The following is a 576,716-nucleotide window of genomic DNA, read 5'->3' on the forward strand; positions in this document are numbered from 1 at the left end:
AAGCATATAAAAAAAATTGACATGCCGCATTATCTTGTTTTTATCCTGTAAGTTATAAATTGTATAATTAGTAAATTTTAATTTTTTATGTTAAAGTGAATAACATGAAGAGAATTTCTCATGTGTTAAAGGTGAGTGGTAAAAATTTTATTCCATCTCATTCTGATTTCATTCAAATTTAGAGAATAAGATGTCCCGAGGCACTAAACTTTTAAATTTTTTATAAATAAAATAATTTTCTTCTATACCATTTGTTTCCATTTGTATACCATTTGTCATTAATAAGTTTTGTTTATTATTTATAAACGCAGAGTTCATTAAAATACGATTAAAATGTGAATTTTACTATTTTTTTTATTGACTTCTTTATTTATCACTTTTTGAAATTTTATGACCATAAAATATCGTCACGATAAGAATTCAAAATGACTCCTTACCATCGAGCCTTTGCATACGCCCACGCAATCTCAGCGACTCATTGTCAGTGACCGTTCCCACCTGTACAGGTACGTAGAGTAACCCACACGATATACACATAAGTCGGTCATTGACCGGAGCCGGCATCCAGTCCTGTCCTCCGGTCTCGATACTCCGGCTCCTTTCCTGCTATCGAGAAAGAGCGTACTCTTCCTTTGCCGATGTATTCAACAACCTCGTCTCGGAATAGGTGTACTCTCTTTCCGCCGGGAATTCTCGACATCCTATCCTCTCGGAGAAAAGAGTGTTTTTTCTCTCCGTCGAGTATTTTCGACTTCCTGTCCTCTCGAAAGAGAGGGTGTGCTCTTCCTTCGTCGAGTGTACTCAACATCTTACGTCAACGAGGTGTTCCCCTGTAACGTGAAGGCACTCTCTCGTGTCGCCAGCTGTCCTCAGCAGAAACTTTGGCCGCTGATGAACGAGAACATGCCTCATCTTTGTCGGATCCTCGACTCAGGTCTGCTAACACGGACAGTCAGCAGAATGTGTATTCCTCTCCTTACAACTGTACTTAGTCGATCGCGTATTTTCCTCTTTCTTTTCTTTATAATATTTAATTCGAGATTCTTAATCTCATTTATTTTGTCTGTTACAGTATTTAAATTAATCACCCAGGAATTAATGCTCTCTTGTCCCATACCTATTCGAATTTTTGTTTGTTTGCCCAAATACTCCGCTTTTATTCAACTCTGGTCCGCATTTCTTTACCGCGAAGGGAATCACTAGATTAATCCTAGAATGGCTTACCGGGGTAATTTTGTAGCCCAAAACGAATTTGATTTCATCTTCTAATTTCGCAGATAAAGGGATTTGACTCAGGACACCGACCATAATTCAATTAAAAATCTTAAGAATCGAGAAAGATACTAGTGGCGTCGAAACATTATTAACTTCCGAACAATATGAATATAAATTAAAAATGGGGTACGCATATACCCCAACCTAACGTTTGTGTATATATTCGTTTGGATACCGGACAAAATTTTAGAGTGAAAATTACTCTGTATGATAGTAGCCATGGACCATAAGAAGAAATTTCATAGAATTGTACCATAAATAGTGTAAATACTATGGTAATTTAATAAAAACATAAAATTTTGCATAATTATTTATTTGATCCGCGCTTACTATTTATTATAATCATTTTTACAATAAAATTTTCTTCGTGTACGAATTAATGTTTTTTTCGTGTTTGTATTTTTTCAAATGGGAAAGTGCGATTATTTTCGGCTTTGCGTCTTTGTTGCCCGGTCAAAAATAGCGCAAGATCTGTGGCCGATGCCGACGACGCGAAATCTGTAGCCGATGCTGACGTCGCGAGATCCGTGAGTCGATGCCGCAATTACAATTACTTTTACAAAAAATCGCCGCTTAGACCGTACATGTTTACATTTAGTTCGGACAGACACTCACTGTAGAAAGATTGGTACAACATTCTTGTGTGTGAAACTACAGGACAATACAAGTGTGGCGAGTGTCGCTTGCAGTCATGAAAATATTTTGATAATTTTTTAATTTAATAATATATTTATATTAAAAAAAAACATTTTTTATCATTTTAGAGCAAAATGAAAAAGATTGATCGTGTCTTTATTCATTTTTTTCATGTTTTTCAACTATCGGTTTTTCCAACTTTTATTTGTCAAAATAATTATACTTTTTAAATGATATCTAAATTCCATTTTATCCCGGTTTTAGATCTTTTATCTTTCCAAAACTGTTTGGTTTTAAAAAATGTTAAAAATTAATAAAAACACGATAGATTTTCAAAAAGAAATCATTTTTGCGATTTTTTCAAACCTTATTTTGTTTAAGTTAATGTTTCACGATAATTGTTTAATGGTGTTTAATGATAATTAATATTATTGCGGATTACACCATCGTCTTCGTTATGAAAAGACGAAGAAATTTATGTAGCACAATATTGATTTTAGTTCATCTGTTCAGTGCAGCACGTTTGGGAATGAACGGGGTACATTTTTCGGGGTACCCGAACATTTGAGGTCGAAAAATATAAGTATACCGTTCTAAGATTAAGTAAGCATTCTTTTTCAAGTAAGCATTCGTGCGAGTAATATTTAGTTGACAGTTAATTAATTCAAATATACACGTTCTTACGAGCGATTCAGTCTAGATTGAAGTTCATGCGTTCCAGAATTTCCGACAAGCGAATTTTCGTAAGTAATAAACATTATCGAGGACGCCCAGTCCGAAGGTGTAGAATAATTTGTCAACGCCAAACTTTGTATTAACTAAAATAAATTTCATCTTTCATTAAATTAGTGTTTCATCTATTCTCGAACCTTGACACCGGCGAGCCAATCCAAATGATCAAGAAATTGGGACAGAATAAATCAAATAAGTATACTTTTTTAAAAGAACGTTGAACCGCCTACGCGGTTAAAGTGCACTCTTAAAGTGCAAACTCCTTCAAAATAGTTAAAAATTTTCACTTATTTAAAAAAAGCAATTTTTGCACATTTTTTTTTTTTACTTTAAGTGGATTTTTCAATACTTTTCTGACAAAAAATAACATGTTTATATCATCGTTTTCCTCATTAAAAACACTACTTAATTATTAATTCACTGCTAATAAAATTCCACACAGCACACTTTTTCAGAAAACTTTTTGAAAGGTATCTTCTGTCAGATATTTTTCAGAAAGTTTTTTGAAAGATATTGTGCTGTATGGGGAGGGTTAAGACATGCGAGAAGTTCAGAATATCACCTCGCTTCAACTGAAATTTGTTGTATGGTTATTGCTCAAAGTGAAATAGAAAAGAGCAATCACGAAACAGCCAAAATAATGGTAAAAATATTTTTAAGATGTTAAAGAAATCTGTGGAATTATAATTTTTTTCAATTTTTAAAGGATGGGGGAATACTTATGCAGGGACACATACAGAATACTTATGCATACACTGAGAGAAAAAATGCTGGTTTCAAATAAATATTTCTTTGAACAGTACTAATAGCATATTTTATAGAAAATTAATGATATTTATTTAAAACAAGTAATTTCTATAATTTAGAAAATGTTACTTGTTTGAAATAAATATTATTTTCTTGTAAAATATGTTATTAGTACTATTCAAAGAAATATTTCTTTAAATCCAGCCATCCATTTAAGTCCATTTTTCTCTCAATGTAGTGTATATACAGTGATTCCTTATTATGATCAGTTATTTTTAGATTCAGCAAAGAATTAAAGGTAAGAATCAATTATATTAAAGAATTACTGAACGCTCACTAATCTATTTTGTTTATTCAATATGTCAATTTTGGATGAACATTTAAAAAACCAAATTATAGATATTTTTTTTAGATGTCATTTATATTGTCTTTTTTCCTTTAAAATCGACGCATTAGAGGACTTATTATTGTCTTAAGATAATGTTGGATGTCCAACTCTCAAATCTGTGAGTACTTAAAGAACTTTTTTTGATAACATTTTGCTCACTGGATATTTATTTTGTATTTGAGGGTTTTGAAAATCGCAAAATACAAAATAAAAATAGAAAATATCCAAATTCAACATGGCGGACCCAATATGGATGCAGAAAAAATTCAAATCTGACTGATGAAATCTAGTGCTTGAGAACGTGGGTCATTGAATATAAAATAAAATAGATCTTACTCAACGCAGTACAGACGTAACTCGATATAACAATATTGGATTGTATTTGAATTTTGAAATATTGACCTCAAATTCGAATTTAGCGACCAAAAAACTTTTCAGATATCGGATAAAAGTCCAATCACTTTTGTTCTTTCTTGCCCGCAGAAGCACAAAAATGGAAAATTCTATGCGCCAATGGAAAAGTTAATGGAACTACCACAGACGATCGTTTGTATTACCACTTTTTTCAAATGAAACTATTTTAACGATACTATATTTTATAAAGCTTCTCAAATAGCACAAAAATTCAAAAAGAATTCAATCCCAGCAAACACAAAGTTACATGTAACGTGCTTGTTAGTTGTAATTTCCCACTCAATAATATAATTGTAATATAACACACGTGTTATATTACAATTACATTGTTGAGTAGGAAATTATAACTAACAGGCACGTTACATGTAACTTGGTGTTTGGTGGGATTTCATGTCACCAATTATGAATTCTTTTTGAGATGTAAAAAGAATTATTTTTATAAAAAAATATTCAAAAAGAATTCATAATTGGTAACATACAATTGAGTTCTTTTTGAACTCTCTGTGCTATCTGGGTTCACAAAGTTAGAAAACCATAGTTTTAATAGTAACACTGTCCGACATTATTTTTGTAACACAAATGTGAATAGTCATTTTCGACGTATTTTTGCCTGCTGAACACGAATTTGTTGTCAAAAGTTGTTTATCACGTCACAATTTTGAGAAAAACGACGTCAAAGGAACTAAAAGTGACGATTTCAAGGCGTTATAATACCAGCACTAAATTCTTTTGTTATTTAAATTTTGTTAATATCCTTCGAAAATATCAACTTTTAGCTTTATCAACTTTAGAATGCACTTTGGTTCGTTTCAATATGATTTTTCAATGCCAAAATATCTGAACTTTTGTGCACTAAGATTACAGACGGATCACTGTCCGACAAAATTTGACTTTTTTTTGTAACACAAATGCGAATAATCATTTCCGACGTATTTTGAAACGAAATAAAGTGCATTCTAAAGTTAAAAGTTGATATTTTCGAAGGATATTAACAAAATTTGTTAAAAGAATTTAGTGCCTGTATTATAACGTTTAAAAAAGCCTCAAAATCGTAATTTTTAGCTCCTTTGACGTCGTTTTTCTCAAAATTGTGACGTAATAGCCAACGGATTCGTGTTTAGCAAACAAAAATACGTCGGAAATGACTATTCGCATTCGTTTTACAAAAAAAAGTCAAATTTTGTCGGACAGTCTAATTAAACTTCTATAATATATTGTATATAATAGAAATTTAGTATCTTATAGATTGCCCAATGTGTAACATAAGGCAATTTTTATTAATTAGAGAGAATTTCTATGTGATAATGTAATAAAACGCTATTAAGTTCCACTTAAAATTTGCCGAGACACACTTGCCTTTCAGTGTTTTAATGATCAATATCATAATTGATCTTTTAAACAAAATTTCGCAAAGAAAATATGATTTGAAAAAATATTAAATTGAGATACTTTTTAAAGCTTGCAGTTTCATTGGGAATAACTATAATAAAGGTATCTAATATCTCGCTGTATTCTATTTCTACTGCGCAGTAACGATTAATCGCTAATAAATGAAATTTTTCTTTCTTTGCATAGAAATGTACATTAAGAAAAAATATTAAATTTTTTAATTTGATTAAATTTCTTCAAATATTTTTTTTAAGTTAAATGCATAAAAATATTTGAACTTTTTCATCTTTAATAACTCGGATATAAAATTACAGTCGGAAAAATAAAGCGTAGCAGAACCAATTCAGATAGCACAGTTTTTTTTTAAAGATTTCATAAAGTATTCTTCCTTTCTGAACAGTAATTCCTTAGGAATTCATAGAAGAATGCTTTAAAAATAACGTAGAAAGTTACATGCACCATGTTTCGAATTCCTCACAACTTCTCAAAATATTCATTAGAACTTCTCCAAATAGATATCTCAAACAAAATTAAAAAAAAATTTTTTTAGGATGTCTGATAAATGTTCTAATTTTTTATAAGAATTGAAACGTTTCTCAAAAAAATTTTTTAAATAAAAAATTCTGATTAATTTAGAAAATTTTTAAATATTTCTACTATGTATTTTTAAGAGTTTCTGAATATTGAAAAAAACTTGAATAAAAAATAAAAAAATTTTAATTATTTCTACAGTAATTTTGTAAGAGGAAGAAGACTACACATGTTTCAGCCGAGCCACAGTCGTACCTGTTAAGGGGATGCTGGACTGCCTCTCAAACTTGATCGAGGTCGATTATGTAGAGTCATTCGTGCACATCATTAATGAGATTTCGTATATATTTCTTTTATAGATTTGGAAATTCTTTTCTAGAATTAAAGTACACATATTAATATCAATCTGTGAATTAGATTTTATATCGAGAACAAAAAAAATTTTTTTTATATTACTCTACTTATCGACTTCTTCCGAATCCGCACTCACACATACATGACATTTTCATAGATATTTTTCTCTTATACCAAAAGCTTCTTAGCTGTTCTGAAAGCACATTATTATTCTTTCCTATAGTGATAACCCTGCATAACAGTTATTTTGTACGTAAAGAGTCTTTAAAACTTAGTGTTGTAGATGAAAGTTACGAGACGACTGCACAAAAGTATAATTTTTTAATTTTTTCTTGTTTTTTAAAGAAAATTGTATCTAGCAGGGTTGTTATTGTCTATACTTTAATTCTGGAAAAGGATTTACAATTCTATGAAATCATTTAAGAGCTAAGTGAAAAAGAAAATAATTAGTGTTCAATCGGTAAAACAGACGACTCCAGCATCCCCTTAAGGGGGTCGTCTGTTTTACCGATTGAACGTTATTATTTTTAATAAAGCCTATTTTTTTACTGATTTCATAGAATTAAAAATCCTCCAGAATTAAAGTATAGACAATAACAAATAGTGCCTACCTATAATATTATGTAAAAAACAAAAAAAGTTAGAAAATTATATTTTTGTGCAGTCGCCCCCAGTGAACACATTTTATAGCGGCAATATAACATGGAAGTTACATGTAATTTAACATTGTTATTCTTGTGATATGTAGGTGCTATATGACATGGAAATAACCTGTTACGTAATATTTGTTATACGCAAGTGATCTAGCTGTTATACATCGTTTTGGCGTTACAGTTATTCAACAAAAATTGTATAATCGTAACATAACACGTTCGTATCAATGTTATTACGGAACGATGCGTCGTAGTTGACTCAGAAATCAGACATTCTAACACCCTGAATGACAGATCTATTTAATAATAAAAAAAATTATTATAAAGATAATGTTTTCAAAAATAACGGTTTGTCTACAATTACTGCGCACAAAAAATGCACAAAATCTAAATTCATCATGTGCTGAACAAAAACAGAATAATAAATGTATACTATTCAATTTTTCTTAGAATTATGATCTATATAGTTAACCATCTAATTAATCATTTGAACGCTTCAAAGATTAGTGCTAAATAGATCGCAATTTCCATCAAATTATTAAGGTTATGGAAAAAGATAAATTTAACAATGAAATTAATAAGTAAATAAATTAATGCTATTTATTTTTAATATGTTTTGCAAAATTTAATTGCTTTTATAAAAAATAATATAGTCGCGTCAGTTTACATATAGATATATGTAGACAATAACAAATACCCATATCGATGAGTCAAATTGGCGTAGCAGATAGAGTACAAGGTTCGTAATCCTAAGGTCCCGGGTTCAAACCTAGCAGCGGCAAGTAAGAATAAAATAAAAAATATCATAATTTAAATTTAATTAATTAATAAAAATTTATTCTAAATGTAGTATGTGCTGTTCATAAAAATAATTAAAAAAAATGAAATTTTTATTTTATTTTATTTTTCTTTGTAACTGTTGTGTAACGGTTAGATAACATGTAATTATAACATGTTATATTGCTGAGTCGGAAATTGTAACTTACATGTAAGTTACGTGTAATTTCAGAGTAACGTAACCTGTTATATTCGGTTACATTGCTGTTACACTGCTGCTATATTACTGTGTTCACTGGGGCCTCGTATCTTTCATCTGTAACACATAAGTTTTAAAGACTCTGTACGTACAAATAACTAGTACGCACTAATCTTATTACATGAAAGAATAATAAAATGCTTGCAGAAATGAGCTAGAAGCTTTGGTGTAAGAAAAAAGCCTCAGAGAAAATTTCGTATATATGTGTGAGTGAGAAATCGGTCCGAGGCGGTCCGAGGATAGAAACAGAGCACTAGTTTAATTCACAGATTAATATTAATATATGTATTTTAATTCTGGAAAAGAATTTCTAAATCTATAAAAGAAATATATATGAAATTTTATTAATGATGTACACGAATGACTCTACATTATCGACCTCGATCAAGTTTGAGAGGCAGTCCAGCATCCCCTTAAAGCATGTTTAATCTCTGTACTTGAAAAATCGGTCATCCATCCAAATGTCACCCATCGCCGACGTTGCTTGACTTCAAAGATCGTACGCATCCTAACGCTTCGTGATGATTCATGAACACTTCTTGTTTATGCGTACATATTTGTTATAGATCATTACAATAGATGTTGTCAGAAGGATGAAACATATGTAGTTAACACAAACGAGGATGAATATTGCATTATGTACATCATGCGTGAAACGGAACGAGACACTCTGTCGTTGCAGATCGACACGCTCTTAATTTCTATATTAATTGGTTTGCTAATTATATATAGCGTATTTCGTGTATAAAAGTGTAAATTAGCATTTATTAAGCGAAATTGTAAAAATGTAATTGAAATTATCCAAACACTCGAGTAATTCCTGACGAATACTCAAAGTATTCCAAATAATAAATCGCGAGGTATTCATTGTAATAAACTCTTAAAGAATACTTCAATGTAAACTAATTGTGGCTAATTCTTTAAGAATTCTTCATGTATTCATTTTTCTACTTCTGCAAGTATTCTTTAAAATGACTTCTTTATGAATTTCTGTTCATCTCTGTGCTATCTGGGAAAAAAATTTCATGTATACGATACACAACTCACGAGTCGAGAACATACTTTTTTCTCGATCCGTAACAAATTAGATCATTTTTCTCGTGTTATAGGTGGCGAATTAAAACGGTTCTCACGGCACATCACGTTTCATTAAAAAATGATCGGCAAAACGGCCATTCTTTTGGAAGGTCCAGTTAGGCCTTAATAAGTTTGACATGGTTTTAAAGTTTATTAAACGCTAATTTTAAATATTAACTTTTCTGTCAAGAAAGTTGTTGATGTATCTGAAATAAATAACAATTTTCGAATATCTTTTGACAATATTACATTTCGATCTATGACTTATTGGTTGGTACTTTTAGACACAACCCAGATAGCACAGGAGGTCCTCAGGATCATCCTGAATATGTCCCGGGATGTCCTAGGATCTTGTCAGGATATAATAGTTGTATTATTGTAAATATTTTATATAAATATTTTATGTATAAATTTGACTTCTAAAGTAAGTTTAGTATGTTAGATTCTGTAATAGTATTAATATAAATTAAAATTTTACTCATGTCTTGAGGACATCTTTGGGATGTCCTGAGGATATATTCTAGCTGAAAACGTTATTCTTAAAATATTGTATAAAAAGTTTCATTAGCTACAAAATGTCTGAAGATAAACTTAAATATGATGACTGTATAAATACCAGACATTTTAGAGTCCGCTTGGTACAATCTGCTCCCTGAATAATGCCGGCGATGGAACTGTAGAGGAATAATTTTCCTGGAACTCGAGTATCCCCATCACTAGAGAGTGTACGTTCCCACTGTGAAAATTCGCGCTTTCTAAATAATGTTGCGTGTGTTTACAATGATTCTGCGATTAAGTTTTTATGCTTCAAAAATGCTACGCCGAAGACGGCAGCGCTATAGTGGGCATAGCGTTCGAACGAGAATAAGGGGAAGCGGCACTATTCAGAGTGGCACTATTCGGGGACTGTAATATATAGTCATCAGCAGATTAGCTTGCAGGAGCTGTGTGTACATGTGCACAGTGTAAGTTCTAGCGGCCGCTGACAGGGTAAACAGGGACAGCTGTAGACATTCTTCAAGTGTTGTTGATTCTTATTAACAATAATGTTTTCTTCAACGTATAACGTAACATGTTCTTATGTTCCGGCCCTTACACTTTAATATTGCTAGTTGCAACAAAAAAAAGATAAAAATAAAGGCAAGATATTTAGAAGAGAGGAAATATTGTTTAAAAAATTACATCTATTATAGTAGATAATTTTGGGACTTATTGTTAAATGTATATGCACATATAAAAGGGGAATTACAACTTATAGATAAAAATTTTCTTTTTTAGTAACTAAACAATTTGCTAAAATGAAGGGCCACTGCAAAAATAGCTCTTGAATTTAGACTTTTGGTACTAAATGATTGTTTACGATAAGGCATTTATCCTCAGAAAGTTTCAAATGGAACCGGCTTTTTATTTTCGAGATATGGAGGATTAAAATTGTTAATTTTATCAATTTGTATATTACATTGTAAGACATTGGAGTGAAAAATTACATAATAATAGGTTTAATAAACGTATTCGTTCGTTGATATATATTTCTATACACGATTATATGTATACATAAACAGGGATGGGAAAGTTACTTTTTAAAAGTAACTCGTTACCGTTACTCCGTTACCAAGTCAAAAAAGTAACTCGTTACTGTTATTCGTTACTGATTCTCGAAAGTAACTCGTTACCGTTACCGCTACTAAAGAAGTAACGATTCATTCTTTTTCCATTACTTTTTCAATGCTAAAACGAGATTAAATAAAAAATTTGTAAAATATTTTTTTATTTAAAATATTAACGTAAGCAATATATTTTTTAAATATGCAAAATAAAAATTTTCAATTTACACAAAGTTTCAAAATGTTTAAAATGTAAATAAAAGTTTTAATTAATTAAATTTATAAATATAGCTAAATTTATATTTTTACTCTTGATATAATTTTATTAAACTTACAATTGTTTTCTTAAAATGTATAAAATTACAAGAATTATTCGGATTAGGATATATACAAAGTTGACCTGGAAAAAGAAAAAAGTAATAGTTATATTGTAGCCCTAAGAGGAGTGGTTGGAAAAAATGTCCTGGAAAAGATAATAAAAAATCTCCTAAAAATAAAATCTTATAACTATATTTACCTGGAAAGATTCACATAAGCGAACGAATACGTTTATTTAACCTATTATGTAATTTTCATTCCAGTGTCTTAAAACAGCGAATACGTAAGTTGGTAAAATTAGCAACTTTTACTCTCCATATCTGGGGAACAAAAAGCTGGCTTTATTTGAAGCTTTCTGAGGATTAATGCTTCATCATAAATCATTTAGTACCAGGTAGAAGTCATAAGTTCAAGAGTGAAAAAATGGGCTATTTTTGGGCTATTTTTGCAATCGCTCTTTACAGTTAAAGTTAAATTTTCAGAAATGTTTACATAGTCATTCACCAACAAATATTTAGTTTTTGTGTAATGTAAAAATGTAATATCTGACATTATTATTATATTATATATATTACAAAAATGTGTACATTTAGTGTAAAAATGATAAAATTATTGTTTATTATTAATTGTTATTATGTAATTATAATTTACATCTAATATAAAAATATATTTACACAATTAAAGATAAAAGTAATTTTATTTAATTTTTGTAAAAATGCATTTTACATATTCCCACTATAAATTGTGTATTTTTTATACATATTACTTACTTAATTTACATACTTTTTTTACAGGGTAGTAGATGATAAAAAATTGAAGATAGAAAGTAAGAAAAGATCGAATAAAGACTATTAAAGTCTGCTTTAAAAGGATATCTCCACCAAGCAACTATTACACTTTTTTGTACAACTCGCCGTGGATGAACGGCGCGTATTTTAACTATGAAATTTACGCGTACGTACAACAGGAATAATACTACAAAAGTTATGTACGCGCTATGCACTAGTTGATCTACTAGCTATCTTCCGGTTTACCGAGTCCCGATGGCACTGATTGCGCACGCTATTCGCTAATTATTATTCTAGGTGATTATTTAAAAAAAGGAAGAGTCGCTAGGCATCCCACGAAAATCTGGGCAAAAGATCTAGAAGGTCGCAGAAAAATTTGGCTCTATTACGTGCGGGACTTGAGATTCTACCCTGTTTTACGTCTGTACACCTGCGTGCGTATTAATTCGTTATCAAATTATGCATTAAAGATTGAGGATTGCAAAGTGAAGATTATAATTCATCTATTCAGAACGAATTAAGATTATCCGTTATTGATAGAATTCTAATCTCCAATTCGTAATCTTCAATCTTTAAAACATAGCGGGTATTAGAGTTTTCCTTGCGTTGATTGCCCATCCGCAATCTCTAATTTTGCAGTTTTCGATAGACTTGAATGAAACTCCGTCGTTACGTACGTGGAATCAATAAACGTTGCAAAGTAACGAATTATATTTGCAAATATATATCAATATTAAATCGAGTTGTAAAATTTAGATCGATGCTTTTCTCTACGTGTTGCTCCCTAAAGAGATAAAATTGCATATAAAAGAAAATATTCTTCCAAAAATATCAAGACTATTAAATTTCTATGATCTATAACGAATTTAAAGATATGGTAACTGTAAAACGACATAAACTTCGAAGAATTTTATTACGAGTATAATTTTAGTATCAAATTTAGTGTCAAATTAAACAAAATTCTTGCTATAATTTGATAAAATTTTTATTATACTTATTACATATAGTATATTTACTTTATTTTTATTTATATAATTTTTATATACACTGGCGCAAAAAAACGGGAAAAAAATTTTGACCAAATTTTTAGGCAATCTTCAAAGTGACCTAACTTTGTGGAAAATTACATGAACTTTTTTTAAATTAAAGGGCAAAGACTCTACTTTAAAAATCCCTAGACGAAATTTTGATTTGTTAAGTGTAACCTTTTTATATCGCATGAAAAGCAAACATGTTTTTTTTTATTGAAAGAAGTAAAAGTTTGTTATTATTTTTCACAAGTTTCTCGTTAAAATTTTGCTAATATTAATCCAGATTCTTAAAGCTCATACTTTTCTAAGCAATAAAAAAAAATACATGCCGATACGATGTTTTTTGTTAATTATACACGAGTTTGAAATTTACACTGCATTTTATGGTATTTTAGCGATTAAATACAGTATTCTTGGGATACCATGCAACGGTATCAATATGATATTGCACATTAATTGTATTCGTGTTTAACTCAATCATATCTCTGTCATCAGAGTGACCCAATGTGCACTACGTAGATGTTGACAGTCGGATTTTGCTCTTCATGTGGCTCTGAAATTCATCGGTGGAAATTTGCACAAATAAAATCAATGTGCAATATCATATTGATACCGTTTCATGGTATCCAAAAAACTGTATTTATTCTGTATTTATTCGCTAAAATACTCTAAAATGCAGTGTAAATTTTCAACTCGTGTATAATCAACAAAAAACATCATATCAAATGTATTTTTTTTTAAATTGCTTAGAAAAGAGTAAGCTTTAAGGATCTGGATTAATATTAGCAAAATTTCAACAAAAACCGTGTGAAAAATGATAACAAACTTTTACTTTTTTTAATGAAAAAAAAAGTTTAGTTTTTATGTAATATAAAAGGGTCACACTCAGCAAATCAAATTTTCGCCTAGGGATTTTTAAAGTAGAGTCTTTGCCCTTTAATTTAAAAAAAGTTTATGTAATATTGATGATTTTCCGTAAAGTTACGTCACTTTGAAAATTGCCTAAAAATTCGGTCAAAATTTTTGTCCCAGTTTTTTTTGCGCCAGTGTATTTATATAATTTTATATATTTATATAATATTTATATAATTATAATTACATACATATAGTAAATTTTTTAATTAAATGTTATTAAAATTAAAAATAAAAATCTTCAAACTTTATGTTATTTTCTGATTGCCATGGTTTTAAAAGGGTTAAGTTCTAAGAGATAATTTCTTTCCATGTGATGACGGATTATCTAACAAGACACCAGGTTATGATAATAATCGATTTGGATGAAACTTATTCTATCGATATATTATCACGTCAAGTATTATTTGGTAAACGGATAATCGGCAATACTCAATACCATTCGCGAGAAAATCGCGAGTAAAAATTATTGTAAAAATTATGGTAAAAATAAATTTGAAACGTTTTATTTATGTAGAAGTAGACGGAAGAGTACAAGTTGTAGGATATTTATCATAAAAACAAACGAAACAGTAATTCGCACGACATCTTGAGCATCGTATAAAAACCGCCTTTTTGCAGTTACATGGTTACAGTTTTAAAATATCTACCAGAAAACATACTTCGTTTACAATGTTTACATTCATAAACTCTTCTCTTTCATTTGTTAGTTTTGACGCAAACCATGCATACCGTAACATTTATTTGCGTTGTGTATATTTTATTGCTGTCATTACTGTTTAAAAATAAAATTACATCTATTAATTTCCGGTCATTCTACAGAATATATAACAAATTTAGGCAAAGAAAAAAAATGCACTTTTATGAAATAAATAATTAAAACGTATTATATTAAGGGGTTATATCACTGTAAATTTGAAAAAAATTTTTTTGCTTAAATGCCTTAAAAATAAGGTCTAATTGGTTTTATAGCTTAAAACATTTTTATGATGTTTTTATGAACGTACAGTCGCAGCGCCGTTCTGAGCGTATCTCAACACGGCCGCCGCGCACACTTAGATCTTTGAATTTTTTTTCATAGGTAACAAGTAACTTACTTTCGAATAATGAGCTTCCCCAAGTAATTGTAAATGACATTAATAATTGTTTAAAAAAGGAATGAGAGCTTCAATGCTACAGTTTGGAATATAGCACCGAAGAGTTTTTCAAGCGGCAAGACAATATTTGACATAGCTACTGATATTGCAGTGTGTGTTTAATGAGGTTTATGTAGCATTATGAAAATCATGGAGCTACTAGGTATCGTCATTGGACCAAATTACTACAATTATTGTGTAGAAGTTAACGAGATGCGCGTACAACAGGCTGAACGCTCGCTCATGAATGTCGCAAAAAAGCGCTTATCTTCTACATCGTCTCGTAAATAGAAAGAGGAGGAAGATATCGCCATAGAAGGGCAATTATATGGTCCTGGCATCGCAGACTAAGGCCAGTATTCATAATCAAATCTTATATTTAAAATCATCTTAAGTACCGTTTTAAGATGTTGTCAACCAATCACAGAGCCGTATTAGCATCTTAAGACATTACTTGAGACGATCTTAAAATAAGATTCGACTATGAATATTGATCTAAAAGTAAAAAAATTAGGACCTAAAAATTTTTACGTGTAAAAGGTAAAAAATCGTTTTTGAAACTTTAAACGCGTTTTTCCCGAAACTGTATTTTTTAAATTGGCTTGCAATATAACTGTAACAATTTTGGTTCGATTTACTTGAAATTTTAACAGTAGTTTTAAAACAACATTCTGCGAGGTATCCGTACCATGTACGGATTTTTCGATTAGTTGAACTTTTTATGTTATGAACCGTTTTTTGCGTCAATTTTTACCTAAAAACACTATTTTGACTTTAAATGTTTGCCTTTTTTAAAAAAATATTTTTTCAATTCTCCACGTGGTCCACTAGGTAATTTAATGTAGATTAAAAAAAAAATTTTTTTTGTTTATAAGTCAACAATTAAAGTCGCTAGCCTGCAAGTTCCGAAGCCCCTTAAAAAAAGTTTTCTTATGATAATTCTTGCGCCGCCATTTTTAAATAAAATATTACAAAAAAATTTTTTTTAAGTTTAATATGTATATTAAAAAGTATATTCATTTTAATATAAAAAATTTTTTTGACATAAAAAAAATTGAATATGTACGTCATTTTCGTGTTGCTGGTATAACCTCTTAATTTTATGTTAAAAAATTGTATGTCATTAAAAAATTTTTTTACTCAAGAAAAAAAAATTGCTCATCAAGACTTGAACTCGCAATGTCAAAATTATAAGTCTAGCACGCTGCCGCTGTGTTACGCACTTCTTACTGAAAAGGTCTTTGGGCATTCGTTGATATGGCGCTCGTAATTTTTACTCACGATTTTCTCGTGAAAGGTTGAGTATTGCCGATTATCCTTTCACCCAGTAATACTTGATATAATAATATATCGATAGAATAAGTTTCATTCAAATCGATTATTATCACACTCTCGTGTATTCTTGTAAATTTCTTTTGTTCCATAGAACAAGACAATAATAGAGATTGAAGAATTAGAAAGATGAATAAATATCAGTCCACAAAGACCGATGTAGACTTGGCGAAGAAAAATAGAAAGAAGAAACTTGGCGAAATTTTACTAATATCCAATGGAGTACAATGTTCTTGTACTCGTGAATACTCGCTGAGAGAGAGAGAGTGTGAGAGAGAGAGAGAGAGAGAGAGAGAGAGAGAGAGAGAGCGAGCAACACCTATTTACATGTATATACATATGAATTGCCAAGTTTTCGTGGTATACTCTGGCGCGCTATGTTGCATACATTTCTCGCAAAATCTTATCTCAGGATCTATACTTAGCGTACTAATTAAACCGGCCTTGTTCACATTTTCTCACTGCTGATATCTCAACGTCAAGAACTCTCCATTTGATCTGAAATACAATAAGACAGATAGACTGATCGGTTGTGAAGGGATGAAACGCGAATTTCAAGGAACTTAGCGCAACATTTTCTTCTTTGCATTGCGCTAACAATGAATCAATCAGATACGTTTTCATATGAAAAAGATATAAATATACATAAAAATATGTTTCATTTACATATTTGCTTTTATATAAGAAATATATATTTAATGTAGAAGCAACGATTATTGCTCGTTTTTCTTCTTCTATTTCTTTTGAAAAATTTTGAATTTTTTATCAATCCGATAAAGTATCAATTATTACACGCAGTTACATATCTGTATATTTTGAGTCAAGTAAATGAATTATTTGTATATGAAAATAATAGTTTTGCTGAAGTATATATAAAAATTAGGCTAGATATAAATGTGAAATAATTATGTTGGATTATCTCAATAATATTATATATATTTAGATAATTATAAGGATTGAACGTTTAATATTTAACGCACAAAATATAAATAATCTGTATTAACTATATTTCACGTGTCAGATAAGTAAACAATAATCTCTCAATCATAGAAGATTCAGATTTCACTATAAGATTATAAAAATTGCATTCTTTCATTTTTAATATTATACATTTATTTTACCAATGTTATTTTTGCTATAGTCAAGAATATTAACAATCTTATAATTTAATTACTATTGTGTTATCTAATTTGTAACAATTTGCATTGCTTTTGAAAACTAATAAAAAATAAAAAGTTAAACCGAGATCAAAATAAATCAAAATTGATTGAAATAAGTTATTTTATGTTCAGATTAAGAAATGTTTGAATAATTTTTAGGATTATATAAGATATATGTCTTCCTTCCTCCGACCAATTATATACAGAATTAAATTATATACAGATATTTTTATCGTAAAATATTTCCAGACTTTTTAATCTCTATTAAGATTAACAATTATAATATTTATTACTTTAAATTGTTATTTAAAAAATAACATCATCTAAAAATCACGAAAAATTATTAATATGTTTATCTAACATTCATCCTAAGAATGGCAAAATCTCCATTTTTAAATCACACTTAATAAAATTCGATTTAATTTTTAATATGATAGATAAATGCAATGGATTTAAAGTTCTTTTGATGGATTAAAAGAATTATTCTAATGTAATTATTTGTAATTATTCTCTAAATCTGGCCTAACTTTTATATAAATATTTTAATCAAACCGTTTGCTGAATTTGAATCACCTAAAGTCGACATGCTATTGAAAGAACGCGAGTGGAACGGAATATTCACATAAAAATCATGGAAATATTCGTGTAAGTTCGAATAATAGATCGCGAAGATTACATACCAACAAATTACACGAGGGAGGGATGTACAAATGTAATTATCACAAATGCAGACTGCAGACTCGTCGAAAACGTACGTCGTGAGTGCGTGCATATATGTCCCCACAGAGACAGATAAAAATATGAAAAAGTACAAAAATATAGGGACTGATAACCAGCGTAAAGTAGTCTCTTAGATATCAATACACCGATCTCAAGAAAAATCGGAAAACGAAATTTTTTCGTAACTCTCATGCAGCACGGATTTTTTTCTTCTTTCTGCAGAATATGCGAGATGTACGCACGAGAACGCAACAAAAGTCACTTTCATTTTTACGACAATAGCTTCGAGGCTTCTCTATTTAGAGAATTGTACCAGAGAAAAGCCCATTACATTTATGGAGCAAACGAATCACTATGGAATTACCATAGAACAATAGACCAAGCGGCAACAAGAAAAAAACAAGACAATGGCAAATTACGCTTGACTCTGATAGAAAGAAGAAAAACACATTTATCTGTGCGTTTACTGCACGCGTTTCGTATTAAAGTTGCGGCCAGCTTAAATGGCTCCTAGACGATCAATAATATTGTGCAATGTTCTAATGTTATGCAATAATATTGTGCATCTAAGAACCGCTTTACACACGTGGCTAGGAGACCTTATCACCCTTCTTCGATGCCACATTTCTCTCTCATCCTTTTTACTCATATTATTAACAATTCTTCAATTTGTTCTCATACACACGTACACATACATATGCATTGTCTTCATTTTATTTTACCGTTCTATTTGATGCATTTTATGCCTTTCTCGTCTGTTCCACTGTGTGATGTATTCCGTATATATCAACAAAACGTACAAAAACAGAGTTTTGCGTAGTCGATGCGATTTAGAAAGATAAAGTTAAATGCGGTTGCACGTCACAATAAAGTAGCCCTACTCTTTCGAACAAGAATTTATCTTCCAAGAAGAATATCTTCTTTTATTCTTCTTCTTCTCTTTATCTTGCTCTTTCTTTATCTGAGACAGCGCAGCCACTTGGGCAGCATGGCCGCGCATCTCAAATAATCTCAAATGGAGCCGCTACTATCACCAGGAAACACCATCATATTCTCGGCTCCGTACGACGGTGTCGGCGAGCTTCTCGCGTCCAGAGACGCTCTGCTAGCGGAGCTGAAGCTGCTGGAGCTCAGATCCTCATAACTGGCCACCGACTGGCTGCCACCTGGAATAAATAACGGAAAGGTTTACTAACAAATTAGTGACGAGAAGCAGATTTCTCGTGCATAAAACTCGTCGCGCATCTTTGAAATGAATCCTAGATGAACAATAATATTTGTTCGTCTAGAGTTTGTTTTGAACTGTCTAGAGAAATATTATACAATAGTATTGTACAAGATTATACAATATTATACAATAGTATTGTACAAGAAATAGCATACAATAGTACTATACAATATTTCTCTAGGTACTTAATTCAAAACAAACTCAATATAGCCTCAAGAAAATTAATAATATTATGCAATATTCAAATATTGTGCACTAATATTGAGCATCTAGAGACCGCTTAAAGGAGAATCATGTTGCGTATATAAAAAAGGTTTTGTTAAAGTGTCTGAAGATTTAGCTAAATACAGTTATAAAATATATTATGTTGGACCATCAAAATAATATTATTAGATGCTCAAGATAATTATTAGAACATCAAAACTGTTCAGCAACATTATTATCGTACTCGAGCGTTCTGCATAATTATTTTCATAGCTTAACATAATTATTTTTAGATTTGTATCTGAAACTAAATTTTTAGATACTTCAGCAAACTGATCTTTTCGTATAATAAAGATGCTTATAGTTTATTGGCTGGTTAGTCTACGTCATTGGTCTTAAGGAATTAAGGAAAAAATATTTTTTTTAATAATGAAAACTTGACAGTTTGCAAACCGATTTTAGAAGGTGCACATTAAAAGTTCTCTCGTTGAGTTAATAAAAATAAAACACAATTGAGATTAAAATTGCACTTAGAAGGAAAAAGAAGAAATTAAATCAAGATTCAAAGACAAAATATTTATTTATAATCAAGTTCTCAAGTCACTTCATCTCATTGCATTAGTAAAATTTATTAGTAAATTTATAAATTATAATTAGAATCTATTAGTAAATTTTTCCTTGAGACCGATGATACATGTGCCAATAAATCCTTTACTAGAGCCAAACAAGATATCTTGATCTGTATTCACATGTTTATTCAGCGCCGCACATGACTACAATTTAAAATATATCATTAACTCATAAAAAATAAAAAGCAAAAATGTCTCAACATAGAGACGAGTATAATTTTAACAATTTAAAGCTCCCCAATTGCATGATGTAACATTATACAATAGTATACTTTATTAGGAAGTATACTTATGTAACAGAGTAATTAGTTGTAAAAGTTAATAAAAATTTTAAATAAGACATTAATAGAAGATTAATAGAAGACATTAACAGAAATTAATAGAACTTTGAATAAAATATAATGAAATTGTACTAAAATTATAGTAAACAATTTTTCGAAATTTATTTTGTCCTACTATAATTTTTGAGGGTGAATTCTAGGAAAAATTTCTTTCTGTGTATACATAAATGCCATACGTAATACATGAGCGCACGTACGCACATACACACATACACACAAAGTTATTAAATTTAATTATATCTATACAGAAAAAGTTGAAGTTGTATTGATGATATTGGCTAATGGTAATTTAATTAAATAATAACAGATTTAAATTGTTTAACACATTTTGACACATATATACACAATTATATATGTCAAATGCGCAAAGTGTAATATTGTATTGCACGACTCAATTGCAACAAAGTATAAATGTGTACACTGTGTACACAGTTTGGATAATTAGAATTATTTTTCAATACTTACCCTGGTGAAAATGTAAAATCGGAGCGTAAGTCGAATGTAAAGGGAGAGTAATAGAAGCGTTAACAAACGTTCTACGAAACGTAAATTGAAACAATGAAATGTAAAAGAAGTGTTAACGCTTCTTTTACATTTCATTGTTTCAATTTACGCTTCGTAGAACGTTTGTTAACGCTTTTATTATTTTCCCTTTACATTCGACTTACGTCCCGATTTTACATTTTCAGCAGGGTATGTCTATACCCTTTTGCATTTAATTTCTAATAGTGATAGAAAGTGCATTTTCAACATCATTTATAGCCGCCACATGATTAGTAACTATTTAATTATCATTAGAAAACAAATACTCTACCAGTAGTCCTCGAGCTAAGTACAAATGTGTAGTATTCAACGATTACGACAATTGGAACGCAACTTGTGTCTAAGAATATTGCAATTGGAAAGCATTTAATATTAATAAAAAATAAAATTTTATTAAAACAAAATTATAACGTGTCTCATATACATATTCAAATGCGCTGTGACATCTTGCTTGCATCAGAATGCTCCACGAACATCCAAGAACTCTTGTGTTTTTAAAAAGTCAAACTCGCAATCAGCGCTAAATATGCGATGCAAATACAAATCTACAAATATATACATCGTAAGTCGTAATTAAGAGGACGAGAAACTTTTCAAGAAAAATAGCATGCGTATGCGTTATGACTATATACTTTTATTTTCATTTTATATTGTTTTGTCTTTTTTTCTCCTTTATGCATTAGCAACCATTCCATGGTAAAGCGTCTCTCTTCCACGAGCTGACATCTCTCGCACGATGTCTCTCTCGAGCGAGTCGGACATTTCGTTTTGTTATTTTGTCTGATTTTTTTTGTACATTTGTCATTACAATTATTAATGTCAGTTTGTGTATTTTACATTACATCTCGGCGTACTTCCGCTACAATCGATTGTACGCCGTGGAAGAAAAGCGTCGCGTACTTCGCTCGCTTCCTTTCTACTCGTTCTCGTGAACGATTCCCCCGATCGGTTAATTTAATTAAATGAGATCATGTCAAGCGACACACGCAGCTCGATCCCGTTTAATATAAAAAACGGGAGAAGATAACGTCGCCGATTCTTTAATTCGTTTTAGCTATTAACTGTTTTAGATCTCTGCGCACTGAAAAAAGAAATTGTTAGCTTGATTAAATTTATAAATTTGTTTGTGACCTGATAAAAATATAAATATAAATATTTCACGCAGAAAAGAATTAGCCAGTTGTCGTGGCGTGGGATAAAAAAAGTTATGTGAATTAACGCGGGAATTAATGCGCAATCTATTTATATAAATCGGTATCTTGCATAGTCAATTAATTTCGTATAACTATCATATTGATATATAAATTAAAATTTCTTGCGATTCGATACTTAATTTTTCAACGGCAAATGTGTAACTTTAAAAATTGAGTCATGAAGAAATTTAATCAAGTTGAAAAACTCAAATCAAATTAACAACTTTTTTCTTCAATGCGGGAACTCTTGAATAAATTGGATATTCTTAAATTTTGGAATTAACATCAAAAGTGCATTCCTGAGAGTGTTCCCTACAAGTTACGTCATGAAAATTTTAAGAACTATTCACGCGTGGAGTCCGATTTTATCTTTTAAGAAAAAGAGTATCGCAATTTAAGAGGAGGAAACAAGAAGACCCTTAGATCTGTTTAGCTCGTGGTTCATCGATGATTGAAACCGGAACATTCGTAAGATAAGATTCTCAAAAATAATTCGGTCAGTTAAACAAAAAAAAACTGCTCTGATCTGCGACACTCTTTCTCACGCGATATGTATTACACATGCAATAACGAGTACATTTAAATTGCTTTTGCAATTCGCACAAGAGTCAGTCATTCATTGGTAGCAAAATAAATAGAGCATAAAGTTAAAATTGTACAGCGATTCATAAAAAAAAAATAATACTGAGCACCGTTCCTGTGCATTGAGAAAATACTACTCAGATTCACCGAACAAGCTAATACAAATAATATTTTCTTATTCCCTTTTCCTTTTTGCGTTAATTATTATTTATCTCTCTCTACTTTGGCTCATCCGAGCTCATTTTTCCTCATTGCACATCCGAGGAAATAACACAAATCGACTGACCATAGACTTACATCAAATTTAATTAAAGCATGTGACAGGTCTTGTTCGGACTTTGGCATTGCAAACATCACACAAGCGTCGTATACATTCTTACATATCCGCATGGCCGTTTCCCATCATCATGAATCATTTACGAGAATGAGATAAAGGACTCACGAACGAGACTGACAAAAGTTCTTCACAACAAGCACACTAAACGAACTTACAAGTTAAAGCTTATCAAAGAGAAATAGGGCTTCCGCTTTTGTCTTAAGTCGGACAAATAAATACACTGGAATTTCATAATCAGTGCCAAGTTGCCAACTCTGACTCACAAGCAACCCAACTCCATCCCCAACACAGTAATAACCGCCTCCATCAGAGGCTATAGCCTTAAAAATGGCGCTTGTCTATCAATACTAATTTAAAATTGTCGACTTGAACTCGTAAGCAATCATCCTTACAACAATATTCGTTGCTTACGAGTTAGAGTGACAACTTTGAATTAATAAAGATAGGCGGGCCGATTTTTTCGCACCATACCTGTGCATTGAGAAAATATGCGTGACTGAAGCAGCAAATACAGTAGTGTGAGAAAATAAGTGCGAGTATTGATTTTCTTGGCGATACATAAAACTAAGTTAAGATCAGTCGTTACATTATTTACTTTAATAGTAAATTAATAATAAATCTAAAGAAAAGAAGAGATAAAATATACAAAATATATAAAAATATATATATTTTTCAAAATTTAATCGTGATTAATGGACGATTAATAAAACCCGTTTTACTAACAAACATTTTAATGAAGCCGTATTTAATGTAAAAAAACTGCTCATCAATACTGTTCAATAAAACATCTCTCTCTTGATATAGCGCACAAAATTCTTTCCATATCCGTTCAACGCACATAAGTAGTATAAGTGAGGATAATCATACAATCATGATTAACATGTTCACGATTTTTACTGTTGAGAGTAAAAACTGTATTTGAATCATTATTTAAAGTGAATGTTACCTTATTATAAAATACAGAGCCCCGAACCATGCTCTATTACAATATTCCAGTGTATGCGAAAGTAAAATCAATGACATATAATCTATCGGCCGCGTTGACAATTTACGTTACAATATATTCGAACTTTCCACAATTATTCCCTTCTTGCAATGATATGTACAGTGGCGAAAAGTTCATATTATTGATCAAGCAAAGATTTATTTAACAAAAAGTGTATTCGACATTTGATAGAAAACAATTATTATATTTAACAATTATTAAGTCCTTCATTCGAAAAGTATAAATTTTTAGTTTGCAAATGTTTATTTTATAACTGATATCGTACTAATTCAACTTACACTATATGGAGAAAACTTTATTGTAAAAATTACTGTGGTAAATAATAAGCGCAAACCAATGAAGGCATTATGAAAATTTTTATTATGTTTTTCATCACATTACCATACACTTATACTTATGGTATAATTCTCTAAAATTTTTTCTTATGGTCCACGTGTACTATCGTACATAGTAATTTTTATTACAAAATTTTCTCCGTGTAAGGAAAAATGTTATTAACTCAACTAACTTTTCGATTTGATTAAACTTTTTTAATTCAAGCATTTAAATATTTAAGTTATATATGTATTCAAACTAAAATTCAAATATTTCACGTGGTTAAACTTGATCAAATTTTTTTAGTTCAAATATTCAAGTATTTTATGTATTTTATGTATTTAAACATGTAAGTACTTAGACTGAAGAAATTTAATTAAGTTAATAACTTTTTTGTAAGTGTAGAAAAGCTTACAGTTTTTTTGTCTCAAATGTAAAGAAGTGTAGTTTGAAGTATGCTTAAATAATCAAAGAGATTCCCAGGATATAATTAAAGAAATATAATTATTCGTTTTATAATATAGTCACTTCAAATGTTTAATAAGAAAGAATTAAAAAGATAAAAAATTCAATCATTTTATGCTAAGCAAAAATAATATGATAAACAGGTCAATGTATTGAACCAAGACAAATTTTCTTAATACATTATAATTAATTAGATAAACATTATATAATTATAAACGCGACTAATAACACTGTGTTAAAGAAACGTTTCAACTATACTTAGTCCTCTTCAGTCATAATACATTATCAATATGTATGAACTTAAAACACGAATGAAATGACGGACACGAAAATATAATTAAACAGTTAAACAAGATGACCATTGAACAACCATAAAACAGCTCATTGCGTATCAAATTATGTCATAATAAATAAAAACATAAACCAATCAATAATATAATTAAATGAATAATAAAATGAAAAATAATGAAATTTTTTCGTAAGTCGGTTTTCATATTAAAATAAATTTATAAGATTAAAAACAATGGTCAATCATTTTAATTTGACTTTTTGCACGAGATTCCAAATAACAAGTAGAAATAATTTAATTCATTAATTTCAATAAGTACATTTTCTTTTATAATTGATTTTTTTAAGATAGACGATTAATTTATACCTTTAATTGTAATTCTCATTTGTAATTTGTAGCTTACTAGTTTGTTTTATGATAAATCTATAGAAGAATATCATACCATTTTAATCGCCACTGTACATACAAATCAAAACTAACGTTATCCAAAGAGTTTATTGCAAAATTTGATGTATCTTGATAGATGATGTATCGGCCATTTTGTTTGTTTCTTTTTCTTTTTTTTTAGAAGAATACTTCTGCGTGAAGAAATATCGATTAATTCATCTTAACTCTATTCAGGTAAATACACAGATAAACTGTAACTCACTATACGCAGAAAAAAAGAAAGTAGAATCGCTTAAAGTTACAAATAAATTCGACGCCCAAAAAATATTTCTATTCCGTTAATAATTAATCTTCCACATTTAAGTCCGGTTGCACCAATGTTGCATATTCGGCATTAATTTCTCGTCTACAAGTAAGATTAATAATTTAGGAAAAGACAACTTCACAAATTGTTGATCCAGCTCGTTCAATAACTTTTGGTGCAACGTGGCCTAAATATTTTTTTAGTACAATTTCTATAAATTAGTACATCATACACATATCTACGATTTTACAATAAGTAATATCTACACGAAGCTTTATACTGCAAAAAAACGAAATAATACTCTGTTTCGAAAGAGGAGTCAAAATACTATCAAGAATTCGAGAATAATTATATACAAAATGCGCGCTATGCGAATTTGGACGTTATCAATGATTATTATTTCAATTATTATTTTTTCTCCTGCCGTGTATGAACGGCTGAAGAGTAAAACGAAAAACAGACACGCAATATGCTCGAATTACTATAGCAACGGAGTATATTACCTTCGTTCTTTCGCCGAGTATCGCAATTTCCCGACTAACGGGAATGAGAAGAAATTGAAATATCCTTCAATAATACAATGTGCATTTTTGCTTGTAATATATACCACACATACCTATACGCATCACACGCATTCCGTTTATTAACACGCATTCCACACACCAATTATTTATTTAAAATATTTAAATCATAAAAACTGCGCGTAAATCTTTTATTATCTTTTTCTTTTTCCATTTCGCGTATTACATGCCTGCATGTAGCGATATATGTAAAATAATGATCGCGACAAGAATTAAATGAGGAACAAATTTTGATCGATGTGTTATGTATCAAATTATATGCATATATCTAATGCCGCTTGGATCTAGATCAGTATCAACAAAAACATCACAGACTAATAAAAATTTTCCTAATAAAACAATGTGGAGAATGTATGGGGTGAATTACATCAACATTTTCTACTTGTCAAATAAACTAAATGACATCTTTGGACAAAATTGAACAATGATATTTAGGTCAGCACGTGACGTAACGCGCGAGTATTAATTATCAATAAATAAATAATGTTGTTTATTCTAATTTAGAAAAATTGTTACCATTTTCAAATAGAATTTTCAAATAGAAGAACAGTCTTCGATGATAATATATGTGACAGAAGGTATCAGTATTCTTACAACATTCATGAAATCCAAAAAAGGAGATTATCAGTCAGAAAAGTTTTTATCAGATATCGAAGCATAAGTAGCAGTGACTCAAATAAATAAATAAATAAATAAAAAAACAGAAAATTAGACATAATTAGATTCATTTTTAACTTTGTACAATTTTTATTCTTAATTCGTATAAAAAAATAAGTAATAGTTGCACGCACGCACGCAGCCATGTACGCACACACTAGTGTATAATATATTTCAAAAAATGCTATAATAATTAATTAAAAATAATGATTAATTTTTTAATTGTAGATATTAGTAAATGACGTTAGTTATTTCCATTCAGAAAATACTGTTAATTTAAATACATCTATAAAATAATAATACTATAAGGAAAAAATGTATCAATAGTATTTAATTTAATTTAATTAATTAATTAAAAATATTATAATTTTTTAATTCAATAACAGTATTAATATATCATGCTTTTGTTTCAATACAATAGTATTTGCTTTAATATTGTTATAAGACTATTTTTATTTACACTATTATTAGGTAATATTCTTAAGCATAACATTGTTCGTCTTCATGTATGCATTATCGTTCAGAAATATTCTCCGTACATTCACACACTGAGAAAAATATTTTTTGAAGAACAAAAATGTATTTCTTTAAATGTGTTTATCTTAAAATATTTATTTAAAAAATATTTGTTAAATTAAAGTTTTTTATATAATTTTTTATTTAAATTTTTTATTTTAAAAGATTTTTTATTTAAAATGTTGGATAAAAAATTACTTATTTCATAATTATTTATAAGGAAGCCACCTCTAATAAACTTGATGATACATGTCATTGTCAAAGTCACTCTAATGATCTCCAAGAGATATTAATCATCGCATTATTTGTTATAATTATTAACGAAAACTTTCATAAATAAAACAAAATTTTTCTCATTTGGAAATTAGATCATGTAGTATGTAGATAATAATATTATAAAAGAAATTTAATTATTATTGTATAATTATATTACTTAAATTTCTTTTGTCAAATACTTTTTATAATTTAAAAAATTACTTCTTTTAATCAACAAAATTATGTATTAATTTGTTTTAAATAAATATTTAGTTAAAAGTATACAATAAACATTTCCTATAATTCAAGAAAAAATCTTTTAATTTTAATAAATAATTTTCTCAGTGCATGATTATTCACAAGTATTGCATTACGCAGATATTTACTAACACTGACCCAATTATCCCTGCTCATATGTTCTTTTCTCTTTTTTCATAATTTAATTTGCAATTATATAAATTAAGAAAAAATGATTAACTTGATTAAATTTTTCAGTTCAAGTACTTATATATTTAGCTTAAATACATAAAATACTTGAATTTTAGTCCGAGTATTTATATATTTAAGTTCTTAGAAATTATATATAGATTAATTAAACTTAAAACTAAAATTCAAGTATTTTATATATTCAAATTAATATAAGTACTTGAACTGAATAAATTTAATCAAGTTAAAAAATTTATTTAAGTTAACAACTTTTTTCAATTCAAATATTTATATGTTTAACTCATTACCGTCTAATCAACTGTCTATTAATCGTAGATATCGACATTTTCTGCTTGTACAAATGGATAATTTGCTTTCACAAAAAGTGCTATTCAAGGATATTTGTGATTGTTCTTTCGATTCCCGAGGTTAATGTTCATGCTCAAGGAAATTAAATATAGTCTCTAAAAGAGGAATGCTTTAGATTATATTACAAGGTTATATTTTTCGAGTATTCTTATGTATTATTTTTTAAAATCCTTATTTATTTTTTGCCAATAGTCTTCAAATGTTGTTTGGAACTACCTTCATACATATGATAAATATGTTTTTTTCATATATTCTATAAAGATTGAAAATAAAAGTTAAAGATTAATTTACACTTCCGCATTTCGGATATAAATAGAATTCTAAAAAGTTTTTGAGATTATTTTCTTCATAAGAAAGATTATTTTTAAAGCTCACTCTCGCCTAAGGGTCAACCCTTTGTTTTCAAAAACAAAAGGTAATGGTAGTGAATTTCTTACATTCAACGAGTTTTTTCTCGTTTGTTTCGAATCTAAAAAATTTACCTTTACCATTGTGTTTCCTTTACATGGTATCCTATAAGGATTGAAAATAAGAATTAAGAATAAATTTTTTATACTTCTGTATTTCAGATTGAAATAGAATTCCGAGAGGTTTTTGAGATCGTTTTCTTCACATTTGAGATTATTTTTGAAGGCTTCTTCTAAAAGGTTGAAAATAAAGAATAGGAATAAATTTCTTAGCAACAAATATAATTCTTATTGTCGCCAGTAAGAAACAAGAAAATATTAAATTTGAAGATTGATTGAACTAGCAATCCTTTTATTGATAAAAATTTACACAATGTTTTAATCAAAATCCTTTTCGAGCGTAACGTATAAAATACTAAATCACGAAATGACATGACAACAAAACCCACATAGCACACATTTTTCAGAAAGCTTTCTGAAAGATACCTTCTGCCAGATATCTTTCAGAAAGCTTTTTGAAAAATAGTGGTGTGTATGAGCAAGTTAGCAGTTCTTTTTTATTAGTAGTGTTATTTTTATAAAAATCAAGAATAAAGAAGTAAGTAGGAGTGGCTTCGTTGTATAAATTGCATTTATCTCATTAAATTTGACGTGCGTTGTGCATTCTCTACACAGCTAAAAAATAAGTGTATAAAAAATAACACTACTAATAAAAAAGAAATAATTTGTTGCTGTTGTCACGTCACTCCATGTTTAGCATTTAATACCATACGTTTGAAAAAGACCAGAATTTTGGTAAAAACGTTGTGTAAATACAATTTTTATTAATAAAAGGATTGCTAATTCAACCTTCATAAATTTCTCAGATTAATGAAAATTGACCATTTTTTTCTCCTTTTGAAAACAGAAGAAAACTCGTCGATTTTCGCGAATCTGAGAAATTCACCTCTTATAGATTATTACATGAAGGAAACACATTTAGCTATATCTAAAGGTAGTTCCAAAGAATATTTAAAGACTGTTGGCGAAGAATAAATAAGGATTTAAGAAAAATAATATGCAAGAAAATTTTCAAAAAATCTTATCTTCAAAACATTTTTTAACGGCCATATTTAATTGTCTGAGGGTTACACATGAAAACTGACCCTGAGAATTGGAATAGCAATTAAAAATATTCCTATAATAGCATTTTTAAAGCAAATTATTAATTCGTAGCAAGAGACGTGGGATACGGATAGTCGATTTAATGGAAACGAATTAAGTTATATTATATAAATAAAAACGTGAATTGCAGTTTAAATATTTTATGTATTTGAATTAAACATATAAATACTTAGCCAAAAGAAATTTAATCAATATTTAAAAAATTTAGTCAAACTGACTTTTTTCTCAGTAAAGCCCCTAATAAACTATTTTTTGTATTTAAATTATATATTTATAACAGCAGTTGACTTTTTTATCACCACTCATTATTTCTCCTAAAAAAAATTTACTTAATTCCAATGCGGATAATTAGTCCGACGTTAATTGGATTTGCAAACATTTTACATGTTTTATTTTTTTACAATTCGTATTCTCACTCAAAATAGATTTTATAAATGATCTTCGAATCAATAATAAAATTCGCTTCTCAACATACGTTTTCTGCGTGAGTTTTTATATAACTATACAACAGCAGTAGCAACGACAGTAGATCGCTGCCATGAAACTACCAAGTTTACTGAAATGAGTATTTAACTTCATTTTTCTTTGTTACATTCTCACATACAATATCCGTTTCTTTTTTCTCTTTTACTACTAATATTAAAGTATACAAGAAATGTAATTTTATATCTACACACATGTGTGCGCGCGCACATGCACACTTTTTATCACCATTGAACAACATTCGGCAACATTGAACACGTTTTTTACATTCTTTTTCTTATTTTTTATTTTCTTCATCGTCTTTTAATCCGCGTGTAACATTCAAAAAGACTTTGAAATTTTTACATATAAAGTACATGCCTTCGTAGGCCATTTTAAAAATGTGAATGAATTGGGAGAGATACAAAGAGAAGATTTAAAAAAAAAATATATATATAATAATTACCACGCAAACGAAATATAAAAGATGAAATTAAGGGAACATTTTTCTTCAGCTTAAATATCTTTAAAAGTGTAAATTTTGTATAAATATATACACAGTTCTACTTGTATTCAAAAATATAAAAATATATAATTTCTTAAACGAGAAAATCTCTATACACACAAAACTTTTTATTGATAATGTAATTATATACGTAATTACACACGCACACACGCACGCGCACGCATGCACGCACGCACGCGCGCTAAAGTAGGCTGAGTTCAGCTGGACCCCATGATGTGTGTGTGTGTGTGTGTGTGTGTGTGTGTGTGTATACACTTGATTAATTACGTATATAACTACAATAAAATTAAAAATAATAATACGAGATAATAATGAAATCAATCCTTAGCTGGCATCATGAGGTTCAGCTGAATCTAGCCTACTTTAGCTTCAATTTACTCTCCGTTATCGTTCAAGAATTACATACTGTGGTGCTATTTATTATTACTTTGAAGAACCCTCAACCCCCTCGAGCACAGAGAGTAATCTCAATAGCCGTGGCAGCCGAAGTAAACAGAGACCTCAGTGTACCAACAACGACCACCAATAAACTATTTTTTTCAAAGTAAAGTATCTCGAGAGGCTTTAGGTAAATTTGTAGCTCTTAATATGAAACAATGAAATATGAATTTTATAATTAAAGTCATTTTCGTTTTTCTGCATTCTTACATTTTTTTCAAGTGATAAAAATCAATAGCTATTTTACAGTACACATTTTAGTGCTTGGGATCTGAAAGACCGTAGGATGCCAGCTATGTAATTCTGGTGAAGTGTGCCAGCTAAGGGTTAAAAGATAATACTCAATATATTAAGTGTATAACTTAAATCGGCTTTAAAAGATATATATTGTTTATTTACAAAAAATATATTTTCAATTTTTGAAATAGTTTCCATTACTTTTTATACACTTTTGCCAATTTACGGGCAAAATCTATTTTGGAAAAAAGATGGTAGTTTTGAATTGATAAAGTCGTCAATTTTGACATTCTCCTCTGAAGACTTGAAGTGGAATCAATCAGATAATAATAATAATTTCAAGAAATGAAATCTAGTGGATATGCCGCGTAAGTGAGAATTTTAAGTTGATTAAATATAAGGGCCGAGAATTAAATTGACATCTAATAAAAATTATAGATTATAAATAATAATAAATAGTAATAAATGCCTTGAAAATCAATATCAATAAGTAAATCTTTAAGATTTTATGCGCGCGGATGTGTGCGTGTGTGTGTAAGTTTAATCTTCTTCATAAAATCTCAAATTTTTTAACTTTAAATGTCTTTGATGCTTTCGAGTTAAAAACGTTCCCTTAATTTTCGAATAATTCGTCTTTTGAGCATATTAGATTGAATTTATATCTTTATTATAAATTAAGTATGTCATATTTAACTTTAAAATTGTTGCAACTTGTAATTTACAAAACTTAAAATATTTCAATTTTCTTTAATTTAAAATTTTAATAATTATAAACAATTAATTCAAGAAGAAGGATGCATTGTAAAATTATAGGATAAACGATCTATTTTTATGTTTCTTTTCTTATCGATTAATACATGAATTATTAGTGTTTTTATTCCCTTTTATATAATTGACTACATCTTGTGATCACGCTTTTATTCTAAATGAACTCTTTCAACTTTTAATTATAATTACAAAAAAATCTTTTGGCAACTTTGATTGCTATTGTAACTTTTGATTGCTATTGTAAATTTATAATAGTTTAAATAATAGTTTCTCATTTTTAACACAAATTTTTGTATAAGGTCAAAAATATAATTTAATAATTTTATATATATGTGTATACATATATATTATATATAATGTGTGTGTGTGTGTATGTGTATATATACATACATGCAAATATATACCTATACATATATGTACATATACGTATATTATATATAAGAAATTTTTTCATTTGAAAATGTGGTCACAAACGCAACTTGCCTACTCTTAATCCGTGCAAGAATTATATCAAATAGTTTTTTACAGTTACTTAAAAATATCCCAAATTTCTTTTACGTTTATAAAGCAGGAGACAAACAAATTGTTTTTAAATTAAAAAATTTAATATTTTACCTTTTTGAAATGTACTTTTTTAATTATTCTAAAAATTCGTAATTTATTTCGCACATCTATATATATATATATATATATATATATATATATACACAATCACATATAATAATAAATAATACAATAATAATAAAATATAATTGTAGAAAAGTTAAGACTAAAAAAATGTTAAAATAATTGAAAATTAATATAACCCAATTTCCAATTAAGATTTACAAAAAATCTAAGTTTAAAATAAATACAGACAATATTTCAATAAAAAAATAAGAAAATAAAACGTTAAACAATAACAAAATATAATTTCTGTAAATTGTTTATAATGAATTCTGTTGCAAGATTTTAATATTTTTAACACTACAAATTACATTGAATATGCGAACGTCAGTATACTAAAAATTGCACTAACGTTACTTTTTAACCCTTTCGTACATGACTTTTTTTAGGCATAATTTTTTTCTATAATAATTCACGTTTTAATAAGGATTTTTGGGGTCACTGATGATGAGATCAAAATTGCAAAATTTAAAAGACGTATCCAATATGACAGATTAAAATATAACACTTTCTTAAATTTTTACTTTTTTATATACATTTTTTTTTGTATTCGTATATTTTGTCAAATTATATATTAGATCTGAATTAAAAAATTTAACTTTAATTTATAATCACCGACTCAAAAAACTTCCGGAAAATAAATTGTATTCGAATCTGACAAAATTTAGCATTGTAGTCCGTCATATTAAATCCGCAATTTTTTAATTAAGGAATTTTTTTCATGTAGCTTTTACATTGACTTTTAAAAGTTCAGAAGAAACGTGCTATCTTAATTTTTGTGAGATATATGTATTCATTATTTTTAAAAGTATTTGAAAAATATTTTTAAAAGTATTCAAAAGTATAACAAAGTATGTATTTTGTACGTATTTTGTATGTAATATGTATGTAGTATCTATGTATATAATTCAAGAAATGAAACTCACAAGTATTTATTTTTTATCTAAAGATACTTTATCTTTAAAACAAGTCCAGAAAAAAGTCGCTATCTTTATTTTCATAAGAGATATAAATTTTTAAAGAAATGAGACGTATATGTCTCACCATGCACAAGAGGGTTAATAGTGTATAGTGTGTATAGTTCATATCAAACTATATGCAGATTTGAGTTGTTGAGTTTCAATAATAAATTCAAGCGATGTTAACAATAAGAGTGTTTCAAATCATTTTACACGACTTGCTACATTTTCAATTATTATTAGAACCAGTGTTTACCATTATTTAGATAAAACTGTCATTCTAAATAATCATTTAGGTAAAGAAATAGTTTTATCTTTATCTAGATTCTTAAAATGTATATTATCTACATATTTATCTTAGATACAAAAAGTATATTATATTTTTCAAATTATCTAAAATAACATTATTTAGATAAATTAAAAAGATAACACTTCTTTTATCTAAAATAAACAAAGATAACATACATTTTGATAATCTAGATAAATACAACAAAGCTTCTTTATCTAGATGACAGATAACGACAAACACTGATTACAACATATATAAATTATATAAATTGATAATAACTAAAAAAGTGTATATAAATCAATACAAAAATTAATAAGAGAACATAATAATCTAATCCAATTAATAAATTCGTTAAGTTTTTCTTGTAGACAATATGTAGTTTGTTTGAGAAGAGAAAGAGAGAAAAAATTAGAGAAAAATTTCAAGAAAATAAAATTTAGAAGTAAACTTCGACGAAAGAGAACAAAATTTAATTGGACTGATGTTTCAGAACCGTCTGAAATGTCTGAAATCATGCGTTAAAAAAGGATATTGATACGTTTTATCCTTCACATCATCGTCATTATTCTTGTGATACTCGTCATACGGTTAGCCAATTCTGGATTCATTTATGGTCAATCACAGTGCTTTGTCCAATGTTCAATATTGTATCTAAATTTGTGTAGTGATACGTGTAAGCGTAAATGTTCGAACAGCATGGTTTATGCAAAGATGAATGCGTTCGAGGAATCATGTAGAACACATCGTCTTAAGATTCATAACGAATTTTTTGCCGTCCTCTTATTATTACTATTATGTATTATTATTATTATTATTAGTATTTCGTCAACAATTTATCAGGAAATACTCGTCATATAAATAATTGATGACATAGAGTCCTTTAAAATCTTGAAAACAAATAGGTGTTATACAAAAGTGCACAAAGACAATATGTACAGTTAAATAAGCAATCAAAGAGTTCCTTATTATAGTCATTCCAAACTGTACAAAGTATTATAATTTGAAAAATCTTTTCAAAGTTTCAACAATTTCTCTTTGTTTTCTTTACATTCAGAAAAATGTTGTTAATTTAACTAAATTTTCCAATTTAATTAAATGTCTTCAGTTCAAGTATTTATATATTTAAATACATAAAATATTTAAACTCCAGTTTAAATATTTCTCAGTACTCAACTATAGTATACTCAACGAAAATTCTTAATTAAAATTTTCTACTCAATTAAATTTCTTCTATTAAATTTATTTATATATTAAACTTGAATACATTAATATTTAAACTAAAGAAATTTAATCAAATATATGTAAATGTACCAAGTATATACAAATACATACCAAGTATATACAAGTATATACAAATATTTCTGTATTCAACTATAGTATACTCGACGAAAATCCTTATTAAAATTTTCTACTCAATTAAATTTTTTCTATTAAATTTATTTATATACTAAATTTGAATAAGTTAATATTTAAACTAAAAAGATTTAATCAAATGTATGTAAATGTACCAAGTACATACAAATACACGAAGTCAAATAATTTCATCAAATTGAAAAATTTAGTCAATTAGTAACTTTTTTTCTTAATATATACTGTCGTCACTTGATGAAATTCATAATTCATAGGCAGTAAATAAAAACTAGATGAATTTGATAGATATTTTGTACTACAACGAAGTATGGCCTATTACACATCGATCGCTCAAGAATAGGCTGGCTAAAAAGAATCGATCCCGTAAATGAACACCTGATGGCCAAGAACATCGTTAATTGTACCAAACAATTACGTTACCGATAATGGGCAAACGATATCTAGATACATGATTTGTTTGCACCACATAGAATCCATTATTTTTTCTAAGGCAGTCGAATTAAAATTGCTACATACGTGTTTCTCGGATAACGAGACGCGATCCCGTCCCAGGAACGCCTTCGTTAGCTTTACACTTCATTAAAACTAGTGCCGAAGCGTCTAATAGTATCCTAATATTTGCTAGAACGCAACCTTGCCCGCTATATCACGCCCGTACACTCATGCGTATATCTTTGTGATTGATGTATTAATTACTAATTAATAAGACTCAAAATGAAGATAGAACCACACAAAGCGCGAGTTTTAAACAGACAATAACTTTGTACATATATGATGACATATTTTTTTCTCGATTTCTCTTACAAGTTTACTCCGCTCGCAATCGTCTCAAATATTAAATTTTCATGCCAGAAATAAATTCCTAGAAATATCAATAGCGAATTAATCACGAAGGAAAAATGAGCTTATCGTCATTGTAGTGAGACGCAATACGCCGATCGACGCTACCCGACGCGGGATAGCTCTTCGAGGTTGCGCAGTTTTGGGGCGCGAGCAACGGGAATTCATCGTGATCTCGTTCCCTTATGTATGAACGCTAATCTACTCCCGTCACTTGCATCAGGAGTATGTAGAGGGCAAGGCTGGCCCTAGGCACGTCCATGCAGCAATCCTCTACTCATCTGCGCTTTTTCCTTTTAGATCTGGTGCTTGCTTTCTTGACGGCGATGCTCGAGTGCTCGGTGCTAGGTGCCTTGTGCTCCATCTCACTCCGTTTTTCGACGGGTCCATTGGAGGATTCCGAGGATACTTTCAAAAAGGTTGAATTGTAACGCTCGGTTGATGTTCCGTCGGCCGTGCTGTCGTTGCTGTTCTCTTGCGCTTGTGGTCGCGACATTGGCTGAAGCTGCAAAGAAGATTCTCTTTGCGATTCTCTCCTCTCAGCTGCCACGTTACCTCGACGTGTTTCGTCGACGGTGGATCGTACTTCCGATGCGAGGAGAGGATTGTCCCTCGTCGTTTTGCTATCCCCCTTGTTGCCTCGAGAGATTTTAGCCCGCACCGTAGTGGTCGTGACGCACGTGATATCCTTGTCCGCGTGAGGCTCTTCGTCTACTATCGGTGCTTGAAGGTCTACAAGAATATTCTCCTCCACCGTTGTCGTCGCCGTCTTCGTTACGACGTTATTCTTCTCACCGAGGAGAAGCTGCTTCTCCTCCTCCTCCTCCTCTTCCTCCTCTTCCTCCTCCTCTCTTTTTTCCCTGGTTCTGCAAACTTGTCGTCGCGCTGCGCGTCTTGCAGATTCAAGGAACGTCATAGAATTATCCTTGTCACGGTATTTCGTTTCTTCCAGCTTTCTCGCATGTTCGCCGATCTCCGATCTTTCTTCCACTTCTATCAACGGTTCAAGATCAGTTTCTTTGCGAACGTCCTGCGAATCAGAGGAAGGAGAGATACTCTTCTTGACAACCGAACTCCAGGATATCTCCACCAAGGACAAGGCTTTTTGTTCTTCCTGATCCTTAGAACAAAAGTCCACGATCGACTCTTCTTCCCGCACGGCCTCCTGCAATTCTGCTATTTTCACCTTGGAAGAGCGAAATAAAGGCAAAGAGACGGGAAGAGGAAGAGGCTCTGTCAAGCTGATCTCCTGCGACTGGCCGTCCGACTGCGATCGCTTGCTCTTGCGAGACTTCCGAGCACGTGTCCCAGTTGCAACGACAGGCAGAATCTTGCATTCCGGCGTCGCATTGACGTTCATATCAGCCTTCTGCATTGCGTCGAGATCGATAATTTCAACAATATCACTATCAGTTGTCTGAGAGATCCGTTTAGCAACAGGTAGCAGCGAAAACGACGAGAAACTCGTCTTCTGGCCACGATTTTTGGACCTTTTCATGGGGCTTGGATGCGCTTCTTCCGTCGCCTTGTCTCTGAAACAATCGATGGAACTGTTGGATCTGTCGGACTCCTTCGACTTTGGCTGGATCTTCTCTGGGTTGTATATTACGGTGACCTCCGCGGTCTCCGCCTCACGTTTTTCGATCATCATGATATCTGTCCATTTTCTGTTGGATCTAATCTTTGTTCCCTGCTGCTCCGCCAACGTCGTTTCCTGCAGAGTTGTCTGCAGCAGAGATTCTCCCTGCGACAGTCTCGTCATCGCATCGAGCTCTAACTCGCGGACTTCCGATAACTGAATATGTTCTAGATCATCGTCAGAAGATAAAGCATGTTTGCTATGCCTTCTACGCGAGCAACTGTCACCGCTGTTCACCTTCGTCAACAATTTAATCGCGCCAGCGTCGCCTTGTTCCGAGGACTCGAAACCGAGTTCGACACTGTGTATGTACTCGAGATCGTCATCCGAAATCGTGCTCTTGCTGCTCTTCCGTCGCACTATGGGAGAGGAGAATTGCGCGACACCCGTAGTCGCACCTGTGTCGCCGCCGACGTCAATCTTCATCCGCATCTGCATCACTTCAGACGCATGAATGTGCTCAATGTCGTCATCGGACTGAGTGGATATGGAAGCGGTTTCTCTACCAAGATTACACGTCTCTACCATGTGATACTCAATGGAGCTGAAATCGTCCAGAGGTGGAGGATCCAGCGGCGGCAATTCATTGTCGTCTTCATTCTTATCATCACGGTCAGTCGGAAGTAATTTCGCTTTCTCCACATCTGACAAGAATTCAATCGGATCTTTTTTCATCGCGATAATAACGTCGGCGATCGATTTCGCTGTAATCTCTTTGTTTTCGAGAGTAACCCGATTTTTGTCAGTAGGTTCCCGCGGAGAGACAAGAGTTCTCCATTCGTTGTTCTTACGTGTCACCTCGCATTTATCTCTCACATTTTCAAATCTCTTGGTATCAATGTCATTGTCCTCTTTTCTAGCGTTCGCTATATCTACACACCGCACATCTTCGATGACGATGTTGTCCTCGTCCTCCTTGACGACATAATTCTCCGAGGTCCATGTCACTCGCTGTTCAATCGAATGCGATCTCTGCGCGCAATTCGACATTTTCTCGGTATCGATGGCTTTTCTCGCTATAAGTTTTTTTATTTTCTCGTCTTTGCTTGATTGTGGCATCTCGATAATACTCCTGTCATCTCGCATCGTTTTGTTCTCCATTAACGTGACGCTGTTATCGTCATAGCTGACAACATACTTGGCCCTGGCAAGGTGCCTTTCATGAGCCTCGCTGCGATAATCCTCGACAGATCGTCTGTCGACGGCGGATCTTCCTTTGCTGCACCACAACGCTTCCTTCGCTTGCGTCATTGGGCTGCTCGGGATCTCGCCTGGCTCAGCGCACAGACTGAGACTTGTTGGTACGTCGTGGAACGCCTCCTCCTTTTCATAGTCAATTGATGTGATCGCCGTTGCCATGGTCGTGGCCGCCATCTCCGCGCACAAGGCGCGACGCTCCTGTAGCTCGCGTATGTTTTCATCGGGCACGCTGTCAATTGCAGGCTCGCTCGCTGCGCGCATCTCCGCGCAGATCTCGGTGAGCTCGCGACTCAACGCCTGGCTCTCCGGTTCGTCCGGAAAGTCGACGGCCGCGCCAAGTGAAGCCGGGCCCTCTTCCGCGCACACACTTCTAGGCGCGTGGACTTCTTCCGCGACGGAGTCGTACTCCAATACGGAGCTAAAAGCCCCGTCTTCATCCTCGTCGGCCGACACGGTAATCACGGTGCCGGTGTGAGGGTTGACGACTTTAGTTACCGGTTGACCCACCCTCTCAAATACCGTACGCCTCCCTAGTAACAGAAAAAGCCATTGGCAGGTATCAATATCACGAGTCGCTGCTGATCACGAGTCGCGTGTTCCTCTTTCTCTTTCTCTCTCTCTCTCTCTCTCTCTCTCTCTCTCTCTCTCTCTCTCTCTCACTCTCACTCTTTCTCTCTTAAGTTTTTCTTTTTTCTATCTTTTTTTTTATCGCTCGCATGCTCGCTCAGGATTGTATTTTAATATGAATACGATCTCGCGGCGTTGAAGTCACAATAGAATCGTTAAGAGAAAAAAAGATTATTAATTTAATTATATTTGTCAACACTATTAAATTTTTATTATTCAAGTATTTATGGTATTTAAATTTAATATATAAATATTTGAAATAAAATAATAACGTTTTTCTTTTCAACTAAACTTGATCGAATTTTTTTCAGTTTAAGTATTTATATATTTAAGTTAAACATATCAAATCAATATATTAAAAATTAATCAAGTTAAGTACTTTTTTCTTCAGTGCATTTATATATTTAAGGGGATCCTAAAGTCGCCTGTTTTACCGACATTTTGTTCAACCATTTAGTTTCAAATTAAATTTATAGAATTAAAAATCCTTTTACATGTTTAAAGTACGTACACAAATAAACCCGAGATCAAGACAAAAAATGCAAAAAAAATTTTAAAGTTTATTTGTTCATAAAAATATTAGCTTTAAAATACAAGTTATATAGCTTATACGTACAAATGAATGGTATCCCGCAGTTCGGAATAAATTGAGGAATAAGAGTATATTCGTCAAATTACGATTACAACCGTAAAAAAAGTTATTTGTATGATCAAATTTTATTCATTTAAATGCTTTTACTGAGAAATCTGTAGTGAAAGCGCTTAATGAATAAAATTTGATCATACAAAGATCTTTTTTTTTACGGCTTTAATTGTAATTTGATAAATATAGTCCTATTCCTTAATCTATTCCGAACTGCGGGATACCATTCATGTGTACAAATAAGCTACATAACTTGTATTTTAAAGCGAATATTTTTATAAACAAACTTTAACAATTTTTTTGGAGTTTTGGTCTTGATCTAATCGTCTTCGGGTTTATTTGTATACATACTTTGACCGTGTAAAAAGAATTTTTAATTCTGTAAACTCAATTCGAAACTAAATGGTTGAACAAAATGTTAGTAAAACAGACAACTTTAGGATCCTCTTTAAGAGAAAATCCATTAAATATTTAATAAATAAAATAAAATAAATATTTTAACTAAAAAGTTAATCAAGTTAACAACTTTTTTTCTTAGCACAGGTCCGTGCTTGACAAACAAAAAATCTTGAGCGTCTCGCAAATGAAAAAATAGGATTGTCTAATTCTTTTGCCCCTCATTATTTTTCGCATGGTGTACTCCACGCGCGTGTCAATTACGCAGAAATCAATCAAATCAATCAAGACAAACTTAAGAGAAACACACTTTGTTTGCGTTGTATCGTAATCGCAAAACAATCTCATTCTAAGATAATATACACAAAGCTAGAAAGCTCGAGCAAAAATGCGATGAATCTACATAGTTAGTACAAAGACGATAATACCGTTTATCGGACGTTTTTCCTTCCCGCCAAAAAATAAACATCAAAAATATCTTGCTGTTAGTGCACAGATATAGTACAGAGTTACGGGGATTACAAAATGGAGATACCTGCCTCTGGCCAGTTCTGTGTCCGCGCAAACTTATGTTATTGCAATCTTACAACACTAATGACTTCATCCTTCGTTATGTTCAAAAAACATCACAGAAAAAAAAAATTTATTTAACTTGAGTATGTTTTTCTTCCATTTAGAATACAACCTCAAGTTCCACAATATACCATGGCATCGACGTAAAATGCTGACAAGTAATAATTACTTTTCTTTCTTTTTCTTACAAAAATTTTTATTTTATTTAATTCTCGATATTAATAAAAAGTGACAAAGTCAAAATACGCGTCAAATATCATGCCAAATTTCACCCGAATTTTACATCCTGCAAGCTTTGCGAGCTTAAATCCATATTGAAGAATATGTACAGATATAAATTTGTGTACAGAATATAATATAAATATAAATATGTATATGTGTACACACACACACACACACACACTCACATATATATAGTTAAAAATAAAGCCAACGGCAAACGATGCTTATTTTCATACAAGATTGCTTGCTGAATGGAAATACTCTGTTCTGGTGCATTTTCATCCATTTTCAGAAATGACTCAATCAGAACAGAATATTTCTATCCCAGCAAGCAATTCAGCACAAAAACAAGTATCTTGTGCCGCTGGGTTTATACCCCCAAAGAAGAAAAGTACAATTTTTTGTCGATTGGAAGAAACTTTGAGATTACGTTTTTTTTTTACAGTTTTGAGGGTGCTGAATTTAAATATCATCTAAAGATCTAAATTATTAAAAACTTGGGGAAATATATCGTACTTGAGATAGTGCCAGCGATCTGAATTAACTATAGCCAAATTCAAGTAAGAAATAACACGTATTATACATATATTAAATGAATATGCAGATATCAATATACAGGGTGTCCTGCATAAGGTATGAAAGGCTTCATAAAAAGATAGACTGGATCAAGGTAAACATAAAAGTCTACCATAGTTTTTGGATATCTCCAATGATAGCCGAGATATTAATTTTTCAAATTGTACGAATGAAAGCGCGCCGAGGAAAGTGCCAAGCCACTCGAGCAATAACATGGCGCATTGTGTCAAGCATTGGCTGCCGGCGGCGGGGAAAGGAGGAGAAGCGTACCGTTGCTCGTGCTTCGCCGCGCTTCTCCCCCCCCCCCCCCAGTACTACAGCCAATGCTTGACACAGTGGACTGTCTTATAGCTCGAGCGGCTCGGCGCTTCCCTCAACGCGCTCTCATTCGTATAATTAAAAAAATTAATATCTCAACTATCATTGGAGATATCCAAAAACTATGATAGACTTTTATGTTCACCTCGATCTCTTTATCTTTTCATGAAGACTTTCATACCTTATGCAAGATACCCTGTATAAGTAAATCTATTCATATACGTATACATAAATCTGCCCAATTACCTGTTCAACTAAATATCGTAAACTCCGCGAGTGATCGAGAAAAGATTATGAACATGTATGTACAAGAGTATTCAAATTACCTATATCCTTTTGCAATAAAAACATAAGTATAAAAAAATAATCGTTGTGCTTATGTTACACGTCATTTTTGAGGGTTCGATTATATGAAAAAGGAAGGAGGAATGCAAATTGTAAACCAAGACGATAGATTCCCAAACATTGTACGCTATTACAAAAAATATTGTAAATCTGTTTTTTAAATCTTTTTATGCTGTCTTATATAGATCTCCCACTCCCTTTCCTTCATTCTCTGAGTTATATGGGTTTTGGAGTCTGCTGTCTTGATTTACATTTTGTAAACATAATAGTTGATTTCTGTTGAATGTCGAACCTCATGGAATAAATCTAGTGTAAGAATCAAATTCAGCAACTCCAAAAAAATAAGAATACTCTTTCTCCCTAATAGTTTCTACTTTGTTTTAATAAAGAGTATTTTTATTTTTTGGGCAATTCTAAAGATTATAGTTTAGTACGAAAGTCTCACTTTAGCGGTTATTTTTTGAGGTTAGTAAAGAACTCTGACCTGATGGGCCAAAACGGACTTTAGATTCGGATTCAGCGAACCCAAAAATATAAGAATATCATGGTCTAGTCCGCCGGACACATTTTTTTTGTGTGCCTGTGTGCCTTTTCTAGGTCTATTCGCGGAGCTTGCGATATTAAGTTGAACAGGTAATTGGACATACTCATGTAAATAAAATCACCTATATATTAATATCTGCATATTCACTTAATGTATAATATGCGCTATTTCGTATTTGTATTTTGCTATAGTTAATTATACAGGGGTTCGATTCTTGAATTCATTTGCAAGAGAAACGTATTCGCAAATTTTGTTCTTACAGAAAAGTTGAAAATTTATTGGCTATCGTATAGCTTTTAACCAATAAACCTGCAACTTTTCTGTTAGAGCGGATATTTGCGCATACGTTTTCTTGCGAATGAATTCAAGAATCGAGCCCCAGATCGCTAACATTATCTCAAGTACAATGTATTTCCCCCAGTTTTTAATAGCTTAGATGTCTTAGATTACATATTTAAACTCGGTACCCTCAAAACTGTAAAAAAAACGAAATCCCAAGGTTTTCTCCGGTCGGCAAAAAAATTCACTTTTTCGACACCCTTCTTTAGATGTCAAAATTTCAAGAAAAAATCAATAAATTAAAAAATCATTTAGTAATTTGCTCATTTTTAATTCGTTAAGAAAATAGCAAAATTTTATTTTTTGACTGTAATTTATTGTAAACATTATGTGCAAAGAGAGAATAATAAACTACGTTATAATTAAAGTGTTGGTCTGACCGCCCGTTTATTAGTCCATCTGCAAGGTTTTTTAAAACTTTATTTTCGCCAATAGATATCTAAAAACCTTAATTTCACTTGTAAGACTAAAATATAAGTGAAATTGGTTGATTGAATAAAAGTTAAGGTCAAAATCAATGGAAATTTTTAACAAAATTTTTTGTAATTATAAATATTTTTTACTTATACATACTTGGACTTATTTATTTATTACTTATTTATTTACTAATCTCATATATAAGTTTTTTTATTAACAATTTTTCTTCTCATAAATGTAGCTTTATTCACACACATTATTTTTAGTGGAAATAAATGTGTAAACTAAAAAAATCAATTTCTAAAGAACAAGGTAAAAACACCGTCAATTTTAGCCCAAGCAGAAAACTTGAATTTCCAGTTTTTTACAGGTTTTGAACTGCTTAATATTCTGCTATTCATTTTTGGCTAAAGTGAAGAGAACGTTATGTCATTTCAGACAAATGGATATTTTTTTGTCATAAGAACAATTACCACAGGACTTCTTATAAAAACAATAATTTATTGAGGGGAGGTGAATAGTAGAGAAAGAAATAGTAGAAAAAGAAAAGTGAAATTTGCAAAAGAAATTCGTAGAGCGCAAGAATATATACAATGTGAATATATAATGTGGATCGTATACATCGTGTGTTGGATGAGCGAGTGTGAAGCTCGCGTCTAGGACATTTTAATGACAGTTATTTGACAACCTAATGACAGTTCGTTTAAGGATGTTATGCCTAGATCTATTTCGCTAGGTCATAATGATTCTGCAAGTAACACATTTCCCGATAATTTTCGTGCAAAAAAAAATAACCCATCCCCAACCGCAGCTTCCTTCCAAGTAAAAAAAAAAAAAGGTTTTTTGCCGGTTACTGTTTTCTTAGCAAAAGCTTAACAAAACATCACACTGGCGAAACATCCGTCTGGCGAAAGTTTGACGATGAAGTATAGAAGAAGGGTGATATTCATTGTGTCTATCCGCGCGCATGGTTGTGTATTATAAAATAGTACCCTTAGAAGGTTATTTGCGGCGTACAGTTATCGCCGACCGGCCGACGTCGCATCGTGACGTGCAGGGTTAGTGCACGCGTGCGTGAGAGAGAGAGAGAGAGAGAGAGAGAGAGAGAGAGAGAGAGAGAGGGGGGGGGGAGAGGAAGAAAGAATTTAGAAAGTAAAACAGCGACTTTTGTAAAAAGAACAAAAAGAGAGTTTAAAAAAGAGAAAGGGAAAGAGTGTAAAAAGAAAACATAAAGAGAAACATCAGATAATAATAAAATAGAAAATAACATTAAAATATAATATAATTAATAATTTAGATAAAAGTTTAATTAAAAATAATATATTTTAACCATTCGCATATTTTATGTATCTGACAGAGCATGAACTTTTTTAGAAAGAGAGAAGAAAAGAAAAGAGATTAGTGAAAGGGAAAGAAAGAGAGGAAAGAAAGGGAAGAAATAACAAGGTAAAATTGTTAATTGTTTGTTATAGAAGAAAAGAAAGTGAAATAAGGAACAAAATTAATTTGACATTTCGCGTACTTTTCGTATTTGACAGAGTTTATAAAAAGGAAGCAGGAAAAGAAAAGGGAAAAGAAAAAGAAAAAGATAAATAGATAGAGAGAAGTATGGAACAACATTAAAATATAATATAATTTATAATTTAATTAAAAATTTTACTTGAAATAATACACAAAAAAAAGATCAAATAATATCTTTAAAATTTTTTAATTTTTTAGAAAGAAAGAAAACAGAAAGGTTCTCTCGCTTGACTCACTTGTATTAAAGGATATATGTCATTTCTTAATTTTAGAGTACTGTTTATATGCCATATTGTTTCGATAAGTGCAATATATATTGTTTTAGTCTCCACTTTCTTTATGTTTCAATGTTTCAATCTTTATCTCTCTTAAAGGCATTCATTTATAACCTTTTAACACTCTCATTATATAAATTTACTTTCCCTTTACTCTTGATTTACGCTCCATAATTAGTAAAACTTCCCAACCAAAAGTCAAATATTTTTTAAAATTATATTTTAAACTTTTTAAATGTGAAATAATGATTACATAAACATAAAATGTTACGTAAATATTATATAAATAATATTTGTCTTAAATCATTATTTTAAATGATTAATTATTGTAACATAAATATTAATCAATATTAAATAAATATTTTTTAAATATTTTTTAAATATCGTTTTAAACCAATTTTTACATATAAAATATTGCATAAATATTAAATAAATATTACGTAAATAATTTTCTTAAATCACTATTTTTAATAAAAAAATAAAATTAATATTTTATAAATATTAAATAAACCTTAAATAAATGTTTTTTAAGTATCTTTTCTAATCCATTATTTGAAATAAATAGTTAATATAAAACAAATGGATGATTTTTAATAAATATTAAATAAATACTATTTGTACAATAAACACTAATAATGTAAAAATAATTAAAAATATTTAAAAACCGTTTAAAAAATATTGCGTGCTTATTGGGATTCCTAAAAGAAGCAACATGGGCAGCTCTTAAATATTTTAGGTTTGCTTATTTCCACTAAAAATTAATGTGTAATTGATTTCGTTTTTTTTTTTAAATCCACTAAACAGCTTATTTTTTCCTTGTAATATATGGCCCCTTACCTATAAAATCTTTAAAAAATTTCCTAAAACCTAAAAATAAAAGTTTTGTTTTTGTAAAATTGTGCATTTTTTCGCGTACCTTTAATGAAACCTATTTTTCGTTAACAAATTAAATATTTGTATTACAAGTGCAGAAATAACTATCATTTTTCATGAGCGCGGAGAGTGGACGCACGAGCCAAAGGCAAGTGCGTTCACCTACATGAGTGGAAATAGATGATCCACACAAGTTACACATTCTATTTTTTGTTATGAGTGCATAGAAAATGGTGTAAGCGAAAAGGGGTTCAGAGCAGAAGGCAGAGAGTTTAAAACGGACAGTCTGCGGGGAACAGAATCCCACGCAAATGAAAAAGAAACTTTATTTCTGTATAATTTTAAATAAATTGTTTTAGTAATAAATACAAATTTTATTTATGAATTCTACACACGCCAGAAATTTAAAAAATTATAGTTACCTGTAATGGAGCATGTAAATGTGTAAATATTTATTTCTATATTTGATAATATTTACCTTTGTAGCTAAATATGTATGATCAAGAGTTTCGTTAAGAAATTTTTTAATTTCTTCTATCGTCAAAACGTTCAACTTTTTGTTTTAAAATCCTTGTACTTGTTTTTTTTTAAATGTAATAAGTTTGCTATATTCATTAATGTTAATGTTACCCAGATAATTTGTCATCAAATTGTCACCAAATTGGCAACAAATTTGATCAAAATTTGATGCCAAATATTATAACATCTGTGTCCGCATTAAGCTTGTATCTTGGCGACAAAATTTGCAGACATAATGTGACAACAAATTGTCGGCAAAAACCGAGCAAAGCTTGTTGATATAATTGACGACAAATTGACAGCAAATCAAGCAAATCTTGCAGACATAATGTAACAACAAATTGTCAGCAAAAACCGAGCAAACCTTGTTGAAAATACGGCCACTCGAATTGGAGTGACATCTTACTTCTTATAAGAGTGAATTTTTAAAAAGTAAACTATTTATTCGATTGGAGTGAACGTTTCACTTCTCTTGTAGTGAATCGTTCACTCAATTAAAATGAATAAATCATAAAAGTGTTATGTGGAAATCCTCTTCCACATCGGGCTAATTATTGCTTGTCTTAATGGTGCTGCGGGCTTTATGTAGCGCGTCGGCTGAACCTTACTTCCGAGAGAATTAGCCGCTTGTCGACGGCGCCGTGCACTAATTGGCGGACGAGCGTGCGGCGTTCCTCGAAATATCCATGTAAATTCCCTATAAATATTTCTTAACAGATATATCCACAGAAAATCCAATAAATATTTCGAAAATAAAAGAATTCAATGCGGTGATGAAAAAAGAACATTGCATCCACGTAATCCATGTAAATTACGTGGATTCTACGTGATATCACGTAACTGTTTTATTGGGGTAGTTCTTTTAATTTAATTTAAAAAAAGAAAGTGCAGTACATTTTATTATACTTTATGGCAGAGCGGGATGCAATTTTGTAACATGATATTATCAGTCAATGATCGTTTAAATTATCAATTTAAATAAAGTAGCACACTTAAATTCAGTTTTTGCCATCAATTTACCGCTAGAATATATTGCAAATTTTAATCAGTTTTTGTCATCAATTTGTTATCAGATTATGTCAGCAAGGTTTGTTCGGGTTTGCAGACAATTTGCTGTCACATTATATCTGCAAGATTTGTTCAGTTTTTGCTGTCAATTTGTCGTCAAATATATCAACAAGCTTTGCTCGGTTTTTGTCGACAATTTGCCGTCGGGTGATGTCAACAAACTTTGCTCAGTTTCTGTCGACAATTTGTTGTTGAATTTTATCAACAAGATTTGCAGACAATTTGTTGCCAAGTTTTCTACAAATTTTGCATGGTCTTTGCTATCAATTTGTCGTCGGTTTATATCAGCAAATTTTGCTGTATATTTGTTATCAAATTGTTGACATTATTGAATATATGAAAATTTGCATCAAGTTTGGTGCTTTCTTGTCAACAAGATTTGTAGCAAGATTTTACAAGGTCTGTTTTCGACAAACTTGGCTATCTGGGTTAGTGTTAAGACTCAGAGTTTCTTAACATTTTAACACATAAATTGACCAAAATCGATGATACATGATTTTGTGATCATTTCGTAAAATATGTCAGTAGTACATTTTCAGAATAATTTAATTTGGCTTTTAACTTTCCAGTTCATGAATGTATGCATTTAAATATTTATTTTTTTTATATCTGTGGCAAAAGATTCTCTGTAGTTTCTTTTGTTGTTTGGACAATGTCTGGAAGTGAAAGTTTGCTATCATTTTCAGAAGTTTCGGGTATTGACTCTTTTAGTATTCATTTTTGCACTCACTACTTTGCACTGCTCGACTTTAACACGCCCTTGATATGATGACGATGTCTGTGCGATACGTATTAACAGGTTATTTATCTAGCGATAGGTCTCGCGATAAAGCCTCAAAAATTACTGTATGCGTTATAAGATGACGATGAAATGTCAGTAACGTTTGCAAGAGTTACCATATATCTGTCGCGAGATGACGTGCCTATGGTACAACACAAGTGTCAGAATAAAGAAAAAAGTGTGAAAAAATGATCAAGTATGCAGGATTTGGGGAAATAGTCATGCGGAAATAATTACAGTATGACTTTCTGCACGCTTGATCGGTAGATCAGTGATAAAGAATAAGTTATTTGTGCGAGAATAAATATTGCGTTACAAGTGCGAAAAATTGACTATTTCCCACAATTGCGAGGAATTCACCCGCACAAGTGGAAATAGCCGAGCCGCACGAGTAACACATTTTATTTTTTGTTATAAGTATAAGAAATGGTAACAATTTAGTATACAATCGGCGACTTGTTGCCAATCGAGGGCCACAAAAAGAATTACTTTCCACGCACATGTAACAATAGTACATTATGTAATAAGGATGTAAAATCGGCCTTTCGTACACGAGCGCCGTTAAGTCTGTGTTGTATATCGTATTTTTTGTTATTCATGCGTATATAATGTGTAGTCTCATGAGTGTCTTCGGTTCTCGCAAATTGATAGATTAGAGATTCGCGAAAGCGACAAAGCGTCAGTAAGACGCTGGCATTCATAGTCGAATGTATTATATTGACTGTATATTGAATGTATTATAAAACTATCTTAAATATTATCTTAACCCTTTGCAGCACACATTTTTCTATTAATTGAATTCTTATGGAAATTGGTATGCAAAGGTTTTTTGGATCGCTAATTACGAATCCGCCATTAGATTTCAACGATTCTTTTTCAAAATGGTGGTTCACAATTAAGAGTAATTGGTATACAGAGATTTTTTAAAACGCTGATTATGAATTTATCAGATTTCGATGATTCTTTTTTAAAATGGCGGATTTAATATGGCGGCTCACAATTTTGACATTTTTATCGATTTTTCATGGAAATTGATGTACAAAATTTTGTTGCTGACGTTTTTTCGAGTAAAAAACCATCAATTTTGCTATTTTAGATATTTATTTATTTTTTATAAAAGTTAATAAAAATATATGCTTCTGAATAATAAACTGGAAATTGAATTTTACGAAATTTGAATATGCAATGTTAGTTTAGAGCTCGGAGTTAATTGTCCTTTTCAGCCAGATTTCTGAGGCGACGCCTACTGTTTCCTTACTACTACTCGAGATACAAAAACCGATAAAAAATACTTAAAATCGTAAGCCGCCATATTGGATCCGCAATTTTAAAAAAATCGTCGAAATCTGATGGTGGATTCGTAATCAGCGATCCAAAAAACCCTTGTATACCAATTTCCATAAAAAATCAATAAGAAATACTCAAAATCGTGAACCGCCATATTGAATTCGTCATTTTGAAAAAGAATCATCGAAATCTGATGGCGGATTCGTAATCGGCGACCCAAAAACCATTGTGTACTGATTTTCGGTTAATTCTTTTATTCTACCATAAATTTTTTGTAAAAAGAGCACTCTTTTTACACATTATTTATTTATGTAACAAAATTAATTAATAATAAAAAAAAATTACACCTTACCAAATATTACCAAGACTCTTACTTAAGTAAAAGTAACGTGAGAAAAGAATCATTTTCGGTGCACTGGCAGCAAAAATATATTTTTTTATTGTGCAGCTTTAAAGTTTAAATATATTTACTACAAAAAACATCTTAACATTTTTCCTCAAAAAGCCCATAATTTTTAAAATATTACAAATTAAAAATTGTCTTGGATCAATTTGACATCATGTGCACTTTAAGGATGTATCGGACTAAAGTTCAAAATGGTACAAAGTTGCTAAAAATTTATGAAATTGTTCTTTTAGTTTTCCTAACGTACTGCAAAAAATTGAAAACGCATCCACTAAATGGTTGCTGAGTTATAACTATTTTAATTTTCACTGATTTTACATGGTATCCTTTTCTATCTTATGGAAAAAGACGATCTTGACGGATGAAACAGCTAAAAAAATATAGAAGAAATAGTACCAGTGTTTTAAATTTTTTTGTATCTAGTATATGAATAGATAAAAATATCTGCCAAGTTTCAATTGTCTTCACTACACCGTTTTAAAGAAATAAAATATAACTTGAGATAATTGTGCATTTTCACTGTCAAAAGTTTAAACTCATAAGTGAAAAAAATCGCAAATGCGTTAAAAATACCTTTGTAAGAGTAAAAATAAGACTCAACTATCATTCAAGTTTCTTACATCTAGATTTACTATGCGTTAGGCGTAAATATTTAAGTATTTCAAATTTCACGCACTTTTGTCTAAGATCGTATGTCCGATACACCCTTAAGATTTATTATAGGGGATGTGCACTCGAATAATAAAAAATGGTACAGTCAGCATTAGATTGTAATACAATAAATGCTATATGCAATGCTTGCGCTGCTGCAAGAAAACAACATATTTTCATAAGGAAATGACAACGTAAATAAATGTAAGTAAATAAGAAAAAATAATATTTTTATTATGTTCTGCGATTTTCTCTCAAAGCAAAAACAAATAAATCTTTAAAGGATTTTTATTCTTTAGTTTATCGATCTTTCACTTGCTTTCAAAAATCTAATATTTCTAATAATTCGGAACATATATAACTTTAATAATTATATAAGTATAGAATTGTAGAATATAATAAATAAGATTCAAGAAATCGTACATATGTATAATGTTAAGGGGATGCTGAACTGCCTCTCAAACTTGATCGGGGTCGATAATGTAGAATCGTTCGTGCACATTATTAATGAGATTTCGTATACATTTCTTTTATAGATTTGAAAATTATCTTCCAGAATTAAAGAATACACATATTAATATCAATCTGTAAATTGGATTTTAAATCGAGAACGAAAAATAATTTTTTCATATTACTCTACTTATCGACTTCTTCCTAATCCGCACTCACACATACATAAAATTTTCAGATACATTATTCTCTTATACCAAAGCTTCTAGCTCATTTTTGACAGCACATTATTATTCTTTCCTGTAATGACAAAGGTGCATAACAGTTATTTTATACGTATAGAGTCTTTAAAACTTAGTGTTGTAGATTAAAGTCACGAGATGATTGCACAAAAGCATAATTTTTTAATTTTTTTCCTTTTTCATATAAAATTGTAATTACCCACCCTTTGTTATTGTCTATACTTTAATTCTGGAAAATTTACAATTCTATGAAATCAATTAAGAGCAAAGCGTATCCGAAAATAATTAGCGTTCAATCGGTAAAACAGACGACTCCAGCATCCCCTTAAAACTTATGACAGTATGATAATATGGAATGCAGGCAAAACAAGTAACAATAAAAATAAAAAATACCTCGCCGAGTACGCTTCCTCCCAATTATTCTTCTACATTTACAAAAAAAAAATATTTATTACCAGGAAATAAAAATTGTAGTACAAATCACAATAAGTAAATATACAAAATAAATACAAAAGACCCCGCACTTTTTGTAAGAAAAAATAGGTTTTATACGAATTGGCTCAAACTTTAGCAAAAGATAGCTAAACGCATGCCGATTGAAAATTATAATTGCCAAGTCAATCCTATGGCTGGTATTCATAATCAAGTCTTATATTTAAGATCGTCTTAAGTACGGTCTTAAGATGCTATCAACCAATCACAGAGCCGTATTAGCAGCCTTAAGATATTACTTGAGACGATCTTAAAATAAGATTCGACTGTGAATACCAGTCTATGAACCATTTTCGACGCATCGGCGCTTGAAAATAAAAATAAACGTGTATGTATTTTGCATAATACATACGTGTGTGTGTGTGTGTGTGTGTGTGTGTGTGTGTGTGTGTGTGTGTGTGTGTGTGTGTGTGTGTGTGTAACGGCAAAAACAATTGCTTCTTTTGGTTGCTTGGTTGAAAAATCAGTCTTGCTATCATAATTTATTTTTTTAAACATATTGCGTTTGTGTATCATTAGAAACAAGCCTCATGTACTCTTCGAAGTTCTTCGTTACACCTGAGGTCTCGGACTTGGCGCGTTAGGATTTTTATAGCGGTCCTTCACCAGTAGTCCCATGCAGCACTTTCCCTTTTATCTCCCAACCAATCACTCTTACTAATAACTGAATTTATTTGATTCCTCTCTTATAAAACAATCACCTCTGTGATGGTGGGGAACTACAAAGAGTACACGATAGGTCTCGTTTCTAACGATACACATATGCAATATGCTTGAAAAGAGAGATAGCAAGACTGGTTTTTCAACCAAGCAACCAAAAGATGTAATTCTTTCTGCAGTTACACACACCATGCACACGCGCGCACGCACACACATACATACACACGCGCGCGCGTGCGCGTGCACACGCATGTATGTATTATGCGAAATACATGACATGTTTATTTTTATTTTCAAGCGCCGGTGCGTCAAAAATGACTCAAAGAATTGACTTGGTAATTAACTTTTAATGCTTTTCATTGCATAATTTAGCATGCTTTCAGCTATCTTTTGCCAGAGTTTGAAATTCGTATAAAAATCATTTTTCCCTACGAAAAGTGCGGGGTCCTTTGTACAAATTATACTGAACATGCCGATGGTCACTTTAATGATACTATGATTAAGTTGACCTGCATTTATAGATTTGTAGTCTTTAACTAAAATGTAAAACTTTGTTATGTAATTGCACATTTACCTGGAGCACGATGTGACGCGATTGATATCTCGAGCATAGCTTCCGCGAGATCTTCTCTCAACTGACTCTCGCAGCTACCAACGGCCACATTCTCACTTTCCAAAGAATCACCGTAAGCCTCCATAAATCTCGGCGATTGTTCATAACTACCTGCAAAGTACAATAGGTATTACATTTTCAGGATATACAATTAATTTATTTTAATAATTTTTATTATTAATTTTATTTTATTGTATTTTTATTAACATTATTTTATTTATTTTATTTATTTTATTTATTTTTATATAATAAACTTGACTTTTTTTAAGACTAAACATGCAATGTAACTTGCAGCTCATCGACAATTATAACATACTTCCTGATCCGTCGATAACAACTGGCATTAATGGCCTAGATGCTGCATGAGGCATATTAACCGGCTTTGATCGCGCTGGACGCGATCCGGTAATTCCAATTTCGACTGCTTCTGCTTCAGCCAAGTTGACAGCAACACTAATAACGATCAAATCTCGTTAAATCTCGTTTTTGATCGAGAAAATCATATAATAATTAAAAAAAATCTTTAATCTTTTCACATGATATGATCTTGATCAAATTTTTAAAATAAATTTAATTAGTATATAGGCATTCCTAAATTTTTTTCAAATTTTTCAATTTAATAGTTTCTTTAAATAGCTTTCTAAAATATCATTGACCAAGTCTAATAGGAAAGAGAGTTTCAGTAATTTAATTACAAAATACACTGAATGTGAGCAACAAAATTTTATATCAAAAAATCACTCAACTTCAAATAATAATTGTAACTTTGCGAAAACTTATCGTATTTAAGTTTTTTTTTCAAGCTAAAAGTCTTTACTTTAAAGGAAAATTATCAGATTTTGATCCCTTCATTTGCCCTTTTTTGCATCTTTTCAAAAATAAGAACGTATTTTGTCTTCAAATATTTTTATACTTTAACGCGCTCCACGAGGTACAATGAATTTTTTTCGTAAACTTTATAAGAATTATCGTAAAATATAAACTTCTCCCTGCAAATTAAAAAAAATTGAGGTTTGTACGGTGTTTTGGCGGAGTTATGACATATCAAAGTTACCTATCCATTTGAGTCCGTTTATGCCTGTTATTGCCAGCATTAACATTATGCGATGCGCATCACGAGAAGATTGTTGGTCAGATTTTGCGCATCGTGTGTGTGTGTGTGTGTGTGTGTGTGTGTGTGTGTGTGTGTGTGTGTGTGTGTGTGTGTGTGTGTGTGTGTGTGTGTGTGTGTGTGTGTGTGTGTGTGTGTGTGCGTGCGTGCGTGTGCGTGTGCGTGTGCGCGACCTCATCGTAGTGCGCATTAAGAAATGCTAATGCTGGCGGTAACAGGCGGTAACAAATAAACAGACTAAAATGCATAAGTAACTTTGATATGTCATAACGCCAAATCGCCAAAAAAATCGTACAAACTTCTATTTCTTTTAATATATAAAGAAAAGGTCATATATTACTTTAAGTAAAGTTTACGAAAAAAATTTTTTCCCACCCCGTAAAGCACCCCGTCAAAGTATTAAAATTTTTGAAGATAAAACATGATCTTACTTTTGAAGAGATGCCGAAAAGGAAAAAAGAGAAGATTAAAATCTGACAAATGCTCTTTAAAGTAGAAACTTCAAGCTTTAAAATAAAAAAAAAACTTTTAAATATGATAAGTTTTCGCGAAGTTACGATTATTTAAAGTAAAATTTTGGTATAAATTTTTGTTGCGCTAATTTTATTGCTCAGTGTATAAAAATTAAAAAACAATGTATACAAAAAAAGAATGTAAAAAAACATTTTCGAATTGAAAAAATAAAGTTTTACAATATTATTTTCATGTAGAAACATGTTCATGAATTATACAATTTTCTTTAAATTACATCACATTAGTGAAAATAGTAACATCGCTTTTACTGCTCGTAAATAATTATGAAAATTCTTTTTTAATGTTTTTCCACACTATTTATCAATATTTTAAATAAAATATTGGTAAGTGATAAATTATATTTTATTGCCTAAATGCTTTAATGAAATTATTTATTATTTTGAAAATGACAATGCCATAAGCTTTATTCTAAAAAATAAAACAAAAGAAAAAACGAGCCGTGAGGAGTCAGCGCTGTTATTTGTGAGCAAAATAAATTTCAAGGCAAGTAACTTAATTAAGTAATCGCAGCAAGTCATATTAACCCATTACTTCCCAAGCGGACATTTTATAGTCGATTGGTTTTCGACTTAGAAAAGTGATGAGATTACATGAAATTTAAAACAAAATATACTCTTTTACGTAAAAAAGAGTTGCTCTTTCAAATTCCGGGGTCAAAATTTCAAAATTTTCTATTGGAAATTAAATATGGCGGCTCAAAGTTGATATAAATTTTTTCATCGACTATTAACTTTTTATAGTAAAAAACTTTGAAAAATTTTGTCCACGACTGTTGTAAACGATTAAAGTGACGGAGTTTGCCTTTTTAAAGTATAAACTATGATTATTAATTGATTTTTTTAAGTAGTTCAAGTAGTTCAAAATGGTGGATGCAGTATGGCGTCCAAATACATGGAAATCATATTTTATTGCGATATATGTGTGTGAATAGTCATTTCTCACATTTTCGAGGTCGCTGAGTACAAATCTTTGGTCAATTATTCATTTTTCAAAATGGCGGATACAATATGCCATAAAAATCATACTTTATTAAAAACTATGCCTCCAAGTACTTATTTTATGTATTGGTGAGACCGATGAGAACAAATTTTGGGTGGTTTTTATTTTTTTAAATAACGGATACAATATGGCATCAGAATACACGAAAATTATGTTTTCCTGTGAACTATGTGCGTGGGTACTGATTGTATATGTTTTTGAGGTCGCTGAATACGAATCTTGAGTTTGATTTATATCTTTCGAAAGGCGGATGTAATATGATACACATAGTTCGCAACAAAATCTAATTTTCGTGTATTCTGACGCCATATTGTATCCGCCATTTTGAAAAATGAATAATTGACCAAAGATTTGTACTCAGCAACCTCGAAAATGTGAGAAATGACTATTCACACGCATATATCGCAATAAAATATGATTTCCATGTATTTGGGCGCCATACTGCATCCACCATCTTGAACTACTTGAACTACTTAAAAAATCAATTAATAATCATAGTTTATTACTTTAAAGAGGCAAACTCCGTCACTTCAATCGTTTACAACAGTCATGGACAAAATTTTTCAAAGTTTTCTACTATAAAAAGTCAATAGTCGATGAAAAAATTTATATCAACTTTCAGCCGCTATATTAAATTTCCAATAGAAAATTTTGAAATTTTGACCCCGGAATCTGAAAGAGCAACTCTTTTTACGTAGAAAAGCATATTTTGTTTTAAGTTTTCATGTGATCTCATCACTTTTCTGAGCCGAAAACCAATCGACTATAAAATGTCCGCTTGGGAAGTAATGGGTTAAGCAAACGTTTCAGCTATACTTTGAGTTATCTTCAGTGCAAAGAATCGACACTGTAGTAATTTGTATTTATGACGATCCAGAGCTAAATTTAACCAGAGACAAACAAGAGAAAAACGGGTTGTAAGAAGTCGCATTTTAGACTGTTCATACTGCTTGAATCTGTCTTATACGAAAGCGTTTAGTCCCTCAATATTGTGACAGACGTTAACATTTATAATAAATAACATTTTAAATTTAATTTTTTTTTAATTAATTGACTACTTTATTATACGCGACTTATTTTTCTATTGTGTACTGAATTTGCGCTAAAGATTGTCTAAGATTCTGAGGTGAGTTTTATTGATATAGTTAGTGGTTTTTAGATAGCTAATTTACTATTATTTTTATATAATTAGTCCCTTTATCCGGTTATAAAACCGGCTAAGTTTACCCGGTTTTATAACCGGATTATATAAAAATTATATAAAAATAATAGTAAATTAGCTATCTAAAAACCACTAACTATATCAATAAAACTCACCTCAGAATCTTAGACCATCTTTAGCGCAAATTCAGTACACAATAGAAAAATAAGTCGCGTATAATAAAGTAGTCAATTAATTAAAAAAAAATTAAATTTAAAATGTTATTTATTATAAATGTTAACGTCTATCACAATATTGAGGGACTAAACGCTTTCGTATAAGACAGATTCAAGCAGTATGAACAGTCTAAAATGCGACTCCTTACAACCCGTTTTTCTCTTGTTTTTATTATTAGAAATTATTGAAGTCCTTAATCAATTACTATTTTTTATATAAAAAAATATACATATATAGATAAAAAATTATGTTACTCTCGTCTTTTTTGAGCTAGAGAATCTCCTTAAGATCAAGAACTCCACATTAATAGTGGCAACACAATCATAATTGGGGGAGGAAAGGAATTATAAGGGTACTGTCCCATGGCAGCCGAAATCCGGAAAACGGAATCTCGGAAAAGTAATAGAGAAGGGATCAGCCAATCAGAAATTTTGCGCGTTTCTTCTAGTAGACAGTTAGGCACGTTCAAAAAATACAACAAAGATTGATTTACGAGGTTAACTTTTCATTTCATTTGACAATATTTTCGGAAATCTTTTTCACCATGAGTAAAAACACATTAGTGGTAAATTAATTTGATTATTTTATTTACTGTAATTATAATTTTTTCTAAGATACGTATTTTATTAAAAGAAATTATAATAAAATATTTTTGTAAATATACCTCCATAACCATTTCTGCTGTGACAATGTTGGCAACAAATTCTGTTGCCAAAAAGGCGACAAGTGAGAAACATATCTTGTCATTGCAAACACTGTTAGCAGAGATTCAGCAAATATTTAGCAACATTATTCTGTCATCAGAATACATGACAAAATAATAATAAACTGCGAGCAGATTTATTAAAAGTATTGATGACAGATTGACGACAAACACCAAAGTGCAAACAATGTCAGCAAATTGCCTGTAGAAATGCAACAACATTTGTGTGTCAAAGTACGCGACAGATTGATACCAGAAACGCAGATCTCTCGAAATGTCAAATTGGCAATAAAAAGTGCGGCATCGTCGATAGAAAGACCACTCGCAGTACGACTAAGGTAAGCAAAAATTATCTTCCTTCGGTGCGCCTGCGGAGGAGTCCGATGTGGCGAAGTACTGCCACATTATACTTTTATGATACAGAACTGGTAGTATTTTCATTTTTTTTGAGTGACATTTAACTACAAGAAATTTAATGAAATTATTTGCACCTAGAATAGATGATATACCTGCGATATAAAGAGAGAAAATAGATAGGTCAATTGAGCCCTCTTATAGAAAATATAGATGCTAAGGAGAGGGTGGGGTAAATTATTCAATCTGTTCCTACTCCTGAATTAATAAATCTTCCCAAGAGACTGCTTACATCGATTCTCAAATAAAATTATAACTGTAAAAATGAAAAGATTCGACAAATCTGTCGCCAATCTGTCGTCATTTATGAATACAGATCTGCTGCATATTTGGCGCAAATCTGCTGTAAGTTTACGTTGCAACATCTGTTCTCAATTTGCTGCGTGAATTTGTCATTGTATTGCTAGTGACAGATCTGCTCTGGTGTTGCAATTTGATATCAGGATTTGACAATAATTTTTGCTTGCAATTGGGGCACACTCGAGGACACAGTAGGCCATGATTTTGGCAGCCTGATTCCGCAAGAAATTTTTAACAGTCTGCTGACAATTTGGCAATAAATGGTTAGCTGGGTATAAAATAGGTTATTAAATAACTAATATATTAATAATAATAAAAATGTTAACTTTTTAATTTTTAGAAGCAATTCATATGCAGCTACTGTAATTATTGATGATTGTGGAATTTGTTTCTATTTAATAATTTATTCAGTTAAAATTATCCTTATTTTTTTCCATTTCATAATGTAGCTAGAAAATAAAATATAAATATATAATTTTTTATATAAATAATTTTATGTAGTTATCAATAATATATCATATTTTCACAGGTTCAAAAATTGCAGACTTGTTAGTCCGGAATTTTTATGACTGGATTCTCCATGTACTAATATTTTCGACATTTTTAAAAGTCAGAGAATTTATTTTTATTGTTTTAGAGCAAAAAAATTTTCACCGTAGCAAAAGAATGAGTAAAAAAGTGGAATTTATATATATTATATTATATTATAAGATAATAAAGAATTTTTTTAATTAAAAGCAATTTTGAGGTTATAGAATTTCCGATTTCCGTAAAAGATACTCCATGGGGAACGAGGGCATCAAAAACTCGAAATAATAAACTGATTCTGATTGGCTAATCCACTCTCCATTACTTTTCCGAGATTCCGTTTTCCGGATTGTGACAGCAACAGCACTCTAAGGCGAGAAAGTGACGTGTTCATAATTAAATTTTTTCTTGCGTGCCATTTCGTTATTAATCGCTTTGTGCTAGTGCTTTGTGTTGAGACATGTGACGTAATAATTATAAGACTCCGAAAAACTATTAAAAATTAAGATTAAACTAAGTGAACAAAACAGTACGCGGAGGGTACATTTTCCACTCCTTTCAACGGGTGTCAAATTGCGTATTTTGTCACATAACTAGGCTTCGTATGATACGGTTATTTATTAACTATCAAAAGAAAAATATAGTTTTTGTTATGTCTTACAAATATACTATAGTGATTTTCACTAGTATTATTTCACTAAAATATCTTTTTATTTAGAAATGGCACACAAAAATTCTCATTATAACATTTCTCGCCTTTCCACGAATTTAATATGGCTGCGGCGAGTATCCAGAAGTCTTAATTAGCGGAAACTTAAAAAAAAAAAAACTAACCCACTGGGTGCATTGTAGGTCTTAAAAACAAATTGCGGTCCCATCCATAATCGTCTGTGTGGTCCAGCGTGAGTTACAATTTCAACTTGACTTAACCAACGATCTTCGACTGTATCAAATTCCTGATTGTTCTTTGGTGTGAACGAAACACCGAGTAACGGGTTCGACAAAGACAATGGTGGGATGAGATCCGACGAATTAGGAGACCTGCAAAGTGGCCACTGACCCTTTGCTTCAACATCCAATTCAATTGTGGTATCGTCACAAACTTTTTCCTTTGGCACTCCTAAAACAAGTGAAAGCGTTTAGGATAGAAAACTTCAAGAAAATAAGAAAAAGAATCGTGAATAATATAAATTAAGATAATACCGTAATATGGTAAATTTCATATGTAACTTTACATGGCTTATTTATGTTTACATAGATTTTTCTCGTGTAGACAATATAAGTAATGTGAATTATTATAATTTAAATAACATAATATTAAAAAAGTAAATGAATTATAAGCGAGTTAATATTGTTAATATTTTAATATTAATAAAATAAAAATATAACATTAAGTATTAAAAAAGAATAATTTCTGCCATTTCTAATAAAATCCAAATCTTCAACGATTTATAAATTATTATTTGTACAGATGACATGTTAATCATGATTTCACATTGCATACAGATAATATAATTTATATTTTACGCCTAAGCCTGATATATAAAATGTATTTTTTCTACAATATACCAGCAGCGGGTTTGGGGTCCAAGTCATATTGTATCATGTTTCCATGACACGCCATGATGAATAAAGAATCGACCGCCCTTTTGACCATTTTGTTGCTGGACTCCCTCTGCGCGTACATCCAAGCTCTAGGCGGAGCAAAACATGCACAGATCTTCAACGGTAAGGTTCCACTATCGTCAGAATGTAACCGTTGCCTCTGCTGCGGTCTGCTATAATAGATACAATATCTTTTAGTTAACCCTTTACAGTTTGTTGCTCGCCGTAAAACTAATTTTGTACAAAATCAATCATTACCTCGGCTGCGCGGAATTGTTGACCTGATTCAGAGATGATGGTTGCCGAATTTGCGAGAGAGGATGCAATATCGTAGGATGAGGATACGGAGGAAGTCGAGGATTGGAGTACGGATATACAGACAAAGGTAGTTCTGTATGAGATACGGGAGAGTGAGATCGGGTACCGTCGTCCGTCAGGCCCGCGCTTTTGTGGAATCTCGATAGTCTATTGACGACATTGGGCGTGGAATGGGTCCTAACACCAACAGGACCTCCATAAGGTGCGACTGGAAAAACATGTGTTGTACCTCTCACGGTTGAAATTGCGGCCCAGCGTGTGTCGCTCGAAAATACCATATCCTAATGCAGTAAATATAAATGTTTTTATATAAGTTCAAAGAAACTTTCTCCTACTCACTTACTACTCATAAATTTGCAAGTACTTAATATTTTTTCGCATTTCACAAAAAATTAAGTATCATATTAATAGTAAAAAAATCATAGAAAAATTTTTTAAAATTCATTTTAAAAAATAAAGAGAACTTTTAACACTAAAACCACACCCGTCAAAATATGAGTTTCAGTTTTTTAGATTAAATTATAAAAAATTCAACAAAATTACAAGGTAATTTTGTTGAATTTTTTATTTTTTGATTGATTATTTAATGTTTAACCCATTGTGGGCATTGGGGGTCCAGTGGACCCCACGCTAAGTTTATAACGTATCTCTAAACATTAAAAAAACAAATTTATCCCTATTTTGCTTCATGTAAATCAACTCTTTGAGTTTACATTTTTTGTCATAGTTTATCATTTCAAATTTCAAAATAAATACATTTTTTCGAAACCCTATTTAACTAATTTTTATTTGAAGGTATATTGTCTTGAAAATACAACGTTGAAATTTTTGTGTAAAATAAAAAAATGGCGACTGATTTTCTACGTAGGAGTTCAATGAACTTCGTGTGACTATTATAAAATTATTAGTTACTAGTTAGTCTGTTATGTTTTTTTATTTCGGCTCTAACAATAAGATATTTTGTTTTTAAATTACGTAAAAAGTTAAAAACAAGTTCTTTTTTCAATTTTTAGTTTGGAACGTTTAGCTTGATAAAACATTAAAAAATGAACAAATATTATTTTAAAGTGAGTTTTCTTTAAAAACTTTAAAATGTTTTTTTTTTGGTGCAATAATTTTTTACAATAATATCAAACTTTTTGTGCAAAAACTCATTTGACATAAAATGTATTATTTTTAAAACAAAAAATTTACGAAAAAAGAAAAGAGTTTGTTACAGTGTGCTTAATTCGCAAAATTAAAAAGAAATTTTAAGATACTTTTTATACTTAACTTTTTATGAGATAACAAAAAATCGCAAGCGCTTCTAAATTGGTCGACTATATATGAGCTGTTACTTTATAATAGTACTTTATAATAATTGTTTATAATCTTAAAGATTTTAATGCAGGATAATCATTGAGATTGTATTGAAAGTAAAACAGTCTTTCTACTTTTCAATGATTGTTTTTTTTCATTAAAGTGTCTAATTGTCAATTATTTAAATCATTGTACAAACCAGTTTATAAGTTTTCAGCTCAAAATGCATTAACATCAAAAAAAAGTTTTTTGTTAAATATTTTTATAATAGATGCAAAAACTACAAAAACATCGTAGTAAGTATGAATTATTCCATAGTAAATATGAATTTAAAAGTGTTTTAAGCAAAGTTACACTTAGAAGATACGTTTTGATTACGTTGATAATAAATAAAATTGATAGTTCTGCCTGTACAAATGTTTTATTTATTTCGTTTATTTGTTGCAAAATAATCATTTATTTTTAATCTCAATGATTATCCTATATAATTTCATTATATAATTTCATATATGATTACTTATGCTAATACACAAAATGCATAATATATCACAAGTGTAACATCTCTGTACTGGAATTCTATATAATTCGATAAGCAGTGTCAATACTGTCGTTGCGCAGATTTTAGATGCTCCGCAACAACACTTCTTCGATCAAATCGCACTACTTGATCAATTAGCACCTAGCATGAAATCATCATATTGATTTAAATATATAAAATGCTCACTGATCTCTTATGCTTATACTATGCTATATGTTTTCTGTGTTTGAGCCTTTGACCGGTTTATTATTATTTATTTTTTCTAAAATTGTATAGACAGTGTTGCGCTTAGATAACATAAAATTATCTAAAAAAAAATAAATTATATGTAAAAGCCGATTACGTTTTTCTAATTATTCAGAATTCTAATATTATTAATAATTTGATATATTTGACTATTTCTATTTGGATCAGGCCTATCCAAAACTTTGCTTGCGAACCAAAATTAAAAGGTAATATCACCTTGTAAATGTTTTTTGGACAAATTTTTGAGGGGTTTTAAATTATCTCTTGACTGTTCAAAAAATGTAAATAGATATTTGTTAAGTTGCCAGCAATCAAAGAAATGATATTAAAACTCTTCAGTAATGATAAATCTGGCAATTGTTTATTAATGAATTAACAAATAACACAACGTTTCGGCCAGTCGATTTCTGGCCCTTATCAAGTGCATCTAAAATTTGTTACAAACTGTGTAAGTACCAGACAATTTCCTCACATTTTCAATCACACAATAAAATCATTGAGATAAATAAGAATAAAATAAGGGAATACATACTTGTTTAAATTACGTCAACTAAATTAGTGTCTGTCCATTATTGATTCGCGCTAAAGAAATTTTAAGTATTGTTTCGGGAGATGTGTTAGAAATCCAAGAATGATATCCAATTGATCATATGTGGAGAAAACATTTTTATATCATATGTAAAATTACATTTCAATATATTTATTCATTTCGGAAAAAAAATTCCAGAAATTGACCCTTCATTTCAAGCTCATAAGATATTACCCCTTAAGTACTAGTAATATTGTTTCTTAGACTTGCTGAATAGTTCTGATATTCAGAGATTGGAAAATACAAAGCATTCGAAAAATAATTCAGTATAAACGAGTTAATTATATGGCGAGCAATCAAACATAAGAAATTCAAATCGAACATAGAATATTTCAAGGAAAATATTGAAAAAACATCGAGCAGATAATGTTTATAAGTTGGCTGCCATTACGATAAAAGCTTTCGAACGCATTGATGTCCACATGTCGTTAAAAATTTATATATTACATCATTAGTTTGAATATTTTCTGCCAACCAAATTGGACAAACAAGGTGAACGCTTTCAAGTAACGTTGCTTTAAAAAAACGCCTAAAAACGATATAAGAGCAAAATTTAACGTCATTATGTCTGACTTGTGCTGGCTTTTAGATGAATGACAGCAACTCGTATAAGTAAAAAATTTTTTCTATATATTTCCTTTTCAACTTGTTTTGAAATAAAATATATTCATTGTCGCAAAATCGGCTTTTGTAAGTATTATTAAATCACAAAACTTACATCATATTCATTACTTTTTTTGATTGTATATCTTAGTAAAATTTTCCAAGGAACACGATAGAATTACTTCTGAGTCGCTCTGAGCCCTTCTTCCCCTTTATTATTATAATTAAAAAAAATTTTTCGTAATTTCTCACTAAAAGAGGCTATAGCGAAGTCAGAAAGGATCGGAAGTGATTCCATCATGTTCCTCGGAAAATTTTACTAGAAATTTTCTTTCATTTCAACTTTTTATATCATACTTCTGTAGCGCAATATTTTTCGCTAAAGAATCAAAAATAGCCAAACATTAACTAAGTTCAAATTATGATTAAATGAGACTCAGACCCAGTAGAGTTGAGTAGAGCAAAACTGAGTATAGGCTGGGTTCCTTCCTCTATCACTCAACCTTCAGAATGAAAATCGCGTTCTAACAACTTTTTTGTGGCACAGTATTATTAACCCCTTGAGGTCACACGGATACAATTGGGATAAGCGAAAATTTCATACCATCTTTTTCTAGCTACGTTCTGCAGCGGCATCAAACTAATATGACAAAATGTATACCCATAACAGTAATCGACGCCATGTTGTTTGACCTCAGTTGCCTTATGACTATTAAGCTAAAAGCATCAAAAATTTGCCGAAATCCCAATTCGCACCCGTGTGATATTAAAAGTTGATGATGTACCGCTAAATAATTTCAGTATTATAAGAGAAGAAACTCGAGCAAGATGTACGCTTTGCAAAGATGAAAATGCGGTCAAAACTCGACTCAAGTGTTGTAGTTGTCAGCGGTGTATTTGCGATGATCACAAGGGTGGTTTATGTATAGAATGTATGAATGATCAAGATTAAACCGAATGAAATGAGCTTAAATCGAATAAAATTTTTCTATCTATCCGAACATGCGTCTTTTTTATATTTTTTTATATTTTTTACCTACTCAAAAGGTATCATATTTTCGATGCATTGTAAAAAATAGTTAAATTTCATATAGCCCTACGAATTTTTTTCTTTAAAATATAACTATTCAACTTTAATTTCCCAAAGTTTCATTCAAATATCTTATTTATAAAAAAAATAACACTCTACGAAAGAAAAAACAAGAAATAATACACCTATAAAGTTTACATTTGAATTTGATTTACACATGAAGTTATTAAAACTTAAAAATACAAAATCCCAAATCGCACTCGTGTGGCTACCGTGACTGAATAGAGGTATGGGGTTAATGCGGGGTCCCTGCACCCCGCTCGTGTTCTTTGCACCACATAGGTTTGCGACTTTGTATGCAAAACGAGATTCTCATAAAAATACGTACACGTTTGACATTCGGGTATTTTTGCATAGCTTGGACCTACAGAGGCTGTGTTCCGATATTATTGCCAATACTGAAAATCTATAGTATACGTAACGGAAAATATAGATTTTCAATACTGGCAGTAATATCGGAACATATCCAGAGCATGCACTTGTAGTCAAGGAGCCTGCAGATGCGTATGCTCATGCCACCACATTTCGTCGGTGATATCCGATTAGGAGTGAAATTTAATAATTAATATCTTGCTTTACAAGACAGAGCGATGTTTTTTTGTCAGATTCTTTCATTTCGTATAAAAACGTATCGAATAAGCATAATTTCATTGATATTTGAGATAAGACCCTTGAACTGAACAATTACCTTTAAAACCATTTAAAAACAAATAAAATTAAACGATTCATGATATTGAAATAAACAATAAGAACATAACAAAAAAGGATTATGTAAGTCAAGCGCGGATCTTAATGTTTGAAATAATATAATTATCAAGTCATTATCAACAGGTTAAAATAATTGACAATACAGTAAATCAAATAGAAATGGAAAAAACAATGATACATGACTATTAATCGAATACGCTATATTCCACATTATCCATACTAGTTGGAGAAAACTATTTGAAGTTTTTTTTCATCCCCTCTCCTCCGCCTATCTCTCTGAATCCACTTCCGCTACTTTCTACACACTTATAATAAAAAATAGTATGTGCAACTCATGAGATTCAGCTATTGTTTACTAGTGCAGATAAACACACGAGCCGAAGACGAGTGCGTTTATTCTTTGCAAATTGTGTAATGATTCTATGTATAAATCTTATAATTATATATTTTATATAAATAATAATTTAACTAAAGTATGTAACAAAGTGTAAAATGTATTAACCTGTACTTTCGCAGTGGTGTCGCCACGATGTAAAATATACAAATGATGTACTGCCGCTAACGTCGGTCCACCAGGATGCGGCTGAATTTTGAATATGTGAAAATCATGTCCTCTCTTGTCTGCTGTCATCAATAATGCGCCGGTTAAATCGAAAGTCATAGCGACAATCGCATCGCTGTGGGCGGTAAAATGAGCGATCACAGCATCCGCATTTGCGTCATCCAACTCTTTCTCGTCCCTTGCGATTTGAAGATCCAATATCGTGACAACGCCTGGCTGCGTTACATCATTGCCTGCATTATTAACGGCCATTGGCGATACCGAATTTCCGGTAAGACTCGACGCCACGGTTTCCCCTAGGCCGCGCAGACCTTTTCCTAACGATTTTGCCGCATATAAAACTGTCGCTGTGTAACTCTGAACACCTTCCCCTTCGCAACCACCACTGCTTCTTCTCACAGGTATCAATTTCTTCTCGCTGTAAATATTATAAAGAGTAAATATTATAAAATTTATTCCGGATCTAATAAAACAAATATACATAATCTGACTATGAAGTAGACATTAAAGAGGTTCTTCAGTCTGTTCACATAAAACTTGATTAAATTTTAAGAATAAATTTATAACTTTATGATAGAAATACTGTATTAATGAACAAATAAGAATTTGATCAGTCAATAAACAAATAAAAAAATAATAAATAAATTTTCAAGTAAAAAATATTTTAATCAAATTTGTATGAAAATTAAATCTAAAAAATATTAATTTGCAATTTACTATATGGAAGTTTATTATTTTAATGTTTTTCTTCAACAATTATTTATTGTTGATTGTTTAACGATTGATGCAATAGTCCTATATAAGCAATCCTAATTTTCTTCACATTTTTTGACCATATAAATTATTTAACAATTTTCTAAAACATCGAGAGACTAACTGGAAGGAGAGTTTTAAATAATATTTAATCGCAAACAAAAAATAATAAAAATTTTAAAAATATAAAAATCTTGTAAAATTATATATAAAAATAAGAATTTAAAGAACATTTTAAAATAAAATAAAAATTTTATCGTACCATTTTTGTGTAAAAATATGAAATGTTCGTAAATTATACGATTCTCTTTATTAAATGTAACAACGCCGCCTGTCATTATATTTAAATCATTATTATAAAGTTTGTAATAATGATTATAATATACATAGACAATAAATAATTCTTTTTCAAAATTTTTTCCACATTAATATATCAATGTTATAAAGACATTTTTAAAGAAATTATTGTTTTTATTTGCTTAAATTTTAACAATAATAAATGACACAAGGACCAATAAAAAGTATCAAACAAAAATAAAAATCGCCTATATATCGATTAGTATCGAGTGTTGGTACCTAATAATTTTTCAAGAAAGTATTTATAATAGATATTATTAAATTACTAGTAGCAATTTAATTTATGATGATTCTCGCCTTCACATGTTTCAAAACCGACAAAATTACGGCGAACAGTTTGTGTTCGCTAATAGCGTCTTCCCGAACGCACCCTGTATAAATTAAAGATAGTAAATATTTACATAAATTAGGCACCAAAACCGCTACTATAATATAATATATACTTTGGAAAAAAAAGTACGGTTATAACCCACTTTAGGGCCTACGATTAAGTAATTATATTATTTGGATTGCTCGAAATCATAATTTTACGTATATTTTTTTCAAATTCACTCTGTGTAACTAAACATTGCAATTAGCTATTTCAATTTTTTCAAAGATTTTTAGGTTAGCTATTTCTATTTCAAAGATTTTTAAGTTATACACTAGTTAAATCTTTCAATTAGTTCCGTCCAGTTACACAAAAATAATTTTTACTTAAGTGGCATTAACAAAAATATTAAATTGTTTAACTACCAAAAAACGGTCAAAATTTTTCCACAATAACAGGGTTACGAGCAATCTAAATAATTTGATTAGTTAAGCCTTCGGCACACGATACGATTTTTCATGCTAGATCGCATACGAGGCGTCTTACTACGTATCTTCATTGGCTTACGATTGGTGACATAATCATCCGAGCCAATCAGGACACGTATTAAGATGCCTCATACGCGATCTAGTATGAAAAATTGTATCGTGTGTCGAAGGCTTTAATCATAAGCTTAAAAGTAAATTATAACTGTACGTTTTTTTCCAAAGTAGGCAATTTGATGTTTACTTACACTTTTTGCTCATTATTTATTATTTTAAAGATAACAATGACTAAAACTCATTATATTAAAAAATATATACAAATACAAAATCGTATAATTTCTTTACACTTTTAAACTAGAGAACCTTAAATCTAGTTAAAAAACGCAAACAATCTGTGTAAAATTTTATACCTGTAAGCGAGCCATCGTGTTCCTAAAGCGACAGGATTTGGGTTTGGGCCAGGACTGGCATAGCACGTTGTGATTGTTATATTATTTTGCAATGTTCTGGCATCAAAGACCGCAATTTTTTCTAATAACGTTATAACCACGGATCGCCTGTTGGCCAGCACATCGCAGACGGGATGCTTGAAACCTACGCTGTGCACCGGCTCGCCGGTCTTCAGGGAAATGAAGTTAATGTCACAAAATTTTGGTCCCGGTAGAGTCGAATCCGGCTCGGAACAGACCGCTACCATCGGCCGTTTTGCTTCAAAATCGTCAACATGATCGTCATCAGTCTTTGGATTTGGTAGAATTCGAAGGGTACGAACCACGCCTTGTCGCCATGAGAGGACTTCTGTTGCCTCTCCCGTCGCCGGTATTAGCCATACCTACGTTTATAAAAAAAAAACTAATAACTACCATGGCTAAAAGAACTCAAATCTTTTTTTTTTAAATGATCAATTGGACATAAGAATGTTCTCTATAGCATTGTACAATAACAAAAATCTATAATTTACGTTACATGTATTTTACACTTTTAAAATAGTCTAAATACAGATGATTAAAAAAAAATTAATACAAAAAATATTAATATCAAATTAGTATAAAATTAAAATTTCTTCAATAAAACTATTAAAAAATCATTGTTTCGTACAAAAGAAATTATATCTTTGTTTATACATTATATAAAACAATGCGATAATCTGACTACATATAATTTAATCTTCAATGTAAACAAGTTAATGTATCTGCTTATATATATATATATATATAATATTTACATAATCTTATTTTAATATTTAACATTTCGAAAATGAAGATTCTCAAAGCAAGAATGTTCTTTTTTCTAAAAAACTATTAATATTTAATATAATACCTGAACGCCAACCGCGTATCCTAATACAAGTAACAACGGAGGTGTACTGGAACCTTCATTATAATCGGGATACAAAGCGGGGTCATTTATGTCTGCATACTCGAACCGCGCCCATGATATGGTTTCCTTATTATCGGAGTTAGACACTCCGGCGTATCCCTGCAAGCAATTACAAAGATAGTACACTTGTGTGAACACAAATTGGATCTTACCACTAAGTAAAAGTGAAAAGTCTTACGACTAAGACTTTTAACTTTTACGTTTATTTTATTAATGTAAATTAACTTTGATCTTAGTTTAACTTATTTTTTATCTTTTTCTATATCGCTAAGAATTAGATATTCAACTTGTATACCTGTGGTACTATGTCATTAATAATTCCGGCAACGCTGTCAATAATCGATCGATCTACTATGGGCTGAGGTGAAACAACTTGAGCTCCTTTATGCACACCCCGCCTCGGTGATTCCGCAGACATTTTTTATTCTTGAATTGGTTTTATTTACCTACAAAGCGGCAAGATCTCTTTAGATTCTATTTATTATATATTTATGCTATTTTAGATTCTATATTTTAAATTCTATAGTAAAGAGAGAAACTAAGTCTAAAATATAAAAAATCTCTATCTCTTTAATTTAACCATTAAGAACTCTTATGAAATATACAAACGTAACTTATAACATATAAATTAAAAAAAATTTTTAGAGATGGTAAATCTAAAATTAAAAATCTTTTCAAGTCTTATTTAATATTTTTATAAAATATTTATCTCTTTTGCATCTGATAATTATTTAAGGCACAACATATTTTAAATATCGCAGATCGGAATTTAAGGAGATGCTGGAGTGCCCCACAAAGGAGAATGTTAAAAAAGTCGATTTTTTTACTAAAAATGGAACCTAAAATACAAGTTTCATGGGTATCTATAAACCATAATAAGATGTGGAAATGACGGTCATTTTTCCTTGAGACTTGAGAAAAGTGCCGAAAGTTTGTCATTTATCTATTGAGAATTGCATCGATCCAGAGACAATTAGAGTTAATGGCATAAAAAATTGTCAGTTAAACCAGCTTCTGATTAACTTATAATCGTTTTTGAGATCTCTAATTATAATGTTTTAATATCGAGATCTCAGAGATAGCAGACCAAAATATGAAAAAGTGTGATTTTTGCATGTGTTGTATTACATGTAAAAAATATCATTATAAGTGTGAATGGTCAAGTAACAATTTTTTTTTATCATTGGTGCAATTTCTAGTGTTAGGAAATACAAATGTGGTTGATTTGATACAAGTCAGATGCCAAAACGTAGTTTAGATTAAGAGATCTGATTCAAAATTCGAATATATTAAATACATAAAAATATTGTAAAAATAATAGACAATTATGTCGTCATTAGAAACACTCGTAACATGTAGATACCTCCGATAATTATTTCTGCTGATAAATGTTGACAACAGATTCTGTTGCCAAAAGGCAGCAAATAAAAAACATCCTATCATTGCAAACACTGTTAGCCGATATTCTGCAAATATTTAGCAACATCTGTCATCAGAATACATGACAAAATAATAGTGAACTACAAACAGATTTGTTGAAAGTATTGATGACAAATTGACGACAAAAATCAAAATGCAAACAATGTCAGCAAATTGCCTGTAGAAATGCAACAGCATCTGTGCGTCAAAGTACGCGACAAATTGATATCAGAAACGCAGCAGATCTGTCGAAATGTCAAATTGGCAATAAAAAGCGCAGCACTGTCGATAGGCGGCCTACTCTCTCGGGAGTAGGACGCGCTACATAAAGACCACCCGCAGCGCGACAAAGGTAAGCAAAAATTACCTTCCTTCGCAGCGCGTGCAAAAGTGCCCGATGTAAAGGGAGGACCGCCACATAATATTTTTATAGGACTAGTAGTATTTTTATTTTTTTAGAGTGACATTTCACTTTAAGAAATTTAGAAAGATAGCTTACATCGATTCTCAAATAAAATCATGACTGTGAAAACGATAAGATTTGACAAATCTGTCACTAATCTGTCGTCATTTATGAATACAAATATGCTGCATATTTGTATTCATTGCATGGTGCAATTCTGCTGTGAGTTGCAATATCTATTCTCAATTTACTGCGTTAATTTGTCATTGTACTGTTAGTGACAGACCTGCTTTGATGTTGCACCAAATTTGAAATCAGAATTTGATGACAATTTTTACTTGCAATTTGGGCGCATTCGAAGACACAGTAGGCCATAGTTTTGGCAGCCTGATTTCGCAAAAAATTGTTAGCAGTTTGCTATTATATAACAATTTGGCAACAAATGATTAGCTACATTTTCCTTAATTTTGGTCCGCCATATTAGATCCGCCATCTTGAAATACGGGATTTCGGTATTAAAACATTAGAGATTTAAAAAACTGGATAAGTTAGCTAAAGACTGATTTAACTGACAATTCTTTCACATCGTCGACTCTAATTGTTTCTAAATCAACGCAATTTTCAATAAACGAATGACAAATTTTCGACACTTTTCTCAAGTCTTAAGGAAAAACGACCACCCATAATTACATATCTTATATGATTTATGAATACCTATAAAACTCGTATTTTAGGTTCCATTTTCAGTCGGAAAATCGACTTTTTCATCCTCCTTTAATCGGAATCGATAATGTAGAGTCAATCGTGCACATCATTAACAATATTCCGTACATATTTCTTTTATAAATTTAAAAATTTTTTTCAGAATTAAAGTACACATATTAATATTAGTCTGTAAATTAGTTTTATCCCAAGAACAAAACACTTTATTCTGCTCTACTCATTTCGATTAGTCAATTATATATTGCTCATATATTGCTCTATTTATCAACTTTTCACTTTCGTATGTAATCTAAATTTTCATAGTTCAATTTCATCTCAATTAGACATCAAAATCTAATTTTTGAAACTCGACATGTTGTTTCTGTCGTCTACCAGTCTATAAATTCGAATTTCATAAGTACAAATTGTAATTTTTTATATTAAGCAAATATTGTTACGATGTGACAGTTCCAGACATCACACTCAACTAAAAATACTGCAAATTAACATTTTTTTTTGTTTTTAATATAAACTCCATAACGCAGATTACTAATGCGTTTACTCTCATTCTGGAGAAGAATTTCCAAATCTATAAAAAAAAAATAAAGATTTTGCGATACAAAAATTAGTATCTTTTTGTCAGTAAAACAGACGTCTTTCATTAATTTCCACGACAAATTTCTTATTATATTTCGATGCACTTTGACAAGTCCGCTTGTAAAGAATCACGTTAGAAGATAATGTTTGAAGTCGAACAATTAAATTGATTAAGCTGACACGTAACGATAGAGATCCAATTGTTAAACTTTTGCAACAATTCGTGATATAAATCCAATTATATATAATCGAATTATATATAATTATATATAAATCGAATTATATATAATTAATATATATTTAACTAATTAAATTTTTTAAATTTCTTTATCATTATATATATATATATATAATGATAAAGAAATTTAAAAAATTTAATATTATAGAAGCACTATTTTTAATTATATATAAATGCATAAAAATAATTTTTTTATTACAAAAAGTTTTATTATAAATTTGAAGAATTAATTTAAAAAAATATCTGCAATGGTTCTTGAAAAAAAAAATTCCTAAAAATTGCCTTTTTTTAAGCTGCCAAAGTAGAGGGGCCCCTTAAACTGCAGCTTATCGAATATTGCGTTGGGTCACGGTGACCCATTGTGACAGTCTCTTTCGAAAAAGATGTGTGACAATCTAGAGTTAATAATGTTATAAGTATATATATATATATATACTTATAACATTATTAACTCTAGATTGTCACACACATATATATATATATATATATATATATATATATATATACTTATAACATTATTAACTCTAGATTGTCACATATCTTTTTCGAAAGAGACTGTCACAATGGATCACCGTGACCAACGCAATATTCGATAAGCTGCAGTTTAAGGGGCCCCTCTACTTTAGCAGCTTAAAAAAAGGCAATTTTTAGGAATTTTTTTTTTCAAGAACCATTGCAGATATTTTTTTAAATTAATTCTTCAAATTTATAATAAAACTTTTTGTAATAAAAAAATTATTTTTATGCATTTATATATAATTAAAAATAGTGCTTCAAAATTCATGGACAAATATTTTCACTTCGGATAGTCAGAAACAAAAAATCAAAAAAATACTCAATTTGTGTGACAATGGTTATCACTCCTACCTCAATCAATTAATATCATATACAATTAGCAAAATGACCGACGTCCTTCGAGGAACAAACAAAAAATCGCTTCTTTACATTTTTTCTACGTTTTTCTATGTTTATAGTAGATATGATAAAATTAGTATTCTTACTTAATACTGGTATGGGCGATAACTACAGATGTGTAGAATAAGCTGTTAAAATTTCAGAATGATTAATAGTTTTTGAGATTTTTATCCTGCCACATTAAAAAATGTGGTTAAAAAAAAAACGCGTTTAAAATTTTCGGTAATAAAAAATTGTGCAAAAAAAACTATTGAAAGTTTTTTATAAAACTTTGAGAATGTATTCTCAAATACATATATTTTCGAAAAATGTAATAAAAATATAATCAATTGTTTGAAGTTGTCAAAGTAGACTGAGCCCTTAAACCCTAAGTATCCAAAATTTTTGGAAAAAATTTTAAAATAAAGTTCAACATATAAAAATATATACTAATTATAAAAAATATTTTAATTTTTTTTTAATTTTTTTTTTAGACTAGAAATTTAGGATTACACTCGAGACATGTTACTTTAATAAAAAAAAATGTATCCATAAATAAACTTTTCAAAAAAGGTATTTATTTTACGGGAGCGTCTTATTTAACCACGTTGCAAGTGATCACAGCCATTCACAAATAATTGCTGCTAGAGTTTTTCTCTTGGATAGCACCAGGCCATCCACATCCATCGATTGGATAATTTAAAATACAATATTCTATTTGGTGGATACAAGAAAAAGGCTACCCAGTAAACACAGAATATTGCAGCTACAATGTTACAACATTGCCGCAATGTTGCTGCTATGTTCTGTGTTTGTTGGGTATCTATCATCTGTGAATGCCTGTGGTCAATGCGAACGTAACGCTTCCTTTTCTCTTGTACCCACCAATTAGAACATTGTATTTTAAATTATCCAATTGATGGACGTGGTCATTTATGTGCCACTCTATTTTACATATTAGGCGATTTTTGGCGATCGTTTGGTACATGTACCAAAATGTACCAATATGTACCAGAGCGTTTTCGCGTGTTTGGTACTTTTTGATTAAGGCGTGGCTAACCATTTTGGTACATTTCTGGTTGATACCAGCTATACCTTGCAACGAAGTAGGGTAGTTTTTTCCAAATCTGCGGTATGAGAAAAGAGAAAAGAACCAGTCCGTTTTAGCGTTCATAATGGTACATGGTAGTGGTACCAGGATAAGCTCCACCCCTACCAATATCAACCTTGATACATGTACCAAACGATCGCCAAAAATCGCCTATTAAGAGGATAAGCCGTCTGTTTTATCGACATTCTATTTAACCTTTTAACCTCAAATTGAATTTACAGAATTAAAAATCCTTTTACACGTTTAAAGTACGTAAACAAATAAACCCAGGGACGATTAGACCAAAACCAAAAATGCACAAAAAATTTTGAAGTTTATTTGTTTATTAAAATATTTGTTTCAAAATACAAGTCATGTAGCTTATACGTACAAATGAATGGTACCCCCGAGTTCGAAATAGATTGAGAAATAAGACTATATTCATCAAATTATGATTAAAAGCCGTACAAAAAGTTTTTTGATTAATCAAATTTTATTTGATGAAAGCGCTTAGATCAATAAAATTTAATCGATCAAATAACTTTTTTTACGGCATTTAATCATAATTTGACAAATAAGTATAGTTTTATTCCTCAATCTATTCCGAACCCGGGGATACCATTCATTTGTACATATAAGCTATCCCAGTGAACACATTTTATAGCGGCAATATAACATGGAAGTTACATGTAATTTAACATTGTTATTCTTGTGATATGTAGGTGCTATATGATATGGAAATAACCTGTTACGTAATATTTGTTATACGCAAGTGATCTAGCTGTTATACATCGTTTTGGCGTTACAGTTATTCAACAAAAATTGTATAATCGTAACATAACACGTTCGTATCAATGTTATTACGGAACGATGCGTCGTAGTTGACTCAGAAATCAGACATTATAACATCCTGAATGACAGATCTATTTAATAATAAAAAAAATTATAAAGATGTTTTCAAAAATAACGGTTTGTCTACAATTACTGCGCACAAAAAATGCACAAAATCTAAATTCATCATGTGCTGAACAAAAACAGAATAATAAATGTATACTATTCAATTTTTCTTAGAATTATGATCTATATAGTTAACCATCTAATTAATCATTTGAACGCTTCAAAGATTAGTGCTAAATAGATCGCAATTTCCATCAAATTATTAAGGTTATGGAAAAAGATAAATTTAACAATGAAATTAATAAGTAAATAAATTAATGCTATTTATTTTTAATATGTTTTGCAAAATTTAATTGCTTTTATACAAAATAATATAGTCGCGTCAGTTTACATATAGGTACATGTAGACAATAACAAGTACCCATATCGATGAGTCAAATTGGCGTAGCAGGTAGAGTACAAGGTTCGTAATCCTAAGGTCTCGGGTTCAAACCTAGCAGCGGCAAGTAAGAATAAAATAAAAAATAACATAATTTAAATTTAATTAATTAATAAAAATTTATCCTAAATGTAGTATGTGCTGTTGATAAAAATAATTTCAAAAAAATAAAATTTTTATTTTATTTTATTTTTCTTTGTAACTGTTGTGTAACGGTTAGATAACATGTAATTATAACATGTTATATTGCTGAGTCGGAAATTCTAACTTACAGTAAGTTACGTGTAATTTCAGAGTAACGTAACCTGTTATATTCGGTTACATTGCTGTTACACTGCTGCTATATTACTGTGTTCACTGGATATATAACTTGTATTTTAAAACGAATATTTTTATGAACAAGAATGAACGAATAACTCTATATTATCTATATCGATCAAGTTTGGCAACCAGTTTAGAATCCCCTTAAAAGAGAGCATTTTTTACTCAAAAAGATAAATGGATTTTCATTAAAAAAATCAATTTTTTATTAAATATCGGTCGAAACCCTTGTCACACTTAAGGGTACTATTCCGTACCGATGGTTGTAATTGGTTTGATAAGTATCATTGCGCACGTATTTTGATATAAAAAATATGCGCAACGACTATTATCGAACCAATAACTATCGGTAGCCTCGTATAAAATAGTACTTCTGGGTTACATTAACGTATTTTTTCAACGGTTATCGAACAGACATTGACGCTTCCCTCCTTTGGGCAAGCGTCTCTATCTGTAGATACCTGAAATTGATTTTAGATGGCACAAGTTTACATTTCTAAGCACGCCGAAAGATATCTTACTAATAAGTCATCAGTCTGGGTCATGGTGACTCAATGTGACAGGGTAGGGTTAACAACAAAATAAACGAATTTTAAATTGCTCGAAAGGAAGTTGTAAAGCACCTTGAAACATACTATTCCGGACGATTTAAATACTTGTTAATGTATTGTTTATAAAATAAATACAAAATATTATCTTGACAAATACATATTTCTTTTTTAACGTTAATTTTTTAATATGTAATATTTAAAATCAATAATCCTCTAATAAAAATACTTAGTATTTAAAGATTACAATTATAATATAAGAAAACATTTATATGAGATAAATAATGAGTTTCTGTAAGTGTCCAGGTATAAGAACACGTTCGGTCACTAGGATCACATATAAATTAATTTAAAATAAAATTAAAGTAAAAAAGGTATTAAAATTAGGGTATTAGAGTATTATTTTAGGTATTAAAATTAAAGTATTAAGGAATTCAGACTAGAGGAGAAACAGATCATTTCTTTTAAATATCTCAATTTCGACAAAAATTTATGTTGTTTTTCATGCTGATCGTATCTAATATACAAAGAATTTCTAATTAAAAGTCATAATTTACTAACTACTCTTTTTAATATACGAACAATCTCTGGAATTTTATACTATGTTAACCCTTTCATACCTCCGGAACATATGTATCCCACTTTTAAAAAATCATAACTTTTTCAAATATTAATATTTTGACATATTCTTTGGCTCAAGTTTTTCAAGAGAGTCTCGACTACACTAACAGAAAAGGATGTTTGATTCAAATTAGTGATGTAACGAATATTCGCATTCGCATTCGCATTCGCGAATATTTGCTGATTTCAAAGTATTCGCATTCGCATTCGCATTTGCAGAAAATATGCGAATGTTTGACGAATATTACTTTAGTAAAAGTTGATCTCTTTAGAGGAAAAAAAAATAAAATAATGTAAAAAACTAGACAATTCAACAATTTTCTTTTATTACAGTTGGCCAGTCTTAAGGATTTACATTGTAAACGACGTAAACAATGACTGCGTTTCGGCAAACACTGCTACTATAGCGCTACAGTCTTAGAACCATCACACACGAAATGACATAAGCTGCATAAGCATAGCATAAGACCGTTGAACCAATCAGTTTCCAGCATAAAGTCGCCATATTGATATACATAAGATGCTTATTTGCCTAGGGTGCGTTCGAAGAGACGCTATTAACGCTACCAACATCAGTCCATCTTCATTACTCATTAAAAGTAGAACAAGGATAAACTGATGCTGATAGCGCTATTAGCGTCTCCTCGAACACACCCCTAGAGCTCTTATGCTATGCTTATGCAGCTTATGTCATTTCGTGTGTGATGGCCCTCACGCGCGGGCCAACTGGCTGCACCAAACCGACAGGTTCGTGCAAGTCAATATTCGCATTTACATTCGCATTCGCGAATATCTAAAATCGCATATTCGTTACATCACTAAATACATATTTACTTGAATAGTACCAATAACATGCTTTGTAAAAAATTAATAATATTTATTTTAAACAAATACTATTTTCTAAATTATAGAAAGCATTACTTGTTTTAAATAAATATTAATTTTCTTATTAGTACTATTCAAATAAATATTTATTTGAATCAAGCACCCTTTTCTGTCAGTATCAATAAAAAATTAAAAATTATGTTAATTATAATATTTATAAAATAAATATTTACTTTTAAAAATAAAAGATAAAATTTTTAAAGAAATTAAGATTTTCAGAAAAAAGTTGAATTAGTTGAATCAACAAGTTCCAATATGAAAAAAGTTTAGGCAAGTTTCTAGAGTTTTGGAGTAGCTGATTACAAACTGGCATCAAATTTGTGAAATGTAAAATGGCGGATTCAATATAACCGACTGTAAAAGGTAAAATTAAAAAAACTTGATTTTTCAAAGTTTTTAGGTGGAAGTATATGCAATTATATGTTTTTAAGGTCGCTTATTACGAATCTAGTATCAGATTTGTAAAATTCAAAATAAGGGAGTCAAATATGGCTGTCAGCAAAAGAAAAAAAGGCCAAAATATATATTTATATAATTTTACAGTCTATCAGATATTAGTGTATCAATATCTTTGTCAAATCTTCAATTTGATCTTATATTCATAATAAGGGACTCGAAAAACCTGTACAGTCATGCTTATCTCATTTGTACTAGTTCCTCATTTCCCAGGGACATGAAAGGGTTAAGAACATCGCATTGAAGAAACAAAGAGGCTCGGTATATTGTGAGCCATTCACGACATCAATGACCGACGAACAGAAAAATATAGGAGGATAGCACACTTGTGTTGACTAGCGTGCTCCTGCTTGAGATAGACGCGTCTGTTGTTTCTGTCGTAAACGGAAGACCAGAACCGAACGGCGCTGCAGACACGACGAATACAAATTTAGCCCGCTCTACGCGCGCGTTCGCTCGTTTATTCGTCAGGTGAGGGAGATGAGAGAAGAAATTATTCACACAGGGATGAGATGGGTGTCGGTCGTGCCGTTTCTCGCAAATAATCATCGCGCGCGCGGAGGACAAAGAACTCGCGCGTAGTCCAAAGTGCACCACCCGTTTGCAGTGACCGCTCAATGATTTTACGCGCTCAATCATGGACATCGCCGCATATCGTCGTCGCCGTTGTTATTCAACGCGCATGAAAAGTGGGAAAGCGTAGTGTATTAGCCCAACGTTGCCGGATTATAAATACTTAGAGCCGATGGTTTATTGGTAAACTTACCTGTCAGTAAGTTTAAACATGTGTCCATCTTCATCTTTCTTTCGAAATAAATAAAGACAGACGATAGATTCCTATCGGATAAAGCTTCCCAATAAATTGTACGTTGAATAATCGTTCTATAATAAAGAGAATCCGAAGGAGCAACTCAGTGTCAATTCAGGCCTTGATAAAGTGAACGTTCGCGAAACATTAAGTTTGTTTTTTATTCCTGCACTGCTGCACTAGTGGAACAAGTTAGAATGAGAAAAAATATATTTGCCTTGTTCTAACTTATTGCACCAGTGCAGCAGTGCAGGAATAAAAAACAAACCTATTAGCATTAACGAGTAGCTTTCAATACTTTTAAGGAAAATACTCGAACAGATTTATAATAAATGCAATAACAAAGGCAGGCTAATGTGAGTATAGCACCTTACAAAGGTGCAAACTAAAATGTAGAAACTTTCATATTTAATTAAACAAAGAAATCAAATCATTCTTTTTGAAATCATTGAGCAAATTCATATTACAAAAGTCCATAAAATATATCTTTAGTCCGACAAGATTGAGTTTCATGAAGTTGCCGAATCCAGAGTGACATCCTTCAATTCAAATTCAATGACCTGATTCAGTAACTGAACCTTATCACACTGAGGATAAATTTTATAAATTTCTGTACATCATAATACGATTCGTGAAAGATGACTCCAAAGAGAGTCGAAACGTTCAATTTTGTCGATTTCTTTGTTTAACAAGATACAAAAGTTTTTACATTGTTTGCGTCTTTATAATCGCACCGTACTTTTTTAGCCTTCCTCTCTCTACCTTTTAATTATCCCATTGTTTAATTTCTATTTAATTTCTTTTAATTTCTATTTAATTATCCTATTATTAAATTTTTAGAATTTATTGTAATATTATTAGTAACATTTTCTCGAATTTATAATAATAAAAAATTAATACATTATAAATCGATACATTCTTAAAAAATTCCTCTGCACTTTTCGCTACAAAATTTTTTATTTATTTTTCTCCCAAGTCTTCCGTGACAATAGATTTGTTCTTTTTCACACTTCAGACTCGAGTTTAAACAGTTTATCTCTTTCTTTTTCCTCTCAACGCGCGAAAATAAAAAGATGAACAATGCAAGTAGTTCAATTCTGAAATGTGGAGAAAGAACAAGTCTAATAATAAAAACCTAAAAATTTTGCAAAATTATAAGAGAAAATCCCTCGACCTGGCAGTTCCACTAATCAACCTATTTCGCAGTAGGTAGTAATAGTGCAGTATGTTGACAACTGGTAGTAGAAACGAAACAAGACGAAACGAGAAGGGGGGGGAATCTATTTTGCCAGCCGTCACAGAGAGCGAATAATAACGGAGCGAGAGGGGAGGAGAGAAAGAGAGAGAGAGAGAGAGAGAGAGAGAACTTGTGTTGCACAACGCAGCGCACAGCTGTGCGCGGATCGTGCGCTCAGGGACGATCGACGGGAAAGTCACAAAACGAGGGAAGGTTGGAAGGAGGGAGAAAGGGCGGTTGCGTCGTATCATCGCGGTGTAAACAAGACCATTTTTCAACTAAATTGAAAAACGAATGAACGAACGAACGAACAAACGAACGAACGAACGAACGGACGAACGGACGGACGGACGGACGGACGGACCGATTTGGACGAGCGCATGAGCATTTATGCAAGCACGTTAAAAAAAGCGATGCGTAAAAGAACGCACGAAATCGTCGTTCGACGAGCGGAATTGAAGAAAGAGGCGAGAGAGGGAAAGAAACGATAGAGAAGTCGTAGGGAGGAACAAAGGAATGCCTCGCTTATTGCCGTCGAGGGAGCAACGAGTTGATCGATATCGGGGAAATGAAGGGAACAAAGAGGAGAGCTTTTTAAATATTTCATTAGTGCGAACACACAACAACACTTACTTCACCGCGAAACTTCACTGTGTTTTTTCATCGTGCGAGGGGAAGGTGAAAACGAAGGAGAGAAAAGACGTCGAGAGAAAGAAAGAGAAGAGCCCGCCACTGCACTCCGCGCGCGCATCACCGCCTCTATGTTGTTGCTGCTGTCTCCTCCGTTTACTGCGTCATTCCACAAGTCCTGGCAAGTCTCGCGAACGAGCGGGCGAACGAGCGAGCGAGCGAGCGACTGACAGGCTGACGAGCGCCAAGCGGACGACACTGACGATACAGTGGTAGCTTATGACGATGATGACGATGATGTCACAGCGCGCGATCGCGCGCGCGGAACACACGCGAACGGGTCCTCCTCCTCCTCCTCCTCCTCGCGAGTCTGTCTGTCGCGGTTTCTCCCAGAGCGGGAGCGACCAACTGATCGACCACGGACCGACGGACAACGAAATGGAGAACGGCCGCGCCTCCGCACATACACTTCGGACTGTATACACGAACGGCTTCACTACGCTTCCTCCCTCGCGTCCTTCCCTCCGCGCGTCCGTTTCCCCTTCGGGGCCCTCGCTTCTGCTGTTGGCACGACGGGACGAAGCGCGACTGTAATGTACGTGTACGCACTCGCACGCGCATAAACGCTCGCGCGCGCGCGTGTACGCGCGCATACACACATACACACACACACACACACACACACACACATATACGCACAGACGCGCTCGCGCACTTAGAAGTTGAGGAAGTGAAGCAGAAAGAGGGAAAGAAGGAAGGAGACAATGCTTGGCTGTTTAGAAAACGAAGAAACTGGTGAGAAAAATGAATACGGATATGTTACCATTGCATTACAGGTCGGGTAAACGCTGTATGCTACGCACATACACTGCTAGCGTCGCGCCACCATGATCCGCACCATTCCATGTCAGAGGAACGAAAACAATAATCAGCTGATTTGGCGGCTGGGTCTCTCTACTCTCCGCGGGACGCGCGGAGCGGCAAGAGACAGACGGAACTGACCGACCATCGGCGATCTCGGGAACGGTTCGGGAACACGAGCGCCGCACTCACTGCCATTTGCACGATCGTTTCAAATACGATTGTATGACCTCCACCATCATATGCGCGTATAATGAAGAAATTCATTAGGGAATTACATCTCATACAATACCGAATTTTTTTCAGAAATATCACAGATATATTTCAATTAGAAAATGAAATATTTCACAAAAGTTACGAAATACGTTTGCAACAATGTTAAAAGAGCTTTAAAATGACAAAATATTCTCGAAACCTAGGAAAGTTGTTAAAAGTATTTTCAAAATATCTACAAAATTTCTGAGGTATTATCAAAATGTTATTGAAATAGCTAAAATCTTGGAATATATTGCTTTGATTGTAATTCTTTAAATATAAAAATATTATTTTTGAAACACTTATTACTTTTATTTCTTAATTTTGAGGTATTTCAGAAACTATATTTAAATTTATATTTAAAGGACATTACAAATAGTGAAAAGTTACAATGTAAAAAAAAATACAAGAAATTTGTAAAATATAATTAATATTTTTATTGTACTTATTTTTATTTACAGCGTTTGTATATAATTGATTAATGTGTGCATCTGATTAATATAATAATAAATGTAACAAAATTTTATAGTTTAAGAATAGGAAAAATGTGTAATACTTTCCAGGGGCTCAATTCTTGAATTTATTCGCAAGAGAAACGTATGCGCAAATACCCACTCTAACAGAAAAATTGCAAGTTTATTAGTTAAAAGCCATACGATAGCCAATAAGGTTCCAACTTTTCTGCAAGAACAGAATTTGCGAATACGTTTCTCTTGCGAATTCAAAAATCGAGCCCCAGATAACTAAGCGCATTTAGAGCAGCATTTATGGTATATCCACACAAACTTGTGTAAACGCATAAGCATATGCATATAAGGAATTCGATTGGTCTATTTTCTTATGTAAGTGCTTGTAGACCAATCAATTTTCTTATGTACACTGGCGCAAAAAAAAAACGAAACAAAATTTTTGACCGATTTTTAGGCAATCTTCAAAGTGATGCAACTTTGCGAAAAATTATCCAAATTACATGTACTTTTTTTTTAATTAAAGGGCAAAGACTCTACTTTGAGAATCCCTACGCGAAAGTTTGATTTGTTAAGTGTAAACCTTTTGTATCGCATGACCAAACATGTGTTTTTTAATTGAAAAAAGTAAAAGTTTGTTATCATTTTGCACAAGTTTCTCGTTAAAATCTTGCTAATATTAAATATAATTCTTAAAGTTCATTCTTTTCTAAGCAATTTAAAAAAAAAATACATGTCGATACGATGTTTTTTGTTGATTGCACGCGAGTTTGAAATTTGCACTGCATTTTAAGGTATTTTAGCGAATAAATACGATATTTTTTGAATATCATGAATTTTGAGTATCAATATGATATTGCACATTAATTTTATTCGTGTTGAACTCAATCATACCGCTCCCAGCAAACACAAAGTTACATGTAACGTGCTTGTTAGTTGTAATTTCCCACTCAATAATATAATTGCAATATAACACACATGTTATATTACAATTACATTGTTGAGTGGGAAATTACAACTAACAGGTACGTTACATGTAACTTGGTGTTTGGTGGCCTGTCATCAAAGTGACCCGATCTACACTACGTGGAGAATGACGATCGGATTTTATACATCATGTTGCTCTGAAATTCATCGGTGGAAATTTGTACTTACTGATTTGAATATAACGGAGCTAACGCACCAATTTTACTGAAGTCAACAGAAGATCACATTCATCTATACTTATAAACCCACACATACACGTAAACATACATATACACATACTCATACATAAAAAATAAAAGTTTAAATTTTATTTTAAAAAATCAGCCTTTTGGGGCCACATGATGTACAAAATCCGATCGTCATTCTCCACGTAGTGTAGATCGGGTCACTTTGATGACAGCAGTATGATTGAGTTCAACACGAATAAAATCAATGTGCAATATCATATTGATACTCAAAATTCATGATATTCAAAAAATACCGTATTTATTTGCTAAAATACCTTAAAATGCAGTGCAAATTTCAAACTCGCGTGCAATCAACAAAAAACATCGTATCAACATGTATTTTTTTTTAAATTGCTTAGAAAGGAATGAACTTTAAGAATCTGAATTAATATTAGCAAGATTTTAACGAGAAACTTGTGCAAAATGATAACAAACTTTTACTTTTTTCAATTAAAAAATACATGTTTGGTTTTCATGCGATACAAAAGGTTCGCACTCAACAAATCAAACTTTTGCGTAGGGATTCTCAAAGTAGAATTTTTGCCCTTTAATTTAAAAAAAAGTACATGTAATTTGGATGATTTTTCGCAAAGTTGCATCACTTTGAAAATTGCCTAAAAATCGGTCAAAAATTTTGTTTTGTTTTTTTTTTTGCACCAGTGTATATGCTTATGCGCTTACGCAAGTTTGTGTGGATATACCATTAGAGCAAACTAAAATGCATTGCATATATGTGTTGTTATAGATATTTGGTATGTACATTTGTAAACATCAAAATAAAACACATTACAATTTAGCAACATGATTACTTATACATGTAATTAATTGAGGACATTTAAAAAAGAAATCTGTCAGCAATAATGATACATTACATTGTTTACGATATAACAGCAATATGGCAACAACGATTGATAACAAATTGAACCTGACATGTTGCTATTAACTTGCCATTGTTAAAAATAGAATTCATATGAGTTCAACCTAACAAACATAATTCTGTCTCACCTTATTCCGAGTTTGTCTAAATTAGTTACTGCACGATTGTTAGCAACATAACTGCAACATCAAGACATTTGGCTATCTGGATTATAATAAATTTATAAGTTTGTAATTAATTACAATTGGCCTGTGATACACACATTTTAGTAAGACGTAACACCCAGATAGAAAAGCATGCAGAAAAATTTTAGCAACATTTTAAGTTTCTAATAGCGAATTCGGTTGCTTGCACTAGTGCGCATTGAGTGTATATTAAGGCTTGTTTATAGTCAATTTTTATATTTAAGAATCATCTTAAATTCTTCTTAAAATACTTCTTAACTAGTAAAATGATCTGTACAACATCCATAGAATTATTTTTTTGGTTAAATAGTTTTTGAACATGTATTCTTATAAATATAAGAATACTGATGTAAAGTATGTAAACAAGCCTTAGTGCGCACTCAGTGCGTACTAGTGCAAGCAACCGAATTCGCTATAAATGTAATGTAGGATATATTGTGTCATAATTGTAAATCTACTTTTTAAAATCATTAATTCTAAATTTAATTTATGTAACATGTAGCAATTTTTAAAAAATCAATGCCTAAAATACATCTTTGCATAATTGTGATATTAGTGAGTCTCATCTCTGCATAATTATTGCTGAATATATTTCAAAAATTAATTTTGTAATTATTGTAGAAATTATTACAATATCAAATTGTACAATTGTTACTTAAATATTCTTAAATGAAAATTTTACAAAGAAACATGCATACTATTTTAGTATTATTTGTAAATAAATTGACAAAATGTGAAGTTTACAATTATTGCGATATAATCTGCAGAAATCTAGTGTTTGATTATTTCTCGAACCCGCCCGAATTCGCCCGATACTCAGCACTCTCAAGTCTCAACAGATCGAAGAGTGAGGCTCTCCTTTACGAACTCTGTGTGCATTCGACGTTCAGCATACAGCCACTATTTTTAGCTTATTGTTAGTATTTTCTTTGATTTTCAATTCGTTCTCTTTGGTAAATCTCTTAAACAAGCATAAACGAGTGACATTGTAAATTTAGCTGCGATTATTTACTTGTGCACACGCGGACCAATTTTGGGTGCTTTTATTATTCAGCAGGTAAATTATGTACATTTTATAACCGTTATTAAAATTATGTTTCATTTGATAACTGTTGTGCAAACATTATTCGGTGCTGTTATAAAAATAAATATTAATATAATATAATAGATATTAATAATAAATATAATATTTAAAATTTATTTCTTAATACAATATTACACGGAGAGAATTTTTTTATAAAATTTATCTTTAAACTCAAATAATTATGAGATAATGTGTGACCTCGAGGAATTTTACTATACTTTTTAGTAAAATTGACTAAAAGTATAGTAAAATTTACATTATCCCACAATTACCAGATTTTGAAGGTAAATTTTAAAAGAAAATTCTCTCTGCGTATAGTAATTACGCAAATAAATTGAAAATGTATTTCTCAATACAATGTCATAATAATTACGTCAGTAAATTGAAAATTTATTTTTTAATATAATGTCGCAATACTTATATAGACAATAAAATTCAAAATTTATTTCCTAATACAATGTCGTGATAATTACGCAATAAGATTCGAAAATCATTTCTCAATATAATGTAATAATTACGTAAATAAATTCAAAATTTATTTTTTAATTCAATGTCGTAATATTTACGCAAAGTAATTTTCAAATTTGTTTTCATCAAAACATATATGCGTTTTGTAGTCTCACTTGCAACAATTATTGCAAAATTGAGGTAAATAAAAGATGCAATAATTAATTGTGCATTTATTTTGCAATTTTCCTATCTGGGCAGTAAGATTTTGTTGAATTGGACGACCGTAACCGGCTGAATCGAGTACGTAATTAGTCAAAACTAGGAGAGCCACACACGTGTTATATTACAATTACATTGTTGAGTGGGAAATTACAACTAACAAGCACGTTACATGTAACTTTGTGTTTGCTGGGTAATAATTACTAATTTCACATGCATGTGTGCGTGTGTGTGTTAAAACCTTTACAAAAATATGTATTGTGTCCAAAAGCAACTGTGCGCAAATGCAACGTGTCTAATCGAACGATGTGCAACTTTATGTGTCCAATAGCATAGTATGCAATTACAACGTGTCCAATTGTAATGTGTGTCATTGAACCACTCCTATGTTTTTGTGCTTATTAGGTATAATGGCTGCTGGGTTAACCCGTCTCAGATTCTTTTCCCCTAGAACTGACCAATCACAGTTATTCCCTTCTTCAAAAGAATGGCAGTGATTGGTCTTATAACGTCATTAATCGCTCCCAGAGCGATTAACCCAGGCCGGTCAAAAACGCTATAAGTTTTCCTGCACTAAAATAACGAATGATATAGGCCGCCGCAAAGACTTCTGCATAATACAAAATACATAATGCATAAGAGAATTAACCAATCAGAGGTCTTTATTTCTATCCTGGGGAGGGAAATAGACGACTCTGATTGATTAATTCTCTTATGCGTCATGCACTATGCGCTATGCAGAAGTCTGTGTAGCGGCCCTATTGGTTGCACTAGTTCTGGAATAAGGGCCGAAATACAATACCAGGCAACAAGAATAGAAATAATGAAAGAGAGAAAGAAAGAAAGAATCTTCTTCTCTCTTTCTCTATTTCCTGTTCCTATTGCCTGTTGCCTGGCATTGTGTGATGGCTTTAACGAATGCTTTAATGTACACTTTTTGAACTAGTGCAGTCAGTGCAGGAATAAAAAACAAACCTTAACTTATTGCAACAGTGCAGCGAAAAAGAACAGACGTCATATATTTCAGTAGTGTGAAGGGTATGTACTCAAATGTTTCCGAAATTGAGTTTCGCGGTTAGTTTGACAATTTGTTTTACAATAATGGCATTAGTTCGTTTCGTTTTATAGTAACATATATGTACAAGCGTCTTATAAAAGAAATTTGTAACTATTTTGTATATTTTATTTTGTTTGAGTGTACATGTTGTGACAGGAAATGTAAAGGTTAGTAAGACACCCTGGTGAAAATGTAAAATCGGAGCGTAAGTCGGAGGTAAAGGGAGAGTAAGGGCGTAAGTTGAATGTAAAGGGAGAGTATAATAGAAGCGTTAACAAACCTTCTACGAAGCGTAATTGAATATAAAAGGAAGCGTTAACACTTCTTTTACATTTCATTGTTTCAATTCACGCTTCGTAGAAGGTTTGTTAACGCTTCTATTTCTTTCTTTACATCCGACTTACGCTCCGATTTTACATTTTCATCGGGGCAATGTTAATATAGAGATATTAATGACAATCTAGTAAGCAAAAAATCATTGCTGCCCAACGTTATTATAACGTTTTTCATTAACATGTAGTAAGTTTCCAAAACGTTGTATACATCATGAATAAACTTTGGCTTTAATTTGGATGTTGAACTATTAATTTTGGTAATGTTGAAATAACATTTGTAATGTTGTTATGCAATGTTATAAATAATATTGCATTTATATTTTTTTAACTTTGCGAAAATGTTACGCAATATTCGCAATAATTACAATAACATTGTGAAAATGTTGAAATAACATAATTATAATGTAAGAAAAAAATTAAATTTATGTTGTTTCTCAACAAGCATCGTTATCCCCACCACACCATAGTCGCATCTGGCATTGCTTAACTTCTACAATCAGAAAAACGGTCACTTTTCCAATTGTGAACCACCGTCGATGTTGCTTGACTTCGAAGATCGTACGCAATCCTTAGACCATATACTATTGGACCGCGCATGATTCTTGTACAGACTGTTGCCGAGTAACGGGAAAGAGACAGATAGTGCCTTCTTACGCGCATGACAAAGAAACAATGCTCCACTGGTGGAGTAAACATTGCCAAGTGCTGCGTTGCCACATTTTGACATATTCTCTTGCTAATAACTGTGGACATTTAAATGCAGTCAATGCAATAGAAATAACCTCGATATCGATAGATATCTATCAGATAAAGTGTCATATATTTCATTTCAGTCTAATACGTTTTTCGAAGCTTTATCGATAATTTACATAAAATGTTACAGTTTATCTGTTGGGACAGGAGTTAGCACGAACGCCCGCTGCTTCAATGTATATATTATAGGTCTGTTCTTTGTGTCTGTACTACTGAACTAGTGCAACAAGTTAGAATAAGACAAATATATTTTTTCTCATTCTAACTTATTGCACCAGTACAGCAGTGCAGCTACCAAGAACAAACCTTCCTTATGTCACTATAGCGCTGTTTCTTTCTCTTTACACGGCAACAGTTTTCCTAGGCAATGCGCGATCCAGTAGTATATAGTCTAAGACGCAACCTCCCAGTAAATGCTAGATATAGGTGGAATATTCATAAAATATTCCTAAAATCCAAAATTAACATTTTAAGAATATTCCAGAACATCCCGGAATATATACAGAATATATAGTGAATGTTCAAATAAGCGCAAAATATTCTATCTGTTTTGAATGTTTTAGGAATATTTTTAGGATGTACATAAAAACATTTAGAAAATATTCCACGTATATTCCACTACTTATTTTGAATAATACAGTATTTATGTATATAGATTTATACAGTATAATTATTTCTTAAAAAATGTTGGGTTTTAAAAATAATTTTAGAAATTACTTAAATATTTATTTTTCTACAGATATATTATATAATATAGCTATTAAATGAAAACCGCGTAACATATGAAAGGAAAACATTATTACTTAAAATAAAAGCAAATTCAATTATATTACCTTCGTAATAATTTGAAATATTTTTAAAACAACTCTATGTAAAGAAATAGGTAGCCAATCCACTTGTAGTTTTTCGATATGACAAGCGGTCGCGCGACTGTATAACAACTAATAGCTCATTGTAGAACTGACTTCAGATTGATCTAAAAACGTTCCATTAATATTTTATGGAATAGTTTATGAATATTCTATACATATACCAAAATGTACACAGAATATTTCTTATTGCACATACAAGTAGTGTTTATAGAATATTCTGAATATTTCACGATTATTGAAGATTCTATAAACATTTTTTTATTATTCCGAGATATACGGAACTTTTGGAATACAAAGGGAATAATTCAGAAATATTTAGTGTTTACTGAGCTATAACCAGTGATAAGATGCGGACCGGGTTTTTCGCTCATGCGCATCGAGAACAGCAATAAAGCAGTGATGTATAATGTGACTAGATTATCGAGCAAAAATCTTGGTGCAAAAGTTTTAGCGGGATTGTAGCAGGAGGAAATTAGAAATGTACAGATATATTTATTTAGATATATATAGATATATAAATATATCTGTGTTACTTTTTTGTTTACATTTAAAAAAAATTACGCGATTGTATACAGGCAATCAACGGTACATCTTTTTTCTTTTATAAGATTACTGTTACTGTGCTACATTACCTGATACATTAACAACGTATGACATTAAATAACACAAATTTGTTAGCTTATTGAATAGTGTTTATTATTCTTAATATTTAAATAGTAGATTGAATAGTATTTAGGAAATATATACATACCCAAACGATTGTCCTACGATACCGGTCATATTTTCACAACACTTATTTCATTTAAAACAAATGCACATGAATTCAGTTACGTTCACAAAACACGGTGTGTGTTCTTTATAAAATTTTAAAATTGCGCGCAAAGCAGACTTTCTCGTGGACTTGTCACGCGATTGGTAAAATTTCCGTATTCCTTAACTTTTGTTCGTGAGTGTCCCTCAACCATTTGTGATGTCAACTGACGATCCATCGGTTGCACCGACGATTGTCGATAGTGCCCGTGTGGAGAATAGATCAGTCACATCGTTCCTGTCGGTCGTGTAACCGATAATCATCGTTAACGACCGATACCGACAGTCGTCAGTAGGCAAATAAAGAATTGCGTTCCAGAATTGAAAGCGTTGAATTGTATTGCAAGCAAGAATATTGAAGCCCGGTCTACAATAAATCGTTGGTCGTTGGTGGTAAGAAATTTAACCAATTATGTTCGGTTATTCTTCTCTAAGATCAACTGTGATTGATTAAATTTCTTACGACCAACGACTAACGACTTATCCCAGTGAACACATTTTATAGCGGCAATATAACATGGAAGTTACATGTAATTTAACATTGTTATTCTTGTGATATGTAAGTGCTATATGACATGGAAATAACCTGTTACATAATATTTGTTATACGCAAGTAATCTAGCTGTTATACATCGTTTTGGCGTTACAGTTATTCAACAAAAATTGTATAATCGTAACATAACACGTTCGTATCAATGTTATTACGGAACGATGCGTCGTAGTTGACTTAGAAATCAGACACCATTGTAACATCCTGAATGACAGATCTATTTCATAATAAAAAAAATTATTATAAAGATGTTTTCAAAAATAACGGTTTGTCTACAATTATTGCGCACAAAAAATGCACAAAATCTAAATTCATCATGTGCTGAACAAAAACAGAATAATAAATGTATACTATTCAATTTTTTTTAGAATTATGATCTATATAGTTAACCATCTAATTAATCATTTAAACGCTTCAAAGATTAATGCTAAATGGATCGCAATTTCCATCAAATTATTAAGGTTATGGAAAAAGATGAATTTAACAATAAAATTAATAAGTAAATAAATTAATACTATTTATTTTTAATATGTTTTGCAAAATTTAATTGCTTTTATAAAAAATAATATAGTCGCGTCAGAGTACATATAGGTATATGTAGACAATAACAAGTACCCATATCGATGAGTCAAATTGGCGTAGCAGGTAGAGTACAAGGTTCGTAATCCTAAGGTCCCGGGTTCAAACCTAGCAGCGGCAAGTAAGAATAAAATAAAAAATAACATAATTTAAATTTAATTAATTAATAAAAATTTATTCTAAATGTAGTATGTGCTGTTGATAAAAATAATTTCAAAAAAATGAAATTTTTATTTTATTTTTCTTTGTAACTGTTGTGTAACGGTTAGATAACATGTAATTATAACATGTTATATTGCTGAGTCGGAAATTGTAACTTACATGTAAGTTACGTGTAATTTCAGAGTAACGTAACCTGTTATATTCGGTTACATTGCTGTTACACTGCTGCTATATTACTGTGTTCACTGGGATTGTAGACCGGGCCTGAGTCTTTTAGGGAAGAACGTTATTGTTACTAAAATATTTAAAAACGATTATTTTTTAAATATTATTTAATTATTTCTATTTGCTTGTTATTAAAAATTACTTATTTTTATTTGCTATTATAATTACATTTTTTAAAGAAATTTGAGTTCTTGTATTTTTTTTAAACTTCCGTATCTAATCTTAATTATTTTGTATACGTATTTAATTATAGTAATTTATTATGAAAAGTTACAATTTTTTTAAATTAAACAATCTCTTTTACCAATTTATAATTAATCTTTACTATAATTCAATTATATATTAATTACGTAATAAGTAATTACATTTTCTTCTAAAATTAAGTACAGATATTTGTTTTAGAAACTAGAATGTGTGTTCATATTTATGTGTGTATACATAAAGTGTGTGAATATTTATGGATTTTTTAACTATTTTAAGTAGATAAAAAAGTTGAACTCGACAGTTCGAGTACCCAAATTTGTAACACTAAAGTACCATTTTTTATATTATGTACTTTATAAGAATTAATTATTGATTTTTAAAGTTACCGAGTACATATACACACTTTTAATTTAATCAAATCCATAATTCGTTTAAAATTTGTCGCTATTTTTCGGAATCACTCTCCATACGATAAATTATGATATTAATTTACAATAAATTATTATTTATTTAATATATTATATTCAATATTATCATTAAATAAAATTACTCTAATTTAATTACTAAACCTAATCTAATTAATTAATTAAATTAATTAAATTAAATTAAATGTCGCGATGAAGACAATAACACGATGAAGAAGTTTTTGATTTTTACAGGAATGATGCCGAGTTCCGAATAAACAGCGCATACGAGGAGAACGAAAATAGCTTTTCTAATACTCGACACTGCATTTTTTTAAGTGCATTTTTTTCCTACAAGCTATAACCGGCAGTCTCAAAATGTTTTTTTTTATTCGTTTTAATTTTATTGCGATTATGCTGATATGTGTAAATGTCATTGTCGCCGCGCGTCCGAACATTCTGTTAATTATCGTAGACGATCTGAGGACCACTTTAGGATGCTACGGCGACGCCAACGCATATACTCCAAATATAGACGCCCTGGCGGAGGACGGCATTGTTTTCACCGAAGCATTTGCACAGGTTTTTGTTCCTCGCGGAATAATCTTAAATTGCGACTTTTGAGCGTTTTATTCTTTTTCGTTCAGATTTATTTTACTTATAAATTATGTCATTATAATTTCAAAATCCTGGTAGAAAAATTTGAATAAATGAACTTGACGTTTTATTAAATTTAATGAAATTTTAATGAATGTGCAACGAAATTATATTTCGCTGGAAAGATTATAATTATTATTTATTGTTCATCCACTTCTGGAAAAGAAAGGAATCAAATTTATCGAAATGTTGTTACCGCTTTTCCGCGACATTAATTGGTTCTCTTGTAGTGCTAACTTTGTAAACAGCTGTTATCGCGGAGTTAGCGAATTGTAATTTGTATAGATGATTATTATTGCAATTTATTTTTATAAAGTAAAAAGTAAAACTAAATAGCGCGCGCGAAGTACGCATCTAGTTTACTAAAAACGGATGACATTTTAATGAGAATTTAATGAAAATATGACGTTTTAACGCTATTACATAGGCATACCAAAAAAAAGTTGCTTGTTCGCTAGACTACACCATCATATATGTAATATAACACGTGTGTTATATTACAATTATATTATTGCCCAGGTAGCAAGCCCACGTTATTTTGACGTCCCAAAATGGTCATATCTGGTAATATGTCGTCAAAATGACCATTTTTTTACATGACCTAAAATTGACGTCATGATGACGTCATTTCGAAGTTATATTTCAGTCATGATCTGACGATTATTTTCCCAGACAACACGCATCCAAAATCGGGACATAAAGACGTCATTAAGACGTATTTTAGACACGGTCTAAAGCGGTGTCTATATAATGAGATTTAACCCATACAGCACAGAAAGATTGCAGCAACATTGTGGCAACATTTCAACGCAAGATTACAATATTGCATAAACGTTGTGAAATGTTGCTGCAAGGTTGCTGCAAGATTGCAGCAATGGTAAAATGTCCACTTTTAGAAATATTGTTACGTAATATTGTAGCAATATTGCAGTAAAATATGTATGCAATATTATTCAGAAAAAGATTATTCAAAATAATTCATTTGATTTTAAATAACTATTTTGAATTTAACAAATACAGAGTGATTAGTGAAACTTCGACCAAAAGATAAACTTTGCAAGTTTTGTTTTTTATCTTATATAAGTACATTATAAGATGAGAGAGACAAAACTTACAAAATTTATCTTTTGGTTGACGTAATCACTCTGTTGTTAAATTTAAAATAGTTATTTAAAACTGAATGAATTGATCGGATGATCGTTTGGTTGATGTCACTATAATCACTCTGTATTTGTTAAATTAAAAAATACAGTTATTTAAAATAATTTTGAATAACCTTGTACTCTGTTATACACAAATCTACATAATAATAGTTTTACACACAAATTAAAACTACTCTAGAATGCATGTATCTCTATAGATGAAAAATTTTAAATAATATAGAACGATCACTTTTATATTATTTTTGAAAAGTTACTGTAATATATTTATTCAATATTATGTATTGAATATTAATTTTATCTATTTTCACTATTTTAATAATATTTTAAAATGTTGCTGCATCATTGCTGAAGTAATATTGTAAAATAATGTCTTTGCAATATCTCTGAAACATTACATCGCAATATGCAATGTTGCAACGTTGCAGCAATGTTGCTGCAAGCTTTTGTGCTGTATGGGAAGGCGTAAGGCATAAGCATATTATATAAGCATATTATATTCAACTTTAAGAGAACTTTTTTAAGAAAACATTTAGATATCTTGGAAATGATGTCAAAATGGCCAAATTAACCATTTGAACGCTTCAAAGTATTAGTGCTAAATAGATCGCAATTTCCATCAAATTATTAAGGTTATGGAAAAAGTTAAATTTAACAATGAAATTAATAAGTAAATAAGTTAATGCTATTTATTTTTAATATGTTTTGCAAAATTTAATTGCTTTTATAAAAAATAATATAATTGCGACAGTTTATAACATATAGGTATATGTAGACAATAACAAGTACCCATATCGATGATTCAAACTGGCGTAGCAGATAGAGTACAAGGTTTGTAATCCTAAGGTCCCGGGTTCAAAACCTACCAGCGGCAAGTAAGAATAAAATAAAATAATATAATTTAAATTTAATTAATTAATAAAAATTTGCCCCAAATTTAGTACGTACTGTTGATAAGAATAATAAAAAAAAATTTTTTTTTTTAATTTTATTTTGTTATCTCTAGTTCCATTTTAAAGATATCCAATTTAAGAAATCTTTTAGATATTAGTTTCATGATATCTTTCTGTTCTCAAAAAACGACGCATTGGTTAACATTCTGACATTATATGTTATCTTTTAGAAGTCTCTTTATGTTATCATTTTCAAAAACAGGATATCTTTTAGAGATCTTTTTGACAACATATTGTTCACGTCAAAATACGGTACATTTCATGACGTCAGGAATTTGTGACATTCGACCGTCATTTTAACGTCATAAGGGCGTCATTTCGTGACGTCAAGAATAGTCAGTAAATGACCATTTTGGGACGTCAAAATGACGTGAGCTTGCTACCTGGGTGAGTGAGAAATTACAACTAACAAGCACGTTATATGTAACTTTGTGTTTGTTGGGAACTAATTTAGACAAACTCGGAATAAGGTGAAACAAAACATTATGTCTGTTAGGTTGAACTCATATGATTTCTATTTTCAGCATCAATTTGTTATCAATCATTTGTTGTTGTCATGTTGCTCATCTTATATCGCAAACAATATAATGTATCATTATTGCTGATCGTTTCCTTTTTTAAATGTCGTCAACCGATTGCATGAATAAGTAATCATATTGCTGAATTCGTTATGTGTTTTATTTTGATGTTAACAAATGTATAGCAAATCTATAACAACACATGCAATGCAGTTTTGCTCCAAATATTACATCACGCTTGGTTATCTGGGTATCCTGATGGAAATATTTTACTGAAAATATACCCATCAAACACGAAGTTACATGTAACGTACCTGTTAGTTGTAATTTCCCACTCAACAATGTAATTGTAATATAACACGTGTTATATTGCAATTATATTATTGAGTGGGAAATTACAACTAACAAGCACGTTATACGTAACTTTGTGTTTGCTGGGTAATGAAATGTAATGAAATGTAATAAAATTTTTGATGAAATGTATTTGAAAATCTTTCTCAACTTACCCATTTTATTATTATTTCATTAATATTTCAGTAAATATTAATTTTAAATCTGAATATATTAAAGTATTTTTGATGAAATTTAATTATGTATTCAGTTTCGGAAAAAATAATTCAGCACGATTCATTGTAGCTCATTAAAATAAATGCAATTTTCATTGTAAATTACATGTGTTGGATACAATGAGAAAGAAAGAAAGAGAGAGAAAGAGAGAGAGAGAGAGAGAGAGAGAGAGAGAGAGAGAGAGAGAGAGAGAGAGAGAATAAAAATACTGCCAATCGAAATGGATAGGCAGTTTAACTCTCGCAATGAAGGAAGCTAATTTTTGCTTGCCTTAATGACGCTGCGGGTGGTCTTTATGTAGCGCGTTGGCTGCATTTTGCCCCCGAGAAAGTTAAGCTGCTTATCAGCGGCGCCGCGCACTAACTGATGAGCAAGTACGCACGTAGCGTGTTGCTTTCGACTGGACGAAAAGATAAGTTTTAGTACACTTTTTACTTTGCCGACAACTATAAAAAGTCGACGAAAAAATGTCTCTTTTAAATTGTCTTTTCGACAGTACTATAAAAGATGTCTTATAGTCATCATCTTTTAGTCTTACCGAAAAGACAACTTAAAAAAGATGTCTTCTCATTGTCTTTTAGTATTTTGTGCTGTTTGGGAAAGAAATGGTAATTATGTACAATAAGGCCGATTTCAATAATCTTGGTATATGTTGTCAGGGTCATTATTCTGAACAACTTTTCCCTATACATGTTACCGCCACTCGGCCTTAGTTTCCGAGTTATACATAAAAGTTTTTTTTAATTTCTTGCTTTAATTTTATTAGTTTTGAAACAGAGAGGAGAATAGGGTGCAAAAAACGCGTTGGCGGGGTGCAGGTGGAGAGGTTTTGCCCCTCTGCTTTGCTCTGTGAGCAGGGGGGAAGTATAAAAAAGGGTAAAAAACCCGTAAGAAAAAGTTATGCAAAAATTACTACACAAAAAATTGCATATTTTTGTGCATGAATTTCTGCAGCTTTTACAGATTTTTATACAAAATTTTCTAATTTTTTCTAAAGGCAAAAAACATTACATAAAATTCTGCAAAATACTTTGCAGAAAAATTCTGAAAGCGAAAACTTTGTACAAAAATCTGTAAAAACTGTAGAAATTCATGCACAAAAATATGCAATTTTTTGTGCATTAATTTTTGTATAATTTTTTCCCACGGGAAAATTTAAAAATGTACCATTGTTTTTTGATTAATATAGAATGAAATTTGTAAAAAGTCGTGAAGTTATATGGTATAGAGAACGCGTGGGCGTGAGAGGGACTCCCTCCCTGTAATTTTTCGTAACTCTAACCCAACCAATTTTACGTCACTATATTTGGTTAATGCAAAAATATTGGACACGAACAGCGTGGATCTTGTTTGGCATGGAAAGTCGCAAACCTATGTGGTCATACACTACTTTTATGATTTAATTATTTTAATTGAGTGAACGATTTGCTACAAGAAAAATGAATCGTTCACTTCACTCCAGTCGAATGAAGAGTTCACTTATCGAGCGAAAAATCCATTCTTATAAGAAGGTAGATGTCACGCCACTTCGAATGGCCGTATTTTCACTATCGCTAAGACGACTAAGAATTCCGGTAGACCAGCGCGATTTTGCGATGCACGATATCCAATGAGAGCTCTGCTTTTTCAAAAAAAAACAGCTCTCATTGGATATCGCGCGTCACAAAATCGCAGTAATCTGTCGAAGCCCTAAAAAATATCTAATATCAGACGTCTTTTAGTCATCCACTATAAGATGATTTTTCGTGAGACATAAGTGATCTTTTAGTTATCTTTTTGTCGACTATAAGCTCTACCTGGTAGAGTCTACCTAAAAAATGTCCATGACAAAAATTTGTCATCTTTTAATCGTCTTTTAGACGTCTTTGTGCTGTCTAAGAGGTTTTATAGTATAGTACGCTTGTACAGTACCGCACGGGTTTGCGACTTTCCACGCCAAACAAGATCCACGCTGTTCGTTTCTAATGTTTTCGCGGAGCCTCTCCCCCCGTGTTCTCTATAGAGAAGCTTTCATTTGCGCACAGTACAATTGGACACGTTGCAATTACACACCGTACTATTGGACACATAAAGTTGCACACCGTTTGATTGCAGATGTTGCATTTGCGCACAGTTCTTTTGCGCACAGTCAAGCGGAATCGGGAGTTGTTCAATGACACACAGTACAATTGGACACTTTGCATTCGCGCACAGTTGCTTTTGGACACAATACATATTTTTGTTAACTAAACATTTGTTACATTAAATACAGTGCATTTGCGCGCAGATCTTTTGCACAAAGTTTGTTTGCACACAGTTCTTTTGCGCATAGTTCATTTGCACACAGTTCTTGTCTAATTGTACTATGTGTCATTGAACAACTCCTGATCCCGCTTAACTGTGCGCAAAAGAACTGTGCGAAAAGAACTGCGCGCAAATGCAACGTGTGCAATCAAACGGCGTGCAACTTTACGTGTCTAATAGTACGGTGTGTAATTGCAACGTATCCAATTGTACTGTGTGTCGTTGAACCATTCCCTTCTCTATACCATATAATTGGATTGTTTATATATATGCACCGTACTTTTTAGCGTACTTCTACCCAGGGCACTTCTACCGACGGGATGGGTGCATGAAGGGAACCTTTCGCCTTGCCCCCCCTCCTTGTGTGTGTGTGTGTGTGTGTGTGTGTGTGTGTGTGTGTGTGTGTGTGTGTGTGTGTGTGGCCACAGCGTTTATCATATTGTATTTATTAAACTTTTTTGTTAATAAGTTTTTGTTAATAAGTGTTATAACTCGAAAACTAAGGCCGAGCGGCAGTAAGATGTATAGGAGAAAGTTGTTCAGAGTAATGACTCTAACAACATATATCAAGGTCATTGAAATCGGTAAGGTCATCCTTATTGTGCATAACTACCGGAAATACTGTACTGTTAAATACGCCCTTGCTAAGACGGTGTAGGCGGACCATTCTCTCCTCCCATTACTACACTACTGAATACTCTGCATTGAACTTTGACCAACATTTTATTGAAACTGATAAATTTTTGAGGAAATTTTGATCACTAGTTAAAATATTCTAAATAAACTTATAATTTAACGAAATTGTATCTAAGGGACGAACTTTGTATCAATTAAAATTTTTCCACCAGGAAAAAGCGTCAAAGTGACTCTAAAATTATAAAAATTTACGTTTTAAGTTATAATTTTTTAGTTATTTTAATGCTACTTTAACCATGATCTGTGTTGTTTTATCTGAGTATTGTAAAATGAATGATTTACAGCAAGCGTTATGCGCACCCAGCAGGAATTCCTTTTTAACGGGCCGAAGACCAGACACACTTCGGCTTTACGATTTTTATAGCTATTGGCGCGACACAGTAGGCAATTACACCACGTTGCCAGAACACTTAAAGAATAATGGATATACGACGATGTCCATAGGAAAGGTATTCCATCCAGGTAAGAATTATGTATTACAGATCTGGCCTTCTCTACCAAATTTGTAAGAAGCAAAACAAATACACTATGTATTCGATGCTGAACATATTGATTCCACTTTATGTTTGATATTTGTCTTCTTGTTGAAAAATGCTGAAAAATGTAAATACATTATATATTATTTTTATTTAACATTACTTAGTTTAATATAATTAAATATAATACTTGTCTATATTATATATACCCACATAGCACGAATATTACAGTAATATCACAGAAATATTGTTCTCCTATTACAATATTACAGTGAAATATCGTATAAATATTGCAGAAATATTACCGAAATTTTACTACAATATTAAAATGTCTACCGAAATAAATCACAGTAATATAATGGTGATATATCACGAATGTATTACTGTAATATTTACGTAGTATTTTTGTAATATTGCGAAATTTAAGGTTCTGGATATTCATTTGACATTTATAAAAAATATGATCTCAAAGACGAGAAATTTACACTAAAAATTCTACACCATTTTCAAATAAAAATATCTAAATAAAGAAATATTTTTACTAGATAGTTTTAACACACCCAGTGAATACAGTAATATAGTAGCAATGTAACAGCAATGTAACCGAATATAACAGGTTACGTTACTCTGAAATTACACGTAACTTACATGTAAGTTACAATTTCCGACTCAGCAATATAACATGTTATATAACATGTTATCTAACCGCCACACAACAGTTACAAAGAAAAATAAAATAAAATAAAAATTTCATTTTTTTTAATTATTTTTATCCACAGCACATACTAAATTTAGGATACATTTTTATTAATTAAATAAATTTAAATTATGTTATTTTATTTTATTCTTACTTGCCGCTGGTAGGTTTGAACCCGGGACCTTAGGATGACGAACCTTGTACTCTATTTGCTACGCCAATTTGATTCATCAATATGGGTATTTGTTATTGTCTACATATACCTATATGTTATAAACTGACGCAATTATATTATTTTTTATAAAAGCAATTAAATTTTGCAAAATATTAAAAATAAATAGCATTAATTTATTTACTTATTAATTTCATTTTTAAATATCTTTTTCCATAACCTTAATAATTTGATGGAAATTGCGATCTATTTAGCACTAATACTTTAAAGCGTTTAAATGATTAATTAAATGGTTAACTAATATATAGATCAAAATTCTAAGAAAAATTGAATAATACATTTATTATCCTGTTTTTGTTCAGTACATGATGAATTTAGATTTTGTGCATTTTTTGTGCGCAATAATTGTAGACAAACCGTTATTTTTAAAAACATTATCTTTATGATAATTTTTTTAAATATCAAATAGATCTCTCATTCAGGATGTTATAGTGATGTCTGATTTGTGAGTCAACTACGACGCATCGTTCCGTAATAACATTGATAAGGGGCGTGTTATGTTACGATTATACAATTTTTGTTACATGACTGTAACGCTAAAACGATGTATAACAGTTTTATTACTTGCGTATAACAAATGTTACAGAACAGGTTATTTACATGTTATATAGCATCTACTTATCACAAGAATAACAACGTTACATTACATGTAACTTCCATGTTATATTGCCGTTATAAAACGTGTTCACTGGGACACTTATAAAATATTTCGACTGTTTCATTGAGTAAATAAACTGCAAAAAAATGAATGTTTAGTATTAGAATCTAGACATTTTCGTTTACGGCTATTAATTCTTTAATTGTCTAGGAAAAAATTTAGTTTTTACAGTATTTTACAAGTGTTGAAACTGTCAAAGTGTTTTTTCATCCAAATATCTTTTATTTAAAAATAGCATCGATAAACTTATAGTGTAATTTTTTCGCTTCTGAAGTCACATTTTCAAACTAACAATTATCATAAACCCTCACTTAATTTAGTGAGTGATATCAATTCTAGCGTATTACTATTTAAAATGTAATATCGCTACAATATAACTTAATATTTTAATGTTAATTATAAACGTGTAATATGTCAGTAATATTTCTGTAATATTTTACTGTAATATGTAATATTGTTGATATATTGCAATTTTGCTGCGATATTACTGTAATATTCCGTGCTATGTGGGTAATAACACCCATGATATATTTTTTTAAGTTCTCAATAAAATTGCCAGTTAGGTCGATTATTAAGAGTTCTGATTATTGCTATTTATTACTAGCGACAAGAATCTGAATAAGATATGCTCTCGAGTCAATAAAATTTTTCTTTTAAGATGGATTAACATTCCAACTGTAATTATAGGTTTAACATCCAAGCTAAAATAATAATTATTCTTAATTTTAAAATCAAGCTTACATAAAAAAAGACGATGAAAAGAATTTGTTGTCGCAAAGTCGTTGTTAAATATCGGACTATCACTGAATGCCGAACAAACAAAATCTTACAGAGTGAGACCTATACTTACAGAAGACATAAGTTTTTTTTCTACAAGCGACACCCGTAAGGTGCCGCAATTATGCACAAAAAATTGTATATTTTTGTGCATGAATTTCTGTAGTTTTTACATATTTTTGTACAAAGTTTTCGCCTTCAGAATTTTTCTGCAGAATATTTTGCAGAAATTTGTGTAATGTTTTCTGAAGGCGAAAACTTTGTACAAAAATCTGTAAAAACTGCAGAAATTGATGCACAAAAATATGCAATTTTTTGTACAGTAATTTTTGCATAATTTTTTCCTACGGGCAATGTTACTAATTATTTATGAAACACGTTATTTGGGCTCAACAATGTCCCTTTAAAAAATTTTGACAAATCGCTTTTTTTAGCCAAAAATGGAATTTTGTACAGCAAAGAGAGTTAAAATATAAACAAATTAATAATTTTTTAAAACTATTTTGTATATATCTAAAATCAAATTTTATTAAATATTAAATATATTCACATGTTCATTTATCATTTTTTATATTTTAAATTATTTATATTTTATTTCTTATTTATCAACTTTTTCTCACTTAAAATTACCCATTTTAATCCTTCTGAATAATTCAACATTTTTACTGATATTGATTAACACTATTTCTCTGTAAATATTGAATCTTCAGATAATAACCTTAATAGTACATGGTATAACAAGTGCATAAAGTTGGCTTTTCCCACGAATACGGGAAATAGACACATGAGTGGGCAATACATGATCCGCACGAGTTGCGTACTATTTTTTTTATAAATGTGTAGAGAAAAGATGCAGATGAGAAAGATTTTAGAGGGGAAGAGACGGCAGGGATTTGCGAGGGAGGGGGAGGGATAGAGCCCTGCAAATGAGAAAAAAATTTATTTCTGTATAATTTTAAGTAAATTAATTTTTCTTTAAGTAAAGTAATTTAGTTTTTCTTTCGCAAGTTGGTTGATCTGGAGGGGAGCGTCCCAAATGCGCAGTAATAAACAGACACAGCAGGCTGAGTGGAACGGATACAGTAACAAACGGACACAGTACGAAACGGATACAGACCAAATGCACACAGACTAAACAGACACAGTAACAAACGGACTTACCATATGGGTTGCGACTTTTCACGGCACCTCCACCTACCAATGGGGTGGATGCGGGAGGCGGCAAAGCCCCCCCTCTGTACCCCCTCGCGTGTGTGTGTGTGTGTGTGTGTGTGCGTGCGTGCGTGCGTGCGTGCGTGCGTGCGTGCGCGCGCGCGCGCGCACAAAACATTCGTTGCACCACATGGGGTTGCGACTATGCCCGTTTCGCACCGTGTCCGTTTGGTCTGTGTCCGTTTCGCACTGTGTCCGTTTGTTACTGTGTCCATTTTACTCAGCCTGCTGTGTCCATTTATTACTGTGCGCATCTGGGACTCTCATCTGAAGTAAGTTTCTTATTACTTTCGAGTAATGTTTTTCTATGTTCTGGGCTTTAATATTAATTTTTACCGACACTCACCATATTTGACTTCTTTAACGGGGCCTTAATATGACATGATAATCTAATGTCTTTAAGTGACACGAATCGGCAGGTTAGCTAAAGTTAAGGCGGTTTTTGTAGTCACAACGGCAACTATTGTGATTATTAAAAAATATGAATGATTTAATATGTAAAAATCAGCATGCATTTAAATTAATTACCCGTAAGGCTTTTCCTCATTGAACCGTTGTTATAAACCGCTGAAAATATCAGAGCGATATCACAAATTTGACTAGAGTTGAAACCATATATTTGGCAACGTCGCCTTTTGGCCTGCGTCTGGTGATCGTCATAACCAAACTGTTAGTGCGTGTAAACATGAGCGAACAGCCTCGATGCAAAGGTCATTACGACGAAACGAAGAATGGTAGGACACGAAAATGGTAGGACATGCGCCTTGTGCGTCAGTTGACGTTGCCAAGCAGCCATTCAAAACTTCGCCATGACTCTCGTGACGTGTCAAAAGTTGTCGAAAGTTTGTCAAAAATTTTGCTTTATTTATATACAGTACGGTTGGGACTTGGTTAGGAGGAGTGTCTGTGCGTGGACGTGTGGTATATAAGTGCGATTAAAATATTGTATTTAGAGCGGAATTAGGTAAGATAGAGGTAATACGTATTGATAGGGTGATAGCGAGGAGTGCAGGTGAATAGGATAATTGGAGGGAACTACGGGAGGTAAGGCGTTAAGATTTAGGAAGCGGAAATCAGGCGGAGAGGTTAAGAGGTTAGGTAATAGCGTGTAGGAGAGCGCGGGAAAATGTCCCGGGAGACGAGAGAGAGAGAGAGAGGAATTAAAGGCAAAGGTATGAAAGAAGGGCAGAGGAAGTTGTTAATGGAAGATAATAAACAAGGTAAGAAGGTGAGTTTCAAGGATCAAGAGGAAGTTGGTAAAGAGAATATGGATAGGGAGTGCACAGCTAAGATGAAGAAGGAGGTTAAAGCGATAGCGATAGAATTAAAGGAATTCAAAGAGGAAATAAGACAGGAAATGACAATTTTAAAGTTAGAACAGGAAATATGGGAGAAAAGAGTAAAAGAGTTAGAGGTTAAATGTGTAGGGGTAGAGAAGGACATTATAGAATTAGGAGAGGTAGTAAAGAGAGGGGAAATAGATGGGGGGAGGTTTAGGACAGAGGATAGTTTTAGCATGGATAGTGTAGCAGTTGGAAGAAAGAGAAGTGAGAGTAGAGAGAGTAGATTAAGTAGAGTGAACTCAGGAGTCAGTTTTGAGAGTGGTAGCGGAGGATTAAGTGACAGAGAGGTAGGTAAGATAAAGAAATGGGTTGAGGATAGAGAAAAAGAAGAAATGAGAAATAACATAGTAATTAGAGGTTTAAAAAAGGAGGATCTAGATAGTATACAGGAGGGTAAGATAGTATACAGGAGGGATGAATAGAGGATATGATCAGGGAAAAGTTAGATTTGGAGATTAAGGTGACGAAGTGGTGGATAAGCGGGTCAGTGATAATAGGACTAGAAACCGAGAAAATGAAAAAGGATATCATGTGCAACAAAAATAAGCTTAGAGGGGAACGTATATTTATAGAACAGGACTTGACATGGGAGGAGAAAGGTACACAGAGAAACATTGCTAAGTGGGCTAAAGAAGAGAAGGATAGAGATAGGATAATAAAGATGGTGTAGGCAGGGTGAAAGTAAATAGAATATGGATAAAGTGGGAGAATGTGGTGTCTGAACGGGGTAAAGATTTGTTAAAGGGGAAGTTAGGAGATGGGGAAAATATAGAAGAGGTAGTGATGGACAGAGAAGGAACTAGCGTTAATGCTAATAGGCGTAAGGGGGAGGTGAGAACGAGAAAAGGTGTTAACTTAGGAGAAAAGGAAAACTAAAAGCTTGCCAAGAAGGGAAGAAAAAACTATGTTGGAAGAAAAAAGAAAAAGAGGGATGGAAAGATCAGTACGGAAAAGAGAGGGAAAATTATTATTAGAGAAACGGTTGGAGTACCCGGGGATTAGAGATGTTAGAAGAGGAGGTAGCTAGGAATGTCATTAAAGAATTGGAGTTTAGGGATAAGGATGTATAGAAGCAGGAAATGAAGAGTTAAGATTAGCAAACGCTAGATATAATACGAGGTATAAGTTATACATGGATAGGTTAGAAGGAAAATCAAGATATTTAAGTAGGAAAAGCTTATCAAGTAGAAGAGACAATTTAGGTATAAGAGCGTTAGTTAGACTAAGATGTGGTAACATGGAAGAGAATAATAAATATTGGCTGAAGGAAGAAGAAAAGGTATGTGTACTTTGTAGAAAAGGAAAAGACAGTTTAGACCACTTCATAGAAGATTGTGAGATATCGAAGGCATGGTTTGTAGGTTTAGGTAAGAACAAGAAGGAAATAATAGAAAGATTAGAAAATGACGAACTAGATGTGAAAAAAGAGAAGGTATTGAAAAAGTTTTGGAAGGAGAAAGAAAAAGCGCTTAAGGAAAAGGATAAGAATAAGGAGGTAGGGATAAGATTATAAATGCTAGAACTGTAGAGGATATAGAATTTAGGACTTAAAAATTGCGAAAGGCTAAGTAAGGATTATTTTAATGGGTAACTAGGACTTATGAGTTTCATACGAAATGTTAAAAGTAAACCGTCTAATGTGAAGATAAATTAATTTTGACTGATATAGGAAATAATGCAGTAACATGTAGAATGTTGTTGCGATTGTATATAACTGTATATAATTGTATAAATGTATAAAGGTATAGTTATATTGTTTTATAGTTTTATAGTTTTATAGCTTTACAGTTTTCATAGTTTTTATAATTTTTATATGTTATATTGTAAAGATATATAGATGTAGTTTGTATCATATATTTTGTATTTTGTATTTATAGTCAATACTAGGCATAGTTATTATATCAGCGTAGACTCCTAGAGTTAACACAAACAGTATTAAAGATTAACTGTAAAATTAACTAATGATAAAGTATAGTATAGTTAAATAAAATAAGATAAATAAATAAGGTAAATAAGGTAAAGTAAAGAGAATAAAAGTAAACGGAAAAGTAATGGTAAAAGACAGTGTACAGTTTTGTCGGACATAGTCATAAAAGACGAATAAGAATAAGAATAAGAATACATAGGTGATATGAGATAGGATAGTTTTAGGATATTTAGTATTACGGATGGATGGAGGGATGAATGTTTAGAAATCTGTAAACCAAGTCCCCTTCTTGGCAATTATACTGCTGAAGTGAATAAATATTATATACAGTACGGTTAATCAGTTTAGTGTTGTGTCAGTAGAAATTTTTATTGCATTGATTAAACAGTTTTTTATTCGTTCATCTAGTCGAGAAGTATGAACATATTCCATGAATGTACAATCTGATTTACCTTTCCCTATTATCACCATGTAAAATTGGCAAAGTTTTCGTACATATATCTCCGGAACCAAACGGTAAACAAGTCTGAAATTTTGCAGACATATTCCAGAATCGTTAACTTTTTCATTTAATGTCTTTGTTTCTGGGGTAATTATATTTGACCTAAATGCAAAAACCACCTTAAGGTCATAAAAGCGACGAAGCATTGATAATTCTGTGAGAGTTACCCTATCCATGTTGTGAGATAGCATGTATGGGAATACAACGACGTGTAATGACGAAGGCAAATGTGCGGAAAACGAGGTAACATTACAGAGTTGCCAATCATATGCGGATGATATGGTGTTGATAGCGGAGACGGAGGACGAGATGAGAAGTATGATAGAAAGGCTGGAGGGATATTTGGATAAGAAGGGTCTGGAGAAACGTAGAGAAGACGAAGATTATGAGGTTTAGAAGAGGAAGAGGCAGAAGAAGGAAGATGAATTGGAGATGGAAAGGAAAATGAATTGAGGAGGTAAGAGAATATAAATACCTAAGGTATATACTGCAATCAAATAGAGGACAGGAATCACATATTAAGGATAGAGTGAGAAAAGCAGCGGCGATGATGGGTCAAGTCTGGGGGAAATTTGAAGAGAAGATATGAGAAGGATTGGGACAGGAGAATTTGGATCTTCGATAGATTAGTATGGACAGTATTGGAGTATGGAGTGGAGGTTTAGGAATGGAGAGAAAGGGAGAGTGTGGAAAGAATACAAGAGAGGTTCCTAAGATGGATACTGGGAGTAGAGAGTAGAACCCCGGGATATTTGGTGAGGGAAGAGTGGAAGAGAGAGAAATTGAGACTAAGAGCTGGGAGAAGGGCTTGGAGTTTTGAGAGGAGGGAAACGGAGGGAGGAGGAGGAGTATGGGTGAGAGAATGCATGGAGGAGATAAGAGGGAGAGTAGAGAGGAGAAGGGAACTCTCAAAATGGGAGATGGAAAGGAGAGAATTCTTCGAAATGAGAGGAAAGGATGTCGGGGAGATGGAGGGAGAGGGAGGAGAGGTATGGGAAGAAGTTGAGGAGACGGAGAGAAGACTACAAAGGGAAGAGAGAAGGGAGAGAATAAGAGTTACTAGATATAATGTATGATACAAGTGGATTAGAGAGGAGGACATACCGGAATACTTAAGGAGGGGGTGGGGAGAGAGTAGATGGAGGAAGGTGGCAAGGTTTAGACTGGGAAATGAAATACTGGAGAGTAGATATTGGGAGGATGAGGAGAAAAGAGCTTGCAGGTTGTGCGGAGGGGAAAGAGAATCATGGGAGCATGTATGGGAAAGATGTAGACGGTGGGAGAAGGGGGGAGATGGAAGCTGGCAGGAGGCGTGTAGGATTTTGGGGGGTCGGGAGAGGGGGAGGGTTGGATGAGGGAGGTGGAGGAGGAGAGGGAAAAATTTGGAAGGAAGGAGGAATGAGGGGTTGATAGAGGGTGAGAGAGGAGTGAATGTAAGGAACAAAAGTGAAGAATTGTAAACGGAAACGGAAGTCCATAGGCGTAAGGTTAGGTAGGATGCGGCGCGAGAGAGAGGGCACGTTAGGTAGAGTTAAGTAGAATAAGTAGGTCAAAAGAGCGAGCGGAAAACGAAGAGTGAGTCGAAGTAGAGCGTATAGGGAGGCGAGCGAGATGAGGTGGCACGGTGGCAAGCGGCGTACTGTAAGAGGGAGCGTCCCATTTGGCCACGTCAATATTGGCCACGGTCCCGATTGGCCACGTCAATATTGACCACGTCAATATTGGCCACGTCATTATTGACCACGATCCCGATTGACCACGGGGTGGATTGGCCACGTCATTATTGGCCACGCGCCATTATTGACCACATCAATATTGGCCACATCAATATTGACCACGCGTGATATTGCCCACGTCAATAATGGCCACGTCAATATTAGCCACGCGTCATTATTGCCCACGCGTCATTATTGCCCACGTCATTATTGCCCACGCGTCATTATTGGCCACGTCATTATTGGCCACGCGTTATTATTGGCCACGTCATTATTGGCCACGCGTGATATTGCCCACATCAATAATGGCCACGTCAATATTGGCCACGCATCAATATTGACCACGTCATTATTTCCCACGCGTCATTATTGCTTATGTCACTATTGCCCACGCGTCACTATTGCCTACGTCATTACTGTATATGGGTTTGCGACTTGGACGGGGTGGGTGCGGGAGGGGGGGCCGAAGGCCCTCCTTGCATCCCCCCCCGTGTGTGTGTGTGTGTGTGTGTGTGTGTGTGTGTGTGTGTGTGTGCGTGCGTGCAAAGCATTCACTGCATCACATGGGTTTGCGACTTTCCGTGTATGCATTTGGTCCGTGCGCATGTGCAGTGTGCGCATTTGGTCTGTGTCCGTTTCGCACTGTGTCCGTTTCGCTCTGTGCGCATTTGGTCTGTGTCCGTTTGTTACTGTGTCCGTTTCGCACTGTGTCCGTTTGGTCTGTGTCCGTTTGTTACTGTGTCCGTTTCACTCAGGTTGCTGTGTCCGTTTATTACTGTGCGCATCTGGAACTCACTCAAAAAATCATTTTTGTTTAAATTTAAAATAAGTCACTAGAGTCACTTTTTCTAAGATAATACAAGATTTGTAAAATACACTACTCAACAAAAAATAAAGAACACTTTTCAAACGTTCAAAATTGCACTATGTATTTTTAAATTGTCGAAACTTGGCAAAAAATTATTGCAGACAAAACATTTAAGAATCATTTTACAACTTACAATTAGATATAAGATTTAAACTATAAAGTGATTTTTATTTTTTGTCTGCCATAATTTTTTGCTGAGTTCTGACAATAGTGCAATTTTGAGTGTTTTAAAAGTACTTTGTACATTCAGATAACATGTTTCATTTATGTTGCGTTTAAAAACTTAAATTTTTTTTTAATAACTTAATTTACATTTAATAAAATGTATTCCTTTTTTTAATTATAAAACTGCTAAAAATGAATTTGTAATTGTTTAAATTCTTGTTCTTTTTTAATAAAACTTTTATTTTAACCCATGCTATGAAAAATATTTGCTACTTGTTAAACTATCAAAAAATATAATAATAAAAGTAAATGCTGTTTTTACTTAAATGATTTAAATTACTTTAAAAATTAATTTAAAATATTACTTTAGTTACTATTTTTTTATATCTAAAAAGTTGTTCTTCATCATTTTTTTTCAGAATCCAGTAAACATACAAAAAATCGTGCACAAAAGTATTCTGCATGGCTTATTACACCATCTACCTAGGAGAACAAAACGGTAAAATGATTTACTTATGAGAGAAAATTATTCCGTGGGAAATCTATAACTTTCCAAACAAAGTACGTTTTGTGTGTATGTACAATAGAATAGTATGCGTGGAAAGTCAACCTTTTCGTATGTTTTTTTTGTTCGGAAAATCGTCGATTTTCCATTTTTAACAATTTTCTCGTGTAAGTAAATCATTATTTCATTGTTTTTGTCCTCCCAATGGCGTGAGCCACACAGAAAGATATTTATTCACCATTTTTCGGCATTTTTATTTTATTTTTCACACGTTTGCCTTTGACACGCAAACAATAATACGTATATGGTATACGAACTCTCGCAGAATTACTAACGCTTTGTCCTTTACGAAAAAATACTATTGAAAGATAGTTCTCTCTGTTCGGATATTATTATTCTTTTCCTCGATATTAGGTAATCAGAAATGGCCGTTTATTCGAATTCGTAACGATCGACTGATAACACTTTCGACAATAGGATGGTCGTCAAGGAAAGTCTCAAACACTCAAATTCAGTTTTGTAGCTTAACAGCAAATGCAATATATTTAATATCACAGTCAAGTTACATTTCTACAGATCGACAAGTTCGACACGGCTAAACACGATAACGACAAAAGCGACTTATACGACAGAAATAATTCACGACAAAAGGGCTAATTGACGACAAAAGCGACGATTCACACGTACATGACGTGTAGTTAGGTACCCGGCTCGACAGAGAGAGTCAATGGTCGGAACACGCAGGATAAGAGCGTCCACTCCGTTATTCTAGAGCTGTCGATAATACGTCATCTCCGGCGAGACCAACGCCACGGAATCGCCTCACAGCGCCGCTCACTAACCTAGATGTCGCGTCTCACGCCAGCACGATAAGTTAGACCTCTTACACCATTGGGGCTCAATACTAAGTATTGAGTTTCTACTTAGTATTTAGATTATAATACTGAGTATTGAGATTAAGTATTAGTCAATACTTAAGCATTAAGGAGGTTAAGTATCGACGAATACTGAGTATTAAGAGTCACTATTGGTCAATACTACAGTATTGAGGGAGTTAAGTATTGATGAATACTGAGTATTTAGTGTCACTATTGGTCAATACTACAGTATTGAGGAAGTTAAGTAATGATTAATACTGACGGACTTGGTTAGGAGGAGCAAGTGTGTGCGGACGCGTGGCGTATAAGTGCGACTGTAAGATTGTAATTAAAATGGAATTAGGTAAGATAGAATAAGTGCCCAGCTAGCCAGGCCTGTTAAAATCACATATCGTGAAAGCTTTACAGCAAGGATTGTTTCAATTTTGACAACAATTTTATGACAAGTAATTGTCTGTTGCTTTGTTTTCTAAAAGTTTTGAGCAAATTTACGGCAAAAGTTTTCATTACACGATGCTGCAAATAACAGAGAAAGACTTGTACATAAATATTACGTATAGAAATTACAAGATTTGTTCCGACACGATAAAATGCAAAATTTAAGCAAATAACAGAGCAAACCTTGCTACACGACATGACAATAAATTTATGGCAGAAACAGGAAATCTTGTTAAGCACAGAATAACGGCAAATTAGTAGCAAGAACAAAATAAAACTTGCCGAGCATACTTTCGCAACAAAATTGCGACAAGGTGTGTCCGTAAACAGCTTAGTTTTTGTTGGCAAGGCTTGTCGCAAATAGTATGACGCACATTTTATGTAAATAACAGGGTTGCATTACCGGGTTTTAAATTTTATTTCTGACTTTACTATCTATCTCGAGATGGCGCATTTCTCGTGAAAAAGATTTATCTACTGGATTAATAAAAGGGGCTCGTCGAGAACAGAGAACCAAGTACGATTGCACCATTCACATTTGATATTGGACTAATCAGTCCAATATTTTATTTTTGTTGATCTAAATTTCGACAATATTTGTTCTGTTCTTGCCACAAATTTGCTATCATATTGTGCATAGCAAGGTTTGCCTTGTTTTTGCCACAAATTTACTATCATGCTATGTACAGAAAGGTTTGCTCTATTCTTGCCACAAATTTGTTATCATATTGTGTACAGCAAGGTTTGCCTTGTTCTTGCTGCAAATTTGTTGTTATGCTTTACTAGCAAATTTTACCCTATTATTTGCATAAAATATGCGTCATACTATTTACAACAAGCCTTCCCAGCAAAAGCTAAGCTTAATGCGGACACACCTTATCGTAATTTTGTTGCAAAGGTTTGCTCGAGTTTGCGGCAAGCTTCGCGCAAAGTTTGCGTCATTTTGCTAGCTGGGTGTTTATAGATAGGTGATTACAAAGGCGTTTAAGAGCGTAGGACAACTGGAGGGAATTGCAAAAGGTAAAGCGAAAAGATCTAGGAAGCAGAAAACAAACGAAAAGGTTAAGAGGTTAGGTTAAATTGTGTAGGAGATCTCGAGAAAATGTACAGGGAGACGAGGGAGAGAGGAATAAAAGGTAAAGGAACAGAAGGGCAAAGGAAATTAATAATGAAAAAATCGAGATAAGCAGGGGAAGAAGGTGATCAAGTTTCAAGGCTCAAGAAGAGGTTAGTAATGATAATATAGATAGGGAGTGTTCAGCAAAGATAAAAAAAAGAAGTTAAATCAATAGCAGCGGAATTTAAAAAATTCAAAGACAATTAATACTGATTATTAAAAGTCACTATTGGTCAATACTACAGTATTGAAGGAGTTAAGTATTGATAAATATTGATTATTGAAAGTCATTATTTGTCAATACTACAGTATTGAAAAAGTTAAGTATTAATGTATACTGAGTATTGAAAGTCAGTATTGGTAAATATCTAAGTATTACCTACTTGTATTCGTCAATGCTAAAGTATTGTGAAATAATATGAGTTAAAAATGTTTATATATATATATGTATATTATAACAAAGATTTATTATTGTTACAAAGTTATATATTTTTTACAACTTAGTACTAAGATATTGACGAATACTTACTATTGCAGTTTATACTATATGTATACATATATATATATATATATATGTACTATATATGGGCTGCATCCCGATATTATACTTTTCCGTACCCGAAATTTATAGTTCACGTTACGTATACTATAGATATTCAGTACTGGCAGTGAATTTCGGAACATAACGGAGCATAACACAGTAGACTGCAATAGTAAGTATTCGTCAATACTAAGTATTCTATAAAAAAATTTCGACCAATCTAGTATTGACCAATACTAAGTATTGAGCGCTCAATACTTACTACTCGTCAATACTAAGTATTCATAAATACTAAGTATTAGCCAAAACAGTATTGGCCAATTTAGTATTGCCTTATACTAAGTATTGAGCGCTCAATAGTATTTTTCCGTGAGGGGTCACTTTCACAAATTTAATATTTAAGTAACTTGTCAATTTATGCCACTCAAAGATATCAGATCAAACATCGTCATATCAAAATTGTGTAAAAGAAGTCAAATGTAGTAATAACCCAGATAGCAAATCGTGAAGAAACGGCAATTCCACGTTCACTCCATGACGAAGAGAACAACTCCACATAGAAATAAAACCTCCAATAGACGTCCATTAGACGTCTGCCGTGGAAGTTTGAACTTCCAGTGAACATCCATTAGACGTCTAATATAGAGCCATTAAAAATCCACAGTTCCGCATTGCGTACGTCTATTAGACCTCCATTAGACGTCATCAAAGAGGTTTATTAGACATGTGGAGTATTAATAGGAGTGAGGTCCGATTGTGCACATAAGCGATTGGACACAGTAGTATTTCCACATTGGACACAGACCCGATTGGACACGGACCCGATTGAACACGGATCCGATTGGACACGGACTCGATTGAACACAGACCCGATTGGACACGGATCTGATTGGACACAGACCCGATTGCACACGGACCCGATTACACACCGACCCGATTGCACACGGACCCGATTGCGCACCGATCCGTTTGCACACGGACCCGATTGCGCACCGACCCGTTTGCACACGGACCCGATTGCGCACCGACCCGATTGCACACGGATCCGATTGGACACGGACTCGATTGGACACAGACCCGATTGAATACAGTCTCGATTGCACACCATCCCGATCGGACACAGTCCCGATTGCACACGGACCCGATTACACACCGACCCGATTGCACACGGACCCAATTGCGCACCGACCCATTTGCACACGGGTCGGTGTGCAATCGGGTCCGTGTGCAATCGGGTCCGTGTCCAATCAGATCCGTGTCCAATCGGGTCTGTGTTCAATCGAGTCCGTGTCCAATCGAGTCTGTGTCCAATCGGGAAATACTACCGTGTCCAATCGCTTATGTGCGCAACCGGGACAGTCCCATTAATAGAGGCTTCACGGAACCTTGATAGATGACTGACGGATGTTTTGTGGATCATTAGTAAAGGCTTTATGGAGTCTCGATAGATGATTGACAAAATAAAAATTTAAAATAAAAATTCATTTTTTAAAAATTATTTTTATCAACAGTACATACTAAATTTAGGACAATTTTTTATTAATTAATTAAATTTAAATTAATTTTTTTATTTTATTCTTGCTTGCCGCTGGTAGGTTTTGAATCCGGGACCTTAGAATGACGAATCTCTATCTGCTACGCCAATTTGACTCATCGATATGGGTACTTATTATTGTCTACATATACCTATATGTTTTAAACTGACGCAATTATATTATTTTTTATAAAAGCAATTAAATTTTGCAAAACATTAAAAATAAATAGCATTAATTTATTTACTTATTAATTTTATTGTTAAATTTATCTTTTTCCATAACCTTAATAATTTGGTGGAAATTGCCATCTATTTAGCATTAATACTTTGAAGCGTTCAAATGGTTAATTAGATGGTTAACTATATAGATCATATATTCTAAGAAAAATTGAATAGTACATTTATTATATTTTTTTTTGTGCGCAGTAATTGTAGGCAAACCGTTATTTTTGAAAACATTATCTTTATGATAATTTTTTTTTAATATTAATCATGGATCTCTCATTCAGGATGGTATAGTGTTGTCTGATTTCTGAGTCAACTACGACGCGCATGGACGGCTCAAAAATCAGACAGCATTGTAATATCTTTTATGAAACATTAAGCTGATATTATTTAGCTGATGTCATAAGGATAACATTTTTAAGAAACTTAAATAAAACTTTTCAATGAGATATCGCAAAGACCTCTCTTAGTAGACGTCTCTGATAAATGTTACCATTTTGACATCATTTTCAAGATATCTAAATGTTTAAAAAAGTTCTCTTAAAGTTTTCATTCTGACAACCGTGTTGTTTGGGTAACTTCCACCATGGAAGTAAATGTTCCATAGAGCTATGGAAGTTTAGTGAATCCCTAATGGACGTCTATTTGACTTCTACCATGGAAGTAAATTCCATACAGCTATGGAAGTTTAATGGATCCTTAATGGACGTCTGTCTAACTTCCACCATGGAAAAAAACATTCAATGGAGCTATAGATGTTTAATAAATCCCTAATGGGTGTCTATCTAATTTCCACCATAGAGGTAAACCTCCAATGGAGCCATGGAAGTTTACTGGATCCCTAATGGATGTCTATCTAACTTCCGCCATGGAGGTGAACCTCTAATATGGAGCTAAGGAAGTTTACTAGACCTCTAATAGACGTCCATCTGACTTCCATCATGGACATAGACGTCCCATGGATCTATGGAGGTTTAATGGACGTCCATTGGACATCCACTAGATGCCAATTTCTATGTGGGACATAATTGATCAATTTTTTATCAAATATTACCTTAAAAAAAGTAAAACACCATACTAATTCTTAGTTATTGATCAATAAATAGGATCTAAAATCTGAATTATTAATGATGAATTATTGACTCTATAAACAGACATATCTCGAACAATTATTGCTTTAAAACATAAAGTCACTTTTTTCTCAAATATACACCAATTGTTGTACTCATTAAATGGTCATTTCTAGATTATTTCTAAATCAATTATAAACCTTTTTATTTAAAAGCTGTTTCTCTACACAAGTCACGTAAATGCGAAAGCATTCTTTGAAACGCATTTAATTCAAGTATTTCCACGTGACAAGAAATAACAGCATAAAAAAGTGTACGTTTGTGTAAAGAGAATAGTACACATAAAATCACATTATTATTTGTAGTGTGAAAAAATTCAAATAAACGTCTTATTAATAAATTTTATAAAAAGAGTATAATTATTTTTTGCAAAGCACTTTAAAAATTTAATTAAATTATAGAAACATATATATTATATTATGTTTCTCCATTTAAATATCCGGTAATTAATACAGAATTAACATTTTAATATATTGGATTACATTAAGCCATTATGGAGTTACAATTGATTTTAAGATTTCAAGTTAAAAATATTCAATTTGATTGGTGTGGAATTGGGCAATAATTGACAATTTTACATTCAGCTTGTGATTGATCTAAAATTGCTTCATTTTGTGGATATACTTAGACCAATAATTTACCAATATTCTCAATAGCATTTATCAGTTCTGTAGGAATTTTGGAGATATTTTACTACCTGGGAATGTTAGTAATAACATGATGAGAAATCAATACGTAATGGTTAGTATCAGTAAAAATGAATATAAAAATACCAAATACCGAAACACTATCAGAAAGTGACTGCAAATTCACCAGAGATCGTTCAACTGTGGAAAAGATTACGGAAAAATTAAATTATTTAGAACTATATAGAAACATTTTTTCTGGGAGGCTCTGCCCTCTTTTCCCCTAAATCCTTTTTTGTAGCCGTCATTTTCGTGTAGATAAACGCACACGCCTTCTGCTCGTGCGTCCACTCCTGGGCATTCGTGGAAAATAGATCAATTTTCTGTACTTATTACACAATGTACTATTTTTAAATGCCTATTTTTTATTTCCTATTTTAAATGGATGTTTAAAAACTATTTCGCATTTGTATTTTCAAATAAAATGGTTTCAACTATTTTGTATTTTCTATTTTAAATGAATTTAGACATCTATTTTGCACATCTCTGCATATATTTGTTCGGATTGCGAATCAAATACCAAACAATTATGATATGACCGGCAGACTAGTGACATTTAAAAAGCGAATATTTTATATACAGGCATAAGTTCTAACGGATCGGACGACAGTCCCTATTCATGGACCGACAAGCCTTTTCATCCGTATACAGATCAGTACAAAAATGCTCCTGTCTGTAGAACGACTCCTCAATCCGAAACGGCAACAAATCTCGTAAAGTATAACATAATATAAAATAATATTTAATACTTGCACATGTCTCTGCCAAGACAACAAACATCCATATAAATTTACGTCTTTTAGACATCATACTATAGTTATCCCTCGATTGTAACGAGATCGTCTTATTGGATGCCTGTAAGATCGTAAATGTCCGCTTTAGCGCAGTAGGTCGATTTTGCTGACGTCCTAAAGACATCTCTACGTTAGCCCAAGATCTCCATGAGACATCGAGAAAACATTAAAATTTTCGTCCATAATACGTCCATAGTACGTCCTTGGGACATCATGCAGTTATCCCGCGATTGTAACGAAATCGTCTTATGGGATGCCCATAGGACCGTTTAGCAATAGGCGGGCATCATGGATCTCAATCACCCTGTGTATACATTATCCAAACAAAAATACCTTTTTTAAAAAGGTAAAAAAGGCGCCAAGTATATACTCTTTATTATATGTATATTTATTATATATATATTTATTATTTATGGGAACTTATCGGTCTCAGAAAGACAAATAAAAAAATTTTTAATAATTTTTTTTTTAAAGAAGACAAAGAGGAATCTTTTTGAAACTTTTTAACTATATTGTTATATTATTTAATTACAAGAAAAAGTGTTTTTAAAATTGATTTATGCAATTTATCATATAAATATGTTTTATCAAAAAAGTGCTGAAAATCACGGTGGAAAGAATTCCGATCAAATGAATCATCTGAAAAAAAAGATTATTAATCTGTGGGGAAAATTACTGAATATAATATTAAAAAGTAATAATTTTAACATTAAAAAGTAATAATTAATAATTTTTAAATAAATATGCGTTCTTATAGCTGACGCATTTATTTCATGTCATTATTTTTATTAGAGAAGACAAAATTGTTGTCCTTTGATTTTAAAAGGTAATTTTTTGTAATTTAAATTTATTTTATATTATGTGAAAAATAAGAGCAGTGTAAAATAAAAAATATTACTTGGATTTATGTAACATAATAGCACTTTCTTTAAAAGCGCACGCGCACGCATGCACGCACGCGCGCGCACACACACACACACTTTTGGCATCCTTTTTTTATCTTTTTTTTTGTAAAATGGTAATTCTGTTCGGATATCACATATTGTGTAGTGTTAGGGATCTTATTTAATCCACGAAACTATGATTAACTTACTACAACATGTATAAAGAATGCAGTATTCGATATACATTTTTCTTTGCATATTTCTAATGTCAAATTAAGTTATTAATTTTACTTAAAATTATATGTAATGTTATTCAATTTAATCAAACACTTAATAAATAAATTTAATAATATAACTGCTTAAAATATACGTAATTAGCAAAAATAAGTATTTTTTTAAATAATATGATCATAATCACAGCATTTCTAATACATATAACATTTCATCCATTTGTTTCATCATCAATACCAATGCACATTCTAATAAAAATCTGTACAGACAATATTCAAAATTTAATTAATTTTTATTCAAAGATTATTCTCACTTTAAGTTATTTAAAGTGTCAACAAACATCAGTATCTTTAATTTGAATACATTTTTAACTAAATTAATAACAATGTACATTGTTATTAATTTAGTTATTAATGTTAAAAACTTGTACAAACAATATAATATTTCGAATTAAAAATATAAATTTTTATGTGTGTATTTTTAAAACGTTAAATTAATTTTTATTTAAAATTATTTTTAATTTAAGTTATTTAAAATACAGCAAAATTACTAAAATATTAAGTAAATATTCAATATAATAATTATATAAAGTATATATAATTATCAATAATTATACTATTCAACAATAAATAAACACTAATGAATATTTTCCAAAATAATGTGATTGTAAAAGAATACTTTATTTTGCACTATATTGATGGCATGTAAACAGTAGTCAGCATCATAGATATTTAAATACAGGATAAAGTCCTTTTACAACATCAATTATAAAAAAAATATGTACAGGCAATTCAGATTCAAATTAATTTTTATTTAAAGTTTATATTTAATGTGAGTTATTTAGATTCAGAGTCATCACAACATTTTTGCAAGTAAATGTAATAAATATTAATCTATATCTAGCGAGAAATAATGATTAAAGACATAATAATAAAAAATGATAAAAATACATGAAATCAATGTTAAATCAATGGTTTTCCGATTTGTACTTTTAAAACATTTTAAATTTAATTAAATATTTAAATAAATATTTTTGAAAATAATACGATTATAAGGATATTTTATTTTTTGTCATACTGACGGTATGTAAATAATGGCTGATACACAAGGCAAAATACACAAGATAGTCTTTTCACAATATCACTGTCACATCTACGTATCTCCCCTACTGAAAAAAAATTACGTCACGAAATTACATAACGAAATTACGTAACAAATCACGTAATTAATGACAACCAAACACGTAACAAAATGTTTCAAATTGTTACCTGATTTTTAAAAATCATGTGATTTGAAAAATTACATAATTTTAAAGAAAATTATTTGGTAAATGTTTACAATAGGTACCGGTGCGAAAAATCCATTTTTTTTAAATACTCATCAACAAAACTACTATAGAAATGGAATATAGAAATGTTTTTAGGGAGAGACAATTTGATTTTCATGGCGAAAACCGAAGAACGTTCGGCTATTGTATTTACTACTATAGTAAAGCAATTAAAGTATTGGGATCTCGTTCACCAGTACTGGAATCTTACAAAACTGTTCCGCATTACTGCAATTTATCAGAGATTTGTTGCTCGATTGCGGAATACTTTACACTCATTACTTACAAACCCAGCCCACACAGCACAGGATATCGTAATATCCACCAGATATCCGAGAGATATCGCAATAATCGTAGGACATCCATGGGATTGCAATATGTCCAATTGGATATCTCGATAACCTGGGGATATCCTCAGGATAAAGTGTGCTGTGTGGGAGTAACCACAGTAGAAATAGAAAATGCAAAACTGTTCTGGGTAAAACACATTCAGCAGATAGCGTTCAATCGAGAAATTAATCTCATTTCCTCCACGAAGTCACTGTCTAAATCTCATTCGCTTGTAAGACTCACCCCTTTTCTAGACTCTACAGGGCTTTTACGAATAGTAGGGCGTCTTCAAACCTCATTACTGCCTCCGAATGCTAAGCATCCTCTAATTCTTCTCAAGGATCACGCTAGTCATTTCAGATGCTCATTTACGAACTATGCATGGAGAAACGCAACTAACACTAAATTACATCAGACATGATTACTAGATTATCGGAGGGCGAGCTTCAATACGGTCATTTATTCTTAAATGTACTCGATTTAAACAGCAACGAGCTCAATAGTTAATGGGACAACTTCCATCAGAATGAATCCGACCATCTCGGCTTTTCTTAAACTCAGGAGTTGACTATGCTGGTCCTTTCACTGTCAAAACCTAAAAAGGCAAGAACACCAAAACATATAAGGCATACATAGTTTTATTCGTTTGTTTTTCCACGTCAGCAGTGCATTTAGAGTTGGTTATCGATTATAACACTGAAGCTTTCATTGCGGCATCCAAACGTTTCATTTTTAGGCATGAAATATGTGCCACCTTGATGAGCGACTGTGGAACAAATTTCAAAGGAGCAAATTGTGAGTTACAAAACCTATTCTTTTCTTCATTAAACGAACTAGGAGAGTTGGCATCCTACCTAATGACGGAACACAGTGATAGTTTCACCTTCCGGCTACGCCCTATTTCGGAGGAAAGTGGAAAGCTGAATCCATCAAGTATCATCTAAGACAAGTAGTAGGAGATACTCTATTAACATTTGAAGAGATGTTAAATCAGATTGAGGCAGTATCCCACACAGCATACTTTATCCTAGAGATGTCCCTGGGATGTCATTTTGGGATATCGCAATATCGTTGGATATCCGTGGACCGTCTGAGATATCCAAGGGATATCCAAGAGATGCACAAATGTTCACCGATTTGACATCTTGTAGATATCTCAAACGATATCCAGAGGATGTCCAAGAGATTTCCTGAGATATCGTAATATACCCTAGAAAAAATTTGTAAGAATTTTTTAATTTTTTTCAGGATTTCTGATAAATGTTCTGATTTTTTATAAGAATTGAAACGTTTCTCGGAAAAATTTTCGGAAAAAAATAAAAAATTCTGATTCATTTAGAAAATTTTTGAATATTTCTAAGTATTTTTAAGAGTTTCTAAGAATTGAAAAAAACTTGAACAAAAAATAAAAAATTCTAATTATTTCTACGGTAATTTTGTAAAAGGAAGAAGACTATACAACATGTTTCAGCCAAGCCACAGTTGTATCGGTTAAAGCATGTTTAACCTCTATGTCTGAAAAAACGGTCACCCATCCAAGTGTCATCGCCGACGTTGCTTGACTTGGAAGACCGTACGCATCATATCCTAATGCCTTGTGATGATCCATGAACACTTCTTGTTTATACATACATACTTGTTATAGATCATTACAATAGATGTTGTCAGAAGGATGAAACATGTATAGTTAACTTATATTTTTATAAATAAATATAAAGTTTTACAGTTTTTTTATTCATTTTTACATGTGCACGCAAAGTAACATGTGGAATAACGTATTAAAAAGTCTGTTTTTGCTTTGTTCGTATAAAATAAAAAAAAATTTTTAATGTCATTTTTTAATAATTTTTTAGTATTATTAATATATGTCACATTGTTTTGATAAGTGTACTTTCTTTATGTTGTTTATATTATGTTTTAATCTACGTTTCTTAGAGATTTAATTTACGCTTTTGTCACTCTTTTATTACATTATAATTCACTTTCCCTTTACACTTGTTACGCTCCATTAATTGTAGAGATAAAAGATATGATGGAATATTATTTGGATGTAATAGGATATCGTAAGATATTAATAGAATATCTTATGATATTTTATATTTTAAGATATTTTTGTAGGATATCCCGGGTGCTATTCATTGGGATATCCGTGCGATCGCCTTCGTCTGTCTGGGATAATTTGGGATATCCTCAGGATAAAGTATGCTGTGTGGGATCAATTCTAGGCCTTTGAGCCCGTTTATGGATGACCCTGATGATCTCCAAGTTTTAACTCCGGGGCACTTTCTTATAGGATGTACATCCACCATCATTCCCGAACCATCGTAAGAAACAGTTAAATCGTCATGACTTTCTCGATAGCAACTGACCAGACAAATGTTAGACCGCTTCTGGTCACGATGGTCCAGGGAATGTTTACAGCGCTTTATAAGTGGAACCGACTTTCTCTTTCAGAAGATTCTCGGGTCTTAGTTATTGACGAGCGTTACGCCCCCCCCCCCCGTCGAAATGCCCCTTAGAGCGAGCAATTCAGATTCATCCAAGGCAGCAATCATGTAACTTTTTCCTTAGGACGGAAACGTGGAAAGTGAAAAGTTTCAAGTAACTATCTCTTTTTATTAGTGTTAAATAGAAAGAGATAGTAACTTGAAACTTTTCACTTTTCACGTTTCCGCCCTAGGGGAAAAATTACATGATCGATACCCAGGTTTAAATGGCAATGTACGAGTCGCGTCTATTTAGATACAAAATTCTATTCTAAAACGTCCGATTGTAAAGTTTTGTCCTCTTCCTATTACTAATGAGACATTGTAGTTGATTCATTCATTAACTGCAGTTAATAAAGGCGGGCGGAAATGTTTAAAAAACGTAGAGACGTACATGCGACGCATCTATGCTTAAATAAAAAAACTATTCTGAGATATTGTTCATTTGGCATTTTTATTGTAAGATACCACCCAATAGATTGAGCGTTTCTTGTCGCGATGTGTAAGCTCCCAGCCTCCTTCGTACCTCGATTGCATTTTAAAAAACAAAAAATAATTCGTGGTTGCTAAAGGGGATGCGGGTGTCGGTTTTGGATGAGCGCCATTGCGTCTACAGAGTTCATAGCGTAAAAAATGATTCTTAATTTCTCTCAGAGACTGACGAGACACGGGTGGCTGATTACGAATTTGGTGTCAAAAATTCAAAATGGCGGATCCAAAATGGCGGACCCAAAGTATTAGGAGCACCCCAATTGACCACATTGTAATTAACCACAACCATTTGCAGCGAGTGAGTCCCAGATGCGCACAGTAATAAACGGACACAGCAGGCTGAGTGAAACGGACACAATGCGAAATGGACACAGACCAAATGCGCACTGTGTCCGTTTCACACTGTGTCCGTTTGTTACTGTGTACCTTCGGCACTGTGTCCATTTCGCATTGTGTCCGTTTCACTCAGTCTGCTGTGTCCGTTTATTACTGTGCGCATCTGGGACTCACTCGGCGATCTTTGTATGCAAATTTTAATGTTAATTGCATAAAAACTGTCCAATTTATAAACGTTTATCATTGGGGTCTTAAAGACCCACTCCGTCAACCGAAGGTTAAAAATAAATATGAGATATTATGGGAATTTTTTTCACCAGAATTTGCAGTAAACATGATTTTGCATGGAACATATTTTTGATATATCACATTTACAGGTTTGTCCGGTACGCCTCTCGGTTATGCCGAACAAAACGCTACCCGATTTAGAGACGTTACGGGAGGCAAGAAGATTTATACATGAACACAGGGAAAATTTTAATCCGTTTTTTTTGGCCGTTGGTTTCCAAAAACCTCACATACCATTGAAGTATCCTGAACGCTATCTAAGTAAATTTTTGCTTTTATTGATATAAAACGCATTTATTTCAAATATTTACATTTATTAAGCATTATATTATTAAACAACTTGTATGAAATCAAATATTATTTAGGTTAATAAACGAGTGAATAGTTAGATGTTAATTATAAGAATCTTTAATATCTGTTGACTTAAACAACGGATGATGTTTCAACTTTACAGAGTTTACCCCTTTAGGATAAATATTAATTTAATTTACAGTAATAATATTCTACAAATATATTTTGGAAAAACACTCGTATAACATTTTCATGGGTATATTAATATGGAAAAAATATTGCAACGCAGTAATATAAAGTAAATCGCAGTAAAATAAGATAAAATAATCGTAATATTAAAAAATCGTGATTTATTTGTCATTTTCATCTAAGGAAACAATGGCATATATTCTGTTGCCATCAAAAACAAACTAAATCGCCTGATCAAGGACCTTAGAAGAAGTTTAGAAAACAAGAAATATCGGTATCCAAAACTACCTACAGAAACTTGATGCTACGAAAACCATTACTCCTTATGGAAAGCCACGAAAAAGCTAAAACAGCGAAAAATAGTTTCTTTCCCTTTGCATTGTAAGGGAGTCCGAAATGGCCACGTTCGAAATGGCCACGCGTAAATTTGACCACGTTCGAAACGGCCACGTTCTAAATGGCCACATTCGGAATGACCACGAGAAATATTGCACAGAGTTCAATTTGCCCACGTTCGGAATGGTCACATTCGAAACGGCCACGTTCGGAATGGCCACAAGAAATATTGCACGGAGTTCAATTTGCCCACGTTCGAAACGACCATGTGTGAAACGGTCACGTCCGAAATGGTCACATTCAAAACGAGTGAGTCCCAGGTGCGCATAGTAATAAACGGACACAGCAGGCTGAGTGAAACGGACACAGTAACAAACGGACACAGACCAAACGGACACAGTAATAAACAGACATAGTAACAAACGGACACAGTAACAAACGGACACAGTAATAAACATACACAGACCAAATGCGCACACTGCACATGTGCACGGGCCAAATGCACATGGAAAGTCGCAAACCCATTTGATGCAGTGAATGCTTTGCACGCGCGCACGCACGCACACACACACACACACACACACACACACACACACACACGAGGGGGTGCAAGGGGGGCCTTTGGCCCTCCTCCCGCACCCACCCCGTCCAAGTCGCTAACCTATGTGGACTTTACTCTGCTTGCAATGTACATGGATGGCATTTGGTCCGTGCGCATATGCAGTGTGCGCATTTGGTCTGTGTCCGTTTGTTACTGTGTCCGTTTATTACTGTGTCCGTTTATTACTGTGTTCGTTTGTTACTGTGTCCGTTTATTACTGTGTCCGTTTGTTACTGTGTCCGTTTCGCACTGTGTCCGTTTGTTACTGTGTCCGTTTAGTACTGTGGCCGTTTGGTCTGTGTCTGTTTTACTCAGCCTGCTGTGTCCGTTTATTACTGTGCGCATCTGGGATGCTCCCTTCGAAAAGGCCACGTTCGGAATGGCCACAAGAAATATTGCACAAAGTTCAATTTACCCACGTTCGAAACGACCACGTCCGAAACGGCCACGTTCGAAACGGCCACGTTCGGAACGGCCACGTTCGGAACAGCCGCGTTCGGAACGGCCACGTTCCCAGACAGCACCGGATATCTTGCGAATATTTTACTCTCATACGGAATGTACTGTGATCGTACCGAATATACGTAAAACATTCATATAACATTTTAGTAGAATGTCATTTTGGTATATCCTCAAAATAGACTTAGAACATAGCAACTAAACTTCGCAACTCCTATTGAATGTACTAAGATTATATCTAATATACTCAAAAGGTCCGTAGAATATCCTATGATGTATCTCATGTATATCTATCACATATTTCCAAAATATCCGTCTAATATCGAAAATGAATCATGTCAACGCTATCTGTGATCTGTAACGTTACGCATTTTCGTGTGCCATGTGACGCAGACACGTGGTAAAGTGTAGGGTGTGAACGTGCGGACACAAACTTACGGACAACGTGGTTTTCTCAGGAATTACGCCCAGATAACTCTGGTATGCACATAAGATATAATATAGTAACGTAAACTATAATATATATATATATATATATATATATATATATATATATATAATATTATTTAGGCTATAACCTACAATTATCTGAGCATAATTTTCCAACGCATCCCAGCGTATTCAACAGATATTACACTTCATTTCTCGCGATAGCTTCCTAATGTGCGAAATGATTAATTCCTCTTCTTCTTTCTTCTTGCTAATTCCGTATGTTTAATTCCTTGTTCCTTATTCCTCTCATTATGCATGAACCCATATAATGCGAACATACTGACATATTGTGAATATACTGAAGATATACTTTAGACATACGTATAGCATTCTTGAGATATATTCGGTATATTTTCACAAACTGCCAGCGAAATTCTATGGGATAAAGCAACGCGGACATAGTGCATTATGAGTATATACTCGGCATCACAGACGTATCTCCAATATTATACGAATATTGCAATATATTTTCGCAATATCTTACTATCGTTCTCATAATCTACATGTGCTGTTTGGGTTCGGAACGGTAATGTTTTCTGAAGTTTTTTGCCTTCAGAAAAAATTACATAAAATTCTGTAAAATATTCTGCAAAAAAATTCTGAAGGCAAAAACTTTGTACAAAAATCTGTAAAAACTGCAGAAATCATGCACAAAAATATGCAATTTTTTGTGCAGTAATTTTTGTATATTTTTTTCCTACGGGTAACGCCATTATTATTTTTGATGTTTTATAGATAAAAACTTCTTGCTAGCTGTAAAAAGTTGTTATTTAATTTTGTGAAAAATTTGTCCTGCTATCTGGATGATTAATGACAATATATGAATCACGTGTTTTTCTGATATATTATTTGTATAACACAAATTAAATTAACTTTAATATTCACGCTAAAGAAGACTCCATAGTCAAATCCGTTGTTTGTTAAATATTATGAGATATTAAGGACATATTTTTATCACCTAACTGTTCACAGTTGTTGATGTAAATAACACTTGATTTATTTACTTATTATTGATTATTTTTTAAAATAATAAAATAATGAAAACTTTCAAATAAAAGTTATTTTTAAAAAGTTTGTATAACGACTTAAAGGGATACTTTGTAAAATGTTATTTTTTTAAACGTTTTTAATAGTTTTATTTTTTTAATGTTTTATCTCTTATCTTGTAATGTATTTATTTTATTACATTTTTTAAATATTTCATTAAAAATTTAATAATATTCAATAAAGTTAGATTTGATAAACGTTCATAATATTATTTTATCATTTTATAAGGCTTTTAGAAGTAACGAGAAATATTTCTAAAAAAGTATTTACAAATTAAACTTAGAAAGTCCAAACTTGAGTTATTATCTAAATAAATATTAGAAAAAAAAGAAAAAGAAAAACAAGAAGCGTTTTAAAACAAGATTATTGAACTCTTTTTTTATTGAAAATAGTATTGTAATAATTGTAATAAACTGTAATAAACTGTAATGAAATATTATTATAAAAAAAAATAAAATTATTAATAAAATTAAAAAAAAAATAATTTTAAACCTTTACCCAATGAGCACAATAATGTTTGAAAAATATTTTTTTTAATGTTTGAGAAACATTTTTAAAAACATTTAAAAAAACATTTAAATAATGGGATAAGTCCTCTTTTTCTCATGAAAAAAATGTTTATTTTACATTAAAAAGAATATTTTGTTATTATTTAATAAACATTTATTTAACGTTTAAACAATTTTTTTTAAATATTTACTGAACATTTGCTTAATGTTTTAAGAGCAAAAAATTGTTTGCATTATTCAATCATTTTGATAAATTCAACGTAACCTTACCAGTCCAGCATCGCTTAATGGGTGTGTTCGAGGAGACGCTATTAACGCTATCAGCATCAGTTTATCCTTGTTCTATTTTTAATGAGTAATGAAGATGGACTGATGCTGATAGCGCTAATAGCGTCTCCCCGAACGCACCCAATTTCTACGATAACTTAGGGGAGAAGACTACATGTTTCAGCCAATCCACAGTTGTACCTGTTAGAATATGTTTAATTTATACGCCCGAAAAAACGGTCACCCATCTAATAGCGTTTTCTACTGGGAAAACTGGTGCAGCACCAACGCTGCGGTAGATTTCGATGAAAACTCCACTAGCGCAATAATAGTGCAGGTTTAGTGTGGTTCAGTGGAACACGTCATTAGATAGGTTTAAAAATTAAACAATTTCATTGTTATAAAGTTTACTAAAATAATGTGATAACATATACTTTAATGTAATACCTTAAAGCACGAACATAACATCTATTTAATTTGCACTGGCATCTTCCACCGTCTCGAAAGACAGTGGAGCAAAAGTTGCCCTTGGTGCAATTTTTTTGCATCAATTTTGTCAGTAGAACATTAAACACTGAAAATATGTGAACTGATTTTTACAGTGGAACAATAAAATTGCACTCCGTGCGCACCAGTGTTGCACTAGTTTTCCCAGTAGAAAACGCTATAGCAGTTAGCCACCGTCGACGTCGCTTGATTTCGGAGGATCGTACGCAACCTAACACTTTGTGCGCAACGCAACACTTTGTGATGATCCATGAGTACTTCATGTTTATTCATACATATTTGTTATAGATCATTTCAATAGCTGTTGTCAAAAGGATGAAACATGTATAGTTAAAACTCATGTTTTTATGATTAAACATAAAATTTTAGTTTTTTTTACTAATTTTACATATGCGAAATAACTACATGTAGAATTACTTATGAAAAGATCTCTTTTTGCTGTGTTCGTTAAAAAAATTAAGGATAGATGTCATTTTTTATAATTTTTGAGTATTGTTAATATGCCATATTGTTTCGATAATATATATTGTCTTAATCTTCACTTTCTTTATGTTCCGATGTTTCAATTTGTGTCTCTTAGAGGTTTCATTTATACGCTTTTAACACTCTCATTATATAGATTTACTGTTCCTTTACACTTGATTTATGCTCCATAATTAGTAACACTTCCTAATCAGGAGTTATTTAAAAAATTTTTAATATTTAATAAAAAATATTTAAAAAATAATATTTTAAACTTTTTAAATGTGAAATAATTACTACATAAACATTAAATAAATGTTATGTAAATATTATTTTAAACAATTTATTAAAATGTTGAGTTAATATTATAAAAACATCAATTAAATATTATATAAATATTTCTTCTAAATCATTATTTTAAATAATTAATTATTGTAACATAAATATTAAATCACTATTATTAAATCAATACTTCTAAAAATATTATTTTAAACGATTTTTTGAATGTAAAATAAAAATTGCATAAATATTAAATAAATATTACTTAAATAATTTTCTTAAATGATTATTTTTAATAAAAAATTAATAATTTATAAATATTAAATAAACGTCAAATAAACATTTTATAAATATTTTTTCTAATTCATTATTTGAAATAAATAATTAATGTAAAATAAATGTTTAATAAATATTAAATAAATATTATTTATACAATAAACGCTAATAATGTAAAAATAATAAAAAATAAATATTTAAAAAACGTTAAAAAAATATTGTATGCTCCTTGGGTATTCACAAATCATTATATGGATCTTCTTAAACAAGTAACTTTTAATTGAAAAATGTTTTTATAACTGTATTATTTAAAAATAATTAAGTGTTATACGTACATTAAAAATTTTTAAGTAAACTTGCTTTATCAAAATCAAAAGATTAAAAATATTTAAAAAGTCAAATTTTTTGTTGCAAGTTCTCAATAAATACTTAAATTCTTAATAAATACGTTAAATTCTCAATAAATATTAATTCAATAATTGTTATGAATATTTTCTGTAAAAAGAGAGCGTTAATAAATAATGTAAAATTAATGTTACAAACTATTAAAATTAATGCAGAATATCATCCTATACGAAAATTTAAACTGCCTGAATCGTACCTATGGCCAGACAACGTAAATGATGTTGCCTATAATCCCTGGACCGATCTCCGATGGAGACAGGACGTAGCAAAATTAAAATTAAAATTTCCATGGGAAAAAATACCAGGTATGTACTGTACGAATGAAATATTCATTTTATATTTAAAATATACATTTAAAAATACTTAATATTTAAATTACATTTCGGATTTGGTTAGTTGGGGTGGAAGGATCATTTGTAAGATATAATTAAGATATTATTTAGAAAATTAGAGTAAGTGAATAAAGGTAAAAATGAAGAAAGATAACAAGGAAACTATAGAATTGAAAAGAATGCATTAAAAGTAAGCAGTAAGCTGAGGTTGAGAGTGAGAAAAGAAGGGAGGGAGCGCAGGAAAGAAGGGTAGTATGAAGAAGGGAGAGAAAGAGGGACAAGAAGAAATAAAAGAGTGTTAAACTATCAATCTGTACACTGAAAAAAAAGTAATATATCCAATAAGATATGTAGTTGCGGGTTGCCAATTACAGATATACTCAATACCATGATGTAATAAGAAAGGTGAACCAACATCACGTATGCGCAGTAATCAATGTTTCGACCAATAAGAATTGGGTCCAAATGTTCGAAAGAAGAAGATTATATTATTTACTAATTTAGTATAGGTTATTATTTTTCTTATTACCAAGGCATTTTTGTACTGTGCTTGTACTATTCTAAATATTTTTACAATTCTTCCAAATATTTGCATTTTAAGTACATGCGATTAATATTCTAAATATATATGATTGTGTCGTGTTCGAATTGCGCGGTAAATTTGAACCCAAATTTCATTGGCTACGTTCAGCAGAAAAAGCAGCTTTGCAACTGTTGTAAAATTCTTTAACACGATTGGTTCTTGCTCTTATTTTCTGTTAGATCTAAATGTATAAACCAGTCGTGTTGAAGAATTTTAAAACAGTTGCAAAACTGCTTTTTCTGCTGAACGCAGCCAGTGATGATTCCGCCATCGCTATATGCGCAATGGTACACCTTTCTTATGGGAACGTCCCAGATGCGCACAGTAATAAACGGACACAGCAGACTGAGTGAAACGGACACAAACCAAATCTGCACAGACCAAATGCACACGGACCAAATGCGCACACACCAAACGGACACAGTAACCAACAGACTTACCACATGGGTTGCGACTTTTCGGGCACCTCTACCGACGGGGTGGGTGCGGGAGGGGGGGGAGCCCCCCTTACCCCCCCCGTGTGTGTGTGTGTGCGCGCGCGCGCGCGCGCGCGCGCAAAGCATTCTCTGCACCACATGGGTTTGCGACTGTGCGCATTTGGTCCGTGCGCATTTAGTCTGCGCATTTGGTCTGTGTCCGTTTCACTCAGCCTGCTGTGTTCGTTTATTACTGTATGCATCTGGGACTCACTCTTTCTTATTACATCATGCTCAATACATAATATATGGCTATTGCAGTATTAACATTGTATTTGTATTAATAATAAATATTATTGTTTGAATATTTTACGTAGTTGGCAGTCTGTAATTACATATGTTATTGGTTATATTTTTTTTCTGTGTACTATAGAACACAGTCTTAGAAGAAAAACAGATAAATTGTATCTTGGCCTTCTAATACGGTCTGCAATTAATTTATTTTTTGACATCAATAATACTGTTTCAGCCATGAAATCACTGGCACGAACTCATGGATATACGCGCGATGTTTCTTGTAAGATTTTTTATTTATTCCATGTTATTGACACATTTGAAAACTTAAATCGAAGGTCGAAACGTAATGCTGATATAAATAAATTTAATTAATAAATGAATACTTACCAAAATAGTTTACTAGAAAAATTAATTAATATATTTTCCGAGAATTATCACTGGTGAAAATAAAACTCTCATTATTTGGTAGAATAACAGAGGAAGTTGACGATAGAAAGAGGGAAACAGGGCAAGATAGCTTCAGAAAATGGAAGAAAAAGAGGAAAGACAGGCTATAAAGAGATTATAGAGGCGGTTAAGAATGGATTAAGATGATAATTGAATTTAGAAAATAATTAGAAAGAATTAAGAAATGAAAAGAAGAGTAGGATAAAAGAGTAAAGGATTTAGAAAAAAAATTGACAGAGCTAGAAAAGATAGTTATTAAATTAGAAAAAGTGATCGGCTTAGTTCAGTATCTGTTCAATGACATTGTATTCATCGTCAATGATATTTTTACTTTTTCACGGATGGATTACGACGGTCAGTACTTGTGTAGTTCAGAGAGCGTCCCAGATGCGCACAGTAATAAACGGACACAGCAGGCTGAGTGAAACGGACACAGTAACAAACGGACACAGTAATAAACGGACACAGTGCGAAACGGACACAGATCAAATGCGCACAAACCATATGCGCACGAAACAGATGCACACGGACCAAATGCACACGGACCAAACGGACACAGTAACCAACAAACTTACCACATGGGTTGCGACTTTTCGGGCACCTCTACCGACGGGGTGGGTGCGGAAGGGGGGACGAAGCTCTCTCTTGTACCCCCCCCCTCGTGTGTGTGTGCGTGCGTGCGTGTGTGTGTGTGTGTGTGTGTGTGTGTGTGTGTGTGTGTGTGTGTGTGTGTGTGTGTGTGTGTGTGTGTGTGTGTGTGTGTGTGTGTGCGCAAAGCATTCTCAGCACCACATGGGTTTGCGACTGTGTCCGTTTCGCACTGTGCACATTTGGTCTGTGCGCATTTGGTCCGTGCGTATTTGTTACTGTGTCCATTTCGCACTCCGTTTCACACTCCCAGATAGCCAAATAAAGGCAACGTGTTGTTATTTTGCTATCACTTATTCCCTATTAATTTTATTAAACTAAAACCAAGGTGTTTCCTCAAACTGTTTGTTGTTCTGACATCATATAAAATTCTACATTAGAATTCAACAAACTGACGGCAAGTTGTCAACATGCATGCACAATTGCTGTCAATGTAACAAGTTTATTATTCCTCAATGCATGCACTTATAATTTTATAAACTCATGAAGGTTATTTGCTCTCCTGATGTTAACTTCGTTCCACGTTAAATTACAATGACAGTACATTGTGGGCAAGTTCACAACATACACGCAGTGCATTAATTTGCCCGATATGCTTAATCTCGCTTGGTTATCTGGGCTGTGTCCGTTTGTTACTGTGTGCGTTTATTACTATGCACATGTCATGTACTCACTCGTAATTCATCCAGTATCAAACAAGTCACTTTTTTAGGATTAAGTCTCGGATTTGGATGCAAACTACACGGATACGTGGAAACGGTCATTCAGTGACAAAAATGTCACAGATGTTACTGACACGAAAGAAAAAAGAAAGGAGAAATATTAAGTAATAATATTGTGTATGTTTCCTCTTTCTTTCTCTCTTTTTCTTTTTGTCTCTCTCTTCTAATATTTGATTTTTTTTAAGTACACAGATACACAAAAAAGTTGTCTGCACAGAATATAAATAACTACCCAGCTAGCCAGGCCTGTTAAAATCACATATCGTGAAAGCTTTACAGCAAGGATTGTTTCAATTTTGACAACAATTTTATGACAAGTAATTGTCTGTTGCTTTGTTTTCTAAAAGTTTTGAGCAAATTTACGGCAAAAGTTTTCATCACACGATGCTGCAAATAACAGAGAAAGACTTGTACATAAATATTACGTATAGAAATTACAAGATTTGTTCCGACACAATAAAATGCAAAATTTAAGCAAATAACAGAGCAAACCTTGCTACACGACATGACAATAAATTTATGGCAGAAACAGGAAATCTTGTTAAGCACAGAATAACGGCAAATTACTAGCAAGAACAAAATAAAACTTGCCGAGCATACTTTCGCAACAAAATTGCGACAAGGTGTGTCCGTAAACAGCTTAGTTTTTGTTGGCAAGGCTTGTCGCAAATAGTATGACGCACATTTTATGTAAATAATAGGGTTGCATTATCGGGTTTTAAACTTTATTTTTGACTTTACTATCTATCTCGAGATGGCGCATTTCTCGTGAAAAAGATTTACCTACTGGATTAATAAAAGGGGCTCGTCGAGAACAGATAACCAAGTACGATTGCACCATTCACATTTAATATTGGACTAATCAGTCTAATATTTCAGTCTAATAATCATTTTTGTTGATCTAAATTTCGAAAATATAATTTGTCCTGTTCTTGCCACAAATTTGCTATCATATTGTGCATAACAAGGTTTGCCTTGTTTTTGCCACAAATTTGCTATCATGCTATGTTCAGCAAGGTTTGCTCTATTCTTGCCACAAATTTGCTATCATATTGTGTACAGCAAGGTTTGCCTTGTTCTTGCTGCAAATTTGTTGTTATGCTTTACTAGTAAATTTTACCCTGTTATTTGCATAAAATATGCGTCATACTATTTACAACAAGCCTTGCCAGCAAAAGCTAAGCTTAATGCGGACACACCTTGTCGTAATTTTGTTGCAAAGGTTTGCTCGAGTTTGCGGCAAACTTCGCGCAAAGTTTGCGTCATTTTGCTAGCTGGGTATATAGGTTATCTTTATGTATTTTAGTGTGCTGAACATGAATCTAATGTCAGAATTGCTCCATCATCCATCATTTTCCGCATGCAGAAAAATTATTACAATTTTTAACATTTTTTAGCCGATTCTAACGGTCCAATACTTAAATTGCAATGTCTGGTTCTGGAGTAAATAGGTTCCAAAGGTATCAATTGATATGCCATTGCATGTACTACACAGAGTACTTAGCTGAATGATGGAAAGTTTTAAATGATGTAATATGATTCGCGTCCATCGCGCAGAGAAATGGCTGACTTGAATTATAAAGAGGAAGATTTTGAAGTTGTGGAATCCATTCTTATGAAAATGGATCTATCTTGTTGTGGACTTTGTTATATATTACGATGGGTAGCATCATTATCAATTTATTCTTGTTGACAACCCTTATGAAAAAAAAAACTATTGAGATCCAGATAGTAACTGTTCAGAAAAACTATTGGCAAATTTCCAGTAGTTCTTTGGCGGACTACTGAGGAAACTATTTGGGACTAAATAGTATTTTTTAATAGTAACTATTCACAAAACTATTAACAAATAGTTTCCTATAAAAAAATACTATTGAGATTCAATAGTAACAATAATATTCATGAAACTACCCAGATAGCACAGGACGTCCTCAGGATCATCCTGAATATGTCCCGGGATGTCCTGGGATCTTGTCAGGATATAATAGTTGTATTATTGTAAATATTTTATGTATAAATTTGACTTCTAAAGTAAATTTAGAATGTTAAATTCTGTAATAATATTAATATAAATTGAAATTTTACTCATGTCTTGAGGACATCCTTGGGATGTCCTGAGGATATATATATTCTAGCTGAAAACGTTATTCTTAAAATATTGTATAAAGAGTTTCATTAGCTACAAAATGTCTGAAGATAAACTTAAATATAATGACTGTATAAATACCAGACATTTTAGATAGCACAAAATGTTCTAAGAATGATATCCTGAAAGTCCTCAGGACATCCTAAGACAGTCCTCAGGACATTCTAAAACAATCCTCAGGACATCCCAAGACAGTCCTTAGGACGTCTTAAGAGAGTCCTCAGGACATCCTACGAAAGTCCTCAGGACATCCTAAAATAGTATTCAGGACATCCTGGACGTATAGTAATTTTTGAAAAAAACGTAAATTAATATAGCAAGTGAGAAATCTTTGAATATCGTACGTATTTCTAGAATGTATTGCAAAATCAAATGTGTAAAAATGTTGACTTTAAAGTCAGATTGAATGTCTACACTTATTGAAACAATATGGCATATTAACAATACTAAAAAATTATAAAAGATGACATTAAATAATTTTTTAATTTTATTTTATACAAACGGCGCAAAAACAGTTTTTTAATAAGTTATTCCACATGCTATTTCGCGCGCATATGTAAAAATGACTTTAAAAAACTGTAAAACTTTATATTTATTTATAAAAATATAAGTTAACTATATATGTTTCATCCTTCTGACAACATCTATTGTAATGATCTATAACAAATATGTATGCATAAACAAGAAGTACTCATGGATCATCACGAAGCGTTAGGATGCGTATGGTCTTCGAAGTCAAGCATCGTCAGCGATGGTTGATACTTGGATGGGTGACCGTTTTCTCGGGTACAGAGATTAAACATGTTTTAACAGGTACAACTGTCGCTAAAACATGTATAGTCTTCTTCCTCTTACAAAATTATCGTAGAAATAATTAGAACTTTTAATTTTTTGTTAAAGTTTTCTTTCAATTCTCAAAAACTGTTAAAAATACTGAGAAATATTTAAAAAATTTTCTAAATTAATCGGAATTTTTTATTTTTTAAATTTTTCTGAGAAACGTTTCAAAAAATTTCTTATAAGTTTCTTATAAAAAATCGAAACATTTATCAAAAATCCTAAAAAAAAAAATCTAAAAAATCTGATAAAAAGTGGTCATTGTTTGCTATTCCTGAGGATGTCCTGAGGAAATCCTATGGTATCCTCAGGACGTCCGATGGACTGTCCTCAGGATGTCCGATAGACTGTCCTCAGGATGTCCTGAGGACTAAAAAGTGGCGCTCGTTTGCTATTCCTCAGGATGTCCTGAGGACGTCCCGGGATAAAATCAGGACGTCCTCAGGATATCCACGAAGTCCGTCCTGGACGTCCGTGTGCTATCTGGGTATTGACAATTACAATATAAATAGTTACTACTAGAGAATTAGTGGCTTAAATAAAACTCTCCAATAATAACTATTCGCAAGGTTATTGACGAATAGTTACTATTCAGATGTGAATAGTTACTATTGAAAGATTATTGACTTGAAGAGTAATAGCCCTAATCATAACTTTTGCCAGACTGTAGATGTCGAAGAATGATTTTGCCATTTAGTTCAAAATTAATTATTTAGCAATTATACATTTTTACATCAATGTTTTTCACAAATGAATAATTATAAATAATTTAAGTACAGTAAACGTACGCATTTGTAAAAATAAATAATTACTGAATAATTTTAAACTAAATAACCATTTGTCAACAATCTGGCAAATAAAGTTATTTTATCAAATAAATTTCATCAATATATTAATACATCTTTTCTAATTAATGCTAATCACCAATCGTGTGAATAATCAAAAATCGAATATATGATATATTATCTTACAAAGTGGACATTATAAGAAATGTAAGAAATAGAATAATTTATTATAGAATATTGTTTTTTATAGTTTTGTAGAAAATTTTTCCGCCAGGGAACTGTGTAATATTCTTTTTGATAATATCATGTTTAATACTGTATTAGTACTTTTTCTGAATTAGATTAATTACTCAGTATTAATAAAATAATATAATAACTATCGTCGTATATTATATAATATATACAATATATAATTTGTCGTTTTCTAATAATTATATTATCGAATCTCTATTGTTCAATAGTTCTATTGAAATTAATACTTCATTAGTATTCTAATTAGTAACATCACCAATAGTATGCTGCATAGTTTGTACAGCATACTATTCCTCAATAGTAACATCACCCATACAGCACAAAGCTCCGATTAAGCTCCCAGGGAGTTCATTTTGCTGAGCTCCCGAGGAGCTTACAAAATTCGACAAAACAAGCTCCCAGGGAGTTTGTTTTGCTGAATTTCCGAGAACCTTACAAAATTCGACAAAACAAGCTCTCAGGGAGTTCATTTTGCTGAGCTCCCGGGAGCTTACAAAATTCGACAAAACAAGCTCCCAGAGAGTTTATTTTACTGAGCTCCCAAGAAGTTTACAAAACAAGCTCCCAGGGAATTCGTTTTGCTGAGTTTTCAAGAAGTTTACAAAATTCGACAAAACAAACTCCCAGAGATTGAACATATCGGGTAAATTAATGTAATGTATGTATAGTCATATAGCCGCGAATAGTTCGCAAGATCGCCACTAGGCGAAGGCACGGCGCTCCTTTTCGTGAGAAAATTTACTCCAAAAGGCTTATAAAAAAAACCATCACTCACGACTTACCTAGCAGTTAGTACTTCACTAGCAGCAAAGTGTAGTATATATTGTTTTTGTTACACGAAGAGAGTTCGTGGGCCTTCGCAACTCAGAGAGAGCTTCCAAAAATTGAGAAAATATAAAAATAAAATTTTTTCCGGCAGCTCCTATGTCCGCTTTTGAGAGCTCCTTGAGAGCTTTATTTAAGCTCGCAGGGAGTTCAGAAATAATGTTTTAAGAACTCCCTGCAAGCTTCAAAATAATTCCCGTGAAGCTTCTATATAAGCTTCCTGATAGCTTTATCTAAGCTCTCAGGGAGCTCCCAAAAGCGGACATAAGAGCTCCCGGGAAGCTTATATAGAAATTTCCCGAGAATTATTTTGAAGCTCGCAGGGAGCTCTTAAAACATAATTTCTGAACTCCTTGCGAGCTTAGATGAAGCTCTCAGGAAGCTTGTATAAAAGCTTCCCAGGAATTATTTTGAAGCTCGCAGGAAGCTCTTAAAACATGATTTATAAACTCCCTGCGAGCTCAAATGAAGTTCTCAAAGAGCTCTCAGAAGCGGACATAGCAGCTCCTGGGAGCTCCGTGCGAATTTTTTGGAAGCTTAAATGAAGCTTATGAAAAATTTTGTGAGCTCCTCGGGAGCTCCCCGTGTGTGGGCAGTAGTAGTCACAGTTGTATGAAACTGATGGTCCAATAATGTACCATTCGTCAATAATAACACTCACCAGTAGTCAGAATTTTTGAAACTATTGGACCAACAGTATATTATTATTTGTCAATATATATATGTAACACTACCAGTAGTCATATTTTATAAAACTAATGGATCAATAGTATACTATTTGTCAATGGTAACTCGCCTCAATAGTTACAGTTTATGAAACTCTTGGATTAATAGTATATACTATTCGTCGTATATAGCAACACCGCTAAAAGTGTACTCTTCGTCAGTAGTAAACTGTCAAAAGTTACTATTAACATACTATTCAAATCTAATAATTACTATTAAAAACCCAATAGTTACTATTGGATCTCAATAGTTTTTTTTCATAAGGGAAGATTAAATCTGGAAGAGTTGCTATTGTCGTTTACTTTTGCACCTATGAGACTGACAATGAGACACGCACTATTGATTGCTACTCTCACATTATGATCATATCATCTGGTATACGAGCTACAGACATTGCCAGCTATTCTAAATTCTGAATTATTTGTTAGGTATTACATTGCTTTCCGACTCAAAATGAATAAATTCTTATGTTCTGATTTGCATAATGTTTTCTTGACTAAGGGTCGGTTGTTCCAACTTCTTGGTAAACTTACCTATCAGATAAATATACGTTTGTCTTTATTTATTTAAGAAAAGAAATGAAGATAGACACATGCTTACCTGGTAGGTAAATTATCAAGAAGTTGGAACAACCGACCCTTAAATGGTTAAATTTCGGTTTCATATAGGCTTTCCTTGCATATAGTTTTTCGGTTTGATTTTGATACCTTTGGAGCTCATTTGCTCTAGAACTGAACGTTTCACCGATCTCAATGTTGCACTGTTGAAATTTGACATAAGTTTTCATGTGACGCAAGAAATTAGCTACAAAATCGAGGGACATAAAATCAGACTAAGGCCGGTATTCATAGTCGAATCCTATTCAAGACCCATCTTAAGTACAATCTTGAGACGTCAATGCTGTTATTTCATTGATTAAGTAAGTCTCAAGTCGGCTCGAAGCTAGACTTGAGACAATTCTTGAACTTAAGATCGGTCTATGAATTCCGTCCTAAATGTCTATAAGTATTAGATCATTTTAATGTTCTGTTAAATTCTGTTTCTTTTAACAGATTTTTGTCAATAATTTTATTTAAGTCATCAAAACTTTATTTTTTTTCATTATTATAGTTTCAATAAAATGCCATTTAAATTGTACCTACAATCCAGGTATCTACAATTTTTGATAAATATAATAGAAAATTTATTACAATTTCAATAAAATTTCTTTTTTAAATTGATATTTATAATTGTGTTAAAATTTTATTATGTTTTTATTGAATTATGATTAACATATTATCTAATTGTTTATTAAATACAGAAAATATAATTTCCTTTGTAATATGATAAAAATTTTCTTGCATATTTATTAAAATTTCATCAAATTTAATAAAACATTAAGTCAAAATTTCAAAAAAAAGTTTTTTACCAACGATATATATCGATTACACTTTTTGTCCCTCATTGTTCATTACTATTTTCAGAGAAGTTTGCCAAGCGGATTATCCAATCATACTATGCAGCCGTATCTTACATTGATAGTTTGATCGGCAAACTTATGCATCAGCTACACGTCTCGAGGATTAGAGAAAATACTGTGGTAATATTAACATCTGATCATGGTATGTTTAATCAATGAAATACATGGAAAGAATAATTTACACTAAAATGAACAAGTAAACGACGTAATACAGTTACATTTTTCAGTGAAAAAATGATATTTTAACAAGCTATATAAAAATCGAATCTAAAAAATATCTACTAATTTACAGTTTATTTTTTTGAAGTCTTATTATTTTAATATTTTTCTTAACAATTATTTTTGTATTAATTATTAAGTGACTATATTTTTACATTGAAAATCTATTTTGTACTAATTACCTCATAAAAAATAACTTGTAACTCATAAAAAATAACTCTTTTTAATTATTTTAATTGTTTTAAAAAACAAAATTTGTCTGTGATGAAAATCGGCCTATCTTTATATCGTGGGGTTTACTGAACTCGAAAATAAAGCTTAAAATTATTCAAAATCCGGGGAATTTGTGAAAATGCAATTTTTTCACGAAAACCTTATTTTATAATAAATATTTTTTAACTAATAGAATGTAAATAAAATAAACGTTTATTAATATTTTATTAATATTTTTAAGAAAATGAGAGAGAAACAGCTAAAGAGAGAGAGAGAGAGAGAGAGAGAGAGAGAGAGAAAGACAAATAAAAGGATGTTGCAACCGTTCTTTTTTTTCAAAATTCCACATTTTTATATTTCCATGTTGTAGATTTACATATGCATTTCCTATTTTGCTTGCATTATTATGCAATTATGCATTATTATATTGCTTATATAATAGAGATATGATTTTCTATTCGCAAAGTCACAGGATATGATATCTCTGTTGCTGATATAACTTAAAATTTATCTGTGAGTAGTCTATACCACCGATAGATGGGCACGACAGAGTTATACTTTGTAAATAAAAATAGAAATGAAAGAGATCGATGGTGTAGAATTATGGTTTTTTCATTATTCTTAACTAGGTCGGATTAATCAATTTCGTCATTATGGTTAAAAAGTGTGTCAACAAAAAAAATTAAACATTATAATTAAGAAATATTTACAAAACAAGATTTTTGTGTAAAAAATTGTGTTTTCATAAAATTTCCCCAGATTTGAACAATTTTAAACTTTATATTTGAGTTCAACAGACCTAACAATATAAAAGAATCGATTTTAATTGTTTGTCTCACAAACAAATTTTAATCTTAAATTGTCACCATTTTTTTCAAAAATCTTTATTAATATTTATTATTTAAATTTTTAGATACTTCAGTAAGTCCTTTTTTCCATATAAAATATATATGTAATCACATCACAACTGTGAACTTAAGTTACATAGTTCGATATTAAATATACAGGTTGGGCACTTGGAGAACACGTTGTCTGGTCTAAATACAGCAACTTCGATGTTGCTGTGCATGTACCTTTGATAATGTCAATTCCAATGATCACATTTGATAATTACCATGATAATTACAGCGCTATATCTACAGATTACATGAGATACGCACCGATTACAAACAATAATAAAATGGAAAATAAAATCAACTCGAAATATGTATTAAACGTTGGAAAAATTGACGTTTCGAATACAAGTACGGAATACATAAAGAGCACATTTGGGTAGGTCATTTTTTTTAAATTAAATTAAATTAATGATTTATTAACGTTAATTTTAATTATGGTAAAAATTATACGAATAAAACATTCTATCAAAAGTTATATGTTAGTAGTCCTGGCCCCTCACCGCAATCATACTGAATTTGTGACGTCATCATAAGTAAGAAATGATACTTTGACAATTCAATTTTTGTGTCCGCGTTATTCCGTAATTATTCATTGTATTTTGGTAATACAACTTCTGCTTGTGAATGCTAATTATAATAATAACTATAATTATAACTATACGCATAAAAAGATTTTCTTCTCTTTACGATAAACAAAAATCGACCTCTATTAAAGTATAAATCTTATGCCATTTTATTAAAATTTATTTTTATTGGCAAGTGGCACGAGCATAAAAATTGGGCTATCAACGTGTCATTTCTCGCCTTTGATGACTGCTTTGAGAAGTCAGAAGCCTTAATCCATTAAGTCCCAGGCGGACAGTTTTCTGTGACTTTCTTCAGCGGTATTTTAAACGGGAACAATCCCAAAAGTAAGGTCTCCTATATTTTTAGATTTGTCTCCTATATTTATACAAACAACCATTTATTTTCTATAATAGTTACATTATTTTAAAGGTTGAAGAATGTTTTATTTTTCTACATAATCGCCATTTCGGTCGATGCATTTTTGTAGACGCTGTGGCAGTTTTACAATGCCCATGTCATACTAGCTCGACGCCATGTTCTTCAGGAAGAGTAAGTCCCAGATGCGCACAGTAACAAACGGACACCTCTCAAGATAGCCAAACGTGATTAAACATTTTGAAGAAACTAATGCACAAAACGTGTTGCTAGATATTTGCTGTATATTTGCTGACATTGAAGTAGAACACATTACGAATACAGCAATATGTCTGCTTATACATGCAAACAGTTGATGAAATTTACCGAGCAAACGGTTCGCAATACTCGTACGTTATGTTGTATACAACATGACAGCAACATAACGACAATGAATGATTCAATCGAATGAATGATTATATCTTGACCATCATGATGCAAACATGACAGCAACAACACATATATAATAATTTTCATTTGTTATTGCATATATGCCTTCAAACTATGAAGTTTTTTAATTGTAGCTTATTGTTTACAAATTGTTGACAATATGATCTTGTCACACGTTTACAACAACTTTTCAATAAAAAGACGTCTATATTTTCGAAATTTAAATATAATTAATATATAGATATTAACTTTTATAATTATATGCTTGCAAATATATATTGTCCCAGGTAGACTATATATATATATATATATATATATATATATAAAGGCCGTAGCCGGATAAGAAGGGGGCAATCTGCCCCCGCACGGATCGTGCTCATTTTTTTTGCTTTGATTGCTATCAGTGTTACTTACAATTTAGCCAAATATTAGTCCTTTTTATTGAACCGTTTTTGTGTAAATAACAAAAATAAAACTTCCAAAAATAATTCGTATCTTTTGATCGACTTAACCGATTTTGATGAAATTTTAATATGTTACAGATATCATTGAAATACATTTATAAAAAATTCGGGAAGGGTTTCTGATGACAAAAACATTGATAAAAAAAATAAATAAATATTCCTGATTTTTTTTAGTCCCGATAACCTTCTGGTACAATTACGAATTTTTTTTTGTAGAATCTTGGAACAGTTTCCTACAACACATATTTTTTTCAAAGCAATATAGTGGGTAGCAGATACCCATAAAAAATAAAGTATTCTTCTTAAGTTTTTAAAAATATGATATGCTTTTGGTACAATCGTCATATTTTTTTTGTAGAATGTTGGGATAGTATTCTACAACACCAATTTTTTTTTAATCAATAAAATCAGTGGAAGGTGCTTAAAAAAACAAAATATTTTTTTTTATTTTTAAAAAATATGATATGCTTTTGGTACAATCGTCATATTTTTTAAGTAGAATGTTGGAATAGTATTCTACAACACCAATTTTTTTTTAATCAATAAAATCAGTGGAAGGTACTTAAAAAAACAAAAAAATTTTTTTTTTAATATGATATGCTTTTGGTACAATCGTCATATTTTTTTTGTAGAATGTTGGGATAATATTCTACAACACCAATTTTTTTTTAATCAATAAAATCAGTGGAAGGTACTTAAAAAAACAAAATTTTTTTTTAAAATATATTTTTTAAATATGATATGCTTTTAGTACAATCGTCATATTTTTTTGTAGAATGTTGGGATAGTATTCTACAACAACTAATTTTTAACAACAACTGGTATTTAAAATAGTTTGTGAGTTTTGGCCGGTTTTTTTCATTTTAACGAGCTAGTTACAAGTTGTATTTTATCGAATAATATTATATTTCAATGCATACTGTTGAAGATCTTGACTTCAACTGTTTACAATTCCTCTGTCCGTGCCGTTTCCGCAAAGCTCTTTCTATGGTGTTTCCATCTGTCCTCATCTGTCCCATCCGATCTACATTGTCTTATTGCGCCCTCTGTTTGTCCATATTTCCCTTTAGCACGCTCTTTATATCTGTATTCTACTATACCTCTATCCATATCTGTTGTTCGCTATACCTACATTTATTGCCAGACTCGCTTTGTATACATATAGCGGTTATCGCGCTTTCCGCTTTGTGCGGATCTTCGTAGCCGCGCTTACCTTTTCTCCCCGTGCGTACCTATCCCCACCTGAGCCGCATATCCAATAGGTCAGTCGAGCGTTCCCACCTCTATCCACATGCGCGTGGGAGGGGGTTGCACGAGCTTTCGAGTTTCGGAGTCCGAGTTAGCTAATCGTGGCTTTTTGAATTTGGTAGTCGACTAGGTCGGTCGCATCATGGGACGCATCATAGCTGTCTTCAAGGTCTAGCTTTCTCTCTAGCTTTCTCGAGCGTTCTCTTTTCTCGGCTCACCTGAACATTTTTCTTACCTTTCTGCTCACCTGACCTCCCTACCCGGGTCGCTGGCCAGCTTGTTCCTTTTCAACATATTATACTTATTAATACACTTCTTTATCTGTATATTAATATTTTTCTAGAATTACTTATATATACAATATGTCACATGTCGAAAGATGCTATCCGAAGTGCGCGATATGTGGTCGATTTGTGCATAAAATACTAGGGACTAGGAAAATAATAGCATCATTAGATGATGCAGCTTTCTATTCAAGAGGTTCATCGCGATCTCTTAGTATTAACAATATTATTTGTGGCAATTGTCGAGTGGTTGCATATAAACGACGCAGAACAGATGATTTCAATAATCGAGATGAGCTAAAAGAATTATCTCATACCTTACCGCAGAGTTCTGTCACTATTGCATCTGCATTTCAGTCTAGTCAGATGGACCCAACATTTTATTTTAAATTGCCAACTGATTCTGAGCAATGTACAATTGAATACATAGAGGTTGCAATTCCTAGAACAGTATCTACTCATAAATATTGCTGTTTATGTACTGAAAAAAATAAATTGAAAACAGTCCCAAAAGAAGCTCGAATGCAATCATATATCAAACGAAAAGTTTATATTCCGGAAGGAAATCGATGCTGTGAACATCACTTGATTAAAAATCGTTTATATGATGATGATCTGAATCTCTTAAAAGTCTTTTCTAATTCATCTTTAATGAAAGCAGAAGAGGTAAAAAAAATCTTTGATTGTTTGTCAAATGAATGTAATTTAACATTATTTGACAAAATTGGTAATTATAATTTATCTGAAGAGCAGATTCGTATATTCACAGGTCTAACTTGGAATAATATTCTCGAATTGAGTAGAATGATGACATCAATGCGAGATACTGCAGGTCGTACTGTAACTCAAGCAGTAATTGTATTTTTATTAAAACTTCGATCCGGAAATTCGAATAAAATGATTGCTTCTATATTACAACTTGAAAAAGAGCAGCTAGTTTCCGAGTATTCATCCTCCGTTATTAATGCTTTTGAAACAAATATTTTACCATCTAAGTTTGGATTAATGGCAGCGTCTCGAAATAATCTAATTGAAAATAATACCACTAAAATTGTAAAAAAACTCTATGGTATTTGTGATAAGTTGATACTTATCTGCGATGGAACATATGCTTATCATCAGAAGAGTTCCAACAATGAATATCAAAGAAAATCTTATTCAGGTCAGAAAAAGATGCCATTGTGCAAACCGTTTACAATCTGCACAACTAATGGATTCGTAGTTGATATATTGGGGCCGTATCTTGCTAATGTCAATGATGCTGAAATTATGCGACGTGTAATAGAAGACCCAAACGGTTTGTGCAATTTAATGCTTCCAGGTGATATTTTCGTTGTAGATCGGGGTTTTCGCGATGTAAAGTGCCATTTAGAATCCAAAGGATTTCGTGTATTAATGCCAGCATTAAAAGGTGCACGCCATCAATTGACTACATGCGAATCCAATAACTCGCGTTTTGTAACGAAAATTCGTTGGGCAGTAGAAGCAGTTCACGGAATGATTAAACAGAAAAATCGCCTTCTTGATCAGAAGTTCGATAATAAAATGCTTCATAAGGTAGGTGTACTTTATCGAATAGCATCGTTTCTTTTGAATCAATTTGGAAAGCGATTAAATTCTGATGACCAAATATCATCCGAGGTTGTTGAACGTATGATTGCACAAAAAAACTTCGAGAACACTTTGGCAATTGTGGTTGAAGAGAATGGTTGGTTTCGGAAACAATTGCCTTTCCAAAATATTTCCTCCAGTGACTTGCTTAACTTCCCGGAACTAACAGAAACTGATTTGAAAATATTATTTACCGGAACTTATCAGTATTCGCAGGCGATTTCCTACTTGGGAGAAATTCTAAATGAAGATGGTAGTTTAAATTTGCAGTTCCTCAAAGACCAGTCCAATATACTGAAGCTTCAAGTACAGTCTCGTCACATATCTAAGAAAGTGTATCGATGCTTTATTGAATACACTCCTGATAGTATTGGTCATTCAGGGATAAAAAGATACTTTTGTGAATGCGTCAATGGACGAAGAACAGTTGCCTGCTGTTCGCACATTGCTGCCATTATTTATTATTTATCATACGGACGATATTTATCAAAAATTCCGAGACCAGGCCAGCACTTGTGTGAACTATTTAAAACAAACGGCATCACGCCTATTATCAATGAAGATAGTGATGAAGATTAGTTCATATAAATATTGTAAATAATAGTATGAGAGTGATTATGTGAACGTATGTGTAATTCATTATTTTGAGATTCATTATTAAACATTTTATTTAATACAATTATGGTTTATTTTTTTATAATTATTTTATTTTATAATTTTTTTAGTAAAAATTTTTTGTTGTAGAATACTGTCTAAAAATTCTACAAAAAAATGTTCTTTTTTTTACGAAAAAATGGTACAAAAAGCATATCATAATTTAAAAAAAAATTTTGTTTTTTTAAGTACCTTCCACTGATTTTATTGATTAAAAAAAAATTGGTGTTGTAGAATATTATCCCAACATTCTACAAAAAAAATATGACGATTGTACCAAAAGCATATCATATTAAAAAAAAAATTTTTTGTTTTTTAAGTACCTTCCACTGATTTTATTGATTAAAAAAAAATTGGTGTTGTAGAATACTATTCCAACATTCTACTTAAAAAATATGACGATTGTACCAAAAGCATATCATATTTTTTAAAAATAAAAAAAAATATTTTGTTTTTTTAAGCACCTTCCACTGATTTTATTGATTAAAAAAAAATTGGTGTTGTAGAATACTATCCCAACATTCTACAAAAAAAATATGACGATTGTACCAAAAGCATATCATATTTTTAAAAACTTAAGAAGAATACTTTATTTTTTATGGGTATCTGCTACCCACTATATTGCTTTGAAAAAAATATGTGTTGTAGGAAACTGTTCCAAGATTCTACAAAAAAAAATTCGTAATTGTACCAGAAGGTTATCGGGACTAAAAAAAATCAGGAATATTTATTTATTTTTTTTATCAATGTTTTTGTCATCAGAAACCCTTCCCGAATTTTTTATAAATGTATTTCAATGATATCTGTAACATATTAAAATTTCATCAAAATCGGTTAAGTCGATCAAAAGATACGAATTATTTTTGGAAGTTTTATTTTTGTTATTTACACAAAAACGGTTCAATAAAAAGGACTAATATTTGGCTAAATTGTAAGTGACACTGATAGCAATCAAAGCAAAAAAAATGAGCACGATCCGTGCGGGGGCAGATTGCCCCCTTCTTATCCGGCTACGGCCTTTAATTATATTACTTTAACTAATATATAGTTACAAAATAAAAGATAATCATGAATAAAATTAGCAACATTTAAATGTGAATAAATTTATTCATTATTATATAAAAGAAAATACTTTACCGATGATTTAATGAATATTTATATTTATAAAATATTTGAATAAATATTTATAAAATATTCAAATAAATATTATAAATATTTTGTAAATATTTTATAAATATTGTATGCTGTCTGGGATATAATTTAGCTTTATCAAAAGAACAGAACAAAAACATTTTTATAAGTTATTCTACATGTTATTTTGCATACGTAAAAAGCAGTAAAAAAACTGTAAATTTATATTTATTCATAAATATTATTTAACTATACTTCATGTTTCTGACATCTATGATTGAACTGATCTATAACAAATATGTATTCATGAGCATTAAGTGTTCATGGATCATCGCGAAGTGCTAGGTTGCGTACGATCTTCGAAGTCAAGCAGTGTCGACGGCGGTTCAGAGTTGAATGGGTGACCGCAGAAGTTTTATTAGGCAATGCCAGATGTGAGTATATTGTCAGCGTATGAGCATTCAATATTTAACATATGTTGCCGTCAATGTTGGATAGTATCTCTATACATGTATCTAGATACATGTATAGAGATACATTTTGTGTATCTGAACCTGTATCTGAGATACATTTGAATTAGAGTATTTGTATCTGTATCTAGATACAAAACACAGTATCTGAACTGCTTTTTAGATACATTTTCAGATACATTTTCAAATACATTTTTACGTACTTTTTGTCTTTATTGGGAAAAAATGTTTTTTAAGGTCATTTTTGATTTGCTATTACTGTCGATAGCGTCATTTAGATTTGCGCAAATAGTACTTATGTATGAAATAACTTTACTAATCTAGTCTATAGAATCATTAGATTTTGTGCATATTACATACATTATTAATATTATTATTATTATTACAATAAAATATAATTTTAAAAAAAGACGAGAAACGCAAGTTTACTCAACAACTCAACAAACAAATAAAAAATTCGGAAAAGACAGTAAGAGTTCAGCGACAGGTATTTATGCGCAACACAAAAATGTAATTATTTATTTTATAATGCGCTTTTCGTGTTGCGCACAAACATTTAAATTTTTCAGATTTTTTTATTTGAATAATTTAAGAGTATCTGATACGTATCTGAGATACTTTTAAAGTATCTGAGTATCTGTATCTATATACATTTTGATTTGTGTATCTGTATCTGTATCTAGATACATTTTTTTATAAGTATCTGTATCTGTATCGAGATACATTTTAAAAGTATCTTACCCAACACTGGTTGCCATCATGTTGCCATTAACATGCTGTTGGTTGCGGATGGCATACCGATGATAACAAGTTGCCGTCAATTTGCTGTCAATACGCTGTTAATCACGGATGACAAATTGACAACACAAGTTGTTAAGTTGCTGTCACAAATCACTTTTTTGCGAATAGCAAATTAATGCTGACATGTTGCAATCAATTCGCCGTTGTTAGAATTAGAATTCACGTGAGTTCAGTTCGACAGACATAATGCTGACGCACCTTGTTCTAAATTTGTCAAAATTAGTTGCTTCAATGATTGTTGGCGATTTGATAGCAAACTGCATTTGGCTATCTGGGACCAATCAAATTCTATAAATTCATCCTAACCCTAACCAACCCAGTAACCCATCTGATTGGTGGTGTCCGTTTGTTTGTGCGCATCTGCGACGCTCCCTTTTATATACATGAAAAAAAATCTTTATTCAACATATATTAAAATATGGACTAAATATTTTATATAATATTTATGGTAAATAAACAATAAAGATTTGTAGTAATATTTTGTCAAATAAAAATATTTATAAAATATTTATAAATATTTTATAAATATTTTTATAATATTTATGATAAATCTTACGATCTGTCAAATCTAAGACCATAAAAATGTTGATAAAATATTTACATAAATATTTATAAAACATTTAAATAAATATTATAAATATTTTGTAAATATTTTATAAATATTGTGTGCTGTCTAGAAATGAAAAATTGCATTAATTATTTAAAAAGTAATGCGACGTTTTTTCAAAATTATTTTCATTTATTTAGACGTCTATAGATGTCTATTAGACGTCGAGGAATGACTTGCAGCTTAAAATAATTTTTTATTAATAATTTATTGTTATTGTATAAAGACTGCTATTGTAAGGTTTTAAACAAACACAATAACACAAAATCACATCCAAATCAGATATTTCTAGACGTTATTTTAGACGTAAATAGCTCCGATGTCTAGACATTTATCCGATCTTTTATTTCTCCCTAGGGAATACCGGCAAACGCGTGGCAGCGTGAGACAAGATAAGACCGCCCAATAAGACGTCCGCGATCGTTAGAAAGCTAGTAAACAACTTCCTATATGGCGCCCGAAATTGTCAAACATTTAGACGAATTTTCCTTCAATCCTTTGATATGAACTTTATTATATTAAAATCAGCTTGAAAATAACTTTATTGAGACTTTTGGGTCAAAGATGATGAATCTGAAGTTAGATTATTGAAATTGACAATAGCGGATTCAATATGACATCTGAAACAGTCAAAAATTGCATGAGTTTCTTGATAATCTCTTGTAATTAACTTTCCAATAATCGAATCGATTTCAAAGTATCCTTGCTAGGATTTTTAACCCTCCGTCTCTGTACACTTATTTTTAATAACACGGTCTATACACTGATCCTTTTTTGTCCTGTCCCTTTTTTTTAAATGTTAAATATATGCAAATAATCTGAAAGCTTTTAAGTGACTACATTTTAAATTTTGATAAATATTTTTATCATTTATTAAAAATTTTTTTACAATAACAATTTAAATTCCTCGAGATTGACAAGAAATGGAATTTCGTACAAAAATTCATAACTTAATAACAATTATTATTTAAAAAAATTCTTTGAGGTTTCTTAGATTAAGGTATGACTTCAGAAAAAATTGTTCTATATGTGTCAGTTGCAAAAAATATAATTATTTGCATGATTGAAAATAAGCTATTTTTCGGGTAATAAAAATATAATACAATGATAATTTTTCACATACATCTTTTTTTATTATAAAAAATTATAGTATATTATCATAAAAAACTTAGGTATATACAATGTAGAATGATCAAAATTGAAGAAATAATAATATTAACTATGTTTTTGTACGCAATCTAAACAGAAAATCGTGCGATGATCGTCGCAAATTGTGCTCTTTCGTGCACGTCGGGGTCCATCCTCCGTTAAGGTCCTTTGCACCGCTGGTCTTTTAAATGTCGATGGATTATTGTAGATAACGTCGCGGTTGTTCTCTCTCACCGTCACTCTGTTTTAAGTACTAGGCGATGCGCTCCCAGAGGCTGGGGCGTTAATGAGGCACTCACGATGTTCGTATATCAAACACTTTTATTTTACAGAGTAACAAAGTCCACGCGATAGATTACAGTAGTACGAGACCGAATTATGACTGTCTGAATTGACTGAGCCCGACTTGGTGTTGGGCTTTCCCTTTTTATTCCAGTTTTCAGGGTTACGATGCGTCCTTGCCGATCAGCGTTCCTGCTACTCGGCAAGGCTGCTGCGTCTCAATTCCGATTATCCGGCTCTAATTGGGTCGTTACGTTCTTTTCCTCATATTGTCGTGCCTGGCGTTGCGCGATCTTTTCTTTGCTACATTTTAAATTTTGCCAAATCGCGGTCTACATATATCGGTTACGAGGTCAGATGGAGGAATCCGGCCCGTAATAACGTTTTTTTATTATCTGCAGACAGACATGCAGAACATCTTTTTTGTTTGATTAATTATTTAATTATTCAGTTTAGGGGAGACAGTTCCGATGATCTTGACATATATGTTATCAAGGTCACCCTCCTGAGTCACCTTCAAAAGATTTTAGCCGTCGCTCGTGATTTGTTAAAAAGTTATTACCAAAAAAGATCTATAAATGCGACACATAATTATTCAGTATAGGAGTACATCACATAGATTTGCGACTTTCCACGCGTAGCGAAATTTACCCACCCCTCCCCCCCCCCCGCTTACACAGCGAAACGATGTCCACGCTTGTACTTTACCGCAAGGGTTTGCGACTTTAGATTTGAAATTGTAGGCAAATAACGATTTTAAAATGTTTGGGTTAGGTTAGGTTAGGTTAGGAAAAAATAGGAGTGAGGACCGATTGCGAACATAAACGATCGGACACAGTCCCGATTGGACACGGACTCGATTGCACACAAACCCGATTGCACACGGACCCGATTGCACACGATACAATTCTGCATTGCAGATAGTACATGGGTTAGCAACTAAGACGGGGTGAGGGGGGCGAAGCCCCCTTTGCACTCCTCTCTCTGTGTGTGTGCGTGCGTGCGTGTGTGTGCGTGCGTGTATGTGTGTGTGTGTGTGTGTGTGTGTGTGTGTGTACAAAGCGTTCTCTGCACCACATGGGTTTGCGACTATAAAATATTTATAAAAAGGAAAATATTTATGATAAATATCCCACATAGCACGGAATATTACGGTTATATCACAGAAATATTGTTCTCCCATTACAATGTTACAGTGAAATATAGTATCAATATTGCAAAAATATTACTATAATGTTAAAATGTCCGCCAAAATGGATCACAGTAATATAATGGTGATATATCACGAATGTATTACTGTAATATTTACGCAGTATTTTTGTAATATTGCGAAATTTAGATCCGCATTCTGAGCTCACATTTATCGCTAAATTTAAATCAGCCTAATTTAAGATGACATCTTATTAGCTGATTGGCACATTTAGACGTGTATTTAGCAATAAATGTGAGTTAAAAATACGGACCTTAGTGTTCTGGATACTCATTCAACATTTATAAAAATATGACCTCAAAGACGAGAAATTTACACTAAAAATTCTACACCATTTTCAAATAAAAACATCTAAATAAAAAAAATTTTTACTCGATAGTTTTAACACATTTATAAAATATTTTGACAATTGTTTCATTGAGTAAATAAACAACCAAAAAATGAATGTATAGTATTAGAATCTAGTCATATTCGTTTACAACTATTAATTCATTAATTGTCAAGAAAAAAATTTAGTTTTTACAGTATTTTACAAGTGTTGAAACTTTCAAAGTGTTTTTTCATCCAGATATCATCCTATATTAAAAAGGAGATGTTAAATCGAATCGAATTTATTGTTGCCTCTTTTCCGCGATGCGGATTGGTTCTTTCGCTTGGCTTACTTCGTGATAGTTTTTAGTTTTGACAGCTGTCAAATTTATGATAAATAAATAGCTACGCAAAATGACTTAATAAAAGTGTTTTTTTGTAAATTGTAGTGTGTCTGTTTCTTAAGTGTTTCTATTAAAATACAATTATGACTTAATTTTTATGATTATGATGAATAAATAGCTACGCAAAATGACTTAATTTTTATGATTAAAAGTGTCTTTTTGTAAAGTGTCTTATTTAGTCTCTTAAGTGTCTCTATTTAGTCTTAATAAGTGTCTTTTTGTTACATACTTATGACTTAATTTTTATGATTAAAAGTGTCTTTTGTAAAGACACAAAAAATCAATTCTCATTTTTCAATTCTCTTATCCTTTTAAATGTAACCTATATTAATTAAAATATAATTATATTAAAATATAATTATACTTATCTTTTATTTTCTTTCTCTTTCTCTCTCTCTTTCTCTTTTTCTTCCCTTTTTCTGTACTTCCTTTTTCTATCTATCAATTCTCTTATTTTTTCTAATTAAAAAATCGAATTAAATACTCTCTCTTTCTTCCCTTTTTCTGTACTTCCTTTTTCTATCTATCAATTCTCTTATTTTTTCTAATTAAAAAATCGAATTAAATACATCTTTTTACAACAACATTACATTAAACATGTAACTTATGTATGTATATTAATTTTTTTATTTATAACATGTAATATATGTTGTGGAACAGAAAAACATAAAAAGTTAATTATTCTTTTAAACTAAATAAAATTAAAAACTAAATTGAATTAAAGTTAATAACTTATAAAATTGATTTAGTTACATTAAAAATTGCATTAAAATTTTAAATTAATTATACATACTTATTTTTTATTTTCTGTCTTTTTAAATTTTTTATTTTCTGTTTGTCTCTCTCTCTCTCTCTTTTAATATATTAATTAAAATTTAAATCAAATACATGTTTTTTCAATCAGTATAAAAAGTTTAGATATACTTTTATTTACTTTTTTACTTTTATTGCTTACTTATTTTTATTACTTTGTTACTTTTTCTATTTAGTTTATCAAATCATACATACTTATCTTTTATCTTATCTCTTTCTCTCTCTCTCTTTCTCTTTTTCTCTTTCCTTCCCTTTTTCTGTTCTTCTTCTTTCTATTTAGTCTATCAATTCTCTTATTTTTTCTAATTAAAAAATCGAATTAAATACAACTTTTTACAACAACATTACATTAAACATGTAATTTATATATGTATATTAATTTTTTTATTTATAAATTATATAACATGTAATATATGTTGTGGAACAGAAAAACATAAAAAGTTAATTATTTTTTTAAACTAAATAAAATTAAAAACTAAATTGAATTAAAGTTAATAACTTATAAAATTAATTTAGTTACATTAAAATTTACATTAAAATTTTAAATTAATTATACATACTTATTTTTTATTTTCTGTCTCTCTTTTTTTAATTTTTTATTTTCTGTTTGTCTCTCTCTCTCTCTCTTTTAATATATTAATTAAAATCTAAATCAAATACATGTTTTATCAATCGGTATAAAAAGTTTAGATATACTTTTATTTACTTTTTTACTTTTATTGCTTACTTATTTTTATTACTTTTTTACTTTTTCTATTTAGTTTATCAAATCATACATACTTATCTTTTATCTTCTCTCTTTCTCTCTCTCTCTCTTTCTCTTTTTCTCTTTCCTTCCCTTTTTCTGTTCTTCCTCTTTCTATTTATAGTCTATCAATTCTCTTATTCTTTCTAATTTAAAAATCTAATTAAATACATCTTTTTTTAGATATACTTTTATTACATTTAATTTTACATTAAACATGTAACTTATATATATATATTTGTTTATTTAATTTACATGTTGCAATTTTACGATAGAGAAGAGTTATAATGCATGAATGATGTCTACAATAGTCTACAATATCATTTAAAAGATACAGAACCAATCTAATAAAAATGAAGAAAAGTCCAAAAAATTTTAAACAATTAATATAATAAGAAAAAAGGATTAATTATTGATACAATTAAACGTTAATTAAACATTAAAACATAAACATAAACATAAACAATTTACAAAACAGTTTTGTTTATAAACATAAACAATTAACATAAACAGTAGCAATTCTTGGATTTCTGAATTATTTTACGTTTTATTTCGGTTCTTCATGACCGAAGATCGTTGTTTTCATCGTAGTTTTTCATAGTTTTCACGCTTGTGTTGTTATTATATAGAATGTCTCTTCTTTTCTGTCTATAATAATAAATTTAAATTTAATTGCTACACAGTAAAAGACATTTTGTATTTATGTTAAATTTGGTCCTTTCTCGCCATGATCTCGTAACATATATCACACTAATATTTTAATAGTTATTAAAGTAACATATTACATATGTTAAAATAATTTAATTACTTCGCGTGAATTTTCTTCTAATTTTCTTTTTTTTAAATTTATTACTCCTTTTAACAATGAAGATAATTCCATTCGACCATTTAGTCTACGTATATCTTTTAAATTATTTACTATTAAATATATAGAATCATCTGCAAAAATATAAGATAATAATAAAATGATTATTTCACTTAATTAATTAATTTTATTTACTATTTAATCCAATTGTTAAATTTTATTTAATATTATCAAATATTAAATACTTTGTGTTTGTGCAAGTCCAATTATTTGAACTTTATCTCCTTTACGTATTCCAAGTTTAAAGTACTCTTCATTTGTAAAACTTAAAATATGTACTTCCACTTTATATATGCCATCCGTGATTGAACCGTATCCAATCGTTTGATCTTTTTTAATATTATGTGCCTCAGCAAAATTTGTTTTTACATAAGCTTCTAAAACTAAAGTAATATATTTATTTAAAAGTGGAATATATAATATGAATTATATAATATGTAAAAATTAATTTCTAAGATTTTAAAATATTAGAAAAATTTTTATATCATGTAAATGTATTTAAATTATATAATTAATTTAAATTTTTTATAGTTTTAATATTTTATATATTGTGTGTGTGTGTGTGTGTGTGTGTGTGTGTGTGTGTGTGTGTGTGTGTGTGTGTGTGTGTGTGTGTGTGTGTGTGTGTGTAATTAATAGAACTTACTGATTCGTTGCGTTGCATTTATTATTTCGTTTAGTTTAATAGCCATTGGTTCTATTTCTAAATTTGAAGTTGGTTCGTATTTTCCTAAATTTGATACAATAGTGTTTTTACGAATTAATAGTTCGAATGGTGTGTTTCCATTATTAAAAGAAGCTACTTTGGGGCTTCGAGCTTGTACACCATCCAAATGAATAATCTTAAATTAAAATTATTTTTAGTAAAATATATATTTTTTTAATATTACCATAAAATATTATTACATACATATTATATTATATTTTAAATATTGTTATTATTATAATATATCCAGTTTCATTTATAATATCATAATCTTTATGTTATTTATATATTTAATTACATTTATATATACATATATTTATATTATTTATGTCATTTTTATACATTATTTTTATATTTAAATAAAAAATATTTACATTATTTAAATTGATGTGATGTATAATTTTATCTATATCATCATTCCAGACTACGATTTGAATCCTTCTACCGCTGCCATTATTTAAAAAAAATTTGAATATTTTGTATTGTTGGTTATTTCCAACAATGCGCGGTGACTCCATTCCGTCAACATAACCTATTATTTCACTATAATAACATACAATTATATTTTAATAAATATAATTTTATATTATAATACTAAGATTTGCGTTAAATATTTTGTTTAAATATTTTTTTTAATATTTGTTTCAAATTATATATACATTACATTACATTTAAATTACATATATATAGAATTATATACAATTACGTGTGTGTGTATATGTGTGTGTAAGTAAAATAATATTATTGTTGAAAAAAGAAAGCGGTTATGAATTAAATGTGGAATAATGGATTTCGCGATATCTCACATACTTTGTGTTTAATTTTGAAGATAACTGTCCAAATTCCTACGACGACGTCCAGTGGAAGTCCAGTGGACGTACGTAATGTGGAACTATAGATTTTCAATGGCTCTGTTTTGGATGTCCAATGGACGTCCACTGGAAGTTTCAAACTTCCATGACAAACGTCCAATGGACGTCAATTGGAGGTTTTATTTTTGTGTATCGGCAATCGGGAATTTTTGCAAAATTTTTTTGCAAATGAAGCAAATGTAGGCAATTGAGAACGTAGACAAACGGAACCTCCCTTCCCCCTCTAATGCATAATGAGTTGAAGAAAAACGGGGGTAATATGGCTACCACAATAATATGTATATAATATAATATGAATATAAAATAATATGGAGATTTCGAAAATGACCATGTTATCAACACGCTTAGATGATTATATATTAGTAAAATTTTATATCATTGTTTAATTTTGTATAACATAAAATATGTACAAATATGAATAATATATGAATAAAGAGTTAAATAGTAAGAAAATATTCAAGTATGCATACATTTGGGTGATAATGCATTTAAGCTTAAAAAGAATATGTAATTAAATGTTAAAATGTAATATTCGCCAAAAAGCATTAGTTTTAAAAAGATTCTTTGGTAATGTTCCATATGTCTTTTAGGTTGCATAACCGCAATCTTTTTTTCCAATTAAAAAAAAACGTTAGTTTTAAATTAACAATATTATTCTTATGTATAAGCAAGAATATTTTAAAGAATTTGATATTCTTCTAAACATTCAGAAACATTAATTTTTTATGTAGATGTTTTAAGCAGTTATCCGTTTAAGATTATCAAATTCTATAAATAATACTTTACATTCTTGTCTATATATAAGAATAACATTGTTGATTTGAAAATAATGTTTTTTTCGTGTATATTCAAAGAACCAAAGAGAGAGATCATGTCAAGAAATAATAGTCACTCTTATATTATAGTACAAACTCAATATTCTTTTTTTATCAAATTTAACAGATAAATTTTCATTTGAATTAACACAACGCAGTAATATATTAAAATAACAAGTAAACATATTGAATTTTAATTAAAAAATTTTAAGGACCAATTTTAACATAAATATAAAATAAGAGAATATATTTTGAATATATGAAAACACAATTCATGTAGAATATGTCTATTTGATTAAATCTAAATCTTCATGCTAATATTTACTTGTGTGATACTAACTAGCATCTGTTCCCTTGTTTTCCCTAACTGTAAATAAATTTGTTACGAGAAAAAGACATTTCAGCCAGAATTCAAATAGGGTAAACTTGGGTAAGATGACCATAGTTACAATTAACATATTTTTGTTACGAGGGTAACGTTTTTCGCGACAGCATAACTGTAATTATGCCTCGTCCGGATGGATATTTAACTATGTACCTTATTCGATATTTATTCGACAATAATTCTTTGCTTTATTGGAAAATTATAGTACATGTGATATGAATATATAAGTTATAACTAACAGTAAATAATAAAATGCAGTCATAAAATATTAATAATTATTAAGTACCTCATAATTTTTAGAATGTTAGAATGTTTAATACTTTTATTAATAGCTTTATGTAAAATACATTTTTATAAGGATTGAAATGTATAACTTTTTCCTAAATATCTATTTTATATAATTTTCTTATATTAAAACATAAGGATTATATATTCATTAAAAAATAAGTTTTTATATTAATTTTTTATATTTCAATGTTTTAAATTTCTTTTTATTTATTTTTATTTTCTTGAAAAAAATAACAACATTTATTATACTTTAATGTACATGTTTTTATAGATCTTTTATTTACATTATCCTTTTTATATAACAACAAATTTTTAAATAATTAAATTCTTTTATTGCTGCATTTTGTTACTCACTGTTAATAAATCTATATACACTCAGCAGCAAAAAAAACGGTACACTTAAAATTTCGGAAAATTTTAAATGATTATAACTTGGTAAATAATAAAGATAAAATTTTTTCTCAAAAAGGAAAATAAAGCTTAAAGTGTCCATTTTAAGAATATTTTAATAGCAATTATGCGTATTTTTTTAAAAATGGCGAATGACAAAGTTAGAAGATGTAAAATTGATAAATAAAGATCTGAGTTTGCGGCGATGCATGGCGTGAATCAGGTGTCACAGCCTAATGGAATAAAATGCAAATAAAAATATAAAGTATAAGCTTTAAAATGCTTTTTTACAGAGTTCAAAGCAATAATTTTTCACTGAGTCATTAAAATTTGAATTAAAAAACAGCTTTTCTCTGAAAACTTGCATAATTCAGCGAAAAATTATTGTATCAGTAAAAAAGCATTTTAGACAATACTTTATACTTTTAAATGTTTTTCGTCCCATTGGGCTGTGACACCTACTTTACGCCACGCGTTGTCGCAAGCTCGAATACTTATTTATCAACTTTGCATGCTCTTTCCTTGTCATCCACCATTGTGAAAAATGTTTGCCTATAATTTCGATACAAATTTCATTGAAACATTGAAAGTATGGTTTCAAAAGTATGGTTAGGGCAATTAACTTTTGAACTTCAACAGCCAAATTTATTGTTCTCATGTCAAATGTATCAATTTAAAGACCTGGAAAGTATAAAGACAAAATTTGATTCAAGATTTTCATTCTTCGCAATCATTACACGAAATAAAGATACGATTTGTGGAACGCACACACACACACACACACACGCGCGCGCGCGCAGAGAGAGAGCGGAGGGGGGGGAGAGAGAGAGAGAGAGAGAGAGAGAGAGAGAGAGAGAGAGAGAGAGAGAGAGAGAGAGAGAGGGGGGGGGGGAATGCAATTCTGACCAGTCAAAATGTATGCGGATCATATTGAAAAAAATTGCAACAATAATTTGAGCTAACGATTTTGGTATCTTAAAACGTAAATAGTTTCTTTATTTCGTAATATTGATTGCAAAAATTTACGATCTTGAATCGAATTTTGTTGCAAACATTTTTCAAAATGGTGAATGACAAGGAAAGAGCATGCAAAGTTGATAAATAAGTATTCAAACATGCGACAACGCGTGGGGTAAAGTAGGTGTCACAGCCCAATAAGATGAAAAACATCTAAAAGTATAGAGTATTGTCTTTAAAATACTTTTTTACGGAGCTTGATACGATAATTTTTCGCTAATTTATGCAAGTTTAAAGAGAAAAGCTGTTTTTTAATTCAAATTTTAATTATTCATCGAAAAATGATCGCACCAAATTCTGTAAAAAAGCATTTTAAAGCTAATACTCTATATTTTCATTTGCATTTTATTCCATTAGGCTGTGACACCTGATTCACGCCATGCATCGCCGCAAACTCAGATCTTTATTTATCAATTTTGCATCTTCTAACTTTGTCATCCACCATTTTAAAAAAAAATAGCCACGCATAATTGCTATTAAAATATTCTTAAAGTGGACACTTTAAACTTTATTTTCCTTTTTGAGAAGAATTTTTATCTTTATAATTTACCAAGTTATCATTTGAAATTTCGTAAAATTTTCCGAAATTTTAAGTGTACCGCTTTTTTTACTACTGAGTGTATTTATAGTATGTGTACTATAATTTTTTATTTTAAAGTAAATTGAAATTTTGTAAAAAAACATTTTTTGCGTGTGCATTACAGTTTATAAGAATATTTTGTAATTTAAGAGAAAAATAAATATAAATTTAAAAAACTTATATAAATTAGAATATATAATAATTATATCATTATTTGTTATTATTATTATTTATCATTATTTACTATTTATTATTATTATTTATCATTATTTATTATTTATTTATTTTTTTTATTTATCATTATTTATTATTTACTATTTTTTATTTAATATTTGTTTTCCATTAGTATATATTTATATTGTATAAATTTTTTATATTATAACAAAGATTATTTATTTAATATTTTTTAAATAATTTTTAATATTCAAGTTTGTTTACTTTATTTTCTTTATTCATTTATTTATTATTTTTTGGAAGTAATTACGAAACATTTTTTATATACTTTAATGTAATAAAAAGAATTACAAAACATTTTTTATATTTTTTAATATATGTATATGTAATAAATGTTTTTTTATAGATTTTGAATTTACTTAATTCTTTTTATATAAACACAACATATTCTCAAAAATAATTTTTTGAGAGATTTAAAGTGAATTAAATTTAAAGAAACTATGCATAAAATTAAGTACTTACACAGTTGAGTCGTAAATTTGTATAGAATCTATAATTTCATTAGATGATAATAGATCCTCTGGATCAACTCTTTCCAATTCTTTCTGTAAGAGATCCACCTCTGTGTCCAAATCTGTCATTTTTTTCTAATTCTATATTAATAAAATATAAAAGGAAACATTAAAATCATATAAACATTTTTAATTATTAAAGCAAAATAAAAAAAGTGAAAAGAAAATGGAAAAAACAATACAAAAAAACCAAAAAATATAAATTATAAAAAAGGAAATGGGACTAGAAAAAAAGGAAAAAAGAGGGAAAGAAAAAGAAGAAGTGAAAAATTGAGAAAAGAGAAAGGAAGAGGGTAGAAACGAGCGCAAGGATATAAGAACAAATAAATTTGAAAATAAGAGCAAGAGAACGAAAAATCGAAAGCAAAAGAATGAAAACGTAAGTGTTAGAAAAAAGCAAGAAGATTCGAAAATGAAACAACAAAAAAGTACATAATAAAAAAATGAGATTGTACAAACATTAAAATAAGAGAGTATAAAAATGCAAGAATATGAAAGCATCAGCGTGATAATACAAAAAACGAGAGAGCATGAATGTGTGAGGAAACGAAATCGCGAGAATGCGTAAATGCTAACATAAGTAAGAGATAGAAAACATAACAAATTTTAAAATATAATACTCACATTTCTTTTATTAAAATAATATTTTTAATATATTTCCTTTCCTTCTTTTCTTCCTCTTTTTTGCAATTAAATTAAAATCTTTAAAATATATTTTAAATTAATTGAACTTTTTATTATTTCACGTCCTTTTGCGTTAATATGTAATGACTAAATCATTTGTTATAAATATTTAGAACAAACAAAATACAATTTTTCCATCGATACTCTTACGGTGTCGACTTCATAGTAAATACTGACTTCACAGCAAATAGTGACGGATGTCATTTATGGTTATTGTGACTAAAAGAAAAAAGAAATTTTATTTTATTAAAACAAAAATTGTAAATGTGAGTAATTACAGTGACATTTTAAATTTTGTTATGTATTATGTATTCTGTTTTTCTTTCATTCTCGTGATTTCGTTCTTTCACATTTTTATGCTCTCACTTTTTTGTATTCTCGCGCTGATATTTTCGCATTCTTGAATTCTTATACTGTCTTATTCTTATATTCCCACGATTTTAATTTCTTATTACGTACTTTACTATTTTTTCATTTTCACTTCTTCATGCTTTTTTATACTAATACAATTACATTTTTGTTCTTACGTTTATACTCTTTTCATATTTCTTGGTTTTTTATTCTGTTTTTTTTCTTTTTTAGTTTTTCTTCTTTGCTTTTATTCTTTTTCACTTTTGTTCTTACGTTTTTACTCTTTTCATATTTCTTGGTTCTTTATTCTGTTTTTGTTCCTTTTCAGTTTTCTTCTTTGCTTTTATTCTTAAAATTGTTTACATATTTTTAATGGTTTATTTTATATTTTAATATAGGATTTAAAAAATATCAAATGTAGACACAATAGGTACAACTCTAAAATAAGAATTGAAAAAACTTGATCCAATTAAATTATTATCTGAAGAAATTATAAATCCATATAAATTCACGATTCAATTATGTAAGTATATAAATTTATGCATAGCTTTTTAAAACTAATTTATTTTAAATTCTAAAAAAATCATTTTTTAGAATTTGTCATTATATAAAAAAGATAAAATAAATAATCTATAAAACAATATTTATTACATGTATATTAAGGTATATATAAAATGTTTTACTTTCTTCAAAAAAAAAGATAAACAAATTAAAAATAAATTTTAAAATGTATTTTATATTTTATTTTTTTTAAAACTTATTTTATATTAAAAAATTAAATAAAATTAATGTATATTGCCAATTATTTATGTTTTTAAATTTATTTCAATTAATTTATTAAAGTTTTTTTTAATTACAAAACATTTTTCATATACCTTAATGTACATATAATTGGTTTTTCACAATTTTTTAGTGTACTTTATTCTATTATATAACAACAAATTAAAAAAAAATTTTTTTTAATTTAAAGTGATTTATTATCGTATTGGAAATCTATAGTATAGCTATAAAAATTTATTTCTTAGAATTTATTGTTATTATATAAAAAAAGGTAAATTAAATTTAAAATCTATTAAGAAAACGACAATGTAGCAGAAAATAATTTTGATTACTGCCTTAATAATTAACAAACAAGTTGATGGTTTAAGGTTGACTCAACTGGCATTTATTTATTTGATTAATAGTTACATGACATTTCGACCCTAGCTTTGAACCCTTATCAAGTGATATAACAGAAAGTCAAAAACGCATGTTTAAAACCGTTTTAAAGTTTTATTATTTTATTTTATTAAAACGAAAATTGTAAATGTGAGTGATTACAGTGACATTTTAAATTTTGTTATGTATTCTGTTTTTCTTTCATTCTCGTGATTTCGTTCTTTCACATTTTTATGCTCTCTTACTTTTTTGTATTCTTGCGTTGATATTTTTGCATTCTTGCATTCTTATACTGTCTTATTCTTATATTCCCACGATTTTAATTTCTTATTACGTACTTTACTATTTTTTCATTTTTACTTCTTCATGCTTTTTTATACTAATACAATTACATTTTTGTTCTTACGTTTATACTCTTTTCTATTTCTTGGTTTTTTATTCTGTTTTTTTTTCTTTTTTGGTTTCTCTTCTTTGCTTTTATTCTTTCACACTTTTGTTCTTACGTTTTTACTCTTTTCATATTTCTTGGTTCTTTATTCTGTTTTTGTTCCTTTGCGGTTTTCTTCTTTGCTTTTATTCTTAAAATTGTTTACATATTTTTAATGGTTTATTTTATATTTTAATATAGGATTTAAAAAATGTCAAATATAGACACAATAGGTACACAACTCTAAAATGAGAATTGAAAAAACTTGATCTAATTAAATTATTATCTGAAGAAATTATAAATCCATATAAATTTACGATTCAATTATGTAAGTATATAAATTTATGCATAGCTTTTTAAAACTAATTTATTTTAAATTCTAAAAAAATTATTTTTTAGAATTTGTCATTATATAAAAAAGATAAAGTAAATAATCTATAAAACAATATTTATTACATGTATATTAAGGTATATATAAAATGTTTTTACTTTCTTCAAAAAATAAACAAGTAAACAAATTAAAAATAAATTTTAAAATGTATTTTATATTTTAATTTTTTTAAAAACTTATTTTATATTAAAAGATTAAATAAAATTAATGTATATTGGCAATTATTTATGTTTTAAATTTATTTCAATTTATTTATTAAAGTTTTTTTTAATTACAAAACATTTTTCATATATTTTAATGTATATATAATAAATGGTTTTTTACAATTTTTTAGTGTACTTTATTCTATTATATAACCACAAATTAAAAAAAAAATTTTTTTTAATTCAAAGTGATTTATTATCGTATTGGAAATTTATAGTATAGCTATAAAAATTTATTTCTTAGAATTTATTGTTGTTATATAAAAAAAAGTAAATTAAATTTAAAATCTATTAAGAAAACGACAATGTAGCAGAAAATAATTTTGATTACTGCCAGTAATAATTAACAAACAAGTTGATGGTTTAAGGTTGACTCAACTGGCATTTATTTATTTGATTAATAGTTACACGACATTTCAACCCTAGCTTTGGACCCTTATCAAGTGATATAACAGAAAGTCAGAAACGCATGTTTAAAACCGTTTTAAAGTTTTATTATTTTATTTTATTAAAACGAAAATTGTAAATGTGAGTCATTACAGTGACATTTTAAATTTTGTTATGTATTCTGTTTTTCTTTCATTCTCGTGATTTCGTTCTTTCACATTTTCATGCTCTCTCATTTTTTTGTATTCTCGCGTTGATATTTTCGCATTCTTGCATTCTTATACCGTCTTATTCTTATATTCCCACGATTTTATTTTATTATTACGTACTTTACTATTTTTTCATTTTCACTTCTTCATGTTTTTTGAGAAACGCATGCTTAAAACTTTTAAAGTTTTAAACATGCGTTTCTGACTTTTTGGTATAACACTTTTGATAAAGATCCAAAGCTAGGGCTGAAATGTCGTGTAACTATTAATGATATAAATAATGATATAAATAAATGCCAGTTGAATCTATTAAAAAAACATATAATACATGTACATTAATGTATATAAAAAATATTTCGTAATTTCTTCCAAAAAATAATAAATAAAGGAATAAATAAAATAAAGTTAACAAACTTGAATATTAAAAATTATTTTAAAAATATATTATTAAATAAATAATTTCTATGTTTCAATAAAAAAATTTATACAATATAAATATATACTTTTAAAAAACAAGTATTGTACATGTTAAGTTTTAGAAAAATTTATTTTATATAAAAGAATTAATAAAATAATTGAAACATATATTCTAACTTTATAAAGTATAAAATAATAATTAATATTTTATAATTATGTTATTTTATAATTACTATAGATTTCCTAAACATTTTTATAAACTATAATGTACACGTAAAAAATGTTTTTTTTACAAACTTTTAATTAACTTAAATGAAAATCTATAGTACATGTAAATGTATAAATATTTATTAACAGTGAATAATGCAGCAATAAAAAAATTTAAATAGTTTAAAATTTGTTGTTATATAAAAAGGATAATGTAAATATCTATAAAAACGTTTTTTTAATGTATAAAAAATGTGTTATTTATTAAAATAAATAAATAAATTTTAAAACATTGAAATATAAGATTATTATAAAAATTTATTGTTAAATAAATAAATAATTTTTATATTTTAATATAAAAAAATTATATAAAATATATGTTTGAAAAAATGTTATTACATATTTCAATCTTTATAAAAAATTATTTTACATAAAACTATTAATAAAAATATTGTATATTCTAACTCTATAAGGTACATAATAATTATTAATATTTTATGGTTACATTGCATTTTATTATTTACTGTTAGTTATAATCTATATATTTATATCATGTGTACTATAAATTTTTATTATGGCTTAGAATTACTTTAAATTCTAAAAATTATTTTGGAGAATTTGTTGTTATATAAAAAAGATAAAGTAAATTAAAAATTTATAAAAAACATTTATTACATATACATTAAAATACATGTATATTACATATACATAAAAAAATGTTTTGTAATTTTTTCAAAAAATAAGAAATAAATTAATAAATAGAAATAAATATAAATAACTTGAATATAAAAATTATCAAAGTATATTAAAGTATATTAAATAAATAAAAATAATCCTTATATGGCTCCATCTTATGTCTTCCTTCAAACACAACTTTTGTGTGAAACATTTTCCTCTAAAATGCTTTATTTCTGAGATATAAGTCTGTAGCACTTTAAGCGACTCACTCTGTATAATAATAAAATTTCAAAAATAATTTTTCTTTATCTAAAATAATAATGTATTATTATATTAGAAATTTATAATACATGTACTGTAAATATACAAACTTTTACTAATTGCAAATAACAAAACGCAGCCATAAAAAATTATGTTTAAGAATTTACTGTTATATAAAAAACGAATAAATTAAAAATCTATAAAAGAATTTATCTAAAGCATCTAAATCTTTTTAATTTTTAATTTACTTTATTGAAAATACATAGAACACGTACTATATACTATATCAGAGTTACTTATCCATTTTAGTCAATTTATTTATGACTATAACTAGCCTTAGTATGTCTCGATGCGCATTATGAAGAGGTTACTTATTATACGCATCGTGCGCTCGCACGCACGCACGCCCACACACACACACACACACACACACACAATGCGTAAAATTTGGCCGGCAACTTCTCATGGTGCGCCTCGGGTAATGCTAATGCTGATGAAAACAAACATAAACAGCCTAAATTGCATAGGTAACTTTGATATGTTATAACTCCGTCAAAAACATCGTATAGATTTCTTTTTTTTTTAATTTGTAGGAAAAAGTTTATATCACTGAAAAAAAAAGTAATATATTCAATAAGATATGTTATTGCGGGCTGCCAATTACAGATATACTCAATACAATAATATATGCTATCGCAGTATCAACATATTGTACTTGCATTAATAGCAAATATTATTGTATTGAGTATTTTATGTAGTTGGCAACCCGCAATCACATATGTTATTGGCTATGTTACACTTTTTTTTTATGTATAAAAGGAGAAAATTAAAATCTGATAAATGTTCTTTAAAATAAAGATTTCGGGGTGGTCTTGTTTGTCTACGTTCCCGATTGCCTACTGTTTCCTTTGCACACAAATTTTACAGAAATTCCCGATTGCCCACATTCCCGATTGCCCATATCCCGATTGCCTACTGCTACATTTGCAAACACGCAAAAAAATCAAGATGCAAAAGTACGATTGCACACGTTATATTATTACGCTCATACACATTGCACACGTGACAATTACCACATGGGTTTGCGACTTTCCAGGCACCCCTACCGACGGGATGCGGGAGGGAGGGCGAAGCCCCCTCTTGCACCCTCGCACGCGCGCGCGCGCGTGTGTGTGTGTGTGTGTCTACGCTTCGTGCTGTTCCACATGGGTTTGCTACTTTCCATGCAAAACGAGGTCTACTTACTTTTTTCTTATTTTTAATCTTTTATTTTTATTTTTAATATGGAATATCTCGAAAATTAAAGTAGTTAACACTTTGGAATAAGATTTATACAAATTTGTCGAGCATAAAAACCATTATTAAATCAAAGCGCCCAAGTTATTGGAATCGTGCCTTCAGAGTGTATGAGCGCAATGATATCACATGTGCAATGTGTATGAGTGTAATAATATAATGTGTACAATATGCACGTGTATAATAGCGTTACGTGTGCAATGTGTTTGCGCGTAATTATATAACGTGTGCAATGTGTACGTATGCAATAGCGTCACGTGTACATTGTTTATAAACGTAATATAATGTGTGCAATATTCACGTGTGCAATGTGTATGAGCGTAATAATATAACGTGTACAATGTATACGTGTGCAATAGCATCACGTGTGCAATCTGTATGCGCGTAATTATATCACGTATGCAATGTGCACGTGTGCAATAGCGTCACGTGTGCAATGTGTATTTTACACCTTGATTATTTTTGTGTGTGCAAATGAAGCAGTAAGTAATTGGGTCGTGGGCAATCGAGAATGTTGGTAATCGGAAATTTCTGCAAAATTTGTGCGCAAACGAAGCAGTAGGCAATCGGGAACGTAGGCAAACGAAATCCACTCAAGATTTCAAGCTTTAAAATAAAAAAAAAAAACTTTCCAATGCAATAAATTTTTGTAAAGTTGATTATAGGAAGTTGAGTGAAATTTTGGTATAAATTTTTATTGCGCTAATTTTGTTGCTCAATATATATTCTAACTCTAGAAGGTACATAATAATTAATAATATTTTATGCCTGCGTTATTAAATATAGGGAAATAGATATATATTACTTCTTAATATATTGATGTTTATTAATTTAAATTTTAATTATTTTAAAAAAGTGAGTCATCTTCAAGTATAATATATTCTCATCCTTCAACATTTCCCTTGTTGGAATTATTTGGATTTATTATTAATAAACATATATTGCTATAACAGAACAGTAAGTAAAATATGATTAAATAAACATTAATACTCTAATATTACGTGATATAATAAATTTTATAATTTTGATCAATTTATTCATAATTTTTGAAAATTACTTCATAAAAAATTAATGAATGAATGTATATGGGCATATATAGTATATACTTTTGATATAATTTGAGAAAATTTTTTTAGATCTATGGTATATTTTGAGGACATTTTGCACTTTGAGGACCATCTTCAATATTTTTCTCGTTTGATATATTTTGAGGACTGTCCTTAAAATTTCTAAATTTTATAGTTTGTAACAATTAAGGACATAAAATAAATATCTTCAAAATAAACCAAATATATATGGATATCTTTTGGTATCTGGTACATTTTAAGAGATGGTCCCATTTGTCTACGTTCCCGATTGCCTACTGTTTTGTTTGCATACAAATTTTGCAGAAATTCACAATTGCCGATATTCCCGATTGTCCACGTTCCGATTGTCTACTGCTTCATTTGCACACATAAAAATAATCAAAGTACAAAATACACATTGCACACGTAACGCTATTGCACACGTGCACATTGCACACTTTATATTATTACGCTCATACACATTGCACACGTGACGCTATTACACACGTGCACATTGCACACGTTATATTATTAAGCTCATATAAATTGCACACGTGACGCTATTGCACACGTGCACATTGCACACGTGATATTATTACGCTTATACACATTGCTTACGTGATATAATTACGCGCATACACATTGCACACGTGATAATTACCACATGAGTTTACGACTTTCCATGCACCTTTACCGACAGGGTGGGTGCGGAAGGGGGAGCGAAGCCCCCCCCCCTTTGCACCCGCCTCTGTGTGTGTGTGTGTGTGTGTGTGTGTGTGTGTGTGTGTGTGTGTGTGTGTGTGTGTGTGTGTGTGTGTGTGTGTGTGTGTGTGTGTGTGTGTGTGTGTGTGTGTGTGTGTGTGTGTGTGTGTGTGGTGTATGTGTGTGTCCACGTTTCGTACTGTTCCACATGGGTTATGCAATAGCGTCACGTGTACAATGTGTTTGCGCGTAATTATATCACGTGTGCAATAACGTCACATGTGCAAGGTGTATAAGCGTAATTATATCACGTATTCAATGTAAACGTGTGCAATAGCATCACGTGTACAATGTACATTTTGCACCTTGATTATTTTTGTGTGTGCAAATGAAGCAGTAAGCAATCGGGTCGTAGGCAATCGGGAATGTTGGTAATCGGAAATTTCTGCAAAATTTGTGTGCAAACAAAGCAGTAGGTAATCGGGAACGTAGGCAAACGGAACCCACTTCATTATAAGAACACAAGAAACAATTGAAATTTATTTCATGTACTCACAAAATATCTCTATGAATCATGTTTTCTAATCAATTTTCCGACCAATGTTTAAAAATATCGATAAAGTTAAGAAAGCCTGAACAGTCTGCAGCTAAATTTTGGTGCTAATTATAATTTTATTAATTTAATATTTTTAGCTCATATAAACTGCGCACAATTTCGTCAGTCTTGAAAACACAGTTACAGGCTAAATACCGATTCCAACAGACGTTTACAGATATTTTGCATAAATACACGAGAATAGATTAAATTACGTTCTGCGTCTTTAAAATGTACCAATTATTTAAAAATCAAATAATTGATACAAATTCCTTAAAATTATATGTTTTAATTATCATGACTATAAAGTAACAAAAAGTTTCAATAAAAACAATTAATAAAAGTACATAAATTGCAGAAGAATTAAGCGATGTACAAATGTCCTCATATTAACCAATTAGTATATTACTGCATATGTATATGTCATTGTGTATTGAAATAGACTATATATAAGAAATTATGGAATTTTCAGAAAAACGAGTAGATAATTAAGAAAAACATCTGCATTGAACAAATATTATTGACCGTCTCTAATTAAATATATGTATGTAGATATATATGTCGTAAATGTCTCGAAATCATACGTACAATTATAATTACAGGTTATTGGTATAACAATGTTGTGTATGTAAACATGTATGCCTTAAACGTCTTCAAATTATACATATAACTGTACTTACATGCAGGGTTTATATACGGCCGGTACATAAACGTGGAAATACTTGCGTTTGTTTGTAAGCAAGAAGACTAGAGAACAGGAGAGAAAAAAAAATTTTGCGTCTAAAAAAAGATTTCATCTTAGAAAAAGCTTTCTTTTTGCATCTAAAAAAAAATTCATAATTCGTGACATAAAAAAAATTACTAAAAGAATTATTTTGGATTCTTTGTGATATCTGGATAATAGGTATATGAAATAAAAGTATAAAAAAAGTGTACAAAGTATATAAAAAATGTAATATGTAATATAGATATGTATTGAAAATATAAAAAAGTATTTAAAGATAAATATCTTTCAATTTTATATTCTATATGTCTTAGTATCCTGTTTTATAAATCTGTATTATTATTTTAAAAAAAGTAACGAAAAGTAACGATTTTTTGTTATTTTTAAAGTAACGGTAACGCGTTATTTTTTACGACCGGTAACGAGTAACGGTAACGAGTTACTTTTTATCAAGAGTAACGGTAACGGAGTTACTTTTAAAAAGTAACTTTCCCAGCCCTACTTATATGTTATTGGTATAACATGTAACATTATTATATGTAAGTAATTATATGTATAATTTCAAAACATTTAAGACAGTTGTCATAATATGTCATACATATGTCATAATAATATATAAGTAATTATATGTATAATTTCAAAACATTTAAGCATACATATCAACATACATACATATAATTAAAGACAATCAATAGTATATGCTCAATATAGTTGTCTCTAATAATTATCTAATCGTTTTTCTGAAAACTATTCAAAATTTCACATATATGGTTTATTTCAAAGACTTATAATAAATTGATGGTTTAATATGAGGACATTTGTACATTTTATGGATTATTATAAGAACATATTAAAAATATATAATTTAATACAGTTACGTTTTCAGAATAACGTTACAATCTGCGTATTACACAGAAATTGAAAATGTTGACATTAAAATTCGTAGTCTTGTAAATGCAAAGCGTGTCGGAAAGAATAAAAAAAGGTTTCCCAGACCACAAACTTAGTGTCAAAAATTCTCAATTTTTCAGCAGTTTAGACCATGTCGGAAAAGACAAAAATCTTTGACACTGGCAGTTAAGAGATTAAAGAACCGTGTAATACGCAGTTCTGAAAAGTAACTGTAAATCATATAATATTATATGTCTTTAATATGTCCTTATAATAATCCATACATAACATGTACAAATATCCTAATACTAACCCATCAGTCTATTATTGTATATGTATATGTCCTTGAAATAGACCATATATGTAAAATTATGAATAGTTTTCAGAAAAACAATTAGATAATTATTAAAAACATCTACATTGAGCAAATAGTATTGATTGTCTTTAATTATACAATATGTATGTATGTAGATATATATGTCTTAAATGTTATGAAATTATACGTATAATTACTCCTAAATTTTTTGGAGTAAAATGTCATTCCAAAAGAGTGAATTTTCGACGCGTCGAAACCTTATGTTATGGTTATGTCAACTCGTGTGTGAAGGCTCTGGCCTGTGGCACACGCTTTCCGAAAGACGTAACAATAAGGTTTCGACACATTCGATAGGACGACCGTAATCGTAACCGGCGAAATCAAGTATGTGATTGGTCAAAACCTTACTGTTACATCTTACAGAAAGCATGTACTACAGGCCTAATTCTCTCGCGGCGAAGAAAATTAATTTTTGTATGCGTTAATCGCACTGCAGATGGTCTTTATATAGCGCATCGGCTGCACTTTACTTCGCAGAGAGTATATAAGCCGCTTGCCCGTCTATCAGCGGTACCTCGCACTAACTGGCAGGTTGACTCTTCAATTACGAGTGAAATAAATTCACTCAAATAAAACATTCATTCCAATAGAAAGAGTGAAAATGTGCACTTCTTGATGAAAAGTGAAAGAATTCACTTTATATGAGTGAGAAATAACTCCAATCGAGTGAGTTGGTGTGTCACCCCATACTTCAAGTGAGATTTTTACTCTAAAAAATTTAGAGAGTATAATTACATTTTATTAATATTACAATGTTATGTATGCATACAGACATGTATATCTTACATGATTTGAAGTTATACATACAATTATACCCATAACATGTAAGTATAATTATAAATATAATTTTAAAACATTTAAAACGTACATATCAACATATATATAATTAAAAACAATCAATAGTATATGCTCAATATAACTATCTTTAATAATTATCTAATCGTTTTTCTGAAAACTATTCATAATTTCACATATATGGTCTATTTCAAGGACATATACATAAACAATAATAGATTGCTGGGTTAATATGAAGACATTTGTATACTTTATATAAGTAAATAAAATATCGAAAATATTACAAATCTTTGCATGTTTTACTCTAACTGTATCTCAATAGAACATAAAGTCATAATTTTAAACATTAATTTATCTTAATATCTTGCGTCTTCAAAATGGACCATATATATAAATTATAAAATATTTTGAGAAAATTGACATAGATATTTATTATAGGAAGCTATATCGATTAAACAATATTAATTGCTTCTAAATATATGCATGTATATGGGTCTTCTTAAAATGTCACCAAAATATATCAAAAGCATATATATATATATATATATACATATACATACATATATATATATATATATGTAATTATATACATATATTTTATATATGTTTCAAAAAATTAAAAAGCATTAAAAGCCAAAATTACTTATATATAATTAAATATAGGTTCCACCATTCAATTTTGGGGAAAACAAAATAATAATTTCTGCTGTAAGAGCTGCGCTGAAAGTAATGTTATTTCTTTAGTCACTTTCAATGATTCTCTTTTTCATATGTTCTTATATTAAAACATAAAAACGGATTAATCTTAATAATATATTACACAATATATTACATAATATAGAGCATAAATACATATATTCTTTTTTTTTTTTTTATTATATTTTATTTATCTCTAAACTTAACAATAAACTATTACTTTTATTACCAATAATAATAATAATGATGATGATGATGATAATGATAATGATAATGATAATGATAATGATAATGATAGTGATGATGATGATGATGATGATGATGATGATGATGATGATGATGATGATGATGATGATGATGATGATGATGATGATAATAATGATGATGATAACAATCATTTTTAATTAAAAAAATTAGTTTAAAAGATTGATTAAAAGAAACAATTTTTAATATTTATTTAATAATTATTTACTATATATTCTTACACATTTGTTAATATTTTAATAAAATGCCTAGACGAACAATAAAATATAGTATAGAAGAACAAAAGAAATTGCAACAACAACGTCGTGAAAATAAAGCACAAGCTCAATATAAACGGCGACAAATTATAAAAACAGCAGTTAATAAAAATAATGTAATAATAAATGAAATGTCTGATACTATTTGTATTGCCAGTACATCGTCTACTAATTATGTAACACAACGTACTACATGTGCGGAATATCAATCTCGTTATCGGTTACGTAAAAAAACATACCCTTTAATTATTAATAATATGGTATTAAACAATGATTTAGTTGAACATTATATTGGTCCTATGAATGTATTATGTGTTCATTGCAATGCTAAACATTTTGCTGTTGAAAAAGTTTCTAATAAAGGTAATTCGTTTCATGATTGTTGCAATCATGGAGCAGTAGATCTTGAACCTTTACCTACATTCCCTCATTTTTTACGTGCTTTATTCGATGGACATCACGCAAAATCTAATAACTTCTTTCAACATATTCGTAGTTATAATTCTTCATTTTCATTTGCGTCATTTAATGCTAATTTGATTAATTTTCAAAATAACCGACCTGGTCCATATTGTTTTAAAATACAGGGGCAAATATATTATCAAATTAATACAGCATTATACGCTGCACAAAATGAAAGTCCAACTTATGGGCAACTTTTTATTGTCGATCCAAATGAAGCTATAAATCACCGTTTTAATGAAAATTCAAATTTAGATTTCGAAATCTTACAAAATCTTGAGCATGTAATGAGAGAATGTAACATTTTTGCTAAATCATATCAAATGATGAGTGAAGAATTAGAAAATCAACAACAATTACTATCTAATGAGTCGATACCAGAATTACAATTAATATTTACTTTAAAACCTGAAATGGATCGACGTCGATATAATATCCAAAGAATAAATGAAGTTGCTGCCGTTTTTTCTACAACTGCAGATGGAGAAATCCCAGAATCATATGTTACAATACGCAATAAAAATACTAAAACTTTACAAAGCGTTAGTACTATGGATCCAAATGTTGAACCATGGATATATCCATTGTTTTATCCATATGGTACTCAAGGATGGCATTGTTATTTAAAAAAATTAAACAGTAATAGACGAATAACTAGAGGACAATATATTAAGCATCGCATGGCTATTCGTGATGACTTTAATGTTTTCTTATTAGGACGACGTTTATTCCAACAATGGCTTGTAGATAATTATGTAAAAATTGAAAAAGATAGAATGAATTTTTGTAGAGCTCATCAAAAAGAATTACGCTCTGAAACATATCAGGGTTTAATTGATTATATGCAAAATATGGCAAATAATTTAAATGGACATATTGGGAAAATGGTTATACTTCCTTCTACATTTATCGGTTCACCACGTAATATGTTACAAAATTATCAAGATGCAATGGCAATTGTTGCTAAATTTGGTAAACCAGATCTTTTTATCACAATGACTTGTAATCCAAAATGGCGTGAAATTGAAGAAAATCTCTTGTATGATCAACAAGCTTCTGATAGACCTGATATTTGTACACGTGTTTTTAATATTAAAAAAGATTATTTAATAAACTTGATTACTAAACAAAATTTTTTTGGTGAAGTAGCAGCATATGTATATGTCATTGAATTCCAGAAACGAGGTTTGCCTCATATGCATATGTTAATAACTTTAAAACATAATTTTAAAATAACAACTCCACAAATTGTCGATAAATATATATCTGCAGAAATTCCTGATCCAACAGAAAATTGTAATTTACATAATATAGTTATGAAACATATGATACACGGACCTTGTGCCAATTGGTGTTTAGTAAATGGACAATGCTCAAAGCGTTATCCGAGAAATTTTCTGGAGGAAACCAAGATGGATGAAGATGGTTATCCTTACTATCGTCGACGAAATACTGGTACAACTTTTGAACGTCCCGGCGGATATACAGTTGATAATCGTAACGTTGTTCCATATTGTCCTATTTTGTCGATTATATTCAATTGCCATATTAATGTTGAAATAGTTTCCAGCATTAAGTCGGTTAAATATTTATATAAGTATATATATAAAGGTCATGATGCTGCTGCTATAACAATTGAACCAATAACAAATAATACAGTTATTAATCATGATGAAATACATGATTACATCGAAGCTCGTTACGTAGGACCTGTAGAAGCTAGCTGGCGTATACTCGGTAAAAAGTTACAAGATAAAAGTCATTCTATAATTCGTTTACCAGTTCATTTGCCAAATGAACAAAATGTAATTATTGAAAATGATTCCATTGAAGAAGCAATGACTACTGCTGTAAATCAAGTCACTATGTTAATTGATTATTTCGCACTAAATTTACGTGACACAGAAGCAAGAAAATATTTATATACAGAAATTCCACACTATTATACTTTCAAAAAAGAAAAAATTAACGGCAAAAATGTATCACACTGGGTAAAACGGCATAATTATTTTAATTGCATAGGTCGTATGTATTCTGTGAGTCCAACACAAATAGAATTATTTCATTTACGATTATTATTACTAACTATTAAAGGAGCTACAAGTTTTAATAATTTAAGAACTGTAAATGGAGAAACTTATCAAACATTTTCAGAGACATGTTTAGCTTTAGGTTTAATTGAAGATGATGATGAATGGATACGAGCTATGAATGAAGCTGTTGAGTGGATGATGCCACGACAATTACGTAAATTATTTGTACGCATTTTATTACATTGTCAACCATTACATCCTGAACAACTTTGGAAAAGTTTTAAGGTAGCAATATCGGAAGATTATATAAGACATCTCGGTACACTACAAGGACAAAGAAAAGCTTACGAACAAATTAATGCTATGCTTTTAGCTGAAGGAAAAAGCTTTGCTGATTTTCCACAAATGGAACAATTAGCAGAAAATAACGAAGAGGAGGATTACGTGACATTAGAACAAGCTATGGAAATTGGTACTAGACAATATAATCAATTAAATGAAAAGCAAAAAGATATAGTTGACTTAATTTTAAACAAATTAGATAATTATAGTTATAATAATGATAATTGTTATTATATTGATGGTCCAGGAGGAACTGGTAAAACATTTATATATACAACCATTTATTATTTAGCTCAAATTAAAAATAAACGTGTATGTACAATGGCTTTCACAGGCATTGCAGCAACGTTACTTCCTGCTGGAAAAACCATTCATAAAACTTTTGGATTACCAGTTCCATTATTTGCCGATTCATCATCTGCCATTAAAATTCAATCTAAAGAAGCTCAGTATTTAAAAAAAATAGATGTCTTTATTTGGGATGAAGCTCCCATGGCATCACGATATGCTCTAGATATTATGGATCGAACACTCCGTGATATTATGAATAATGATTTACCATTTGGTGGAAAAATTGTTATATTGGGTGGTGATTTTAGACAACTTCTTCCAATTAAAGTACGAGGTACTCGAAGTGAAATTATAAATCTTTCTATTAAATTTAGTAATATATGGAAATATTTTAAAAAGTTTTCTTTAATACAAAACATGCGAGTTTCTCTAAATGAAATTGAATTTGCAAAATTTTTAATAGAAATGGGTGATGGGAAATTGAATGATTCTAATGACAATATTCAAATTCCTGAATGTTGCATAGCTCCATCTGATGCAGATATTGTTACAGATATATATGGTGATTTAATACAAAAAAGAGATTTTAATAAGATAGCTAAATGTGCGATACTTTCAGCGAGAAATATTGATGTAGACGAAATTAATAAACGAGTTGTTGAATTACTAAATGTAACAGAAGAACGAATTTATACAAGTGTAGATAGTGCTGTAAACTGCGGTGATAATGGTGATATTGGTGAATCTTTATTACCAGAATATTTAAATAGTTTGTCTCCATCATGTCTTCCTCCTCATGAATTACGTTTAAGATTAAATTGTATTATTATGTTAATAAGAAACCTTAACATCAATGAAGGACTTTGTAATGGAACTAGATTAATGATCATAGAACTTGGCGATCATTTATTGAAATGCAAGATTTTAACTGGTGATAAAACAGGAGATATTGTTTTTTTAAATCGTATAACATTATACTGTGAAAATGTATATCCTTTTACATTTAAAAGAAGACAATTTCCGATAAAAATAGCCTTTGCTATGACAATTAATAAATCTCAAGGACAAACATTTGATAGAGTAGGAATAGATCTTCGCAAAGATGTTTTTAATCATGGACAACTTTATGTTGCTTTTTCGCGAGTTCGTTCTTGGCAAGCATTAAAAATTTATCTAGGTAAACAACGAGATAATAATAATGTTAAAAATTATGTATATAAAGAAATATATTTATAACATTTATTATTTTTTCGTTTTTAACTATTTGTATTATTAAGAACGTAGATAAAAACTATAGATACATAAGAAATAAACTGATTAATAAAGATAGATACATGGGAAATAAGAAAAATAAATAGATTAAAAATAAATCAATAAAATAGATTAAGTAGATAGACGATAATTGAATAGATATTTATAACGCGAAGTACTTAACGGGGATAAAAATTGACATCATTGTCGACTTCGTTTCTCTTGAGATGTATACAACGATAATGAACGGGAAAGTGATTCACTGGTTCCTTTTCTTCAACCAGGTTTTTTTCCACATTCCTGGTGACGGAACTATCAATAGAATAGTTCTGTGCAACTTAAAAGTTTAGTAGGATGGTGTCCCTACTTTACTACATATAAGAATTTCCTTTTTCTTGAAAATCATTCAAGAAAAAACCAGATTTTCTTCCACATACTTGGTGACAGAACTTCTAACAGAATAGTTCTATACAAAAAGATACCCTGGAAATAACCCATTATGATTTCCAAGGTATTCCCAAGCGTTAAAACAAAGACACCCGAGGGGGTTTTAGTCGGTAAGAGTCCGGCATAACCTTCACTGAAAGTCGTAGGTTATCCATGAGGATTTCCCCCCCGATATCAAAAAAAAAAAACCTAGATGGCTGGAAAACTGATAAACAAATAATAAACAGATGGGTAGTTAGAAAATTAATAAATAAATAAAAATAAATAAAAAAATAAAATAAATAAATAGAAATAGAAATAGAAATATATATTTATTTATATATCTCGTATACATATAAATATATATGCATACTTATATACATATAATGTATATAAGCATATATGTATACACACAGAAAAAAATGTAATATAGCCAATAACATAAGTGATTGCGAGCTACGAACTACATAAAATACTCAATACAATAATATTTACTATTAATGCAAGTACAATGTTGATACTGCAATAGCATATATTATTGTATAAAGTATATCTGTAGTTGGCAGCCCGCAATAACATATCTTATTGAATATGTTATTTTTCTTTCAGTGTACGTATACATATAAATTGAACAAATGGCGCGCGCGTAGCGCGCGCCTGTTTTGTTCTAGTTTATTTAAAAATAGCATGGATAAATTTACAATGTAATTTTTTCGCTTCTAAAGTTACATTTCCAAATTATGTTTAATTTTGTATTTATGATTAATTTATAATATAACGTGTAAACGTACTGCTTAATAACATTTTAACATTAGGTTGAGTTTAAAAATAGCTAGAGTAAGCTTTAAACTAAGCCGTAAGAAATTAATCAATCACAATCAATTATTTTTCTCATTTTTGTCTGTGATTTATCAATTTCTTACGGTTTAAAGCATACTAACACTTATTATAAATCCTCACTTAATTTAATGTGAGTGATATCAATTCTGACGTATTGCTACTTAAAATGTAATATCGCTACAATATAACCTAATATTTTAATGTTATTTATAAATGTATAATATGTCAATAATATTTCTGTAATATTTTACTGTAGTATGTAATATTGTTGATATATTGCAATTTTGCTGCGATATTACTGTAATATGCTATGTGGGATTTTATACATATTTTTATGTCTAAGTTTGCCAGATATAAAAAAATTATGATAAATATTTATGAAAATATTTGAAATAAATGTTTATGCTATTATAATCCAAAAATATGAAAAATATTTCGAGTTTATATACCATAAATATTTTTCAGTACATTTTAAAATATATTTTATATATTGTTAATAATAATTTTTGTATCATTTCTAAATGGTTTATGAAAAATGATTATATAACCTTCAACAAATATTTTTTAAAAATAAATTTGTAAAATATTTATGAAAATTTATGCAAAATTTTCTGTACTATCTAGGTTGTTTTTGCATTATTCTGCGATGTGCAATCGTATCATGTGCAATCGGGTCCGTGTGCAATTGAGTCCGTGTGCAAACGGTTCATGTGCAATCGGGTCGGTGCGGAATCAGGTCCGTGTGCAAACGGGTCGTGCGCAATCAGGTCCGTGTGCAAACGGGTCGGTGTGCAATCGGGTCCATATACAATCGGGTTCGTGCTGTGCAATTGGGTGCGTGTACAATTGATTCGGTGGTCAATTCAAACGTGCCCGATCGCTGTTATGTCCAATAGGGTATGTGTCGGATCGGGACGGTGTGCAATCGGGACCGTGTCCAATCGAGTCCGTGTCCAATGTGGACTGTATCCGATCAGGAAATACTACTATGTCCGATCGTTTATGTGCGCAATCGGGCCTCACTCTATTTTTCTTTTCCGTTTTTTTTAACTCATCTTTCTACCTTATTTAATTCTCTATTATCCGCATTCTCTGACTCTTTTATCCCCCTTTATTGCTTTTTTTTCTCTCCCTTCTCTATACATTTTCCCGCGCTCGTCTATGCCCAGATAGCCACAAATGTATGTATGAGCACAAATTGTTCTTATATTGCTAATAAAGATGTTAGCATCTTGCTACGCATTTACGTCGTCCCTTGTGCTGTTATTTGCTAGCATTCGACACTGATCTTAAGTAATGCTAGCATAATGTTCAAAACGTGCAAAGAATTTTATTTCCGACATCGAATGCTAGCAAACAACAGCACAAGAGACGACATAAATGCGTAGCAAGATGCTAATATCTTTATTATATCATACTGGCTATCTGGGATGCATCCCAACCTCCCTAGCCGCGATCTTTCTGCCCGTCTTCTATCCTTTCTTCTTACTTCTATCGCGTTTCTTTTAATTCCCCAGCAACTTTACTCTCTTCCCATTCACTTCTAATATTTTTCCATCCTAAACCTATAAATACCTACTTAATGCTATCCTATCCACGTACTATCATGGCCATGGCCATTCGCTCTCACGCCTCCTAACCAAATTCTGTTCTTTATGTTTTAAATTTAATAAGTTTTAAGCATAATTAGATAAAATTAAAAATTAATTTGAGATTTAAAGTGATTAATTAATTATTACTTAATCTTAATTAGGAAATATATTCAACGAGACCATGATATATCTATGGACATTAATACGTTACATTCTAAAAAGTATTGTCGAACTACGAACGCTATCGTAGAACTTGTCGATATATTTCCGACGATCGCGGATCTGGCAGGTGTTCCCATATTGATATGTCAAATTAATAATACGGATAATCGGTCACATCCGACAGGTATTCTCTTTAATGGACAAATTTTAATAAAATTTTAGTAGAATTTTGATATTTTATGTTTATTTTGGAACATCTTGACTAATAATCAAATTTTTATAAAAAATTTATTAGACACTTTGTAACAAAATTAAGGGATCATCATTTAAAAAATTAAATTTAAATTCACGTATATCTTGGCGAAAAATGATCATAGAGCAATGTTTAAAAAAAAGTATTTTAAGACTCCTGGTCTCTCTGCCATACTAAATTTGTGACATCACAAGCAAAAAATGATACGTTGACCATTTAATTTTTACGCTCGTGTCTTTCAGTAATTACTTTATTATAATTTGCTTTGTTATGATTAATTATATATAATTTCTTACCCAACAATATAAGTGTCACAAGTTATATAACAGTTATGTTGAGTAGAAAATTATAACTAAAATTATAACAATTATAACAGTTACAATTTTTAGTTGGTGTTTGCAGAGTATTTATTGTATCTTTGTGCTATAACTTGTCACGTGCTTGTGAAACCCACAAAATATGGCGAATCCTAACTATATTATATTAGATAATTATACACATAAAAGGATGATTTTTCTTTGTTTACAAAATCGACAAAAATCGGTCTTGTATCACATTTACCTTTTTACCTTTCCAACCACAATACGCATCACTCTTGTTTTTGACTCCACGGACCACGTTTGTTTCGTTTCATTTAAATCTTTCGCACGCGTCGTGTTGTGACGTGCTGCCACAAATATCATCTAGTACTGGCTCATTTGCCGTTTTTTAATTTAATTTGATTTTATCATTATGGCTTCATACAATATATTTAATTTTTTAAATAAAAATGTATAATTTTTTGTTATATTTAACATTATAGATATTTAAAAAAATTGTTATTTTAAAGAATAAAGAAAATAAATGTAATTGGGATACAAATTGAAAAAAAGTCATAATTGGTTTCGAACCCAGCTTACGGATAGCAAAACAGTAGGCGTGCACTTAGCACTCGCGCTTCATGCCGAGAAGTAGCTTTCCATTGTACTTACCTTACCGGTTAATTTTAAAAAATTTGAACAAAAAAAAAACACTTTCTTTAATGACGTCAAGGTCATACGAAGTCCGTTAGACTCCATGAAAAAACATGTCTGAACAAATCGATGGCTACATGTGGCTAACTGACGCTCTCCCGAGCCTTGTGACCATTGTAAACGTATAGTACCTTCGAGTAACTACAGAGGGCATCACAAATTCGATTTTGTATTTTAGAGGTACATAATTGTATATAAACTTAACGTGGGGTCCTTTGGTGATCCAGTGATCACAACGGGTTAAAAAGAAAATGTCAAATTCTAAGATGCAACAATTAAAATCAATGGAAAAATTTGTTCTTCCTGTACACGCCATCAGTTTTTCTATAATTTTGCAAGGTTTATTTTAAAATAGCGCGATCTGTAAAAAAGCATTGTAGAAAAATCTACGTTAAAAATTTGGAAGTTAAGGTTTTAAGTACAAAGTTAAAATACTTCCTTGTTACATGTGCTCCAAAAGTGGTCCCTTTCGTGTTACTTTTTGTGCATAAAGCCGATTTCAGCACTTTAACACTATTGCACAGTACATTCTTATATATGCTCTAATAAATAGCGTAAATCGTGGCAAAAAACATTCCAGCATAGACGTAGTATATGTAAACTGAGCATTGTGGGAGTAGGAATAAAGTTTTAAGCCCGGTTCCACAACTTACGGTTAAGTTAACTGGCTGATTATTCCATTGGAATTGACCAATCGTATTTGTTAATTTTGCTTAACGACAAATACGATTGGTCAATTCCAATGGAATAATCAGCCAGTTAATTTAACCGTGAGTTGTGGAACCGGGCCTTAGAGGGAAAAGGCTAACATGTTTTGGGTCATATCTTTCTCTCTCGTTCGCGCATGTGTAAAAGTGCAAAGTCCACCTTTTGTACTTGTGCGAAACCACCTTTGCACTTGTACGCATGCGCGAACGAGAAAGAAAGGTATGACCTAAAGCATGCTAACTTATTCCCTCTAAACATTACCTCTACTCCTACAATGCTTAGTCTAGATACATTTATGTCTATGTATTCCAGTACTTTTTCAACACGTTTGAACATTTTCACACTCGCATGCATGCCATCCCGCGACGTATATGATAATTCTTGCAGAATTATCGACACGTCATCGCTTTTGCGAACTTAACCTTGGCTATCAATTTGTGAGGACCCAAGGCCTTCAAGAGACCATCTATGTACAGGTAACAAAAAATATGGTGTACAACACAGCCAAGTTGGCCTTTTGCCTTCAAATCGTGCGTCCACTCTCCGCACTCATGCTAAAAAAACTTACTTCTCATCCTTGTTATACAATATACTATTTCAAATACCTTCTACAGCCATTTCTTGCAAAGATAATACGTGAATTTTAATTTTACTTTTTCTACATTGATTTTAAATATTAATTTTGTTGCGAAATGCAATTTCAATACGAATTTATTACATTTTTATCGAATTTTCATTAAAATGTTATCCGTTAATCCTAATCCTACACCTGAGGTAGAATAAATCCCACTGGTTTTGGTTTTAATTTTAGACTTAGTTTTTTGCTTAGCTTCATGAATTTTTTTCATTTTTATTCTAAATTGCTCCAAAATAACTTTTGGACATTATTTTTGGAAGTTTGAAGAATGTTAAAAATTTTTTTGAGCCAAAATGTTTGATAATATACGAATAAAAACTATTTAAAAAGGCTGGGGTGTATTACATCCCTTGTGTAAAATACCAAATTATTTGATAGTGTGTAGAATTAGGGTTAAACCCAGAAAATTTTAGTAAAATATAATTAAAACTTTTTTTACAATTTTTGTTGCATTTATTACAACTTTATCAAGTTTAACAAAATATTAAGTTCTTTGATATTTTATTAAAATTTATTTACTAGGGCTTCTTCGAGAGAAAACGCTCAATCTTTGCGGCGAAGGTATCACACTGTTGCCGCTCATAAAAAGCATTCTAAAATGTCAGGTAAGGCATATGTTTTATTGCATTTTTAATTGTATAAATGTTTTGTACAAAACAAAATTATATAACATTTTCCAAAATATTTTACAAATTTTCAGAGTGTATCTTGGAAAAAGGCAGCATTTAGTCAATATCCAAGACCGGGAATTCAACCTACACTCCATCCAAACAGCGATAAGCCTCGTTTGAAAGAAATAAATGTAATGGGTTACACTTTGAAGACCAGCAACTATCGCTATACTGCGTGGTTACCGTTTGCGCACACAACATGCAAACCAGATTGGGATGTTATCATCGCGGAGGAATTGTACGACCATAGAATCGACAGAGCGGAAAACTTTAATGTAGCAGCCTCACCGAGAATGTTAAAAATTAAAAAATATCTCAGAGCGTTGTTAAGAGATGGATGGAGACATGCCCTTCCAAGATATAAATCATAATCATAAAAATTAAAATCACAATACAACAATTTGATATTACATACATTGACTAATATCCTAGCATTACATTTCTATTTTAAGTATTTAAGATATTTATCTGTCTGCGTATAGTGCAATTAATAAATTACACGATTATATATTCATATTGAAAAAATCAACTCTAATAATAATAATAATAATAATAATCAATCATAAATTATTTTTTACAATTGAAAAAATATAAATGAACTTATTATGTATGCTATTGAAGATGCCATATCAAAATAATAGAAAACAGGTACTATATGTAATTAATAACTAACGATTAAAAATCAATAAACTCCAATAATAAATTAAAGATTTTTAGACTAACTTTATATAAAATCAAGCCTCATAAAATAAATCTGCCGAAATTTAATATTGGCGGTATTAAATTAATCACTAATTATTTTGAATATTAGAAGCACTTTTTAATATTCTACTCCAGTGCTCGGAATTAGTTGCATATTTCGAGCCGATTACCGAGGCACCGCCTGCTATACCGCCACTACCATTTTAGGCTCGACGACCGAGCCGCCGATCGCGCGCCTGACGCTGTGTCTCAGGAGCGCCCTTCGATAGATATATCTGAATCCATCCGCGTGATTAAAAATTTCTTTGCGCTGTGAATAATTTTTATTTTTACTATAATTAAAGTTATTGATATTATGTTTACATTTATAAATACTTTGTATGTATACATGTATATATTGTATTTAGCACTAATATATGTAAAACTTGTAATTTTGTCAATAGTTCTCCACATTACTTAGAAAGTACTATCGAGGACGCAGTTTTTTTATATTAATAACTTTAATTATCTGTAAAAATAAAAATTATTCACAGCGCAAGAAAATTTTTAATCACGCGGATGGATCCAGACATATTTGTCATAGGACAAATATGTCTGGATATGTCGAGCCTAGAACGGTAGTGGGGATATAACAGGTGGTGCCTCAAGAATCGGCTCGAAATGTGCAACTAATTCCGAGCACTGTTCTACTCTACTCGAAATAAATAATTATTCTTTAATGCGATATTGAATTTTTGTAAGGAAACATGCAAATTGCATTTTTTTTACATTTGTTTTGTTTCTTATAAAATAAAAATTATTATGTAAACAATACATGCATTTTTATAAACACTTGGATCTCTTTTACTTTATTCCGCATTGTATGTACTATTGTATAGTAAATTTTGAACATGTAACTACGCAACTTTGTTTACGTGCACGTCGATTCTCTGTTTAGTATTAATCTTAACACAAAATATTAGTACATTTTCTATTACATAGGAAATAAACATAACGTATATTTTCGTATACAGCTCGTATTTTTTTCTTAGTTATGTTTTTGTGTGTAATTCGAGATTTATATCAACCTACTACCGTGAAAAATAATTCGTATAAAATATTATGTACGAAGTTTACTCTTCTTGGATTTTAGTGTTATCAATTGGTAGGGCAGCTACTGGTGTGCTACTCATTCCGCTCTGGCGCGCTACACCCACGTTACTTGTAGTAGGGATCACCTGTAAATTTAAATAGTATAATAACATTTACATATTCTAGTTTATTAGTCACATTGTAGAAAAATAAAATTGAAGGAAGTTATTTTTTCAAAGAAAATGCAAAGAAAACAATGTCAAACAACTGCGATAAAGTAATGTTCTTAAGTTTTCAGAAAAATTAAATTGTGTAGAAAAAAATCGAGTTTTTTTCGAAATATAGTAAAATGATAATGATACCAAACTTTATGTATTATTTACTTATTCGAGCTCTTTAATATAAAAGAAAACCATCGAAATAGGGGATAATAAAAGTGACATTAAAAAAAATAAAATTGAAAAAATATAGTAAAAAATAAAACTGTTTCTTTTCTCCAAATAAAATGTTTACTCAAATTTTAAAAAATTAAAAATATCCAGAAACTTTATTCAAAATTCTACGTAAGATAAAAAAATTTTTAATGCAGTTCTGACAAATAAATTATACGTTTTAATACTCTTTAATCAAAAAAATACTTCAAAAATTATTTTAATCCGTTTTGGCCCAGAACAACTAAAAATTTGTTTTCTTTTCATCTCAAAAGTTCTTCAAAAAAATGAATCTTAGTGAAACTTTATACCCTATAGTTTTTAAGTATGCTTTTTTCGAATCCAGCTTTAGTTTATCTCTCACTATTTTTCCAATGATGGAAAAAATTTTCAAAAATTGAGAAACAATCAAAGAACAATTGCAAAAACAGTCCATTTTTTCACCCTTGAATTTAGACTTCTACTTGGTTCTAAATGATTGTTTATGATGATGCATCTATCCTCAGAAAGTTTCAAATAGACCCAGCTTTTTATCTTTGAGATATGGAGGATCAAAGTTGCTAATTTTTAGTGATGGGCAGTATTTTCGTACCTAGTATTTTGTAACTGTTATTGAAAGAGAACCATTATAACATAATTATTAATTTATCCAATAGGAGTTATCTTATAACTGTTTATGGCTACGGCCGGAATCAGAGCGACATGTCGACCGCAACCCATTTATTTCGCCATTTGCCACTAGACTATAGCCAATCACAGCTATTTCTTAGAAGAATGAAATGACTGTAATTGGCTATAATCGAGTCGATTATAACCCAATCGTGTTAATCCGTGTGGCTCAAAAATCTACAAGTCATTTCAAGTCTATGGTTTGGGATCAGGCGCTCTACTCTGTCTTTTAAAATTTTTTTAATATCAAATTTTAATTTAAAATTTATAGTAGTTGTACATGTTGAAATTTTATTTGTTTTTTATTTCTTTTATTAATCTTATAAATTTTATAAACTGTTATCAAATAACTGTTTAAATTAACTTATTTGTGAGTAACGATAACTGTAGAAACCTCGCGTTACGAAAAAATAACTATTTAGCTCAACACTACTGATTTTACCAACTCGCATATTACACATTTTAAGACATTGGAATAAAAAATGACATAATAATAGATTTAATAAACGTATTCATTTGTTGATATATATTTCTATACACGATTATATGTACACATAAATATAAAAAAGATATATGGTATGTAGTATATATATATACAATTGTATATATTAGGTCATTCAAATAAAACCAAGACTTTTGAGTTTACAAAATAAAAGAACAAATATCAAGGAGCGGAAACTGCGTTTATCTTTCGACACACTCCCCTGTTATACCCACACATCCATCCCAGCACCCAACCAATGTCTGGAAAGCCCCGGCATAGAAAGATTTGCCATCACGTCTAAACCATTTTAGGAGAACTCGCTTTACTTCGTCATCAGGAATTCGTTTAGGAATCCAAACAGATAGAAACAAAGTGGAAGCTGCATTTGTTTTTTGAAATACTCCTATGCTGCATTTGTACATGTATCCCAGCGTTTAGCTGATACCTGGAAAGCCTTCCAGGCATGAAAGGGTTTGTTATTGCTGAGCTGTTCTAAGACAGCCTGCTTCATTTCGTCATCGGTGCTAAAATGGTAACCTCTGAGGGGCTCCTTTCCGAGTGATTTCTACCAGTTTGGATCCCTAAAGGAGTTCCTCAGAAGTCCCTATTTGAGCACAAAATGAAGCGGGCTGTCCTAAAATGGTGCAGACGTGATAACTGATCTTTCTATACCAGGCATTGTTAGGCGCTGGGATAGATGTGTCAGTGTAGCAGGAGAGTATGTCAAAGAGTAAATGCAAGTTTTCTTAATATTGGTTTTTTTATTTTATAAACTCAAAAGTTCTGGTGTGACTTGAACAACCCATGCATGTACATTTGTAATAAAATTGTCAGTTGGGTCGAATCCACCAAATTGGAGTTACTACTAGTTTCTCAATTACAATGGTCTACCTATGTGCGCGCGCGCGCGCGCGCGCGCGTGTGTGTGTGTGTGTGTGTGTGTGTGTGTGTTAATATATAGTATATAAGGTGTCCTGCATAAAGTATGAAAGTCTTCATGGAAAGATAGACGGAATCAAGGTAAACATAAAAGTCTACCCATAGTTTTTGGATATCTCTAATGATAGCCGAGATATTAATTTTTCAAATTGTACGAATGAGAGCGCACCGAGGGAAGTGCCGAGCCGCTCGAGCGATAGCATGGCCCACTGTGTCAAGCATTAGCTGCCGGCGGCGGGGGAAGGAAAACCGCGTCGCTACTCGTGTTTCGCCGCGCTTCTCCTTCTCCCCCCCCCTCCTCCCAGCGTCGACAGCCAATGCTTGACATAGTTGGCTGTGCTATAGCTCGAGCGGTTCAACGCTTCTCTCGGCGCGCTCTTATTCATGCAATTTAAAAAATTAATATTTCGGCTATCATTGGAAATATCCAAAAACTATGATAGACTTTTATGTCCACCTTGATCTGGTCTATCTTTCTATGAAGACTTTCATACCTTATACAGGACACCCTGTATACTATATATCAATACGCACGCACGCACACATATAGATAGACCATTGTAATCGAAAGACTAGTAGCAATTCTGATTTGGTGGATTCGACCCAACTGGCAATTTTATTACGAATTAAATTGTTAAGTACAATTTAATTCATAATATCTAGGTTGAATCCGCCAAATCGGAGTTAATTTTTTTATTATTTATCACTAGCGACGACAAGTTTTAACTCTATTTTATTAAATAGTTAATTCAAAAATGATCTGGAAAAATTGCAATAAGTTTTTCAAGAAAATGCTTGCAAAGTTGACCTGAATAAAAAAGAAAATAACTTATATTGTAGCCCTAAGAAGGACTGCATGGTTGAAAAAATGTTCTGGAAAAGATAAAAAAAAAAACATCTTAAAAAATAAAATCCTATACCTATATATTTGAAAAAAAAATTACATAACAATGAACAAACACATTTATTAAACTTATTATTACGTAACTTTGCATTCCAATGTCTTAAAACAACAAATACGCAAGTTAGTAAAATTAGCAACTTTGACTCTTCATATCTCGGGAATAAAAAGCCGGCTCCATTAAAAACTTTCTGAGGATTAATGCCTCATAAACAATCATTTCGTTTAGTCATTTGTAGGTAGAAGTCTAAATTCAAGGGTTAAAAATGGGCTATTTTGGGCTATTTTTGCAGTCGCTCTTTTTCTTCGTTCCATATTACTTTTTTAATATAAATATACCACCTTTTCAACCATCTAGATCTGGTGGCATAATGTAGTGAATAATAATTCTATTAAATTCAATATGGTGCAAATCCAAGATGGCGTCTTTATGGCGCCGTAATTCTTATTTTTTTACGTTTTTGGTATTATCTGTGTTTGGTATTATCATATCTACATATTTTATAGATTTACACGTGTATGTAGATGCTATTTCGGCAAATGTAGTGAGAAAAATTAGTTTAGTACAAAAAATAAAAAATGGCGGCATTTGCCATGTTTTCTTTTGGAAATTTTGGTGTTTTTTTCCTATTTTTTACATCTTCCAGCGTCATAAAGTAATGCATTCAAAGTTTTCTTTAATTGAGACACCAATATTAATATCAGACAATATCTAAGATGAAATATTATAATTTCCATGTTTAACATTACTTATAAATGGTATAATCGTTTGTTATAACTATGATAACGGTACTAGCAGTCTCTCGGCTTATCTTTTTATTATTAAAAAACTGTTTGAATCTTAATCCTCCGTCTGTACACTGACCCCAAAAGGGAACAAGCGAAATTTTTCACTTGTGTAGCCACAAGATTGTTAATAAGCGAAGCTTGAGCTCCTCTCCCTAAAAAAACTTACAAGAAAACCTCGCGAACCCGAAAATTCTGATTTTAATGAAACTTGGCATAAATGTAGAAGAAGTAAATACATGAATTTAGAAATTAAAAGTTGGTGCTTATAAACGGTTTAAAGGGTTGAAACCACCCTTCAAAAATGTTGAGTTTTTGTCTTTTCTTGATATATCTCGTAAACTAAACAAAGTATTAAAAAATGTTTCATACAAAAGTTTTACAGTATAAATACCTCTATTTAACTATGCTATTTATTTTTTCAAAAAAATTTTTTTTCAAAAACATTTTTTTCTTTAAAAAAAAAATTTTTTTTTTTAAATAAATAGCATAGTTAAATAGAGGTATTCATGCCGTAAAACTTTTGTATGAAACATTTTTTAATATTTTGTTTAGTTTACGAGATATATCGAGGAAATGCAAAAATGTCTCAACTTTGAAGTGTGGTTTCACCCCTTTAAACCGTTTTTGAAACAAAATAAAACATTTCTAAATTAATATATCTACTCCCTCTACATTTATGGCAAGTTTCATTAAAATTAGAAAATTTTTCGATTGGGCTTATAAACGGTTTGAAGGAGTGAAATTACCCTTTAAAGATTGAGATATTTTTACCTTTTCTCGCTATATCTCATAAACTAAACAAAATATAAAAAAATGTTTTATACAAAAGTTTTACAGCCTAAATACCTTTATTTAACTACGCTGTTCATTTAAAAAAAAAAAAAAAAAAAAAAAAAATTAAATTAAAATAAATTTTTAACAAAATTGACTTTTATGTATATAGCATTTATAAAATAATTATACTATCTTATACTACGTTCTATTTATATCATTTATGTGTATATTATGTATGTTATAATTTATCTATGTTATAATAATACTATACATTTATATTATCTGCATCCCTATATGTATTAGTTTTCATCTAACAGTTGCGCAATATTAGAGTAGTCACGTTGCTTTCACACAGTTCATTCTGTCTACGTCACATATTTCACATTCAAGTTTTATATTTGTCATATCACGGTATATATCATATATAAAATGGAAATCACGTATTAAAGTTTGATATCTTTATTAATGATGTTACGCGTCATTTTCACATCTGTATCAAGTCTAACGTGTGCTTGATCAGTACATCAGTATCACATCTAATGTGTGCTTGATTTTTCTGTTAGATTATTTAATTAAGCGAAGCATAATGTTACACGTAAATGTTGCAAATGTTCTTAATATGTTAATTATTTTATTTCAAATTATACATATTCCACCTATAAATGAAAAAGAAATACAATTACGTGATGTAATAGAGGATATTATAACAAATGATATTATAACAATGAATGTGACTTATCATTTGATGTACACACTGATACTGCTTTAGAATTTTAAAATTATTGGGAAGTGGATTTACCTGACACAGAATATGTAACAAATGGTGAGGAAGAATTTTTTAAAAATGATAATTGTGGTAGGAACTTCACCTTTCTGAAGCGACGTTGCAGTCCTAAAAGAGAGTGTCGGCCTTTTATTACTTCTCCAATATTCGACGGCTTTCCTTTTATAGCTACTATTTAAAATTTCGTCTTCTGATTCACAATTATATTCATTATCAGGTTCATAATCAACATTATCATTTTCTAAAAATTCTTCCACTTTATCTGTTACATATTCTATGTCAGGTAAATCCACTTCCAAATAATTTTGAAATTTTAAAGCAAAATGAGTGTGTACATCAAATGATAAGTCATTCACTGCATTTGTTATAATATCCTTTATCACATCACGTAATTGTATTTCTCTTTCATTTATAGGCGTTGGTGGAATATGTGTAATTTGAAATTAAATAATTAACATATTAAGAACATTCGCAACATTTATGTGTAACATTATGCTTCGCTTAATTAAAAACAATCTAACAAGAAAAATCAAGCACATGTTAGATGTGATACTGATGTACTGATCAAACACACGTTAGACTTGACACTAATGTGAAAATAACGCGTAACACCATTAATAAAGATACCAAACTTTTATTAATACGTGATTTCATATATGATACATACCGTGACATGGCGAATATAAAACTTGAATGTAAAATATGTGACGTAGAGAGAATGAACACTGTGTGAAAGCAACGTGACTACTAATATTGCGCAACTGTTAGATAAAAACTAATACATACAAGGATGCAGATAATATAAATGTATAGTATTATAACGTAGGTAATATATAACATATATAATATACACGTAGATGATATAAATAGAACGTAGTATAAGATAGTATAATTACTTTATAAATGCTATATACATAAAAGTCAATTTTATTGAAAATTTATCTTAATTTAAAAAAAAATTTTTTTTTCGAAAAATAAACAGCGTAGTTAAATGGAGGTATTTATGTTGTAAAACTTTTGTATAAAACATTTTTTTATATTTTGTTTAGTTTACGAGATATATCGAGAAAAGGTAAAAATATCTCAACCTTTGAAGGGTAGTTTCACTCCTTCAAACAGTTTATAAGACCAAACAAAAAATTTTCTGATTTTAATGAAACTTGGCATAAATGTAGAGGGGGTAAATACATTAATTTAGAAATGTTTTATTTTGGTTCAAAAGCGGCTTGAAGGGGTGAAAGCACGCTTCAAAGTTGAGACATTTTTGCATTTTCTCGATATATCTCGTAAACTAAACAAAATATTAAAAAATGTTTCATACAAAAGTTTTACGGCATGAATACCTCTATTCAACTATATTTATTTTTTCCAAAAATTTGTTTTTGAAAAAAAATTTGTTTTTAAAAATAAATAACATAGTTAAATAGAGGTATTTATACTGTAAAACTTTTGTATGAATCATTTTTTAATATTTTGTTTAGTTTACAAGATATATCGAGAAAAGGCAAAAACTCAAAATTTTTGAAAGGTGGTTTCAACCCTTTAAACCGTTTATAAGCACCAACTTTTAATTTCTAAATTCATGTATTCACCCCTTCTACATTTATGCCAAGTTTCATTAAAATCAGAATTTTCGGGTTCGCGAGGTTCCCTTGTTAGTAACAGTAGATACTCATACCCGGAAGGACGCTTCGACCCAGTGCTTGTTGTTGACACAGCAGCGTGTAAAGTTTACAAGTGTTTCCAAAAAGACCCAGTGTACAGACCGTGTATGTATTTCGTGACGGTAAGAAATATTTGATTTTTGTGTTTTTCTTAATTATTTTGTTATTTTTATGATGTCTTTACTTGAGTTACAAGCATAATTTGCTTTTTTAAGTTTATAAAGGCCAATCACAATGGCTTCACTAGGACTTTAGAGCAGATTCGTTATTTTCTTCGAGAGCGGCAGACTCAGATATACGATATTATAATTTCTTCAATTTTGATTATTTTTCATTATATCTGAATTTTTTAATAATATGTACTATAATTTATTATAATAAAAAAAGATTTGTGTGAAAAATTGTTATTTTATTATATTCCCATTACCCGAAAAATATCTTATTTTCAGTCATGCAAATAATTATACTTTTTGCAACCGACACATATAAAACAAATTTTTTCTGAAAGGTCATACCTTAATCTAAAAAACCTCAAAATATTTTTTCTTAATAATAATTTGTTATTAAGATATGAATTTTTTCACAAAATTCCAACTTTTATCAATCTCAAGACATTTAAAATGTTATTGTAAGAAAACTTTTTAATAAATGACCAAAATAACTATTGAAATTTAAAATGTAGTTACTCAAAAGTAATTAAAAATGTTTTTAAATTTTTTGCATGTTTTTAACATTAAAAAAAAGAGGACAGGACAAAAAGAGGTCAGTGTACAGACCATGTTAGTAATAATAAGTGTACAGACGGAGGGTTAGAAACGAGAAGTTCAAAAAACAAAAAAAGTAAAACAAAAAATAAAAAACAAAATTAAACTCTGATATTATCGATCTTCACATTGGTAAAAGTCAAGCAACGTAAAATTATATTTACGGCTGACAGATGGTAATTCGGCATCAATTATATTTGAGAAAGAAGTTTTCAATCAATTTCTATTTGTCGTTTCGTGTTTTTATATTTCTCGTTTTTAAAATTTCAACAGTTTAAAAAAAGAAATAAGCCAAGAAATGTTATTAGCGTTATCATATAGTTATAACAAACGATTAAATCATTTATAGACTATGTTAAATATAAAAATTATAATATTCTATCTTAGATATTGTCTGATAATAGTATTAGTATCAATTAAAAAAAACTTTAAATGCACTAAGAAAACTTTAAGGGTACGACGCTGAATGGTGTAAAAAAATAGGAAAAAAAACACGAAAATTTCTAAAGAAAACATAACAAATACCGCCATTTTTTATTTTTTGTACTGAGCTAATTTTTTTCGCTACATTTGTTGAAATGATATCTATGTACACGTATAAAACTATAAAATATGCAAATACGTACAGAAAATAGAAAAAATTCAAAAAATAGAAATTATCGAGATAGGACACCGTTTTAGATCCATCATATTGAGTTTCATAAAGTCATTGTTTATAACAACTTATTATGCCAGGTGGCTGAGATGATCTGACGGTAAATTTATATTAAAAAATAATATTTAAAAAAAATTTGTTTTTCCATTTTTTTAAAGTTTTTTCCGTCATATTAAAAAAATAGTAAAAAATAGCAATAAACTGAGGCTGGATTCGAAAAAAGCATACCTGAAAATTATAGTATAAAGTATAAAGTTTCATTGAAATCCATTGATTTTTTCTCGAAAAACTTGTAAGATAAAAAAAAGAAAAATTTTTGGTCGTTCAGGCCGAAACGGGTTAAACTGTATTAAAGGTTAAACTGTAGATTAAACTGTACTAAATGTAATATAGGATCATTATCCTAGACAGTTATTAGTAACTATTTAACCTTTGCATCATGGTGGGTTAATGAGTGACCCACCAAGTCTCTCTAATTTTTAACTATTTTAACGCTTTTTTAACTTGTTAAAGTTGGTTTTTTGCTTTCTGATAGTTCGGAATATCTTAAGGTATGTTTTAAAATATATATGACAAATTTAAATTTACTTACTATAAATAAATAAATATAAAAAATTTGTTGTTTTTTGAATGAAATTCATTTCCTCTCAAAAAAGAAAGCCAATTTCTACAAAACTCTACATCTGAAAGTTTTTAAGGTCGCTAGTTACGAATCTGTTGTCAGATTTTCGAAAATGGCGAATCCAATATAGCGAACACAATGTTAAAAATTCAATTAGTTTCCATAAAATTTAGTATCTAGATGTTTTTGGGATGCTGATTAAAAATCCGTTATCAAAATTTCAAAATTTAAAATGATGGATCCAATATGGTGGGCATAAAATTACAAAATTCAACTAATTTCCGTGAAACTTAGTATTTAGAAGTTTCGTCATATTGAATCCGCCGTTTTGAATTTTAAAAATTTGACAACAAATTTATAATTAGCACCCAAAAAAACCTCCTACATACCAAGTTTCACAAAATTTCATATAATTTTTAATTTTCTTTATTAATTAACATCTGCCATATTGTATCCGCCATTTTAAATTAAAAAATCTGACATTAGATTAGTAACCAGTGATCCAAAAACTCAAACCCAAAATCCAAAAACCAAATTTTACACAATAAAACTTCAAAATAATAAGTTACAAATTAAGTTTGTAGATATTTTAGATCTAATTTTTAAACAAAGGAGGGAGGCCCAAAATAGCCTTTTTTGGCCCCGAACGGATACCTATAAAACTTTTTATTATTTTGGAAGTCCATACATTCATGAAAAAATTATTATTTATCCAGCAAAGTTCGAAAGTTTCCAAAAATAATAAAATAGATCGTTTGAACGATTTACAAAAAAAAAACTTATGTTTTTCTAATAAACAATATTAGATCTCATAACTAATAATGATTTGTTTATCTTTCGCATATGTTCGACATTAAATATTGTATTGAATATTATCTCCGCCCTTCCCTCTCAGAAGTTCTACTAAATGTACAGGGTATAACAAAAAGGTGGAAACATCGGAATATCTCGGAAAATATAAATTTTATCAAAAAATGTTTCAGACAAAAGTTGCCTAATTTCGAAAGAGCCATATCACACAATGGTTTCATTAGTTTGACCCTGAAAGGTTGTTTGAAGATTACGTAAAGGTCATGTTCAATTTCTTTAATAAAATTATTTTTCATTACATATTCTTGTAGCTTACCTCGAGAACTTTTCAAAACATTAAAAAAATGTTTGTTTTACACTAATTGACTCGTCCCATTATTCTACGCATAAAAATATTACGGTAAGATAACAGAAAATAATTTTTTTTCAAGATATTTTGCATTTTCTGTCAAATGTGCTTGAAATTTCAAGCCTTATAACTCAAAAAATTCTTAATAAAATATTTTTTATTATAGTGTTTTGGAAAGCTCTCGAGGTAAACTATAAGAATATGTAATAAAATCTAACATTCTTTATTAAAATGTAATTTTGTAAATCGTTCAAACGACCTATTTTATTATTTTTGGAAACTTCTCTGTGCTTTGCTGGGTAAATAATCATAAATATATAGACTTCCAAAATGATAAAAAAGTTTTAAAGTGTGTCCGTTCGGGGCCAAAAATAGCCATTTTTGAATTCCCCCCTTTGATTAAAATATAATTTTTATTTAAAACAAAGTTATATTTAAAAAAAAAAAATATGCCTTATCACATATCACACAGGCACACAAAAAAAAGTGATTGGTCCGGAGGACTAGACTAGTCAATCTTTATGTATTTCGACCCGCTGAATCCAAATCCAAGGTCAGAATTGCAAAGTTAGCTCGCATTTCCTAATCTCAAAAAAAAATTTTTTTCTTATACTGTTGGTCCGGCGGACCAGAATAGTCTACCTTTATGTATTTTGACCCGCTGAATCCAAATTTAATGTCAGAATTGCTGAATTGGCTTATTTTTTTCTAATCTCAAAAAATACCTTGTAAAAGCAGTTTGGATCACAAATGTATAATCCGGAACGTGCAGGCTTGCGTAACCACATTACCCGGGGAAAATTCAATACGTATGACAAGTTTAAGCTTCTATGAATAGCGTAGAAAATTCACTCCTTTTTTCTATTATATCTCTTTTATTCTCAAAGATTCTGTGTAATGGCTTTCTCTTACGTTTCTTTCCTTTCACAGAGACATCACGTTTGAGCGTCCAGCAGAAATCAGCCATCATATTCACATCCCACTTGCCTTGATATCGATACTACATCTCCTTGATATCCTGATGAAATCTTTCTCCATGTTCTTCACTATAATCACTTAGATTTTCTGGAAAGTAATCGATATGAGAATCTAAGAAATGCAACTTAAGATTCATTAGGCAACCTAGTTTTCTATAGTTTTCCATCATTTCCGCTATCCTTTCGCTGTAATCTTCACTTTTGTGGTTTCCTGGAAAATTTTCCCCGAGTAATGTGGTTACGCAAGCCTGCAGGTTCCGGATTATACATTTGTGATCCAAACTGCTTTTACAAGGTGTTTTTTGAGGTTAGGAAAAAATGTGCCAATTCAGCAATTCTGACATTGAATTTGGATTCAGCGGGTTAAAATACATAAAGATAGATTATTCTGTTCCGCCGGACCAACATTATAAAAAAAAATTTTTTTTGAGGTTAGAAAAAATTGAGCCAATTCAGCAATTCTGACCTTTGATTTGGATTCAGCGGGTCAAAATACATAAGAATAGACTAGTCTGGTTCACTGGACCAACATTAAAAAAAAAATTTTTTTAAGGTTAAAAAATGCAAGCTAACTTTGCAATTCTGACCTTGAATTCGGATTCAGCGGGTTGAAATACATAAGGATTGACTAGTCTAGTGCGCCGGACCAACCACTTTTTTTTGTGTGCCTGTGTCATTAACGAATAAAACAATTCACTAATGAAATCATTCATGTTCAAGTGTTAATAAGGAGAATATCTTGATATTCACGTTTAGTTAAATACTAATCTTTTTAATTATTGATTTTTAAAACATTATTATTACAAAGTTACTTTTAAATTATTTTTTCGTATATATATTCTTTTTCTTTTAAAATAAATGTAAGAGAGAGTTGAAGAATTCTTTTATACTTGTAAACATAATAAAAATTAATTAAATGCGATTATATATGCAGAAGCTGCCTAGAAATGTGTAGACAAAGGATACAATTTAAGAGTAAAATTTGAAAAATTTCCTTATAAATACCTAATAATAAGTACCTAATAAAATCCCATTACATATCAAATATTCTAAGAATAAGAAATTAATTTCCTGAAAATTTCAGATATCACTTGAATAAAATAATCTAGTGTACCTCTATTACATCTTGGTCCGTCTGTCCGCCTTTGTTGTTGGAAGATGGAGTATTTCGATATGTAAATATATTTGGAAGTAAATCTCCTCCCATCTGTGCATTCGATTGCGCAGGCTTATTCACGTTTACATAATTCATCGATTGCCCTCCCGAAAGCAGTGTGTTTAACTGCGAGACTGGTTGCTAAAAAATTGTGCAAATAATAAGTAAATATATTTAAAAAATGTACAATTCTCGATTTTAAAATTACACTTACATTTATGTGTACGTTGCTGTTATTTGATACTGATGACATCTGTTGAAAAGTCGTGGCTTGCGGTCTTTGCTGATAATTCTGTAAAATATTATGTGTTATGAAAATTATGTACGATACATACGCATATACGTACATACGTAACATACACACACGCGCGCACGCGCGTGTGTGCGTGTGTATGTACAGGGAATTTATTCTAATTTTTAAGAGAATTCCCTGAGAATTCAGAAATAAGAAATAAGAAATTTTTATATCAATAAAGGTTTTTGTAATGGCATAAGATTAATGATAATAAAACTTGCAGATCATTCATTAAATTACATAATTTTAAAAGGGGGATTCTAAAGTATTTTACCAACATTCCCTGTTTTAATAAGCTTTTTTTAGAATTAACCCTCGCTCGACAGAGCAGGATCTTTAGAAAACCCCGACAATAAACGTCTATAAATTAGACAGTTTTTATGCAATTAACATCAACATTTGCATATAAAGATTTAAAAAATCGCTGATTTTAAATCTAATGTCAAAAATGCAAAATAACGGTTTCAAAATGGCGGACCTAAAATTACCCATACATAAACGTAGAATCAAAATGTACCAATTTTACACATAAACATTCTTCTAAGGATTTCTTAAATTGCTAATTACGAATTTGATGTCAAAAATGCAAAATTTAAAATGGCGGACTTAAAATATCCATATATAAACATAGAATCCAAATGTACAAATTTTACACAAAAACATTTTTCTAAGGGTTTTTGAGGGTGCTGATTTACGAATTTGATGTCAAAAATGCAAAATTTTTAAATGGCGGATCAAAAAATGGCGGATTTAAAATATCCATATATAAACGTAGAAATATCCATATATAAAACTGTACCAATTTTACAAACAAACATTCTTTTAGGAGGTTTTGAGGCTGCTGATTACGAATTTGATGTCAAAAATGCAAAATTCAAAATGACGAACTTAAAGTATTCATATAAACGTAGAATCACAAAATGTAAAAATTGTATACAAAAACATTTTTCTAAAGATTTCTACGTTTATATATGGACATTTTAGATCCATTTTGAATTTTGCATTTTTGACATCAAATTCGTAATCAACAACCCCAAAAATCTTTGAAAGAATGTTTTTGTGTAAAATTTGTCCATTTTAATTCTACACTTATATATGGATATTTCATGACCGTCATTTTGAATTTTGCATTTTCGACACGAGATTTTGAAATCAGCGATTCTTAAAACCTTTGTGTGCAAATTTTGACGTTAATTGTCAAATTTATAGGCGTTTATCGTTAGATCCCTCTAAGGACGCCACTTTGTCAAGCAAGGGTTAAAGTGTAAAAGCCTCACAAAATGTAAAGGAGAATAATCGAGTTCATATAAAAAAACAAAAAAAATTATTTTTATGTGTTCAGAATAGAACAATTGCAATACTCATTATTACTCGGGCCAATCGTGGCATGGAATTTACGGATGAGCAGGAGATTAGCTTTGTCTCTGCGACAATGCCAATAGTTGGCTCTAGCGTCCCCATGACTCGTGCGTGATCATTCCGTGGATGCGAGATGTAGTTAAACCGCCTCTCTTTGCGAATCGCCCGAATTCACAATCTTGCTTTATAAGGCAATATTGAAAACAAATTGCCTTCCCCTCAAAAGAGTAGGAGTTAGATTCGGAAAATGCGAGAATCTTCCGCTCCGATACCTTCCTTCGGAAGACAGAACGCATTTGTATTTAAAACAAGAATCATCGCTTGTGATACTTCGAGGCGATCCTACTACTGCAGTCAAATAAAACTGTAATTTGTTCGTTACATTTTCCTGTCGTGTGTTGCGTAAATATACTTGAATTAAATTGCAAGTGTAAAATTATTGAAACATAACAGATGAACATACTAACACCGCTCCTCAGCCGCGAAACATTATGTGTGCTTGATTTAAAGTTATAGTTTTGTTTTGCTTTAGTAAGATAAAAAGTATTATTATATACAGGTGTTTGGTAATTACTAATATAACGATCATGATAAAACAGACGAAACTGTGTCAAAAAGTTTTATATTATTTTGCAATTTTCTCTATACTTAACAAGTAATTAATTACCAAAAACCGTCGAATTTGCCCAATGTATATACAATCTTTAAACAGCAAACAGTACAATAAAGCAAAATAGGCATACAGAAATTTATCAACTTCAAAAATTTAATTTTCTTATAAATGTTTGTTAATTTTTTTAAGTTCGTTAATTATTAGATAAAATTCGATATAATTTTAATTTTATTATATTTAAACATGTCATATATATATATATATATATATATATATATATATATATATACGTGATATTAATTTTTAAACTGAAACGCTTGAGCCACTTGAGCTATAGTCGTTGTTCGTGCTTCGCTTACTCCCCTGCTGACGGACCGCCGGCAGTAAATGCTTGATATAATGGACCATATCGTAGCTCAAATGGTTCGAATATCTTTTTCACCGCATTCATAATAATTTAAAAAATTAATATTTTGGTTATTATTGTGCTGATATCACAGAACAGTATGGAATTTTTGTGCTCATCTTAATCTCTTCTCATGAGCAATAGTACTTATTACGTTCCCCCTCCCCACTATAACAATTTACTTTGGTGATCTCAATAATCTAGCTTGGTGAAAGTACAGAATTCAAAATACAATTAAACACACGCCACTTTAGAATGATATACTATCTCCTATTGTCATCAGTTTTTTTTCAATAAAAACGCAAGCTTCGCAAAAAACGTGTTTGCCAATTAATTGTGAACATTTTGTATTATAAAAAAAAAATCAAAGAAAACATTTTTGTTAAAAACAGAGACAGACAGACACACAAACACACACACGCGCGCGCGCGCACACACACGTCTTAAATTAATCTATATGTTTAAAACATTTATCGGCCAAAAAATTTATATATTATTATTGTATTAGCTAACCTGTTAATTCGTGTCACTCAGCAAAATCATATCAAGATTACATAAAAACAGTTCATATGATAATACAATCAGTGATTAATAAAAAACTAAAGCTGAATACCAAAAACGTCATAAAGCCAAAAGTGATAAACTCACACCTCTAGAGATCGTTCAAATTGCGAAAGAAACTATAGAAAATCTTTTACACAAAACCCAAAAGAAAAATACATATTTAAATGTACACAACAAAGATAAATATTATGAAACATAAAAAAAATTTTGTTTATTACAAAACTATTTAAAAATAATCTTTTTTTATTTGCGCGAAGCCCCACTCTCCACAAACCCTCCGCCTTGATTCCGCTCTCGCCTCCACCACTTTCTACGTACTTGTAACATAAAATAATATATGCAACTCATGCAGTTCGAATATTGTCCATTCATGTGGATGAACAAATTCGTCTTCCACTCCTCGTATTCGTGGCCAACTTCCCGTACTTGTTACATAATGTACTATTTTGTATAATGTACTATTTTAATATAATATTGTGTAAAGTAGTATTTATTTATTTTTTAATCGAAAGTCGATACCCAACAATTTTTGTGAAAATTAAAATTTAATTTTTTAATTAATTACTATTAATCTTGTTAAATATATCATGCTAATAGATAAAATACACAAAATAGAAAATTACCGGCAAAATTTGATTGGCTCGCATTGGTTGTTGCTTATTGTATAATGTGGCTTGCTTCTCCCAATAATTATACATTTCCATTAAGGCTCGATTCGTTATCAGTTTCTGCTGCTCCGGTGTCGCATTGGGATACTGAAAATTATTCCAAATTATACATAATTTGTTTATTTGACAATTGTTCAACAAATATATACACAGATCACGCGTACCATTCTTTTTTCATCAAAATCGGATAGTAAAAGTTGGAAAAATTTTCACTGCCACAGCCTATCTAACATAGTAGCATTTTCAATTTTTCAAAACCTACCAAAATTTTGAAAAATCAGAAATGTCATATATTAGACAGTTTTGATAGATTCTGGTAGTAAATTTTTTCGTATAGTATACTGTACAAAAAAAAATAAAGAAATACAAATTAAAAATTATTTAAAAAAGTTATCAGAAGTTTCAATTAAATTTTTTAAAACCAAATCCTGCGTAATTAAGATAGTTCGATCTAATTCTAAATAAAACACGAGAGACTGCAATAAGACTTGGATAGGTTGTTATTTAATATAAAATATATCTTTTGCTGAAATTTCAGTTCATGTTGTCGACAAAATTTTGGCTAACAAGCTTTGAACATTTTTTTAGCATTGCTCCTATGGGAGTCTCTCAATATTATAACAGAAATCATATGATAACTTTTGGAAAAAACTGGTCAAGCAAATTCAAAAACTAGCCACTAAACTTAAAATCACAAACTGTACAATAATATAAGTTACGTAGAAGTTTGCCGACAAAACATCAAAAATATTGAATCGTATAAATGAAATATTGAAAATGTAGTGTATATCATTTCCAAAAGTAATTTCTTCATGGCATGGACGAAAGAATATATGGACACAGTATAAGATACTCCAATGGGCGAGAGGGCTGTTGAACGTACGGTAAGGGAAGCGAGAATGCTCTCCTTTTTTATTCGTTCATCGTCTCTTTCTACCGTCGGCATCAACGAACGTAACCGAAGATATCAGAGTTGCGTTATAGCTTATGCATAATAATTTTTCAAAGATTGCATTTCATTTTTATTTGAGACTTAGCGGATATAAAGTATATCTAGTTTCGGGAATTATCGAGTATATGGCGGAAATAGCCGACGTCAACTGGTAGAAAGAGATAGCGCTACACTCCCCTTACTGCAAATTTCACATCCCCTCTGCATTGTGCTATGTTCATATATTGGCTGCGTTCAGCAGAAAAAGCAGCTTTGCAACTGTTGTAAAATTCTTCAACACGATTGGTTCTTGTTCTTAGTTCCTGTTAAATCTAAACGTATAAACCAGTCGTGTTAAAAAATTTTACAACAGTTGCAAAGCTGCTTTTTATGCTGAACGCAGCCATTCTTTCCATGCTTCATGGTAATCTCTTTATAAACGCGCGCAATTCAAATAAGTCAAAACATCACATCGCATACTAAGCTATCAGTGAGTTTTTATGTTGAAGAATAAAGTAATGTACAACAATGTGTTGAAATTCTTCAAATTTAGTCTTATTATAACTATAAAGTAATAATAGTGATGTAACAATATGATAATACTAGCAAGTCCTGTCGTTCAGAAGCGGCATGATCTTAGAACATATAGACATAAAAGAGGAACAGGAGGCCAGAGAAATGTGTCCGGAGAAAGTGAGAAAAAAGATCTAGTTGCCTCTCTTTTAGATGGTTCATAACGCACATGCGCACTGTCGAGCAAAAACTCACAAGAGAAAAGTAACTATAGTTGCTCGAAAGTACGTATGCGGGTTATAAAACATCCAAAAGAGAGACAACTAGATCTTCTCTCTCACTTCCTCCGGACATGTTTTTTCTGTCAAAAATAACAAGTATTCCCTTTCCATGTCTATATGTTCTAAAGGTACGATGCTGTTTATGCGATTATACATGCCTTTCTGCTAGCAGAAGGCCGATGCGACGCTAACGCGTACGCAAAGATCTGATGCAATGCTCATCAACCAAGTAATAAATTAAATTCCCAATATTACAAAATAAATAATAAAAATCAACTAAAACATCGGGTAAATTATCAACTTAAAATATTAAATAAATTTAGTGATTATTTCTATAAATTTGAAAAAATTTTGTGTTGGTTGTGCTATTGACTAAAGAGTCAGTATCGAACCATTTTAATCAAACAGTAATATTCCATTTTTTAAACTAAAAGAGCAAGTAAGAGAATCTGTAGCAAAACCTTAAATTTTTAATTAAAAGCAAATATTATTAAAAAAGATTTTAAAAATATTGAAAGAAACATTTTCATATTATAAAGTTTTTAAGTTCCTATTCTAACAAAAAAATATTATTTCTTGTTAATGCGTTTTTTCAATAAAAATAAAAATGGAAAAAACTTCTAAAGTTTTTTTACAATACCACAATACAAACAATTATAAAGGGCTCGTTAATGCTAAGCAAAAATAATACAATAAACAGGTCAATATATCGAGCCAAGACAATTTGTCTTGGCTCGATATATTGACCTGTTTATTGTATTTTTTTTTACAATATATTCAAAATGATCACTTTAATTCAGAAATACTTTTAAATTGCTCTAAGAACTTTGTTTCTATTAAAAAATTTGCAAACTTGCTGAATTCTTTTTTCACATTGTCTTTTGTCAGACGATCTTGATAAACAAGTTTAGTAATAAAATATGAACTTGACAAAATATAAAATATATTTTAAATAACAACATTAATATCACCGTAGACAACTTTTAATCGCTATTTTACTTCTCACAAGATCACTTTTATATTAAAATATAAAAAATACTTTTCAAGTTTATTTTTCTAGTTATTTAAAATATTCGCGTTACAGAAAATAAAATATTCAAGTGCTTTAGGCACTTTTGACGTGAATATTGTTACGTCCGGCCGAGATTTTCGAACCGGCCGTCACGATCCAGGGAAGGATCGCGGCCTGCAATGACGCGTTGCCAACACAACGCGCACACCGCCAGATTCACGCACTTACTGTGCCGGGCCCGAGCGATCACGCGCTGCGAGCGTGCGGGCCACTCGATCGGCACGTACACTCTAATTAAAAGCAGTAATTTTTGATGAACCGCGCTAGAGATCGTTAAGACACGAAAAGGAGAGTAATCCTCCCCCTAGCCAGTTTCCCCCTGAGGCGCCTCAAACCTGTGCATTTAGTAGAAATCGCGTAAATCAATCAATTAACGGGACGAAGTAATTAGCCTTCTAAAAAGAAACTGGCGAACGCTCCCGCTGGCGGCGATGTAGCCATGCCTGCGCGGGACCGTTCGAAGTTGGATATTGGGGGCCCAACGCCCTTAATTGATTGATAAGCGAATTAAAAGAGATCGAACACGCGGAGGAGCACGCTGTCCCTCCGTGATCCAGAATCTCGCCATCCATTCTCCACTCATAAAAACTCGAGTAAAGAATGCAGGCGATTGCAGGGAACGTGGGACGGTCACACACCCCGCGACCAAAAATTGTGAACGGGGAAGCGGAATTTCATCTGGTGACCATAGTGCCGTATACGGTAATTCGTTAATTGCCAAATTACGTGACGGGCACTAGATGATTTGCTCCCCTTTCCACGCTCTTCACCCCCAAACTCCCTCGGTTGGGAGTATAAAAGGCGCGGATTTCGTGCAGATTCAGAGATTTTGCCTCCTCGTCTCGCGCTGAAAAGTCGTTGGACATAGAATATTTTCGATTTAAAGACTTAGAATATTTTCGATTTAAAGACTTAGAATATTTTCACATAAAAGACTTAATATTTTCTTGTGTCAAGCAAAAGGACTTGGCATACATTCAATTCTCGAATAAATTGTAACACCAGAGAAGGCAATTTCTCCCTCATCCGATTAACAGTTCCGTTATATTACAGATAACGATTTCCGATCGCCGTGATCGTGCGTGCGTGCGAGTGCGACCAACGTGTGAAACCGACAAGTGTAAAGGTGCTAATTCTCTCTTTTCTTATTCTAATTATTAAAGCGATTATATTTGTGACAAGCGAGTTCCTTTCTTTTCTCTTTTTTTGTGTGTGCGTTCCGTTCTCCAAGCGTGGAGTGTCGTGCGACAGTGGTGCTTCGGTCTTTCGTGAAATTTTACTTCCTCTCACAGACAGTGAGAGTTGCGAATTTGGCGCTGAACTGTAGTTCCGCAAGGAACTCAGTGGCCCCCGTCACACGCAGAGTGAGCGCGTTCGCGTTCTCTCGCGGCAATCGGGAGGATCGCCTGCCACTTTCGCTTATCTCTCTCTGTCGCCCTCCTATCTCTTCGAGGACAGCCAGCCAACGGTGCGGGAAGGTGCGCGCTGAAAAGTGTACACCCTTCCCCGTCAACCGGCCCTGCGAAAGTCGAAAGACTTTAGCGTGGGCGCGGGATAGTCGACGCGCGTTCGCGTTCCGACAAACTGACAGCACCGGAGCGGACGCCGAACACGGCGCCGCTACTTTACTAGGCGCCTCCACCCAAATTCATGGTGCGAGGTATATGTCCTTCGATCCTCACTCTATCCACGCCTCCTAGTGATCCAGCGCTAGAATTCGTCGTGCGAAGCACCTATCGGTCGTGCCACCCGCTAGCGTACTCGCGGAATTAAATTCTTATTAACAAGTTAAGATTCGCAAAACTTATTTTCGATATAAAATAAACTGAGAGAATCAAAGAAATGGCATTCTTCCCTGCAGATGGGAAGATCTAGGCGCGGCGGTAGAAAAGTCCAGCTGAGGCGGCTGTACGCCGAGTTGGTGGAACATGGGGAGTTTGACTCCCGTGTTTTCGACCGACCACTGCCAGTAGCCCTGACAGCACCCTCGCCTCAACCCTTGCCTTTGCCGCGTGATCTTTTTCGCCCAACAACTGTTCCGGGCCCTGCCTATGCCCAAGGGAGTACCACTCTCAGACTCTCACCGCGCGGCTACAAAAAGCCCACCATTATCGATGACAAGATGGTCGCCGCCGATACAGTCATCAAGGCCACCATCTCTATAGTGGAATTCGAATAAATTAGTCAAATAAAAGAATCCGCCGGGAATTATTATTTTCCTTACCCGCTGTTCCTCGCGATCTCTCTCCGTTTCCACTCGGCGGAGTAGAGAATAGGAAATCATAATAGTAAATTAAATAGAAAATACAAACAATTCGATCCTTGGCCTCGCCGGACGTAACAATATGCAGAAATATTCAAAATTACGAAATCAAGAATAATAAAAAAGAGTGTAGCCAGTGGCGATATTTATTCAGGTACAACCATTCTCAAAAACTTCCCAAAAACATAATTTAAATATAAGAGTCAATATTGAGTTTAAATATAAGAAAATGTAATAAAAAAACTTTGATTTTTAAGTGTATTCTCGTCAAAATCAGAAAAAGTACCTGGGGAACAGTAACATTCAAATTCAATAGTTATACTGTTATTAAGAATAACGGTGTTTGTGAATAACTCTTCACATAGCTTTTTCAACTTGCAACTTATTAGTTACGTGTACCTCTATTCTTCTTCTATTTCAATAACCAAACAAACAAATTCAATTAATTTCTGTAGTAATTCAAAAATCAAATAAACACGAAAAACCATCCTTCAAGTTACTCATTTAGTTATAAATCAAAGTTTTATTATAATTAAAATAAAATAAATGTTAAGACATTATCAACATTAATCAAGTTTAAAGTTTAATACTATATTCTGTTCAGAGAGAGATACTTCTCAGAGTAGATAAATTTTCGTTCGTGCTACTTGCCAGCAATAAATAACGTGGAGCCAGAATATCAATAAATATTAAAATACTTATCGAACGGATCGATTTCATATTATGAGTGCATTTTTCTGCTAATATTCAAAATTTTATATGTCTTCGTTCAACCACAGCGTAATAAACTTATTGTAAGAAATAAGTATAGATGTTGCAAAATAAAAGTAAGATCTATATTACTTTTCTGAATTCATACATATAACAGATGTTAAATAAAGACCAAAGTAAGGAAGTTGAAACGATTAGACCCTGACGTGCGTCGCCATCAGTTTAAAAAGTTACTTCCGTATATAATGGATCGTAAACCTCCTCTATAAGTTTTTTTCAAAATAAGGAGACAACAACAATTATTGTAACAACAAGATTGAAAAGGTTGTCTGCGTCAATATGTAAATGAAATAATTATATGCTTAGGATTAATCACAAGTTGGCCAAAACCAATGGCCGAAACGTTTGTGTACGTAAAATATTCTTGTAATAATAAATTGTACAATTAACAAATAACACTCTGCGTTAGCATTATAAGCATTTCTCTCAATAATTATCAAAACTTTATAGTTTTACAATAACAAAAGCCTAGAATATTGCTAGATTTTTGGTAACACCATTATCTTCTTTGGGAAAAAAAAAAAAAAAAAAAAAAAAAAAAAAAAAAAACGAAACCAGATAGGTAACAATAAATATTAGCCAAAAATGAGTAAATTAATAGTCGACAAACTGGTAATATTTTATTGTAAATCATAGTCTCACGTTTCTACCACAGAATTTGATCCTTTTCAAGTGAATTAATCGATTACAAAAATAAATTATTCGCAGAACAACATGTCCATAAGCTTATTGTCCTGCAAATAATTTATGTTTGTAATCGATTAATTCCCCGTAAGTTGAGTACCTATCAAGCGCGTCTCCAGGTGGCGGATCGGAGGACGCCTGGATGGAAGACCCTGGCCCGAGCGTAAACCCCCATGTGTCAAGGTGGACCGTCCGAGTAGTAACGGCTGTAACCGACCTCGGCGGGCGTAAAATCTGCCTAAGGGCGGGAAAACCGGTACCGCAGATCAATTCCCCAAGCCAAGCTAGAAGCCATCGTGGCGAGAGCTGCGTGGCACTGGAAGAGCAGTGTCTCGAACGATGCCTCTGAGAAACCGGACAAAACCCCAGAGTATTTAGCTTACCCACACATGCGGGGCTCTGCGTGGGTGGACCGTATATTTCCTTAGCTGCTCGTGGGAACTTTATGAAAAATCTAAAATTAAACTTTTTAAAACTCAGAAAAGACACCCCGATGAAGGCTTCGCCTGAGGATTCCGGAAGAATGGCAATAGCAGGATTGGGAGCTAAATGGGCCTCGGGGAGAACGGGAAGCACCAAGACTGCGGAAAACAAAGAAGAATCGGCGCTGAACGGACCTCTGGGAGCACGGGCAGCACTGAAACTGCAGAGAGCGTCGCAGCAAAGAAAGCGGAACTTTGTAAAAAGAAACGGTCCGGAGCCGCAAGAAGGAAGAGAGCTCGGGAGCGGAGAAAGGAGGCTCAGGCCCAGGCTCGAGTTCAGGCCCGGTCTAAGACTCCCCCCAGCCGTGTCGGATGTCGAGAGGAAGAAGGCATAGGAGCAAAAGGGAGGGAGGGCTCAGATTCGGGCCGAGCCTCCGCCATTCCGGGAACCTCGACCTTATTATCCCCCGTACACCGGTTGGGGGAACTCGGGGAACTCCGGCAACAAGCGCCGGAAGGGCCTCAACGAGACCCCACAATCAACGGAAGAGAGGCAAAAAAGAAGCACAGGATCCATGTTTACGCGGACGCCACGGACCCCTGACGAGAATGATCGTCGCGAAGAGATACGCTGATACAGCGATAACTGTTGAGCAATTGGCGCAGCTGAAGGGTGCGGTTTCTAAGGAAATCCAGAGGATCCGATTTCTAAGACCTGACTCCTCTTCTTATTCTAGGGTAAACCGATCACCTTAAAGGTAATCTCAAGATGAGGTCTGTAGTCTAACACCTTAAACGTAAGTACGCTGAACTCAGGGATGCTGAGAAAGAGGTTCCTACCCTCGTAGGTCTCTACACTCTCAGCACAAACGCGCCCGTTTGAGGTGCTGATACCCGGATTCTCCAGCAGCTTCAGAACCGCGGCCGCGCCCACGGGAAGATTCGAAACCCATATCGCAGTCTTGTACTGCTTTTGCAGCGCCTCTAGTCCCATCACCCTGTCCAGATTCGACGACCCTCTCTGAGGGCGGGAGCCATGGTGATAAGGTGCGCGGATACGGAGTCACTGAGATGGCTGGAAAGCCGGATCAGTGATATCGTGCCATAAGAGGGCACCAGGCTCAGGGTGATGGGACTAGAGGCGCTGCAAAAGCAGTACAAGACTGCGATGTGGATTCTGGATCCTCCCGTAGACGCGGTCGCGGTTCTGAAGCTGCTGGAGAATCCGCGTATCAGCACATCGGGCTGGCGCGTTCGTGCTGAGAATGTAGGGGCTACCTACGAGGGTAGGAACCTCTTTCTCAGCAGATCTTTTATAGAATATGGTACATGCACTATAGAAATCCTAAAACGCAGTTAACTTTATATGGCCAGGTATTCCTATCCGCATGTGTACAGTAAATTAACCTTACAATTTTCAATAAGCTGACAGTGACATAATAGCCGAGAGCCCAAGCGCATCATATACATGACATCAAGACTGCGTTTAAAAACATCACTCAAGTGCCCCTACGTGTCATTTTATTCTTGTTATTCGTCAAATGTGAAACAAGGATAAAATTATATTTTAGTACTCAGGTGACGTTTCCGAATACAGCTCATGTAAAGCGTTACGTTTTATTTGCCCTAATTCACCACTCCGCTCCATTTATGCGCGCTTCGAGTTCTTTCGTTGGACAAAGTATAGTTCCAAAAAAATGTAAGTTACATGCATAAATAAAAAAAAAGAATAAAATCAAATCATGGAAAAAAACCTTGACTGTAATTTTTCATACACCATATATAAAAGAAACAAAAATAGAGAATATTAAAATTAAAGTTAAATATGAATGTTTAATATTCATACAAAACGTGCTTAAAGCATATGTAAATATTTAAATATAATTAAAATCAAAAAATTATTTAAAAAATTTCGTTACTCTTGATTTTATATACGCGCGCGTACGTATGCATGCATACACAGAATATTATTATATAATAACATTAAGTACTTACATCCTTACGAATAAGCTGTTGGAGATTGTCATACTCTGCCATATTCTGTATAGGCATATTTTGAGACATAATGTTAGACTGCATGGAGTTGATCATCATGTTATATTGTTGCAAAAGCATATTATTTTGATAAGCCATATTCATTGGATTTATTAGCGGTTTTCCTTTCTTCTCCTCTTCATATTCCAACCAGGCCTGTTTACGTTCTTCTTCGTTTAATTCTTCTTCAGCCTATTAAAATATAAATATAATTTGTCACATCATGGAATATAATCATTTCTCTTATTCATTTTTCACAGAAAAATTTCAGTTTTTCACATTTTATATAAAATTCCAAAAGAATTATTTAAAATGTCATGTAAAATATTGCAACAGAAATGTTTTATAATTTCTAACGTGTAGTAAATTTGAAAATACATACTTATGTAGAAGCAAAACAAACAGTTTATTATGACACCAAAATATAACGCCAAAATGATTCCAAAATAATTATTAAAAGTAACTTTTCAATCAATCATGATTTATTTTTGTCATTTTGATATTATTGTGATTTGTTGTTTTACTTGGATATAGATTATGATAATACTAGAACAAATTGATGTAATTATACGTGTTTTGCATAATTAAACATTGAACAAAATTCAAATATTACATCAGATGGGTTCTGAAAACTGTTCTCTATAGTTATATTTATATCATCGACTGCTATTAACATGAAAAACAAGTACGATGTTAAGACTTGCTCGTGCTATTTTCTTAACCCTCAGAGTACTATCTGGATTAGCGTAACCTGAGCAAATTTAAAAATGCGCGCTGTTTTTAAACGGAGAAAGGTGGAAAGCCAGATATAAAGAAGAAAACTTTAGAATTCCAACCATTAATCCACCGCTTGGCAGAGACATTGTGTCCTTAGGAGCTGAAGGGCAAGCATCAAAATTCAGCGCTTGAGTATTTTTCACTCAGTGTGTACGGAACGTCACAAAACTGCTAAATTAAGTAAAATTAAATTTGACATAAAAATGATTTTAATTGTTTTTGCGTAAAGTTTACATAAAGTTATTTGTTACTTTAACTCATTAAGTCCCATAGCAAAACAAGTAAAAAAAGTGTTAACGCAGTTCTTGGCAGCGTTCCTAGCAATAATTTTTGCAATAAAAAGTTAATTGCAAAAATTTTTTTAACAATTTGTTATTAACAAATTACCAAATTATCCTAGACTAAAATAAATCATGCCAATTAATTCAACGCAAAAAACCGATAAAAACATGTATAAAATGTCCATGTAAATATCCCCATTTATTACAAAAAATTTATAAACAAATTCTATGTGCATGTACGGCGGATTCTAGGGGGAGGGGTACCTCCCCTTTCAAAAATAAAAAATTAGTCTTACTGGATCCGTTAAAAAAATTAAATAAAATGATGCAGACCGATTAACGCGGGCGTTATGCATAGGATTTACTGTGTTTAAACTGTCCGATATCCAATATATGATGTTCAGCAAAAAATTTTATTATCCTCTTCCTCTCATTATTAACGTCAGAATCCGCTAATGCGTGCATGTAACTGTTTTATCCCACAGCAAAACAAATCGCGATATCAAAAAAGTTAACGCAGTTAATTGGACAGCGCAAAAATGTATACATATAGAAATCGTTTATAAATTTTTTATAATAAATGAGGGTATTGACATGGACATATTATACATGTTTTTGTCGTGGTTCTACGCGTAGAATTGATTAGTGCGGTTTATTTTAGTCTAGGATGATTATTTATTAATGTGTTTATAACCAAATTGTTAAAAAATTTTTTTGCAATTTTTTGTTGCAAAAATCATTGCTAAGAACGCTGCCAGGAACCGCGTTAATATTTTATCGATATCGTGATTTGTTTGGCCATGGGATTTAATGAGTTAATGGTGAAAATTTGAAAGTTAAAAAAAATTAATAATACTAAATTATTAAAATACACTCAGTCGAAAAAAAAGCGGTACACCTAAAATTTGTCAAAAAATCACTAAACTTCCAATGACGATAACTACACGAGTAATAAAGATAAAAAGATTTCTAAAAAAAGAAATTAAAACTTCAAATGTCTACTTTAAGAATTGATTTAGTAAAATTTTGCATAATAATTTTTTTCAAAATGGCGTATGACAAAGCGAGAGCATGCGAAATTGAAAAATATTGGTCCGAGTTTGCGACAATCCATGGCGTGAGGCAAGTATCGCAACTTAATGGGATAAAAAGCATGCGATAGTACAGAGTTTTCCCTTCAAAATGCTTTTTTACTCGTCTCGATACGATGATTTTTCGCTGAGATATGCGCATTTAAAGTAAAAAACTGCCTTTTTATTCAATACTTGCCTCACGCCATGGATTGTCGCGAACTCGGACCAATATTTCTCAATTTCGCATGCTCTCGCTTTGTCATACGCCATTTTGAAAAAAATTATTATGCAAAATTTTACTAAATCAATTCTTAAAGTAAACATTTCAAGCTTTAAATTCTTTTTTTAGAAACCTTTCTATCTTTATTACTCGCGTAGTTATCGTCATTGGAAGTTTAGTGATTTTTTGACAATTTTTAGGTGTACCGCTTTTTTTTCGAGTGAGTGTATTTACAAATATTTTTTTATATCAAAAATGTATTTCACGTTTTTTTATATTAAAAAATTGCAAATATATTAATAATTTATTATAAATTTTTTTCCAACTTTAAATTTTTCGCGAAAACGCTACTATTAACCGATTAAATCCTATGGCAAAACAAATTGTAATATTGATGCCTAGCGATTACGCATTATTTCGGTAACATCAAAAAATATCACAATATCGCCAAATAAATATAGTTTTAGAACAGAATAAAAAATCTGTTCAGATTCTTAAAATTTACTTTTTCATCTTTCCATTGATTACCCCTTTTTTATTTTATTTTTTTTCTAATAAATACAGGCGTTTAAAAGTAATTTTTACAAAAATTTTTTCTTCTCATTCTTTTTAAAATTTTCTTTTATATAATATCTTCAACTTTTTAACTAAAACCATCATAATTCTGGATTTTTTCCTTTTGATAAAAAAAAACGTTAAAATTGATTAAATTTACTCAAAAATATAAGCTAACAAAGTTTATGAGTTACACTAACCCAAATGTATACTAATCATAACTTTTTTATAGTATGTACCCTGAAGCCTTGTTTACAATGAGTCGTTAATCGCTAATCGTAAGAAATTTAATCAATCATGTTCGCTTATTCTTCTCTAAAATCAACTATAATTGGCTAAGATAACTAGATTTCTTACAACCAACAACTAACGTAGTATTGCAGACAAAGCTTGAGGGTTAATAATTGAATTATTAATAATTAAAATTTCAAATATATACATATCTATGTCTTAGGAAATCACATAACTATATTTTAGGAAAATAATTCATAATTATATTCTATGTGATGTATGATATATAAGGGGATGTATGATATATATTCAATTCCTTGACACAGATTTTTCATGTAATCAATAAGAAACATTACAAGTTGTTTTGTCTTACGCAAAATTAATTTCCATATATCTCACAAAAATTTTACGACATACACAATAAACAATCATATCTTTATATCATTTTAAATTATTTTAACAGAAATAACAAAAGTCGCGATTAGCTATGCAAATTTGTAATACATTTAAGATATATTATAAAAACAATTTTTGCATAAAAAAACACATAACGCCTCTTAATAATTACGCGATTATGCATTACACAAAAAATGTACCGTGGGACGACACATACCCTAAGAATTGTCAAATAAGATAAGAATGTCTATTATAAGGCACCTAATCATTTTACAAATGTGACCAGATTTTTTCATGTCACTGTCTTATATTAGTAACTGATAATCATACAATCATACGTAAGTGGCAATCGCATAGTGCACGTGTATGACAATGTGTATAACGATTTTGTTTATATCAGCAAAAATTTTTAATGTGCTATTTAACGTTGTAAATAACACAATTTAATAGTACAATTGTATAATATAATAGCTTAATATTCATTTTTAATATGATTTTAACCTCAAGTATAATCATTGCATTTTAATCGTTACCTTAGATATTTTAAACACATAATTTTAGCATTTGTATAGTTTGTGTAGTTCCTAATATAAGGTATTAAAAAGTTTCTAATATAAAGTACAATATAAGATCAGAGACAGATAATCTGGACAAGTTCTTGCGCGTCCTTTAAAAAAGATAATTTTTAGTTTTAAATAAATAAGTTTGTCTTTTTTAATCTACAAGATTAATTTAAAGTCTTTATTTTTTATTATTTATTTTCCACTTTTTATATTAATACAACTGCTTGTGATGTTACATTTACGTAATTATAATAAATAAAAAGATGTTTAATTAAAAATGTTTTTTTCACATTTAATTTTCTAATATAAGACTATTTTATATCAAAAGAATCCATTGTCTCATATTAAGATATTTTTTTCAAAACGCACAAATATTTTAAATCTGAGAAAAAATATTGTAGTAAATAAAATACACATTTAAACCGTTAATACATTTTAGTAATAAAACTTGTACTAATTGTAAAACTAATTGTAATTGAATGTACTAATTATAAAACTAAAAATTTTAAGTTAACAATTACTATTTAAGAAATTATAAGCTTTTAAAAAATGTCTCATAATAAATATCTTTAGGTTATATTTTTAGGTTTTATTTGTATTTCCGTATTCATATTTATATATTTCTCTATGTATATTCTTAAAAAATGTATCAAAATTAGATTAAATATTTCTAAAAAAATATTTAATCTAATTTTGATACATTGCAAATCGGCGTTTTTCAAGTTCTACTATCATTTTATTCTGATATATTCCATAATGTTTTATAATATTTATAACGTAACTGCTACATAAATATAAACATACATATAGAGAAATTAATTTCAAAAGTACCTATACAAGTTTATTCCTTAGCTATGCATTCATTATTATGTTGTAAACCAAATTACAACCGATACATTAATATGCAAAACGCATCATCTTTCGAAAAGAAGTTACGAGAAACACCTCTTTCGAAAGACACACAGGAATTCGCCGCGTTCACGGAAGTCCCAAGCAATTTCCGTGAGCTTATAACATCGCGATACGGAACCGCTCGGAAGCAATTCCGTATCGTCTTAGAAATAAGGCCGTACGCTGCACAATTAAACTGCAAGACTACTGACAAGGGAACCTCGCGAACTCGAAAATTCAGATTTTAATGAAACTTGGCATAAATGTAAAGGGGGTAAATACATGAATTTAGAAATTTTTAGTTGGTGCCCAAAAACGGTTTGAAGGGGTAAAACCACCCTTCAAAGTTGAGACGATTTTTGCGGTTTTTCGATATATCTCGTAAATTAAACAAAATATAAAAAAATGTTTCATACGAAAGTTTTACAGTATAAATACCTTTATTTAACTATGCTGTTTATTTAAAAAAAAAATTTTTTTACAAAAAAATTTTCTTTTTAAAAAAATGAATAGCGTAGTTAAATGGAGTATTTATGCTGTAAAACTTTTGTATGAAACATTTTTTAATATTTTATTTAGTTTACAAGATATATCGAAAAACCGCAAAAATGTCTCAACTTTGAAGGATGGTTTTACCCCTTCAAACCGTTTTTGGGCACCAACTAAAAATTTCTAAATTCATGTATTCACATTTATGCCAAGTTTCATTAAAATCAGAATTTACGGGTTCGCGAGGTTCCCTTGTGAGTTCCAGTGTCGAAACGCTTTGCCTCGTGGAAGCCACCGACGCCCGGTCACTGGCCACCTGAAATTGCGCCACAACGGCGAATATAAGCGCGACCACACCATGACCAAGCGGAGAGTAATAACAACACACGCACGACGTAAGCACGTTGATTTATGCTTATCGCGAGTGTCACCTAACACCGTACGCGCAGCACAGTTAATTGTAAACCAGAGACAAGAAGAAAGACCGAAAGCAGAACAAGCAAGAAGCCATCTTTTCAATCAACCTACGAGCCGAATCCTCTCCCCTTCGGATCCTAACCCCTAAGGCAGGCGAACTCCAGATCTATTTCGGGAAGAACTCCCGTTCAGAGCAAAAACGCTCACAACAATTAAATTATAATATTTGTATATATTATGGATAAAAATTTCATGTAAAGGTTGCTTAAAAAATTTTTTTTGTTACATGTGCGTCGTACAAAGTGGTCTTTTTCGTGGCCTTCTCCCGTTCGCAAAGTCACCATTAACACAACCCAGTTATCCTATGCAAGTAAACCATTACTTCATTGTTTTTGTGCCCCCAATAGATGGTGTAAGATAAGTATTCCCTTAGATCATATACTACTGGACTGTGTATCGCCTCTTATGCAGACTTGGCACCGTTTATTCCCTCGAAGAAGCTTTGTTTCTTTGTCACACGCGTGAGAAGGCACTAGCTCTTTTCCTTACTCGGTAACAGTTTTCATAGGCAATGCGTAGTCCAGAAGTATATGGTCTAAGAGTATTCCTTCCAACTTTACAGCACTATCACCTAATTTAACCCACGACTAGCTAACTTTAAATATGTCTAACTTCATTATTTCACTCGCACACACATGTTATCCCTCGACACGCATAAAGGCCATCACACAATGCCAGGCAACAGACAATAAGAACAGGAAATAAAGAAAAAGAAAAAGAGAGAGATTCTTTCTCTCTTTCATTATTTCTGTTCCTATTGCCTGTTGCCTGGCATTGTGTTTAGGCCCTAACTCTCGTAGAATTATCGACGCTTCGTCGCTTTTGTGAATCTAATCATTTGTCAATTCGTAAGGACCTAAGAGTATTCAAGGACTACACTTCGACGCACAGATGACAAAAGATATCATGTGTAACATGTGCGTATCGGCTATTCCCACTCGTGCGAGTGTGTCTCTCTTCGCACTCACAGGAAATAGCCGATCCACCGCATTTGTAACATAATATGTTATTAAAGTTAACGGACAAAATTTTGGATTGTCCTGAGAATTGCAACTGTTTTTCAAGCAATGGTATGTATTCTCTTATACACAAATACAAAAATTTTAATTTCAAAAATGAGTTTTAATGAATTCTAACATTGGCTTAAAAAGGGATTTTACAATTTAATTCATTAATTTTGTAAAAGAAAGTCTTACCTTGTTTTCCAATAAAGAATCATGTTCATGATAATTTTCTACGATATCCTTGAATTTCAAGAATATCTCTGCTAGCAACCTATCTTTCGGCAAATTCAACGTAGGTTTCTCCTTGTCATTATATCCCTCCCACATGTACAACTCGTTTAGATTATGATTACTGTAGTGCCGTTCAATCTGTTGTTCGTCCACAACGCGACACGAGAGTGAAAGCTTTGTAACTTGGCGATTGTAGATTTTTTCTTCCATTGTTCCCGCCGCGAGAAATCGATATACGTAACACGGCTTCTTCTGCCCAAACCTAATAATCAATTATATTGGAAATAAAAAATGATCAGAATTAGATAAATTTATATATTTTTTAGCTAAATTAATAATATATTATAAAACTTATGTATAATTTAGTTACGTTTAAAAAAAATTCATAAACAAAGAACTAAGTCAGTTAAAAGTTGATTAAAATTAAATTAACTAAACAAAATTAAGATTATTTTTTAAAAAAGCATTATTTATATTAAATTATATTAGAAAACTTCCATTTCTGGTGACTGAATAAATGACAGGTGTAAGAGAATTGTGCTGGTGTGTGAGAGGAATAAAGAAGTTGAGTTACGAGAAAGAAGTGGCTAAAGGACAGGGGAGAGCTAGGGTGAAGGTGAATGTAGGTAAGAAAAGGTTTTTTTCGGAAAAAAGTTGAGATAGGGTAAAATTAAAAAACAACAGAAATTGCTTAGAAAGTTAGAGTTAGCGCGGGATATAGAGAAGGCATAGAGACGAGAGCGTACGAGCAAAGTGAATAGATGAGCCGATGGCAGCACCGTAAGTGGATGGTCGGGTAAGCGTGAGGAAGCAAGCGAATGTGTTAGGATAGAAGCGTGTCCGTTAGTAGAAATAGGGATAAAGAAATACGGAGGAAGTGAAGGACAGAGGAGTGGAGAGAAATAGAGAGGAGATTAAGAAAAAAGGGAGGCCGTCAAATTTGGAAAGATTAGTAAAGGAGAGGACGAATAGTATGGGGAGTATAGAGAAGTTGTTAGGCAAAGGAAAGAGGAAGGAAAAGGAGCATGAGCAGAGGACAAAAGAAAGTGAGCAAAGAGGGATAAAGGAGTTATTTAAGAGAAGTAGATTGACGGAGAGTTTACCAAAAAAAGGGCAGATTATTAAAGAAGAGTTGAAGAGATTGCTGAAGAGTGTAAGGAAGGAGAAGCCTTCATTTACGCACAATACACACCATGCTATTGGACACATAAAGTTGCACACCGTTCGATTGGACAAGTTGCATTTGCATACAGTTGCTTTTGGACACAACATATTTTTGTAAAATTTTTAACACATACACACATGCATGTGAAATTTGTTATTAACTTTGTTAATTAAACATTTGTTACAATGAACACAGTGCATTTGCACACAGTTCCTTTGTCCACAGTTCTTTTGCGCACAGTCAAGCGGATCGTATCTAAATATTCATAAATTATGACTGTTGATACATCTAAAAGCCAATATTCATAGTCGAATCTTATTTCAAGATCGTCTCAAGTAATGTTTTAAGATGCTAAAACGGCTCTGTTTGGCTGATGCCACCTTAAGACAGTCCTTAAGATAATCTTAAATATAAGATCAGATTATGAATACCAGCCTAAGAAGCGGCAACTCGTTTTGCATAAAAAATCGCAAACCCATGTGGTGCAAAGAATGCTTTGCGCGCGGGCACGCACACACACACGCGCGCGCACACAAATTTCATATGCATGTGTGCGTGTTAAAAATTTTACAAAAATGTGTTGTCCAAAAGCAACTGTGTGCAATTGCAACGTGTCCAATTGTACTGTGTGTCATTGAACCACTCCCGTAAGGAAGAATCTGAGAGTGGACATAAAAATGAAAGAGAGGAAGTATAGGAAAGATGAGGTTGAGAAGAGTTGTAGACTGTGTGGATGGAATAATGAGACATGGAAATATATATGGAAAAAATGTATATTGGAAGGTGGAAAAAGGTTGGCATAAGATAATAGAGAAAATCTTAGGAAAATAGGAAAAAGGGGAGTTATGGATGGAAAGATAAGATAGCTTAAGGAAAAAAAGAAAGAGACAAAAAGTAGAAATATTGAGGGGGTGGAGTACGCAGAGTGAATATAAATGAATGACTGTGCAGAAGTAAAAAAAAAGTGCGACAGAAACAGATGTGTAAATGTAAGAATAAATGGAATAAATGTTCTCTTTCTATCAAGATATAATTTTTGTATAGCTTGCGTTGTTGTAAATCTTTAGTTAATAAGTGTAATGAACATTGTAAGCGGAGCAGGAGTCTGCTTGTATCTTGCAAGGAATCTAAATGGATAAATAAAATATATTATACTAGAATGTCATAATTTTTAAACATTAGGTTATTCTACAATGAATTATTAAATAAATTTAATAATTTATTTGTAAATTAAGTTAATATGAAATAACCAAAACATTGTTTTTTATATAAAAATGTATTTTCTTTCATTTTTTCTTTTACGCATAAAATTTAACTTTGAAAAAGTTAATAAGTTAAAATTTGTTTTAAAAATAATTAATAAAATTAAAACTGCTATTCAAAATTAATTAAATTAAAAGTTATTAACTTTTTAACTTTACTATTTAATTTTAATTTTTCAGCTCATAACTAACCCTGGAAACAATTCAAAATAAATGATAAAAAAATTAAGATATCTTAAAAAGAAAAAAAAAATACCTGTATATTCGAAATATACTTTGCACATCATGAGAAGGATTCCAACTGGCATCAAATATGATCACTCTATTCGCCGCAGTTAAGTTTATTCCAAGTCCACCGGCACGCGTGGATATGAGGAATAGTCTGGCTCTTGTGTTGGTAGGTTTGTTAAATAAATTACACCATATATTCCGGTTCTCGGGCGAGGTCGAGCCATCTAGGCGGAAATAATCGAGTCCTAGGGACCAACTTCCTGTATGATTTTCCAGATTCTCACAGGATTCGCCGTTCTGAGTCTGGTCATCTATTCTTCTTAGAAATTCTTCGATTAAAGTAAGAGAATACAAAGATTGCGAAAACACGAGGCTGTAAGAGAACACAAGCGACATGACAATAAATAATAGCTATAGGTTAGAACTATTTATTAAAAAATTAGATATATACACTTTATCACCGATCTGTTCAGACTCCTTTAGGATTCCGAAGAGGAGTAATAGTTTAGCGGATACTCGCATATCTTCAAAATGCTCGGGCTGCACAAACTGTGACCACCATTCTATTTCCGTAGAAGGCTCTACTTTTATCTCTTCCTCTAGTTCCTCCTCTAAAAAATTAATTTAATTAAATACATTATTTATTTATTTATTTATTTATTATCGATGCTGAAAAAGACTCTATAAGTCAAAACTATTCGGTTTCTAATGTTTTAGTAATAAGTTTTAGTAATAAGTAAAGTCTACAAGTCTATGGTAATACTTTAATTGTTTGTTATTATTTTATTATACTAGATACTACAAACGCGCCCTTCGTGTGCGCTACTTAACTTTTTATTTTGTACTTTTTAACAATAAATTACAATGATAATGTATATGACCATCTATACAAATTTGACAGCTGTCAAAATTCAATCACAATAACAGTTACTTTCGCAACTTTTGGATTTTTAAATATAGTGTGCCAAGTTCATGGGAGTCCAAAGTAGATCACTATGACGCAGTCACCAGAGTAATTTTTATTTTTTTCACTATGTTGAAAAAATTGAGCAAAAATATATATTATAGAGGATATTCTAAGGAATATTTATGTTAAATATAGTTGGTGTAATATCAAAAACATAAACTTCAAAAAAATTTTTTAATAAAAAAATGTTTAATCCCTATTCTTTGTCAAACATTTTTTTAATTTTTTGAAAAATTGTCTAATATTCATAACATCTTTTTTTCATCAAACCATATTTGAGAAAATTGACTTTTTTCTCCCTCCATATCTCCTAAAACAATGCAGATATCAAGTTAATATTAAGAAAATTTTATATCACATTGATGTAAACTTATGGCATAAATTTGAACCTGATATCTGCGGAGGCAGATTTTACATGGTTAATTCCGATGGGTCCTTTTTTTCAATTTCCGCTATTTAAAAAAGTTACATTAGGGTTAAACAAAATTTCTCGTTAAACTTCACCTATCCACCTTTAGACGCGAAATGGATCCTAATTTTTCTACTTCAAAAAAATATATTAAAAAATCCAATTTTTCAATACATTTCCACTTAAAATTCGCCATATTGGTTTTTTGAAGCATAAAAATGCAATTTTGACCGCGGAAATCAAAAGAACACTCCCAAAAATAATAAAATACATGATTATAATCAAAACATTTCCCATTTTTCCTATTGAGAATAAAGCTCGAAAATAAACAAAAAATTGCGTGTCTTTAGGCGTTAATGGGTTGAAGTACTTGTTAACATAATTTAATCATGCCTACACACTGGTTACAGTAACCCAGTCCGATTTTGAAATGCCCGCTACTTAAAAGTATTTAGCAAGAGGGCCCTGGGACTAAAAGAAAAAAAAAGTTAAAATTGTGCTCTACTTACTCCTCTTTAGGTATTGTTAGTGTTCTGAAAACATCAGAAGTAGAACATCAAAAGTGTATGTGTGGGTTAAAATTACTCAGTGTGTAGGGAACGTAACAAAAAGTGGAAAAGTTCCAAATTTGAAGTAAAAGTAAAAATTTTTTTTTGTTCATTAAGTATCATTTACGCATACAGTATTCATATATATTACAATTTATATATAAAAATATAAACTATACAGGAGAGCACATAAAAATATAAACTATACAGGAGGCGACGTGACGCTTTAACCGACGCTTCATCGCAGCATTACAAATTAACCATTAAGCATTAAGAGGATGCTAAACGGCTCGTCAAACTTGATCGAAGTCGATAATGTAGACATTTTTACACATTATTGACAAAATTTTGTACGTACTTTTTTATATATATTTGGAAATCCTTTTTCACAATTGGAGTTTATGTATTAATATCAATTTATAAATTAAATTTCATACCAAAAATTAAAAAAAATTTTTTAGATTGCTCTTTTTAGACACGAAATTTTCTGGCTAGACAATCTTTTTTATTAGAATGCCTACGCTCAATCTGAAAGCGTAGCATTGTTTCTAAATATTCACTCGTATTGAGCCCAAGCTTGATTTAGGGCCACCGCACAAACTCTTCCATAAGAGCCACCGCACAAACTCTTCCATAACGCGTTACGTTACGTTAAGTACTCCATACGAACTTAAGTTGTACTTAAAATTTAACTTAAATCAACGCACAAAGAAATCCTTAACGTAAGAACTTAAGAACTTACGTTAAAAGTTTCTTTGTGCGTTGATGTAAGTTTAATTTTAAGTACGAACTTAGATTTATGGAGCACTTAACGTAACGTAACGTGTTACGAAAAAGCTTGTGCGGTGGCCCTAACGCGTTACGTTACGTTAAGTACTCCATACGAATCTAAGTTGTACTTAAAATTTAACTTAAATCAACGCACAAAGAAATTCTTAACGTAAGAACTTAAGAACTTACGTTAAAAGTTTCTTTGTGCGTTGATGTAAGTTTAATTTTAAGTACAAACTTAGGTTTATGGAGCGTAACGTAACGTGTTACGAAAAAGCTTGTGCGGTGGCTCTTATGCGTACAAGGTCTAAAATTTTGACATCAGGCACATTTTATTACAAGTCGACGCTAGAAGCAGACAATTTTAAAATTTTTTGTTTTTCCTACAAAATTGTTACGACCCGTCTTTGTTATTGTCTATACTTTAATCCTAGAGAAGAATTTTTAATTCTGTAAATGCCATTAAAAGATTAATGAGCCAGAAAATTATCGGTAAAACAGGACAACTTTAGCATCCTCTTAAGGGGATGCTGGAGTCGTCTGTTTTACCGATTGAACGTTATTATTTTTAATTAGGACTATTTTTTTACTGATTTCATAGAATTAAAAATCCTTCTCTAGAATTAAAGTATAGACAATAACAAATAGTGCCTCCCTATAATTTCATGTAAAAAACAAAAAAAGTTAGTAAATTATACTTTTGTGCAGTCGTCTCGTATCTTTCATTTGCAACACATAAGTTTTAAAAACTTTGTAAGTACAAATAACTAGTACGCACTAATCTTATTATATGAAAGAATAATAAAATGCTTGCAGAAATGAGCTAGAAGCTTTGGTATAAGAAAAAAGCCTCAGAGAAAATTTCGTATATATGTGTGAGTGAGGAATCGGTACGAGGCGGTCCGAGGATAGAAACAGAGCACTAGTTTAATTCACAGATTAATATTAATACGTGTATTTTAATTCTGGAAAAGAATTTTTAAATCTATAAAAGAAATATATACGAAATCTCATTAATAATGTGCACGAATGACTCTACATTATCGACCTCGATCAAGTTTGAGAGGCAGTCCAGCATCCCCTTAAGGGGATCCGGGAGTGACAGAGTTACCGACATTTTTTTGGGAACTTGGATTTTCGAATTGGAGTAACAGAATGCAAAATCCTTTTACAGGATTAAAGTACGCACAAAAATGAAGGGGGCGACATACGATTTGTTCTGATAAATAAAAAAAAATTGTTATTTATTAGTCACCTAACGACAATATTTGCTTCATACAAAAAATCTATAGTTTATATGTATAAAATAATCACGTCGCCCCCTAGAAAAAACTCTTAGGAATAATATCGTGCAATTAGAAATAAAATTAGAATCCTAGAAAAAGATTCGCATTCCGCAAATTGGAAAATGAAAAAACGAAAATTTGGGTTATGTACACGTAAAAAGTCGATAAGTAGAGCAATATGAGAAAAAATTTTTTTGTTTTCAATATAAAATCCAATTTATAGATTAATATTAATATGTGTACTTTAATTCTGGAAAAGGATTTCTAAATCTATACAAGAAATACATATAAAATCTCATTAATGATGTGCACGAATGACTCTACCTTATCGACCTCGATCAAATTTCAAAGGCACTCCTGAATCCCCTTAAGGGGATACTAAACTGCTCTGTTTTATCATTAATTTTCGGACACCGAAATCTTTTTATGCATGATTGCATGGAATTGAAAATCCTTCTCCAAAATTAAAATACAGATAATAACGCGGTGCGCTGCGATCAATTTCATACGAAAAACGAAAGAAAGTTAGAAAATTATAGTTTTGTTATCGACTTCTGTAGTCGACTCGTGAAAACATTGGCTGCGTATAAAAGTTTTAGACTTTGTACGTATAAAATAAGCCTGGAGCGCACTTGGCATTTCAGCAAAGAACAATACTGTGCTTTTAGAATGAGCCTAGGAACCTTAGAAAAAGTTTTCGGTGTTTAAGAGGATCCTATCTGTTTTATTGTCAGAATTGTACAATTTGTTCCAATGTACAACTTTTTATTGCATTTACAGAATTAAAAATTCTCCACAATTAATTCTGGAAAAGGATTTCAAAATCTATAAAAGAAATACATACAAAATTTTGTTAATAACGTGCCCAAATGACTCTACATTATTGACCTCGATCAAGTTTGACGAGCAGTTTAGCATCCTCTTAAGGCCCATGCCTAACACAGTCGTGATAACACTAAACTAACTACAAGATTCAAAACATAAAAAAGTTATCCGTGTTTTTCCTTTTTAAAAAATTTAATTGTTTAAACAAATTGTTAAAAAAATGTCATTTTAAAAAATTGAAAGTGCTATTCTATTCCACGTCGAAAAATAAGAAACTTTTGTATTAGTAATTTTTTTTATCTAAAGCTTTTATGCGTAAAATTGTTATAAACAATTAGTATATGCAAAGTCGGCTTCTGCCCCATGCTTTTAATAATGTTAAAATATAAAAAAAACTAACTACAGGATTCATAGAATAAGTGAAAAAAAGGTTATCCGTGTTTTTTCTTTTTGTAAAATTGAAGTGTTTAAACAATATTGTTTAAACAAATTGTTAAAAAATGTTATATTTAAAAAATTGAAAGTGCTATTCTATTCTACGTTAAAAAATAAGAAACTTTTGCATTTGTAATTTTTTGATTCGATGCTATGTTTACGCGTAAAATTGTTATAAACAAATTGTTAAAATTTCCATATTTCAATTTTTCAAATATAACATTTTTTAATAATTTGTTTGAACAATTATTGTTTAAACAATTAAATTTTGCAATAAGAAAAAACACGGGTAACTTTTTATCCATGCTATAAATAGTTTTGTGTTATCACGATTGTTAGGCATGGGCTTTAATGGATTATAAAATTATTTTCTAATAAATTTTTTTGGTGATAAATATTTTTTGTATTAAACAATTTCATAATAATTATATTTTTCTAATAAATATTACTATCTTCCTTTACTATTACATGTGTTTGGACTACATTCATTTTTTACCAAATTCACATCACAAAATAAATATATTTTTTTAACAAAATCGAAAAACTGACAATAGATTCTTGAAGTACAACTCTTCATCTTTTCATTGACTACCATTTTAATTATTTAAGCCTTAGATTTTAAAGAAATAATCAAATGTGTATACTTAAACCAGACACTGTTATATTTATCTTTTTATTAATTTAAGTAATGAGAATAAGTTTTATGCAGTCATAATTTAATTTTTTATATCAATTAAAATACGACGAAAAAACGATGAAACACGTATGTGACATCATTATATCTTCAAATCTTTACATATTGTTTATGTACTAATTACCGCGAAGGCTTATATCAGCAACTTTATTTATATGTCAAAGAAACATTGTTTATATATTAGGGAAACTTACCACCAGGATTATTTCTCGTTCTTCGTTTCGGGACATCTTTTTCATCGATCGCCTGAACGTCACTGTCGCTATTCGAATTGCTACTGTTGCTGGTGCTATCTACATCGGTAGTGTCATCGTTAATAAAATCTTTTAATGAACCCTCCGAATCGCTAAGATCCTTTTTCTCATTAGCCTTTTCTATTTTCTCCGCGTTCAAACGTAGGACCACAGGATGTGTCCAAATCCTCTGCAATGCTTGAAAATCCGCGAAAAGAGTTCCCCCTTGACCTCCTTGACCTCCTCGTCTGTAACAGAAAAGTATAAAGCAATACATTAAACATAATTTAAAAATTAGCTTAAATAAATTTTTATTACAATTAAATTTATAATAAAATATCTTACAAAATAAAAAATAGATATTGTTTTATTTAAGAAAATAAAACTCATTAGTCATTAGGGATTCTTTATAAAAATTTAGCTTTAATTTACTCTAATTTGCAACATCCAAATTAAACTTGTGTTGTTAGTTTTAAGTACCCTCTTTATGACCTGATACCAAATGTTGTTCGCAACGCATCAATTTACGTTTACCAAAATTTATATATAATGCCATATATATTATATATAAAATGGCAGAAAAATCTCAAAACACCATTTAAAGCATGCTGCTTTAAAACTATGATGTTTGAAGATTTTTCTGGCACAATTCTTCATTATAACACAACTAAAGAACACATAGATTGTTTCAACCAGTTCACATGTATATGCCAAGAGGATAAACAGGTGGCCTATGAAAATTTTTTTGGCATGCTCGATCAAGCTGCTTTCATTGCGAGAATATTATTAAAATGCAAATACTGATAACAATATAAAAGTGACAGCAAACTTTTGTCTAACAATAATATATCTCTTCTTAGTAACACCGTACTTGCGTGAACAATACGCCGCGTAAACAATATGTTAGAACATTAAATTAGCTACTGTAGAAATTCTTGGAATTAATGTTGGATATAAAGTCAACAATTACAAACGTGTGTAGCTCAAAATAAAAGAGATGCATGTTTTGTGATAGACAAAAGAATTAAAAAACGAGAGCTATGTGTCCGTCTTACGATGTGTCTCGATCATCGCATTTACCTCTGTAGTGATTGCGAAGACACAAAAAAACATTCAAATATATTGACCTTTATAAATTCGATTATAGTTATCTTACTATTACTATTTCTAATCACACGCACGCACGCACGCACACACACACCATTAATGATCTATATATATATTGTATATATAGATTCTTTTCAAATATAATTATTTTAAAATAGTTAATTTATTTAAACAAATAATTGAATCATTTAAACCAAACATAGTATAAAATAAAATAAAAATAAAGGTATTAAATATAAATTTTAAATCATTTAACCAAAAAGAAAGAGTATGATAAAAATGTATGATTATTGAGAAACTCTCACCTGGCAAGATTCTCCAAATAATATTGATACATTTTAATTTGCGTATCAGTTAATCTGACAAAAATAACGTATTCTTGTTTGGGAGGTAGGAACGGCGTGAGCACGGAATAATCAAACCTTTGTACGCTACCCTCCAACATTTTATGCAACACATGTGCACGTTTCTTCATTAATTTGACATCATAAGCAGTGGAATCATCAAACTGGCCGTTTGTTATTGGATTTACAAATCTGTTTAAAAATTCTTTTTTTGTTCCCAACAGATTCGGCTTTACAAATTGCACCATGCAATGATCTGCAAAATATAGTGTTAAATAAATACAAAAATATTTTAGATATCCCTATTTATAATAGCGGTTGCAAGTAAAAGTTTGGTCGTAAATCAAATTGATCAAAGTCGAGTAGTATTTATATTTCATAAATAAAATGTTATGCAAAATAATTATTTTATTACTAAAAGCAATTATAAACCACTGTTTAAAAAATAACAAAATTTCTTTTAAAAATCACAATTCTTAATATAATATATGCTATTACAAAGTAAATATTTAGTTCAAATAATAAATAAATTGCTCAAACAGTAAATATTTATCTAAAATACAAATTAACTTTATTAAGTCATTTAAAAAACTATGTTCTTAAAAGTATAACTCTTAATAATATATTTAGTATTATAAAATAAATATTTAATTTAGAATCTAAATTAATTATTAGATCAATATTAGATCTAAATTTTATATCAATGAATGCTTAATCAGCTTTGTTATAATCTATTAATTTTTAGTCAGCATATAGTCATAAATTCAAAAATTCATAAATCGAGATTGTAACTAAAAAAATACCTGTGTGAGAAATATAGTGTATAAGCTACTTATTTATTTATCATATTTCTATTAAAGATATTTACATTCTATTAAATTGTTTTGCAACGGCGTCCCAGTAAGTACTATACGTCTCAGAGTTTTCACATTTCTCATGCATTTACTTAACGCGGTATCCTCATTCTTCAATAAATGGCCCTCGTCACAGACAATAAGATCGGCACCCGGATCAACCAGACACTCCAATATTACTTCCTTCATACCCTTCCGAATATTTCTATTTGGACCCGTAAGATTACGAAACATTTCATAACCGATGATCATCACACCACCTGTCTTTTGCCATCTCTGCAGTTGAAATTTTCTCTCAAAATTTTTTTTAAACCTGGAAGTTTTTTTTATTTAAATATTTGCCATCGCGTGAAACAAAGATTGAGAATTGTATTATATTCTTTGAATAAGTTATTAATATTAATATTAATATCTTAGACTCAAAGCTTTCACGGTCATTGACGTTGCTTCCAATAGAAAGGGCTTCCGGATACATGCCGCGTTGCGCCGACGTTTCGCAAACGTTACAGTTTGCATCATCAGGGCTAGGAGTTCCAATACTCAGCTCTCTTGGATTGTAACCAAGTACCCCTTGTCCTGGTAGTAGGGATAGAGATGAGGGGACGGAACAGAGTTATTCCTCCAATAGTAGCACAGTTCATTGACCTACCATTGGTCAACTGTTGGCCAATCTTAATACAATATTAGCTTACTATTTGCCAATTAATATGCTGTTCGGAAATATTTTTAATTAAGCAATAAAAAACCAGGAGGACAGTGTCCCAAATCGAGCTTATCTGATAACCTTTATCACGGTTAAGATTGTCGGAATGTTTCAAAATTTCTAGACTTTCACGATGTTTCCTGACAAAGTAACCTTGAGAAGAAGCTAGCATTGTAGCTTTTACGTATTGCATGGAGTGTCCAATCTCCATCCAGTGTTCAGCTAAGGCTGATTGAGAAAAATGGCCGCATTTAGTAAATGTTCTTTGATTGTGTAGTAATCTTCCTCCCAGTTTCTCCTATGTATATTTTTCCGCAAGAGCAAGGGATTTTGTATACACCTGACGATTCTAAGCGTGATCTTTGATCCTTCGGATTAGGAAATAACTGGAAAATCTTCCTTTATGGTTTGAAGATTACTTTATATTGTATCTACACAAAATTTTGCTAATGCATTCTAACGTACCTTAAAGATACGGAAGAAAAGTCATCTTGTTCTCTTCTCTTTCTTTTTCTTCCTCTTCATTCGGAGTCCTAATGTTGTTAAGAGTGGAAATTCTGTTCTTCAATCTTTGGACTGTTTGACTGATGTTTCTACTACTATATCCATTTTTTGTTAGAAATTGATTGAGATGTTCTAATTTTCCATTCAAAGAGGTTGGTTGAAAAATTTGAGGGCTCTGGGTGCTGTCCCGTGGGCTTCGGAAAACGGAATCGGAAAGGCGGAATGGAGGGGATCAACCAATTGCAAGTTTTCCGTTCCGATTTTCAACAGTGATTTTTGACGGAAGCGGAAGGCTATGGAAAATCAGAACACGGAACTTAAACCTGAACTTACATAATTTTGCGTAACACAATTGATAAGGTGAGTGTTATAATATTACAACGTACTGTAATAAATATTGTTGTCGCATTATAATTTATAATTACAGACGATTACTATTCCCTTCTTTTGGTCAAAGTATAAATATGTATGTTAGATTAGGTTTTAAAGTTTATATAATTATATAGCATACATTTTTAACTTAATATTAAATTATATACATGGTATACATGCTTATAATAATTTAAATTTGCATAAAATTAAGTTATTAAAATATAACATGTCCGATAAGTAAGTAATAAATGAATAAATATCCTCTATTATATAAGATTATACTTAGTCCACACGATAAGTATAATTTTTGTACACTAATAAAAATCTTTCACATTTGTTTTAAAGTGGTGGCGAAATGTTTAATTTCTAAAAAACAATTGAACTTCTCAACAGTCGGTTGCTCTCTTTGCGCAAATATTGCAAATATGTCGTTTGTAGTGCCAAGTATAATATGAAATTCTAACACGTATATTAAGTTATGTTTTTTATAAAGATTTTTATAAATATCTAGTATATACATCAGGGTATATACTGCTGAGAAAACCATGGAAATCTAGAAATTTTAGGGATATTTTTTTGTTCTTAAAAAATATGGATTTTTATAAAATTTTATTGGAACTCAAGAAAATTTTTTAAATGTTGAATTTAAGTTTTATTTCTTCCTTTATAACCAAATTCTTTTATTATTTTTTCTAATTTTTATTATATTAAATGTCAATCAACAATCAATTAACAATAAATATGGGATGCCATATTTACATAATATGCAATGTATATACCTTTTTGTGTAACTCGTAAATTTTTATTTAAAAAATTTGTGACCATAAAAAATTGTTCTACATTGATGTATTATTACGTTTCATGTTCTAAATTTTTAGTGAGTTACATTGTTGCGGACAATTAATTGTTACAATTCGCTATTTATATAGTTAATATTTTTTTTCAGTACTGTTTTGAAATTTAATTTAAAACTTGAGTAATTTTTTGTCTGATGAAGAAACTTTGAAAGATAATAAAATAAAATTTAAAAGAATTACAATTATTGCTCAGTTATGCTAAACAATAAAATATTAAATTTAGGTCAAAAAACGAGCAAACAATTATAATTCGTTTGCTTGTATTTCGACTTAAATTTAATATTGCTTATATAATAATAAAATAAATTTATTTCAAAATTGCATTAAAAAATTCTTTATGTTATATACTACTTTTATGCTATGTAAGTAATACAAAATTTTGGTTGCAGTAATGAGTTTTTACTCTTATTTTTTAGATAAAAGTTCAAAAAATTTGAACACAGTGAAACGGCTTTGTTAGATCCTTCAAATTTAACAAAAGATCTAACTGTAGTACAACTAAATGAGGAACTTATAAGTTTGGTGCAACAACGTCCGGCCTTACATGATTATCGCACACCATGTTCTGAAAAAACAAAATTAAAAAGAAAAAATCTTTGGCAAGAAATCAGTAATTGTTTAGAAGGTAAATTTGTAATTTTACGTTACTACTATTTTATATTTGCAAGCATGTTTCTTTAAAAAAGTATTTATTTTAGGAGTATATTAACCTCTTGAAGCTGAAAAAAGATGGCAATACTTGAGAAATTGCTATTTAAAAGCCAGAAAAAATTTTAAGAAACTATTAAACACAGAAAAAAGAAAAAATAATACGATAAATAGGTCAATATATCAAACCAAGACAAATTTTCCTAATACATTATAATTTATTAAATAAACATCATATAATTATAAACGCGACTAATAACACTATGTTGAAAAATGTTCAATTTCGAAACGTTTCGACTATACTTAGTCTTCTTCAGTCATAATAAATTACCAATATGTGTGAACTTAAACATAAATAAAATAATGGACACAAAAATATAATTAAACAATTAAAAAAGATGACCATAAAACAGTGCATTTCGTATTAAATGTGTCATAATAAGTAAAAACGTGAACCAATAAATAATACAATTAAATGAATAAAATAAAAAATAATGAAATTTTTTCGTAAGTCGGTTTTCATCTTAAAATAAATCTATAAGATCAAAAGCGATGGAAAATGTGTTATGAATAACATAAACTGATATGCGTATTGTAGAAAACTGTAAACTTATATATGTTGATCACAGATTTTAAAAACACAATATTAAAAGGAGCAACAACACACTATTTGACAAAGTGCTAAAGACTAGTGTAACGTTTGGTAGTCAGAGGCAGAATCCTCAGAAAAAAGAAGTGGTGCTGCCGGAACTCCCATAAGCAAACCATCTTTTCGTTATTATGACACGATGACATTCCTTAATAACACATTAAAATGTATAGAGTAAGTCACATTGTGTTAAATTTTATTTCAAAATAATAATAATTTATTTATTTTCTTGTTTCAGAACATTCACATTTATAAAGTTATCAAATCGAAAAGAAACAGCTGGTGTAACATACAATAACCCTGTTCTTTCTACTTCTAGTTCAAATGTTTTCTTTAATGACAACGACGCTGATTTAGAAAACATAACAAAATACATATTTATACTTTGACCAAAAGAAGGGAATAGTAATCATCTGTAATTATAAATTATAATGCGACAACAATATTTAATACAGAACGTTGTAATATTGTAACACTCACCTTATCAATTGTTACGCAAAATTATGTAAGCTCAGGTTCAAGTTCCGTGTTCCAATTTTTCATAGCCTTCCGTCAAAAATCACTCCACACTGTTAAAAATCAGAACAGAAAACTTACAATTGGTTAATCACTCCATTCCGCCTTTCCGATTCCGTTTTCCGAGGCTCATGGGACAGCACCCAGAGCCCTTAAAATTTCTGAACCAACCTCTTTGAATGGGAAATTAGAACATCTCAATCAATTTCTAACAAAAAATGGATATAGTAGTAGAAACATCAGTCAAACAGTTCAAAGATTGAAGAACAAAATTTCCAGTATTAACAACATCGGGACGCCGAATGAAGAGGAAGAAAAAGAAAGAGAAGAGAACAAGATGACTTTCCTTCCGTATCTTCAAGGTACGACAGAACGCATTAGCAAAATTTTGTGTAGACACAACATAAAAGTGATCTTCAAACCACAAAAGAATATTTTCCTTAATCGTGATAAAGGTTATCAAATAAGCCCGATTTAGTACACTATCTTCCCAGTTTTTTAATTAATCAATTAAAAACATTTCCAAACATATTAATTGGCAAATAGTAAGCCAATATTGTATTAAAATTGGCCAACAGTTGACCAATGGTAGGCTAATGAACTGTGCTACTATTGAACGAATAAATCCGTCCCCTCCCCTCACTTCTATCGCTATTACCAGGACAAAGGGTATATAAGGACGGTTACGATTCAAGAGAACTCGGTATCGGAGCAAATCGAAGCATATCGGAGCTCCTAGCTCTGATGATGCAAACTGTAACGTTTGCGAAACGTCGGCGCAACGCTGTAGCAGAATGCGGCATGTATCCGAAAGCCCTTTCTATTGGAAGCAAGTTATTAATATAACAAAATAACTTTTATTGACTTTTAGTATTAAATATTTTATATTTTATTATATTCGTTTAATAATTAAATTTTATTATTTACTTAATAGTTATATTTATATATTTAAATTTATTATATTCTATTATATTTTAAAATTCAAATTTTATATATACATATGTAACAAATTTAAATGTCGTGTATCAAATACTCACTTTGTTAGTTCATATACCTCGATATCATCCAAATCTCTCAACCACGTTTTGTATTCATTTAGCCAATTTAGCACCGTGCTCAGTGGGCAAACTATTAGTACTGTCTTAACATTTGTCGCCTCATGAGTAAGAAGAGTGTGCGTCAGAGCAATCACCTGTAACGTCTTGCCGAGACCCATGCAGTGCGCGATTATACATCCAGATCCGGATGTATTCTTCAATCTTTCTAGAGATTCGAAACAAGCATCCCACATAAATTTGATGCCTTGCGCTTGATGTGGCTTTAGACGCTTCACCAATTCCTCATGTACGGTAACGAGTTCCTCTTTTGTTTCTGTGTCGAAATCCAATACAAGCTTGTCTACTTTCTCTTCGCCAGCAAGCCTTATCTCATACATTTCATTATACTATAATAAAAAGTATCCATATATAGTAAGCATCTTAATATATAAATGCAAGAAATACATATTCTCTATAAATTTATTTAAATTAAGTAAATATTACTTGTTTCAAATATAAGTTCATATATATCTGCAAATCTATCATAATTCTTCAATTAAGCGTCAATTTTATTCAAAATATTTTAAATTTTATAGAAATTTAATATTTCAAAAATATTGAGTTAAAAACAATTTTTAGTACGTGTTAAATTTTTGTAATATTTAAGATGTAAGTATATTATATTTTATAAATGTTATCAAAAAAATATTTATTCAAAAGCGGTTAATTAAAAGAAGAAAAATAATTAATCGATCTTCTCAGTGGTAGCATTAATATTTTTCTATGTAATAACAGGATTGTGATATATACAAGAGCTTGACGTTCAGCAATACGTTTCAGTCTCTCCTCTTCTTCCTTGGCAGCTAGTTTTGTATCTTCTGCCACTTGCTTGTCCTTCAAAACTTTCCGTATGTTTTTTCGACCACTTTTACCGGGCGTAGATCCCTGTGAATTTTTCATTTCCACGCTACTACTATCACTATCAGATGCCATCTTCTTTATTCGCTTTCGTCTTGGTTTTGGTCTGAAAAGTAACGTAAGTTCTCAAGTGTGTATAGAATTAAAATAAATAAAAATGAACAAAAATAAAATAGACAAATACAATACACACATATCAACTTACTTCTTCTCAGTAAGCGAGGAATCCGTGTCTGATGAATTGCTGTCGTGTTTGCGTCTCCTACGTCTCAACTTTTCCTTTTCCTTCTTCGCGACGTCTGAATCGCTTAAATTTGCTTTAAATTCGTCTGAAGCTTTAGAGGAATCATCGGAAGTACAATCCATTATTTTCACATCCGAATCTGAATCTAAAATTCTTCGCCAAGCCGCCTTCTTCTTCTTCTTGGATTTGAACGCTTTTTCCTCGTCATCGGAATTGCTACTACAAAGAACAAGAATAGACAAAAACAAGAATAAACAGTTTATAACATACAAGTTTTCAGGGTAAAATGAAAAAAGTTAACCCTTTGCTGCCCAATGAGACTCTAGAGTCCCACCTTTTTAAAATTACTTTTTTAATTATTTTAAGCACAAAAACGCGAATTTTTGTTTTGTTTTTGGGAATTTTATCTCATCAATATCTTTATTAACACTAAGGTATCTGTTATTTTCATGAATTATTTATAAAGTTGTTTATATTATTAATTAACAAAAAATATCTTTTACAGGAAAAATTCATGTTAGAACAAATATTAAGTAATATTGATGTGACAATTGCAATCTAGGGGTTTTGGGAGTCGTTAATTACAAATCTGATACATAGACTTCTTTATAGACTGCTAGGCTAAAATAGTACACACTAGATCTAAATCTAGTGTGCGCTGAAAGCATAATTCTTTTTTTGCTATTACAATATATCAAAGAAGATAAAATGATAATAAGGTGCGTGAAAAAAAAGGCCAAATATATATAAGAAATAATGTGGCATACATTTCTTTTTGTAAGTATTACTTTGATATAACCTTATTTCAAGTGCCTTATATTTATTTTACTCTAACTTGTTGCACAGTGCATCAAAAAAAAAACAAGCCAATGGTACAAGATGTACATTGTGTACTGGTACGCCTATCAAGCGGTACGGAATCAAGATTAGCAGTCTAGTATATCATAGAAGTCTATGATCTGAAGTCTATGACATCAGAATTTTAAAATTCAAAATAGTGGATCCAATAAGGCAGACCAAAAATATTTTAATTTAGTTTATTTAGATAAAATTAATAATACATCTTTGTTCATTTGGATAAAATTTTTAATTCAGGTGTGTTTGAGACGATAACAAATCTTACATCAGTTTTTAATTTATTAATCTATATTATAAAAAGGGGTATTTAAAAAAAGTCGATTTCTACCCATCACATATAACCTAAACAAACATTATTTTTCTATTTTCTGGGTCACATGTGTTGTAAAAACAATGGTTATGAATGTTTATTATAATAGAAATATTTTAGAATCCACTCAAATTTAAAGCAAAGTGGCTCGTGTCGAAATAGACATCATAATGTGTTGCGTGCGATGACACCGCGGTCACATCTGCATTACTTTACAACTCCAAACTGCTTCTTTACGTATATACAAGTGTCTAGATGTTAGCTAAATTGTATCTCAAAAACTCCTGTACTAATATTTATATTAACCTTAAAAAATTTTAAAAACATTTATCGTGCTTTATTAGATCTGCTATTTGGAATTTTAAAATTTTTTTATAAAATTCGTAATCAGAAATTCTGAAAACCTCTAAATTAAAAATTTTATTTAAATAAATAAAATTTAAAAATTTTTGATCCATTATATTAGATCCATTTTTAATTTTAAAATTCTGATCTCAAATGCGTAACCACAAAAATTTATATCTATGGTATTTGTATCTATGGTATTTCATGAATGTGTCTGTAAAAACTGAGGCCTCAAAGGGTTAAATAACTTACTTATTTTCCTTCAATTTGTTTACAATTTTTTCCTGCTTTTTTCCCCATTTTTTCCTCTCAGTATCAGAATCAGTATCGGAAAATTTATCTGTCAATAACTTGTCTCGCCTCCAATCGCTTTTGTTTTTCTTGTTCTAAAACATTTTGACAAAAAAAATTACACTTCTCATAACGCTTATCTAATAAGATTGACAGATTGTAATTATAATAATCAATAACTATGAAATATTTTCTATTATAACTAATAATTTTGATTCTGATTAGTAATCTTCTTATATTCTCTCTGTTAATAATTTATCAATTAATCTTATATTTTATTTTCATTAAATAAGAAAAAAATGATGTCTTACGTCATCTTGTTTTGAAATTTTCTCCTCGGGCTTTTTCTGATATTTCTTCTTTTTGTTCTCTGTTTTATCTTCATTTTTATCGTCATTTATGTTATCATCGCTATCTATTATCACTCCATTTTCTAAATAATGTAAATAATATAACATATTTTTAAATAAAATAAAATATTATGTTCATAATAACTATATGTAAACACAAATAATATAATACTAACAAGGGAACCTCGCAAACACGATAATTCTGATTTTAATAAAACTTGGCATAAATGTAGAAGGGGTAAATACATGAATTTAGAAATTTTTAGTTGATGTTTATAAACGATTTAAAGAGTTGAAACCACCCTTCAAAAATTGAGTCTTTACCTTTTCTCGATATATGTCGTGAACTTAACGGAACATCAAAAAATGTTTTATATAAAAGTTGTACAGTATAAATATCTCTATTTAATTATGCTGTTCATTAAAAAAAAATTTTTTTAATACAAAAATTTTCTAATAAATTTATTAAAAAATTTTATTTAAGTTTTTCTAATAAAAAAATTTTTCAATAAAATTAACTTTTATGTATCTGGCATTTATAAAGTAATTATATTATTTTATACTACGTATCGGCCTTTTTTCCACTTTTCCAATATTCCATGATTTTTCTTTTCTTATAGTTACTATTTAAAATTTGGTTTTCTGGTTCACAATTATTCTCATTATCAGGTTCATAATTATTACTATCATTTTCTATAAATTCTATAAATAATTAACAACTAAAAATAAAAAATAATAAATTATTGAAACAATTTCTAATTTTATTTATTTTTATCTATTTACTTATTAGTTTACTTAGTTATTTATTTCTCTATTTATTTATTAATTTAAATTTATTTATTTATTCATTAATATAAAAAATAAAAATAAAGTTTTAAGTAAGAGAATGTGTAATAAGCGCGTGGAGAGCCCGTGGAGCCACATGGCACGCTACGCTGCTGCGTATGCCGGCCGCGCGCCGTTTGATTGATCAACTTTATTTATTAATAATTTAGTAAATAATAGTCTAAGCCAAAATTTTTAAAGGAACATTTAGTTTAAAATTTTATTCTCTTTCATTCTATAAAATAAAAATTATTCATTCTGGGACACCCTGTATATATATATATATATATATATATATATATATATATATATATGTATATATATATATATATATATATATATATATACTCAGTCCCCCCAAAAACGATACACTCAAAATGTGAGAAAAATTTAGGTCATATTCAAATCTTTGTATCTTCGCAAAAAAATGGCCGTAAAAATACAAACTCAAAAGCATTTAAAAGCTTAAACTCTCTAGTTTTTTAATCTTTTGATTAAAAACTCGGAGTGTTGCAACATAATCACTTTTTCTTAAGACACAAAAGGAAAACTATAGTTGCCTCTCTCTTGGGAGTTACTGCTTGAAAATGCGCATGCACATTATGCATCCAAGAGAGAGGCAACTACATCTTCTTTCTCACTCATTCGCGACTACGCTTAAAAGTGGCATGGATATCTACTCTAATAAACCGCATTGGAGTTTTTTAAATTCAATATGGCGGCTTCAAAATAGCACTTTATTTGACATCTTTAAATAACTTCTTTTGATGACATTTTTTAAGAAAATCTCAAATGTTGTAGAAAATAAAAAAAAGTTTAAGGGTTTAATGGTGGCCTTGAGTTTGACCTTAAACTTGCCTTCTAAGGTCATTTTAAGGTCAAGTTAATTTTTTAGAATAAAAATCTATAATTTTTACTGCAGAAATAAAAACTGCTAAAAATTCTATATTTAACCATGTAAATGACTTATGAATTTCAATGACTCCTAAAAAGTGTCATTTAAAAACAATAGTATTTTTTCACATACATATTCTCTTATACGTTCTTCTAACCGTCAAGGTTTTAATTACTTTGCCATTGTCCAACTCTTACCACAAAGAGGTAAACATAAAACTTTTGTTTTTAATTTTTTTGTATTTTTTTATAATTTAACCTTTTTTATTTATTTTTTATTTGTATTACTTATATTTGAAATTTTTTCTTTTATTTCTTATTTCAAGTTAGAATTATGGATCCCTAAACCAAAATACATTGACAGTATATTGGCTGATATTGGCTAAATATTGGTTATATTGGGAATTCATTGACCAATGTTTTCCCAATGTTTCCCAATGTAATGCCAATATTGGTCATAAAATATTGGCTCCAAATTAAAATGCAATTAACGCCCAATAAAAAAAAATCCATTGCTTCAATATTGGCCCAATGCTGACCCAATATTACACCAATATTGCTGCTTAGACAAATTGGCTAAATAAAATAAAGTGTCCACTTTATTAGACCAATATTGGAAATATTATCTTTACATTATTTTTCATTATTGCGTCAACGTTTTTTGCTACTAAAAATTCTGTAAAACATTTTTTACAATAATGAAAGAACAGACTTCTTTTTTTTTCGGAAATGGTATTAGAATTTTTTTAATAAGCCGAATAGATTGAAAATTATTGTGTTGAAAGTGAAGTACAAAAATTGGCTTTCCCGTCCTTAAAGAGTTAATCACTCACACCTCGGTCGACTATCGCCGCACAAAAAAGGTATATTTTTTAATCCCAAGACATTAAAAAAAAATTCTAAGCCCTGGATTACTTTTGATTTAAAAAAAAAACGTGGACACTTTTAAAGTCCTACGATTATTTTAAAAGTAACGTCAAATCTTCAAAATAAAGAAAGATATCCAATTTTTACAGTTAGTTTTAAGGTAGTTTTCAAACAATAGAACATTTTTTTATAGCAAATAAGCAAATAAAGGATCTCAAAGTAGAGGTTTTTTTTAGTTTTTCGAATCTGTCATCGTAATTTCTATGCGATCATTTTTTACCAAATTATAAGCGTTTAAATTTAAAACGCCATTTTTTCTTTGATCGTTCATAACTGATTGTCAGTCAAAAATGGTCGTAAAAAAATTAAAAAAAAAAAATTAAAGAGAAGAGTTTAATTTATAAAAATCTTTTACCAGATTAAGTAAAAAAAAATTATTTCAGCCCGTGGACATTTGTAACATTTTTCTTTTGTACTTTGTCTTAAAAAAAAGTGGTCATGTTGCAAAACACAAAGTTTTTAAACAAAAGATTAAAAAACTCGAGAATTTAAGCTTTCAAATGCTTTTTGGTTTGCATTTCCATGACCATTTTTTTGCAAAGATGCAAAGATTTGAATAGGATCTAAATTTTTCTCACATTTTAAGTGTACCGCTTGTTTTGAAGCCAAGTGTGTGTGTGTGTGTGTGTGTGTGTGTGTGTGTGTGTGTGTGTGTGTGTGTGTGTGTGTGTGTGTGTGTGTGTGTGTGTGTAACAGCAAAAATTTTAAATTAAAATATTAACGAATTAAACATTGAGTGCAAATGACAAAAACTTGTTTCTCATTTACTCGTTGGAACTTTATTTGTAATCCAATTTTATATAAATTTAACTTATAAAAATAAAGAAATTGTATTAAAACAATTCTTTTTCAAAAGTCAATGTAAAAAAAACTAAAAATCAAAAAGACGTATCACATACTTTCAATGTTTTATGTTTAAAGAATGTCTCGTGCATAATAATTTTAGCTTTATTAATATCTTACATTACTTACCATTTGAATCAGAGGAATTTAAAAGATTCTCTTTTGCGATTCTATCTGCTTCTGATATTAAAGCCTCATTAGACACAGGTACATCATCTACAGTATTTATTCGACAAATCGGTTCTTCGGTATCAGAATCCGTTTCTATCGTTGCAACATCGCCGTTTTCTATACTTTTCAAATGATCCATCAAAGACTCCTCTCTAATTTTCGCCTTTTCTTTACGAGGTTTATTTGAATTTCTCGAAACTTTCGACGACGAATTGTCAGAATCCGTCAACGAATCAAAATCTTTCATTGCATTGTTTGTACGTCTTTTTTCAAGTTTATCCAGATTAACGAGACTGTAAAGGAAATAAGGTATCTTGGATAGTATCTAATAAAATAAATTACATTTGTCACATGAAAAATTTATTATATAATTAACTGCAAATGTTTCACTTAAGCAAGGTTTTAGAGAAATTTATATTAAATATTAAATTTTTAATATACAAAAATTCATTTTAATCCGCAGAAATTATAGACAATATTCGTATAAAAGTATGTAAACATATAAATACGTTAAAGAATTACTAAAATTATTATTTGAATTAATTAGTAAAATTGAGAACATTTTTCAATATTATTTTCAATATCTGGATTCGAAGAATTGTCGATTTGAGGAAAAGTGTATTATGCAGTGAGAAATATATAAAACTTATATTATTATACTTTACAATCATATTGAATTAAATAATAAATGACATATTTGCTTTAAAAGTTTAGATAGATTTTTATAAATGTTGATAAATTCTACTCGGTAAAAAAATTATATATATATATATATATATATATATATAATTATATACTTATATTTAATTTTTACATAAACTTCTTTTACTAGACGTTCAAATATTAAAGTATCTTGAATAAGATCTATTTTATCTTACCTTTTAAAAAAATATATATTAAAAAGTTTTGCAAAAGTGAAATATATAAAGTTTTATTCAGCCCAAATACATTATTACAATTAAAATTAAAACAATTTATGAAATATGAGTTAATACAAAATCTTTATTTAAAAAATTACTTCTTTTACCTTATTGAAATAACAGAAAAAACATTGAAAAAAAAATTTTCTCAAAAATTATAATAAGATAATTAACAAGATTATAAATCTCTTTATATTCACTGTTTGACCAAGTTTAATTATTTTAATCTGCAAAATAAAGTTTCAAAATTTTTTCTCGTTAATATAATTAGAAATTGTATTTCTATATGCATTTGCTTACAAATTTTGCGAAAAACTCCTTCAATTAAAGTAAATTGAAGTAAAAAATATCTAATTTAACTGCATATTTGACATATAATAAAAACATCACGTTTAAATATTTGTAATTGTCCTGCAGTAAAACAAAATAACATTAATAACGTAGTATATTTGTTTCATTGTATTATCATATTTTCAAATTTTCATATATTAGACTTAATGAGATATATAATCTCATGCAAAATTATACATAAACTTTACTATTTTATAACCCTCCATTGCTCTCGTTCGACAAACAAATTTTAGTGTCTCGTGAACGCTGTGCCGCGCCTATATGTGTGTCACTGTATTAGTTCTCGACGTCGTTGCTACATAGTTTTCTGAAAATTGCATGAAGATAATTGTTGAGAAAAAAACTAATAAAACATTTAAAAGTAGTAAACATAATCTATGTTATGTAAACACAGTTTATAAAAGCAAACGAAGACCGGTTCGTTGACTTATCGCAGTAAATTATGCAATAGTACGAATCACATCGACTGTACGCATTTGCTCTCTTAACACTTTCAAAATTTTTGTTAAAAATTATACGAAACAAAATCAAAATTAAGAAAACAATCATTCAAATATACTCTAAAAAATTGTAAATAAAAAATCAAAAAGTTTTAAAGTCAACTTTTATGTCATGTCTATGCAATAAAAAAAATTAAATGTAGACAGTACGTTTATCTCATTACAAGAGCGATAAAAGGTTAATATAATTATATACTATAGCAATAAGTAACAATTCTATTATATACTTGAGATTTTAATATTAACAACAATTCAATTATCTCAAACGATGCAAGACAACAGATATAGATTTTAGGAAAAATTCTCGATACCTTTTGAATTCCTTATGTTCCAGATACTCTCTTGACTTTTTTAATGCGCGCGAATAGCATTTAAGAACTTCCGTGCTCAATCGCGTTAAATGAACTCTGCAAGACATCCTCAATTTTTTATCGTTTCTGTAGTAAGAATTTTTATTCAGTTTAAGCTTTCTTCTCTTCCTGGAGACCATAGACTCCTCGTCGTTCTCAGGCTCGCGATTACGTTTAGTGTTTTTCAGAGCGCTTATTGTACTTTCTGGCAAAATTTGTTCGGAATTGGAATCTTCATCGGAAGATGCTAAGAGTTTTATCTTCGCAAAGTAATTTTTTTCAGAAGAATCCAATTCGGATTTCTTGTCAGTGGATTTCTCCGACTTCGACGATACGAGCGCGGAATCATCTGAATTCGACTCCAATAAAGTCGTTTTGGCGGCTTGTTCTCTCTTAGAACTCTCATCTGAAGAAGTTGCTTCTCGACGAGATCTTTTATCTAATTGACCATCACTATATTTTTCCGATGACGATAACGACGATAAAAATATAGAATCCTCCGAATTCGATTCCAAAAGAGCTTTCTTGGCGGCCTGTTCCTTCTTGGCGTTCTCATCAGAGGAGTTTATCTCTTGGTCTAATTTGTCCAATTGATCGTCACAAAGTTTTTCCGATGACAAATGTATAGAATCGTCTGAAGTCGATGCTAAGAGAGCACTCTTGGCAACTTCTTCTCTCTTAGCGTCCTCATCCGAAGAATTAATTTCTTTGCAAGATATCTTATTTTCTGCAACATTCCCTTCAGCATTAGTATCTGTTTTTTTTATAAAAGTCGAAAATTTTACCGTACTGACGCTATTGACATCGGAATCATTGTCTTCCGTTCCGTTTTTCTTTTCAGTTCGATTAGTATCATTTACGAATAAATCTTTAGCTGGGTTGAGTACTTTTTTATCGGCAAGAACGTCCATCGTGTCGGAATCTGTCGCCAATAAAGCCTTTTTCGCCAATGCTTCAGCCTCGTCAGATGTTTCCGATGTATCGGAATCCGTCGTTGTCGCCAGTAAATTCTGTTTCGCTAATGTTTCGGCGTCATCGAGAGACTCGTTGTCATCGGTATTCGTTTTCTTTGAACAATCGTAAACTTTCTCATTGGTGACGGGTGTCATCTTCCTCTGATTATTTTGATTCGATGAATTTTTCTCTCCTTTATTATCATCAGATAAAAGAGGCATCTTCTCTTTTTCGCTTGAGACTTTTGCTTTATCTTGCATAGAGCCATCGCGAGAATCTAAAGATTTATATGTATGCGAAAATTCTCCTTTTTCAGTGCTCTTTTTCATATCAATATCAACTTTTGATTTACTCTTTTCTGTATCCTCGAAAGATGTATCAAACATGTCCATTGATTCGTTGATAACTCTATTGTTTGATCGATCCGTTTCATTATTTTTCAATGTCACACTCTTACAATCATTTCTTAAAGAACTTTCTATCTCAATTTCCTCATTACAACTTTTAATATTTGCTTGCTTGCTATTGGCATTAGAATTTTCATCCATCTCGTTGTTACTCTTATCGCATTGTGAGAACGATTGTTTTATACTCGACCGTTCCGTGTTATTTTTCCTCTCCTTTAAACCTAATACGGGGGAAGCTGTCACATCGTCTCGCCCATCTCTATCATTTCTATCATCACTCCTCGATGCATTTGACATTTCATCTTGAGTGTCAGTGTTAATTTCATTATTGTTTATATAATTTTCTGTTCTCGATGCATCTGTTGCGTTTTTGCGTGAAGTTGTTGGTATCTTCCGTGATGATTCCGTTTCGTTCGCCGAAAATATTTCCTCGCTGTCGCATTCAGACACGGCCGTTCGGTCTCCGTCCTTCATATCGCTGGAGACATATTTATTCTTGTTCATCATGCGCTCTTCACCTTTTTCCGAGAGTTGTTCGTTATCACTGTCTACTTTGCTCGAATGACCAGATTCTCTTCTTTTACTCTTAATCCACAATTGATAAGAATCGGTCAAATCCTTCTGCTTCTTTTCCAACATCGTCTTTAACTTGTCAACTTTTTCTATAGACTTCAGTACGTATTGTTCTACGTCCTTCTTGCCATACATTTGCTTCAAAGCTTCCATATGCGTCTGAAAGTTAGAACAAATTTCCTTGAAGGCTTCTAAAATCTTTGTTATATTATCAAGATTCCGATCCGATTGTTCGTTTAAACTGTCGTTTAAACTCCTATTATCCGTGAAATTCTTCCCACGAGGTGATTTGGTATAATCTCTCTCCAAATCTACCAATTGCTTTTTAGAATATTTGTTGCGATTCACTTTCTGAAGTTTTACCTTCTGGAATTCCTTGCTAGAACTATTATCCGAATCATCTTCTTGAATCTTAGAGAACTGCCGCTGCATTGATAACTTGCCGCATTTTCCTTCGTCTTCCTGAGTTTTCCTTTTATTTTGCTTTTTAAACTCCTCGTCCTCAGATTTGCTGTCGGTTGAGTCGTATCTCTTCGTCTTGTCATTCGATCTTGCGTTGTGAAAATTATCCATTTTCCTATGCTGTTGTTTATTATCCTTTGAAGTTCTCCTTAATACACTTGACGTTTTATTCGTTGTCGTATCATCCTCATTGCTTTCGCTGTCGAAGGAACATGCACGACTGTTCGTTTTTCGTCTCACTATTTTTTCAGATTTAGCATTACGTTTCTCTGCAATTGGTTTAATCGACGACATATTGGTGGAATCATTATCCGAGTCACTAGGTACATATCTCTTCAATGTGTTCTTTCCTTTTACCAATTTTGAACTTTTCGATACGGAATTGCTAAATTTCATCGTTCGATCTCTCTCTTTTCGATTATTTTTTTTATGTGAGACAGACGAATCTTCGCTGGACGAATCTTCGCTAGATGAATCTTCGCTGGACGAATCTGTCAGTTCAACTTCCAATACTTTTTGGTGAATCACGGAGTTCGCAACATGATTCATGCGACGATTTGTTTGCGCAGTTCTCGCAGTGATAAATGACTTTTCAGAAGAATCATCATCCTCTTTGTCACATAGTGTCGAGAGATTTCTTTGTACCTCTTTAGTTCTTTTTATTCGTTGCACCTGAGATGGTAAAACACGTTTTTCAAGCTTGTTGGTACTTCTCTTGCTATCCTTTCTGAAACAGAAGACCCATTCCACATGTATATATCTTCTCTCTTTCCGGATTCGAAGTGTTTGTGTATACATGCATATGCTCCAATTCTTCTTTAACTTGTTTACTCTTGAACTTTTTAGTATCTGTCAGCCAGTCCTGTAGCTAAAAAACGCGATAGATTTTCTATTTTGTTCTTCACTCATTTGCACTCTTTCTTGCTTATACAGAATTTTGTCCTTTTATCAGATTATGTTATTATAACAGAACGGACTAACAGTATTATTAAAACATTAAATTATACATTAATTATAAAATAATGCATTATATACTCTAAGCATCATCACTAAAACATGCAACTTAACTCTAAAAAAATTACTACTTTATCGCTATAAAAACTTCGATAAATTTTCATAATAAAACAGTTTTATAACAAAAATAGCAATGCATGTACAAACTAGCAATACATGTTCTACATTCTGTGCATATACAGCTTTGATCAAAAGTATTTAGCACACTTCATACTTTTTTAATAACTAAATTTAAACAAAAATTTAAATTTCAATATTTACTTTTGTTGCAAGAATATTTTAAACATAGATCCTTTTTTATTAAATCTCAATTTCAGTAACCTGACAACGTGCTGATAAAATTTGATTTTCAGCAACAATTAATAAAAAATATATCAACTAATTCAAAATTATTTTTTTCTGTAAACTAGTGTTACCTTTTGTTTAAAAAATCTTTTAAACTTATGTATAATGGCAGTAATCAATAGAAAATAATACAGATAAGAATTTTCGATAAATAAAAAAATATGTAGATGCCTAACATTTTTGACCAAAGTATATGTAATATTTAATAATATTATGACAAAAATATATATTTTAATAATTATATTAAGAATTTCGTACAAAGACCAAACAAGTCTACCGATTTAAGAAATCTAAATTATGTCAAATCGTTCTTCAACCACCACATTATGAACAATTTTAATTATATCGACAAAAAGCAAACAAAAAACAAACAATATAAATAGGTAATAAATATAAAATTCTTATAAAAATTAAGTAAAAGGTGAATTTATGTTTTTATTAAATAGGTTTTTAAACTATTAATGCCTAAAAATTTATTTTAACATCCATTATGTCCAGAAAAAAATTACTATATACTTACACAAAGAAAAATATAAAAGAATATTTTCATTTAGAGCGATTGTAAAAGAATAAGTAAAATAGCTCGATTTTGACTTCTAATGTGATAAAGTAAAAGTAAAAGTGTATTTTCTTGCAGTTTTTGAGCTTTTGAATCTAATTCTAATCTGTAAAAAAAATATAATTTATCAAGAAAATATTCAAATTAGCATATAAAACTATTAGATATAAGAAAATATTTTAAAAAACCGTGTATTATTAAAAGCATGAAACCATAGTAAAATAAATATTACGTAAAAATTGATCAATATATGAACAATACAAGTTCATAAATAATAAAAGTCTTTTATTGGGCCGTAAATATTAAAGATCAAATTGAATCTTAATAAAAAAACATAAATTAATACATTTATAAAGCTTAATAACAATTCGATATGTTTAAAAACTTTATATTTAACTTAAATACTTTCCAAGAATTAAAACTTCTGGAATGTCGGAATCCGAATCAACAGCTTAAAAAACTAGGAAAAAAAAACGTTTTTACTTGTCACTCTAAGGACCAATCTCGATCGATTTTATCCATTCTTTACATGTAAATATAAATGTAAGAATAAATATAAATAAAAAAGAAACAAACTGTGTTTTATATTTTAAATAATATCTCCTTATTCACCTTTATCATTATGTTATAAAAAAAGGGCCATGTAAAAGATTAATATATCGAAAATACAGTAGTATCAAACATTAGTATCAAATTAAAGGATCACATCGGTACAATCGGCCAAAAAAATACATAATTTTTCAACGTGGATTTTAATTGTGCCAAAGAAATAAAAAAGCTGTAGACTTGTACTTTAGCATTTATATAAGTATGCAATAAAAGTATAAAATATGCAAAATAAAAAATAATATTTTTCGTACCATTTATTAAAATGTTATAAAAAATCAAATTTTTTTGTACCGATCACTGTCGATGATTGAAAAACGTAAAAAAACCCTATTATAAAAATGTATTATATTCTTTAACCATTAAACAGGTTTTTTTCAAAATTTATTAAAATTTGACTTTCAAAAATTTGAACTTTTAGTTTGACATTGTTGGCACAAAAAATTATTTGTTAATATTTTGCAAATTAACAATGTTACAAAAATTTTCGGTCAATGCTTGGAGAATATAACACACTTCAGTAATGTTATCTTTTCTTTTCAAACAATCCAATATGTTAGAATATTATCGACACCAAAATTTAACTTTTTATAACATTTTAATAAATGGTGCTAAAAATATTATGTTTCTTTTTATTTTGCATATTTTATACCTTCACTTAAATAAAGTGCTAAGCCACAAGTCTACAGTTTTTTTCGTTAATTCACGTTTAATTCTCGGTTGTCACACTGGATCCAAGGGACCTGGTCTTTTTATTCTCTGTTCAGTTAACTCTGACGTATATTTTTTAAATACTTGTAATGCTATCTTTTGTTAATTTGATGTATTAACTACGACGCCTAGTAATAGTAGTGCTGGGCAAAGCGTCAGTTTGCTTTTGCGGCAGCTGTGCAAAGTAAAGTATGGGTCCAGAGGACCCATATGTGACAAAGTAGTACAATAAAGCTATTAAAAAAAACTTTGCTTTTAAAACATTATTTTGACTCAAAATATGTAAATATATGTGTAATATATGATTTTTTTCCTCAAGAAATATCATGTGTGCCATTAATAAAACGTGCACAATTGTGCAGCATCATGCTGTACAACATGCTTTGCTTGTCGAAAATAAGAAAAAAGATAATTTTGGCGGAAATCCGTCATGAAAATCATTTATCTAAATATTTAAAAGGTAGTAAATACATAGTTTCAGACTCGGATGAGGAAGAAGATGAATATGAAAATGATCCACAAAATCACCCCCTCTTTGATAAAAAAAGATGCAGAATCGGTCCGTATCACCGATCAAGGATTAAAAAACATAGCTACAATGCCCTTTTTGCTTAATGCCCACGTGTGACAAACACAAGGCATACATCTGTACTGCAAGTTTTAGAAAAGATTAGAAAACCTTAGTTTTTTAATTAGTTTTTGATGTTTTTCTGAATTTTGTATTCATATTTATGTGATTTTTCAAACAAAATTTTTTCCAATAAATTGCGTTTACTTCAATACAAAAATAGCTCGTTTTTGTGTCTAAATAAATATATTTTTGGAAACACTCATTAACCTGCTATTTTTTTTCATTAAATCTTGACCTTAATCAATTAAATTTTCAGCTCAAAGTATTAAAAATTTTTTAAATTATATATTTTTTTTAATAAAAATTACGTTTACTTTAATACGAAAATAGCTCGTTTTCGTCTGTCTAAATAAATACCTTTTTTGAAACACCCACTATCCTATTATTTTTCTCATAAAGTGTCGTATCTTAACCTCATTCGGTTAAATTTTTAGCTCAAAATATTAAAAATTAAAGTCATAATTTTTTTTCATGAAACAAAAAATCGCAAAAACTGATAACTTCACAAATTTTTTTTTAATATGAAAGTATAAATATTTTGACTTCTTAATATAAGTAATATATTATACAAACATTGAAGTTTTCTATATATTTTTTTGGTGCCATTATGTAGATTTATTTGAAAGTAATCGCATTTTGAAATTTGGTATTGGATCCATTGGATCCAGTGTGACAAATTTGTCACAGGACAGATATGTGACAACCGAGGGTTAAAAATTTCCTATTTTTTCGGTCAATTACATCAATCTGATCCTTTAAAACTAATCTATTCTATTTAATAATTACTGCCAAAAATTCTATTTTTGCTTATTATTATCATATCATATCTTTAATTATCGCGCGTTAAAGAAAATTATAAACATTAATGGATTATATGTGTACAATTATCTAGTTTTATTTTTTTTCTTGCAAAAATGTTTTCACTTCCTTTTCGTGGCATTTTTCCAGATGCATTCAAGCACGTTACATTGCGAGTCGAGTTTTGTAATAGTTTTCCTTAAGATAAAAGTATTTAGCAGTTACATGTTTTTCTACGTTTTTTGAAGACCTGTAAAGATTTATCATTTATACAGAATGTTCTGTAAATATCGTAACAATGTTCAAAAGATTTTACAAATTCGAATTCTTGGCATCTCGAAATCTCCAAAGATATTTGTTCTTTTTGGTCCAAAATTTTTATTTTTCCATAAAGTTAGTATTGAATAATGTGAATTAGTATTGAATAATGAAAATATACTTTTCTTGATAAATTATACAAAATTTCTTCAAATAAGCAAATTATGTCTGTCGATATATATTTCATTTTAACATTTTACATTTTAAAAATAAAGATATTCTTAAAAAAAAAAAATGTTTTTGTGTAGATAGTAAATTTCAAATTCCTGCAAAAAGCAAACAAAAGACCACAAAGAATTAAATTTTTTAAAAATTACTCCTCAAAATATTAATCAATATTCTATAGTATAACATTGTTTTTACACCTATTATATAACCCAAGAAAATTTAGTACACATTTAAACAGTTCAAATTAAAGTTTTTTTGTTTCCTTTTAAAATTTAAATTTTTGGACTGTTTGGTTTTTGTTAAAAACGTTTCGTGTATATTAAAATACTTGACAAATGCATGAATGTAAATGTGCATCAAAAATTAAAACGTACATTTATTTACAATTCAATTATTTACATTTATTTACAATTCATGCACCTAATCATACTCACTTGGGAAAGGAATCCATTACAGCGGCGCATATGGTTTGCAAGTCCCAAATCGATTCAGGATTACATAAGAAACATACTCAATCTTCCTTTTCCGCATCCAACAACGACAGTTTCACATTCCTTTTTGTACATTCCTACAAATATAAATAGTGTACATTCACATATATCGTTATACACCCAGTTTCACAAAAAGCAGTACGCTAAAAATGTGACAAAATTTAGGTCATATTCAAATTTTTGTCTTTCCACAATGATCATAGAAATGCAAACCAAAAAGCATTTAAGAGAATGCTAGACTGCTCGTCAAACTTGATCGAGGTCGATAATATAGAGTCATTCATTTTTCCTTGTTCATAAAAATATTTGCTTCAAAATACAAATTATATAACTTATACGTACAAATAAATGGTGTCCCTCAGTTCAGAATAAAATTGAGAAATAAGATTATATTCGTAAAATTACGATTAAAAGCCGTACAAAAGTTATTTGTGTGATCAAATTTTCAGAAATCTGTAGCAAAAGTACTTAAATGAATAAAATTTGAAAAAATAACATTTTTTTACAGTTTAAGAGGATTCTGGAGTGCCTTTGAAATTTAATCGAGGTCGATAATGTAGAGTCATTCATGCACATCATTAATGATATTTCATATGTATTTCTTGTATAGATTTAGAAATTCTTTTCCAGAATTAAAGTACACATATTAATATCAATCTATGAATTGAATTTTATATTGAGAACAAAAAAAACTTTTCTCATATTGCTCTATTTATCGACTTTTTACGTATATATATACTTAACCTAAACTTTCGTTTTTTCATTTTCCAATTTGCGGAATGCGAATCTTTTTTTCTAGGCTTCTAATCTTATTTCTAATTGCACGATATTATTCCTGAGTTTTTTCTAGGGGACGACGTGATTATTTTATACATATAAACTGTGGATTTTTCGTATAAAGCAAATATTGTTGTTAGGTGACTAATAAATAACATTTTTTTTTTATTTATCAGAACAAATCGTACGTCGCCCCCTTCATTTTTGTGCGTACTTTAATCCTGTAAAAGAATTTTGCATTCTATTATTTCAATTCGAAAATCCAAGTTCCCTAAAAAATGTCGGTAACTCTGTCACCCCGGATCCTCTTAAGGTTTAAGGAGATGCTGGAGTTGTCTGTTTTACCAACAAAAAGATTAGGGGTAGGGGTAAAGAAGGTTGAAAATGTAAAAAATGTTTCATGACGTCATCTTGTAGTTCTTCAGACTAAAAAAATTCTATCAACAAGAATTACAATTGCAATATTGAGAAAACAGTCAATTCGCTTTCACCCCCATTAGAGCCGCCATATTAATTTTTCTGGGAATTGTGCATTAAAACTAATGTCAGAAATGGAAAGAACCACCCTTTTTACTACTAGAAATGTATTTATGGAATTTTTTTCTCATAAGGTGTGGCTAAGATACGCAAGTGTCCAAAAATGCACGATTGGGCAAAAATGCGTTAAACTCTAATTTTTTAATCTTTTAATTAAAAACTGAGTTTTACAACATAACCACTCTTTCTTAAAGAGTAAAACCACTGTAAAAATTAAAGAAAAGCCTGATAATTAACATTTTTTTTAATAGTAAAAAATAAATAAAATAAAAACTTCTTTTAAGGTTTTTATTATACATATATTAAAATATCTAAAATAATTTTTTAAAAAAGTTTTTATTTCAGATGGCTACTGTACAATTCCTCATGCTCAACCATTTTTTATGGCCCTCCGCGACTAGCAACACATTCTCCTGAATGATAGCACTTAGAACAAAAAACCAAACATTTTCAAAAACTAGATAAAATTCTCTAGTAAAAACGTAGGAAAATAAAAAATATATTGACTTGTAAAAATGGTACAACTATAAAGAAAGAATTTCATTTTTTTCAAGCTAAAAATTTTGCACAAATTTGTTTATAACAAAAGAAGTTTTGAAATAATCATAAAAGAGAGCGTCTCAGATGCGCACAGATCAAAACTGACACCACTAATCATCTGCTTTATTAAATTAAATTAATTACTGCTTATGTAAAATTAGGATACATTTATAGAATTTAATTGATGTCCGTTTTGATCTGTGCGCATCTAGGACTCACTCTCATCTCTACAAAATCTCTACGTACTTCACTAGAGAATCTATTTAAAAACATGACTTTAAAATTTCAAATCAATTGGATAAAAATTGTATGAGTTATGCTGCTAACAGATTTGAAAAACGTAAATTCGAGAAAAACGCGTTAAAAGTTTCGGTAACTTTTTTCCATTTAACACAAAGAATTGACATTTGTACTTTCAATCTGCGATGCTCGCTCTATACAACTGGCCTTCCAGATCCAAATTATCCAGCTGTTCTTCTTTTAATAAAATAGATAAAACTTCTACAGTGTTTTTACTCCTTAAGACAAAGCACAAAAAAATTTTTAATTTGAATCAAATTTGAGCGTATTCATGGGCTAAATAAATTTTTTTAAATCTTTATCTTAATCTAATAAAACATTTTTGTAAATTGTACTTTTCTCTTTAATTTTGCCTTTTTAAATTTTTTTACGACCATTTTTGACCAAGTTATAAGCGATATAAATGATCAAAGAAAAAACATTTTAAATTTAAACGCTCGTAACTTGGTCAAAAATGTTCGCGCAAAAATTACAACAGATTTGAAAAGCTAAAAACTACTTTGAAGTTTTTTATTGGTTTATTTGATAAAAAAATGTTCTGTTGTTTGAAAAACCACTTCAAAACTAACTGTAAGAATTGCATATTTTCCTTTATTTCCAACATTTGACGATACTTTTAAAATAATCGTTGGACTTTAAAGGTGTCCACGTTTTCTTTAAGTTAAAAGTACCCTTAAATTATGTGCAGTGTTTTGCAAGAATTAGAATTTTTTTTCCGTATGTCCTTGAAGACTTGAAGAGTGCATCCCTTCCACCCTTCCTTCTTTATATAATCAAACTCTCGGAAATGACGTGTAACATAAGCACAACGATCATTTTTTAACATTCATGTTTTTATCGCAAAGAGCAATTCGGATATTGTTGTACACATGTTCATAATTTTTTCTCGGTCTGTTATTGCAAAGCTTCCGATATTTAGTTGAACAGATAATTACCCCGATAACCATTTCTGAAAAGGCAAATGTTGGCAACAGATTCTATTTGCCAAAAGGCAACAAATGTAAAACAAACTTTGGCATTAAAAATACTGCGCGCATAATTTTAGCAAAAATTCACCTGTTAGTCAACAGATTACTTAGCAAAATGATGGTGAAACAGGAAAAACAAATTTGTCAAAAGCATTGACGAAAGATTGATGGATAAATACCAAAGTGACTTTGTTTAGTGCAAATTGTCATCAAACTGTCGGCAGAAATGCAACAGTATAAAGGTGGTTATCAAATACATCAAATTAGTGATCAATAGCATGCAGATATGTCGAACACGTTGACGAGAAATTGATGCAGATTAATACATTCTGTAGTTGGCAATAAAAAACAATGTACTGAACGTAAATCAAAATTTATAATCTGTTGTTCCACTTTTTCGCTTATTTTGTGCGTTCATATGTATAAGTGTCACATCTTTAAAAAAAAAAGCACGAGAACGTATGCCCTGATTACCGGAATACTCTTGGTATTGTTTGCAACATAAATATAAATTCCATAAATAATAAATATAAATTCCATTGAATATCACGTACATATTTTTAAATAGTTAATTTATTTGCGAGAATAAGATATCTAGTGTTAGATTTTTATTTTAAATAATTTATAAATAATTTATAAATTTTATTTTTTTAAATATAGTTTATCAGTTTTTAAAAAATCTCTAACATTTATCATTTTCCAACAAAAATCAAATATTTATTATGGTCCACGCGCACAAAAAATTATAAGCGTGTTTATTTTCTTACGACATTATCAGAATCATAAAAAGTTCTTCCATTACATTATGTTAATATTTTTACAAGTTTGTGTAATTTTACATAAAAATATGTATAAAATATCCCACACGGTATGTAACATTGCAGAAATATTGTAACGTTCAAAAATGGTATAGAAATATTTCATTAACATTTTGATTGTAACTTTACATCCAAAATATTTCAGAAATGTATTTGCTTCGTGTTTTTATAAAATTGCTAATGCAATATTTCTGAAATCCTTTAGAAACATAGAAAAATTTGCTTTTATATTTGAATGTTCTGTAATATTAACAAAAAAAGTGACAAATATAATATTTCAGAAGTATTCCTAAGACATAAAAGTAACATATTTACATTGCACAAATAATATTTCTATAAAATATTAAACGCAATATTGTATTTAAAATATTTTTAATAAGTTTCTGAAAATTGCATAAGTAATAAAAAATTAAATTACACTTAAAATAGCTACCATAAAAAATTTTTATTGTATTTGGTATTTTTGTTTTTAAATAATATTTTCATAAGATGTTCTATACTTTTGTGAAAACATTACAGATGTATCTTCGACAGATATTAGTGATTTGTTTCGAAAATAATTGTAACGCGTTTTCCAACTTAAAACTTTATTTTCTATGTAATATTATTTTAATCATGTAATATAATTTTAACTAGCTTCATCACAAGAAAAAAGCAAAAACATATTTTTATAAATTATTCTTTATATTATTTCGCATATTTAAAAATCAATAAAAAACTCAGTAAATTTATATTTATTTATAAACATATTATTTAACTATACTTTTATCTTTCTGACATCTATTGAACTAATCTAGAACAAATACTACTGTGATAAAAAAATAAGGTGAATTTTTCATTTAAACTTTACGGGTACTATAAAATCATGAAATTATTTTTTTTGTGGATAGTACTGTCTTTGCATATATGCATTTCATGTCAATATATTCAATTGCTGCAGAGCTACACGTGTTTTTGTAACCATACAAAAGTAAGTTTTTCAATTTTTACTATGTCTAATTTTGTTGAGCAAAGAATTTGTATTAAATTTTGCGGAATGAATATTCTGCCGCGGAAACGTTGAGGATCTTGCAGAAGGCCTTTGATAATAAGGCTATGTCGCAAAAAAATATTTACAAGTGGTACAAAGACTTAAAAGAAGGCCAAGAACGAGTTTAAGACAAACAGCGCCCTAGACAAAATTAAGTGTTTTTGGAACCAATCGAGACGCGTTTGAGGCACAAAACATCTTTTAAAATGATTTGAGTTGATCCAAATAAAATTCCTGCAGCATCAGCAAGGTCTCTAATTGTCAATCGACGATTTTCGAGCAAATCTTTGATTTCCTTGACATAGCTTTCATCGATAGATGTTAATGGTCGTCCGGGGCGCTGTTCATCTTGAACTCGTTCTCGGCCTTCTTTCAAGTCTTTGTACCATTTGTGAACATTTTTTTGCAACATAGGCCTTATCACCAAAGACCTTCTGCAACATCCTTAACGTTTCCGCGGCAGAATATTCATTCCGCAAACAAAATTTAATGCAAATTCTTTGCTCAACAAAATCAGACATAATAAAAATCGAAAAACTCACTTTGGTATGTTTACAAAAACACGTGTAGCTCTGCAGCAATTAAATATATTAAAACTCTGCATAGATGTCAAAGACAGTACTACCAACAAAAAAAATTTCATAATTTTATAGTACCCGCAAAGTTTAAATGAAAAGTTCACCTTATTTTTTGTTCACAGTAGTATGTATTCGTAAACATAAAGTATTCATGGATCATCACGAAATGTTAGTCCGCGTACAATCTTTGAGGTCAAGCAACGTTAACGGCGGCTAACAATTGGATGGATAACGTTTTTTTGTTTTGTATAAATTAAGCTATTATCCCAATAAAACAGTACGTAATATCCATATTAATGCTACGTAGATCGGAATCGTAAAATTGTGAATATTCGAGTGGACATCCGCTCAAAAACGATACTAGAATCTACGTGGATACGATCATAGATTCGATGTAAAAACCATGTAAAAATTTTACAAATTTTAAAAACATCCTCGTATATACGTACTCTCTCAATTTTTGGAGTAAAACGTCACTCCAAAAGAATGGGATTTCATTCTAAGTGATAGTGAAAATACGGCTACTTAAAATGAAGTAATATCTCACTTCTTATAAGAATTAATTGTTTGCTCGTTAGGTGATCTCTTTATTGGACTGGAGTGAAGGTTCCATTTTTCTTGTAGCAAATCGTTCACTCAATTAAAATGAGTAAATCATAAAAGTATTATATGACGGTCCTCTTCCACATTGGGCAGATGGTAATTATATATATAATTGTTGGTTGTCTTAATCGTGCGCGAATGGTCTTTATGTAGCGCGTCGGGTGCATCTTACTCCTAAGAGATTTACACCGCCTGTCAACGGCGCCATGCACTAACTGGCAAACAAGCGCGCGGTATTTCTCGAAATATCCATGTAAATTCCCTATAAATATTTCTTAATAGATATATCCACAGAAAATTCAAGATATTTCAAAGATAAAAGAATTCGATGCAGTGATAAAAAAAGAACATTGCATCCACGTGGATAACTTGTGGAAAAACCTGCATTCACGTAATCCATGTAAATCATGTGGATTCCACGTGAATGTCACGTAACTGTTTTATCGGGGTATGGTTCGAGTGGTTGTGATGTTTGTAATGCACCATTGCGGTGGAAGATTTGTGCAATGTGAGTATAAACTAGACAAGACGTGTACCCAAATGTATTTTCTAAAATGTTTCTGTAATATTTTGCATGAATGTTTTAGAAATACCGAAATATTACAGAAATGTTGCAGAAACGGTCATAAAATATTTCTGTGATATTGCTGTAAAGTGTAATATTTCATATAAAATGTTTTAGAAATCTTACATTGCGAGTGGGATATATAAAATAGTTTGTCAATGATGTATTATATATTGTACACACGCAAACAAAAATGTCTAACCGTACAGAAAAAATAAATCCTTACTGTAAGTAATTTTTTATTCTTCGCTATATTCCTTAATATGAGCATGAAATGCTGTTATCAACTAGAAATATTTACTTACATCAATAATAAATAAGTTTGTGTGAATTCCAATAAGCAAGAAATATTGTGTGTGTGTGTGATCAACGTTTTTAAAATGTTAATTTTAATGAAATTTTCATAATATTATAACTTAATGTTTCATAAATATTTTTAAAATGTAACTTAATAATATTGCTGTCCTAATATTATTAAAATATTTTAGAAACATTTATTAATGTTTTTTAAATGTTATTAAACGTTATGACTTAACGTCTAATAAACATTTTTTTAATATTACTTAATAATATTACTGTCCTAATATTATAAAAATATTGTAGAAACATGAGGCACATGTATTACTTGCCTTTGATGTATTTAACACCCCCTGCTTAGTATATTTTTGCCCTGTAGCCTTGCTTGGGCATAATAAACAAATCAATCAATCAATCAATCTCTCTCTCTCTTTCTCTCTCTCTCTCATAAATATTCTTAAAATATTTAATAATATCTAAATATTTCTAAAAGATTTTACAGACATAAATTAAAATATTTTTCATGTGTTTATAATACAAATTATGTTATCATATAAATTATTCAATTTTTATATTTTGTTCGTACATATTTATATTTATGTGTTATACATATACGCATATATCGAGTCACTGTGACGTTGGCACCGCAATTTTCTGCACCTCAAGTTTTCATAACTGTTCTACTTGCACCTCAAATAGTTCTAGAGTTCCTGATAAGTTTCAGAAATAGTTCCGTTGATTTAGTTAAAAAATGAAATTTGAAGGTATGAGCTGCTAATTTCCTCTGGCATTAGTACTAGTAAAAAAACTAAAGTTATATCAACATTTCTACTTGCACCTGCAATAATTCTACAGTCCCTGATAGATTTTAGCAATAATTCCCTACATTAAATATATTTAAACAATTTAGGACTTGGTTAGGTGGTGTGAGAGTGAATGGTCGTGTGGCGGTAGCGGTGTGAGAATAGGGATAGGAATAATCGGAATAACGAGATTTAGGTTGTAAAAATTGTTGTAAGAGGGAAGAGAGGAGAGTAAAGTTGTAGGATAATTGAAGGGAACGCGGTAGAAATACAAGATAAGATCAGAATTTGAATAAAAGATTATAGGAATAGAGGTTAGAAGACGTAGTCGTACGCGGGAAAAGGTATAGAGAGGAGAGTGTAAAAAGAGGTAAAGAATGTTAGAAGAGGCTACAGAAATCTAATAGGTAAGATATAAGATATAGGTAGATACGTGTGTCATAGTGAAGTGATAGAGGATTATAAGAAAAGAATGAGTATAGAAATGAGCAAGAGAAAGTCAAGTTAAGTTAACGTTCAAAGGTTCTAGAGTGATGACTAAGCGAAAATAAGAGGTAAAGTGTATATGTTAATGAAAGCAAAGGTAATATAGTTACAGAATTATGTAGGATAGGTAGAATAGGTAATAATATTGTCTCAGTAAGAATAAGAAATTTAGAACAAAGGAAGGAGTGAACTCAGAACACATGCCTTGGATGATGAAAATGACAAGGATAAAGAAGAGGAGAAGGAAAGGAAATGCAGAAAGAACAAGAATAAGAGAGGACAATTTGCCTACAGAACGGTCACGCTAGGAAAGAGTGAAAAAGGCAAATGGATGGAGACTCTGGTTCTGGTAGGTTAACGGTTGTACACTAGAGAAGAGGAAAGGTTCTATGAAGTGGCAAACAAAATGTAGGAGAGATAAATAAATTGAAGAAAAAAGAAAATAAAAGAGTTTTCTGGTCCGAAAACAAGAAAAGGATGGATCAGAGATGCAGTAGAGAGAAGAGATAACGGGCCTAGGATAATGGCTGTATACATTAGAGAAGAAGAAAGATAAGTGCTATGAAGAGATGAAAGAAAGGTAGGAGAAAGGAGTAAAATGAGAAGAATAATTTAAAGGACTTTCTGGACCAAAAACAAGAAAAAGTTAGATCAGAGATGCAAGAGAGAGATAAGACAAGAGGAAATATTAAGGTAAAGGATTAAAAGGAAAGGTGCAAAGGATAGAGTTTTATTGGTTAGGTGATCCATATAGTACGTGAAAAAAGTAAAGAAAAAAGGGTTGCAATCTCCTTTGGGTTATGGATCGGGATTTGAAAGCAGCTCCCAATAGTACAAGAAGAGAAAATTCAGGAGGTACACGAGAAGAATATAAGATATAGAAAGAAATGAAGATGGAAAAAAGATTCGAGGACACAAGGGTGACAGGAGGAATAGAAGAATAAGGAGTAACAAATTTAATATGACAAAGAGAGCAAAACTGGGAAGAGGCTGTGCGATGGGTTCATTGTCTTTCAGAAAGTAGATAGTAGATTAATAAAACAGGTTAGGTGCACGTGGAGTAGAAGGATAGGAATTATAAGTAGAGTAGAAGAGGATAGAATTATCAATGTATGTAGGGAATGGAAGAGGTAGAGCAGTTTAATTATCTTATCGTTATGTCATGGTATATTAAAATATTGAAAGTGTGTAGCGAGAAAAATGATTTAAGTAAGATTATATTGTATTCTATGTAGGATTCTCTTCTTGGCAATGAATGCTAAAGAGAAAAAAGATTTGTTGTATAAAAAGGATTCTTGCAATTATAGAGTAAGATAAGATAAGATACATTAGGTTTATAGATATATAGGTTTATTTGATAGTGAGAAGCCATGCGACTGGAGATTAGGATAGAAAAATAGTTAAATGATTGGAGAAATATATGTAAAAATGTAGAAGGTATAATATATAAGATATAGTATAAGATATAGAAAAAGGTAAGGTGTCTAGAAAATAGAGGAACTGAATGTAAATAAACAGATAAATGTCAAGAGAAGTAATAATTAATAAATTAGGAGTTTAGGTTAAACCAGTATAAGATAAGGTGCGGATGAATGCAAGGTTAAGATTTCGAATGTAAACCAAGTCCCTTCTTGGCATTGTATATGCTTGAAGTAATAAAGATTCTATATTTAAACAATTTTTTTATTTGACCGCTGGCACCGCACCACAAGAGTAAATTACCACTTTATGGCGAATTCCATTTCGACTTTACAGCATCTTCTAATAGTTCTGCAATAGTTTCAATACTTTTTGTAAGTATAGCTTACAGTTCCCTTTGAGAAACAATTCCATTTATATGTAACCTATTCCTACTGTCACGATAAGCATTTATACATGTCATGAATTATTGGTTAACAATAGAGCGCCAATCAATTTAAAGGAATTTTCTTTTATATATATAAAAATAATCATTAACAGCACGCTTAGATGACTATATTAAATCCTATGTCATTGTTTAACTTTGTATATAACTCGACATGTGTACAGCCGAATAAAATGTTATCGATAAAACTTACAAAATGTGTTAAAACTATTGCAGAACCATTAGAAAATGCCATAAAGTCGGCCGAAACTTGCCATAAAATGCTAGTTTACTCTTGTGATGCGGTGCCAAATTAAAAATCATTTAAAAATGCCTAAAGACCGGAACTGCTGACGAAATCCACAAAATATATTAGAATTATTGCAAAACTATCAGAAAATGTCACAAAGTCGGCTGAGATTCGCCATAAAATGCTGGTTTACTCTTGTAATGCGGTGTCAGCGGTTAAATTAAAAATTGTTTAAAAATGCCTAAAGACCGGAACTGTCGACAAAACCTACAAAAAGCGTTGGAACTATTGCAGAACTATTAAAAAATCCCATAAAGTCGAATGGAATTCTGGATTTATGGCATAAAGTGGTAATTTACTCTTGTGATGCGGTGTCAGCAATAAAATTAAAAAATTGTTTAAATATATTTAATGTACGGAACTATTGCTAAAATCTATCAGGAACTGTACAACTATTTCGGGTGCAAGTAGAACTGTTAATATAACTTTCGTTTTTTACTAGTGCTAATGCCAGGGGAAATTAGCACCTCATACCTTCAAATTTCATTTTTTAACTAAATCAACGGAACTATTTCTGAAACTTATCAGGAACTCTAGAACTATTTGAGGTGCAAGTAGAACTGTCATAAAAACTTGCGGTGCAGAAAGTTGCGGTGCCAACTTCACAGTGACATACATCAATCGAAATAATTGTCTTTGCGCGTTTTTTAAAATATGATTTTGGTTCTTTGTCTTTCGTTTAGAAATATGTTTTGTCTGTTAAATATCGCCTACTAATCATGTGTTTATCATGTGTTTGTGTTGCTACGTTTACATAATTAACAATGTTATATTAACTTTGTTATTAATAACACTCTTGCGGAAAAAATTTGTATAAATATCTAAAAATATTTACTAAAAGTAAAAATTTATAGAATTTTTTATTGTTTTATATAAATATTATTTTTTGTAGAAATTTTCAAAAAGTAACTACAAATTACTATTTTCTATTAATATTTTATAATTATATAGTTTTACCTTTATCAAAAGAACAGAGCAAAAACATGTTTTTATAAGTTATTCCACATGTTATTGCGCATATGTAAAAAAATCAGTAAAAAAATTATAAATTTATTTTTATTTATAAATATATATATTTTTTTAAGTAAAAGAATATAGTAATTGAGAACTAATCCATTAAAAAAAAAATTATTTAACTACAAGTTTCATCTTTCCAACATCTATAAAACTGATCTATAACAAATATGTTTTCATGAGCATCAAGTGTTCATGGATTATCACGAAATGTTAAGTGTTGCATAGGTCTTCAAAGTCAAGCAACGTCAACGATAGTTCACAATTGGATAAGTGACTGTTTTTCTGATCGTAGAAGTTAAGCTACGCCAAATGCGACTGTGATGAGGTAGTAACCCTGCTTGTTGAGAAACAATGTAAATTTAATTTTTTTCTTACATTATAATTATGTTATTTCAACATTTTCACAATGTTATTTTAACATTTTCGCAGTGTTAAAAAAATATAAATGCAATATTTACAACATTGCAAATGTGATTTCAACATTACCGAAACTTTCAAATTAAAGCCAAAATTTATTCATAATGATGTTGTATACAACGTTAAAAACTACATGTAATACAACTTGGAAACGTTACTATGTTAATGAATAACATTATAATAACGTTGCAGCAATAATTTTTTGCTTACTGGGATATTTTATTCTTAAGATAATATTCTTTTCATTACCTATTGCTATGTGGCGCTATGTGGGTTTTCTCGGAATAAAATGCACCTTCTTATGAATAAAAGAGATACTTGTGTGAATCTAACACCCGACTTTTAAAAAAATATTTTTTTATAAAAAACATTAGCATTTTGTTTGTAGTTGTTCGTAGTAACAATAATTTCGTTTGTAGTTTAACAGATTAAAGAACATTAAAATTAAAAAAATGACTTGCACATTGAGATATCTTAAATTTTCTTGCGGAACTTGATTTAGAATCGTTTGTAGTTGTTTGTAGTGATATTGCTTTCGTTTGCAGTTAAACCGTTCGCAAAATATAATTATTTAAGAGAAGTTCTCTGTTCAGGCCTGCCACAAGTGGCATAAGGGCTCAAGTTAAAAAAAAACTCAAATAATCATTTTGGTGCTTTCCTTTTTTTTGGTGTATATTATTTAAAGTTATTAATAGTGAATATGAAAAAAAATTCGCCTATAAAATACTACCTTCTTATAAAAATAAATTACTAAAATAATTTTTCTAAAAATTAAGAATAAACATTTTTTCACTATTATACCATCCTTAGATAACTAAATATAACAATTTGAAATTCATGTTATATCACTAACACACATTTATCACACTTACGTGATCTATTGCTTCAACTATTATAAACTTTTTTTATCCTATCAATTATTTCACTCAAACGAGAAAGTGCATTGTTTCAAAAATTTAATAGTACATTTCTGGACAGCTAAGATGTATCGTTATAAAGTTTCACCAACATCTGTTCATTATTTCTACATTTAATACGACGATAAAAAATAAATTGTGGCAAATAATAAAAATTCATCGATTCCCATAAAAGCTCATGTATTAGATATTAGATAAAATATTTAATATCTAAATAACTAACTAGTTCAGCTTTCTGAAATTTTGAGAGTCAATTTATATCACTAATTTGAACTTCTCTACAAAGTTTCATGAAAATCTGTTTATTTTGATTTAGCAGCGGAACTCCTTTAAACGATTTATTGATCGTTTGTAGTTAAACCGTTCGCGAGATATAATTATTTAAACAATTTAGTAATAACAAATTATATCTCGCGAACAATTCAACTACAAACAAAAGTAAAATCACTACAAACAACTACAAACAATTCAGAATCGAGTCCCGCAAGCAGATTTAAAGTTCTAAACGCGTACAATATAAAAACTGCGTTAAAATAATTAGAACTGTCGATACTCGACAGCATCTAGTCCCCAAAATACAAGTTTTTCGGGAAAAATAATTGTTTAAAAAATTATCTAATTATTCCTATCGCCAAAACTCTTTAGAAAAACATTGTGCGCATCCAGGACTATATGAGAAAGCGTTAAAATAATTAGAACTGTCGATATTCAACCAGCATCTCACATCTAATCCCCAACGTCTAGGCACAAAAATTCTGGCAAAATAATTATTTAAAAAATTGTCTAATTATTCCTATCACCGGAACTCTTTAGAGAAACATTGTCCACGTCCAGAACTACATGAGAACTACGTTAAGATAAATAGAACTGTTGATATTCGATCAGTATCTCACATCTAATCCCCAAAATATAAGTTTTTCATGCAAAATTGTAAAAATTTTTCTAATTATTCCTATCTCCGGAACTCATTAAAAAAACAATATACGCGTTTAAAACTATACAAGAATTCTTTTAAAATTAACAAAACTGTCGAAATACGACTAGCATCTCACGTCTAGACCTATAAACACAAGTTTTCCATCACGATAGTTGTTAAAATACTTTCTAAATGTTTTTAATTAATTTTGTTTACCTGAGATGCCAATTACACACAACATACGTGCGCAGACGCATATACACGCACATTTTGTAACAATAATTTTCTTTTTACCTAATTTAATCGTCAAAACTATTAAGAGAATGCTAAACTGCCCATCAAACTTGATTCAGGTCGATAATGCAGAGCCATTATTTATCCTTGTTCATGAAAAAATTTGCTTTAAAATACAAGTTATATAGCTTATACTTACAAATAAATGGTGTCTCGCAGTTTGGAATAAAAGGAATAAGACTATATTTGTCAAATTATGATTACAAGCCGTAAAAAAATTTATTTATGTAATCAAAAATTTTATTCATTTAAGCGCTTTTATTATATAAATATCTTTTTTTACGGCTTGTAATCGTAATTTGACGATTATAGTCTTATTCCTCAATCTATTCCAAACCCGGGGAACACCATTCATTTGTACGTATAAACTACATAACTTGTGTTTTGAAGCAAATATTTTTATAAACAAATAAACTTTAAAAAATTTTTTGCATTTTTGGTCTTTATCTAATCGTCCCTGGGCTTATTTGTGTACGTACTTTAAAAGTGTAAAAGAATTATCAATTCTATAAATTCAATTCGAAACTAAATGGTTGAACAGAATGTCGGTAAAACACACGGCTTTAGTATCCTCTTAACAGAACGTCTCTAAACGATAGAACTCTACGAATTTTTTCTTTTCTGTGATCATATATTTAAAATACGATAAGATGCTATCATATGATTTTAAAAGTTAGTAGAATTTGCATATTTCGAGAGCAACAAATTCTGACGATGCCCTCCCAGCAAACACAAAGTTACGTGTAACGTGCCTGTTAGTTATAATTTCCCACTCAACAATGTAATTGTAATATAACACGTGTGTTATATTACAATTACATTGTTGAGTAAGAAATTATAACTAACAGGCACGTTACATGTAACTTTGTGTTTGCTGGGCTGGTATTAAATTTAAACAAGCAACAAATTTTTCTCAGTTTATTCTTATGACTTTGCATGTTTACTATTCTTTTTTATTGTTTAAATTAATTTTGGGGATAATAAATTAAATATTTCATGAGCAACAAATTTCCGTTTTATTATTATATATAATTTTGTTATTTATATATTGTTCCAGCCATGAATAGCCACGGAGTACCGGCAATCGTGGACTAAACAAAAGACATGCTGACAAGCAGAAATCTGACCGCCAATTATAGAGATAAAATTCTGGAGGCCGACCGACTGAGAGTTGTTCACGAAGTAGTGTTTTGTTGCTTACTAGTGGTGAATAAACTCTTGAAATTACCCAAAGAGAAAGGTTTCCGGGTCTACGGCTACGCAGACGACATGGCCGTGGTGATCAAAGGAAACTTCCTAAGAACACTCAGAAAGTGCTTAAAAAGAGCCTTGAGAATTATAGAAGCATGGTGTAAAAAAAAAGTTTGAAAGAAAATCCTCTCAAGATCAACGTAGAGGTCTTTACAAGGAAATACAAACCGGATCCAATAAAATCGTTAAGATTACTGGGAAAGAAGCTAGAGTACATAAGTATGGTCAAGTACCTTGGAATCTTAATTGACTCCAAGTTAAGCTGGAAACAAAATCTCTTGGAAAAGACGGAAAAATTTTACACGTCCACGTGGGCGTGCAGAAAAATGATAAGCAGGTTTTGAGGCCTTAAATCCGGGATTGCCTCATAGCTATACAAAGCTACTACTACCAAAAATCACTTATGCCGCTGTCATGTAATGACCCAGGATAAAAAAGGTGGAGGCAAGGAACCTGCTAAAAAACCTACAGAGTAACTACCTGAGAATGGCAGTAAGGGCCATGAGAACCACACCAACAGACCTCGATAACCATTTCTGCTGTGACAAATGTTGGCAACAGATCCTGTTGCCAAAAAGACAGCAAATGAGAAACATATCTTGTCATTGCAAACACTGTTAGCAGATATTCAGCAAATATTTAGCAACGCCTGTCATCAAAATACATGACAAAATAATAGTGAACTGCGAGCAAATTTACTGAAAGTATTGATGACAGATTGACGATAAATATCAAAGTGCAAACAAGTCAGCAAATTGCCTGTAGAAATGCAACAACATTTGTGCGTCAAAGTACGCAACAGATTGGTACCAGAAACGCACATCTGTCGAAATGTCAAATTGGCAATAAAAAGTGCGGCACCGTTGATAGACGGCCTATTCTCTTGGGAGTAAAATGCAGCCAACTTGCTACATAAAGACCGCTCGCAGTCTGACTAAGATAAGCAAAAATTACCTTCCTTCGCTACGCCTGCAGGAATGTCCAATGTGGCGGAGAACCGTCACATTATACTTTTATAATATTGGAAATAGCCTTATGTATATGTCCTTAGACCTTGCCATCATGGGAGCGGCGTACAACACAACATACAAGCTGAGGTGTAAGGAAGAATAAAGGAATACCAGACCGGGACACACCAGGCTCAAATGGTTGTACTCCCACCCTTTCACTTTGACACAAGACAAAACCCTAAAGAATTATCAACTGCCAAAGGGTTTTAGAACGCTGATACCGAAAAGAGAAGACTGGCTAAAACCAGGACTGATCACAAACCCCAACACAACCTACTGGTTTACAGACAGTTCGGGGCAAAACAATTGCTTTGAGGCAGGAATATATGCGCCGGATGAAAATTATAGGAAGAGTATCTGTGTAACCTACAATATTCCGAGCAGAAATAGTGGCGATATTAAGATGTACCAAACTTCTTGCTGCCAGGGCAATAACAAACAAAATCGCCATCTGTATTGATAACAGAGCAGCAATATCAGCTAAGCCCTACACTAAATCCTCAGCAGTCTGGGACTATATGATGGCACTTGAGACTAAGTATATCAAACAAAATAACCCTGGCATGAGTGCCAAGACACCAAAGTATAAGAAGTGGCGGACTGCCTGACCAAAGATAGCAGACGACAATGTATACCACTTGTGCGGACAAAGCGGGGAGGACAGTGTGCACATCCTGTGTCACTGCCCTGCTTTGGCTTGTAAAAAATACATGATCAGGGGATGAGTTTTTGTGAAATCCAAAGATCTTGTAAAAATTAGTCTAAGAAATTTAACATACCTGGTCTCCAATAAGAGATTGGGTTTAAGAATTTAAGTCTAAAATACACAGGGGATGTGATAATGGGATCTTAGATCTAAAAAAAATCCTAGGGACCAAACTGGCCCCATCCTCAAATTAACTAATTATATATTGTTCTGCTAACTTATTCTTCCTTTAACAAATGTTTTTAAAAAAAACTAACAAAGCAACAAATTTTTTTCTTTGGAAACTTTTTAGCAACAAATAAAAATATTATTTAAAATTAATTCTGCTCATTTTGGTCTGCTAACTTATAAAATGTGTTTTTAAGATATCTTCTTTATTCTTAAGTATCTCTACTTTAATTTTCTATGTTAATAAATTTCAAATACATCAAAAATAATATTTAAGATACTAAAGTTGTTCTATTTACCAATGTGACATAATGCCAAAATGACATAAAAGTAAATCAAGATTAATCAAAAAATAACTTCTAGCAATTATTTTGAAATAATTTTGATGGCATTTTTATGTCATGATGATTTTTCTTCTATTATTTTCTAAACAACAGCTAAATTTTACTGCATAGAATTTAAAACTATTTTTGTAATTTCTTATGACATTATACAGTATCTTTCCAAAGTTGTTAACACATAAATTTATGAAAGGCTAAAATCTTTTGGTAAACTTTCCACAGTTTATGCAATAATTGCATAGATAAGCAAAGAACTAACAATACTTTTATTTATTCACAATCAGTATACCAAATTCACTAAAATTGCTCTTTATATTAAGAAAGTTTTAATAGTTTAGAACGTTCAAAATTTGATAAAAAATTTGTTCTCACAGCATTTTGTCTAGATAGATTTTGGCAATTTCTAAATTTATTTTTACTCGATATAATATAATATTATTCAACTTAACATTTCATTTGCACAAAGCATTTGTCACCATGTAGTTGACACAAAAATAAGAATGTTAACCTCAATTATCAAATTTATTTCATTAAAGTTATTTAAGAAAGTAGAGGTGGTTGGTTAGCTTATAGTCAACCAAACTGGTTAACAAGTTTTATTAAGAAATTACACGTTTTAACCCTTGCTTTGAGCCTTTTTCAAGTAAAATACAGCTTAATGAATTATGCTCGTGGTTTTAACTGTCAAAAAATATAAAAAATAACTAAAGAACTACAAATCAAGAATAGTAAGACAAAAGTGTAATGCATATTATTGTTATCTCTATGTCCAAAATACATTAAAATTTTTTATATAACAATGCATGTGTTATATAGTGCAAAAAAATTTTATTTTTAGTCTGTGTCTGACATAAAACCAAAAATTTTGTTTTTACATTCAAATCTTATCTATAAAATCATAAGAATTTGTTTACTAAACCACTATACTTAAAACACTTAGATTCCAATAGAGTACATGTCAGAATAAATTCAAATTTGAGTAATATGCATATGTAGCATTCCTGGTGTGATCCAGAATTTGTGAACATGGATTTGACTACTAGCAGACCATTTTTTTTAGAAAATTTCAGAAATTTGAAAAACTATATCTTGCTGCAATAAATTCTAAAGCAAAGTTTACAACTTTTTGTAACTTTTTATTAGATGGTTGTGTCCTAAAAAGTGTGGAAATTAGCATTTTTGGTCAGACACAAAAACATTATTGACACAAAAACATTAGTGATTAAATTATTTAAACATTACAAATAATATAAATACTAACACCCATGCATTTTAAAAATTCTATTTGTATTAAAGATGGTCCCAAACTGTCCAAAACCATTTAAAACATTTATTTTTGTAATGTTTAAGTAATTTAAATAATAATATATGCATTATTACACACATTAATAACTTGTGTCGCTTCAAAATTGGTATTATTCATTTTATTTAACTCCCTAGAGCCTATAATTGTTCTTTACTTTTTAAAAAAATTTGTTTTTTAAGATGTCATTATTGTAGTAATGAGTGATATAAGGGATAAGAATAATTAAAAATGTATATATAATCTTAGTTGAAAGTATTAGGTACTTTTAAAAAATAATTAGAATTTGAAAATATAAAAATGTAAAATGTATCTTTTGTTTTAAGAATTTTTTACATTTAAATAAATTACAATGAGATTTTAAATTATAAAATAATATAACAGCTAATATAACAACCAATGAGAGAAACATATATAGTCAACAATTCATAAACATTTTGCTCTTTAATTATGTTGCCTTATGCCTTAAAATCTCATTGTAAACACAGCATTATGTATAATTCTATTAATAAGAAATATTGCAGATAAAATAATTCTAAGAATATAAAAAAAAAAATTCCTAATATTTTGACCCAAGATTTGAAGCATGGTCTATAATACATGGAATAAGGGTAGAGTAAGGAGCAAGAGTAATTTGCCATATAATTTTCTACAATTTTATGAAACTAACAGCATTGTTTGCATGGTTCGCAGCTATTTCTGTGCTTTAATTAGCTGAGCATAAGCATAAAACATGGAATAAGAATAGGAAATAAAATTAATTTATTTCGCTTACACCCTTACGTCTACTGTTGCTTGTTATCCAACGCTTACTCCATGTATATTGTAGACCATGCTTTAGGGCCACCGCACAAGCTCTTCCATAACGTGTTACGTTGTGTTAAATACTCCATATAAACCTAAGTTTGTAGTTAAAATTTAACTCAATTAAATCAATGCACAAAGAAATCCTTAAGGTCAGAACTTAAAAAGTTAGGTTAAAAGTTCTTTGTGCATTGATTTAAGTTTAATTTTAAGTACAAACTTAGGTTTGTGGAGTACTTAACGTAACGTAACGCGTTACGAAAAAGTTTTTGCGGTGGCTCTTAGAGATGTGCGCCTACACAAATATACAAAAATATACACAAATTTATTAAAAGTTTATGTGTAAATCAAATGGCGAAAGTAACCTACCATAAAAGTGGTAAGCAAGTTCTTGCGGCGTTCTTGATTGTTCTCTGAAAAGTGACGCAAAATGAGTATGAATGATACACGAATCCCGACGTTAAAATTATCGTTGTAATTATTACTGTTATGTCTTTCGTTCGGCAAACGTCTGCATTATACACGAAGTCACTGCAGAGTTGACGAGATTAATCAGTATTTCTCCACATGATCGAAGTGCGAGCCGATCGCAATTAATCAGCGGCTGATATTTAAAAAAATTAACAAATAAACGAAGGACACACGAATCAAATTAATAACTTAATCAGCGACACTGCAATAATTCTGGTCTACGGTTCCACGTTACTTGACATTCTTTTTCTTTGGCCCGTTGGTTTTCTGTCCTTTACAGGACAAAGTATCAGGATTTCTATCCAATTTAGAGTACAATCGTGGGGGTTAATTGCGCTCTCTGGTCATAGCGTACTTCACATTCAATTCATTCAATTGTTTATGAATTCAACCACAATCTCGATGACTGCCCGCGCATCTTCAAGGTTAAGAGAAAACCGCGCTTTCAAAGAATACCTCTCAGTAATATACACATGCGAATATAACGTATACGCATTAATAACACATTCGGCACTCTCGGCATCAAAATTGAAACGCCATCTTCTCGACGAATTTTGAAACGAAACGCAGCCGTAGAAAGAAACCAAAAAATGCCTATAAAGCCCGTTCTACATTAATCGCAAGTTACCAGTTGCAATTTGCGACATCCAATAAGGGCCATTCTACAATAGTCGCAAGTTGCCAGTTGCCTTTTGCGACCGCCAATGAACATTGAACTTTACGTATGGAGCTCGATAATCATTGCTCTAGTTTACACCGAGCACTTGGTACGCGTATCAAATAGTAAATAACTAGTGAATGTGTTTAATCATTGGCTGATCAGCTTAAATTCACTACTTGATACGCGTACCAAGTGCTCGGTGTAAATTAGAGCATTGCTTGAGACGATTATGAAATTAAGATTCGACTATGAATACCAGCCTAAGGCTGAAATCACATGGTGCGGAATAGAGCTGCGGAATAAAAAGTGCGTCATAGAAGCAGTCAATCAGAGCTTTGCCGTACCTAGAGTCCCTAGAATACAGATGTTTGTTCGCGTCGCCATGCTCCGACATGCTCCTACTCACTCCAACGCATTCTAATAGGTTGGCGTCATCGGAATCAACGTATTGGAGTGCGTTGGGGTGAATAGGAGCATGTTGGGGCATGTGACGCAAACAGACCCAGAGTCTGGCCATTCCGTAGATTTCTTTCTATTGGTTCAGTTTCACGAGCCCCTCAAAATGGCGGAAATGGCGGAATTTTTAAAATAAAGAAAAGTCGCATATTAATAAATGTAAAATAATAAATCAGAAAAACGTTTTTATTGCTATAAACTTATTTAAAAATACACGCACATATGTAAATACACAAAAATATGTAATAAAATATAACGTGAAAGTACAACATCCATATAAAAAAAAATATATATATATATATCTTATACATAACGTTTTTAACGAACGGAAGAATGCATTGCCATGGTTTTGCTACCATAATTTTTATTTTTTAAATTGGTTTTTACACACGATATATGCATTCTATATAATATAAAACGTTTTATTATTTTTAATTTTAAATTGTGGCAATCTTTTATTGTGTTACAGTAAACATCTTTCATTTTTTCCAAATAAAAACGAAGAAAATTGCATTTTGTATTTTTTAAATATGATCCCAGACAGCACCAGATATCGTACGAATATTATACTCTCATACGTAATGTACTGTGATCATACCGAATATACGTAAAACATTCATATAACGTCTCAGTAGAATGTCATTTTGATATATCCTCAAGATAAACTTAGAATATAGCGACTGAACTTCGCAACTCCTACTGAATATACTGAGATTATATCTAATCTACTCAAAACATCCGTAAAATATCCTATGATATATCTCATGTATATCTATCACATATTTCCAAAATATCCGCGTAATATCGAAAGTGAATCATGTCAACGCTATCTATGATCTGTAACGTTACGCATTTTCGTCTGCCGTGTGATGCAGACACGTGGTGAAGTGTAGGGTGTGAACGTGCGAACACGAACTCACGGACAACGTGGTTTTCTCAGGAATTACGCCCAGATAACTCTGGTATGTACATAAGATATAATATAGTAACGTAAACTGTAATAATATATATATATTGTATATATACATATATTATTTAGGTTATAACCTACAATTATCTGAGCATAATTTCCCAAAGCACCCCAGCGTATTCAACAGATATTACGCTTCATTTCTCGCGATAGCTTCCTGATGTGCGAAATGAAGAATTCCTCTTCTTATTTCTTCTTGCTAATTCTGTATGTTTAATTCCTTGTTCCTTATTCCTCTCATTATGCATGAGCCCATATAATGTGAACATACTGTAGACATATTGTGAATATACTGAAGATATACTTTAGACATACGTATAACATTCTTAAGATATATTCGGTATATTCTCATAAACTGCCAGCTAAATTCTATGGGATAAGGCAACGCGGACATAGTACGTTATGAGTATATACTCGCCATATCACAGACGTATCTCTAATATTATACGAATATTGCAATATACTTTCGCAATATCCTATTATCGTTCTCATAATCTACATGTGCTGTCTGGGATATGTATAAACAAATAATTATTTCCATCTTGAGAAAATAATTAAACGTTTCCTCATTGACGAAAAATAGTGTGTTTTTACGGAAGCATTTCAAAAGAACTAATTTTGCATATTTTTTATGAAAATGTTTTGATCCAACAAAATATAAACATTCAAAACACGTTTTTGTGCATTTAACAATACTTGTAATAATGTAACCTGCTATACTGTACAATATATTCATTTCAATATTGTCGAGTTGAATATTGTTGTTAAGATTAATAGAAATTACTTTTTCACATTGTTTAGACTGTATAATTGTTGTCGGATTATCTAGAAAATCGCCAATTATTTCACCACCATCTTCATCATAATTTGAAGTACGTAGTGATTTCATATATTTTGATATTGTAAGAAGTTTTAGATTCTGCTTAAACTGTAATGCGTTTGGAATTGCATGTCTTGCTCTTATAGCAGAAAAAACATTTTCAACACAATCCTGTGTTAATCGACCAGTTAAGGGGATCCGGGAGTGACAGAGTTACCGACATTTTTTTGGGAACTTGGATTTTCGAATTGGAGTAACAGAATGCAAAATCCTTTTACAGGATTAAAGTACGCACAAAAATGAAGGGGGCGACGTACGATTTGTTCTGATAAATAAAAAAAAATTGTTATTTATTAGTCACCTAACGACAATATTTGCTTCATACAAAAAATCTATAGTTTATATGTATAAAATAATCACGTCGCCCCCTAGAAAAAACTCTCAGGAATAATATCGTGCAATTAGAAATAAGATTAGAATTCTAGAAAAAAAGATTCGCATTCCGCAAATTGGAAAATAAAAAAACGAAAATTTGGATTATGTACACGTAAAAAGTCGATAAGTAGAGCAATATGAGAAAAATTTTTTTCGTTTTCAATATAAAATCCAATTTATAGATTAATATTAATATGTGTACTTTAATTCTGGAAAAGGATTTCTAAATCTATACAAGAAATACATATAAAATCTCATTAATGATGTGCACGAATGACTCTACCTTATCGACCTCGATCAAATTTTAAAGGCACTCCTGGATCCCCTTAATACGTATAAAAATCCCCGTTTATGTATTAAATATTTCGTCAATTCAATAATAGAACTTGTGGTAATCATAATACCATTTTGCACAGGCTTAAATTTGGGTTGATAACCAATTTTTATTTCTCTAAATAATTTTATAATAGATTCAAGAAATGCTATAGAGTCATTGAATTGTTTCTCTTTTTTTTCATCACCTGCTTGTTTGCTTAACGCAAGTTTTGGCGTCCTTGCAGTTATTAATGTAAACCATTTAGACATACATTCAATAAAAAGTGCTTAATTAAATTAACTTTATATATATTATGTATTTACCTTTTTACAACCAAAAAAAGTTAAGAAAATACGTGGAATTCCTAAAATCACTGACAATCACAGTTATAGGTTTGTTTTTTATTCCTGCACGTACGCCATTTTGAGGGGCTATTGGCCAGACTCTGTATTCTAGGGACTTTAGCCGTATCAACGCATTCTAAGGGCCACCGCACAAACTCTTCCATAACGCGTTACGTTACGTTAAGTACTCCATACGAACCTAAGTTGTACTTAAAGTTTAACTTAAATCAACGCACAAAGAAATCCTTAACGTAAGAACTTAAGAACTTACGTTAAGGATTTCTTTGTGCGTTGATTTAAGTTAAATTTTAAGTACAACTTAGGGCCACCGCACAAACTCTTCCATAACGCGTTACGTTACGTTAAGTACTCCATACGAACCTAAGTTGTACTTAAAATTTAACTTAAATCAACGCACAAAGAAATCCTTAACGTAAGAACTTAAGAACTTACGTTAAGGATTTCTTTGTGCGTTGATTTAAGTTAAATTTTAAGTACAACTTAGGTTTGTATGGAGTACTTAACGTAACGTAACGCGTTATGGAAGAGTTTGTGCGGTGGCCCTTAGGTTCGTATGGAGTACTTAACGTAACGTAACGCGTTATGGAAGAGTTTGTGCGGTGGCCCTAATGCTAAAACTCCATTGGTTTGTTCGCGTCGCCATGCTCCGACATACTCCTACCACAGACTTCTATAATATACTAAACTGCTAACCTTGATTTCCTAGGCGTACCAGTATATAATGTACATGTTGTACATGACTGAATAACCGATCGGAATGTGTCATCTGCTATGTATGTACATTGTTCGTCAAGTGGAATGTATATGTACATATATATATGCCAATAAATGTCACATATAGTTGCTACGAGTAATTTGTTGACATTTTTAAAATGTTTATATATGTATATATATATATTTAAAGAATGATACTTAATAATACTAATAAATATCATTAATATTAGGTTATTTTATACAAAAATGCTCTTAAAATGAGGTTATATCATTTGTTCTTTAGTTTTAATACTTAAACGAAAAGAAATGTATACCGCTTTCTTATATATATTTGGGCAGTCTTTTATCACATACCTTAGTTATTGTCATTTTATCTTTTTCTTTTATATTACAAGAGCAAAAGAATGATACGTTTAACGCATAAGTACGCATAAGCGTCCAAGAAGAACGCTCTCATAATCACATAATATATGTATATATTGTATCATACATCTCACTCACTCCTCTAGTAATCCATAGTCGTAGGACTATAAAATATTAGCCACATTCCAATCGGTAATTCAGTCTGCCGCCTATGAGCTCCTATTTGTACATACTTTTCGGGTACACACTAAATGGAGAATATATAACGAGCCTAGCAGTCTAGTATATTATAGAAGTCTATGGCTCCGACTCACTCCAACGCATTCTAATAGGTTGGCGTCATCGGAATCAACGTATTGGAGTGCGTTGGGGTGAATAGGAGCATGTTGGGGCATGTGACGCGAACAGACCTCTCATGTCTGCGGTGAGTTCCGGCAAACGCATGCGGTGACCAATCAGCAACCAGACGCAGATCGGGTTCCGGCAAGTCACAGCAAGCGCTTGAATTCTGATTGGTCACCGCATGCGTTTGCCGGAGTTCACCGCTGTAACGTCCTGGGGCTCGATTCTTGAATTCATTCGCAAGAAAACGTATGCGCAAATACCCGCTCTAACAGAAAAGTTGCAAGTTTATTGGTTAAAAGCTATACGATAGCCAATAAATTTTCAACTTTTCTGTAAGAACAGAATTTGCGAATACGTTTCTCTTGCAAATGAATTCAAGAATCGAGCCCCTGGACGACGGACCTTCCTTTATTCCACTTACCTCGGCAGTAGATAAAGGGGCGCTCTCTCTCTTTTTGGGCTACCTGCTGGGCCGGCAATACCCTGGGATATGAGAGCTAGGGTTGATTCAATTATTAGCGGGAGCGTCCCAGATGCGCACAGTAATAAACGGACACAGTAAGCTGAATGAAACGGACACAGTAACAAACGGACACAGACCAAACGGACACAGTAATAAACGGACACAGTAACAAACGGACACAGACCAAATGCGCACAGAGCGAAACGGACACAGTGCAAAACGGACACAGTAACAAACGGACACAGACCAAACGGACACAGTAATAAACGGACACAGTAACAAACGGACACAGACCAAATGCGCACGGACCAAATGCACACGGACCAAATGCGCACACTGCACATGCGCACACTGCACGTGCGCACGGACCAAATGCAATCCATGTACATTGCAAGCAGAGTAAAGTCCACATAGGTTAGCGACTTGGACGGGGTGGGTGCGGGAGGGGGGCCGAAGGCCCCCCTTGCACTCCCCCGTGTGTGTGTGTGTGTGCGCGTGCAAAGCATTCACTGCATCACATATCCCAGCAAACACAAAGTTACATGTAACGTGCCTGTTAGTTATAATTTCCCACTCAACAATGTAATTGTAATATAACACGTGTGTTATATTACAATTACATTGTTGAGTGAGAAATTATAACTAACAGGTACGTTACATGTAACTTTGTGTTTGCTGGGTATGGATTTGCGACTTTCCGTGTATGCATTTGGTCTGTGCGCATGTGCAGTGTGCGCATTTGGTCTGTGTCCGTTTCGCACTGTGTCCGTTTCGCTCTGTGCGCATTTGGTCTGTGTCCGTTTCGCACTGTGTCTGTTTCGCTCTGTGCGCATTTGGTCTGTGTCCGTTTGTTACTGTGTCCGTTTCGCACTGTGTCCGTTTGTTACTGTGTCCGTTTATTACTGTGTCCGTTTGGTCTGTGTCCGTTTGTTACTGTGTCCGTTTCATGCTATAGAGTAAGCTTACCCAAGACCTTTGAGTTAGAACTCCGCATAGAGGAGTAAACCCAGTTATTTTGTCCAAATGTCTTACAACAGCTAATAAGAGTGAGTCCCAGATGCGCACAGTAATAAACGGACACAGCAAGCTGAGGCCTATGTTTGTCTCTTGCAAGCTTCTGATTTGTTATTTCGTCCCCCTCCATTCACGGAGGACGAAATAACAAATCAGAAGCTTGCAAAAGAGACAAACATAGGCCTCAGGTGTAGTACCTCTCACTCTAAAGCAGGCGCGCGCTTGCCCATCGCAATGCTCAGTCCATTCTATATGTCGATGCTCTATAGTAGCAAGAGTGACAATGACTTACGAGTAACAAGAGTGGTAATAAGGGCGATAAAATCAGAATAGTAGTAAGGTAGTAGCAACTATGGATAGTTCTGGCAACAATATGATAACCTTTTAATAAAGATTATAAAATAGTCATGACAATAAACTGATAATTGAGTAATAATACTAATAATAATAATAATAATAATAATAATAATAATAATAATAATAATAATAATAATTGTGATAAATTAGCAGTTACAAAGTCTTAGTGAAATTATAAATGATAATATCAATAGAATAACTGTTTAATAGTTGAATAATAATAATGATAATTGAAAATTGGTAACTCCAACGGTAAAGATTATAAGGCCGTAATGGTAATAAGATAACAGTTGAATAGCGATAATAATAATAATAATAATAGCGAAGTTGGCAATTGTGAGAGCTCAATAAAATTGTAACTAGTAATGACGAGATTGATTGGTGGTTGGATAATAATAAAGATAGTCGCAACAAAATTAGCAGTTACAAGAGTTCAGTAAGATCGTACACATAATAATGACAATTTAATAATTAGTTGATAGTTGAATAATAATTATAATAATAGTTGAAAGTTGATAACTTAAATAATAAGGATTGTAAATCAATAATAATAATAAGATGATAATTAAATAATAATGATGATCGCGACGAAATTAGCGACTACAAGAGTTCCGTAAAATCATAAATAATAGTGGCAGTAAAATAGCTGGTTGGTAGTCAAACAATAATCCCAGCAAACACAAAGTTACATGTAACGTGCCTGTTAGTTATATGTTCTCACTCAACAATGTAATTGTAATATAACGCACGTGTTATATTACAATTACATTGTTGAGTGGAAAATTATAACTAACAGGCACGTTAGTTGTAACTAAAAGTCGACAACTATAGTAATAAAGATTATAAATCAACAATAGTAATAAGATAATAATCAAATAGCAATAATAATAATAATAACTGAAAGTTGGTATCTTCAATAATGATAATTCAATAATAATAATGTAAATCAATAATAATAATAATATTGCAATTAAATAGTAATGATAATACTTGCAACAGAACTAGCAATAATAATGTCAATAAGATAACTGTTTGATAATATAATAATAATAATGGTAACCGCAAGTTAGTACCCAGTAAACACATTTTATAGCGGCAATATAACATAAAAGTTACATGTAATTTAACATTGTTATTCTTGTGATATGTAGGTGCTATATGACATGGAAATAACCTGTTACGTAATATTTGTTATACGCAAGTGATCTAGCTGTTATACATCGTTTTGGCGTTACAGTTATTTAACAAAAATTGTATAATCGTAACATAACACGTTCGTATCAATGTTATTACGGAACAATGCGTCGCAGTTGACTCAGAAATCAGACATTATAACATCCTGAATGACAGATCTATTTAATAATAAAAAAAATTATTATAAAGATAATGTTTTCAAAAATAACGGTTTGTCTACAATTACTGCGCACAAAAAATGCACAAAATCTAAATTCATCATGTGCTGAACAAAAACAGAATAATAAATGTATACTATTCAATTTTTCTTAGAATTATGATCTATATAGTTAACCATCTAATTAATCATTTGAACGCTTCAAAGATTAGTGCTAAATAGATCGCAATTTCCATCAAATTATTAAGGTTATGGAAAAAGATAAATTTAACAATGAAATTAATAAGTAAATAAATTAATGCTATTTATTTTTAATATGTTTTGCAAAATTTAATTGCTTTTATAAAAAATAATATAGTCGCGTCAGTTTACATATAGGTATATGTAGACAATAACAAGTACCTATATCGATGAGTCAAATTGGCGTAGCAGGTAGAGTACAAGGTTCGTGATCCTAAGGTCCCGGGTTCAAACCTAGCAGCGGCAAGTAAGAATAAAATAAAGAATAACATAATTTAAATTTAATTAATTAATAAAAATTTATTCTAAATGTAGTATGTGCTGTTGGTAAAAATAATTTTTAAAAAATGAAATTTTTATTTTATTTTATTTTTCTTTGTAACTGTTGTGTAACGGTTCCCCTACAGCATGAAATATTGCTGCAACGTTGCAGAAATATTGCAATAGTGCATAATATAACCAATATTGCAGAAATATTGTAGCAATATTACAAATATAATATTCCCTAGCAAATGTTGCACAATATTGCAGCAATATTACAAATGTAATATTTCTTAGCAGATGTTGTGCAATATTGTAGCAATATTACAAATGTAATATTTCCTAACAGATATTGCACAATATTGTGGCAATATTATATTGCAACCGTGCAAAATTTATTTTTGTATAATCCGTATTTCTTAATCTAGAACTAACAATAAGTAATATTTTACATAGTTTTAAGGGACAAATAAAAAAATAGAGCAGGATATTTTTATTTTAAATTTTTATGTAAGATTAGAGCTAAAAGATACATAGATGTGCAACAAATTCTGTAATCACGACAGCGTTGCGTCCCATACTAGATTGAGTGAAGCAAGTCCAGAAGATGTTCACTCTGACTTATATATATAATACATTAATTAAACATGTGTGAACCATACATGCATGTGTAATTCTAGCATATAAATTGATCAGGATGGGCATTTTCTGGACTTGCTCCATTTTAATGCTTACTTAAATCTAGAATGGAACGATATTCGATATCCGTTGGTGTATGTTAATTTAATTAATTACTTTTTTAATTAATAATTTTTTTAATTATTGTGCCGTAACGGTATGACAATAAATTCATTTTCCGTTTTTCGTATAATACACATCTTACATATTATTTGATTAATTTAACCACCTGCAACATTTCTTTCATATTGCGCATTAACGTTTCAGAAATATTACAGCAATCTTACAAGAAATATTGCAGCAATATTGCTGAAATATTACAGAAATCTTACGGGGAATATTGCAGACATATTGCACAATATTGTTTTGGAGCGGACATAGGAATATTGCTGCAATATTGCAGCAATATTTTCTGCAATATTCCAATCTTGCAAAATAATATTTCTGCAACGTTGCAGCAATATTTCATGCTGTAGGGGTTAGATGACATGTAATTATAACATGTTATATTGCTGAGTCGGAAATTGTAACTTACATGTAAGTTACGTGTAATTTCAGAGTAACGTAACCTGTTATATTCGGTTACATTGCTGTTACACTGCTGCTATATTACTCCCAGACAACACGCTTGTCAGAATGAAAACTTTAAGAGAACTTTTTTAAGAAAACATTTAGATATCTTGGAAATGATGTCAAAATGGTAACATTTACCAGAGACGTCTACTAAGAGAGGTCTTTAAGATATCTCATTGAAGAGTCTTACTTAAGTTTCTTGAAAATGTTATCCTTATGACATCAGTTAAATGATATCAGCTTGGTATCTCATAAAAGATATCACAATGCTGTCCGATTTTTGAGCCGTCCATGCGCGTCGTAGTTGACTCAGAAATCAAACAACACTAAGAGGTCTTTGAGATATCTAATTGAAGAGTCTCATTTAAGTTTCTTGAAAATGTTATCTTTATAGCATCAGCTAAATGATATCAGCTTGATGTCTCATAAAAGATATCACAATGCTGTCCGATTTTTGAGCCGTCCATGCGCGTCGTAGTTGACTCAGAAATCAGACAACACTAAGAGGTCTTTGAGATATCTAATTGAAGAGTCTCATTTAAGTTTCTTGAAAATGTTATCTTTATAACATTAGCTAAATGATATCAGCTTGATGTCTCATAAAAGATATCACAATGCTGTCCAATTTTTGAGCCGTCCATGCGCGTTGTAGTTGACTCATAAATTAGATAACATTATAATATCTTAAATGAGAAATCCATTTGATATTATTTAAAAATTATTATAAAAATAATGTTTTCAAAAATAACGGTTTGCCTACAATTACTGTGCACAAAAAATGCACAAAATCTAAATTTATCATGTACTAAACAAAAACAGAATAATAAAAACCATCTAATTAACCATTTGAACGCTTCAAACTATTAATGCTAAAAATAGATCGCAATTTCTATCAAACTATTAAGGCTATAAAAGATAAATTTAACAATATGAAATTAATAAGTAAATAAATTAATGCTATTTATTTCTAATGTTTTGCAAAATTTAATTGCTTTTATAAAAAATAATATAATTGCGTCAGTTTGTAACATATTAGTATTATATGTATAAGACAATAACAAGTACCCATATCGATAAGTCAAATTGGCGTAGCAGATAGAGTACAAGGTTCGTCATCCTAAGGTTCCGGGTTCAAACCTACCAGCGGCAACCCAGACAGCACCAGATATCGTACGAATATTATACTCTCATACGTAATGTACTGTGATCATACCGAATATACGTAAAACATTCATATATAACGTCTCAGTAGAATGTCATTTTGATATATCTTCAAGATAAACTTAGAATATAGCGACTGAACTTCGCAACTCCTACTGAATATACTGAGATTATATCTAATATACTCAAAACATCCGTAAAATATCCTATGATATATCTCATGTATATCTATCGCATATTTCCAAAATATCCGCGTAATATCGAAAGTGAATCATGTCAACGCTATCTATGATCTGTAACGTTACGCATTTTCGTCTGCCGTGTGATGCAGACACGTGGTGAAGTGTAGGGTGTGAACGTGCGAACACGAACTCACGGACAACGTGGTTTTCTCAGGAATTACGCCCAGATAACTCTGGTATGTACATAAGATATAATATTGTAACGTAAACTATAATAATATATATATATTGTATATATACATATATTATTTAGGTTATAACCTACAATTATCTGAGCATAATTTCCCAAAGCACCCCAGCGTATTCAACAGATATTACGCTTCCCATACAGCACAAAGCTCCGATTAAGCTCCCAGGGAGTTCATTTTGCTGAGCTCCCGAGGAGCTTACAAAATTCGACAAAACAAGCTCCCAGGGAGTTCGTTTTGCTGAGCTCCCGAGAAGCTTACAAAATTCGACAAAACAAGCTCCCAGGGAGTTCATTTTGCTGAGCTCCCGAGAAGCTTACAAAATTCGACAAAACAAGCTCCCAGGGAGTTCATTTTGCTGAGCTCCCGAGAAGCTTACAAAATTCGACAAAACAAGTTCCCAGGGAGTTCGTTTTATTGAGTTTCCGAGAAGCTTACAAAATTCGACAAAACAAGCTGCCAGGGAGTTCATTTTGCTGAGCTCCCGGGGAGCTTACAAAATTCGACAAAACAAGCTCCCAGGCAGTTCGTTTTGCTGAGTTTTCAAGAAGTTTACGAAATTCGACAAAACAAACTCCCAGAGATTGAACATATCGGGTAAATTAATGTACTGCATGTATAGTCATATAGTCGCGAGTAGTTCGCAAGATCGCCACTAGGCGAAGGCACGGCGCTCCTTTTCGTAAGAAAATTTACTCCAAAAGGCTTATAAAAGAAAACCATCACTCACGGCTTACCTAGCAATTAGTACTTCACTAGCTGCAAAGTGTAGTATATATTGTTTTTGTTACACGAAGAGAGTTCGTGGGCCTTTGCAACTCAGAGAGAGCAAAAGGGGGAAATTATAAAAATAAAATTTTTTACGGCAGCTCCTATGTCCGTTTTGAGAGCTCCCTGAGAGCTTTATTTAAGCTGGCAGGGAGTTCAGAAATAATGTTTTGAGAACTCCCTGCGAGCTTCAAAATAATTCCCGTGAGGCTTCTATATAAGCTCCCTGATAGCTTCATCTAAGCTCTCAGGGAGCTCCCAAAAGCGGACATAAAAGCTCCCGAGAAGCTTATATAGAAATTTCCCAAGAATTATTTTGAAGCTCGCAGGGAGCTCTTAAAACATGATTTATAAACTCTCTGCGAGCTCAAATGAAGCTCTCAAGGAGCTCTCAAAAGCGGACATAGCAGTTCCGTGCGAATTTTTTGGAAGCTTAAATGAAGCTTATGAAAAATTTTGTGAGCTCCTCGGGAGCTCCCCGAGAGCTCCCCGTGCTGTATGGGATGTAACGTGCCTGTTAGTTATAATTTCTCACTCAACAATGTAATTGTAATATAACACACGTGTTATATTACAATTACATTGTTGAGTGGGAAATTATAACTAACAGGCACGTTACATGTAACTTTGTGTTTGCTGGGTACTCTTCTGAGCGCTTTCTTCCCAGAAGGATTTTTGAGCTTCTGAATTCGTATTTTTAAGTTCGAGGTCGTATAATATCTACATAACGACGTATGCAGTTCCTTACAACAGACCCTCAGCGTGTTAGCGACTTTGTATATTTTCAGGTCATTTTATAATGACTTTAGCGTATTTCAAAGTCGTTCAAGATTGTCATGAGTGCTTGGTCTCGATATGTCGAAAGTATAACTATTATACTTTTCGTCATATTGGAATATCGTCTTAGATTGCAGATTTATTATTGGGTCATAAGGATTTGGAAAGATAATGGAGAAGGAGAAATAGTCGATTGTCGAGAGGTTTAGGATGAGTCATCAAGGGAGTGGTTCTAGTGAGAATCTGTATAGAGTCAAGGTTCCGAAGTAATAAGTTCCAATGGCTTCTCTTTGATGGAGAAGTCCCTCCTTTTGTTATTATAAGAGCGAGATCCAATAATATTTAATAGTTTGAATTAGGTCCAAAATTATAGTATCTAGGGATTTATTATTTTGCCTTCTGAACGTGGTCATCCGAGTTTGATCGTATTTCTTAGGTTTGTTCTTTTAGATAGAAGACATTAACGTGCGTTACTTATAAGGAAGGTTAGTTCTGTTAGTAAAATAGGTTATATAGAGGAGAAGTGACATCCTTGCGAGAATCTGACTCCTTTAGTCCTGAAACAGAGGAACATAGCTGAGTTTTTAAAGAAAAGGAAAAAGAAAAAAAAAAGAAAATTTTAAGACGACGTCACAATGGACACGGTTTCGCTTGGTATTGCCAGTCCATGGCCAGTATTCATAGTCGGATCTTATATTTAAGATCATCTTAAGTACTGTCTTAAGATGCCATCAGCCAATCACAGAGCTGTATTAGCATCTTAAGATATTGCTTGAGACGATCTTGAAATAAGATTCGACTATGAATACCAGCCCATATCTATAAGGTCTATGGGTGCAACAAGTTAGAATGAAAAAAAATATATTTGTCTCACTTTAACTTATTGCACCAGTGCATCAGTGCAGCTAAAAAGAACAGGCCAAAAGATGGAATGACATTCTGGTGTATCTGGCTGCATCCGTTGCGAATTTAAGAACGCACCCATGTGTGAGGGCCTTGACAGGTTTCCTAACCTGAATATTTATCAACTTTAACGATTAATATCTCGCTTCCCGGGGCAGAGCGATACTTTTTTCTGCCAGATTCGTTCGTTTGAAGAAGAAACACGTCGAATGAGCATAATTTTATCGATTTTTAAAGATATGCCCCTAAACTGAACAATTATCAAATAAGGAAAAAAACCACCTACAGTAGAAAGTTACAAATATATGAAGTGAAATATCAAAAATAAGTGTCACGAGTGTCGTATATTCATCAATCGATGTAACACATTAAACTAAAAAAAAAAACCAACGATTAATCTCGCTTTCGCGACTTATTTCTGTGGAATAGATTCTCTCATTTTCTGCAGAAACGTGTCTAATGAGCATGATTTTATCAATATTGGAAGTAAATCTGCTGATCTAACTAAACTTGAAATTGAATAATTACCAAAGCTTATAAATTGTAGATACATACAATCAGTTTTTCTATTTGTTTACTGCAATGCATTTCTAGGATAACAGTGCTGCTGACTTTTTCGCAAATAAAATTAAGAAATCAATAGTTTTTATACAATCTAAATTGATCATTAGCAAGGTAAATATAAATAAATGAGATGGATTTGCACAATCGTTATTTGGGTTTCCCAACAACGAATATTTTGCTTTTGCAAACATATTTGAGCGAGTCTAAGAGCAGTGTACGTCATTTAATACAGTCTTACAGTTATGAAATGAGTAAAGAAGAATTGGATACAGATAAACTTGAGTTCTGTCGACTGTTATTGTGTCAAGAATATCAACTTGTATTTCTCAAGACAGAGAAAGGCAAAAATAGAAAGTGTATGTTAACTAATATGAGAACTGCTGACATAGAGGAGCATTGCCTTCCCAGTATAAAAACAATTTTTCCAACCAATTGCTCACGCAGTACCTCGCAAATCTCACTCCTATGTGACATAATGATACTACAAATGATACTGTATTGTGACATTAGCTCAGTGAAACAACATCTGAAAGATTTCCTTAGCTCAAGCGATGCTTATATTTCAACCAGCAATTTTAGGATCATGTACATGAAGATATTACAATATTTCTTAGAATTTCTGTGCTTGTACAAATTTCACGCCATCAGTGTGGAAGAGAGCAACAAGTTGGAGGATCTCAGTCAGATGTACTTGGAGTTTATAAAGTCATGGTTGAAATTAAAGGAGGACTCTGAATGGAGATTGTTTGCCTTGATGTTTCCCAAATTGGTAGAGGTTTTTACCCCTAGTTGTATTGCATTTCCTCTGTGGGACCACCTCTTATGCAAAGTAATTGATTTAAAGGAAACTCTCACTGGGCTAAGTATTATGGCAGATGTATATTTTACACCATCAGATTCAAAAAATTATACACATATATATAACAACATTTACTGTTCGAATACATTTTGGTTGTTTATATTAAGAGGATTGCGATTGCCCTTGCAACAGTATCGCAAGCAGGCTTTATACATAATGAAAAAGGCAGTCAATTCTATGAGCAAAAATGTCATATTAAATTTTGCACATGCGAATTTAATGAAAGCGCAAATCACACCATTTATCTGCAACAAATCTGATGCATCGATAGATCACATTAAGGAGAGATTCTTCATGTTGTATGAAACATTAGAGGAGAAACAAGAGCACTTGATAACGCCAGTTTTATCTCATGTAGTTGCTCTAGTAAAAGTAAACAAAGAGCATAGAATCTGTGATTGTTTTAACGTTGTCTGGCTGCAGTGTATTTTTGAAAAGATTCTACTGCATGAAAATAATTCCATCGCAAAATGGGGTGTGTCGCATGTTTGCGAACTAGATGATGACACTGTATTTGATGATCGCTTTCTCGAGTTATTTGTAGGTAAGATATCCATATATCATTATATAGAGGAATGTCAGATTTGTACCTGACTAAAGTTTTTTAAATTTTTAACATCAATACGTGACTATTGACTATCGGTTCTAGTTTTATCAATAGATTAAAACTGTTTTTGTGTGACAACTAGAAATGGATTCTGTTTTAATAACCGATATGAAGATCTCTATTTCTTTGATCTCATTTTTTTTACACATTTTTATATTTATATTTTCTTTGTTTTTTTTACTGTGTCAAGTTTTGATGTAAACTTTATTTTTAATGTAAATACTCAATCCATCATTATTTATTTATATTTATATAAAATGTGTGTCCTATTTACTTAATGTTATTTAATGAAATCATTGAAGAAGACTATTTAAGTCAAAACATTTGGACAGATATTGTGAAAGTAATAATAAAGGATAAGTAATAATAATAATAATTTATTACTCTTCAGCAATACATAGTGCCAAGAAGGGGACTTGGTTTACAATCAAAGCTATCCATACATCCTTCCATCCTTCCATCCTCCTATCGTTAAGATCTTCGAGCCTTATTTAATTATAACTAATTACGTAAACTAGGTCAAAAACATCTACATTATTCTATTTAAAATAGTCTGGTCTTACAATAAAACTTTAATACTTTATGGCTTACGGTACATCACAGTTACATCACAGTTATTCTTTACATTTCTCTTCCTCTTTACATTTGTATTTTACAGTTTACAATTTTACTCTTTTACTATTAACAATTAACAATTAACTAATACAATATCATAACGACCTATCACCTATATCTCTTAATCTCTTAAACTAATTCTACTTTTTCCTAAATCATCTATGTTTTATTCTCTTTACTCTTTACTCTGTGACTCTAATTCAACCTCTTTGTTTCTAACCTTATCCCTATCCTTATCATACTTTTTCTTCTCCTTCCAAAATTTAATTAAAACTTTCTCTTTTGTCTCATCTAATTCATCGTTTTCTAATCTCTCTCTTTTTTCCCTCTTATTTTCACCTAAACCATCAAACCATGACTTCGTTATCTCACACTCTTCTATATGGTGTTCTAAGCTATCCTTTCCTTTCCTACAAAATACGCAGATTCTATCCTCTTCAGTTAACCAATACTTGTTATCTTCTTCCATATTATCGCATCTTACCCTAACTAGCGCTCTTATACCAGTAATATCTCTTTTACTTGAGACGTTTTTCCTACTTAAATATTTTGGTTTCCCATCTAATCTATCCGTACCTATTTTGTATCTCGTGTTATATCTTGCCCCGCTTAATCTACTTTCTAATTCCTGTTTCTGTACGTCTCTATCTCTGAATTCCATTTCTTTTGCTATCTTCCCAACTACCTCGCCTTCTAGTAACTCCAATGCCCTTGAACTCCATCCGTTCCTGTTAAAATAATTTTCCCTCTCTATTCCGTATTGATCCGTCCATCCTTCCTTTTCTTTTTCTCTCCAGCACAGTTTCACCCATCTATCATCTTCTAACGCTTTAATTTTCTCCTCGAACTTCCTTGCTCTTGTACCCCATCTAACTCTTAGTTTTTCTAATCCTAATTCCAAACTCATTATGTATCTCGGTGTGCAAAAATCTAAGTTAAAAATCCATCTAGCGTAGTCTAACATTACCTTCTCTAATTCTTTTCTTTCTGCCCATCCCCATAATTCTACCCCATATGACATTACGCTTTTGACTAGATAGCTACTCAAATCATTTTTACAAACTCTTTCACCTAAACCCCATACCCTATTAGCCGCCAATTTACCTTTCATTCCTAAGTCTTTTATATGAGTTCTATAGTCACCTTTCCTATTAAAGGTAAAACCTAAGTATTTAAAGGAACTTACCTCTTCTAACTCCCTGTCCTCCCATTTCCAACTACCTATTCTTTCATTACCGCTCCTATGAAATATCATTACCTTTGTTTTTTCCGTATTTAACTCTAAACTTTTCTTCCTTAGATAATGCCTAAGTGAATCCATCATATCCAATAAGCCTACCCTATTCTTTGCTAACAAAACCGTATCATCTGCATATGCAAGAGACCATATCCTTTTGTCACCTACTTTTATGCCGCCAATCCCTCTCTTACCTAAGTATTTATCCAAATCTGCAATATATAAATTAAAAAGTAATGGACTCATCACACATCCCTGTCTAACTCCTTTGGACGTGTAGAACTCCTCCGTCAGTCCTTCCTCAGTCTTCACCGTAACTGTTGTATTTTCATATAACTTCTTCACTCTTCTAATTGTCTGCTTTCTTATGCCAGATTCATCTAGTATTTTCCATAACTTCTCTCTTCCTATGTTATCAAAAGCTGCCCTTAAATCCACAAAGAGGGCGAAGATCTTTTTATCCCCTTTCCTTTTTTCTCTCTGGATCACATGGTTCAGGATGAAGATATTCTCCATTGTACCTCTGCCTTTCCTGAAGCCACCTTGACTTTCCGGTAACATCCCTATTCTCTCCGCTTCCTCCTCTAGGGTTCCTCTTACAATCTCCGCGTAAATTTTATACGCAGAGCAGAGCAGGGAAATACCTCTATAGTTTTCTGTTTTTTCCTGATCCCCCTTCTTATATAAAGGTAGGACTACGCTAACCTTCCAGTCCTCTGGGATGTTGTCTCCACGCCAAACCTTCCTTATTAGTTCAGTTAGTCCCTTTCTAATAGCTGAACCTCCGTAGCGCCATGCCTCAAGTGGTATCCCGTCTATTCCTGGAGCTTTCTTATTCTTCAATTTCTCTAACGCTCTTCCGACAACCTCTTCGTTAATCTTAAGCTCGTCACCTTCCTCTTCTTTATCGTTCTCGTTTCCTTTTTCGGCTTCTTCTCCACATATCTTCCTATCCTCCCTATAATCAGTAGCCTCCTTTCTATCCTTCCCAGCCAATAGTTTCCTGAAGTACCTTTCCCATTCTTCTTTTCCTATTTTGTTTCTTATCTTCTTTACTCTTTTTCCTGTCCTTTTGTTAATATACTTCCAAATCTCTGTGGCATTCTTCAGATATCTGAGTTCTATTTCTTCTTTTTCTTTCCAATCTGCCTGTTTTTGTTCCAGAAAGGTTCTCAGGTTATTCTTGACTCCCATATATGCCTCTCTTGTAATCCTTCCTTTCCTCCATAAACTTAAGTTTCTATGTGCCTTCCTTTTTTCTCTGGTGCAACTCCTATCCCACCATTCTTTGTGTCCTATTTCTTTCTTCTTCCAGACTACTTCCTTTTTAATCATAGCCTCTGATATCGTTTCCTTTAGATTATTCCAGATTTCCTCCGTTGTTTTATTTGTTAAATTTACTGTCCACTCCGCTACCTCCGTCCTTTCTTCGTATCTGGCTCTTGATTCCACATCCCAAAGTGTTCTTGTCCTCTTTTCCTTTGTCTGTTGATGTATCTCTTCTATCTCCTGCTGCCGCCGTTCCAAGTTTATCTCCACCAACAGGGGCATGTGATCTGAGTCCACCCTTTCCTGAACATTAAACTTAGAAATCCTATTAGTACATTCTTCACTAGCAATAACATAATCGATAACGGTATTTCCTCTAGACTCTACGTACGTAAATTCGCCTTCCCTATCACCTTCAGTAGTGCCATTTAATATATAACCTCCTATATCATTTACAAATTCTACAAAGTCCTTCCCGTTATTACCTATTTTCATATCCTTGCTTTTTCTTTCAATACCTGTCGCCTCTTCATCTATTCCTAATCCTCCTATTCTTATATTAAAATCTCCTCCTATTAAAAACGCATCATTCCTGTTTCTTTCTACTATGTCCATGATGGATCTTTTTATATTTTCCCAATTACCTTGATTATAGACAGTTATTATCCATATACTCTTCCCTCTGTATACTTTTTCTACTCTAGAAGCTACCCATCCTTCTCCATTCGAACTAATTAATTTCCTACCGTTACTCCCCCAGTCCTTCTTTTTTCCTATTATAAAACCTCCTTTTGCTCTACCTTTCTTTTTATTCCTTTCTGCGTACATTCCCATACATGTGAGTCTGGTAGCCTATCCTTTAAATTATTCCAATCCCTTTCCTCTACCCATGTTTCCTCTAATCCTATATAATCACAATCCTTTACATATTCCCAGAACTCCCTATCCTGTCTTCCTAAGCCTGCCACATTCCAAAATAATACCTTCCTATCTATCTTTATTCTATATGGCTTCTTACCAATATCTATACCTATGTTTTTATTTTGACTTTTATTCCTAATTCTAATTCTACCTCTATAACTGCTTCTGCTTCTACTCTTTGCTTTTCTCCCCCCTTGGCAACTATTTAGTTTCCCCTTTCTCCTATGCTACCTTCTTTTCTCTCTTTGCTAGCCTCATTACTCCTATCTCTACTATTCCTACCTTCCTCCTTGTCTATTTCTGCCTCAACCTTATTTTTCCTATCTCCTGTACTAACCTTTAAATCTCTATCAGCCTTTCCTATCTCCACATTTTCCCATTTTACCCATAATCCGTTTATTTTTACCCTACCTACGCCAATCTTGATTATCCTACCTTTACTTTTCTCCTCTTTTACCCATCTAGCTATATCTCTTTGAATATTTCTCTCTTCCCACGTTAAATCCTGCTCTATAAAAATCTCCCCTCTAAGCTTGCTTTTCCTACCCATAACTTCCCTTTTCATCTTCTCGTTTTCCAAACACCCTATTATAACCGAGCCACTAACCCACCACTTCGTTACCTTTATTTCCAAATCTAACTTTTCTCTTATCATGTCCTCAATCCATCCCTCCTGCACCCTATCTAAATCCTCTTTCTTCATACCTCTTATCACTATATTGTTTCTCCTCTCTTCCTTTTCCTTATCCTCTACCCATTTCTTAATCTTATCTACCTCCCTGTCACTCAGTCCTCCGCTACCACTCTCCGTGCTAAACCTTGAACTTGTCCTACTACATCTACTCTCACTCCTCCTGCTACCTACTTCCATGCTCGCTACACTACAACCGTCTTCCTCCTTCCTAGTAATTCCTTCTTCCAATTCCCCCCTCTTTCTTAACTCGCCTAGTTCTAATACTTCTTTCTCCATCCCTATGCATTTTAACTCTAGTTCTTTGAATCTTTTATCCCATAATTCATGTTCTAATTTCATAACTTTTAAATCCTGCCTTATTTCCTCCCTAAATTCTTTAAATTCCGTGGTTAGTGCCTTAACCTCTTTCCTAATTTTGCCTACGCTATCCCTATCTACATTCTCCTTTCCATCTTCGTCTTGTTCTTTAAAACTTACCTTCTTTGCCTGTTTATTGCTTTCCATAACTAACTTTCTCTGACCATCCTCTATTCCCTTGCCTCTTATACCTCTCTCCCTCGTCTCCTTGGACATTTTCCGCGCCTTTTCTTTACGCCAACCTAACCTCCAAAACTCTCCGACTCTTTTACGTCTCCTACTTCTCTCTACTTTATCTATCGCACTTCCCTTCACTTATACTACTTTCTAATACACTTCTCTATTCGTCTATCTGCATATACTCACTATATTCTATCTATTTTCGCTCTATTTGCCGATCTATCAAACACGCTCTACACCATACGTCCGCACGCATTCACTCCTCCTAACCAAGTCCAAAGGATAAGTAATAATAAACTTATGATTTATGATTTTATGTATTTTGTTTTTTGCCTTAATTTATTCTGAATATTTTTAATTAAATACGAATTGTTTCTTGATATTTTTTGTAATAAATTTTGCTTTAAGATGCTTCTCACACAGTACACTGAAAGAAAGTTGTTGTGCATCAGCAACGTTGAATTAAAGTGTCAATATTATTTCAACATTCAATTCAGGATTAGCAAAGTTACTTTATAAAGACAATTTGTTACCATCAGTTGTTACTGATTTAGAAATGTAACTTGTTATCGTTACTCAAAAATTACTGAGTTGTTATTTTTCGTCTATTTCTGTTATTTTTTTTTACATTGCAATATTTTGAATATTGTATATGAATTTGTGTGATAAATAAAAATACATCAGTGAACCTAGCACCTCACCACTAAAAAAAAGTGTAGACATACAGCGTAATTTTTTGCTAATTATCTACTAATTTTTTGCTCTAGTCTCGAATTTTTTTGCTCCTACCCGTCTGCAAGAAATTTAGAACAAAAATTGGGGTTCACGTGACGCTATCATCCTCATTAATAAAAAAAAGTATAAACAAAAAACAAATATATCAGAACTTACTACTCATTTTGATCTTTAAGATACTACAAAGAGATATTAAAAATATTGAACGATTATCAAAGTACCAGTACTCAAAATTATTATACCGTAACGGTATGAGAGAAAATGGTTAAAAATAAGAAGCTAATTATTCCATGACAACCTTAAAAGTACTTTTTTAATCAAATACTATTAAAATATACAACTTTAAAATTTTAAACTTGCAAAATAACTTTGAAAACCCTTAAAATTCACAAAAATACAAGAGTAAAATACTCTTAAAAAATTAATTGCTGCATCGACTTTGGTATCAAAAAACGATCGTCTATTTATCTGCTCTTAAAATATGATAGTTCCAAATTTTTTGCTCAATATTTAAGTTGTGTAACTAAATTTTTAATGTAGCAGTGCTGACGCGCACACAAGAGTAAAATACCTTAAAAAAAATAAATTGCTGCATCGACTATGGTATTAAAATAATCGTCTATTTATCTGCTCTTAAAATATTCTGGTCCCGAATTTTTTGCTCAATATTTAACTTGTCAAACTCAATTGTTAAGGTGGGAATGTTAACAAAAATTCGAGACTAGAATATCTTAGAGCAGATAAATATACAATCATTTTCATACTGTAGATTATACAGCGTAGAATTAGATTTTTCTCTAAAAAAATGCATGCGTTAAAAATTGATGTACAAAAGTGGTCAAAATTTGCTTGTGATGAAAATGCATAAAATTAGTTTATCTTTATATTTTTGGACTTATTAAGCGCAAATATGACACTTTGGACAATAAAATTGTCCAAAGTTTGGGGATCTTTGTGAAAATGCAATTTTCAGCATAAAAGTCACGTTTTAAGAAAAAATGTTACTACATAATATTTTGAACATTTTTTTTGGTTCTGAAAGAGTGATAGATCATTTTGATAGATTTTCTCCGTAAATTACGAATTTGAGAACAAAAGTGTTCCATCCTATCACGTTTTTGGGAAAAGAAAGTTTAAGAAGTAAAAAATGCTTTTAGCCGTTTTTTAAGTAATGTATCCAACAAATCTGATATACTACCAGGTATGTAAAAATATGAAACCGAAATTTTTGTATATAAAATACACGTTTATTGTATGAAAATGATAAAAAATATGATAAAAAATATTTTATTCGAAGTATTGGCTATTGCTAGCTATACATTTTTCCCATTTCTCTGACAATTTGTGGATGCCACGACAAGAAAACTGTTCGAGCCATTTTCGTACATTTTCTTAAGATGTAAAGCGCTGCTCAGCAAGTGCGTGTCCCATCGATGCGAATAAGTAATAATCGGATGGAGCTAATAATAAGTCTGGTGAGTAAGCCGCATGCGAAAATATTTCCCAACCAAACGCCTCAATCGTTTTCTTGACTAGTTTTCCTGTGTGTGATGGTGCATTATCATGAAGCAAAATCACTTTGTGTTGCCTTTTTTGATATTCTGGTCGTTTTTCACGCAAAGCTTGATTCAAATCGATCATTTGTTTTCGGTAGCGTTCAGTATGAACGATTTCGCCAGGTTTTAGCAGCTCACAATAGATCACACCCTTCTGATCCCACCAAACACAGAGCATTGTCTTCCGTCCATAGCGATTTGTCCTTGCAGTCGATGTCGATGGTTTGCCTGGAGTTACTCATCTTACGTTTAGGATTCTCAAAATATATCCACTTTTCATCGCCAGTCACAATTCGATGGAGAAATGACTTTCTTTTGTACCTGGCGAGCAGCATTTTGCAAGTGGTTTTTCGATTTTCCTGCTGTCTTTCATTCAGTTCATGTGGAATCTATTTTCCCATCTTCTGGATCTTTCCCATGGCTTTCAAACGTATAGAGACGACTTCTTGTTTAATTGATCCGCGAGTTGTTGCGTTTGAGCGTCATCCTTATCCAACGATGCTTGCAATTCGCTGTCTTTAAACTTTTTTGGTGGTCTTTCACGTTCTTCGTTTCTTACGTCAAAATCGCTACTTTTGAATTTTTTAAACCACTCAAAGCACTGTGATTTACCAAGAGCATGCTCACCAAAGCTTCGACAAGCATTTGATGCGGTTCTGCAGCAGTTTTCTTCAAATGGTAACAGAAAATCAATGCTGTCCGCAAATCGTAGTTTCCAAGCACAAAATTCAACATGTTTAACGCTATTAAAAACTATGCTGTTGTATGAAACTTGTATTGTTGTGAGTTGAAAATATTTATCAGATGTCAAAACAAGAAAATGACGCAGTTTGACGATAACTACATTGACAGCTAGCGTCATCTATGGGCAAATTCCGGTTTTATATTTACAGACTTGGTAGAGACTTCTACCATCCTGACGATTCAAAATAAAAACATTTTTTAAAAAATGTCCAAAATGTTGAAACATTTTCCTTAAAACGTGATTTTTATGCAGAAAAATGGCATTTTCACAAAGTTTCTCAAACTTTAGACAATTATAAGTGTCAGTATTTGAGCTTAGCAAGTCCAAAAACATATAGATAGACTAATTTCACGCATCATGACAAGCAAATTTTGACCACGTTTGGACATTGTTCTTTGAGATAAAGGTATTTTACATTTATTTGGTGAAGAGGGAGAGAGGGCTGAGGTTCAGTCGTGTAATTGGAGGAAGACGAGGAAAGCAAGATAAGGATTAAAAGCAGAGAAAGGAGGAGATAGTTAGGAGGTTAGATTTCGCGAACGTCGCGGAAATTATGTATAGGAAAGGGAAAAAAAGAAGAGATAAGAACGGGATAAAAAAGGAACAAACGAAGTTGACGATAGAAGGAGGTGTTGTGAGTGACACTCACAGATAAAAAGTGTCAGCAGCGCGATGACGTAAGTTAGTCAGCTGCATCAACATCGAGCGCATTGCGTGAGGTACCGCGCAATCTGCACGAAAATTAGCGGAACGCTCCTTAAACAGCACTTGCTGCCTAAGCAGAGTTTCGTACTACTGACCGAATTACGCATTGGCGTAATCCGCCCCCTCCTTGATCCGATAATCGAAATTGATTAGTATATAAACTGCTAAAAGAAAGCGAGAGACGGGTCAGTTAAAAGCGCAACCACTCTACTTTGCGGGATCGTAGACTCTAATCGCGACACTCTGTCTTGCGGGTCGCGACCTAATCATAATCTGTACTGCTGTAAACGGAAAAAAATAAACTGTTAATTACGAATATATGGTGTGAATGACTTTATCCCTTTGCCGGATCCGTGAAACCATTCGTACTCTTAAAAATTACGGGGTACCATAGTAGTTACCAGTAGTTACCAGTAAGCAGTACCATAGTAGTTACCAGTAAGCAGGGGAAGAAGGTAGGTTTTAAAGAAAAAGTAGAGGTAATGGAAAAGGAGATAGATATACGGAAGAGTTAAAAAAGGAAATTAGAACGTTAGTAATAGAATTGAGAGAATTCAAGGAAGAAGTTAGGAAAGAGCTAGGAATACTGAAGGCGGAATGGGAAAAATATGAGAACAGGGCGAAAGAGATTGAGAGAAAATTAGTGGAGGTAGAAAGAATAGTGTTAGATAGAATCGCGACGGAGAAGGGAGAGGGGGAGACAGGAAGATCGGAATGTAGCAATATCAAGTGGAGCGAGGGCAGCTTTAGTAAGAGAAGCAGAGGTAGGTCGAGTAGGGCAAGCTTCAGAAGTAGATCAGAGATAAATAGTGAACTTCTTAGCGATAGAAAGATAGGAAAATTAAAAAGGTTAGTAGTAGGTAAGAAAAAGGAAGAAACAAATATAGTGATTAGGAGATTAAGTAAAGAAGACACAGGGAAAATAACAAAGGTATGGATAGAAGAAACGATCAAAGAAAAATTAGATTTGGAAGTTAAAGTTAATAGGTGTTGGTTAAATGGGACTGTTATAATAGGAAGTCTAGAAAACGAGAATATGAAAAAGGAAGTAATGATTAATAAAAGAAAACTAAAAGGGCAACGCTTTTTCATAGAGCACGACTTAACATGAGAAGAGAGAAATATGACACAAAGGAAAATAGGGAGAGAAAATGGTGCCGCAGTTGGCAAGTAGAATAGTGACTCTGGTGTTGATTAAGGAGTAAAGGTGAAAGAATGGTCAGGAAGAGTAAGGAGATGGACGGATGGGAAGATGGAAATGAGAGAGAGGAGGACTGTTTCGATTGCGCACATAAACGGTCGGACACAGTAGTATTTCCCAATCGGACATAGTCCCGATTGGACACAGTCCCGATTGGACACAGACCCGATTGGACACAGACCCGATTGGACACAGACCTGATTGGACATGGTCCCGATTGCGCATCGGCCCGATTGGACACAGTCCTAATCGGACACAATCCCTATCGGACACAGACTCTATTGGACACTACAGCGATCGAACAAATAGCGTTTTAATCGGACACAGAATTAATTGCAACGGACCCGATTGCGCACGATACGATTCCGCTTTGCAAATAGTACATAGGTTAGCGACTTGGACGGGGTGGGTGCAGGAGGGGGGCCATTTAAAGTTTCAAGTTTTAATTTGATTGAGTTAAAAATTTTTTTTCTTAACTTACACTGAGTCGTCTATTCCAGGACCATACAAAGTATCTTCTTCTGACAGAGTCGCTTTTAAAATATCAATGCAGATATACATACATACTATTCCTAACAAAAGCAGACAGCAGCTGCTGCCGAACTACCTGCTCCGAACAGAGCAATCGTTATAGCTCTATAACTCCGTCCCTTTCAATCAGATTAGCTTGAAACTTTCAGGGAATATTCTTGAAATGTCCTACTTTTAGAAAATAGCAAAATTGAAAAATCGATTTTTTCAAAGTTACTGACTGCGACTAACCCATTAATATGGTATAATTGCAATGTTCTTGCGAACGGTTGAGTAGTTTCGATTATCTTTTTACCAGTAATACTTGACATGATAACATATCGATAGAATAAGTTTCATTACAATCGATTATTATCACACTGACCTCTCCTTGTTAGACGAACTTGTTTTTTAATCGGACACAGTTTTATTCCGATCGTTTGATCCCGTCAGTTTTGAGGACTTCTTCGAGGACATTTGAATCATCTCTTCATCTGTGGATGGATGCTCCCGTTTCAGATCCTTGACCTCGATGTCCATAACTTTCGAAGGGGCCCTCGGACACGTTTCCATCGCGGGGAATATTTGCAGGTCCACGTTCGTTATCTCGAGGCTCGACGAGAGCACGTGTCCGCCACAGGATGGGCACGTAATAGCGAGATTAGGGTCGGTCAACATAAATATCTCGCACGCCCAACGCAAAGACACATCGAAAGATCCTCCGGTAGGCAGAGCAATAAGAAATAAATAATGACGTGATTGGAATAGCTCCAAAAACCGGGTTATTACTTTTAAAACGATACTTAGGATTAACCGTGCGTCCGACGTCCAGGCCTGCCGAACCAAAAGTCCTTTAGGAGGAGTGCCGCTAGCGTGCGCGTTGTTGAGAATCGCCATATATTTTGATCAGCTAACGCCGTCACCACATTGAACTATCAGGCAACCGCACGCTAGAGATAATTCCTTTCAAATTTATTATTATGCAATGTCGCTACATTTTTATAAATTATGTGTAATATAGTAAATATTTCATAATTTTGAATTTAAACAACACTTTGACGAATATAATTGTAAAGTTTCAATTGAAGAGGATTCTAAAGTTGTCTTTTTTACCGACATTTAGAAAACTAATCTTTTAATTGGCTTTATAGTATCACAAAACTTTTACAGCATTAATGTACGCATCAGAATCTAAAAGAAAAAGATATAGTTCATGTCGAAAACGAAAAAAAAATTTTTTATGCATAGACCTGACTTGATGAGTGACATCCGTTTGCTCATGTCAATATTGGCCACGGTCCCGATTGCCCATGTCAATATTGGCCACGTGTAATATTGCCCATGTCAATATTGGTCACGTCAATATTGGCCAAACACAATATTAGACACAGTTATTGAGCCGAAAGTCCCCCTTTCTTGCACCCCCCGCGTGTGTGTGTATATGTGTGTCCACACACAAAACAAGATTCTTATAAACACCGTTTTCTTAATCTCAATAACTGTGTCCGTTTGGCCAATATTGACGTGGCCATTACTGACGCGTGGCTAATATTGACATGGCCATTATTGACATAAGCAATATTACGCGTGGCCATTATTGACGTCGGTAATATTGACGCGTGGCCAATATTGACGTGGGCAATCGGAACCGTGACCAATATTGACGTGGACAAACGGGTGTCGCTCATCAAGTAACAGGTCTATGCATAAAAAATTTTTCGTTTTCGACATGAACTTGACCTTTTTCTTTTAGATTTCAATGCGTGCATTAATGCTGTAAAAGAGTTTTGTGATTCTATAAAGCCAATTAAAAGATTAATTTGGCCCATATTGGGCAAATGGGACGCTCCCTTACTTGATGATATTAGTTTAGTATACAAAATATACAGGGTGATTCGAAAAAACCTTTTGTATTTAAACTGCCCGTATTTCTGACTTAATTCTGAGACGATTTTTTCTTTCCTAAAATTTTGTTTGAAACTTAGTTTTTGAATTATTAAAATAAATAGTTGTATCACAGGTCAGGTACAAGCAGTGTCCTGGTACAAGATACTTTATTTTCACTATCTAAGTACGGGTACAAGCACTCTGAAAAAATGTACCGAGTATAAAAATGTATGCAACATATCCTACATAAACTCGCTAGGGAAATGGAACGAATCGTTAACGCGTAGTGTACAGGTATAGGTATTAGAAAAATAAAGTATCTAAGGTACAGGTACTTCAAATGTACCTTGAATATACCTAGGTTATAAATACTTATTAACATAAAATTCGTTCTTAATAAATAAACATTTATGATAAATAGCATTATAATAAAGCATTTATTATTTGTATCCGCACATAATATTTATGTACTATACATATTTTAATATGTACATATGGGACATTCCAAGGTCTGTAGATGAACGACAGGAGAGAAAGGAAGATCTTTCCATCCATTGTTATACATTTTGGCCACAAAATGGCCGGGGCTAATACGATGTATCAATTTCACCTTCCCTTTACTACTACTCACTCACTCTTTTCGTACAACAAACACTACACATACACTTTATGACTCCAAAATGGCGCTCATGCGATGACCTTTCTTCCCCTCCCGTCGTTCATCTACAGACCTTGGGACATTTCATGTTAACTGAGACAGCTGTGCCCAAAATTTAACGCAGCAGACAGAAACGTTTGAGGGCTCAAATTAATCGTATTCTTATACTTTCGTATGCAATATGGCTTTCGCATCGAATTTCTTTACATTAGATTTCTTTTAAATTTATTATTCGAGGGCTTCCGAGATCTCTGATCACGATTCTGAATTTAGAGTTTTGAAATTCAAAGCGTTAGACGGATTTTATCGTGGTCTTATATTCTGCAGCATTATAGACGAAGTGTGCAGGAAGGTAAAATGTCGAATATTCATATTGAAGACAGTCTCAACTCTGGTAAACGCAGAGAGCTTTCTACATCATGAGAACAGTATATTATGTGAAAAACGCTGTGATACAAATACAAATTACCATTCCATGAAAGGTGATCTTTTGCCACTTGGCGTACGACGCTTTCCGTTCCGACCCTTTGCCTTCCTAATCTTCCGACATTTTATCTTCCTGCACACTTCGCCTGTAATACTGTAGAATATAAGACCGCGAAATCGGTCTAACGCTTTGAATTTCGAAATTCTAAATTCAGAATCGTGATCAGAGGTCTCGAAAGCCCCCGAATAATAAATTTAAAGGCAATCTAGTGTAAAGAAATTTAATGCAAAGGCCACGTCGCATACGAAAATACATAAGAATACGAAGGGGGACCGAAGGCCTCCCCTTGCATCTCCGTGTGTGCGTGCGTGCGTGCGTGCGTGCGTGCGTGCGTGCGTGCGTGTGTGTGTGTGTGTGTGTGTGTGTGTGTGTGTGTGTGTGTGTGTGTGTCTGCGTGCGTGCACGCGCGCGCGCGAAGTATTCTTTGCACCACATGGGTTTGTGACTTTCCACACAAAACGATATGCTCGTAAAAATATGTATGTAGACGTTTAAAATTCGCATTTTTTTCTGGCAGAGTGACGCTTTTTTCTGCCAGATATTTCTAAGGTTAGATAATCTGTCATATGATATATTAATGTTTTTCACTAGAAGACTGTGCGGTGTCCAATCGTGCGTATCCAATCGAGCCGTGTCCAATCGTTACGTGTCCAAAAGGAGATCACCCCTCTACGGGAGTCTGCTTCTTTGTTATTGTATAACAGTTATTTGTATAACAGTAAAATATTGGGTGGCAGAGTTTAAACGAGGCCGAGCTACCACGACGAACATCGCAGTGGTCGACCAAATGAGGTGACCACGCCAGAAATGGTGAAGAAAATCCATAAAATGGCATTGGATGACCGTCAACTGAAAGTGCGTGAGCTAGCAGACACCGTAGGCATTTCAAAAAGTGCTATACATCGCATGTTGACTACAAATTTAGAGATGAGAAATGTGTACGCAAGATGGGTGCCGCGTTTGCTCACGTCACGGTGGCCAAAATCAACGAGTTAAAGTTTGAATTGCTTCCTCACGCATTCAGATTTAACCCTCTCGGATTATTTTCTCTTTCCAAACTTGAAAAAATGGCTGGGTGGTAAAAGATTTGCCAACAATGAAGAAGTGGAATCTGCGGTTGATGGTTATTTTGAGGAGTTTGATAGTTCTTACTATGAACAACAGGGTATCGAAGCTATTGAACATTGCTGGGAAAAGTGTATCGAGCTAAAAGGAGACTATGTTGAGAAATAAAGATATTTTTTCCCAAATTTTTTGTTTTTTTGTTAGGTCGGGTACTTCTGGGACTACCCTTGTATTAATTATTCTACACTGAGAAGGATACTTGATTAAAACAAATAGTTATTTGAATAGTACTAATAACATATTTGATAAAAAATCAATAATATTTATTACAAACAAGCAATTGCTAGCTACGCGCATTCCACCGGAAATCAGGAGATTTCGGGTGGCGAATCGGGTGGTACCCGAGTACATTACCCGATGCGATGTCCGGCGTGAAGACCGGTGCAAAGTCCGGTATGAAGGCTGGACGGTGTCGTCTCGCGAGGTGTCACTCGACACCCTTATCATTATTGCGACTATTACTTGTGCCGCACACTCACAACAGGTATAATGAGTGAGGCCCGATTGCGCACATAAGCAATTGGACAGTAGTATTTCCCGATTGGACGCAGTCCCGTTTGGATACGAACTCGATTGGACACAGACCCGATTGGACACGGACCCGATTGCACACGGACCCGATTACGCACCGACTCGTTTGCACACGGACCCGATTGCACACGATTCCGCATCGCAGAATAATGCCAAAACAACCTAGATAGCACAGAAAATTTAGCATAAATTTTTATAAATATATTACAAATTTATTTTAAAAAAATATTTTTTAAAAGTTATATAATCATTTTTCATAAATTATTTAGAAATAATACAAAAATTGTTATTAACAATAAATAAAACATTTTTTTAATGTACTGAAAAATATTTATGGTATATAAACTCGAAATATTTTTTATATTTTTGGATTATAATAGCATAAATATTTATTTTTAATATTTTCATAAATATTTATCATAATTTTTTTATATCTGACATACTCAGATATAAAAATACGTACAAAATATTTATTATAATATTTTTGTTTCTTATACATATTTTATAGTCGCAAACCCATGTGGTGCAGAAAATGCTTTGTGCGCGCGCGCGCGCGCGCGCACACACACACACACACACACACACACACGGGGGGGGGGTACAAGGGGGGCTTCACCCCCTCTTCCGCACCCACCCCGTCCAAGTCGCCAACCCATGTACTATCTGCAATGCGGAATCGTATCGTGTGTAATCGGGTCCGTGTGCAATCGGGTCCGTGTGCAAACGGGTCGAAGCGCAATCGGGTCGGTGTACAATCGGGTCCGTATCCAATCGGGTCTGTGTCCAATCGGGATTGTGTCCAATCGCTTATGTGCGCAATTGGGACAGTCCCAGGTATAATAATAATAGTAAACATTGACAGTTTACAGTTTACATGATCGAGAAATACACTTAACCGACACTTCTTCGCTGTGGTTACACACACATACACATCTTCGGCCCCCTCTCCCGTGTGTGTGCGCGCGCGCGCATGATAGACAATGAGTCTATTAAGCTCAAAGCTTACAAGGATATCATTAGTTCTTGTTTTGATCTTATTGTTGATGAAGAGGAAAAAAAAGAACAAGATGATATTCCTTCCGTATCTTCAACTCGTGCTCGGGAAGTTTTACTTTATTCTTGTTATTAATTTGCTGTTCTTCCGTGCTTGGTAAGATTTTTTTGTTTCGCCATTTTATGTCATGTCGTGTGGCAAGGTTTGCTCTGTTACCCCAATAAAACAGTTACATGACATCCACTTGGAATCCACGTGATTTACATGAATTACGTGGGTGCAGGTTTTTCCACAAGTTATCCACATGAATGCAATATTCTTTTTTCATCATTGCATCGAATTCTTTTATCTTTAAATTATATTTTCTGTGGATGTATTTGTTAAGAAATATTTAAAGGGAATTTACATGGATATTTCGAGAAATGCCGCGCGCTCGTCCGCCAGTTAGTGCGCGGCGCTGTCGACAGGCGGCGTAACTCTCTTGGAAGTAAGGTGCACTCGACGCGTTATATAAAGACCACCCGCAGCACGATTAAGACAAGCAATAATTAGCTTCCTGCCCGATGTGGAAGAATCGCCACATAATACTTTTGTGATTTACTCGTTTTAATTGGGTGAACAATTCGCACAAGAAAAGTGACCTTTATTCCAGTCAAATGAAGAGATCACTTATCGAGCGAAAAATTAATTTTTATAAGAAGTGAGATGTCACTCCATTTCGAGTGTCCGTATTTCACTATTGCTTAGAGTAAAATTCCATTCTTTTGGATTGACGTTTAACTTCAAGAAATTTAGGAAGTATGTGTATATTACGAGGATGTTTTTAAAGTAAAATTTTTACGTGGTTTCTACGTGGTCGAATCTATGATCGCATCCACATAGATTCTAGTACTATTTTTGAGCAGATATCCACTCGAATATTCACGATGCCGATCCACGTAGCATTAACGTGGATATCACGTATTATGTTATGTTTTATTGGGGTATTTGCGTAAATTTTGTGAGCAAACTTTGTGATTTCTCTACGTAATATTTATGTACAAGTCTTTCTTCGTTATTTACAGCATCGTGCGATGAAAACTTCTGTCATAAATTTGCTCGAAACTTTTAAAAGACAAAGCAAAAGACAATTGTCATAAAATTGTTGTCGAAATTGAGAAAAACCTTGCTATAAAGCTTTCACAAAATGTGATTTTAGCACCGTTCCGAGAAACACAAAGAAGGATGTTAAAAAAGGTCGATTTTCCGACTATAAAAGGAATCTAAAATTTGAGTTCCATGGATATCCATGAGCTGTATAAAAAGTGGAAATGACAGTCTTTTTTTCTGGAGACCTGTGGGAAGTGTCGCAAATCTGTCAAATTGATTGAAAATTGCGGAGACAAATCAAGTCTGTGGCATGGAAGAATTTTCAGTCAAACCTTCTCATCAAAGTTTCTGGTTAAATACTTATCCAATAGTTTTTGAGATCGCTAATAATGTTTCAATATCAAGATCCCGAAATTCAAAATGACAGTTTCAATATGGCAGAATATCAAATATCGTCTATTTTCAATCAATTTGACAGATTTTCGACACTTTCCACAGGTTTCCAGAAAAAAAGACTGTCATTTCCACTTCTTATACGGCTCATAGATATCCATGGAACTCAAATTGAAGGTTCCTTTTGTAGTCGAAAAATCGACCTTTTTTAACATCCTTCTTTCTGACACATAACACGGTTACGTCGGTTACAAATTGATAGCGAGTAGTCAACCGATTTAATTAATGAATTTATTAATTAATCATCATTGATCACTATCGATTAATTATTTTGCGACTGAAAAGAAATACACATTACTGTTGCACAACACACGTTTATTGAACAAAATTTGACTAATTTTATTGGTTTACAGTCAAATACACGCAAAGAACTAAAGCCCAAAATCAATCAAAATTCCCTTTAAAGAGAAATAATATTTAAAAATCATCATAATTCTTAATATTATTTATAATTTGTGATGCTACAATCAATCATATCGAATTCTATTATATATTTTATTGTTTATGTGATAATTATTTGCACACATGAGCACAGATGGCGTATACTCCTGTGATCAAAAAATAAGGTGTATTTTTTATTTAAACTTTGCGGGTACTATAAAATCATAAAATTATTTTTTTGGGGGTTGGTAGTACTGTTTTTGACATCTATGCAAAGTTTTATGTATATTAAATTGTTGCAGAGCTACACGTGTTTTTGTAAACATACAAGAGTGAGTTTTTCAATTTTTACTATGTCTGATTTTGTTGAGCAAAAAATTTACATTAAATTTTGTTTGCGGAATGAATATTCTGCCGCGGAAACGTTAAGGATGTTGCAGAAGGTCTTTGGTGATAAGGCCTATGTTGCAAAAAAATGTTCACAAATGATACAAAGACTTGAAAGAAGGCCGAGAACGAGTTCAAGACGAACAGCGCCCCGGACGACCATTAACATCTATCGATGAAAGCTATGTCAAGGAAATCAAAGATTTGCTCGAAAATCGTCGATTGACAATTAGAGACCTTGCTGATGCTGCGGGCATTTCATTTGGATGGACCCAAACCATTTTAAAACACGTTTTGTGCTTCAAACGCATCAAATCTCGATTGATTCCAAAAACACTCAATTTCGTCCGGCCTTCTGCAACATCTTCAACATTTTCGCGGCAGAATATTCATTCCGCAAAATTTAATGCAAATTCTTTGTTCAACAAAATCAGAAACGTAGCTTTAGTTTACACCGAGCACTTGGTACGCGTATCAAGTAGTGAATTTAAGCTGATCAATCAATGATTAAACACATTCACTAGTTATTTACTATTTGATATGCGTACCAAGTGCTCGGTGTAAACTAGAGCATAGTAAAAATCGGAAAACTCACTTTTGTATGTTTACAAAAACACGTGTAGCTCTACAGCAATTAAATATATTGACATGAAACTTTGCATAGAGTCAAAGACAGTACTACCAACCCACAAAAAAAATAATTTCATGATTTTATAATACCCGCGAAGTTTAAATGAAAAATTCATCTTATTTTTTTATCACAGTAGTGTATGGAAACATTTTTAATTAATTTTTGAATATGATATTTTATAACATAACTTTAATGGTTGAATTTAGAAAAAAAAACCTTTTAATTTGGCAAAAGAATTTTTTATTCGAAAAGGGATGGGGGGTATTTTGTTAAACAAAAAATCTTTATAAATGTTTTTTTCTTTACAACTTCAAAGTACTCTTGAAACTCATACAACTTTTATTTATAAATTTTTTTTCTATTTTTTATACTTTTAACAATATTCGCTCCAAAGAGAATTTTTTTTTTTCAAAGGAGTGTTTTATCCTCTAAACATACAATTCCGCACATAAAAAATACGTGTCTCTTAGATTTCTGTGTTTAATAACATATTTCATGGAAAATCAAATCGGCGTCAGACGCGGGCGCCCGTGATACTTTTCTTGTGAGTTAATTTTTAACTTAATTTTTAACGTTTTTTATTGCAATGGATTTCAAATGGATTGCAATTTGGGATGAATTAATAATATTGTTCTACTTTAGGTTCTGATTAGATGGTTTTAGCATGTGATAATATTAATCTACCTTAAGTTAGATTCAAACACTGTAGTCGAAAACGCTATTAGTTTAAAAAATATTCCTGAATGTTGAACTGTAATTTTTACAAGGCATTAATTTAATGATTATTAGACATCGTTAAAATAACTTTTTAACGTTAAATTTTCAACGTCGTTGCAACTCAACGTTTCTGAAATGTTGATTTAACATGTATGTGCTGTGTATGAGAATTATAGCATTATTATTAAAATTGATAATCAGTTAATTTGGTTTGTTCATTTCTAGCTTTAATTTATGATTACTTTTCAAACTAAACAATCTTTATTAGCGCGGAATTTATATAACTATAAAAAATATATTTAAAATTAATTATATAAAAAAAATTATTTATTATCGAAAAATCTATTATGGTTGAAAAATATTTCTTTCTTCTGGTTGCATTATTTGTAGGTGTTCTGAACAATAATTTTTTCTACGAATGCCACATTGATGAGGAATGTCCGACAATCGTGAAGGAGCTCTCGCAATTTCTTAGATGTGCGAAAAAGAGCAATTTACTTAACAGATTTCTTAACAAGATCAGTTGTGTGGCCTGGGGCCCCGTAGCGATATTTTACATAATACATGCGTTACAAACAGTTTCACATGAGGAACCGCGTTCTGATTGGCAGGCCAATGAATTAAACGCCATTAAATCTCTAGTGGGGATTAATCTCAGCATGCACTCTCACATTCTACGCACCGCATCTCAAATTGAACTGCTGCGAGCAATTTGTAATTGTGTACAACGGATAAACGATTTACCGTTGTTTGCTAACGTTTTAGCTGCATTTCCTCCTGGAGAGAGCCTCACAAGAGGAACGCCTTCTTGGAATGTTATTAAAACATGGCTGCACACAGTACTAAAGGAAAAAAATGCGGTTATCTTTGTGGAAGAAACTTGTACACAATATAAGAAAGGAAACATTAATCCCGAGATGAATCCTAAAACATTTGCAACAATGATATACTTGTTGTACGACGCCTCCTTTTTATTCCTCTGCAAAACGTGCCCCGCCATGGAAGCGTTAAATAATTTGATGTACACCTTGAATGGTATCAGCATGCGACCTTACGCCGATATCAACTCCAGTATAAATTTAGCAGAATTTATATCACATCTGTTACATCTCTCTGTAAAAGGACCTCATGATAAAATGACGGACTTTATACTGTCGCATGTGCATACCACTTTTAATTTTTTAATTATGATTATGAAGAGGATATCCGCACAACTAACTTACAAGGATTATACGAGATACACGAAAATCGTATCCTCACATATCATCAACGCACCTTTTTTTATGTCGAAAAAGGAAGTAGACAATTACGCGGAAAGATTGCAAAGTGAAAGTCTAAACTTAATGAGCAATTTGCAAAATCTAAATATACAGTATTTGTATGGATTACACGTTTTGTATCTCTCCCAAAACATAGTGGTTTTGCCAACTTTATGCAAAAAGCATTTGCTTAGTATGACGAACGACATCAAGGCAACCAATTTACAGGGAAAGATCGCGTCAGAATATCATTTACTTCTTTTGAAACTTATGCATCAGTATTTAATAAATTCCCCAGTGTCTTCGTGGATTCCTGTTACTACGATGCTGACCAATCTGTTGAAATTCCTTGATGTAGACTCGCCGGAAAATGTCTCCGAAATTGCAAAGATACTAACGGTAATGATAGATAATAAAATTATAAGCGAAACAAGCGACAGAGAGACTTTGGAATCGATATTTAATTTGGGCTTTACATGTATCAATAATGGCAAGAAGAACAATATCTTTTGGATGACAATACAGAACCTCATGGGAGTTATTATTAATGACAACTTCCTGTTTTTGCCTAATGCCGTACAATTTGCGACAGGAGTAAGTTGAAAATTTATACAGAAATGTTGATTTTAATATTTATTAAGTTGAAATAAAAGGGTTTGAGGATTTAAAATTTTCGTTTTTATGTGTATTTTAAGAAAAAATGTGGTCTTTTGAAAAATTTAAAATGTTTTAATATAACGGCTAAAGAAGATGAAGAACTTATTAAAGCACTTTTATTGATCCAAAATTTATTCAATTTCTATAAAAATATCTTCGAGTTTTTTGGATCACTCATAAACTGTATTCTAAAATTTACTGCCAGTAAAAACAAAAAAAGTAATATTAGCTTCATAAGCTAGTTTCGAAGACAATCTCAACCCTATAAAATGCAGAGAACTTTCAGAGAATACTGTCACCGTATTAAATCCGCCATTTAAAATTTTGGAAACCTGATTATGAATTGTTCATGGTTGTGTTCCGAATTTCATTGTCAGTACTGAAAATTTATAGTATATGTAACATAAATTATAGATTTTTAGTAAAAATTTATAAATGTGTGATACACTATAAATATTTTCTACACACACACACACACACACACACACACACACGCGCGCGCGCGCGCGCGCGCATGCGTATGTACACAGACTTCCGCTACATCCACGTTACTTTGTGCGTACTTATTCATGATATTAAATTTTTGATAATTTTGCAGAATAGGAACGACCTCACCAATTTCAATGACCTTAATATATGTTGTCAGAGTCATTATTCTGAACAACTTTTCCGTATACATGTTACTATCGCTCGGCCTTAGTTTCCGAGTTATATACAAAAGTTTTTCTTTAATTTCTTGCTTCAATTTCATTAGTTTTGAAACAGAGAGGAGAATACGGTGCAGAAAACGCGTGGGTAGGAGGGGCGGAGCCCCTTCCCCTGCACTCTCTCTCCGTAATTTTTCCTAACTAACCCACCAATTTTATGTCGTTATTTGATTAATGCGAAAACATTGGAAACGAACAGCGTGGAAAGTCGCAAACTTATGTGGTACTCTGTACAAGCGTGGACGTCGTTTACTTTACGTTTCATAAATACGATACATGATATCAGTGTTTTACGTAAAGTAAACGACGTTTACGCTTATACAGTATCACTTGGATTCACCACGCTATTCGTTTCCAATGTTTTCATATTAACCAAATAGCAACATAAAATTGGTGGGTTAGAATTAGGAAAAATTACGGGGAGTGATGCAGGGGGAGGGGCGGAGCCCCTCCCCCGCCCACGCGTTCTCTATACCACATAAGTTTCGTCGTATCGTATTTATCAAACTTTTTTTGTTAATAAATGTTTGTGTATAACTCAGAAACTATGGCCGAGCGGCAGTAACATGTATAGAGTAAAGTTGTTCAGAATAATGACCCTGACAATATATATCAAGATCATTGAAATCGGTGAGGTCGCCTCTATTCTGTATTTACAAAATTTTTTAATGACTTTTATTTTAGTCGCGATTCTGGATCTGCAATTTTTAATTTTTGAAAAGACGTAACAGCATCAAAAAATTGTTATTTTAATGAGAATTTTAAGTTTCTTTAAAATATTTTAGCTCAAAAATTTAAGTGGGTAGAGAGGTGATTTCTTTAACAAACATCTTATTTATATAACTATAGGTTTGTTTTTTATTCCTGCACTGCTGCACTGGTGCAATAAGTTAGAATAAGACAAATATATTTTTTCTCATTCTAACTTATTACACTAGTGCAACAGTGCAGGAATAAAAAACAAACCTTATACTAGCTTTTTCGCCCGCGTTTTGCGCGGGCGAAAAAGCTCTTACTTCACGCACACACATATATAAGTACTGGGTCTGTATGTCTGCGGACCCAAAATCTTGCTCGAAAATACAGGGTGTTTCTGAAATGTTTGCTGTAACTTTGTTAAAAAATTCTTTTTTGAATCAACCTGTATTTCAAAATATCGCTTTATACATCGTCGAAATGTTTTTCATTTCTTTTTAACATCAATTACTCTCTTCTATTCTAGTTAAATCCTCTGAACCTTCTTTTAAATCTTAAATTTATTTATTATAATTAGATATTTAATCCTTTTCAAAATAACATGCAATATATGAAACTACCAACTTATATTTAAATTGATTTATTCATTTATTCACGTATTTATAACTCATTTTATTTTTTTAACCATTGTCACAGAATTCGATTGTTTAGACTTCCTTTGAAGATTTAAAGAGCGCCCGCACAAATTGCCTGTTTCGTGATCATTGAGTTTTGATACGATTTTGGTGGTAAGTGGTTGTATATCATCAAACATTCATTCCCTAAAAATTTCAAATTGAGCATATTTTTTATTGCTGAGATATGATGAGTTAAAGTTGATATTATTCCCGAACTTGTAAAAGATTCGTTTAATCAAAAAAAATCTTCTTTTGTTAACAATTTTTTGTAACTCAATTACAAGTATGTAATTTGTAAAATATCTCGGTAAAAAAGCTACCTCTAAAACTTTTAGAAAAATCATAGTAAATACCGCAGTTTTTCAGAAATTGGTGGTACCTATATTTGAAATATTGTTATAAGGTTATCGGTTTTATAAAATATAAGGGGCAAGATTAAACCGTGTTGACATAAAATAACGTTAATAAGATACTCCCGTATATACATGTACTCTTTCTGTGCCTGCTAAAATAGGTATCCGACATCAGTTAAAAAACATTTTTCTGAAAATCGTAAGTTGACCTCTTAATGACATTCTGACTTAAACGTCGTTTTGAGGTCACGATAAATTAGTCTTCTAACAGACAAACAAATCTTATCTGAAACATTTTTTTATATGAGAAATAACCTCGAGGTTTTTTGTGTTGAACGGATAAAATGACATATCCTTCATTGGTATATACTGACCAATTTAACCCCTCACATCTCAGTAATTAAAGCTATACTCTATCTGAACTTTCATAGAATTGATGTTCCATGATGTACAATTATTTCCCGCCGAAATCGACTCAAACTTCGATGTCTATGAAACGGGCGATTTTAGACCTGTTTTTGCTCTTTTCAAATCTAATCACCGTTAAGTCGCGCGTGTGTATGTATGCATAATTAGTTGTTTTTGAATCTTTTATATATAACACAGAATTTTAGCTTATTTATTTTTATGTCTATCCATTTGCTTTTGGTATTCAATTTTTACATTTTTTGATCAAAATACGCCCGTGTAGTTCGCGGAAATACAAACTAACAAACATGCGTACTTATCGTATAATGCACATTATTATAATCATTAGTTGTGCCGTTTACATCAGTACATCATATCGTACTCAAGCGTGTTTTTGTCCTGTTTATATGTTTCTACTAAACTTTTCATAATGAAGATTATGTTAAGAAAACCCCTCCATGATGAAAATCCGAATCAATGGATCCATATACAGGTTGTTTCATTTTAGGACCTTCTTTTCTTATAGTTACGCCAATCTTTTTTGAAATTTAGATGGGTTTGGATTTCCCCTGTTTATAGAAAATTCAAACCCATGGCAACCATCTTCGAATAATTTGGAATTAAATGAGACCATTTGCTTGTGGTTTGTGCCACAAATGATGGTGTAGTTCGCGGTCAAACAGACAAACGCATATCCGTTACTATTCAATATAAAGAAAATTTGGGAAAAACCCAGTATATGTTAAAAACAAATCCCTAATTTTAATCCGGCAGAATTTTAAAACAAAATGAGACCAATTGCATGTGGATCAGACATCAAATGACGAAAATTATCGCGGACATACAGACATACAGACAATCAAACTTTTATATATATACATATATATATAGAGAGAGAGAGAGAGAAAGAGAGAGATATTTTTGAAAAACCCTGTACATGTAAATAACATTTTACATTGATTTATTTATTTATAATTTCCATTATTCATTTCCATATACAAGTTGTTTCATAAATGAAGCGTTTGCTTCATCATGAATGTTTAGCGTTATTTTAAGAAATGTTAGTCCTTAAATGAAACACCGTTATATGGAAAATTCAATCCCATGGTAGTCTTACTCGTTAAATTTGGAATAAAATGAACCTATTTGCAAGAGATTCAGGCCACAATTGATGATATAGTTTGCGGTTATATAGACGCTTATCCGTTACTAATCAATATAAAGATAATTTTTGAAAAACCCTGTATATCGAAAAACCAAATCCATAGCAGCAATCCTCGTAAAATTTGAAATAAAATCAGATCTTTTACAAAAGAATCGGACAACAAATGACGAAGGAGTTCGCGAATATACAGAAAATACGGACGCCCGGTACTTATATATATAGATATACATACACTACTCAAAAAAGAATAGAGAACACTTTTTGTATACCGAAAATTTAGGGTATTTTCAAACAGCTGAAATTCAGCAAAAAATTATCACAGAAACAAAATCCAAAAAGCGTTTTAAAGCTTGAAACTTTTTTTAAATGTTTTTGGCGATTTTAGTTATCTTTTTTTTACCAACATAGTACAATGATGAAACTTAATCCGTTGAAATAAAAATTTTTATGCGAATTTGTTGTATTGCATCTGGCGTGAAAAAAAATCATAGAGAATTTCTGTTATTTGTATCGTGTAGCGGAATCTTTTTCATTTATTTTGAATAATTGTTCATTACTGTGCGATATTTTTTAGATCAAATTATTGAGATTTTAAGAAAAAATGATTATTTTGACTTTCATCGCTTATTACTCATGAATAGATCAATGTACAGTGTTCCGCAAAAAAATAATGGAAAATTGAAAGTTTGCACATTTAAATGCTGATTGATAAGTTGGAAGAAGCGCTTAGGCAAAGGAGGAAGTCCCTAAGGCCTATTTTCACCCCCTTCCAAAATTGGATTAAAATAGGTGGAATTACTTTCTTAAACTCTTGGAAATAATATTTAGTCGTTTCCAGCTTAAACGAGGATTTTGAGTTCCATCGGCATATATATACATAGATACTGTTCAAGGTCAAGCCGATGGTAGCTTTGTCTGCTAGAAATTATCGCGTAACGAAACTGGCGACAGATCGCTGCACGTCTAGACGTCGCGCGATCTCATTGCCTGGCACCCCGCAATGCCGAAAACGAAGGTCGAATGTTTCAGGTATAGAAGAATTGGAAAAAATTAAGAGTGTCCTTCTGGAAAAATTACCTGACAATCGTAAAATAGCGTCCTTCTAAAAAGATTTTGTCAAAGCAATTCTCCAATAACAGTTACGCGACATCCATGTGGAATCCACGTGATTTACATGGATTATGTGGATGCAAGTTTTTCCACAAGTTATCCACGTGGATGCAATGTTCTTTTTTCATCATTGCATCGAATTCTTTTATTTGAAATATCTATTAGATTTTCTGTGGATATATTTGTTAAGAAATATTTATAGGGAATTTATATGGATATTTTGAGAAACGCCGCGCGCTTGTCTACCAGTTAGTGCACGACGCCGTCGATACCCAGATAGCACAAGGACATCCATTGTATGTCCAATGGATATCCGCTTCTGGACATTCGGACGTCCATTAAGAATCCAAATAAGGTCCGTCGGACAATCGATGGACGTCCATAGGATATACGTTTGTCACAATTTCGGATATTCATAGAAAGTCCGAAATAAACTAAATTTTAGACCTATTATGGTTTGATTATTTCTTTTGGGCCTTTTTCAATTAAAGGGCTTGCTACAATAGTGGGTTAATCCACATTTTGTAAAAATTATCGACATAAAGCATGGACTGCGCATTTCCTGCAAAAAGCTCTTGAAAAGTGTCCGACAGAAAGACAAAGAGGAGACATCGTCCGGGTTAATTTTTTCCTTTGTCTAGCGCCCATTATGCTACTGGTTAGACAAAGACAGCGCTTGACCCAAACCAATTGCTGTGTCCCTCTTTTGGTCGGAAAAAGAAACGAAAAAAAAAACGAAAAAAAAGAAACGATAATAAAAAAGAAAGAGAAAAAAACGATAATAAAAAAGAAAGAGAAAAAGAAACGAAAATAAAAAAACAAAACGATAAAAAACGAAAAAGAAACAATAATGTATTATAACAAACATTTAAAAAAATACCAATAATTAATAGTGTTAATAATAAATAAAAAAATAATACGTATTATTTCATATTATTTCATATTATATCTAAAAGTAGAACAATTAAAATAAACCTTTTGAAAATTAAAAATAATATAATTTATTATTTATAAATTAATGTTAATTAGAACTATTGTAAATAATATATATATAATTTACAATATTTCTTTTAGATTATATAATAAAAATAAAGATAAATTATATAAAAGTAAGATCCAAGTGCGGACATAAATCAGATATCCAGCATAAGACGTTCTGAATAGAACATCCGTTTTAATTCCAATAATGGACATCCTATGAATGTCCATTTTATGTCCATGGACATGAGGACCTGAATTGAATTTAAAATGGACGTCCTTGGAACATCCAGTGCTATTTGGGTAGGCGGCGTAACTCTCTTGGGAGTAAGGTGCACCTGATGCGCCTAAATAAAGACCACCCGCAGCACGATTAAGACAAACAATAATTAGCTTCCTGTCTGATGTGGAAGAGGACTGCCACATGATACTTTTATGATTTACTCATTTTAATTGGGTGAACGATTCGCTACAAGAACAGTGATCTTCTCTCTAGTCAAATAAAGAGATCAGTTATCGAGCGAAAAATTTATTCTTATAAGAAATGAGATGTCACTCCATTTTGAGTGGCCGTATTTCACCATCGCTTAGAGAAAAAATCCATTCTTTTGAAGTGACGTTTTATTCCAAAAAATTTAAAGAATATGATATATTTATATATTACGATGTTTCTAAAATTCGTAAAATTTTTACGTGGTTTTTAGGTCGAATCTATGATCGCATCTACATAGATTTTAGTACCATTTTTGAGCGAATATCCACTTGAATATTCGATTACGATGTCGATCCACGTAGCATTAACGTGGCTATCACGTATTGCTTTTTTATTAGGGTTTTAGATTAGCAACATTTCCGAACAAAAAAGTCTTCCTAGAAAAGCGCAACCAAGAAACTAAGCGACTGAGGTATGCTCTGAACACTTCTCGTTGATTACCGCACACTTTTTGCCGAGTCTCTCGCGCGACCACATTGCTCGGTAGCTTGCTGATTATCTCACGCAACCTCATCGCTCAGTAACTTGCCAAACTTATTCGCTCGCTCGATCTCTTTCCATCGCTCGTGGAGAGAACCGTCGACTGTGTAATTTCGCTGTAACATTAATATTATCAGAATTATTGTTTTGTACGGATTAATTTTGTAAATTTGTAATAAACAGAGTAATTTAGTGATCTCAAGTAACCTTCACTGCCACCTTCCTGGTTTCTCGCCTTTTCCTCGCACACCCATTGTTCGCGCACAGATACATAACTGAATATACTCGATATAAAGGATGAAAAGACTTCAAAGTCGAATTCAAAATACATAGATATACAAAATATATAAAAACCAAAGGAGAAAAAAACAAGATTTTTTTGCGTAACGATAAAATCTTGAAGAGTAACTCTAACAAGAACTAATTTTATTTTAATTGTTGATCACGTAGAAACATTTATTGCAAATACTTTTGGAAGAAATGGTAATAACGTATTTTTTCTGCAAGGAAGAAATAAAAACTGGGAAATAAAAAAAATGTTTGCATATGTCTACTCTATGTTATGATATAAAATTCAGTCAGTTAATTATTTAAGATAGTCGGTTATTTGAATAATTGTGGAAACATTTTTTTATTTCCTAGTTGCAGTTTCTAAAACAGTTCTTTATGTAACTTTGTATTTAGCCGTGTGGAAGAAAATACGTGAGTCATTTGTTTCAAAAGCATTTGTGATAAGTTTTTTTACGTGATCTGCGATTAAAATAAAACCAATTCTTGTTCGAGTAACTCTTCAAGGTTTTTTTGCGTAACAATAAAATCTTATTATTTTTTAGTTTCTTTTTTTAGTGTTTTTTCTTTAGTTTTCATATATTTTGTGTATTTATATACTTTAAATCCGACTTTGAAGTCTTTTCCTTTATATCAAGTATATTCAGTTATGTATTTATATACACGCATGCCAATAGAGCTCATAATACCATCGTTTAGGCTGGAATTGACTAAATATTACTATTTTGATCTAATTTTGGAGAGAGGCGAAAACAGGCCTTAGGGACTCTTTTCCTTTGGCACGAAATTCCACAGAATTATTGGGAGGTGCATAAACATCCCAGTGAACACAGTAATATAGCAGCAGTGTAACAGCAATGTAACCGAATATAACAGGTTACGTTACTCTGAAATTACACGTAACTTACATGTAAGTTACAATTTCCGACTCAGCAATATAACATGTTATAATTACATGTTATCTAACCGTTACACAACAGTTACAAAGAAAAATAAAATAAAATAAAAATTTCATTTTTTTTAAATTATTTTTATCAACAGCACATACTACATTTAGAATAAATTTTTATTAATTAATTAAATTTAAATTATGTTATTTTTTATTTTATTCTTACTTGCCGCTGCTAGGTTTGAACCCGGGACCTTAGGATTACGAACCTTGTACTCTACCTGCTACGCCAATTTGACTCATCGATATAGGTACTTGTTATTGTCTACATATACCTATATGTAAACTGACGCGACTATATTATTTTTTATAAAAGCAATTAAATTTTGCAAAACATATTAAAAATAAATAGCATTAATTTATTTACTTATTAATTTCATTGTTAAATTTATCTTTTTCCATAACCTTAATAATTTGATGGAAATTGCGATCTATTTAGCATTAATCTTTGAAGCGTTCAAATGATTAATTAGATGGTTAACTATATAGATCATAATTCTAAGAAAAATTGAATAGTATACATTTATTATTCTGTTTTTGTTCAGCACATGATGAATTTAGATTTTGTGCATTTTTTGTGCGCAGTAATTGTAGATAAACCGTTATTTTTGAAAACATTATCTTTATAATAATTTTTTTTATTATTAAATAGATCTGTCATTCAGGATGTTATAATGTCTGATTTCTGAGTCAACTGCGACGCATCGTTCCGTAATAACATTGATACGAACGTGTTATGTTACGATTATACAATTTTTGTTGAATAACTGTAACGCCAAAACGATGTATAACAGCTAGATCACTTGCGTATAACAAATATTACGTAACAGGTTATTTCCATGTCATATAGCACCTACATATCACAAGAATAACAATGTTAAATTACATGTAACTTCCATGTTATATTGCCGCTATAAAATGTGTTCACTGGGATATGAGAACGTTTACAAGCAGTAATTGATCAAAGAACATTAGTGTTTATTACCGGGGAGTAATTGTATTATAAAACTTTGCTATAGCGTTGGATCTTTCTTCATGATAATATATTGAATTAAATGAAAAACGTAAAATATGCGATTTTTTACGTAATTTTTAAACGCGATTTGTTGTTAGAAAAAGTGAATCTACGAAGAAAGCAATAATAGCATTGGAAAGTCCAAACTTTCATCTTTCCATCTTTTTTGCAGAGCGTTGTACGCGGTGGCACTCACTTGGACACGATTTAAATGGACACCATGCTTTTGGACACGATATCTTGCGCACGGTTTAAATGATCACGGTGTATTTGCACACGTTGCATTTGGACACAAAAGAAATTTTATTAAAAATGTACACCAGTTATATGCACACGTAAAAGTTGCACACCATTTATTTGCACACCGCACACTTGCACATCATTCACTTGCACACCGTTCACTTTCCCACCACTCATTTGCACATCAAGAAATGCGCACCGATTATTTGTACACGGAAAGATGCGCACTGATCATTTGCACACGGAAAGATGCACACTGATCATTTCCACACGGAAAGATGCGCACTGATTATTTACACACGGAAAAATGCACACCGCAGTTGCGCAGCACTTAAGTCGCAAATCCATGTGGTGCAGTGAATGCTTTACACACACACACACACACGCACGCACGCACACACACACACACACACACACGGAGGGTGCAGGAGGCCTTCGGCTCCCCTCCCGCACCTACCCCGTCCAAGTCGCTAATCCATGTACACATTGCAAACGCAGCCATAATGTATGAATATTTAATATGTGTTTGATTGAATGGTGTGCAACTGAACGGTGTGCAAATAAACGGTGTGCAAATGATCAGTGTGCAAATGATCAGTGCGCATCTTTCCGTGTGCAAATAATCGGTGTGCATCTTTCCATGTGCAAATGATCGGTGGACATTTCTTGGTGTGCAAATGAGTGGTTGGCAAGTGAACGATGTGCAAGTGAATGGTGCGCAAGTGAGCGGTGCGCAAATGAATGGTGTGCAACTTTTACATGTCCAAGTGAACGGTGAGCATTTTTTCGTGTGCAAATATCTGCTGGCCACATTTTACGTGTGCATGTGACTGGTGTACATTTTTAATAAAATTTCTTTTGCGTCCAAATGCCCCGTGTGCAAATGCACCGTGGTCATTTGAACCGTGTGCAAGTGCACTGCTCCCGCTGTACGTTGTTCACGAGCAATAAACGATGAAAGTTAAATTTTTGCTTAAAACCTCAATAACTCGATCAAAAAAAAAAAAAAAAATCGCACAGCAATCAACGATCATGTAAAACAAAGGAAAAAGTTCCCGCTACAAGATGCAAATGCTCTGATTTTTTTCATGCCAGATGCAGCGCAGCAAAGTCGCATAAAAAATTTTCATTTTAACGGGTTAAGCTTCATCGTTGTGCTATGTTGATAAAAAAAAAGATAACTGAAATCGCTAAAAAGCATTTAAAAGAAAAAGTTTAAAGTTTAAAAATGCTTTTTGGATTTTGTTTCTGTGATAATTTTTTGGTGATTTTCAGCGGTTTGAAAATAGTCTAAATTTTCGGTATACAAAAAAGGGTTCCCTATTCTTTTTTGAATAGTGTATACACGTGTGCGCGCGCGTACAAAATGAATTTTTATGTGTCAACTTTTTACCATGGGAGATAGATTACTGACTGCAATTCTAATACACATATGTATGAAGTATATATGTGCATATGCTGTACATGTGTATATTAAAATTGCAGTCGATAATCTATGTCCCATGATAAACATCATAAACAGTTGATACATCCATTACAATTCACCCTATTGTATACCCAGATAGCCAGTTGTTATAATAAAGATATTAGCATCTTGCTACGCATTTATGTCGTCTCTTGTGCTGTTGTTTGCTAGCATTCGATGTCGGAAATAAAATTTTTTGCACGTTTCAAACATTATGCTAGCATTACTTAAGATTAGTGTCGAATGCTAGCAAATAACAGCACAAGGGACGACGTAAATGCGTAACAAGATGCTAACATCTTTATTAGCAACATGAGAACAATTTGTGCTCATACATACATTTGTGGCTATCTGGGTACATACATATGTATATATATGCTATATATTAATTATAAAATTAATTATAAAATATTTTATTTTTTGAAATATTATATGCTTATAATCTAATTTTATTTGCTTCACAGTACATTATTAAATTATTAAATGAAGAAAAAATTACGGCGAGGTTTAAAAGGATATTGCTTTGTAAAATAAAAAATTTAGATATACAAAACTTGATGAAATTAGGAAGTCCATTGGTACATTGTCTTCTTCATGGTCCTATATATCGACGTGATAAGAAAATCGAAAACTATGCTCATTTATTTATTGTTAAGCATTTGGGACACTATTATCCAAAACATATTTTTATACTGTAAGTATCTATTTATAAATATTTATATAAAATCAATATTGGATATTTAATAATAGTAAATTAATTCTTCGACCGAGAAAATGTTTTAAACATATCAATAAAGTTAAGTTGTCTATACGATCTGTAGCGAATCTTGGTGATGAACATAATTATTATATTAATTTAATATCAGCTCATATAAACTGCGCGCCGATAATTTCGTCAGTCTTGAAATACAGTTACGAAGTTAAATATCGATGCTCAGAAACATCTTTAAATCTCCCCTTACCAGAAATATGAATAATTAATATTTTTTTAATAATATTGAATAAAAATTAATGGCTTATAAAATTAATTTAGTTATTCTACAATTTATATGAATAAAAGACTCACATTAGTTAAAAGTTAAATTAAGTTACATTAAAAGTTTTCAAAAGTTTTGTTCATATTAAATTAAAATGTTGTAAATTTTTAACCTATCCGGGATCCGAAGCCTAATATTAGGCTTATAATTAAATTTACCGAAAACTGTTTAGCTAAAATTACTTTTTTTATTATAATATGTATTTACTAAGAAATTATTTTTTGTTTTTTTTTTCATTATAATTTTTTTTATATAAATAAATTTTTAACTTAAGAAAAAAATTAATATAAATTAAAATTTGTGTTTAAAAATAAGTGAACAAAAATTGTTTATAATAATAATTTAAATATAAAAATAAGCAACCTATTTTACTAGTGGTAACATTAAAAGAGAATATTGTATATTCAATATTTTATTTATAATACTTTTACACGAAAATATGAAACTTTATTTTCTTAATTCCAAAATATTTTTTAAATTTACTTTTTTATATAAATATAATTTTTCAAATTTTGTATAAATTTTGTTTAATAAAATTATTTAAAATTTTCTTTCTAATAAGAAATAATGTTGTTTTAAAAACTTATTTAAAAAAGCTACACACACAAGTCCAAAAATTTTGGAAAAATTCAGAAATGTATGTATTATTCAAGCTTAAGAAAGAATACGTTACTTATAACGATATTACAGTTACTTGTTTGGTAACTGTCTGGTAACGACGTTATTTTTCTTTTTCTATTAACATTTTCTAGTAACATTTTCTATTAACAGTAATGTAGTTATGTTTTTTGAGTAACAATAACGAATTTAACAGTTACTGTTATCATTACTTTTTACAGTTTTATATTTATGACATATCGTAATTTTTGTAATTCAATCTTCAGCTGTCAATTAGTGATTTGATGTTAGTTATGTAATGTGGAATTATTATAAGACTCTCTGTGAAATTAAAAAAATTATTTATTAAATTTAATACAGCTTTGCAGTGCATCTGTTAAAAGATTACTTAATATTGATAATTCTGTATTGTTATCATCTAGAAGTAATCTACATGATATATGACAGCTCCACAAATTTTTTAAATAATTTTATTGTACGTAGAAGATTAAAATCTACAAAAAACATAATGTAATAGAATGCTATGATTAAAAATGAGTAAAAAATGTCGATTACTGCTCATTAAATAATCTTATTATTATGTCATAACAAAAAGACTAAAATAATTTTAGAAGATTTGCACGCACGCGGCACTCACGTCGTTTTAGTACAAATTCTTTGAGTACATTTGCTATACCTTCATCCGAGAACGATCCTGAACAATGTATATAAAATTTGTAGAGTACAACATAATAAATTGATTTATTTTTCCATTAATCAGAATGTGAGTAAGAGAAAGTCGAAATATTAAAAAATCTCAAATTTTAAAGATACAAAAAATTAAGAAATAGAAAATACGCAGAAAACAAAAATATAACAAATTTCTCATTACACCTTTGTTATTCCGAGTTTTGGCAAAGATTAAAAGGTTAATGGAAAATTAAAACAATTTATTTTTAAATTACAAACGATTTATTTTAAACAAATTATTTTAATGTTACCTCCACGCATCATCCAACTTTCTACAAATACACCATGTTCTTAATTTTTAAGATGTTTTCTAACCTCTACGAATTTTATTTTATTTAGGAAGTTAAAATCTATCATAAAATATAATATTAGGTATCTCATATTTAAACCTTTGGGAGCCAAAATCACCGTTTTTTAACAACTTTCTTGAACTAATTAAAAAATTTTATTCACATTTTTAACATTTTAAAATTTTGTTTTTTTAATTGTTTAGTTTTGTAAATTTAAAATTAATTTATTGGTTTCATTAATATTTTAAATAAAATATTTCACAATTAAATTTTTTATTTAAACTCGTTTTAAAAGTATTTAAAAAGTAACAAAAAGAGTAACTAATCGTTACTTTTTAAATAACGGTAACTAGTTTTGAGACGAGTAAAGCTAACTAGTTATTTTTAAAAAGTAACTTTCCCATCTCTAGTATTAATGATAAATTTATAATTTATGAAATTTTCATATTATATAAAAAGACAAGTATATACTCTTATTTCAAAGCAGTTTGTGAATAACTTGGGTAAATTATAATTAATAAAATATTAATATTGTTTATTTTAATAGGGATCATAATAATGATGCTGCAATTAGAGCAGAAGCGATTGTGTTGTTACATAAAATAATCAATTACTCAGAATCAGATTGTGTAGTAGCATTTGCTGATACTCATGGTCAGGTACTGATTAATGCATTGAAAACGAAAAAAACTAATAGATACTTTAATGACTCGCCCTTACATAAACTCAAACATAGAGTAATGCAAATCTTATTAATACTGGAACCAGCATTGAGTAAGGTGAGTCAAATTACCATTATTAGTTAAACTCTTTTACAATTTATTTTAAACTTTTAATTTTGAAAAAAAATTAATAAATAATTATTTTATAGGACTTTATTTGTCTACTACAGGAACAATTGTGTGATTTTATTTTTTCGGAAAGTAATCAGTCTAGTGTGAAAATTATGCAGGAATGGTTGCTGATACGAATCTTTGCGAAAAATATTAATCTACACGACAAGCTGTGGTTACTTTTTGAAAAGGTAATTTTAATGAATATTGTAACAGTACATTGTGTAACAAATGCGGAATGTCAGCTATTGTTGACGAATGCGTTTACTTGCACAAGTGGACAGTAATAACCAGAGATCGGATTGCGGTGCCGTTTTCCTCACTCCAAGCGCGCGCTAGCGGCCAAGTGTCGCAAGAAACCAAAGCGCCACAGAAACGCGATATAAAAAGTTAAAATAAAGGCAGTAAAATTTTCCGAGAAATACGATAAAATCACTCCCGATCCTCTCCAATCTCTCCCGCCCCTTTTTTTAAAAAAAATACCGAAAATTTATCAAAAAGTGTAAAAATTAAAAAGAAGGGAGGCGGTTCGAGAGTAATATTATTGTGTTTATCGGAAAATTTTACTAAAGTATAGTATAAAAAGTAATGCATATGCAAGACGCAATGTTTTTAGTTTTATGGACGACTTGAACATTTACAAAAGCCGATTTTTCAACAATAAGTGTGGGGTTAGGACTGGTGGTGAAGTAATTAGAAAGCCCTCACAAATAATAATAATACGTGTTTGTATACTTGATCTTTGGTGTACAGCTGTAAATATGTCAGTGTGTACTATGATCTTGAGGTAGTCCTGAAAGGTCTATTTGTCGTCGTCTGCCGCAAGCCTATCTGCCTCGAGGGTTGTTTGCCTCAATGTGGAAGGTTAGGCGGCACCCGTAGGTGCCTGAAGGAGGTTAGGACTGGTTAGTCGCTGTCACTCCCGAAGAAGTCCCTGAAGACCTTTCTCTTCTTCTCGAGCACGGAGCGAAGGAGACGCTTCCCTGGTGTGCGAGGAAGCGAACGTGGCGTCTTAGGTATGTCGGGAGATTCAACGATCGTCTCTGGCATCGTCTGTGTACCCCGTGTCGTTTGGTCTGACACAATCCGTGGCCTGGTAGTAGTAGTCTGTGTAGGCCGGTTGATTGTTACTGAAGGACCAGAAGTTGTGATCTGCGTTGACCGAGTGATGGCCCCGCGTCCTACGGTCTGTATTGCCCTGGTGACTAGGGGAAGCGACGAGAATCCCTAGGAGCCGCGGATCCTTCGGCTTCTCCGGTGAGATCGCGATTCGGACGAGTTGCCACTGAACGGAGACTTCTTTCGCGTTGGGCTTCTCAGGCTCCGGAATCTTCTTCTTGAGGCCCGGATACACTGGATGGGTCCGAGGACCACGGTGGACCGGCCGTCTGCAACGAGGCGGGACGTCGATGATAAGAGTTTCCCGGAGGAGACTTTGGAAGACCACGAGCTCGCTTGGATCGAATCTCAGATGCCAAGGCCCTGTGGTGCTTCGACAAAAAAAGGGATTATTGCTTGTATAGGCCCGGGAATAGCTCACTATATGAAGCGTAGGAGGCTGAACTCTCGCCGTGGGTGGTCTCCTTATGTAGGCCAAGCGCTGTCACTTGACTTCTGAGAAGGGGCGCCGTGCTCTTGCCTAGTGGCGGCCGCGCGCACTCCTCGCGGTCACCGGGGCCACTGACCCGGCGCAGCTGTGCGCGCGCCGTACTATGGCGTGCCACCACAATAAAGGTGCAAATTCATGCAGCGAGAAATCGCTGGCGACTTTCCCCCTCTACGTAGATATTGTGTAGTAGCGACAAATCGTCAGAAGTTCGTCCTGTCTGAACAGCATCGACAAGTCGTTACATCGCGCCTTTCAAGGAGCAATATTCGGATATCCACGGGGGAAAGGAGAAGAAGGAGCAATATGAATAATCGTGAACACTGCTTCTTTTGTAATCTCGCTTCTTTTGCGTTCTTTGCAACTCCAACATTACAGCAGTTGCAATCGCTTCTTGACGGCTCTTCCCAATAGCACAAAATATTATCATAAATATTTATAAATATATTTTACAAATTTATTTTCAAAAAATATTTTTTAAAGATTATATAATTATGTTTCATAAACCATTTAGAAATGATACAAAAATTATTATCAACATTATATAGAATATATTTTTAAAATGTACTGAAAAATATTTATGGTATATGAACTTGAAATATTCTTTGATAATAATTAATTGTATAAATATTTGTTTTAAATATTTTCATAAATGTTTATCATAATTTTTTTTATACTTTACAAACTCGGACATAAAAATATGTACAAAATATTTATTATAAATATTTTTCCTTTTTATAAATATTTTCTAAATATTTTGTGCTATCTGGGTTGTTATAGCTATTTTCAAATTATTTGCACACTGAGTGGTATACACTCCGTTTGTACGTATTGTCACCTTCATTTTTATTTACTACTCTTCAATTTTTATTACAAACAATAATTATTTCTCCGCAATTATTAGCCTTTTACTGACATTAAAGTCGCTAGCGATTTGTCGTCATATGAATGTGTACCGGAAGAAAAGCGACGGATACTTGTCGCTGGCATCACTTTTCCTCCACTTTTCCCAAGTCGCCAGCGATTTCTCGCTGCATGAATTTGCACCTTAAATTTGTTTTATTAAAAAACAAATTGAAAAAGATTTATATTAAAAAATGGAGTTTTTTTACACAGACGTGTTACTAACACTCTTATCTAAAAGCACAAGGCAGCCTTCATGTCCGCTCGTTTTCTTAGCACATTTACTATGACATCTTTGATTGCTTCCCACGCAATTAACTCGTAACTTGTACTGAGTTTCTCTTCAAATGCTTTGTTTTTCTTCAATTGTTGAATATCAGGAGCATTCAGCATTTCTCAGAAGTAAGAAACAATATCACTAGTATGACTAGTACTAGTAAATTCCCTTGATTTTTGTTAAACTAAATCTTTTGAAAATTTTGATTAAATATTTAAAAACTTTCTTCTTAGGATTAAATACTTTAATGAAGTTCTTTACAATGCCGAGTTTTACGTAAAGCAGAGGAATAAAATTATTTTACTACATAACTAAATATATCCAATGAAATTAACCCGCAAAAATGAATGCCATATTCGTCATTGTCGTAAAATTGGCTGTTTTAAGTATTAAAGTACTCCTAAAATAACTTGTATTGTGTGCGTTACTTTTTATTGATTATATATCTTATTGTTAGTAAAATTTTCCGACAATTATTCTCGAATCGTTCTGAGCCTCCTTTTCCCCTCATTTTTACAATTCTTGGTAATTTTTCGTAATTTTCCTCAAAGGGGGATATATAAGGAGATGATTAAACCCAAATAAAACAGTATGTGATATCCACGTTAATGCTGGATCAGGATCGTGAAATTCGAGTGGACATCCGCTCAAAAACGGTACTAGAATCTATATGGATGCGATAATAGATTCGGCGTAAAAACGACGTAAAAATTTTACAAATTTTAGAAACGTTATATACACGTACTCTCAAAATTTTTTGGAGTTAAACGTCACTCCAAAAGAATAGTATTTCATTCTAAACGATAGTGAAAATACGGCCATTCGAAATGGAATGACGACTCATTTCTTATAAGAATAAATTTTTCGCTCGATAACTGATCTCTTTATTTGACTAGAGAGGTCACTGTTCTTGTAGCGAATCGTCCACCCAATTAAAATGAGTAAATCATGAAAGTATCATGTGGCATTCCTCTTCCACATCGGACAGGAAGCTAATTATTGTTTGTCTTAATCGTGCTGCGAGTGGTCTTTATGTAGCGCGTCGACTGCACCTTACTCTCGAGAGAGTTACGCCGCCTGTCGACGTGCACTAACTGGCAAACGAGCGCGCGGCATTCCTCAAAATATCCATGTAAGTTTTCGATAAATATTTCTTAACAGATATATCCACAGAAAATCTAATAGATTCGAGCATAAAAGAATTCGATGTAGTGATAAAAAAATGAACATTACATCCACGTGAATAACTTGTGGAAAAACTTGCATCCACAATCCATGTTAATCACGTAGATTCCACGTGGATGTCACATAACTGTTTTATTGAGGAGAGTCATTCCATCGTTTTCCTTGGAAAATTTTACTGAGAATTTGACTTTATTTCAACATTCTATATTGTATTTCTGTGGCGCTGTATTTTTCGTCGAAGGGCCAGAAATAACCAAAAATTGGCAAACTTCAAATTTTAATTAAGGGATTATATCTATGTAATCGCTTGAAAAAGTTGGATATTTTTATAAATTTTTTTGCCAAAGTATTCAAGTTATATAAAATCCAAAAAAAGGGTTTTACTGGCTTTGTGAACTTAGCACCCGACTTGAAGGGATTTTTTTTTCTTAATTTTTTTCGAAAGATTTTCGTATGTAGTTGAATGTAATAACATTTATTTTGTTTGTAGTAGCGTAGAAAAAAAATATCGAAATTTAAAAAAACGTCATCCCTGATTTTGAAATAAATCAATTTTAATGACTGTTTCTTATAGAAAATCGTTTGTGGTGGATTGTAGTACAATTATTTCCGTTTGTAGTTGAACCGTTTGCGCGGTATAATTATTTAAACAATTTATAAATAGAAAATTTTTTAATTTTCGAGATAGCTCAAATTCGCTTCCGGGGATCGATTCAGAATCGTTTGTAGACGTTTGTAGTGATTTTGCTTTCGTTTGTAGTTGAACCGTTCGCCCAATATAATTATTTAAACAAATGGGTTACAAGTGATAATTGTTAATTTTTAAGATATTTTAAATCCGCTTACGGAGATCGATTTAGAATTGTTTGTAGACGTTTGTAGTGATTTTGCTTTTGTTTGTAGTTGAACCGTTCGCCCGATATAATTATTTAAACAAATGGGTTAGAAGTGATAATTATTAATTTTTAAGATATCTTAAATCCGCTTGCGGGGATCGATTCAGAATCGTTTGTAGACGTTTGTAGTGATTTTGCTTCCGTTTGTAGTTGAACCGTTCGCCCGGTATAATTAAATAAACAAATGCCTTATAAGTAATAATTGCTAATTTTTAAGATATCTTAAATCTGCTTGCGGGGATCGATTCAGAATCATTTGTAAACGTTTGTAGTGATTTTGCTTTCGTTTGTAGTTGAACCGTTCGCCCGATATAATTATTTAAACAAATGGGTTACAAGTGATAATTGTTAATTTTTAAGATATCTCAAATCTGCTTGTGAGAATCGAGTCAGAATTGTTTGTAGTTGTTTGTAGTGATTTTGCTTTTGTTTGTAGTTGAACCGTTCGCCCGGTATAATTATTTAAACAACTTGCAAAATCGAATTTTTTATTTTGAAAGATATCTTAAATCCGCTTGCGGGACTCGATTCAGATTCGTTTGTAGTTGTTTGTAGTGATTTTACTTTCGTTTGTAGTTGAACCGTTCAAAAGTTATTAACATTTAAACAAATTAAAAATATAGAAATTCAACAATTTTTTAGATATCGCAAATCCGCTTGCGGGATCTTGTTTAGAATCGTTTGTAGTTGGTAGTGATTTTGCTTTCTTTTGTTTTAAACACATTGCTGTAATTTTTGAAAGTTTCAAGAAGTATTATTATTATAATAAATTTCCGTTCTTAGTATTAACCAAAACCGACGACGAGGACGTGACGGAAAACCGGTTTCACTTTTTTTTATTTTTTACCTTTTTTTATTTTTATTGTATTTTTTTATTTTTTTATTTATTTATTTTTTAAAATTCTTTTTTGTTGTGTTTTTCTTCTTATTTGGTATTTTAGTATTTAATTTATTGTGTGTGTGTGTGCGTGCGTGCGTGTGTGTGTTTATATGAACGTGCTTGCATTTTATGCAAGATCATCGATAAGAGAAGATTTTGACCGAGACATGTCGATCTTGATTGGTTTGGAAATTCAAAAATAACATATGTATACTATGTTTTTGCAAAAGCATTCGCGTAGTAACCTTCATGACTCGTTCTTTGAGATCATTGTGGATTTCCCACTTACCAGTAATTCGTTTAATAAATGCGAAATAATGACTGTCACTGTAAATAATTGCGGAAACTAACTTATATGTGTATTTGTCGTAAACCAGCTTATCTGGTATCTCTTCAATGGTAAATTGTCTCCTGCAATTTGGATAACCCATTAGACTTGAAAGCAAAGCATTTCCAACATCTTCGATGTCCCCATATGGGGACTGGATTAATATGTAAAACCGGCATAATTATTGATTTTTCAAACAAACAATCAGTGCATCGGGCGATTTCTTCAAGAGATGGCACATCACGAAGAATAAATTTTTCTTGTAGGTACGAAATATTAATCATACAGTCTAATATTCCATCTTTTATTTCCTTTGTGGTACTTAAAATATATCCTCGCTCATTGTATAATTTCGCCGACACACCCATCATTGACATTGTGTGAATAAATTTAGATATAGAGATGTTATTTTTTGTGAGATATTCGGAATATGTCTCAAAATCGTGATATGCAACTGTAATACTTTGAATGGTAGTATCAAATGCACAAGTGTTTCGTAGACTAATGATATGTTTACCTATGTTTATTGGTTTCAAAGAATTTCCGTTCACAAGTATAGGTAGCATTGGAGTAAATTTCGGCCGTTTATAAATAATCTCGATATCGGGACATGCAGTAAGATATTTACCTCGTTTGTTTGCTCTATTTGACTTAATCGAATTTGTCTTTTTATTAAGACCTTTCCAATTCTCGGCCTCGTTAAGAAAGGAAGTTTCGGATGGAATACTGTCAACGGTAATATCTTCCGATTGAGATAAATCTGTTTTTACCAGATCTGTTACCAAATCCTTTGAATTATGAACGTAAGATTCATCTGTATCATTTATTATTGACTCGATCGATTTGTCAACAAAATGTTCAGATTTTTTCATGTCGTCAATGACTACTTCTTCACGTGGTTTATTAAGTAGGAGATCATCTTCCTGAATTTTTTTTCCGGCGCATTCAACAATTTAGTGGTTCCTATTAGGGATCTTAGATGAATAATAAGGTATTTGTCTACCCGAATAGCCTTCCCCTTTTTAAAAACTAGATTTTTGAGTTCCCGAAAATACTCTTCATTTCGGGTTGAACTAGCAACATGTTTATTTTCTAGTTCTACGAGAGTAGAGTTTTGTTCATAACTGGATGTCATTACAGCTGTCCATAAAACAAACTGTTTTGATAATTTGAAGAGACGAGAACCGAAATCAGGACAATAATATGGATTTAATTGGCCTTGTTTCAAATTATCGGTGCTATCTGATTTGATTTTTTGCATAATTGCATCAAGTGCATTGCTCGATAAAAGTGTCTCGTCAAAATCCTCGCAACATTCCAGCAATTTGGGATCACTGTTTTCGGGATCTTTTGGCGTATCGTTAGGAAGATGATAAAATTTTATAGGATTTATAATTCTATTATGGGCAGCAAAACAATGACTTTTTTTATCGTCAATATCTTCATAAGTTGAAAATGCTACTGACAGAACGTCCGTACATAATTCAATGAACCCATCAATCTTTGTGCATGTAGTCAAAAGCCCAACGTAACGTAAATAAAAGTCCTTTTTCTCAGGAGATTCATGTTTGAAGCAGCTCCAACGCGCAACTAATTTGATAAGATGTGCGATATCAATGCACATAAGACATCGAGGACGTTGGATACGTATGGATGATGAGCTGTTATCGAAGACAATACAGTTCTCGATGTATGCCTTAAGATCGGTATTGTTGAACGCTAAGGAAGTCGCATTCAGAAGTGCCAGTGAGTAATCAATAACTACTTGTTTTGGAACCGATCCCCCGGAACGCAACCACTCTCGCATCCAATATGATAATGTGTTGGTATCGTGCTTTTCTAAAATTAACTGAAATAAAGGCAAAATTTTCTTGCGATAGCTACAAACAGCCTGAGAGATAAACGATTCGTTTCGAATCGTGTGGCTTTAAAATCTGTTTTACCATTCCACCTGTTGCATCAATGCTAATGCTACCGATATTGTCTTCCTTCTGAAACTTTTTATATAGAAAAAGCTGTGTGGGACTCCAATACATCACATAAAAATGATCAAGCCCGATTTCATAAATACACCCATTGAACTCTTGACCATATTTTATGTTCCATATTGAAGCAAGAGCTGCTTTAACTTTGAACACTCCTAACTCTTTATCTTGAACTTCTTGTTTTGCTTTATGAAACTTTTTATGTAGAAAAAGCTGTAGGACTCCAATACATCACATAAAAATGATCAAGCCCGATCTTATAAATACACCCATTGAATTTTTGACCATATTTTATGTCCCATATTGAAGCAAGAGCTGCTTTAACTTTGAACACTCCTAACTCTTTATCTTGAACTTTTTGTTTTGCTTTACGTGCAACATCTTCCGACGGTAGGTTGGCCGGTACAACATCTCCGAAATCTATTAATTTATTAGCTTCATTCCGTCGCCAAGCATAAGTAGATGTACCCTGCAACTTTTTCCCAATACGAATCCGTCTGTTACCACAAACTTGCCGCTTTTTTTATGAACTATCCCACGAGAATCGAAAGTGAAAATATTTAAGATAAAGTTATCTCCAGTCGGTTCGGTTTGACTATATATGTGAATTTTCGATTCGCATTCTGAGCAACTACCTTTAATTGACAAGAATATTTCGCCTGAATTTCGATTAATTTTAGCATTTTTTAAAGAGAAGGGACAGGGCAATTTAAGATGACTCCACAAGATGTCATATACCGCATCAGACCAACCAATTACAAGTACTTTATATTCGCGATCTTTATACTTCACGATATTTGACTTGAGGATGTCCCATTCATTTTTTGATAAAGTTATTGATTTACGTAGAGTTGGTAATACGCAATTTGTTTCACCCATTGACCAATTTGAAGCGTGTGAACTATCCGCGGTTGTATCGATACTTTCATCTTTGGTACATTCCAATGTTTCGATTCCATGTATTCGATTAAACACATTATTCCTATTTTTAGATAAATAAAGATAGATGTAGTCCTTTGACATTTTACCTCTCATAGCATCAACTGCCTTTTTCCAAACATCGTTGTCCCATGCTAAAAGTTTGCCTTTATTATCAATAAAACAAAACCCTTTCAGAGCATCATAAATTTCATTCGGCGAATTTGCCGGCGGTCGAGGCATTTTTATATTATTCCTGAAGCTGATTCAGATAAAATAAACAGGCCAAAAAAGATAAAAGGATATTAAAGATATCACCGCAACGCTACCTTTTATATAAACTTATTCTGTAAGTCTTAAACTTCTGTAGCTTCTTATTATTGATTAAATTTATTATTATATATTAATGTTATATATATTATATGTTATATATATTTATATATAATAAAAATATAACAATAATTAAAAACATAGATTATATATAACTTATATATATACAAGTATATGTTAGCAGAGTGAATATCAACGCTCAGAGCAAATGATTCAGTGCGATGCGTATAGCGCTTCTGCGTATGCTCAATATACACGTGAGCGGGGGGACCATCAGTGATGGAAATTTGAGCGCACGCTCCGGATTCTCTCTCTACACTTTCGCACGCAGAGACGCTTCGTCTATCCGTATAACGGTGTGGCGCTGGCGCAATGGTATGTCCTATCCTTCTCATTCTCGTTCAGCCGAGAGTAAGACCGCTGCTACCGCTGTCTTGCTTTCTCGGCTTTCGGGCTATTGGCGGAACTATGATCGATGTTGAAAGACCGATTTCATATATAAGATTATGTAAAAAATAATTCATTAATTAAATTTAAATTACCGATTTGCGGTATCTAAAAAATTATTGAATTTCTATATTTTAAATTTGTTTAAATGTTAATAACTTTTGAACGGTTCAACTACAAACGAAAGCAAAATCACTACAAACGTCTACAAACGATTCTGAATCGATCCCCGTAAGCGGATTTAAGATATCTTAAAAATTAACAATTATCACTTGTAACCCATTTGTTTAAATAATTATACCGGGCGAACGGTTCAACTACAAACGAAAGCAAAATCACTACAAACGTCTACAAATGATTCTGAATCGATCCCCGCAAGCAGATTTAAGATATCTTAAAAATGAGCAATTATTACTTATAAGGCATTTGTTTAAATAATTATACCGGGCGAACGGTTCAACTACAAACAAAAGCAAAATCACTACAAACGTCTACAAACGATTCCGAATCGATTCCCGGAAGCGGATTTGAGCTATTTCAAAAATTAAAAAATTTTATAAATTATTTATAAATTGTTTAAATAATTATACCGCGCAAACGGTTCAACTACAAACGGAAATAATTGTACTACAATCCACTACAAACGATTTCTTATAAGAAACAGTCATTAAAATTGATTTATTTCAAAATCGGGGGATGACGTTTTTTTAAATTTCGATATTTTTTTTCTACGCTACTACAAACAGAATAAATGTTACTACATTCAACTACATACGAAAATCTTTCAAAAAAGAATTAAGAAAAAAAATCCCTTCAAGTCGGGTGCCAAGTTCACAAAGCCGGTTTCTAGTTATAATCTTAAGTATAGATAAAACTTCTTTTAATTTTTAATTTAAAATGGCGGCGCAGGAATGCTTGAAGTGGACTATACCTATTTTTTAAGATGTCCGCGGCTTGCAGCAGAAGTACTCTAATAAATTTAATCTAGGAAAAATTAATGTAAATTTCTACCTAGAAAAAGTTAACGTAAATTTCTACCTAAGAAAAAATAAAAAATTTTTCTATTATCTACATTAACCTTTCGTATACACACTTAGTTTTTCAACCTTTGTATACACATTGAGTGGTTGCTACCCATGGTAATTTTCAAACAGCTGTATCTTTTAAAATATTTATTCTAAAACTCGGAAAAAATTCATGGATTAACTTTAATATTTATAGAAAGTATTTATATACTTTTGGTATTTAAAAAATTATTACATTTTGCGATTAAAACAATATTTTTTTGTAGTTTTTGAGTTTTTTTTCCATTTATTACGGTACTTAAAAGAACGCGAATTTTTAGGGATCAGAAAATTGTGGGTAGTAACTACCCAGTATGTATATGAAGGGTTAAATTTATTAGAGTACATACGAACATTAAAAATTATTGAATTTTAAAGAAATAATGAACATTTGAAAAAATGTTTTATTTTTTCACAAAAAAAAACAATGAAAATGACTTCATAACGTTGAAAGCTTTAAACTAATCGTGAAAATTATGTACTTCTGTAGAAAATTTAGTTTTAAAGATACCGTTAAAATTTTAAACTAATTGGATGAAAATTGTTTGAGTTATGCTGTAAATCAATTTGAAAATGTATTTTAAAAAATGTGTTTAAAGTTTTTAAAACTAGTTTTCTCTATAAAATTTTGAAAATATTATGCCAATTTTTTACTTTATTTCTATGATTCTAAACCGTTGTTTAAGCAAACAATTTTTTTTCAATTTTTTTCACATAGGTATAACTTTAAATGAGACTCAAATTCGAAAAAGCAAAATACTTTGGGATTCTTCTTCTATCATAATTTTATTTGAAGTTTTTACACGAAAATTTAGGTTACATACGTGTGAAAAGTAGAGTAATAAAAATTTTTTTTCCATTCTCGATATAAAATCCAATTCATTGACTGATATTGTGTGTGTATGTGTGTGTGTGTGTGTGTAAAATATACAAATTTTTTTCCAGAGTATAAAACAACGACCGACATGTACAATTTCCGTAGCAAGCATTGTCTATCATGTCGCAAAACTTCTTTCGCATGATGAACAAAGAATTTTTATTTGTACAGCGCTGCCGTATATAGCACAATGTTGTTTAGGACAACAATTTAGTGCGCGTATTTATAATCAGGCAAGTAAAATCAAAACAATAAATAAAATATACCAAAAGTTTTAGCACGTTTGAAATTTTCTTGTACTTCACGAAAAGTTTAGTATAAAAACTAATTTAAATGTTTTAATTTATACGAATTAAGCACATTATAATCAACATTCTGTTTTTTTTTGTTAACTACTAATTTTAAAATTAACGCTCTAATCGAACTGTTGTTTTCCGTCAACGTAAACTGAGTCGTGGGTTAGGTTAGATTAGGTTAAGTCAAGTTATTTATATCTGTGTCCCTTTCATTGCCAGTAGGAAGTATATCTTCTATTTGTTTTTCTTTCATTTTTATGTTATAAATATTGTTTCGGGATACTAATGATGATGTTTGACTCTTCCAATACAGAAATACTTACAAAGTTTATGTTTCCAAAATTGTTTGCACTCAATTGTCCCTTGAAGATTGTATATAACAACTTAAATTTGAAAAATCGCTTCTTTTTCAGAAAAATATTTTTTCAAAAATTTTATATAGAATTTGACTATTTTTGAGTAAAAATTTCGAGTATTTTTGAGGTCGCTGATTACTAATCTGAAGTAAGAAAACTGAAAAAGTAAAAATAGCGGATCCAACGTAGGGATGGAAATATTAAAAACTGAAAATTTTAAGTTTAGAAAAATTAGCCGTATTTTACACAAAATTTACAACATAAATGGTTTTTTGTGGTATTTTGCTTATCGATATATCGGTTTTGAAATAAAAATTCATGAATATTGAAGATTGTTGAAAATATTATACTATATGTAGGCAGCCATATTGTATCTGCCATTTTAAATTTTGATGTTATCTTTATCATTCAATTTTAAACCTGTAACAAAACCTTAAAAATGGATTTACTGCAAAAATATCTAGATTTTCAGTAATTTACTAGCTGATGGCGGCCATATTAGATCCACCATATTGAATTTGCAAAATCTGAATTCAGATTCGGAATCAGCGACTCAAAAACATAGGTATGCAAAGTTTCAAGAAAATCCGCTAAAAAAAACTCTATTTCAGCAATTAAAGAGTTAAATCACTTTACTGAGCTCAAAGATTCTGAAAAATAATCAGGAAAATTTATTGAAATATAAATTAAATATCTCAACCGTTGATTATAATAAAAGTTTATTTTTAATATTTAACGTTTATTATGAGGAGAAAATGCTTAAAAACTCTCAGGTAGTTGAAATCACGAATAAACTTCCGAAAATTATATATCTCTGATTTTTTTGGAACTGTGTACTTACGTATTTTGATGCGCTGATTACAAAAATGATAGTAAAAATTGACACAAATTTAATCATCAATTAATGAAAATTGAAAAATCCATGAAAAAATATAGTTTTCAATATTTATCTCAGCAAACATTAAAAATTTTTTTAAATATTTTAAATAAAAATAGTAAATTTTATTAAAATACATATTTCATCTTCTATGAATTTTTGTCGTACGAACTATAGTTTTCAAGAAAATTAGTAATACAGTTAAGAAAGTGTAACAGGCAGTAGGTACCACCCGAAAGCAAGAGAAGGTAAAAATCGCTTCGCATAAAAAGTCGCAAATCCATGTGGAACCATACAAGCGTAGACCCAGCTTCGCCCTGAGGCAGGGGAAGATATGGGGTGAATATAGTTCTGCTTAGAAAGTCGCAAATTTATGTGGAATCGTACAAGTGTAGACCTAGCTTTGCCCCGAAGCAGGGGGAACATGGGCTAAATTGAAACGTGTTACACTCCATTAGAAATCGAGATTATCGATATTTGCATCATAAAAATCCAATTTGCGCCCATTTTCACAATTATTTTCATAATCAACGTGTCAAAATATACACAATTTCAAAAAGATCAAAGGCATATACTTTTCGGAAGTACATCTTAAATAGTTTTATATAATTGCAAGAAATCATCTCACTAATTTAATTTAAAAAAAATTTTTTTGAAAGGCATTTCCGTAGCTTTGAAAGCCCATTCTAATATAACTTCTTCTAATTTTTGTTCGATAATATTTCATCAAATTACAGTGCTTTAAAGTAAAAAACATTATAAAAATAACAGTTTTCTATTTTATGTAATTTAGAAACAAAATATCGTAGAGAAATAAAAGTCGAAAAGATAGATTCAGAATTCTGTCCTTCTTCTTTAAAATACATTTTTGAAAATTTCTTATAATTTTTTTCATCTAGATACTTAATTTTTCGTAAGAAAGTCTTAAACGTGCTAAAATTTGAGCGGTAATATACTTTTTACGATATCATTCTTTTTTTGTAGTTTATTTTGACAGAATTATATGATTTAATGGAAAAAGCGTTTGGCGATAATAGTACAATAGAATACAAAGGTATATATCAGGCAGCTGTAACTGGTTTGCTACAACAAGAATGTCCAACAAAAAATTCATCTAAAATACGGGATGATTTTTACTTTTCTAATTTTCATCCATTTGAGGATTACAGTTTGGAGGTATATATTGCATGTTTATCTTGAAGACAAAAAATTAAGGAGGTTCTTCAATTTTCACATAATATAATAGCTTAATCAAATTTAAAAATAAGTTTATGATTAATATACGTATATTTGGTAACGGAAGAGAAATTTTAAAATAGATATTTATGTGCGAAATATACAAGTGCGGAAAGTCGGCTATTTCTAACGAGTGCGGGGAATGGACGCACGAGCCGAAGGCGCGCTTACCCGCACGAATGGAAATAGCCGATCCGTACAAGTAACACATTCTATTGTGTTATAAGTGCGTAATTTTCGTTAAATAACCTTCTAAAATAACAGCCTTCTAGAAAGGACAATTTTAAGTAATTTAATCGCAAAGACAAAATATAGAAATTTTGAAAAAGACGAAGGTGAGAAGTGATTTAGGGCGAAAGGCGGAGAGTAGGGTGGAGGACGGGAGGCCTGTGGGAGAAAGTCCTCCGTAATTAAAAAAAACTTTATTTCTATGTAATTTTAAGTTCATTACTTGCATTGCTCGATTTTAACACGATCTTGATACGATGACGCGTGATAACATGATGTATGTACACGAAGGTTATTTAGGTAGAGTTAGGTGCGTTCAAAAATGTCAAAAATTATCATAGATAGCAATAAAATGTCCGTAACGTTCGGTAATTTTTGCAAAAGTTTTCAAGAGTTACCATATGCTTGTCGAGAGATGACGTGTAGTACGACGCGAGTATCAGAATGAAAGAAAAGGTGTGACAAAGGCTGTTTTTCAGCTATTACACGCTAACGCTACATTGTGTTCCACTGTGTAACGTTCTTGTTGGAACAATTAGAACTCTAAACTTAGTTTCAGAAAACATCACCAGAGTGTTTGCATTCCATATTTTTACTGTCAGCCATCTACAGGCTATATCTACATATATTTATATATAATAGCAAAATTAGAAAGTCTCTTACCAATTCAATCAAATTAAACTAACCACAATCTTTCTTGTTTTAATTTAAAAACATATACTTCAAATTTTTAATTTTTTAACGGTACAAGACCTAATTAATATGACAATTAACATTTATGTCTCATTGGATTACACTAAAAAGATTTTTTATCAGACAATTTATTTAAACTACGTACTTCGTCAAATTTAATAATGAAACATATTTATGATCGGTAAGGCTGGCTCAGTTTCCTGGATCCTATTTATGGGTAATCTAATGTAAAACTTCGGATTTGTTATTCCTTTTTTTGTGTTGAGTCTTTGTGTGTTCTTACACCATGTATTTGGACACTCTTATTCCTTTCTCTAATTTTAGGTTATGTTATTAGAATTAATATTAAAAATTACCATTGTTACCAGATGTTAAATATAAAACTTCTTGAAAAGTTGGTAACACTGACATATTTTACACGCTCATACTCAGTTTTTTACCGTATTGAGCAGTGTAACACTGTGTCATAGTTGGAACACTTTATGTTGAACACAGTATTACACTGTGTTGTCTATGTACCTAGCTGGAAAATAGCCAAAATGATTAATTGTGCGGGATTTGGGGGGAATAGCCTTGCGGAAATGATTCCCGCACGACTTTTCCACACGATTGATCGGTGGAGGAAAGTTACTTATGAGAGAAAAAACTGCCCGTGCACAATCAGCGACTTTCCGGTCAGTAGAGGCCGTCGATAGCTATCTTGAGCGCTTGAACGTCGTGTATCTCGAGCTACACTTAATTGCTCGATTTGTTTTTTAGTTGCTCTATTTTTCCTCAAGAGAGTTGACCTTGATTTTGTTATTGTTATAGCGTCATGGAGAACGACGCTTAGTTGAATCGCAGTAACTTGTGGTTTAATGACTTCTATGACCTGATCTGTTTGTAATGCTAACATATTGAAATCTTCGATGAAACTAATTGCTAAAATAGTTCGGATGTTTTCGGGTAATTATTCCACAAAGAGACTACGTGTGATAGAATCTAGACATAGCATTCCGATCGAATTACGGAGACATTGCAGGAAGTGAGACGATTTTTCATCGGCTATTTCCTTCGAAGTAACTTTTTTAATTTAGCTTCTTGTGACTTCCCGAAAGCTTAGCTAATCCCTCTTTTAATTGTCTCGTGTTTACCATCCGCAAGGGGGGGGGGGGTTGATACTATATCGGCAACGAAAGGAACGGTCGCGAGATTTAAATTAGCTAATACGTGGCTAATACTTAGTATCGTTTCTCGAATTCCGATATAATTGAAATGTTATAGTTTTTACTACCTGAAACCAGTGTGTTGACATTTTGCGTTATAGAGGCTGCGGTAATGCGATGACCTTGGTGGAGTTTATACATCCTTCGCCTGAGTTGAGATCGAAGGACCAGGGATTCGTCTGCGAGATCGGTAGCTTCAGTAGGTCGTCAACAGTGCCATGATATTCCAGGATCTTGCGTTTCTTGTGTGGGATCGGCAGAATCTCCGCGTGGCGGCATCATCCTCATAGTTTTATCCGTTCGAATTTTGTCGTTAATCCTTCTTTGCTCGCGTTGCCATATTACGAGGATCACGTCTATCAATATACTGTGGATAAAGGCGAGGGGTGTACTTCCGAAAAGGTGAAAGTCCGTACAAGCTAGATCGCCGTTTCCGCGTGGATCAATAGTTAATACTGATCACGTGTATTCTCGCTATCCCCGCGATCATTTATATGGTGCGCAAATCCCGCAGTGCTCTATCGCTGTTTACAGCCTGTGTGAACGATTGCTGAAAGAAATAAAATTGTGGCGAATTGCGTGCTGCAGCTCTGAACATTCGGAAACCGCCCTTCATTGCTCAACCAAGAACGGTGTGATCCTTTAAAGCCCAAGAACGCTCAGCGTGCCGCGGTTCCAAATCCCGATGAACTATCACCCGACGAAAAAACACTGTCACATCTCATCGCTGCCGCGCTCTTAAATAACTGCCGATCATCAGAATATTGTTGTGTCGTGGTGTTTGTGACAGCAATAAAAACCTGCGATGTCCTGCAACTCAATCATTTGCCTCACGGTTCACTTTCCTGTCCGATCCTCTAGCTAATCATTTGTTAGCGTCACGCGCACTCCGGGTACAGCGCTGGGCCGATCCGGTGAATCGTCGAGCGAGAGCGATTGAATCTCAATCGCGGCTCGCGCGCTTACAAGTACCAAACATAAGTCCAAATTCAAGGGTGAAAAAATGGGCTACTTTGGGGCTATTTTGTGGTCGCTCTTTCTCCTATCTATTGCTGTACATCTTATACAGATATTTCTGAATTTTTTCAGATTTTTTTATGGTTAACAATTTTCGTTAAATAACCTTTCAAAATAACAGTCTTATAGGAAGGACAGTTTTATGTAATTTAATCGCGAAGACAAAATATATATATTTTGAAGCTATTTTATTAGAAAGAATGAAGTATGAAGAATATTTTTTAATTGAAAATATAAAATTTTACTATATTATTTCTATATAAGAGACTAAAATATTTTAGATTTAAAGCTTTCGCAGCCATTGACATTACTTCCAATAGAAAGGGCGGTAAAGTCGTAAACCTATGTGGTGCACAGAACGCGTGGGCGGAGTACAAGGGGAGAGCTTCATCTTCCCCCTACATCCCCGCATTAATTTTTATAAAGCACGTATTTTTGCGTGCTTTAAAATAAGAAAATTTGTTAAAATATTATAATCCTAATCCAAACCTAATTATTATTCTAATCTAAATCCTATAAAAAATATGAGTAAATCTTAAAGAAAGGGGACCTAATCTCGATAAATAATAAATTCATTATTAAAATAAAGCACGCATTTATGCGTACTTTAAAATAAGAAATTCTATTAATTTATTATTATTCTAATCTTTTATGCAGTCACAAACCCATGTGACGCGTGGGCGGGATGCAAGGGCGTCTTCGCCTTTCCCCTACATCTCCGCATTAATTTTTATAAAGCACGCATAAATTAACAGATTTTTTTTATTTTAAAGCACGCAAAAATGCGTTTAAAGGTCTGTTCGCGTCACATGCCCTGTCATACTCCTATTCACTCCAACGCACTCCAATACGTTTAGTCCGATGACATCAACCTATTGGAGTGAGTAGGAACATGTCGGGGCATGGCGACGCGAACAAATCATAAGTAAAGCAGCGATATCGTGTATTATATTTATGAAACTTTTTTTGTTAATAACTTTTTAACGAATCATGAGCAGCTGCTAAAATCTCTTGAACATTACTCAAGAGGGTGGCCTTGCTAACATATGTCAAGGTCAAGATCACCGAAGCTAGGTCCCCTTTTGTAAAGGTTTACCGAAAGGACTTCCGGATACATACCGCGTCCTGGTACAGCGTTGCACCAACATTTCGTAAACGTTGCAGTTTGCATCATCAGGCTAGGAACTCCGATATTGATTGTGAACTCTCTTAGATTCTGGTGGCCCTTATGTACTCCTTATCCTGATAGCAGGGGAAAGGGTGAGGAAGGGGGCCGGACGGGATGGCTCGTTCAATGTTTTAATTGATTAATTAATTAAATAAAATGAGAGGACAGTGTGCCAAATCAGGCACACTGTTTATCTAATTATCTTTAAAAAAATAAACTTTAAAAAAAATAAAAGTAATAATAAATAATCTTTTTATTACACGTGCGTCGAAAACGGTCCTTATCGTGGCTCTCTACCGGCCAGAGAGTTGCTGATTGTGCACGGGCAGTTTTCTCCCACAAGTAACTCTTTCCCTCCTTATCAACTGTGCGGAAGTTGTGCAGAAATCATTTCCGCACGGCTATCCCTCCTAAATCCTGAACGATTAATCATTTTGTCACACGTTCCCCTTCATTTTGACACTCGCGTCATACCACAGACACGTTATCTCTCGACACGCATATGGTAACTCTTGAAAATTTGCAAAAATTTCGGACCCTTACTGACATTTTATCGTTATCTATGGTAAACACTCGACGCTTCGTTACTTTTGAACGAATTCAACTCTAAATAAATAACTTGTCAATAATGGGTGGCACCAGAATGGTGCCTCCCTCACGTCCATCAATTGGATAATTTAAAATACAATGTTCTAATCGATGGATACAAGAAAAAAACTATAGCAGCAATCATCTGTGAATGGTTCCTTGGCCCAGTAATACTTCCTTCTACACGTATTTTTCCCCCTACCACTTTACTGCGCGCTGGGAGATCGCGGTAAGACGCCTTTTCTGGCCTTTTCAGAGAAGTTTCCTTTCTTCTAACCCCGCGTGTTATTGAGTCTACTATACCAAACAATTCCATACAAAATTCTAGATTTTGTATTTCATACCTCGTTGTCCGAATTGAAACGTTGGTTTAATAAATGGTTTTGCTAATTTTTAGCTGATATAGTCCAAAACTGGAGAGCCTTTGCGGGAAAGAGCGGCAAACTGATCACGTGACCGCGTCTAATTCGATGTGATCGTTAAGCACCTGGTCACGTGATCAGTTTGCCGCTCTCTTTTTCAGAGGCTCTCTACCCAAAACAATTAAATTCTTAGATTTTGTTAATCATTTTATTCTTGAAAATGACAACGCTAAAACTCCGTTGTTAAAAGATATATATGAATAAAATCTCCCTCAGGTAATTCCTTTACTTTTTAAAACTGCACTCTATAAGTCTTAATAATAGTGTCGACATCGTTACATTATTGTTAATAGAAACATATATGTAGGAAATAATATGTTAAATGCAAGTTTATTACGAATTCTGTGAGTTTTGTGTAACGTGAGTTGAGAGTTGTATTTAGCACTATAAGAGTTGTATAATTTTCCTTCTTTATCTCAATAAACATTTAACATATTATTTCTTACATATATGATAAAAAAATCAACAATATAACAACAAAATAACTTAGAAATTATAAATCCCACTACTGAAGAACCTCTTTAAATTTGCCAGTATCAATGATATACTAATATACATCGTTTTGTAACGTTTACAGATGATTTATCACGAATTGCCGCGTTTGACTAATGTAAGTTGTGATGAATGGATTAGTCCGACTGTATTTAAAGATTTAATGTTTAAGGAGAATAATAATCATCCTTTACGACATTATAATACGAACTTATTTCTAACTGAGACCAAATCTTCTACATATCTGACAAAATCTTTTACAGGTAATTGAAATGACAAAATATAAGAATTTTGTACAAATTAATTTATAAGCAAGAATGGAATTTACAGACGTTTAACACGAATCCTACACACTATCAAATAATTTCATATTCTACACAAGGGATGTAATATACCTCAGTCTCTTTAAATGGTTGTTACTCGTATATTTTGGCTCAAAAAATTTTGTAACATTTTTCACACTTTCAAAGATAATGTCCAAATTTTATTTTGAGGCAATTTAAATTTTAAAGTAGCGAAAAAAATTCATAAAGCTAAGCAAATGCGAAAAATAACTTTTTTACTAAAAAAATGTATAACTTTTTTAAATTTTAATATTTTTTAATGATCCTTTCGGATCTTTTCTAGAAATGTGATACTTCTGACGTAAAAATAAGCCCAATAGTGGCCGTTGCAAAAAGATATTTATTTTGCATTATACCCAGCTAGCAAAATGACGCAAACTTTGCGCGAAGTTTGCCGCAAACTCGAGCAAACCTTTGCAACAAAATTACGACAAGGTGTGTCCGCATTAAGCTTAGCTTTTGCTGGGAAGGCTTGTTGTAAATAGTATGACGCATATTTTATGCAAATAACAGGGTAAAATTTGCTAGTAAAGCATAACAACAAATTTGAAACAAGAACAAGGCAAACCTTGCTGTACACAATATGATAACAAATTTGTGGCAAGAATAGAGCAAACCTTGCTGTATATAGCATGATAGTAAATTTGTGGCAAAAACAAGGCAAACCTTGCTATGCACAATATGATAGCAAATTTGTGGCAAGAACAGAACAAATATTGTCGAAATTTAGATCAACAAAAATAAAATATTAGACTGATTAGTCCAATATCAAATGTGAATGGTGCAATCGTACTTGGTTCTCTGTTCTCGACGAGCCCCTTTTATTAATCCAGTAGGTAAATCTTTTTCACGAGAAATGCGCCATCTCGAGATAGATAGTAAAGTCAGAAATAAAATTTAAAACCCGGTAATGCAACCCTGTTATTTGCATAAAATGTGCGTCATACTATTTGCGACAAGCCTTGCCAACAAAAACTAAGCTGTTTACGGACACACCTTGTCGCAATTTTGTTGCGAAAGTATGCTCGGCAAGTTTTATTTTGTTCTTGCTACTAATTTGCCGTTATTCTGGGCTTAACAAGATTTCCTGTTTCTGCCATAAATTTATTGTCATGTCTTGTAGCAAGGTTTGCTCTATTATTTGCTTAAATTTTGCATTTTATCGTGTCGGAACAAATTTTGTAATTTCTATACGTAATATTTATGTACAAGTCTTTCTCTGTTATTTGCAGCATCGTGTAATGAAAACTTTTGCCGTAAATTTGCTCAAAACTTTTAGAAAACAAAGCAACAGATAATTACTTGTCATAAAATTGTTGTCAAAATTGAAACAATCCTTGCTGTAAAGCTTTCACGATATGTGATTTTAACAGGCCTGGCTAGCTGGGATAAATGTGTCAATGTTAGGAGAAAAAATTACACGTACATTTCGCATTTATCTTCGTTTATTTTTATGAATTACAGTTATGAATGGCTTTATAACATTATTTTTTATTAAAAAACTAAAAAATAGAAAAAATGTATATGTATATTAAAAATTGTAATTTACATGTACAAAACATTCACATATGTGAGTGCGAATCTGATAGATTTATTAAATAAATACGAGTCTGACTGATAAACTACTTAAAATTGCTTATCAGATTTACTACACTAGTCACAGAAATTAAGGGATATTTTTAAAATCTCAAATTTTTAGGTGATTTTCAAAAAGCTGTAACTTGAAGAAAAATGGTCGTAGAGAAAAATAAAAAAAAAGCAAATTAAAGCTTCAAGCTTCTAGTTTTCAGATCTTGAGTTCGAAATTTTTTAGCATCAGCAGTTTTTGAATAATTAATAAGAAAACCATCGGAAAAAATTTTTCCAAATTTTTTCTTGCCTTTAAAAAGGTCCACAGACTTCCATAAATTTTTTCCAGTGTTCCCATCATAAAACTCTTCTAGATAATTTAATTCTCTTTAATTTGACCTTTTTTTGAGCCTGTACGATGATTTTTCGCTGAGTTATCGTCATTCAAAGCCAAAAAATTTTTGACCTTGATAATCAATAACTCGGGAAATAATGATTGTACAGAAAATGAAAGGAGGATTTTAAAAACTGCAAAGTATTCTCTATAAATTTTAGTTATTGGTTTTTGTTAAAAAAAATTTTTTTAGTACGAGAAAGTTGATTGAAAGAGGTAAAAAATTGCGTAATTAGAGATATTCGCTTAACTTGGCATAACTTTGCAAATAATAGATAGACTAAGGATATTGACTGTAACTTTTCAATCTCAAAGTATCCCAAAGAAATCCTAAAAATTTCAAAGCGCTGCGATTTTTTTTTCATTGTGCTCGGAATAATTGAATTTGTCGTTTTAAAAAATTTTATATTGTCAAAACATAAGTCAATAATCACAAAATTTCATTTAATTCCCACTACCCGTTTAGCAGGAATAAAATGTCAAAATTAGGTCTGTTTTTCGGCCGTCTAGGTAAATGTAACCCCTTAATACAGAATTGTCAATATTAAATAATCTTTCAACGGACGCACTGCTTGGTGAAGCTATATTAAATTTAATAAATAGGTTTTTTTAATTTTGGAGAGTTATAATTCTACATCAGATAACTGGTCGATGACTGAGAATTGAATTATACAAATTACGATGTCATAAATACGGAATTTAAACTATTAAGAGTAACAATAAAAGTAACTGTTAATTTTATTATTGTTACACATAAAATGTAATTATGTTACCGTTACAGTTACAGAAAGAGAAAAATATTATACCAGTCCGTTATCAAAAAAAGTAACTGTAACAGTAACGGCGTTACAACTAACGCGTTACTTCTCAACCCTGTTCAACTTAGTGTAAAATAATTATATTGTAGGTGATATGCACACTAAATCGATAGAAAATAATGTTGAAACCTGTATAGTGGATATTCAAAAAAAGATCGATCCATCCAAGCCTGTAAATTTGTCTGGCGACGAAATGATGAACGAATTCAGATTTTTGCAAGACACACAATTGCAGGAAGGTCTAATAGTTGTGGCATCCTTTGTTGAGCGACCACCGAATTTAGGCGGAATTGCTAGAACATGTGAAATATTCGGAATTCGAGCACTAGTTGTCACGAATGCGAATTGCGTGAAGGACAAGGAGTTTCAGTTCCTCAGTGTATCCGCTGATAAATGGTTAAATATACTACAGGTAATTAAAAACAGTTTATTTCTCAAATTTATATTTAAAAAATTGTAAACAATGACTCCATTAATGCAGTTTTCATCTTTTAATCAGTACACAGTTTTATCTTTTAACAAAGTTACGTAATTAACATTCAACTAAATTAATGGCTTATAAAATTTAGTTATATTTAGTTAAATAAAAAATTAATTCACTAGGAGAACTCGCTAAATGAAAAAGCAATCGTAATCAAATTTAAGTAGTTTGTACAGAGAGGCTTCCTGAGTACGAAAAATATTAGGAATAAATAGCCAGCCCTTCAACAATAATTAACAGAAACATTTTAGTGTTTATTATGAATCAGTATAAGACTAAAATTTCGAAGCGATGAATAGCGGTGAGATACCTAAATAGTGCTATGCGCGAAAGTATTCGGTTTCGAATTCAGAATCGGTAAAATCAGTTTAGCGACAGTCACACAAAAAAGTGAACTGTACAGACCATGATATCCTTATGTATTTTGACCCGCTAAATATAAATCCGATGTCAGAATTACTCCATCATCCACCTTTTTTTAAATCAAAAGTGGCCTAAAAACTCTGAAAATTGCAATAATTTCTCTGAGCGGAAAATAATGGATGATGATCCAATTCTAACACCGGATTTGTGTTTAGCGGCTCAAAATGCATAAGGATATTATAGTTTGGTTGGTAATACAGACGTTTTATTTTGTGTAGCTGTGTAATTGTAATATCGAAAAAACTGATTTTGATATTAATCGGTATGTAATTTTCTTGAAGTAATTATTATTATATTGAAACAATTTATTCGGCATTGTTACTCAATTCATAATATTCTGAAAAATCAATATTCTGTAGTCGAATACATACAAATCACACTGAAAAAGTCGAGGCACAGAATATCCATCCGACTTAAAAAATTTTATCAAATTTGGCATACATAATTTATTATATGAAAAAAAATTTTCCTCATTTTAATTATTAGAGGAAAGGCGTCGAGTTTGGAATCGTTTCCTAAATTGGAATCGCTTTATTTCTCGGAAACTAAAAATTGCACCGTACGAATACCAAAAAATGATCCGCTTGGTTAATTAAAGAAATAAAAATCCATATTTTATACATTCATGCCATTTTTACATAAAATCTGCTAAAAACAAATTCGTCAAAAGCGAGTTTTATTTGCACAATTTTCTTTTACAAATTGCACAGTTGAACAATAGTGAGTGTATTATCGATAACATTACTATCATTTCACATGTTTTTAGTTTCTTATAACTGCTTCTTGTTATTTTTTCTTTTATATTTATTTCGTAATGCAGTTTTAAACATAAAGTTGCCGTGTGTGCGTAAATTGGAACACTTCGTGAAATCAGAGGTCTAGTAATGACAACTGTCATTACACCGTGATCATAGTATACATCGACATAAAACATGGATTGCGCAACACGAATCGAAAGTAAATCCAACTGTGGAAGGATAGCACGAATTGTCGGTCAATTCTGTCTTTTTTAGTAATGAAAAAAACGAAAACAAACTAAACTAATTGGCAGTCATTGCTCTCACTCTTTTTTCTAAACCTAGTTTCGCATATGAATAATATAGGGATGGCGCAGTCCATGCTCTAAGTCCATGCTCTAAGAAAGATGATAGTATAATGGCTAGGCCATGATCGTAATTTTAATATGTACCGAAATATATAATAACCTAAATGTTTCGAGACGAGATTTCACGAGACAATGGACGTGTCGAAAAAAGCGTACTTGTTTTGGCATAGATAAAACCTTAAATTACCATTAAATGGCGTTACTAGTATCATTTTTTCTTAAATCGGAAAGATATAATGTGTTGAATTTAAGCGATAGGTGGTAACCACCCAGTGTGACCTCAAAGGGTTAAATGAAAACATAATTTTTTAAAAATTAAATTACTGTAAGTTTATATGAAATAACAAATATTATTTTTCATATAAAAAAATATTTTTTTACCATTTTTTTCTCTTTGAGATAAATTTTTAACTTGGAAAAATAAATTAAAATTTGCATTTTAAAAATAACAATTAAAATAAATTAAAATTAAAACTCAATTTAGTTGAAATTAACTAACAAAGAAACCTCGCGAACCCGAAAATTCTGATTTTAATAAAACTTGGCATAAATGTAGAGGGGGTAAATACATGAATTTAGAAATTTTTAGTTGGTGCTTATAAACGGTTTAAAGGGTTGAAATCACCCTTCAAAAATTGAGTTTTGCCTTTTCTCGATATATCTCGTAAACTAAATAAAATATCAAAAAATGTTTTATACATAAGTTTTACAGCATAAATACTTTTATTTAACTATGCTGCTTATTTTTTTTTTTAATTTTTTCAAAAATTTACTTTTTATACCTTTCCTATGTTGAATATTTATTGCATCAAAATTTCAATTTCAGTAAAATTCGGCACAAATTTAGGGGGGCAATACATGAATTTAGAAAATTTTAATTGGTGCTCAAAAACGGTTTAAAGGGTTGAAACTACCGTTCAAAGGTTGAGACATTTTTGCCTTTTTTCGATATATCTTGTAAGCTTAACGAAACATCAAAAAATGTTTTATACAAAAGTATTTCAGTATAAATACCTCCGTTTAACTACGCTGTTCAATTTTTGAAAAAAAATTTAATTAAAAACTTGTTACTAAAAAAATATTAAATAAAATTGACTCTTATGTATATAGCATTTATAAAGTAATTATATTATTGTATACTACGTGTGGCCGCTAAGTTCGTACGCAGAGGAATATGGTCGGTTTCGAAGAGAAGTACGCTGGTTCCCTTAAATAGATAATTTTTATTCTGGCTATATACAATGTACAGAGTTATATTTGTATTATTTTATTAGCCCTGATAAGGGTCGTTTGAATCAGGCTTTTACGCCTGTAGCGATTTCCACGCTATTGGTGGATGAGCCTTTGTCACTCGTATTCCGCCTAAGTTATTATTTTCGTCCAGGGATAAAGTGGACGTGATCTCCGGGACCTGAGTGCCTGTTCTCCTTTTCTTTGCTTCCTTGGAAGAGTGTCTCTCCTTCTTTGCGGCTCGTTTCTCGCTGCGGGTGCGTTCTTTGAGCTCGTCGCGGGATTGGCCGCTCTCCGTCGGATTCCCGGGCTGCTCAGTACTGTTGACCGTACTATCCTCGTGCTGGGTACCGTGGTCTTTGGTGGCTACGGCGGTTTGTGTCGCTTTCGTCTCCCAGATGGTGTCCCCCTCGGTCTGTGTGCTCCGAGTAGCGGTCTCCTTTGCTAAGCTCTCCAATAGATCCGGTAGCAGGTACTTTGGCGATGTGTAGCGCCAAATCTGCGGATCGTCGGCGGCTAGTAACACCCTCGGAGGCCTGGTCCTAAGTGGTGAGACTACCGCTGTCGCGGGGTTCCACTGCTGCTCCTTGGCTGCCAGCGTGCTCGCTATTACAATCTCGTGAGACAAGTAATGTCTTCGTATGCAAAAAGAAGACTCGAGTGCGAGTAACGCAAAGAGTGAACTGCCCGTCTTCTCGCGCTCCTATTGTCTAGAAGTCGTCATTTTACTTCCGAGAGCGTGGCCTCTGGTGGTATCCGCGCGCACTTCTCTTTTTCATTCTGCGGTGCTTACAGCGTTAGTTGGGTTGCACGGTTGCTAGGCGCTAGCCTGTTGCTTACAGTGCGTGTTGGTTGCATGGTCGCTAGGCGTTTTGAGTGGCGACTAGACGTCTTTGTGTCGCCACACTATGTATTATTTAGATCATCCAAATATATACTATCTATGTTGTAATACTATATATTTATATTAACTGCATTTCTGTGTGTATTATTTTTTAAGTGACAGTTGTGCAATATTAAAGTAGTCACGTTGTTTTCACACAGTATTCATTCTGTCAATGTCATATTTCACATTCATGTTTTATATTCGTCATGTCACGGTATGCATCATATATGAAATAAAAATCACCTGTTAATAAAAGTGTGTAATTTTGTATATTTATTAATGTTACGCGTCATTTTCACATCAGTATCAAGTGATATCTAACGTGTACTTGATTATTCTGTTAAATTATTTAAATTTTTATCAAACAAAGCATAATGTTACACATAAATGTTACAAATGTTCTTAATGTTAATTATTTTATTTCAAATTACACTTATTTCCCCAACGCCTATAAATAGAAGAGAAATACAATTATGTGAAGTGATAAGAGATATTATAATGTAGCATTTGTTATACAAACCGATACTGCTTTGGAATTTCAAAATTATTGAGAAGTGGATTTAACTGACATAGAATTTGTAATAGACAAAGAATTTCTAGAAAATGATAATGATAATTATGAACCTGATAATGAGAATAATTGTGAACCAGAAAACGAAATTTTAAATAGTAGCTATAAGAAAAGAAAAACCGTGGAATATTGGAAAACTGGGAAAAAAGGTCGATACGTAATATAAGATAATATAATTACTTTATAAATGATAGATACACAAAAGTCAATTTTATTAAAATTTTTAATTGAAAAAATTCTTTTTATTAAAAAAAATTTTTTTTAATAAACAGCGTAATCAAATGGAGGTATTTATACTGTATAACTTTTGTATAAAATATTTTTTTATGTTTCGTTAAGTTTACGAGATACATCGAAAAAAATGTCTCAACCTTAAAGGGCTTTAAACCATTATTGGGCACTAAATAAAATTGTCTAAATTAGTATTACCCACTTCTACATTTGTGCCGAATTTCACTAAAATTGAAATTTTGATACAATAAATATTCAACATAGAGAAAGAATAAAGAGTAAATTTTTGAAAAAAAAAAATTTTTTTTTTTAAATAAACAGTATGGTTAAATACCAGTATGTAACCAGTATGTATGTATGGTTACATACCAGGTATGTAAGTATAAAACCGGAATTTTTGTATAGAAAATACACGTTTATTGTATGAAAATGATAAAAAATATTTTATTCGAAGTATTGCCCATCGCTAGCTATTTTTCCCATCTCTCTGACAATTTGTGGCTGCCACGCCAAAAAAAACTGTTCCTCTTTTGAGGCAAATCAGTCATCGAGCCATTTTCGTACATTTTTGTAAGATGTGAAGCGCTGCTCAGCAAGTGCGTGTCCGATCGATGTAAATAAACAATAATCGGATGGAGCCAAGTCTGGTGAGTAAGCCGCATGCGAAAGTATTTCCCAACTAAACGCCTCAATCGTTTTTTTGACCGGTTTTGCTGTGTGTGATGGTGCATTATAATGAAGCAAAATCACTTTGCGTTGCCTTTTTTTGATATTCTGGTCGTTTTTCACGCAAAGCTTGATTCAAATCTATCATTTGTTGTCGGTAGCGTTCAGTATTAACGGTTTCGCCAGGTTTTAGCAGCTCACAATAGATCACACCCTTCTGATCCCACCAAACACAGAGCATTGTCTTCCGTCTATAGCGATTTGTCCTTGCAGTCGATGTCGATAGTTTGCATGGAGTTACTCATCTTTTATGTTTAGGATTCTCAAAATATATCCACTTTTCATCACCAGTCACAATTCGATGGAGAAATGACTTTCTTTTGTACCTGGCGAGCAGCATTTCGCAAGTGGTTTTTCGATTTTCTTGCTGTCTTTCATTCAGTTCATGTGGAACCCATTTTCCCATCTTCTGGATCTTTCCCATGGCTTTCAAACGTATGGAAATGGCTTTTCGTGTCACATTTAATTGATTCGCGAATTGTTGCGTTTGAGCGTCATCCTCATCCAACAATGCTTGCAATTCGCTATCTTCAAACTTTTTTGGTGGTGTTCGCGACTCGCGCAATGAGTTCGCTGGGACCCTACGGATGGAAGCAGGGTGAGAAAACGTTGTGGTACTAATGCTCACAAGTGAAATTCAAATCGTTTTTAATATTATATTATCACACACAGTGCTCAGAGCGAGTCTGAGATAATCTGATATTATCACAGGTTCAATAAAGTATATACACACGTGACGTGTATCTACCTGTACATATCTAGATGAAATTACAAATGTCTTTCACTGATGTGTAGTCCGTTATTACTTGTACGAGTCAATTCTATTAATCGAATACCGGCCTGGTGATGTTGACCTTGAGCCGTGTATGCCGCGTGGCGCCGGCTTGTGCTTTACGCGGTGAGTCTGAGTGAACGATGGTGATGTACTGGAGATGTCCTTGGATGCGTCTGACTAATGAGTCGATCCTGGTAACTGAGCAGAATCGAGAGAGTTCGGAATGTCCACGAAATGAGAACTGTTCGAAAACTTTATGCGCACTATCTCACACGTACGATTCGCACGGTAGCTATTGAACAACGAGACCGGAAACGAAGGTGAAACAGCGCTTGCGATACCTATCGGGCATGCGCGAGCAGCGCTTATACGGCGCTCCACGATCTGGGTTGGTTTAGCCCGATAGATGCTGCCACCTGACGCGACGGCGCTAGTACTAGATAGTAAAATGATTCTCGAACAGGTGGTCTTGCACGTTCTTCGTTTCTCACGTTAAAATCGCCCCTTTTGAATTTTTTAAACCACTCAAAGCACTGTGGTTTACCAAGAGCATGCTCACCGTAAGCTTCGACAAGCATTCGATGCGATTCTGCAGCAGTTTTCTTCAAATGGTCACATGGAAAATCAATGCTGTCCGCAAATCGTAATTTCCAGGCACAAAATTCGACATGTTCAACGCTATTAAAAACTGTGCTGTTGTATGAAACTTGTATTGTAAGTTGAAAATCTTTATCAGATGTCAAAACAAGAAAATGGCGTCAATGACGCGGTTTGACGGTAACTACATTGACAGCTGGCGCCATCTATGGGCAAATTCCGATTTCATATTTACAGACCTGGTAAAAATATTTATGCTGTAAAACTTTTGTCTGAAACATTTTTTTATATTTTGTTTAGTTTGCGAAATATATCGAGAAAATGCAAAAATGTCTAAACTTTGAAGGGTGGTTTCACCCTTTCAAACCGTTTATAAGCACCAACTAAAAATGTCTAAATTCATGTATTTACCCCCTTTACATTTATACCAAGTTTCATTAAAATCAGAATTTTCGGGTTCGCGAGGTTGTAAGTTAATAGTTATTAACATTTTAACTATATTATTTAATTTTTAATTTTTTAACTAAGTACTATCCAACTCTGTCTTTTAAAAACATTAAAAATAGTCTTAGACATACTAAAAAAATTTTTTTAATGCTTCATTTATCAGCTTAAAATAGAAAAATACTATAATCAACACTCCGAAATTTTTAGGTAAAGCCACATGAATTGCAGAAATTTTTATTAGATAAAAAAGAAGCGGACTGGTCTTTAATTGGGGTTGAACAAACAATTAATAGTGTAAACCTGATGACAATGACATTCGAGAAAAGGACAATTCTAGTTTTAGGGTAATTATAAATTTTTACTCATAATTTTTTTCCTCCATTTTGAGACTAATAAAAGATTACTATTACATTAGTTGCTGAACAATCACCAATAAAAATAACAGTTTAAGAAAAATATTAAATTAATAAGACTTCAAAATAAGATATTGTAAATTTATATTTTTTATATCTAATTTTTCTACAGATATTATTGAAATATTTTATCTTTTATATGAAAATATTTATATTAATTAATCTGAAATACTATTCGTGTTTTTCTTACATTAATACTACTTTGGTTCTTAAGTAAAAAATTTATCCATACTTAAGAATTTTTTTTTACTTTTTTATAAGTTGTAAGATGTTACGATAATTGAACTAACATTATTTTAATATAAAAAATCTTATTAAATATTATTTTAAGTTATTAAAACTGTAATAAACTTGAATTAATTCGTAGATAATTCACCTAAAGTAGCATTTGAAGATTAAATTGTTTTTATTTTAATCAATGATTTTAGTAGAATTTTTTTTATATGTCTGGTATGACATATGTACAATGATAGTACAATGATTCTAATTAGCAAAAAATTAGAAAATAGAAAATAACCTAATTGAGAATCTATTTTAGGAATGAGAAGGATGGTATACCAGCAAATTTTATACCTCTCTTTGACAAGTGCGTGCAGATACCTCAAGTAGGAGTGACACGATCGTTGAATGTCCATGTCACTGCTGCAATTTGTATATGGCAATATGCAAACCAACATATATTAAAGTAATAATTTTTCCATATTTGTATACAAAATATTTACAAGATGATATGTTAAATAAATGTATTTTAAAATAAACATTGTAATACTTAACAAAAAAGAAAATATTTGATATTCATATCTTTCATATATTTACGAGCAGGTAAATCTATAATTTATTTATACAGAATTATCTATATAAGATACATATATAACATATTTAAACATTGTATCCGACAATATGTCGCTTTCCGATGCATTCACCAACAAAGAACCAACAATATATTTCAGCAGCCACTAGGGTATTTATGATACCTTCACGTACAGTAACATCGCGATAGCGGCCAGTTCGTGCGGAGTGAATCAGTTTTGAAAATCCGCTACGAATTGCAGGGATATCCTTTAGACTAGGTGGCGTCAATTCTACTTTGGCATATTGCAGCCATACTTGCAGCACAGGCTTTGCATGATTAACACCAACTGTAATTCATATATATTATAGTTTTATTTACCTTTTAAAGAAAAAATGTTTAAAACTTTTTCTCTATTTTTTCAACAGGTGAGACAAATGACTAGTGTCCGACTGAAACTAGGTTTTGTCATCAAAACTAGGTTTTGAAATTAAGTTCGATTTTGGTTTCAGTAATTTAATTATTAATTATTAATTATACATAATTAAACTAAAAAAAGTTTTTAGCTTTGGTTTCGGCCGAAACTGACTTAAAAACCGGAATTCGGTCTTGGTTTCGATTTTGGTGACAAAATCTAGTTTCGGTCGAACACGAATGCTAAGTACTCCGAGATGTGCTAAACATAGTTTAGGTGGCAATCGAAAGTTTGGCCATTTTTTGACTAAAACCGAAAGGTAGCCTTGAATAGTATTTTAGGCCGAAGCCAACCGAAACCGAACCTTTGGTTGAACACTATGAGTGAAGTGTGACTTTTCATTCATATATATTCAAATATATTCATATATATTTTAACATTGCCGTCTTCAAAATAATAAATAAATCAAAAGAAGATATGCATTTTGGATGTTTTTCGAAACACGCGAGGATCGTGTTATCGGTTTTTTACTTCGTTTGAATACGGAATTCCAAAATTATAGCCAAAACGCTCTAGATATTAAGAAAAAATTTTGAGATACATTTTAAACAAAAGAAAGCAACAACTAATTTAATCAGCTCTTGAGCCATCTGAGCAAATTTATTTCATGCTTTCATTAAAACCGACTTTCATTTTTATCACTGAATTTTTTACTATAAAAAAATAAATAAAATTTTGTAGTGAAGGCTATTATTGGAAAGCGTTTATAAAATACTGTGTATTAATAGGAACTAAAGGAGAATATCTTTGTTAAGGAGTTAGCCCACCCACCCTTCAGGCTTCAAAAAATTCTTTTGTTTTTTAATTTATAATCATAGAAATATGATGGAGGTGGTTTTATAGTAAAATTCCAATTATATTATGTTGGTATAGCTGATTTTGTAATTCCCACGTGCTTCAAAAAACACTGCAAAATGCACATCTTCCTTTAAGCAATGAAAATATATACAAAATAATCAAACTGTAACTTAAAAATATTTTTCGTATTATTAATAAATATTAATGTGTAAAAAAATAGAAAAAAAAGTTTAATGTAATAATGATTTAAATGTATGTAGCAATAAACAACGTTGACACATTTTTACTAGTGTGACATATTTAAGAGAATATTATAATTTATTTTATAATTCAAGAATTTTATATTTCTACATAGAAATATGATTTTTTTTAATTAAAAAATGTTCTTTAAACTCTTAGTTTTTATGAATATTTATTAAAATTCTTATATTTTATTTGCGATAAAATTACTTAAAACCAGGATTGGGTAAGTTAATATTTTTTTTAAATAAATTAAAGTTAATGGATTATAAAATTAATTCGGTTAAGTTAAAAGTTACATAAATTAAATACTAACTCAGTTAAAGTTATGTTAAGATTAATTTAACTTAAGTTAAAATAAAAGTTAATTTTGAGAAGCTTTATTTACAATTAAATTAAAAAGCTATATAATTTATTTAATTCAAATTACCAACATAATTACAGTATCGATCATAAAATGTATTTAATATTTTATTTGTAAATTAAATTATATTAGTTATATAACATAACAAAAAAAAGTTGGTTTTCATGCAAAAATGCATTTTTATTTTATAATTTTTTCTTTCGCCCAGATAAAAATTTTAATTTAAAAAAAAGTTAAGTTGAAGTTTATAAGTTCAAAAATAACTAGTTAAAGTTAAAAATTAAGTCATTTAAAATTAACTAAATTAAATTAAAAGTTATTAACTATTTTACTTTATTAATAACTTTCAATTTTTTAATTAGTTACTATCCAACCCTGCTTAAAACTTTCCTGCCTACAAGACTAAATGCTTTTATAAATATATTTTTTAAAAATTATACAGTTAAAACATTTGAAAAGATTCGAAAAAAGTTTATATATTAATCATAAACTTATTCTTAAACTTGATCAAGTACTTATATTACATAAAAAGAATTAAAAACCTTAATTATTATGGTATAAAACAAAAACCTTGTTAGAAATATTCTATTGAATGTTTGATAAAAGAACCCTGCAGAGATCTTATGAAAATTGGCCTCCAGTTAAATTGGCTTAAATTTTGGTAAAAGATAGTTCTTTTCTCTAACCTCCTGAACAAAAGTCTCAATTGGTACAACTCACAAAAAGTTATAGATCTTTGTGTACATGCCTTTACAGCAAAGTTTTTTTTAGCAACACTCTGTAATTTACCAACTCATTTATTTGCTACGTGTGCCTCTATGTGTCAATATACTCATACAATACATTTAATATACATACTCACACATGCACACAGACACATATACATGCATCACATACATAAATGCACAAACATAGGCACGCCTACGAACATACAGGCACACAGAATATAAAGGCACGTACATAAAAATCTATAAATTTTTGTGAGTTATGGCCATTTAGACTTTGTGATTTTGACTTCCTTTTCAACTTATTGCTACTTATTCCATCAAAATACACATTTTTAATTCTTCTAAGCATAGAAGAAAATCATTTAGTACAAGTTTTTGTGAGTTGTGGCCATTGAGACTTTTGTTCAGGAGACTTTTGTTAAGAAGTATCTTTTACCAAAATTTGAGCCAATTTTCATAAGATCTGTGCGAGATCCTTTCGATACATTTAATAGATAAAATTTAAATGTAGAATGCAACAAAATTTTAATTACATTTTTCTGAAAAGATTATTTTCTGTGTTCAATGAAAAACATTTTAATAAAAATGAGAATTTAATAAAAAAATTAATAAAATTTTAATAAACTTTATTAATTAAATATTATTTAATAAAAGAATTTTTATTGAAATTCTAATGTTTGATGATCACAACAAAAAGCATACTCTGTTACGACAAACCAACATTTTATTTAAAAATTATAATGAATTTTTTATAAAAGTGCAATGAAAAATACTCCATATTAATAAAATCTTTATTAATTAGAATTCAAATTTTATCATTACTTTTCATAAGTTTGATAACTTTTTAAATAAAATTTTAATGAAATCATTGATCAGAGATTCAAAATGAATATAAAATTCAAGAAATTATCTGTCAAGTTTGGCAAATCTGATAAAAATTATATCTACATATTTGTACAATGTTTTATGTTAAAAAATAAGCCTGTTCTTTGTCACTGCACTGCTGCAATAAGTTAAAATAACACAAATATATTTTTTCTCATTCTAACTTATTGCACCAATAAAGACCAAGCCTAATATATTTATTAAGTTTTAAGTAAATCGTGATTATATTAATTTTTAAAATATCACAATTTTCAAAGTTTTATTTTTTTCTACATTAACCTATATTAATCAAATTGGACTTTCGTTTGAAAATTTGAAAATGACTTGTATATTACTGTTTCAACAATGAAAGACATAACCTCAACAAAATACAAAATTCAATCAACAGAGATTTAGACATTTAATAGAATATTTGATACGAAGGTGTCAACGCTAAACTTTTATCATAATTATTTTCAAATAATTATTTAAAAATATTAAAATTGATGACAATAATACACGTTACATAATACTAGTACAGTAAGAAATGCAGTAAAATTAATTCTTGCTTGAAATAATCGTATGACAAATATGTATGTTAATAACGTAAAATATTGTTCATACGTTTCACCAATTCGGTCGATTTTGTAACGAGTCGTGCCATCGCTTGCCAATTTTATTTTTTAGAGAGGAAAAAGTGAACGGATTTCCTTAAAAATGGTCAGAAAATCAACTAGATCTTAAACAGTTCTTAAATACCACTGGATACCAGAAGCAGCGTTGCCAACTCTTGCTCAACGCGTATTCCATCAGATTAGTCTTATTCTACTAGATACCACCAGATAGCTAATCGTAAGGGAGCGTTCCCACTGAGCGGTCCCATGGAGCGCGGATTATGCGGAAGCGGAACGAGCGGATCACCAATCACAGGACCGTTTCGACGGTCGCGAGATCATTCTGATAGAACTCTTTCAAAGATTCCGTCGAAACGGTTCTGTGATTGGTGATCCGCTCGTTCCGCTTCCACATAATCCGCTCCATGGGACCGCACCCTCAGGGTGACGTCCCATGCCGCGTATTAGCCCGGATCTACAATAGGGGCTGCGTTCAGATTCCCCACCCGAGTGTTTCCAGGTATCATTTTATCCTTGTTATTTATATATACTGAATGTTAAACAAGGATAAAACTACATCTGAGGACACTCGGGTGAGGAATCTGAACGCACCCAAGTGTAGTAAGCCTTATGCCATAAGAAATTGACCAATTATAATTGAATGTGAGAAGAATAAACGAATATAATTGGTTAATTCCTTAGGGCTTAAGGCTTATTACTACACCTATTTTAGATCTGGCCTTACGAGATAACGCGCGTATCGGGCGTATTAAATTTCGACCAATGACAGACGATCCGCCGTTTTTGATACGCTGACGATCCGCGGACATTCAGGATGACGTCCCATGGCGCGTATTACGATACGCGCGTATCGGACGTATTAAATTTCGACCAATGATAGACGATCCGCCGTTTTTGATACGTTGACGATCCGCGGAAATTCATATAATCGAGCGGATCGCACACATACATATGCACAATCATATATTGTTACATGGCGTGTGCACTGGGCAGTGTATATATTTACTTTTTTTTACTATAACCTCTTTTTACTTTAACCTCTTCAGATTCATGAGTACTACACGTGCTACTCCTTCTTGTCACTTTTTGTGTACTTCTTATGGGCACGAAAGGTTAGAAATGGCCACGCATGCTTGTGTGTGTGTGTGTGTGTGTTCGATACGCCGAAATGTGGCTCTTATGTCCCATGGAGCGGATTACGCGGAAGCAGAATCAGCGGATCACTAATCACGGGATCGTTTTAATAGACCCTTTTCAAAAATTCCGTTGAAACAGTCCCATGATTGGTGATCCGCTCGTTCCGCTTCCGCGTAATCCGCTCATGGGACATAAAAGACATATTTCGGCGTACTAAAAGCAGCGGAATATCTGTGATTGGTTACAGAGTTCGAAACGCGCGTATCGCAATACGCGCCATGGGACGTCACCCTAAGGATATATCCAGACAAACTTGCATAAGCGCATAAGCATATACATAAAAAAATTGATTGGTCTACAAGCATTTACATAAGAAAATAAACCAATCGAATTCCTTATGCATATGCTTATGCGATTATGCAAGTTTGTGTGGATATACCATAAGAAAAAGTTACATGATCGTTGCCGTATTACATTTTGCCCATCGATATATAGTACTGGATGGAGCATGCGGCCAAATTTCTTTGATGTTCCGTCTGGAGAGATTTAGAAAGAGAGAAGTAGATGTGTGAGCTCGGATCTCTCTTTCTACTCTCTCTTCATTGGTTGAATTTTGCGTTAGGAGAAAGGGAAAAGTACCGTATCGCAGTGTTGTTCCTGGGGCCGCTTTTTCTCGCGCATGCGCGTCAAATGTAATATTATTATAGTATAAAAGTAGAAAAATCTGATTTATATAGGTTTTTTAGGCGTTTTATTTTGATTATATATTTAAACATTATACAAAATTTTTTTTAAAAGTCAAGATTGTATAAAATCAAATAAAATAACCCCTACAGCATGAAATATTGCTGCAACGTTGCAGAAATATTGCAATAGTGCATAATATAACCAATATTGCAGAAATATTGTAGCAATATTACAAATATAATATTCCCTAGCAAATGTTGCACAATATTGCAGCAATATTACAAATGTAATATTTTTTAGCAGATGTTGTGCAATATTGTAGCAATATTACAAATGTAATATTTCCTAACAGATATTGCACAATATTGTGGCAATATTATATTGCAACCGTGCAAAATTTATTTCCGTATAATCCGTATTTCTTAATCTAGAACTAACAATAAGTAATATTTTACATAGTTTTAAGGGACAAATAAAAAAATAGAGCAGGATTATTTTATTTTAAATTTTTATGTAAGATTAGAGCTAAAAGATACATAGATGTGCAACAAATTCTGTAATCACGACAGCGTTGCGTCCCATACTAGATTGAGTGAAGCAAGTCCAGAAGATGTTCACTCTGACTTATATATATAATACATTAATTAAACATGTGTGAACCATACATGCATGTGTAATTCTAGCATATAAATTGATCAGGATGGGCATTTTCTGGACTTGCTTCATTTTAATGCTTACTTAAATCTAGAATGGAACGATATTCGATATCCGTTGGTGTATGTTAATTTAATTAATTACTTTTTTAATTAATAATTTTTTTAATTATTGTGCCGTAACGGTATGACAATAAATTCATTTTCCGTTTTTCGTATAATACACATCTTACATATTATTTGATTAATTTAACCACCTGCAACATTTCCTTCATATTGCGCATTAACGTTTCAGAAATATTACAGCAATCTTACAAGAAATATTGCAGCAATATTGCTGAAATATTAAAGAAATTTTACGGGGAATATTGCAGAAATATTGCAGACATATTGGACAATATTGTTTTGGAACGGACATAGAAATATTGCTGCAATATTGCAGCAATATTTTCTGCAATATTCCAATCTTGCAAAATAATATTTCTGCAACGTTGCAGCAATATTTCATGCTGTAGGGGATATTTATGCATTTGTATCTAACCCACACAGCACACTTTATCCTGAGGATATCCCAAATTATCCCAGACAGACGAAGGCGATCCCACGGATATCTCAATGAGTAGCTCCCGGGATATCCTACAAAAATATTTTAAAATATCGTAAAATATCTTAAGATATCATATGATATCTTATTAATACATTTCGATATCCCAAAAAATATCTTAAAATATTATAAGATATTGTAAGATATTCATTAATATCTTACGATATCCTATTACATCAAAATAATATCCCATCATATCTTTTTTATCTCTACAATTAATGGAGCATAAATCAAGTGTAAAGGAAAAGTTAATTATAATGTAACAAAAGAGTGACAGAAGTGTAAATTAAATCTTTAAGAAACGTAGATTAAAACGTCAGAACATAAAGAAAATACACTTATGGAAACAATGTGGCATATTAATAATATGCCACATATACTAAAAAATTATAAAAAATGACATTAAAAAAATTGTTTTATTTTATACAAACAGAGCAAAAACAGATTTTTTAATAAGTTAGTCTACATACTATTTTGCGCGCATATATAAAAATAGTAAAAAAAGTAAAAAAAATGGTAAAACTTCATATTTATTTATAAAAATATAAGTTAACTATACATGTTTTATCCTTTTGACAACATCTATTGTAATGATCTGTAACAAATATGAATCCATAAACAAGAAGTGTTTATGGATCACCACGAAGCGTTAGAATGCGTATGGTCTTCGAAGTCAAGCGACATCGGCGAGGGTTGACACTTGGATGGGTGACCGTTTTTTCAGGTATAGAGAATATTAAACTATTAAACATGCTTTAACAAGTACGACGGCTTGGCTAAAACATGTTATATTATAGTCTTCTTTCTCTTACAAAATTGCCGTAAAAATTATTAGAATTTTTTATTTTTTATTCAAGTTTTTTTCAATTCTTAGAAACTCTCAAAAATACTTAGAAATATTCAAAAATTTTTTAAATTAATCAAAATTTTTTATTTTTAAAGTTTTTCCGAGAAACGTTTCAATTATAAAAAATCGAAACATTTATCAGAAATCCTGAGAAAAATTTTTTTAATTCTGACAAATTTTTTCACTAGGGTATATTACGATATCTCAGGAAATCCCTTGGACATTCTCTGGATATCGTTTGAGATATCTACAGGATGTCAAATCCTGTGGACATTTGTGCATCCCTTGGATATCCCTCGGATATCGCAGACGATCCACGGATATCCAACGATATTGCGATATCCCAAAATGACATCCCAGGGACATCCCTAGGATAAAGTGTGCTGTGTGGGAATATATCTATTTGGACCTCAGGGCTCCATAGCTCCATGAGCCGCTCCTACCCACACATCGTCTTGTCTCTTTCTACGTCCATCAAGACGATTTCTGTCATATGCTCCATCCAGTACTATGGCCGGAATTCATAGTCGAATCTTATTCAAGTTCCAGCTTGAGCACGATCTTGAGACGTCAATGCTGTTATTTCATTGGTTAAGTAAGTCTCAAGTCGGCTCGAAGCTAGACTTAAGGACGGGATTCATAGACCGATCTTAAGCTCAAGCATTGTCTTAAGTCTAGCTTCGAGCCGACTTGAGACTTACTTAACCAATGAAATAACAGCATTGACGTCTCAAGATCGTGCTTAAGCTGGAACTTGAATAAGATTTGACTATGAATTCCGGCCTAAGACAATGCTTGAGCTTAAGATCGGTCTATGAATCCCGTCCTTATATATCGATGATTTTGCCATGAACAGATAAAGTAATACCACAGCGCATGCGCTATGGCTCCTGCAGTCTGCCTATGGCTCCTGTAATTTTATGTGCTTCCACCTTTATGGCTCCTGGGGCTCTATTCTTGAATTCATTCGCAAGAGAAACGTATTCGCAAATTCTGATCTTACAGAAAAGTTGGAAATTTATTGGCTATCGTATGGCTATTAACCAATAAACTTACAACTTTCTGTTAGAGCAAGTATTTGCGTATACGTTTCTCTTGCAAATGACTTCAAGAATTGGGCCCCTGTAATTTTATCATAGGCCGGTATTCATAGTTGGATCTTATATTTAAGATCATCTTAAGTACTGTCTTAAGATGCCATCAGCCAATCACAGAGCCGTATTAGCATCTTAAGACATTGCTTGAGACGATCTTTAAATAAGATTCGATTATGAATACCGGCCATAGACCTTATATATATGGACCGGCAATTGCCTACAGTTTGTGTATGGAAAACGGTGTCCAGAAGAGGTGCGAGAGAGAAACAGACTTTTTAGTACTTCTTTCTCTAAAGTTACCGGAAATAACTATCGCGCATGTCAGCACACATGCATACATATATATATACACACACACATAAGTTAAAACATGTGACCAAAACGTATCCAATCATTGGATTTCAATGTATAATATGTACAAGCATGCGCGAAACATATTTCCGGACTCTTTAGAGAGAGAAGTATGGACACGGTTTCGCTTTGTATTGCCAGTCCATATCTATAAGGTCTATGAATTTTATGTGCTTCCACCTTAAGGGCCACCGCACAAGCTTTTTCGTAACGCGTTACGTTACGTTAAGTGCTCCATAAACCTAAGTTTGTACTTAAAATTAAACTTACTCAACGCACAAAGAAACTTTTAACGTAAGTTCTTAAGTTCTTACGTTAAGGATTTCTTTGTGCGTTGATTTAAGTTAAATTTTAAGTACAACTTAGGTTCGTATGGAGTACTTAACGTAACGTAACGCGTTATGGAAGAGTTTGTGCGGTGGCCCTAAAGATGCGAATTCATGCAGCGAGAAATCGTTGGCGACTTGGGAGAAGTGGGGGAAAAAGTGACGCCAGCGACAAGTATCCGTCGCTTTTCTCCCGGTACATATTCATGTGACGACAAATCGCTAGCGACTTCAATGTCAGTAAAAGGCTAATAATTGCGGAGAAATAATTATTGTTTGTAATAAAAATTGAAGAGTAGTAAATAAAAATGAAGGTGACAATACGTACAAACGGAGTGTATACCGCTCAGTGTGCAAATAATTTGAAAATAGCTATAACAACCCAGATAGCACAAAATATTTATAAAATATTTATAAAATATTTATAAAAAGGAAAAATATTTATAATAAATATTTTGTACATATTTTTATGTCCAAGTTTGTCAGGTATAAAAAAAAGTAATACTAAAAAAATTAATGATAAACATTTATGACAATATTTATACTATTAATTATTATCAAAGAATATTTCAAGTTCATATATCATAAATATTTTTTAGTACATTTTAAAAATATATTCTTTATAATGTTGATAATATTTTTGTATCATTTCTAAATGGTTTATGAAAAATAATTATATAATCTTTAAAAATATTTTTTGAAAATAAATTTGTAAAATATATTTATATTTATGATAATATTTTGTGTTATCAGGGGTTCTATTCTTGAATTCATTCGCAAGAGAAACGTATACGCAAATACTCGCTCTAACAGAAAGTTGTAAGTTTATTGATTAATAGCCATACGATAGCCAATAAATTTCTAACTTTTCTGTAAGAACAGAATTTGCGAATACGTTTCTCTTGCGAATAAATTCAAGAATCGAGCCCCTGAGAAGAGCCGTCAAGAAGCAATTGCAACTGCTGTAATGTTGGAGTTGCAAAGAACGCAAAAGAAGCGAAATTACAAAAAGAAGCAGTGTTCACGATTATTCATATTGCTCCTTCTTCTCCTTTCCCGCGTGGATATCCGAATATTGCTCCCTGAAAGGCGCGATGTGACGACTTGTCGATGCTGTTCAGACAAGACGAACTTCTGACGATTTGTCGCTACGACACAATGGCCTAGTTTACATCGTGCATTTGATACGCGTATCAAATAGTAAATAACTAGTGAATGTGTTTAATCATTGGCTGATCAGCTTAAATTCACTACTTGATACGCGTATCAAATGCACGATGTAAACTAGGCCATTATCTACGTAGAGGGGGAAAGTCGCTAGCGATTTCTCGCTGCATGAATTCGCACCTTATGGCTCTGGCACACTAGACGCGATAAGCGACGAGCGATGAGCGATATCCAATAACAGTTCTGCTTTTTCCAACATGGCGATGAAATGTTCGAAAATGTAAAGCTCTCATTGGATATCGCTCATTGCTCGTCGCTTATCGCGTCTAGTGTGCGAGAGTCATAGCTCTAGTTTACACCGAGCACTTGGTACGCGTATCAAATAGTAAATAACTAGTGAATGTGTTTAATCATTGGCTGATCAGCTTAAATTCACTACTTGATACGCATACCAAGTACTCGGTGTAAACTAGGGCATAGACTTGGTACGCGTATCAAATAGTAAATAACTAGTGAATGTGTTTAATCATTGGCTGATCAGCTTAATTCACTACTTGATACGCGTACCAAGTGCTCGGTGTAAACTAGTAGATTGGCTGATCAGCTTAAATTCACTACTTGATACGCGTACCAAGTGCTCAGTGTAAACTAGGGCATAAGGGCAGACCAGCGCGATTTCCGTCGCGCGCGACGCGCGATAACCAATGGGCGTATAGAGATAAGTGGAAAGGCGGTCGCTCATTGGACATCGCGCGTCGCGCGCGACAGAATCGCGCGCTGGTCTGCTGGAGCCATTAGAAAGGAACAAACTACACGTGTGTGTACTCTCTCTCCTCTCTTGCAATGTATAGGGGAGAATGCAGCACTAGAGGAATGCTCTTCTCGCAGTTCGAAGACGCTTCTTTAGAGGGCAGATCAAATAATCTTCCCAATTTAAACATGTAACAGCACTTCGTACAAATATATTATCGAAGAGTCTGGGAAATGTTATTTGTCGACAATTGCGTCCATATAGCGTTGTAATTTTCTCACGTTTAATTTTGACAGGTTTCTTTTCTAGGTTTCCAATTCTTCAAAAAGAATATTATTCCATCGGAGGGAATATTATATCACCTGAATTGTTTCGAGAATTGCTTGATTAGTCATTCTATGGTTGATATTTTGCTGATAGTTTTAACGTAAAGATGGTAAGAAGAGTTGGTTTATCACAAGCCTGTCTTTTGTTTCTGAAAACTAACTTTGTTCTACAATTATATATATTTTTTTGTTTTTATCAACAATAGCATCGTTCTTGCATAAAATTTCCTTGCTGGATTCTATTTATTGTGAACTTTTAACATTAACGAAAAAAGGATTTAAAAGTTACCACATTTCAAACTGTTCGCGAAATTTCTATGGTTTATACAAAAATATTACCGCGTCGTTTACTGTTGGGGAAATTAACAAAATGTATAACTGCGATAAATTTCAACGAGCTTATGTTAAAAAAATATTTTAATTGTGATTTTAAGTGCATATTAAATGTAATATTAAATGTAAATACTTCTATGATTCTGTTTATATTAACCTAAAGCTGATCAAAATTTAAGAGAATAATATATATAGTTTGAGATTTATGTGTTATTTATATTTAAATAAAATAAATTGTGTGCATGTTTGTGTGTGTGTATATACATATATGTATTAAATTATTTAATATTGTTTTTTAATTAAATATTTATAAAAAGTTATATTAATGACAATATTTGATAAAGAATAAAATTTTCTTGTTTATTTACATATATATATTAGCAGATTTTTAACTATTGACTTTCCATATATCCAAATCTGTAAGATAAATAATGTATATTATAATAATAGAAAAGTTATATAATCTATATTATATTTATTAAAAATTAATTATTCAGATTATTATAATATTATACAATTTATATTTTTTGAAATTATTTTTTTATATAAAGATTTAAGGTTAAATAAATTATTTTTATTAAAAAAAAAACTAAAATTAATGGTTATAAAATTAATTTTGAGAAATGTTAACTTAAAATATTACAATTTATACAAATACGATATACAAATTTCATGTTTTTAAAATTAAATAATCTTAATAACAAAACAACTACAATATGCATTATTAAATAAATCTATTACTTTGTTTGTAAATTAAATTCATATAAAATTATAAAAAATATCTTTTATTGGGAAATATTTTACATTGGTAATTTTTAATTTAAAAAAGTTGCTACCTTTATGTATCTTAAAAAGATACTAATTGAAGTTTAAATTTAACTTGTTTATAATTAATTAAGTTGCTAAAGTTAAAGTTATTAACTTTTTAAGTATAGTTTTCATTAAGTTTGTATTATTTATACTTCTGTTTTATTTGTTTTTAGTCCCATACAATACTGCTAGTACAGCCGGGCGTCAGACCTGAAACAAGAACATATTCTGATTATGAAAGCATCAATGAATGTATGGAAGGTAAAAATATATGAAAATGATAAATTATAATTTATAGTAATATTGAATTATAAATGTTACTTAATTTATAATTTTATAATGAGACAGATGCTTTTTATTATTTATTTTGTATATAATTATAATTTTTTTATAAAAATATCAATTGTATATTAGAATTTTTCAACTGGAATGCTGTGTTGCACAAGTGTGTCGTGGTAATTTTAGAGAAAGTAAAAAGAAACGAAAAATATAGAAGTAAAACATACAAGTGAGGTTTAAAGTAATAAAAATTTTTAATTTTAAAAATTATATATTTTTTTTAATTAAAATAACATTGCAATTTACACACTTTTAAAATAATGAATTAAAAAATAAAATTGTAAAGTTTAATATTTATCTTTGAATGTCTTGGGGATTTCTGATAAAAGATGACTACATAAGAACAAAATTGTGTTAAAGAAAAAAAAGAGAGGGCTAATAGTAAATCTCTTTGACAAATTTAAGAACTTGGTGCTGCTAAATTGAATAAGGAAACAGTGAACTCAATTTGTAAGTAATAACGAATTTAATCCGAATATTATTATTTTGTTATGTTTGAAGGTTTAGCAGTGCCAATCTTTTTTACATTAAAAGTTTTTAATGTAAAAGTTTTTAATGTTACATTAAAAATTTTATTTTAATTTTATTTTGTTATTTTTCTAATTTTTTGTAATTAAATTTTACATTTTATTAAATATATTTGAGTTGATAGAAAAATAAATCTAAAAATGGGAATACAAAGATATATATTACTTAGATCCTATATATATTATTACAGTTCTATATTTTAAGTATTAAAAATAATAAAGTAGCAATAAATAAAATGGTTTAATTTCTGACAATGTCCAAAATATTAAAAATCCATATTAAAAATGTTAAATTTTTTTTTAATTAAAAATTGAATGAAGTTGTATTTATTATCAATGAAATGAATAAAAAATTGTTAAATTTACATAAAATTAAATACTATTAAATAATAATGTAATTGTGTAAATTATTATATTATGTGTAATTATATTCAAAAGTATTTAAAGCTCCTGGCCTCTCAGCCAAAAACTCCACATTTATATAGTGGTGATACAGTTATAAGTAATAAGAACTATAAGGCGAAAAAATAATGTGTTAACAACCCAGTTTATTCTTGTGTGCTATTTTGTTATTATTTACTTTATGCTGGTGCTGTAGCATATGTGACATATTTGTAAAACTTTTAAAATAGTCCGAAAACTAAAATTAGTGAAGAAAATAGTAAGTAGAAAAAATATTTTCCATTCTTTTGACAGTTGTCAAACTGTGTGTTGTCAGATAATTAGGTTTTAACGATTAGGCTATGACACTCATTTTATGATTGTGAAAAGGAAAAAGTATTATTTCTAAACAATCTTACAAGTGTACTGAAACGGGATCTGAAGTGTCATTTTATTGAAATATCTTTTTATTTAAAAATGGTGCGCGAGAATTTTCAGTATGATATTTCTAGCCTTTGACATCATGAATTTAGTGACTGGTGAGGGTCCAAAAACCTTAAGATTGATTTTCTAGTATTTGGAACACTGTCAGTAAATAAGTAATTTAGTATGAGAGAATGCACACAATTTTTTATTATTATATTACCTGTGATTGCAAATAAATTATATAAAATAACTAACTTTATAATATTATATTAATGAGTTTATATTAATCATTTATTTATTACAGGTGTCTGTAAAATTTATGAAGAGCACTTGAAAAGACGAAATCCGAATACTCCAACCATTACTTATGACATTAGTCAGCTATTCGACTTCGTTGATCAATTAACGGATTTGTCTTGTCTTGTATATCAAAAATCAACCAATACCTATGCTCCCTATAATAAGGATTGGATCAAAGAAAAGATATATGTATTATTGCGTAGAGCTGCAGGACATGGCGAATAAATGATATATAAGATGCATATATACGTGTGTGTTCTACATAAGATAATTTTAAGCACATCTATATTATTTGTTGTAATAAATCTATAATTTACGATATCTTGATGTATGACATATTTTGATGTAATACTTACGTTATATATTACCTTCCTTATTACATATACAGTTTAAATTGAAATTAATATTCATATAATTTTTTATATTTTAACCATGTATTCAAGTATGATGTGTCTATATAAATTACTATCTATAAAAATTATATTAATTGCATTTTAACTGATACTAGTATAAGATAGTATCTACAGAAGAATAATTATATTAATATTTTCAATCATGAGTAAATTTCAAATTTTACACATATATTGCTTATTCACTATGTACTACAATGACAAAAGAATTTCATTTAAAAGCGATAGTTTTATTTTTTGAAGAAAATAAGCAATATAAGTATTATATACGGTAGAAAAAAATAGAAATAATATAAGTTACCATGCTAAAACTGGCTAAAACATGATTTCATTCTAATAGAAAATATACACTCTCACTCTATCAACTTAGTCTTTTGATTTTAGTCACAAGGCGCATTTATTTAGGAGGTATATAGTGTGTTTGAAAAGTCCAATGTTTATATGGTAGATGCATCATACTGACATGAATAAAAAAAGGTTAATAAATATTAGTAAAAAACTCAATTATTTCTGTGAGATATATACATTTTATTTACAGATATTTATACAAAATATATAGTGTAATCTTGATATGACTACATGTTTTCATTTCTATATACATTTGACATTCTACAGAGTCACAAGTTCCTATGCAACACTGATTATTGTAGAAAGTTTTCGAAAAGGGTTGAATTTTTTACATTTTATGTAGAGGAAAGAAGGCTGTTATGAACTACTTTATGTTGAATTTTGGATAATTGTCTAAATTACATATTTTAGTTTTAAAATTTATGGTCATAATTGTATTCATTCAAAAAAAGGCTTTTAAATGTATACCGTGTCTTGGTATAGCGTTGTATCTATATATAAGTAACACATCAATATATCTACATTTCGGATCCTATTTCTTTATCTATTCTTTCTTTAACCTTTTTCTTTTTTCTTTCATAATTTTCTAAGCATCTTTAGCTATCTCTACGCACACACACACACACACACAGACAGCACACAATATTTATAAGATATTTACAAAATATTTATAATATTTGAATATTTTATAAATATTTATCCCACCAAATATTTTGTAAATATTTTGTGGCCTTAGATTTCACAGAGCAAAAGATTTATCATAAATATTATAAAAATATTTATGAAATATAAATATTTACCAAATATTACTACAAATCTTTATTTTTTATTTACCATAAATATTGTATAAAATATATTTAGTCTATATTTTAATAATATGTTGAATAAAGATTTTTCATGTATAAAATATGTATAAAATATATAATATTTTAAAAAAATAAATAGAAATAAAGATTTATAAATATTTATCATAAATATTGTATGCTATCTGGGATATGTATCCATAAATATTAAGTGTTTGTAGATCATCACGAAGTGTTAGTTTCTGTATGATCTTTGAAGTTAAACAACATCGACGGTAGTTGATAAGACAATTGGATGGGTGATCGTTTTTCTGATCTGGGGGTCTATACGGTTCTTGGGTGAGTTCACTGTGAAAATGTGAAAAGTGAGCAACAGTGATTGGTGTATATCGTTAGTTCTAAAAGTATACACCAATCAGTGGAGGCAGTGCTGGAAATGTGAAAAGTGAGTGAACTCGCCCAAGAACCGTAATAGACCCCCAGAAGTTAAGCAATCCTAGATTTCCTAACTATAGTTTACATGAGTATTTTACATATGAATATTATATGTGCAATATTGTTTATAACTCGTGATAATAATAAAATAAGTGATAAAACATATTTTAAACACTTTTATTTTTTTATAGATTAAAATACTTTGAAAATAGTTTCAAAATTATTATTGTAAAAATATGTATGATAGATTGTTGATATTTCTGTTTATACATGAGTGTAATTTAAATTTTTATTTATAATATAAGTACAAAATATTTATCACAATATTAATAAGTATTTATACTTTATCTTTAAATTTATAATAATCTTTTATACCTTGGAAATCTCGGATATAAAAATACGTACTTTATTAATTATAGTTTATAGTACATATAAATTGATAGAAATGTATTTCTTGTTTAAGACCATTGCACGTACATTTCCGTAATCGTAACTGTAAGATTTCGACCGATCATATTGTTCAAATCAGTCGTAATTAACCGACCGAATTAACCAATTGTATTGTTCAATTTCTAACGGCAACGGTTACAGAAATGTACGTGCAATGGCCTTTACTGGGTAGAGATTATCCCGATTAAACAATGATACAAATCATCGAAAAATTCTTTTTTTTATTCTTACTTTTTTATTTAAAGTTTTCATATAAAGTTTCTTCAAAAGTTACAAAATAAGAAATTTTAAAATACTTTAAATTTTATATACAAAGATCCACAATAAAAAAGGTCGTGTAGATGCGAGAAGTGCGCGTTTGATTGCGCTGTAATTGTTGCCACTTTTCTGCGAGGCTGATTTTGGATTTCTTACTTTACTCACTTCGTATTGTGAGAGTTGTAATTTGACAGTTTAGTTAATACAAGCGCGTACTGCCTGCTAGTCCTTTTTTAAAAAGCCATGTAAACGATTTTATTGTTGACAGTTTTCTGCGATGCTAATTGGTTCTCTCGCTGCGCTTGCTTCGTGTTGCGAGAGTAACTGTCATTGCGATTGAATTTTGACAGCTGTCAAATTTGTATAGATGGTTATCGTTATAGTTTATCTATACAATTATTGTTGTAGTTTATTTTCAAAAAGTAAACAATAAAAACTTAAATAGCGCGCGCAAAGCGCGCGTCTGTAGTGTCTCATTCTTATAAAAAAGAATGAAGAAGAAATGAAAAAATGAAGATACTTTCTCAATATTTTTGAAGTGTTCCAATTAGTACAAATTGGAACACTTGTAAAAATTTTGTTAATGTTCTAAAGAATTATAAAAATTAAATAAAAATTTTGAAAAAAATGTATAAAATTCTAACAAAATTTTTGAACCAATTTATAATGCTTAATATTGAAATATAAAAAAGGAAACTAAATGTACATCCCAGACAAGGTCTGTAGATGAACAACGGGAGGGGAAGGAAAATCTTTTCACTCATATTTAGGCTGCGGTCCACTTGACGCTACAAATGCTTTGAAGCGTTTGATTGACCAATCGAAATAAAGATTTTTACGAATTGACCAATCAAAGAATGCTTTGAAACGTTTGTAGCGTCAAGTAGACTGTAGCCTTATGCCCGATTTCTTCACGTCTAGTTATCTTGCGGTTAAAATTATCCAGGAGATAAACTACTAGATCCATGCACGTGATTGATTAAACTTGATATTTATCCTCTGGATAACTTTATCGGGAAGTGAAAAAATCGGGCATTAGTCATTTGGCCCCAAAATGGCCGAGATCAATACGATGTATCAATTCCACCTTCTTCACATTTCACTTTTACTACTACTTAGGTAGTAAAAGTTTACCGATTTCACCAACTCCGGTTACCTTAACCGGCCGGTTATTCCATTGGAATTGACCAATCGTATTTGTCGTTAAGCAAAATTAACAAATGCGATTGGTCAATTCTAATGGAATAACCGACCGGTTAAGGTAACCGGAGTTGGTGAAATCGGCTCTTACCCACACAGCACACTTTATCCTAGGGATGTCATTTTAGGATGTCATTTTAGGATATCGCAATATCGTTGGATATCCGTGGACCACTGATCTCATTAAAGTGGATATGGCATAGGACGAAATAAGTGTGACCAATTGAAGGTTGTAGTCTCTGTACACAATATGGCGGTGTATACGAATACGAACACAGTTTACTGTGACGATGATACGAAATTCCACGTGTAATTAATTATCTATAGACGTAGATGTGTATCAGTTTTATCCAAAATATTACTTTTTTTATAATAAAAATAGTAAAATAGTAAAATAGTGAGATTCCAAAATTAAAAAATGTGTTTATTGTGGAAAAAGAAGTGAAAATAAACAACAAACGTTTCATAGGTGAGTAAGGTTAAGTCTGAAAAGTTTAATAATAATATGTTTAATATATAATGTATCTGGATTCAAATATGTACCTCATAAGTACATAAGTATTTGTTGAATACACATTTTTATTATGTTGCTTTAAATTACAAATTTAAGTTTTAAGTGATACGTTTGTTTTGAATTCATATATTTTATGACGTTATAAAATATATTTATAATGTAACATTATTGTCATTATATTTAAATAGCACAGCATGTGACTTGCAAAGTTTAATAAAGCACGCAAAATAACATTTTTCTATTACTACTTTTCTATTACTATTTTCTAAAAAACGCGATAAAAAAATTATCTTATTTTCTTCTATGCTGTGCATGTATATAGTGCATGTATATATATTTTATTATGTACATTATAATATTTATACTTAAATATTAAATAAATCTATGCTAATCTATGTCTAATAGTTACTTTTTTTACAAGCTGCAAGTATGGATTACTACAACACAATTAAGGACACGAGGACAAAATAAGCTATAACAATACCCTTTAAACTTATTTATTAACTACTAAACTTAAGTTTAGTAGTAGTAGTATTATTTATTAGTAAAATTATTTAACAAGATGGTCATAAATAAAAATTTACGATTTTTAGACACCTGCAAAATTTTATTTTTTAATCTTTTATTTATCCTTTTATTTAATAAAATATTTATATATTTTGACTCAATTTATACATAAAAATGTTATATATTACCAAATATTTTTTTAAATATTACAAAATATTTGTTATAAAGTCACTTACAAATGTCACTTACAATTATAAAAAAATACATAATATTAAATGTTATATGTATGATATAAAACAATATTATAAAAATTCAAATAAACACATTCCAGATTAATATTTTAGAACATTTCAAATTACTAAACATATACATTTTAATATATTTTGTAAATTAATTAATTTTTTAATTCATTTTTACTGGTTACATTATAATCATATTTTATATTTTTACAATATATCTTATTTAACACATATATTTTGTGTTAGTCATTCAAATTTTCCGCCAAAAGCGTGTACGCTGACTACAACTTTAATGGCTTCCGGTATTCTATTGGTCACACTTTTTTACCTCAGATTATTAGGGTATGCCATATCCACTTTAATGAGATCAGTGCCGTGGACCGTCTGCGATATCCGAGGGATATCCAAGGGATGCACAAATGTCCACTGATTTGACATCCTGTAGATATCTCAAACGATATCTAGAGGATGTCCAGGGATTTCCTGAGATATCGTAATATACCCTAGTGAAAAAATTTGTCAGAATTAAAAAAATTTTTTTCAGGATTTCTGATAAATGTTTCGATTTTTTATAATTGAAACGTTCCTCGGAAAAACTTTAAAAATAAAAAATTTTGATTAATTAAAAAAATTTGTGAATATTTCTAAGTATTTTTGAGAGTTTCTAAGAATTGAAAAAAACTTGAACAAAAAATAAAAAATTCTAATTATTTTTACGGCAATTTTGTAAGAGAAAGAAGACTATAATATAACATGTTTTAGCCAAGCCACAGTCGTACCTGTTAAAGCATGTTTAATAGTTTAATATCTCTATACCTGAAAAAACGGTCACCCATCCAAGTGTCAACCCTCGCCGATGTCGCTTGACTTTGAAGACCGTACGCATTCTAACGCTTCGTGGTGATCCATAAACACTTCTTGTTTATGGATTCATATTTGTTATAGATCATTACAATAGATGTTGTCAGAAGGATAAAACATGTATAGTTAACTTATATTTTTATAAATAAATATAAAGTTTTACAATTTTTTTTATTTTTTTACTATTTTTATATATGCGCGCAAAATAGTATGTAGACTAACTTATTAAAAAATCTGTTTTTGCTCTGTTTGTATAAAATAAAACAATTTTTTTAATGTCATTTTTTATAATTTTTTAGAATATGTGGCATATTATTAATATGCCACATTGTTTCCATAAGTGTACTTTCTTTATGTTCTGACGTTTTAATCTACGTTTCTTAAAGATTTAATTTACACTTCTGTCACTTTTTTGTTACATTATAATGTTGTATCCCTGGTCTCGGGATACAGTGCGGGACCGCTGCCGATGACTCCTCGGGATCAGGTTTCCAAGAGATAACGCCGAGAGTTAATAATAAGAGATATATATTTATTCTTCCTGTACAGTTTTCGTTAGCGAACCCGAAAGATGAGTTACTTCGTCTAGTTTGTAGTTTCGACGAGCGACATATACTCGTCGCTATTATTATTGATTATGAGCCCACTCGTTCTCTTTCCGCGGTCTTTATATACTCAGCCTTTCGGCTTGTTACCAAGGGGTGTCACTCGCGGTCACGGGCCTTTGGCCCGTGCACTAGCTTAGCCAGCAATTGCTAGCTAGGCGCATTCCACCGGAAATCAGGAGATTTCGGGTGGCAAAATGAGTAACCGGATATGTAGCTCGGTGTGATGTCCGGTGTGAAGGCCGGTGCGATGCCCGGTAGCAAGGCCGGACGGTGTCGTCGCGCGAGGTGTCACTTGACACCCTTCTCGTTATTACAAGTAGAGTTTGTGTGAGTGTCGCGCACTCACAACATCCCTCCCCCTTATTGAAAAGAAAACGAGGGGCTGAGTTTTCGCAACTAATAGTTTACGCTATCTTATCGCTTTTCTTTAGTGAAACACTATATACTAATCGCTATTTCTTTATTGTTTTATACTAATAATTACATACCATTCGTAGCTGGTATTGCTCGTTCTCAGATTCGCGTACACACAGGTTTTAAAATCTTTCAAAACTGAACATGTTCATGTCCAGGGTCTCGTTTACGGCCTCTTCTTCGTCGAGGAATATCTCGATGCACTTCCGGCAGTTTCTGGCAGGGCACACGTTCATTAACACTTTTCCGCATTTGAAACACTCGGTGATTGTTTCCCAATGTTCGTCAGGTGAGAGCTGCGTCCGGTATCCGTGTGCCGATGGATCTCTTATGGTGCAATAAAGCCGGTATCGTTGGCGATAACAGCTTCGGCACCATCTTCTCCAAGGAAACTCTGTTTCCACTAGACATCTCTCTGTTGGTTGGAGGCAGATGCTTCGTAGAAGTCTTTCGTATCTTTCTGGGTGGTCCAATGGGCGCACTCCATCGATGGGCTGACTGAGTTCAAATTCCACAGGAATTTTCATCCTGTCCTTGGAGTTGGTGTGTGTGTTGTAAACTCTATGTCACCGGGGTAATTTGCGGGGCTGGTTCCGCCTGGCTGCTGCTGTTGTTCTTGAGCTTGAACTTTGTTTATCGTAACGACAGTATCGAGTCTTTGGGGCTCGATTGGGTCGTCAGTTTTTATAATCTCGTAGGAATGGAAGTGGTGGGGTGTAATTCCCTAAATCGGGCCATATATGGTCATAGTCAATTCAGCTATGCACATCCGGTGTGTGAGCGAAATTTGCAGAAATAAGTTTTTTGATTCTTTGGTTCCGGTGTAACGCGATATATCGTGTGGTCTGATTTTGTTAATCCGAGACGTAGAGCTGTGCAAACTAATGCCACGTTTTTTCCCGCAGGAAATAATGGATCAAATTGTATATGATATATATAATAATTACTATTACATATAGTTGTTAATTACTATTACATATATATACATATATATATATATATATGTTTTTTGTGTTAGAAACGTGTGCTGTTGCTTCGTTTTAGGATAGATCTCGGTATCGTATATTCTGTATCTATATCTAATGTCACCCGCTTATTGTTATTCCGTTTTTTCTTTTTTATTATAATAAATCCTATTACTACGGCTATTATTATTATTACAATTGTTGTTCCGCTTGTCGCCATTGGAAAAATAAAGTGTGGCGACTGAAAAATCGAACTTAAATTTTTATCTAGTTCGTTGTCTATCTCCTCTAATTTATCCTTGGAATTTTTTAATTCCGTCGGATTTGGTATAATATTTTTTAATTTTATTTCTTTGAGACCTGTATCGTTTTCTAACCCAGGCTTCTGTAGTAGTGAAATATTATACTGAGGGAGATATGATTCTACTCTTGTCTCATGTGACATCTTGGGTGATCTTATAATTGTATTTTCTGTCACTAACTTACAGTTATTTTTTAATGTAATTTTACCTACTTTTTCAATTGTTTCCTTTATTTTTCCATGGTCTTTACAATGTAGAGTAATTACTTGCTTTCGTGGTGACGAGTATAGCCACGAGTGTGAATTACTTAACGCTATCCAAAGACTGTGGTTCGACGTCGCATTTTTTATGTTACAATTTTTATAATGATCTTTCGTTTCTAGATACATTTTTATCTCGCAGATAGAGTCTGGGTTTATTCGATATACGGGGTGATTTTCCGTGCATAGGTATTCGGTATTTATCTCTATGCATTTCCGCAGGTCGTTCTTTGCGAGGGTTATGTAAGTACGCTGTTCTGTGTCTATTGCAATCAGGGGATTGTTAATTTCTACGAACGAGAAAATGTTGTTCTGACTTGGGATAGGTAGCGGAATTACACTTAGTATTTCGTATTTTGGCATCGAAATTAGAGGGAATCGTAAAATAGTATATATATTTATTTGATCGCAGTATGCGCCTACTGTCGCAAATTTCTCTATTGTCGACCATTCATTCTCTTTTATTCTGAATGGGAAGTAGAGTCCTTCGGGCAATTGCGAGCTAGCGTCTTTAAGTGATTCTATTATTATTGATATAGGTGTTAACCGAGGATGCAGAATTCCTTCTTTTAAAAACGTTAAATATTCTAGTACGTCTTCCGCGTCGCGTGTTAGATCAGACAGTACCGCGTTAATTATTATAAAATTTTCGTGTAAGTTACTTTGGCGTTCGTCTTCTAATAATTTTGTTCTTAGTTTGTCTGTCGCGTCCGCGAGAGTATTTTCGTTTTGTCGGATAGTTCTTTCACTGTTATCAATGTGAGCGATAGTGGCTTGCATTATTTTTATTTGGTTTTTTATTGCGTGTTTGTTTAATTCCTGTGAGTCGTGTAATACCGTTAGTTGTTCGTTAATTAATTTTTCATCGTTTGCGTCCATCGTACCAAACAATGATTTTGCGACTGATCCTATCCCGTCGATTAATCCTCTTTTGTGTATTCTTGTATTGTATGTTGAGTTTATGCGTTCTATTAATTTATTAGTTCTTTCACACCCTTTTGCAATAACGCTGTGTAAATTTTCGCATGTTTCTTTCCCTATGACTGCTATCATTTTGCATAGATTATCCGTTTTGCGTACGTATTTTTCTACCTGTGCGAGTCGTTTTGATAGTGTCGTCACGTCTATCTTGATGACCACTTTCCAGAAGGATTCAACCTGATGTAATCCTCCTAGCTTTTCAAAATATATCCCTGGATGGTGCGTAAATTTTTCTATTTCATACGGTGCCTTCATGTCCGGGTCTTCTGCGGAACTTAGCGTCACCCAGATTATAAATCTGTAATTATTTTGTTTTATTTAAAAAAAAAAATTTTTTTTTTTTTTTTTTGTATATATTATTTTTACTTGCTACAAAAGTATTTTTATATGTGATCGCTGTGGGACCGTGGGAGCGGAAAAGGATTCTCAAGTTCAGATGGGAGCGGAAAAGAATTCTCCAATTTGTATCGTTTATCATTTCGCACTTCGAAATGTGTCATATTTTCGTTTCCGTTGCCTGTGTATCTCGTTGATTCCTCATTTTTTATCGTATGCTTAGCGTTGCATCCTGTTATCTATTTACACCTTTTTTCGTGTGTCTTTTCTTCTCCGGACGATCCGGTCCTTTAGTCTCTTGTCGGCTATCTGTTCGTGCGTTTGCTTGTTTTTTATAATCATGTCTCGTCGTGAGTTTTTCTTCGCGTCTTCCAGTGAAGAGAGTGCTGAGGAGAGTGAGAACAGTTTCGACGATTTCAGTGATCTTGACACTGTGGCTCTTTTGGACGAAAGTTTTTCGTCCGTTGATGAGGAGTGCACGGGTGCCGCTGAGCCATTGCTCGTTAGTGGGTTTGAACATTTATCAAACCCTGATAGTGCTCCTTATGGAGATTTAGATTTGTTCATGGACCTTTCTCAGGAGTCCGAAATGTTTGTTCCCGCCGGTGCGGAGGGCGAGGTGTTCTCCGAGTGTTTTCCGACCGACGAGCTTGGGGAAATTTTGATACCCGCCCCTTTGCTTGCTCGTTTTTTAACTAATGATTATAGTGAAGAATTCGGTGGTGACCTCGATCTGGAGTTCGAGTTTGCCGTGGATCAATATTTGCGCGAGGGGAACTTGCCTCGTCTGGATCTTCCGCCGGAGGATCCAGACATGGACGCGGTTGACTAATAGATGCTTTGTAGTATAGTAGTTTGTAGTGTGTAGTTTAGTTTTAGTGTTTAGTTTAGTTTTAGTGTATAGTGTATCCTTTTTTGCTGTTATGGATTATGTTCCTGGTTGGCGGTCTTCGTTTTGGTGAGTCTAATTCTTTTTTTATTTATTATATTTCTCTTTTTTCTTTTTATTGTGTATGTGCGTGCATGTGAGCATGTTTTTTATCCTCTCTTTTGACCGCGAGTTAGGCCTCAATAAACGGTTTCAGACGGTTTACGTGTACGCGCGTCGTTGTCCTCCCCCGCTTTATTGTATAATTTATGTTAGAATGTTTTTCGGTTACCGTATACGGTCCGGTCCATTGCGCGTCGAGTTTTTTCGATCTTCCGCGTCGGAGCGTTTCGTCGTAAAGTAATACTTTTTCGCCGACTTTAAATCTTATTTCTTTTGTCTTTTTATCGTACTGCGTCTTGGCCTTGGCCTTTTCGTCTTTTATATTTTCGCGTGCGACACGATTAGTGGCTCTTAACCTTTCCCGTAATTCCTGCGCGTAATCGTCGTAGTTGTAGGTAGGTTTAGGCGGTTTTGTCAGGGCCGTCGGCAGTTCTGCCTGTCGACCGTAGATTAATTCAAACGGTGTATACCCTGTCGCCGTATGAGGCGTTGTATTATACGTGTGCATCGCGTACGGGATCCATTCGTCCCAATCGGTTTGGTCCTTATTTATATAATGTCGCAGGTATTCTGCTAAGGTCCGATGTGATCGCTCGAGGATACCATTGCTTTCGGGATGGTATGCGGTAGTCTGAATTTTATTTATCTTCAGTAGCTTGCACGTATTCTTGAAAATTTCGCTCAGGAAGTTAGTGCCTTGGTCTGTCAGTACGTATTCTGGCGTTCCGTATTCCAGGACGATTTTCGTGACAAATTCTTTGCTCACGGTATTTGCTTCCTGGTTCGGTATAGGTATTGCCTTACTAAATTTTGTAAGATGGTCTTGGAATGTCAGTAGGTACCGATTTTCATTTTTCGTTATTGTTAGTGGTCCCACTATATCCAGTGCACATTTTTCGAAAGGTCGGCTAGGCGTGTCTGTGACGACAAGAGGGGCTTTTATTCTCCGAGAAAGTTTATTTTTCTGACAAAGCTCACATTTTTTAATGTATCGCTCTACATCGGCCGTTAATCCGGGCCAATTATGTGTCAATCGTATTCTTTTTATTGTTCTCTCAATTCCTTGGTGCCCTCCCGTAGGTGCATCATGATATTCGTATAGAATTTGTTTTTTCTTTTCTTCTGTGTATGCTGGTTCGCATACGTTGTCTTCTTCCTTTTCATCTTCTGTAGATGCACGTGCGTCTTCGTCTAGTGTGAGGATTTTATCAGCTGCTTTGGTAACGTGAGCTTCCCGCTTCACGTTGCGACTTAGCGCGTCGGCGTTCGCGTTCGCTCGACCGGCCTTATGAATAATTTCATAGTCATATTCCTCCAGTTTTAATCGCCATCGGATCAATCTTGATCCGGGGTCATTTACGTTGAATAACCATATAAGGGGTTTGTGGTCAGTTACGATTTTGAATTTTGTCCCATAGACATATGGCCGAAAGTGTTTTACAGCCCATACTATTGCAAGTAATTCTTTCTCTGTCGTGCTGTAGTTTTGCTCGGCGCGGTTTAATATTCTGCTCGCGTAAGCAATGGGACGGTCTTTTCCTATCGGTCCCTGTGACAGTACGGCTCCTATTGCATAATCTGAGGCGTCGGTAGTCACGTTGAATTCTTTTGTAAAATCTGGGTATTGAAGTACGGGCGCCGTAGTTAATTTTTCTTTTAATGTGTTGAAAGCTATTTGCTGTTCGGCAGTCCACGCGAATGTTTCCGTCTTTTTTGTTAGTTTTGTTAATGGTTTCGCGATCTTGGAAAAATTGCTGATAAATTTTCTGTAATATCCGGCCAGGCCTATAAATGATTGGATATCTTTGACCTTTTTGGGCTCCGGAAAATCTTCTATAGCTTGCAATTTTGCCGGGTCGGGCGATATTCCATTTTCGGAAATTACGTGTCCTAGGTAATTTACTTCCTTGCGCAGGAATTCGCACTTGTCCGGTTGCAACTTTAAGTTCGCTTCTCGTAGGCGTTGCAATACTTCTGTTAGGCGTTTATTATGGTCGCTTAAACTCGATCCGTATATCACTATGTCATCGAGATATACTAGGCATCTGAGTCCTTGAATTCCCATGAGTACCGAGTTCATCAGCCTCTGGAATGTGGCTGGCGCATTTTTTAATCCAAAGGGCATCCGATTATATTCATAATGTCCGTATGGTGTCGAGAACGCTGTCTTTTGTTTATCTGGCTCAGCCATCGGTATCTGATGATACCCCGACGCTAAGTCTAGCGTCGAAAAATATTTGGCGTTTCCCAGCTGATCTAATATTTCCTCAATATTGGGTAGGGGAAAAGAATCGCCAATTGTTAGATCATTTAGTTTTCGGAAGTCGATCACGATTCGGAGCTTCGGTTTTCCAGACGAGTCGGCCTTTTTGGGTACCACTAGCAGTGGCGCATTCCATTGGCTCGTGCTGGCTTTGATAATGCCATCATGCAGCATTTGTTTTATCTGTGTATTCACCTCTTCCTTATGCCTTGCGGGGAGGCGATACGGCCGTACGTTGACCGGCGATGAGTCGGCTTGTGTACGTATCTCGTGTTTCACTGCTGCAGTGCATGTCAGTGGTTCTCCACTGAGGTGGAAGGTATCTTGGTATTCTTCGCATATCCGTGTGAGTGCCTGTCGTTCTTCCGAATTGAGATGCTGGGTACGCAATGTTTGTCAGATTCGTTTGCTTCGTGGGAGTTTATTCGCGCGTTCCGCCTCGTTGATAACCGCGTATATTTGATGATCACTTTCGTCGGGATCTTCTATTGTCACGTGCGGCGTGCGTATCTCTACCGGCTTATCTGTGGTATTTATGATGCTGATTACGCATGCAAAATTCTTCGGCTTGACCATGCATCGTCCGATATATACGCCGGGCTTAGTTTCCTTCGCCTGGATTACTCCGGGCTGATTTCGGTTAGTGGTTGCTCGGACAATAGTCTCGCTGCGCGGTTGTAGAATTATCTTACCGTAAGGTTTTATTTTGAAAGTGACGCCGGCGATGTTCAATTGTTGTTTGTCGTAATCGCAGATCACGCGGTGATTTTTCATGAAGTCCAGTCCCAGTATTCCATCGTACTCCATGGGGAAGTCATCCTTGACCACGTACATGGTATGTCTTAATACCTGTTCGCCTATATTAATGTGGGCTTGCATGCTTCCGATTGTATACATTTTGTGCCCCGTTATTCCCGCAAGGGTGATTTTTTCGGGGGAAATTCGAGTTTTCCCTTTTAAGTTTTTTACCTTGATGAGTGAAAGGGTTGCGCCCGAATCGAAAAGCATGTTTATTTCTCCTGAGCGCGTTTCTTGTATCGGAAGCGTGATTTGATCTAGGCCGCTGCTCGGCTGGGCGGCTCGAGTTACTTGCGCGACCTGATACGTCTGAGCGCGCTTATCTTTCTTTCCGGCTGTTTTCCTTTCGTCTTCGCTACTAGACTCGGATCCGGAATTCTTCTTTTTACGCGGTTCGATCGCTTTTCTAGGGTTGTTATTTTTATTCCCATTATTTTGTGGTCGAGGAGGGTGATATGGCGTTTTGTTGCGAGGCCTCCCGTTCAAGTGCCAACACTCGGCTTGTGTATGGCCACGTTTTTTGCAATGCTTGCAGAATTTCTCTACGGCATTTATACGTGTTTTATCAGGTTGTGGTAATGCGAACCGGTTCGAGTAACGACTGTTGCGACAGTCTTTTCCGTGGTGTCCTAACTTTCCGCACTTTCGACATTGTAGCTTATTTTTGTAATTATCTGCGGCCGGCATATAATATTTTGGTTTCGGGCGGGAAACTGTTGTTCCCTTTATTCGTTCTTCTGCGGTCGCGGCTGCTATCGCATCCTGCAACGTTGCATATCCTCGCGATCTGACTACGGCTTTTGTGTCGTCGTTTAGCCCTATCTGATAATTCTCAAGCGCCTGTTGTTGTAGGATATCTAATATCGCGCGTTTATTTTCCGTTGTGTAATGTTGTCGACCCTCTATCATGGACTCATACAGATCCATTGTTAATTTGTCGGCTCTAAGTCCGTAGGTCCGTGCATTTTCTCCGGTTCTTTGTTTGAGAGTATTAAATTCAATTTGCAAATGTGTGGTGCTCTTTTTACTCACGTAGCACGCTTCTAATTCCTGTCTTAGTTGTTCAAAATTGCGAATCTTTCGCGTTTGGAAATCCAACATTGCGCGCCCTTTCAACTTGGTGCATAGGATAGCTCCTAACAGAGTTACCTCATCGTTCGGATCGATGTTTTCGACCGCATATGTCATGGCGCTTAGAAACTCTTGTAGTTTACTTGCATTCCCGTCGAATTCAGGGATCATGCAGCGCGCTTCTTTTAATGGTAGGGACCCGCGACCTCGCTGGTGGCGAACATCATCGTGATCTACGTAGGTTGTGTCTCTCCTACTGAGTCGCGATGGTCGATAGTCGTGAATGCGCTGAGTGTGTACTTGCGTTTCCCGTACGGCGTCTATGTCTGTTTGTAACCGACGTAATTCTTGAATCACCGCGCGCAGAGTGTCTCGGACTTCATTGTCTCTCTCTTGTGCTACGTTTGGCGGTGCTGCTCGTGCAACTGGGTTTTCGCGGATTTCATGGTGTATTTCTTGAAGTTCCCGCTCTGCGTCGGCTATGAAATGTTGAGCCTCTGATTGTTGAGTTCCCGAGGGTTGAGCTTGTTCGTTGGTACTCATTTCGTATCTCTCGAAAATTTCTTCAGGGTTAAAGATATCGGAATCGTACGAGGTCAGCGAAAATTCATCTCGTGAAGATACGCGGCTCGGAGTGCGACTAACGTACGGTCTCGTCCGTCTGTCCACGCGGTCTCGTCTTGTCACGTCAACTGCGTCGGTGGAAAATAAACTGGCGTCGAGGGCCCCGAAAGGAAATTCTCGCTCACGTATGACGTGCTCGGGTAGCTCGCTATCGCCGTCTAGGAGACGCCCTAAGGCCCTGCGATCGTTATCTCGATCCTCACGGAGGGCCTGTGCCGCTCGCCACGCTAGTTCTAACTCGCGATAGTGTATGGATCGCGCCGCCGCTCTACTGAATAGCCACGATTCGTTTCTTATCGGTGTGCTATTGTCGTCGGACATTCGCTATCGTTAGTACGCGTTTCGGTAATAGTGTTACCGGGGGCCTAATCAATTCGGGTTCGCGTGTCGTTTTTATTACAAGGTTTTTGGTATACAAAATAATTTCGTGGACTTACATTACCGCGATGTATCGCCGCATGTTGTCCGTCGCTCAGCTGCTTGTGGCTGGTGCGTCACGTTGCGGTAGGTCGGTGTCGTCTTAGATAACACTGCTATCGCTGTTGTCCGATGCTATCTTCCTTCCTTGTCTCGGAGAATCAGCAGGTCGGCTTTGTTGCGCCTCGGGTGAATTGTCGCCCTGGCTTTAATGTTTCTCTTCGGCGGTTTTCTTCTGTGCGCTGAGTCCGTTAGGGAGCGTTTTTTCCCTTTTCGGTATTTTTCGGCAGTGAATCCCACCGCTGCCACCAATTTGTTGTATCCCTGGTCTCGGGATACAGTGCGGGACCGCTGCCGATGACTCCTCGGGATCAGGTTTCCAAGAGATAACGCCGAGAGTTAATAATAAGAGATATATATTTATTCTTCCTGTACAGTTTTCGTTAGCGAACCCGAAAGATGAGTTACTTCGTCTAGTTTGTAGTTTCGACGAGCGACATATACTCGTCGCTATTATTATTGATTATGAGCCCACTCGTTCTCTTTCCGCGGTCTTTATATACTCAGCCTTTCGGCTTGTTACCAAGGGGTGTCACTCGCGGTCACGGGCCTTTGGCCCGTGCACTAGCTTAGCCAGCAATTGCTAGCTAGGCGCATTCCACCGGAAATCAGGAGATTTCGGGTGGCAAAATGAGTAACCGGATATGTAGCTCGGTGTGATGTCCGGTGTGAAGGCCGGTGCGATGCCCGGTAGCAAGGCCGGACGGTGTCGTCGCGCGAGGTGTCACTTGACACCCTTCTCGTTATTACAAGTAGAGTTTGTGTGAGTGTCGCGCACTCACAACATCAATTAACTTTCCCTTTACACTTGATTTATGCTCCATTAATTGTAGAGATAAAAAAGATATGATGGGATATTATTTGGATGTAATAGGATATCGTAAGATATTAATGAATATCTTACAATATCTTATAATATTTTAAGATATTTTTGGGGGATATCGAAATATATTAATAAGATATCATATGATATCTTAAGATATTTTACGATATTTTAAGATATTTTTGTAGGATATCCCGGGAGCTACTCATTGAGATATCCGTGGGATCGCCTTCGTCTGTCTGGGATAATTTGGGATATCCTCAGGATAAAGTGTGCTGTGTGGGTACTCACTCTTCTCGTACAACAAACACTATACACTTTATGGCCCCAAAATGGCGCTCCTGTCGTTCATCTACAGACCTTGCATCCCAGATAGCACAAAATATTTATAAAATATTAGTACATTATTTTGACCGTAATATATTAAATATCAATGAATTTTTAAATCGCCTAATGGTCTACATCGGATCTTAGTGATGTTTTTTATATTCTAGCTTTGATATAATAATAGTATAAACATTTATTTTAAATATTTTCATAAATATTTATTATAATTTTTTTATACCTGGTAAACTCGGACATAAAAAATATATACAAAATATTTATTATAAATATTTTTCCTTCTTATAAATATTTTATAAATATTTTATAAATATATCAATGAATTTTTAAATCGTCTAACGGTCTACATCGGATCTTAGTGATGGATATAATTCTTTTTTTTATTAAATTTAATTTTCTTAGCTTTATTTTTTAACTGCGCGCCGACAGGATTCGTCAGACTTAAGACATAGTAACTAAGCTAAATTTCGATGCTCAAACGCATCTTACAATCCCCCCTTTCCTATCTTCCCCGAAACTGTAAATTAATTTGCGAAAAATAATACCTCATCCGGGGTTCGAACCCGGATCTCTCGAATCGTCATTCCGTGCGAGCGTTCTAGCCAATTCGATCATCGAGGTAAATTAATTTATAGTTTTTCGGGGAAGGTAGGAAAGGGGGAATTGTAAGATGCGCTTGAGCATCGAAATTTAGCTTAGTTACTATGTCTTAAGTCTGACGAATCCTGTCGGCGCGCAGTTAAAAAATAAAACTAAGAAAATTAAATTTAATAAAAAAAAATAATTATATCCATCACTAAGATCCGATGTAGACCGTTAGACGATTTAAAAATTCATTGATATATTTATAAAATATTTATAAAATATTTATAAAATATTTATAAGAAGAAAAAATATTTATAATAAATATTTTGTATATAATTTTTATGTCCGAGTTTACCAGGTATAAAAAAATTATGATAAATATTAATGAAAATATTTAAAATAAATGTTTATACTATTATTATATCAAAGCTAGAATATAAAAAACATTTTTTGAAAATAAATTTGTAAAATATTTATGAATATTTATGATAAATTTTCTGTGCTATCTGGGATACACATATCGATATATATATATAATATGTATGTCAATACCTCTGAAGAGATTAATAATATTTTGTCAATGTTAAGTTCGACTGTTATACGGCAAGAAGTTGATCTCTGGCATCATAAAGATGACGCTCTAAGTTTGAAACCTCGAGAGAAGTATTCTATACTTCCCTTTGGACGCATTGAGCACAGTGCCGTATTAACTTGTTTTGCGTCATATTGACTAAAATATATATTTTGAGCACTTTTTTATAAAATGTTACCTGGATAAAAATATTTTTATTAAAAGTTATATTATTAAAACTTACTAACGTCATTATTATTAACATTACTTACATATTTTTTATATTTCGTAATTTTAATTTTTTATCAATACTTATTAAAATTTCATAAAATTTATACTTTTAAAACTTAGTTTCTCAAGACTTTGTTTAAAGGAATTCTGCATTTATGTCAAATATAATTTTTTGAATATAACATTTTTTGTTTTTTAATTTCTTAAATATTTTCAACAGTTAACTAAACAAAAATTCGGGAGAATTGGAGCGATTCCAGATGCGCACAGTGTAAAATTTACGGACATCAATCAAATTGCTGAGTTTTAGTTAGTGTTAAAATGAATTTATAAAATTTAATTGATGATGTTTGTTTTACGCATTGTAGATCTCATTCAAAACTGCTCTCTAAAATTTGTCGCTTCTAAAAATTTATTATAATTTGGACCATCCCATACAGCACATCTTTCAGAAAGCTTTCTGAAATATATTTGACAGAAGATATCTGTTAATTAGAAAGCTTTCTGAAATATGTGTGCTGTGCGGGATAGATATAGGAATATCAGAATATAGTTATAAATATGCGCGGGGTATTTAAATGACCAGAAGGGTAAGACGAACGAATCGCTTAAATTAAATGACCGATGGATATTAAACAATATTTAACGAGCGAGATTTTGTTTTTTCCTTTTTTTGAGAACGTTGAGAATCTTTTATTTTTACAGTTTCTTACGCAACAGTTCTGAATCTTCTAATAGATTTTAATTTTATCGTATGTTATTGTAATTTTATCATATGTTAAATATTGCTGAAAATGGCCATTAGCATTAACAATAGGATTTTTTCACATCTTCAGTTACATCGTCAATCTCTCTCTTGTCTAAAGATACTTTATATGCTTTATTCTGATATTCATATAGCCATGATCTGGACTAGAAAATCCTTTCGACCCATATTTCAATACGGCACTGACCAAGCATTCTTCCTGCCGCTGCCGGCCCAAAGCCCAAACGTTCAACGGTAGCGCCAGTCGTGCACTTGGCGTCCTTGCGAGGGTTTCGTAGTTCCGTGTCATCCGCTACCTTTGTAAGTGTTTCGCGACGTAAATTATAACGGAAAAATTGTGGCACGTATACGTACACAACGCATTTTCGCTACTCCTGCGGGATAATAAATAATAACGTTATCATTCATCCTCGTTGCAACTTTTATGATCTCGTAACTAATATTCGCGCGTGTATACGTATGTATGTGTGCAAGTGTGCGAACGTGAGCGAGGGAAAACGATAACGGCGTCCATCGGCGCGTCTCTATCGAGAGGGTGAGTTTTTCGCGCTTTTGTTTCGTTCGCGTTGTACTCGCGCGTGTACGTCGTGTTATTAAATGCCGCGAGTTCGAGTTTGAGATCAAAAAAATACAAAAAAATGAGAAATTTTCGTGTAAACGATCGCAATCCGGTCAAGGCTACGTTCAGAAACATTACAGCCGTGTGCTCCCGGTCATCATTTTACTCTTGTTCAACATTCAATAAACAATAATAAGGATAAAATGATACGTGGGAGCACTATAGGTGATGTTTTTGAACGCAGCCGAACACGTGTAAATTTTTTGTTAATCTCTTCGCGTGATTCGATTTCGGCCTTGTGTTTTTACAACTAGATATTCTTGAATTAAATAAAGAACAGAAAAAGTGACCTCAGTGAATTTGTGAGCCCAGTTTGTGTAGCGAATTTTTTCTCGCAGCGTTAATATCTCGCAATCGGCGTTGTTTGCGTTAATAAACAAAAGAAAAAACCGCCGCGATGCTATTGCCCGAAATTTTGCGGATAGTAGCTGCTCTCGGCGTCTTTACCCGCTGGGTAACACGTTTGCAATTGAGTACATTGTTCTGCAAAATTGAATCCATCTTATCTCGGTTATCATTGTTGCGCGAATTGACACAGAAATCGGCGTGGAATTAATTATTATTTTCATTTTAGTCTAACCAATTTTGAACAAATGATAATGTTTCTCCTGAGGATGTTTCGAGTAATAAGCTGTTGTTCTTTGTCGCTACGTATACTGCTGCACTGGTGCAATAAGTTAGAATAAGACAAATAATTTTTTTCTCATTCTAACTTATTGCACTAGACAACAGTGCAGTGACAAAGAACATGCCTTATATTAATGTTGTCTAACAAGGAAATTTCTAGAAACCGAAAAATCGAATAAGCTCTAAATGCGCATAGTAAAACAGATTTTTATAAAACGCCATCAATTAGATAATAAATTTATCTTAACTCTGTCCATCCAGCACCGAATATAAATGCAATATAACGTAGGAACAACATGTAATATAATATATTACAAATATATTACACATTATTCACACAGGTATTAAACAGGCTATTCACGCAATTATGAAAAGTATTTCATATTTATATAATATTTGTAAATATATCTGATAATTTTCTAAAATTATATGAATTCAAGATTATTTTTAGTCGTTTACTAAATTACATTTTAGTCGAAGTTTCACAAGTCGTAGATGTAAAATATTCAATTTAAAAACATGAAAGCGACTAAGACGTGTTGAAAATTCGCGTATTATATCAACGTTGCGTATCAAAACTTTTCATTCAATGATATGTAAATTGCATTGATACGCAATGATGATACGATTTAAAGAAATGCAACAAATCTGTATTCGCTTCTAGAGTCACATTTTTTAGCATCGAATTTCTTGTTTTCTTTGTATGGTTTATGTAACTTTAAAAATAATGTTTCCAAAATATACGCAGAATATTTTGATGAATAATTTTTTTACAAAAACTTGCATGTATCTGTACGATAAATGGAAGAAATGTGATTACTACTTATAAATATTGCAAAAGTAAAAGATATTGCAATGTTTCATTTAGCCCCTTAAATAAAGAAATGCAGATGTGTAATAATAATTTTTTAAAACATTATATTTCTTGTTCTATTTATTATTAGAGTTTTAATCGTTACCGGGTACTGTGGGGTTAATCTGACTCAAACTGAATTCAACTTTCGATCAACCATAAAAAATTCGCGAAAATTATAAAAATTTTTTTATGTACTCAAAATTAAATTTCAATTAAAACAACTATTTTGTTTCGAAGTGAAATGTTTGAAAGATAATCTGTAATTTTTTCGAGTTACTAATGTTAATATCTTCTTTGTGACAAGCATTTCTGTTTGTTGGGGTCCCAACAGACCCCAGCGTACCGGTTATGAAATTCCACTAAAGTATATCGGATGAGGATTAATAATAATTTTACAAGTCTTTGTATAGTGTAAGAAATCACTCAGATTCATAAAAATGCAATTTGAAGGATATCTGTAAAATCTATATATAAGAGGGTACAAGAACATCCGTTACGTTATTTCATAAACCTAAGTTTGTACTTAAATCAACGCACAAAGAAGTCCTTAAGTAAGTTTTTAAGTTTTAAGGACTTTGTGTGTTAATTTAAAGTTTAACTTTAACTATCTTTTACATTCTTTACATTATCCTTTACATTCTTCTATTGTTTTCTCAGATTCCTGTTCGATTACAGGCACAAAAATACAAAAAACTTGTTTTGTTTCTTTTTTTACGGTTTTCTCCAAAATGAAACGAAAACGAGCAAATCTCTAAAGCATTTTTTGCCTTAGTTATTCGGTCTCCTCCCGAAGTTTTGTCATTTAAATTGGGGACACCCTGATATATATATATATATATATATATATATACATCATAATGCCAAAAGCAAATTAGAATAATACCCAGACAGCACCAGATATCGTACGAATATTATACTCTCATACGTAATGTACTGTGATCATACCGAATATACGTAAAACATTCATATAACGTCTCAGTAGAATGTCATTTTGATATATCCTCAAGATAAACTTAGAATATAGCGACTGAACTTCGCAATTCCTACTGAATATACTGAGATTATATCTAATATACTCAAAACATCCGTAAAATATCCTATGATATATCTCATGTATATCTATCACATATTTCCAAAATATCCGCGTAATATCGAAAGTGAATGTCAACGCTATTTATGATCTGTAACGTTACGCATTTTAGTCTGCCGTGTGATGCAGACACGTGGTGAAGTGTAGGGTGTGAACGTGCGAACACGAACTCACGGACAACGTGGTTTTCTCAGGAATTACGCCCAGATAACTCTGGTATGTACATAAGATATAATATAGTAACGTAAACTATAATAATATATATATATTGTATATATACATATATTATTTAGGTTATAACCTACAATTATCTGAGCATAATTTCCCAAAGCACCCCAGCGTATTCAACAGATATTACGCTTCATTTTTTGCGATAGCTTCCTGATGTGCGAAATGATTAATTCCTCTTCTTATTTCTTCTTGCTAATTCTGTATGTTTAATTCCTTGTTCCTTATTCCTCTCATTATGCATGAGCCCATATAATGTGAACATACTGTAGACATATTGTGAATATACTGAAGATATACTTTAGACATACGTATAACATTCTTAAGATATATTCGGTATATTCTCATAAACTGCCAGCGAAATTCTATGGGATAAGGCAACGCGGACATAGTACGTTATGAGTATATACTCGCCATATCACAGACGTATCTCTAATATTATACAAATATTGCAATATACTTTCGCAATATCCTATTATCGTTCTCATAATCTACATGTGCTGTCTGGGTACTACGTAGCATAATAGTTATGTTACATTTATATTAATATAACATTATTAATTATTTATAACGTTATTAATTGTAATTTTTTAATTGAGTGAGAAAATTGCAATTAACATGGATGTTACATGTAATGCACGAGTTATACTGCGTTATTTTCTGTTTCATCGAGTCAACGTTGCTGTTATTTAACTGTATTTGATGGATAGATAAGGGTGCGTTCGGTTAAGTAAGGGCTGAGTACGCAAGGGAGAGGCTATTAACGTTATCAACATCATTAGTTTTCATTGCGCATTAAATGTAAAATAAGAATAGATTGATGCTGATAGCGAGGCAATCACGATAATTTTGATCTTAAATAAAAGTGATTTTTGATAGCATTTTTCGAGCGAAGAATATGGGAAAAATAGTAAAAAAATTGCAAAGCGAGATCCATTCCTTTTGTGCTTACGACCAGGAACGAGATCTATAATTGTTTTGTTCCAAATGGGTTTTCTACTTTTCGCGTAAAAATTATTTTATTTTTTAAAATTGTTATTGTTATTTATTTTATTGTGTGTTAATCGGAGTTTTTTTCACTACTTTTTCCATAGTTTCCTCACTAATAAAAATTATTTTTATTTTGAGAGGTCAAACTTATCGTAATTATTTTTTGATATTACTAATAGCGTCTTCCCAAACGTATCCTAAGCAATCTAATTGGTGATGTTTGCTCTGTGTGTTTATCTGGGACGATTCCGGAAAAATTTAAATTTCAATGTAACTTGGTACAAATGTAAAAGTGGTAAATATATGAACTTAGACATTTTTAGTAGCGACCTAAAAACCACGGTTTGAAGCAATGAAACCACTCTTTAACTATAAAGATCTTATTGGCTTTTTTAAATATATTTTGTAAACTAAACAAAATAGCAAAAAAATTCTTTTTAATTTATCCTTTGCACTACCTACATATTATTTAATTTCTATGAAATTATATTAATAATTTTTATTGTCGCCAGTATTTAAATTAATGAACTAGTTTTTTTTGTCGACAAAACTGACAAATATATTTATTAAATTAAAGACAAATCACGATGTTTCGATCTTATTCAGACCGGATGTGTTTTGTATTTAAAATTATCAAAAATGTAGAAATCAATGTTTGTAAGTTGTCTTAATGCGATCTATGTAACTAAGAATGTGGTTGCTAATTTTTTTTACAATTTCTTTCACAAGAATTGACACATTAATTATACATATAAACATATATTCTTAAAGAGTTTGTTAAATGTAGGAGTTTTTTTAAAAGACAACGATGATGTCACACTAAAGTTAACAAGAGCCAAATTACGACAATAATAGATACACAATGTTTTGCTAAAATTAAAGAGTTATCTAATAAAACTACTTATAAAAAATTTAATAAAAATTCAATCAAAACGCTAATCAATAAAATTAGTAATTTTAATAAAGCCTGACGTAATAAAGATATCATTGATGATTCAAGCTACGTCTATTAAGCTGGCACAATCGAATAAAACTTACACAAAAATTTAGTGTGCTTTAATTGCTAATTTGTTACTCAAGTCCCGACTTTTTTGTTCTAGCCGATTGGGAGAAAATAATGGCTGTGCTAATTCAAAATTAAAGTTAGTGCAGTTATTTTGTGCAGAAAAAATTTTTTGCAAATTAAAAAACCGACGGATTTCTTTAGAATTAATTTTTGCTAATTATTTACCCTAATGCAAATTTATTTACTCTATTTTAAATTCTAAAAATAATTTTAAGAGAGGTACAAATGGGAACAAACGATTCTCTTTCAAATGGCTTTGACCGTTTTTCGATATCTCACAAAATGTCAAAATTACCTTTTAAGCGAATTTTGAAAAGCCTGTACTTCTGGTGTCTTTGAGGTACAAACGATTTTAACGGAGGTACAAAGAGATACAAACGATTCTCTTTCGAATGGCATAAACAGAATTAAAAAATCTAGTTGAGCGCTGACCATTTTATTACTTTCTGATATTTTTTAACTTTTTGAGGCACAAACGATATTACAAATGGTACAAACATCCACATTGATAAAAAAGGGTCTTAAACAAATTGTATGATTTGAAAGTAAACATATGATGAAATGAAAATATGGACTTGATCTTGGGTGGCATTGTCAAGACAAAGTCACCTTAAATTTTTGAAATAGAATCCATTTTTATTTACATATTTTTATAGTCTTTTTAAACTATAATTAAGCTTTTTTTATTAGAAATTTTCTAAGATATTTTAAATTTGGATATCTCGATATTTATTAATAGAAAGATGAAATATTTTATAAAATATTTATTTTTTAATAGTTTTACCGTTATATTTTTATACGTAGAATAATGAGAAGAAATCGGTTAACAATATTAATTTATACATATCGTTATTTGGTAAAATATACTGTGTCTATAAAAAATGTAATTTTACAAAATGGGTCTTTTTACATTAATTGATTTTGCGCCTACTACGTGTGGATAAGTGTGAATGTGCGTAAGTGTGTATAGTAAATTGTGCATAAATTGCCACTTGTAAACAACTCACGTGTCTATCGGCGGTGAAGGTGCAGTCCCTATCTCGCCGCACGCTTGCGTTTTGACAATGGGTTGGATGAATTTAACCATCTCTTCAAATTAATAACTTGTTACCTATTGCGAAAATTGCAAAATGATAAAAGACTTTTCGATTCAGTTTAATCTATTCTATCGAAATACGCAAAAAGTCTCAAAATTTTAAGGACATCTTGTATATTCGATTGTAGCTAATAAAATTAAATTTTGCAATTACCAAATTACAAAATCAATTTAAATTAGATAAATATTTTTTTCTATTCAATAATTTGATGTAAGAGTTTTAACCAAAAAATTTAGTCAAAAGGAAAAAGTTAAAACAATTAAAATGCAGTTATATAAACATTATAGATGTTCTTTCAACCACGGTAAAGGTTGCTCTAACTGCATAATATGATTAATTTTACCTCTGAAATAATAATCTATTAATTTAATTCAATCTTTGTCTAATCGTCTAATGTAAGGAAGAGATGGGAAAAGTGCTAAGGTTTGCTAATTTTTTAAGCTGACTTACAATAGGCATCAAAATGTCAGGTAAAGTAGCCACTTAGCTTTAAAATGAAAAAATGACTGATAAAAGACGGTTTAAACTTATAAAATAATGTATTTTATTTATATAAAAGTTACATAAATTCACAGAACAATTGCCAGAAAAACTTGGAAAATAGTGATTCGCCCAGTGAGAAATAGTACATCGAATCGACATCGATTTGACATCGAAATCATCATTTCGATGTCGATTCGACGTCGAATTGATGTCGAATTCATTATCATTTCTCGCTGGGTATAAGACGTTATAGAAAAGTTGAAATTCAAAATGTTAATTAAGGTAGCCTGTTTATAATAAAATGTCTATTTCAATTCAAAGTTTTTTTTTTATTGGGCATGGTAATAATACAAAAGAAAAAGAGTTGGTGCTTGGCGGATAAAGTGGCCAACAGCCTGGCCAGTTTGCCCGGATTGACGATATTACACAAAAGTTTTTCCATTTTAACTACGTGCTGGAACTATATAATCGTCAAAGCGGGATTTTGTAGCCAAAATATCACTCTTTTAAAACAATTTTGTTGGAAAACGGTAAGTCACTTGGTTTAATAGTAACAAATACAAAAATTGAGCACTTATTTTATATCAGGATGATTAAAAACTACAAAAATTAATAACTTCGAGAGACGACACATTAACTGGTTCGGGCTTCTCAGCGTGACTGAGGACATTGAATGAAACAAGTTTAGGTATTCTTAGCGCGATGGCAAAACCTTAACCCCTGTGGACGCTTTGCCCGCCATGGCTACTTTGTCCGCCTTTCCCCTAACTGTATTTTTAATTCTTTTATCATAAATAAGATGTTGCAAAAATATAAAAATTATGTTGTAAGAATTAAAGCAGCAAGTTTGCCATATACAACTCTGGAATCGAGTTTATTTAACTCAATTTCAATTCTAATACTGATTGTTCTTTATTAAGTTAAACACGGACTTCCTTCATTGTCAATTTCAGAAATAGAGAATGAGCCAACTAGATCAAGACAAAAGTATGGACAAGAAGGAAATTGCCGAGGAGGAAAGGGAGAAGATGTTAAATGCTGAGAATACAAAGCATACTAGCGCCACACCTGCGACCGATTTTGAATCAGAGGAACAGAAACCGAAGAAGAAGATACCGATCGGCGGGATCAAGATGCCCGGATTCTGCCGTACGAAGAGCAAGGAACCATGCAAGGTACATACTGTGATAATTTAAATATCTTAACAGAAAGGATGGATTGCAATAAGATCCTTTTTTTGGCTCCTCGCCAAATGACACAATACTTCGTGATTTTGTTATTCATGGTGAGAGTCATTAATCCCCCAAGTGGTTTCTTAAAGAAACAAGTTACTGTCAAATGACAGTTTGAAAGTTTGCATTTTACATGGGATTTACGCTATTGACGTGTTCGGTAGTTTATTTAACCATATTCTAAGGCGTGTCCGTACTTTTCCAAAAACTGTCTCAGGATATTATATTTATAATATAAAATCATCCAGCAAATGTATCTATGGGAAGAAGGTGATCTAACCCTTTGAAGTGAGCAATAGCGCGGTACTCGTGTATCATAGCTACACATAAAGATATTTACTTTACTGAAAATATTCAGATGATTTTTCCAATTGATTTTTGGTGTAATAAAATTTTTTTCTTACAATCTGATTATTTGTTACCTAATTTTCACTTGATTTTATTATTTTTTTATTACTTGATTAGTTATTTTGAATGACATCTCTAACAAGATAAAGATGATAAATCAGATAAGAAAAGGACAGGGTACGAGGGTACATTATAAATAAAATGTAATATTTTAAAATATCAGATAAAAAATCATCTAAACAAATCACTTTAATATTTTCAGTAAAGTAATGATGCGAATATATGAAACATTATCTTTCTATTTTGCTGCTTTTATTATGTCTGGTATTAGATAACACGAGTGGTTACTGTGTATTCTAATGCATGTATAAGTAAAAAAATAATCCTTTCTCAAAAGAATTATTCCATTTTGAACCGGTCTCAGCCAAACCCAGAGACATGAACGTGGACATGGCGGTTGTGTAATACAAACAGATACAAACGATTCTGCGTCGAATGCCGTTTGCCGTTTTTCAATATCGCAAAAAATGGCGGAAGTGTCATTTTGCCTTATATTGAAAAGTAAAAAAATAATAACGTAGTTCTGAATCGATTAAGATACAAACGGAATGAGAAGTGCTATAATAATTCTCTATCGAATGGCATTAATGAAATCAAAATATCAAAGTGGGGTTTTGGCCATCTTTTAACCACTTTGTATTTGTTTATTCTTTGAGGTACAAACAAAAGAAAAAGTGGTAAAAACGGGTACAAACAAAGTATAAACGAGTTGTGTTATTTGGCTTGTTCTTTTTCGCTGCACTGCTGCACTGGTGCAACAGGTTTGAGTAAGACAAATATGTTTTTTCTCACTTTAACTTATTGCACCAGTGCAGCAGTGCAGCGAAAAAGAACAGGCCAATTAATTTTGGTAATTATTTCGAACCACGGCAAATGGGCTGAAATTTTTTGTAATGGTTTTTTATGTTTAGAAAATAATCTAAATAACAATTTTAAGTCGGGAGAAGTACAAGAAAAAAAATGTATAAACAAAAAAGATTTAAAAATGTACCATTGTTTTCTGATTAATGTGGAATAAAATTAGTCCTTTCAGCGGCATGAGCGTGCGCGCGCGCACGCACACATAGAGGGGTGCAAGGGGGGCATCTCTTCCGCACCCACCCCGTTGGTAGGTGTGCCCTGGGTAGAAGTGCACAAAAGTACGGTGCATACTTTGTTGAAAATAACTATGTCGGTTAAGTCGTAATTTATCAGCAAAGTACGCATTGTGCGTACTTCTATCCAGGGCACCCCTACCGACGAAGTAAGTGTGGGAAGGCGGGGGCGAACACTTCCCTTGGCCTCCCTCCGCGTGCGCGTATGTGTGTGTGTGTGTGTGTGTGTGTGTGTGTGTGTGTGTGTGTGTGCGTGCGTGCGTGCGTGCGTGCGTGCGTGTGTGTGTGTGTGTACCCCTGGGAGAACGAATTTCATTCCACATTAATCAACAATGATACATTTTTCAATCTTTTTTTGTTTATAAATTTTTTTATACTTTCCCGACTAAAAATTGTTATTTACCTTAATTTGTAATCATGAGAAGCCATTACAAAAATTTCAGCTCATTTGGAGATGGAGCCGTGGTTCGGAATAATTACTTTAATTTTTAATTTTTGTAAAGTTGGGTTCCAGGTACATAGCTCGCAAACATAGTGCGACTGCAATCATCGCGTGTCCAACACACTCGTATCTCATTCTATCTGTATTGTAATTTGTAAGATTGTAACTTTATTGCAATGTTGTTGAAATGTTTTGTGTGTCGTTTTTATTATTGTTATGAAAAGTTTAATCAATACCATGTGCGATAGTTAACGTCATTCTGTTCTTTTTTTTTTATTGCAATGGAAAAAATCGTTACGGGTCTGCGGACACCCTTGTGGAACACATATTAGAAAAGTTTTACCAATTAATTTTTTTCCTTTCTCGAATCAAACTATCTTATTTTTGCGAATAACTCTATGTTTACGTTGAAGTAAACAAAAGACAACTATTGCATCAAAAATTTGATCCCAATTACGAACTTCGCATTCAAATTATTCTAAATTTGTATAATAAAAATTGAAATTTTACGTGAGACATAAATATGATAAGAAATTTATCGTGCTTTTCTCGCGAATGATTGTAGTTTTTCTCTAATCGCGATTTGAGGAAGAAGACATCCGATCAAAATTGTAAGGGAATAGGGAGACATACTTTGATGATCTTGAATATCTTTAAATGGCTTTAGTTTTTTATTTATTATTATCAATTATTTTCTTTTTTTTAAATAAGAAATGTATTTTGGGTTGTTCCACTGCAGATAATACTCAACGGTAAACTTTATTAGATTTATTTTAGAACTATTTTAGATTTATATTTTCTCAAATGCAAATATTTTTTTAATTATGATGAGTTTTTAGACTTATTAATATTAATACTTAATTTCTATAAAGTTATAAATTATGTTTTTAAATTTTATTTAATTTTTTTATTCTAATTATGTAAAATGTATGCCATGTATGGCATTTTTTAGTTTGTCATCATTGTACAATCATCTATGTCAATCGAAATTAATATTTAAGAGGAAATGTTGCGAAATCTGCACTATTAACAAAATTTTTTCAGTTTTAAACCTTGAAATCCCTTCTAACCCTTTAAGCCCACTGATAACTTATAGTTACCAGAAACGCATTAAAAAATTTATAACTTAGCCAAAAATGAAGATATTTTCAATTTTTTAATCCTTGTAAAGATAAATTCTTATATTAAAAAAATGCGATATTGATTGTACGTAAATTTAGTTTAGTTTTTTAGATAGAGCCTCACGAATAAGATATTTTAGGCAAACACCTAACAAAAATGGTTAAATCTGTTACTGACGCCTAATAGTGTAAATGAGTAAAACTATCTAATTTACATTTAAAAGTCTTTTTAGTTGTAAAAGTTGATTATAAAAGGAAACAAAGATCCAAATAGAAATAGAAAAAAATCGCATTAATTATTTTAAAAGTAATACGTAATGAAAAAAATTGCATTACTTATTTCAAAAGTAATGCATAATTAAGAATCTTCACATTAGTTATTGAAAAAAAATTCTTTAATAAAACCGTAATGCATTACAAAAAGTAATGCATTATTTAGAACCCTGGTTATAAGGAATTTCTACATCCATTAGAAAGCATATAAAAATTTTTTTAAACTCGAAAAAAATTTTAATTAAGTTAAGGGTAGTTTTTGCTTGAAGGGTTAGTTTTTTTTAAATAGAAAATTATGATATTTATTTTTTATAATCAGTTACCCTGTTTAACTTTTGTAAAGTTTCAATTTCAATGATAAGATATACCAAAAGTCGGACCTTAAAGAAAACTGTACAAAACGTATACGAAAGAAAAATTCCAGTTAAATTGCATAAAAATTGGATATGTGTAGTTTTTGATTATAAATTTCATGATTAAAACATTTATAGATAAACTACTTTTTTTGCTAGAAGTGATCGAAGGTGGCAATATTAGGTTACGTAGATTATGTATCGATTAATTTGAGATGCATGTGGAAACGTGCTCGTATGTGGTATGTATGTGTGCGCGCGTGGGTGTGTGTTATCTTTTTCAAGACTTTAATTTTATGCAGCAAAATATCTATTTATCTTAAAAATGTGCAAAAAAACACATATAAATAATATTTTGTATCTTCATGTAAAAGTACAACAATTAAAACATCATGAGTTCTTTTATGTCCTTCAAACTGGAAATGTGAAAAAAGTGTTTTAAAAGTGTTTATTGTAATGTAAATATTATTATAAAAATTTTTTATAATATTTTTTATGCTTTAATTATAATATTTATGAAAATATTAAACAACGCATATATTCTTGTAAAAATATTTGATATAACCTAAAAATATACATTGAGAAAGGTCGAAGAAAGGACGCAATTAAACACTAGGCTGCGTTCCATTTGAAGCTTAATTGCAACACTCATATCATTTTACCTTCGTTGTTCAGCAAATGTAAAATGACAAATGATGCTCGCGAGCTTTAAGTGGAACGCAGCATATATAATTAAGATGGTTTAAAACTTGCAATGTGACATCATGTACGTAAGCCAAGCAAAATTGTTCTTTCGCAGTATAGAAAATTTCAAATACTATTAAATTTTACTTTAATTTTTTAATACCTACCTATTAATAAAAATTAAAAATTTTGTTATAAACAAATTTATAATAATGTATATTTTCAGAGAGCACAGAAAATTTATCATAAATATTCATAAATATTTTACAAATTTATTAAAAAAAAAATTTTTTTTAATATTATATAATTATTTTTTATAAACCATTTAGAAATAATACAAAAACTATTATCCGCAATATATAGAATATATTTTTAAAATGTACTGAAAAATATATATAAACTCAAAATATTTTTTATATTTCTTGATAATAATAGTACTACTGTGATCAAAAATAAGGTGAATTTTTTTATTTAAACTTTACTATAAAATCATGAAATTATTTTTTTTGTGAGTTGGCAGTATTGTCTTTGACATTTATGCAGAGTTTCATGTCAATATATTTAATTGTTGCAGAGCTACACGTGTTTTTGTAAACATACAAAAGTGAGTTTTTCGATTTTTACTATGTCTGATTTTGTTGAGCAAAGAATTTGCATTAAATTTTGTTTGCGCAATGAATATTCTGCCGCAGAAATATTGAAAATGTTGCAGAAAGCCTTTGGTGATAAGACCTGTCGCAAAAAAATGTTTATAAGTGGTACAAAGACTTGAAAGAAGGCCGAGAACGAGTTTAAGACGAACAGCGCCCCGGACGACCATCAACATCTATTGATGAAAGGCACGTCAAGAAGATCAAAGATTTGGTGCTCGAAAATTGTCGATTGACAATTAGAGACCTTGCTGATGCTGCGGGCATTTCATTTGGATCAACCCAAACCATTTTAAAAGATGTTTTGTGCCCCAAACCCATCAAATCTCGATTGGTTCCAAAAACCCTCAATTTCGTCCGGGCGCTGTTCATCTTGAACTCGTTCTCGGCCTTTTTTCAAGTCTGTGTACCACTTGTAAACAGAAAATAAACAAATTATAAAGAGCTCGTTAATGTTAAGCAAAAATAATAAGATAAACAGGTCAATATGTCAAGCTAATACCAATTTTCACAATATAATATAATTTATTAAATCAAAAATATATCATTATAAACGCTATTAAAAACAACTGTGTTAAAATTGTTAAACAAATTTCGAAATGTTTCGACTATACATAGTCCTCTTCAATCATGCCAAATTACCAATATTTATGAAATTAAACATGAGTAAAATAACGCAAACGAAAATATAATTAACCATTTAGAAAATGATACCGATTGAATATCCATAAAAATAATGCATATCGTCTATAAAAATGTGTCATAATAATTAAAGCGTAAACGAATAAATAATACAATAAAAAACAGTCCAAAATTATGATCAAAAATCTTGTCGAGAAATGTAAAAGATCAAAACCAATGGAAAATGTGTAATTTATGAACAATATAAATTGATATGTGTATTGTAAAAAAACTATAAACTACATATGTTGATTTCAGACAATATTAACACAAGCAAAAAAAGCCAAACAATTTCTACAAAGCGTTAAAAACGACTGTAAGTCATTTTTAACGCTTTGTAGAAGTCAAGTTCGGTAGTCAGAGGCAGAACCTGATTTTTTATTTTTGATTTAATAAATTATATTATATTGTGAAAATTTATATTAGCTCGACATATTGACTTGTTTATCTTATTATTTCCACTTGTAAACATTTTTGTACATGGTTATCACCAAGCGACATAGCCTTATCACCAAAGGCCTTCTGCAACATCCTCAACGTTTCCGTGGCAGAATATTTATTCTGCAAAACTTAATGCAAATTCTTTGCTCAACAAAATCAGACATAGTAAAAATCGAAAAACTCACTTTTGTATGTTTACAAAAACACGTGTAGCTCTGCAGTAATTGAATATATTGACATAAAACTCTGTACAGATGTCAAAGACAGTACTACCAACCGACAAAAAAAATAATTTTATGATTTTATAGTACCTGCGAAGTTTAAATGAAAAATTTACCTTATTTTTTTATCACGTATAAATAATATTTATTTTAATTATTTTCATGAATATTTATCATAATTTTTTTATACTTGGCAAACTTGGACATAAAAATATTTATTATAAATATTTTTTTTTCTTATTAATATATTTTATAAATATTTTATAAATATTTTGTGCTATCTGGGATTGAACTTATTAACAAGAAAAAATATAATATTTTTTTTATTCGAACTCTCAATTACTCGTGTCTTATAAGTTAATAATATTTTTATTTATTGCTCATATGTTGTTAAAAAAATTGTCGAAGAAAACATTTGTTGCTTGTTTATTTTTGATACTAACAAGTAATATTACTCAAGTGCTACACGATCTTTTTGAAACTTTGTACACACGTAGTACATTGAAAAATATTAGACACATGTCTTTTTATTTTGGCTAACAAGGGTTTTAAGGTTAGAAAACGAATTCGAAAATTTAACATTCCATAGCACAATGATAACTAACGCTACTCCTAAGCGTCGTTTTCTTACAGTTCTTAGAATATTACTTTATTATAATTTAATGTTTTTGAGATCCATAATTACGATTTTGACATTAGTTTTACGAGATTCAGAATGACAGATTTAAAATGGCAGACCAAAGTTTCAGAAGTTTCAAAAATTGTATTCAAAGTCAGTTTCAAAAAAGTTTTTTAAACTTATGATTATGATTTTAGCATCAGTTATAGAAGTGGCGGATAAAGAATGGTAAATTCAATATGGCGCATCAAAAATGACGAATCAAAATTCAAATTTTTTAAAATAAGTTTCAAAGACAGTTTCTAGGCTAGTTTTTGAGGTCACTATTTACGATGTTAGTAATAGTTTTACAAAATTTTAAATAAGGAAAACCAAAAGTATATCACGAAATTTTAAGAAATTCAACCTGCTAAAGACAAGATTATTAGATTTTTTAATGTTTTTAATTATACAAATTTGGATAAGTCTTTTCCTTCACTGGTTGAGTAAACCTGCACCTTGCCTTCAATAGTTGGGCTAGACAGACCTTTGGCTTGATCAGATCCCTATCCAATTTTAGCTTGATTAGTCGTTATCTTGTAATCATTTCTATTCTTTCAAAATTGAATTTTGGTCCGACATTTTGGATGCGTCATATTGAATTTATCTTTTTTTCATCCGTCACGTCTAGATTGGTATAACTGATGCTAAAACCGTAATTATGAGTCTAAAAAACTTTGAAATTGACTTTGAATAAAATTTTTGAAACTTCTGCGATTTCGGTCTGCCATTTTAAATCTATCATTTTGAATTTCGTAAAACTAATGCCAAAATCGTAATTAGCGATCTCAAAAACATTCAGACAATGAAATTAAATAAAGTAATGTTGTAAAAGCTGCAAGAGAACAACGCTCAGGAGTAGCGTTAGTTATTGTGCTAAAGGAGCGTCTCAGATGAGTACAGAGTAAAACGGACACCACCAATCAGATTACTGCTTTAGTTATAGTTAGGATAAATTTATAGAATTTGATTGATGGTATCTGTTTTACACTGTGCGCATCTGGGACTCACTCGATTATGTGCTATAGGGTGTTAAATTTTTGAATGCGTTTTCTAACCCTAAAACGCCTTGTTAGCCAAAATAAAAAAACACGTATCTAATTTTTCAATGTACTATGTGTGTACAAAGTTTAAAAAAAATCGGCGTGTTGCACCTGGGTAGTGTTGCTTGTAAGATATTCTGTGAGTTTGTTGTTCTCAAAACATCCAAGTTCTACATTTGTTGCTTACAAGTTGAGTTTAATAATGACGCTTTACGTGAAAAGTTACTAGAGGTTAATGGTATTCCCCTAGAGTAAAGCAAAAACAAATTATGTGTATAGAGAATAAAAAGTTAGAATTTATATTTTATTTAATTATATAATTTAACTTTGAACTCCATACTATGGTGCAAAAAATTTAGAAACAATTTCTATGTAATGATATATCAACATTGAGAAAACAAGCTATATTTCTGTTGCCTCTTTTGTTTTTCATTCTTTTTCTTTTCTCTTTGCTGCCCGACGATATCACGTTGGCTGAAAATACATAAGAACGACGACGACGATAACTAACAATAAGAAGCGCAGCGGCTTGTCAACGCCTGGTGCTGTTACAGTTGCTTCTTTTTTAATTGACTTAATTTGCCTTATTAGCTGCTTAATTAAAAAAGAAAGTGTCGGCTGTCATTGCTCTAAGAACTATTCTTTCGCGTCACAGCTCTTCTCACGTCCTCGAATCAGTACCACGTATTGAGATTCATGATGTCATATTTCTGTGTCTAAATAAAAAGTGTCTAAAAGGCATCTTAAATATCGTTAAGACATCTTATATCCCGATTTTGGACATTGTGCTATCTAGGTATTCTGACTTTATGTAGGAATTTTGTTTTTAAGACCGACAAAATTGCGACATGCAGTTTATCTGAGTTGGAGACAAATTACACAAAAATTATTTGGCATCAAGATTTACTACAGATCGATAGAGATAGCCATACTTTTATTGTAATTAAAAAAATTTTTCATGTTCTATTTATTTACTTTTCACATATATGTAACTGAAATTTTTATAATTCAATTTCGTCTCAATTAAGTATTAAAGCTTAATTTTAAGAACTCCACATTGTTTGTTCCTATCATCCATTAGTCTAGAAATTCGAATTTCGAGTACAAACTGTAGATTTTTTATATCAAGTAAATATTGTTGGACAGCTCCAGACACTTAACTAAAAGTATCGCGAATTAACATTTTTTTCATTCTCGGTATAAAGTTTAATTTATAGACTAATATTAATATGTATTAATGTTACGTACGTATACTTTAATTCTAAAGAAAAAGGTTTTTAAATATAAAAGAAACAAAAAGTTTTAGCATCTAAAAATCATTGTCTCTTGTCGGTAAAAGAAACATCTTTTTTGTTGATTAATTTTTATAACATACGCGGAATGGCATTTGAAAAAAACTTTTCTATTATTCGTTTAAATAAAAAGAGCATAAACAGAAAGAGCTAATATAATAATTAAATTATATATGAAAAAAAGTTTTGTTGGACTATTTTAATTATTTTAAATAAATAATTATTATAAAATAAATATTAATGTTGAGTAAATACCCAGTGAGAAATAGTACATCGAATCGACATCGATTCGACGTCGAAATCATTATTTCGATGTCGATTCGACGTCAAATTGATGTCGAATTCATTATCGTTTCTCACTGGGTATTAATCCTGTGATTGCTGAATTAGGCTTTTTAAGCAGATTTTCGTGAAACTTTGCATACTTACGTTATTTGGATTGCTAATTCCGAATCTGAATTCATATTTTACAAGTTTAGTATGATGGATTTAATATGGCCGCCATCATTTAGTCATGTAGTAAATTAGTGAAAATCTGGATATTTTTGCAGTAAATCTATTTTTTAGGTTTTGTTGCAGATCCAAGATTGAATGATAAAGATAATATAAAAATTTTAAATAACAGATACAATACAGCTGCTTATACGTGATATAAATACTTTCAGTAATCTTCAATATGCATGAATTTCTATTTAAAAAACGATACATCTAAGCGAAATATAAAAGACCATTTATATTATTTTTAGAATATAAAATATAATTTTGTTTAGAAAACGGCTATATTTTTTAAACTTAAAATTTTCAGTTTTCAACATTTCCATCCACTATGTTGAATTCCATCCGCCATTTTTAAATTTTCAGTTTTGACCTAGATTAGTAATCAGCGATCCCAAAAATCTTTTATACCTGAAAATGGTCAAATTTAATATAAAATCTTAAGAGGAATAGATTTTTTTCCGTAAAATTGCTTTTTGCACATTTAAATTGTTATAAACAATCACTAAAGGACAGTTTGGTGTAAAAAACTTTGAAAACGTGTAAACTAATAAGTATTACAATTTTTATAATATAAATATAAAAGGAAAACAAGTGAAAAGTATACTTTCCGCTGGCAATGAAAGGGTTAAATAAATGTTTTTTCAAATCATTAGAGGAAGGCACTAATATTGACATAAATAACCTTATGAGCATAAAAGCACACTTTATAACTTTGTTATGAGTTGATAGATAAGATACCCGTAATTCAAATGCTATTTAGAGATATAATGAAACTAAGAATTAAAAATCTTAATTTTTAAACTTTTTTTTTGTTTCCAACATAAAAGCCAACTACAGTAGCGCGTTCGTGATGTACAACGAACGTGAATGACTTTCTGTATTGGGAAGTGAAATTGGCGAGAGTTTATTTTCGTACATACAGAATTTTTGGAAGACTGTATAATATACATTAATACTTTAATTATTGAACAGAATTTTGTTAATCTGTAAAACTAATTGAGAAATTAACTCGTGTTTAATATAATTGTTTCGATAAGGATACTGTAGTATACCTATTGTGTATAAACCTATTGTAAGCCCGCGCATAATTTTATTAAAAATAAAAGTTTATCAAATTGTTATTCGTTGAAGACATAATACTTGATAAATGTTCTTTAAATTATTAAATTAAAATTTTTTTTAAATTGAATTAACCACGATCTAAATAAAAGAAAAAAGAATCATTCAGTTAATTACAGTTGATTCTGCAGCGTCTCGTGGCAGTCAATCAGATTGTAACACATCAGTTACACGGTACTCATTCTTCCCTCTATTAGTAACGTTGTAAAGATACATAATGTACATCCGGTTACGTTCGGAGCGGCTTTTCTTTCAGTATTATAACACATGCACAGGCTGTACCCCGTACCCATTGCTTTACGCATGTACAACAAGAATACTTTTCAACCTGTATTCGGCGTGAGTTAGCAGTCTATTATTTGAAGTTTATGCTGCTGACTCTCGGGAACGAGTTCTCGGTCTCGAAATCAAGATATGTGCATCGAGCACAAGAAACAGCGCGGCGGCTGCTGCGTTTCTCTGAATAACGCTTCAACGTAATAAGTCATTATTGAGAAAGCGTCGTGACAACGAACGTGAATGACTTTCCGCGTCGGAAAGTGAAATCGGCAAGAGTTTATTCTTGTAGAGCATTTTTGAAAGAATTTCTGATATACAAAGGGTTGACTGCCGCAAAGGCTGACTTGCAAGCCTGATAGTGATATCAACGTTACGCAATTGTTGCGTTAAAAACGAATATTCTTAATATTTCTTGTAATTCTTATTTCAACTTCCTTTTACTCTTCTCCCCTTCTTTTAACGTGCTCGCTCGTAAATCGCAGACAGCAGGCTTTGTATAAATGTGACCGCGCCTAGGAGCCAATTGGTACCGCTCTTCTTTTGTGGACACAGCTTCCAAGCCATAACTACATCTCCGGTTGATGAATACGAAACGACAAATAAAAGAAAGAAGTTTGTTCAAATTGATACCCTCGGATTGATACAAAGAGCTCGTGAAAGAGTTTTGAACGAGTAAACCGTTTTTGATTGTTAAAAAATACCTTCTTTTTTGTCGCTGGTTTATTGTGAAATAGAAGAGTTTCCGATATTTAAATGAAATGTTTCTCTTTTCTTTATAGTTTTTACATTTATAAGAAATTATTCGTTTTTAAATTCATTATGTTAAAGTAGGATTATACATTTTCCGAGACGCATGGCTTCTCTAATCCAATTATCTAGCAGCTAGGATTAACCTTATTTTCTTTACACAGTATTTGTGAAGCTTTAACCCAGATAACTAAACGTGATATATCATTTTGAATAAACTAACGCATGTTGCATGTGTTGTTATATATTTACTATACATTTGTCTTACATTTTCTGATATTGAAATGAAACACATGATGAATTTAGCAATTGTGACTATTTATACATGCAGTCAGTTTAATCAGTTAAGGAAATTAAAAAAAAACAAATAGTCAGCAATATTGATACATTATAGTGTTTGTGATATAACATGATAGCAACGATTGATAGCGAATTGATGCTGATATGCTATTAATTTACTGTTGTTAAAAATAGAATTTATATGAGATCTAACAGACTTAATGTTTGTTCCGAGTTAGTTTAAATTAGTTGTTGCAACGATTGTTGGCAACATGACTGCAACGTCAAGATTATCTGGGAAGTAAAAGATTTGAAACAAGTTGCATTTTTTCTCACATCTGACTTCTTTTAAATGTCTTTTAGTTACACTTTTATGTAGTCTATAAGACGTCTTTAAGACGTATTATGTCCCGATTTTAGATTGCTTGCTGGCTGGAACATTTCTTTTTTTAGTTTTAAATTCGAAGGAAATGGTCATTTTTAGATGATTTTGAGTAACAACCAGGTGTATTTAATACAGAATTAGAATTAAATTAGAATTCTAATGATTGGTCACGATAGATTGTCGAATCCACGAGTACACATCCAAATCGACACTTGTTCTAATTTTTAAGTGTTATTTTACTCCTTAAAAATGTTTTTACACTGATAGAAAAAAATATGTCCATTTTATATTTTAGTACTCTACAACATAATTAAAATCATTAGAATAAAAAAAGGACATCTCTGATACTTTCCTTATTACATTTTCTAAGGACTTGTCAATTTAGTCGTTGTTGCCCTTATATGCGAGTAAGATGGTTATCACATTATGTTTATTTATCTATTTAATCCTCTAAAACTCAATCGGACACCCATACATTCAAATACGTTAAAATATGCTAATTTTATAATTTAGACATTTTATTGATAGAGCTGCTTGATGAACTGTCTATACTATCAGAGATTTATCAATGAACCTGTTAAAAAATAATATAGTGTCAGCGTTGTAGACGAAAGTGCGTGCATGTTGTGTTTAATTGCTAATCATTCAATTTAAATTATCTTATTATATTTGAAGTAAGTAAAAATATTTTTTTATAATATAATAAATATAAATTTAATAAAAGTGGGTCTGGCTGAATAAATAAATTACTTAAAATTGTTTCTTAGATTTATTATCTACCGGGACTGTCGTTTTAAAGCTATGAGATACTCACGTTCCATTACTAAAAAAAACTTTTTCTTGTTTTTATGTATCATAACCGATATAACTTTTAATAAAAAATATGAAATAGATAATTTAAGTTATCTGAAAAATTCTCTAACAAAAATCTGAGTCTTAGAGAGTTAATAAAAATGTTGCAATAAAAAAAAATAAAAATATTTGTACATTATTGCATACGTTTTTAAATTAGATTCTGTTATAATTTTATAAAGAAAATAAAAGTTTATTATACACTATAATTATGTCATTTTTTATAAACAGACATAAAAAATTACATATACATGCATCTAAAACATGTTTCTTATATTTTCTATATATTTTCGTGAATTAAGATTACAATTAAAATTATTATTATATAAAGTCTTTAATGAGTTCAATATCAGCTGTTCATTAGCTCAGAAAAAGTAACAATTCGTCATCTTATCCAGTTTATTATTTTATTCTTCTTTTCTCTGCTTATTTAAAGCTTTATTAGTAAAGTGGATTACTTGTAGAGATTTAACATATTAAATTTTAAATCTCTTCTATCATACAATTGTCAACAATAAATGCTAAGATATTTTAGTCGAAATTGATACGTATCAGTTAATTAACTTATAATTATAACGATTTAATACATCTTTACTGATAAAGCACGTGCCGACATTTCTTTAAATGAACTTTATTGTTCGTTTTACGTAATTAAAGTCACTCCTTTTACCGGAAACTTGAGCGTATATTGCGTAAAGTGCTTTGCGAGTTTCATTAGCATTAACACGCACGGCAACTGATGCACTCGCAACGAGACTTCCACTTTGTTCGCTTTCAATGCACGGTAACTCTGGTGCGCAAACCGGAAGCTCTTTGCTTTATCGTTTTGACTTGTGTCGTGCACTTTAATGCTCTTTTGTGTGCGCCGTTACGGTCAATAATTTTGTCGAAATTATATCTCGGTCGACGCAATTTCGCTGCCGCAATCACCTTGCAAATTCCTGAAAACGGGAATTCAGATTCAAGAAATCTTTTTGGACAAACGAGTCTTATAGGATACCCATACGTTTAATTAAATCACAAATGTATACCACAGCATTTGCATCCTTATAATTCAATTTTACATTTCTATTAAAAAGCTTTTACATTAATCTCGCGTGACAGTCTTATATACAGTTCGCTGTAAATAGACAATTGGAAGATGAATACTGTATCTCGTACGAAAGAACTGAGTAATTGATTAAAGATTTTTTGAATATAATAGTAACAAGTAAATCGGATTACAGTTTTGAAAAGAATCTAAGTGTACCTATTAGAGGAAGAATTAATAAAAGATTTAGCATGACGAAAGGAGTGAGACAAGGATGTGATGAGTCCATTGTTTTTCAATCTGTACATAGCGAATCTATACAGATCAGCGAAAGCACAACAGCGAAAGAAAAGTAGGATGAGGTATAAAGTTAGGAAACGAGAGAATTTGCGTAACGTTAGTGTAACGCAAATGACATGATTATTTTAGTCAAAAATAGGAAAGAATTAACAGACGTGATGGGATATACTTATGATTTTGAAAAACAAAGGTTTGAAGAGAAAAAATACCAAGATATAATAAATACTGAGAACAAAATTTTGATATTAATAGGAATGGAAAAGAGAAGTTAGGAAAATAGAAGTGGGAAAATAAAGAATTAGAAAGGGTAGGACGTTCAAATATCTTGGCTTTATATTTAATAGGAGAAAAGAAGAATATTAGGATCACATAAAGGAGTTAGAGAAAAAGGAAGACTAGCAGTTAATAAGGTTTGGGGACTAGGAGAAAGACAAAAAATAAACAAAATATAAAGAGCTCGTTAATGCTAAGTAAAAATAATAAGATAAACAGGTCAATATGTCGAGCTAAATATAATATAATTTATTAAATCAAAAATATATCATTATAAACGCTATCAAAAATAACTGTGTTAAAATTGTTAAACAAATTTCGAAACGTTTCGACTATATTAGTCCTCTTCAGTCGTGCCAAATTATCAATATTTATGAAATTAAACATATATGAGTAAAATAACACAAACGAAAATATAATTAACCATTTAGAAAATGATGCCGATTGAATATCCATAAAAACAATGCATATCGTCTATAAACTAGAAGAAAGAATATAAGAATGATTTTTTAATAGATGTATTTAACTATTTAGTGGAGAGTGTAATGTTATAAAGTTATGAGGTTGGGAGGAGAGATTTTTAGACTTCAAAAAATAAATAAAATAGCGAATAAAATAACATTTTTCGAAAAAAAAAAGGTTTTTAAATAATTATAAAGTGTTTACGAGCAATCCGATCATTTCTCCCATCTGCTCCCTTTTTATTCGTTTATTATATTTCTCGCCCTCTCATTTACGCTTCGCCTACTTTTTGCCCCCCCGGATACGAGACTGCTTTTTTGGGAGGGTCGGAACTCAAAGACACCAGAACCAGAATAACCGGAACTCCTACTCGTGGAGCATATACCATATGATTACAATATACGTAGCTCGTGCTCGTATCGATGTACATTTTACACATGCTATTTTACATGTATACCATTACCGAATGCAACCCCCACGAGAACCTGAGTAAATAAACGAAATTTTCGCGAAAGAAATAGCAGAAGACGCATGTGCAAACAGAATATGAAATCAGTATAATTGTGATTCGGTAGATCTTATCATTTTGAAGAAAAATAAAATAATTTCGGGTAAAAATTATATTCATAGAAATCCGGGCCAAATTGGACATGCCGGATTTAACATTTAGCCCTGATTTTGGTACTCAAATTCAAAATTAGTAAAGAATGATAAAGAACGCATTTGAAAATATGAGCTGAATTACGTATACTATAGCTATTCTTACGGAAAAAATACTATAAAATACACTAAAAAGAACACTGAAAATGACACCAAAAATAACACCCAACTTCAACGTTATTTTGGGGTGTTTAGTTGAGAAAGAACGCTCTATATACATAGATATCAAGCGACGCGGCGCGACGTCAAGTACATAAAGAATCATGCCGCATGATACAAACTTCACTGCGCAAATGTCGCGGCGCTACTCTTTATCTGGAATTTAGCTGTCAAATTCATTTTCAGTTAAAATATCTCAGAAACTAAAATCATAATCAAAAATCTAACGGCAATTTTATTATATAATATTGATGTGAGCTTTCGATTGCGAGTAGTCCGATTAAAATTAGTTTCACTCATTTCTGAGATCTCGAGATCTCTTGCGCGAAAAAGCTTGAGTTATTTTCTACAGATTCACATGTACATGCACACATACACGTGCAAAGCCAGTTTGTCGTTTAAGGGGCTTCACAATATGCCTACATTCAATTTTATAAAACTAAAATATATAAAAAATTATTTTGTAATGTAAATGATAAATATTGGTACGCCAGAAAAGTATAAGTTAATAAAAATAAAATGAATATATAACATAAACAAATACATGATATATTAAAAAATTGCTTAAATGGGCTTGATGATTAAATGATTAAATGATTAAAGTCAACCAACGGGATTATAGTGAAGCAAAAACTTGGCCCGGCTCGTATTTTTTCTGAATTTCCAAGGCTCTATGTTATTGATATTGATAAATGTATATACAAGAATACAATTAATGTGACTCGGGTGTTGTTTTACTATCTGTCAGTTTTTGCTTCATTATATGTTATTATTGATATTCCCATTTTTCAAATAATTTTTTAATAGAATCATTTTTTAATGCGTTTATATACTTGACATATCTTTTTTAACTTTGTAAAGTTTTTCCATAGATTATTTTTTTATTATTTTATTATTCATACAAATAATTTTCATATTGTATAACATTGATGGGTCATTGCATTTTAATGAGCCGGGCACGCCAAGTTTTTGCTTCACTATAATCCCATTGGTTGACTTTAATCATTTAATCATTTAATTATCAAGCCCATTTAAACAATTTTTAAATAGTTGTTTCTTAAATTTCTTTAAGTCTTTTTAAAAATATACTTGGCTAACTGTACTGATCTTAAATTCATTTTGGAAAGCACGCGTTTATGTACTTGGCGTATCTTTTTTACCTTTTTAAGGTTTTTTGATGGAATATATATATATATATTCCGTTTTTTTTTTTAAACGGAATATATATTATAATTATTATAATTAAATATAATTATAATTAAAAAATTATATATATATACACACATATATAAATGGAGAAAATGATGATATAATAATAAAAAATAAATGAATAAATAAATAAATAAAAATTAAATTTAGTAACAGAGAGACGGTTGTAGAGATTAAATTTGCTTTAACACTGTAAGATAAGAATAATGAAGATATTCACTGTCCGATTGTAATTAAATATTACTTATTTTAAATAATTCATAAGTTTATATATCCACAAATCTATTATAAGTTTGTTATAAGTATCCAATTTATTCGAAATATATTCGAAATTTTAAAAATTTAATTTAATATTTTAAATAAGAATACTAAGTAAAATAAAATTAAAGATGTAGATTTATTTATATAAAAATAAAATTAATTAATACGTGAAGATAAATAATTGGGAAAATAAGAATAACAGCGTTGAAATCTTTGTTTAATTTTCGGTTGTCATACCTCTGCTCAGTCGCAGCATTGTCATTTTTTATCCATTGGACTCAAACGGATTTCAAATGGATGGAAAAGTATCAGTGATATTCAAACGGATGCTAAACTATCAGTGATATTCAAACAAAAAAATTTATGAATAAACTTTGATGTTTCTAAGCTATATCAGCATTATTTCAAAATCAAAATTCAGCAGCTTAGTTAAACATTTTTTAAGTTTTTGATTTTTCAAGAATATTGAACATTGCCAAAGTTGTGTGGATCCGTTGGACCTACAATGACAACCAAGGGTTAATAAAAATATTTAAGTTAATTGAGATAGTTATTTAGTACTAAATTGAATGAAAGTTTAATTAATTATTGTAGTGATGATAATATGATGTGAGAAAGAAAGACAAAATATCAGAATATCTTAATAAGCAAAAGGATATATATTTATGTATTTTAAATTATTTTACAAGTTTAACGCAAGATAAAAACTTTTGGCTCGCGACTCGCGCTGTCGTTATTGCTCCGGTGTCTCGTCGCGAACTGCCTGGACCCCCGAATCACTGAACGTTCCGGCGCGAAAGTACAATGTAAAGCAGATACGAATTGTTCACGTGAAAACATACAGTCAGAGCGTGTACAAGATTTCGGAACAGCTGTGAAAATCACGCATGTACATATTCGTTCCTACATTATTATACTAATTGGTATAATAATTTCAATTTAGTACTAAATAACTATCTCAATTAAGTATAAATAGAAAAGTAAGTATTTTTTATTAACCCTTGGTTGTCATTGTAGATCCAATAGATCCACACGGTTATTTTATATATATATATATATATAATAATTGATAAAAGATTGATAATTCTTAATATACATGTAATTTTTGACGACAGCTGTAAAAGATGATATAATCACCTACAGCAGTGACATGAAAAATTATGTAGATTTTATCTTTATTAACTTAACAGAAGCTATAGATTAACATGGGTGATAATGATTTTAATATTGTTTTAAAGAGAATTATGAGATAATATTTTGAATTCGACATAGATGGAGGAAGAAGGACACACACATGCACGCACGCGAGAGAGAGAGAGAGAGAAAGAGAGAAAGAGAGGGGGGGGGGGTCTTTCACGGCAATACGCAAATGCGTTTATAGAATGTACTAGAGGGTGGTTTCCGCGCAGCGGATGTGAGGAAGGGGGGGGGGAGGAGAGAGAGAGAGAGAGAGAGAGAGAGAGAGAGAGAGAGAGAGAGAGAGAAGGGTGAAAGTTGCGCCTGATATTGATTTCCACTCGGTGGAACCCACCACCGATGGACAGTTAGAGGCGTTCTTCGTGGTGCGAATCCTACCGATACGGTGCGATGGGTGTCATAGAGCCTTTTCTGTGTTCATGAAATTCATTTTAAATAAATTTTTTTAAATCTTTATAGCCAATCTAATCACATTTTATAAGTTAGCAAAACAAAATAAACAAAATCAATTTCAATTATTTTTATTTGTTGCTCATTTGTTGCTAAAAAGTTGTCAAAGAAAAAAACTTGTTCTGTAAGTCTTTTACCAACAAAATTATATACAATAATAATATAAGAATTCGTTAAGCAACAAATTTAGACAAAATCTCAGTATCAAACTTAATGAGAAACAAATTATTTTCTTACAGTTTACTCTTACAATTTTGTATCTTTAATCGAGCAAGAATTTTTTTCTTACTGTTCTAAGTTTGTAGACTGGTTTTCATTGTTTTTCTCAAAATTAATTTTGAGAACAATAAATGGGATATTTCAAGAGCAATAAATTTTCATATTATTACTATAATTTTGTTGATATGTGTATATATATATATATATGTGTGTGTGTGTGTGTGTGTGTGTGTGTGTGTGTGTGTGTGTGTGTGTGTGTTATTTGATAAATAAGAGTATTATCAATAATAGATAATGAAGCAAAAACTTGGCATGACAATATTTATTGAAACATAATGTTTATTTTTTACTATTTCACTTAAATTTATTTATTTTAAGAATAACGTTTGTAAGAAATAAATTGTTTATAATATATGAACAATAACATTTTCATTTTTTAAATAATTTTTGAATAGATATTTATAGACTTTTCCTAAGTTTTTTTTAAATATATTTGATCAATTGTATTGATCTCGTACTTATTTTTAAATATATGTGTTTGTATTTAGCTTTTATTTGTAAGGTTTTTGATAGGATTTTAATCCTTTTTATAAAAATTAAGTAATATTGTAATTTCACTTATATTGCGTGATTTTATAAAATTTATTTATTTATTATATATTATTTATTTAATATTAATTTATTATTATACATATTTTATAATATATATATACATATATATATATATAAATATATATATATATATTATAATTGTAATAATATTACTGTTATTATGTTAATAATTTTATATATATTTGCTTTAATAAATCTCTTTGCCATGGACATAGTTTTAACATTGGGAGGGCTTCACTTGCCTACAATCTCAATTGCCTACGGCTTCACTTGCACACAAATTTAGCAGAGCTGCTCAATTGCCTACAATCTCAATTGCCTACAGCTTCGTTTGCACACACAAAAATAATTAAGGTATAAGAGTAGGATTGCACACACGACAATATTGCGCGCAAACATATTGCACACATGATATTATTTTGCTCATACACATTGCACACATGACATTGTTGCACACATTCGGATTGCACGCATGACATTATTGCGCACATGCATATTGCACACATGATATTATTACGCTCATGCACCTTGCACACATGATATTAATACGCTCATACACATTGCACACATGACATTATTGCGCACATACACATTGCACACATGACAAGGAGAGAGAGAGAGCTATTAGTATCATGTGTGCAATGTGTATCAGCGCAATATTATCGTGTGTGCAATGTGTATAAGCGCAATAATGTCATATATGTGCAATCTTACTCTTGTACCTTAATTATTTTCGTGTGTGCAAATGAAGCTGTAGGCAATTGGGATTGTGTAGGCAAGTGGGACCCCCCTCCCCTTTAACATTCACAGATTTGTAATTTTAAAAATTTTTTATTAATAATAATATTAGCATTTACATATGTATTATGTATATTATTAATGTTATTATTAGGATGTTGAATAAGTTCTCGCTGTTTTTTCGTGAAAATTAATGCGTTATTTAAAAAAATCAGTAAAAAACCTGTCACTGAAAGTATTGTCCATCGCTAGCCACTACCTTTTCCCATCTTTCTGGCAGCATTTGAATTTCACGTCGGAAAAACCCAAAGTCGATCTATTTTTTGGCATCTTCATAAGAATGGAAGTGCTGCTCAGCCAGGCCAACGTTTCGAAACTATCATGTGATCAACTCCTAATGATTCTGCAAGTTCAGTTAGCGTTTGACATGAGTCATAAAGTAATGCCTCCAATTCTTTGTCTTCAAACTTTTTCGATGCGCCAGAGCGTTCTTTATCTTCAATATCAAAATCATTATTTTTGAAGCGTCTAAACCAATCTCTGCATGTTGTTTCCGACATAGCATAGTCGCCGTAAATCTCAACAAGAATTCTGTGTGCTTTAGCTGCAAATTTGTTTTGAATAAAGTAGTGAAGAAAATTCCCCGCAAATACTCTTTTTCTTGGCATGAAATTTGACATGTTTAAGCTGAGCGACAGTGATTGGTGTATATTGTTAATTCTAAAAAATACACTAATCAGTGAAAATAATGCTGCTCACTTTTCATATTATCACTTTCTTCAGAAATATAGAATCGACCCCTTAGTGAGCTTTTTTGCATAAAAGGTCTTGAGATTTTGTGTACCGATTTTAATCAGATGGGTCGCAATCGAAATTTAGCATCGATATTATATAACAACATTTCCATTAGATTTTTGATTATAATTTAGTTCCTGAAACATTTGAATTAAAAGTGCATTTGACAGCTAGTTTTCAGATAAAGCTTATTGTTAGTAGGGCCGTGACATTTGCGCAGTGAAGTTTGCGTCATACGATACAAATTTTTCATATACTTAACGCTACCGCGTCGCTTGATATTTTTTAAATATAAAAAATTGCTTTTACGTTTTGTACATTTCGGAATATACCAGAATATTCTCGAAATATTACTTTTGACATTATGAATAGTTCATCAAAATTTTAAGAATATTTAGTGTTAGAGCAGTTGCTTGTACTTTCGCGCGATACAATTGTTGCTGGAGAATGTTTTGATTATCTGAGACCTTATGTACATAAAACCGAGAATACTCAAAACATATGGACGATAGAGGAAGAGTGCTACATGGTAAGAAGAGAAGAGAAAGAGTAGATTTGGCTGGGATGTCGTATTATGAATACTACCGAAAGGCGATAAACAGACTATGATCGGTGGGTATTTATTGTATTCTCTTAGCAACGGCAAAGGGGCGGAGATTAAATCGAAATGGCATTAATCATAGCCATTAGACCAAGGAAACATGCGAATGGTGCGGAAAAAAGTAAAACAACGAATCAAACGTCAGAACAAATTCTGCACGCGCATTCTATATCTCCTATGATTAAAAGCTGAAATTAATTTATTAATAATTTTGCGAACGCCTACATACATAAACATATGCGTGTGTATATATACAAGGCGTTTTTGCTAATATAAATAGAAAGGTGATTTTGTTTGGAAAATTAAATCGAAAATGTAGAATAACATTTTTTACGAGATTCTTTTTCCAAGAAATAACTTTAAAACACCTATTTATATTTTTCTCTTGATTATACCGTCATTTTTGGCATTATATGTATAACGATGGGACTCTGAGATTTTAACTTAAAGAACTTTCACTGATCGTGAAAGGGTTAAAATCCAATTTGGAATATAATTATGGCAAAAATCATCTTGGAGTGCTTCAAATTGGAATTTTGTAGATAAAAACAGAGACGTCACTGTATTTTTTTTTTAAGTCTAATCGTCAGCTAATGCAGGGGGAGAATAATTCCTTATTTGTCACTGTAACTTTTGTACAATATTTTTATTTGCGATAAACGCTTTGTAAATGTTTTCTTTTTAAGTGTAAAACTTTTTGTTAAAGATTTAAGATTATATTTAAAAAATTATAAATAGTATTAATAATATTTTTATTAATAAAGAAAGTAAAATTTTAAAAAATAAACAAAAAATTAAAAAATGATAATTTATTTCATATCAATAATTACAAAGGTTAGCTTTCGTAAATTATATTTTTCTATAAATTGATTTATAAAAAATAATATATTAATATCTAAATCGTTCATCATGTCTTGATGTACTATGTTTAAATAACTTAAATGTTTCTTGAAGTATTATAGAGCGTAAGTAATCCTTTAAGCGTCGAAGGATAGAAAAAGAGCGCTTATTTGTACAAGATGAACTGAGTATTGTTAATAATAATTTTATTAATTTTATTTTGAGAAATTATATTTTGAAAAAACACTACGAACTTCTAGTTTCTTTTTTAAATACATTATTACAAAGTTTGGCCGACTTGTCGGCTGCAAGATCATAGAATTTTTGAATCAAGACTTTCAGGACATGTTTAAGTAGGTACTGAAGTGACGAGCAATCTACAATGCATACATGTGAAGGTTGCAAATTTTGAACAGCGCGAATTTTAAACGCTTTATTCAATAAATTAAATAAAACAATAAATACTAAATCATGTAGTTTTTAAAAATTAAGTTTATATTAGATAAAAATTTGTTTAAATTTTAAAATAAGAATTACTTTATAATAAACTTAAAAAATTTTTTTCATTGAAAGACAAATATTTATTCCGAGATTCCGAGGTCTGGAATTCCATATCTAGACTTTAGAGATGTCCTTGAATTGCCTAATCCTTGAAACTACTAGAGTCCTCTTCTCGCTTTTGTTGAATGAAGATCCATACTTTTTAATAATGTCATCAGAATTAAAGAAAAAATTCTCGGTTGCTACAATAAATAAACAAATTTTATCTTTTAACCTCGAATATCTCAAAATTTTGATACAATAGAGCAATTTTATAATCGAATTCGGATTCAGCACAAAAAATTACGTAGGAAAACTGTCAAAATTCAAACATTTATTTCTTTGCAGACTTGTGTTATTGATGTTTTTACACAAATTAAAAAACTTGTGTAATTAAATTTATATTTAATTGACTTTACATTTACGTAATGTTTTGAATTATTAACTTATATTTTAACACATTAAAATCAATAGATATTTATTTATTGTTGCCTACTTATGTAAATTAAAGAAGGCGTCATCTTAAAAAAGAACCGATAACAAACTAAGAGTCGAGTTATACTTTTGTGTTACAACAAATAATCTTCGAACAATTGTAAAAAAGTATACTAAAAAAATTTTATATGTCAAATTTGTAATTCAATTTGATTTGACCGCTTTAAAATTTGCTTCATAATTTGCTTTAGATTCACTGTATTCTGATCCAATGTTGCAATTGCATCCATAACGTTTATGCTCACTACTTCATTCTCTCTTTTTTATTTACATAATTTACACCTGCTATATATTCTTGTTCTGCTGGTTGTTTCGCGGACGCTGTGTAATTCAAGCGTAGAGATATATTGCAAGATGAACGATCGTGCGATACACATCAGTCCGATGCATGTAGTGGAAAGACTTGGGCCGCTTCTATAAGATACATCGGTCGCAGAATGCAACGCTGAATCCAGAGGTCACGCCTAGCATCTGCTGTCATCTCTGGCCTCAGAAATTAGCGGATATATAAATTATTACACTAGTACTTGGTATGCCTAGTATTTAATGTTCATAGACGTATGTATATAAATATGTATTTTCTCGATACTAACGATACAGAAACGAGGCATAAAAAAGAAAGTTTAAAAGAGGAAGGAAGGAAGGAGGAAAGGAAAGGTAGGAAAAGGAGAGGAGAAGGAAGAAAAAAATCCCTGTCGAGAGCATGACTTGTAGAATATCGCTAAGGACAATGAACCTCTCGAGAGAGTCTGCAAACCCAATAGAAAACAGCGCGCGCATTTCAAGAATTCGCGATTTTCTTTAAGATTATGTTCTGTCCTTTGATATAATTACCGTTTAATTTTTAAAATGGTTTGATATTGACTCTTTTGGTCAATAGCACAACCAACACAAAATTTTCTCAAATTTATAGAAATGATCCCTAAATTTATTTAATATTTTCATTTGATAATTTTCCCGATGTTTCAGTTGATTTTTATTATTTTCTTTGCAATAATCGGAAAATAATTTATCACTCGGTTGATGAGCAACGGTATCGGACGCCGAGTATTGCGCACGCGTTAGCGCCGCGCCGGCCTTCTGTTAGTAGAAAGGCATGCATAACCTCATAAACTACAATTTTGCGATTCAATATCTTTGATGTTTGGTCGGCAACGTTCTATATAACTTATATCATTGTAAAGCTTGTGATTTCAAGTGGTTAATTTTTGAATTTGTTCTTCAATTTTTTCCGAAAGTTATTATATCCCCACTGAAAAAAATCACGTCACAAAATCACATAACAAAATTACGTAACAAATCACGTAATTAATGACGACCAAACATGTAACAAAATGTTTCAAATTGTTGCCTGATTTATAAAAATCATGTGATTTGAAAAATTACATAATTTTAAAAAAAAATTATGTAATTTTGAAGAAGTACGTTATTTGAAAAATTATGTTATTTCGAAAAGACACATAATGTTTTATGATTATGATTTTGTCCATAACAAAGTAGCAAAAAATTTAATTTACTTAATATTTTTTATGGACAAAATTATAATTTTCAAAACATTATGTGACTTTTTGAAATGACATAATTTTTCAACGTACTTCTTCAAAATTACATAATTTTTTTTAAAATTATGTAAGTTTTCAAATTGCACAATTTTTAAAAATTAGGTAACAATTTGAAACTTTTGTTATGTAATTTCGTTATGTGATTTCGTGACGTGATTTTTTTTAGTAGGGATGACTTCTGTAAAATATTGAGAGACTACCATAAGAACAACGAAGACAATGAGCTAAAAAGACAATTTTTCAAACAGCTTGTTTTCCAAAATTTTGTCGACAACATGAACTGAAATTTCGACAGAAGATGCATTTTGTATTAAATAACAATCTCTCTAAGTTTTATTTCAATCTCTCATGTTTGATTTTGATATCGAACTACCTTAATATTTTTTCGATCGGTTCGAATGGACTTTAATATTTTACGATAGTTTCTTATAATCTGAAGAGGTTTTTTTATGATTTTTTTCTTCATAAAATCTGTTAAAAACGAATACGTCAAAAGCAAGAGTTATAATTTCTAATTTTTTTTTGTAAATTGTAGTTTAAACAATAGTGAGTGTATTATTGATAATATTATCATCATTTTATATGTTTGTAGTTTCCTAAAACTGTTGGTTTTTATTTTTCTATGAAATTTTTTTGCTATGAGGATACACTAATGAGGATACTAAGAGATTACTAATGTGATTATCGACAGAAGATATTAAATTTGTTAATGTCAGGTTCCGAAAGTGACAAACCCTAGGGTATCGTACATGTTGTGCATGCATCTGTGTGTGTATACATGCATGTATTCAGATACATATGTGACGGGTAGCCCCGCGCCACGCGACTCCACTTGAAAGCATTTGAAGTCTAAATATAGCAAGTATGTATATAATATGTACATACAAACACCAAGCACATTCCCATGAATAAAAGATACATGTCTCAGATAATCGGCTGATGAATGAAATTGGGACTCCAAGAGAGTCAGAAGCACGAATATGAAGAAATGTTTCTCGCTTTAATTGGCGCTGCAAATAGTGCGCGAATTAATGCTGCGGACATTTCGAAATTATAATAAAGTTCTGTAAGTTGAGTGCGATACTTTTCAAGTGCGTTTAACGCAATTCTCTCTCGGTAATCTGTAAAGTAATACAGTCTTGAACAAATAAAAATATTTTTTGTTTTATTTAAATATATTTTTTCTTAAGCTTATTTACACGGAGCAACTTTTATTTGTTTTTGTACAATTATCTTAATTTATCAGCTGAAAATGCTGATTTTTTATTAGCTAGTGCCTACAATTTCAAAATCGCGGTGAATGATTGCTGCGACAAAGTTGAACACGTTCAACTTTACCACTTTTGTCAAACAAATAGTACTAGTGTAAAAAATTGTTTTGCCACAATACTGAGCAATTTTCAATTCTTGTTACTGATGTAAACAGGACATAAAATTATACATAATTATATAAAGGATTACACTTATATATGTACTTTTATATAATTTTATATAAGTAAATATGATTACATATAAGTATTTTTTTACTGGATATATGTTCAGTCGGTATCGTTATGCGTATACTTGGCGCGTGCCTCTTGATCAGGTTTGATTATGAAAATTATTCATATTGCAGCGTTTACTAATCGCCGCGACTTAAAATTGTAAACGCTAAAACGTTGGCAACTTTGTAATGGTTATTAGCCAGTGTACATTTAATAATAGCGAATTTAGTCGATCAGGATCTGGAAGAACGAGAAGCTAACGATAAAAGACGCCAGCGACAAGTGTCAAACATTTCTTCATATAAATAACACAGGTTCGCGAAAGCGACGAAGCGTCGGTCAATTCTGCGAGAGTTATTATATCGCGAGATGACGCGCATATGAGTGCTGAAATGATCAAATGTGCTGAGAATTAAAGTTGTACTGGAATGTTTTCTGTCACAATTTACGCCATCTATTAGAGGACAAAAACTGTACAATAATGTTAAAGTGTTGAAATCGGTGACTTTATCCACGAAAAAGTGATACGAAAGGGACCACTTTTGACGTACATATAACAAAAAATTGTTCATAATTATACAATAGATTATACATAAATATATTTACTTTTATATAATTTTATACAATTTTTATAAATATGGCTATATGTGAAAAATGTTTCATTGGATAATACGAGGATCGTTCAATAAGGTAATAAAATTGCCTTTTTTCCGCAAAATTCTTTTTTATTTTTTGACGTGATCTTCTTGGAGCTTTACACACTTAGTCCAATTTTTTGGAAAAGTAGAAAATCTCGAAGTCTTGAAAATATTCACGGCAGTGATTGCCTTCTCATTTGACGAAAATTTCTTTTCCCCGAGCCAGATCAGGATTAGGAATAGGAAGAAGCCACAAACGGGCTAAATCAGAAGAATAGGGTGGGTGGTGCAGCAATTCGAACCGTAATTCGTGCAATTTTGCCATTGCGACTGTATGGAAATCGTCTTTCTCTATTCTTATAACAATTGCTGACGCGTTCACTTCGAACGCTTACTAAATGTAAACTAAGCCGAAACGTCGCTTTCGATTGAAACTTGGCATGGGGTAGTTTAAAGAGTGTTGCTATCTGGCCAGATACTACAAAATTCATTGTGCCATCTCGCGAAAATTTATCTTACTTACCCTTGTAGATGCTCGATCGATCTCGTTGCGCTTATACTTGGCGCGTGCTTCTTGAATAGGTTTGATCATAAAAATTATTCATGCCGCAGCGTCTACTAATCGCCGCAACTTAAAATTGTAAACGCTAGCAAATAAAAAGCACTAAAACGCTGGCGACTATGTAGTGTTTATTAGCAACATGTAGATGGTTCAGAAATTTGATCTGGAAGAATGACAAGTTGATAATAAAAGCGTCAGCGACAAGCTTGAAAGTGACTCCGTATAAGTAACTTTATTCACATTTAAATTAAGAAATTTTAAAGATGTCTGATATCATGTTTCATTATAACTGAATTTACGATAGTAATTCTATTAGAACGCTACTCTTTAAACGTAATAGCTTGACAAAGTTAATTTATTAGAAGTAAGGAGCATTGAATTTAATTATCTTTAATTGCACAAATGCCTTGCGTCAAATATTGTCAAGAAGATGATTTAAGAGCAATGTCTGTTTAATCTAAATCAGTAAGAGTTTAGGTATTAAAGGTTCTAGCAATCATGAAGCTATTAACTTGTACCTCCAGCGTTCGTGGAACTTGTTATAATTGATAACAGAATAGTTTCAAGTATCCTCGAATCGCTTTAAATAACTAGTAATACTAAATAATTGCCCGCGATATTTACACATTGTACTATGACTCATATTAACTAATAAACAAGTAATTTATTTTTTCATGACAAAGAAATTTGCCTTATTTGTATCTAACATTGTTTTTTCAGAATTTTAAGTTATACAAACACTTGACTTTACATAGCACCGTTTAAAATAACCCTTCTTAACTCCTTCGACGCCATATGGCACGAAGGTTGTCTCTCTGTAGGCGTTGATACCACATGGCGTACATCGTTTCGTTTTCGATTTAACTGATTCAATTTTTATAAAAATTTATACTTAAGGGTTTTTTGGATTATTAAAAATGAAATTAAAATAAAAAATAAATCCAAATGGCGGACTCAATATGATTGCCAAAAAAAAAAATCAAAATATGTTTGATTGATGGAATCTAGTTATTGCGAGCGCTAAATACAAAATCAAAGTGAAAAATATTCAAGTTCAAAATGGTGGACGCAATAGTTGTCGAAAAAATCAAAATTTTTCTGATTAATAAAATTTAGTATTTGAGGATTACATAGGTCACTGGATATGAAATAAAATAGTTTGCTATTTCGCTAAATGTAGCTCAATATAATGAAATTGGATTAGATCTGAATTTTAACATTTTTTTTATTTCAAATTTGAATTCAATCAAAAAAACCTTTAAATACCTTTAAGTATCGTAAAAATTTTCTTTTTTCTCGTGCTTATAAGGGTACAAACAAGAACATTCTGTGCACTGTCGTAGGGATCAAGAATAAATCTATTGGATTTTTTTAAACTCATCGATACACATACAAAATTAAAATAATTGTTTAATTGAATAAACTTCCGAAAAATCTACACCTTCGATTTTTTTGAAACTGTGTATACTTACGTATTTTGACGCACTGATTAGAAAAATGATAGTGAAAATTGGCGCAAAATTGATTTTTATAGCGGAAACCATGAAAAAACCATTAAAAAAATCATGATTTTTTTTTCATTTATTTCCATAAATAATGGGAATTTCCAATTTGAATTAAAAATAATGATAGTTTCTTCAAACCTTGATATAAGAAACTGTAAAAAAATATAGAAGAAATCAACTGTCTGTTGAGAAAATTGTAGAATACTTATAAAATGTTTTGCTGATATAAATACATTTGAATTAGATGTCATACCTAAAATTTATTGTTAATTTTTACACCTGCTGGAATATTGCTTGTCACACATAATTCGTAGCAGTAAAATTCTAATAATATCTTCTGGAAAATTTAAGCCTTATTGCCAAACATTATTATCACTATGAATAAATATGAGTTTTGACATTACTACTAGAACGATTTTTGTAAGAAATGTTTATTATATTGTTTAAAAGAAGTTAATTTATTTCAAGAATTATATGAATTGTGAAAAAGTCACGTAATTCTATATATAATCTAATCATTTTATAATAATGATAATCAGGAAACTTTAATAATACAATAATTACTTTCTTACTTTGAAACATTGATATGTATTTTATTCGAGATTGCTTGTTGTATTTCTTTAAGTGTTATTATTACGAAATAGTGAAGTACAATACTTTTCACTTCTTTTGTTCAATGCCACAAACCAATATAAATACATTTTGCCAACGTTTGAATCATCTGGTTCCTCATTTAAACCGGCACGGATTTGCATGCGTGACGAGTGACCGTAAGAAATTAAAAAAAACTATATAGACAGATTAATTGATAGAGAAAATGATGAAAACTCTTTTAATTCCAATTGGTTTCTGATTAGATTTTATCATAAAGATTCGGTCAAAGTTTGTGATTGTTTTAAGAGCTTGTTACGGAGAAAGTTGAATAACGAAATTATATGTAATCTTATGGATAACAAAAATAATGATATCTTAATAAAAAATGGGAAGATCTGAAACTTAGCAATCATTATCACTAATTGTAACATTATTCATACCAATTTTATCTCATTACGAGACTTATTTATTTAATGTTTTCAAACAATTTTAGTGACAAAAAGTGACAATGTTCTAACTACATCAGGGTGGCAGTACAATAATGAATTTTTAATCGTTGGATTTTTGCCGTTAACACTCTTCTTTCAGAATGAATTTGTTATTTATGTGCATGTAAATGACAAAATCCATATTCACGTGTAAATATGGACTTCTGTCTTTTGTTTAATCACAAACAACCAGATCTTAGATATTTGAAGCATAATGTCCCGAGGCAGCTGGCGCGAAAGTGTAGAGCGCATAAAAAACCAGACGCTTGTTGCGCCCTGAAAGCGTTCAAGTCCAAGGTTTTAAGCTTGGAGAGGAGTATTGCTACTCTAAAAATAATATATCGTGTCTTCGAGAGAGAGAGAGAGAGAGAGAGAGAGAGAGAGAGAGAGAGGGGGGGGGGGGAGAGAGAGAGAGAGAGAGAGAGAGAGAGAGAGAGAGAGAGAGAGAGAGAGAGAGCGTGAGCGTGTAGATTCTGAAGTCTGGACAAATATCAGACGACGACGACGAGAACGACAGCATCATTATCTGACATTATTCTTTGTCTTGCTCAGGTTAATCTTGATTTCACCTCAGGAACTCTTTTTGTTGTTTAGATCAAACCTCGCTATGGCGCTCAGCCCCTAAATTAAACTCGTCATCTTCTCATGGCAAACAAATGTTCTCATAAACACAGTAACACCAACATATTCTTTGTGACAAATTGAACTACTTTCGTACTTGATCTTTCATTTTTCATGGGATGAACTCATTGTTTCTGTTTCATTTTAAGTTCAGGAGATAAAGCGAAAGATAGAGTTTATCTCACTATTCTTTATAAAATAAGAAAATTGTTAAAACAATGATTTGTTCTTTCTAATTGTGATTCCACGCTGTGTTCTTTTCTTTAAGGATATATTACGAAGAAAAGTAGTTAAAAGAAACGATTTTGATATCATGATATCTTAAAAAAGAACGAACGTCAAGAAGAATTCATCTCCCCTATTTTCGGTGTAACTAAGTATAGTCTGTTTGATCGATTAGGATGATGAGACGAAACCGGCAGAATCCACGGGTGCAGAATCAGCCTCCGCAACAAAGGAGATCGAGCAAAACGCCTCGTCTGTGGAAAAGCCCTCTACGCCTACTAAGAATTCTAAGGAGAAGGAAGGACGAAAGGGGATTTTGGATGCTATTCGAATACCTCTGGTATCATCGGTTTTTCCGAGGAGAAAAAAAGTAAGTGTCTTTTGCACTGAAAACTATCATTTCAATTTTCTTAAAGAAATATAACATGAAAATGTTTCCTCGGAAATCAGATTAAATAATTAGAAACTCTCGGTAATACTTCCAAAATTTTTCATGTAAAAATATGTAAAAATCTATAGAATTATGTATCGAAAATGTCCATGCAAAATTTTATATTGTATATTTTTATATAATTTTACATAATTTTATATAATTTTATATAATTCTGATATAATTCTATAACTTCACAACATGCTTTTATACGAAAAACTTTTTATTGAGAAAAAATTATTCATATATAATCATATATAATTAATATATAATTATGTATAATTATTGTATATAATTGTAAATAAGCAATTTTTTCCCGATAAAAAAATTTTTATACGAGAGCATGTATAAATCTATAGAATTATATCAGAATTATATAAAATTATATAAAATTATGTAAAATTATACAATATAAAAATATACAATATAAAAGTTTGCATGGACATTTTTGATACATAATTCTATAGATTTTTACATATTTTTACATAAAAAATTTTTCTTCTAATAAAAAAAATTATTTAATTAAAGGTATTAATTAAAAAATTAATCATAAAATAGATTTCTTTAAAACATTTAAAATATAAAATCTCATAAAGCATTAATTTTTTTATAATCGTACTGTAATGCTTTACACAAATGAGATGAATTAATTAGTAAAAAAAAATACACAGTTGCTTCAAAAACATCTAATTGCATGTTGCAAATAACTTTTATGTATTATTCGCAATTAATATTATGATTTATATTAGTTTACTGTAAAAAGTATTAAATAAACGTATAAAATATTAGATTGGACGAAATCAATATAAAATGTACATTTAAAAATTCCTGAGCTGGCCCCGGTCCACCATGTAAAAATAAAAAAATTAATAACACAAAATTACGAGCTATTTACGAGCCCCTACATCCAACAAGTTAAGATTTTTGAGCTCATTCCGAGTAGGAATTTTTTGTGAAGGAGGGGGAGTTGAGTCGACGTCGAGCTTTCAAGCTGATATAGTTGCAATGTTTGAGCTCATCTCTTTAATCCTCAAACAACCCCCTTACAAAACAAATCCTCTAAACCTCCCCAGCACAAGAGAGAACTATATAGCTCTATCTGCTCTATGAAATTGGCAGGACCAAATCAGTAAAATCGAAATGCGACCTAATGAAATATTTTATAAATTGAGGTTTATTAGGTTTACTTTTTTCCCTTTTTGTACCATCAAAATTAATTTTGTACTTTGTGCTGTTTAAGAAAAAATCGTAGCGGTGCTAACTTAATATGAAGCTAGTAGGACCACAAAAAAAATTTTTTTTAATTTAAATAAAGTAGGTATAATTAGTACTGAATATGTACTAATTTGTACATTCAAAACACATCGAAAAATTTTTGTCATCCCCTTAAAACAATCCCTATTTTAATTAGCCTTAAAAGTAACATCTTTCTCCTCCGATTTCTTAAGAATTAAATTTACGAATCGTTACTTCTTAAGTAACGATAACGGGTTACTTTTGAGAATCAGTAACGAGTAACAGTAACTAGTTACTTTTTTGACTCGGTAACGAGTAACGGTAACGAGTTACTTTTAAAAAGTAACTTTTCCATCCCTGAAGATTACACATATATAAATGAAAAATTAAATTACATTAAAATAATTATATTACAAAAACTTTATTGTATTTGATATTTTTGTTATTAAATAATATTTTTATAAGCATATGTAGATTTGATAAATATAATGTAATGATATGTTTCAAAAATAACTACAATGCCATGCGTTTTAAAGTTCCCGTCATGTGACAATTTTAACTAGCTTTATCACAAGAACAGAGCAAAAATAGATATTTTTATAAGTTGTTTCACATGTTATTTTACATATATAAAAATTAGTAAGAACTGTAAGTTTATATTTATTTATAAAAATATTATTTAACTTTATAAATGTACATATACATGTGTATTTTACAAATAATTAGTTAAAATTAAAAATTAAATTGTAAAAAATTTTTTTATTAACTAAGTTAAAGGTTATCAACTGTATAACTTATTAACTTTTAATTTCTCAACAAATTACTACCTAACTGTGATTAAAATATACATTAAATATATCTAATAATTTAAAGTAGCTAAATCGACAGTGATATTAAAATAAAATATTATAGTTTGATCATTAACCTACCATTCTAAGTTTTATCTTCTTTAATGCTTTCTTTTTAGGATGTCGATGCTGAATTAGGACAAACCGGTGCTGCTGGATTAGCGAGTGTTGAAACACTTGATGATGGTGCTGAGAAGAGCCCTATTGCTAAGGAGGATGGCATGGAAACTGTTCGGCTCGATGGAGAAAATGGGCCCGACCGTGTCGAATCGCCAAAGCATCCTTTATTGTTCTGCATATCCATGCTCAGAAAACACGTGGTTGTCTCAGGTACGAGAATACAGAATTTATTCTCGTAGTTTTTAACATATACTGCACAGACTTCCGTAAAGACGTCTGTGCTGTAGAACGTTCTAAGGATATTCGTGCTGATTTTTATATAATAAATATATTGCAGTTACATAATAACAAATTGAATTTTGGACCGATAAAAATATGAAACATAAAGATAAGTTGTTTACAGTTTTTCGAGAAGGAAGAATCTGACAGATGCTTTTGAATATCAACACTATTAAATTCGTCAATTTAAGTTATGATTCATTTATTTCTAGCCGAAACTATGTTTCAAGACCGACAAAATTGTGGTGCACAATTCATATGAATTAAAAATAGATGGAACTATTGTAATAATATTCCCAAATCATACGTCACACTACAATCTAATACAAATATTGTAGAAACATTACATTGTGAAACGTCACATTGTAATATCTCATTCAGTAATACAATTGGAATATTACATTGCGATATATCATAGTGTAATGTTGCAGTTGTATTATTTTTTGTAATAATTAATATATCTTAAAGATCCTTTTTCACGCGACGTGTATATGTATACAACAATAATAGTATATTAATTATTCGATCGATATATGTTTTAAATATAAACATAAAGTTAAGATCACCTATTTCAATTTACAGTGGATCTTTGCGTGCTGAATATAATTTTTCTATTAATTTAATATTCTTAGCTTGTATAACCTGCGCGTCGACAATTTTACCGTACTGTGTGAAAACATATTTATCTGTACTGATCAAATAAGTAAGATTGATACCTTTAAATTGATCAACAGTGGTGAGTCTGCTAATCCTGCTCAGCGTCATCATTATCATTTGCATCGCCTGTGCCGGACCTAGAAGAATCTCCACCCAACCCCTAAAGAATGGCAAATATATCGAGGCGGTGACATCGTGCGGACCGGTGCAGGGAATTCTAGAGGACGGCGCTTACGCATTCCGCGGTATTCCGTACGCGATGCCACCGGTCGGTAATCGTCGCTGGCAACCACCCGAATCTCTAAGTCGTATCGAACACTGTTGGAACGGCACTTATTTGGCGCACAACGCCTCAGAGAGCTGCTGGCAGCGCGAGACATCCGGTCGCATGGACGGCGTCGAGGATTGCCTCTATCTTGACGTATTTACACCAATGGTCGGATACGATTATCCATTACCTGTGGTCGTTATGATCGGCGCCGAGACCTTGAGTGGCGGCTCACCCGGAGTAATGCAACCTTCAGCTAAGCTGGCGCGTGTCCGCGACATCGTATTCGTGCGACCAAATTTCCGGTAAAGTATATTGAATTTATTATTCCAACGTATTTTTTTTCCTTTTCCAATCACAATTGTTTATATTTTAAATCTATAAGGCTTTTTGAAAGTTACCTTTAATTTTTTCAGTTTTTTCAAACTTCCGTTAGAATGAAAAAAAACTTGAAAAAATGTGCGTATGAATCATTATAATACTTTTTTTATAAACACTGTTTATAAACTGTTTATAAAAAAAAGTTTATAATGCACCTGATTTATATACACGTTTTTTTAACAAAGAAAAACTATAGTTTCTTCTTTATAAAAATACATTTTATAAGAAATGAGATTTTCCATAAAAAGTTTGATATTTTTGAGAGAAATGAAGAAATTATCGTATAATAAAAAATATTTTAAAACTTAGGAAACTTTTTAATGTTTCTTTTTATGTTTTTATGTTTTAATGTTTGTTTTTATGTTTTAATAGTTCATATTTATGTAGTACAGAAAGATTGTAGAAACATTACATAAATATACCAATGTAATAATGAAACATAATAATAACGAAGCATATATATTATGAAATGTTACTATAATATTGTGGCAACGTTATAGCAACATTAAAATCGCCACCCTGAGAAGTATTGCGATGTAACATTACAATGATCTTACAATGTAATAATCTCACATCATATTTTTATAATAATGCAATTTATTATACTATAATGCATTGGCTGCATTATCTCGTATATTATTTTGTAAAATATTTATTTTTTGATAATAATATATTAATTATTCGACCGATACATGTTTTTAACATAAAGATAAAGTTAAGATCGTCTATTTTGATCTGCAACGGATCTTGGCATGTTGAACATAAATTTGTTATTAATTTAATATTTTTAACTTATATAAATTGCGCACAGACAATTTGGTCAATCTTAAAACATAGTTACTAGCTAGATATCGATGTTCAAAATCATCTATAAAATCTCCACCTTATATAGGAAATCTTACTTTAGCTTTATGTTTGAAACATGTATCGATCAAATAATTAATATACTATTATTGTATATACCTATAATACATGTCGCTTGAAAAAAGACGTTCTTCAAAATACACTAATTGCGAATAATAAAGGAAAAGGTGGTAATATGGCCAGTGCGGATAATATGGCTACCCATATTATCTCCGTTATTAGCTGATGATGAATTCTAGTAATTATTTATGATATCATTTGTTTAGTAGCCTACTGTTATATAATGATACTAATATGACAAAACACAACAATCAACATTTGTTATAAGGCATTTTTACTTTTAAGAAAATTTCGAAAATTTTTTAGGCCCGGTTCCACAATTCACGGTTAAATTAACTGGCCGATTATTCCATTGGAATTGACTAATCGTATTTGTTAATTTTGCTTAACGACAAATACGATTGGTCAATTCCAATGGAATAATCGGCCAGTTAATTTAACTGTGAGTTGTGGAACCGGGCCTTAAAGTACGTTTTAACATTTAATTACACATACTTTCTCATTCTTTTTAAACTTAATCGCATTATCACCTAAATATATGTACACTTGAGTACTTTCTCATTATTTAACTCTTTATTCGGCTGTATATGTATATTTTGAATTATACAAAATTAAACGATGATATAGGATGTTGTCAATATAGTCACCTAAGTGTGCTAGTAATATGGGTATAGTAAATCACTTTTGAGATCTCCATATCCATAAAATTCCTTGATAAATCGATTAAAGGCTTAATTTACGGCTGTTAATTTTATTAATATAAATCCTTTATATGAATAACGTTCTTTAGATTAAAGTTATTTTTATTTAACTTCCATTAAATGTGAATAAAAATCATCTGTTTCAATATAACAACTTATTTTATATAAATATATATGTTTCTAACAAAATACTGTGACCTTTTTAAATAAAACCAATTTTTTTACATTTATTTGTGTGGTGGCCATATTACCCTCTCTATTTCTCTTCGGCCCATTATGTAGTATTGTTATATTTTTATAAATAATATATAACATAATAAATATTTTATAACATTGAATTGAAAATCTAATGAGCAACACTTTGATGAACATAATCGTAAAATTTCAACTCAAAACGTTGATTATTAACAAAGTTATTAAATAAAATATAAATGGTTGACTATATTGCCACCTTCTCCTCTACCATATGACTCGGTAGTCGAATTGGGAAGATAACTTTACAGAATGATGGGAGATTCAGGTTCGAATCTTGACCGAGGTATTATTTTTCTTATTTTCGCAATAAATTTAGTTTTTTCAGAAAAGTAGAGATTTTAAAGATGTTTCTTAGTATTGATATCTAGCTAATTGTGTTTCAAGTGGCCTGTTCTTTTTAGCTGCACTGGTGCAATGGTGCAACAAGTTAAAGTGAGACAAATATATTTTTTCTCATTTTAACTATTGCAGCAGTGCAGCAGTGCAGCTAAAAAGAACAGGGGCTCTATTTTTAAATTCATTTGCAAGAGAAACGTATTCGCAAATTCTGATCTTACAGAAAAGTTGGAAATTTATTGGCTATCGTATGGCTATTAACCAATAAACTTACAACTTTCTGTTAGAGCGAGTACTTGCGTATACGTTTCTCTTGCGAATGACTTCAAGAATCGAGCCCCTAGTCTAAGACTGACAAAATTGTCGGCGCGCAGTTCAAATAAGCTAAGTATATTAAATTAATAGAAAAATCATGTACAGAATCAAAATTTGCTGTAGATCAAAATAGGCGATCTGACTTGATTTTTTTACTTTTTGATTCTATCTTCATATTTTTTATGTAGAATAATATAAGAAATCGATTAATTTATATATAATTACAGTTTTGTAAAATCCACTAATGTATTTACAAAATATAATTTAAGAAAATATTTTTTTTTTTACATTAATCTACTTATGCCTGTGTGAGCGATATGTGTATAAGTTTAAAAGTAAATATTTTACGAAATTTTTTATATTTTATATTGAATATATATATTTTTTTATTAAAACAAAATTTAAAATATCTCAGAAAGTTTTTAATTGAGAGAGAGAGTGAGACAGAGAGAGAGAAAGAAAGAGAGAAGCTTAATTATAGTGTTTGAAAAGATCTCAAGAAAGGTTATAAGAATGTGGAATAAAAAATAGAGGATTCTATTAAAAAATTCAAGGGTTCTATCAAAAAATTCATATTTTTCTAATATTAAATTCTTATATAGATAAAACTAAATTAGTATAGACGCAATTACTTATATGTGATTGCAAAGTAGAAAATTGAGTTATCCTATATATCCATATATATAATTGCAACAATTTTTTGATACTTTGGGTTTGTTGTATGTTAATCAATAATACATTCACTTGCAGAATATAATACATATTTTGAAGATGATTATGATAGTTCATCTGAATCAGAATCTGAAAATTAAATTTCTTAATTTTTTGAAATTCTTTTTTTAAGGTTATTTTTCGTAGGGTTCATTAAATTAATTTTTTTTACGCGGATTTTATGCGCGGTACTTAAAAATTCTTCTGCACTAAAGGAGAAATGAAATAAATTATTTTTTTTAAATCAGAAACTTCTAAACTTCACAACTCGTTTTAAAAACATTTATTATTATTTTTAAAATATTTTCAGCAGTTTCCTGTGAAATTAATATGTGCTCTTTTTATTTCAACTTCAAATAAGATAGCAAAACGTGTTTTATAGATTCTTTTCTTTCAGACGAAAAATGACGATTTTTACACGTCCTTGTTTATATAGAGATTCTGGGAAATTACGTAAAGAATTCTAAAAAAAATTTTTGCCAGGAAATATTTTTTCTGTTCTTATCTTATCTTATTAACAAAATTTTGTTGACAAAATAATCAGTTTTTTATTAACTGATTCACTGTTAACATGAGTTGAAGGCAGTTAAAAAAATACTTAATAAAAATACATAATTAAAACATTTATTATATTTCTTTAGGATGGGAGTTTTCGGGTTTCTAGCGGTCGAGCCTCTCACTAGAGCGACGCATCCTCCAACTTCCGGCAACTACGGACTGTCAGACATTATAGCGGCTCTTCAATGGGTACAGTTGAACATCGAAAACTTTGGCGGTAACAAGTCATCCGTTACTTTGTGGGGACATCGAGCGGGTGGCACTCTTGTGACAACGCTGATCGGCTATCGTAAAGCCAAAAATCTATTCTCGAAGACGTGGATATCCAGTGGTAGTGCGATTTTCCCAGGCAAAGAGCTGGATAAATATGAGGCCATGAACAAACAGTTCCTTGACTCGATTCGCTGTAGCGATGCTGCTTGTCTTAGAAGTAAGAGTGCCGAAGATCTCATGGACGCCGTACCAGAGACGTGGTACGTAGGTAACATAGGTCTACCGGGAATGAAGGAAGGAGGACTCTCCTATGAAAAGAGACACGAATGGCTCGTTCTTGATGGCACGATTCTCCAAGAGCATATTGGCCGGATATTGTCGCAAGAAAATCTTACGGTGAAGGTGGTGATGGGTACTACCGCGCACTCCGGCACTCCAATACGATACTTGTCGCCGAACTCCACTCTTGAGACTTCGCAAGTTGAGAATATGGTACGAGAATCCTTACTTGGAACATCGGGCTTTGCAGATGAAGCTCTGAGGTGAGTGATCGAACGCTACGATTAACGGTTGATGGTGTATTAACCTTTTATTGATATATCTTTTTTTCGATCAAATATACTAGGTGGGTTTGACACACTGGGTGGGTCACACCCAGAACATTTTTTTAACAACTGTTCTTATATAAACCATTCAATCGTTATAAAAAAGTTATAGATTAATTTCAAAGTTTCTAGAATGCACTGCAATAGTTTTTCTATAAAATCTTATAATAGTACAGTTTTTGTAAACAAATTTTTGCTTACCATATATATGTCGAAAAAAAATGAGAAAAATTTTTAAAAAATTGTAACTTTTACAGATTTTAATATTAGAAGCTAAACATTTACAGAGTTGTTATTTAAATAAAATATTTTGGCTAAAAAAATTTTTTATTTTGCATTTGGAAGGTAATAGGCTGTTTTGATAAATGAAAAACCAGAAAAGGAAAAGGTACAGCGTCAATTGTTACCGTATAGGTAGCTCATCCAGCATGTCAATGAAAGATTAAGATTATTTTAAATTGAATAGCTCGGTTTGTTTTAAGTAATAGGACAATAAACTATATGAAAAATTATTGTTACAATCGATACAATTTTAATCTAACTTGGTCTTCTTTAGTAAAAAAAAATTATTACATTAAAATGGAGTAAATAATAAAATAAATATTAGCACAAAACATATGGTAATTAGCAACGTGATTGAGCTATGAATCGGAGTATTTTTTCATTTTTTATTTCAATTTTCCTTGTTTAAATGGTCATTGCAGATTCTATGTTCTTATTGTACTGTTAAAATGTAAGCGTTCAATTATTTCTCGCTTGAAGGCGAGAAAGAATTGATTTATATGAAACTCAGATTAGGATCCTCCAAAATTTAATTTGACGAATTAGGAAGGTCAATTTTAATAAGTTTATATTCGTTAAATTTGAGTTTTTTTATTGGAAGTTAGGCTTAGAATTTATCTAATTCTGCTATTAATAATAATGGATCGTGATTTAAGAGCTTGTTTAATTTGATATTTTAATCTTTTAATTTTTTCACGTTTACCACCTTTTTGGAGCATCTGAAATTTAGAAATCTAGTTTAAATTTCCTGTTGCCACACTATTGGCAGAGACAGGATTCAGGTAATCTGTTGCCAAACTATTGTCAGCGACAGAAAGATCTGTCTTCACACTCTCGGCAGCAACAGAGTTTAGATTTAGAGATTAGATTTGGATCTGTTGCCACACTAATGGTAGTGATAGAATTTAGATTTGAATCTGTTGCCACACTAATGGCAGCGACAGAATTTAGCAAGGATTTTAAAATAAGCTTTAACAAATAACTTGAGTTAATTCCCAGCAAACACAAAGTTACATGTAACGTGCTTGTTAGTTGTAATTTCCCACTCAATAATCTAATTGCAATATAACACGTGTTATATTACAATTACATTGTTAAATGGGAAATTACAACTAACAGGTACGTTACATGTAACTTGGTGTTTGGTGGGTTACCTTTATTCAAAAACTGATTTCGAAACAATAAACCGAAGGTTATTAAAGATCTGGCTGTCGCTACAGACTAACTGCAGACTTACAGGGTTACTTCGTTTACAATGATTACGGTAAAAAACTTTCACCAGAGCTGATTGGAAAAAACTTCGCATTTAGCGTTTTGATCCTCTTATTTATATATAATTTCTCCCAACATTTTTCTCCTACGCAAACTTATTTCCTAATGGAGGAGGAAGGTTTTGTCTCAGGTGTAACCCTATGCTCGACCGATTACGACTCTGATATTGGCACTCGATACCATCAAATAAGAAATCAATATTCTTTTACTGTTCATTGCGTTCCAATGCTTTAGAGTTTAGACTGTTTTAAAATAATTTATCGAAGCTAATATTTATTATTTTCAATATGTTTACGCGTACTTAACCCAGACAGCACATGTAGATTATGAGAACGATAATAGGATATTGCGAAAGTATATTGCAATATTCGTATAATATTAGAGATACGTCTGTGATATGGCGAGTATATACTCATAACGTACTATGTCCGCGTTGCCTTATCCCATAGAATTTCGCTGGCAGTTTATGAGAATATACCGAATATATCTTAAGAATGTTATACGTATGTCTAAAGTATATCTTCAGTATATTCACAATATGTCTACAGTATGTTCACATTATATGGGCTCATGCATAATGAGAGGAATAAGGAACAAGGAATTAAACATACAGAATTAGCAAGAAGAAATAAGAAGAGGAATTAATCATTTTGCACATCAGGAAGCTATCGCGAGAAATGAAGCGTAATATCTGTTGAATACCCCAAGGTGCTTTGGGAAATTATGCTCAGATAATTGTAGGTTATAACCTAAATAATATATGTATATATACAATATATATATATTATTATAGTTTACGTTACTATATTATATCTTATGTACATACCAGAGTTATCTGGGCGTAATTCCTGAGAAAACCACGTTGTCCGTGAGTTCGTGTTCGCACGTTCACACCCTACACTTCACCACGTGTCTGCATCACACGGCAGACGAAAATGCGTAACGTTACAGATCATAGATAGCGTTGACATGATTCACTTTCGATATTACGTGGATATTTTGGAAATATGTGATAGATATACATGAGATATATCATAGGATATTTTACGGATGTTTTGAGTATATTAGATATAATCTCAGTATATTCGGTAGGAGTTGCGAAGTTCAGTCGCTATATTCTAAGTTTATCTTGAGGATATATCAAAATGACATTCTACTGAGACGTTATATGAATGTTTTACGTATATTCGGTATGATCACAGTACATTACGTATGAGAGTATAATATTCGTACGATATCTGGTGCTGTCTGGGAATAGACGATGTTAGAGACGTCATTAAATATTTTAACTCTCTTTCCTTGCAATATTACATAAGTATTACAATAATACAATTTCGTGATTTCACGCATTCCCACATAGCATGTAACGTAACTATAATATCAAAGCAATATTATTTTCCCATGGCAATATATTACAAACATGAAATATAATACAAACATTTCTAAAATATTACAAAAGTACCTAAATAATATTAAAATGTCCTTTAAAATAAATCACAATAATATGATGTTGACAAAATCACAAATGTATCATTAATATTAAATATGTAATATTACGAAAAATTAGTTATAAGTTATTAATTAAGTTTTATATTTGTAAGATATTGTAAACTCCAAGGAAGTGTAATAATAAAGGTACTATCCCAGGTAGCAAGGTGACGTCTAATTGACGGCATTTTTTGGTCATTTTATGACGAACCAGACGTCATAATGTCGAGATAAAATGACGTCTAAATGTCGTAAAACTGACGTACATTTGTCTCATCTTAACGACGTCATATATTGACGTCAAAAATACGTCATTATTTTCATATTATTGACGTCATTTTCAAGAAGCTAGTATCGTACATTTGACGGTATTTTATTGTTATTTTTATGAAAAAACATAGGTTTTTAGGTTACATTTAATAAAAACGACATTTTAACGTCATTTTTATGACTATCCCAGGTAGTAAAAGCCGTTATTTTGACGTTTTAGAAAATATTTCGGGTACATGTTCTATATATGCAGTACTTGCATTATGAAAATATCGAAATAACATAATTATAATGTAAAAAAAAATCTACGTTGTTTCTCAACAAGCATCACGACCCACCACACCATAGTCACGTTTGGAATTGCCTAACTTCCGCGGTCACCCATCCAACTCTGAACCGCCGTCGACGTTGCTTGACTTCGAAGATCGTACGCTACTTAGCCCTTTGTGATGATCCATGAACACTTGATGATCATGAATACATATTTGTTATAGATCAGTTCAATAGATGCGAGAAACATGAAACTTGTAGTTAACTAATATTTTTATAAATAAATATAAATTTACAGTTTTTTTCCTGATTTTTACATATGCAAAATAACATGTGGAATAACTTATAGAAATATGTTTTTGCTCTGTTCTTTTGATAAAGCTAAATTATACCTCAGACAAAACGCAATATTTATAAAATATTTATAAAATATTTATAATATTTATTTAAATATTTTATAAATATTTATCTAAATATTTTATAAATATTTTTGTGGTCTTAGATTTGACAAATCATAAAGATTTATCATAAATATTATAAAAATATTTATGAAATATTTATAAATATTTACAAAATATTACTTATACAAATCTTTATCTTTTATTTATCATAAATATTATATAAAATATTTAATTTATATTTTAATATGTTGAATAAAGATTTTTTTTTCGTATATATAAAATATGTGTAAAATATTTATATAATATTTTGAAAAAATAAATATTAATAAATATTAATAAATATTTATCATAAATATTATGTGCTGCCTGGGATGATTCTAAAATATTGATAGTATTAATTATATAAAATATTATATTAATTTTAATAATGTTGTTTAACCAATCTTTAAATAATGATAGTTATAGGTAGCAAGGTGTCATCCACTAGACCTCAATAATTTGTCATTTGAGGTCAAATCGTCAATTATTACAAAGAATTATAGTTAACGTCAGTAATTAGTCACTAATAAAATCTTATTAATACGTCGTAAAATGATCAATTAACTGATTATTAATTAGTCAAGAATACGTCGGAAATACGTTGTAGAATGGATAAATGACTGACGTAATTAATAGGTCAAAAAATGACGTTATTAATTACGTCTTAATTTGGTAACATGACGTCTGCGACCTTAAATGACGAATTATTGACGTCGTATTAACGTCACCTTGCTACCTGGGATATGTATAATTTTAATAAATTTTAATGTTATTTATAAACGTGTAATGTCAGTAATATTTTTATAATATTTTACTATAATTATACATAATATTTATAAATTTAAATATTGCAATACTGCTACAATATTTCTGTAACATGTTATGTGGGATATTATTGTAATTTATTTTAGTGGACATTTTAATATCACTGTGATATCTTTACATTATTGCAGCAATATTTGTGCTATATCATTGTAATGTTCTGTGATATTGCTATTATATTGCATGATCCATATGCTATATAAGATTGCACATTATTTTCCAGACGTTACGGCAATACATTGAAGGGATTGGTCACAATGATCTCTGACATCCGTGTAGTGTGCCCATTGCTGACTCTCGCCAGGATGAGGACCAACATACCCTTTTATGTGGCCACTCAGCCACGCCGACAATACCTGGCCGATCCCGACAGCGACGCCGCAGCCATTCTGGGGACCTACGCTGCCGTCACGCCCGAGGAAAAAAGACACGTGTCGGCAATGCAACAGCTGTTCAACCATTACGTGTGGCATAGTGAAGTCGCGCAGGTCGACAAATCGGGCGCGAAGCGAGTCTTGATCGTTGCTCAGGACACGTTGCTTGCGCAGGGTTACCCGAATTGCGATTTTTGGATAGAGAAGAACATTGTCCCCATGTACGGTCGAGTTGATTAGAAAAGCTCTCGTCGATGAGTGCGTTGTGAGTCTGTGTGCTAGGATTTATGGAAATCTGCACCGCGAATATTTATGAATTAGCCATTGATTTCTGCGGACATTGATTCTCATGATACAGATATTTAGTAAATACTGACTAACAGTAACATAATATTGTTGCTGTTGATTAGTGTGTGTATTTACTAGAATATACATTTTGACTACTTAAATATCGATATAAACGTTCAAGAGATTAACGCAGATTAACAAACAAGGATTATGCCTTTGTGGTGCGACGTATAAGTAGTACCTGTCTTAATCATGACAATTAATTAATGTAAAGTCAAAATATAAAATAGCGATTAAAAAGGAAAAGGATAAAGACATTTTTATGTAGATATCCGAGTACAATGCGAGTTCGTTCTCAAGCCTGAAATGATAATAATATTTTACAAACATAGTAATGAAAAATGAATGTTGTTCTTTGTATCCAAGAGACAAACACATTTGACCATAGGGCCTTTTATGTATGTATATAAGTGTGAATCAAATTGTGTAATATATTGCATGAGGGCAGTAAAATGCTCTAGGTAAAGTACAAAATCAATAATAAGACGAAGACATTAAGTAAAAATTATTTTAGAAAAATAAAATTTATTGTGATTTCAATACACTTTTGACGATAACTTTATATTAATTTCTATCGTGACAATAATTTTAAATAATTTTTTGGTAAAAAAAAGCACTAAAATCATTGCTATATTAGAATAAATCATTATCTCATTTGATACACTTTTGATGATTTTGTAATGAATTCTTGATATCGCAAACAATATGATTTAAAAAGTCTCAAAGCCGTCTTATGACTCGATTTTAGACTTCGTGTTACTTGAGCAAAATTTTGTTAATTTTTTAGTTTAAAAATTACTTTTAAATGACTTTAAAATGATTTTAAATTACTTTACTCACAAAATTATTTCAAAGTCATTGCCATATCAGGCAAGAATTTAAGAAAAATTTTAGAAAAAATTATAATTTTACTTAATATTCAATACTCAATGACAAAAATTTACTACATAATTATCGTCAAAGGTATATCGAATGAGATCATGATTTTCCGAAAATTATTTCTGTTTAGTGTCGTTCTGATCTTATAATAATTTTGTATTCTACTTAAGTGTATCAAAGCAGACACATAGAAAGATACAAGCGCAACTTGAATAAAAGAAGAATTGATAATTCGGCTTATACATATTACACGTATATTATACAATTATATATTTTTGTAAAACGTAAGTAAATAACCGCGAAAAGGATAAAAGGAACAACAATTTTAGTCTATTAGGAATTTTGGATCAATCTTATTTCAAAAATTATAAATTTCTCAAATTTGAATTCTCTCAGGACTCGATACAATTGAGAAATTTGGCTTGTTATACGTAATTATAAATATATTGTATTATTTATAAATTTTTTATATTTTCAGCTTATATGTGGATGTAATGTAGCATTAAAAAAAAGTCTCAAAGTATAAACCTAAGTTAGTTGGCATCGATTACCACCTCGGCGAGAACGAATTCGTATTGCTACACATAAAATGGACCATGTGCTTTTCTGCTACAGAAAATATTTTTGAATTGGGGAGCTTTATCTTTCTGAAGAACCATGCGGGATATATGCGTTATATCGCATTTGTGGAAGCAATATTTTATCGGAAGATTTTAGCTTCCCAATAAACGCCAATTAACAACAACATAATATCAATTATAATTTCATACTTAACAATATAACTTTTATGTATATGTATTATATTGCATTTATATTGTTGAGTATGAACATTTGTAACAATTATGTTATGTTAGTTGTTTATTAGATTTCTTCATCAACGATTCTTTTGTACGAAAAAACAAAGTTTTTATTGTCGATATTTTTTTACACATTTATAACTTAAATAACAAATTTATAACTTGAAGAAAGTGGTTCTTTTTCACTAATGAGAAAACTACAGACTGAACGAATATTATACACGACTAATAGTTGTCTAAGAAAGTCCTTGTGGAGGCTTTTTACATTATTCAGACTGAAGTTGCCAAATTTGGTACTTTTTATACTACGTATCGTCTACTCGAATCATAAAGATTCTACTATTACATAGTATTTTCAGACTTCACGTATCTAAAGATATAAAGATAACGAATAACAAAAACCTTGTCAATAGCTTTTCTGCGCGTTTCTCTTTCGTAAACGTGATTCGCGGCCCAGAAATAATAATCTTGATACTCTATAAATTTATTTTTTACATTTTTACGACTTACGATTATTATTCAATGTATTATTAAGCATAATTTATTTTCAATAATATATTTATATGTGATAACATAGCACTTACTCAAGAAACCTGTACGTTATTTTATTTTATAGATAGATCATTTTTGCATAATTAACCAATTTCTATTACTTTAATATCACTTATGCAAATAGGACAATGTCATTTGTGACAAATATCTGTTGCGACTGATGTTCTGACTGATTGTGATTGGGAATATATTAGAGTTCTGAGTGTGCATTGCTAGTATATGCGTACGCGGAAGACATTTAAATCTTCTAAGAATATTTAGCAACGAAACCGCACGCATTGAGAAAAAAGTTAACTTGATTAAAATTTCCAATTTAATTATTTCTTTAGTTTAAATATTTGTGTATTTAAATCAAATACATAAATTCTTTAGTTCAAGTATTTTAGACACACACACACACACACACACACACACACACACACACATACATTTCAGCTACAGTTTAAATATTTTAGATATTTAAGAAATGCATAAATATTTGAACTAAATATAGAAATGCTTGAATCAAAGAAATATAGTCAAATTGCAAAACTTAGTCAAGTTAATAAATTTTTTTTCAATGTAATATACAGAATGATATAAAAGTCTGGAAATGACTAATTATCTCTGAAATTATTGGTTTTATGGAAAAATATTTCAGACAAAATATAAATAAAAGAAGTCTTTTTCGGTCATAGCCGGATTTTTATACTAATATTTTTTGTGCAATTATGTAGACGAAAATAGTATTACAGTCATTATTGTTTAAACTATGCAATTTACAAAAGAAAATCGTGAAAATTTTATTCCACTTTTAAGGATTTCGTTTTTTTGCAGATTTTATAAAGAAAAAAAAACTATAAATATATTAATTATGGTTTTTTATTTCTTTAATTATATAAGTGGATTTTACTTTTATTTATACAATGCAATGTTTTGTTTCTGAGACATAAAGAGAGCTCATTTAAGGAGATTAGGTCCGTTTTCAGACTTTTTAAAGTATTCTGTATCTACATATAATAAGCATTATATTTTATTAATATAAAGAGATAAATTTCAACGTAATGTGTATTTTATGGCCATTTAAATCGCTTCTACTTACGTGGTCTCGTGCGATTCTTCAGGCGATCACAAAGATCACATGTAAATGTACGTGCGCACGTTGTCTTCAACCAAATAGAGCACGCGTGCATATACACTTGATTGTATATCACGTGTCTGCATCATGCAACTCGATTACAATTACACTGTAGCTAAATAATACGTGCAAAAATATTACTGGTGATTTATATTGTACTCTTGAATGTTTAGCGATACTAAAGCGATTGCATTCCATTTCGAAACTTCATGCAAGTACATCATATTATGCCTCTTTATTCACTTAAATGCGCGGACGTATGCTGTAATTATAACGGCAAATCTAAATTATTTTCGGATTCAGAACGTCATTAAAGGATCTTCTGTATATAGTTTTTACACTTTAATATATCATTTTATTAAAAGACGATCACAGAGATGATCTATTGCGAGTTAAGCATATACTTTCTTGGCAAGTACCTTTAAAAATAAATTTATTGTATCAATTATTAAAGAAATATGATTTTCATAAGCATATCGATAGATGGTTCATTGACTTATTTATACAGTGGCGACAGTATTTTGATTGCGCGTTAATTATAAGTATAGAACAAGAATTATTCCGTATGTATTATACAATATTGCCAGAAATCTCAAACCATCAGGTATACATACAGAAAGAGTTTTTCAGACTTGATTTGAATTTTACATATAATATGCATGCATTTGCATTAAAAAAATTTTGTATTTGTTGAATATATATGATATATATATATATATATATATATATATATATATATATATATGTATGTATGTATGTGTGTATAATATCTATATATCATATATATTTGTGTTAAAAGCTGCTGTCGAAGCTACTTGCATATCTTAGTATTGGCACAGTGTGCATTTAATATTTTGATTGTATTTTTCATAACTATACCACGTTGTAATACAATTTTATACTGTATCTATGATACCATCAATAAAAGAATTATACATTAAAACAGCAGTCAAATAATTTTCTAACTCAATTGTAAAATTTATGACATTGAATATAAAAAATAACATTGTAAAGAAATTAATATTTTCCAAGTTTGAATAGTAACTAGTTAAAAGTTAAAGTTAAAAATAATAAAGTTAAAAGTTAATAACTTTTAACTTCGTTAATTTTAAATAATTGTATTTTTAACTTCAACTAATTGTCCATTTTTTAAATACGTAAACTTTATTTAACTTATTAACTTTTCTTAAGTTAAAAATTTATCTATATAAAAAAATTATAATAAAAAAAATACATTCTTACATTTTTACAAAAAATAATATTTGTTATTTTATAAAATTTAATAAATAAAATATTGAATGCATTTAATCTATATTATAATTGTTTGTTTAAATAAATTATAACTTTCTATTTTAATATAAATAAAACTTCAAAATTAACTTTTAATTTAATTGTAGGTAATACAATTTTAATGTAACTTTTAATTGAGTTAGTTTTTCAGTCATGTAACTTAACTAAATTAATTTTATGGCTATTATAATGGCTATAATTTTAATTTAGTTAATTTAATTTAGTTAAAAAATATATTGACTTAACCAACCCTAATATTTTCTAACAAAACGTTAAAAAATTATCTATATAAAAAAATTATAATAAAAAAAATACATTCTTACATTTTTACAAAAAATAATATTTTTTTCATTGTATAAAATTTAATAAATAAAATATTGAATGTATTTGATGATCTATATTATAACTGTTTTATATTATAATTGTAAGAGCAAATTACAACAGATACAGTAAGGTATCTGCAGTAAACTCGGTGCTAAAATTAGTCCAGCTTTAACATAGAAAAATTAGTAAAAAATATCTAATAAACATGTTTTAACAACTTTCGAAGTTTACAAAATATTTAAGTTGCTTTCGTAAAGGAATATAATTTGTGTGAGGTAATAGTTAGCATATGTAAAACTCGGCACAATCAGAGGAAGAACTTTTTGGTGTTTTCTTTGTAATCTCACAGCTCATTCTATTTAAAAACTTAATGTATAACCCACAGTAGAGATAAAAACAGTAATAAAAAATTTTTAATAAAATTTTGTTGAAATTTTAATGACATTTTGATGACCTATGTTGAATCTTATGTTAATTTTGAAATAATTTAATCAGTGATTTTATCAAATCAAAAATTCATTGATTTTAACAAAATGTCATTAATTTATCATTACAATGCCATTTTTTGTTGTAATTTCATAAAATAATTAGTATTTCAATAAAATTTCTTTATTTTCTCATAAAAATATTAACACAGTCACACAAAAAAGTAGTCTATCCTATGGACTAGACCACTATATCCTTATGTATTTTGATGTGCTGAACACGAATCCGGTGTCAGAATCGGTCCATCACCCACTTTTTTTTAAATCGAAAAAATGGCTTAAAAAAACCCAGATAACAGAGATGAACAGAAATTCCTAAAGAAATCATTTTAATACTTGGAGAAGTAGAAAAATGAATACATAAAGAATTCTTGAGGAATTAGCCACAATAAGTTCACATTGAAGTATTCCTTAAGAGTTCATTGCAATGAATACCTTGAAATTTATTATTTGGAATACTTCGAGTATTCATCAGAAATTACTCGAGTGTTTGGATAATCTCAATTATATTTTTATAATTATATATCGCTTAATAAATGCTAATTTATACTTTTATACACGAAATGTGCTATATATAATTAACAAAACAATATATTAACAAATATGTATGGATAAACAAGAAGTGTTCATGGATCATCACGGGGCGTTAGGATGCGTACGGTTTTCGAAGTCAAGCAACGTTGGCGATGGTTAACACTTGGATGAGTGATCGTTTTTTCAGGTACAGAAATTAAACATGCTTTAACAGGTACGACTATGGCTTGGCTAAAACATGGTATAGTCTTCTTCCTCTTACAAAATTAATCAGAATTTATTTTTTAAATTTTTCTGAGAAACGTTCCAATATTATAAAAATCGGAACATTTATCAGAAATCTTGAAAATAAATTTTTTAATTCCGTTTGAGATATCTACTTGGAGAAGTCCTAATGAATACTTTAAGAAGTTCTGAGGAATTTCAACAAGTAATTCTATATGAATATTTTAAGAAGTTCTGAGGAATTCTAACAAATAATTCTATATGAATACTTTAAGAAGTCCTGAGGAATTCGAATCATGGTGCATGTAACTTCCTATGTTATTCTTAAAGTATTCTTCTATGAATTCCTCAGGAATTACAGAAAGGAAGACTACTTTATGAATTCTTTAAGAAGACACTGTTATCTGCCAGATAGCACAGATGATCCTTTTAAGTTCAAAAAGAATTCACCTTTTTTTATTCTTTAAGAATTTACATAATCTGTTTGAAATGAGTTCAAGAAGAGTACAATATTTAAATTTGTAATGAATTCACATAATTTAGTCAAAATAAGTTAAAAAAGAATTTAATATTCAAATTCGTTATAAACACATAATTGATTCGAAATTAGTTCAAAAAGAATACCACATACAAATTTATTATGAATTTATATAATTTAGTTAATGTTAAAATTCTTATAAAGAGCCGTAACACTATAGAAAGGTATAACAAATATAAGTGTCTTTTTATTTTTTTTAACAAAGCATAAAATTTTTATAACACATTTTTTGATTTTATTAAAAAGAACATAAAAATATATATCTCTTTGTTATTTGTCAAAAGTACTATTATTATCTAAATAGTATATAAATACTTTATGCTATTATATATATGGTATATATATATATATATATATATATATATATTATTTGTCATAAATTTGATATATAATTAAATTTTTTTTAAATTATAATAAACATATAATAACGCGTTTAATAAAAAATTTGTAAAAAAGTATATTATTTTTATATAAAATCAGGAAATGTTAATTCAATAATATACTACAATAAAATATGCGGAAATTTTATACATAATTTATACATGTATAGTAACAATAAGAGAGTTTCTCACTTATAATAATAATATACTAAATTCTCTATTTTTGTAGCAGTATATTTTTAAATTAACATTTCTTAAAATTTCAAAAAATCCTTTATTATCCTTTTTTACACTAAAAAGCAATTCCTTTTTGTACTATAAAAAAAAATCATAATAAATTCAAAAAAGTATCTCGATAAAGTTCTATTAGAATAATATTAAAAAATAATTTTAAATTCAATGCGAATTCTTATAGAACATAAAATAAACTTTATACGCATTACAAAAGGGACTCAGAATTGATGACATACAAAAGAACTTTTTTTAAACTCTTAAAAATCCTTTTGGTGCAGAAATGGGTTAGAAAAAGACTTTATGTCAAAATTTGGGTGTTCAAAAAGAATTCTTTTCGAATTCGTTGTGCTATCTGGGTGAGAACCTTGAAAATCGTAATAATTTCGCTATACGCGGAAAATGGTGGGTGATGGGGCAATTCTGATACCAAATTTGTATTCAGCGACTCAAAATACATCAGGATATCATGGTCTTGTCCATGATAAATTCATTTTTTTGTGCGACAGTGCAGCACAGCCACCCACAAAAAAATGGTTTGTATCACGGACCATGATATAGTTTAATGAAATGTTAAATTTATTGAAATTTCAATAAGGATTATAAAAATTTTTTATTATGGCACTTTTATTTAAAATGCATTCTCACACAATTAATATAAAAGATAAATTAAATGGAAATACTTTTTAATACATTTATTTCCAAAATTTCTTGTTTGAAATTACATAACACAACATGACAAATAGATAAAGAGTTTTCGTTATCTCAGAAAAATGTTGCTTTTTATCGAAATTACGATTGAGGGAGTAGTATAAAATATATAAAAATATATTAATGTCACAAATGTTATTTTCTATTTGTCTTTGACAATATCAAACTATGTCAGTTTACAGTACGCTAATTTTTTAATTTATAGATGAATCTTGGCTGTCTGTAAAATGCAGATGGAGGTAAACATGAAAATATATAAATTTATAATAATATTATACATATATAAATTTTAGATATTTGTTATTTTGCAATTTTTTTAAAGATTATTTAACTTTCTTGCAATTATCTAGTGTTATTGAGATTGTCAGCAAAAATTTGTGTAATCAAAATTAGTAAAATTTTTTATATACAATTTTTTTTAATGACAAAAACTTGATCTTTAGTTGTTTTATTTGTAATTACGATACTTAGACCCGTCTTTTATAATGGGCGTGTTCAGTAGACGGTGCGAATCAGTGAGCGCTTACAAGGGAAGTTATCGAACCCGAAAATTCAGAAAATTCTGAAAAATTATATGCAAGTAGAGCAGTTCGTTCCTAATAAGAAACTATTTTTCATTTCTGCTAACTTTCACTTTGAAGGGGTGAAACACCTCTTAAAAAAAAATCGCTTTTTTTCTTTCTATGTAAATATCTTCGAAACTATAAAAGATAGAAAAAATTTTTTTTAACAAAAGTCGAACGGTTTTAAGAGTACTTCAAAGTTATAAATAAAAAAAATTTTTATTTGCTTTTGTTTTTATTTGCTTTTGTTAACAAAAGCAAATAAAATTTTTTTGTTTATAACTTTGAAGTACTCTTAAAACCGTTCGACTTTTGTTAAAAAACTTTTTTTCTATCTTTTATAGTTTCGAAGATATTTACATGGAAAGGAAAAAACCGATTTTTTTCGAAGAAGTGTTTCACCCCCTCAAAGTGAAAGTTAGGAAAAATGAAAAATAGTTCCTTATTAAGAACAAACTGTTCTACTTGCATATAATTTTTCAAAATTTTCTAAATTTTCGGGTTCGATAACTTCCCTTGTCAGTGATTCTCTAATATGATTGGTTCTTGCCTTTAATACTTCGTTAGATTTAGAAGCAGAAATTAATCATAGTAAAGTATTAGGCCGGATCTACAATAGGTGTAATAAGCCTTATGCCATAAGAAATTGACCAATTATAATCGAATTTGAGAAGAATAATCGAATATAATTGGTTAATTTCTTATGGCATAAGGCTTACTACACTATTGTAGATCCGGGCTTACTGAGCGCTCACTGATCCACTTCATCTGAACGGACCTAATATTATGACGTCTTCGATCGGGCAAAACCGAGTTGGGTTAATCCATCTCGGGTTCTTATTCTTTTAGAACTGGCCAATCACAGTTATTCAATTCTTCAGAAGAATGGGTGTGATTGGCTTTATGGCGTTATTGGCATAATCGCTCCCGGAGCGATTAACCCAAGACCGGTCGAAAACGCTATTAGACATCAGAGCGCTTTGCGCGCGCTATTTAATTTTACTTTTAATTTTTTACTTTTTAAAAATAAATTGCAATAATCTCTTCTATACACATTTGCTAACTCCGCAATGACAGCTGCTTACAATGTTAAGCAGCAAGAGAATCGATCAGCGTAGTGGAAAAGAGATGACTACTACGCGTAGCTTTTAGAAACTTTTTTAAATTCTTATACACAATGTCGAATAGTTGCATTAATAGTGTTTATTATAAAGTAAACAGTAAAAAAATTCATATATCTCGATTTACAATTCTCTGACAGCTGACATTTACTATAGCAACACGAACCAAGTGAACCAAATGAGAGAATCACTCCCAAAATCTTAATTCAATCAGCAACGCGGAAGAAACTTTATTACACAAGAGAGGATATGATAACTAAAAAAGCATACTTTTATGATTACTTTATGTAAATATATGTGTTGCTGTTTAATTGGTAAAACTGACAAATTTAACATTTTGATATAAAAAAATCGACTTTTGTCATTGTGCTAAAGCAAGAAAATATATCATAGGAGCAGCAAATATGAGTTAAACGCAGTATTTGGCGCGTGAAAGTAATTCAATACAATTAATATTTAAATTCAAGTACATTATACGTTTCGGTTTATCCTTTGCCCCATTTTCAGTTAGTGCAAGTGATTACATTAAAAAATGACGCATTGCCGACGACCTAGAGGCGGAAGATTCTTTGTTGAGGAGATGTCAAAATATGCGAGTACACGGATTGTGTTTTAAAATAATTTAATTTTTATAACAAATGGAATAAATTGTGAAATAAAATTAAAATGTGTTGTTAAATAAAAATATTATTTACATAATTTTCATATTTATATAACTTATTTAAAGCACCAATATTAACTCATTTTTAATTTTAATTTATTTTGCAGAAACTGTGATACATATTTTTAACACAAATTTAATAATATAAGTTTTTAATTTAAAAGAATATTTGATAAGTAACATGTGTCTCATCATTTTGTTGTTATGGCAGATTGCTTGTTTTATATTTTTATCATTATCATGTAGAAGTTCTTTAAGAACAGATTTTTATATCACATGATAATGTGATATAAATATCACATTTATGATATCATTTTTTCTATATATTAAGAAAAATTATTTATATCAATGTTCCCATAGGCCTAGTTAATAATGATGTCTGTCATGTTATATAAAATTTGATATTTTTCACCAGCTCTTTTCTCCTGTATTTCATCTTTCTAATAAAATTCCATGTAATATTTGTCTATTATTGTCGCACTATTAAATTATCTGTCCCCTGAATAAACTAATAATATGTGAATATTGCAAAGACAAAGACAAATATATTATTTTCGCTTTTCAAAATATCATAACATATATAATAATAATAATAAAATAGTGCAAAAACACACAGTTAACTTATACATTATTCAATACATAATATTTCTCAGCAAAAAACGCAAGATTAAAACTCACTTCTTAATTTCAGGAATTCATTATACAGTTTTATACTATACAATTTACAAATATTTGGAGTTTATTTGTTCAGAGCAATTAAATTTGATTAAAATTCTATTACATACAATTAGCAATAATTAATTAATTTTATTAATAACATTGTTCAACAAAATTTGACTTTTTTTGTAACACAAATGCGAATCGTCATTTTCATATTTTTGCCTACTAAACACGAATTCGTTGTCAAAATTTGGCTATCACGTCACAATTTTGAGAAAAACAGCATCAAAGAAGTAAAAAATGACAATTTCGAGGGTTTTCAAGACATTTATAATACCGGCACTAAATTCTTTTAACAAATTTTGTTAATATCCTTCGAAAATATCAATTTTTAGCTTTAGAATGCACTTTGGTTCGTTTCGATATGATTTTTCGTTTTTGAAATATAATAATTTAATTTACAGCTCTTTTTCATACATAAAGAATACATGCAAAAGTCATCTTATTCTATCTTAATACTGCATTATGTGAAAAGTAAGGGAAAAGTAAGTGAAAAGTTTTCTACTTATATAATATAATAGAATTATATAAATTAAAAAGTAATATAAAATAATAAAATATAATATGACAGAAAGATTATAAAGAGACAACCGCACTTAGCATTACCCGAGATCAACGACGTGATCTGATCTCATGTGCATATAGGTATGTGTATTTAAGATATCTCAGCAATGAAAAATTTGTTAAAAGAATTTAATATCAGTATTATAACGTCTTGAAAACCATCAAAATCGTCATTTTCCACTTCTTTGACGCCATTTTTTTCAAAATTTTGACGTAATAGCCAAATTTTGACAACAAATTCGTGTTCAGGTAAAAATACGTCGGAAATGACTATTTGCATTTGTGTTACAAAAATAGTGTCGGACAATGTAATTAATAAAAAATGTAATAACATGTCTGATATGTAAAATGGACGATATTACTAATAATAGACACTAATAATAGCACTTATCAGTAAATGTCAGTATTTTGAACAATATTTAATAAAACTAAAATAATCTTGTTATAAACATTGTCGTTTATTTGGAAATACTGCGCTTTTCTTACCAAATTTCATCAAAAGATTAAGTATTTCGGTGAAAAAAATTATAGAGAAATTTGAAAAATGTGTTTGCAAAACAGATAGCGCTTTAATGGTCAATTACACATATCTGTAATGTATCAGTGCCGTGTCCGCTCGTGTCAGTTCGTGATTTTCTGTCAATGTCAGTGATGATAAATATTGTTCCTTTGTTTTTAAACGGATATGTTCACACATCCGGCACAGTACCGTGAAAATCACGAACTGAACGGATACGGAACTGATACGGATATGTGTAAATTGACCAATCTGTCTTTTGGTTTTGTTTCTGTTTTGTTTTTAAATTACAGAAAATTTAAAATTGATATTTTTCTATATTTTTTTAGTTTGAAGCGCTATAGCTTGATGAAACCTTGAACTATAATTAAATAAAAATAATTTTAAAGGGAGCTTAAGCTTCCTAAGTATTAAAATGTTCTTTTTAAACAAATGCAATAATTTCTCAAACTTCTTGTGTTCATAAAACTTCCTAAAATATTTTTTATCTTTGAAACTAAAGAGATTACATGATGTATGATTTGCATAAATTTAAAAAAAATTCACAGATTTTTTAATACTTAATTTTTCATGAAATGCGAGAAAATCCCCATGTTTTCAAACTTATAAATAGTAGCACGCGCGTGCACACGCATATAGCAGATATGAATTATTTATATGTAAATAAAGTATCTGATAATTATTGACACAATGTTTGTTTGGATAGATGTAGTAGACGAAATTGAAAAGAAATTTTGTACCGTTTTGCGATTTTCGTACTAGTTAACAAGAAATCAATTTATAGAAATCTGTAAATAAGCATAATTTTGCAACTATAAATTTTTGTAAGTAGTACATATATCTTAATAGTGTACTATTGAAAAGTCTACAATATAATGTATGTTGTCTCATGTTTTTGCATTATTTGAATATTCCGAATGTATATTTTCATAAACCAATTAATGTGCGTGAGCGCACGCGTGTGCATGTGTAAGAAAAATTCGTAAACATCATATCATTTTACTTTACTCCAGTGTAAGAGCGATAACACATTTAAAACGTTTAGTGTTAATTCTAAAATATATTATTTATATATGGCAATATACGTAACAAAGGCAATCACAACGAAAATACATCAGTTGTCGAACTAATGTATTTGTTATAAACTATTCAAAAACAACTGTCTTAACAAGTCGTAGAGAATTTTATGTAAAGTGTTATACTTAAATATTATAAATATCTTGCTTATTCATAAATTATATCTATCAGGTGGCAACACAATTCGTTAAGCTTATTATTTTCCAGATAAAAAAATTTTAATAAAATTTTTATGTATTTTCGATTAACTTAACGTTTTATTAAGAGACCTCGCATATTTTATATGGAGGCTTTCAGTTAGATTTCGCTGAAATTAAAATATATTATTGCCCACACCTTCCTAATAAAAAGTGTTAATGGGCGCAACCTAAAAGCAATAGTTTAGGAACTACAAAGTTTTAAAGTCTCAATATTAGGATTTCGAGAGGAAGCTAACATATTGCTTAGAAGTTTATTTTTGTTCAAGTAAATGCATATATGATAATTAAAGAATATATAAGTATAATTCGGTGTCGGTATATATATAAGGTGAGAAAAAAAGAGTTGATTATAGAACATAGTCCTTGATGTTTAGTTTCGTGCAACGCGACGTGAAAACGACAATCAAATTACAGCCCGTTATCTAAACACTACATCGTTGTTTTCTCTCTTGATGTGTCTCTGTATTTCTCAGTATTTCTCTTATTAAACAATACGACTGTTGCTATACCTCATTGTTTTTAAGAATCCCATATGCGAGTCGTTTCTTAAACATCAAAGTGAGAAATGGCGTTGCCGTTCCATTTTCGTCTGTGATTTTACAAGTACTCCGGAAATCATAAAAAAATCAATAAACCAAATTATGAATTACGACGTCAAATAGCCATGGCTATTGACAAGATCTTCATTTGACGATATAATCAAATTTTTTTTCCTTATATACATATACATCAACTCCGAATCATGCTTATACTTTTTCTAATCATCACATATATGCATTTAGTTGAACAAAAATAAACTTCTAAGCAGTATGCTAGCTTCACATTTAAATCCCAGAGACTTTGAAGCTTTGTAGCTCTTAAACTATTACTTTTTGGAGGTTGTGCCCATTGACACTTTTTATCAGAAAGGTGTGGGCAATAATGTATGTTAAGTTCAACAAAATTTAACTGAAAGCCATTTTTCAGATAAAATGTGCGGGATTCTTTGACGAAATTTCAATAAATACGCAAGAGAATTTTAATTATATTTTGCTAGATATTAATTTTGTGTTTAATATAAATATAACAGACATTTTAATAAAAATTAAATATAATAAAATTTCAATAAAAAATCACTACTATTATTTAATAAAAAAAAACAAGAAAATTTTATTGCAATTGTAATAAAGTGTCGATAAAATTGCAATGAATAATCGCAAATGTTTCGTACTCGTTGAGAAATGACTCATCGAAACAACAAATATCTTTCCAAACATCATTTCTCATTGATAATAACAAATTAATTAACAACATTTTGTTACAACATTATAATAAATTTTTAATAAAATGAAATTTATAACAAAAAATTGTAGATTACTTCGTAAATTAACCCTTTGTTGCATAAATTTTTCTGCTTAATACATTTTGTTGAATTTTAATATATGAAAGTTTTTGAAGTTAATTGCAAATCTAAAGTAAAAATTAAAAAATTGAAATAGATGGATTAACGAAATATGGCCAAATTAAAAACTATGGGTTATTTACATATCATATTTTATATGTAAGTTTTTAGGCTTCTGATATCACTAGTAAAGGTGGTAATAGGCATTCTCAGAAATCGATCCAAAAGTTATAATTTTGAACGCTGTGTTAGCAGAATGCATGTAACAAATGATATAATACAGCTTTTAGCCTCAGGAATTTGAAGTATATGTCGCAATAATATAAGATTTTTATTAAATATAAATAATTACATAAAATACAAAATCTTGTAAAGAATCAAATTCTGATTTTAATAATAAAATTTTAAATATATATATATGTAGAGAGAGAGAGGGGGGGGGGGGAGAGAGAGAGAGAGAGAGAGAGAGGTAAGACAAATATAATAAATTCAGAATCAGTGGAAGACAAAAAAAAAATTATACAAATTTAAGAAACATAATATTAAATGTTACACAAATTAATTATAAAATAGTAAAAACACCGAAGGAATTGATTGTCCTCATATGGTACACTATGCAACAAAGGATTAATGACATTTATTAAAATTAATAATTTTGTAATTGAAATTATGAAATCACTGACCAAAATTTTTCTCTCTCTCAACATGGACATAAATATAACAAAATGTAATTAAAATTGTATTAAAATTGAACATAAAATACAACGAAATGTCACTAAAATTTCATTAAAATTGTATTAAAACTTTTCTACCAGATTGTTCTCAAGCGTCTTCTTCTATTATTAAATATATTAGAGCTTATTATTATGTTACATATAAATGTCGAATTTTAGAATATTTAATACAAACGAGTTACCTTTCAAAACAGAGTAAAGACGATGTTTTTGTTTCATGTGTAACTCGACGCCTAGCAATTATCAAATTATGCGATGTATAAAACGATCGGATGTTCATAGAATTTACAGCGTTATTGTATCGTTTTCCCATTATCACAGATTATTTTGGTGATAGGCCTAATATGCGATATTACATTCTAGAGAAGGCCTACTAATGGACTAGAGCATTTCAGCAGAAGGAATTCCGCGTTAAGGTGTTTAAACCGCCATCAAGTTTCTAGTGTCGGAAAGAGTCTCGTCAATACGAAATAAGCCACGTCGTAATTATTCCAATATGCTGTATGAGCCGTGACGGTATATAAGTAATTTCTTCCTAAACCAACTGCACGTAGCACGTAATCCAGTCGTTGCGCTAATTCTACACAGAAAAAACACAAACATTAAATTAAAATTAATACATTTTATTTAACAAGCATTATTACATATACGTTCCATATAAGCTAGAAATTATATTCCTGTTTATATTAAACAATTATAATCTTATTTATGTTATACAATTCAATTTTCTTTAAAGAATTTGATTATTTTAAATTTTAATAAATAGATGTTTGTGTTACAAGTGTATTCCATTATAAACTGGAATGAATAACTTATTTTGACATTTGAACGGTTTAAATTAGTTATATTTTATCATTATATATCTGTTTATATTAATATTTTTTATTACTGTATTAATTTTCTAATTGTAATCCGATACTGAGAAGTTATGGCCAAACATTAAATCATATCTTATTTCAGCTGTTCGGTCATTAATACATCGACGCGCTCCATTGTTTATGTAAATAATTAATAATTCATATATGTGGGTTCAAATTTTTTTTCTATTTAAAAAAATCTTAAAAATGTTCTTTTAATAAATACAAATATTTATTAAAAGAACATGTTAATAATATTAAACGTGTTTACATAAAAATTTAAGTGTTAACATTTAATTTTGGAAGTTTACTTTCAAATTTCAGTATATACTTCAATTTTAAATATTTATTAAAATTGTGAATACTTATAATTAAACGTTTCAGTTAGACACATCCAATATTCGAGTTTAAAAATAAACATTAAACATTTAAAAGTTTACTCTCAATCAAAGACCCGGACTGAAATATAATTATAATTCGGTTAAAATTATATTTCAGTTACAGTTTAATAAAATATTTGAAAACCGTACGGGTTGAATTTTGGTGTAACGGTTTCAATTTCTTGACACATTTAAACAATCAAAAACCGTTTAAATAACGATTTTTTTCGGTTCCGATTCCTAATTTTAATATCATCTAATAAATAATAATAATAATTAATAGTATTTAAGAATATTTAATAATAATTTAAATAACTGAGTGTGTAAAGAAAACGAAAATTGAGTTGAATTGTCCCCATAAAGTCATTGCATCACAAAAAAGAAAAAAAAAGAAACGATAACAGATTGATTTCGGTTTCGATTCGGTCGGGTTCTTACTCTCAACACTTCGGTATAATATTCAAATGAGTAAACTGTAAACTTTTAAGTATTATTCTGAATTTATCGTATTATTTTTGAATTTATGACATTCCCTATTTTAGACTAATTTTTACAGAATGAAAGTACGCACAAAAATATAGAGGAGAATGATCGAATTCATATAAAAAAACAAAGAAAATTATTTTTAGTACGTCACTGTCGATAATTGCTGTCACTTTATAATCATATATATTTGCTTAATATACAAAATTCATGATATATGTAGAAAATATATGTATCTACAAAATAAGATTATGCTTTCCAAAAGACAACATATATAAACAATGTCGTACAATTAAAACTAAGATTTATAAAGCTCATAAAAAAATTAGGGCAATATATACAAGGTGAATTGTAATGGCTGTCCCAACTTTTTACCATGAGAGATGGGATTACGTATACATACATTATATATATATATATATATACATATTATAGGTTTTTAATACTAAATTTTACAACAAAACGTTTCTTTAAACACAAAATCAACTATTACAATCTATTCCATGCGAGGAGCTACATTATTACGTTTCTCTTTGATTCTGTAGTATTATCTTACATTTTTATAAATAACATCTTAAGAGTTAGATATATTTTATAATTTTGGATCTAGAATCGGTTAAATAACATATTGTCAAATAAAAATGTTCAATTTTCAATAAAAAATTTGATTATTAACAATTATTATATAAAATGTAAATACCATAATGTCCATCTTTTTCTCTAGTATTAAAGAATTTTTATTTTTAGTTTGAGGGCATTGTTATTTTCTATATATATTGATAATTTTATACTTTTTAAAAAATTAACAATGTTGTTAAATAAAAAAATATTTTTCTCGATAAAACTATGTAAAACTTCTTTGTATAATCAAATTACAATATTTTAAATGTTTTATATCTTATTTTAATATTTAACACTTCAAAAATAAAGATATCCTAGAAACAATGTTCTTTTTCTGCTTAATCATGTAGAAAAAGTTTATAAATAATTTATCATTCAAAGAGGACATATTGTGTTTAAATTACCTTGACCTGGACGGATTGGTGGATTTGAATCTGGTGTTGGCGAAGATGGACCCTCTCTAACGGTCCAACCACCTCGTACTAAACCCCAAAGACTCCAACCTTTCTCCGCATTACGATTAGGTGGACTGTCCACAGGACTATCATCTTTATCATCGTTTTCTATTAATACACGTATAATAAGATTGTATTATTTAAAATAATTTTATAAAAAGTTAGTTTTTACACAAAATATTTAATATTGCAAAAAAATCTTAATATTAAAAAACTGTATTTTCGAATGTGTAATTTGCGAATAAAATCTTAGAAGTAAAATTATAAATCATTATTATAAATCGTTTTCTATTAATACACGTATAATAAGATTGTATTATTTAAAATAATTTTATAAAAAGTTAGTTTTTACACAAAATATTTAATATTGCAAAAAAATCTTAATATTAAAAAACTGTATTTTCGAATGTGTAATTTGCGAATAAAATCTTAGAAGCAAAATTATAAATCATTATTATAAATCACAAATTTTTAATTCTATCTTTACTCTTTAAAATGCGTGCTTGAAAACTAATCTACGATTTTTTTCATAACATTATTTAATAAAAATATTTAATTAGATACGAAAAAATCGCATTTTTTCAACTTTTGGTCTGCAGTGTATGGAATCAGATATATTCATAGAAGTCAATAAACAAAATAATTTTTACTCATTAATGTAATTTAAATATTTAAATCAATATTTCAGAAGATAAATGTAGAGTCCAAAAAATAATAATTGAATTTGATATTCCGAGTTAAGACAGTCATAAAAGATTATATTAAATAATTAAGGTATAAAAAATAAAAAACCTGTAGGTGGTATAGTTGGATCCACATTATTAAATGAAGAAGGCGACTGTGGTATCTGTTGACCATCAATTCCTCCGTACGGTGGTATCAGAACTGGCTCGATTTTACTATAGCCCCTTTCTAAAAGTGGTTCCATTCTGTAAGCCACAGGGTCGGACCAGTGAAATATATTGTAGAATCTTTTACATAAACCTTGCGGCATCACATCCAGTCTATTGGATGGAGCGCGTGTGCGCAATGCTAGAAATACAGACAACGGCGAGCCCAAGCAAAACAGGTTCTCAATCTATAAACAAGGAAATTATTTTAATGTAATTCTTAAAACAATAAGAAATTTGCATAAATATTTTTTGTATAAACATAAATTTTAAAATTTAACTTAAGTTAAACAAAATAAAATAGATTTATCCTTCGTTTATTCATCAAGGTATATTAATGCGAGTTGGGTCATATTATTCCTTTTTAATACTTCCTTAAAATTAATAATCAAAAAGGGAAACATGATAATAACATTAAATATATAACTAATGTTAATACACCTATTTAAAACAAAGTATTGTCTTCTACTGTTATTGATTTTTTAAATAAAAAACTTGCTTTACACAAACGTATAATAAGGAGAAGGAAAAAACACTGTAGGGATTGGAAAAATAACGGTATCTTTTGTAATTTTTTAAATAAAAATAATATGTATAAATAAAATTTGACATATTGGATGCAAGAAATATCTTCATTTTTATATAAAACATTTTTTGATATTTTGATATTTTAAGATATATCAAAGAAAGGTAAAAATGTCTCAATCTGTAAAAGATGGTTTCAATTCTTTGAACCGTTTTTGGGCACCAACAAAAAATGTCTAAATTCATGTATTTACTCCCTTTATATTTGTGCCAAGTTTCATTAAAATCAGAATTTTCGAGTTTGCAAGGTTGCTTTGTAAGCTTTGGCATTGTTTTTCCAGTTTCTATAGTGCCCTACCCTCTTAACAATTAATTGTCGGCATTTTGCATTAAGAAAAAATAATCAATGAAATAATGTGCTTTCTGGCAAGCAACACAGTTGACACAGTGCGACACAGTGTGTGTGCTGTATGTGCTTTTCTGTTATGATACAATACAGACGACATTGTGTAACACAGTGTATGACTCAGTTCTTCCCAGCTATGACACAAATCGTATTTTAGCTGTGTCGAATTGTATCAATTTGCGATATAATTGGAAAGAACTGAATTGTATGTACACTGTGTTACACTATGTCGTTGTGTACGTTGTTGGAAAATTTCTTACAAGGGAACCTTGCAAACCCGTAAATTCTGATTTTAATGAAACTTGGCATAAATGTAGAAGGGGTGAATACATGAATTTAGAAATTTTTAGTTGGTGTCCAAAAACGATTTGAAGGTAATAAGTGTAATAAGCCTTATGCCATAAAAATTTACCAATTATATTCGTTTATTCTTCTCACATTCAATTATAATTGATCAGTTTCTTATGGCATAAGGTTTACTACACCTATTGTAGATCCGGGCTAAGAGAGCGTCCCAGATGCGCACAGTAATAAACGGATACAGCAAGCTGAGTGAAACGGACATAATGCGAAACGGACACAGTGCAAAACGGAGTAAGAGTTCAAATCGGGCCAATTAGCCAATAGTTATGCTGGTTACAACGGAAGTAACCTAATTTCTGTTGTGACCAGCATAGCTATTAGTTAATTGGCCCCACTCTGACCCGATTTGAACCCTCGGTGAAAACTTACTCATGGACACATGCGAAAGGGACGCATTGCGAAACGGACACAGTGCGAAGCGGACACATTACGAAACGAACGGGAGCGTCCCAGATGCGTACGGATCGAAACACCAATCAGATTGCTGAGTCAGTTAGAGTTAGGATAAATTTATAGAATTTGATTGGTGGTATCCGTTTCGATTTGTGCGCATCTGGGATTCACTCAAACGGACACATTGCGAAACGGACAGTGTCAATCAGACAAAGTGAAGTTCATATGTATTTGCAGATTTTCAATACAATGTACATGGGTTAGCGACTTGGACGGGGTGGGTGTAGGAAAGGGGGCGAAGGTCGCGGTATAGGTCAGGGCATAGATCAGGTCGCGCGGTGTAAACTAGGCCAGTGACTAGGCGATTGTAACAAATTAGAATCAAGTAAAACTTACATGTAACACAAGATATAAATTTTTGTAAAATGTACTAAAAAAAGGAAAATGTACTAGCGTATAAAAAACACTAAAATGTATTAGAAAAGTACAATTGTATTAATTCTGGCAACCCTATATGTAACTTGCCGGAAAATATTAAGAGAGAGAGAGGGAGAGAGAAAGAGATAAGGGGTGAGAGAGGGGGAGATTGGAGGGAAGAAGGAGGGGGAGAGAGAGAGAGAGAGAGAGAGAGAGAGAGAGAGAGAGAGGGGGAGAGAGAGAGAGAGAGAGAGGGGGAGAGAGAGAGAGAGAGAGAGAGAGAGAGAGAGAGAGAGAGAGAGAGAGAGAATAGCAAATTGAAATATAAAAGTCAAATTCCAGAGGTTTTTTTGGATACATTAATCCAAAATCAATCAAAATAAAAGCGATTTTCAAAGATAAAAAAAACTTTCCTGAAAATTTCAGTTTTCCCGGTAGAAAACACTTGATTTACAGAGATTTTTAATTACTTACGGGGAATTGCAATCCTTGCATTAAAACTTCCTGCGCCTGTGGGCATGAGAGTCGTACGTCAGGGCCTATCCAGCCAGTAACTATATCATATACGATCACGCATCCTAAGGAATGCGCTAAAATCGAGACCTTTCCCTGCCAATCAGGATGCCGACTTGCAAACATAAAATACAAACTGTTCAGCTCTTTTTGTAAACCAGCTCGGACCTCGGCACCATATAGAGGACTTGTGTAATACAAAATGTCCATCGCTGATGTATTTAGTAAATGACGTATGCTCAATACACTATAAGGTGTAATTGCATCTACTATATCTAAAAGGAGAAATCACACATTCGGTAAAAATAGTATAATATAAAAGTAGTTATATTACGTAGGACGCGTCTTAAAAGGGGAACTATTTAAATTTTACATTTTTTTATATATACAGAATAAGCTTACAAAAACGTAGCAGTACTGACTGCCATCAACCATCAAGAAAACCTAACTTGTATTATTATAACAGTCAAATTATTATATTTGAAAATCTATCTTTTATTCCAAAATCCATTTAAATTGTTGAACTACGAACGCTGTTACTCAAAGTATTAATGATGGTCATACTGTGTACGAGTAAAAATTTCTAGATTTAACAAGTTAGATTCTTTGAATTAAAAGTAATCAGCAATTATACTTTTGTAACATCTATTTATTAAACGTTTAGAGTTTAAAAAATATATATTGGAGGATAGTTTTTATGAAAAATTTCAGATACATAAGGTCAAGAAATACGAACTTAAAGAGTCGCTTAAAGAACCTGTGTTTCGCGCGTATGTGTTAAAGTTTAACAACCTATATTTAATTTAATTTTTCTCATGAAAATGATTCGTATATGACTTTTAATTAAAAAAAAATACTCTAGTTTAAACAATATTATGTAAAAAATTGGAAGATTTATTTAAGAATTTTTGAGAACAACCTTGAGAAATCCATGTTACAATTTTTGCAAAGTAAAGAATCCCGCACAAAACAAATGGAAAAGGGAGTACAGTAAAATTGGCTGAAACTGATTTATGTTGTTCATGACATTCTGATCAAAAGTCCTAATAGACGCTAGGTCTGGAAATGACCAGTTTCTGAGTTATGAAAGGTTAAAGGTTAGGCAATAACGATAATTGCTGATCAAGCGGTTAAGAGTACAAAGCGAAGTGTGATGTTTAACGTTGTTATCTGTGTATGTTTACACACACAGAGGCCTGACTGATAGCATATTTGTGCATGTGTGTGTATGCATGTTAAGATTATAAGTGAGTTTATGGGTGTATGCATATATAGATACGTGCCATAGAATAAAGAGTAGAGGAAGGAGCATTTGCAGGATTTTTGAGAGTGAGAGGTGATACCATAGACCTTATAGATATGGACTGGCAATACCAAGCGAAATCGTGTCCATACTTCTCTCTCTAACGAGTCCGGAAATATGTTTCGCGCATGTTTGTACATATTATACATTGAAATCCAATGATTGGATACGTTTTGGTCACGTGTTTTAACTTATGTGTGTGTATATATATGTATATACATATGTATGCATGTGTGCTGACATGCGCGATAGTTATTTCCGGTAACTTTAGAGAAAGAAGTACTAAAAAGTCTGTTTCTCTCTTGCACCTCTTCTGGACATCGTTTTCTATACACAAACTATAGGCAATTGCCGGTCCATATCTATAAGGTCTATGGGTGATACCGACAACGTCACACTTAAATCATAATGGCGGACTTGAATGTCATCTCACGGACATAAGGATAGCGTGTAAAAGTTCATAATACATACGTACCTACACGTATACTATGTCACTTATGATCCTCATAATTAGTTCGATTCTGGCTTCACTTTTTCGAGCAAATGCTCTTTCCTCTACTCTTTATTCTATAATGCATGCATAGCAGTGTAAGTGTGTGTGTGTGTGTGTGTGTGTGTGTGTGTGTGTGTGTGTGTGTCGGATAACAACGTTAAACAACACATTTTGCTTTGTACTCTTAATTCAGCTCATCAGCAGGTTTCGATATTTCCAATCTTTGGCTTTTCATAACTTGAAAACTGGTCACTTTCAGATCTAGCCCCTATGAGGATTTTTGATTAGAATGTTATGAACTACAACATACATTAATAGTTTCAGAAAATTTGATTGTACTTCTTTTTCCATTTGTTTTGTATGGGTTTTTTTAAACATGTTCTAATATTAATACTTTAAATAAAAAAGCTATATATATATATATATATATATATATATATATATATATATATATAAACAATCTTAATATCAGATTAAAACTATAGAAAATTTTTAATGTGTAAATAATAATTTAAGATATGTGTCTAAGGGGATGTTAGAATTGTCTGTTTTATCAATTGAACGATAATTATTTTTAGATAAGCTTGGCTCTTAATTGATTTCATAAAATTGTAAATCCTTCTCCAGAATTAAAGCATAGACAATAACAAACGGTGGCTAACTACACCCGATAAAAAATTTTTCATGTAAAAGTATGTAAAAATCTGTAGAATTATGTATCAAAAATGTCCATGCAAAATTTTACATTGTATATTTTTATTTAATTTTACATATTTTTATGTAATTTTATATAATTTTGATATAATTTTATAGATTTATACATACTCTTGTATAAAAAAATTTTTGCCAGGAAAAAAATTGCTTATTTACAATTATATATAATTACATATAATTATACATAATTATATTTAATTATATATAATTACATATGAATAATTCTTTCTCAATCAAAAATGTTTCATGTAAAAGTATGTATAAATTTATAGAATTATATCAAAATTATATAAAAGTATATAAAATTATGTAAAATTATATAAAAATATACAATATAAAATTTTGCATGGACATTTTTGATACATAATTCTACAGATTTTTATATATTTTTACATGAAACATTTTTGATCGGGCAATTTCATGTAAAAAACGAAAAAAAAAAATTATACTTTTGTGCAGTCGTTTCGTGATTTTAATCTGCAGCACTAAGTTTTAAAGACTCTATACGTACAAAATAACTTTTGCACCGTTGTCATTACAGGAAAGAATAATAATAATGTGCTTTCAGAAATGAGTTAAAGCAGTGTCAGATCGTGTTAGTGAAAATAAGTGTACAGACAGAGGGTTAATATAATATATATATATATATATATATATATATATATATATATATATAAGATTCTATTTATAGTCTCATTTCAATATTTAACATTTAAAAAACACATTTTCAAAATAAGAAATTTTTTTCTGTGTACGGTCGGTTACTAAACTCCGTAAGCCAGGAAATAAAATTCAATTGGACTTCTTAAAGATAACCGCCCTCCCGTATTGTGGCGACACTCGTAAAAGTCCGTATTAGGAGTCTAAAGTAGAAGTCTGTAGTTTTTGTATATACATAGACAGGAATGCCTGGCCATATAAAGTTAGGCTCATAGACGTAGGATATATAGACCTCGCGTTTGGCTAGAAAGCTGTACAAACTTTAGAAGAAGACAGCATGCTTTCATGGTGTATCTTTCTCCGTTTATCAATACTTAGAGCAAAAATTTACTATGGCGACGAATCAATGAAGGCTTCATTCCTCCTGCGTGTTGTTAGACAGAGAGGTGACTACCATGAACAGAGGCTTACTCTTTTTAAAGTTTGACCATGCACAACAAAGGAAATCTAGAAAACGCGAGGTCTATATATCCTACGTCTATGGTTAGGCCTGCGTTCCAGGATTTCTATAGTGCATGTAACGTATTCTATATAAAAATCGGAACGCAGCTAATTTCATGTGGCCAGGCATTCTTGTCCGCGTGTGTATGTATACATTGTGCATTGCTCAGTGAGCCAGCTGCGTTTCGAAACTAAAAAAAAGCCCTGCAACCTTTTAATAACCGATTGTACATATAAAAATTGAATAACATTTTTTATTTCACAATATATTTTTATAATTTATTTTATTTATTATTAAATTTTATTAGATTTTAAAATATAACAATAAAATAAACAACGACGAAAACGGTCAATAATCATGACTTCTTGAAGGTTAAAATCAATCGGAAGTCGTTTGAGACTAATTGTGTAAAAGAAAATATTTATTTTCAAATGCAATTCAAAACAATTTGTAATTCTGTTATTATTTTATACGTGACATTTTTTAGTAAATATTTGCATCGCAAAGTGTTTATCTTACCTCCATCTAACTTTAACGATGACCGCCACTCAACTGGAAAGAATTCTACTCTGTGTTTAGAATTTGGAAAATATTTTTGCTTAAGCCAATCCACGCAATCTCTGAAACTATTAATTTATTCGTATTTAAAACATTTTATAAAAATACTGTATATTATATAGGATGTTTTATGGAACAAATATCTAGAACGTGTTTTAAAGATCATTTTAAGCAAAAAACAATTCAGAGATATAAAACATTTTAGCTTAGTTATCGAGATATAGATAATTTTATTAACACATTTGCGACACACAGAGATGTTAACGTAACAATATTAATGTATTTTTATATTTAAATCTCCAGTTAATTGCCACTAACATAAAATGCGTTTGAAATTTCAAACGAAAATTTGTTATTCACTGTCATTTTAGCTTTATCATTTTTATTACATGTAAAGTAAAGATATACTGATGCAATAATAATGATATCGCGATTCTACGTTTTCTTATATATTTTAAGAGGATCTTTTATAATTTTATTAGACGGCGAATTATTTTCCTATATAATCATATTATTGTTCAAAATAAATATACAGACAGCAGTAGCTTGTTTGATCTCTTGATTTAATGACTCCTACCGCTCAATTTGTTTCTGTGAAGTTATTTAAAGTCTCATGTATATGCAATGATCATAAATTAAAACTGTTCATTAAAGTTTGTTGATAGAATAAGTTCACCATTAAGTTTATAGATGCCATAAATAGTATTCGTAGTATTTAACTTAAACGAATTAATTAGCGGCGATCTGTATGTACGTATAATGACAGCATGTTTGCAAGTAGGAAGTGAATATTTTAAATAATACAATATAAAAAATAATTACTTAATAATAATAATAATATTGTAATTATATAATAATGACTTAATAATAATAATAATATTAGAATTGAAATTACAATTCTAAAATAATAAAATCGACTTATATTAAATAAACAATAAAAGTTACAGATGTCTGATATTTTTTGCTACTGAATAATTTATAAGTTATTGTAAAAACCTTAATGAAATTGTCTCGATAACTCGGTCGAATTAAGTACATTTGAATTTTTCTGTTTTAAAATACTTTCTAGGATTTATCAGTTATTTTCTTGTGGAACATCCCATACATTGTACAAAAATAATTACTACGATATCATACCATGTGGTGTTGCGTATAATCTTCCCTGTATCTCGCTTTTGTCCTATACCGTGAACGACAAATACTAGATGGTCGATGTCACGCGGCTTATCGTCAATACTTGCACACGCTTTGTAACCTCTTTTCAATCGATAGCCTGTTGCTGTCAATTTAGAATAAAAAGAAATTTGTACAATAATACATAAAGATACAAATAACTTCGATATTTTTATTACCTCTAATTCTGAATCTAAACTTACTTTTAGCAAAACCCAATTTTGATGTAACGCTACGCATTAATTTAGTAGGTGTATATTCGCTATATAGTGTTACATCATTAATTGAATGCCAGTCAACATGAAATTCAGGAAATTGTTCCGTATGTAGAACTGAAAAAGAAAGTTTCATTATCAACTCTTCACTACTGTTTAAGTTCAAAGATGCAAACTTAAGAGACTAAAGAGAATGAAGAGAGTGAAAAGAGTACCTTTGTAAGATTGAGGAATATTTGTGTCACACGCAGCAACATTTTGATTGTTATTTTTTTTTTGGAATAATTCAAGATGGACTTCCTCTATCACTTTGGAATGTTCCGTTTCCAACGGTATCCAGCTGCCATCGTAATACCATGTGCACCTCATAATTTCCCATTCTTCGCCTTAAAAAATTTGCAATTTATTGTATTATAATGTAGTAATTTATGTCTTGTCACATTTCATACATGATCAAAATAAATAAATTTTATGTAAACTGAAATATTCATTACCTAATTTTGCCAAAAGAGAGCAAAAAATTTCAATTTTTATTTATCCTAATATTCCTACTTAAAATTCTTGATTTTCAAGAATAAAAAATAAATTACCTAAAAAAGTTTCTTCGAATTTTTTTAAATAAACACAGCACACATTAAAAAAGTAAACATTCTAATAAATTATTAAAATTATACAAAATATTCGAATAGAATAGAATAGAAAGATAATATTCGATTCAGATTTAAATTTCTATAATTTAAATCTAAATTATTCGAAAAATTTTTAAATCTAATAAAGTTCGAATACAATATATAAATTACAATATACACATATTGATAATTTTATAAAATCATATTCATACGTATAATTAATGTCTACACAGAAAAAAAGTAATATAGCCAATAACATATGTAATTGCGGGTTGCCAACTACATAAAAACTAAATATTTGTTATTAATGCAAGTACAATGTTGATATTGCAATAGCATATATTATTATATTGGGTATATCTGTAGTTGACAGCCCGCAACTACATATCTTATTGAATATATTACATTTTTTTTCAATAATAATATATAATTTAATATATATAAATATATATATTTCATATATAATTAATAATATTCATAAATAATAACATGATGTAACCCTCACCCGGTACTGTGTGGTCAATCTGACCCCATTAAATTTAACTTTCACTTAATTATCGAAAATTTATAAAAATCGTGAAAATTTTTTTACATACTCGAAATCAAATTTTAATTAAAACAACTAGTTCGTCTCAAATTAAAGAATTTGAAAGATAATCTGCAATTTTTTTTCAAATTGCTCAATATCTTCTTTGCAGCAATCATTTTTGCTCGTTGGGATCCCAACAGGCTCTAGGATACCGGAGAAACTCCACTGAAGCGTACCGGATAAGGGTTATAATATTTTTTCTTATATACAGGATGTATCTAAACTGGCGCGAGATTATTTAATAACAAATTCTTTGTAACATTTTGAGAAGAAAATTCTAATATGAAAATGTCGAGGCTATAATAATTTTCAAATAGGAAGAGTTTAAAAATGACGACACGAATGACACCTCTCGATTAGAAAAATAAAGATTCTGATTCTTTCCTTGTTTCTCTTATTACTTATTAGAACGTACGAAAAGATGATTTCGCTCGCAATTTATAAGAGCACTAATGCATGAGTTGCAGTCGGAATAGCAATTGAAAATTCGAAAGTCGAAAACTTGTGTTTTCAAAAAAAATGTGGAAAATTCCAAAATAAGTGTTCCGATTTAATGTCAGATCTTGAAAAAATAATGATTTGCATATCTTTACATATTAATGATTTAAGTAGCTTTGTGTGCGCGTGCACGCATGCACACACACGCACGCACGGACGCATGCGCAAGCATACACGGAGAGAAAAATTAGTTAATTTTTGTATAGAAAATTCGCCAAAAATTATCGTGATTTATAGAAATGTGGGTGCAATTGTCTCAAAGAGGAAAAAGTTTTTTAATTTGCTTAATTTTTAGAAAAGTAAAGATAAAAATTATCATTTATGTCTTAATAAAAAATAGACAAGAGCACTATAATTTATCTCACTACGCACAAAACTTACCGGGCCTCCTATAAAAACTTTTTTTTTAATTTAATACAAACTGGCACATATAGTATTGCTTAAACTTCTGCAAAAAAAAAAAAACGATCACCCATTCAATCGTGAACCGCCGCGCGCCGCCGACGTTGCTTCATTCCAAAGATCCTACGGGAACTATCATTTCGCAATGGTTTATAAACACTAAATGTTTATGAATCCATATTTAAGGCTATATAATGTGATATATCAATAACTATTGTTGAATTGTTCAAAGTATTGTTATAAAAACAAGAAGCATATATGTATAAGTTAAAAATTGATATAGATCTTCAGCAAAAAAATTTATTCAGAGAGATTTATTTAAGAAAGTGATTGTAATTCGTGGTTACTTTTTTCAATTTCTACAAAAAATTTTATATTTATATAAAACATTAAAGACTCCAACAAATTTTTATTTATAGTAAATATTTTAATATTCATAGAATTTTTTTCTACCAAGAATCAATCGAATATATTAAAATAAAATTTACGGAAATTCACTATATTCATTGAATTTATCTTCAATAGAAGGCTACTAAATGATGCAATACATAATATTATTTGTTTCTTTGTCACGTAAATACATGATCAACACGATATGAAACAGGATGGTAGCCGAACAAGATAAAAAGTTTTCAGAGACAGCAGGGTAAAATTTTATGAACTGATCTTTAAATATTCTTTAACGTAAAAGAAAAATTTACAAGGAGCACGATAAAATTTAAGATAACTTTCATATTTAATTATAAGCAATTATTAATTTTTCGCCAAATCAAGTAAAAATTATTTTTCATATACATTTTACTGTACTAAATGATTTTTTGAAAAATTGATCCATTTATTTGAAATTGTGCATAACAAATAATACGATTTTTCTCTTATTCCCTCATTAGAGTAGAAAAGACGTTTGCACTCGGTTTATAGCATGGTAATTTTTCTAGATTTTTCCTCTCCGTGTATGTGTATGCTCCTTCCTCTCCCCACGTGTCTGTGAAGTTGGCATATCATTTCGTCGACACTCATTAATTATTAAGAGTTTTGACTTTACATTTTCAATAGTTCTAGAATTAGATTCGGAACTATACAAAAAATATTTTTTAATACATAAAACTCGGCGAAATTGGTCGGCTCATCTTAATTTTTTTAAGGATGTCTTTTTGGGTAATAAAAATTATTAAAAATTAAAAAATTAGTGCTTATCATTCTTTTTTGAACTCATGTAGAACTGTAGATCTATTAAAATCCTATAAAAACTGTGACAGAAATTTTCATAGGATAAAATGAGACGCTGTACTAAACCTAGCATCTCAGCTCGCACTATGGCTTTTTGTTACTTTAATGATCAGAACTATTTGTTTGACCTATTAAGAACTACTTATTAGAAATACAGTTAAAACTTTTAATAATTAATAGGTTTCCATGAAATAATATGGCAACTTCACCACATACATATATTGCAAGGCATAAATAATAACATATGTAATAATATATTTTATCGAGTGCTCTAAACGAACTCTTTAGTGCAGTGATAGAATCTATTGACTGCTGTTATATTTGTTTCGCACATGTTACGAGTCATGATAGGTATAGTCGATACAGAATTGGTTATAATGACTTCAAGGACAAAGTAATCTGTGCAGCATAAAGACATACATTGCACACACAAATGAGAAAATATACAGAAATCTAAACAGGCATTAAATCATTACTAAGGCATTCAGACTGATATTTGCATCAACCACTGATCCGCCGTTATTGGCATTAATTCTAACAATGAGAAAACATATAATTGGTAAATGTGCAACAATGTAAAAAAAAACCAAGATAATAATAATAGAGCTAAGGTAATAATAAAATTAAGATAAAATTAATAGAGAATAAAATTAAGAGAACACGAATAAAAAATGCGATATTCACCTGGCCAATATATTGAAACGCATTTCATTTTGTCGATTTCGACATCGTACATGCCACCCCTAACAACAATTTTCTCAGCAGGTGGCAAATCGTTCGTTTCATTACTTTCGCTAATTAACCTCTGGCGTTCTTGATAAATTCTTTCGATCCTCAAGCTGTCGTACCCGCAAAACTCGTTCCACCTTTTGTCAACACCGTCTTTATAAAACCAACGTATTTCTTCCGGGGTCAAAGGCTCAGCGTAAACCGCTTCACTCACAGCATTAGTTTCTATATTGTTCTTTGGACTTTCTTCTATTATCGCTTGGACATCACCTTTATGTAAAACAAAAATTAAATCGTTAAACCTAGTACCTCTTCAACAATTAATAATAATATTAGCAAACAATAAATTTACTTTGATTCTTATCATACGTGATTCTTTGTAGAGAGAGTGTAGAAATTAAATAAGAATAGTAAGCGTGGTTTAGTAGATTTGAATGTTATAAACGTTGTGCATTCACAATCATTAAGCAAGATCAAAATTATTTATAGATTTTGAATTATCTTTCCAAAACATTTTTAAAAAAAGCATAAAGTATAAATATAAATAAAAAAGCATAAAAATATAAATAAAAATAATTTTTTGTTTTCAAATATTAGGAAAGTGTAAGTAGTTTTAGCCTATTCAGAAAAAATAATGTTAATCTTGTTACACCAGCAAATATTACGGCGAAATATATTGTTGGAAAGGTGACATCAAGAGCTGTCTATAAAAAGAAAAGTTAGCCATCAGAGACATGCCTAAAGAGCATGCAATACATACAGGCAACGCAGGCAACTAAAACTAGAACCCAACGAAGCCAAGAATGATTAAATTGTATTTAGATCGATGTTCTACAAGTACGATAAAATCGCAACTTTAATTTGTATTGTGTTTCATAATTAAATTAAATTTTTATTATAAATATTTTACTATAAACTTTAGTATAAATAATTAAAATTAATAATCTTCAGGAAATAGTTGATATTCCGCACTTGTAACGCAATATACTATTATATAAACCATAACAAAGAAATATTGCTTTATAGAAACATTTTTTCTTTTATTATTTTTTTCCTAAATAAATTTTTAACTAAAAACAAAGTGAATAAATTAAGGTTTATGTATTTTAAAAATGTGTTTTAAACTAGTTAAAGTTAAAAATTAAATAATTTAAACTTAACTAAATTAAATTAAAAGTTATTAACTTTTAACTTTATTATTAACTTTTTAACTACACATACAACTCTGTTTCCAATATATAATTTGCCGTATCATCTGTCAATATTGTTATATTATGACCGTATTTATAATCTGTTCTTAAGCTGTCTTTCAAGACCATTCTTAATTCATTCATTGACTATCCGTGAGCACCGGTCATTTTTAAGTGGGTTTTAGTTGCTTACATTCCCAGTTATCTACAGCTTCGTTTGCACACAAATTTTGCAAAGGTGCCCGATTGCCTACGTGCCCGATTGCTTACATTTCGATTGTCTACAGCTTCATTTGCACACACGAAAATAATTAAGGTACAAAAGTACGATTGCACACATGATATTATTTCGCTCATACACATTGCACACAAGATATTAATACGTTTATACACATTGCACACATGATATAAAATGTTATTTTATGATATAAAATATGTTTAATAAAAAATAATAGTCATGTTAAAAAATTAATTAAAAGAATAATTTTCGCATTGTTTCTCTTACAAAGTATAAAGAAAAGAGAAAAAAATTACCTATATATATCATATATTTATGATTCAAGGAATATTTGTAATCATAAATGAGCAATTTTTTCTTATTTTTTCATATTTAATTGTTTATAAAAAAATAATGCAAAAGTTTTTGTCTTTTCAATATGACTATTATTTTTGTCTAACATCAGAAAGAGAAATTTCAAAAAAGAAATTAAGTAACTACTATAAGTATATATAAGTATATGAACATATTTCATACATTATATATATTTATATATGTTCTTACATATGAAAAATGTTTTATCGGGTAAACCGGAATGTCTGGTCGCCTTATGCAAGATGCAATGTAGCGGAACTATATATAAATGTTAAATTATGTTAAATTTGTTTTAGTAAATTTTCTCTTACAGAAGTCATGGATGTATGAATTGTAGATTTTTATTTCATTAATTTTCTATAAGATCCTGTTTTTATCAATATTTGTACAGTGCAATGTATAGATATAATACATAGGCAACTTTAATATGTCATTACGCCACTAAAAAAATCGTACAAACTTCAATTTTTTTTAATTTGCAGGGAAAAGTTCATATTTTACGATAATTTTTATAAAATTTACGAAAAAAAATTTATTGTACCCCGTGGAGCGCGTCAAAGTATGCCAATTTTTGAAGACAAAACACGTTCTTACTTTTAAACAGATGCCAAAAAAGAAACAGGAGGAGATTAAAATATGAAAAATGCTCTTTAAAGTAGAAACTTCAAGCTTTAAAATGAAAAATAACTTTTAAATATAATAAATTTTCACACAGTTACAATTGTTTGAAGTTAAGTGAAATTTTAGTATAAATTTTTGTTGCGTTAATTTTGTTGCTCATATATACCTCCATATCTACAAAACATCAAGATAATCATAAAATTAGTACTATATTATCAGCGTCTTAATTTTAAGCCTGGTTGTATCAAGTTATTTTGACTTTAAATGAGATTTAAATATATGTTTATCTTTATTTATTTAGAGTTTAAGTCTTGCTTAAATAAAAAAGAATGACTATTCGAGAATACTTTCTGAAAGTATAAATGTAATCCCTTACATTTTTCGAAATTACAGTGATTGGAACAATCTAATTTTAAGGTTTTGAGTGGTCAAACCCGCCTGACGAATAATATACTTAGTTCGATTGCAATTGAAGTATCGCTGTTGGGCCCGTTAGCAAACGTTTTGCAAATGTATTTAGAATTCCAAGCTCCCCATCTTTACTAGATCAAAGCAAACCAAAGTTGACATCTTTGTTGTAACTTCAAAATAATTGGAAATAGTAACATTTTTGAATGTCTATTATATTTAAAGAGAGATATTATCCTATTTTAAAAGTAATGACCACAATGAGGATACAAATTGGTACAACATGCAAGGCAGTCGCTGACGTGTTGGATAAAGAGCGCTTGGCTTGGCGGTCTGTAAATGTAAAAAATTTAACCTAATAAAGACAATAATAACAAATCAAATAAGTTAGGGAGAATATTGCCAATAAGAGTCCACACTAGATATTCGTATGCAAAAACTTTATTTTAGGTGATGTTAAACGCGTTGTAACGCAAACGCAATTGAAAATATGTACATCGAGTACATAAACGTTTCATCTTACATTTCGACCCCTCTTCAGTACAAAATATAAAAACGCAAAAGATTGTCTGTAGTCGCAAGTTACGTCATTTTCTCAAGGCGTAAAAACGAATGTAAAAATGTAAAAGCTTTAACTAATGGTCAATTAGGAAATAACTGTTATTAAAATAAAAAGACGGAAAGAGATAAACTGTCCATTATAATTAGACGTGTGAAGATATGACTTTGTTGATGTCAAGCAACGGAATGAAAAAAAACCAACTCAGTTTGACGATTTTTATGAAAAAGGTATATTCTTTTATGGTCTATGAATCGCTGAGAAACAAACACATCCCTCCCTTTCCAAAAAACAAATATTTTTATTGAAACTTTAAAAGCATTTTTCTCAAATCGTGCTTTTTTCAAATTTATTGGCAGAAAAAACAATGCAACGCAAGGATATGAGATTTTGGAATATTATTATAAATACAACTATTTTCTCTATACAGTGGAACTAAAAAACAATTAAAAAAAAATGTTTTTTTTAACAATTTAAGGAAGTTCATGCATGACCTTCTATATAGTCAATAGATACAAATTTTTTGAATAATTATTTTATTCATATACAAAGTACCATGAATAAATAATAAAAAAATAAATTATTTTTAGAATAAATTAAATAAGTTTTTAATAAGTTTCTTTTAAATTAAAGTATTTTTTAGATTTACCAATATAATTTGAGTTCTATAAATGTCATTTAGATTTAACAGTTTAACTTATTCTTAAAGAAAAGGGAGATTAGTTTTATACGTAAATTTATCAAATAAAGTGGCAGAATAATATAAATTAATAAGTCAAAAAAACGAAATTTAAGATTTTCGGAAAAAAGAAAGTCGTGTAGAATATCTGCAGATCACACACACACACACACACACACACACACACACACACACACACACACACACACACACACACACACACACACACACACACACACACACACACACACACACACACACACACACACACACACACACACACACACACCAATTTTTAGCTGGCAATTTTTTATTTTTGTAATTTACACTTAAAAATGAACAAATCTCATGGTCGAAACGTTGTGAGCAAAAACTTTAATAAAGAATTGCCAGTTTGTCGACTACAAAATTGTTTATTCTTGATTTTTAAATACTCTTGTCATTCGGGATAATAACAATTTGATAACAAATTGATATCGTAAACCCACGTTTTCAGGCAGACATGTGAACTATTTTTCGAGCTATCCAATGCGATATAAAACTAACGCCATAATAAATTTAGTTGAGACAGAACAGTGTTATTATCTAATAAAAAATTTCACCAAACAAACATCACGTTAGTAAAAAATATTTTAAAGAGTAACTGTTTTCCGAACGACGTCATTAATAAGTATGTTAATAGATGAATTAAAGAGCTAAAAAGTCCTTTTTTATATGCATAAAAATATAATAGGCATAAAAATTCCTTTAGCAATAGTGTGACAACTGAAAACGTTGAGTTTGACACAAAAGATGTTTGACGTTACCATGCATAAAAGGTATCAGTGATGGTATTAATATTAGTCACCATTTGAAAAAAAATTAGAATTAATACACTTTTTAATGTTCCAAAAAAACTAGACATTGTCATACAAAAGGGCAAGGGTAAATTAGACATATCTAAGAGAACTGATGTTGTCTATTACTTGAAGCATAATGGTGTGATGCATTCTGCATTGGCAAACAAAAAGATCAATTAGAGATACACATTAAAGAACATAGGAACGATGTAAAAAAGAATATGAACATTCAATAGTTAGAATTATAGAAAACCATGACTTTGATTGACAATTTTCGCAAGTATTATATTGTGAGAAAAATAGAAGAAAAAAGGAGATCGCTAAGATGTTTTTCATTAAAAAAAAAAACAGAAAGATACTAATAAGTTTGAACACGCTATATAACAGAATTATCAAGACTGCTTAATGTTTACTTTCTATACATATCTTTTTAAACCTATGTTTGGATCTCCAATCCATTTGCTACCTTCGTGCATGCTTGATATGATTTTAGTCTTTTTTTGACATATTTTATTACTTGACCACATTTCAATTTATAATTTATTGATTGACTTTTGACATGTAAGTTCTTATTTGTTTTATGTTACATTTATATAGATATTCTTGATTGTTCACACTTTCAAAATTTAATTTATTGTTTTAACTTTAAATGTACTGCTATTGTGGAACATTGGTTTATATTTCGTTGGTCCGAACTTATTGAGCGGTTATGTTTGTTCAATGTGCACATTTTGTAATGGAAACCTGAAGAGAATTTAAATCAAGGATCGAAACGTTGTTTTTCTAATAAACGGAATTTTGGCAGAATGTCAACTAATGAACATTCATTTATCGTATATTTTATATCTTATAATTTATCACTTGAAAAAGATCTAAAGCAGAAATCGAAACATAGTGGGACGTAATTAATTGATTCAATAAAATTGCTAGTTGGTTCGACTTTTAAGACAATTGAATTATCACTAATTATAATCACTAAATATAATTATTACTAATCATCACTGACTATAATAAGTTTCTTGACCTTGATCTGTTAATATTTTTTCGTATAAAAATTTATAGATATTGTTTAATGTATAAGTAAAATATCTGTGTAAATTGGAAATTAATAGCAGTAATTGTTTCACCATAAAAAATTTACAGAAATGATTATTTTTTCTGCTTCCAAACCTCCAAAGAGATAATCCTTTTAAAGAGATGCCTCTGGAATAATGTTAAAATTTGATCGAAGTAAATAATACGAAATTATTAGTGCACATTATATTAAGATTTCGTATGTATTTCTTTTATAGATCTGGAAAATTTTTTCCAGTATTAAAGTACACGTGACCAATATCAATCTGTGTGAATTAGACTTTATATCAAAGACGAAAAGAAAATTTTCATCTGATTCTACTTTTCGAAATTTCATGTATGTCTAAATTTTTGTAAAACAATTTCGTCTCAGTTAGGTATCAAAGTTTAACTTTAAAAACTTTGCATTGTTTGTTCCTGTCATATGTACCTAAAATTTCAAATTTCGTGAATACTAACTGCAGATCTATTATGTGAAACAAATATTGTTATACATGATAGTTCCGCATGTTATTTTTTACTAACAAATAAGATATAATAAAAATACCATAAATTATAATTTCTTTCCGTTTAAATTCCATAATTTATACTTCTAGTAATGCATATGCTTTTATTCTGGAAAAGAATTTTCAAATTTATAAAAGTAATAAGACGTAGTTTTGTAACAAAAATTATCACATTTAATCGGTTAAACAAATCTGTTTCCAGTATTCCCTTATAAAAAGTTTCAAGAACATTATCAATATGGGTGCACTTTTGAAAAGCTCATACCTCCGATTTTTTTGAAACTGTGTTTACTTACGTATTTTGCTGATTACAAAAATGATAGTGAAAATTGGTGCAAATTTGATTTTCATCTAATTCAGAGAACTCTAATTTAGAGAATTTTTATTTTTAATTTTTATAATATTAAAAGTAACCCCTGCCTTATAAAAATGTCTTAGAATATATTAAAATATTACAATCAAATTTTAATATTACAAAAAAATATAACAAAAAAAAACTATAAAATACAAAAAACACATTCAAGATTAATAAAAGTTCATGTCTAAATATTCAGATATAAGGACATGTTCAGCCATTATAACTTTAATTTTAAGGTTCTTCAACTTAAAAAAAGTGCAAAGTATATAACTTATATATATATTTTTTTTAACAAAGAAGTTTTTGACATTGTTATCTTTATATAACTTTTTTTTAATTTAGCAAAAACAAAATTATTAATTTATTTTTTAAAAATCCTTTTTTTTATAAATATGATAATATTGATAAATATTGATATAAAAAATTAAAAAAAAATTGCTTATAATAGCAACTTAAATGTAATAACAAGTGTTGTCGCATTTTCTCTAGCATAACGTCATATTTAACAAAAATTGTGTAACCTAATCTAACCTAACCTATAATTCATTTTATTTCTTACAGGAAAATTATGCGGTATAAATTATATTATTATTATACGATAAAACTTTCTTTTTTAATTTTGTAAAATGTTCTTTCATTCTTTTATATGAGTTTTCTATTTTTCTTATACTTTATTTGCAATAAAATTATTAAAAATTATTGTCATTTTTATGAAAATTATTAAACTGTTTGAAAAAATTATTTAAAAAAAAGTATACCCTCAAAGAAGTTTGAAAAATTAATTAAAAATGTTCACATATTAATCATAAACTCTTATTTTTAAAATTTGATCAAATTCTTACGTGAAATTACTGAAGAATCTCTTTAGCAAGAATGTCAAAAAGTGTCAAGACTTTTGCTCTGACCTAATAAAAAAAATGTTTACATAAATTATTTCACCATCCTTGCTCTAATTTTTGTAAATTATTTTTGGAAAATATGCGTTATTATATTTAGAGTCCACATAACAAAAAATCGAGTTAAAAGAGACCTCAAGGTCATTGTACAATAGCGTAAACATAATTGTAAGTAGTTATGAAGTATTGTAAGGTACAGTCGTTTTTTTTTTATTTCTAGCAATGTAAATTAATTTAAATTTTCGATTTTTCTTATTTATCCTATATATAAAGAATAAAAAATAATAATTAAAGAGATAATTAAATAATAATAAAAGAGAAAGTCGAACTGTGACAAGAAAAAAATTCTTGCCAAGTATTAAATTCGGATTTTGATGAAATTTTTTGTACATATATAGAGAGGATACATAAATTGGTAAATTTAATAAATATCAGTTACAAATAAAAAATGATTTAAAGGGGTGAAACAATCCTGCGAAGTTAAAGAGATTTTTAATATATCTTGTAAATTAAACAAAATATAAAAAAATTTTTTTTCTTCAAAAAATAAATACCATAGTTAAATAGAGATATTTTTATTGTAAAACTTCGGTATGAAACTTTTTTGATATTTATTAGTTTACGAAATATATCGAAAAAAGGCAAAATAAGTTTCTTTAATCACGAAAAATAGTTTTACCTCTTTGAATCATTTTTTAACCGCATTTAATATGTATTTTAAAAATTTATCTATTTACGTATCCTACGTAATGTACACAAAGTTTCATCAAAATTAGAATTTCACACTTAGCGAGGTTTTCTTGTGAGCAGAGTTGGTCAAAATTGTTTTTGTAATTAAACATTCCGTTTTTTTTTGTTTAAAATATGTTTTTAATACTCGAGAGATATTTCAAACAGCATGAAAAAGAATCACGTTTAAAACAAAAAAACCGTTTTAACCACACATTTAAGTTTTATATATTACAATTATTTTAAGATTCAATTTTATTTCTATATGTAAAAATTCAGTATTACCTAGTATTATACCATTATGTTGAACGTTAGATTCGCAATTTATAATATGATACTATAATTAATACAGGCTTGAGGCTTAAAGTTTAATCTACAATTATGGCCGTGTTCACTGTCAGTACTAAAAATCAATAATATACGTAACGTGAACTATAAATTTTTAATAGTGGTAGAAAATTTTCGCAGTTCATATTCAATTATTTTTTTCATTTTTAACTATAATTGGTCAATTTTTACAGCTTACAGCACTTATTATTTTCATTAAGCGTATTGTGTTTAAATTTATGTAATGTTTAAAACATAACAACCCTGTTTGTGGGATTAAAGTTAATTGATATTAGTAGAAATAGACACGCAACTGCAATGATACATTATAATTGCAATTATGCTGTTGTATAATGGTACGGCCCTTAAGAATGACCTTTGTTCAAATGCCTTTAGTGGTCAGTGTTCATATAATCGAGTCTTAAAATCGTCATAATTAAACCTCTTCTACAATAGCAGTCGTAAAGTCGGAAATAAGTGGTAGTTTTAAGTCGCCTAGGCGGAAGCACAGTCGCAATATAAACACTTTCTACATAGGTAAAATGCACGTGATTTTTGATCGCTTGTGACTTGTTGGGGTTAGGTTAGGTTAGGTCAGGTTAGGTTAGGTTAAGCTTTGTTCTGTCCTTAGATATGATTGGCTTGTCATAAAGTCGCAGTCACAGTCGCAGGAATAGGAATTTGATCAATTTGCGCAACTACGACAACGACTACTTTGCAATCTTTCCAACGAGTACCGATATGACTCTACGATCTTACCCTATGATTGTACGATTGCTATTGTAGGAGGCTGATATTCATAGTCGAGTCTTATATTTAAGATCATCTTAAGTACTGTATTAAAATGTTATCAACCAATCACAGAACCGTATTAGCATCTTAAGACATTACTTGAGACAATCTTGAAATAAGATTCGATTAAATACCGACTTATGATTAGTTGATATTTGAAGAAAATTCTTAAGATAATTCAAGAATCAACTATTGCCGGTATTTTCACAGCCGTTCTTATATTTAAGATCGTCTTAAAGTTCATTTTTAAATACTGTACAGATTATTTAATTGGCTACAAAATATCTGAAACCACGACGATCTTATATTTAAGATGACTATGAATACCGGCCTAAAACATTTTACAACCTAATTTTGAATTTTTGTGTTAAGGTAAAAATAATATTAAATCTATCGAAAAATCAGAATAAATTAGAAAGTTGAAAAATTAACGAGACCTAACAAAACTTTATGTATTCGATTCATTGTGTAAGTTTACTCAAGTTTTCAAGGATCTCCTAGTGAAAAAATCTCTCGAGTATGTACTCGCAGTAAGCGCGAGATAACAATGCGACGGCGTATCAAACAATAGCTACAATACATGATAATGCTCTACAACTAACGTTTGTAAATTGTGGTACTGTGATCCTCTACTTGGGTCGGATATCCATTTGGGGAATTCGAAGAAGAATTAACGTTTGGTTGTGTCACGTGAAAAATTGCAAGATATCGCGTCTTCTCGTACCTTCACAGAGCTCTCGTTCCACAGGCACCTCCATCGGCGTCTCGCTGAACGGGTCGAACTCGCTCAGACTGCTGGACATATCCCGCCGTGAGTCTCGGGCGAGTTCCACTATCTCGGAGGAACTTGGACACTCGCGCTCGAATCTCGTGAATTCAACAGACAGCGATGGATCGTCGTCGTTGTCGCGCGTGAGCGGCGATCGCGAGAATACGACGGACGCCGACTCTTATCGCGGTCTTCTCCCGTCACCCTCGCGCGCTATCGCGCTGACGAACTGCCGGCGGGGATGAACTTTGCACGAGCGCAAGGCATGCCCGAACGTAGAGAGCGAGAACGAGAACGTGCGCGCGCGCGCGCGCGCGCCAGAGAGAGAGGAAAGCTTTGTCGGTTCTCGCCTGTTTCGCGAATTGCAGCTTCGGTGTCCGACCGGTGGTCGTCCTTGGATGCGAGAGTAGAGTCCCACTCGCTATCATGAGCCGCGTAGTTCGTGCGCGCGGTCTCCGTATGACGTGTGACGCGACGCGACGCGGAGCGATGCGAGCCACGATGACAACAAACGGCAAAGCTGCTCACGGTATTCTCTCCGATTTGACTCGACGATACTCGGCCATCGCGTGTGTATATTATACATATACATATATTTCACATCGCGCGCATTTCACGCTCGCTCGCGTGCCTTGTGCAATGCAGCTTTCCGCCCACGACTTTTCGTCGTGTCGACTCACACACCTTGCTGTTGCTCGCCACGGGGGGCCGATGATGCGATCGCGACCAGCTGATGCGGTGCGTAGCGCCGCGCGCAAGGCAGCGTGCACGCGATGACGCACAGTGACGTATATTAGTATACGTACTCTCTCGCTATGCGGCACAGATTTGTGCCACAGAGCGCACGTGCACAGGGGGGGAGGAAGACAACTGTACGACAGTAAAATGAGTGAATAAGTGGGTGAGGGGATATGGGGAGAAACGATTTGAATGACTATACCCTCTTCGCGATACTCTGTTGTATAATTGTTGGGACTATAACCAAAACTCAGTTGTGCTTAAGCCGTCCACAAATAACATCCTCGAAAATTTGACTATGCATTATTTTATATCCTCTTAGTTCTATGTAATTTTACACACGGACAACGTGTAATTACTAAAATCAACTGTATCCTACTTGAAAAGGGTCCGAACCGAGGGCCGAAACGTAGTAGTTTTATAATAAAACTTGTCAGTTTTGTCGACTACAATCAATTATCTGCCTCTGACTACCGAACGTTACACTAGTCTTTAGCGCTTTGTCAAATACCCTGTGTATTGTTGCTGATTTTAATGTTGTGTTCCTAAGATCTGTGATCAACATATATAAATTTACAGTTTTCTACAATATCAGTTTATGTTATTCATTACACGTTTTTCATCGTTTTCATCTTATAGATTTAATTTAATATGAAAACCGTAATAGATTTAATTTAATATGAAATCCCACGAAAAAAAATTTTCATTATTTTTCATTTTATTATTCGTTTAATTGTATTACTTATTGGTTCACATTTTTACTTATTATAACACATTTAATACGAAATGCGCTGTTTTATGGTCACCTGTTTTAACTGTTTAATTATATTTTCGTGTCCATTATTTCATTTATGTTTAAGTTCACATATATTGGTAATTTATTAAGACTGAAAAGGACTAAGTATAGTCGAAACGTTTCAAAATTGAACATTTTTCGACACAGTGTTATTAGTCGCGTTTATAATTATATAATGTTTATTTAATAAATTATAACGTATTAGGGAAATTTTGTTTTGACTCAATATATTGACCTGTTTATTGTATTATTTTTGCTTAGCATTAACGAGCTCTTTATAATTGTTTGTATTGTGACAATCAATTATACTCCATTTCTTATAACCAAACTGTTTATCATATTCCATTCATACAATTTGCGATCTGTGAATAGACGTGACAAAATCGCGGCGTCCAAATCGTCTTGATACGTTCTGAAGAGGATGTTTTTAGTTTAGATAATTTTAATTCAGTAGTCAAATCTGTGTCGAGAACATGCCTTGCACACATTTATAATAGATATTGTGTTGAGAAAACCTGGTGATCAAATGCAATTTGTTGTTTTAGCTAATGTTAAAAGAAATGCAACAAAAATATGTCAAAACTCACCACCACAAAGAAAACAAAAATTCAAACATTGTATATAAAAAATTGGATTTCAATAAAAAATAAACTAAAATAATATTTGACATTATAATAAATCAACAAAATGTAATTAGAAACCTAGGATATTTGCAATCGTACTGTGATAGCAGAAACGAAGTAATAGCAATAGCAGCATCATCGACACATGAAACCTGTTTCTAGTTTTAATTAAAAATCACATATAATTAATAGAACAAAAAATGGATCAAAGGTTATGAGATTTTTCATGTTCTAATAAAATAATAATAAAATGTCTTAAGAAGATGAGTCAACAAAATTGTGTTCCCAGATAATATTAAACAAAAGTTTTAACAGTGCAATTTATGGTTTACTACTGTATCAAAATTAATATTTAGAAATTTATTAACATTCAAAAAGAAATATTTTTGGAGCTTTTATGCTCCCTATATCTCAACGAGTATATCTTGACAAAAAGCACGTGAAATTCACGTTGTCGCTACGTGGATCAGCGATGTGGGATCCACGTGAATATTCGAGTGGACATCTACTCAACGATAGTTAAATCCAATAGATTAGATTATTGATATAACGTGGATTCCATATGAAAGTTGCACAAATTATCCGCGCAGTGTTTTTATTTTATTGTATTACAATTATATGTTAAAAAAAAAACCATGGGTTTATTAACCCTAGTTATACCGGGGCAGTTTTATAACTCAGCGCAAATTTGAATTTATCTTCTAATTTAGCAAATGAAGGGATCGACTCGGGACACCGACCGACATAATTCAATTTAAAGTTTTAGGAATGAAGAGGAATACTAACTGGTATCAAAACGTCATTAGCTTCGAAGCAGTACAAACGTAAATTGGAAGGGGAAGGTTTATACCCCAGTCTGACGTTTGTGTATACATTTCCTTCGGATATCGCCATACAAAATACTTTTTTTCGTGTTTACATTTCGTTCGGATGACCACTCACTAGAAAGAGAAGTATTATGGCTGCGTTTGTGCGAGCTACAAAACGTACCTGTGTGTGAATACCACAAGACAATATGCTGCAGAAAAGAACGCTTAACTCAAATAAATATTTATTCGAATAGCAACAATAACATATTTTATTGAAAATCAATAATACTTATTTAAAACAAGTAATACTTTCTATAATTAAGAAAATATTTCTTATTTGAAATAAATATTATTCTATAAAATTTTCTCTAAAATGTTATTGGTACTATTTGAATGAATATTTATTTGAGTTAGGTATTCTTTTCTATCAGTGTGTGATGAGTGCCTCTTGAAAGTATTTTAATATTTTTTTTTATTTTAATTATGATTACATATTTAAAAAATATTTTTTACAATTTTATAGTAAAATAAAAAAATTGATTGTCTTTATCCATTTTTTCTTTTCTTAAAGCTATTGTTTTTTGTTTAACTTCACACACACGCACGCACGCACGCACGCACGCACGCACGCACGCACGCACGCACGCACGCACGCACGCACGCACGCACGCACGCACGCACGCACGCACGCACGCACGCACGCACGCACGCACACACTTGTGTATACGCAAATACATATTTACGTACATAGACATTACTGTGCATTATTATTATCATCACCTAATACTTTTTAATCTTTTCTTTCTTTCTTCTTATTTCTTTATTGAAAATACGATAAATAAAAAAAACTCATTTTTATGATTTTTTCAAACTTTATTTTGTTTAAACTAATTTAAATTAAATTTATTTAATGTTATTTAATATTATTGTGAATTATATCATTTTCATCATAAAAAAATTAAGAGATATAGCACAATATTGATTTTAGTCCATTTATTCAATACAAAACGCTTGGGAAGGAATAGGGTATTTACAATCCAGTATGGTGTTTGAGGTGAAAAAAAATTTTAAAAAGGTACAAAAAGTGTCAAATATACGCGCGCAAAAAACGCCCTCAAAAATGTATTCCTGTACAAAACAATTTAGATTTGATATTATAAAGTGAGAGTATTACGTTTTTTCTTTACATAAGTAATAATGTGAAAAAAAATGCGCCGACCATAAAAATGGATGTTTATACGAAATAGAAAATCCCAATATCAATCTTTAGTCTGATGCGGGCTTAACAAAAAACCAAACTGTGAATGCCAGCCAAAGAATAATAATAAAAAGTAGATGTTCTATTTCGTATAAACATCCATTTTTATGGTTGGCGCATTTTCTTAATATCATTATTTTTGTAGGCAAAAAAATTTAATACTCTTATTTTGTAGTGTCAAATCTAAGTTGTTTTGTACAAGAATACATTTTTGAGAGCGTTTTTTGCGCGCGTATATCCCAATAAGACAGTTACGTGACATCCATGTGTAATCTATGTGATTTACATGGATGCAGGTTTTTCTATAAGTTATCCACGTGAATGCAACGTTCTTTTTTCATCATTGCATCGAATTCTTTTATCTTCGAAATATATATTAGATTTTTTGTGGATATTAAGAAATATTTATAGGGAATTTACATGGATATTTCGAGAAACGCCGCGCGCTCGTCCGCCAGTTAGTGCACGGCGCCGTCAGGCGGCGTAACTCTCTTAGGAGTAAGGTGCACCCAATGCGCTATATAAAGACCACTTGCAGCACGATTAAGACAAGCAGTAATTAGCTTCCTGCCCGATTTGGAAGAGAACCGCCACATAATACTTTTATGATTTACTCATTTTAATTAAGTGAACAATCCGCTACAAGAAAATTGATCTTCACTCTGGTTAAATAAAGGATCACTTATCGAGCGAAAAATTCATTCTTATAAAAAGTGAGATGTCACTCCATTTTGAATAACTGTATTTTACTATCGCTTAAAGTAAAATTCCATTCTTTTGGAGTAACGTTTTACTCCAAGAAATTTAGAGAATACGTTATGTTATGAAGAAGTTTCTAAAATTTATAGAATTTTTACGTGGTTTCTACGTCAAATCTATGATCGCATTCACATAGATTCTAGTACCGTTTTTAAGCAAATGTCCACTCGAATATTCACGAGGATTTCACGATGTTGATCCACGTAGCATTAACGCGGACATTACGTATTATTTTATTGGGGTACTTGGCGCTTTTTTGTACTTTTTTTTAAAAAAGGTAATTTTGCTATGATTTCACTTCTTTTGTAGTTTCAGGTATGTCATTTTGTTGAGTAATGTATATGGAGATTCTTAAGACAATTTTAAAATCCGTATCAAATTAAAAATTGAGATTGAAATGATTTTGTCGATGTCATTCAAGGTCAACTATATATTTTCATCACATTTTCTTCTTAATAGTCTATAAACTTTGACTGAAATGTTTTTACCTTAGTAAACCTAGCACTCCTACCACTAAAAAAAAAGGTATAATTTTCTGCTAATTATTTGCTAATTTTTTTCTCTAGTCCTTAATTTTTTGCTCCTACCTGTTTGCAGGAAATTAAGAACAAAAATATGAATGCCAGTCTATGTGACGCTAGCACCCTCACTAATAAAAAAATGCATAAACAAAAAAACAACTACATCAAAATTTTCTGCTTATTTTGTGCTTTAAAATACTGTAAACATATATTAAAAATATTGAATTAGTTATCAAAGTATCAGTACCGTCGTAATGTAACGGTATAAGAGAAAATGATTAAAAATCAGAAGCTAATCATACATGACAGACATAAAGGTATTTCTCAATCAAATATTCGTAAAATATGCAATTAAAATTTTAAACTTACAAAATAACCTTTGTGTCTGATGGGACGTATACGCAAGGTTGCTAAAAAACATGTTTAAAAAGAAAAACAACAAAACATTACGTTTTTTTAAACTAAAAACGTATTTTTTTAGTTTTAAACATCTTTTAAACATATTTTTAAACATGTACGACACAATTCGGATGTTGTACGTCAGATGTCGACACAGTGAAAACGTGTCTAAACACGTTTTACACGTAGCATAAACACAGCACGCAGAGCGCAGTTGGGAGCGTAGTATGAAAGTTTTCCTACATGCGACATTTATACATTATTTTCAAAGATCTACGTGTAAAAATAAAGAAATATGGGCGGAAGACGACAGGATGCGGTTTAGCAACATTTTATAAGAATTAAAGGTGATAATAAACCATTGAGAGCGAAGTGTAAACACTGTGAAAAAGAAATGTGTTCTTTAGTAGCACGTATGAAGATGCACATAAATAAGTGCAATGTCTTAAATAAAGATAAATTGTACGAAGAGATCGACATTGACGACATTACATATAATGAGGGTACAAAAGAAAACAGTACATGAACACATTATATTATAAAATTAAATAATTATTATTATTTTATGACATTTTTAATATTTGCTATTTGCTACTAGAAATTATTATTTCTTCGTTACCATATACAATATTTATGTAGTAATAAATATTTTTTTGATGATACTATTATACTACACGTATTCTCTTTTTTTTATTATAAAAAATAAGTATACCTATTTTAGCAAATATTTTTTTTACAGATCCTCCAATAAATAATGAAAACTTGAATGATAATATTGAAACTGATGAAACTGTTAACGAATCTTCTGAAACCAGCGTCACCAGCACTGAATTTAACATTCAAAGTGAACGAAGCAAAACAGTTAATCTCTTTGGAACTGTCTCGCAACCGCAAACATCATGTTCAACAAACTCAATATTAACGACTTCATTAAAATCAGGAATATCAAGCAAAAATTTACATTCTTTTGTAATAAAAACAACAAATTTAGAAAAAATTTATTGATTTACAGATAGCAAAGTTTATATATAGTACAAATTCATTGTTTCGGCTTGTGGAACATAAAAAATTTAAAAAAATGGTTGATTTGTTACGTCCAGGGTACAAACCGCCAAGTCGCCATCAAATTGCTAATGAATTATTAGAAAATGTTTTTATTTCCATAAAACAAAGTGTAGAAAAAAATTTTAAAGATAAGATATATGGCGATGAAGGGCTGGAGTAATCTTCATGTCGAGCCAATAGTTTGCATCTCAATAACCGACGTATTAGAAGGAAATATTCATTTGATAGATACAATAGATACTGCTGACAACAAGCACACTGCAGATTACATATTAAAATTAGCTGTCAAAGCAAATAAAAAGTTGCCAAAAATTTCGTTGTTTTATTAAAAGTTTTGTAACTGACAACGCAAGTAATATGGCAAAAATGCGAAGTCAACTTTCACAATATGAGGAAATAGATATGCCAGATATAATAACATACGGTTGTTCAGCGCATATTTTGCATTTATTAGCAAAAGATATCGACGTGCCAGAACTGAAAGAAAAGGTGAAAAAAATAATAAAATACTTTAAATATACACATTTTTCAGCATCTAAATATAAACAAGAAGGTGGTACTTGTCTCGTTTTATCATCAGATGTTCGTTGGAATACTTTATGCAATTGCTTTGAATCATTTTTTCGCGCTTATTTTTATTTCTTTTTAGACTTTGCAATAAATATTCTCTAAATCGCCATGGATACAACCTACTGTTGACTACAGCACGCCTCTTGGTCTACACGTGGATCAGAAAATATAAATTTCAGGTTACTAATATTTTTCTCTACTTAGAAAAGATGAATAACTCAAAGACAAAATTAACATAAAACTTTTTGCAGAAGACCTAAAACGTTGCACTAAATATGACAAGAATGATTATATGAAAAATATTTTGCAATTAAAAAAACAAAAGTTAGAGAAGGATAGAAAATATAAAAATAAAAAACTTGATATTTTGAGAGAGATTCAAAAGAAAATGTGTTAAAAAGAAATCAATAATGTTATGTTCCTCAACACTTCATTATATGTGTATTTAGACTTTATTTTCCAAAGATTTTGTTATACTACCCTTATAGAAATTTTATCCTGGCAGTACTAAATTGGCCAGTGATTAATTACTTATTTTGAGTATTAAAAGCATTAAAAACATTGCTTTTAATACTCAAAATAAGTAATTAATCATTGGCTAATTTAATACTACTAGTATTAACTTTCTATAAAAATATACTATAACGTAATATAGTTTAAAAGTTTTACTTTTCTAATTTTTAAGAAGTATAAACCGCAAAGAAGAGTGATTAATAGCAATATATACATAAGTAAACATAAACAGTGATTAATAAGTACATGCATAAAATGTATATTAATTTGTTACTTACCAGTGTAATAATTAATTAAAAATTAATTATTAAACCATTAATTCTTGAACAATTAATTAACAATTTATTCCATTAAACAATTAATTGAAAATCAAACTTTGTATTAATTCAGTTATTTCTTAGGATAGTAAGATAATTTTTTATTTGTTCTCTTCTGATGACTCCTTGTTGCTGTTGTTCTGGAATAACTTCCAAAGGCCCGGGATCTTCCTCTGGGTCGTCTAGGAAGATAACTGGGTATTCAATCTCATCTTCTTTCGTGAGACAGATATTATGGAGAACACAACAAATATTATATAATATGGTATAAGGTCTGTTCTTCGCATTGGCAGTTTGTCCAGCATATATCTCCATCGTCCTTTTAATACACCTGTAGACCGTTCCACAATCATTCTGCTGTTAAATGCCCATTGTCCTTGTATGGCATCACAAATTTTTGCAGAGTGTAAGTTGGAGCCTATGAGGTAATTATCGTTGTCAAAATAATTATTGTTACATTTTTGTTGTATTCCAGAATATTTAAACATTCTCATGTCGTGCACCGATCCTGGCATTTCAGCATAGCAGTGAATAAATTTTCTTTTTTTTGTTGCAGACTACCTGTAAACGAGATGCCCGATGTTTACTGAGTGTTTTATGCTTTTCTCTAAAATAAAACTGTTAACTTTTATAAATAAAAATTATTTGTGAATTTTTAACTTTTAAATGATGTCCTTTCTGTTTTGAATTAATTTTTAAACATTAATATTTAAACGTTATTGTAAAACTTCATTTTTAACAGTTATTTTATATTCGTTTTAAAAAAGTTCTGAAGAAACATATATTTTTTAAAGTTTAATTTAAAGGAAATTATAAAAAATATAATTATATTTCATAATATTCATTCCTGCAGCTGTATAGTGTCTTTTCCGATTGATGTAAGCAAGTGCATTTTCTTTTAGAACTGCGATTGTAATGTGTATCCCATAGCTCCAATTACGCCTGGAAAGTTACATTTGTTCTGTATAAATCTACTTATAATTTGTGCTTCCTCAAATGTTGGCCAATGAATACAATAATTCCAAAAGATGCATAGAGCTTTTACTATTTTTTTTCACAGCTCGCCAAGCTGTGGCATTTTCCATATAAAATTTGGTTACAACAGATCTATAACAAAGAAAGTTATAAACATTTGCTAGAACAAGTTTATGGAAATATAATAATTAAATATAGAATATTTACCTGTATGAATCAGGTGTCTCTAACACATGTAAGGCAATGTATAATTTCAGGCGAAATAACAGAGCCACTTTCCTCGTTTGTAAATATGGCCTCAAGAGATTCAACACAAAATAAAAAGTAATATGACAAATTCTGGAAATCACATCATTGAAATAAAAACGAATATTTATTTTGCATGCCAATATACCGAAAATTTTGTTTAAATTTTTCGTTATTATAGGCGTAGATCACAGTTTCAATAAAACTTTTAACTCTCGATTTTCTTCGATATTTATTTTCCTCGAGAACAAGTTCCATACCATCATCATTACTACTATCACTATCACTGTCACAGTCATTTGTCAAAACTTCCAAAAGGTTTAACATTTCCATTTTTGTAATATGTAATACTGTTATTTTGATGTGACAAAAATTGTACTTGTCAACTGTAAGCTACTTTTTTTTAATTTCGTGTTTCATGGACGCGTCTTTAATCTGCTCGGAACAGGTGTTGCTGTCGATGCAACTGCAAGCTACTAAGTTTGCAGGTTATGACAGGGTTTGGAACACTTCTCGGTTTAATTAACTTGCTGCCAACATATTAGTTTATTTCAATGTCTGCCAACATTCAGAAACAAAAATAAGCCGAGCTAACTCGATTTGGAATACACGGGACTGTCCTGATTGCGCACATAAGCGATTGGACACAATAGTATTTCCCGATTGGACACAGACCCGATTGGACACGGACCCGATTGGACACGGACTCAATTGGACACAGACCCGATTGGACACAGACTCGATTGCACACGGACCCGATTGCACACGGACCCGATTGCGCATCGATCCGATTGCACACGACCCGTTTGCACACGGACCCGATTGCACACGGACCCGATTGCGCACCGACCCGTTTGCACACGGACCCGATTGCACACGGACCCGATTGCGCACCGACCCGTTTGCACACGGACCCGATTGCGCACCGACCCGTTTGCACGCAGACCCGATTGTGCACTGACCCGATTGCACACGACCCGTTTGCACACGGACTCGATTGGACACAGACTCGTTTGGACACAGACCCGATTGGACACGGACTTGATTGGACACAGTCTCGATTGCACGCCGTCCCGATCGGACACAGTCCCGATTGGACACGGACTCGATTGCACACGAACCCGATTGCACACAATACGATTCTGCATTTCAGATAGTACATAGGTTAGCGACTTGAACGGGGTAAGTGCGGACGGGGGGCAAAGCCCCCCTTGTACCCCCCGTGTGTGTGTGTGTGTGTGTGTGTATGTGTGTGTGTGTGTGTGTGTGCACAAAGCGTTTTCTGCACCACATAGGTTTGCGACTATAAAATATGTATAAGAAAGAAAATTATTATAATAAATATTTTGTACGTATTTTTTTATGTCTGAGTTTGCCAAGTATAAAATAATTATGATCAATATTTATGAAAATATTAAAAATAAATATTTATGCTATAATACAAAAATACAAAAATATTTCGAGCTTATATACCATGAATATTTTTTAGTACATTTTAAAAATATATTTTATATATTGTTAATAATAATTTCTAAATAATTTATGAAAACGATTATATAATTTAAAAAATGTTTTTTAAAACTAAATTCGTAAAATATAAAAATTTATTCTAAATTTTCTGTGTTATCCCCCCCCCCAGAATTTTCTATGATGTCAGAACAACAGACAGTTTGAGGAAACACCTTGACTTTAGTTTGATAAAATTAATAGGTGTTCAGGAGTGTGAGAATCAGTGGGGTTACACTAGCTTAGTCACCAAAAAAAAAAACTGTATTTCTAAACTATTACACACTATTTACATAAATTAAATTAAAAAAAATGATATACTTTAGTGGATGCGTTTACTTATCACCGCACTCGCGATTTGGTTGAAGGAAACGCGAATGGGTTGATCGGAGAACCCTTTGTGCACTTAGCGAGCGGAATTCAGGCAGAAATTATCAGCTGAGTTTAGAGCGCGAAAAAGGAAGTGACTCTTCGCGTGAAAGCGGAGACGCGTCCGTACAAGGTTCTGGCGAACGGTCGAGTGTGTCGGTGACAAAAGACCTTCGCTTTCGACAGATACGAAAACTAAGGGAGATCGAGATGAGCCAATTGAATTCCGCCGCACCGTGATTTTGCGTGCTTAACTCGTGGCACCTATCATTGTTGTTGTGGATGGAGCGTGTGAGATCTGTTAATCTTTTCTCAAAACATTGCCTTATTTGGCAATGTTTTGCAAAGAGAATCTCTCCGACCCACTCTCAACAATGCTGGCAATAAATTTAAGAAGTTTTGATATAACGAATGCGAGAATCTTAAACAATAGGGAATAAGTGACAGCAAAATAACAACACGTTGCCTTTATTTGACTATTTGGGGTGCGTATAGTCAGGTCTAGTATCTGTACGGTTAGATGCGGTCTCGATGTATAGTCTATTCGGAGGACCGAATAGCGGCTGCTTTCTCCCTAACCCGATCGGCGTTTCCCGGCATCGGATGGCAGTTGCGATTCATGACGCCGTCTTTTCCGCACTGAGAGTGAAATCGGCGGGGAAGTCTTCATATTGGCCGCCAGTCGCAACCCCGAGATCCCACTTCTCCAGTCTCCCCGATTGGTGAACCAAAAGAAGGAAGGAAAAATGAAGGAATTATTTTCCTTGGCTCCCACACTGCCAGCGCGCAGCGATGCTACAAGGAATGATACACTCATGCCTCCCTCTAAGGAACAAGAGTGATCCGTCGCGGGGGTCCGCCTGGGAGTGATCTTGATCAAGTTAACCCCCGTAAAGGAAGAGTATAGGGCTCGACGGGCCGCGATTGCGATCCTTTCGAAGCGGCCCGTTGATCCGAGACGGTACACCTCCAGAACATCTAAAAGGGTGAGTGACTGGTTGTTACGGTGGGCAGTGGAGGTCGTAGCTTCTTCCGCCCCATCCGTCCGTGAGGCCCTCCGGGTGGCGCTACCCGTTGCGATGCCCAGAGAGTCGGAGGTCTGGGACCCTTAAAAACCCGTTGGCGAGAGCACACCTCCTCACGGGCAAAGTAAGAAACCGGAGTCCTGGATCGGGGATGATCTTTCCCCCTGGCCAGAGAGTGAGTCCCAGATGCGCACAGTAATAAACGGACACAGTAGGCTGAGTGAAACGGACACAGTAACAAACGGACACAGACCAAACGGACACAGTAATAAACGGACACAGTAACAAACGGACACAATAACAAACGGACACAGTAACAAACGGACACACTAACAAACGGACACAGTAATAAACGGACACAGTAACAAATGGACACAGACCAAATGGACACAGTAATAAACGGACACAGTAACAAACGAACTGATTCCTCCTAGGCGTTGCCATCGCGAGTGTTTAATTCTTCTTTTGGATATTTAATTCTTTATCTCTCAGACTTATTGGATTCACAATCGTGATTGTGTAATTTCCCTATTAATTTCAAATAAACTGTGTGACGTGGCGCGTCCGGCTGCGCTCGGCACAAGGGTGTAAGTCCAACCGAGGGGGTCGGTTTGGGGCTCCTCCGCGCCGAGTCGAGGGGGGACGCGACTCTGTTTTAATTATTTTCTTCTTCTAATTTTCGTGGTACCGTATTAGGATATTTAGGATTTAAGGCGCCGAGTGAGGGCTCATTTTTTTTATTGTACAAAGAACGGAGGAGGAGCAGCCGTCAGGGGAATAGTATCGCGAGCAAGCGACAGTAGGCGAGGTGCCCCGCCAAGAGTTTCCCCGCCGAGCCGTGCGTCGAGCCCCGCTGCTTGTTACCGCCCTGAGCCGCAAGGATATCGTTGCCGCAAGTAAACCGTGGCAGCAAGGATACCGCATGGCGACATAAAAGATTCTTGGGAGGAATCACGCCGAGGGCACGCCACCGGGCTGCAGACCGGGGGAGCGACCGTCAAACTGTCAACCGCCCGCCACCCAGATCGGTTCGGTCACGGCATGGCCAGCCGGACCAATCGAAAACGGCAGAGCCAGAGCGCTCTCATCGGCAGAAGTCATCACGCGCGGACCACGAGGCATTTGGAGAGGCGATGCGGCGCAGCATAGGATCGAGGCGTGTGGATCGACCGAAAATCGAAGCACGCGCATGCGCGGCGGCTCGAGCCGGCCGGCGCGGGACCGGGGCTCCTCACTGTTCGGCAAGCCGTATCAGCGTGCGTTTCGACTAGGACGAGCCCCAAGTTACCGCCATAGTTACCGCTACGGACTTCGGAGACCAGGACACCGTTCACTTTGTAAGGTCATCACTCGGCAGCCATCGAAGGTTCGGATAAGGCGGTCAACCCTCGTGCGGGACCGGATACCGGATACCGTTTTTAATTGTGATATCGGTCATCCGAAATCCGATACCGTTGGTGCTATTTTTTTAGTATAAAATAACTCGAAGCAAAGAATAGAGTTTTGTGGCCGCACGAGGGCTTGGACCGACCGGCCCCGAATATTTGATAACGTGACTGCGTCCCTCTCGAACTACGCCCGGGCCGACAGTCATAGTTATATTAGAATCCATTGTTACCGCGAATTGTTTCCGCAATTATTAATTTTGTCTCTGTTCGAGCGGAGAGCCTCGTCGGCCTCCCGCCTCGTATTATCAATTTTATAGTTTCCGCATCTTGGTATCTCTAATTCGTTTCCGTTTCTATCAAAGTTATATCCGTGAATTAATTGTGTGTAGACACTGTGAGTAAAGCTCATTGTTTCATTGTTACCGTTTTCACTATCACTACAGAAATACAATATAACTCTTTAATTGTTCAACAAGTTGAGTACCGAATCTTTCTACGACCTGCCTCGATCCGACATCTCCACACTTTCCGTCTCAATAAGAATCACGCCACTCTACCGTCTAGAGTAAAAGAGCTACCGGCACTTGTAACGCTTTCTTGGTTACCGCATTATCGCTAATTATTGTGTGGCGCGAGAAGTCGCGCCTGGCGCGCAAAATTTTAGAGTATTGGAAAGTTACCGTTTCTGCAAGTTACCGCTATCGTGTCAAGAGCAATCTCAATCGATATATTGGGGGATACCGTATGCAAGTTACCGCTATCGTATCGAGAGCAACCTCGATCGATATATTGGGGGATACCGTATGCAAGTTACCGATACCGTATCGAGAGCATTCTCGAGGAATACTGAAGATACCGTTCTCGTAAACTATCGAATCTAACTAAGAAAGCGTTACTCGTTACCGTCTATAAAGAGTACCGTTTAATTGGGCGTAGCCGCCTCGGACCTGGCGGTTCCCGGGGGAAAGCAACGTCGCAACTGTTTTTTAAAACACGAAATCAGTGTAAAATTAATCATTCACATTCGACAAGACATTTTGGTGCCTCCTGTGAGGTGCGAGATTCGCATCTATCCATCCGGACTCAGTGAACTGTGATTAAAGACATTTAGCATCAAGAGATTTTTTTCAACGTTCACAAATCCGGATTTCGCTCATCAATTCTGGTGGCTGTTCCTTAAATCTGGTGGCTGTTCCCTAAACTCTGATGGCTGTTTCCTAAATCTGGTTGCTGTTCCCTAAAAGAATTAAGAACGCATTATTTGCTCGTGCAGGCAAGCTTTCAGCTAAAAATCGCCAACGAAAGTGAGTCTTCGAACCTTAAAATTATTACTATTTGCTTATTTCATTATGTCGGACAGGGTTAAACTCTTCGTTCAGAAACGAACATCATTGAAATCTCAAATTACCAATCTCACTAATATATTTGATCAAGGCAAATTAGATAATGCCGCGTTAAAATTACGAATTGCACGTTTGACAATTTTATTTCACGCCTTTGAAGATTTCAATGATAAACTCATATTAATCAATTCTGATGGAAATTATTCAGACGAGTTCATGAATATTCAAGATCGATTTTATTCGTTAGCCGGTAAAATTGATAATCTATTAAATCCAAGCGATGTTGCTGCGCCTATAGTTAGTGTATCTGGCAACGCGTCGTATAGCAACGATATCGGTTCGACCGCGCAGACAAATAAACGTCGACTTAAATTGCCGGATGCTTCGCTGCCTACATTTGACGGTCAATATGACAAAAATTGGTTGTCTTTTAAAAATGCCTTTAAAAATATGATAGACACGCAAACTGATTTATCCGAAATAGATAAATTACATTATTCAAAATCGGCCTTGGTCGGGGAGGTGGCCAATACATGGAGTAAATTATTCCAGAGCGTGGGAATTGTTGGAACGATCCTATGAAATAAAACGGATTCTCGTGTCGCGTCATTTGTCCTTATTAATTAATTTACCTCGTTTGGTTAGAGAGGATACTGCCGGTCTAATGAAGCTCGCAGACGAGACGCAACAACACGTCTCTTCATTAGAAGCGTTGGGTGTGCATGTTGGTTTCGAGATTCTTGTCCATTTGCTTGAAAACAAATTACCTAAACGAGCGATAAATGGAAAACGACGCTCGATAAAGATGATTTCCCTACTATCGATCAAATGTACGAATTTTTATATAAAACTGCTGTGTGCGTGTTGAAACGCGAAAGATCAAAGATTTTGGATGAGAAAGACAATACTAATTCTCCGGTTAAAAAGAAGCAGAAAACTCTTTCTAATCGAATGTTCATGCTAAATACTTCGGGATCTTGCATAGCATGTAAAATTAAAAAGTATCCGCTTTATTTATGTGATGCATTTAAACAAATGCCAATAAATAAACGTATTGATTTGGTAAAAACCGCTAAATTGTGTTATAATTGCATGCGTTCACACCGAAACAAACCATGCAAATTTTCGAGTTGTTCTGTTTGCCAGAAACGTAATAACACATTATTACATTCTGAAAAATATGCGAATGCTTCTAATTCCGAGACGACGACGTCTACGAATGTCGTAAAAAATGATTGACTACAGAAATTGACCAATAGGAAATAAATTTATCCATGTTATCTGTTTCGACGACACCACAATTATTAACGAGCGCGTTAGTCTATGTAAAGGATCGCAAATTTGACAAAATTGACTTTGTCAAATGCCGTGCTCTCTTAGATACATGTGTTTCAGCAAATTTTATTTCAGAACATTTCGTTGAACTTTTAGATTTACCGATAATTATACATTCGCTATCGGTCGGATCGATAAATTCCTTAAATACAATATCAAAGGGAACATCCCTTTTTTAAAAGTTAATAGAGTTATATCAGGCATTTTTGACGAGGAGAAAGTATTTTTACAAATTTTATTTTTTTCTTTACCTGCAATATCATTTTTCATAGGAGATTCAATATCAGATTGGCCTTATTATTTCATACTACACTAAATTCTAGGCCAAAGAGATACATGTAATAACGATCTGTTAGAAGATAGTCTTATCGATGATGAATCAGAAAATAACACAAGTAATTATCGCTATTGTTTATTATAATTATACTTAAGAAATATCTCTATGATATACAGCTATTAACTGCAGTCTAGGTTTCGATTGTTCAATTTTCAGTAAATCTAATTAATTTTGCACATGTATAGGAAGTAATGACAGATTTTTTAAGAAATTGACAACACGACATATACGGTTACAAATATAGAATACTAAACTTCTGTAACAAATAATACACAGCACTCTATTACTATTAATCAAAGCTTACTTTACATACAATAATTATTGTATTGAACATGTTGCTTACCCCTAGCGAAAATTGCAGCATAAGAGCAACAGGAGCGAAAGTCGAAGTAAAGGAAGAGTGACAGAAGCGTAAGTAAGGACCTAAACACAATGCCAGGCAACAGGCAATAGGAACAGAAATAATGAAAGAGAGAAAGGATCTTCTTCTCTCTTTCTTTATTTCCTGTTCCTATTGCCTGTTGCCTAGCATTGTGTTTAGGCCTTAAACGTTCTAAAGAGCGTAGTTTGGAACAACAAAACGTAAAAGAAGCGTAAAACGTTTACGAAGCGTTTTAAGCATTTACGAAGCTTCTTTAACGTCCCATTATTTTAATCTACGCTCCTTAGAATGTTTGCTTACGCTTCTGTCACTCTCTTTACATTCCACTTATGCTCTTTTTGCTCTTACGCTCGATTTTTGCCAGGGACATTCGTGATCGCAAACGATTGTCATTAGTACTTTTACTTCGAATGAGACTACAAATATTTGCTTTTAGATAATACACTTGAAACAATAGTTGAATCAAAAGTCAATGAGTCTGAGAATATTGAAGAGGATACTGATGTGCCTTGCGAGACAAACTGAGTAAATTTTGTAACATAACTTTTTCAGAAAGATGATCTCAATATGAATATTTTTAATACAAAAATTGTTCTCTTTTTTAGTATTGAATCAATTCAAGTGACTCACAACAACCAACAACCAAGCTAGTACAACCAAAAATTCGAAGAATGTATGTTATTAAAATAATTGTTATTTTATAAAATATCTAATACTACGTGTGTGTGTGTGTGTGTGTGTGTGTGTATGAATGTACGTGGACTACGTTTCATCATATACACTTTTAGTACTGAAAATCTATAGTTCACGTTACGTATGCTATAGATGTTCAGTACTGGCAGTGAATTTCGGAACGTAGCATAACATAACTGCAGTAGTAAGTATTCTATAAAAAGATTCGACCAATCTAGTATTGACCAGTACTAAGTATTGAGCGCTCAATACTTACTACTCGTCAATACTAAGTATTTCTAAATACTAAGTATTGACCAATTTAGTATTGCCCTATACTAAGTATTGAGCGTTCAATAATATTTTTCCGTAAGAGTAATGTTTTTAATGTGAGCGTTCCACCTAAAGTCCATGTCCATGGTGCTGTAAGCCGATTTACAACCAATATATTATTATAATTATAGCCAATAATTATTATTGAGAAACGCATCATCTTTCGAAAGACGTTGCAAGAAGCACCTCTTTCAAAAGACACATAAGAATTTGCCGCGCTCACGGAAGTTCCAAGCAACTTCCGTGAGCTTACAACATGATGATACGGAACCGCTCGGAAGCATCGCCTTAGAAATAAGGCACTACGCTGCACAATTGAACCGCAAGGCTACCGCGTTTCAGTGTCGAAGCCTCGCGGAAGCCACCAACAATCGGTCATTGGACCCAAAATGGCGCCACGGGAGCGTCCCACCCAGATGCGCACAGTAATAAACGGACACAGCAGGTTGAGTGAAACGGACACAGACCAAATGCGCACAGACCAAATGCACACGGACCAGATGCACACGGACCAAATGCGCATAGACCAAACGGACACAGTAACCTACAAACTTACCACATGGGTTGCGACTTTTCGGGCACCTCTACCGACGGGGCGGGTGCGGGAGGGGGGCAAAGCCCCCCTTGCACCCCCCGTGTGTGTGTGTGTGTGTGTGTGTGTGTGTGTGTGTGTGTGTGTGTGTGTGTGTGTGTGTGTGTGTGCGCGCGCAAAGCATTCTCTGCACCACATAGGTTTGCGACTGTGCGCATTTGGTCCGTGCGCATTTGGTCCGTGTACATTTGGCCTGTGCGCATTTGGTCTGTGCGCATTTAGTCTGTGTCCGTTTCACTCAGCCTGCTGTGTCCGTTTATTACTGTGCGCATCTGGGACTCACTCGGCGCCACGAAGCCATCAAATACAAAGCGACCACGCCATGACCAAGCGGAGAGTAGCAACAACACGCGTACGACATGAGTACGTCGACTTACGTTGCGCTTATCGTGAGTGTCACAAAGCACCGTACGCGTAGCACAGCTGATTGTAACCGGACTGACACAAATAAAGACCAAAAGAAGAGCAAGCAAGAAGCCGTCTTTTCAATCAACCTACGAGCCGAATCCTTTCGCCTTCGGATCCTAACCCTTAAGGCAGGCGAATCTCAGAACTATTTCGGGAAAAACTCCCGTTCAGAGCAAATGCTCACAACAATGGTTAAGCCAAGGTACTTGATTTGCAAAGAAATTTTAAATGGGTTATCTTTAAAAAAGATAGTGTCAGGAGGTATAAAGATTTCTTCCTATGAAATAATATTGGTTGGGATTTCTCAATTGAAATTGTCAGGTTGAGAGTCTCAAGCCAATCGTAAATTTAAAAAAAGTAGTTTCAAGATTCCTTAGAATTTCGAGGTATCTTAATTATCTGAAAAAATCATTATGTCATCGGCAAATTGGAGAGATGAACAATGATGTGGGATATGGCGAAGGTAATTCTTGATGTGGATGTTAAATAAAATAGAACTAAGAACGGAGCCCTGGGGGAGACCATTGGATAACAGTCGTCGATCCATAAAACTTTCCGATTCATAGAAGTCTGCCAACCTAGGACTGAAAAAATTAAGAAAAAATTTTTTATAACCTGGTATATTTAATTCATTAATATAATTGAATAAAATTTGAGGAATTATATTATCGTAGGCTCCTTCTATATCAAGAAATAGTGCACCCAAAAATTTCTTTTTAATAAAAAATTTATATATATCAATATTGAGAAAAGACAGGCAGTCCTCGCCTACCCCTCCGGTTGGCCATATTGAGATGGAAGGAAAAGTATTTGAAGCTCAGTAAATCTTTCAAATTTTCTGATGATAAGCTTTTCGAAAATTTTAATAGTGGCAGAGGCCAATGAGATGAGTCTGAAACTCCTTTTACCTGGTTCAGGAAGTAAAGAAATGTCAAATAACTTCCAAGAAGATGAAAAGGAACCATCGACTATAATCAGATGGGAGCGCTTGCACACGGTTCAAATGGACACGGTGCTTTTGGACACGATATCTTGCGCACGGTTCAAATGGCCACGGTGCATTTGCACACTGTGCATTTGGATACAAAAGAAATTTTATTTAAAATGTACACCAGTTATATGCACACCCAAAATTTGACCACCGAATATTTGCACATGAAAAAATGTCCACCGTTCACTTGGACACGTAAAAGTTGCACATCATTCATTTGCACACCGCTCACTTGCACACCATTCACTTGCACACCGTTCACTTGCTCACTACTCATTTGCACACCAAGAAATGCGCACCGATCATTTGCACACGGAAAGGTGCACACCGATTATTTGCACACGGAAAGATGCGCACCGATCATTTGCACACGGAAAGATGCGCACTGATTATTTGCACACGGAAAGATGCGTACTGATCATTTGCACACCAAAAGATGCACACCGCTCAGTTGCACACCGTTCAATTGCACAACGTTCAATTAAACGCATATTAAATATTCATACATTATGGCTGCGTTTGCAATGTGTACATGGGTTAGCGACTTGGACGGGGTGGGTGCGGGAGAGGAGCCAAAGGCCCCCCTTGCCCCCCCCGTGTGTGTGTGTGTGTGTGTGTGTGTGTGTGTGTGTGTGTGTGTGTGTGTGTGTGTGTGTGTGTGTGTGTGTGTGTGTAAAGCATTCACTGCACCACATGGGTTTGCGACTTAAGAGAGGCAAGTCATGTAACGCGCTGAAAATTGAGTGATTTTTTGGAATTTTGTTTAAAAAAATTATACAACCAATTTTTTTGAAATTTTCAGGGTATGTTATTGTAATATTGAACTACTAAAAAAATATTTTTTGACAAAAAAATAATATGTATTTTATAAATAATAATAATGTAAATCTAATGCGTCGACGTTGAAGTCACTTGTCGGCGTGTAATGTAGCGCTGCTTGTATTCATCTGAAACAAAAAACTAAATAGATTTCTTTTTCGTACGGTTTGCGTTACCAATTAAACCTATTGTTAAAGAAAATAATGCAAAATTGTAAAAATGACGACACGTAGAAAAAAAAGTATTGATTTTTACGAAAAATTTTCGTGTTAATTATGCAATAAAAATAATTCATTTAAACAATACAATTACAAATAAAGGTTCAATTTATGAGGAAAGTATTTATCTAAATGTATGCACAAGGAGAACTCAATCGGATGAATAGTTTTTGAGTTATCTTGCACGCCAATTTTAAAAAAGTAGTTCGGAGAAAAACGCGTTTAAAGTTCGAGTAACAAAATCGTGAAAAAATCATAAATTAATTTTAACTTACCGCAGTTTTTTGCTAATCTGCGATTCCAGAGCCATAGAGCAGATCTTCCTGTTTTTCGAACATTATTCTAACACAGCCAGGTTAACATTTATTACAGAGGGATCGAAAGACTGAGTTTCCGACTCGTCTACATGAGTGCTCCGCCCAATTTGATCGTTCACTTTTCGACGAAAATAACAGAAGGAACTCTCAAATCGGTTTCTACTATTTTTTTTCATATTCTACGGAAAATTTCCTATAAATTTAAGCAAAAAAAAAATTGCTAAAAAATTTTGGTTTACATGACTTGCCCCCCTTAAGTGGTGTGCAATTGAACGGTGTGCAACTGAGCGATGTGCAAATAAACGGTGTCCAAAAGTACCGTGTCCAAATGAACGGTGTGCAAATGATCGGTGTGCATCTTTCCGTGTGCAAATGATCAGTGTGCATCTTCCTGTGTGCAAATGATCAGTGCGCATCTTTCCGTGTGCAAATGATCAGTGCGCATCTTTCCGTGTGCAAATGATCAGTGCGCATCTTTCTGTGTGCAAATGATCGGTGCGCATTTCTTGAGGTGCAAATGAGTGATGGGCAAGTGAACGGTGTGCAAGTGAATGGTGTGCAAGTGAGCGGTGTGCAAATAAATGGTGTGCAACTTTTACGTGTCAAAGTGAACGGTCGGCATTTTTTCGTGTGCAAATATCCGGTGGTCAAATTTTACGTGTGCATGTTTGCAACTGGTGTACATGTTTAATAAAATTTCTTTTGTGTCAAAATACACAGTGTGCAAATGCACCGTGTGCAAATGCACCGTGTGCAAATGCACCGTGGTCATTTGAACCGTGCGCAAGATATCGTGTCCAAAAGCACCGTGTCAAAATGCACTGTGTCCATTTGAACCGTGTCCAAGTGAGTGCCACCCTGTGAGTGTCCAGATTAAAGGAATCTAACAGTACTTGTGTTGAATTTGGTGCTATACGCTCTGACGCTTCGATGTGATTAGACAGAGACAGTCTTATTTATGTTGCTTAGCAACATTTCTCTTTGTATCGTGGCCGTAGAGAAGAGCGGAGATCGTTAGTGGTTCCCCGGAAAGTTAGCAATCGCGTGTGTCGCAAAGCTCTCGCCCGTGTGAGCTGTGTAGCGCCGCGTGCGAAAAATAGTCCCAACGGATATCGTTCACGGGTATCGCGTCGCGTGAGTATTTCTTTCGTGTTTAGATCGTTTCGAGAAAAGCAGGCGTTGCGGGCCGTGTATCGCGTTTGCGGTCCATCGTTGCCGGAATTGTCGGCACGTCTCGCCCGACCAAAGCAAAGTGTATAGCGCATAAGGAAAGTCGCGCTCGCGCGCTACGGGACTATCGGAATCGTCGAACCGGAGTTTACGCGTTCGAATATCGTCTAGCGTATGAAATTCTCTTGCTGCATTCTGTATTTCGGTTCCTCATTCATTTTCTTTCTCTTTGTTTTCAATAAACTTGTAACGACCGTTTTTCCTACACGGACGTCTAGCTCGCCGGGATCTAGGGTAGGAAGGGTCCTGAGACAGTGAATCGTAACCGATATTGGATTATTACAATTATATTTTAACGATAACTATGTACAAGTATATTTACAGAAGTATTTACAGGATGCGCGTGACTTATAAGAGTCAGCTGTTTTGCCATCTCGCGTGCGGTGTTCGGTGCTGCCGGCGTGGTACACGACGCGGTGTCGGCCGGTATTCCGCTGTGAAGAGCTCGAGTTCTGAAGCGCGGGAGCGCGCGGTGCGGTGGGCAGCGAGCCCTGTTTACGCGGTTGGATGATCGGCGATGTGCGCGGTGTGGTGCGAGGCTTTCCCGTATCGTGTTTATGATTTTGGCTAGACGTTTTTCGGGGAACGGCAGCGGTCCCGAGAATGCTCGGAGGAGATAGAGAACTCTCGATCTCGTGTGGCCGGGCCGCGTGAAGGATCGGAATAAGTTGTGGCCGAGACTGCTTCGGCGAAGGTGGAGAACACTCCACTCTTGACTGGTGAGCTCAGGATAAGGAGATGAAAGGCGATCGTGGCCAAGAGCGCTTGGCAAAAGCGGAGACTCTCTACTCTGTTTCTCGATCGTAGGGGCTTTTTGGCGTATCGGGCGGAAAGGATTGCCAGAATACGGTCGGTCGAGAAGTGAGTTCTACTCCACAGGGACGTCTTTTTATACCCGTTCGAGTGGAAGTTCGGGGAACAACATGTGGATTTTTTATGACGGGCCAGTGCTCGTATAGCGACTCGACGGGTGTTCGATCGGGTCGTGCGCGAACAATGGAAGCCGGCGGACGGGGAGGTTCGTAACAAACTTAGTTATTTGTTATTATAGTGGTCCCTTTTCTGAATTCCTTGTCCCTTTTTTTTTATTACTATCAGTTCCTTTCCCGCTGTGTACACTATCTCTGACTGCTTCCGCTCGGCAAGGTAGAGAAGTTTATAAGATCCCAAACAAACATAACAATTCGCGATCCTTGACCCCGCCGGACGTAACAATACAATAAACAAGGTCAATATATTGAGCCAAAACAAATTTTCCCTAATACCTTATAATTTATTAAATAAACATTATATAATTATAAACGCGACTAATAACACTGTGTTGAAAAATGTTCAATTTTGATTCTGATTCAAATGTTCAATATAATTCTGATTTGAACAAATAGTGTAGAAGTTTTGAAGTACTTCACATAATGGATAACGAGCAGGAAATATGCTTTCATTGCGACAAAGTTTTACTACCGACGGAGAAGCGGACAGTTAAAAAACGAGCAATTTTATCTTTAACAGAAGCCAGTATTAAGAGGAAAGATAAGAAACATCTGGTTCTTTGAGATTTGAAATCATTGAACATTCATAAAAGTTGTCAAACAATGTATCTTCGAAAATCAAATTGACGCAGCACTTAGAGCAGCAACTGTATCCACATCCGAAAATCGCCAAGTTCACTAAGATGCACGTAATTTCGAGTTTAATAAGTACTGCTTTGTATGTGGAAATAATGCGTGAGATGAATTTATACAAAAAGCAGTTAACCATCCTGACCGACAATTACAAATTCATTTAGTAACCAATGATGATGTAATAAATAATGTACTTAAAACAATTGAAGAGCGAAATGATCAGAGTGATTTGGCTAAAAATATTGTATTACGCTTGAGTAAAAACCGCGACTTTGTAAAAAAGCATGCACGATATCATAAATCGTGTTTACAAAAATTTTATACATATCGATTAACAAATATCGTAGGCCGTCATCTTAGTGATGAAATATCGGATTGTTTACAGTTTATTATGAATTATAAGAATAATAAGAATGATTATATCATTTGTTTTATCGATAAAAAAGATAAAATCCTGTGTAACGATTGGTATAATAATCGCAAGGATAATAAAGAAGAAGAGCATCGTAGAATTGTGGAATTAGCAGCTCATATTATTTTGCAAGAAATACGACAACAATTGTATGATACAGATAATTATCCAGCTCCTAATTGTTTTTTAAACAATGCTGAATCTTGCATACCATCAAATTTGAAATTATTGCTAGATATTATAGTAAAAACAAATAAAAAATGTATGGATGGCTCATGTAAATAGAACAATGTAGTGACAACTTTTTGTCATTACATTATTTTAGCTGCACGTCCACGGTCATTTATATCACCAGTTTTCCTCGGATTTTCTTCAATGATGCATAAGAAACATGCTACACGAAATTTAATTGATTCTTTATCGCACATCAGTCTTTGTTCTTCGTATGAAGAAACATTATTGTTTAAAGCATCTATTCTTAAAGATCCTCAAGAGTATAATTTACAAAACGCGTTCCTTCAATTTGTTTTTGATAATGTTTTTGATAATTTGTTTAGCATAAGTGTTGCAACTGATTGAGGTGTTGAAGCAAAACTTGGTCGACATGAACTAAGGCTCTTCAGCAATGACGCTTTGATTGCAATTGATCATCGTGAAGGCAACGAGCTTTACCATATGAACGTGCAAGCATCTTCAACAGCTGAAGTCAATTTCAACAATGCGAAACCAGTTTCATTACAAACATGGTACGAAAGACACGTGAACTACAGAGCGGTACGTGAGTTGAGAAGACGGAGTTGGAATTACCAGTAGAAAAGGATGAAGAGAAAATCATGTGTAACACCAGTGAGTGTGTCGCACACGATTTTCTCGACCGTGAACGGCGCACACCACGAGAGGAGGATCAGTCGTCAATCGCAGTAGGAAATTCCATTCATTATTATTCAGTTGCCAATCAATTTTTCTTTAATCATTGACCAATTTTATACAAAAAAATACATTCATGCATTATATACAAGCGCGCTATAGATAGATTATTCGGATCATGGCTCTAACGGCTCAGGCGCTAAAGAAAAAACGCGCGTCAATAAAGGCGACGTGTACGCGCATTCGGACGCACGTGGAATCCTTGGATGAAACAAACATAATTGATTCAACACCGGAATTGATCGCGAATCTAGAGGAACGGAAAGAGAAGCGAGGTTGCGACGAGGTACAATTCGAAATAGAATCGCTCTGCGATGACGAGGGGGTGATCGCGATTCATTTGAGAATTTGTGTTTCGGGATGAATGTCGCGATCCGTCGCTTGATTTCGGGATCCAAGTCCGCGTTTCCCGTCGACCGTGCCGCGGTATCTCCGACCGCATCGTTGTACAGCGTGGTCGGCTCTGCGTGTAACGTATGATTGCCTAAATTAGAATTGCCTAAATTCATAGGCAAATACGAAGAATGGTTCCCATTCTACGAAATGTTTAACTCAGTTATAGATAGCAATTATTCGTTGAACAATTTCCAAAAATTGCAAACTAAACCTGAAGGCGTCAATAACGGGCGAGGTGGCTCATGTAATCGAGTCATTAGAGTTGTTGGATCGCAATTATCAGGTGGCCTGCGGTTTGCTAAAAGAAAGATACGATAATAAATGCGCTATAGTACAGATGCATTTACGTGCATTATTTGACCTGCCGACCATATCAAAAGAAAACGCAGCCGAATTACGAGTGGCGGACAATGCTACGAAACATATACAAGCTCTGAGGGCTTTGCAATGTCCCACTGAGTATTGGGATGATATATTTGTAACAAACCTCCCGTTCGCCGGCATCACCGACCGCGCGCGGTCCGGCCGAACACCTGCCGGACCGCACAAACGGACACCGGCCCGTCCTAATCGCCCGAAATAGAAAAAGCGTCGAGACAAGACATCGCTCCGCGGGGTTGATATAACGAACCTCCACAGGAGGGGAGCAAGTGCGGGCAAACCCAAAGATCCACGAGGATCTCCGATCCTCCACCCGAGCGGGTATAAAAAGCCGCTCCGGACTGTACGCTGGATTCCGATCCCGACCAGAGTACGCTCCTGAGAAGCTTCCTGCGATCAGTAATTAGGGTAGAGTGTTCTTTGCCTTAACCGAGAGCTCTCGGTACCGTTCTAACTCCTAGTTGTCTCCGTAACAGAGGGTAGAGCGTACTCCGCCTTCGCCGAGAATTCTCGGCTACGGATTATCCTAACAACCGCCCGCTCACCCGGCTCGAACACAACGAGGGTGGAGAGTGCTCCGTCTCCCTCGAGAGATCTCGAGATCGACTGACGTTTTCCTAGATCATCATAATGCGAAACGAACGATCACCGCACGACACAACACCCCGTGCTTTGCGCCGCGCACCGCGCGCCTCAGAGCTCGAGGCTCCGGCGACTACCGCCCGCCACACCGCGCATCTCACCGCACCACGAAACACCGCTTCACGCGCTAAGGCATTGCCCGCCGACCCGTCGCCGCACATCGCGACTATCACCGAGCTAGATACACGCTCGGCAGCGAACAGCTGTTTCGGCCCGCAAACGCGCGACTTACACATACACAAATACACACACCGCATCTGTACATATTCATTCCACCGACGACTCACGATACACAAACACCGACACACTGACATATTATAAATAGCCTGTACATATTCACGATTTTATTAAATATATATTCTTTTATTACGGAAAAGCTGAGTCTATTATCTCAGGGACCTTCCTACACCCGATCCCAGCGAATTAAGCCCGCGTGAGAAATACGGTCCGTTACATATTGATATATTTAATCTTATTTAAATTTGATTCTATAATGGCCAAGGAATGGCAAGCAACGCTGATGGTCACGGAATTGTCTTTTTTCAAACAATTTTCCGAGTTTTTGAGTCGTAGATGTTAATCATTAGGGTCGATTAGTAAAAGCAATTCGTCTACTCAATCCGCCGGAAAACGCTTAACGGCTCACGTTGCCACCACATCTTCGTGTGGCTATTGCCGTGGGCAACATCTTATTTATTATTGACGTGACTTTCTTAATTTAACAGACACACAGCGAATTACAAAGGTTTAAAAGCGTAGGCTATGCACGAATTGCTTGCGCGACACTAATTATACATCCGGAAAGTATAAATCGGGCGCGTGTAAAATATGCGGAAACAAGCATAATTCGCTGCTTCACGTTCCCGCGAAAGATTGCAAAACTTCCCAGAAAACAAAAACAGATAACAATTCATCTCGGGCCTCAGACAAGGAATTGATGATGATGACTCACTCATCGATTGCTCATGCTAATAACGTGTTGCTATCGACGGCAATTGTGTACGTCAAACGTATTCGATGTAAACGGCGCGAGAAGGCCGTGTCGGGTATTATTGGACAGCGGCTCCCAAGCGAATTTTATAACGAGAACGTGCTTCAGACAATTAAATTTGCGCTCAAGTTTGAGCAATATAAAAATAACCGGAATCAATAGCATAATTAGTAGCGCTAATGAGATCGTAGAAATAAAATTACAGTCGCGATTGAACGAATTTTCTGCGGTTTTGCAATGTATTCTAATGGATCGAATCACCGACAGATTTCCCGCATCCCCGATCGATCGAAAAAATATACACCTACCGCGAAATATTAAATTACCCTGAATTTTACCAATGTTCTGCTATTGACGTATTAATAGGGGCCAAGCTATTTTGGCAGCTGTTGTGTATCAGGTTGGTAAAATCTCGTGCGCATCCAACGCTGCAAACGACGCATTTTGGTGGATCATAGCCGGCCGAGTAAATGGCGATGGTCAGCGCGCTCGCGGCCGCGAGGTGGGCGCGTTCCATGTGTCGGTGACTGATAACGAACTGCAAGGGCAATTGGAGGAGAGTACCAGGCCTAGTGACGCGTATTCGGCTGTCAAACGTTTTTGTGAACAGCATTTTTGAGACAATACGAGAAGAGATCCACAGGGTCGCGTTATAGTAAACTTCCGATAAGAGAAAAAGTCTTAAAAGCAATCAGTAAAACCCGCGATATAGCGCTGCGAAGATTTTATAGCTTAGAGAGACGATTAAATCGAGATTTGGAACTAAAATCGCAATATAAAAATTTATGCATAAGTACCTGTCGCTCGGGCATATGAAACGAATAAACTTCGAGGATAATCGCGATGACGATGAGTCAGCATATTATTTGCCGCATCACTGTGTATTAAAACCATTTAACGAGACCACTAAATTACGCGTAGTCTTCGACGCGTCGTGTAAAAGTTCCACGGGAATCTTGTTGAACGACGCTCTTATGGTGGGACCCACTGTACAGCAAGACTTATTCTCGATTATATTGAAATTTCGTACTTTTCGGTTCATGTTTTCTGCCGACGTTACAAAGACAGATATTGCTTGACCCCAGTCAAACGCGACTGCAACGTATTGTTTGGCGCGACAACTCCGCTACAAATTTACAGACGTACGAATTGAAGACATTGACATACGACACCGCGCTTCGTATTTAGCCACCAGAACTCTTCAATTTCTAGCGGAGACATATGAAACAGCGTTTCTTACCGGGTCGCCGCGCATGATGCGTGACTTTTATGTCGATGATTTATTGACAGGAGCGGAAACCATCGAAGAAGCTTTGCTAATAAAAAACGAAATAATAGAAATATTGAAACGCGGCAGGTTTCAGCTTAACAAGTGGTTGGCAAATAATGAAAGAATTTTAGATAAAGAAACTCAAAATAAAGAAAACGATGAAATTCAAAGTGACGAGAACGATGCATCTCGCGTCCTCGGAATTCGTGGGAATTCAACAACAGATGTTTTTCGTATCGCGATCGAAGTACCATCAACATACACACATACAATAATAAAGCGTGCGATATTGTCGGAGGTAACGAGGTTATTCGATCCGTTAGGTCTGCTCGGGCCAGTTGTTATCATTCCAAAAATATTGCTCCAAGAAATCTGGCAATTAAAATTACAATGGGACAAATTGGTACCCTTACATTTGCACATAAGATGGAACGAATTCCAAGATCAATTGGGCGAGTTGAATAATATAAGTATTCCGCGATTTGTAGGTGGGGGGAAGTGGATCTCCTCGGCGGTTTCAGGTACACGGATTTTGCGATGCAAGCCAGCGGACATATGGAGCCTGCTTATATATTAGAAGGCAAATCAATGACGAGAAATTCAGCGTTGAATTATTATGTTCAAAGAGTAGAATTACGCCTCTCAAGACTATCTCCATTCCGCGCCTTGAACTTTGCGCGGCAGTGTTATTAGCGCAATTATGGGCCAAGGTGCGATCGTCTATCGAGGTGAAAGTCGAAGGGCTGTACCTATGGTCAGATTCTACAATAGCACTGCAATGGATTTCTTCGTGCGTTAAGGGATGCGTTCGGGGAGACGCTATTAGCGCTATTAGCATCAGTTCATTACTTATTAAAAGTAAAACAAGGATAAACCCTTACGGAAAAAACACTCTAATTTTGAGAGTTTACACTCAAAATTGAGTGTTAATACTCGATTTTGGGAGTTTACTCCCAAATTTAGGTGTATACGCTCAAATCTTGAGTATTTACACTAAAGATTGAGTGTTTATACTCGAACATTGAGTGTGTACACCCAATGATTGAGTGTTCATATCAAAGTTTGGATTTAAATATTGAATATTTGAAAGTATACTCTCAACATTTGGATATGACACTCAATAAATGAGTATACTTCCAATATAAAGTGTAAACACTGAAACGTACACTCAACATCTATCGGTTGAAGATATACACTTAATATTGAGTGTGCACTCTTAAACATTGGATTAGAAAATGTTAAATAAAAACAAAAGCAAGAAAAGCAAATTCAACCGAGATTAAAATTAATCTGCATTTGGTAGAAATGGACATAAAACGAATATCTAAAATAAACATTCAACTATAGAGTGTTCAGCTGGCTTTGAATATTAATTTGAGTATTACTTTCAACTTGGATGTTTGCCATCTAATTGAGTGTTAATTTCAGTGTTATTCTTAAATTTAGGATTAACATTGAAATTAACACTCAATTAGATGGTGAACATTCAAGTTGAGTGTTTACACTAAATTGAGTGTTTACCCCTTGTCCCAAATTATACTCAACTTGAGTATTTTTTTAAGTGTTATTTTTAGTGTTTTTTCCGTAAGGGCAATAGTGTAGCATTTGTCAGTAATAACACCCACCACTAATCAGAATTTATGAAACTATTGGGCCAATAGTATATTATTTGTCAATAGTAACACCACCAGTAGTCATATTTTATGAAACCAATGGATCAATAGTATAGTATTTATCAGTGGTAACTCTCTTAACAACCTTACGGAAAAAACACTACAAATAACACTTAAAAAATACTCAAGTTGAGTATAATTTGGGACAAGGAATAAACACTCAATTCAGTGTAAATGCCCATCTTGAGTGTTCACTCTTTAATTTACTTTTAATTAGAGTGTTACTTTCAACTTGGGTGGTCGCCATCTAATTAAGTGTTAATTTCAGTGGTAATTCTAAATTTAAGAATAACACTTAAATTAACACTCAATTAGATGGCAAACATCCAAGTTGAAAGTAATACTCAAATTATAATAATATTCAAAGCCAGCTGAACACTCTAATTAAATGTTTATTTTAGATATTCGTCTTATGCCCATTACCAATGTAGATTAACTTTAATCTCGATTAAACTTGCTTTTTTTGCTTTTGTTTTTATTTAATATTTCCTAATCCAATGTTTGAGAGTGCACACTCAATATTAAGTGTATACCTTCAACCGATAGATATTGAGTGTACATTCCCAACGTTTCAGTGTTCACATTTTATGTTGAAAGTATACACTTATTTATTGTCATACCCAAGTGTTGAAAGTATATTTTTAAATATTCAGTATTTAAACCCAAACTTTAGTATGAACACTCAATCATTGGATATACACACTCAATGTTCGAGTATAAACACTCAATCTTTAGTGTAAATATTCCAGATTTGAGCGTATACACCTGAATTTGGGAGTAAACTCTCAAAATCGAGTATTAACATTCAATTTTGAGTGTAAACTCTTAAAATTAGAGTGTTTTTCCGTAAGGGTAGTTACAGTTTATGAAACTATTGGATCAGTAGTATACTATTCGTCGTATAGCAACACCGCTGAAAGTGTACTCTTCGTCAGTAGTGAACTGTCAAAAGTTACTATTAATGTACTATTCAAATATAATAGTTACTATTGAAAGCCCAATAGTTACTATTAGATCTCAATAGTTTTTTTTTTCATAAGGGTAGACACATATCTGAAATCGCCTCACCTTTTATTAATAAAGATTTGTTCATGGTTGGCTTTCGTTGCCTCAACAAATTAAACATGTTTATTAGGGTGCAGAAGGACATAACCGACATAAATTTAATAAATAATATTGTCTACAAAATATGCTGTTACGTTCGACGAAATTTTAATAAATTCCTTTTGTCTCACTCTTTCGCGTCGTGCTCTCGCATGCTGCACCAAAGCGCGCGTCTTGCCGAGCGCTCTCCTTCCCACGAATCCGCACGCACGGAGTACCAACATGTACGGCCTATGCGTACTATCTGCGTTAATTTTATAATATCGCGTATATAATAAGATCTTTTATTGGGAAAGCTCGAACTCACCAAATTGCAACAATAATAATTAAAAATTATCTTTAGGAGTAACATTCCTTTCTTTTTGAGTGTTGCCATTAAGACGCTAGAATGCTGTCACCATCCCTCGCGTTCTCTCGCTAATTATTATAGGGTTTAAAATTTTGCAGCCACGCTCTCGCTCTCTCTCTTTATTAACTAATAATCCAAAAGTTATCTATACACGCGGTTTGCGCGTGGCACCTTCGCGCAAAAGATCGGTCCAGTCGCGAGCCGCGTGTTACCTGAGGGGGATAACGATAGCTTGAGCATTGCCCCAGCCGAAAGGTGCGAGGGAGACAACAATGATGAAGCAATTGCGAGAAAATGCGTATTAATTACTCCGCTCACAGAGGTGATAGGAGGGAGGCGAAAGAAGATCTCAAACGCTTACCCCCCTGGCTACCTCTTGACAAAAAATTACGGCACTCTGAATGAAAATTAGAAATTATAGATTTTCAAAAAGAATACGTATTTGTCGCGGAAAATCCCAGAATTCGAGCTTCCCCACACCCGCGTACCCCTAGGACCCCCTAGTTCGGGGGTATATAAGGAGCACAAGAGCCGCAGAAAGCAGCATTCTCGCTCTGGCAAGACGTTACGCTGCCCAAAAGTACTCTCGGTAAAATTACTATAAGCCATCGCGCTCTTCGTAAGAAGTTTCGATACAAGCTACGGTACATCCGAGCGTACCATGCTGTGCATATTAGCACACGGATCCTTTCTCGATACGAGAATCAACACTACTATCCGTAAGTAACACCTCTTCCATTGCCGCGCCGTAACTTCATTATTATAAAATTGTTGTTCTATATAGAAATCAATTAATTATAAAAACTCATTCTGGTTTATTTGAATAAACATTCACTCTTCTTTTGTTATGTTCAAAAAGTTCTGTTAATTTTTCAATACAACTACCTAATACTATAATAAATTCTACATTTAGTGAATAAAATTCTAACTTATTGTGTCCCACCCTACGGTGTGTGAGAAGTGTTAATTCTAAGATAATTAAAAGGGGCAAAACACGGGGTAAACCATCCACGGTGCTCCTAAATTCCAGAGCGAAAAAGCGACTTCCCTGAATCCTCATCCTGGAGGCTGGGCGCTACGACTCAGGCACCTGCTTCTTCCACGAACTTCGGGCCAGGGGCGCCTACCGGGCCGCTTGAGGTGTCCAGGGGACAACGGGCGCCTATTAAGGCCACAGATTAATAGACAGATAGCCAAAGGTCCCGATTTAGGCAAGACCAGCACTTTTCACTGGTTTCAGCGCCATATCATGGTAGCGGCCAACACAGTAACTATTCTTAAGATAAAACAGGCCAAAAATGATATTATATCGGTAAAAGCGCATCAGCGAAAGATTTTATTACCCTGCAGTTAGAATGTATAGTTGTGATGTCGAACTAATGAAAACAAAAATATTAAAATAAAGTGGAAATTTTAGTCAAATCGGCATTAAAATGGTATACAAATTTTTGAGGAATCTTTGACTTTGTTTCAATATAATTTCAACGTTGAATCAAATATTTAATTATTTCCAATTAAATACTTTAAAAAAATTTTTTCAATTACTTTAAATAATTTTGATTTGAGTACTCAATACGTACGTATTAGTTTATAATAAAATTAAAGCTAATTTTATACTAAAATAAGCATTTAAAGAATAATCATATGAAATTACGTACCACTTTTTTATTTTTACATATTGTTTATTTTTACATATTACTTTGGACGTTTATTTTCGACACAACTAACAGTTTAAAATACTAAAAAGCCTTTATTCAAAATCAGTTCATTCTTTGCATTCAAAAGACATTTATTCTCCATACCAGAGTATTTATGTGTTCAATTTTTAAGTATAATATATGTTGGAGAATACGTAGAAAATAATCGTATACATTTTTTAAATTCGTGAACAGTTTTTCCACTTTTAATTTTTTTACGTACAACTTGTTTATGTACAATATTATTATTGTTTAATTTATTTATGGAAAATATTATCAGTCTCGTGCAGAATATTATAGTATAAGGTTTTTCCTTTATAAATATTATTTCAATGGTGAGTGCCTTTCTTTTTAATACCTTTTGTCGCGCTCCCGGCGTTTAAGTTGAAGCGGTAGCTAAATCGAACGAACATCTAATTCGCCGTTTACATATCTCGAAATAATACTAAATAAGAAACATTTTGATACCAATAACAATGAAATACCTAATTTTTTAATAGCACTTTACTTTTGTTAGCTTATCGCTACCGGCGTTCAAGTTGTAGCGGTGACTACACCGAACAAGCATCTAGTTTAATGTTTTTGTCTTAAAATAATATTGTATTATTTCTTATTTAATATTATATTGAGATATGTAAGCGATAAATTAGTTCTTTTTTTTCATTTATTAATATTTTGTACTGGAATCGATCGCGTCTACTACTTCAAAGTGGCATTAAATACAAAGTTGGTGTAATAATTTAATTCTCAAAAGTATATTTTAAAATAATTTTTTATTATGTTTTATTAAAATGTTTTATTATGTTTTATTATGTTTTATTATAATGTTTTATTTATTTATTATATACACGTTCCCTTTATGTATATGTGTATAAGATACTCTTCCTCGGCCACGACCTCTTCCTCGACCGCGTCCTCGTCCACGTCCTCCTCCACGGCCTCTCCTTTGCTCATCTATATGGAATCTATTCATTCTGCGCTCAATATTTTGTATTCGAGGATCATGTTCGGCAGCATATAAATTTCGTAAATGTTGCAATTCCTCGTAGATTTCTTGAAGATTTGGTACTGGTTGCTAATAACAGAAACAAAGTTTTTAAAAGTATAGAGATTTATGTAATCGATAACTGAATAGACAAAATTGATATTGTTTTATGTAAAATGTAAATATTCAATTTTTTGAGACTAGTCAATTGCATATCACCCAGACAGCACAGGATATCCTATGGATATCCGTTTTATGTCCATTTCTTGTCCTGATGTCCATGGACCTTATAAGGATATCCATAGGATATACATTTGTGGACATTGAAGGGATATCCTAAAATGGACCACTTTGTATGTCCATATGCTATCCTTATTTGTACTCGCTCTGCCAACACCATCTGCATGCACAAGTGAACTAAAAAGCAATATGGCCGTAGTAGTGGTTAGGTTTTCGTTGGTTATCGGCATGTTTTACACAGTCAGGTAAGAATCCTAAAAATTTTCAGAAATTATAAGTTACGAGAGCAGCAAAGAATCTCATTGTGTGCCGTTAGCTTTGCCTCTGCCTGATTGATCAATTCGCTAATATATTCCACCACAAATTCTCCTTTAACGAAAATGATGATAGATGCTTGGCCGACGCTCGCTTGCTCGTAGGCTCTGACCTACGTACGTAAACAGAACGGTTACGTGTACACGGTAGCAGCGACGAATTCTAGACGTATAATTACAGATGGTAATAGACGACGGCGAAGTGTACGCGGATTACGACGAAGGTCTCGATAAAGAACAGCAACGAGATTAGAGATTGCAGCAACGGGAACAATTAGAGCCTACGAGCAAGCAAGCGTCGGCCGACCGATCACCATCATTTTCGTTAAAGACGAGTTTGTGATGGAATATATTGGCGAATTGATCAACCAGGTAGAGGCAAAGCCAATGGTACACAATAAGATTTTATACAGTCTACTCTGTAGCCTATGTATATATGTATATATATATATATATATATATATATATGTGTGTGTGTGTGTGTGTATAAACATAAAATTTAATTTCTGTTATAGTTGACGAGTTACAATCATTTGTTGCCTAGACGAGATCACTCGCATGCTGCAGTCATTGTCTGCAATATAAAGAATATTTGTTCCACTGTAATCGTTAAACAATGGATACACACTATATATATATATATATGTGTGTGTGATAATTACAAAATACTTTAAGCTGATTGTTTAATTAATATTATACGTATGATACTTATTTAATTAAAATTGTTTAATGTATAATCTATCGAAAGAATAATATAATTTCTAAAATAAATATTTATATTTATATATTTTATTCTGTTTTTACCCTTTTATTTAATGTAAAATTTAATTTTAAATACCGCTTTTTATCACGTCCATAGAACGTCCATAGGACGTCCATCGGACATATTTTACGGATATAGCATGTCCACCAGTTTCATAAACCAATATTCCATGGACATCCATAGAATGTCCAAAGGACGTAAAACGGATGTCCTGTGGATATCTTCAATATCCTCAATATTAAGGACGTTTTATGGATGTCGTACGGATATCCGTGTGCTGTCTGGGCATAAACTTTAACCTTTAACATTCGCACTTCATCAGAGTCTCATTACTTGACATCAAGTTTCATGAATAAAACCAATTGCATCTTAAAAAGGATGTTCAAAGATTATCCAGTAATTTTTTCAAGTTAAAACAATCTTCTTCATTACAGTAAGCATTTAAGTGATTGAGGTCTAAATAACTACTTGTGAACGTTAAGGATTAATATTGAAAAAATTATGTAATTTTTCTTGAATATTAGAAAAAATATTAGCTAAATAAAAATCAGGATATTTAAATAAAATAAAAAATAATAAAATAGAAAATATAGATTTCCATTATTAAAAAACCAGATTACACTTTATATAACCTACATATCCTTATCTAAGGATAAACTAATTTGTCTTTCTTTTCTTCTTTGAAATAAACAATTTTTATTTCACGCACGCATCGATGTATACATCAAGTGTGCGTATGTGTACGCATGCATACATACATACATATACATATATGCATACATCCGAATATGCTTACATGTATAAAATTGTTATGTGCACTTTGTCTTTTTTTGATATATTATTTATTTTTTAAATAAAATATATATATATTTGATTATAAATATGTATATAACATCGTGTATAGAGAATCATGTTTGTTACATGCTACTCAATATTGTATGTGTGTATGTATGTGTATGATTTTTTAAATATAAATTTTTTAATATGTTACCTCTATATTTTGCTGTGCCTGCACCGTGGCTGATCCTGCTGCCTGCTCAATGTTATGTACATTGCTTGCAAGTTTACTTTCTTTCAAAATTATTCTCGATTTTTTACATTTACGTTCTTCTGATTCTCCTGATTCTCCTGATTTTCTTGATTATCTTCATTGTCCTGATTATCCCTGATCTATATTTGCAAGAAAATTTAGTTGTTTTTCTCGCCGTCTTTTTTTTTGTTTTTTGACGTGATCGCCATAACTGACTTCTTTTTTCACTTGCTATAAAAGTTTTATGTATTTTTGTAATATATTTACTTTACACTTATAATTTTATAAACTAAAAAAGTATAAAGATATTTTAAAATTAACCTTTTTTATCCATATTAGCGGTCTGGCGTCTCTTCTTGATGTGCACCGTGTGACTGCCAAGAACCAAATGCCACAATTTTTCTGCTGATCCTTTCCTCCACTTTTCTATGATAATGTTTTGTCAAATCGCGAAAACCGGTTAACGTATGGCGAAAGCTTTGTTCTTTGCCGCAAAGAGATTTTGAGTCGTCGCGTCGTCACGCCGCCGCGCCGCTATGACGCGCCGCCGCGACACTTTTGTAATGCCGCCTTCTGATATTTTTTTTCTTTACGCACATAGGAAGCACTCATATACAATCATACACGTGAACTCATACATCCCAGCAAACACAAAGTTACATGTAACGTGCTTGTTAGTTGTAATTTCCCACTCAACAATGTAATTGTAATATAACACGTGTGTTATATTACAATTACATTGTTGAGTGGGAAATTACAACTAACAGGAACGTTACATGTAACTTTGTGTTTGCTGGGATACATATTGTTGCGCTCGTTAGATCGGTCAGCTGTCCTGGCCGATCAATATATTGATTTTTGAGAAGAGCGTTATAGCTGTCATGAGCTTGACAGCGCAAATAAACAAGGAGTTTAATCTCGGTCTCGCTCTAAGTCGGATGTTTCTGTAAAACGCTAATGTTTATAATTAATAAAATCTATTGAATTACTTAAAATGTAGTGTTTCTTATTTACGTCTGTGACCGCGCTCAACAATATGAACTTACATACAAAAAATAGATAAAGATAAAAAATAGACAGAGGTAGAAATAGAGAGAAGGAGGAAGGAGGAAGAAAGAGAAGAAAATTAAAAAATTTATCAATTAAAAATATTTATGTACAATATTACTAATTTTATTGATTACGTGATTTACAATTGTAGATTTTATATTATTTAGCGTACTCTCTAAATTTCTTAACGTGAAAAATTACTCGAAAAATTGGAATGGCAGTATTTTCACTTTAAGAAATTTAGAGAGTAAAATGTTTTAAAAATAGAAATTAAATCTTAATTAATATATTAATAGAAACATTTTATACGTATATTTCTCTACGTGCGTATAAAGTTATTATAAATAGTGCAGTTCACGTCATTATTGCGCGACTAACATTTGAAGGATATATTTTCGTAAGATATATAATTGAAATGTATAATTATTATTTATATTTATTATCTATTTATAAAATTATTTTTACTGCAAAGATAAATAAATAAATAATTACATATTATTACTACGTATTATTCTTTGCACTTTTCAATTTGTTTTAAAAGTTTATTATTATTAAACTTTATTAACAAAAAAGTTTATAAGTAGCATAAAAATGTATCCTTAAATTAAAATGTTTATTAAAATATAATGTTTATGTTTGAAATTATTCCACAAATATAAATTTTAGATATCCTTCATTTGTTATCAATGCACAATATGCAACTTTATTTTATAATCTTTTATTAATTATTTGCATAACACATACAGCAGTTCACGCAATAGCGCGACTTATATCTGAAGCATACCCCGATTGTCGTTTTAAAATACATAAATAATACAGTTTATTTTAATTTACAAAACAATTAAATTTCTATAGTAACATACAAATCTTCAGATATAATCAATGCTTATTATGCAAGTATTTTTTATAATAATTTAAATTACATAGTATAAATAGCAGTTCACGACTTTACGCGCGACTAATGTCTGAAAGATCAAAATTGTTAAATAATATAGTTCAAAAATTTTTAAATTATCAATTAAAAAATAATATTAGAAACTGTAATAAAAATTTTAACAATACTTTCAAACATTATCAATGCTTACTATGTAGTTTTCTTCACATTTATGAATTTACATCTATATTTGCTGTAGAATGTTTCTAATTACTTATTTGTTTCTGTTTTTTTTTTGTAATTGTAATATGTGGCTTTTCTTTATAATTGATTGCTTTTTTCATTGCTTTCATTTAAATTTTACATGTGTTTTATATTTTTAAGTTTTTGACTTTTTGTCTTTATTTTTCTATTTGTTCCTTCTCTTCGTTTATTGTTATTTTCTTTTGTAATTGCATATATTTTGACTCTTAACATAAAATCCAACATTTCGATTCTATGTGAGTAACATTCGTTGTTCTGATCGAACCAATCTTTATTAATACGTTGGACATGTTCTATGCAATTTTCAAGAAGCTTTTTTTTTTATATTTTTTAAATGCCAATACTTCTTGTAATATAAATTTAATGCTTCAAGTTGAAGAGCGATAATATTTAAAAATGTCTCCGTTGGCCTTGATAGCCATTCAACTTCAGGTTCACCTTCGTCTTCGTGTTTATATTCACGTAACTGAATATAGATTTCACTATCGTTTAATCCTTCCATCGGTTTTTCAAATTTGTCTCATGGCAATTCTCGCATTTAGTATTTTCGTAACCGTGGCGAGCAACATATTCTGCGAAATATGCAATAGCGTTTTCTTCATACGTTCCTGAATTATTCTTGTCGATCATATTTATTATGTTATCGGAATAGTTTTGTTCTGAATATTTAATAAAATTGTCAAAAGCTGTCACAATGAGATTATCATCGTCGTCATCCATTTCTATTGGAAAAGCAAGTTTATCTTGTAATGAAATATTATTAGCTTCCATTTCATTATTAATTACCGATGTACCTTCCGTTAAAGAAGATATTTCTGAACAAATTGTGTTGCCTCTATCGCTTCCGTAAATACGCTCACTTGCTAAAATATGGCGTAAGGTTAATCGTACCATCCTCGCGGTAGGATTGCGATTGAATCCGCGTCCTCTAATTTTTCCGAATGTATGTTCCACGAAATCCTGATTACACAATACAGTGGCGAGCTTGAAGTCTGGATAGAATTGTTTGATGGAACGATACGTTGATAAAACTGCTCGCACAGTCATAATCATTCCATCAAAGCACAGAGGTCTTGACATCTTATTGGGGGAAGTACTCCATTTTGAACACCATTCAATGAAAGATGTTAATAATTCTTCAACTATTATGTTATTTTCTGATAGTGGTCCTTTTTCTCCTTTCCAATCACTAAAATGATATACGTTCATAGCATCTATTATTTTATTCATTTTATTAACAAACTCTACAGATGCTTTCCATGAAGTACTTTTTAATACGTTACTTTGGCCTGCTGTTGATATTGATGCAGCAAATCTTGCACTTAACATTTGAAAAGCCTTTTTTACATTCATGGCTTCAAAATTGTTAGGATAAAAGTGCGCGTAGGTAATGTGGCCCTATAAATTAGAAGTACTTAATGTTCTGTCAAATTCCCACGTTGCAAATAAGTCGTAAAAAGACATAATTATTTCTCCGTTTATATAAATATACTTATGCGATCTTAATTGGCTAATCAATCGCTTGATAAGATGTGGCCAATCGAAAGAAGCAATATAAGTTTCATTGTTTAATGAAAAAAATGGCTCATGTGGTGAAATATTCCAATTACTAAAAGCTTTCATGTTTGGTTCACCTTGATCGCATATAATCAATTTTACATTTGCCCCTACATGTTTTAATTTTTCCAAACATATTTCGGTGAGTTGCACAATCTCCTTATGTGATGAATTTTTTCCTGTTAAAAAGTATGCTACTATTTGGCGCCAAGGATTTTCTGCGTTAATACTATTAAGGCAAAATAGTAAAATATTTTCCGCTGATTCATTGCTTCGTCCTAGAGGTCCGAGATCTATTAATCCTTCAATAAGATCATATTTTCGACTATATTCTTCAAATTTTTTTATCGACATCTCATCAAATTTTAAACAACAAACTGTCTGAGAAGGTGGTAGTTTAGACAAATTTTCTTGAATTTTGGAAAATATTTCCTTGCAGAATCCTGGTCGAATTTCTGTTTCAGAAATCCAATTTCTTACAGAAGATACTGATGGGAGATTTAATCCAGCCTTTCTCATCCGTGAATATCCACTTGCCGAATAATAAAACATTTGTTTCGCAAGATTTTTTTCTTCTTTTCTGTAATCTGACCTTCCTTTGTGTAGTTGAAGTTTTATCATTGTTCTTGCAAATGCCTTTGTACACTTCTTTTCATCCAAAAATGTATTGATACTATGTTTGCAAACATTTCTTCTTTTTTGAATTTCAGAATTATGACGTTGCAACATAGCAGTGATAACTTTTTGTTTTTTTCTTCTTTGCTCAAGAAGCTTTTTTAATTTCAAATTCTCTTTTTTTAATTTTTCGATTTCACCGATTTCATCTTCTTTATATATTTGTTGATAGGTTAACTTTTTTTGCATTTTTTCTTTTCGTTTTTCTTGCATATTTGTTTTTATTTCCACTTCTTTTTGAAAGTAATTATCAACAAATAATTGACATTGATTTTCTTTATTGAGCCATTCCTCGTCGTCCGATAAATTAGTTCAAAAATTGCAAAAAAGTTCTTTTCCAGAAGGATAACATTTTTTATTTGTTATTGTTATTGCGACTTCATTGTTTCTGGTAGTTTCTGCAATGTCTACTTGAAAGTCGGTGTGATCGATTTCCATCGGAGTGCAATCTTGATTATCTAATTGTGAATAGTCAATAACATTGTCCTGTATACTTTCTTCAATAATTCTAGCTCCTTCTGCAATACTGTTATTATTGTCTTCAACGCAAATGACAGATAAATTTTCATTATTTGTTGAAAGCCATGGTATGGGATTTTTTCTAAGATGTAACCTCGTAGGGTTAATAAAATCTTCTTTATTAAAATGATTCGCGCATAATCCTGCTTTCTGAATTGATGTCGAGGACCATTTGAGCAACTTTTCATTACCTGTTTTAATATAAATTTATTTAAACATTACTGAATGTACAACTTACAAGGGAACCTCGCGAACTCGAAAATTCTGATTTTAATGAAACTTGGCATAAATGTAGAGGGGGTAAATACATGAATTTAGAAATTTATCGTAGCTGCCCATAAACAGTTTAAAGGGGTGAAACCACCCTTCAAAGATTGAGACATTTTTCGTTTTCTCGATATATCTCGTAAACTAAACAAAATATTTAAAAATGTCTTATACAAAAGTTTTACAATAAAAGTACTTCTATCTAACTACAGTAATTAAATTAAAAAAAAAATTTTTTTTTAAACAATTGTTTTTTAATTTTTGAAAAAAAATTTTTTTCAAAATTTTATTAATGTAGTTAGATAGAGATATTGTTACCATAAAACTTTTGTATAAAACATTTTTTGATATCTCCAATACTTTTCGAGATATATCGGAAAAAGCAAAAATCTGCTCTACACTATGCACTGAAAAAAGCATGAGAGAATGCGATAGCACCGCGACGGAGAGCGTTAAAAAATATTTTAAAGAAATTTTTTATTAAAGTTTATTTATGATATTGAATATAATATAAGATACTAAAAATATAATAAAATAAAGTAATATAAAATAATAATATTTTGTATAATATAATAATATATAATAATCATATATAATAATAATATAATAATAATATATAATAATATATAATAATAATATAATAATAATATAATATAATAATGTCGCACGTGAATGCATGCTGATGTGAGTGAGAGAAAGCGTAAATAATATTAATATAATATAGTAATATAATAATGTAATATAATATAAAATATTTATATCCAGACTTCTTGATCCGGATCCATTAGCGGTGACATGCCAAAGAGTCGACGCAGATCGATGACATCTGCCAATCCAAATCGGCCATATGATTTGTCAATTAAGGCATTATTTCGCTCTCTGTCGATCTTGCAAAAGTATCGCGTCCAAAATCTTTTTCTTATATTGATAAATCCATGTGGATGTTATAGAGATATATCCATGTCTAGATACAAAATTAACATATTTTAGTGTGGCATTATACATTGAACAACAATATACTTTGAATCAGGGTAATGAGAATGCAAATTAAAAAATAATGCATTATTTATTAATTTTTTAATAAGTAATTATTTCTTTACTCATTAATTACACAGTCACACAAAAAAAAGTGGTTGGTTCGGCGGACTAGACTAGTCAATCCTTGTGTATTTCGACTCGCTGAATCCGAATCTAAAGTCAGAATTGCAAAGTAAGCTCGTATTTTCTAATCTAAAAAAAAAATTTTTTTTTAATATTGGTCTGGTGGGCCAGACTAGTCAATTCTTATGTATTTTGACCCGCTGAATCCGAATCCAAGGTCAGAATTGCAAAGTTAGCTCGCATTTTCTAACCTTAAAAAAAAAATTTTTTTTTTAAATGTTGGTCCGGCAAACCAGACTAGTTTATTCTTAATATGTATTTTGCCCCGCTGAATCCAAATCCAAGGTCAGAATTGCTGAATTGGCTTATTTTTTCCTAACCTCAAAAAAAATTTTTTTTAAATGTTGGTCCGGCGGACCAGACTAGTCTATCCTTATGTATTTTGACCCGCTGAATCCAAATCCAAAGTCAGAATTGCTGAATTAACTTATTTTTTCCTAACCTTAAAAAAAATTTTTTTTAGGTTAGGAAATGCGAGCTAACTTTGCAATTCTAACCTTGGATTCGGATTCAGCGGGTTAAAATACATAAGGATTGATTAGTCTGGCCCACCGGACCAATATTTAAAAAAAAAATTTTTTTAGGTTAGAAAATGCGAGCTAACTTTACAATTCTGATCTTAGATTCGGATTCAGCGGATCGAAATACATAAGGATTGACTAGTCTAGTCCGCCGGACCAACCACTCTTTTTTTGTGTGCCTGTGTAATTAAAAAAGAATTTTTTTTGTGGTTAGAAAATGCGAGCTAACTTTGCAATTCTGACCTTAGATTCGGATTCAGCGGGTCGAAATACATAAGGATTGACTAGTCTAGTCCGCCGGACCAACCACTTTTTTTTGTGTGCCTGTGTTATTAAAACAATAATACGTAATGAAAAAAATCGCATTACTTATTTCAAAAGTAATGCATAATGAAAAATATCGCATTACTTAATTCCAGTGTTGTAATAGATCATTAAATAAATAATCTAAATCAGATCAAGATCTTTATCAAAATATTAAATCTAGATCAGATCACAGATCATTTTTCATACATTTGATCTAGATCATAGATTACATTAATTTTGATCTAGATCGAAGATCGTTTCTTTTTTTTACTTGACAATTTGGTAGAAGTAGGAATCGAAGTTTTTTAAGCTTCTTTAATAGGCTTTTAGGAATATCCCAGAAATCTTCTTTAATGGATCTGGACCAAGAAGTCTGGATATAAATATTTTATATTATATTATATTATTATATTACTATATTATATTAATATTATTTACTCTTTCTCTCTCACTCACATCAGCATGCATGCACGTGCGACATTATTATATTATATTATTACATATTATTATATTATACAAAATATTATTATTTGATATTACTTTATTTTATTATATTTTTAGTATCTTATATTATATTCAATATCATAAATAAACCTTAATAAAAAATTTCTTTAAAATATTTTTTAACGCTCTCCGTCGCGGTGCTATCTCTTATGCTTTTTTCAGTGCATAGTGTAGAGCAGATTTTTGCTTTTTCCGATATATCTCGAAAATTATTGGAGATATCAAAAAATGTTTTATACAAAAGTTTTATGGTAACAATATCTCTATCTAACTACATTAATAAAATTAAAAAAAAATTTTGTTTAATTATAAAAAACAATTGTTTAAAAAAAAAATTTTTTTAAATTTAATTACTGTAGTTAGATAGAAGTACTTTTATTGTAAAACTTTTTTATAAGACATTTTTTAATATTTTGTTTAGTTTACGAGATATATCAAGAAAACGAAAAATGTCTCAATTTTTGAAGGGTGGTTTCACCCCTTTAAACCGTTTATGGGCAGCTACGATAAATTTCTCAATTCATGTATTTACCCCCTCTACATTTATGCCAAGTTTCATTAAAATCAGAATTTTCGAGTTCGCGAGGTTCCCTTGTTAGTGTACACTGGAAAAAACATTTCGCATTTACAATCACATTGTGTAAAACTTTAAGGAGATCATAGGCAATCGTAAATTATGACAAAAAAAGCTGTTTATAAATAAACAATTTATAAATAAAAAAAGAAAGATGTGTCCTTTTAATTAATTTATTTTATAATATCATAAAAATAAATAGAAATAATATGGACACGTTTATATATGGATGTAATGCATTCATCAATTTTTCACTATATTTTTTTAGTTTTGCCCTGAGTATTGATTATATTTCATGAAAAATTTCATTGTGCTGATTAGTTAATTTCTGAAAATTTTCTAATATCTTTTTGTATCTTATTGAATAAACAACTTTACAATTAATGAGATGTTTGTGATTAAAGTGAGATTAAATATGACACATTGTTCAATAATAACTTAATTGTTTGATTAAATAAATTTTTTTACTCACAATTTTTACTCACAAATTTTTTTATCTCACAATCAGTCAAAATTATCCGATTTATATCATGTTTGATGTCATTTTAATCGCAAAAATGTGATTAATCCATCAAAATTATTTTTAAATCAATAAAATGCGAAGTAAAAGTTTTAGTTTATATTAAATTCAATTTTTATATTTTATAAATAACGGAGCTCTTAAAAAATCTTTGATGCTGAAAGAACGAGTAAGAAGCAAGCAAGATAACCAACATTAAAGAGTCGTTCGCGAGGCTCACTTTATCTCCAGTCTTTCGCATCATATTTCCTTTTGTCACAAAAAATGAAATTTTTACATTTAACATTTTCTGTCCGAAAATAATTTTAATGGATTGATAAGATTTTTACGATTAAAGTAACACCAAACATGATATAAATTGGTTAATTATTTATTAGATTAATTATTAAAATATATTAATTATTATTGTTATTTTTGGTATTTTACAGATTTTTTACTTACCGCAGTTTCTTATCCAAATGTCAAATCTTTTATCAGTCTTTTGCGAAAAACGAAACAATTTACAATTATCTGATTTCACATTATTACAATTTTTATATACACATCTGTCGAATACCGTAATGTTTCTTACACTATCACTATCCATTTTGATTCACGAAAAATATCTTAATAAAAACAAACCTCCCCTCCCCTGCCGCGAGCAGAAAAATGTAGAGAAATCTCTACGAATTTCTTCTAATCTTGTGACTTTTCTCACAGTGAACTCACAACTGTAACTTGTAACAAATTTACGTTCTAAATTAAAAGACTTTCCAGTAACTGCAAAAAATCGCAAGATACTGAAAATCACTAAAGCCTAGCACCACTGAGACAGTCGATGTGATTACACGCCGATGAACGCACGTGTATGAGCAAGCACTCGTTGAGCGGTAGAGCGAAAACAAACGAAAACAATGAGATTTCCGTGTTTTATTTGTTAGCGGAGTTAATTCCCGCTTTCAACCATCTTATTCAAATCTATTCTAATCTTTAGGAACACTTATTGTACAACTATTTATATGTATTTAGAATATCTCGAACATACATTGATCATTTATAATTAAATGGATTTGTTGAATTGAATCATTTAGTTAAATTATAATTATATTTAAAAAACGAAGTCTTTCTTCATCTTTTGTACAGGATATTTAAAAATGCTATCATATTCTTTTTACGGCAGATTTTTTAGAATTTTTTAAAATAAAAATTCTAATACAAAACAAAGGCAAAAACGAGGCGTAAAAAATGTTCGACTAGAGACAAAATTAATATTCGATAACTAACTTTTTTTCACAAATTTATATCTGTAAAATAAATTACTAATTTGTAAGTGCTGTATTAGAACAATCTTGTATTAGATTTTTCAAAGGGCAATGTTGCTTTCAAAACTAAATGTATGTACAAATTTTTTAAGATCTTAACATATTTTCCAGTGCTCTGAATTTTGGTCGCAAAGGTGTTGATCCAGTTAACGTGGAATGACCCATATATATATTATATATGATTAATAAATAAACAATTCCTTTATAATTTTTTATTTATTTACAAATTCGTTATTGCTGGCATACAACATATTAAGTTAATAAAAATATTAATAAAAATATTTTGGTTATATATTAATATAAAAATGTAAATTATATAAAAATAACAATAAACGTTTTTTATTTGTAACTTTTATCCCAGTGAACACATTTTATAGCGGCAATATAACATGGAAGTTACATGTAATTTAACATTGTTATTCTTGTGATATGTAGGTGCTATATAACATGGAAATAACCTGTTACGTAATATTTGTTATACGCAAGTGATATAGCTGTTATACATCGTTTTGGCGTTACAGTTATTCAACAAAAATTGTATAATCGTAACATAACACGTTCGTATCAATGTTATTACGGAACGATGCGTCGTAGTTGACTCAGAAATCAGACAACATTTTATAACATCCTAAATGACAGATCTATTTGATAATAAAAAAAATTATTATAAAGATAATGTTTTTTAAAATAACGGTTTGTCTACAATTACTGCGCACAAAAAATGCACAAAATCTAAATTCATCATGTGCTGAACAAAAACAAAATAATAAATGTATACTATTCAATTTTTCTTAGAATTACGATCTATATAGTTAACCATCTAATTAATCATTTGAACGCTTCAAAGATTAGTGCTAAATAGATCGCAATTTCCATCAAATTATTAAGGTTATGGAAAAAGATAAATTTAACAATAAAATTAATAAGTAAATAAATTAATGCTATTTATTTTTAATATGTTTTGCAAAATTTAATTGCTTTTATAAAAAATAATATAGTTGCGTCAGTTTATAACATATAGGTATATGTAGACAATAACAAGTACCCATATCGATGAGTCAAATTGGCGTAGCAGGTAGAGTACAAGGTTCGTCATCCTAAGATCCCGGGTTCAAACCTAGCAGCGGCAAGTAAGAATAAAATAAAAAATAACATAATTTAAATTTAATTAATTAATAAAAATTTATTCTAAATGTAGTATGTGCTGTTGATAAAAATAATTTTTTAAAAATGAAATTTGTATTTTATTTTATTTTTTTTTTGTAACTGCTGTGTAACGGTTAGATAACATGTAATTATAACATGTTATATTGCTGAGTCGGAAATTGTAACTTACATGTAAGTTACGTGTAATTTCAGAGTAACGTAACCTGTTATATTCGGTTACATTGCTGTTACACTGCTGCTATATTACTGTGTTCACTGGGATTCATATAAATTTTTACAGAATAGTACAAAAAAATATTTATTATTATAATATATATATAATAACATTTGTTTATAAAATTTTTATTGTAAAACATTAATATTAACAATATAATTACATTTTTATCATATATAATTCGCCTGACTCGCTATTATCATCTTCATATATTACACGTTATGTACAACGTATATTATACATATAAATCAGAAAAAATGAAAATATTTGTTAACAACTGGCTTATAATTATTAAAGACCAAGAGGACAAAGTCTGTTGAGTTTAACACGGATTCGAACTAAGGGCAAACTCAGTTTAGCCCGGACTCGAACCAGGGACAAAGTCTGTGGCGGAGTTTAGTATGGATTCGAATTAGGGGCAAACTCAGTTTAGCCCGGACTCAAACCAGGAGCAAAATCTGTCGGTAAGGGGCAAACTCTAAAGCACCAAAATGGTGGCACGCCTAAACCGGGACCTTTGGCTATCTGTCTATTAATCTGTGTTAAGGCGCTTTTCACCCCCTATGTCGTCCTTCCACTAAACGGTGTACCACAGGGTAGCCCATAGGGCGCTCTCAGTCACAGACACCCATCTCCACAGACAAAACTCTACAAAAATTTCTTGTTAATCTTATTATATTGTTTTATTAGGTTAACACAATTTTTTGGTTAAAAAACGAGTTCGGATAGAGTTTTTAAAATAATAACAATATATCTTGGTTTAAAGTACACTGCATATATTTTACATATATTTTACTAACCTCTAAAAATCTCTATATAGCTGTCGAAATTCCATTCGCGCAGAAGAGAAGACGTTTTTTCGTCCGCCATGCCGTTGAACAGAATAATGTAAATACACGATTGTAAGATACACGAAACAAATATAAAAGCTACCTTATGGGTACCGCGTGATATTAGTATCTCATCAATACCGCGTTGGTTTGCGCGAGATTGGCATGCACCGACTTGCGCTGCGAGAACGAAGGCGCCAGCATTATCGCTATTTTTGTAAATATAACAAGAAGTTTTGTATTATTTTGTAGATTCAACAAGAAGTTTTGTAGATTCAACAAGAAAAACTTAATCAAATCCTTATAGTACAGTTAACCAAACGGTGTAGTTATAAGCTGTAAAATCTTGTTATGATAATCAGAAATTCTGTTTCGTTTAATAAGAATACGCTCAACCAGAACCGTTTTATTATTATAATAAAACCATTTTTCTCAGTGTAGAAATATTCAAAAATTTCTTAAATTAATCAAAATTTTTTATTTTTAAAGTTTTTCCGAGAAACGTTTCAATTATAAAAAATCGAAACATTTATCAGAAATCCTGAAAAAAATTTTTTTAATTCTGACAAATTTTTTCACTAGGGTATATTACGATATCTCAGGAAATCCCTTGGACATCCTCTGGATATCGTTTGAGATATCTACAGGATGTCAAATCGGTGGACATTTGTGCATTGGATATCCCTCGGATATCGCAGACGGTCCACGGATATCCAACGATATTGCGATATCCCAAAATGACATCCCAGGGACATCCCTAGGATAAAGTGTGCTGTGTGGGGCGAATAGTGGCAATAGCTACCAATCTTCTCTTCTCTATCTCTCCCTTCCTCTGTTCACGTGCTCTCGGTCCGCGTACTACAGTATATAGGCGTCCATGTAAAAAATATAAGACGGGTAGAAAGAGAACCCGAGTCGATCTCTCGCTCATATTTCTTTACTCCGTGGGATGGTGCGGGCTGCCCACTAGGGCGCTTACCCCCCACACTCCTCTATTCACTCCATGGGCAATGGGCTCGCCTATTAGGGCGCTTTATCTCCGCGGACTCCTTCAACTATAATCTAGACAGATCGACTCGATTTCTCATCTGACCCAGCAAAGTTACGCCGATTAAAACGCTTAGTAAAGCTTACACGACCCCCCCCTTTTTTCCTTTTTTCTTTCTTTTCTCTCAATTAACCAAAAATGTTAACAGAGAGAGAGAGGGATCTGAACGGGAAGAACACCACAATCTATGTATATACATAGCCTCAGTCACGAATCAATCAATTCTAGCCACACTCATTTATTAAAATATCTACTTGACACGTGTCTCTCGTATAACCATGGGCTCCCTAATAAACCATGCTTACGACTTGACTGTAGAACATCATGCCGCGCTCTCGCCGAGGGGAAAGGAAGCGGCAGATCAAGAGACTGAAGTGGCTTATTGAGGCTAGAATATTCGACCCGCGAGTTTTTGATCGACCGCCGCCCCCCGAAGGCTCCCCGAGACGGCACGGATCTCCGGGGCCGTTTGAGTTGGGCCCTCCACGGCCGTCTTCCAACCCCCAGCCAGTACCCCCAGCGCCGCCCTGCCGCGTCACGCCACCACCGATCCCCGCTCCCTTCAAGCGCCCGCCGCCCCGGCTGCCCCCGGGGACGGATACTGCCCCTATCCGGGCTCCCACACGGCCCATAAGGGTGGACCGCCAGGTCCGTCCACCCCTGCGGCAGAAGCCCCGTATCACGAGCGACGAAGTCTTCGTCGGTTCGCTCCCGAAATTAGTCCTCTCCGCCAAAGCGACCCCTCGGTCAACGGAGACTTACCAGAGGCTCCTCAAGCCTCTCCGAGGAACACCGCCTCCGAAAGCGAGAAAGGGGGCGGAGAATTAAAAGAAGGAATTTATATACCTAACATGTAAGCATTAGTTGTAAAAATATAGATATATACATATCCATACACTGGCGCCTTCCTTTTCATCGCGATTCCTACCCAAAGAGGCTCACCCTCGACAAATTACGCTCCTGGGGGAACAACGGTTCCCGCTCGGCCCCCGCACACTCCCCCCAACATATGCTGTAAAAATTGTAGCGCGTTATATGTAGGACAGATAAAAAGACATTTAAATACCAGAATTAAAGAACATGAGAATAATTTTAAATTGGAATAGGCGAGACATTCCGTGGTAACGAAACACATGCTAAAAAATAACCACGTGTTTGACTGGAATAACGTCAAGATATTAGATTTTGAATCAAGATACCAAAAAAAGTTAATTTCAGAAATGATCTATATTAAGGAGCAAGTTAAAGGCATCAATTTACACAAGGACACGGAGTGTCTTGACAATTCTTATTATTGTTTATTTGACAGTTTGTCGAAAATGACTAACGGAAAATAAGTTTCGCTCATTCTGCCTCTGACTGCCGAACATTACACTTGTCTTTAACGCTTTGTTGAATACTTTGTGTGATTGTTGCTCGTTTTAATATTGTGTTTTAATATCTGAATCAACATATATAAGTTTATAGTTTTTTGTAATACGCGTATCAGTTTCTTGTTATTCATAACACGTTCTCCATAGTTTTGACCTTTTTTGACCTTTTAGATTTATCGACAAGACTAATTGAATATCTATTCTGTCCTTTTAATATAAAGACCGACTTGCGGAAAAATTTTATCATTTTCCATTTTATTATTCATTTAATTGTACTATTTATTGGTTCACGTTTTTATTTGTTATGTTACATTTTGATAAGAAATGCGTTGTTTTATGGTTATTCAATGGTCATCATTTTTTAAACCGTTTAATTATATTTTCAGTTGCGTTATTTCATTTATATTTAAGTTCATACATATTGGTAATTTATTATGACTGAAGAGGACTAATATAGTCGAAACATTTTAACATTTTTTAACACAGCTGGTTTTTAGTCGCGGTTATAATTATATAATGTTTATTTAATAAATTATATTGTATTAGGAAGATTTGTCTTGGCTCGATATATTGACTTGTTATTATATTATTTTTGATTATAGATCGATTTTCCTTTGTGATGTGATTTAAAACCAGTTATGTAATGGAAGTTTTATTTAGTTTCAAACGTTCAGACACAGACAAAGCATTCATTCGTTCTAAGATTTTTATATTTTCCGGCAATCGATTTTTCAATTCTCTAGCCAGAGCTATTAAGAAAGAGACGCATCGAGATTTTAAGTTAGCCTTATCCTGAGCACTTATCTCATTTTCTGTACAGGCAGACTCAAATGCAAAACCTAATGTCGGCAAAGGATTTAAATGTTTTTCAATATCGTCTTTGTATATATCAATTTTAGCTGTCGAGAGTACAATTTTATTTGCGATGGTGGAATAAAACCTTTTGAGATCATACAACAGCTTCGTGGGATCAGCTTTTTTACTTTAAAAATTTTTGTTTGTGGTTCGTACTAAGTTTAGTATAGGGTGCAGAAAACTGAGATATACTAAGTTTGTTTTATCAGAGTACATCGAGTATAATAACTCAGCTGTGTAACAATTATCGTTTAGCCTGCTTATTTCAAAATGCGTTTTTAAACTAAGCCATTGATCCAAAATTCTTTTTACCGCAGGTTCAATTGACAATCTTGTGTCAGCTACTCGTAATATTTTTAAGGGTTCTTCATTGTCGTTTATACAGTTGGGCATAATTTAATTGCCTTGTGGATGAATGAGCAAACCAATTGTATATTTCTTTTATTAAAAATTCAATATTACGCGGTAATGTTTTCTCAGTCGCCTTTGAGACTGCAAGTTGTAGGGAGTGGCAGACACAACGGATCAAAATTAAGTGCGGCATATCTTCTTTTAATTTCGTATAGACGCCTGAATTAATACCAACCATTTTCAAAACGTTGTCAGTGCTGATACCTTGCAGATTTGTTAATTTCAATTTTGCGTCACTTAACATTTTTTTTATTGCACATACAATGCTATCAGCTGTACCATCGTCAAATTGAACCAAGCCCAGGAAACTAGAGACGAATTTCATATGATCTTTACTGTAATATCGTATGACAATTCCGAGCATCTTACTGATTGTAATATCGGTAGATTCATCGATCAATATACTGTAATAACTGTGACCAACGTTTTTTACCAATAATTCATAAAAGTAGGGCCCAATTATGTTCTTTAAAATGTGCATTTAGTCCTGTGTATATTAATATTTAAAGAAGTGTCCTTGTGGAGATCGCTCAGATGTTCAATACTTGATATTGCTGTATGTATCGCAACATACAAGGCAAATTGTCCTTCTTTCCGCTGTTTATTGGTAACAGTGTTAATTGACTGGAAAGGGATGGTTTGTTGTCGTTTGGAAGAAAAGGATTTTGCAGCTACCACATGTTTCCCAGTTTGAGCACGTTTTAGCAAATCGCTTAACTTTGCATTTAGTAAAACTTTGCAATATTTACAGTATGCTTTTTTAGGATCTGTAGTTGCCGATTCGAGCTAACCGGTTGCTTTTGCCATTCTTTACGGAACTTTTGTGCATACTGTGGAAGCACTAAATACAATATAAAAAAATTATATTAGAATTGAAACATGCGTATTCATATTTGATTGTAACCCATACATGAATATGATATGTTTTTTCTAACAATTCAGCTACTATTTTTGTAACCCTCTTAAAATATGGGCAATCTACATTATCGGTATTATCACAGTAAATCTCTGCATGAAATGTCTTATTCAAAAACAATGTTTCGCATTCACGAGATTTTATCGTAAATTCTGCTTTGCAGAAATCTCGAATTGGATCGTGGCCAATACTTTTCAGTAAGATATTGAGAATAGAACCATAAAATCTTGTATGCTTCTGAATCCGATAACAATTAGCAGAAGTGAATCTTAATAATTAATCGAACGGACAGTACGTGGGACATTACACACACAAAAACACGAGACAACACGCTTTTGCATCCACTCCCGAGCGGGAGGACGCAGGACCGGCGTGATGTTAATGCGTAAGGGCCCTTGTGACGGACAGCAGCCTGCGGCTGTCACGTCACAACTCCCCCCTCCCCGGAGAGGACCGAGGAGGTCTTGGCTTTTGACGAACAGCCACCAATTTCTTCCCGCCATACGCGAATCCGAACCGATACCGAACTATAACGTAAAATAAGAATTAAAAAAATCGGGGGGGGGGGGAGTTTCTAGCTGCGTCCGGCTATCACCGCCGCCCGCAGACACTAAGACACTAGATAACATGGGGGTTTCTAGACCCGGAAAGCACGCTGCCCATCTCGTGGAGCAGACATACCTTTTCCCCGCGGTCCACCCACGATCTCGCAAACACCAAAGAGGAAGGATCGACACGGCGGAGAATTCTTCTGAACTTCATGCTTACGAACGGAACTCTGATCCTTGCTCGCGATCCACCGCTCCACCGTCGACGCTAAGCCTCGATTTCCCCATTTCCCGTGCGACCTTCACCGCCATAGCCAATCAAAACGACAAAAGAAATAGAAAGAAAGAGAACGAACAAACGAAACAAAGAACCAAAATTTTCCTGACAAATCTGAAGCCACTCCCTGATCCCGCTTATTCGCTACCGTACTTCTTAAATTAGTTTTTCGGAGCTCTTAAGGAAGGAATCTCGCACAATAAATAAAGATCATAAAGGTATATTTTAAGGCTTTATTAGTCCCTCATACCGAGAGACTTGAGAGGGAATCGAGAAGTCAAAGAGGGAAAGAAAGAGAGAAGAGGGGAAAGAGAAAAAAAACTAGCGGCGGCGCCGCTCGAGGACTCTATCGGGAGCCTGGGGCCCCCCTTGGTCACGCCATTTCGGTTCGCAGTTGGGACACTTGCTTCGTTCCGCGCCGGCCGCAGCGGTAGCAGAAATCGCCCCTCTAGCCCCGGGGACACTTCGAATACCGATGTTCTTTCGCTCCACAGTTCCAGCAGCCGTCGCGGCTGCCGTCCGTCTCCCGGGGCTTCCCGACCGTGTCCCGCCGTCCATATACCATCGGCCCCCTTGGCTGGCTCCATCTTCCCCGTTGGTGCTCGCTCTCCGTCTCGTCCCTCCTCGGCCATTTTCCACCACGGGGTGATGTCTTCCGCCTCCGCTTGCGTCCCGATCTCTCGCCGAGCGGTCGGATCGGGGTCAGTCTGGGCCGCATTCTCCGTCGTTTCCTTCGGCTCGGGAGGGTCGGTCCCGGTGTCACGCCGTTCCGCCCGCTCCTACCGCCACAGTTCTCGGACGACAGCCGCGACGGCTGCTCCAACATTCGGGCCGCACGCGGGGTTTGCACCCTCATGTCCACCAGCGCCGCGGCGAGATGGAACTCGACAAACGGTCCCTGCATTTTCCTTCGGGACGATGTGCGGGAGGTTCGTATAGTAATCTTCGGTGTTGAAGGGGTTCCATAGACGGACAAGAAAAAAACAACACAACACAAAAATATCAGTTTTCATCGACACAATGGTACGGTTTCAGGTCTTTTATGTGGACTTTTCTCGCTCCTGAATTATCTAAGTTTGATAACTCGTACACTACGGGAGATAGAATTTTCGCAATTTTAAAGGGGCCATTCGCCAAGGGTATTTGAAAGTACGCCTGGCTCAAATCAATCGTAGAAATGTAACGCGCCGATCTTAATTTATCCAATATACCATTCATATTTGGTAATGGATACGCGTCCTTTTTTGAAACGCTGTTAACTTTGCGAAAATCTAGACAAAATCGATATTTTCCGTTTGGTTTCCGTACCATGACGATCGGATTAGACCACTCACTAAACGACGGCTCGATAATTCCGGCCGTTAACATTTTATCAACCTCCCCGCGAATCGCTTCCTGCACTTTAGGTGAAACTAAATAACAACGCTGTTTAATAGGAGCGTTTTGACCAACGTCGATTCTATGCTCCGTAAGAGAAGTGACACCGGGATCGGTAATCGCGTCAGGTATCTTGTTTTCCAGAAACTGTTTCAACTGATTTTTCTGGTCGGGAGTTAGCTCGGATAGTCCACAGCAAACGCAAACGTTACCATTATCGGTAGGATCAAAGGAACGACGCTCCCAAGGTCGGTTCGCGAAATACCAGCCCCGCGACGCGAAATTCAATCCGATAACGAACGCGCAAAGAAAATCCATCCCTGCAATGCATGAAACGGCAAGGGCCGGCAATAGGCACACGGTAATCTCACGCTGTAAATCGTGAAGCGAAAGCGTAAGTGAAACTTCTTCTTTAATTTCCGTTATTTGTCCGTTCGCGTTGCGAATCCGGAGACCGCGCGCGCCCGCCGTCGGCAACGCTAATTGTCATACGATTTTAATGCCTTCGTCCCCAAAAATCGTTCGGCTAGACCCTGAGTCGACAAGCGCCATTACGGGAATTCTCCGATAAAAATGCGGAAATATCGCAACGGCGGTAATTCTAGCGCGCGAAACGTTAAGTTCAAGTATTCAACGTCGTCAACAGAATCAATGTCGCGGATCTCAACCGATTCGGCAGGAGTCGCGATAACCCGCTCTAGCAACTCGCCTCGGCGTTTCCCGTACACGTCGGGCAAGTCCTTACCGTGATGTCTTTCTTCCCGCATCGATAATAGTGTACGCGGCGAGTCTCTGTGCCCGATTTTCTCGCAATTCCAGCAACGCATGGTAGAAGCACGCGCTGGATTCGCGGCGGTGGCCGCAGCCGGTACGACGGCTGTCGTCGAGGCCTCGGCGGCCCTCGCCGGCCCTCGCCGGCGCGCGAGTTCGTCTATTCGCTTTTGTATTTCCCGTCGGACCAGACGCGGCGAGTTCCGCCGTCACGGTGTCGGGAACGCGGGATGACTTCTTCGGCGGCCTGTACGCCAAGTCGGGAAACAGAGACTTTTCGGGTGGCATGGGGTTACGGAACCGTGAGCGAGACTCACAGCTCGCCTCCACGCGAATGGCTAGTGTTTCGAGGGTCACGAAGTCACGGAATTCATCGCGGCGCACGGCCATCTGCAAGTGCGGCTGCATGTTACGATGGGCGTAATTAAGCTGCTTGACGACAGTCCACGGAGGACTCAAACGCTCAAAAAAAGATTGCATGCATGTGAGATATTCCGCGACCGGCTCCTGTTCCTCCTGCACGCGCCTCAAAATTTCATCCCGCAACGCGAACTGAAAGTCCGGGCTACCAAAACGCGCACGCCACGCGGCTATGAATTCTTCCCAAGTTCGCCATCCCGCGCGCCGATTCCTAAACCAATATAGCACGGGTCCCGATAAAAAAGGTGGCAAACATTTAAATAATTCTGCATCCTCGATCGGACATAGAGTGCGACCCTCCTCGATACGACCGAGAAAGGCTTCCGCGTCACTGCCGCGCGATCCCGAAAACGAAAAATTCCACCTACGCAACGTGTGGTACATATCCATAGCAACATTTTGTCTAGGCGAGTACGGGAGCAAATCACGGGCGCAAGGGAGCGGGGGGATATGCGATGGGCTCCAGCTCGGCAACGTCGTCTTCGTCGAATCGCCCTGGGCTGTCGGGCCGCACGTCCGCGGGAAGCGACAGGTGTAATAGGGTGGACGTGCCCTCCCCCGCGCTTGTCGAGGCTATCGGCGCCACCGGAATACCAAGCTCGAAGCGTAATAATCTGTCGCGTAAAACAGTAACTTCGCCCTCGCTCTCCTGACTCCGCTGCGACTCCCGCAATTGTCCCGCCGTCAACTTACAAATCCACCCGTATCGCGTTCGTCCCTCCGACATCTCGAAATTATTATTCAAACGTAACAAAATATCCCTCAAGGATATAAGAACACGCGGGCTCGCTGTGGACCCTCCGCCACGACCTTCGCTAATAACGCTAAGCCAAGTAAACGACCACTCGGGACAACAAACCTTGAAGCGACCCGTATTATCACAAATAAAATTCAAACCGATCTGTATCAGTTAGCAACAGGCGTCAGAATTTTCACGCAAAGTCGGACTACGGAGAGGCTCTCAAGGCGACACGCGGGAACGTAAACACGACGCGGAGCACCGGAGTAGAGAGAGATAGCGAGACTCGAACACGCCGCAATCACGCGGTCGGCGAACAGCACAGCCTAGACAACAAACCAAATTCCTCAAGCACTTAATAATCGGCACCGAAATTACATGGGCCCGAAAATACTGAACGCAAAAGGACAAAATCCGCGTCACGCACAATTTCACTTTTCTGAAAAAAATTAGATTAGCACAAATATCCGCTCACCAAAAATCAGAACACACTGAAATATAACACAAAGAAATGGCACACATAAAAATTCGACATGTACAACGGGATAGATCTCTCGCCCTTCCGAGCCCGCCGAAAGTAATAAGCAAAAAAAAAGATCTTATTTACTTTAATTTTACAAGTGACCCCACGTTGGGCGCTGTTACGTCCGGCGCAGAAAATTTCTTTTCTTTTCTGGCCGCCCGTAAAATTCTCCCCTGTCGCGCCACTTGGGCAGCGTGCAAGAAGAAGATGAAACACAAGAAGACTTAACATCCACCTGACAATCGTGCTGTGCGCATACGAAAAATTAGAGACACTAAATTCATTTCGTGATCAGCTGATGCGCTCACATGTTCAAAATCAATCTAGCATTATTAATATTATAATTTGATTGTCACGCGGATTAAGGGGACATCAGAAAAAGGGATAAATCCTGGAGTCAAAATTTATTCACACAATTGCTATCAAAATACAATTTTGAATAAAACACATATAAAAATCTAAACAACGATAAAGTATCAATTAAACAATAGATTAAATTAGTTAAACTTTTTTCTTTACTTAATGATTGTCAAAATAAGATATGCTTCAAAATACAGTTCGCCTTTTTCCTAATCTTAATATTAATAAACGAAATCTCGCGATTTAGGCACAACTTCATTCATACTATTAATCACGCGGAACCAGCATGCGCTATGAAAAGCCTTATAAATATCTATAGTGAAAAAAGGGTGGATTGATAACTCCGAAATTAATAAAGATAGAAACAAGGCGACAAAAGAATATTGATAGCAAGTTAAAATAACGTATTACAGATGATTTCTTTAAATATTAACAATTTCAAAAATAATCAAATTACTCCACGATTTACCACCCTAATTTCCCCGAATTTTACTATCCTCTCGCCGCACTATCACCAACCTAATGATATATAAGCGAGCGAAATTTGGTGAAATTCCCCTCCTAAAAAAATTACAAAACCCTCCCAAAGACAACCCGCGAAACCGCGAGCTTCCGACATCGCTGCGACGAGGATTCGGACGCGACCAGTACCCGTTCGGTGCCAAATAAGACCTTCCCAAACACTCGCCACTAGGCCAAAGTGTCAGATATCACGAAACGAACCCCTTCGCGGGACAGTACATCTATTGTTCTCCCCCCCCCCGGATACACTATAGCCCATAAGCCTTCACCGGAAAGGCAAGGCTGGAAGCTATGTACGGTGAAGATAGGCTCCAAAATGAATAAAATGTACATAAGTTAACTTTAATTTTTTTTCTCTTATTCCCTCTTGCAGGATAAAATCAACATCATTTATCACGTCCCTTACCATCCATCCACACCGAAATATCGGACGTAACAGGCGCCAAATTTGTAACCGTGCTCGCGAGCGACGGCCAACTTCGCCTCGTCCCTGGTCGCGGCCCTGAGCCGCCCGGGTGTCGGGGCGACTATCTTCGTGAAATTTCCCGATGCAATATTTCGTTGGGCGCCAGGTACGTTAAGCGTACCACTCTGTTTACACCAAATCGCTAATTATCATTACGATAATAAAATCGCGGAAAAGACGGGCGCTCGTTAGGCGACCGGGGCGTTAGCGGTTCCGATATCCAGCTGCTCAGCCCAAAAATGGCAGAGGGGGAGGTTCGGCGCGGGCGGGTGGAATCGGGAAGGCGAGAGAATCATTGACACAGCATTAATGTAACAAAGAAATTAACAAATGTATTTGATCGTAGGTATTACAAGATTAGACGGCTCTGTAGAGCGGCGATGACTCGCGCGCGTTACCAGCTGGCGACCGCTGGATATCGAATATCGCGAAAACGGGATGCTTAACGAGCGGGTTATCGTGCGTACGCAGGAATTCTCCGGCTTGTCTACGCTTGACCCGGCGTCGTTGGTGGACGCCAAACTCCCGATAGGATGACGGCTTCGCCAAGGGCGAACGGGACAGTAACTCCGAGCCCGCGCGGCACGCGACGGACTTGTGTTCTTCCGCGCGCTAAAGAATCTCGCGAGTAATAAGCGCGATAATTATTAGTCACTCGCCAACCAGGCGGTTCAAGACGATTAAATCAATTATTAACAGAGCGCAATTACCGAAGAACTCGCGACATAAATGCGATCGATCAAATTAAACAATACTAACGATAACTTACAGATGCGCGACAATTTACAACATGGGAATAACTCGTGATACGACTACCGGACGAAATTACGATTGACTCGGCTGCGGATCGGGACGCACACGCAATGATAACACGAAATGCACGGAGCGAAATCACGCGGGCGGGCGCAATCGGGCGAGACAACGATGCTCCGATAATTCCGCGAGCTCTTGGCTTTACCTAATATGTCGGAAAACACAACAGTAACTACGCGACTTTCCCGCGACTCGCCCAACCCGCGAAATCGGTGGTTTTACACAGTATTTTGACGCTCGTCTCACCAAGTTGCCTTCTTATCGCTTGCCTCGTCCGGGTCGGGATATTTTCTGGCTCCTGCGTCCTCTCTTACAAAGTATCTTGGCTCGGGACCTGGATTGCACGCACTATTCACAATTACGTCCGCAGCACGAGTGAGGAATCCTGGATCTCGTGGGGGCCGCTCGGCGGCGTGCCTCATCTTGCCTCCGGTATTCCAGGCCCTTATTGGCCGGTTTCCCGAAAATCGATTTTCGCGCAGAGCGCGGTGTACACGCTGTCGCCGGCTGATCGATCCAAGCGCGGCGGTCGATAATTAGGAACCCCGTGAACGAGAATCCTGGCGCCTCCTTCCGCGGCAGTCTCTTCTCTCTTTGCCGGGCGCATCCTCCGCCACCAGGGTGTTATTTCCTCCTCGACGGGGGCGTTCGCTGATCATAAGCTGTCGCGATCCTTCCGCTGGACTTCATGCGGCATCGGGTCTGCAGTCGCCCCGTCGAGATGCCGGCTTCGCGCGCCGTCGCTGGATCCTGAAAGCGTGATTCGGCGACAGTATCGTAATTCTCAAACGGCACAAATGGTAGGCAAGATAAGGGCGGCATTACCTGCGGACCCCCGCTTAGAAAGGGTCTTCTTTTACTCCCTCGATGTCCACTCACTCTGCGACCTCCAGGAAGGTTCTCCGTCGAGACGAGACGTCCAAAAATTACAAAGAGATCTCCAGAGCCACCGATCTCCGCCGCACCCGCGATACAGCGCTCGCAAAAATCTTAATAATTAATCGAACGAACAGTGGGACATCACACAAACAAAAACATGAGACAACACGCTTTTGCATCCACTCCCGAGCGGGAGGACACAGGACCCGCGTGATGTTAATGCATAAGGGCCCTCAGGGCCTTGTGACGGACAGCAGCCTGCGGCTGTCACGTCACAATATGTATTCACTAATATTATTGCTTTTGACAATAACTAAAATAATGCTACTTAATAAAAATAATGCTACTTAGATACTAGAATATTATGTAAGTTTTTATTTTTATTATAAAATGTAATAATAATTATCTAAATTTTTACTATGCTTTTAATATATTTTGGATTTTAATAGGTAAACTTTGGGAATATATATATATATTCAAGAAAAATAAGAAAAAATTTATTGCAATTGCATAAATTCACAATTTTTTATCCGAATTTTAAATGTAAAGAAATTATAAAATTACACAAATTGCAACAAATTTCTTTTTATTTCTCTTCCCAGATAGCACAGAGAGTTCAAAAAGAACTCAATTGTATGTCACCAATTATGAATTCTTTTTAAGATGCAAAAAGAATTATTTTTATAAAAATATAATGAAAATAATTCTTTTTGCATCTTAAAAAGTATTCATAATTGGTGACATACAATTGAATTCTTCTTGAACTCTCTGTGCTATCTGGGTTGTCTTTATATATTCTCAAAGTTTATCTACTAAAAAACCCAGTGAACACAGTAATATAGTATCAGTATAACAGCAATGTAACCGAATATAACAGGTTACGTTACTCTGAAATTACACGTAGCTTACATGTAAGTTACAATTTCCGACTCAGCAATATAACATGTTATATAACATGTTATTTAACCGTCACGTAACAGTTACAGTAACTGTAATGTGCCAAATATTATAGCTGTTATTTTACGGCAATATAACAGTAGCTATGAATGTAATGGTGCGGTTATATTGAGGCGGTGAGCGCGTTACAAAAATTAAATAAAAGTCTAATATACTTGTTCACAATTCCTGTTTATTATTATTATAGTTCACAATTTTCGTTTATTATTATAAAATGGTTCACAATTTTTGTTTATTATAGTAAAATTATTATAGTAAAATTTCATACGCCAAACAAAAGTAATTATAGCCCGCTTTTTATATTCTATAATTATAGCCCAACATTAGATTAATTATTTAAATCTCGGTTTATACCCAATTTTACCAACGTAGATTAATTTTAATCTCGGTTCAACTTACTCTTCGTGTTTTTCTAATTGTAAAAATTAGAAAAAATAAAGAGCAAGTTAATCAAATGTCACTATATAGAGAGAAATTTTGATAGGAATATTTTCTTAATGCCCGTTTTTACCAATACGACTTAAGAAGATAATTTCTAGTGACATTCGATTAACTTGCTCTTCATCTTCTTCTAATTCTTACAATTAGAAAAAATGAAGAGCAAGTTAAACCAAAATTAAAGTTAATCTACGTTGGTGAAATCAGGCATAAACAATGTTATAACAAAACGTAAAAATTTATAACATTGAAAACATTTTTTGCATTTTCTGCAAATTCCTTCTATTATTGACTAGAATATTAATAAAGCGATTATGTGTATGACTAATAAAATCAGTAACAAAACGTAAAAATTTAAAACATGCGTATTAATAATTTCTTGCATTTTCTGCAAATGTCACTTATTGACTAGATTAAAAGAACCCGTCTTGCCACCGTTGTCTTACTTTCTTCTTTCAGCTTTTTTCTTTTCTTTTTCTTCTGTTCGAAGTCGTCGTTGTTTGGCGAACCGGAACCATTCTGCGACGATCTCTTCAAATTCAATTTCTTTAATGGTAGGGTATGTATTTAAAATAGCATCTGTAAACAAAGTTAATATAATTAATAATGTAAAAATGTATAAAACATCTAAAAACTCAATAATAAATCACAGTAAATTTAGATTCATTAGGGTTAACAAGACTAACTTTCAACGGTGAGGTTATTGTGATATAACAGACAATTTGACGAGGAGAACTAATTATTTTGCATTCAGTTTCATTATATTTTTTTACATTCAGATAATAAAACGACAGTGACTTAATTTACACCGATCATTTAATACGCGTAACAATTAAGTAAGTCAGTATAATTATTTGGGTTCTTATAGCTTAAGGCTTATTACACCTATTATAGATCCGGCCTTAACAAAAAGCAACTAGGGGTCTATTTTGTATCGGCTACCGACAACTATCGTTGCACAAGTTTTTTACCATATAAAATATCTGTACAATGGCACCGATAGTTGTCGGTAGGCGGTACAAAATTGACCCCCATGTTTGTAACAGCCTCAGTATGCTATCACACAGCTCTTATGTTTGCCGTTACAAGTGAAAAATGTTAAAAATTAGACTCAAAATATAATTTTCGTGAGGGTATGTTCATTACATTTCTGTAACAAAAACTTGAAGAAATTCGACGAATTAACGTTTTCAAAATTAAATTTCTGGCAAAAATTAAAATTCTCCTCAATATTAGGTATCATGAAACAAAATGGCTATAAAATTTTTGAACCCTTTCGAATAGCATTGTAAAAAAAACCATCAAGAGAATTATATAAAAAAAGATTTCTTTTTCGAATCAATATCAGCAACGCTGACTATTGCCTGTTCCTAACTATTATAATTATTATATAGATCATTGGACTGTCAGCATCAAGAGCATTATTGTAAACCTTTCTGCCAAAAACTGGACAATAGGAAAAGAGAAACCCTATTTCCAAACAACGTTAAGCATTTTCTGGTTTAGAAGTTATTACTCACCTTGCATTATTTTGATGATATATAGTCCGTCAATGCAAAAGTTTTCCTTCCGTCCTTTCCATGAACACAACTCTGCGCAGGAATTTGTGAAGACCTTTGTGCAAATTCTTTGGATATCCTCACGCGCTGTGCGACCTCCAATTTTCCGTACAAACGTATTCTAAATAGAAATATTTATATTATATTTGCAATAGTTTGAACAGTTTCATCTTTCTTCGTGAAATATTCAAAGAATTAACTTACAAATTGTTTTTTCACTTCCGAATTTTCATGGAGTGTTTTATCGAAGGCTTCAATTTCAGCAATTGATTTAAATGGTAAAATAGATGTTACACGGTCGATATTTTTTGAAAGCACAGGTCTTCCGCGTTCCATTTTCTGAAGCAGCTCATGTAATTGTACTTGAATTGACGCGAGCATCCGGATAATTATTTGTGAATATTCTACATTAAAAATAAAAACAAAAAATATTTAAATGTTCCTTGTAAATGTTTCACGTCTAATAGATCAATTTAGTTTTACCTTCTAGACTACGGCCCTTCGGTTCCATGCCATCAAAGGCCTTTCTGGCAAGCATCACAATTTCAAAATCATTTTTTCTCTTGCGGGTTGCTGACAAACTCGCAACCGGAGTTGTCATGTATGAGTAATCAACATCTGCTTCCTTGTCTATGTCGCATTGGTCTTCTATAATACAACACAAGATATCGTTACTCAATTTTTTATAACAATGTAAACAATATAATTTTATGCAATTTTTTCAATATAACATTTTGCTTCTTCATAGATAAAATTTTGTTTTTGGTTTTAATTTTTTTTGGTTTTTTACTGCCAATCTATTCAGTCCTTTAACGTCTAAAAAAGACAGTGTAACACATTTTAAGTATGTCTGTACGTGTTAGTCTTTGTATTTTTCCAGTCAAAATGTAAAATCTCAAAAGTTTAAAAATAAAATTAAATTCAAATGCTGTGTGTATGTACATATAAAAGAAAAAGAAGATAAAAAAAAGAAAGGAAGGTATAAAAAAATAAAAAATATATATATACGGCGAAAGCAACACGCGACGGGGGACTTCGGCCCGCGTACGTACGGCGAAAGCAACACGCGACGGGGGACTTTGGCCCGCGTACAAACGGCGAAAGCAACACGCGACGGGGGACTTTGGCCCGCGTACGTACGGCGAAAGCAACACGCGACGGGGGACTTTGGCCCGCGTACGAACGGCGAAAGCAACACGCGACTGTGGACTTTGGCCCGCGTACGCACGGCGAAAGCAACACGCGACGGAGGACTTTGCCGTCGGAGATAACGAAACGGAACCCACCCGACTCTTCTTTGAGCGTACGCGCAATGTAATCGAAACGAAGATTAAACGAGATACCGCAATTTGTGCGTGGAAACGTAACGACGTAAGGGAAAAGTCTAAATGTAAATATAAACGTGCATAACGGTGAATGCGAACAAGGCGCGCGTGCAAATATGTGTATGTGTATATATATATAGTTTAGTATATGTAAGTTTGTGTATAAGTAATACGTATATGAGTATTTTTGCCGCTGGAGGTATTGACTGCCATTAGGGCCGGAGGTATCGACGACGTACGTGCGCGAGACCGGAGATAACGACGGCGCTCGAGTGTGGCCGGAGGGATATCGACGACGGACGCGAGTGAGACCGGCGGGAACGCCGACGGGTTGAATGTCGCCGGAGGCGTCGGGAGTAATCGAAATGATACTTAAACAAAATAGGTCAATGTCTTTTTGCATATATATTTTGTATATGTAAGTATACGCTTATCAGATAAGTATATTACACAAAATTTTCAGTTTTTATTGGAAATAAGTATTTAGAGATAAGTGGATACTTTGTGTTGTGATTTATTTTTAGTTATTATATTAAAAGAGAGAGAAGAAAAAATACTCTATTTGAACCGAAATTAGAAGAATAGAAAAAGAAAAATGAGTGAAGGAACGAGTATGGAAAGAGGAAGAGAGAAGGAGGAGGAGGAGAGAAAGAAAAAGAGAGAGAGAGAGAGAGAGAGAGAGAGAGGAAGAGAGTGAGAGGGAAAGAGGGAGAAAGGGAAATAACATTGTGTAGTAATATCTCTACATAACATAGGTACATATGTCATGTATGTACATATATATGCATTTGTGTGTATTTTCTCTCTCTCTCTCTCTCTCTCTCTCTCTCTCTCTCTCTCTCTTTGTGTAAGTAATTCTTTCTCTGAATATTATATAATGTAATTAGAATCACAGGTCGGAAATAACTGTGTAGCCAACAGATTATATTTACTCGAAGGTACCAAATATAACCTAGTTTAAAAAAAAAAGACTAAAGTGAATGGTTTATTCTTTTGCAATGTATTGAAATAGGTAAGAAGCATGAAATCTTGTCTGAAGCAATACAGACTATGTCACCCAGTTGGCCTACCGATGACATGGTCACAGGCTGCAATGTCGGTGTTATGTTTATATGGATGTCCAAGCATCATTTGTACGTCTTTGGCCGGTATTCATAGTCGGATCTTATATTTAAAATCATCTTAAGTACTATCTTAAGATACCATCAGCCAATCACACAGTCGTAATAGCATCTTAAGACATTGCTTGAGACAATCTTTAAATAAGATTTGACTATGAATACCAGCCTCATTAGTCTATTTAGTAATTCATGCACTCTATGCAAGCCAGATAAGGCACAGGAATATACCGATAAGGCTTTTAGTCAAATCGAAAAACTAAGAGGTAAGTATTTAAATACTTTGTTGTTTCCGAAACAATTAATTATAATTAATAAAATTCTCTCCATACGTTCATAAAGATCACATAAAAAGATTTGTTATTTGTAGCTAAATTATAATTATACGTTTATAATTGTGTTTATTGTTCTTCTACAGTTATCGATAATAAATCTATTTTGTCCGTGTTTCACTTAAAGCTCTTGAAACATACATTCATTTGTCAGCTTGTAATAAGGGAAACAAAAGCGTGGCTCTTATTGTGAATGTGGTCTATGATGATCTTTAAGTAACATAGGTTACACATACAAAATTAACAAACTTGAGAAATTTCCGTAAGAGCCACACGTTTATTTCTCATTACAAGCCGGCACATGATTATATGTTCCAAGAGCATTAATTAAAATATAGACAAAATATGTTTATTATCAATAACTGTAAAAGAAAAATCAATTATAAATGTACCATTACAATTTAACTACAATCTTAATTGTAAAATAGCTATAAATATAATGCTACATTAAATTGATGCAAAGAAAATGAAAAGTAAAATATAATACTAGGAGGATGACATGTCGCTCCATATTTGAAAAGTCAACTTATAGTTATTTTGAAATCTTTTATCTCATGTATGCCTTGATTCACAAAAAAACAAGTTAAAGAATAAAAATAAATAAAAATTTTTTATGTGATCTTTGTAAATGTATGAAAAGAATTGTATTAATTAGAATAAATTGTTTCGGGAACAAAGTATTTAAGTACTTTTTAATTTTCGATTTGGTTGATAAAAACCTTATCTGTATATTTCTGTGCCTTATCCAGCTCGCATAGAATACATGACAATTACTAAATAGACGGACGTAGAGGTAATCTTTGGCATCCATCTCCAATATTACAGCTTGTGGCCACGTCATCGGTAAGCTAGCTAGGTGACACTAGCCTGTATAATATGTTGTAATAATTTGAGACAAGATTTCACATATTCACCTATTTCAAAATCTAAAAAAAGATGGTTGTACGATATATTTAAGAACCACACAGTTGCAATACAATGTTTTTTAAAACAAAAATATAACATCTGTAACTATTCCCCTACCTGGCCTGCCATAAGATAATGGCATACTTGAAAAACTAGCAAGTACATCTTCAAATAATCCTTTTGATATTATTTTGATTTTATGAATTACCCTGCCAATTCTCCATATGATAGTTCATCACTCAATTTAAAAGGGGATGAACCTCCGTGAATTCTTATCAACAGCAACACACTGTAAATTCCGAGCTTTGATATTTTACTCGTCCACTCTTTTCTTTTTCTATTCGTCTTCCGGTTCAAATCAAGTGTTTCTTCCTCTCTTTAATAACTAAAAATAAAACATAACACAAAGTATTACTCTTATCTCAGAATATTTATTCCATACAAAAAATAAAAATTTTGTGCAACTTATCTGATTATACAACGCAGTGTTATACTAATCTCTTCAAATTAGGCTCAGCCGTATTTCCCTCCACGATGAAATCCACGATGTAATATGCAAATTATGCATATAAAACTAAAATCACAACTAACCTCGCACACGTCAACACGTCTCTAACCTCGAACTGTCACTCGATCGACACGCGGCGGCGCGGACTCGATGAACTCGATCACCAATCACGATACATAGGGTGCGTTCCGTTTCATGCGCATGGTGCATCGTTCATCCTTGTTTGTCAAACGTTTAAACGAGGATGCAAGATTACAAATCCCCACCATTCGTCCTAGGCGCCGGGCGACGACGACGACGATAATAAAAATAATGGTGACCACTACGACGTTTCTTAAACCAAATTTACTCTTGAGCGAAAAATTCTAATCGCGATATCTCCGCTCGTAAGTCATGTAGCGGAAAAATAAAAACCCTTTTATCATATAAATCGGATGTAAGCTATCCATTAAGCTTATTTAGAAATCAATCAATTCAGTCGTTATTGAGATCCGATAATTACGGTCTTCTCGCAAACGACGTCTCGCGTAAAAGAAGCACGATGGGGCCACGCTGCGCGTACACTTGTCGCGAGGCACTACCGTGCCTCTTGATATGTGTGAATATCTACCCACGGATAAATTTTCACATGTAAATTTTCGCCGCCGGTGGTAACGACCGCGTTTGAGATCGGAGGAGACGACCGCGATTGAAACTGAAGGTAACGACCGCGTTTGAGATCGGAGGTAATTACGGCGCGCTAGTGGGATCGTAGATAGGCAACGACGACGGCGAGCCGGATAGCGTCGTCGGAGATGACGAAAAAAAGCGAGATGAGAATTAAACGTAATAGCGCAATTTTATATATATGTATATATATATATTTATATTTATTTGTACGCGTATGTACATATAGGTATATGTACATTTTTGCATCCGGAAGGAACGACCGCGAGCCTGACCGTAAGATCCGTCCGTGAACTCGGCCGGTGGTAACGACGACGACGAGCGAGACCGGAGGTGGTGACCGCGAACGCGGCCGGATGTACCGCCGGCGCTCGAACGAGGCCGGAGGTACCGACGACGTCTCGAGCGCCGCCGGAGGTATCGACGACGTCGAGCGAGACCGGAGGTGACGACCGCGGCCGCGGCCGAAGGTAACGACGACGTCGAGCGAGACCGGAGGTGGCGACCGCAAACGCGGCCGGAGGTACCGACGACGTCTCGAGCGCCGCCGGAGGTAACGACGGTGCTCGCCGCGCCCGAGCGGCTAAGTCCCTCGGGCGTCGAGATCTCGCCTGTTTCGCCCGTATACCGCCGTGCTATTCATCGTGCGTCGCCGACCGCCTGGCCGGCCGGTTAGGTATTATAAGAGGTGCGGTGCGCTCGGTGCGAACCGAGCGACACGAACGAGCGCGTCCTTCGCGTCTCGTGCGTTCCGTACGAGTCTCCCGAGGCTCGGAACGTTAAATGTGTACGCAACACACATTTTTCAAACACAGCATTGCCACGAGTCGGTGTCGCAAGACCGAATGGCTCTTATGTGGCGCGCACACGTAGTGTTGGCCGCGCGATCGTCCCGCGTTCTTAGACGAACGTGTCCGGACGCATCGTCGCGCTTACCGAACATCAACTCCACGGAGACTAGTGGCGGAATGTGAGCGGTCTCGCGCCGCTCTCTCTTCCCGCTTACTTGTACACCGTAGCGATATTATATTCAAACGCAAAGTTCCGAGATGACCGATGTGCATCGCGCACAGTCGATCTAACGTCGGGGCTGAACGGCGCTTTACACACGCCGTTCGTCTATGGGAGAATGAGAAGACTTGAAATGACACGAAATGAAATTGACAGAAGAAGTGTAACGACAGAAGAGAAAAAGGAGAGAGTGTCGCCGACCGGCTCGCAAGACGCCGGCGGCGGAGTAACGACTCCTCCGAGCAGCAGCGGCGAAGTTTTCGCTCGCTCGCTCGCTCGCCCGCTTCGTACGCTCGTTTCGATCTTCCGCGGGGCGCGCGGTCCACCGAGCGCGCGTTCTCGGAGTCGACGACGACGAGCTAGTGCCTCGCCGCTCTCGCAGCGCGCGCACGCACGTAATAGCTCCCTGGTTGCTCCTGACAGTAGTCATATGCTGTTGGATGATTTTGAAATGGATGATTTTCAGAGCTGGTGTGCAATTAATAAGCTTATAGTATCACTCAAGAGGACACAAGCCATGCTAATGAAAGGTAAGTTTAACAAGGAAAGAATGCAACGTATACAGATCTATGAACAAAGTATGAAGTTCACTAATAATTATAGATACTTGAGATTTCACATTGAGTCTAAATTAAATTTTGTCATACATGTTCGAAATATGCGTGAAAAGATGGTTAAGTATGTTATGGCATTGAGAAGGTACACGAGACAGAACTGGGGAATTGGCAGGACCACTCTAAAAATGTTGTATAGGACTGTCTGCCTGCCTATAATGACATATGGTTCTCTATAGTTTGGTATGATAAGGTTGCCCATGGTGGAGTTAAAAGACACGTTTTTGCGGCGCAGCGGGCTTTGCTGATTCCAATCAGTAGAGCGTGTAGAACGGTCTTCACAGTTGCGATGCAGGTGATGATGCCACTGGATCTGGAAATAGTTAGGGCTGGAATAAATAGAATGATCAGTAAAAATCACAATGTTAAATGGAGAAATTATGAGTATAACATGATTGCGGAGACTAGAAACAGAGACATGATAAAAACAAGTTCCGAGATGACCGATGTGCATCGCGCACAGTCGATCTAACGTCGGGGCTGAACGGCGCTTTACACACGCCGTTCGTCTATGGGAGAATGAGAAGACTTGAAATGACACGAAATGAAATTGACAGAAGAAGTGTAACGACAGAAGAGAAAAAGGAGAGAGTGTCGCCGACCGGCTCGCAAGACGCCGGCGGCGGAGTAACGACTCCTCCGAGCAGCAGCGGCGAAGTTTTCGCTCGCTCGCTCGCTCGCCCGCTTCGTACGCTCGTTTCGATCTTCCGCGGGGCGCGCGGTCCACCGAGCGCGCGTTCTCGGAGTCGACGACGACGAGCTAGTGCCTCGCCGCTCTCGCAGCGCGCGCACGCACGTAATAGCTCCCTGGTTGCTCCTGACAGTAGTCATATGCTGTTGGATGATTTTGAAATGGATGATTTTCAGAGCTGGTGTGCAATTAATAAGCTTATAGTATCACTCAAGAGGACACAAGCCATGCTAATGAAAGGTAAGTTTAACAAGGAAAGAATGCAACGTATACAGATCTATGAACAAAGTATGAAGTTCACTAATAATTATAGATACTTGAGATTTCACATTGAGTCTAAATTAAATTTTGTCATACATGTTCGAAATATGCGTGAAAAGATGGTTAAGTATGTTATGGCATTGAGAAGGTACACGAGACAGAACTGGGGAATTGGCAGGACCACTCTAAAAATGTTGTATAGGACTGTCTGCCTGCCTATAATGACATATGGTTCTCTATAGTTTGGTATGATAAGGTTGCCCATGGTGGAGTTAAAAGACACGTTTTTGCGGCGCAGCGGGCTTTGCTGATTCCAATCAGTAGAGCGTGTAGAACGGTCTTCACAGTTGCGATGCAGGTGATGATGCCACTGGATCTGGAAATAGTTAGGGCTGGAATAAATAGAAAGATCAGTAAAAATCACAATGTTAAATGGAGAAATTATGAGTATAACATGATTGCGGAGACTAGAAACAGAGACATGATAAAAAATGAGATCAAGCGTGTGGAAGAAAAAGTGCGCATGGAGTGGCAGGATCGATGGGAGAAGGGGCAACATGGGGGGCGAGATACATTTAAGTTTATCAAGAGTGTTGTTGGTTTTGATGCAGCACGTGGGTGGTTTAATCCCTCCAGGCTGTGCACATACGTGTTGACCGGTTATGGATCGTTAAATTCTTCTCTCTATTTGCTAGAGGGGCTAGTGAAACAGACATATGGCCTGCATGTAACGCTGAGGTAGAAACGGTTGACCATATTCTCTTTGTGTGTGCTAAGTACGCTGGGTTCTCAAAATTACAGGTTCTCAAAATTAGAAACCTGTAGAAATGACTGGATTAAGCTGATAGAAAGTAAACAGGAGCTTGATCAGCTAGAAGAATACGTATCGTGCGTTTTCAACAGTGCGACAGACAGAAATATATCAGGCCAATATCCGGAAATTTGAATTTGGATTAAGGATTGCAAGCTAGTAGTAGACGGATCCACCTCCACGTGGCAGGGATGGAAACATCGGAAGTATCCGATGGCTAAGTGACCAAAAAAAAAGGAAGGGAAAAGTGAAAAAAAAAACAACAACAACAAACAACAAAAGAGAAAAGCATATACACACGGAATAATAAAAATTAATAGTCAAATTAAAAATATATAAACAAGTACAAACAGGGAACATTGTAATTAATAACAAAAGTTTGTACAAATGAATAAAATACAACTAACAATGGAACAAATAATATAACCAGATACAATAGTAAATTAGATAATAACTATAAATTATCAGGATTAATTTAAAAACAAAGAAAGCAAGAAAAAAAGGAGGAAAGACAAAATAATTTAATAATAAAAATTATTAACAATATTAACAGAGCTTTCTTTTGGTTTTCGAGCAAATATATAGAACTAAAAGAAAAAGAAGATAAGAAAAAGAAAGGAAGGTATAAAAAAATAAAAAAAATATATATACGGCGAAAGCAACACGCGACGGGGGACTTCGGCCCGCGTACGTACGGCGAAAGCAACACGCGACGGGGGACTTTGGCCCGCGTACGAACGGCGAAAGCAACACGCGACTGTGGACTTTGGCCCGCGTACGCACGGCGAAAGCAACACGCGACGGAGGACTTTGCCGTCGGAGATAACGAAACGGAACCAACCCGACTCTTCTTTGAGCGTACGCGCAATGTAATCGAAACGAAGATTAAACGAGATACCGCAATTTGTGCGTGGAAACGTAACGACGTAAGGGAAAAGTCTAAATGTAAATATAAACGTGCATAACGGTGAATGCGAACAAGGCGCGCGTGCAAATATGTGTATGTGTATATATATATAGTTTAGTATATGTAAGTTTGTGTATAAGTAATACGTATATGAGTATTTTTGCCGCTGGAGGTATTGACTGCCATTAGGGCCGGAGGTATCGACGACGTACGTGCGCGAGACCGGAGGTAACGACGGCGCTCGAGTGTGGCCGGAGGGATATCGACGACGGACGCGAGTGAGACCGGCGGGAACGCCGACGGGTTGAATGTCGCCGGAGGCGTCGGGAGTAATCGAAATGATACTTGAACAAAATAGGTCAATGTCTTTTTGCATATATATTTTGTATATGTAAGTATACGCTTATCAGATAAGTATATTACACAAAATTTTCAGTTTTTATTGGAAATAAGTATTTAGAGATAAGTGGATACTTTGTGTTGTGATTTATTTTTAGTTATTATATTAAAAGAGAGAGAAGAAAAAATACTCTATTTGAACCGAAATTAGAAGAATAGAAAAAGAAAAATGAGTGAAGGAACGAGTATGGAAAGAGGAAGAGAGAAGGTGGAGGAGGAGAGAAAGAAAAAGAGAGAGAGAGAGAGAGAGAGAGAGAGAGAGGAAGAGAGTGAGAGGGAAAGAGGGAGAAAGGGAAATAACATTGTGTAGTAATATCTCTACATAACATAGGTACATATGTCATGTATGTACATATATATGCATTTGTGTGTATTTTCTCTCTCTCTCTCTCTCTCTCTCTCTCTCTTTGTGTAAGTAATTCTTTCTCTGAATATTATATAATGTAATTAGAATCACAGGTCGGAAATAACTGTATAGCCAACAGATTATATTTACTCGAAGGTACCAAATATAACCTAGTTAAAAAAAAAAGACTAAAGTGAATGGTTTATTCTTTTGCAATGTATTGAAATAGGTAAGAAGCATGAAATCTTGTCTGAAGCAATACAGACTATGTCACCCAGTTGGCCTACCGATGACATGGTCACAGGCTGCAATGTCGGTGTTATGTTTATATGGATGTCCAAGGATCATTTGTACGTCTTTGGCCGGTATTCATAGTCGGATCTTATATTTAAAATCATCTTAAGTACTATCTTAAGATACCATCAGCCAATCACACAGTCGTAATAGCATCTTAAGACATTGCTTGAGACAATCTTTAAATAAGATTTGACTATGAATACCAGCCTCATTAGTCTATTTAGTAATTCATGCACTCTATGCAAGCCAGATAAGGCACAGGAATATACCGATAAGGCTTTTAGTCAAATCGAAAAACTAAGAGGTAAGTATTTAAATACTTTGTTGTTTCCGAAACAATTAATTATAATTAATAAAATTCTCTCCATACGTTCATAAAGATCACATAAAAAGATTTGTTATTTGTAGCTAAATTATAATTATACGTTTATAATTGTGTTTATTGTTCTTCTACAGTTATCGATAATAAATCTATTTTGTCCGTGTTTCACTTAAAGCTCTTGAAACATACATTCATTTGTCAGCTTGTAATAAGGGAAACAAAAGCGTGGCTCTTATTGTGAATGTGGTCTATGATGATCTTTAAGTAACATAGGTTACACATACAAAATTAACAAACTTGAGAAATTTCCGTAAGAGCCACACGTTTATTTCTCATTACAAGCCGGCACATGATTATATGTTCCAAGAGCATTAATTAAAATATAGACAAAATATGTTTATTATCAATAACTGTAAAAGAAAAATCAATTATAAATGTACCATTACAATTTAACTACAATCTTAATTGTAAAATAGCTATAAATATAATGCTACATTAAATTGATGCAAAGAAAATGAAAAGTAAAATATAATACTAGGAGGATGACATGTCGCTCCATATTTGAAAAGTCAACTTATAGTTATTTTGAAATCTTTCATCTCATGTATGCCTTGATTCACAAAAAAACAAGTTAAAGAATAAAAATAAATAAAAATTTTTTATGTGATCTTTGTAAATGTATGAAAAGAATTGTATTAATTAGAATAAATTGTTTCGGGAACAAAGTATTTAAGTACTTTTTAATTTTCGATTTGGTTGATAAAAACCTTATCTGTATATTTCTGTGCCTTATCCAGCTCGCATAGAATACATGACAATTACTAAATAGACGGACGTAGAGGTAATCTTTGGCATCCATCTCCAATATTACAGCTTGTGGCCACGTCATCGGTAAGCTAGCTAGGTGACACTAGCCTGTATAATATGTTGTAATAATTTGAGACAAGATTTCACATATTCACCTATTTCAAAATCTAAAAAAAGATGGTTGTACGATATATTTAAGAACCACACAGTTGCAATACAATGTTTTTTAAAACAAAAATATAACATCTGTAACTATTCCCCTACCTGGCCTGCCATAAGATAATGGCATACTTGAAAAACTAGCAAGTACATCTTCAAATAATCCTTTTGATATTATTTTGATTTTATGAATTACCCTGCCAATTCTCCATATGATAGTTCATCACTCAATTTAAAAGGGGATGAACCTCCGTGAATTCTTATCAACAGCAACACACTGTAAATTCCGAGCTTTGATATTTTACTCGTCCACTCTTTTCTTTTTCTATTCGTCTTCCGGTTCAAATCAAGTGTTTCTTCCTCTCTTTAATAACTAAAAATAAAACATAACACAAAGTATTACTCTTATCTCAGAATATTTATTCCATACAAAAAATAAAAATTTTGTGCAACTTATCTGATTATACAACGCAGTGTTATACTAATCTCTTCAAATTAGGCTCAGCCGTATTTCCCTCCACGATGAAATCCACGATGTAATATGCAAATTATGCATATAAAACTAAAATCACAACTAACCTCGCACACGTCAACACGTCTCTAACCTCGAACTGTCACTCGATCGACACGCGGCGGCGCGGACTCGATGAACTCGATCACCAATCACGATACATAGGGTGCGTTCCGTTTCATGCGCATGGTGCATCGTTCATCCTTGTTTGTCAAACGTTTAAACGAGGATGCAAGATTACAAATCCCCACCATTCGTCTTAGGCGCCGGGCGACGACGACGACGATAATAAAAATAATAGTGACCACTACGACGTTTCTTAAACCAAATTTACTCTTGAGCGAAAAATTCTAATCGCGATATCTCCGCTCGTAAGTCATGTAGCGGAAAAATAAAAACCCTTTTATCATATAAATCGGATGTAAGCTATCCATTAAGCTTATTTAGAAATCAATCAATTCAGTCGTTATTGAGATCCGATAATTACGGTCTTCTCGCAAACGACGTCTCGCGTAAAAGAAGCACGATGGGGCCACGCTGCGCGTACACTTGTCGCGAGGCACTACCGTGCCTCTTGATATGTGTGAATATCTACCCACGGATAAATTTTCACATGTAAATTTTCGCCGCCGGTGGTAACGACCGCGTTTGAGATCGGAGGAGACGACCGCGATTGAAACTGAAGGTAACGACCGCGTTTGAGATCGGAGGTAATTACGGCGCGCTAGTGGGATCGTAGATAGGCAACGACGACGGCGAGCCGGATAGCGTCGTCGGAGATGACGAAAAAAAGCGAGATGAGAATTAAACGTAATAGCGCAATTTTATATATATGTATATATATATATTTATATTTATTTGTACGCGTATGTACATATAGGTATATGTACATTTTTGCATCCGGAAGGAACGACCGCGAGCCTGACCGTAAGATCCGTCCGTGAACTCGGCCGGTGGTAACGACGACGACGAGCGAGACCGGAGGTGGTGACCGCGAACGCGGCCGGATGTACCGCCGGCGCTCGAACGAGGCCGGAGGTACCGACGACGTCTCGAGCGCCGCCGGAGGTATCGACGACGTCGAGCGAGACCGGAGGTGACGACCGCGGCCGCGGCCAGAGGTAACGACGACGTCGAGCGAGACCGGAGGTGGTGACTGCGAACGCGGCCGGATGTACCGCCGGCGCTCGAACGAGGCCGGAGGTACCGACGACGTCTCGAGCGCCGTCGGAGGTATCGACAACGTCGAGCGAGACCGGAGGTGACGACCGCGGCCGCGGCCGAAGGTAACGACGACGTCGAGCGAGACCGGAGGTGGCGACCGCAAACGCGGCCGGAGGTACCGACGACGTCTCGAGCGCCGCCGGAGGTAACGACGGTGCTCGCCGCGCCCGAGCGGCTAAGTCCCTCGGGCGTCGAGATCTCGCCTGTTTCGCCCGTATACCGCCGTGCTATTCATCGTGCGTCGCCGACCGCCTGGCCGGCCGGTTAGGTATTATAAGAGGTGCGGTGCGCTCGGTGCGAACCGAGCGACACGAACGAGCGCGTCCTTCGCGTCTCGTGCGTTCCGTACGAGTCTCCCGAGGCTCGGAACGTTAAATGTGTACGCAACACACATTTTTCAAACACAGCATTGCCACGAGTCGGTGTCGCAAGACCGAATGGCTCTTATGTGGCGCGCACACGTAGTGTTGGCCGCGCGATCGTCCCGCGTTCTTAGACGAACGTGTCCGGACGCATCGTCGCGCTTACCGAACATCAACTCCACGGAGACTAGTGGCGGAATGTGAGCGGTCTCGCGCCGCTCTCTCTTCCCGCTTACTTGTACACCGTAGCGATATTATATTCAAACGCAAAGTTCCGAGATGACCGATGTGCATCGCGCACAGTCGATCTAACGTCGGGGCTGAACGGCGCTTTACACACGCCGTTCGTCTATGGGAGAATGAGAAGACTTGAAATGACACGAAATGAAATTGACAGAAGAAGTGTAACGACAGAAGAGAAAAAGGAGAGAGTGTCGCCGACCGGCTCGCAAGACGCCGGCGGCGGAGTAACGACTCCTCCGAGCAGCAGCGGCGAAGTTTTCGCTCGCTCGCTCGCTCGCCCGCTTCGTACGCTCGTTTCGATCTTCCGCGGGGCGCGCGGTCCACCGAGCGCGCGTTCTCGGAGTCGACGACGACGAGCTAGTGCCTCGCCGCTCTCGCAGCGCGCGCACGCACGTAATAGCTCCCTGGTTGCTCCTGACAGTAGTCATATGCTGTTGGATGATTTTGAAATGGATGATTTTCAGAGCTGGTGTGCAATTAATAAGCTTATAGTATCACTCAAGAGGACACAAGCCATGCTAATGAAAGGTAAGTTTAACAAGGAAAGAATGCAACGTATACAGATCTATGAACAAAGTATGAAGTTCACTAATAATTATAGATACTTGAGATTTCACATTGAGTCTAAATTAAATTTTGTCATACATGTTCGAAATATGCGTGAAAAGATGGTTAAGTATGTTATGGCATTGAGAAGGTACACGAGACAGAACTGGGGAATTGGCAGGACCACTCTAAAAATGTTGTATAGGACTGTCTGCCTGCCTATAATGACATATGGTTCTCTATAGTTTGGTATGATAAGGTTGCCCATGGTGGAGTTAAGAGACACGTTTTTGCGGCGCAGCGGGCTTTGCTGATTCCAATCAGTAGAGCGTGTAGAACGGTCTTCACAGTTGCGATGCAGGTGATGATGCCACTGGATCTGGAAATAGTTAGGGCTGGAATAAATAGAATGATCAGTAAAAATCACAATGTTAAATGGAGAAATTATGAGTATAACATGATTGCGGAGACTAGAAACAGAGACATGATAAAAACAAGTTCCGAGATGACCGATGTGCATCGCGCACAGTCGATCTAACGTCGGGGCTGAACGGCGCTTTACACACGCCGTTCGTCTATGGGAGAATGAGAAGACTTGAAATGACACGAAATGAAATTGACAGAAGAAGTGTAACGACAGAAGAGAAAAAGGAGAGAGTGTCGCCGACCGGCTCGCAAGACGCCGGCGGCGGAGTAACGACTCCTCCGAGCAGCAGCGGCGAAGTTTTCGCTCGCTCGCTCGCTCGCCCGCTTCGTACGCTCGTTTCGATCTTCCGCGGGGCGCGCGGTCCACCGAGCGCGCGTTCTCGGAGTCGACGACGACGAGCTAGTGCCTCGCCGCTCTCGCAGCGCGCGCACGCACGTAATAGCTCCCTGGTTGCTCCTGACAGTAGTCATATGCTGTTGGATGATTTTGAAATGGATGATTTTCAGAGCTGGTGTGCAATTAATAAGCTTATAGTATCACTCAAGAGGACACAAGCCATGCTAATGAAAGGTAAGTTTAACAAGGAAAGAATGCAACGTATACAGATCTATGAACAAAGTATGAAGTTCACTAATAATTATAGATACTTGAGATTTCACATTGAGTCTAAATTAAATTTTGTCATACATGTTCGAAATATGCGTGAAAAGATGGTTAAGTATGTTATGGCATTGAGAAGGTACACGAGACAGAACTGGGGAATTGGCAGGACCACTCTAAAAATGTTGTATAGGACTGTCTGCCTGCCTATAATGACATATGGTTCTCTATAGTTTGGTATGATAAGGTTGCCCATGGTGGAGTTAAAAGACACGTTTTTGCGGCGCAGCGGGCTTTGCTGATTCCAATCAGTAGAGCGTGTAGAACGGTCTTCACAGTTGCGATGCAGGTGATGATGCCACTGGATCTGGAAATAGTTAGGGCTGGAATAAATAGAAAGATCAGTAAAAATCACAATGTTAAATGGAGAAATTATGAGTATAACATGATTGCGGAGACTAGAAACAGAGACATGATAAAAAATGAGATCAAGCGTGTGGAAGAAAAAGTGCGCATGGAGTGGCAGGATCGATGGGAGAAGGGGCAACATGGGGGGCGAGATACATTTAAGTTTATCAAGAGTGTTGTTGGTTTTGATGCAGCACGTGGGTGGTTTAATCCCTCCAGGCTGTGCACATACGTGTTGACCGGTTATGGATCGTTAAATTCTTCTCTCTATTTGCTAGAGGGGCTAGTGAAACAGACATATGGCCTGCATGTAACGCTGAGGTAGAAACGGTTGACCATATTCTCTTTGTGTGTGCTAAGTACGCTGGGTTCTCAAAATTACAGGTTCTCAAAATTAGAAACCTGTAGAAATGACTGGATTAAGCTGATAGAAAGTAAACAGGAGCTTGATCAGCTAGAAGAATACGTATCGTGCGTTTTCAACAGTGCGACAGACAGAAATATATCAGGCCAATATCCGGAAATTTGAATTTGGATTAAGGATTGCAAGCTAGTAGTAGACGGATCCACCTCCACGTGGCAGGGATGGAAACATCGGAAGTATCCGATGGCTAAGTGACCAAAAAAAAGGAAGGGAAAAGTGAAAAAAAAAAACAACAACAACAAACAACAAAAGAGAAAAGCATATACACACGGAATAATAAAAATTAATAGTCAAATTAAAAATATATAAAAAAGTACAAACAGGGAACATTGTAATTAATAACAAAAGTTTGTACAAATGAATAAAATACAACTAACAATGGAACAAATAATATAACCAGATACAATAGTAAATTAGATAATAACTATAAATTATCAGGATTAATTTAAAAACAAAGAAAGAAAGAAAAAAAGGAGGAAAGACAAAAAAATTTAATAATAAAAATTATTAACAATATTAACAGAGCTTTCTTTTGGTTTTCGAGCAAATATATAGAACTAAAAGAAAAAGAAGATAAGAAAAAGAAAGGAAGGTATAAAAAAATAAAAAAAAATATATACGGCGAAAGCAACACGCGACGGGGGACTTCGGCCCGCGTACGTACGGCGAAAGCAACACGCGACGGGGGACTTTGGCCCGCGTACGAACGGCGAAAGCAACACGCGACTGTGGACTTTGGCCCGCGTACGCACGGCGAAAGCAACACGCGACGGAGGACTTTGCCGTCGGAGATAACGAAACCGAACCAACCCGACTCTTCTTTGAGCGTACGCGCAATGTAATCGAAACGAAGATTAAACGAGATACCGCAATTTGTGCGTGGAAACGTAACGACGTAAGGGAAAAGTCTAAATGTAAATATAAACGTGCATAACGGTGAATGCGAACAAGGCGCGCGTGCAAATATGTGTATGTGTATATATATATAGTTTAGTATATGTAAGTTTGTGTATAAGTAATACGTATATGAGTATTTTTGCCGCTGGAGGTATTGACTGCCATTAGGGCCGGAGGTATCGACGACGTACGTGCGCGAGACCGGAGGTAACGACGGCGCTCGAGTGTGGCCGGAGGGATATCGACGACGGACGCGAGTGAGACCGGCGGGAACGCCGACGGGTTGAATGTCGCCGGAGGCGTCGGGAGTAATCGAAATGATACTTAAACAAAATAGGTCAATGTCTTTTTGCATATATATTTTGTATATGTAAGTATACGCTTATCAGATAAGTATATTACACAAAATTTTCAGTTTTTATTGGAAATAAGTATTTAGAGATAAGTGGATACTTTGTGTTGTGATTTATTTTTAGTTATTATATTAAAAGAGAGAGAAGAAAAAATACTCTATTTGAACCGAAATTAGAAGAATAGAAAAAGAAAAATGAGTGAAGGAACGAGTATGGAAAGAGGAAGAGAGAAGGAGGAGGAGGAGAGAAAGAAAAAGAGAGAGAGAGAGAGAGAGAGAGAGAGAGGAAGAGAGTGAGAGGGAAAGAGGGAGAAAGGGAAATAACATTGTGTAGTAATATCTCTACATAACATAGGTACATATGTCATGTATGTACATATATATGCATTTGTGTGTATTTTCTCTCTCTCTCTCTCTCTCTCTCTCTCTCTCTCTCTCTCTCTCTTTGTGTAAGTAATTCTTTCTCTGAATATTATATAATGTAATTAGAATCACAGGTCGGAAATAACTGTATAGCCAACAGATTATATTTACTCGAAGGTACCAAATATAACCTAGTTAAAAAAAAAAAGACTAAAGTGAATGGTTTATTCTTTTGCAATGTATTGAAATAGGTAAGAAGCATGAAATCTTGTCTGAAGCAATACAGACTATGTCACCCAGTTGGCCTACCGATGACATGGTCACAGGCTGCAATGTCGGTGTTATGTTTATATGGATGTCCAAGGATCATTTGTACGTCTTTGGCCGGTATTCATAGTCGGATCTTATATTTAAAATCATCTTAAGTACTATCTT

The 576,716-nt window shown here is 32.1% G+C and overlaps 9 protein-coding genes and 5 long non-coding RNA genes across 35 annotated transcripts; 8 read left to right on the plus strand and 6 right to left on the minus strand.

Annotated features, from left to right (window-relative positions):
* Positions 1 to 18,407: 18,407 nt before the first annotated feature.
* Positions 18,408 to 85,033, minus strand: LOC105838380 (FK506-binding protein 5). 6 transcript variants are annotated; one of them, XM_036295413.1, is made up of 12 exons: positions 83,663 to 84,476; positions 71,770 to 71,920; positions 71,415 to 71,573; positions 70,505 to 70,926; positions 68,130 to 68,607; positions 62,495 to 62,835; positions 62,201 to 62,409; positions 61,466 to 61,751; positions 54,981 to 55,117; positions 54,626 to 54,775; positions 37,543 to 40,356; positions 18,408 to 19,399 (listed from the first exon to the last, which is right to left on the minus strand). In XM_036295413.1, the coding sequence occupies exons 2-12, from the start codon at positions 71,890 to 71,892 to the stop codon at positions 19,245 to 19,247; spliced, it is 5,274 nt and encodes a 1,757-aa protein (XP_036151306.1). In that variant the 5' UTR covers positions 71,893 to 71,920; positions 83,663 to 84,476; the 3' UTR covers positions 18,408 to 19,244. The 6 variants fall into 6 exon arrangements, with proteins under 6 accessions (XP_036151306.1, XP_036151307.1, XP_036151305.1 ...); XM_036295414.1 differs by having other exon boundaries at positions 19,245 to 19,399; positions 62,201 to 62,406; XM_036295412.1 differs by lacking the exon at positions 18,408 to 19,399 and having other exon boundaries at positions 35,925 to 40,356; positions 62,201 to 62,406.
* On the plus strand, positions 40,966 to 45,663 carry LOC118648889. The gene is made up of 2 exons (XR_004965475.1): positions 40,966 to 42,920; positions 43,387 to 45,663. It is a non-coding gene; the product is annotated as an uncharacterized LOC118648889 (long non-coding RNA).
* A 5,223-nt stretch (positions 85,034 to 90,256) lies between the features above and the next one.
* On the plus strand, positions 90,257 to 189,415 carry LOC105837418 (iduronate 2-sulfatase). 10 transcript variants are annotated; one of them, XM_036292561.1, is made up of 11 exons: positions 90,257 to 90,309; positions 95,478 to 95,804; positions 102,341 to 102,518; positions 120,265 to 120,395; positions 126,940 to 127,111; positions 133,126 to 133,275; positions 143,450 to 143,587; positions 144,885 to 145,149; positions 185,425 to 185,609; positions 188,559 to 188,641; positions 188,737 to 189,415. In XM_036292561.1, the coding sequence occupies exons 2-11, from the start codon at positions 95,601 to 95,603 to the stop codon at positions 189,076 to 189,078; spliced, it is 1,848 nt and encodes a 615-aa protein (XP_036148454.1). In that variant the 5' UTR covers positions 90,257 to 90,309; positions 95,478 to 95,600; the 3' UTR covers positions 189,079 to 189,415. The 10 variants fall into 10 exon arrangements, with proteins under 10 accessions (XP_036148454.1, XP_036148478.1, XP_036148463.1 ...); XM_036292548.1 differs by lacking the exon at positions 90,257 to 90,309 and adding an exon at positions 90,359 to 90,495; XM_036292542.1 differs by lacking the exon at positions 90,257 to 90,309 and adding an exon at positions 92,125 to 93,491.
* An 809-nt stretch (positions 189,416 to 190,224) lies between these two features.
* On the minus strand, positions 190,225 to 277,545 carry LOC105837417 (transcriptional regulator ATRX). Its single transcript, XM_012682189.3, has 21 exons — positions 276,948 to 277,545; positions 276,832 to 276,875; positions 256,807 to 256,940; positions 248,788 to 251,949; positions 246,664 to 246,998; positions 243,007 to 243,128; positions 242,657 to 242,790; positions 240,853 to 241,110; positions 240,540 to 240,753; positions 239,730 to 240,136; positions 234,458 to 234,756; positions 233,551 to 233,845; positions 232,100 to 232,386; positions 226,422 to 226,581; positions 225,996 to 226,343; positions 223,274 to 223,574; positions 216,086 to 216,316; positions 207,109 to 207,240; positions 203,463 to 203,540; positions 203,207 to 203,389; positions 190,225 to 190,626 (listed from the first exon to the last, which is right to left on the minus strand). The coding sequence occupies exons 3-21, from the start codon at positions 256,821 to 256,823 to the stop codon at positions 190,522 to 190,524; spliced, it is 7,068 nt and encodes a 2,355-aa protein (XP_012537643.1). The 5' UTR covers positions 256,824 to 256,940; positions 276,832 to 276,875; positions 276,948 to 277,545; the 3' UTR covers positions 190,225 to 190,521.
* LOC118647540 lies at positions 191,105 to 193,898 on the plus strand. The gene is made up of 2 exons (XR_004964745.1): positions 191,105 to 192,902; positions 193,667 to 193,898. It is a non-coding gene; the product is annotated as an uncharacterized LOC118647540 (long non-coding RNA).
* LOC114255626 lies at positions 236,289 to 237,679 on the plus strand. The gene is made up of 2 exons (XR_003626853.1): positions 236,289 to 237,504; positions 237,578 to 237,679. It is a non-coding gene; the product is annotated as an uncharacterized LOC114255626 (long non-coding RNA).
* Positions 236,958 to 239,554, minus strand: LOC118647543. The gene is made up of 2 exons (XR_004964746.1): positions 238,657 to 239,554; positions 236,958 to 238,589 (listed from the first exon to the last, which is right to left on the minus strand). It is a non-coding gene; the product is annotated as an uncharacterized LOC118647543 (long non-coding RNA).
* A 13,728-nt stretch (positions 277,546 to 291,273) lies between the features above and the next one.
* LOC105836856 lies at positions 291,274 to 362,110 on the plus strand. Of its 3 annotated transcripts, XM_036295437.1 has the most exons (11): positions 292,049 to 293,321; positions 313,840 to 315,302; positions 326,854 to 327,083; positions 329,611 to 329,842; positions 329,935 to 330,087; positions 341,661 to 341,825; positions 344,106 to 344,297; positions 350,256 to 350,433; positions 353,385 to 353,707; positions 360,975 to 361,111; positions 361,719 to 362,110. In XM_036295437.1, exons 1-11 carry the CDS (start codon positions 292,049 to 292,051, stop codon positions 361,867 to 361,869), a joined length of 4,497 nt encoding a protein of 1,498 aa, XP_036151330.1. In that variant the 3' UTR covers positions 361,870 to 362,110. The 3 variants fall into 3 exon arrangements, with proteins under 3 accessions (XP_036151331.1, XP_036151332.1, XP_036151330.1); XM_036295438.1 differs by lacking the exons at positions 326,854 to 327,083; positions 329,611 to 329,842; positions 329,935 to 330,087 and having other exon boundaries at positions 291,274 to 293,321; positions 361,719 to 361,869; XM_036295439.1 differs by lacking the exons at positions 341,661 to 341,825; positions 344,106 to 344,297; positions 350,256 to 350,433; positions 353,385 to 353,707 and having other exon boundaries at positions 291,274 to 293,321.
* Positions 361,968 to 366,221, minus strand: LOC105836857 (ATP synthase subunit g, mitochondrial). Its single transcript, XM_012681175.2, has 2 exons — positions 366,064 to 366,221; positions 361,968 to 362,319 (listed from the first exon to the last, which is right to left on the minus strand). The coding sequence occupies exons 1-2, from the start codon at positions 366,101 to 366,103 to the stop codon at positions 362,060 to 362,062; spliced, it is 300 nt and encodes a 99-aa protein (XP_012536629.1). The 5' UTR covers positions 366,104 to 366,221; the 3' UTR covers positions 361,968 to 362,059.
* Positions 366,222 to 373,878: 7,657 nt separating this feature from the next.
* On the plus strand, positions 373,879 to 377,614 carry LOC105828264 (enhancer of rudimentary homolog). The gene is made up of 3 exons (XM_012666514.3): positions 373,879 to 374,130; positions 375,337 to 375,424; positions 377,141 to 377,614. Exons 1-3 carry the CDS (start codon positions 374,128 to 374,130, stop codon positions 377,359 to 377,361), a joined length of 312 nt encoding a protein of 103 aa, XP_012521968.1. The 5' UTR covers positions 373,879 to 374,127; the 3' UTR covers positions 377,362 to 377,614.
* An 18,916-nt stretch (positions 377,615 to 396,530) lies between these two features.
* On the plus strand, positions 396,531 to 454,188 carry LOC105840040 (neurotactin). 3 transcript variants are annotated; one of them, XM_012686764.3, is made up of 7 exons: positions 396,531 to 396,869; positions 404,579 to 404,800; positions 437,073 to 437,267; positions 439,531 to 439,741; positions 440,545 to 441,040; positions 445,000 to 445,671; positions 450,802 to 454,188. In XM_012686764.3, the coding sequence occupies exons 2-7, from the start codon at positions 404,588 to 404,590 to the stop codon at positions 451,190 to 451,192; spliced, it is 2,178 nt and encodes a 725-aa protein (XP_012542218.1). In that variant the 5' UTR covers positions 396,531 to 396,869; positions 404,579 to 404,587; the 3' UTR covers positions 451,193 to 454,188. The 3 variants fall into 3 exon arrangements, with proteins under 3 accessions (XP_012542218.1, XP_012542217.1, XP_036140228.1); XM_012686763.3 differs by having other exon boundaries at positions 396,533 to 397,104; XM_036284335.1 differs by lacking the exon at positions 396,531 to 396,869 and adding an exon at positions 399,918 to 399,977.
* Positions 454,189 to 466,855: 12,667 nt separating this feature from the next.
* LOC105836852 (phospholipase DDHD1) lies at positions 466,856 to 494,878 on the minus strand. 2 transcript variants are annotated; one of them, XM_036284568.1, is made up of 10 exons: positions 493,194 to 494,872; positions 482,855 to 483,169; positions 479,038 to 479,208; positions 478,811 to 478,939; positions 478,572 to 478,713; positions 477,396 to 477,502; positions 473,166 to 473,479; positions 470,490 to 470,775; positions 469,647 to 469,805; positions 466,856 to 467,481 (listed from the first exon to the last, which is right to left on the minus strand). In XM_036284568.1, the coding sequence occupies exons 1-10, from the start codon at positions 493,270 to 493,272 to the stop codon at positions 467,333 to 467,335; spliced, it is 1,851 nt and encodes a 616-aa protein (XP_036140461.1). In that variant the 5' UTR covers positions 493,273 to 494,872; the 3' UTR covers positions 466,856 to 467,332. The 2 variants fall into 2 exon arrangements, with proteins under 2 accessions (XP_036140461.1, XP_036140465.1); XM_036284572.1 differs by lacking the exon at positions 482,855 to 483,169 and having other exon boundaries at positions 493,194 to 494,878.
* Positions 494,879 to 497,114: 2,236 nt separating this feature from the next.
* Positions 497,115 to 502,224, plus strand: LOC105829997. Of its 2 annotated transcripts, none has more exons than XR_003626084.2 (3): positions 497,115 to 499,644; positions 499,881 to 500,955; positions 501,028 to 502,224. It is a non-coding gene; the product is annotated as an uncharacterized LOC105829997 (long non-coding RNA). The 2 variants fall into 2 exon arrangements; XR_003626082.2 differs by having other exon boundaries at positions 499,881 to 500,695; positions 500,856 to 502,224.
* A 54,375-nt stretch (positions 502,225 to 556,599) lies between these two features.
* LOC105831680 lies at positions 556,600 to 563,718 on the minus strand. 2 transcript variants are annotated; one of them, XM_036288229.1, is made up of 5 exons: positions 562,717 to 563,718; positions 558,928 to 559,092; positions 558,649 to 558,848; positions 558,406 to 558,565; positions 556,600 to 557,464 (listed from the first exon to the last, which is right to left on the minus strand). In XM_036288229.1, the coding sequence occupies exons 2-5, from the start codon at positions 559,043 to 559,045 to the stop codon at positions 557,328 to 557,330; spliced, it is 615 nt and encodes a 204-aa protein (XP_036144122.1). In that variant the 5' UTR covers positions 559,046 to 559,092; positions 562,717 to 563,718; the 3' UTR covers positions 556,600 to 557,327. The 2 variants fall into 2 exon arrangements, with proteins under 2 accessions (XP_036144122.1, XP_036144119.1); XM_036288226.1 differs by having other exon boundaries at positions 560,009 to 563,718.
* Positions 563,719 to 576,716: the final 12,998 nt, after the last annotated feature.

The sequence above is a fragment of the Monomorium pharaonis genome, chromosome 1 (assembly GCF_013373865.1).
Source record: "Monomorium pharaonis isolate MP-MQ-018 chromosome 1, ASM1337386v2, whole genome shotgun sequence".
NCBI lineage: Eukaryota > Metazoa > Arthropoda > Insecta > Hymenoptera > Formicidae > Monomorium > Monomorium pharaonis.

What these genes read in the sequence shown, in the direction of transcription:
- LOC105836852 (XM_036284568.1), bottom strand. Translation starts at nt 493,272, where the DNA reads ATGTCCAGCAGTCTGAGCGAGTTCGACCCGTTCAGCGAGACGCCGATG. An exon ending in AAAATTGGGTTTTGCTAAAA is followed by an intron (nt 478,714 to 478,810) that starts GTAAGTTTAGAT and finishes CTAAATTGACAG; the next exon opens with CAACAGGCTATCGATTGAAA. An exon ending in ATTATACGCAACACCACATG is followed by an intron (nt 477,503 to 478,571) that starts GTATGATATCGT and finishes ATAAATTAATAG; the next exon opens with TTTCAGAGATTGCGTGGATT.
- LOC105836856 (XM_036295437.1), top strand. Translation starts at nt 292,049, where the DNA reads ATGGATTTGCACAATCGTTATTTGGGTTTCCCAACAACGAATATTTTG. An exon ending in TGGAACCAGCATTGAGTAAG is followed by an intron (nt 329,843 to 329,934) that starts GTGAGTCAAATT and finishes ATTATTTTATAG; the next exon opens with GACTTTATTTGTCTACTACA. An exon ending in GTGCGCGTATTTATAATCAG is followed by an intron (nt 341,826 to 344,105) that starts GCAAGTAAAATC and finishes CTTTTTTTGTAG; the next exon opens with TTTATTTTGACAGAATTATA.
- LOC105828264 (XM_012666514.3), top strand. An exon ending in CATCAATGAATGTATGGAAG is followed by an intron (nt 375,425 to 377,140) that starts GTAAAAATATAT and finishes TATTTATTACAG; the next exon opens with GTGTCTGTAAAATTTATGAA.
- LOC105837418 (XM_036292561.1), top strand. Translation starts at nt 95,601, where the DNA reads ATGTTTTTTTTTATTCGTTTTAATTTTATTGCGATTATGCTGATATGT. An exon ending in GTATCCTGAACGCTATCTAA is followed by an intron (nt 127,112 to 133,125) that starts GTAAATTTTTGC and finishes AAATTAATGCAG; the next exon opens with AATATCATCCTATACGAAAA. An exon ending in TAATCGGTCACATCCGACAG is followed by an intron (nt 185,610 to 188,558) that starts GTATTCTCTTTA and finishes TTTATTTACTAG; the next exon opens with GGCTTCTTCGAGAGAAAACG.
- LOC105836857 (XM_012681175.2), bottom strand. Translation starts at nt 366,103, where the DNA reads ATGGCACGACTCGTTACAAAATCGACCGAATTGGTGAAAC. An exon ending in ATCGACCGAATTGGTGAAAC is followed by an intron (nt 362,320 to 366,063) that starts GTATGAACAATA and finishes TATGAATTACAG; the next exon opens with TTGGTGTTAATCATGCAAAG.
- LOC105831680 (XM_036288229.1), bottom strand. Translation starts at nt 559,045, where the DNA reads ATGACAACTCCGGTTGCGAGTTTGTCAGCAACCCGCAAGAGAAAAAAT. An exon ending in GAAGGGCCGTAGTCTAGAAG is followed by an intron (nt 558,849 to 558,927) that starts GTAAAACTAAAT and finishes TTTTTAATGTAG; the next exon opens with AATATTCACAAATAATTATC. An exon ending in CGGAAGTGAAAAAACAATTT is followed by an intron (nt 558,566 to 558,648) that starts GTAAGTTAATTC and finishes ATTTCTATTTAG; the next exon opens with AATACGTTTGTACGGAAAAT.
- LOC105838380 (XM_036295409.1), bottom strand. Translation starts at nt 71,892, where the DNA reads ATGTCTGCGGAATCACCGAGGCGGGGTGTGCATAAAGGAGCTCAAGTT. An exon ending in GGACCCCAAACCCGCTGCTG is followed by an intron (nt 61,752 to 62,200) that starts GTATATTGTAGA and finishes CACTTGTTTTAG; the next exon opens with GAGTGCCAAAGGAAAAAGTT. An exon ending in TGTTATCGACGGATCAGGAA is followed by an intron (nt 54,776 to 54,980) that starts GTATGTTATAAT and finishes TGTACTTTGCAG; the next exon opens with GTAGTTATGAACAATCGCCG.
- LOC105837417 (XM_012682189.3), bottom strand. An exon ending in AACAAATTGAAGGAAAATAA is followed by an intron (nt 241,111 to 242,656) that starts GTAAGTTATTTA and finishes TGTTCTTTGTAG; the next exon opens with TAGCAATTCCGATGACGAGG. An exon ending in GAGCCAATCAAATTTTGCCG is followed by an intron (nt 203,541 to 207,108) that starts GTAATTTTCTAT and finishes AATATTTTACAG; the next exon opens with AATTATCAGCAAAGACCGCA.
- LOC105840040 (XM_012686764.3), top strand. Translation starts at nt 404,588, where the DNA reads ATGAGCCAACTAGATCAAGACAAAAGTATGGACAAGAAGGAAATTGCC. An exon ending in AAAACACGTGGTTGTCTCAG is followed by an intron (nt 439,742 to 440,544) that starts GTACGAGAATAC and finishes ATTGATCAACAG; the next exon opens with TGGTGAGTCTGCTAATCCTG. An exon ending in TTTGCAGATGAAGCTCTGAG is followed by an intron (nt 445,672 to 450,801) that starts GTGAGTGATCGA and finishes ATTATTTTCCAG; the next exon opens with ACGTTACGGCAATACATTGA.